Source organism: Euleptes europaea, chromosome 9 (genome assembly GCF_029931775.1).
Source record: "Euleptes europaea isolate rEulEur1 chromosome 9, rEulEur1.hap1, whole genome shotgun sequence".
In the NCBI taxonomy this organism is placed as follows: Eukaryota; Metazoa; Chordata; class Lepidosauria; order Squamata; family Sphaerodactylidae; genus Euleptes; species Euleptes europaea.
Window position 1 is genome coordinate 21,055,886 of NC_079320.1, and position 546,555 is coordinate 21,602,440.

Sequence of the window (546,555 nt, forward strand, 5' to 3'; positions counted from 1 at the left end):
GAACTGTGCCAACATTCTACGAAGACTCGGGCACAAAGCCCATGGTTTTCAATGATCTGGAACAACCTGGGATGGGCACAAGTATGGGAGGTTACCTCTAAGGCTTGGCAGGTGTGTGTATATATATATATATATATATATATATATATATATATATATATATATATATATATATATATATATATATATATATATATATATATATATAATTCCTCCCCCCCTCCCCTTCATTCTCTTTGCCTTAATTGAGCATCTAGTGGTAATAAACAAACAAAAATTTGATCAAGAGAAATGACTTTACGATGAGAGAAGAAGCAAGAGACGTGGTGTCTCTGCCCATTTCAAGCTCCTGCAATTGTTTTAAATCCATCAATATTGAATTCAAAGTAGAAATCCCAGCAGATTCCAGTTCATGACAGGGATCATGATGAAAAATAAGCTGCAGTGCTTCTGGCCATTATTTTAAAAAATGCCTTAGCACATTTCGGGAATCCTAGTGAGCAATATGAGGAACCTCTTGCCATACCTCACCATGCATCACAAGGGGGGCTGTGGAAGAAGATCCCTGCTGCCACCATATAGGCTGGAGTTGCCCTCTGCATTCTTTGCCCTTCTTGAGCAAGGGACATAGACTTCAACTTTTCCACTGATTTTATCAGTCTGCATCCCAAACATAGTCTCCAGTGGCTTGGCTTGACAACATTTTCCAGCTGCTGGGCAACCCAAGTGCATAAGCCACAACTGGAAAAACCTGGGCTAGCCTAACCTGGGAAGGAGGCAGGGAAGGAAGGGAGGGAGGGAGACTCACTGACTAAATTAAGATCTAGGAAAGTGTATTTATTCCTGTGATGTATTGATTTGGAAGCTTTTGTTGACATTTCGTATGGCAAAGCCTCAGTAAGGACACAATGCCAGGGTGCCCTGGCATCATTCCTCCACCCCCCCTTCTCATCTCTTTGCCTTAATTGAACATCTAGTGGTAACAAACAAACAAAAGCAAGCACAAGAGAGATGATTAATTGCCTAATAAGTCCTGAAGCTGGATCAAAACGATATGTGCCGAGTAGAGCTTCACTCTGGCACCCCTCTAAACAGAATCATGGAATCACAGAGTTGGAAGGGACCACCAGGGTCATCTAGTCCAACCCCCTGCACAATGTAGGAAATACTCAACTACCTCCCCCCCATTTCCTTACTGACCCCTACTCCATGCCCAGAACATGGCAAAGATGCCCTCCCTCTCATAATCTGCCTAAGGTCATAGAATCAGCATTGCTGACAGATGGCCATGTAGCCTCTGTTTAAAAACCTCCAGGGAAGGAGAGCTTACCGCCTCCCGAGGAAGCCTGTTCCACTGAGGAACCACTCTGTTAGAAAATTCTTCCTAATGTCTAGATGAAATTCTTTTGATTTAATTTCAACCCGTTGGTTCTGGTCCGACCTTCTGGGGCAACAGAAAACAATTCATGTACAAAACAACAAGTCTGCACGTGAGAAAGAGAGAACCCCGGATCAAAGGCAAGCCCCAAACACTGCTTCCCGTGGGTTGCTACGATGTCACTTGCTCAAGGAAGGGGGGCAAAGGAGAAGTTTGGGAAGCGGCCCTCTTTGCCCAATTCCTGCAGAGAACTAATCAAACGGAGAATGCTTTCCCACCCAGACACCCTCCCTTGTGGTAGCCGCGGTGTGTTCTTCACCTTGCCATATTGTTTAGACTCATCAGGGGCCAGCTATTAGTCCTAACCTCTGGCTGAGACATAGAGAAATATCGAGGCCAGTGGAACAGAAAACGCCACAGGGAAAACACAGGTTTGCTGTAACTTTTTTCTGACTTCTTTCTTGTTTCCCCCCCCCTGGTTTTCTGGTTTTCTGGCAAACTAAGCGCCCTTGCCTGAACTAAAAAAGCCTGGATAATATCTCCCCCAGCTCCAATCCACATACCCAATTCCCCTCTCCATATCATTGCTGGCTCCCCTCTATTTGCAAGGCAAAGATGTGTAACAAGAGCCATCTGTCTTTGGCAAAGCTTTTCCCTTCAGAACATTCACAGTGAAAGCCCCAAAACTGAGAGTCACCCTCAGGCTGTGTTATTCAGATGAAGAAGAGATGGCAAGAAGGCATGGATTAAAGGTGGGCTTTTCTAAGACACCTGCTGAATAGATTGAGGAATGCAGTTAGTAATTTCATACCACAACTCCATTAAGGCCAAACCAAAGAAATCTCATATGGACTTTCTGAGGCAAATTTATCAACCGGCAGCTTTTATTGGCCTAACCTGAGATGAAAATTACAGTCAGTGTGCTCATGGATACAAATGGTTCCCATGGAAAGAATCCCTCGTCTGTTTTTAATCATCTGTCTGTCTCATATACATGGATTATGCATGCATGTTTATATGAATGCATATTGCTGCGACCATGCAAAGGGAGGTGATGGTTAATTCTTTAAGGTTCTAGTGTAGCTTAATAGCTACAATGCTCGCTGAGTGAGAATCGATGGCCTGTGATCATTGGTGGTAACACTACACCATGTGGAGTAATGGAATAAGTATGAAAGTTTTGAATTATGGTCTTTTAGCCTCACAGGCTTGTTAAGAAGATAAAATGTTGTGAGGATACAATGGGGGAGGAACCGATTAACTTCTGGGAATTTCTTGGAAGAAAGATCAGATAACAGCAGCAATGACAAACATGTTTTTTTCTAGGGATATTCTTAAAGACAATCTGGAAACTGCAGCTGGTACAAAAGAAGAAGAAGAGTTGGTTTTTATATGTTGACTTTCTCTACCACTTAAGGGAGACTCAAACCGGCTTACAATCACCTTCCCTTCCCCTCCCCACAACAGATACCCTGTGAGGTAGGTGGGGCTGAGAGAGCTCTAACAGAGTTGTAACTTGCCCAGTCACCCAGCTGGCTTCATGTGTAGGAGTGGGGAAACAAATCCAGTTCACCAGATTAGCCGCCACTTGTGTGGAGGAGTGGGGAATCAAACCCAGTTCTCCAGGTCAGAGTCAACAGCTCCAAACCACCGCTCTTAACCACTACACCACACTGGCAGCCTATTTGTTAACTGGGGCTAGCTGGTGGGACCATGTCATAAGTCATTTCACTAGGTGTGGATTCATTTCTGGGTCCAATGTCGGGTTGCCAGGTCCCTCCTGGCCACCAGAGGGGGATGGGGGCAGGGTTGCCAGATCTGCGTTGGGAAACTTGTGGAGAATTGGGGATGGAGGACAGGGACCTCAGTGGGGTACAATGCCATAGAATCCACCCTCCAAAGCAGCCATTTTCTCCAGGGGAACTGATCTCTGTACTCTGGAGATGAGCTGTGATTCCAGGGGACCCCCAGGTTCCACCTGGAGGCTGGCATTCCTAGTCCAACTCAAGGTACTGGTGCTCACTTCATGACCTTGGGCCCACATGATACTGGAATTCTAACGCAACCCTCCTAATTGAAAACCTATTCTGAGCTTGAAATCTCTTCTTAGTGATCTTTTAGCCTCACCTTAGCATAGGGAGACCAAAAATCCCATAACTGATAATGCATTCATAACATGAGGTAACGGCACCCTTGGCATGTTCTTATGGACCAGAACCTGTTGAGACTGGGAAACAGAAACTGTGAAACCTTTCTTGAAATGGTGGTTACTGGGAGCAAGGGCTTAGGGAATGATGATCCTCTCTCCTCGCATATATAATGGATAATTATCATACTATAGGCTGAAGGAATTTGCTCCAGCCCACAAGGCCTTTTCTCAACTTGAGTGGCTCTTGCTGAGTCACCAATTTGGGGGAAGGCTTCATGGGCTAGAAGAAGTCTTCCAATATTTGCTTAGCAAAGTGATAGGATACAGGCCAATAAATATCAGGATTTAAGCCAGTAGAAAACAGTACTCTGAATTCATCCACCATCTCTGAAGACTCCATAAGACTCAAAAAACCCTCCAGATGGCCCACTTTGTCTGACTAACAAGGAAAGCGTCTGAAAGACTCTTCCATCTGACAAAGGTATGCAACATAAGTAACTATCTTAGTAAACAAGCATGATTATTGAACAGTTCATATTTGTGATCACCAGTTTCTTTCACCATCTTCACTGATAACATGAAGCAACACTGTCCTGTGAATTATGGGCTCAATCTCTGTCTGGGGCCATGACACCTACAGGCCTTTTGGCCTGTGAATAAAACCGAATATGTTTATGCCCCTCTTTCATAAAGTTCATCATGAAATTCTAAACACAAGCTGATATAAATACACAGACATTTCCCTTATAAGGCCTAAATGAAAGTGATTCCATTTTCCCTATATTCTGAGGATAAATCACAGATAATTACATAATATCACATTGATAAGAAACCCAGCCTGCAAGTCCATAAATGTAGGATTTTAACCAACTTCAGAGGAATGAACAGCTGGATTGAATTGTAATGACATAATGTGAACACATAAAAATTGAAGCCTTATACTTACCAAGTAAATTTTCTACATTTTATATTTATGTCCCTTTCTATATTTATTATATCATATAACAAGAGACTTTCTTACAAGCTAAATTTTATCTATATGCTGATGACACCATCCTCTAAAGACAAGGTAAATCTGAATGAACCAAAGCTTGTTCAGAAAGATAATTTCTGTGTGATCGCTGCTAGTTGGGCTGCTTGAATGATGGGGTTTGAGAGGAAAAAAAGACAACCAACAGGAGCATATAGTTACTGTTGGTGCCCAGATAGGATGACACAATTTCATTGGGGAGCTTTCATGATAACTTTGCTGAATCAGATCATTTTTCATTCAGTCTTTCTCATAAGATACCTAGAACGATATCCCTAGGAACATCCCTAGGAATAAGGCCTTGAGCCCTTATCTGTTCATAAGAGCAATACCTTCCACCTAATACAATAGTCTTTTCAGCTTCCAGCTCAAACCCCTGTCCCAACTCTAGCAACTATCCTCATAGGGTTGCCTGGTCCCCCCTCTCCTCTGGCGGGAGGTTTTTGGGTACAGATCGCACGTGTGCAGCTGCGCTGATGCGATCGTATCACTTCCGGTTTACACCCGGAAGTGCCACATTGCAAGAGGCCTTTTACCACTCAAACTCCCACTCTGAGTGGTAAAAGGCCCATAGCGATGCGGCGCTTCCGGGTGTAAACCGGAAGTGATGTGCCGCAGCGTGCAGGCACATGGGCACGCTTGCCAGCCGACCCTCAGCTGGTCGGCAGGCACCCAGGTGGATTGGCCGGGGTTTGCCCGCCACCACTGGGCACTTGGCAACCCTATATCCTCAAGATCTTTTGCTAAAAAATCCAGCCTCATTGTCTAGATTTAGAGGGCACCACCATATCCCACTCTGATAATACCTGTTGGTGCCTTGAAATGATACAGGCTCTTCAAGTTTGGTTTTTTTTAAAAAATAAAAGATGGGAAAAAGAAGGTTAAAAGTTTAAAACTGCAGAGATCTCATGAGATTGCCTCTGAGGTTGTGGCAGCCATTTTGAATTGCGTAGGCAACCTCAGACAACACTGTGGTTACCTATGAAATCCAAAATGGCTGCTGCAACTTCATTTTGAAACCTGCGGTGAGTTTGAGGAAAGAAAGGAGGGAAACCCAAATAGGAAGATAGGGGGAGGAAGAAAAGCCAGAGTGGAGGGAGGGAGTCAAGAAAAGCAGCACAAAAAAAGGGGAGAAGAGGGCTTGAACAAGGGTAAGTGGAGATACCATGGAAAGCAGAAACCCGCCCTCCGCCCCCCAGCAGTTCCTCCCTGCTTGTATATATTGGGACATGCAAAGTTCTCCTAAGCAGGGTCATGTCCAACGAGTTCCCACACTCAACCTGAATTACTGTGCCTGTGTGAACACTGCCAACAGGATTAATTTGTGCTCCGCTATCGGAGAATCAAACTCTTGAGCCGCTAGGAAATAAAAACGCAAGCATATTCTGGTCAAATAAATCAGTGGTTCAGCTGAAACAAAAATTCATTTTCTATGTCAAACACTATTTATGCTGCACAGTTTAAATGGCCTGGGAAATATTTCCCCCTGGTATTGATTAAAGCTAGATTATATAAAGGAGCTGCGCCATCGCCCTCTTCAATTACATTCACGTGATCCATAAATGGCTTGTCACATTTTTCTACTTCCATTTAATGAGGTTATTTAGGGTGTAATATGAATTATAATGGTGTAAACATAAAGCAAAGAGACACATTTTCCTCACTCGCCATTGTGTCTGTTGTAAAATCGAACACTGTCTTTGATGCAGAGTTGACATGGGAGGAAAAATCAAGTAGTTTTGACTTCACATCAAGCTCGCTAAAAATCAGCAAGATCCCTTCCACCGATGCAAAGGCTGTTAGATGAAGGGGACAGGCCACAGGATACTCTGAATTACTTTCTTCATTTCTGGGAATTGTCTACTGATGTGAACGTAACATGATCTGGGAAACTGCTGCTGCAACCTCTGCCAACACTGGCACGCTAAAATATACCTTTGGAAACGCGATTGTTGTCACGTAGTTGCCAACATCTAAGTTAGGTCACCTTCTCATGTTTAGCAATGAAAAACTCCCTCAGAAAACCACTTAGAAACTCTGATATATGTTCACAGAGAAGTAGAAACCATTAGGTAGCGGCCCCAATTCAGATGGCAGATTTGAAAATACCACGAAAGGGCAATAAATGTTTTGTTCTGTGTTTTATTAATGGCCAAACAGGATATTGTTTAGCTTTTCGGTCTCATGTACTAAAAGGTCTTCATCTGTGTGAGTGGAAGTCATAACGTTGGCTCAAATTTGCTCCATTTCTGTTCTTCAGTAGAGGATCAAAACTAACTGTCAGCATTGTCAGGATGTAGAAAACAATCGTCTGATGTCTTACCCAAAGCCAATCTTAGTCTGCACAATTTAAAAACAAGTTTCTTAACATCATGGGTACATGGGAAATCATATATATGAAACAGCAGGAAACATTAAGGTTCACAAAATATCTCGGTAGGCAAAGAGTGGGGTTTTGGTTAGCTGGCAACATTTTATTTAACAAAAATAGCTGGCTGAGTTATTGTCACAGGCTTTTCAGCGAACCAGCTCTGCAGAAAAAAATTATCCTGATGGTTTCAGACTCATTAGAAAGTTTGTAAGAACCATGAACAGTTTTATTTATTTACTTTTTATTTCGAACTTGTTAGAACTAGGCAAGTCTGAGCATGGATCAATGAGGAGGAATCTTTTTCACATAAGGAAAAAGATGACACCAACACCTCCAAGAAGGGCACTTTCACACTTGCCAAATAATGCACTTTCAATCCACTTTCACTGCACCTTAACGATCATTTGCAAGTGGATTTGGCCAGTTCACACAGTAAAATCCACGTTCAAAGTGGATTGAAAGTGCATTATTTGGGCTGTGTGAAAGTGCCATTAGTCTTCCAATGGCTAAAGGAAGTGGCAGGGGCATTATTTATTTTATTGAAATATTGCAAACTCATCTTCCACCCATCAGGTCTCCAAAATGGATTAGAAAATAAAAATGGCCACAGCCCAGTCTGTGATGATATTTTCCTTTTGCTCCCACAAAGTTCCGTGGAAGTTTTTAACCTCGTTTACTAAAACATGCTCTCTTTTTACAAACAAGGAAGAGAAGGAAAACAGATAACTGGAGGAGAACAAAAAAAAGAAGAAGAAGAAGAGAGGCAAAGGGGAGAACAAAAGAAAACAGTGACGTCTGAAGAGCTTTTCCGATAAGGAAACCTGAAACAGGTTTCTGCAAATTGTCTTGCTAAAAGCCCCCTTTGCACAGTTTGCTTAGCTGAGCAGAACAAACAATCAGATAAGCCGGCTGTGGCATATTCACAGCCCTTTTATTGAAATAAAATAATAACGCTCCGGAGCCCCCGAGTGTGCCTGTGCACTGACATCAAGAAGCGCACCCAAAAGGAAATGTGATTTATTACCGTACTTAGATTACCAAGAAAGGTATATCAAGGAGCAGCAGTGGAAGAATGCTTTTGTATCAGCAAAAGGCTCTCCAGCCTGGTGCTGAATCAGAAATTAAAAAGTAGCACTGACCCGGCAGTTCTAGCGGCACAGAACAAACCAGGGGGGAAAGCACAGCCTGGCGGGATGCTTGGTACACTCGCACATGTTGCGGGACAGAAAGGTCAGAAATCCGCTAGAGAGAAACAGGGGTTGCATCCCAATACTGTTCGGAAGGCCGAGGCAACTTCGACACACTGTTTAAGCTCCTGCAAGTTGGGGAGAAAATCTTCAGTAAAGTCCAGCGCTACTGTCCTTTTTTTTTTTTTTTCCAAAAGGAAAAAATGGTGAGATATCAGGGTTATCTGGATATCTGGAGCAAATGCTTTTTTGCATATTGACATAAGAACAAAAAAAACCCTAAGAAAATTCAGGCTCATCAAGTCTAGCAGTCTGCTCATGTAGTGACCAACCTAGTGCCTCTAGGAAGCCCACAAACAAGATGACTGCAGCAGCATTATCCTGCCTGCATTCCACAGCACCTAATATGATACTGAAGAGAACAGGTATTTATTTTGTTTGTTACAAGTATTATATCCTGCCTCTCAAGTAAAACCTGTTTCCCAGGGCAACTCACAAAATCAATAAAAATAAATAACTATTATGCAAATATAAAGAAGTAAAACTTTAAGGAGTTAAAAACTATTAAAACAGCAGAAAAACAGTTAAAATAGTTAAAAACAGTTAAAACGTGTGATAAGAACAAAAAAGTTAAAATAGTAGAACAAATCAGTATGGTTTCAATGGGGTAGGGAGGCAGAAGAAGAAGAGTTGGTTTTTACATGCCGATTTTCTCTAACACTTAAGGAAGAATCAAACCAGCTTACAATCACCTTCCCTTCCCGTCCCCACAACAGACACCCTGTGAGGTAGGTGGGGCTGAGAGTGTGTGACTAGCCCAAGGTCTCCCAGCTGGCTTCATTTGTAGGAGTGGGGAAACCAACCCGGTCCACCAGATTAGCCTCTGCCACTCATGTGGAGGAGTGGGGAATCAAACCTGGTTCTCTAGATTAGAATCCAAACCACTGCTCTTAACCACTACACCACGCTAGCTCTCAATAACAGAATAAACCTCTGCCTTAAACCTCTGTCTTTATCCAGTGTAGGATATCAAATCCATACCAGGTAAACATCTAGGCCATTCTAAAGTTGAGGTGCCCTCCTAGTTCTCACCAGCCTCACCTCTGCAAAGGAGGGCCTCAGAAGAAGGGCAAGAACATATGGAATAATGTGATCCTTGATTTATACCTTGCTGTCCTCCCCAGCAATGTCACAAAGCAGCTTAGAACATTGTTCTCTCCTCCTCCGTTTTATCAACCCAACCACCATGCTGCTATGAGTTAGGTTAGGGTGAGAGCAGCGACTGCACCCCCACTCCATTGGCAGAGTAAGGATTCAAACATGGGTCTCCCAGATCCTACTCTGAAGCTCTCAACACTGCATGGTCCCCAGCCACGTAGCTCTTTTAAAGGTATCAACCAGCACTTTGAATGTGGCCCAGAGGTAAGCAGCCAGTGAAGTTGTTCCAGCATAGGTGAAACATGATCTAAACAGTCGATACCAACCATCCGCAGTTGCATTCTGCACCAACTGTAGCTTCAGAGGAAGCCCCATGCAGGGCAAATTAACATGGCCACTCCATGTATAACCAAGCCCAGATTCTGCTCCTCTAGTCACATCTAGCACACTTCTGATTAAAGGCATTGCACACAACAGTGGAGGACCTGTATCTACCAAGACTCCCATGAACACATGAAGATGCCTTATACTGAATCAGACCCTTGGTCCATCAAAGTCAGTAATGTCTACTCAGACTGGAAGTGGCTCTTCAAGGTCTCAGGCAGAGGTCTTTCACATCACCTACTTGCCTAGTACCTTTAACTGGAGATGCCAGGGACTGAACCTTGGACCTTCTGCATGCCAAGCAGATGCTCTACCACTGAGCCACAGTCCCTCCTCAGGTATGATCCAGAGGAAGTCTGACCCCATTGTAACAGGCTGATACTAAAATTCAGGACAGGTTCCAATACTGAACCATCTATAATATAAGGATTTGCCATTGTGTGAACAGACTGCTTGACTTGATGGGCCAAGGTCTGATCCAGCATGGCTTTTCTTATATTCCCTTGCCCTTCCTCTCCCTGTGCTTTATTATACAAAGTTGTCTGAATGGCTACAGAACAGAGGGTATTTGGGACGACAAGCAGGAAAGTCTACATGGGAAGCAAAATGAAGAGAGGAAGAGAGAGATTGATGCTATCAATGCCACAATGTGAAGTCATCCAGTGAAATTGATTGGCAGCAAGTCCAGAAGCTGACAAAGGAAGTTCATTAACCAATGGAATTAACTCCCAGAGGACATTGCAACAGCCAATTGCATTGTGGCTATTATAAAATTAGATTGATCTATCAATGGCTATTGGCCACAATAGCTCCTCATTCCAGGAAATGGCACTGTCAATTACCAGCTGGTGGGTGTTGTCTATCATGTCCTGCTTAAGAGCTTCCCAGGATCATTTGGCTGGCCTCTCTCTGTCGAGAGTGTGCTCGACTAGATCTGCTTTTGGCCTGATTAAGCACAGCCGTCCTTATGCCTCACCATGAATCTCACTGCAGCTACAATCCTAAGTCTCCTTACTAGTAGAAATAAAGTCCCCCTGACCTCAGTGGCGACTCCCAGTAAATATGTTTGAAGCTGGGCTGTATACAGATTTTTCATATTCTAAGTTTTCCTTTCTGGCTGGCAAGAAATGGTTATAGAAGGCAAGGATTAGGAGCAGCTGTGCTCTGAAGGGCACAGTAGGACAATGAATAAGTTAGCTGTCATTCATTTCTTTCCTTTCCTGTTTTTCTCCTTTCCCCTCATGTTACCCATGGGAAACAATCAGTCATTTCCAGGAACAGAGAACAACCCCCCACCGTCCATAATCCATCTCTTCCAAATGTTTTGGCAAAGCTGCTATAAATTCCAGCTACCTCAGCCCTGCTGGAAGTCAGAATCTGCAAGGCCGGGCACAGAGAGGCATGACTCTCAGACATCTCCCTTCCATTGAGTAACTTGAGTTTCTTGATTGACTGCTTCTGAAGCACTCAATAGACTCTCGCTTCTGCTCCAATGCATTTTTTGGCTTCTCACAATGAGCTTGTAGACCGAAGTTCTGATTACATTGTGGACCCCCCCCCCCCCCGCCAACCCAGCTTTAGGGCAGAGATGCCAGTCTGAAGGACTCAGCATGGCAGGGATACATTGCCAATGATTTATGCAGCTCTGCTTCCTTGATGATTACCCCAAATAAATCATGTTGGTATTTTCCACAGTGATTTAGCTGCCCTTTACATTCATATAAATCTTCAGGCCAAGGAGAAAATTAGCCAAGTCCACACATTGATCATGTGAGGTAAATCGTACCTCAGCGGCGGAGGGAGGGGGTTCCATTGGTAAGCGACCAGGCAGTTCAAATAACTTATCAGTTTCCTTTTAATCAATGCTGCTTCTTACAATGCAAAGGGTCTAAATCACAGAGCCCTGGAATTGTTGTTTTCCAAACCTTTTAATCTAATTGGAAAAAATCTTCCTTTCCACCGGTAATAAACACTCACTAAACTGTCTGTACCTAATTGAGCTGCAGTAATTTATGGGTGCTCCCTACTGTTTTCCCACTTTTTAATCAGACAGACGCCTCTCTGTCTTTAACTAATGAAATCTAAAAATTCTCCCAGTAGATCTGATCAAATGCCACCGAGGAATAAATCTTAATTAGCATTGGTGTGCCCCATGTTCTCTCCCTTTGTTCCACACTGTCTGACGCCAAGACTCATCCACCCCACACCACTGGGAGAACTTTATAGCTAATGAAGCATTCAGACAAATGGGGGGGGGGGGAAGACCTTGATTGCTTCTGATTCACACAGAACCCAGAGTAAGAGGGAAACATATCCTGGGCCAATACATTGGATCACACTATTAACACCATGATGACAACTTCCAGGTAATTCTTTGAAGCTTATATGGGTGGAATTCCAGGCAACCAGAGATGGAAAATGGTCTGAAGGATACTGTTGCTACATCAGCTAAACTGGGCAGGCTTCCTATGCTGACCACATACTCCTCACAGGAACAGTGGGTAAGGTTTAGGGAAGTTTCCACCTGACATCTATACTACCTATTGACTGGTTAACAGTGCAGTCCTATAGAGACTTACTCCAGTCTAACCTCAGTGGAATCATTCAACCCATTATAATATCAGAAGGCTTGCAAGAAGACCATAACAACTTTAACAATCTAATTGCTATGAAACACAAGGATTAGAAAGGCCTGCAGGAAAAGAAAGCTATGTCAGTAATGGAAAGCATAGGAAGAAGAGATGTTTGAAGGATGGTGGAATCCTGTTTCACACAGTGGCCCAACCAGCTGCTTCTAGAAAGCCCATCATCAGAGGATGGAGGCAGCTACACTCTTCTGCAGTTGATCTCCGGCATTTAGGATCCATATGGGAAGGATTGATAAGGTTAACACTGGGACTGGCTAATTTTATCTAGTAAATTATTGGTTTTAAATTATGATATTTTTAAGCAAGAGAGACTTTAATCTCTCACAGGTTATATCTGGTCGTGTTATTCTGGCTTTGGCTGTAAATAAATTTATTCATTCACTCTTCTGCAGTTGTCACTCATGAACACATGAAGCTGCCTTATACTGAATCAGACCCTTGGTCCAGTATTGTCTACTGAGACCGGCAGCGGCTCTCCAGGGACTCAGGCAGAGGTCTTTCACATCACCTATTTGTCTAGTCCCTTTAACTGGAGATGCCGGGGATTGAACCTGGGACCTTCTGCATGCCAGGCAGATGCTCTACAAACTGAGCCACAGCTCCTCCCCTACCAAGCAACCTCAAAGGTCGAGTTAGTCAGTCATCAAGTAGGCTATCAGGATATTGGGGCCAACAAGACCCATAGAATCATAGAGCTGGAAGGGACCACCAGGGTCATCTAGTCCAACCCCCTGCACAATGCAGGAAATTAACAACTACCTCCCCCCACATCCCCAGTGACCCCCTCCCCACCATGCAGGATCCCACAATCAAAGCACTCCCGACAGATGGCCATCTAGCCTCTGCTTAAAGAACTCCAAAGACAGGGACTCCACCACCCTCCAAGGCAGTACGTTCCACCATTGAACAGCCCTCACCGTCAGGAAGTTCTTCCTAATGTTTAGGTGGAATTACTTTTCTATTAGTTTAAATCCATTACTCCGTGTCCTAGTCTCTGGAGCAACAGAGAACAAGCTAGTTCCCTCATCAACATGACATCCCTTCAAATATTTAAACATGGCTCTCATGTCTCCCCTCAACCTTCTCTTCTCCAAACTAAACAAACCCGTCTCCCTAAGTCTCTCCTCATAGGGCATGGATTCCAGACCTTTGACCATTCTGGTCGCCCTCCTCTGGACACGCTCCAGCTTGTCAACATCCTTCTTAAACTGTGGAGCCCAAAAGTGGACACAGTATTCCAAGTGAGGACTGACCAATGCAGAATACAGTGGTAGTATTACTTCCCTTGATCTAGACACAATAATCCTATTGATGCAGCCCAGAATTGCATTGGTCTTCTTAGCCGCCATATCACACTGTTGACTCATGTTCAGTTTGTGGTCCACTAAGACTCCCAGATCTCTTTCACATGTACTGTTGTCAAGCCAACTATCTCCCATCCTGTACCTGTGCCTTATGTTGTTTCAGCCTAGATGAAGTACTTTACACATCAATAAGGTGCCACAAATACAAACGGGTCGAATTAATACAGTAGAATAGAAACTCTAAATTTGAAACAGAATTGGCTGCAGTGGACCGAAGGAGAGAGAGAGAGAGCTAAGAGGAGAAGGTAAGGTAAAGAAAACAGATGGGCAAACTCAACATGACAGCATCCTTGTGGCTGCTATGAGGATGTCATCGAATTTAGTTTAGCTCAGAGACTATTAAAAAGTGTAAAGGGATTCACTTGTGGTGAACTGCATGAGGACAAGAAGCTAGTAGAGATTGACGGGAGCAGATATAGTCAAACCATCAGACAGAGAGGATGAGGCAAACATGAATGAACTTTCAATAGATTGATCACGATGGGTAGCTGTGTTAGTCTGTCTGTTGCTGTAGAAAAGAGCAAGAGTCCAGTAGCACCTTGAAGACTAACAAAATTTCTGGCAAGGTATGAGCTCTTCTGAGTCACAGCTCACTTCTTCAGATTGGCTCTTGCTCTTTTCTTTTCAATAGATTGTGTGACTAATCCCTCACTCAGGATTCAGCAATGATAACACTTCATTTTTGTTGCAAGTGTCGAAATGTAAAAACTCTTGACTGCCTAAGCTAAAAAGATTTCTTAAATGCCAGCCCGTTCCCTCTCCATACATTTTGTTTGAGGCACAACCAAATTTGGTAGAATTGAACACAAGGGGGGCATTAGTGGGAGCCTGTGGGATTCAGGGGCTGCCCGTTGATCCCTTTCCCTTCTTCCCACCACTGACATGACATCCCTATATTTCCACTGCACTCTTTAATCAGCGCACATTGTGGCACACTTGTTAAAGTGGTGCCCTTGGTTATGCAGCCCTTCCCATGATAGTCACAGCATCAGATTTTATGCAGGCATATTTATGTACTGAGCAAGATTCCTGTTGCTGACTCACAAAAGGATGGCTGTCAAAGCTTGTAAAGCAAGCTGCAGTTCACAACCATTAATTTCATAAGAGCCACTCCAAGGTCTTGGCCATAATAATGTTCTCACTTTGGTCCCACTAACATGGTACTGAAATCAGCTGGCAAAAAGGGACCCCAAGAGAGGGCTGGCTTTTCCCCAAGAAAGCAGAAACAAAATGCCGTCTCCCACAGGGCCAGCCCAAGGTCCTCTGGTGCCTGAGGTCAACCTGCCCACCACAAAGCAGCGAGTGAGGGAGAACAGCAGCTCTACTCTGCAGCTTGTCTTCAAAGGTGACAGCCAGCGTGGTGTGGTGGTTAAAAGCGGTGGAGTGGCGGACTCTAATCTGGAGAACCAGGTTTGATTCCCCACTCCTCCACATGAGTGGCAGTCTGCTAATCTAGTGTACTGGGTTGGTTTCCCCACCCCTCCTCATGAAGCCATTTGGATGACCTTGGACTAGTCACAGCTCTCTTAGAGCTCTCTCAGCCTCACCTACCTCACAGGGTGTCTGTTGTGGGTTGGGGCAGGGAAGGTGAGTGTAAGCCAGTTTGATTTTCCCTTAAGTGGTAGAGAAAGTCGGCATATAAAAACCAGCTCTTCTTCTTCTTCTTGGGGTGCTTTGTGCTCCTCCCTTACAGCGATTTGTTTGGAAGTCAGAAATGAATAGAACAGAGGGGGAAATGACCCAACCGCAAAGCAAAGTTGGGTACCCAAAAGGTTTGGTGAAATAAAATCCAATTAAACTATGAGATATATTTATTACAAAGCACTCATGCATACAGTGAGGGAAAAAGTATTTGATCCCCTGCTGAATTTGCCTGTTTGCCCTCTGACAAAGAAATGACCAGTCCATAATTTTAATGGTAGGTTTATTGTAGCTGTGAGAGACAGAATAACCACAGGAAAACCCCCAGAAACCCAGAAGACAAAAGTCAGAGATTGATGTGCATTATAATGAGTTAAATAAGTATTTGATCCCTTTGCAAAAGATGACTTAGTACTTGGTGGCAAAATCCTTGTTGGCAATTACAGAGGTCAGACGTTTCTTGTAGGCGGCCACCAGGTTTGCACACATCTCAGGAGGTATTTTATCCCACTCCTCTTTGCAGATCCTCTCCAAGTCAGTAAGATTTCGAGGCTAATGTGTAGCTACTCGAACCTTCAGCTCCCTCCACAGATTTTCAATGGGATTAAGGTCTGGAGACTGGCTAGGCCACTCCAGGACCTTAATGTGCTTCTTCTTGAGCCACTCCTTTGTTGCCTTGGCCGTGTCTTTTGGGTCATTGTCATGCTGGAATACCCATCCTCGACCCATTTTCAATGCCCTGGCTGAGGGAAGGAGGTGCTCACCCAAGATTTGACGATACATGGTCCCATCCATCGTCCCTTCGATGCGGTGAAGGTGTCCTGTCCCCTTAGCAGAAAAACACCCCCAAAGCATAATATGTCCCCCTCCGTGTTTGGCAGTGGGGATGGTGTTCTTGGGGTCGTAGGCAGCATTCCTCCTCCTCCAAACACGGCGAGTTGAGTTGTTGCCAAAGAGCTCGATTTTGGTCTCATCTGACCACAACACTTTCACCCAGTTCTCCTCTGGGTCATTCAGATGTGCATTGGCAAACTGCAGACGGGCCTGTACATGTGCTGTCTTGAGCAAGGGGACCTTGCAAGACCTCAGTCATTCACGGCGTAGTGTGTTACCAACTGTTTTCATGGTGACAATGGTCCCAGCTGCCCTGAGATCATTGACAAGTTTCCCCCGTGTAGTTCTGGGCTGCTTCATCATCGTTCTCATGATCATTGCAACTCCACGAGATGAGATCTTGCATGGAGCCCCAGACCAAGGGAGGTGACAGTTAGGGTTAGGGTTGTCACCTTCTCACCAAGCTGCTTGGCAATAGTCTTGTAGCCCAGTCCAGCCTTGTGCAGGTCTACAATCTTGTCCCTGACATCCTTGGACAGCTCTTTGGTCTTGGTCATGATGGCTAGTTTGGAATCTGATGGATTGATTGCTTCTGTTGACAGCAGAACCCTAACCCTAACCCTAATCTGGCTGGTTGATAGGGGATCAAATACTTATTTCACTCATTATAATGCACATCAATCTCTGACGTTTGTCTTCTGGGTTTCTGGGGTTTTTCCTGTTGTTATTCTGTCTCTCACAGCTACAATAAACCTACCATTAAAATTATGGACTGGTCATTTCTTCGTCAGAGGGCAAACGGGCAATTTCAGCAGGGGATCAAATACTTTTTTCCCTCACTGTGTGTGTGTGTGTGTGTGTGTGTAAATATATAAAACAAGCCCTTGCAGCAGCGAATACAGGGCTGATAATCTACAACCACATGCCAAATGCATTTCAGCCCCCAGGCCTTCTTCAGCATGAGCGCTTTGTAATAAATATATTTCGTTGTTTAAATGGAAGTGAGAAATGCCATTGCCCAAGAAATCAGTGGATGCAGAGAAAAATCCAAGGCATGCTGCTTTCCTGGTAAGTCCCAAGTCTGAAGGAGTGAGCTCTGACTCATGAAAGCTCATATTAAAATAAATGTTGACAGCCTTTCATTTGCCACTGAGCTTCATTTTGCCATATCAGGAAGACGTGCAATTTTGGAAGAGTATAGGGTTGAAAATTATTTGTGCTTTCCAGGTATTGCAGGTTTTTTCTGCTTTGTTCCCCACACTGTCTGGACTTGGCTGGTATGAGTGGAAATGTTCCTATTTCTGAACCTCAAACTTTTCTGAATGGCTGAATGTTTTTATTTAATTCATCCCATTTGACGTTTATTGACCTCTAGTCTTCATTCTTCTGTGGGTCTGCCTCTGTCTTTCTGGAGAGGGCTTCCATCTTTCCATCCCAGTCCAGGAGATGAAGGCAACTGAGTCACAAACTCTCATAAAATACTTTTCCGTGCAGCACGCAGGAATCTTCACATCCAAATGCTGTCTATCCAAACCAATCCCCAGGCATGCGGCCATCTATTATTTCCCCTGGTTTTGAATTACTCCCGTTGAATAAAGTACATGGCATTCCTTCAAAAAGTAAATACCCTGGTGGTTAGCAAAAGTGGGACTTAGATTTGTTTGCCTTTTCATTGGGAGTGCTTGTCATTTAAGGCAACAATTAACAATTGTTGGAAGCAACCTAAGTGTAAATGACTCCTACTATTACCCTAAATACATTTAATTATGATTTATCGGTGCATAGCAACCTTTTGTAACGTTATAGGCTAACATCAATTTCCACTTAATTAATCTCATTATGAATGCACTTCGCTGCAGAAGGGAAACAAAAGAGGAGGCAGGAACTGGGGGGAAATTTTTACACTTTATTTTTTGAAAATAAGGGTCATAATAGAAAAATGTGCAATATTGATCCTATCGTATTAATTATTATTGTTACTATTGGATTAATTGCATACCCTGACAAAAAGGACTGCAAGGAAAACCTGCCTTCATGAATAGAGTTCCTTTCAGGAGACCAGCAGAGAAATAACAGAAACATACAAGGGCATATTTACATCATAGTTAAACAGCAATCTTTTCTCTCTAAGGACTTGCAGAGACAAAAGTCATGTGGGGTAGAGGGAGAATTGAGAGGCATCTATTGAAAAAGCTGGCTGGATCCAACGCATGCAGTTCAGGACAAGTACACCCATAAAGCAATGCTCAGCTCCATTTTCTTAAATTGTTTGGGAGCTGCATGCAACAATGCCCCCCCATCCACTGTTCACCCCTGCCATGAGACGAATCTAAGCTTGATGCAACCAATCTCCAACTGTATACATTCTATATTCCAAACACCCATTTGAAACAGGCAGCAGGCCATGCCATTAAAAACCCACATTAATCCTCGCTAATCAACGGATGGATGGATAAAGCCTGTACTTGAGGAATGATAATAGTCAGCCGGTAATTGGGGTAAGTGTCCATTAGGCTTCCTTCGGTGATGCAGAGACTGGCAGGGGGGGCAAACTGAAGCAGAGATGGCAAAGATTAATGCGACATGGATAGATGCCACTTTGATCTGATAGGCTCACTCCAGTAACTCACTCCTGGGGTGGCAGAGACAACAGACTCTATACACACTGGCCCTCCCTCTTCTTCAGATGGAGTTCTGCATGAAGAAGTCTTTCTGCCCCAAAGGAAAATGGGCCAGACTGAGCAGATCCTGACACACAGATTTACACGTGCAACGGTCGAGCTCCCCTACCTCACAGCTGGGATTACCCCTTGTTCTCTCGTCCAGCTCCTGTACCATTAACAGATGCCTGTGCTAAAAAGACTAAGCAAATTTTCCCCAAGAGTCTACTAGGACAAGGGTCACCTGTTTCATTTATTTTACTATTAGAAGAAGCATAAGAGCAGGACCAGGAAAAGAGAGGGAAGAGAGCCCCATTCACATGAGCAATGGGACATGCAAGCTTCTGTGGTTTTCACTGTTGGAATGTCTACAATCTCAGACTCATTTCCAGGATCAGAGGAGCATGCCTATTATATTAGGTGCTTTGGAACACAGGCAGGATTATGTTGCTGCAGTTGTCTTCTTTGTGGGCTTCCTAGAGGCACCTGGTTGGCCACTGTGTGAACAGATTGCTGGACTTGATGGATCTTGGTCTGATCCAGCATGGCCTTTCTTATGTTCTTATATTAGAATGGGAAGAAGAGAGCATAAACTAGGGAGGAGCTGTGGCTTAGTGGGACACCATCTGCTTCACAAGGATCAGGTAGTGGGTGATGTATGTACACAAGGGCCATCAAGTCACAATTGACTTATGGTGACCCCAGAAAGGGGCTTTCACCACAAGTGAGAAGCAAAGGTGGTTTATCATTGCCTTCTTCTGCAAACCCTTCTTTGGTGGTCTCCAATCAAAGTATTGACCCTGCTTAGCTTCCGAGATTGAGCTATACCATGCTGCCTTACCTCCCTTGATGTGAAGAACCTCTGCCCAATACCCTGAATAGCTACTGCTGGTCAGTATTGAGCTTGATAGACCAAAGTTCTGCATCAGAGGCAGCTTTGTGTGTTGTAAAAGGCAGTACAAAAGAGCAAGAACTTTCATGAGTGCTACTGGACTCGTGCTCTTTTCTACAGACAAACACGGCTACCCATCGTCTTTGAAGATCTTTGGCAAACTATGCAAGAACTATCCTTACCTACCATCTTCCTCCTGTAATCCCAGTCCAAGTAGGCAGAACAGAACTTTAACTTGGTGCATTCTCTAGTATCTGATGGGTTTCAGTTCACCCTTGCTTTTCTTTCTTCTTTTCAACAGCTTAGACAAAGAGCACGTTCCATTCATTGCGTATCTCGGCTTTGACTCCCCTGTCTTTCTTTATGTTCCTATGCCTTGTTTGGACAGACCACCCCAAAACCATCCCATTCTGTTGTTGGATCTTAAGTGTGCCAAGTTCAGATTGTTATGTTTGGATAAGACTTCAGAGGGGTCTTGATTCCTGCTTGCCGCACTGTGAACCAACTCTTTGAAAGGCTAATTGCCACCTCATACGGCTGAACCTTCAAGGAGGCCCCAGCCCCAACTGTCACAACTGCCAGCTCACACATTATGTTGCTTCCATGAAGGGAGATACTGACACCTAGTTGCACAAAATTTGCCCCAGTGCGACACAAATTCCATAATCATTCAGCTCTAATGAGGCATAATGACAGGGGGCAATTGTGCTTGTCTTCAGAAGGACATGCACTTTATTAAGCATGCCACTTTGGGGGGAAAGGAGCAGAAAACACTGTCAGGGGCTGCTGGAACAAGACAGAGAAACATATCAATTCAGGCTAAGAAATAAGGGGGGGCTGACTTCAGCTGTAACCTGCTCTGAGTGACTGAACTTTCTCCTACTTATTGAGCTTTCACCTAACTTCAGATGTAAAATCAAGCCTCTCTCCAGGATACGGGCAACTTTGTCCTGAAAGGATTTTGAAGACACACAGCAAACAATAAACACATGAACACATGAATCAGACCCTTGGTCCATCAAAGTCAGTAATGTCTACACAGACCGGCAGCAGTTCTCCAGGGTCTCAGGCGGAGGTCTTTCACATCACCTACTTGCCTAGTCCCTTTAACTGGAGATGCCAGGGATTGAACCTGAGACCTTCTGCATGCCATGCAGATGCACTACCACTGAGCTACGGCCCTTCTCCCCCAAAAAGAACTTGGGTCACTGTATTTAGATCGAATTATTAGGGAGGAGACTCTGAAGTCCTGGGGGAGGTGGAAATGGCCTTCTGCGTGATTCCTTCTTCTAGTTGGGGGCATCATGGCAATGAAGTAGTCAAAAATGAATAATAAGCAAGCTCCCTCTTCTGAAGCTGTTTCATCGGTTGTTCTTGCCCTATTGGAACAGACAATTGCCACAACAAAGTTCACCCAGCTTGGAATTTAAATATATCTAAAATAAAATAAGAGAGACATGGGTTCTAATCCGGAGATGAAATCAGTCAGGGAATGAAAAGTAAACCCAGATGTTATTGCCTTTTATATTGACCGACATTTCTGCTTGATGCACAGGCAAGTTAGTAAAATATGGGCGATGTCCAAATGACAGGTTTGTGGCATTATGACTCCTTCTGTTTGAAAATTCACTCCCCGTTCTCCCCCCATCCCTTCCATAAATCACAAGGTCAAAATTAAATTGTGTTCTGCACTTCTAATGCAGGTCTTGTACATATCTGCCAGCTTGTTCAGTAACAGAGTCTTGTACCTGGAGGCCAAAGATAAGTGTGCAGGGATTACCTTTATAACAAATCACTCAGCTTTTCTGTCACTAAGGGCAGAAAATCAGGGCAAATGCTAACAAGCTTAACACCATAGACTGGCCGAATTTCAAACAATTGCGCAATCAGAAATGAGCTCTTGAACATCTTCATCACAACTGAAGCAAAGTTAAAGCAACAAGGCAGCAAGGTCAGAGGGCGCTTATCCCGGCAGAAAAGCTCCCTGACCTCTCCTGCTGCTGAAGACTGGGAGGCTCCAGAAAGACAACCAGACAGCAAAATTACAACCCTGCACCTAATTGGAGCTTCTGAAGTCCTAGAGCACCTATAACTTAATTGCAGCCCATCTCCATTTCACTGATTTGCCTTTGCGTTTGGACTCTTTTCCTGCATGTGACTTTGGTTTTTGTAGGCGATGGTATCTCTAGGCCCAAAATGGGTTCTGTTTACAAACAAATCTCTTTAGCAGCCTTAGAGAGCCAGTGTGGTGTAGTGGTTAAGAGCGGTAGTTTGGAGCAGTGGACTCTGATCTGGAGAACCAGGTTTGATTCCCCACTCCTGTGCATGGGTGGTAGAGGCTAATCTGGTGAACTGGATTTGTTTCCCCTCTCCTACACATGAAGGCAGCTTGGTGACCTTGGGCTAGCCACAGTTCTTTTAAGAGCTCTCTCAGCCCCACCTACCTCATGGGGTGTCTGTTGTGGGGAGGGGAAGGGAAGGTGATTGTAAGCCGGTTTGATTCTCCCTTAAGTGGTAGAGAAAGTCAGCATATAAAAAGCAATTCTTCTTCTTCATCGTCCCCAATCACAAGGCATGTCTTTTCTCACACCTTTCTATTGTAATACTCATTTTGACCCTCATTTGTCAGTAACTCCTGTTGCCCCAGAAGAATCATCGCTGCTTGAACAGACAGGAGGATGATTCTGCCCACTGTCTTTCCACACTGCAGCTACTCGTGTGGCATGGGTGACCTGTGTCTTTGCAGGTCTTCCAGTCCCTAGCATCGCTTCTTTAGGATGCTCACAGGGGCTGCTGAAGGAACAACATTGTGTGTGTGTGTGGGGGGGGGGGGATTTGCTTCCACCAGTGTCCTGCACTGGCGCTAAGGATCCAACTCGGTTCTTATGTTTCTCAACATGATTTCATCAGTTGGCAGCAATTCAACTTCTGGGGCAGACAACAAGTCCCACTTTTTCTTTTTCTTTGAAAACTGGAGATGGAATATTCAATGCAGAATTGTTACAGTACCATAAATGTAAAGTTAGCCCCCTGTGCAAGCACCGGGTCATTCCTGACCCATGGGGTGACGTCACATCCCGACGTTTACTAAGCAGACTATGTTAATGGGGTGGTTTGCCAATGCCTTCCCCAGTTATCTACACAGCAGCAAGCTGGGTACTTATTTTACCAACCTCGGAAGGATGGAAGGCTGAGTCAACCTTGAGCTGGCTACCTGAAACCGACCTCTGTCGGGATCGAACTCAGGTCATGACTTTTGACTGCAGTACTGCAGCTTACCACTCTGCACCACAGGGCTTGTCTACAGTACCCTAGCTGTCACCAAAACCAGGTGATCCACAAGGCCTTACAAATGAAGCCTTGCACAGCAAACAGTCTCCGAAAGTCACTTTCATTGCTCAAATATATGGCTGAAATAAAAAGGGCCGGCTTGCTATTATAAGCAGGGCCAAGCCCGGACTTAAGAAAAACGCTTGTTGTTGTAGTAAATGCTATGATGCGCTGCCAGCCGTATTTCAGAATTATAACTCTGGAATGTGTGTGATAAATATAACCAATGTGTCAGTTTTCAAGATGTGGGCTTAGTTTAGAAGAAGTTAAATAATTGAGTTGTGGAAGGTTTAAAATTAGCTGCTAATTATGCACAGTAGTTAACTTTCCTACCATTTCATGCAATGACACCAAGTAATATTGATATAAATGGGGTGTTGGCACCGTTCCCTGTCGTTCCACTTAGCAGTGTCACAGTCTTTCTTACAGAAGATTTTATGACCACAGGGCCTCCCATTCATGGGGGTTGGGGGGAATATAGAGATTCAGTAGGTATTCTAGCTGCTGCCCAAATAGCAGACTCTTGGGGTCAAGGACAGAGACAACCTGTGTGTGTGTGTAAAGTGCTGTCAAGTCGCAGCCGACTTATGGTGACCCCTTTTGAGGTTTTCATGGCAAGAGACTAACAGAGGTGGTTTGCCAGTGCCTTCCTCTGCACAGCAACCCTGGACTTCCTTGGTGGTCTCCCATCCAAATACTAACCAGGGCTGACCCTGCTTAGCTTCTGAGATTTGACGAGATCAGGCTAGCCTGGGCCATCCAGGTCAGGGCAGAGACAACCTAGGCAAGAGAAAAGGTAGTAGGGAGCAGAGCTCGCTGCAGGGCTTTCAGATGAAAAGCAAAAATCGATGCTTGCACAAGTTCTGTTTCTATGAGGCTTGTGCAGTAGCTGTTCCTGACAGATCATGTCTATTGTTGGTTTGGAAAATTTGAGCAGTTCGAAAATTATAACTTTTATTGCATTTGGGCTCTTATCCCTGCCTTTTTTGCAATTTCAAAATGTGCCCCTTTGGGCTTTAACGCACCAAGAGAAAAAAGTTTTATTTTCTTAAATCTTTTATGCTTCAAGTAGCAGGACAGCTGCAGATTTTTGATTCCATTTTTAAAAGTGTGAGTTGAATGACAGTGGCAGTGAATCATGCTGCTCGATGTATACCATGTGGCTAATATTGCAGAGAATGAGTCCATCATAGGATGAGAGATAGTAGCTCTGCACAGTCTTTATTAGGGTGCGATAAAAGAAGTTATCAATGGCTGTAGTGAATTTAAGACAGCTTATTGCTGAATGTAGCAGTGATATATTGCACAATGCTTTTTAATTGGTAGTTAGCTTCCAGTATTTTGCTAAAGCCAGCAGTTTGCATACGTATACCACCCACATAAAACTGAATTTGAGCCAATGCTCGAGAGTACGAATTACGTACATTTCCCGGTTTCAAGATCTTCTTTAATTATCTTAGTTCTGGTGTCCATCAACAACCTGTTTCAATATTAGGCTTTAAGTCATCATTAAATCAAACAAGAGAAATGTCCAGTCCCCCGTGAACACTGAAGCAGTATGATCATGTTGTCATAAGTGGTTCTCAGAGCTTCTCACTTTGCTACTTCTGTCAAGAGCCAAATGCAGAAATGGAAAAAAGCAGAGGGGGAGTGAGACTATGGATTTGTGATGCCACCTAGTAGTCAGAAGGTTTTAGTGCTGTGTTCTGTGTCAAGTCCTATCTTTTAGTCTATTACCCTTGGCAGACACCTTTAAGGAGGCTAAATTGGTCCCTTCAGATATATCTAAATCAGTTTCCACTTGCCCTGTAAAAATATGGATTGACTACTCCACTGCTCCCTAGCAAGGGGAGGAATTATATCTTGACCTGGACATGATTAAATCTGGGCTGAAGTCAACCAGGGAGAGTTCAACAAACTAACACATACAAAGCATGCAAAACTGCCTTCTATGGAGACAAGTCATTGGTCCATCTAGTTTAGTAATATCTACAAGCATACCTTGGAGATATTGTGGGTTTGGTTCCAGACCACCGCAATAAAGCGAATATCACGATGAAGTGGGTACCACAAAATTTTTGGTTTCCCAATGCATATAAACGTTATGTTTACACTATAGTGTAGTCTATTAACTGTGCAATAGCATTATGTCTAAAAATGTACTGTAATAATAATGAAAAAGTGTGAAATATTGCAAGAATTACCAAAATGTAACACAGAGACACGAAGTGGGAGCATGTTGTTGGAAAAATGGCACCAATAGATTTGCTTGAAAATGCATTGTCTGCAAAGTGCAATAAAGTGAAGCACAATAAATGAGGCATGTCTGTACCATGATTAGAAGTTGCTCTCTCCTGTCTTAATTTCTGATATCAGTTTTTTACACAATGGCTTTGTTTTAATTGTTATAAATTGATGTAGCCAAAGTCTGTTCTAGGAGACCTGTAGACTTTCACTATATTAGAAATAAAAATAGCATAAAACAGCAAAGGAGAATGTCTATGGTATCCAAGATGCCTAAATAACCATTTATAAGAATTTATAAGAGTCAGTGCTTGCAGACAAAGGTAACTAATGCCGTAATTGTAGCCTGATTAATACACGGCGAGGGTATATGTAGGCATAATAAGTTAATGTGATTCCAGCTATGCAGAAGATATCAGAAATCTTCTTCCTCTTCCATCTCCTTAAGCCCTTGATTTAAATTCAAGGATATGTGAGAGAGATATTATGCATATGTTTTTCACATCTTCTTCCACCATAAGGAATCTCTAGCAACTTATAAACGGTGGAAATCTTTGATGAATTTTAAAAGATATTTACAAATCTCTAACCAAATAGACCATAAAAGGATCATGGAAAGCCCAGATATTACAGTGGTAATGGAAAGACTACGATGCACTTTTTACACACAAGATTATAGCAAATGGTCTCATGTGGCTGTTTGGGTTCTTGTGATTATTTTGGCTGTTTGGGTTCTTGTGATTATTTTTGCAATCAATATGTATTTAGAGATACCTACAAATGTTATCATGAAAACTACTTTGTTTACCACTTGCACTGGCTGGGTGTTCAGGTTTACAATACACATATTACGAGAATATCCTAGTTTTAATATATTATCCTAAATTTTGGACTTCTACATTTGGAACTTCTACATCAGGAGCCCCGTGGCACAGAGTGGTAAGCTGCCGTACTGCAGTCCAAGCTCTGCTCACGACCTGAGTTTGATCCCAACGGTAGTTGGTTTCAGGTAGCCGGCTCAAGGTTGACTGAGCCTTCCATCCTTCCGAGGTCGGTAAAATGAGTACCCAGCTTGCTGGGGGTAAAGGGAAGATGACAGGGGAAGGCACTGGCAAACCACCCCATAAACAAAGTCTGCCTAGTAAACGTCGGGATGTGATGTCACCCCATGGGTCAGGAGTGACCCGATGCTTGCACAGGGGACCTTTACATCTGGGACAGGTTACATTATCTTGCAAAGGATTAAAAAGTGGTGGTGAAAATCTAACTATTACCCATTGTAGCTGCTCAAACAAAAATATCAGTAAACTGCAGGAAAACAATGAAAGAGAAATCCAGAAATAACAACCAAGTTGCATCTCAAAGGATCACAGTTTTCATATATTTTAGAGTTATGAATCACAGTGTTAATTTGAATAGTTGATGGAGGACCTCGTCAATCTGTAGTCCTTTCTTCTCAAGACAGCATTCACTCATCGTCATGTATCAGGTACTGCATCATTTTTCCTTGCTGGAAAAGGTGGGGTGGGGGAGAGAAAGAGACAGGCATACTGCTTAACACAAATGAAAAAGGAACCTCTGCAGCATCCCCATCTTATTGTACATTCAGTAGGCGGCTATTATGGATTGAAGACCTGATGCCTGTGTATTGAAGGAAACGGACAGCATTGAGTAAGAACATCTAATCCACTAAAAAGCTCTTTGCGGATGCTCCTGAATGCAACTCTCAGAGCAGGTTAAGGGCTTGCAGAGTGCTCATGGACCCTGCCTTTAGTGTTTGAAAAATAGGCTGGCATGGTGGCCAGGAGTGCCTTCCATCAGCTGCATCTGATTTGCCAACTTTCTCATTACCTAGACTCAGCTGATCTGGCCATACTGATATATGCTCCTGTAACCTCACCGTGACTAAACTGAGGCTATCGTATTTTGGTCACATTATGAGAAGACAAGAGTCACTGGAAAAAACAGTCACGCTAGGAATTGATGAAGGCAGCAGGAAAAGAGGAAGACCCAACAAGAGATGGATTGACTCTATAAAGGAGGCCACGGCCCTCAGTTTGCAGGACCTCAGCAAGGTTGTTAAAGATAGGACATTTTGGAGGACTTTGATTCATAGGGTTGCCATGAGTCGGAAGCAACTTGACGGCACTTAAGACACATGCAACCTCATTGTTGGATTACTGCAACACATTCTACATGGGGCTGCCCTTTAAGACAATATGGAAACTACAACTGATCCAGAATTCGGCAGCCTCACTGCTGTCAGGGGCTGCCTGCCAGGAACATATACTGTCCATTTTGAAACAGCTGCATTGGCTGCCAGTCTGTTTCCAAGGTCAATTGAAGGCCCTTGACAACCTGAGACCCACATATTTGAAGGGCCATCTCCTCCTGTATGTCCCTGTGCGCCAACTAGTCATCAAGTTGGCTATCCAACCACTTCGGGCGGCATTGACCAGACCCTGGGCCTTTTCCATCGGGGCTCCGGCTCTGTGGAATGGGCTGCCTGGAGAGGTGACAGGGGCCCCTCCTTAGAGATCTTCTGGAGGCGCTGCAAGGTCTGCCTGGTTGTCAGAGCTTTTGAGCGTGTTTAAATGGCAAGCATCTCTTCAGGAGGAATGGGGGAAGGATTTGGGACTTGCTATTTTATCTTTGGTTTTAGCTAGGGCCACTTTAATTATTACTGTAAGCCACCTCGAACCAAGTGGAAAAGGCAGGATATAAATGTTTAAATAAATAAATAAATAAATAAAGTTTGCCTGTGCCTGCCCACCGAAGAGGCCCAGAATTGTGTGCTTTGATTACCGAGTCAAATAAAGTCCAGGCTAGCTCCTGCATTAGAAGAGTTTAAGCAAAGGGCATGAGTTGAAGGATGAAAGTTATGGATAAGGCTTCCATCTAATAATGAATTTATGCATACTCTTCAGCTCTTAAAACATAAACATTTATAGGAAAAATGCTCACTTTAATCCAGAACACAGACTATCACAGCAAAGTACATTGTAGATTTCCAACAGACCATAAGACTGTATTTGTTAGGAAATATATAGGTAGGTAGCTGTGTAGGTAAGTTGCTGTACTCACTCCTTCGAGAGCACTTCATTAGACACATATAAAGAGTCTCCCCTGTCTGTTGGAGGTTTGTAAGTGTAAGTGTCCTCTACTTCAATCCCAACAGGGTTGTTCAACGTAGAGTTGTACGTTCTCTTCAGGACTGTATCTCTAAAGAGTGGACTCAGCTGTGAAAATAAATATAATAGTATATACTTATTACAGGTCTAACGTGCATGAGATCAACAATGAAATACAAAAATGAGTTGCCTTTGAAAAATGTATATTTCCTAGGAAAGAGAGATTCTCTTAACCACAAAAGGGATTTTTTTTTCTTGTTAGCAACATACTCTTTCAGAGAAGTTTTCAAGGGAAATATTAAGATTCATACATTAGATGTCCCCCATGGGGGGTAAGATTGCTCTGGAGCAAACCCTACCTGTTTGCCTGTTATTGCATAATTATAACAAAGGAATTTCATATCTGTAAATAAATAGGCATGGGCCTTGATTATTTTTTCTTCCAAAGAAACCTGTTTGCTGTTACTGTGTGGTGTCTGTCACGCTACTTACATTTCCACTTCTCTAGGAAGCGGTGGGTAAATAATAGGATTTCATTGAATGGGTGTTCCAAAGGACAATTTACACACAACAGGTTTCTTTTCCTCAAGGAAAAATCTCATTGTTTATGGAGAAAAAAGGCATCCATTATGTTTGAAACAGGGTAAATGTTTATTGAGCCATAAATACACATTTTAAGCCAATGCATTAACAGAGCCAAGGTGGTGTAGTGGTTAAGAGTGGAGGACTTTAATCTGGTGAACTGGGTTGGTTTCCCCACTCCTCCACATGAAGCCAGCTGTGTGACCTTGGGCTAGTCACAGTTATCTCCAAACTCTCTCAGCCCCACCTACCTCACAAGTTACCTGTTGTGAGGGGGAAGGGAAGGCGATTGTAAACGGCTTTGAGACTCCTTATGGTAGAGAAAAGCAGGGTATTAAAAAAAAACCCAACAGAACAAAAGACAGCTTAAAGAAAGGAAGCTGGATTACCCCCCACCCCTCACACATACACTGAATCATATTTGCTGAGAGTAGACACTCACTGGATAATCCTGGATGGAAAGGACTCCCCCCCCACACACACCCAAAACAGCATTCAGATAATTAATCAAGGACTCTACAAGACACTGTTGCTGGTCCCTTGTCTAATTGCCCACCACAAAATCTATGCCCATACATGGAAAAGCTACCTTCATTCAGTTTCCTGCCTTTGCACAGGTTTGAATCTGCCCTTCATGCCATGCTTGCCCTTCTAGAGCCACTCACCCTTCATTTCACATTCTTTGGGATCATTAAATGCCCTGCACACATACCTGCCCCCCATCCATCTCCAAGCCACCCCTCTTTGTGCCTTATAAATAAGGTTGCCAGCTCTGGGTTGGGAAATACCTGGAGATTTTAGGAGTGGAGCTTGTGGAAGGCAGGGTTTGGAGAAGGGAGGGACCTCAGCAGGGTATAATGACAGAGAATCCACCCTCCAAGGCGGCCCTTTCCTCCAGGTGAATTGATCTCTGTCACCTGGAGATCAGTTGTAATAGTGGGAGATCTCCAGGCCCCACCAGAAAGTTGGCAACCCTACTTATAAATGTGAACAGAATCTCTCCACTGTCAATTTTTTATTTTTATTTTGCCTTCTCTAAGACACAGTTCTAAGACTCCACTTTTCCCTATTGGATTTACTTAGTAGCCAGACCCCTTCCTCAGTATTGGAGGCCACGATAGGTAGCTATATTAATCCGTCTCCCCCCACCCCAATTTGCCAGCTGTCTCTCCCTTTCACACATTCCTTTCTTCCACTTCAATGAATAACTTGCTCAGAATTTGGTCTTTGGGATCATTGTGCCCTGCTTTGATGCACTGCGCAGTCACTCTTTAATAAACCATGTTTCTGATTCCCATCTTCTTTGGGTTCTCAGTTTGTCTTTCCAGTTTGTGGCAGTGGCTTCATCATCTAATCACAGATCCTTATTCCTGATATATGGCCATTGCTCCGGACACAAACTTTTTTTCTTTCTTTTCTTTTTTTCAAATGCAAGTTCACAGCTTCTTAGATGTGTGGAGCTAGGAAAAGGAAAGTAGTTTTCTTGCAGTGGACTATGTTGGTGTAGGTATGTGCTGTTATTGGAAGGTAGACCATGTTTACACAAGCACTTGCCTAACAGTGCAATCCTGAAGGGGGGGCAAAAGGGGTTTGGAAGCGGTGTGACCCCAGTGGTGGCGTAAGTGCCACTTGCACCATCCAAATGGGCACTTACGCTGCCACAGGGCCACTTACACCAGTGCTGGGAAGCTGCGCAGTAGCACGAGGCACAGGCGCCAGGACAGCGTTCCCCCAGCGCAAGGGCTGGCACCAGCCCCAAAGGGAACATTCCCGGGGGCGGGGCTGACTTTACTCAGCTCCTTAATCCTTTTCGCCCTGGGAGCACCCACTTTTGCCTGTGTAAACTTGCGCCTGCAGAAAGAGTGGTGTAGCCCCGTGAAACTGCATAGAACAGTTTCAAGGAGCTTGGGGGAGTTTCATTTTTGGCTTGCTGTGCTTAGCACAGTAAACTGTCCAGGAGGTGACGGGGCTGCGCTGACCCTGGCTGCCTCAGAAGTACCCCCACATTGGGATTGCTCTGTAGGGCACACACATTCTGGACTATACACTAAGGTTCCCAACTGCCAGGTACTAGCTGGAGCTCTGCTATTACAACTGATCTCCAGCCGATAGAGATCAGTTCACTTGGAGAAAGTGGCTGCTTTGGCAATTGGACTCTATGGCATTGAAGTCCCTCCCCTCCCCAAACCCTGCCCTCCTCAGGCTCCACCCCCAAAATCTCCCGCTGGTTGTGAAGAGGGACCTGGCAACTCTTGTAACCACACATCATGGCACAATATGAATAACTTAAATTGCACAGAAGTATAAGAGCCATGATGCTCTCTGAAAAAAATGCAACTTAAAAAAGTGGGAACTTCAACACCAGTCTACCCGTTATATATTATCATGACAGGTTTGACTATCATGGGAAAATATTGTGCAGCAAAACAGCACAAGGTTTCTGAAATATCAAGCACATTCATGGAGACATGTGACTATTCCCTGAACTGATTTATAACCTCTGCTAACCTTCTTCTCCTGCCCCTTTCTTATTTGTAAAAGTTGTTCAGCTGACCAAAATATATGTGCAGGCATACCCAAAATGGTTAGGACAGATAAGCCTGTAAATCTTACAGCAACATATAATATGCAGCAGATCTTGTGAACTGTAGCTTTTGTGTGTAAATACTCACCACCCACTGACAGTGATCTGGCTGCAGACATTTATGTCTGCTCATACAACTTCCAGAAAATGTGATCAAAAGCTGCTTTATGTATTCTTTCTTAAATATTTCTGGATTTTATCAAAATCTCTGTAGTCTATCACTTAGGAAGGCTGTGCATAAACTTTAAAAAATAAATTACTTTTGATTGAAATAGTAGGCATTAATTCATCTTGAGAGCCAGCATGGTGCAATGGTTAAGAGCGGCGGACTCTGATTTGGAGAACCGGGTTTGTTTCCCTGCTCTTCCACATAAAAAGCCAGCTGGATGACCTTGGGCCAACCACAGTTCTCTCAGAAGCCTCTCAGTTCCACCCATCTCACAAGGTGCCGTTTGGGGGAGGGGAGAGGAAGGTGATTGTAAGCCGCTTTTGAGACACCTTACAGTACAGAAAAGAGGGGTATAATAACCAACTCGTATTATTATTATTTCCTTTGCATATTTCAGTACGCTGGGCTGGATCCAAGCATCTTCTCTATTGATTAAAAGAGACAAGGGGGTCCCTTTTGACCACCAAAACGCCTATGCTGGGGATCATGGGACTGTATAGACAAAAGCCATCTGGGATGAGGGATGTAATAAGGACGGGAATTGGGTGAGATTGAGTAGAAAAGCTGGCTAGATCCAACCCTGTTTATTTAAATACATTATTGGTGTTTAAATTCAAACCCCTGCTCAGGTATGAAGCTTGTTAGGCGACATGGGACCTCTTAGCCTAACCATCCTCACCGGTCTATGGTGAAAATAAAATTAAGAAGGGGAGAAATGTATACTGCACTGAGCTCCCTGGAGGAATGGCAAGATAAAAATGCACTAAATAAATATGGAGAGCACCTTCTTGAGTGCCATTTTTAGGGTTGCCAACCTCCAAGTACTAGCTGGAGATCTTCTGCTATTACAACTGATCAGTTCACCTGGAGAAAATGTCCGCTTTGGCAATTCGACTCTATGGTATTGAAGTCCCTCCCCTCCCCAAATCCCGCCCTCCTCAGGCTCTGCCCCAAAAACCATCCACTGGTTGCAAAGAGGGACCTGGCAGCCCAAACCATTTTGAAAGCTGTTGGGAGGCAGAGCTTGTCTTGCATATTGTTCTAGGAATCTGGAGGGAGGGAGAAGCAGACAGTATCTTTGTTTTTAATTGTTATATTTTAACATATTGGTATTTGTAGTGACCGGTGAGAGTCCTCAAATATACAGAAAGATGGAATATAAATGTCTTCATAAATAATTCATAAATAAAGTATTGAGCAATGTTGGGTATTATGTTACAAAAGCAAACAGAGCCATTACTCTAGGGATGTGGTTTTTAGAAAGTGTTCCAGGGAATCCTGGGATATTTTAGAAGCTTATCAGGGTTTCCTCAGTTAGATGATCAGTGATGGTCCCCCAAAATACATCTTGGCCCACCAGTACTAATTTATTTGTAACATTCATGCAGGAATGCTTTAGGTGGCAAACCTATGTAGACAAGTAGAAAGGTCTATAAGCCATCATTCTATGGTTTTCAAATGTGGACACATGCTGTTTCAGTGAAGCACCAAATACAATTCTGGCAGATTTTGCTTTTATGTGGAACATAAGTTGAAAGTTATAGACCGACTGTGATTAACAAGCGGCCGTGGTTATTTGTGTAAAAGGCCAAGGTAGAGAGGGCATAGATTAAGTAGAAGGCCAACCCAAGGGCAAAATTCATGTTGATCAGCACAGATCTAGGCAGCAAGCAACCTGTGTGTCAGAGAAATCAATAGAACACAGCAGCAAAAAGCTCTCAGAAACACTGATCCAGAGATTCGAGACTGGGGTCAGTAGCTACATGTCCAGAGTGAAGAGATCAATTCAGGCACAGGATCATGACAAGAAGCAAGCAGTGGAGCAAGGGCTTGTAGCAAACAAAGCCAAGGGAGGGGGGAAATGCTACCGCAAATGCAACCAGTTTTATTTCAGTTGACAGCCCTGAACAATTTCTAGCTTTAAATTACATTATTTTTCTACTTATACAAAACAGGATTGAGATGCAAACCCAACTAGCAGCTAGAAATAATGATGGGTTATTTGGGAGTAAGCTCCATGGATTTCAATGGGACTCACTTTCTATGGTATATGCTGAAGACTGCAATCTAAATGAGTTCGTGTTTTCTTAGTAGTATTTGAGGAGCTGCCATATGTGCTCCTCCCACTTGTTCCAATAACAAAAAGAAGAAGAGTTGGTTTTAAGAAAGAATCAAACCGGCTTACAATCACCTTCCCTTCCCCTGCCCACAACAGACACCCTGTGAGGTGGGTGGGGCTGAGAAAGCTGTGACTAGCCCAAGGTCACCCAGCAGGCTTCTCATGTGTAGGAGTGGGGAAACCAACCCGGTTCACCAGATTAGCACCTTGGAATGTCCTTGGAATAGGGCAAAATAATCCTGTGGCTATCAGAAAACCTACAAGATTCTGGTTCACATCTCTTGGGTCTCAAGGACCCTGCGACAAATATGCCCCTCTTTCGCAGAAAACACACAATGCCAGTGCAAACTCCACAGAAACCTCAGATGGCTCCTCAGCCACCAAAGCTATCAGAAGAGTCAGTCAATACACCTAAAGTTTCATGTTTACTATATGCTTTATTTGTTCAGTGTCTCAGGGCTTGAGGGCGGCCATACAAAGAAATGCACATATATTGGATCTGAGATTGAAATAGAGTATATATAAAAGCCATGATCAATAAATGAATGTATTCACACAAACCATTCTCTCGAAAGACAACAGTCCAATGAAGTTTGCATTGAAAGCCTCCACTAAGTTCTATACAAGCATTCTACGTCTTTCATTTTGTCACAAGATAAAGGTTATTAGTTAAATATAAGCTTGCTAAGACCCTAATAGCAACGCCCACACACAAGGCATTGCACCGCTACAATAAGATTATTTTGCCACTAAGATATTCCTCATTCCTATTAAACAGAATCCAATCAAAAAGCAGTTCATGAAAATTCAGAAGGATCCAAGACGTAACCTCTGCAAGATTACAGCCTCAGGCGATGCAATTCTAGTGCATGCAAAAAGGTAACAGGGTTTGGCATTTGAATTTAAAATTGTTTTTAAAAGCCTGTTTTCGTTGAGCTTTATTTAAAATGGGAGGTAAAGATGTAGCACATACATATTAATGTTCTGTAAGCAGCACTCAAGTCACGGTGGCGGGGGGGGGGGGAGGATCCAGACAGCCATTGCATGTCTCTATTTTCAATGGTTTCAGTCTGTTTGTTTGGCACTGAAGCATGGATGAGTTTGACCCATTAGTTGATTTCTGAGTTATTTTCTTGCAATGGTTCATTTTGTAAATGAGGACGAATTGCTGCTGTGTATGTTTCCTGCCCAGTAACCATTCCATGCAAGTAGCCCTCTGTGATCCTTCAGAACGTTATTGGATGGAACAATGTTAAATGGATGAAGTATTTGGGGATGAAAGCAACTTGATATAAGACCAGTTGGCTGTTTTAGTCCACTGTTTATGCATAATGGGTAAGATAGAAAGCTACTTCCTTGACACACATATGATGAAATGAGCAATGCCAGACAGGCGGTGTACATCTACATTCCCTGGAATGATCTGGGAATTAGCAATATGTTACACCATACAGATGGTGGGGGAGAGATGTGGACTCACTTTTCTGCCATACATTCAGAATTATCTGCTCTCAAAAATTTTTGAACTGGGCTTATTTGCTCAGGAGGGACTTTTCAAAATGTTTGAACATCTAAAACGATTTCCTACCAAGTCACACCCCTGGACCATCTGGCTCAGCGTTATCTATTTGGATTGGCAGTGGAACACCAACATCTCAGATACTGGGTCTTTTCCAGGCCTATTGTCAAAGATCCTTTAACTAGAAAAATTAGGGATTGAAAGTCAGGCTTTTTGCACGCACAGTACCTGCACACTACACGGTCACAGGTCCTTTAGCGCACACTCTGCAAACATGTGCCCACTGTAGTCTGCATTGTGCTGGATGGTTAAACTAGAGGTTTCTCAATGGAAGTTGCCAGGGACTTTGGTGATGGAAAGTACCATCAAGTCACAGTCAAGTTATGGCAATCCTATAGGGTTTTCAATGCAAGAGACATTCAGACGTGGTGTGCCATTGCCTGCCTCTGTGTAGCAACCCTGTTGCTCTCCCATCGTGCCCTTCCAACTACTGAGCAGTGCCTGCCCAGCTAAACTTCTGAGATTTGACAAGATCGGGTTAGCCTGGGCCATCCAGGTTAGGGTCCAGTGACTTTACCCCCTTTCAAGCATACCTTCAGCCATGCAAAAGTCATTCCCTGGTAATACAATTAATATAAACTAATATTTCAAATATACTATTCTGGATTACTTTGGTCAGGCCTGATTCAGATAAAGCCATGTACTTAAGAAACCCTAGGCATCTAGTTAGCTTTCCTATACCATATCATTTTAATTCCAAGCCAGCAGTATACCCTCAGTAACACCTCATTAATGATATAGGCCAGTGATGGTGAACCTTTTAGAGACTGAGTGCCCAAACTGCAACCCCAAACCCACTTATTTATCGCCGAGTGCCAATGCAGCAATTTAACCTGAATACTGAGGTTTTAGTTTAGAAAAAACTCATACGTTAACATCTTTTGCCTTAAAAGAAAAACACAATAACAGAGCTTTCAATGATACAAACAACTTTTTATCGAAAGACATGCTTTTGAACAATTAATGTGATTTTTGCTGTTGTGTGCATGCTGATAATTTGTCTACCCTTGGCTCATACTTTGTAAATTTGAGAGCAACACATGCAGCACTCAGGTCATCTGTTAGTTGTTTCTGGTGTCAGATTTGATATAATTCAAAGCTGAAAACAGCTGCTCACAAGCATAAGATGATCCAAACAAAGTGAGGAAAGCAATCCCAAGTGCTTTCATTGACTTAAAAGTGTGGAATTTTCTGCCAAATAATTTTAAGGAATTCTGAGTGGCAAATCCAAGGCAAAACCTCCCATTAATAAATGGCCAATAACCCCCCATGCAGAGTTTTGAGAATCTGGATGGGGAAAATGTGCATCTGAGTGGCAAATCCAAGCAAAATCTCCCATTCACAAATGGCCAATAAACCCCCCCCCCCATGCAGAGTTTTGAGAATCTGGATGGGGAAAATGTGCATCTGAGTGGCAAATCCAACGCAAAATCTCCCATTCACAAATGGCCAATAACCCCCCCCCCCATGCAGTTTTGAGAATCTGGATGGGGAAAATGTGCATCTGAGTGGCAAATCCAAGCAAAATCTCCCATTCACAAATGGCCAATAAACCCCCCCCCCCATGCAGAGTTTTGAGAATCTGGATGGGGAAAATGTGCATCTGAGTGGCAAATCCAAGACAAAATCTCCCATTCACAAATGGCCAATAACCCACCCCCCCATGCAGAGTTTTGAGAATCTGGATGGGGAAAATGTGCATCTGAGTGGCAAATCCAAGGCAAAATCTCCCATTCACAAATGGCCAATAACCCCCCCCCCATGCAGTTTTGAGAATCTGGATGGGGAAAATGTGCATCTGAGTGGCAAATCCAAGCAAAATCTCCCATTCACAAATGGCCAATAACCCCCCCCCCCATGCAGAGTTTTGAGAATCTGGATGGGGAAAATGTGCATCTGAGTGGCAAATCCAAGGCAAAATCTCCCATTCACAAATGGCCAATAACCCCCCCCCCCCATGCAGTTTTGAGAATCTGGATGGGGAAAATGTGCATCTGAGTGGCAAATCCAAGGCAAAATCTCCCATTCACAAATGGCCAATAACCCACCCCCCCATGCAGAGTTTTCAGAATCTGGATGGGGAAAATGTGCATCTGAGTGGCAAATCCAAGGCAAAATCTCCCATTCACAAATGGCCAATAACCCACCCCCCCATGCAGAGTTTTCAGAATCTGGATGGGGAAAATGTGCGAGGGGCCAGCTTGCCCCAGCAACAGGGTGTATTGGGGGGGGGAAGAGAGAGACACACACACACACCCCCGAGGAAAGGTCGAGTTGTCCGCAGGCTTGCATGAAAACCCGCAAGGTGAACTTTTGCAACTCGCCCCCCAACGATGCAAAGACACAAACACACACAAAAAAGCCTCCCGTGTTGCAGAGAAAGAGGCGCCTTTGCATCGCGCCCCGGGTAAGGGGGGGGCAAGCTCGCGCGCTTCCCACACCAGCAGCAAAAGCCGTGCGGGTGCAAAGGGCGGCAAGTTTGCAAAAGTGGGGGGGGCTTTCCCACTCCGTTCCTCCGGTCTGGCTCCCTGGCTCCCCTCCGCCGCCTGCAGCAAAATGCAAACCCCGGGAGGGACGAGGAGGTGGAAATCAGCTCCGGAGCTCTGCCGTCGCCCTCCTGCATAAGGTATCCATTGGCCTGGGGGAGAAGCCGGCTGCTGCCGCCGCTGCTCTCCCCTTCGCGGCGTGCAGAGCGGGACTGGTGCCGAGCGGAGAAGCATGCTTGGTAGCAGCTCCCGACTCAGGGGGGCTCCGAGGGGAGGGGAGGGGAGGGAAAGGGGGGGAGTGATTCCCAACTCGCTGCCGCCGATTACAGTGCAGCCTACGGGGGGGGAGAGAAAGCCCTCTTCCCTCAGCCTCCAAGGGGCCAGGGCCACTCACAGCAGGCGGAGGGCGAAGGCGCCGGCCACGCTCTTGCGCACCAGGAAGCTGCCGTCACGGCAGGCCCGGGCCAGCAGCTACCCGGCCAGCCGCACCGCTACGCCTGCCGCCTCGCCTCCGCCCCAGCCCCGTGACAAAGTTGGCTGCGGCGCGGTGGAAACTTGCGTCGAGGCTGCGAGGAGGGGCGGAGGAGGGGGCAGACGCGACGGCTCCGCGCGTGCCCACAGAGAGGGCTCGGCGTGCCGCTTATGGCACGCGTGCCATAGGTTCGCCAACACGGATATAGGCTCATTCTAGGTATAGTACACAAGTAAATATTATTAAAGAATCTTTGTTTCCGTTCTGTTCCATTCTAAGCTTCTTTTTTATATATAAAAGCATATTTATTGCATTCTTAACATTCAGTAAATCTACAAAGCATTATACCACCCATCCATCATTTTTACATAGATAAAGGAGAGCAATTACATGAGTCCATAGAATTTTTATACCCAAAAGTAAGGCAGGCAAGGAACCCTTTTTGAGAAGAAGCTCTTGATCAATACAGCTTCCCCTACTGATAGGATTTTTAAATAATCTACTAAGAATAGCTAACTGTCCCACTCGATTAGGGCACACATTCTTGGCTAATTCATTATAACTTCAAACACCATACAAGGTTATCTAGACTTAAAATGTCTTCTTAGAATACATAAAAGATGTTAGTTAATTCTTGCTACTTTTTATTTTAACAAAGCCTATTTAAAAATAATGGTTACAAGTTTCTCTTTTAACCTTCAACCAATACTCCCATCCTTATGAAACAAGTTCAGTTCTGTGAAACTGGACATTCTTGCAATTCTCAGATGCTTCTACTCGTGGCTATAAACAAATGGTATCTATTGATAATAGATACGACAGATTCTAATCTACATAAGGCCTTCTTTTTATCTAACCACTCTATATTCTTCTTACTGATCCTTCAAGGCTATTCTGTCCTGGGTCTCTACACTCCCTACTTGGCATGCTTCCCTGAGAGGTCAGGTTTATTCTGTTTATGTGTGCCACAACATCCTTTATGATCTTTTTGGTCCAGTCCAGCAACTGTTTCCCTATATTCCTGGCCACACCCATGACAATCCCCTTAGCCATGTGAAAGCTATTCCCCGGTAATACAACCAATATAAACTAATATTTTGGTCTATCACAGGATAAGAAAAATAATTACCCAAAAGATCCCCCATCTGGCAGAGGTCTCCTTTACACACAGCCAGGTAGTATCTACTACCTCATGATGCTGTCCCATGTAGCTGCGGTATGTGTACAAATACCACAGTCATGTGGAAAGGCCCAACTGCTCGGGTTTTTCCATCCTGACATACAACTGGGATAAAGGGTAATGACTGGATGGGGAACAGCCATCACCTGGTTTCAGTCACATGGCTGTCATGCTCACATGAATAATACCACCACACTGGTTAGTGATATGGGGATGCATATATAATGCCAATATGTGTCAAGAGGACCTCTATGCCAGGGACTACATGGGTCTTTGGAACCCTATCATTCTGTGATAGGTCAAATATTAAATCTGTTTAATGTATCCATTATTATTCATATTATGCCACTAGTCCCATGGGACTGGGACACAATGCACGTGATCTGAGCTGGATTCCATGAAACCTGTCTACTGATAGAAAGGATTCCTTACAATGGAGAGGACTTTCCTCAGTTTCCCCCTCTGCTACATCCCCAAATGAATCCCTAACATGCTGCTCCTTGAGAAGAGGAGACTTCCAGGAATACACACTGGGGTGTAGTTACAGGTGGAAGGGGGTGAATCAGTGAAAGTTTCCTGCCCACCTGTTTGGGGGAATCCTCCATGGGATCCAAGCCTCTGAATCAAGCAGTGAACACCTGTTTCTTTACAACAATATTATCAGCATCAAAATATGGACATATTTTTAAAATCAAAACTTTGAAACTGAAAGTAGAGGAAGGATTTATTGCAGACAGTGTCTGTTTGATTGATGCACTTTCTCCTGATTTTTGTCATTCTCCAGACTGAAATATTCTTGCTATCCAGTGACATAACAAGCCATAATAATGAGTCATCTATACAGATCATGCAACACATCGGACAGGAACCCCCCCACACCATATTTCCAGTGGATATCACATTATGTAATTAGGTTAATTTTAGTGCTGTAGCTCGTTAGGCAGCTTGACAAAAGTATTTGCATAAAATAAACATCTAGTAAATAATTTTCTCATCTGTAAATACTAAAAAACACAGTTCTCGGTGTAGTAATTTGGCTAAATAGGCCTAATCCTTCTAATAGCTCCAATTTCAATGCCTGTTACTTCCAAGAACGAGGACAGGAAAGCAGCGGACGCATGTTCTCATTTACAATTCAAATAACCCAAAAGCACCTGTATATTAAAACTGCACATAATCAAATATTCCAAACAGAACAAAATAAGATGCCAGGTTTGCAGTTATAGCTGCGATAAAAAGGACGGCTCTCAGCCAAGTTAGGAAGTACAAGCAGGTTGACTACGATGCTAACGTTAGAAATCACTTCTGAATTTGATCCTTTGCATTTGTTCAAAATGTTGCCTAGTTCTTAATAGTGTCAACTTAAAAAAAAATTTTTTTTAATGTCTTAGACAAAATGCTGAGGTTGGATGCTTTAAAAAACACACACACGAACCCCACCCAGGAAACACTGAGCATCACACAAAATCAGTCAAACCAATGCCTACAGGTTTTTCTCTTTGAGTTATTTATCATTCAGTCTCATACACAACTTGGGATGCATTTCTTTGTGAGTGTGTTTAGTACAATTGTCTTAGCCCTCTGGAATACCAGTCATGAATATTCATACTGAATGCGTGCTGGCACCCATGATATTCAGACCCTCCCCCAAAAGTTACACTCCAACTGTATACCTTCAAGTGCATACCAAAGGCAGGAATCTTACTGACAGCAATTCTTTTTTGCTTCCCCTTCCCTGATGTTTCATGTGAGTCTGGTCTTGTATGTTTCAGTAAAATGTCTAGTAAATGCTATATAAGTGAGAAGGGCCACGGCTCAATAGTACAGCACATGATCATATGCAAATGATCTCAAGGTCAGTCTTTGGTATATCTGACGAAAGGGCCTCATACAGCAGGTGTAGGGAAAGATCTTTCTCTCCCTACTACCAATACCAGTCAGTTTAGGCAAGTGTAAAAAAAACAGTATAGTGGAGGGTTTAGAATGCTGGACTGGAATTCAGGAAACCAAAGTGCAAATCCCCATCTGACCATTCAGTTCACTGGGTGATCCTTAGGCATCTCATTTACCAACCTGGGATGGGGAATTACCAGCCCCTAGCTGCAATTTCCCACCCTTGAGGAACTGAGGAGTAGCAGGAAAAAAGTGACCTCCGCATAGTGACCCTTGAAGAATTTCCCTTACACTCTGTGGTAAAGCTCACCTACTCATTTATGGACCTAACATCTTTAGAGGAACTGCTTGGGTATTCAACCTTCTGAAATTAGGTGGGCGGCAACCCAGGAGAGAGCCTTCTCGATTGTGGCCCCAAAACTTTGGAACTATTTCCCCTGGGAGATTCTTCTGTCTTTTAGCAGCAGATGAAGGCTTTTTTGTTTTGTCGAAGGCTTTCACGGTCAGAGTTCATTGGTTCTTGTAGGTTATCCGGGCTGTGTGACCGTGGTCTTGGTATTTTCTTTCCTGACGTTTTGCCAGCAGCTGTGGCAGGCATATTCAGAGGAGTAACACTGAAGGACAGTGTCTCTCAGGGTCAAGTGTGTAGGAAGAGTAATATATAGTCAGAAGGGGGTTAGGTTTGAGCTGAGTCATTGTCCTGCAAAAAAATGTCCTGCTTTTTTGTTTGTTTCATTTGCTGTTCCCTTAGTGATCCCTCATACTTACAAATGTTTTAATCATGTGTTTATGTTTTAATGTATATTTTTGTTCTGGTTTAATTGTTTTCATGATGTGCTGTTCTTTTTGGTTGGTGTTGATGGCTTTAGATGTCATTTTTATGTTTTGTTAGCTGCCTTGGTGGCCCTTGTGAGAGCAGAAAGGCAAGAGACAAATTAGGTAAAATAAATAAAATATTTCCAGTTCTGAACTTGGCCCAATTGTGGAGATCAAACAAAAACCAAAAATCTAAACTGTGGCATAGAAGAGATGTTCTACAAATGTGGAGGAACCTCTAGGATTGTAGAAAAACCCAAAACATTTATATGTGGGTATGTGTGTTTATATATTTGTTTTAATATTTTATATATTTTAACCTTTATTTTAACAGTTTGGATTGTTCGCTGGCTTGGAGACCCTACGTTAGGTAGAAAGGTGGCATACCAATGTATTAAATAAATAAATAGGGGAGGCTTCACCCAGAAGTGACATCACATCCTCCCAAGGTTCTGTTCCTCAAACCTCCGGCATTTGCCAAGGCAGGGCTGGGAGCCCGAGTGACCATGAATTAGTTTTTCAGCATACCCTGTGTCATAGGATTGTTGAGAGGATAGAGTCTTAAGGGTGATGATGAACACCACCACAATAGAAGGATTAAACACATGATACAGAGGCAGACGATATTGAGCTGGAAGAAGAGTTGGTTTTTATATGCCGATTTTCTCTACCACTTAAGGAAGACTCAAACCAGCTTACAATCACCTTCCCTTCCCCTCCCCACAACAGACACCTTGTTAGGTAGGTGCGGCTGATAGATCTTTAAGAGCTGTGACTAACCCAAGGTCCCCCAGCTGGCTTCATGTGTAGGAGTGGGGAAACCAACCTGGTTCACCAGATTAGCCTCTGCCGCTCATGTGGAGCAGGGAATCAAACCTGGTTCTCCAGATCAGAGTCTACTGCTCCAAACCACCATTCTTAACCACTATACAACAATGGCTCCCACGGCCAGCTACATGGCCACATTGTCAACAGCAGCTTCATGGGTTTATCACAGAAGTTTCCTACTTAGGCAGAATGCTTAATCATCAGCCAATTCACTTGACCAAACATGGGCCTACATAAATACAGGAATATCTAGCATAAATAAAGGAATAACTATGACATACTGCTTTTGCTGAAGTTGAGCCAATTCCAGCATAATTCCGTCATCATACAATAAAGTAATAAGATTAGTCAAAACTAAAAATGTAATTCATATCCCTCAATTGCTTCTTGCACATAAATGGCTGTCAGCATGCTTATGTAGTCTTCCCATGGTCTATGACAAACCCCAGGAGAACAGGAGTGTAATGTTATTATATTATATGCATTTCAATGGGTTCAATGAATGCATTAGGAAGTGGATAAAATAATATTGTCTGCAAAACATTATCATACAACTTCAGTGTAATTTTTCCTGATCGTACAGTATATGAGCTACGTACAGCGTGAGAAGCAATTTAAAGGTTGAATGAACTGTGCTGATAAGAATCTACAAGCTGTCAGCAGTTTTTGAAATACAAAAAAGGCAGTTCATCATCTACATTAATTCCAGCATTACTTTTTTCTCTGTGCATGTCATTTGCAGCAGGTTTTAATCTTTGACACAAATGTTTCAGGTAAAGACACTGTTTAAAAAAAAAAAAAAGACAAAGATGCAATCTTTCCCATCAACATATATATAATCACAACAAAAGTAGGGAGAAATAAATTAGCATTTTTAATTGCATTTTTAACAATTAAGTTTTGAACGGAGCTTTCTCCCCCGAAAATGAAAATCAAAGTATAGCATCTGAGCACCAATTCTGCTGCTCCTGCAGATGGGAAAAATAAAACTACCTTGGAGAAAGAATTTATTAAACATGCCAACCCATATCCACATTGAGCTCAAAATTACACAGCATGCAAAGAGAGGCTCCCAATCTGCCTTGCCAGCCATATATTTCCTGCTTCTGAAAATTCAAGCTGAGCACCAAACCACGGTCGCACTGGAGAATTATTACACTGCCGTGATTAAAAGGCAAAATGTATGGAAAATCCAGGGAGTCAGCTGGAAAGCAATGTTGGTTTTAGAAGATGGATGGTCTCAAGACTGAGAATTTTACACATATGTTCTTCTACATACGTGCCGTTCAAGCTTACCTACATATTTCATCAAGAGCACAAAAGCAGACCTTATTCATTGTGTGGGGTCCACTGTTACTGATATTCAAGTGTTGTTTAAGTCAGTCCTGTTTAGGTTTCATTTATCATTTTGCAGCCATTCTTAGAACATTTCCTAAGGAGTGAGGGAAAACTCTTCTGGATACCAGTTTAGTGCCAAAAATACTCTTTCCAATCCAGCTGTGCTTGGCATGCAGTTCAGAATAGATAACACTTCAATTTTCTTTACCGTGTAAGCAGAAAAAAATGAAGATCTTACTGCTTGTAAGTCCTTTTCAGCCATTCAAAGTGTACAATTGAATACAGGAGAGCAGGATTACACCTATTGGCTCTACCCTGGACATCACAAACAGAACAAACATCTCTGGAGGTTTATTTTGTTTGCTTATTTCACAGGAGGATTGCTATTCTATTTCTTTCTGGGGAAAGGAAAAAGAAACCTCCCTCCCCTATATATATATATATATATATATATATATATATATATATATATATATATATATATATATATATATATATATATATATATATATATATATATATTAAAGGGAAAAAAACCTTTCCTTATGTGGCCACCATCAGCTTTCTGAAATTCATTTTTTTTTGCCAGAAAACAACTGAAACAGAACCAAGAAATAATTAAAAGTGTGGAACAACAACACAGCAGAACTAAAGGGATCCACTTGTCTTGAGTGAGAATCTTCTTTTCTGAGAATAACACAGCTAAAGTGCTCAAAAGCCCCACTATAAAAAAAGTTTTATATTAAGTAAGGAGCAGTAATAACAAGAGCGTCAAGATGTATGAATATAGGGACCTGAGTTGGTCCACCTAGCTCAAAGCAGGCTATTATGTCTTGTATGGCTCTCCACAACTACAACAGCCTTGCCGCATAAGAACATAAGAAAGGCCAAGCTGGATCAGACCAAGGTCCATCAAGTCCAGCAGTCTGTTCACACAGTGGCCAACCAGGGGCCTCTAGGGAGCCCACAAACAAGACAACTGCTGCAGCATTGTCCTGCTGTGTTCCAAAGCTCCTAATATAATAGGCATGCTCCTCTGATCTTGGAGAGAATAGGTATGCATCAAGACTAGCATCAGTTTTTACTAGTAGCCATGGAGGCTTGAAACACTTGAGATGTTTGGAATTGAGCCTGGCATTGTCGATACTGGATTTGGGGCAAAGAGCCGGGGTTCTTCCTTCTTTCACTACTTTCCCAATTTAAACCCCCCTCCCTAGGTGTTATCTGCCCTGTGTGGGAAAACATACAGACACCATACACAGCAGATCAGTTACTGGCTCCCTACTCCACAGGAGCAGCTGTTTATGGGTGGGCACAGCTGTTGGAATCAGCCAAGAAGGACAGACAACAGCCCAGAATCCCCCTGACTAGAAGAATCCAGTGAAATTAGAAGGTCAGTCTACCCATCCTGACAATTGCTGGCTTATCTTTAAGCTCGTGCTTGCCCTTGGTCCTAGGTGCTGGGGCTGAGTTCCCAGCCTGAGTCCTTCTTGAGCTCCTGCCTTGGCCACTGCACCCTTCTGGTAGGGCAAAGCAGGGGGGGGGTAATCTGCCTGAGTCAGGTAGGCATCATTCTTTATCCAGCCGATAAAGATCAGTTCACTTGGAGAAAAGGGATGCTTTGGCAATTGGACTTAATGGCATTGAAGTCCCTCCCCAAACCCCACCCACCTCAGGCTTCGCCCCAAAGGACTTGGCATCCCTAGCTGACAACCACTGCCCTCCCTCCTTCAGAGGGCTTTTTATATCTCTTTGTCTGGCCACTCCCAGTTCCTGCATCCCTGCTCCTACTCCCAAACGGGCTCTTCCTCTCATGGAGGCCTTTATTTCAGAGGAGCCCTTTGCTCCACAGGAGGCTACTAACTGGTTGGTCTTCCTCTGGGCTGCTTCTCCATTGGTGTTGCAGGCCCACCTGGCTCTTTTCTCAGTTCTGCAACAGGACTGTCCCTTCCTGAGGGCTGTGCCCTCTGCTCCACCCCTTCTCCCCTGGGGGTACTGCATCCTGGGCTGTGATAGTAAATCATTCCATTTTTCTTCCAAAATGTGAGCGCCTGACAACAAAAACTTTATGTTTGTTTCAAAATTCTTTGGAGGCCTATTTTCCAACAACAGCTTCTATTTCCTCCTGACAGTGAAGTATGTAAATAAAATCCTATGGGTCCACACAATCTGATCCCTCACATTAAATGGACTGACATTACCTAATGACCCATGATGTAAAAAAAAAAAAATGCCTGCAGTTCAGGAAATCAAACCATGTGGGTCAATGAAGCCAATAAGGAAATGATGCAGCACAAAGAATGATGTGGCATCATTAGACACAACATGAAGACATCTCTAAATGTCAGAATGTTTTTTTGAAGAACCATGGAGACCAAACAATGGACAATTAAAAAAACAAACACATTTCTAGACTCCAAACATAAGCTGGAAATGTGCAGCAGTTTGAGATGAATGCAAGAACCCTGGGGCAGTTTGGGCTCAAGTCAATAAGGTGCTGAAATGGAATTTAACATGAATTCAGGATATGTCAACATCTGAAATCTGAACTATAGGACATAATCACAACCAAATCCAACTGTTTAGGAGAGGTACAGCAAGACTGAACCATTGAAACAGTCTTTTTAAAAAATAAATAATAATGGTCGCATTTTACAACTGCCTCCTCCAGTTTTCTTAGGTGAAAAACAAAATGTACAACCTGGAAGGTCTTGTAATAGGAACCTGTTGCTTCGTTGTTACAAAGCAGCACCTGCGACGTGGCATTCATCTTTTTCCCACTGACATGCCAACAGCTTGTTGCTAAGACACCGAAAGTAATGGCTAAGATACGATATTCACCCTGTTAATAATAAAGGGGATCATATCGAAGTATGTTTGTGCTCAAAGTAGCTGCCTCAACAACTTTAGGCGCTTTCCTTCGCATTCTTCTGAATACCATATAATTCCCATGTTTTGTTTTACACCCTTCTTTCCAGAGACATCCCATACAGAGTAAAGCAACCTGGCTCAGGAAGCAAATGGTGCGATACCATGGAATATCAGCATTCTGTAAATTAACACTGATGGTAATCGTACTGTGAATTACTGCGATACTGATCAAATATACAAGCAGGCTTTTGTCTCAGAAAGAGAGGGCTGAATTCATGGGAGAGGGTTCAACACTTTGATGCTCTCAGAAGTGGGCACCAAAATGTCAAACCCTCTCCCATGAGCTCAGCCCTCTCTTTCTGAGACAAAAGCCTGCTTGTATATTCGATCAGTATCGCGGTAATTCACAATACAATTACAACCAGTGTTAATTCGGCTTTGGACTAGAGACTATAACAATGGAATGTGGACTTCTGGCCAAGGCGATAATTTCCATTATTCCCTTACTTTCTTACTTCTCATTAGCAGTCGTCTAACAGGGTAATACGAAATATGCTGTCTTTGTCAATTGTTTACTTATTTAAACAGCTGTTACCCATCTACTAAAAATGAGGTGGCCTGTAAGTAGAAAGCTTGTGTAGCCATATATCAAGAAGAAAGTTTTATAGCTTAAGGGTTGCTTACAAATCAATTCCTTGGAGTGGGCTACCATTAGGAGCTTTTACGGCTGCCTAGAGCTGTGTCATTCAGTGCTGTTTTGACACATTAATGCATTAATGGTATGTGCAAGGCTGACATAACTTCTCTGAGGTGCTATTATTGTAATTATTAGAAGTCTTCCACCAGGACAGCAAAGTTAAGAAAGGTGACAAAAAGAGTATGTAAATACTGAGACATCCTTTAAGCAGCCATTTGTCACTGACAGCACATAATTAAGAAACTAAAAAGAGAGAGAGAGAGAGAGAGAGAGAGAGAGAGAAACAACAACAAGATAAGGATTGTCTGCCAGGAATCTTGTCAAAGACAATAATCAAGAGTGCAGAGACAGTTGCATGCAAAGGATGACATATGTACCCAACTAGTTATCTTGTCTCCTTAGAACAGGGTTGAAAAGCCATAACATTGTGAAGAATATCAGGCATTATGGTCCATTAAGTGTAGATGCCATTAAAATGTTAGATATTCCTAACATGTCCATTACAAGCTATACGAATCAAGCCAATGTTTAATGAGGATTCTATAATAATTTGTCATGCCAATGTAGAGCTATTCAGTGAAATTTAATCTAGAATGATTATAGCCAAATACATATCTACTAAAGGACAGTAGTTTGCTGCTGGCTAGGAAACAAAATCTGAACCAACTCTCAGACCTTATCTTCTTCAGATAACCCAAACCTGGGGCATTAGCTACTGATTGTATAAAATTTAATGCACCACCTATTTATTTTAAGCATTAATGTAAAACTGCCTTGACCTGGATAGCCCAGGCTAGCCTGATTTCATCAGATCTCGGAAGCTAAGCAGTGTTGCCCCTGGCTAGTATTTGGATGGGAGATCACCAAGGAATACCAGTGTTGTGGTACTAGGGTTGTCAGTTCCAGGTTGGGAAATACCTGGAGATTTTTGAGGCAAAGCCTAAGGAGGGTGGGATTTGGGGAGGGGACTTCAATACCATAGAGTCCAATTGCCAAAGCGGCCATTTTCTCCAGGTGAACTGATCTCTATTGGCTGGAGATCAATTGTAAAGTGGGAGATCTCCAGCTAGCACCTGGAGGTTGGCAACCCTATTTGATACAGAGGCAGGCAATGCAAACAGCCTCTGAACATCTCTTGCCTTGAAAACACTATGGGGTCGTCATAAGAAAGCTGTGACTTGACGGCCTAAAAAAAAAAAAGCCTCTAAAGGTAGTGGCAAAGCACCTATCATGAATGCCTGCCCATGTCTATCTATGTTGTCGACGTCAACAGACTTGGAGCATGGTTGGAATATTCAAAGGGACAGCCAAACTAACCGAGATATCTCCAGAAGGTGAAAATATCCTACACGAGCTGCAGTCTCAGGCAAGACCGCTATTCATATGGCACAGTGGATTGAGTACAGTTTTGAAGTTATGAAGGCATGAATAATATCCATGAGATGAGAAACTAAAAAAAGAAAAGGACTACAGAAAAGTTGACAGAGCACTTTTTGGCCATCTGGAAACAAATTCTGAGGTGGGCAGGGAGGCTGGTCCAAACCCATCCAGGATTCCAGAGGGTGGGTTATACAGTACAGCAAAGAGTGAGAGCCTAAATTAATGTAGGCACATGTGTGAAATAGATTTTATGAACTAAGGAAGAAGGCTAGAACAAAAATCTTAAGGGTTTTTCTTTTAATTATTTCTATAAGTTGCTTCGCTATTCAGCCAAACTGGAATTAAAGTCTGGAACAAACAGTACAGCATTCTTTGAAACATTACAAATGATCTAAATACTACTTTCAGAGGCATCTGTTCATTGTCGCTGTGATTCATTTGAAATGGTTGCTTCGTAAACAGTAAATGATAGCAATGGTCCATTACCAGTTAACATAATTAACATTTGGGAAATGCTTTAAAAAGAAGTAGAGAGTGTCATTTTGTTCCATTGCATTTCATTGTCATGATAAAGATTTATGATCCAATAGGTGGCTACGTAGCTTTGAAATACACTGGAGGTCTACTTCAGTTAAAGATACTCTAGCTTGCCTTTTGGCAGCATGGTAGGTGTTTCTTCTCAGATTCACCACCTTTGCCACAAGGACAGAACAAATCCGATACAATATTTACTTGTTAGATTACCCTAGAACAGAGTTTCCCAAACTTTTTGAGTCATGAAGCACTTTTCAGGAAAGAAATTTGTCACGGAGCACTAATTTTCATCTAGCACCTATATACTAAACCGAATGAAAGTAGTATTTTTCTTTCCAATCTCTTCATGGAGCACTAGGAGATGTTTCACGGAGCACCAAATGCTCCTTGGAGCACAGTTTAGGAACTTCTGCCCTAGAATATCAGAAGCTTTATACATTCTAATAGCTCATAAAAAAAAAGATAAGAAAAGGGTTATTTTTATAAGTAACAAACAGCATCATGTTTCAATTGGCTGTTTAAAGTAGTCCTCCCAAACATTTGGCTCAGAAGGCTCTCTCACTTTAACACTGATGGAAGGTGACCTACTAAGTTTGTTCCATGGCTTCATAATTTCTAGAAATTTTACATCTCTGGACATAACAGCTGGGTTCCACCCACAGTATTCCAGTGTATAGATGAAAATATAACTCACGTTCCATTTATTCCCCTATTCCATCAACTTATTTTCCATCTCCGAAGTTTGGAAGTATGGAGAAACCCGAACTCTTAACCTTAATCAGAAGTGTAGCAGTGAGGAAGGGCAATGTGTTTTGAGAATTACACAAGCCCGCAATGTGGAGCGCTAAAATCGAAGTTCGTTGCCTTGAGAGGCAGAGTGGGAAGATTTCTTAATGTTATACAATGGGGTTTAATCACAAATGACTCACACAGGGATTGTCCTGTTGAATTTGGTGCAAGAAAGCCAGTTTAAATGGCCTGCTAATTGTTCCCAGTGTCACAATTTAAAGCTCATTTAGTAAAAAAAGGTAAGCCCAAGTATTTTAATGCAGACGTGGTAGGACATTTAAAGAACATATATAATTATGACTAAACTCACCTATTTTATACCAAAGTACAAGCAATAATTTGTAGAGATATTTTGCACTAAATAAACAGGGAAATGTTTAATGGACAAAATAAGAACAGTCAAAACTCTATCAGAGCTGCTTTTCTTCATATATAGATAGATATATAGATATAGATATAGATATGCAATAGCTAGAACACAGACACTCAAAAAAACAAATGGATACTACTGCGAGATTTAAAATAAATTGTACAACTGCATGATCCTGGTGGTCCAGGCATCTTTCAAGTCACTGGCAAATAAATCAAACAAGATAGAGATAATTTCTAAAGTCTTTAAAAAGACAACCATATGGTAGGTGATGGTATATTGTTTTTTTTTCTATAATATACTGTTTGTTGCTATCCTTGTCTATTCAAGACATACTTCATGATCAAATAGTTTTGATGTTTATTTCCACACCCATGCCTTCAGGAGCACACCTGTCATTAACCCATATAGTCTAACAATCCCTAATGGGGCACCCATGGTCTTCATGGTGACCAATGTGTTTCCTGGCATCCTCTCGCTTCCCCCCTTCCTGACCCCGTGCCTGCTTCTTCCTTTTCAAGTTCCTTTCTTTGTCCCCTTCAAATCCTTCCCACTGCCTCATTTTCTGCTCCCTCCTTTGACACTCACATCCCTTCCTCTTTCTTTCTCCCGCTTTTTCTTTTGGGTCTCTCATTCCTTCATCCTCTACTAACATCACTTCTCCAGCTGGCTTTAAACTGTGCTAAATAGGGCGGAGATGTTGCGCTGCTGGCCCTAGGACCGGCAGGAGGGGAGGGGACACTACCTGCCTCCTGCAAAAACCAAGCAGCATCCCACAGATTAAAAGGTAACAGGTGACCAGCCTCACAGCTTGGCCACATTTGTCTTACACCCAGGAAAAGTGTTCTTAGGTCTGCACTTAAAAGAAGCCAAGCCATTTACTCATCACTTCTATTTCTGTAGTCTCAGTACTTGTGAGGACCATGCCTCCTCCTCCAGCTGAGACCCCTTAGATAGTAGGGCTCACCTCTTCTTTTAGACTTAGTTGTTTTAATAGGCACCCCCTTTTGCAGCTTAAGTGCCAGGGGATCTGAAACTTGGGGTGTCTCATAAAGTCATGTGGGTTCAGCCATGACACTGGAAAACTCCCAGGAATGAAAAGGGATACTTCATCAAGGTGATAGGAACCATTTCCAGCTATAGACAGTTGAACATCCCTTAAAAATCATTACTCCAATACAGCCATGGATAAAGGCTGCTTAACATATGATCCAGCCAGGATAAGCCATCAAGAGGACATTTAAACCCATCATTCACACCCAGTTCTTTGCCAATATGCCAAAACAGTCCAACGATTGCCCCACCTTGGAATGTCAAGGATTTCCCAACTAATCTTCCCCTCCAGATTTTGACAGCAGTTGCCTTCAAACTGCCCACTCAAATTCAAGCTTCATATCTTGGACCAAACAGATTTCTGGGACCCTTCCCATAAAAAGACCATCCTGAGGCGGTGGAAAGTGTGTCAGGTTCTCCCACTACCTGGATACCCCTGCAACCGCTTTGCCGGCTCCTCATCTTTCCTTAATACCCTGCTCATTGGATCTCAGCTGCATCAACTAGGGCTGTCGATTCGGTTCCATCCAACATGAAAAACGGCCGAATTTTCCCCGGTTCGGCGGTTTCCAGTTCGGATAGAGCCGAAGTAAAAAAAGGCAGGAAAACAACGAGCTGAAATGGGCGAGTTCTGGAAGACACTGGATAAATTCGTACAAGTTCGGTGTCCCCAAATCAGCATTCTCCCACGGCCAATGGTGGCCCAAGCTGGGTCTTCTTCTGGCCAATCAGAGCAGGGATTCTCCCTTTTGAATTGGCCAGGAGAAGAGTATAAAAACTCCCGTCCCAAGTCTGTATTCATTTCCTTCCATTTTGGTGGTGCTGCTCCTGAGAGATCCTGCTTACTGGAATAGGATTGGATTTACTTCTCCTCCCTGCTCCTGCTGGAAGACATCCCCACAGTTTGATTTTTGGGGTTTTTCTCTATACCTTTTCTCGTGTGTGTGTGTGTGGGGGGGGAAGCGGTTTCTGTGGATGGGGGGGAAGCCAAAGGGCGGCTTTTGCCTGTTCTGCCGGGGGTGCCCGCTCGCCTCTGCGGGAGTGTGCATTCTGCCTTTTGTCAGTTGCCACCCTTGCCTGGACTTGAGTCAGTGCAGCATGAGTGTCCCTCCACTCAGCACCCGCGCCTCCTCTGCGCCTCCTCCTCTTGGTTCGTTTGTTTGTGGTTGAGCCGAGAGCCGTACTGGTTTGAGGGGGGGGCTTTGTCTGTCCTGCGGGGGGGGTGCCCGCTCTGCCTTTTTCTGCCCGTTGCCACCCTCGCCTGGAGTTGAGTCAGTGCGGCAGTGCGGTGTGAGTGTCCCTCCGCTCGGCACCCGTGCCTCCTCCTCCTTGGGTCGTTTGTTTCGGGTTGAGCTGAGCCGTATTGGTTTGAGGGGGGGCTTTTGCCTGTTCTGCGGGGGGTATCTGCACACCTCTGCGGGAGTGTGCATTCTGCCTTTTTTGCCCGTTGCCACCCTCGCCTGGAGTTGAGTGCAGTTCCCGTTGTTTCTAGTGGGCTAGCCTGTCATTCGTTTTAGTACATCCCATGTCAGTGAATCTCTGTCTGGCCCATTCTCCTTCATTTGGAATTCGCGTCTTCTGGTTCGGTGGGGGGGGGTTGTTCTGCTGGGGGGGCTGATTGCCTCTTTGTGAGTGAAATCTATCAATTCTGAAGATACGGAATTTGCGCAGGTTGCACTTATGCTAGTAGCATTATAAGATGCACTTTGGCTATGTTGAAATGAAAAGATACGTTGCCCATGCTAGTTACGCTGTTTACTTACGCTTTGAGCGTTGTTGGATGCACTTTCAGCATAGTTACATCGGCTCTTAGAAGCCACGGACTGGCTTCTACTGTGTGTGGGGGGGAGGGGGTGACCTGTCCTGGTGGGGGGGGCTTGATCTCCTCTTTGCGAGTGTGATTGTTGCTGTGGAAGATTTGAATCCAGCAGCATGAAATCTATCAATACTGAAGTTACACAATTTGCGCAGGTACGCTAGTAGCCTTATAAGATGCACTTTGGCTGTGTTGAAATGAAAAGATACGTTACCCATGCTAGTTACGCTGTTTACTTACGCTCTGAGCGTTGTTGGATGCACTTTCAGCGTAGTTACATCGGCTCTTAGAAGCCACGGACTGGCTTCTACTGTGTGTGGGGGGGAGGGGGGTGACCTGTCCTGGTGGGGGGGGGCTTGATCTCCTCTTTGCGAGTGTGATTGTTGCTGTTTTCACTGGTTGTCACCTTCGCCTGGAGGTCAGCATGGGTCGGTGAGTCTCTCTCTGGCTGCCCCAGAAACAATGGGAGGTTTTGCCTTGGATTTGCCACTCTCTAGATGCACATTAAGGATTGCCGGCTCCTCTTCATTCCAATGGGCGGAGGTGGGAACCCCTTCCAGACCCCATAACTTGGGACCTCCTGACCCAATCTGTACCAAACTTGGGGGTTCTTGCAAGAAGGGTCCCTCCAAGCTACCTTGAACGTTTGGGACCTCTACCTCCAAAAATGACTTCCCAGAGCTGCGGAAAGCCGCAAATGTGCTTTAAATGGCTTTATTCGGCCGAATTAATTCAGGAAAGCCGAATTTCATGCCGAATTCCACGGATCCGAATAGGGAAAGTTCGGACTTCAGCATTTCCCAAATAAAAACGGGCTAAATTTTGCCAAATCCGAATTTTACCCAAAAAAATTTCAACAGCCTTACCATCAACCCCCACACCTTCCCAGACCCCAACCCCAGATTTAAGATTGTATATTCTTTCCCTAAAACTTCCCAATTCCCTCCCTTTTCAAAAGCGCATCCTCTTGTGCGCATGCACAATTGTTTATGGAACCAGTTCTCAGGTGCTTAGTGTAGGTTCTTTACATTTCTATTCCTGTTTATTTTGTTTTGTACACAATGAAGTCATTTGTTTGTATTTGCAATCACTCTCTCTCCTCTCTTTTTTCATAATTTTATTTTGAGGTACCACTACCAATTTTATTTTAAGGTACCCCTACCAAGATCCACCCAGGTATCCAAGGTTTTATGTTGTTCCTTACTGGAACCCTTTTTAAAGCCAATTTCCCCTTCTCTGGGTTCAATGTGGGTAACAAACTGCAAAATCAATGAGACCATGTTAGAGAAAACAGGTCACTGAGCTGCCCAAAGTGTTGATGTGCTAAACACAAAAGGGGGGGAAGTCAGAGCTTTGGGGGAGGCATTCAAATGACAACCTCTACACAGCACAGTTTGAAATGTTTTACCCCTTAAATCATACCATACACTCTTTATGGTAGTGCATCATAATTTTCTGTGTCTGACAGAATGCACATAAAGTTTTAAGCAGTATTTAATGAAGATGACACATGAACCACACACAGAAAAGCAATATTAATAAAAAATGTCTAATGTATTCTGACATCACAATACGGCTCTTCAGTTCAAAATGTTTCTTTCAGGAAATAATATATAGCTGAGGTCATATCAATAAAACCACATTATATATTATGGGGAGGTGGTTGCTTTCAACTTCTTGGGGTATGCCATTTCATAGACAGCTCTAAAATCTCAACAAACAGCAGTAACACACGGCTGATTTACACAGCCATCTTTAGCACATAATAACTGCAACCGACATATGAGAAACTGGAAGGCATATTATCAGCCAGGTATCCTTGATGGAGCTCTCTCCTCACAAGGCATCTGTACCCATCAATGGAGACATACTTTTCACGTCGGTCTGTCTAACACTGCAGCCAATTCTGTGAACAGGCAATGCCTTTAAAGGTAATCTTAAGAAGATTTCCATGTAAACTAATTGAAATCAATTACAGCTATTTAAACTTGTACAGTCTCTCTCCAAGACTACACGTAACTTATAACTAATGTGGAAAACTGTTACCCAAATTGTCACACGAAGAGCATATCTTATAATATGAAGAACTAGAACAGCAGTTGTGGGGTAAAAAGGGATTGTTTGAGTCTACTGAATACACAGTTCCCATACTGGTGCAATATATCTTTCCTTCCCTGAGAGAAAAGATGGAACACAAATAACTTTATCCTATCCAAAGTACAGAACAGAAGTGTGTGTAGGGCGGAGGATGATAGTCTTGTACTACTAGTAGTACTAGACAGCAAGATTCAGCTATTCAAGGGCAACAACAAGCAGTAATTTACATGTGGCACTCCAATGAAAACTATTCAATTCACACATTCATAGTGTCCAACTGTGGCTTTTTATGCAGGGACGTTTCCCTGAGCTCACCCCCGCCGACTGCTTCGGGGCTTCTTTTGATTATGCATGCCTTTTCTGCCTGTCAGAGGTCACCTCCCTCTCCCCGCACATTTTGCCCGTGTTTTCCAGATGCTCTTTTATCCAGAATCTGGGAAATGCGAGCAAAACATGCAGTGAGAGCGAGGCGACCTCTGACGGGCGGAAACAGCAGGCATAATCCAAAGGAAGCCCTGAAGCAGTCAGTGGGGGTGACCGCGGGGAAACGTCCCTGCATAAAAGGCAAATATTGCCCACATTCAGAAAAAAACCCCACAAATAAACGGCTACCAAAAGGTATAGTGACACTATGCAGTTTTTCGGAGCACCGTAATGAAGAAAATATAATCAACGATGAATAGCATTTATCTCAGGGTGATACTATCATTTATGACAGGTAAGAAGTCACCAAGTAGTGATCTTCCTGATGCATTCTACTAACATAATAACCTGTTCATCATAGCCTATTATGGATCTCCAGTCATTTGACTTAGCTATCAGACACGAGCCCTGTTCACAAGTTACAGTGAATGCATATATATCCTGTATGTATGTGTGTTTGTAAAAAAGAACCAATGCACATTTGCTTTGCAACTGAAATCAGAAACTGGATAAATGCAGGGTTTGCATCACACGTTCAGCTGTACATGCATTGAATGTAACATAAGAATTACTCAACACACGTTTTAAAAATCCAGTGTCTACTCTACACCGATTGACTGTACTCTATACTGCATTCACTGTAACTTGTGAAGAGGGCTGTGGTTAAATAGAAATCTTGCTACATGAGATCATTTACAAAAAAGAGAAGTTGAATGTTTACTTGAGTTTAACATCATCTTGTTATATGGCAAATTTTGCTAAAGGGAACTCACTAAGTAAGGTTACTACATTGTAGGTTTCTTCTGTCATAAGTGAATATATAACCATCCTTGAAGATAATTATGATCTGTAGCTTAAATTAATAAAACCAGCCTTCAAAAGTCAAATGTAAACATCAAAATGCAAATTGATAAGCAAGAACTCTTTTGGATATAAAACTTTAAACATGTACCAGCTAACAAAAGGAAAATTCTGTGGTAGCAGCCCAGAATTGAGTTAGGCATGCCTAAAACCACTAAAATACATTTGCATAAGTGAACCTAATTCCAGTTTGGACAGTGGCCAAGAATGAAATACACACTCCACTCAATGTGACTTATCTTCCTAATAAACATTGGGTTACTTAATTAGTGAAATATATCTACTAGGAATTTTAAAAATACAGTCATCAGTGTTTCCATCAATTGGCTAGACTCTAAGCACCTTTAAAAGCCTTCGCTGAAGACAGTGAGGAACCATGGGAACAATTTATGAAAAGCTCTCACAAGTGCCATTTTAATTCCCACCTTCACCTTGGTACATTTGGGAAAGTGTGTGAGGGGAGAGGACTGGCACTACCATTATGAGCAATGTTAGACTCGGTGTGCAACAGTTTCCCCAGCACCTAGGGAAGAACATTACTGAACACATGAAGCTGCCATATACTGAATCAGACCCTTGGTCCATCAGAGTCAGTCTTGTCTACTCAGACCAGCAAGCAGCTCTCCAAGATCTCAGGCAGAGGTCTTTCACATCACCTACTTGCCTAGTCCCTTTAACTGGAGATGCCGGGGATTGAACCTGGGACCTTCTGTATGTCAAGTAGATGCTCTGCCACTGAGCCACATCTCCTCTCTGATTTCACCACCATCGTTACAGATGGGATCAAACATTCTAATATTTATAATAAGGGAAATTTGTCTTCTTCCTTTGAGAGAAATAGCCAAATTGGTCACATTTTAGATTTATGTATTAGACATTTCTTCCAGAAACATATACAGCATGTATTAGACATTTCTTCCAGAAACATATACAGCATGGTAGAAATTCATTCTTGTTTTGGCATGGCTCTCCAATAAAAAATAATCACTTCACATGTTGGTATGAAGTAAATAACAATATTTAATGCAACATGATGAAGTAAAATATGCAACAAAGTATGAAAGCTCCCCTCTCAAAAAGTTAAACTCAAAATCTGCTTATATGCAGAATCTGCAATGATAATTACTTTAATTATTCCTCAGTCACATTTCAAAGGGAGTAGGAAATGTTTGTGTTTTTCAAGTGAATTCCCACAGGAAATGTAACATTACAGTTCTCATTTCAGGCCCTGAATATGCATGTAGGATAAAACATACCTCTGGAATTTAGATAATTTAAGCCAGTTTGTTGAACACCTGGAAAAAAGTTGTACTGTACTCTTGAAAAAGATAATCCAGAATGTTTTACCAATCAATTTACCTAATTATTCATTGATTTCAAGATGCTTTTAAATACTAACAGTGCATGGCAACTCAGCTCTACTCTCATGAATCAGCCTGCTGAGACTTCCTCAGACAAAGAGGACTCTGAAGCAGAGGAAGGCAATGAAACAGAGCAGCTGCAGCAGGCCAAACAACCACAGGCAGAAAGGGCCTCCCCATGTCTACAGCTGCCCAGTGCAGAGGACTTACCTGTGCCAGAAGCTCAGCCTCAGGCAGAGACGCCAGAAAGCCCTCCAGAGCCACTGCAGCAGAGGTGCAAAAGATTCAGGGCACCTACATGATTGGAGAAGAAGGGCCAGACTACAAGCTCAGTGAAGGACACTCCCCAGACTGTAATGAGGCTAATGAGCTTCAGCAGGCAGAGACTGCTGAATCAGGATAAGCGCAGCACTTGATTCACTTCAGGGCTATTTAAACAGGCCACTCTGGCTGACTTATTGTGGGAACAACTTGTTATTACCATTCTGTGTTGGCTGTTTCTGAGACTGTATAACTTTGACCCTGGACTGGACCCTGACCTTCATTTGGATTATGCTTTTGGTACTGCTGCTTGGAACCTGAAGACAACCTGGCATTTGACTTGGACTGCTCCTGACCATGCCTCTGGCCCTCAGACGTGTCACTGTACAAGACACCTACTCAGGAATATCTTAAAAATACACTGTTGCATCTGAGGCTCCTTTCTGGGCTCTCTAGCATCACTTAAAGGACCTTGGCCATGCACACACACGCCCCCAAATTATGCCGTTATCCGTAATCCTCCCTGCCCTCAACCGTATGGCTGGTGTCAGCTGCTGAGGGATGCCTAATGCCTCATCCTGTGTGCCTAGTTGGGTGAGTGGCTTGACAACTGTTCCTGAGTGCATGAGGAAGAAGTGCTAGAAGTACATGCCCCTCCCTGTGCTGCTGCTGATCAGCCTCTTACTGGCCAAGAGCTGAGCCTTACTGTGATCTGAACCCATGTCTCCCATTTCTGACAAGAGTGCTTCTCCCCAGTGAGTTACTGGGAGGGCTGATGGGTATATGTTCTGTGATGGTGCAGTTACATCTCCCCCTCACGTCCTGGTGTCAGCTTCTGCCTTGTCTGGCAAAAGGTTGTTACTCCTGAGCACTCTCACTTCTGCCCATCCCTGGACCTGAAGTCCTGTGCAAGAGAGGTCTTTGGTGTCCTGTCAGGATTGTCTCCGGCAAGCGAGGTACAAGCATTTGACTGGAGTGACCATGCTGCCTTTCTTGTGCGTCCACAAACCATAAAGAAGATTCAGAACCAGGATTAATGAATGGTTTAGAATCTGGTTTGGAGGCAAGTAATGAACCACAGTTTGCTAAAATGCCCCAATTTGGAATGAACAAACTGTGGTTCTTCAAACCAGGAAGTCTACAACCTCAAGCTCCCATGAGACGAAGGAAGATGAGAGAGAAAGCATGCAAGCCTAAGAATAAACCAAACTTATCCTTAGCACAAACAAGCTGGAGTTTGTCCTGCAGCAAAATTTTATTCAATATCTGCAGAGATTGGCAAACAAAAGACAAATCATAGACTGTCAGTTCTTGTAGGTTATCCGGGCTGTGTGACCGTGGTCTTGGTATTTTTTTTCCTGATATTTCGCCAGCAGCTGTGGCAGGCATCTTCAGAGGAGTAACACTGAGAGACACTGTCCTTCAGTGTTACTCCTCTGAAGATGCCTGCCACAGCTGCTGGCGAAACGTCAGGAAAGAAAATACCAAGACCACGGTCACACAGCCCGGATAGCCTACAAGAACCGATGAACTCTGATCGTGAAAGCCTTCAACATATAGACTGTAACTGAGAGACAGTCTCAGCCAATGAGTATCCCTAAACAGGCTTGTACACTTCTTGACCTCCATATTTAAAAATGCACCCAGACAATTAAATGGGGCCTGGATGAGCACTGCAGTGGAGATGAAGGATGTATATCCAGATGTAAATCTGCATCCACATCTGCTTTTGTACAGTGATATCCCATGCTAAACTGGGGCAATTATTAATGTAATTATCCAAGGATTATGATTCAAGTTTTGGGTATAATATAAAATGAGTAGTAAGAGCTCAAAAATTAAGAAAATGTATTTGGATACTCAGAATGTGAAGCGTAGTTCTCTCCTTTTCTGTTTAAACCAATTGCTTCTCCTGCCTTCATTATTGTGAAACTTTTAATTAACTTCAAAGCAAAGTTTATATTCATATGGGGAATTTGATATCCTCAGGAAAACATCAATCATAGTTTTAGGCTACAAACTGAAGGTAACTGTAGCGCAGGAAGAAAACATTTCCATAGCACTATCTAAAGTTCCTGTTACTTGCGGACTGCATTGCATTAAAGAGGTTTAATTACTTCCCAAAAGAAGACGCTTTTAAAGGATGACTTGAGAGTATGAATCCAACAGCACTAACTGGAACTGCAAAAATGGAAAAGAAAGAAAAAATTGACTGACAGGGCTAAATAGACTGGCCTCCAAGCAAACTATACAACACAGTCTCTTGGGATTATAACTTCAAATCACCTGTAAAGTGCAAAATCGTATTTCATAGCAGCGCTGAGTGAGTCCGTAGGGAAGCAGAACAGACTTAGTCTTAGGGCCAAAACAGACATGCTATGGAATTGGGCTGATTTGAACAGTGAGCCACATTCACTCTGGCATGTCTCAAGTATGCATGGAAGGTACTTTTGTTGAATGCTTCCTTCTCACACACAAATCCTTGCAAATAGAAACCTAACACACCCTGAAGCTCAACCCCTACGCCCGCTGCTCTGGTTTATTATTTCAAGAGAGTTCTGCATATCAGAAAGTATTAAAAATTGCAGCTGAGCACAACGCAGCAGAATTCGTTCCAACATTTCATTCTGCCACATGCATAAGACAGACCTCAGAGAGGAATCAAGCATCAGCTCACCCACCCCACCCTGCCATGTCATGGAAAAATACTTAACTTCTGTAAAAAGGGGAAACCACCTTTCTACCCTGACTGCCACTATCTTGAGACTTCAGTTCACACGTTAGAGGAGTTTGAGTTAACCCTGGGACTTTGTAGTGATACATTACAATTTTACTGTACTTCATTTGTTTTCTAGTAGTGGTTTTGCGTGGGTGGAAATGACACCTCAGGTTCCCAAATGCCTTTAGATTGTGGATTCAAAAACTTTTGCCTTAGTCCACTCAGACCACATTTTCTTGTAGATTGTTACCATGAACCTTCACAAGCTCAGGCCCATACAATGCCAAGGATATAGGAGAAGCCATCTAAATTTGAGCCAAGGAATCATGATCCATGATAAAATGCTGTCTCATGATGAGGCAACCACATTCCCATGTGGTGCATGGAGCCTTGACCCCAGCCCAGCCTGCTGTGGGCCTCCTTCCTGCAGTACCGTGCCTGCCCACCCCACCCAAAAGCCTGTGACACCCATTTTTTGTCACTAATTAGCATAGCCAGAGTTGTTCCTGGTAATTTTTGGCCCTCAGCAACTATCATGGAACCCCCAAATGGGGGCAAATCCAAAGGTTTAAACAGCTTTAAACTGGCCTTTCAGGTTCAGTTCCTACCCCAAAAATGGCCTCCACTACCACTTCTGAACATGAGAAATCCAGCTCAGTGCTGCAGGAAGAAGTAGACAAATAAAATAATAAATACGAGTTCTGCACCACTCCATCCCCTCCATCTAGCTTCCCTTGGACCTAAATTGTCTGCCCCCTTTGGTCTTGCCTTGCTGCGGCTTCATCCAATGGTCCATCCTTTTCAGAACCTCTACTGAATTCACTCCTCCCCAATAGTTTTACCCCAGCCCCACTCCTGAACCTTTGTCCAGCACAAGCCTCCAACTGGCAGTATCCTACCAGGTCTCTTCAATCAATCTTGCTTCCCCTCCAAGCGCCACCACCACCCAGCACTTCTGAATTATAATTCCCCACACTCCCAGGGCCAGTGGCGCAATGGATAAGATGTCTGAGTATGGATCAGAAGATTCTAGGTTCGAATCCTGGCTGGCTCAAGGATATTTTTGCCCTGACCTCAGCAGGCTAGCCCAATCTTGTCAGATCTCAGAAGCTAAGCATGGTTGGCCCTGGTTAGGACTTGGATGGAAGACCACCAAGGAAGTCCAGGGTCATGACATGGAGGCAGGCAATGGCAAACTACCTCTGAACATCTCTTGCCTTGAAAACCCCATGGGGTTGCCATAGATCAGCTTTGATGTGACAGCAAAAAAAACCCCACTCTAAAACCTTAATCTTTAAGGATCCTTTCCCTCTTTTCTCACACTGGGGACACTGTTATATAAATGTACATACACTGGAAGGTTTATGAAATTTCCCATGTAACTGCAATATATTCATTTGAGCTGATCTTAATTTTGCTGCTCATACCATGAATGCATTTACTGGCTGAATCCAGTTTAATACCCTCCATGTACCTTTTTACCTATCCTCAGTAGTCAATGAAGATTAATTTACTCATCTACAATTGCCTCCCTGTCCATTCCCTCAATTTTGTTTCCAAATACACGAGTGTAGACACAGACTTAAAAGATCCTGCAACATGGGTCGGGTCACGTGTGAAATCCACCACGGGTGTACTCTCCTTTGTTTCCTGAGGAACATGACACTGACTTTATTACAGAGAAGTTTATATAGCACACTGGCTTTTAGATAAAAAGGCAAAAACCAGGAACAGAATATTATTCTAAACTTTAAAAAAATGTACATACTTTAAAATATCATAAATTAAAATACACTAAAATAACAAACTACTGTGCAGAGCTTGATCTCCAGTGGTAGGTTTGTGTTTGCACTCACTATTGGTGGTTCTGGTTTGTGATTTGAGTGCATTGCTGTTATCCACAACAGCTGCTACATGGGACCCTATGGTCCTTTTCGACACAGAATTGGATATATGGCTCAGATACTTAATTCTGTATGGTAGAGTTGATTGATTGCAAAACATAAAGGAAAAATGGAAGCCAATCCTGTACTGTCTGTATTGCGTTCAGCGCTCTGCTTTAGATTTAATGTGGCACCCTAAGGTTTCCAGGATCAAATAAATGTGAAAAGCATCCAAACCAATAACCGAGAATATCGTTACTTACACAAATGATCCCAAACATTTAAAAATTCAATTAAGGTCGATGTATTGTCAATTAAAATTTCATCAAGGCTTTCACTACATTATCTTTCCTGACACTCAAAGGCTATGATTTGAATTTTAGCAACAACAAAAAAATACCCTCACATACTGCTATCAAGGAAACCGTATCAAATGCTGATTAGACTCATGATCATAGGGGGTATACATTAGATACAGATTTGAGTCCATGGCATCCTAAGATAAACAGAATATTTTTCTATATAAATCTGCATTTTGCCATCTTTAAAAGGCTCATGGCAGGGAGGAGCATATTTAAAAATACATTTTAGAATACCCCTGAATACCAGTAACTTTGGCAACTGAATGAGAGCTTAAAGCATAAAACAAACATAAAATATGTGAATCAGACCAAGGTTGTTTATGCATGGGTACTTTCATTCATGTTCGCCCCCAGTCTGTCTTGGTTGTTCCTTGGAGTTATGTATGAGTTTTACTTCTATTAGAGATGACCTTGCTGCCAGCCCTCACAAATCCCAGGACTTCCCATCCCTCTATAAACCCAATTCTTCAATCTCTCCTGAGATCACCCTGGGTGAAATCCCCGTGCATAAGGCAAAGTGCGGGACATGGTAGCTTGCGGGAGTGATGTTTCTCTCACAGATAGCACTACAGCCAATTACAAAGCAGCATGTCAAGGAGCAGGCATTAAAATGCTTCCTGCTTCCTCTGAGTTTTTTCTGAGCAGAAGAAAAGATTTTAGAAACAAGACTTGGGTCCCCCCCTGCCCCATTCGTTTTAGAGAGCTCCATTTTTAAAATGCTTTTTTATGCAGCAATCGGGTCTCTGGAGGGGGGGCTTTTCTCTCACAGTAGGCACTGCAGCCAATTACAAAACAGCATTTCAAGGGGCGGGGACTCAAATGCTTCTTGATTTGAGCCTGGAGATAGCTGGTGCATAGATTCCCAACAGGAAAGTGTGGGTCCAGCAAGCAACAAACCTCAGGTAAAACTCCCATGCATAAACAACCCAAGACATTTTCCCCCCTAATTTCAACAGTGAAACCATGTGGTCAACAGCTATCCCGTTTCCCATCCACACCACCTGGTCCTCTAAGGTCTGCAATAGCTACTGACAGTGCCTACTATAGTTACCTATCCCCCTTTATGTACAATTAAAAGTCAGTCATTAAAAGTCTTCTAAAAGACATTAATTAAAAGACCATCAGTCTACATGTTCAAAGGAGAAAGTGGACTCCAGATCTTTCTGTCTTCATCTGTTGTAGTTTATTACTCCCAAACCACAGTTCGGGGATCAGTTAGGCAAACTGCCTTAGTCATCAAATCTGAATACAAGGGAATGCTAAGCAATGTACCTCTCCAGGCCTGGAGAGCTTCCTTTTGAAACTGCCATCAATATATGTGGCTAGATCACGATGGGTAGCTGTGTTAACGTGCATTCCTGAGCCACGCTGGCGTCCAAGATGAAAGTCCTCTGGAGGCTGGCGAAGGCCTAGGCCAGCGCAGGGGCCAGAGCGCCAACGTCCAGCAGCGTATGCCGGCATTTGTGGCCCCAACACCAATGTGAAGGCCCGGACACCGGTCGCCAGCCACCGCTGCGGCTGCGCCGGGCTGGGACACCAACGGAGCCTTCTTCCAGCATCTAGTCACCAGCAAAGGCAGCGGCAGTGTCCCTGGAGGCATTCCTGGGGCGTCCTGGCGTCCCAGGAGGCATTCCTGGGGTGTCACGGCGCCAGCCTGGGGGTGGGGCCGCCATTAGGTGGCCTCCTAAGCCGTTAGGGCTCAGGAACGCCCCTATGAGGGTTACACAGATTTTTGACACCGGGTGGAGGTTTCGTTGGGGCTGAAACCTCCTTAGGAGGCAGCGCCTCTGCGTTGCCTCCTAAGCCCAGCGCAGGCATTCCCCTCAGGAATGCACGGTAAGTCAGTCTGTGGCAGTAGAAAAGAGCAAGAATCTAGTAGCACCTTAAAGACTAACAAAGTTTCTGGCGGGGTATGAGCTTTCGTGAGTCACAGCTCACATCAACATATGTGTGAGGGAGAGGTGCCTCCTTTTTGTTCATCCTCTGAAATGTGTTCTGTCTCACCTAGAGTGACATATGTCAGTACCACTCTTACTGTCAAATAGGAAGAAGATGTGAGAGAAGGTACCTTCTATTCTGGTTCGGACCATACTTCAACTCTGATGACATTTACAGAAGTTAGGATTTTGTTCCGTGGTTGTAGTGGAGTTTCACTGATCTATGAAAGTGGGGAATACTTAACAATTTTTATAATCTTAGCTATCTTTAAAAAAATCAGAAGCTTTTGCAGTCCTAACCCTGGATTATGAAGGTGTTTTTATGCGGTACTGGCTTTCTCCCCAAACCTGTTCTTCTGCTGAGAATCTGTGGAAAGACTTTTCCAGGGACCCCTGACTTCTACGGTCAGGTGAATGGTGATGAGGAAAAGGACCTTTTCTGCAGTTGGACTCTATTTATAGTACGCTTCCCTGAGGAAGGCTTGCTTACCTCGTTTTCTTTTGTTTTTTTAGGTGCCAGGAGAAACCTTGCTTTTTAGGTGCTAGGAGAAATTTGCCTGGGGTTTTGAGAGGTAAGTTCTTTTCTTTCTTTCTTTCCTCCTGTTGCTTGCCCATATATGTTCTTATATTGGCATTGGCTTTGATTTTATGGTATTGTTTCATTGTTTATAAGCCACTTGGAATCCTATGTTAGAAGAAAGATGGCATGAAATTGTTCCTTAATAAATAACAGTTGAGAAACTGAGGCTCTGATATGAGCTAAATTTTCTTCCTGTGCACAATCCAAATGATATAAGAAAGAATCTTTGTCATTACCACATATGAGCACATTTGGTCAGTTTAATCATCTGCTGGATATGGATATATGGCATTAAGTGGAGCTCACTGAAATTATGAAAGACTGGTAAATTTATGGATGAGGGAATATGATCATTTTCTATTTATGTTTCAAAAATACTCACAATATTCAAATTGTCCCCATCTTTGTTTATTCTTGGCTCTCCTCTGAGTCTGAGCAAACCCAATTTACAAAATAAAAAGGGAATAATTTATGAACTGGGAATATAGTGAATGTACTATTTTTTAAATGTCTCCTGTGAAAGCATGCTTATTCACAATATCAGTGGGGGTCTATCAGAGAGGGCCTTTTCTGGAATTGGTTCTCCTCTGGCTTTCTTGGCTCTCTCTAAAGTATCAGCATCACATATGGGACAGGAGAAGGACACAACAGTAATGGAGAGTTAATTCTCAAGGTTCTCATAAGAACTGCATAACAACTATGGGGACCAGATGGGTCCCAGCCACATATCTCCCCCCCCCTGCCCAATAGAAAGATGCTGCACATGAAAGATTGGCTTCAGCAGTTTCAACTATCTTGGGGTCCGATCTTCAATGATGGAAGTGACAAAGAAAATGAGACCCATTCTCAACTCCTGAATGACAAACTTTTGGTTCTCTAACATAAAGGTTACTCTCACAGTCCAAAAATGGCTAGGAAAATCACCTGAGAAATCACCCCCATATGTTTCAATCATTTTTGTTAATACAGGAGATTCTTGCCCTATGTTACAATCCAGGCATTTCATATTCTTTGATACATAAGCAACTTTTATTAGGTGGACATCTATTTGAGTCACAGGCAGCTTCTATATGATTTGTAAAGAGCTAATCACATTGGCACCAAAAGTATTATGTGTCATCATACAATGGTAGGATCACATCTCATAAGGAGACAGGGGGGACCCATGATGTAACACATTCTGCGATTTTATCTTTAAACTGTTATTTTAAAAGAGACAATATAAAAGGTGAGGAAAAGTATAATCCACTGCAAAATGAGATTAAAAAATAAATAAAAACAAAACAATCCCATAGCTTTATGAGAAAATGTGCACCTAGTTTTGTATTACTGAAACCCCTCAGGAAGAAGAAATCTTTATTATATAGAGAGAGAAAAGTTGGACTCTTCCAGCATGCACGCACAAAAAAACTGTCCACTTTCTTCAATATTATTCTCTCCTTCAAAACCGAACTTATCATTGTAAAGGCAGTGATTTTATTTTCTTATATGAGAAATTTTTGATTAAATATTTTAAGGGTTGTCTTGCAACAAAGGCAGAAGAAACAGATATTATCTCTTTAACAAGAAACCCCAGCTGTTTAAATTTTTTAAAAATTCTGCATTTAACTGCATACTCATAACAAATTCTGGGCAGCCTGATCTTGTCCCTTACCACTAAAGTCGCTGCTGTGGAAGCAGAATCTCTTGCCCCCAGAGCTGTATAGGCACTATATTGAAGTAAATGGGGTGGAAGCCTAAAGTGGAACCTGGGGAGAGCAGGATTTGGAGAGAGGTGGGATCTCAACAGGGTATAATGTCACACAGTCCATACATTGTGTTCAAAATTTATTATTCGGAGAGAAAAAACATAAGGTTTTGAACGTATGGTTTTTCCACAGAAGAACCAGTCAGAAGAACAAATCATATTTTTAAATAGTATGTATGCTAGATAAAAAGTCTAACTATTTTCTTTTCTAGAATAGAAGACAGTGCTTTTTTCCATGCCCAGAGTCAAAAAAGAAGCATAAGAACATACGAATACAAGAAAAACCATGCTGGATCAAACACAGCCCACCAAGTCCAGCAGTCTGAACTTGAAGGCATGCGGGGGGCTCTTTAAACAGATCTGCACCTTCCAGCTGGAAGGCGCAGATCTGTGTCCCCCCCCACGAGCCTTCAGGGGGCTTCCCTGAAGGCGTGCGGGGGGGGGGCCTTTAAACAGATCTGTGCCTTCCAGCTGGAAGGGGGGCTTCCCTGAAGGCGCCGAAGTTCGTGGATCCGAAGCGGGGGAGTTCGGACTTCGGCACGTCCCGAATTTAAACGGGCCGAATTTTGCCGAAGCCGAACTTTTCCGATTTTTTTTTCTCAGCAGCCCTACAGGTGGGTTCCAGTTTCTAGGAGCTACAACATGCCTGTGAACTTTATCAAGTAGAATGGGAAGGAGTCTGGAAGAACAAGGGGGACGCTTGGTGAGAACTCTGCTCCCTGATACCAAGGGAGTTTTGTTATATATCGAGAATTAACAATATGATGGAACTGGTAAAAAGTATTATACCGCAGCTTCTACTGCTTGTGTGAACTAAGCCTCCATACTGACAACAGCAGTCTAAAGACAATTCTATGAAAAGTAAAACATTTAAAACATGCATCCTCTTCGTATATGCATAGATGGGTCACCTCTCTAAGGAATCCCCTAGTACATCCAATTTATTCTTGCATTCAAATTCATCTAGTCTGTCAGAAATGCTTCTCTAATATAGTTCCCCAAAGCTGGATGTTGTCAGTTTGCAGTAGTTTCAAACCAATCAACATGTTCAGTTCTGGGGCATCCAGAGTAGGTGGTATAATTCTGCAGATTGAAGAATTTAGTGATGTAGCTGTACATGGAGGAATATTCTGCTAATATGAAAGTGCTGAAAATACCCTTAGCACTTGCTGTATCAACACTAAGTTAATGACAATTAGATCTGATCTCTCTTTGACACACAGATATAATGTAACCCCAGTTTTTTTTTTCCTTCTGGACAAATATTTCAGGCAACCATGTTCATCTACTAAGTACAACAATCAAGAGAAGTAATAACATAATAACTTTTACTATAGCAATATTTACAAAATAACTCTTACTACGACCCACTAAAACATTACCAAGTAGTGAGCAAGCTTTATAATTCTCCAGAACTCTTCTTCTGGCTAAATGTTCAGTATAATGTCTTTGTAGTAAAAATTTAGCCTGAAACAAAGTCCTAGGAACCTCAAAAATTTCTGCTTGAAGGTGTTTTTAATGGTCCTAAAAAGAACCATTATACTACCTATGGTTCTTCAATGTCTTTTAAGGAAGCCCAAACATGATTTGTTTTTACTTCAGTAATAATGCAATCCTTAGCAGAGTAACACTCTTCAATAGACCTGAAAGTAGTAGGTAGTAGTAGTCCCCTGTGCAAGCACCTGGTTATTCCTGACCCATGGAGTGACGTCACATCTTGACGTTTACTAGGCAGACTATGTTTATGGGTTGGTTTGCCAGTGCCTTCCCCAGTCATTTACACTTTACCCCCAGCAAGCTGGGTACTCATTTACCACTCTTGGAAGGATGGAAGGCTGAGTCAACCTTGAGCCGGCTACCTGAAACCGACTCCCGTTGGGATTGAACTCAGGTTGTGAGCAGAGTTTTTGACTGCTGTACTGCAGTTTACCATTCTGCACCATGGGGCTCTTGAAAGAGTAGAACTCAATTTAGGTTTGCACTGTTAGGTTTTTAAGTCTGGGCAAGTGGATAAGGAATTTAAAGTTCAGTTTTTAGCAGTTTTTCATTATTTTGTTCTAAGTTCTGTGCCTTTTCTTCTAAGACGTGCTCTTGTTTAATATTACTTGTCTATGTACTAAACATGTGTTTTATTTTAGAGATACCAAAGCACCCATAAGCTTGCAAAGCCGTTTTCAGTACTGTTCAATTTCAAAACTAAGTTTGCACAAAAGGCATGAAATAACAGCAAAGGCAATATCAAAATCTCACAGGATTACCATGTTAAAAGGCATAAGAATAAGGCTCATGGCCTTATTAGAGCACATGCTGATAGATACAATGTCAAGGGTATCTCTGAACAAGAGAGACAGTACACTGAATTCTGCGTAGAGGGAAATATGTACTTTACTTGACATTGCACATTTGCACTTCCCGACAGCTGAATTGATCTCCTGCTGGAAACTTTGTCCTTAGAGGATTCAATACAATATGCAGATCAAGTTACTGAAAACTCAGACCCATATAACCCAAGCTGCCACTTTACTCATGGATGTCAAATATCCCAGAGTACTGAAAGCCCCATTCAAACTGTTCCAGTGCTTTGACTTCAAAGATTGGACTAGTTATTAAAAAATATTTTCACAGTAGGTAATTGTACAAACTGACAGTCTGGCTGAATCCATTACAGAGGTGTTGAGAGAGGAGGGGGATGGGGAAGAGTCCCCTTTTATGGCCATTGTGTATGGGTCATTCACAAAAAATATCTGTATTTGCTTTTAAAATTTCCTTAGGGGTGCGCACTTGAACAAAAATGGTATTATTCTGATTTGGATGTTTAGAATAGGTTCCATACCAGTATTTTGGAATATCCAGGTTCCTCATACAGTTTCAGAATTTTGATTCAGGGCTTTGTTTTGTTCTTCCAAATTCCAAAAATTAGAGGGTCCATTATTTCCCACGGGGGGACTCTTTCTGCCAACCTGGTAGACATTCCCGGGGTGAAAGGGGTTTGGAAGCTGCCTAACGCCCTCCTGGGATGATGCCGTGGTCCAGGGGGGGCAACTATAGTGGCTCTATACTGGCATTCATGCCAGTTTGCATGACGCTAGTGTAGGGATCCCGTTCCATATAGCATCCTCTGCTGATGAAAGAATACACTGTTTTAGGAGTGTTTATGAGCTAAGCGTAAACACATAAAAGATGCTTTAAATATACAATGCAAAGTGTGAATACAACAAATATATGTTTGCAAACAGGTGCACTTATTAGTCAGCTATGAGTGGTAGGGCTGTCAATTCGGTTCGGCCCGAACTGAAAATCAGCTGAATTTCCCCTGATTCGGTGTTTTTTAGTTCGGGAGGAACCGAACTCAAAACTGGCGGGCAACCGGGGGGGCCGAATTCAGCAAGTTCGGGAGTTCGCGAATAAATTCGGCAAATTCGCCGTCAGTAAGCAGCATTCTCCTCCCCCGGCCAATCGGTGGGCAAGCTGGGTCTTCTTCTGGCCAATCAGTCAGGATTGAGTACTGGAGGAATCAGCTGATGTGCGGCCCGGCCAGGGAGAGAGAGAGAGAGAGAGAGAAATCCTCGTGTGTGTGGGGGGGTGCTTGTGCACATTTGCTCCTTTCTGTGGCTGCAGGGGGCGTATTTTTGGGGGTACAGACACAAAACTTTCAGTGGAGCTTCAGATGAAGCTTCTTAAGATACCCCCCCAAGTTTTGTAAACATTGGGTCAGGGGGTCCCGAGATATGGGCTCCCCCCTTTTTTCTTTCCATGGCTGCAGGGGGCGCATTTTGGGGGGTACAGACCCCAAACTTTTAGTGGAGCTTCAGATGAAGCTTCTTAAGATACCCCCCAAGTTTTGTAAACATTGGGTCAGGGGGGCTCGAGATATGGGCTCTCCCCCTTTTCCCTCCTCCCTTTTTCCATTTATGTGGCTGCAGGGGGTGCTTTTTTGGGGATATAGCCCCCAAACTTTTAGCATAGCTTCAGACAGTTATTCTTAAGATACCACCCAAGTTTTGTAAAGATGGGTTCAGTGGGGGCAGAAATATCGCCTCCCCCCCTTTTCTCTTTCCGTGGCTGCAGGGGGCGCATTTTTTGGGGTGCAGATCCCAAACTTTGAGCGGAGTTTCAGACCAGTGTTCTTAAGAGACCACCCAAGTTTTGTGAACATTGGGTCAGGGGGTCCTGAGATATGGGCTTTCCCCTTTCCCCTTTCCCCTATTGGGATGAATGGATCAGCGAGCCGATCCTGTGTGCATCTTCTCCAGAGCAAAACGTCCCATGCCTAATTGGAATCATCTTGGATTACAAGTCCTCCCCAGCCCCTCCTGAAGGAACAGAAGACAGCCACAGTAAGACCCCTTTGGGGGCTTTAATCTATAATTTTTCTCCTGTGTATGTGTGTGTGTGTGTGTGGGAAAGCAGAGTCTGTGTGTGTGTGGGGAGGGAGCAGTTTCTGTGGGTGGGGGGGGAAGCCAAAGGGGGCTTTTGTCGGTTCTGCCTGGGGTGTGCGTTCCCCCTCGAGTCTCTCGCTCCCTGGTTTGAGGGGGGAGGTTTCAGTTGTGTGTCTTCTGGTTTTTCCCTGTTGCAAAGGTGTTGTTTTACAAGGTTGAGTTGCTTTGCAAACTGTTGTCGGGGCTGGGAGCTTTGTGCGTGGGCGGCAAGCTCTGCTGAGAGATGCACATTAAGGGTGAGGGGACCCCTTTCAGGGCCCATATCTCAGCCCCCCCTGACCCAATCTTTCCAAACTTGGGGAGTCTTTCAATAAACGTCCTTTGAAGCTCTGCTGAAAGTTTGGGACCTCTAACCCCAAAAATGCCCCCCCCAGAGCCACGGAAAGGTGCGATTGTGTTTTTAATGGCTTTATTCGGCCGAATTTTTTTTCCGAACTTTGAATTCCCGCCGAATTGAACGGATCCGAAGTGGAGGAGTTCGGACTTCGGCACATCCCGAATCTAAACGAGCCGAATTCGGCTGAATCCGAACTATACCAAAAAAATTTAAATTCAACAGCCCTAATGAGTGGCTACAGTCCTACACTTATAAAATCCGGCATTGGCTCTCTACATAATGAACGATATGCTTTAATACTTTGTTCACAGGAACAAGAAGACAGACATCAGTAGATCTATTACAACTGAATAATCATCTAGCAATTATATTGGCCAACTCCCATGTTGTATAATAAGGAGCAGCCCGTTCTTGAGGGGAGGGGCTGCGATGGTGGCTGGAGGCAGTGCAGCCATGCCACTTCCAAAGGAGGATTCAGCCTCCCCCCAGGAAGGCAGAAAGCTGCCCTTATTTGCAAGTCCCGTGGAACCGCTCCATAGCTAAAAAGGTGGCATAAATGAAAGTAAGGACAAAGGGGGCGTTCCCAGCCTGAAAGGGGGTTAGGAAGCCACCTAAAGGTGGCTCTTCCCCCAGAACGGCCCAGGAACGGCCCTCAGGATGATAGCACATAGGACTGCGGCTTCCCAGGGCCGCGCTGCTGTGGCAGTGCAGAGAGGCCGGCATCTGCACCCCATCACTGACGTCCGTGCTGGTCATGGTGGTGCGAGTGGCCCAGGCGCTGGGGCATGTGGCACGGACGTGGGCCTTTGAGCACTTCCAAACAACATTCGCTCGCATAACTCAAGAATGGGTTGGAAATCATATAAATTTTTAAAATCCTACATTATGGTCAAAATACATTCTCTAGGATGCTCATGAACACTTCCACAAAGTGTGCGTGTTTTTCGATTACGGCTGTTGAAAAAGAATTTCGATAAAATTCAGATTCAGCAAAATTTGGCCCGTTTTTATTTGGGAAATGCCGAAGTCCAAACTCCCACTATTCGGTTCTGTGAAATTCGGCATGAAATTCGGCATTCCCGAATTAATTCGGCCAAATAAAGCCATTTAAAGCACATTCGCAGCTTTTCGCGGCTCCGGGGGGGGCATTTTTGGAGGTAGAAGTCCCAAACAATCAGGGTAGCTTGGAGGGACCCTACTTGCAAGAACCCCCAAGTCAGGTTAAGATTGGGTCAGGGGGTCCTGAGTTATGGGGTCTGGAAGAGGTCCCCCCATCCGCCCATTGGAATGAATGAGAGCAGGCAATCCTTAATGTGCATCTAGAGAGCGGCAAATCCAAGGCAAAACCTCTCATTGTTTCTCGTTGGCTATTTATGCATGGGAGGTTTTGCCTTGGATTTGCCGCTCTCTAGATGCACATTTCCCCCATCTGAATTCTCAAAACTCTGCAGGGGGGCTTATTGTTGAGATTTGAAAATTTGGATGGGGGAAATGTGCATCTAGAGAGCGGCAAATCCAAGGCAAAACCTCCCATTGTTTCTGGGGCAGCCAGAGAGAGACTCACCGACCCACACTGAACTCCAGGCAAAGGTGGCAACCATGAAAACAGCAACAATCACACTCGCAAAGAGGAGATCAAGCCTTCCCCCCACCAGGACAGGTCACCCCCCCCCTTTGGCTTCCCCCCACACACACACACACAGTAGAAGCCATGTAACTACGCCGAAAGTGTATCCCACTCAAAGCGTAAGTAAACAGCGTAACTAGCATGGGTAACGTATCTTTTCATTTAACACAGCCAAAGTGCATCTTATAAGGCTACTAGCGTAAGTGCGACCTGCGCAAATTGCGTATCTTCAGGATTGATAGATTTCATGCTGCAGGATTCAAACCTTCCACAGCAACCATCACACTCTCAAATAGGAGATCAGCCCCCCCCCAGGACAGGTAACCCCCCAAATCACACTCGCAAAGAGGAGATCAACCCCCCCAGCAGAACAGCCCTCCCCCCCCAACCAGAAGACGCAAATTCCAAACGAAGGAGAAGACTGGGCCAGCCACAGAGAGACTCACTGACATGGGATGTACTAAAACGAATGACAGGCTAGCCCACTAGAAACAACAGGAGTGGCTGCACAGCCCATTGGAATGTCCCCACACACACAGGAAAAAAGTTATAGAGAAAAGCCCCAAAATGGGTCAAAATGTGGATGTCTTCTCTTCCAGCAGAAGCAGGGGTCAGGAGGAGTAATCCATACTGATTCCTCCAAGCAGCAGCAGATCAGCTCAGCTCAGGATCTCTCACGATCAACACAGGAGCAGCACAGGAGCAGCAGCAATGGAAGGAATACAGATTCACACACACAGACTCTCTGGCCATTTATGCACGGGAGGTTTTGCCTTGGATTTGCCACTCTCTAGATGCACATTTCTCCCATGCATAAATGGCCTCTCTCTTTCCGCCCTCCCAGCACACTGCTTTAGAACAATATGATAGAGACACCATCTTTTTGGAATTAGGCCAGAGAAAAATATATTCTGGCTTCAACAATTTATATCTTGAACAGTACATTGTTCTTCCTCAGCCTGAGCTACAAGGCAAAAATACAATCAATAAGAAGAGATCCATGAGCAGCTAGTAGCTGAAAAAGTCTTGGAAATTTTCTATTTATTGTTAAGAAAACAGCCAATGGGAACGATAAAGGTGTTGTCATCCCCAGAATAAAGAATCTGCTATGATTTGAAATGAATAGTGTATCTTTGTCCTAATCAACTTTATCTACAGCCAAACTTCAGAAAGCTTAATTTATCTCAGTTACCAAGAATGCTTTCATACAAAAGTGCTTCACAATACTAGTATAATTTACATCAAATGCTCTTGAGAGAATTACCTAATACAATTTTCTAAGCCATTTCATACTATGAATTTAGCAATAGAAAGGGGGAGGGGAGGAGATGGCTCTTTATGATGCGCAGGCTACTAAAAATACCGCACAAGTGAGTTCACACAATCTGTGCATTATAGTGCTCTTCTGGGAATAAGAACTAAAGATGTAGCAATCAAGATAACTACACGCTAGAGACACACAAAAATATCGTTCACCCATTTTCCCATGCCGAACATCCTTATGTACTTTAAAAAAAATAACTGAAGAAAACAAAACAATTATAATGTCTTCCCTGTTTAAACTGAGCCCTGCATTAAAGTTCCTTCTTGTCTTTATGTGACGTGCTCTGAAGGAAAACAGTAGAGAAACAAAATCAATGGCTGATGTTGTTTTAAACATCTTGGATCAATTGCAACCAAATAACAGGACTTGCCTGAAGTGAAGCCAATATATTGGAATCATGTGGAGACATTATTAACATTTTTGCTACTTGAGCAGGCTTACCTCAGACAAGATTAATTCAAAAATGAATAATCCTAACATGGAGTCAGATACAACTGCTACTAATACCTACACAACTGCTGAGATTGTTAACTTGGAACCTCTATGTTCTGTTTCTTTACTTGGCATGTATCAGGTTGATTAACACACATCTTACTGTGAAAGCATGTTTTGGGCACCTGCTATCATAATCATGCTTCAAATCATTTACAGGCAAGAAGTTTATTTATTTATTTTATTTATATCTAGCCTTTCTCCCCAGTGGGGACCCAAAGCCGCTTATATCATTCCCCTCTCCAATGTTTTACCCTCACAACAACCCTGTGAAATTGGTTAGGCTGAGAGTATATGACTGGCCCAAGGTCACCCAGCAAGCTTCCATGGCAGAGTAAAGATTCGAACCTGGGTTTCCCAGATCCCAGTCCGACACTTTAACCACTACACCATGCTTGCTCTCCAGGTTCGGGTTATACACATGTAAATACTGTCAAGTCACAACCGTCTTATGGCAACCACAGAAAGGGGCTTTCAAGACAAGTGAGAAGCAGAAGAGGTTAACCAGTGCTTTCCTCTGCAGAGTCTTCTTTGGTGTTTTCCAATCCAAATCAGTACCCCTGCTTAGCTTCCAAGATCTCACACGCTTAGGCTATACCACACCACTTTTCCTCCCAAGGTCAGGTCATACAACATGTTTACACAGGGGCGGGGGGGGGGAATCACATGTCTGGATAAAAATCTTGAAAAATACTTCATATAAAAGGTCAGTCTAGCAGAGTGACAAACTTGCTGAAGCGTCACAAGACACATTCCAGCTGCCTGAGTAACCCAGTATCTGTGAACGTGGGGGGAAATACAAAATGTACATTTTAGATGATAGTCAAACATGTACCCAAGGAAGTTAAATAATCTAAAATAATTCAAATGCTGCCCCAGACGTTAACCAGATTATCAATCTAGCCATCAAGACTATTTCAGAAGCATATCTTCTGATTATACCTTACTTTTGCAAGTTATTAACCATATAAACTTTGCTCTGATAAAGTGAACACTATTTCTGGAAAGAAAAGCTACTGTCTTGTTATTACTGTTACGTGGGGATATCTCCAATTTTAGAAACAAATCAGTTACACTCCTGCGTAATTTGCCCAAGAGCCCCCCAAAATATAATATGGCAGTATTTTCTTTAATTCTGACTAGAAAAGTGCCTCAAAAAGAAGGCCTAGAACGTGTTTTAAATTGATGTAACAACATGTAGGGACAAGTGGGAAATCTAGGAACCTCTAGGGGCAAGCAGGCTCTCTCAGTACTCAACATCAGTTAGCATTTAGAAAGAAATCCAGCAGGGATATTGCAGACTCTGCTTATAAGTATAGAATTCTTTGTCTGAATGTAGAGTTTGTAGAGCACAGTATCAAAAGGAAGGAAGGAAGGAAGGAAGGAAGGAAGGAAGGAAGGAAGGAAGGAAGGAAGGAAGGAAGGAAGGAAGGAAGGAAGGAAGGAAGGAAGGAAGGAAGGAAGGAGAGAGAGAGAGGAAGGAAGGAAGGAAGGAAGGAAGGAAGGAAGGAAGGAAAGGAAAGGAAAGGAAAGGAAAGGAAAGGAAAGGAAAGGAAAGGAAAGGAAGGAAGGAAGGAAGGAAGGAAGGAAGGAAGGAAGGAAGGAAGGAAGGAAGGAAGGAAGGAAGGAAGGAAGGAAGGAAACCAAATCTCGCATCCGAAAATATGAATTGATTCCAGACTCATGCTCTTTAAGGAAAGAGATGTTCAGAGGTGGTTTGCCATTGCCTGCCTCCGCGTCATGACCCTGGTATTCCTTGGAGGTCTCCCATCCAAATACTAGCCAGGGTCAGGGCTGTGAGTGTGTGACCGACCCAAGGTCACCCCGCAAGTTTCCATGGCACAAGTGGGGATTTGAACCTGGGTTTCCCAGGTCCTAGTCTGAGACCTTAACCACTACATCATGCTGGCTCTCAATTGAGGCTATACAAGAAATTTAAAAATACAAACAAACAAGAACTACGAGAGTCTTGTCAACATATTTAGTTCAAGTTTAAAGCAAACATGGCAATTGCTAGGGGTGCTAATATTGTTAGGGGCACCAGTGGAGTAATGTGAGATCTGAAAAACACAACCCAGAATCAAGAAGGGCAACACCTCAGAATGTACCCTTTGTATAAGGCATCTTCATACATTCACGGAATACTCTGCAGTGTCATGGATGGTACTGAAGCAGAGGCTCAGATTATGGCAATGAAATGGAATGCGAATTTACATTGTACTACAGCTGCTTGGAATGGCAATAGTTTTGGGCTAGCCCTTCCTGTCAAGGACAACACAGGTTTATTGGTTCCTGGATAGTGAATGATCAATACAGGAGAGAATGGGTCAGCTGTTCAATATACCTTCTGTCCACCCACAGCATATAACAAAACATGAACCATCTCCAATCAACAGAACAGACACTGGAAATGGTTATTTAATAGCATTATCTGTTTCCCAAAGCACAGATTTAGTTTATGAAGAATAATTGGAATAGCATTTGAAAATATAAACATTACATTATTAGAAGTTGAAAAAGAAATTGAAAATTGTTTGAATTAGCCATTTTTACGCTGCAAAGGGTCACTTAAATAGCTAACAGGAACAATTTCCTAGCAGGTGCTTGTTTAATTCCAAAGTAAATGGCTAATAACGCTATAAAACCAGCTTGCAATATTTTATACTAACTAAGCAGTTTTTAAAATATTAGAAAAAGCAAAACAGTCAACCTTTGCCATGAAGGTCAACAAATGGCAAAGTCAGCAAGCATATAATTTGTCTTTTGACATGAGAGTGGAAGAGTCACAGTCCCTAATTCACATAGTCTTAGGAAACATAATTTTCCATTCCTTCAGGGCAGAAAAGATTTTAGGGTTATTTAATTGCTGCATTATTCAAAAAGAAGCAGATGCCAGCTTCCAAAATGGTTTCCGGGTACAATAATGTTCAAGCTAACCAGCTCTCGGTTTATTACACTTCTCATTCCTTTTGCATAGTCTTCATATTGTAAATATCAGAACTTTGCACAACCAGTCCGGAGGAAGTGATCTGCTTGCTCCAAGAGCTGGAAATGCAGTGCTAATGGAAACTTGACAAGCCTATTAAAACCATCATATTAAGAACAACTGAGTCTGCATGAGCTAACTGAAGGCAGTCCTGATTGCAACAGCAGCTTGCAAGCATCTTAAAAATGGGTTATTATTTTAAATCAGTTGAGAGATCACTTCGTTTGTATCTGTTGAAATCCTCAGCACATTGTTAATAATAATTCTTTCAAACCGACTTATTTTCTCCAATCAGCTGTGAACAAGAGAGTTCAGGTTGTACCCCAAATCACATCACTTTTCTGCAAGTTTATCAAAAACATAGGCCTTTCGAAAGGGCACTGAAATATTTAACTGGGTGATAACCGGATATGTCTCATTTGCCTATAGGCAACATCGTCACCCTGACGTACCAAAGAAACACAGTCATTTCAAAACTCAACCCAAATAGAAGTCGGTTCTTGTAGGTTACCCGGGCTGTGTGACCGTGGTCTTGGTATTTTCTTTCCTGACGTTTTGCCAGCAGCTGTGGCAGGCATCTTCAGAGGAGTAACACCGAAGGACAGTGTCTCTCAGTGTCAAGTGTGTAGGAAGAGTAATATATAGTCAGAAAGGGGTTGGGTTTGAGCTGAAACATTGTCCTGCAAAAAGTATCAAAGGTAATGTGCTAATCATTGTCCTGTAAGTATCAAGATAATGTGCTAATGAGGGTGTGGTATGTTAATATGGAACCATTGTATCCTGAAGTGATCTGTTAATGTGTGAAATCCAAAGCTAATCTGCATGGCTATTGTGGACTGTAGTCTTTGTTCATCTGGAGGTTTTCAGGACAGGAAGCCAAGCCTTATTCATTCTTAAACTCTCTTCTTTTCTGTTAAAGTTGTGCTGATGTTAATGAATTTCAATGGCTTCTAGGGCTGTTGAAAAAAAATTGGTATAGTTCGGATTCGGCAGAATTCGGCCCGTTTCGATTCGGGATATGCTGAAGTCCGAACTCCCCCGATTCGGATCCGTGGAATTCGGCGCCTAGTTTGAGTTCAGGGGAAAAATCGGCTGAATAAAGTCATTAAAAAAGCATTTGCGCCTTTCCGCGGATTCGGGGGGCATTTTGGGGGGTAGAGGTCTCAAACTTTCAGGGTAGCTTGAGGGGACGCTTCTTGCAAGAACCCCCAAGTTTTGTAAAGATTGGGTCAGGGGGTCCCGAGATATGGGGCCCGGAAGAGGTTGCCCCCCCAAAATCGCCCACAGTGACAGGAATAAAGCCACTTAAAGCACATTGACGCTTTCCCGCAGCTCTGGGGGGGGGGGCATTTTTTGGGGTAGAGATCTCAAACTTTCAGGGTAGCTTCAGATGAGCCTTCTTGCAAGAACCCCAAGTTTTGTAAAGATGGGATCAGGGGATCCAGAGATATGGATTCCCCCCCTTTTCCCTATTGGGATGAATGGGATCAGCCGATCCTATGCATCTAGAGAGCGGCAAATCCAAGGCAAATCCAAGACTGGACAATTCTACCAACTATTTTGTCAGATTGCACAGAGAAGCCATTGAAATTCATAAACATCAGCACAACTTTAACAAGTACTAGCTGGAGATCTCCCCCTATTACAACTGATCTCCAGCCGATAGAGATCAGTTCACCTGGGGAAAATTTGGCAATTGGACTCTATGGCACTGAAGTCCCTCCCCAAACCCTGCCCTTCTCAGGCTCTGCCCCAAAACCTTCTGCCAGTGGTGGAGAGGGACCTGCAACCCTAGGTTATGCATAACTCTAACAATAACACTTCAGCATATCAGGCAGAAGCTTTGCTTAACAGGATGCCTTTTAAAACAAATGCATTGTTTAAAAATATTTTCTTGCATATACACAGCTTACCCTCAGTCACACTGTGAAGATCCTTGAGCTATGGTGGAAGCTGCTACCAAAAGCTTCTTTTTTTAATCCACTCAATCAGGTCTCCAATGGCCAAGGAGGTCCTGCTGGCCAAAACCCCATCTGGCCCTGCTCACTTCCTGAAAACATTGCTGGGCACCAAGATAAGTGTCAATGGGTGCCACAGAGCCCATGGGCTGCATATTGGGGACCCCTGTTTTAACTGATGCTGGGAATAAATTACGTATCTTAAATGTCTGTGGCTCAGTGGTAGAACATCTGCTTGGCATGCAGAAGGTCCCAATGTTCAATCCCCGGTATCTCCAGTTAAAGGGACTAGGGAAGTAGATGATGTGAAAGACCTCCGCCTGAGACCTTGGAGAGTCGCTGCCAGTCTGAGTAGACAATACTGACTTTGATGGACCATTGGTCAGATTCAGCATAAGGCAGATTCATGTGTTCATGTCATATTTAGACAATTTCAAAACTTTACATGGAAATTATTGTTACTGAAATAATAGTTGTAAGGCATGCATTTTTCTTTCACTGTGCAAACTTTGAAGTACAAAAACTGTTTCTTTCTCTTGTGTAGGCACACTGGGACCAACATTCGAAGCTGTTTTTGAACACAGGCAGAAATATTTAGAACGGCTCCTGGACTACACTCCTCAGCAGGAGCCAGCAGGCAGTAGTGGTATGGGCAGGTGGAAAACAAACAGGAACGATCCCTACAGCTATGCTTGTTGGTAGGATGATAGACAGTAGAGAGGAAGAGGAAAGCAAGTTTAGGCAGACAGCTATGGGCAAAGATGCTGCGCAACCTTTCTGGCAAAGTGCGGAGTCTCACAGCATCCGAGCAGGTTCTGCATGAGGTTATTAGTCCAGAAGCCATTTGCTCACTTGCCTGCTTGGGGAAAAGAAGAGGAAAGATGAGCTATAGAGGCTGAAGCTGGGGAGAGAAACAGAGAAGCCAGCAGCCACAGCTACTCCAGGTTGGAGAAGGCACTTCCAAATTATATGGCTTTGTGTGTGTGAATGAGAGAAGGGGAAATCTGAGTCATGTTTACTGTTTGTGCACATACATTCTTATAGTGTCAGTGATTCCTTTGCCTTATTCAACTGTCCTGTATTATGCCACATTCTTTCACCATCTGTGTGACCAGGCTTACAGTCTATGTCTTGGCTCACTTTCATGACTTATTCATAAAGGTTATGCCCTACTTTTTAAATGTGAATAGGTATATTCTGGATTGTATCACAACCTGTAAAGGACTGGTGTAAGTTGCGGATGATAATCACTCAGTGGCAGGAGGTTTAGAGCCACATACACAAGCAGTATGCCTGCAGATGAACCAAACATTTATGTGGAGGTTCAGCTTCCGACATGTAAGAATCAGCCCTGGACCCAGGCCAGATGCCAGAAGCTTTACTTCAAGAGTCAACGATAGACCAACATGCCATACCACAAATTGTTTTTGGAATTCCCCTCAGTTTTTAAAGTGGTTTGCCATGTACCACATATGGATGCCATTTGAGAAATAAATGACTTAAAGCACCAGCTGTGCCATTCTTTGGATACAGCAGTATCATATGTCTAAAATGTTTGCATTTTTCTATTATGTGCCTGCGTAGCCAGATATTCAGCAAAGGTATCTGTAAATGCCTTCCCGTAAACCTGATGGGGCCCTGGGGCCCCGGTTCCTATGCTGGCTGCAACATCCTACTGCATATCCAACATCTCAGTATGAATAAATAACCAAAGATCTAACTGGCACCGTTCAAGGAAATCCATAATTCTTTTTAATGTGCATTCAGTCCCTCTAGGTTGGCATGTCTGCCATTTATATATTAAGAAGCAAAATGCAATTCTAACAGGAGGGATGCACACATAAAAAGAGGACTCACACAGTTTGCGGAGTCACCTAATGTCAGGGATGGAGGGCAGATTTTGTTCTCTCGGTAACTATGGCCCCAACTGAGTAAAGAAGTTAATAATGGAAACTCTTTGGAGAAAAGTAAAGGTACAAGAAGAAAAAGAAGAGTTGGTTTTTATATGCCGACTTTCTCTATCAATTAAGAGAGAATCAAACCGGCTTACAATCACCTTCCTTTCCCCTCCTCACAACAGACACCCTGTGAGGTAGGTGGGGCTGAAAAAGCTGTGACTAGCCCAAGGTCACCCAGCTGGCTTCATGTGGAGGAGTGGGGAATCCAACCCGGTTCTCTAGATTACAGTCCACCACTCCAAAGCACCGCTCTTAACCACTACACCACGCTGGCACCATTATTACTGAGACCATTGCTGAACCCTATCTTCAAGAATCAAGCTGGCTTATATGCACAGCCCCGCCCTCTTGTTTGTTAGCCAATCCTTCATCCTTCTTTTTGGTCATATTAGGGTACGATGGAATGTTCAGATCTGGTTTTAATATGTATACAGAATGAATGAGGAACTCGGGGACCAACTATTCAACAAAGCATAGCAGCAGCATGTTAAAAGTAACTGATAATTATTCAAAAACAAATGGGCTGTTAGAGCATATAAATCTTAACTAGATCTCCTTTATAGGTATTTCAGGAAACACAGTAATCAATAAAACATGCTCTAACTTTTATCACTTAATAATGTCAATAGCAATTATAGCAAACAACCCGCTATAAAACCTTCAAATGTAAATAAATATTGCTACATTTCTTTCTCCCTTAAGCTTTCCGGTTCAAAATACAACCCTCCCCCCAAAAACCCCAGTAAAACAGGCAAGGCAGGCAGACATTAATTAATGCTCAGTTGAAGATCATTTCCCAAAAGGTCAGAAAGACAATGCAAGTATAGAAAATCACAATGTTTCGCTTTTCAAATACTATACTGCTTAGTGAACTGGAGATAAACAGCCACATTGGTTGCCAGTTGGCTCCATAAACTTAAACTAACACTATCAATCTCGCAAAGATTTTCTCTTGGTTCAGGAAGCCACATTTTCAACAGTTACTGCAACTTCATGCTTATTCATGGATGGTAGCAGGAAAACGAAGAACCACGTGTCTTCATGGTGGAAACCGCTTTCCATCAAGTTGCAGCCAACTTACGGCAACCCTGTAGGGTTTTCAAGGCAAAAGATGTTCAGAAGCGGTTTGCCATTGCTTGCCTCTGTGTAGCAAACCTGGACTTCCTTGGTGGGCTCCCATCCAAGTACTAACCAGGACTGACCCTGCTTAGCTTCTAAGATCGAGCTAGCCTGGGCCATCCAGGTCAGACAGTCTTCTAGGCTACCATACATTGAGAAAGTCATAGTGTGAAAGAAAAAGACCATGGCCTGCAGAGGAAGGAAGCTACAAAGGCAGGAAAGATATAAGAGATCCGTTACAGTAATGTTTCCTTGTAAATTACTCCAACAATCTGGTTGACAATAATAGTTAAGATACTGCAAGTTATTTCCACTTGGTTGCATCCTATAGAGGTGCCACTGGAAGGCGCCTTTTATTGGTGAATGTTTCCCTGTCTTTCCCACAGCAGCCATCTACAGCTCTAGTGTTGCGGGACTCCCATGGAAAGTCAGCCCACTGGATACAAGGACGTCAAGTGAAATTACACCCTCTTGCTCTTGCACTAATAGAACCCTTTCTCTGCCATGCTTCCTCCTCCAAGCTGTCCATTGGCAAAGGACCAAGGTGAGGGCAGTTTCACTAGATTCCCACTTCTCACTGCCACTTCGCATTCCTGGCAATGTGTCCACAGGAGTCCAGCAACCCTCAGCAATGCCTTTTCAGGGTCGCAAAGGACTGCTATTAGAAAAGAAAGGCGAAAGTGCTTTTCTCAGAGAATCACAAGATTCAATGCAGCTTACACTTGAAATGCATTAAGATTCTTTTATCATTTCTAGCTACAGTCTCAGTTTTTACCCTCTCCAACAAGAACAGGTCCCTCTTCTGCTTCAGAACATCATATTGTCATGACAGGAGATGGGATGCTGGGTGAAAAGGACTCAAAGAAAATTGCCAGAACTCTGTCAGAGAGGTTGAGGAATGGCAGTTTTTATCTTGCCCTGTAGCACGTGCCTTCTCTCTATAAAAGCCACGGGCAACCCAATCCTAAGCGGGGGGGGGGGGTAGACGACGGCCAGGAACAGCGCAGACTTGCCGCCTCCACAGAGGCTTCCTGGCCAGAAGATAGGGAGGAAAATGACTCGAACATTAGAAAAACGAAAAATCACCCATTGCCTTTAGCGAGGCTATGCCAGCAAAATAACTGGTGTAGCAATGCTATCGCGTGAGGGGACATTCCTGGGGTGAAAGGGGTTAGGGAGCCCCCCAGAATGCGAGCGTGCGGAGTTGTGCCATCGGAACGCTGCCAGGAGACTGCAGTGGCGTCTGAGTCCCGTGCTGCCGCCAGGATCCGGGGGGGCAGCATAAATGCTCCCATGCTGGCATAAGTGCCAGTTTATCATGGCGCAAAGGGGCACTTACACCAGCGTGGGGTTACCCTGGCTCCCCTTCAGGATTGCATGTATAATTCATGAAATAAAGTATTTATAGAGTCACAACAGTGTCTGTGGCAGGAGATGGGTTTTTAATCTTACATACAAATTGTGCAGTTTCATCAGATCAGTATATCACCGACTTTTGCTACCAGTCATCTTCATATTATTACACAAACATCTATTTGTTTTTCTCTTTCTAGTTACAAACCTTGGTGATGTGTAACAAACAGCAAAGATCTCAAAAGATATATTGAAATCTCTAGGGTCTAAATATGATCTATACCTCTGAAAAATGATTTAAATCTTCGGCTCTTCCGTTCAGCAAGTGGTTTGCTCTAGTGGTCGATTCGATATTACACTGGGCATGTTTACTTGGAAGTAAGCCCTATTGAACACATGAGACTTGCTTCCAGTAAATGAAGTTACAAACCTCAGTGTAATCTTCTTTGTGTCCCTCACCTATCATTTACAAAATAAACACATTATCTGACTAAAGTAAATACCATGGTCCTTTCAGTGTGACTGTTAGGTCTTTTGAGAAAGAGACAAAAGAAATCCAAAAGAGCTGAGAAGAACATATACACTACAGAGTTAGATTCACAGAGCCCTGAGAGTTGACTTTCAACATACATGAGGCCCTTGAGTGGGTCTACCAGTGACTTGAGACCTTGTGGGGAAACATACATGAACAGGCACTCCAAGTAATCTAGATGAGAGGTTCCCAAATTGTGCTCCAAGGAGCCCTTGGTGCTCTGCGAAACATCTCCTAGTGCTCCATGAAGAGATTGGAAAGGAAAATACTACTGTCATTTGGTTTAGTATATAGGTGCTAGGTGAAAATTAGTGCTCCGTGACAAATTTCTCTCCTTAAAAATGCTCCATGACTCAAAAAGTTTGGGAAACTCTTATCTAGATCAATGCAATTTCAACCTTTAATATTTAAAAGTTTTTTAAATGTGTAAAATTGTAGATGAATAGTCAGTGGCTCTTAAATCTAGGGAAAGGAAAGTAATAGTTAAAAGTGAGATTTTGAATTTGACCTGGAAGTAATCACCCTGAGAATTCTGTGCATTTTGAACATGCTGATATTGTGGTTGTTCAATTCCTGGGCAATTCAAAATATAGCCCCTGTTAGCTAGCTTCTGACCAGGGACTTAGGATGGCGTTATGATAAGAAAGTGGACCTTGCTGTATTAAATGGGCAACATAATGTCTAGACATTAGGAAGAATTTTCTAACAGAGCAGTTCCTCAGTGGAACAGGCTTCCTCGGGAGGTGGTAAGCTCTCCTTCCCTGGAGGTTTTTAAGAAGAAATTAGATGGCCATCTTTCAGCAATACTGATTCTATGACCTTAAGCAGATGATGAGAGGGAGGGCATTTTGGCCATCTTCTGGGCATGGAGTAGGGGTCACTGGGGCTGTGGTGGGGGAGGTAGTTGTGAATTTCCTGCATTGTGCAGGGGGTTGGACTAGATGACCCTGGTGGTCCCTTCCAACTCTACGATTCTATGATCTGAAAGGTTATAGGAGCTGGATGAAGAGAAATAGACCAGTAATGGAGAGCTGGACCAAAATTTGTTAATCTATTGAATACATAATGGGGGTACTAGACAAGGAGGCTCTATGATTGGAAAAGAAGTCAAAGGTATCAGTACACTGTTAATAACAATTGCATGGCTTGTCTGCAGCTGGTTGCCCCTTAACCTATTTTAATGGTACTGTAAAACGTAGTTGTAGACGGATGTGATTGTATTTTCCTCTTTCCTGCCTTTCCTTTTAGACCCTCTACTTCTCTCCACATTCACTTCATTTTTATAGGTTGTGACTCAATAGGGAACGGGCCCTTTTTTATATCTGTATAATACTGTTACCTGCTCTGAGCCCTTGGGATAAGGGAAACCACAAATCTAAATAAATACACCATAAGCAAAAATAAAATAAAATAAAACACACACACACACAATTGTGCATGCTCCAAGCACAATTTGCCCAAATGGTTTAAGGCTGTTGAGGTTATAACTCTCATTCAGAACACCCCATAAAAAGCTTAACCAAGCAAACAGCTCTGAAATCCCAGTATATCAGGTTCTATGCAGTTTGCAATAATATGGCCAGAACATTTCCTGTAAAGCTGTATACCATAGCTGTTCTTTAAATAATAGGGCCTGAAATTCCCTCTGCCTTGCTTGGAAACACTCAGAATAGAATAAGTATGAAAAAAATATCCACAGTACGCTTCAATTCATTCTGGTCTTTTCTGTAGCTCATGAGGATATAATCATGAGCATAAAAGGAGAATCTGCTGCATCAGAAGCCCAAACCTATCACCCTTCTGTCTTTACTATGAGACAAACATCTACTCCTGTTGCAGCAACTACTTCCCCACCTTGCTGCGTTGCAAAATTTCCTTTGCAGCAGCTCCTACCCAGCACGCTACACCTGCTCTGAAAGCGTTAGAATTTGTGCATGTGTAGCGTCGTCAAGTCACAGTTGACTTACGTCAACTCAGTAGGGTTTTCAAGGCAAGAGACTAACAGAGGTGGTTTGCCATTGCCTGCCTCTGCATAGCAACCCTGGTATTCCTTGGTGGTCTCCTGCCCAAGTACTAGCCAAAACCAACCCTGCTTAGCTTCTGAGATCTGATGAAATCAGGCTAGCCTGGGCCATCAAGGTCAGGGCCCTTAGAACTTATGCATCCGTTATTTATGTAAAATATTTCTATCCCATGTCTCTAAATATGTCCAAGGTGACTCACTTTCATAATAAAGTAGAACAATTCATTTTTAAAAAACACAATCAATTGCAAACAATTGGTCAGCAGAAGAACGGATCAACCAAGTTATATAGCAGCAGATAAAACTGACATTCAAAAGATAAAAACCAGAAGAAAGAACCAGATTAATCCCAAGTAAGGGGCAGTAACTGAATACCCAGTAAAAACAACAACTAAACTAAAAGCTAATTTACTTGGACTACAAGCTAATTTAATAGAATGGGCCATCAGATGCCATCACAACCCTGCTTTCCACTTGGTGACTGCTACTGATATTTTAGGGGGTAAAGCCAGAGGTCTTCTTGCAGTAATTCTAGGAGTCTCGAGTCTGATCCTATGCTCTCCCTAGTGTGCAGGGAAGGGGAAAAAAAGCATCTTGGGGGGCACTTAAATGCGCAATGAACCATTGAGGATTGCTGGGGTTACAAAGACATATTGAAGTAAATAGCTCTTACAACCAAAGTCTGTCAAATCGGTCCACTCCTATAGATCTAAGTTACGGGTTGGATTCCACAGACCTGTTCCAAATAATGGTGGTGACCTCCTCCAGTCCAAGGTACCTCTCCCTGCTAGTAGAAGAGGCTCTTGCATAAGAGGAAGGCGCTCCCATTAGTGGAAAAGTTCTACAGGATCCAACCCTATGTAAATTAATCCTAAAAAGTTGGTTCTTTACCTCTTTCTTCTATACACATGGTACTTGTCAAAGAGCTCCCCAACCTGTCTCCACCAGTTGGAGGCTGCTTTGGTTTGGTCAAAGGTTTTTCAAAAGACAAAACCTTGAACTCCAGGCTTTCGCCCCAAGCCCAAGGAGTAGCTGCCACCAGCCCTTTCAAAAGATTGAGCTCCAGGGGGAAGATAAGGGCAATCCTCTCCCAACTCACTCCAAAATTGAGTGCAACGCTTACCCTGCAAGGTAGAGGCCTGCCAGGGAAAGATTACACTCCAAAAAATGTCTTAGGTTTTTGGTAGGTGGTTTTACACTCACACAAGGCACTTAGAATTTAGGCTTGGAATCCCAAAATCACAGACACAAGCCATTTAAAGGCTAACAATTTATTTATAAGATTCAAGCTGGTTTACAGGAAAGAAAAGTCATGAAGTGTTAAGCAAGAAAACAATAAACTGTTTAGCATAACTAGCTAATACATTCAAAAACCTTTTTGGTTCAAAAGGATTGGCAAAGGTTTCTTGCATCAGGTTTATAGTTACCAACTTCCAAAGATGCTTCCAGCATTCAAGAGTTTCAAAAGGTTGTCCAAAGGTTTCTCCAAGCAGGTCAGCTTGACCAGAGTTTCCCCGTAGGGCCAAAATCAAATGGGTTGTGATGCAGCCAGCACAGCCTTCTGCTGTACCCCAAAGCATGCATAGTTTTCTCAAGGGGTGGTTTGTCCTTATATTCGTTTTCTCAGTGGCATGAGCTCATAGAGGCCATTTGAGAAAACGCAAGCACTTAGCTGTTAATTAATCACTTGGTCAGAAATTGCTGACTCGTTCAGAGATGTGTTCAGGTGAGGAAGCCTGCAGAACTACCTGCACCTGGACATTGTCATGATGGCTGACCATTTAATTACCATGGCAATGCACGGCCTTGCATTCCAAAAAGGGGAAAGGTTAACTAGCACCAGCTGGGGCTTACTCCCTCCACAGAAGCAATTTTCAAAAGGAAACTTATTTTTCTGGTCTAAAATCCCAATAACCCAAAAAATCATGAAATCCAAGAAATTGAGAGACCTCAACTTCTTGACAGTACTAACTACAGTTCTTTAGATTTTTGCTTAAAACTGTCTTACGGCTGCAGGAACATTATACCTGCATATCATTTTTAATGTTGTAGAAGCTGTCAATATTTCCATTTCATTTAATTGTGAAGGTTCATCAAAACAACAACTGTACAGTTAAATTTAATAAAATGTATAATGTTTGTCATTTATCAGTAGGTTTTAACACTAAATAATCTAAAAGTACTTTCACTATAATCTATAGTATACAGGAAATAAGATTTTCTTAACTAGTGCCAGTTGTAAAGTCTCTCAACTTGGTGAAGGACGGATGAAATCTCATCTTCATCGCAGTGATTTACCTCAACTATACCTTAATTTAATGACGTTCTAAAGAGAAAATGACTTTTAAAAGGCCTGCATCTTTTGAGCTTTTCAGTACATTTCCCTCTATAGTGGCCTCCTTATTCTACTTCTCTATGCTCGTTCTATCTATCCTTGAAGTTCTGTACATTTTATATAGAAGAATACTTATTGATAGGGAAACACACATGCAGGTCAAGATTTGGAGTTGCAAAATGCTACCAGTATAGTTATACTGGTTTTTAGATGAAAAGAGAGAAAAGCCACATAAGAAACAGTAAGGTACTTCTGAAGCATTCAATAAAGATTTTATTTCAAGTTTTGTCAAAATTATTTCTTAAGTCATAAGTAACTGCAGCTCAGGCACATAAAAGTCGTTATTGGTTGGTACATTAGATAACTGGTGTTATAAAAGTCCCGCCGCTGACCTCGCAGGGACAAATCATTACTATTTGGGTTGCTTCAAAATGTTTCAGGTATATAAATTTGTGTGAAGGGCATTTTTCAGGTATACAACATAAGCCAAAATCATTATGGGACTCCATATATCTTTGTCGCTTTTCTACAAACAGACACGGATAGGAGTTGACTCAGTAGATCAGAGAACTCCTGCCTTTGGCTCCTATTGTTACATGATCAAAGTCATTTACACAGGCATGGCATCCTGACAAAAAGATACATCTTTAACACATGTAGGCTTTCCTATATAAACATAAAAGATGGCATTAATCAGAAAGGGTTACTGTGGCCTTGGGAAGGCAGAGCTCACTTCACACATGGAAAAATTTCTACACAGATATCACCTTGCTAGTTAGGTCTTTCTCTTGTAAGACCTAAAAAGCACGTATGCATTCATTATGACCCTGTATACATTTTTAGACAAATTGATGTCAATTGTAACATAAGTATACCAGAAGAAAGGCCTAATACACCACCTGTCTATTTATGGATCATTTTGACCCAGATTCCATGATGGATGTTGACAAGATCCTCGGATCTGTGAAGTCCACTACTTGTACCCTGGAGTCTTGCCCATCATGGCTGCCAAAATCATGTAAGAACCACATCTACAAACCCTTAGTATCTACTATAAATCAGTAATTGGGGCATCTTTCCTCAGCCAACCAAGAGGCAGTAATTTGTGTGCTGCTTTAAAAAAATCCCTGCAGAAAAATAATGTGTCCAATTATTGCCCAGTCTCTAATCTACCCTTTCTGGACAAAGTGATTGAGAGAGTGGTAGCAGACCAACTCCAAGTATTTTTGGATAACTCATCTGCTCTAGACCCTTTTCAGTCTGGGCTATGGGATGGAGACATCTCTGTATCTTTACTTGATAACCTTGATGTGTAGACAAAGGCCAAGCCTCTCTGTTGCTGTTACTGGATTTATCAGCAGATCATGACATCTTGTTCAGGAACTTGGAAGCAGAGGCAGGTATCAGGGGATGTGAGTTGAACTGGTTCAAACAATTCCTCATGGATTGAACTCAAAGGGCTGCTATTGAACACCAGCTGTTATCAATGCGAGACCTATCATGTGGGATTCCACAGGGCGCAATTCTATCCCCCATGCTTTTCAATCTGTATGTAAAGCCCTTAGGACAAATAATTTCATAGAATCATAGAGTTGGAAGGGACCACCAGGGGCATCTAGTCCAACCCCCTGCACAATGCAGGAAATTCACAACTACATCTCCCCACATCCCCAGTGACCCCTATTTTATAGTTTGAGGATTGATTGTCATCAATATGCTGACAATACCAAGCTCAATATATCCCTATCCAAATATCCTGGTGATGCAGTAGAGATCCTGAATCATTGCTTGGCTGCTTATTGTAAGTAGGATCCTATTATGTACATGTTGTACTGGTTAATGTGTCATGTTAATATTGAAGCTATGCTTGCTCTTTCTGGTTGGTTCCAGACTTCTAAAATCCTAATGTATTGTTTACTGAATATCCCGTTTGGTTGACTGTACTGCCCCCCTATGTGTAATCCACCTCGAGTCCCTGCGAGAAAGGCAGCCTATAAATAAAGTAAGTAATTAAATACATTGGTAATTTGTGAGGCACTTGACAATCATGGCAGAAATATGAAATGAGGGAAGTTTTGGAGGCAGTGAGGGAGGATAGAGTGTGATTCTAGAATAAGAAGGAAGGTACCATGAGTACCTGATGAATCACATTAATTGGACAATTTAAATGCTACTCTGCTTTACAGGAACTGCTTTTCTGTGACTGGATCCTCAGTGGTGTAGTACTATGTAAATTACAGAGCCATATGGATGGAGGCCAAATGCTTGATTCTCTTCTACTGAATGAACTCACCCGATGGCAGCGTAGCCGATTACATGGCAGGGACCTATGCGGTGGCTGGGTTCAGCGCAAGATACAAAAGGCTAGCAGAGGTATGAGGCCATCAAAGGTATGCAGGGTATGCATTGGTCTGGGATCATCTTGTGTTGATTTGTGGAAACTGTAATATTTCAGAGGCCAGTAGTTATTTTAAAAAATTGCAAGAAAAAAACACTTTCCTCAAATATGCATATGATTACTTTAAAAACAAACAAACCCACACATACCCTGAAACATATTGAGCCAATAAATTAAAATCAAAATCATGCATTTTTCTCGTCTTACCCATGGACAACAAAGTATCTATTCAATCCATTTAGGAATGAATACTGATGGAAATCTATTTAATGTTACCTCCTTATCCCTAAATATATGTAACTTTATTTCATCATATACTCATACCACAACTGTGCTACTTTACAATGAGAAACATTATGGAAGTCATAACAAGCTAATGGGCCTGTTTTCATTGATTTATTAATCTTTCAGTTCCACTATTAATGGCGGAATGAAAATGATTGTGGTCATGATCACTTCATGTCAACCTGCTGCAGCCTTACCCCTCAAGCTCCTTGAGCCATTGCCATAAAACGTCCATTATGCTAGAACTCTATTAGAAATATTCAGGAGAGAAAAAGCTGCTCAGTTTTTAGCAAACAACATAAATTACTGTAAAATATACTGAAAACATGACACCCCTTTGAAGTCTAGTGTTATATTCCTCCCATCTGTCATTATTAATTATATAAGGAACGCTATTTGCCCATCTGGGTTGGTTTTATTTATGCTTCTGTTCATCTCACTACCATGACTACTCACCTCTTCTAATTTCAACATCAATCTGAACCTTTAAGTGAGAGGGGAAAACAAGACACAATTTTAATACTTGCCATGGACTATATATATACACCCAAGGTGAGGCAAAGGGGAAAAAACGAACTCAAGAGATATGGTTGTAAAGTCTACAGATGAACATGCCATGTCCAAAAAAAATAATGGGATATGAGAGATGAGAAAATGGAGGGCACAGTATGTGCACTAAGGATTATCATGGTATTTCTTAAGACACAAAGTCCAAAACATGGCAGGATACTTGCAGAATACATTTTTATTCTAAAAGATTATGTTCTAAATCAGATAAGGTTCAGTCAAAGAGACAGAACAACAAGTCAACTGGGGGAACTGGTTAGCTTACCTTGGAAAATCTCTAAAGAACTTAGAAATCTACCTGTCATGTGGCCACCACTCAGCCGACTATATTTAGATAACAATGGAAATGTTTATGCTGGCTATACCTCGCCCCTACCTGGATGGCCCAGGTTAGCCCTATCTTACCAGATCTCAAAAGCTAAGCAGGGTCAGCCCTGGTTAATATTTGGATGGGTGACCACCAGGGAATACCAGGGTCACTATGCAAAGGAAGGCAATGCCATACCGCCTCTGTTAGTCTCTTGACTTGAAAACCCTACAGGATCACCATAAGTCGGCTGCAATGTGACAGCACTGAACTCAAAGCAATTGAGAGAAACAATTGGATATCAATAGAGCTATTTTAAGCCAGAGAAATGGATGACTTTCTATTGCAAATATACATTGTTCTGGATCCAAGCAAGCAATGCACCAGGACTGCATACCCCAGGTACCTTTGGGTTTGTGCTTCTCAAGTGGCAAACTCATCTATGCCACTTCACAAAATTCTTTTGAAACATTCATTCTCTTTAGGAAATGTAATATGGTGCAGAAAGTATGACATTCAACGTGAAAAATTTTAAAATTCTGTGGGGCATGCCCGAGCCCTTGGGAACACTAGAAGTGGATACTAACTATGCATATTGTATGATGGTTAAAGGCTATGGAAAGGGCTTTTGCCTTCATCAATGATCCCAAAAGCGAATTAAGTACCAACACAGAGTGTCATAGAATGAGGCAAGTGTCACAGCTTATTCAGAGTCCTATTCACATTATGTCTCTGTGGAAGAAATTCAGGGCCACAGTCCTTTGCAACTCATTTACCAGTGAAATAAGACAGTCCTGATTAGAAATCGTATTAGTTCACAAGATAAAGTTGGATTGAGCTCTACTACACATTAGCCTTTTAGCTTTAATGAATAATTAAGCAAGCATAATAGAAAGGTCTGAAAATTAAAAATACATAGCTGTCATTTCTCAAGGTATCCCTGTAATTTTGGATTAATAAACCTCCCGTTTTAGAAAGGGTGATGAGTCATGCTGAGCCATTTCAAGTGAACGGTAATGCTGCCTCCCCCCCTCCCTCAGTCCATTCTCTCCATCCCATCCCATTACACCTAACAAGAAAGGATTAAAGAAAAGCAGCCCAAACTTCTCTCAAAATCATCACCAATGCTCCAAAGAAGCTTTAAATTAAGAGAACGAAGGCTGAGAGCGTCACCTGGCCGAGGAGGGATGTTGTGGTAAGATTACATTAGGTTGGCTGAGCTGTCAGGGTAAGATAAATGGAGCTCAGTTGTACCATTAACCTGTGACATTTTTGACAGTGCAAGGCTATGTACTGTGAGAAAAGGCGAATATTTATTCCTTGACTTTGCTTTCCAGTTGGAAATCGAATTTAGGAAGACAGATAGAATGAAGGAGCAACAGCGGATTAATGTATCCGACTCAAAATACGCCAAGACAGATTTTTAAAGTTACTATTAGATGTAAGAAAGGTGCAAGCATAAAGTAAGTTGGTACCCTTCGCCCCCAGTTTTGTAAAACGGTACCTAATTTGACCGTCAAAAATCTGGCCATTTAAAGAACAAAAAATTACAAGTCCCCCCAATAATTTAATTTTTCTTTCATAAGGTTAAGCTTTAAGAAACTAGAAAGGAATTAAACATTACATCATTACATGTTAAATGTGAATTACTTACAATTCTGGAGTTCAGTTTTCTATATCTTTAAGAGGCAAAGAATGAGAGATAGTTCATGTAAATAGTATCTATGTAGTAATGGCCCATGCTAACCCACTCTCATCAGATCTCAGAAGCTAAGCAGGGTTGGCCCTGGTTAGTACTTGGATTGGAGACCACCAAGGAAGTCCAGGGTTGCTATGCAGAGGCAGGCAATGGCAAACCACCTCTGATCATCTCTTGCCTTGAAAATCCGATGAGGTCACCATAATTGGCTGAGACTTGAGGGTACTTTCTACCATCACCATAGCAATTATGCAGGATATTCTAACTTGCTCTATCTAAAAACAATATACACTATTTGTGTTGAAGCAAAAACCACAGTGGAACACATCTTAAGCAATCGCTTCAGTGACTTGAACAATGATGGAAACGGTTTCCTGCGTACAAGCTGAATTAATGGTGCTCAGCATGGGACTGATACTGTTCCAGTATAAATCCAAATATGAAGTCCATAAGGCAGTACTGATTTAGCATAACTGAAGCATAAACCTTTCAAGATAGGGTGAGGGCCAAAACAAATATACAAATATTGGTTATCTTTTTGTGTAAATGGTAAACTGCAGATGTTCACAGCTGCAACTTAGATCAGGGTCACATGGGAAAGGAAATTTAACCTTTGGTCCTTGCTTGTTTTGGCGCACCAAAACGGAGTGCTTTATTCCTGCGTTGCTTTTTAATGGCAGAGACATCTGCGGTCAAGGTCAACGCATAACCCTGGTGAAAGATAGTTTGTAATGTGAAAAATTAAAAAAAAAACTAGCTGCTTAAATAGTAAGTGGGGTTACTGGATTCTCACTTAGCCTGGTACTGGACTTTCTTCTGCATTGATTAAAAAATTAGCCACCCAGCCAACAATAAGACCAATTGTTTGGAATAGGCTTGGCTATTCAGCAGCTGCCACCGAAGTATGTGTCATTCTGAACAGAGCGAAAGGGGGGGGGGGGAAACACACAAAAAAGGCTGAAAGCTGCTGCCGTCAAGTAACACATTAACCACCTGCAATGGAAAACAGCAACCATCATAGAGATTGCTGGCTGCAGAATCAAATGCAAGACACTTTGATGCTTAAAATGGAACATCACCACCCAGGAAAAATATAATACAGAATAAGTGATGGTTTGTTGCCCTTTAGAATCTGATATCTGAACTGCCCTACTTTACTTTGCCTAGCTATATTTATTTAGATCAGTGGTTCCCAAACTTTTCAGGCCACCGCCCCCATGGTTCCATAAACTTAACCTCAGCGCCCCCTACCCTATCCAGCAACACAGTTGAAGGGCCTCACCTCTAGCACCCCCTGCTGTCCCCTTGCCTCTTAGTGCTCCCCTAGGTAATCCCACCCCCCCAGGGGGTGGTACTGCCCACATGGGGAACCACTGATTTAGATAGTCATAACCCACTTTTCTTCCAATGGGGACTCAAAGTTGCTTACAACATTGTTCTCCCTTCCACCATTTTACCCTCATAACAACCCACCTGTGAGGCAGGTTAGGCTGGCCAAAAACCACTCGGTGTCCTTCAGTGGCAGAGTAGAGATGCGAACCTGGGTCTTCCAGATCCTAGTTCGATGCTCTAACCACTACACCACACATGCTGCCTTTGAATAACAATATGAAGGATTAAATGGGACCAGATAAAATCTAAGGCTTAAGAATATTCTGAAGTCTCCAAACAGCCAGGATAGACAGAGTACCAAGTGTACTGGGAGCATTCACTTTCTACTTAATCCTATTTCTACTGGTCTTATCTTTCTTGTACGACATGTTGTTTTCAGCTTGCTCTTAAAAGGCAGAGATTAAAAGCATTTTTTGTAATTTTCCACTTCATTATTTCTTTGACCACTTGACTCTGTGATTCTATGACCTTTTACTTTTTGCACGTAACCGATCCGGGGCGGGGGCGGAGAAAATCAGTAGAGTAATATAAACAGATGAAAGAAGCCAGATTTTTCCAAAAAAGAAAAAAGATTGTTCATGCTTCAGAAACACATCCTAAAATGAAATATAAAAGGAAAGGACACTTTCTTGAATGCTTCACAAACATGATACAGTGTTGTGTCAAAGAAGCTTTTCAATCTGCCAACCAATTGCCTTTTCCCTTCCATTTCTAATAGATAAAAGACATTTGCTTAAGACCAAGCCATGCATACTGAGCGCCTCTTTCTTTTACGCTTTTATTTCATGGTTCACTGTGGGAGCTGATAGAGAACAGAGAAGTTACAAGCTCATTTTCTTTAAAAAGAAATGATTAAGTTCACACAATTATATGCCTCTCCTTTCCCCATCGATTTTATTTTTAACTCGCTGAGGTCCAACCAACGTATCGCTGGCATTTTTCTAGTCTTGTATGCTGAAAATTACGAATAATGGGAGTGCCTTAACTGTGTGTTCTTCTTACTCTCTACAAGGCACACAACAACGCTGAAAGAAATTAATTTGGTGAATACATTTAACGAGGTTGTCTCTAAAAGCATCTGAAAATTACTCTGATTGTGCACAGAATTGCCCAAAATAGGCAATGGAAGGTTTTGTATTTTGGGGGTCAGTTCCTACAATCGGAACAGGTCTGAACCGTTGGTGGATGGCCAAGCCAAACTCAGGGAACCAGCAATGCAGTGTGGACCCCTCGGTGTGCAAAGACCCTACCGTTGCAACATCTGACTAGCAGTGAATGCATGAGATTTATCAAGCCTTCTGTGGACCACCACATCTGACTGACAGCTGCGTTTGGCTTGGTGAGTCAAAAAATTTGTTCTAATCTAAGCCATCCGGAGACAGGGGAGGTGATGAGAGAGTCTGACATTGCTATTATATAACTATGTAGCTGCAGGAACATTAAACCTGGCTAGGAACAGGTCAACAGTGTGGTCATTACGTGCCAGGCAGCAGAATTATTACATTGCTGTTCATTTGCCAAAGGAGACAGTATATGGGGCACAGAGTCAGCAGCAAGTGAGCTGGGACAAGCAGCATGATGAGGCCCATGGCCCATCTGACCAATGCTGAGACACTTTTTAGCCCACCTTGCTGCTCTGAAAGACTCGAGCCAGCTGACCCTGAGACCGATAAGCTATACAAACTCAAATCAATTCAAAAACGAAACAACTGGTACTGCCAGAAAATACACAACAAATCTAACCAAGCAGATCTCTTAAACAGTTCTGCTTCCCATTGTTTCCTGAAACTTAAGAGAGGCTATCTTTGTGAAAGCTATTTCACAGTTGGAGGGCCACTGCTGAGAAGGCTCAACATCCATCGCAGACTTAGGTGTTTAACACACAGGTATGGGATTTTGTGGTTTCTCTGTTGCTGGTGCCACTGCAGATTAAAAGCAGCAGCAATGAGGCTTCCACATGGCAGGTTTCCCTACAGTTACCCTGCCCCAATCCCTTGGAAGTGCCCACCTCCCCTCCCCTGGGCTAGCAGGGCATTTATAAAAATATTTAAATGGCACAAGAATACTGTTATACCATTGTAAAATTAGAAGAAGAAGAAGAAGAAGAAGAGTTGGTTTTTATATGCTGACTTTCTCTAAAGGGAAACTCAAACCTTCCCTTCCCCTCCCTACAACAGACACTCTGTGAGGTAGGTGGGGCTGAGAGAGCTCTAACAGAGCTGTATCTTGCCCAAGGTCACCCAGCTGGCTTCGTGTGTAGGAGTGGGTAAACCAACCCGGTTCACCAGATTAGCGACCGCCGCTCATGTGGAGGAGTGGGGAATCAAACCCAGTTCTCCAGATCAGAGTCCACCGCTCCAAACCACTGCTCTTAACTGCTATCTCTTGGAAGAGAGAGAGAGAGGTCTTTTATACATGGCTGTTTCACTCACTGCCAACCCTCCAATGACTTTGGGTCTTTTGTTGATTATGCATGCCATTTCCGACCATCAGATGTTGCCTCGCTCTCCTCCTGCGTTTCCCTGTATTTTGCCCGTGTTTTTCAGAGACCTGTTTTATCTCGAATTTGAAAACGCGAACAAAACACGGGAAACGCAGGGGGAGAATGAGGTGACCTCTGACAGTCAGAAACAGCATGCATAATCAACACAAAGACCCAAAGTCGTCAGAAGGGTGACGGCGACGGAAACCATGCATAAAAGACCAGAGAGACATCTTTTGCCCTTGCTCTGTAGAGGTACTTTTTGACGAATGCATTCTCCATGTTAATGTCATGGTCCAGCCGGGTCCAGGGGACACTGAGGACTCCTCTGATGAAGAGTCAGCTGGCAGCCCTGGCTTCGATCCCCAGCCTGTGGCTGAGATTGTACAGAAAGAAGCAGCCCCTGAGGGGCCACACCCAGACCTGCAGCCAGGAACAAGCACAGCAACCCCTCAGCCCTCCAGCACTGAGCTGGCTGCAGAAAGCCAGCTGCCTGTCTGCTCACCCCCCTCGTCACCAGAGCCTCAGGAACAGCGGAGGAGGCAAACACGTAGGGCCTTACAGGAAAAGAGACGAAGTGCCCGCCTGGCAGCTCGGTGCCAACCCAGCACTGACAGTGGGGATGAGTGTTTGCAGGAGCAGGTCTGAGGTGGCTGGCAGGTGGCTGCCCCAGTGGCTTCCTGTTTATAAGCAGCTGGAAAGGGTGTAGCTGTGTGGAAGCAACACATTTATCCACTCCTGACCTTGCTCTGAACTGTCTGCTTTATCGGGACCTCGGCTTGAACCTTCGGACCTGGTTTTGGTATACCCTTGAACTTGCCCCTGTGAGGTTTGAAACTGTTCGGTGTGTGTGTGTTGGGGGCTCCTGACAGTTAATCACAATGAGGTTGAGAACAAAAAGAAATCAATGACGGCCACTGATGAAGAGGTTGCATCCCAAATATGCCCCAGCACCTTAGTATAAACAACAAACATGCACATTAGAGAATCTGGAGCAGGTTCCGTGCTCCCTCCTTCATCTGCACTCCTCACAGTCAATTGTGTTTTAATATCTGAGGCTTTATTTATATAGTTGTAAATGAACTTGTTTACTTCATATTGTCACACTGTTTTAAAAGAAATATTCCAAAATGCTATCCAGGGAGGGACAGAGATATGTTTGCATCTCTCTCTGTAAGCAGAAACCTTGATGTTAAGTAACAAAAGAGGTTGGAGGCTAAAAGAACCACAATGATAAGTAATGACACACAACTCAAATTCAAACTAAACAAACACAGCTGGTTCTCTAGGACATCTGTGGCCGTGAAAACTGGCAAAGCTGTGGTGGCAGAGCAGCTGCTTGAATGCATCTATAATTAAAAGTGTGGGGTTTTTTTTCCCCTCTAACAAAGACTGGCAAAACCCTATCATTTCATTAGAGAAGAAAATGATCTGAGGTTTTCTTTGGAATACATGGATAAGGAGCTTAAAAACTTATTTCCTGTTTCCTGCAGGTGCCTTTTATTGTAGAAAATTTCATCTACCTCAGGACACATGGATACAATGCTGTGGGATATATTTGATAAATAATGTCCAATGCTGCAAACTGTTAAGCTTTGCTAAATGAAGTACTGTTTATCTCAAGGATGAAATCTGCACTGTTGTGGCCATTTGCTGTTAGTAACCTCTTCTACATCACTAAAAGTTTCTTCTGTTTATGGAAGAACACTCTAGCAAATTTATAAGGGGACCTGGAAAACTAAAAGAGAGAGCCAGCATGGTGTTGTGATTAAGAGTGGTGGTTTGGAGCGGTGGACTCTGATCTCGAAAAGCAGGTTTGATTCCGCACTCCTCCACATGAGAGGTGGAGGCTAATCTGGTGAACGGGAAGGCCATTTTTGCATGGTCAATTTTGATGCTCGCTCAAAGCTTTTTTAAAATGCGACTTTAAAAATGCCTTTTCACAGCCCCAACACAAAATGAGTTCTATTCCCCCCACTTGCCTGCTTTTTTGTTCCTGTTTGCATAGCCATGAGCATATGCATAGCTAACAGGCCTCTGTTGTTTTGCATTGTTCCTTGGAGATTCTTCGTGGCAAACACCAAAGGTCACGTTAAATGGGCTCTTTTGTAATGCAAAGCAGGTATGCGCCAGCTTTGCAGTCACTTCCGGAATGATGGTCCAGCATGCAAAATTCAAAAAAATATGCGGGGCACTTCAGCCTGGAACGTGCTGCTAAATACCATGCAAAAATGGCGGAAGTGTACAAGAAAAAAGAGAGGAACAGAACCCAACCTAGAAAACGGAAGATGGGTACCCAAGGTTGGGTGGGATGAAATATATATATAAGAATTAAAATAATTAAAAAAACAGTTAAAATATCACAATGGCATTTCTTAAGGCTGATGTCTGTCACCACAAGCCAAACGCATTTCGGCCTCTATGGCCTTCCTCAGTGGTCTATTTAAATCATATATAAAATATGTGTGCACATTACAAATATATTTACATATTCCGGCAATATACAACAGACCAGGCACGTAATAGGTTGTATATATTACCAATTACACCAACATCTATCTAGTAGGATTGTCTTAGGTTTTTATGCTGGGCTGTATATGTCTCCCACATAAGTTTTGTGCAAGTATCAACCTATTCAAACAAACTGGAGAAGTATGCCTGAACCACGTGACCCTCCACACAAAACAGAGCCTAAGAGCCATCTATTATAAGCTGCTGGGTGCTTGCCAGTCTCTCTGTTTTTGCAGTTTTTATACCACACATGGCAGATAGACTGTGCTGAGCTGGGTAGGCCACTAGTGAAGGCTTAATATATAAGAAAGCACGCAGCAGTATAACAACTGAAAACAACAGAGGGCAAGAGCAACATGAATCTGAGGGCCTAAAAGTAAGAACTTTCCAAAAAAAAGGACTGATTGTGATCTCAGAGCTTGTTTGGTTATTATGAGGTATTACCAGATAAGCTGGGTTTTCATGAAAAGAGCTGAACAACTTATTCCAGGAAAGGCTCTTATCATCCCATTTATTGAGTAGCATGTTCACTGGCCAGGGACTGGTCAAGTACCAGTCATCTTCATGCCGCATGACAACATGACAGATTGGATCGTATGATCTGTCACCAGAACACACTGCAGATTCTCCCCAACACACACACACCAAGCATTCCACTCAACTTCAGAAAACTTGATCCCTAGGTTGCAGAATCAACGTGGATTAATAACTATGAAGGTCAGGGCTCTGCAATGGGGAGGGGAAAGGGGGAGGCATAGCCCTTCATGTGAATTAGTCCACTTCTGTTTGTGCAAGAGCCAGCGTGGTGCCATGGTTAAGAGCAGTGGACTCTAATCTGGAGAACCGGGTTTGATCCTCCACTCCTCCACATGAGTGGTGGTCTCTAATCTCGTGAACTGGGCTGGTTTCCACACTCCTACACATGAAGCCAGCTGGGTGACCTTGAGCTACTCACAGTTCTCTCTGAACTCTCTCAGCCCCACCTACCTCACAAGGTGTCTGTTGCGGGGAGAGGAAGAGAAGGAGATTGTAAACTGGTTTGATTCTCCTTAAAAGGTAGAGAACACCGGCATATGAAAACCAACTCTTCTTCTATTTCTTCCTCCTCCCCACTGCAGCCTCCTGACTTAAGCAGCTATTAGTCCACACAGGTTCCACACCTTTGGGATTTAACAGTCTCATGGGACTGCTGGGGGAAAACACAGGAAAGATCCTTCATCCTTGCACTGACAGATTATGGGATGCAAGTCAATGCAACATACAGAATGGAATTTGTCAGGAACAATGGACAGCGTTTTATGAACAATATGTATCAGTCCTCACAGACTCTGGTAATGTAAAGCTGGCAATTCCTCTGGAGGGTAAAATACCATGGAGGTTTGATGCAATATTGATTCAGTTCTGGCATAACAGGCAAACCGGGATGTGTCAATATGAGAACCAGTCTGGGAAATACTGAGGCTCCCAGGCTTCCTTCCCTTATCATGGTCCAGAAATTTAAGACTTCCTGGATCCTGAGAAAAACCACACACAGGACTCAAAATGTTTTAATACGGCTTGATAAAGGCTAAGAGGCCTGACTTCCTTGGGTCTAGCTGACCCTGCTCCGGACTTCTCCAAACTTTTGGCCCTATCCTGCAGTACATGTTCAACTTTCACCATTTTTACATGCATCTCAACAAGCATCCCCCAAATCCTATCCCAGTTCCTAACCAAATGTATGTCTTTATATACACACAATATTCCAAACTATGGGGGGAAAATATGCAGCATGAATATGAAAATGGATACAAAAAACAGGGGTCTGAACAGATTTTTTTATATACCGTATATATAAGCCGAGTTTTTCAGCCCAAAAAAAGGGCTGAAAAAGCCGAACTCGGCTTATATGCGGGTCAATACGGTAGAGGGGGGAGGAGAGAGGGGGGAGGAGGGAGGGGGGAACTTACCTCCATCACTGCCGCCGGCCGCGCACCTGGGCGCCTGGGTCGGCTTATACCCGAGTATATACGGTATATTGGGGAAAACTCCACTGTTGAAGAAAACATCCGCACAAATGTGAAATGCTGGGGGTGGGAGGACTTTATGGACATTGTCACGGCACAATCTTTTCCTGCGTGAATGCCTGTTTTGTGCATCTCCAAACATAAACCATTCTTTAAAAAAACATTTTCAGTATGATTAAGTAATGATGTGTGATTTATTTTCTTATGCTTAAAAGGTTTTAATGGATACCATTTCAAGAGGTTGTTACAGAAGTGTTATATAAATGCTAAAGTTTGGAGCCATTTATATTATTGAAACTTTTCCAGTACATATAAACCAAATGTAATTTAATGCTGTAAGTGCACACCGAAAAGTAGTTACTAAAAATCTTTTCTATGAAACAGCTTTTATCAGTGATTGAACAGTGAAGCTAATGCATAACAAAGTACCACGCTGAGACTATTATTTTTTAAAATGTCGGATTCCATTGCTAATGGAGCACAACTGAAACAAATAAAGGTTTACGCATCCCCCAGCACATTGGAAGCAATGAAGAAAGTACTGTTATTAAGAGCTATTACAGAGAGCGTAGGATAGATCCAACATCATGAGCTGTTAATTAATAGAGCATATTGTCAGTTCAATCAATGGTCAGAATAATTGCTACATCGCAGGTTCTGCCACACACCCTATACTGTTTACCTTTATTAGAACATTAGATGGTTGAGTTCAAAAGGTGTGTGAAGATATGAGACCCTGGAAAGCCTCTGCCAGCCAGAGTAGACAACACTGATCTTAGCAGTAGAAAAGAACAGGAGTCCAGTAGCACTTTACAGTCGAACAAAATTTCTGGCAGGGTATGAGCCAGCGTGGTGTAGTGGTTAAGAGTAGTGGTTTGGAGTGGTGGACTCTAATCTGGAGAACTGGGTTTGATTCCCCACTCCTCCACATGAGCAGCAGAAGCTAATCTGGTGAACCGGGTTGGTTTCCCCACTCCTACACACGAAGCCAACTGCATGACCTAGGGCTAGTCACACACTCTCAGCCCCACCTACCTCACAGGGTATCTGTTGCGGGGAGGAGAAGGGAAGGTGATTATAAACCGGTTTGATTCTTCCTTAAGTGGAACTCTTCTTCCTCTTTTTCTTCTATGAGGTTTCGTGAGCCACAGCTCACTTCTTCAGATACAGCTAGATACATTCTAGCTGTATCTGTAGAAGTGGGCTGTGGCTCAAGAAAGCTCACACCCTGCCAGAAAATTTGTTAGTCTTTAAGGTGCTACTGGACTCTTGCTCTTTTCTACTGCTAGTGACAGACTAGCATGGCTACCCATCATGATCTTATACTGACCTTGATAGACTAACAGTGCATTCCTAAGGAGAGTTACTCCAGCCTAAGCCCATTCATTTCAATGGGCTTAGAATGGAGTAACTCTCCTTAGGAATGAGCTATAAGGTTCTGACACAGAATGGCAGCTTCGCCCATTCATGTGTAGAGGGGGCCCAAGGTCTTAGACCTGTTATGATTATATTCCAGTTTAAAACCCTTATTAAAATGTACTCATGTTTTTGGCATTCTTGTTTAGTGTTTTCAGATGCCACCTGCAAGTGGTGAGCTATGAATGATCTAAGGCAAAACAAGTTTTCCTACCACTATTTGGAATTAACACCCACGTGTTACATCACTATGCTGGATCAATATTCCAAATTCTGACATTACAGCAACATGGCGAGGCTGTTCAAGCCAGCCTGTAGGCAGGTGCACTGGGCAAGCATTGGGGATTTGGAGAGAAAAAATATTAGCTTTTCCATAACACAAAGTGTAACACTTGCTTGCCAGTGCCCAATTAATACTGTATTCCGAATAAGCAAAGAGGTTGCTGATTTAAAGGACTAAACCACCAATTTTATACATGAACAAAAAGATAATGCAATAAACTTTTTGAAAAATTATTCTGCTGGAAATTACTGCAGTGACACATGTTCGCAAGGACTTCTGGGAATATCAAAAAGGAGAGCCTGCCAATGGGTGATCCATTGTTTTGTACAGCTATTAAATCCAAAAAAGCCATTAGCAACGAGAATATTCATAAATGTTTCGAAGGCAAGCTGGATAAAAGCCTGGGACTATCTTTATGTGGACTTGTCCCATTCTTTTAAATTGATCATTCATATTAATACAGAGTAGCATTGTTTTTTGAATACTGGAACATTTCTTTCTGCTGACTTTATCCCATAATTAAAGATTCATTCCATAGACAAATGTTTTCATTGAGCTCAACAAATATATATATATTGGGGTTTAGCAGACCCAAGATGGCTCCTGGCAAATGCAAGAAGCAGTGTCTACCAGGAGTCTCGTAGAAACAGGCCATTCAGCATGTCTTATTGTTTTCTCTTATATTTCCCGCTCGTTTTAGCATGCCAAGCATATTACTGTTCTCACTCATCAAATTTAGCATTTATACAGTGCTAGAGAATGTTCAACACGGCACTGAGCCAAAAACATGGGTTATTTCCCATGATTTTGGTGGGTTTTACATCCTTTTTTAGAAGGGGTTGAAACTGTTTGCAAGTGAGCAGGTGCTATGCGAGAAAAGAAATGTGTTCTTATGCCAAGGTCACTCATCTAAGGTTCCCTTGCCCTCAGCCAGTCATAGGTAGAACCAGCCAGAGCTGTGCATCATTCATTTGCCCTGCATTGTGTTTACTACCAAGCACAGCCTAATGCACATCCCCTCCCACCCTCCACCCCAGGGGCCCCCAACCTTTTTGAGTCTGTGGGCACACCTGGAATTCTGACACGGCACGGTGGGCGCAGGAACAAAATGGCTGCCACAAAATGGCAGCCGCAGGAGTAGGGTTGCCAGGTCCTTCTTTGCCACTGGTGGTAGGTTTTTGGGGCAGAGCCTGAGGAGGGCAAGGTTTGGGGAGGGGAGGGACTTCAATGCCATAAAGTCCAATTATCTCCAGGTGAACTGATCTCTATCGGCTGGAAATCAGTTGTAATAGCAGGAGATCTCCAGCTAGTACCTGGAGATTGTAAGCCAAAACAGACACCTCTGTGTATAAATGTAGTTACTCCAAATCTAACACAGATCAGCCATACAAAGTATAGCTAAACAACAGACTGTATTATACAATAACAATGACAAACACATACAAAAAGTCCTATTTCTTAAGCATAAAGACACAAAATCACAATATTCCAAGGTTTCCAAAATTCACTATCCTAAAGACAGACAAATAGTTCAACAGATACCAATTTTAAAAAAAAAGTTCTTCTTTCAGGTGTGGATTCCAGGTAAGTATTACTCAGTCCCAAAGCAGGGGATCAAAAGTGAGGAGGAAAGCAATATTTTTAAAAAAAAATCTGCATGGCCAAACAAATTTCCAGTTGGAAATCAGAAGCCTTCCGGGGGGAAAGCTTCACCTGGCCCCATCCACTTTCTAAAAACACTTGGTGGGTGTCAGAAAAGGTGTTGGCGGGACGCCATGGTGCCGACGTTCACCATGTTGGGGACCACTGCTCTACCCAAACTAGTTTACTGTAACTAAACACAACCACAGATGGACTGGAATGAAACTGTTGCTGCATGATGCTAGCATAAGACTTGCCAGTGTAGTGTGATAAGGCAGGGAGCATCAACCCAACAGCCTTGGAAATGGGAGGGGGTGTTCTCTCCCCACACCTCCATTCTGAGTGAGGGTAATAAGAGAGCTTCATTTACACTCATCATCACCACAACATAATCAAATCTGAGAACTGCCATGACCTCAGGAAACTGCTTAAATAGACTCTTCGTTGCCAGATGTGATGAAGTTCTTTCAAGAATTCTAAAAAATGGCACCAAAACAGCAGCAGATTGGGGACATGGCCAAGAACCAGTAGATACTGGGAGGAGGCGGTTTCAATGTCCTTTTCTTCTCTTTGAATCAGCAATTTTCACATCAAAAAATGAGCTTTCCAGAAATATGTGATTCATATCCATTATCTCCGTAACAACAACGGCAGCATTCCAATAACCTGGCAATACGTAAATGCACCCATATTCCATCATCCTGTCTTACACTTGGACTCCTTTAGCAACTTCTGCTTTAGCATAAACTATAGTTTAGATTTGCATCCAAATGGACACAATATGATTTGCACTCGGTTTACCAACCATGACTGCAAACCGGATTTGAACAGCAGCGTGAGATCTCAATTTGAAGGGGAGCTGCAAGCCATAATTTTGGCTGTTCAGAAGTAAAGCCAAACCGCAGCTCGCACTGAACTGGAAGCCATGACCTAATCCTGAAACAATGAAGAACGAGTAGATGCAGGCAAGCGCACGGCTTGTTCATGCAGACTTGGAACCGTCCATAAGCCACCGTACGATTTTACATCCAGTCGAATCTTTGCAAGCATTCAGCGAAATAGATCGCTGCCATTGCTTTAAAGACAGCAGAACTGGGCATTTTCAAATAATGACAACCGTCAGACCAACAAATGCCTTCAGCATGGTTTGTTTGTTTTTTCAGAGATCAGATTACTCGGTGCAGGTGAATTATTCAGTGGGCTTGGAGCCACTCAATGTCCTTGCACAGCATACCTCGTCCTTATGAGAGAAGAACTGCAGGCCCAGCACAGATTGAACAGTCCACATAAAGAAGCAACAACAGAGTTGGCAGAGGAAACTCTGTGCTAAATTCCTCTGTGCTAAATTCTATATTTTTGTGCGAATCCATGATATTTCTTACACGCTTTTTGCTTAAAGCAAAAGTACCAGTCTAGAAGTATGGGGGACGGGGGCAGAATCCCATGCAGAAGTGGCTTCAGAGAGGCAGGGCTAAATTAAATAGCGTGGAAATCCTAGTTGGATTGATAGGGATGCGAGGTCCCTCTTCACCACCAGCGTGAGGTTTCTGGGGTGGAACCTGCGGAGGGCGGGGTTTGGGGAAGGGAGGGGCTTCAATGTCATAAAGTCCAATTGCCAAAGCAGCCGTTTTCTCCAGGTGAGCTGATCTTTATCAGCTGGAGATCAGTTGCAACAGCAGGAGATCTCCAGCTACTACCTGGAGGTTGGCAACCCTACAGATTGATGAGGTCAGAGTGTGCTTTTGGGATAGTACCTACTATTGGACTTTTTGAAGAAAATACAACATTTACTTGAAAGAACATGGCTATTGGTGCATTGAGACTGCACCTTACTTAGATTGTACATACTGTATATAACTTTGATTGTTCTTATATGTATCTTTCACTCTTGTATTGTTGATGTTACACGTGTAAGCACCAATAAGAATTTTTTGCTACTTTTGTACTGGAGACTCCGTTGCAGACTACCTGGAGGTTGGCAACCCTGCAGATTGACGAGGTCAGAGTGTCAGACTTGGCTGCCTTGTCTCCCAGCTCTTCTCTGCCATTGCGCCTGCACCCCCTTCACCTTCTCCCATATTTCTAGCCCAAAATCTACCTCTTCTCTCCTGGCCTCTCAGCTGCTGCCAGTTCCCTCATTGCCCACTGCCGCCATCCCTCATCCCCTTCAAGCCCCTAAACCTTGCTCTCTACTGTCCCTTACCAGTAAGCCCTTCAAAGGGCTATCTCTCCTCCTCCCCATTTAACATCTCCTGGAGAGATATGTTAAACATGACCATCTCTTCACCTGGGTGAACTCCCCTTCGACTAGCAGTGGGTGATGCACAACTGTGATCCAAAGGGGTTTTTTTTTTCGTTTTTTTTCATTTTGCCCAAGGGTTTTGAATACTAATTGCCAGTTAAATTGCTTTCCTTTCTTGCCTTTCACTTACCCATTTTTAGCTAATAAAGTCAACCTTGTTAAGTTTCAGTACCTCTCTCCATCACTCCAACCCGTATCTGTTTCACTACAATGGATAAATATGAAGAGCAGAAAGATCATACCTATTTATATCTTTAAATTATACCCTTACAACAACCCTGCAAAGCAGTCAGGCTGCGAGTCTGAGACTGATCCAAAGTCATCCAGCAAGCTTCCATGGCAAAGTGGGGATTTGAATCTGGGCCTCCTACTTAGACTCTTTAAGCACTACATAACACCACCTCTTCATATTAGCAAGCTAATGACATTTTCCATAAATATCCATGGAGCTGGGACAATTGAGCAATTAGATGTTTTAAACTGTAGGGCAGGGATGGGGAACCTCAGGCCCCCGGGCAGTAAACGGCCCGCGAGAACATTTTCAGTGGCCCCTGGGAGCTCCCGTGCCCTGCCATTGAAACGTGGCCCAGCACGACCCTTCCTGAAACTGTTCTGGAAGTGACAGTGTGCAGGAACACTGCGGTGCTCTTTAAACCTTCTCTCGCTGCCTGTCAGCTGTTAGACGGGGAGAGGGAGGGGGGAAGAGGAAGAAGCCAACAGCATGCTTGCGTGCGAGGTAGGAAGCCTTCAGCCCTGCTGGCCTGTGTGGCCGGTGGGCAGGCGTGTGGGGGAGGGGGGAGGTGGTGTGTTGGTGCTCTTCCCTGCCACCCCCCTTGAAGGCCTCCGCCAACGGCAGCAGCACCGAGCCCAGCCCGGGGGATGACGGCGGTGGCGGTGGCCTGGAGCTGGACTTTTGGGAGCTGCCTGAGGGGGCTGAGGAGGAGGAAGGCAGAAAGGAGGAGCTGCTGCTGGATCCTGGAGGAAGAGGCCTGGCCTCACTGCTGCTGACCTCCCAGCCCCGCCACTGTCGTCCCCTGGGCTGGACTCGGTGCTGTTGCAGCTGGTGCAGGCCTTCGAGGGGGGCGCAGGGAAGAGCGCAAACACACCACCTTTCCCCTGTGTGCGTGGGCCAGCAGGGCTGAAGGCTTCCTAGCTCACCCGCATACACGTGGCTGGCTTCTTCCTCTCCTTCCTCTCGCCGCCCAACAGCTGACAGGTGGCGGGGAGGCCAGCAGCAATGAGGCCGAGCCTCCTTCTCCAGGCTCCAGCAGCAGCTCCTCCTCGCCGCCTTCCTCCTCCTCGTCCCCCTCAGGTGGTTCCCAAAAGTCCAGGTCGCCACCACCGCCATTGTCCTCCTCCTCAGGCGCCTCTCCCCGGCCGTTTTCACCCTCCTCTCCTCCTCCTCAGGTGCCTTTCCCTGGCCGTTTTCGCCCTCCTCTCCTCCTCCTCAGGTGCCTCTCCCCAGCCGTTTTCACCCTCCGCTCCTCCTCCTCAGGTGCCTCTCCCCGGCCGTTTTCACCCTCCGCTCCTCCTCCTCCTCAGGGCAGTCGCGGAGGGCCAGGCAGCCCCTCGCAGCTGCGCGTCCGCCAGAGAAGGGCCTGCCGTTTCCCTCCGTCCTTTCTCTCTCCCCCCTCTCTACCCTTCATTTCTTCCTTCCTTCCTTTCTCCCTTTCATCCTTTCTTCCCCAGTTCCTTCCTTCTCTTTCCTTTCCCCCTTCCTTCCTTCCTTCTTCTCTCTTTCTCTCTCCGTCCTTCCCCCCACCCTTCCTTCCTTCCTTCCTTCCTTCCTTTCTCCCTTTCATCCTTTCTTCCCCAGTTCCTTCCTTCCTTCCCTTTCCTCCCTGCCTTCCTTCCTTTCCTTCTTTCCCTTCCCCTTCCCCTTCCTTCCTTTCCTTGGGTTGCCAACCTCCAGGTGGTGGCTGGAGACCTGGCAACCCTAGCATCTCCCCCCCGCCAGGAGATCTACGCCTGGTATGGCCCCCGAATGATGTTATAAATATGCAAATGGCCCTTGGCAGGAAAAAGGTTCCCCACCCCTGCTGTAGGGAATCCAAGAACTGGGACATTTTGCTCACTGGAAATCTCCCAGGTAACTCAAGCATAGCAAATGACCTACTTTACCTGTGGCTCTGGACCTAAGGAACAAATCAGGGAAAGTCCAGACAGAACAGCCCAGGTCAGGGACTAGAAGAAGAGTTGGTTTTTACATGCTGACTTTCTCTATCACTTAAGGAAGATTCAAAACGGCTTACAATCACCTTCCCTTCCCCTCCTTATATCAGACACTCTGTGAGGTAAGTGGGGCTGAGAGAGCTCTAAGAGAGCTGTGACTAGCCCAAGGTCACCCAGCTGGATTCATGTGCAGGAATGGGGAAACCAGCCCGGTTCACCAGATTAGAGTCCACCACTCCAAACCACCGCTCTTAACCACTACACCATGCTGGCTGCCGCATCAAGCAAAACAGCTCGGAAACAGTGGGGGAGGATGGTGCATGGACAGTCTCATTAACTTCTCCTGACTTTTCCAGAGCACATTTGGACATTTCACCATTCCGTTTATGTAATATAGATGATTGTTTTTGCTTTTCACTGGAGCCAGTGTGAAAGCACCCAAGAAGCAACACTTTCCCCTCTCTCCACATGCCTGTACTTCAGAAATGCTAGAAGGTAATGACTTATTAGTGGTTAACATGAGTAAAGCCCCAATTAGGTACTAATGATTGATCCACCATAAATCACGTCTCCTATTGGGGAAAATAAAAACCGCTCACGGCAGCAGTCCTCTAAGCAACATTTTATCTCCAGGCAAATGTTTCCAGCAGAGTTAAAAACTTCTGGAAATGAATTTCTAATGAAAATGAGAAGAGCCCCTTAGAACACAATGGCGCTAGCGGGCACTGCTAAAATAAACAGAAACCCTGGCCAGCTCCAGGAAATAAGCCCATATTACAGGCACTTTTTCTAGAAGCTTTTTATTATATCTGGATGATAATCATCTTCCCACCAGTGGGGCCTACTGGGTACTGGCACACGTCAAGCTAGTCAGAATCATTTTGCACACTGCAAACAGCGGGCACGGTAGACCATAACAAAGGAAATGTTCGCAACACGATGCAGGTCTTCACTTCTAGCATAGAAAGAAATGCAATACCTTCTACTAGACTAATTCATTTGTGTTAGAAACATACACGCTTTTTAATTACACAACACTTGGAAGCAGGCAGATATGCTGTCAATACAACATCCTAAACTGGAGCTGTCTCTGCCACCAGCACAGCTCACAATCGACTTTTAAGGCAGATGCAGAGTTCTCTACAGCTGCTGCTGAAGACCCATCCCGCCAGCCTTACCACCCTTTGCAAATACCACCTTGTCTGTGATTTGCACACATGCGTTAAAAATCGCAGTCATGCTGGCACTGGAAATAGGCACCAGTAGCCACGGCAACTGGAAGTTCAGGGCCCTGTTAGAGCACGATGGCAGTTGCATTCACGTTTGCAGGGCTGGAGTGGAGTGATGATGGAGGGTTTCTTTCCCAAATGGCTTTTCAGTTTCACCCTCTCTGAAGTAGCAGTGGGCCAGTTTCCCAGAAGAAGAGTTGGTTTTTATATGCCGACTTTCTCTACCACTTAAGGAAGAATCAAACCAGCTTACAATCAGCTTCCCTTCCCCTCCCCACAACAGACACCCTGTGAGGTAGGTGAGGCTGAGAAAGCTGCGACTAGCCCAAGGTCACCCAGCTGCCTTCATGTGTAGGAGTGGGGAAACAAATCCAGTTCACCAGATTAGCATCCGTCGCTCATGTGGATGAGTGAGGAATCAAACCCGGTTCTCCAGATCACAGCCCACTGCTCCAAACCACTGCTCTTAACCACTACACAACATTGGCTCTCTCAGGCCTTGCACCCCAGCCAGGGGACTAGGGTTGTACCCCATCCTTTTTCCAAATGAACACCACAAGCAAGGGGGAGCAGGGGCGTAGACTTTCCAATTTGCTGTGGGGGGGGTGCTGGGGCTGGACCAGAGGCGTTGCTATGACATCACAAGGAAGGAACCAGCAGAGGGGCCTCCATTGCCACTATCTATGAAGGCAGGGCCATGGGGGATTTAGGGAGGGGTTCCCAGAAATTTAGGGGTGCCCGGGCACACCCTTAGCAATGCCCCTGGGCTGGGCCAAACCTAGGAAAAGGTGGGAGTTGGCCAGTGGTTATAGTGGTATCTCAGCGATCTCCTGCTGTGTCCTGTTTTTGAAATTCACTTTTAGGATACTCCCTTTAAGATCTGCAAATGTACATACCATGTGCACAAATTTGACACTAAGAAAGGCAATATAGAAAAGCCTGTAGGTGAACATTTTTAAAGTTTTCCTGGACATTCATTTACAGGAGTTTTGTTTCTGCCTTATTCATAAGGGTGACTTAGTACTGAAATTTACTAAATTATGGCATCACAGGTGCCTTCATTTGGTAAATGCATGGTTGAAGTCTCTGAGCCAGGGCAGAATACAAAACAGTTGCTGGGCACTCAATATCTGAGCAATGTACAAAGTTCAGAGTAGTAGCAATCCACACACAGATGACTGGATTCCAGCCACTATTTTTAAATAAATCATGAAATTGCTAACACAAAATATTTTGTTACTGCTTATTTGTTAGTCATTTGTAGCCAGAAATTTCTGGAGAAAAACACCCTGCCTGATTGCCTGGAGAAGATTGCTGATAGCTATGGAATGAGGAAAATAGTTTACCTTCCAAGTCTAGCCTGGTCTACTTTTTTTTTTTTTAAACTTATCTCAACTAAAAAAATTAGGATAGGTTTGGATTGACAAATGAGAAGCAGCAGCAGCCTTACTGAAGAGCCATTATCTTTGAACGAGACACTGTTTACAGTTACCACTGCACGCTGAGCAAGGAGGAAAGGTGCGGTGTAAATATTTGAATAACACATTATATGGATGAATGATCAAGTCTTTCATAGTAGTGGATTTATACGGCTGTAGTTCTATAGTGTTCAGAAAGTCTTGCTTTTTGTGTAGGTTGTTAAAACTGCTGAATAGTACTCCTGATAAGAAACCCAACATTCCCCATATAGTCAGCCAGCCAGCCAATGTTCAGCTTTAGAACCAATGAACACATGAAGCTGCCTTATACTGAAAGGTCCATCAAAGTCAGTATTGTCTACCCTTGGTCCATCAATGTCAGTATTGTCTACTCAGACCAGCAGCAGCTCTCCAGGGTCTTTCACATCACCTATTTGCCTGGTTCCTTTAACTGGAGATGCAGGGGATTGAACCTGGGACCTTCTGCATATCAAGCAGATGCTCTACCACTGAGCCACAGCCCCTTCCCTATTGTGGCACAGTTGTTAGTGTGTCAGTCTAGGATCTGAGCTAATTTGGTTTCAATCCCTAAACAGCCATGAAGTTCACTGAGAGGACCAAAGGCCAGTCACACTCCCTCGGACTTACTTCACAGGACAGGTGGCAGAAGAAAATGAAGATGGGGACAACAATGTTTGCTGCCCTGGACTTGGGGAAAGGGCGGTATCAAAATGTGACAAAGAGACAGTAGATAGCTCAACAACATACAGCTCTCCATCACATTCAGAGACTGAAGTGCACGGTACAGGTCTGAGAAGCAAGTTCTTCATAACAAAGTCAAGAGTAGCACAGATTAAATATTCCAGAGATGATATTTTGAGGGGGGAAAGTAGTAAGGGGCAATGAGATAGATGAAAAGAACAAATAGCGGGTCTTCTTTCAGACAGAAGACTGAAAATTTTCTTGTCAGATACATCACTGAACAACAGAAATAACAATTACTTCCATAAGTCTACTTCTAACCAGCTATGACAGAAAGGCTAATTCACTGAGAAAAGCAGTAAGCAATGTACCACATATTCTAGTCACACATACACTGATAGCACTCTGGTAACGTTATCCCTTACAGGTCATCCAAACTGATCAACAACTTAAATTCAAGGTAACCCTGGACAGAAAGAAAAAATAGACCCCCCCCCAAGGGGGGATCGTATACAATGGTGGGGGGGAGGACCTTGGAGATTTCCACTGAACACGACATAAACTGGAAAGAAAAATAATCTATACTTCATTAATATTTTCCCTTTGGCAGCACAGCAACAGAACAGTAGCAAAGACACCAGGGAAAAAATAAGAAAATATAAATTTGTCAGTTTCAGCCTATGTGCCAATATCATTTTCTCTTTCAGTGCCACTGAGGGTAAAAATGACCTTAACACCTTCAAGTTTACAGGGCAATTGACAAGGGGAGGGCATGAAACACCATAGGGCAATTGACCTCATTAAGATTGAGTAATACATTAGAGTACGAAGGTACAGAAAACTGGAAACAAAGTTTATCCGTTTCTCTCACCCCCCACCATTTCTTGGGGTTCCAACAAAACTCCTGAATACCCACCATGAAACACTTTTTCTCCTGTGTACTTTGCATCTATTATTAACCTATTATTATTATTTTGAAATTACATCTATCCTTTTATTATTCTTCAGTTCTTAACATTATTGTTTGGTAGGGTATGAGCTTTCGTGAGCCCCAGCTCACTTCTTCTTCAGAAAATATTTTTGTTAGTCTTTAAGATGCTACTGGACTCTTGCCCTTTTCTACTACTGCAGACAGACTAACACGGCTACCCACTGTGAATTATCTAACATTATTGTTGTCACACATTTTACGGCAACCTGGTTTCAAGTCTCAAAGTTTGAACACAGTTTGTGATCATCGCAGCACCAAGACGCTACAGTAAAATACCCATCTACCATGTACACATCTGATGATACAGAAATTGTAAAGCCACACTTAAAACTACAATTCTGTTCATAAACACTGTCCAATAATTTCCAAGGTGCTCAACGATTTTTCTGGCAACAATGAAAAGAAAATGGTGGTCTTTCCATAATCATGTTTATTTCTAGAATGTACTGGACTCTCACATGTTTCATTTGTTTAATACATACTAATGATCTACAATACACAGCACCGTCTAAAGCAGCTGAACTCTTTCAATTTGGATAGTGCATCCAGGGAAACATTTAAGTAAAATGAAGAGCATTAAAATGCAAAATATCTTGCTGCGGCAGATTGATGAGTTAAATTACACTGACATTTCTTCCAGCCCTGATAAATATCTTCCTGACCTTAGCCATTAGTACCTAACAGACCACTGCAGGGCACTGCTGCTAACACAGACATCATCAGGCTTAGAAAATATCTCCTTTGTGTTAACAAGTGCACGCGATTTTCTGTCATTACCAGGATGGCACGGATTGAAATTGGAAGACAGATCTGTTGACACATGAGATAACCATACTCTGTCCAAAAGCTACATGGGGTAGCTTCAAAAGAAAGGAAAGGAATTTCAGAACAGGTCTCATGTCATGCCATCAATTACAACACTGTCATATTAATGGCTAAGGGGAGGCAGGGGAGCGATGACAATAGGGGCATTCATCTTGCTAGTGCTCGGGAAAAGGTGCACCTGTATCCCAGTGCACTTTGTCTCCTGCCGTCCCCTGATGCATCTGATAGTGAGAATGTTACCTATCTGTCATCCCTTCCTGCTGAAAGGCACCTTGACTACAGTTAATGGCTGGAACAGAAGCGAAATGCAGCTGCTTTCCTCTTCCACACAACCCAGGTTCTTGGTGACGATGCTCAAACTTCAGAAAGCGCAAAGTGTCGAGAGGGAAATACAAAGAACAGTCTATGCTATTAAATCAATATCCCTGTATTCTGTTGGGCTAGCTATATATTTGACCATTTGAAAACTAGCAGGATTTATGGAAGACTCTCAAGTTTAAAATTCTTTTACGCCAATATACATAGCAAGGAGCTCCAATACTGTACCCCAAGGTCACATCCTTATACTTTGGATTAATTGGGGGTGGGGGAGAAGAACTGGTGTTATCTTGTTTGGGGGGGAATCTACTCTTCAAATACTTAAGGGTACCCCATCGGTAAAAGTAAAAGGCTATCTAGGGTATGTTAAAAGAGAAAGAAGAAAAAGAAGAAGAAGAGGAGGAGGAGGAGAAAGAGGAGGAGGAGGAAGAGGAAGAAGAAGACAACAGACATCCTGTGAGGTAGGTGGGGCTGAGACAGCTCTAACAGAGCTGTAACTTGCTGCTCAAACTTCAGAAAGCGCAAAGTGTCGAGAGGGAAATACAAAGAACAGTCTATGCTATTAAATCAATATCCCTGTATTCTGTTGGGCTAGCTATATATTTGACCATTTGAAAACTAGCAGGATTTATGGAAGACTCTCAAGTTTAAAATTCTTTTACGCCAATATACATAGCAAGGAGCTCCAATACTGTACCCCAAGGTCACATCCTTATACTTTGGATTAATTGGGGGTGGGGGAGAAGAACTGGTGTTATCTTGTTTGGGGGGGAATCTACTCTTCAAATACTTAAGGGTACCCCATCGGTAAAAGTAAAAGGCTATCTAGGGTATGTTAAAAGAGAAAGAAGAAAAAGAAGAAGAAGAGGAGGAGGAGGAGAAAGAGGAGGAGGAGGAAGAGGAAGAAGAAGACAACAGACATCCTGTGAGGTAGGTGGGGCTGAGACAGCTCTAACAGAGCTGTAACTTGCCCAAGGTCACCCAGCTGGCTGTGTAGGAGTGTGTAAACAAATCCAGTTCACCAGATTAGCCTCCACTGCTCATGTGGAGGAGTGGGGAATCAAACCCGGTTCTCCAGATCAGACTTCACCACTCCAAACCACCGCTCTTAACCACTACACCATGCTGGTTATCCCTACAAGAGCTTAATATCCATATGAGGCACTCCAGCCAGCCTGGGATTCTTGTCCTAATCGCAGATCTCTGGGGGCTGGATGCAATAATCATTTTCTAATCACCATATTTGCCACAGATAAAGACAGCCACTTCCTGCACAGTAGAAAAATGTGGGGTGTGGTCGTTATAAAGCAGGGGTGGGGAACCTTTTTTCCGCCAAGGGACATTTGGATATTTGTAACATCATTTGCGGGCCATACAAAATTATCAACTTAAAAATTAGCCGACCAAGCCCCAAGCAGGCAGCTGCTCCAGATGACCCCCCCCCCCAGGCATGGACAAGCAGGCAGGCATCCAACCGGTGGCGCACTCACCCACCTGGTGGCACAGGATGGCCTGTTGCACCAGCCAGGCATAGCCATCCAGCAGCACGCTGGAGTTGCTCCTGATCCGCATGGTCGGGCCAGATTCTACAGCCAGCTCCTGCTACCTCTTCCTGCAGGGATGAAATGAGGGCACACTGGCTAAGAACTCGCTGCCCCCCCCCCCCGCACATTCTGGCCCTTCCCCCTTTAACCCCTCCATTGTCGCCACTTCTGCCCCCAGCCCTCTTATAGTACAGAGGGAATACGTTTCTCCACGGCCAGGGTGGGAAAAGGTTAACACAGTTTCTTGGGAGCTCCTAGCAGCTCCATAGCTAACGACTCCTCTGCAAGGGGGGAAAAGGTTTCTTTTCTTGGCAAAACAAACTTACATCCACCTTGAATAAAGGCTATTCCTGTCTGTGGGAGGGGGCGGATCGCCAGTCTTAGATACTTCTGAGCTAGAGATCTGCCAGGACCCACGAAGGGCCAGACCAAATGATTTTGCAGGCCTTAAATGGCCCCCGGGCCTGACGTTCCCCACCCCTGTTATAAAGCATGAAAATAATGTAACATTTGAGTACATGCATAGACTGGGGATGTTTATAAGCATTGCTTTTGAAAGCAGTCTAAATCAGGAGTATCACCTCCATATGAAGAATGATTTGGACTGTTCCTACATCAAAAAAAAGCCATTACAGAGAGGATGCAACATGCAGTTACAGAGACAGGATATAAAATCAGGTTCAAGAGATAAAATCCAATAAGGAACAGCTGTTTGCCACTTTACATAAGTGGGTATCCAGTAAACCTACAACAGGGTTAAAATAGAATCCATATGGAACTGGAATTTCTCATTGCATCTTGAAATGTGAAAATGGATTTGGGACCCCAGAGCACTCAGTGACTCATACTGGTTACCTTCAATTATGAACCATGTAATAGAACTCAATAACATACAAAATGTTTATGTTTTAGTGCAGTGTGTTTTACACAAAGGAAACATTTCCGGTGCAATCCTGAACAGCGTTATACCTTACTACGGTAAGTCAAGTGGACGTTCACTGTGTGATTTTGGACCAGTTGCATACTTTCAGTCTAACCTACCTCACAGAGTTGTTCAGCAGATAAAAAGGAGGAGAGGACACCAATGTAAGCTGCTTTAGTCCCTGCTGTGGAGAAAGACTATAGTTTTCCAAGGCAGAGGCTGGGGGGGGGGGGTGGAAAACTTGAGACAGAGGGCAAACAAAGGTAGGTTGGCTCTTGAGTGGGAAGGAGAGAAAGTTGCCAACTCCAGGTTAGAAAATTCCTGAAGATTTGAGGGGTAGAGCCTGGAGAGAATGGGGTTTGAGGAGAGGAGAGTCCTCAGAAGATTATAAAGCCATAGACTCCACCCTCCAAATCAGCCATTTCCTCCAGAGGAACTAGTGTTGCCAACCTCCAGGTGAGGGCTGAAGATCACCTGAAATTACAATTGATCACCAGTTGACAGAGCTCAGTTTCCCTGGAGAAAATGGCTACGTTGAAGGGTGGAGTCTACAGCATTATACCCTACTAAGGTTGCTTCCCTCCCCAAACCTCACTCCCCAAGACTCTACCCACAAATCTCCAGGAATTTCCCAACATAAAGCTGGCAACCCTAAAGGGAACTGATTTCTGAAGCTAGGAGATCCATTTTGATTCTGGGCCACCATTACGATTCTGCCACCACTGCTGCTGTGGGAGGGAGAGATGAAGTAGGTGGGAGGCTGGGCGGATGATGGTGGGGCAGAAAGAGAAAGTGACAGGCATGGAGGAGAGAGAAAGGAAGAAAGGGGGTGGCAAGAGGGAGAAAGAGGGAGAGACTGACAGTGACTGGAGTAACTCTCCTTGGGATTGCACTGTGGGAGAAGTAGGGGGAGAGGGGAGGAAGCAAAGGTGGGGTGAATGGGATAGCTGCTCCCACAAGTTTCTTGCAGGTACCCACTTGTAAATAAACAAACATTTAAAGCTATACATGATTGACCCAAGGACCTTTCTTATTCTTGAAGTCATATTAACCAATGAATGATTAGACAAATCCATATATGGTAGAAATACTATGTAGGAAGCTCTGAGCATTATTTCTAATCTTTGCGATGTTTGTAATACATTGATAGGGTTAAAATGCCATGAAAACACAGAGAGTCAGCCTATTCTGTGTGCACGCTGCTTTTGAAACTCTTGAGGCACATAGATTCACCACAATCACAGACAAGATCTTCATGGTCTCACTTAAGAGTGATTCTTATGTTTGTATTTAGAAACGTCACCTAGGTCCCTGGAAACTTTCAAGTGAGCAGAGCACAGGTCAGGGTAATATAAAGGAGAGCAGCTGAAATTTAACCTTTGGTTTCCCTTGATGGTACACTTTTCTCTGCTTCAAATTTTGTTCGCTGGAACGAAAGGAAAAAGGTGTATTGCACACTGTATTCCAGATATAGATCATACATAGAAAGGCAGTAGAAACATGCCCCATTACTCTTTTCTACGGAAAAAAGTCTCACCTTGAGGCCCGCAAAAGGTCACGAAAGGTTCATCACCCACACGGAAGTTGGTCGAGCACGGGTCTCTTCCCATAGTCCCGACTGCATGGGCATGATATGCAAATATATCAATCAAATAACTGGAATGCAGCATCATGTGAAGCAGCTGAGTGATTGGCTGCCTGCATTTTGAACAACGTTGGTTTTGTTTTATGCTCATCAGGGGACACGGGAGACATTTTCTTTCCTAACATACCTTTGGGAGGTTGGACTGAATAGATAGTCGATGGACAATCCAGCAAGCCTCTCTTGTGCTTCTGAGATGGTGCCGCAGAGACAACTGTAATGCCCACTAAGACTGATCAGATTCGACTGTGTGAAATACAAACCTCCCTAATTTTTGGTTACACAAAGCATTAGTGGGTGTTTTGTTGCGTTGTGACACTATAAAATCTTAATTTCATATGGTACTTATTAGAAAGCTTAGCTCAGAGTTTCTGCTGGCACAGGATACCATGAATGTTGATGAAATGAGAGAGAATGCTTATTTTCATGAGTACATTTCCCTCATAATGATAATAATGATTTGCCCCATCTGTTTAGTGGTAATTTAATGGAGTTTGAGCGTGGCTGAAGATGGATTCTAATTAAGTCTCATAGTTGTGTCTGTATGTATTTTAATTCCTACTGGGTCAATTTTAAACTAAAATGGGATTTGTAAAGCTTTGACTTGGGAGGGCAGCTCAGGTTAAGCAGTTAATTTGGCACTTTGATGCAGTGTTACTTGGTCAATACAGGCAAAAAAAACCAGTTTCCCTTCCATTTACAAAGTTTATTTGCATAATGTGGCACACCATATCCTATAGACCCCAATAAACTCCCAGGGCAGTCTCTGAGCCAAACAGAAGTGATTATGGCTAGCCCAGAAGGAAACTGAAAGCCAGCGTGATGTTGTGGTTAAGAGCGGCGGACTCTAATCTGGTGAACTGGGTTTGTTTCCCCACTCCTCCACATGAAGCCTGCTGGGTGACCTTGGGCCAGTCACAGTTTTCTCAGAACTCTCTCAGCCCACGCAGAGGCAGGCAATGGCAAACCACCTCTGAACGTCTCTTCCCTTGAAAACCCTATGGGATCGCCATAAGTCAGCTGTAACTTGACAGCATTTTCCACCACCACTGAAGTAAAGTAGCCTGCACAGGGAGGGATTCAGTTCTGCAGCCTACAAGTGCCTGATATGTTTATGTGCCTGGGTAAGTTTAGCCTGAAGAGGAGAAGACTGAGAGGGGACATGATAACCATCTCCAAGTACTTGAAGGGCTGTCATATAGAGGAGGGTGCCGAGTTGTTTTCTGTTGCCCCAGAAGGTCGGACCAGAACCAACGGGTTGAAATTAAATCAAAAGAGTTTCCCTCTAGACATTAAGAAGAGGTCAGCAATGCTGATTCTATGACCTTAAGCAGATGATGAGAGGGAGGGCATCTTGGCCATCTTCTGGACATGGAGTAGGGGTCACTGGGGTATGGGGGGAGTTGTGAATTTTCTGCATTGTGCAGGGGGTTGGACTAGATGACCCTGGTGGTCCCTTCCAGCTCTATGATTCCATGATAGGTAGCTCTATACGAAGGAGGAACCACAGGACCCTGGAGGCAGTCCAGAGTAGGCAGGAGCTCCATGCTGCAGGTAAAGGGAAAGAGCCGTCAGGCTTTTGCCTCACTTCTCAGTTGACTGTCCAAAGACAGCAGGAAGAAAGGGACAGCACAATGATAAGACCTGGAGATAGTTGTCAGTATTCAAACATGTTATAAGTAATAATTCTAGCGGAAGATGTGTGCCCGTGATTTTGAAGAAATACAGTACAAAAGGTTAAAGACAATGCTGCTGTGAGAGAAATTAAATGTGTACTGTTTCAGACTCAAGTCCAATGAAATAATTACACTGATAAACTATTGATTTGGACTTTTGACTTCATTCTCCTGTCTTACAGACTTAGGCATTTTTCTACAGGAAAATTCTAAAACCTGGCATGCGAGTCACAATAAAAGTGTTTCCTCACTACCAAGCTTCAGTAAATGCTTTTTCAAAGTTTAAGGTTGAACCCCATCTAAAACTATTTTAATGAGACTTAAAAATAGTTAATGCACTAAACCTTTGGGAGGGAATGGCAAGGCACTCACTATTAAAAAAAATACTTCCACCATTTTCTTAGCAGATGACGCAAAACCATTTACAGCTATTAGATCAATTTAATCATGAAAAACAGCAAATGAGGGCTGGATTATAAATAGGAACATGAACAATTCTGTCTCTTTTGCTTTTAAAATGGCAATATTGTACACCCTTGGCATTTCTTTTAACTTAACTAACCTGCTGTTTGCTACTTAAGTACTACTGGGGAAGATAAAGTAATGATAAATATTCATCATGCTATGTAAATAACTTCTTTTATTCTTGATGAAGAACTGAGCAAGCAGGACATAATGCGTAAACTAGCAATCACATAATGTTAATGAAAGCAGATTTGCATAGGGACCTGTAAACATGAAGGAATGGAAGGTATTATCTGCTATTTCAACATTTAAAGAATGATAATGAGTTCCACAACCAATGTCTGGCTGAACGACTGTTTGAAATTCAGACTACTTGCCCTGGCTACTAACAGCTAACAAGCCCTCAGGCCCCAAAGCTTCCACAGTCCTGCAGTCTCTCTGTCCCCGTTTCACATTTTTAAAAAATGTACTTGTCCTACACTGCCTGATTCCAATGATGTAAGAAGAGAGGTGCCAAGTCTTCTTAGGAAATTCCAAATGTGTGGGATTATGCTTATTTTGCCATAGAAGAAGAAGAAGAGTTGGTTTTTATATGTCGACTTTCTCTACCATTTAAGGAAGAATCAAACCCACTTACAATCACCTTCCCTTCCCCTCCCACAACAGACACCCTGTGAGGTAGGTGGGGCTGAGAGAGTGTGACTCGCCCAAGGTCACTCAGCTGGCTTCATGTGTAGGAGCAAGGAAACAAATCCAGTTCACCAGATTAGCGTCCGTCACTCAAGTGGAGGAGTGGGGAATCAAACTTGGTTCTCCAGATCAGAGTCCATCGGTCCAAACCACCGCTCTTAACCACTACACTACGCTGGCTCTCCAGAAGAAGAAAGGCAGCATGCATGCAAACGGTCAGTCAAGTCAGTCTTTATTTCACACCTTCGAGGACTGTGCCCTGAGAAAGGTCTGAAAAGTTGATCAATTCATCCAACCCACTCTTCAAGTGATACCTTTATCCCTCAACCAAACCAACCTTGAGCAACACGTACTCTGTGACAGAACCACCTGCCGTACCAGCATGCGTGTAAGTCACACATCTTTCGAGGGCCAACTGCCACTACCAAGTGGCTGCTGTCGCTCTACAAGTGAGGATGGCTCTGTACACCAATGCAAGGACAGCAACCGTTTCTCTATGCAGCGCTGGAACTTTAACTTTGGATGAGCAGTGGTCATTCGTTCCCTCAGTCTGAGAAAGAAATTAAGGGGGCGGGGGGAGAAGGGATAAATGACACTGGTCTATAGCTATGTTCAACAGGCTCTTCAGACAGTGCTAACCACAGAGATGTCAGTACTACCACACCACCTTGTCACTGCCAATTACAAGGCCATGCAGAGAGACTGATGATGATGATGATGATGATGATGAGAAGAAGATGAGTTGGTTTTTATATTCAGATTTTCCCTACCTTTTAAGGAGAATCAAACCTGCTTACAGTCTGCTTCCCATTCTCTACCCTCAACAGAAACCTTGTGATGTAGGTGGGGCTGAGTTCTGAGAGAACTGTGACTGGTCCAAGGTCACCCAGCTGGCTTCATGTGTAGGAGTGGGGAATCAAACCCAGTTCTCCAGATTACAATCCACCACTCTTAACCACTACACCGTGCTGTCACACATTCCAGAAAACTGACCTCACACAAATAGCATAACAGAAAATAAACTCCTTCCTCGGATTACGCATAATGAACAATACTGTAATAGGTGGAGCTGCCTACAGTAGAATGGGAAACTGCCCGCGGGGGGAGATTTGACATGAGACTCGAACAAGACGCAGATTGTGCCTGAATCTGGTCCTCATGCAAATGTTTAATGTTCGTGATGGCAACTCAAAACAAATCCAGAAATGGAACCAAATTGTTTCTTGCCTTCAGCAAGGATGTCACCTGCTCAAGAAATGACTCACTCCTTTCCGGAGCTTTGAGCTCCTACCTTATTGCAATTATTTTGGGGATTCAGCAGCATTCCTAGCAAATTGCATGGCTGGTATAACATACTATGCTGTCAAAAGCTCTTCTAACCACCCTTCAACAACTCTGCTCCGGCTGCTGTGAGGACAGAAACCATTCTCCTTCATAGACTGTGCAAACGATCTTTTTGTACCACCTCAGAACAGCTCCGTGAGCCTTTTGTTTGAACTAGAGTTTCAAAGAAACCAACTCTTTAATATCTGACTAACGGTGTGCCCTGTGGCGCAGAGTGGTAAGCTGCAGTACTGCAGTCCAAGCTCTGCTCATGACCTGAGTTTGATCCCAACGGAAGTCAGTTTCAGGTACCTGGCTCAGCCTTCCATCCTTCCAAGGTCAATAAAATGAGTACCCAGCTTGCTGGGGGTAAAGTGTAGACAACTGGGGAAAGCAAAGGCAAACCACTCCGGAAACATAGTCTGCCTAGTAAACATCAGGATGTGACGTCACCCCATGGGTCAGGAATGACCCAGTGCTTGCACAGGGGACTACCTTTATCTTTAATGGTGCTGAAGAGAATCTACACCATTATAACAGAGCCTCGGTCATATTGATGCTATCGTTCACTCGGCTTCTCTGGGCACGAATAACTGGGCCAAGGCAAGACATTGCTGATGGAGCTATAAACACAGAGGCTCCTGGCCAACGGCACAGCTGCTACACTGGAGAAACACAGCTTTTTGATTCATGCTGCATGGATGTGGTCAGATCCTTTATCTGTATAATAAAGTCATCTTCTCGACATTAAGCTTGGAGTGGTGGCTGCAGCACATGGCAGTCGAGATTTGGAGCCTCAGCTGGTCGCTCTTTCTGTGCCTCATCAGCATCTCTGTAGCTCATCTTCTCAGCCCTTACAGCATTCACAATGGGTTTATTTGCAAGGCTCCCGATCACAATTAATTTGAAGCCACAGCATTTTGGCATACGCTGGCCAGTTAAACATTGTCGTTAGAGTCATCTGCTGTGACCAAATGAATAATTTATACTCCTAGAAAAGCAGAAGCTAACATCTCAGCAACATATGCAACTTGGATGGCAGAGAGAGCTCTGCACATTCCTCTAAATCAGTGCTTTTCAAACCGATTGCCTTCATCGTCAATTAATTTACTTGGGAATCCTTACATTTCTGCCAGAGGATATGAGGCATATCCTAGGAAGCACATTCAGTCCACAAGGGGCACTGATCAGGCCTTTGGGGACTCGCCATGATCCCATTTGAACTGAGAATGTGAGCCAGTACTCACCCAATACTTTCAGAGGTTGCTCCCTGCAAGGGGGAAAGCTGACTTTCAGAGAAGCCTATTCACCACTACTGATTTACTTGCTGAGGATCACTGTTAAGGACTCCAGGATTCCCTGGAACAAAGTCTGAAAACTGCTGCATTAGAACTATGATAGTTTTAACATGGTGTTCCTATAAATACAATCTTAATACAACTAACAGTGCAATCCTATGCAGTTATTTCAATGTATGCTCATTGAAATGGACTAACTCTCTATAGGACTGCAGCGTCTCTTATGGCCTGTTCGAAACAAACACAACCATTCTTATCTTCTGTACTTTTACCTGGCTCTTCCTCCAGGAAGGGTGGTGTGGGCAGATGGTTCTCCTCTCCTATGTGGTTTAGAGGATTGAAAATGAGCCATGGGCTCATATGCTCCTTTCTCCAAAAACAAAAGTTCCTTTTGTGTTTCTTATTTAGCATTCTTATAAGATGCCTGACATCTGGACTGACAAATGGTTAGTTACTTTTCTTCAAACCAAAACCCATTTTAAGCTATGGTTTCCAATTTTGGTTTGAAAGAAAAGCACTAATCTTTGTTAACCGATGCCATGGAGAACTATGCTTAGTGGTAGAGATTGGAGAGCTCTCCACAAGCCAAGCTCTTCTCTGAAATATCATGAATAGATCATTCTGATCTGCTCAGGACTTCCCCTTTCCTTCCTTCCCTTTAGCCCAATGTTGACTGAATTTAGTTGTAACTAAGTCCCACTGTGTTCTATAGAGCTTACTTCCAGTTAAGTGCCCATCCACTGAATTGCAGTCTCTCTCAGAGACTCCATCTAGCTAGGCAAGTCCCGTTTCCCCCCCCCCCTTCATCTCCATGCATATAGCTCAGACATGAAGACAGATTAGAAAATTATCGCTTAAAATTTACAAGCTGAAGAGCGCTTGGGAAAGCCTCATTCTTCCTCATGGTATTTCTCAATATAACGAGCATGGTAGAACTATTTCTTGAGCTACAAAGCAGGAGAAATTCGGCAGCATTTCTACTTAGTGCTAAAAATGAAATTGGCAGGGAAGGCATACAAGACAGAGGAGAAGAGGTACATGAGCCTACAGCTTGATTTCAAACACCCCAAACTTTGTTTTTTTCTGAACTGAGTCGAAGAATTATCTGACTTCCAGGAACCATTCATATTTGGCTTCTGAGAAACTGAGGAGAAAGAAAAGTTCAGACTTGGGAAGCAAACACTGTTTGCGACAAACCTCTTACTCCCTAGACATAATCACTGTGTGTACTGTAGACACTATATATGAAGTAGGGCTGTTGAAAAAAAAATTCGGTAAAATTTGGATTCGGCAAAATTCGGCCAGTTTTTATTTGGGAAATGTTGAAGTCCGAACTCCCCCGATTAGGATCCGTGGAATTCGGCACTAAGTTCAGAGTTTGCAAATAAATCCGGCCATTTAAAGCCATTAAAAACACATTTGCGCCTTTCCGCAGCTCCGGGGGGAGCATTTTTTGAGGTAGAGGTCCCAAATGTTCAGTGTAGCTTGAGGGGACCCTTCTTGCAAGAACCCCCAAGTTTTGTGAAGATTGGGTCAGTGGGTCCCAAGTTATGGGGGCTGGAAGGGCCCCCCATCTGCCCATTGCAATAAAGCCATTACAAACACATTTGCAGCTTTCCGCGGCTTGGGGGGAAACCCGAGGCAACCACCTAAATAATCAGAATGGGGATAAACAGAGGGAACACACACAGCCCTGGCAGAGAGACAGACAACCCTCACTCCAGGCACAGTTGACAACCACCTACAAACGACCCAAGGAGGAGGTGGGGCGGTTGGCGAGCAGAGGGAGAGACTCACATGTGCGCACCGCTGCATGGACTGAACTCACTGGCCAGGCCACAGGCAGGAAAAAAAAGCAGAACGCAACCTCCCGCAGAGGCAAGAGGGCACAAACACACGGCAGAACTGGCAAACCCCCTCCCCCTCAAACCAGTACGACTCGTCTCAACCCCAAATAAAGGCGAGTGGGCACCAAATCCCCCCCTCAAGCCAGTACGGCTCGGCTCAAGCACCTACAAACCACCCAAGGAGGAGGCGGGGCGGTTGGCGAGCGAAGGGAAAGACTCACATGCGCACACCACCGCTCGTGCTCAACTCCAGGCGAGGGTGGCCAGGCCACGGGCAGAAAAAAAGCAGAACGTAAACTCCTGCAGAGGTGAGCAGGCACAAACACACAGCAGAACAAGCAAACCCCCCCCCCTTTGGCTTCCCACACACACACACACACACACACACACACACAGAATCTGCTTTCTCCCCCCCACACACACACACACACAGGAGAAAAGGTATAGAGGAAAACCCCCAAAATGAAACTGTCTGGATGTCTTCCAGCAGGAGCAGGGACAAGAAGTAAATCCAATCCAGTCCTATTCCAGTAAGCAGGAATCGGGATCTCTCAGAGTCAGGAGCAGCAGCACCAAAATGGAAGGAAATGAGTTCCAGACTCGGGACGGGATGGGAGGATGGGAGTTTTTATACTCTTCTCCTGGCCAATTGAAAAGGGAGAATCCCTGTTCTGATTGGCCAGGAGAAGACCCAGCTTGGCCACCGTTGGCTGCGGGAAAATGCTGCGAGTTGCTTACTAACTGACGGTTATGCTGCTGATTCGGAGCCCCCGAATTTGCCGAATTTATTCAGCAATCGCCCAAACTCGCTGAATTCAGCTTGTCATTTTCCCGCCTTTTTTGAATTCAGTTCCATCCGAACTGAAAACCACCGAATCGTGGAAAATTCAGCTGTTTTTCAGTTCAGATGGAACCGAATCGACAGCCCTAATATGAATTTCTCACCGATAGGGCTTAGAAGAGCCATGGAAGCAGTGGCAACATACTGCAAGGAGAATAATTTACAACTCAATTACCAAAAAACGAAAATCATGGCATTTGCAAGGAGACCCAATCTATTATCATGGCACATTGAGGTACATGAGATAGAACAGGTCAAATGCTTCAAATACCTGGGAGTAATTTTTCATTCCTCTGGAAATAGAAAAGCCAATGGTGAATATGCTGCTAGGAACGCACAGAGAAGCACAGCCGCCATATTGAAATATCTTAGGACTAAAGGTGGCCATTGCATCCCGGTAGCCCTCAGGTTTGAAGCCAAGTCGATTGCGCAGTTTCTGTATGGCACTCATTTAGGCCCTTATGCCAATTTATCATCATTAGAACGTGTGCAATCTAAGTTTTTGAGATCAGCCCTGCAAGTACCAACATTTGTTTCCAATGCCACTCTACACCTTGAGAAGGTCTTCATATGTGTGGAAGCCAGAGTATGGATAATTCCAATTAATAACTGGCTTAAGCTATCCTGTCTCCCACGTGGTCTCGCTCCCTTAATTATAAAGGATAATTTCCAATCAGCATGGAAACGGGCAGTGATGGATAAATTGTCAACATTAGGATTCACACAGCAGGTACTAATTGACATGGGCTACGCCCAGGCCAAGGTCAAACAGCATATAATTGACACAGAACGTCAAATAGATCTGGCCAAAACACCTATCTTCATCATTAGTGAATCCAGGAGGTATCTTACTACTCCTATGGAGTATTTAACCAGTCTGGAAATTCCTAAACACCGAAGAGCCTTTACCTTGGCCAGATGTCAAGCCCTCCCTTCAGCCATTCAAGAAGGCCGGTTCAAGAAGATCCCATATGAGGAGAGGAAATGCCCCTGTGGTTCCGGATCCATAGAAACTTTAGAACATGTCTTGTTTTATTGTCAACGTTATACAGCTATCCGAGAAAGGTTTATCTCACCAATAATTCACAAATTCTCTGGATATGTGGGATATACCTACATTCCGACTCTGTTACAAGACGTAAACTCCGATATAACATACTCAGTGGCTAGATTTTGTGCTGCTGCAATGGATGCACGGCGGAGGTGGGTCCACGCCAATCCACAGTCCTGAAATGAGGGGTGACAGCCCTAATGTTATGTGTTCCCCTTTTACTGAAGTGATTTTATTCATGTTAATAACTGAATCACCATGTTTTATTCTGATATACAGATATTCTATATTTATGTAAACTGGTGCTTTTATAGGTTACTTGTGCTGGTCATTGACCGTAATAAAGATTATCTATCTATCTATCTATCTATCTATCTATCTATCGATCGATCGATCGATCGATCGTTCTTGGGCAAATGCATTTCTAACTGTCCCCTGGTCTTCAGAGATAAATTCAACTCCAATTAGATATACGAAGGTTCTTTTGCTAAAAGATGAACCTGTTTTTACAATGCATTTATTTATTCCTAAAAAATTATATTCTGCCTCATCAACAGAATGCTCCTGAGATTTCCTCTACCCCGGGTTGCCAGCCAAGCACTAGCTACCTGAAGGAGCTGTAGGGGGTGGGAACATGCAAAATAAGCTTTGTGAAGTGACATCAGTGCATCAGTGTGACACTTTAGGATTCCACCTAAACTCTACAGCTTTACCTCCATCCCCCACTGCTCTACTGTGCTGCAGCAAGCACCCAGGCTACAGGGCAGGAAATCTTCCGAAGGGTGAACCCAGCCCACACATGCTCAAGCACCTTGCCTAAGAAGGGGCTGTTAGCTATTAGTTGAATATACCACTAGGGTCCAAGGGGGGCTTCTCTGAAAGCCTTTTTCAAGGCTTCAAGGATAAGTGTGCACTAGTGAAAGCAAAACAAAAGGGGAAATCCCACAGACTAATGTAGAAGGTATTACAACCTAAGGTATGAACACATGAACACATGAAGCTGCCTTATACTGAATCAGACCCTTGGTCCATCAAAGTCAGTATTGTCTACTCAGGCTGGCAGCCGCTCTCCAGGGTCTCAGGCAGAGGTCTTTCACGTCACCTACTCGCCTAGTCCCTTTAACGGGAGATGCCGGGGATTGAAGCTGGGACCTTCTGCATGCCAAGCAGAGGCTCTACCACTGAGCCATGGCCCCTCCCCAGGTTTCAATCCAGAGAGCTCATTTAGGTATGCCTAAGGGCTTCTATGCACAAAAGAACTTTGTGACAATTACCACCATTCCCATTGACTCCTATGCTCTGTAAACGACTGAGTTCCAAAGCCAACATGACTCATAACACAGAGGCTGCTACAGGAGGAGGAGGAGGAAGAGGAGGAGGAGGAGGAAGCAGAAGAAGAAGCAGAAGAAGAAGAAAAAGAAGAAGCAGAAGAAGCAGAAGAAAGCATAATCATCTTGAAAAATTGGAGGGTTTTGCTGTCACATGATATGATGACAGCCACTAGCGCAGATGGGGACTGTTCACATTCATGGAGGACAGGTCTATGAGCCATGATGACTAAAGGGAATTTCACATTCATAGGTGGTGTGCTGCTTTCTGGAGAGCAACAGGACAGGGCTATTTACCTTTGTGTCCTGCTGGTGGCTTTTCAGGGGGCCTCTAATTGGCCACTGTAGGAAACAGGATGCTGGCTACGGTATAGATCTGTGAGATGATTCAGCAGGATTCTTTTAATGTCTTTAAGTCACAAACACACAGTGTCAGTTTCACGGTCTTCTAGATGCCTAGCTATGAATATGAACGGAAGCATTCCGCGTCCTGTCCTTCTCCTTTTAAATTATTCTCGATTCATCTCATTTTCATAAACATACATAGGCCCCTCAAGGATTAAAGGGAATGAATAAGAATGAAAACCCTGTTTCACCTTTCAGTCACAGCAATTTGAAACCTACTGTAATGATTCAGTAGCTCTGTGCCTCAGAATGAGTGACAGAATTAGACGAACTTCTCCACAAGCAATCAGGACCACTGCTTATGATTCTACATCTTCCATTAAGGTTGCCACTGAACTACCAGGCTCATACTACAAACATTAAACTTTAAATAAAAATGTGTGTGATGCATGATAATATTAATATCAAGTTTTTCCAGACTTGGACTACTTTTTACTAAAGATACATGATCACCCACTGCTTTGGCTCACTTCTACTCACCAGTTGTGACCAGAGAGCTCATTTTTTGATAGTCTGTTTGTGAGCAGTTTAAGCCTGTTTCTGGGTTTTTAAGTCACATACACACAGTGTCAGTTTCATGGTCTTCTAGATGGCCTAGCTATGAATCTGCCACCATGGCTGAAGGTTACCTGCATGTCTGCAAGAAAATATTTTAAAACACTACGTTCATTTAAAAGGGCATCCTGTTTAACACAGCTTCTGACTGAAATGTTGAAGAATTACTATTAGAGTTATGCATAACCTCACTCCGTGACATTTTGTGGTTGACTGTCTCCTATGGCAGCCATTTTGTGGTGGCACCCACCACACTGTGTCAGAATTCCAAAGGCGCCTGCAGGCTCAAAAAAAGTTGGAGACCCCAATATGAATTAACAGTAAACATATTAATCTGTTAGCCTGTACTTAAATATAAATGTAATTTATATATGTGAGTGTGTTTCTAAGTCTTACTGTTTGGTGTTTAAGCCCTCTTTATCATTGAGTTTATTTTCCATCCATTCTTATGGGAGTCATGGTATGCCCCCTTATCATTTAATTACCTGACCCAACCATTCATGATCCTGGGAGAGGACTGATTTCACCTCCTGCACAGATACAAAAGCTGCTTGTGAGGCAGAAGGCAGTCAAACTGAAATGCCAAAGCTCCTATGCAGCCATAAAATCTATTTTGTAGCTGCTAGAGATGGAAGGCGACAGACTCAAGGATCAGCTCACAAGGAATCATGGTTGTTGGACATTGTATATTGGCCTGTCGAACCTGTTCACTGCAAAGTTTTAAGCTGGGGTGTCCAACTCAATTGTGATGAGGGCCAGATATGACATAAATGTCACTTGTTCGAGCTGGACCATGCCTCGTCAGCCCAGATCGAAGGGGGGTGGCTGCCTTGGCTGGCTTGCAGGCTGTATAAGAGCTCTCAAGGGGCTAGATCCAGCTCTCAGGCCTTATGTTTGACACCCCTGGTTTAAAGGATCCCTTCTTGTTACTTGACTATTTTAAGGCTAGGTACATAGTATTTTATTGGAGGGGGGGGGAATGTAAGCTACTTTCTGTAAGTCACTAAGCCACATTTTAGATGATAGGGGAAATATTTCTATATATGGCTGTTCTACTATAATTATATTTTGCAAGCTCTCATATTACAGCCTACAGTAGGCCAAGGATCAGGTTAATAATACGTTTTCTAAAGAAGAGAAATAAAAGGAAATTTTGCATTCTAAGGAAGAGGAGTAGGAAGATTTTGACGTACCACCAACTTTTACCCTGTCAAGTTAAAGAAGCAACTATCATTCAACATGACAGAAATGTCATAAAATTGTCTAACATATAAAAAATGTTTTAAATGATGGATTAAGTTGCATGTACTGTATCTAAATTGACTGTTGCAACTTGGGTTAACAAATCTGCATATTTTTGGTAAAATAAAGAATAAATTATGTTATTGGATTTTTGCAAGCAGAGCTGTATGTTAAATAATGTATTGGAATTGGAAGGACAGTATAAAGAATACTACATGATTTAGAAATCTGCATATATGACTAATATAAGTTTGGAAATGTTATTTATTAAATTACCATTTCCATTCACAAGCAGCCCTTCTGGTGGCTTACAACTGTAATAAAACCATAGCCTCAACAACATTTTAAAAATAAATAAGAGCCCAGAAGAATGCATTAATGGAACATCTTGTTACTTTCTGTTGGCCCTGGTGTGGGTTGTTATAATGAGTCCTTCCAAAATATAATTGACATATAACAGCCACACATAGAAATCACAATCAGAACAAAACACAAACCAAGCAGTGCGTAATCCTCCGGAGGGCCACTGGAACGAGGCAATCTCGACCTACCTCTGGAAGATCATCAGTGATCTAGACCTGCAGACTTTATAAGCACTGAGCACTCCACGGGCCAAGCACTATCACTAAAAAGTTGTATAATATCATTTTCTTTGGTCTTCAGTCTAAAAGGCATCTTTGTTCCCCATTACTAATATTTGAAACCAACAATTCCTGCACACTATAATGAACAGACCTGAACTAGGACACAAAGGAGGCTTGAGGGAATATGCAAGCAATTTTGTGTATGTTCTGTGCTTCTCTGCTTTCCTCTTCTGTCTGCAATTTCTAGCTCTGTATTAGAAAGTAACCTTAAGGGTCTTTTGAGTTTTGGCACCAACTTATCAGGTGGTTAGAGCAGCTTAGTTGACCTGGGGACAGGACAATTAAGCCCTGCAGCGGCAATCACTTCTACTCATTTCAAAGATTGCTATCTTGACTTGCCAACATTGATTTCTTCAAGACAATTTACAGCATCGGGATAAAACGCAGTGTAAAGGGGAGACTCTATCATAGTCTTTCCACCGACAGCTGGATGGATGGAACTTGGAATTTGCACAAGCAGGTGTTTGGCAGAATTGCTCTCCTCCCATCTGGAATTTAGCCTTGATAGTATAAAGTTTCAGGGTAGTGACATGGTAAAAACACATGATCTTATCAACAATTTCTATACTCTTTAGATTTTTTTTCTTTCCAATGGGTAGCAAAATGATCAAGTGCAAAAAGGTGACTTTGGTGATGTGGCGAATTCAGTACCCACCCACCCCGAAGAACGGTACACTCCTTCTATCTGGGATGGTTGTCCTCTTCCACCGAGCACGCCGCTTCGAGAGGGATGCACATGGAGCAGTGAGGGAGGGAGGGGACACCTGCCTAGCCATCCAGATCAGCCAAATCAACCCTGGCGATCAATGGGGTGACAGATGTCGCAGCCAGATCACGAATTCAGTACTTAATGACAGGGGTGTGGCTTTGGGGCCATATGAATGGTTTGTCCTGTCACAGCATGATAAGATTGGAGCTCACCACCTCCCATTTCAGCCCAGCACACCCCACATCTTTATTCTGGGTGGATTAACGATTTTCACTCTGGTGCAGGGGCTGTAATCAAATATACAGCCTCAATTTTCAATAAATAAGTGCATTTGCTAATTATTCATGTTTCTGTCCCACTTTTCAGGCAAAGGCGCCCACAATCAAAGTTGATATCATCTGTAATAAAATGAATCGATCATAAACAACCACCATACATCTAAGTACACCAAAGGCAAGAATTGTACAACATTTATACAAGGTTTACAATACGGGCCCTGACCTGGATGGTCCAGGCTACCCCAATCTCGTCAGATCTTGGAAGCTAAGCAGGGTTGGCACTGGTTCAGATTTGGATGGGAGACTACCAGGGTATCTATGTAGAGGCAGGCAACAGCAAACCACCTCTGAACATCTTGAAAACTCCAAAAGGGGACACCAAAAATCAGCTGTGACTTGACATCACTTTCCTCCACCACCACCACCACAAGATGAAATGTTGGAAATGCAAAAGCCTTTGAAAAGAAACATCTCCAGCCTACCAAAGCTGAAGAGAAATCTTCATGACTAACTTCTCTGGGCATAATATTCCATAGATACATAAAATGTGAAAAATCCACAAAGCAAGCACCCGTTTCCTTAGCTATGAAAAGGGGATGCGCATCTTAATGAATATATGGAATATTTATTTCTTTGTGAAATAGGTGCAAATAAAGGATTGGATCCATTGGAGAAAAGGGAGAAAGGTATCCTCTTTATTGGTTCTTGTAGGTTATCCGGGCTGTGTAACCGTGGTCTTGGTATTTTCTTTCCTGACGTTTCGCCAGCAGCTGTGGCAGGCATCTTCAGAGGAGTAACACTCCTCTGAAGTGTTACTCAGAGGAGTGTTACTCCTCTGAAGATGCCTGCCACAGCTGCTGGCGAAACGTCAGGAAAGAAAATACCAAGACCACGGTTACACAGCCCGGATAACCTACAAGAACCAATGAACTCTGACCGTGAAAGCCTTCGACAGTATCCTCTTTAACCGCCAAAAAAGGCTCTGTTGGGGATCATGGAAACTTCTTGGACAAAAGCAGTGTGAGATGGACACTGTTAGTAACAAAGGCAATTTTAGGGAGACTGAGTGAAGAAGTCAATTGGATTGAGATCTATTCAAGTTCTCAAAAAGCCTTATTAAGACATTTGAACAGGCCTGTCCATCTCAATCAGAATACAGTTATGTTGGAACATTCTGACACCATTAATTTTTTAAAAAAATATCCCAGAAATAGTCCTGTTTGGCTGCAGCCAAATACCAAAGTAGTGTTCAAAGAATTTTACTGTCAACTGAAAGCACCAACATCTTGCTCCCAGCTGCATAAATGTCTAAACTTGATAGCACCTGAGTATCAGGTTGTGTCCCCATGAGCCATGTTTCTCATCTTGTAGAAACTGTGATATGAAAAGATGAGAGTAAATGATCCCTCGGCTTTGTTCAGAACTGACTTTATATTTATTTACAAGCATTATTAGTGAGCGTTTCTTTGGGGGGGGGAGTTTGTCCATTTCCCAAGAATTTCCTCCCATGAGACTTGTACTTTGGTTTCACAGGCTCCATTCCAATCTTACAGCACCAGCAGTCACAGCAGAGAACCACATGGAAATTCCACCCCCCCCCCCCCGCGCACCTCCACACACAGGAAAAAGAATTTGTTTTAGATCTACATGGGGACTACAGACCACATAAAACTTCTGCCAGAAAGAATTAAAACACTGTTGCAAATAGGGAAGCGAATCACTAACCAAAAGGCTTCTCTGTCACGTAGTGTGGTCATATAATGCCTGACAATTAATGAGAGTCTCATCAAGAATAAGGGGTATTAATTTTTGAACACCTCCATACGTGAACCTACAAAATAACTGAGTTTAGATACCTGGTCGATGGACCACCACATGGGCAGAATCTAATTTTATATTCCAAGCTGAAGAAATTGGGGCAGGGGACTGTGCTCATTCCAAAATACTGACCAGCATTATAAGCAGGAGACATTTTTATGCCAAACCAGGTAATTACAATTTTTGAAACACCCACTAGAAAAATATACCCTTCCAGAAGGAAAAATAAGTACCAAATATCAGCAAACCTTATAAGCTCCAGGACCAGGATTATCATCCTTTGTCTCTTTGAAACGTTCTTCCCGAGAAACCCATAAAGTAAGACAGGAAGTTGACTTCACAACTGGATTGTAATCCCCTGGTCCTAAAAACAGGGGGAAGGGAGGGAATAAAATGAGAAGTTGTGATTATTTTAAAAGATAAACATTCATGTCATATTTATTGTCAAAATTACAGCCCTGAAAGAAAAAAGAGATTACAATCATGTTCCACAGTCATAAAAATATAAGCATCAATAAATACAACCCAAAACCCTGTTCTTCATCATTTCAACATGCTACCATGTTATTAAAATGTCTTCTATACATCCACTGGGCTTGATGAATGAATGGAAGCATTCATCATGTTTGCTCCCCCACTCTTCAATAAAGCATCACATTTTATTCATCAATTCTTCCAAGATCGTGGTGGTGTAAACAGTTTTCCCCTCCAGCATTTTATCCTCGCAACAAGCCTGCAGGGAGGGTTATGATGACAGAAAGTGAGTGCCCCAAGGTTGCCCAATCTATGTCGTGGCTGAGTAAGGAGTTCGAACCTTGGTCTCCCTGATGACAACAACAGCAACAACAGCAGCAGCAGCAGAAGAAGTGGAAGCAGAAGCAGAAGAAGAAGAAGGAAAAGAAGAAGAAAAAGAAAAAGAATAAGAATTGATTTTTATATGCCAACTTTCTCTACCACTTAAGGAAGAAATCAAACTGGCTTACAATTACCTTCCCTTCCCCCTCCTCCTATCAGACACCTGTGAGGTAGTTGGGGCTGAGAGAGCTCTAAGAGAGATGTGACTAGACCAAGGTCACCCAGCTGGCTTCACGTGTAGGAGTGGGGAATCAAACCCGGTTCTCCAGATTAGAGTCCACCACTCCAAACCACTGCTCTTGACCTTTACACCATGCTGGCTCTCTAGTCCAACACCATAAGCATACCTCAACAACAATGGCTCTCAAAACAACTTATATATGAACTTCTAGGAGGTCTCCTACCCAGGCAATAATCCAGCAGATCCCTGAATAGCTTTACCCTGGCAACAGTATCATACACCTTCCTTTGGTCCTGTTATAATACCATCTGTCTTAATACAAGCAAAAATGAACAGATAACTTTTTAATGTCGTGGATCTTTCTCAAATTAGAATCATAGGGCTTGAAGGGGCCATACAGGCTACCTAGTCCAACCCAATGACAAGTGTTCGTCCAGCCACTGCTTGAAGACTGCCAGTAAGGGGGAGGTCACCAATTCCCTAGTTAGCCGAGTCCACTCCTGAACTACCCTTATCATAGAATCATAGAGTTGGAAGGGACCACCAGGGTCATCTAGTCCAATCCCCTGCACAATGCAGGAATTTCACAACTACCTCCCCCACGCACCCCTAACAACCCCTACTCCGTGCCGAGAAGGTGGCCAAGATGCCCTCCCTCTCATGAACTGCCTAAGGTCATAGAATCAGCATACGGCACTTCTGGGTGTTAAATGTATTGCAAGGGGCCGTTTACCACTCAAACTCCCAGTCCCCTTGCAATGCATTTACACCCGGAAGTGCTGCATCGCAAGGGGCCTTTTACCACTCAAAATGGCCCCTTGCGATGCGGCATTTCCGGCTGTAAATTGGAAGTGAAGTGGTGCCGTGGGTAGGCGCGCATGCCTGCGACCTTTAGCTGGTCAGAGGACAGCCAGGTGGATCGGCGGGGGTGTGCCCACCGCCACCTGGCACTTAGTATCCCTAGGGAAGACACAGTTGCATTCTCCCTGGCGGTAGTGCAGAACAATGAGTAGCTTTCATCGACAGACTTATTCACTGGGCCCCTTCCGAAATCACCTCTTTTTGGAACCCAGAAACATCAGACTCCTGCCTCTACTTTCCCTCTGAATGCAGCCCATAACTTGGATGCATGCTAAAATGCAACCATCCTTAGGAGCCCCAGGTCTCAGCTAACCAGGTCTTAGCTAAGCTGGACAAACTCCCAAGGTGAGTAGCTACAAATGAGGGGGTACAATTTAATGAATGGGGAGGGGGGAGAGTGAGGAAGATATGAGAGCTTGATCTAACCTGACCTTAGACATCAAGCTTTTTAAAATATATAATGGAATTTTTTTAGATTGAATGAAGGAATTATTCACTTATAAAGCAACCTAATAGCAATCCTCTTGCTGCGTCTGTATTTTTAGCACTGGGGAAAATTTCATTTTACTACATAATTTTTATCCTAGGACACAGTTTCCATTATATGTATGCTGCTTGTGTGATGCAGGTCAAAGACTCGCATTACCAGCTTCTTATAGCACCAAGTTGAGAACTGAATTATGCAGAAGCTATCTCCTATTTATTTACCAAAATGCCACATTTTAATCACAGGTCAACAAAGAATAAAACTTCTTTCGCTCCACAGCAAACACCTACGAAAAGCCTGCCTGCGCTGTGATTGGTACGTAATGGGAAAATCAAGAGAAGGTGATTCTTATAATTATATATTTTCTGGCCCTATGCAGGTTCACTCTCTATGAAATGTCAACCAGTGCTACAGGGCAAAAGCAGCACAGAACAGGAGAAACGGGTAATTTAAAGTGAAAATCTATGCTGCTGGCCCCTCAGTGTGAACATTTCCGTACAGAAGAAGAGGAATGGGAAATGACTGCTTTACAAAATGGAGCTCTTAAATCCAAGCACAAATTTCCTTTGCATCAGGAGGCGTGTTTGTGAATCCCATACAATTCAGTTGCCATCAACTTTACTACAGGCTCCTGTTATGAGCTTATTAAAAAAAAAAGCAGCTGTTATTAAAAGTCCAGATTGGAAGATATAAAGGACATTGCAGAAAACATGCAATGAAAACAGGAACTGCGGTTGTAAGCAGCTGGATGCTTCCATCAAGAATTTTCTTATTTTAGCACCACAAAAATACCAAGATTTTAAAGGTACAGTTACTGAAGGATGAGCTTGGTTTTTTAGGGAAAGGAGATGATTTAGTCTCAGGAGCAGAGTCCAGGAACATTCGACTGACCAGAGGACCACAGGAATTACGTTATCAGTAGCCATCTGCTGTTAAAGTTGGAGGATCAGTCAGCCAGATAGGCTTCACGGGACTCTGGATGAGCTATGCTTACATAATGATGTCCGCTCAATACAGTGAGTCATTATAAGGAGCCAAGGAAATAGATGCTGTCATTAACTGCGAGAACAGAAAGGAAGGGGCCACAGGAGGGTGAGTAAGGGTGATTACACCCACAGCTGATGTGCTGTACAGAACATATGGAGGAGGGTGAGTGCAACCTTCTACCCTTACAGCTGAAATCATCCTACTACTTCATCCTGAAACATCACTCATTCCTGGATACAGTAGACTCTTACCAACGAAAGCTCTTGCTTATATTGGTTAATCTTTGATGGGCCACGAGTACCCTTTGCCAGCTTTTCCTCCAGCACGCCCAGCTATTTTTCTAGTATTTAAGAATCAGTTAACAATAATGAACATTTCCAAGGAAATGTTAAGGTGACCGAATTTACTTCACAGCAACTGTCAAGGGGCTCTTGAGCAATATATCCACATGGCCTGTTACTCTAAAGTAACAAGGGAGCAATGAGGCGGTCAAGAGAGACGTCCTCAACATGTCCGTGCTGTAATTGTCCATTTGCACTCTGCCTACGGCTCATTTTGATATAAATGGCACTTCAGATTACGGTCAGAGAACTACACAACCATCCAGTCCCTCGGCATAAAAAAGCAACAAACATACATGTGCGAAGACTCAAACATGTGGAATGAGAAAGCAGCGTGTAACCAAAGTACATGTTTTCATGAAAAGACGATCTGCAGCACTATACAAATGCCAAGCAAAATGCAAAGCTATTACCAATAAAGGTCATGTTGTTGGCAAGATTCTATCTCTCTTAATGATGTTCTCACATCTTAAGCATATCTCCCAAAGCACAAGGCTGGTTTTCATTTGACTTGTATTTAGTTAATAGTACCCAAACTTTATGCTGAGAAGTGTAATGACTGGAACTTGCAGCATTCAGAACTGACTTACGGTGCATACAGTTTTGTATTTTAGTGTCTCAACAAAAACATCCATAGTTATCTATGACTAAGGGCAGGGGGAAGGGGAGAACATTCTCTAGCCAACTTGATAAAGAGGAAAGGATCTGGCCCTTCCCTGGAATTATGTAATCTAGGTGCCCTGATGAAGGACACCTATGGGGGCAGATGTACTAAAAATAGTCAATTCGTTGTACATTGTACAACTGGCTGTGTGTGTGAGTTAAGTGCCATCAATTCGCTTCTGACTTATGGCAACCCTGTGAATGAATGGGGAGGGAAAGTGGCATGGTACAGCCCAGTCTTGTCAGATCTTGGAAGCTAAGCAAGGTCGGTCCTTGGAAGGGTGACCACCAAGGAAGACTATACAGAGGAGGGCAATGACAAACCACTTCTGCTTCTCACATGCCTTGAAAGCCTCTTGCTGGGGTCACCATAAGTCAGTTGTGACTTGGCAGCACTTTCTACACAGATGTGAATGAAGGACCTCCAAAATGTCCTACTGTTAATAGCCTTGCTCAGGTCTTGCAAACTTGACTGAGTCAATACATCTCATGTTGGATCTTCCTCTCTTACTGCTTCAATTTTTTCTAGCCTTATTGTCTTTTCAAGTGACTCTTGTCTTCTCATAATGTGCCCAGTACAATAGCCTCAGTTTAATCATTTTAGATTCGAGGGAGAGTTCAGACTTGATTTGATCTGGAACACATGATTTGTCTTTTTGATAGACCACAGTATTCGTAGAATTCTCCCCCGACATCACATTTCAAATTAATCAACTTTCTTCATTGTCCAACTTTTACACCCATACATAGTAACGAGGAATACTATGGTATGAATTATAGTGATCTTGGTCTCCAGCAACACATCCTTACACTTAAGAATCTTTTCTAGCTCCTTCATAGCTGACCCTCCCAGGCTCAATCTCCTTCTGATTTCTTGGTTTTACTCTCCCTTTTGGTGGAAGATGGAGCCAAGGAATAGAAAATGGTTAACTATTTCATTTTCTTCATCATCAGCCTTAAAGTTGCATACTCTGGCTAAGTGGTGTTTATTCTGACTGGCACAAGCTCTCGAATTACTCAGACAAAGGCCTTTTCTAGGCATGGGGAACTCCTCCAATTCTCCCACTGAGAAGATGCCAACTAAGTTGGACATCCAGAGAAGTGGATCTGTTGGCCACCATGGTTCCTTGAACAGGAATGGTGCATGGGAAGATTTCCATAATCAGCTCTAGTTGCAGTGGGGTGGGTCCAGCTGCTCTGGTCAAAGTTTGAAGCCCTGCCTCCAGCCTAAGGAGCTTTCCTTCAACTTAAGTGGTTCTGAACCATTTAAGATGGAAGATGGCTCCTTCAGCTGGATGCAGGCTTCAAACGTTGCTGAGCACAGTGACAGTATCCACCCCCATTATCTCCACCAGTGGGACCAGGATCAGTGAAGTAGAAGGTTGTGAGAGAGCACCTCACTGTCAGAACTGACAGAGACTATTTTCAATGGTTGTTGTTGCTTTGTTTTTTGCTTCTCAGGTTTAGCAGAGCACCAGAGAAGGTTATCAAGACCAATGCTTGTTTGGTTTCTTTGCTTGCTGGCTTGGTACCAAGGAGCTAGGTTTGTCATCTTGTGACTTTGTATCAAAGTGCTTGGTACTGAAGGTTCTGGTGTTAGTGTAGGAGGTGCTGGAACAAAGGCACTTTGTAAAGTTGATCCTGATCGGTCTTTTATTGCCTCAGACGCTAAGAAAATGCTTTCCCAAGGAGTGGTCCAGAACCTACCAGCTCTGCACCTTGCGTGATTAGTCAATTTAAGGCAGTGTACATAGATCTCCAGTGTGCTGCTCTCCCAGATACAAGAAAAGACCATGGCCATCAGTGGAAGACAGCTTTCGCCCCACACTGATGGCACCTTTTGAAAGTGGTCTTCCATCACCACAGGCACCAGAGATCATAGAAGACTACTGGAGAGGATAAGAAAGCGGTGAAAACTGAAGAGAAGAATAAAGGAACAATGGCTTTTTTTAGGTTGCAGAGAAAAACTAGGCCTCAGAAAAGGCAACTCTGAAGACAGATTCCCTAATGCTGCTACAGCTATAGCAGACTAAAAGGAACTAAACAGGAAGGTGTGACTCCACCAAACTGTGAGGGAGAGAATTTTCACCACTCCAAGCCAGCTCTAAACGTTTTTGAATCAAAGCTATGTGCACACACTCCACCAACAAGGTGAACACAGACCACAAAGAACTACAGAACATTCCAAGACCACCCACAGTCATCTATACTGCAGGAATTCAGCACACATTTAAGAAGCAAGTAGACACTGTTATGGTATGCTAATAGTCCTAGGCTACCCTGGTACCCTCAGCAAGGTGTTCAGGAGTGGAGCTAGTATGCAAGGATGGAACAGTGCTGTATAGCCAGAGACAAACAGGGGTCTCCTGGCATCCATCTTGTTTGTGCCAATGCTACAGAACGTAGCAACGTCAAAAGCTTACCACGCTTTCCCCTGAAAGGAACACTGATGGTGCACTGAAGACAAAGAGACAAAGACTTTTTAGCATTCCTTTAGCTCTCCTGCAGTAGACCAGACACACCCTGCCAGAACTAATCAACTCCATTCAGATGGACACAGTAATCTCACTGAGTAGCCAGCCAACCCCTCTGACTCGAACCTTTCCAGTCCCTGCCTCAGTCTCCAATTCTATAACCCAATGCTTGGGTGCTCAACTCTCAAGTACCCAGACATTGTTTCTGATCTGCCTCACCTCCTGGCTCTATTCTACTGCACCCTCCTAACCCAATCTAGAACAATCAAGCCTTTGTTACTGGCAACGACCAGCCATTCCCAGCCATTGCCAGGAACAGAGAGACACAGCCTCCATCTCCATCTAGGGGTATAAATATATCCCCATTCACCACAGCTAAGTGCTAGCACTTTTCCTGGATCCAAAGTGTAAGCCACGATACTTGTGTGTTTCGTTTTCCTTTCCTTGCAAGTAGTGCAGGTCGCTGCTTATCTCCATGCAGCTGCCTCTATCTGGACCTTGCTCTTTGGAAGGTAAATATAATTTCCCTTGGGTACCTTCAATCCTTGTGACACCCCCTCAAACCTTTACTTTCTGAGTTTTGTATGTATTGGGAATTTTGTGTGTGCACACACGCAAACTAATCTATTTAAATAAAACCCTTAAAATTCACAAAACGCTTCTTTATTGGGAACCTTTTCCACTGGTGTGCTCACCTGGCGTAGACATTGGTTTAAAGATCCCCACGCCAACCTCTTGGAAAGCTTTACCAATCCAGCTAATTTCCCTCAATAAAAGGAGACCCCTCTGCTTGGCATAACAACACCCCCAAATTTTCCACATGGTAAGCACATTGTGTGTGTTTCCCTGGGTCTTTCTGCTATCATGGCTTAACTTCTGGGATCCCTTCCTTGATAGGATTAATTACTAGTTCCTGTTATTAGGACCTTTGGGTGTATGTTTCTGCTGCTGAAAATTTTGCCAACCTCATGAGCAGTGACAGAGATAGAAGGAAGTATTTCATAAGCAAAGGAAAGCCCAAAGTGATGTAAATATGATTCGCTATTATTTTAAAAAACTCTGCAAAGTAAAAAAAAAAAAAAAGCATCTTGATGCAGTTTCTATAACAAACAAGGTATAAGCTGCAGGACGAAAGATCCTAGCAGTTGGCTTGCCAGGAGAATGTGCGCTCTCCTCAGTTTTGTTTTTGCTTCGGGCACTTCAAAAATGTAAGCTGAATATCTAACATTTCTTCTTGCCAGCTTGCCGAGTCAAATGCTGAATAATCCACTCACACATGAAAGGTAAGGGGGGGAATCCAAGAAATTAACACAAATGTTTCTTAACAGCCGGGTGGTCCTCTGATTGCCAGGACTCGATACAATGTTGAGATCTCTGGCCCGAATCCCAGTGAAATGAATAGAACCTGGTTAGAATGAGCACCTCTGTGGTCTTGCATAGCTGTCATTCATTTCAACAGACCCTGTGCAGAGAAGACCCCACTGAATTGTGCCCCCCAACTGTTTATTTAACTGCTGTTTCAACATTTCCCACCAACTGCACACATTCTTACTTGATAAGCATCCTTGATTAGGCCCATTTCCTACAGTTTATCATGGTAAAGGAATATTACTAAGTACCAGTAAGAGATTAAAAAATAGGGTTCTTTATTGCAAATGTTAGCCTTTTTTTATGTGTTCCGAAAGCCTGCTGAAAGGCAATAAAGCCTATCTTCCCCAAAGGATGAAAAGAATTTGTGAGACTACTCGTGCTGTTAATTTAGGAAGCAAAATCAACAAAGAGGAGTTAAAAGCTTGCTTTCCAGAACAGTACTCCATAAATGCTGGATAAGTAAAACATTTAGGTTAATAGGACTCAGTGGAGTATTCACAACAGTCTGCGAAAGGAAGGTAAGATCTAACCTGCTGAGTTTTCAAGAAAGCTGTGATTTCCTCAGAGCTGCTCTGAAATCATGTTTGGCTCTAAGTCACTCTAGGTTAACTCCATAAAAGAAACGCTTAGAGACATTTTATGCAGCGGTGGCCTTGTGGAAGTGATGTTCGGTAGGATATTTCTGGGATAATCTCCAGGTAGCTCTTATACTAAATATGAATGATGGTGGGGGTGGGGAGAAATGATGATGCTACATTAAAGATGAAGGACAAAACTGTAATGTCTGCTGAAACATGCTTTCCCTCTCAAGGTATGCAAACTCATTCCTACTTGTGTTAAAAGAAAAGCAAGGTTTCAAATGTAAGCATTCAAAAAGGAACTATAACATTAAAGTTCGAGTATCTTTGACTCATGAAGAGTTTACAATTGAAAAGCTCTTGCTTAGAATTTACTTGTGTTATGTTAAGCACCATCAAGCTGCTTCCAACTTATGGTGACCCTATGAATTAATGACCTCCAAAACATCCTATTGTTAATAGCCTTGCTCAGGACTTGCAAACTGAGAACCCTGGCTTCCCTGATTGAAGAAGAGTTGTTTTATACCTCCCTTTTCTCTACCAAAAGGAGTCTTAAAGTGGCTTACAATCACATCCCCCCCACAGTCACCTTAAGAGGTAGGTGGGGCTGCGGGAGTTCTGAGAGAACTGTGACTGGGTCAAGGTCACTCAGCAGGCTGAGTGTGGGGAATCTAATCTGGTTCTCCAGATTGGAGTCCACCACTCATGTGGAGGAGTGGAGACTCAAACCTTCTCCAGATTACAGTCAGACGCTCTTATCCACTACACCACACTGAGTCAATTCATCTCATGTTGGTTCATCATCATCATTTGTTTATTACGGTCAAAGACCAGTTTTTACAAAAAGAGATATCATAATAATTAAAACAGAATGTCTGATATTTGGTAAAATAGTCTGTTTGACGTAAAAGTCATTTTAGCAGCTTCTTCTGCCTTATTGCACATGCCCTAGCACAGAATCTCGCAACCTGATAGGTAATATCTTTAACAGAATCATCTAATAATAAAGTGGTATAGCGAACTCTGTCTCTATCTGGGAAGCTAGACAAAATTGGATCAATGAGCGTTTTGCGTATGTCTTGATCTCATGTTGGTTCTTCCTCTTTTCCTGCTGCCTTCGATTTTTCCTAGCATTATTGTTTTTTCCGTTGACTCTTGTCTTCTCATAATGTGGCCAAAGTACAATAGCCGCCGTTTAGTCATTTTAGCTTTAGAGTTCAGGCTTGATTTCATCTAGAACCCACTTATTTGCTTTTTTGGCAGTCAACAGTATCTGTAAAACTCTCCTCCAACACCACATTTCAATGGAATCAACTTCCTGTCAGCTTCCTTTATTGTTCAACTCTCACACCCATAATGAAAAGGTATCTCCTTGCTTGAACTTTTGTTTAAATCCTTAAAAAAAGATCAAATTTGCTCTAAATGGGACTTTAGCCAGATTAGTTTGTTATTGAAATTCACACACACCCAAAAAAGTCTTCCATATAATAAAAAGGTAAAGGTAGTCCCCTGTGCAAGCACCGGGTCATTACTGACCCATGGGGGGACGTCATATCCCAACGTTTACTAGGCAGACTATGTTTGCAGGGTGGTTTGCCATTGCTTTCCCCAGTCATCTACACTTTACCCCCAGCAAGCTGGGTACTCATTTTACTCCCATATAATTCCAGATATTAATTTGTTTTTAGGCTCTAATGGTGCACAACTGAATGAAAGTAAATGCTTTCTGATGTCAGATAACAGTCACAACCCTTTTCCCCTGAGAGCAATATCATTGGCAGAAGTGGGCCTAATGGGCTGCATGTTAGTGTGACAAAGCTTATGAAAGTGTCAGCGGCACTCAGAGAGTGGCCACGAAAACTGCCTACAGGGCCAAATGCCTAGACCCGTTACCCATCTTGTCCAATGACGGGTCGGACACAGGGTGAGCTGGAAAAGGTAAAAGATTGTTCGCTACCATAGTTATGTCTCTTTGGATTACACAAAAATAGGATATGAGAACTGCATGACCAGGGACAACATGACAATTGGGACGGCCTCTGCAATGACAAAGACATTTGAGGTTGCACCGCTTCTTCTTCTGAGCTGAATCCACAGCAAAGAGCAGGAAAGTGTTAGGGGCACATCAAGAGAAGAGCCCGGCCTCTCATGAAGGAGGGGGCTCTCATGAGAGAGTTGGAAGGGACCACCAGGGTCATCTAGTCCAACCCCCTGCACAATGCAGGAAATTCACAACTGCCTCCTCCCTACACCCCCAGTGACCCCTAGTCCATGCCCACGAGATGACAAAAAAAAATCCTCAAGGATCCCTGGCCAATCTGGCCTGGAGGAAAATTGCTTCCTGACCCGAAAGTGGCGATCAGAACTACCCTAGGCATGCAAGAAAGGACCACGAGAGACAAACACTGATGCCAACCTTCCTGCCCTCCCTCTCATGGTCTGCCTAAGTGAGGCTGGAAGACTCTGCAGATCTTGCACAAAGCATTGCACTCTCTTCAGAAGGGCTGAAAGGCCTGCAGAAGAAATCACTCATCCACCCATTCCTGGCACCTTCAAGTGGGGGTCAGCAGGAGGAGGAACTGGGTGCAATAAACCCCCCTCACTTCTGAGCTGAGGTCACGGGGCCAGCCGGGGGAAGAATATTCTGAAGAGGGTAGACTCATCAACCTTGGTCACTCCACCCCCAATGCACAGCAGAAGGGTTGGATTCTGTGGATCTCTTCACTAAGGGAGGTGCTTTCCTCTGGCACATGGTGTCTTTTTCTGTGTTAAGAGGCTGCCTCACATGTCAACAGAAATTTCTTTGCACTGGAAGAAAGTGCTACCACTAGCTAGTTTTCAGTGTTTCTGTATAGCAGAATAATAGAAAGGGTTCTTCACACAATGCACAGTTAAATTGTGGAACTCCCTGCCTCAGGATGTGGTGATGGCTGCCAATTTGGAAGGCTTTAAGAGGGGAGTGGACATGTTCATGGAGGAGAGGGCAATCCATGGCTACTGGTAAAAATGGGTACTAGTCATGATGCATACCTATTCTTTACAGTATAAGAGGAACATACCTATTATATTAGGTGCTTTGGAACACAGGCAGGACAATGCTGCCACAGTTGTCTTGTTTGTGGGCTTCCTAGAGGCACCTGGTTGGCCACTGTGTGAACAGACTGCTGGACTTGATGGACCTTGGTCTGGTCCAGCATGGCCTTTCTTATGTTCTTATGGGTTTGATTAACCTTATTTTCCCATCTACATCTACATACTGTCCATCATTAAATCCATGTATTTTCCACAAATCTAATTCCTATTCCTTTTTGAAGCAGCCTATTTTTCTCAAACCTAGATAGCCAGGTTTGCATCAGTACTTTGCCATTTAAACAAGGAAGCAATGCAGTCACGATCCTTGGGCTTTCTCTTTCTGTGCCATGGTGGATCCTAGTAGACTGCAAAGCCAATTCAGAGATAAATCCTCTTTAGCCTTCCACATGAAAGAGATGGAATGTTAACTAAGTATTTTACTTGATACTTTAGAGCAGGGGTGGGGAACCTTTTTCCTGCCAAGGGCCATTTGCACATTTATAACATCATTCGGGGGTCATACCAGGTGTAGATCTCCCGGTAAGGGGGAGATGCTAGGGTTGCCAGGTCTCCAGCCACCACCTGGAGGTTGGCAACCCCAGGGGACGCCACGCAGAGAAAGCGTGGAGGGTGCCCCCGCTCCCCCCCAGGTGGGAGGGCAGCCAGCGGTGGGCCCGAGCAAACAAGGCACCAGGGGGGCGCAGCCCACATTCGATCAGCAAGGGAGGAAGGGAGGAAAACAGAGAAAGAGGAAAAGGGAGAGAGGGAGAAAGAATAGGACGGAGGGAGACAGACAAAGAAAGAGACAGAAAGAGAGGGAGAGAGAAAAGCCTTCCACACACACACACACCCGCCGGCCCCATGTGACCTGGCCCCAGGCTCCATGCCCTCCCACCCCCAGAGTCCACAAAAGGCCCCCCAAAGCCCGATCGGCTCCTTCGCGCATGCTCTGCCGCAAGGAGCCGCGGGCCTCTTCCCCCCCTCCCTCTCGTTACTCAACAGCCAACAGGCAGCAAGAGGGGCTTACAGTGTGCCCCGGCGTTCCTGCACGCTGCAGCTATAGGGGGCAGCCTTGGGGGAAGTGTCCCTCCCCCTCCTCTCGCTGACCAACAGCCGTCAGTTGGCGAGAGGAGGTCCAAAGGGCGCCACAGCGCCCCTGCAAGCCGTGGCCCCAGGAACACCCTCAGGGAGGGCCGCCCTGTGCCGCGCCTCCACGGCGGGGCCCCGGAGCTCCCGAGGGCCACAAAAAATGTCCTCGGGGGCCGCATACGGCCCTCAGGCCTGAGGTTCCCCATCCCTGCTTTAGAGGACTTAACATACCCCCAGCTGTTGATGTTTCAAACAAAAAGTATGCCTGAAGCATAAATCAGGCATGGAAAATAGCAGTCCATGCAATTAATTTGTCAGAAGTTAAAGTCAACATACCCATCTAATGGCAACATGTTAATGCAAATCTAGGCTTATATCTGGGATTCTAATGTCATGCCAATATGTTACTGTCCCTAAACTACTTAGCTGATTGACACTATGAGTGTGTAAAGTGCCGTCAAGTCGCAGGCAACTTTTGGCGACCCCAGCAAGGAGCTTTCAAGGCAAGTGAGAAGCAGAGGAGGTTTGCCATTGCCTTCCTCTGCAGAGTCTGCCTTGGTGGGCTCCCATCCAAGTACCGATCCTGCTTAGCTTCTGAGATCTGACGAGATCGGGCTATAACATGCTGCCTTCCCTCCCGATTGACATTATACATGAATATAGTATTCATGTACAATAGGACCAAAGGGAGGTAATGTGTGCCCTTCTGTCTAACTCAAAGAATGAAAATCTTGACAATTCTGTCTTTCACTTGAAATAAAATTCCAGTCCTCAAGGTTTCTGGGGTAAATTACAAAATACAAAGGCAATGTTTGGATGTACAGAGCTCAATGCCAAACTAGTTGTCCACCTTTTATGTTCTATAGCAGGGGTGGGGAACCTCTGGCCCAAGGCCCGCTTAAGGCCCGCAACATCAATTGGTGCAGCCCACAGACTCTCCCGCAGAAGCCTCCGCCATTACCACTGCAGGGCCATGCACAAGTGTGTGTGTGTGGGGAAGCCGGGAAGGCGTGTGTGCATGTGTGTGTGGGGGGAAGCCTCCCTCCCTCTCTTTTCTTCTTTCCTTCCTTCCCTCCCTCCTCTGCATAGCCTCTGCTAGAGTTGCCAACCTCCAGGTGGTAGCTGGAGACCTGGCAACCCTAGCCTCTCCCCCCCAGCCAGGAGATCTATGCCCGGTATGGCCCCCAAATGATGTTATAAATGTGCAAATGGCCCTTAGCAGGAAAAAGGTTCCCCACCCCTGTTCTATAGGTAATGGAAACTCTTCACTCCTCCTTTAACAAATGGAAGTCACACACACACTACACATTACTGCCAGAATTATGTCAAATGAAGTTTGAAAGAGAGGAACATGGTGGAAGGAAACATGCTGGGAGGACATCTGAAGAGTTGAAGCAAAAGGGTATCCAAGATATTATGGGTTAATTATGAATCCATAGCTGAGGTCCGACTCCACACAGTTCGCTATACCAGAGAAACAAGCATATAAATGTGATCCTAATAGAAGGACAGCCCTGACCTGTATGGCCCAGGCTAGCCTGATCTCGTCAGATCTCAGAAGCTAAGCAGGGTCAGCCCTGGTTAGTATTTGGATGGGAGACCACCAAGGAATACCAGGGTTGCTGTGCAGAGGAAGGCACTGGCAAACCACCTCTGTTAGTCTCTTGCCTTGAAAACCCCAAAAGGGGTCGCCAGAAGTCGGCTGCGACTTGACAGCACTTTACACACACACACACAACAGAAGGACCCATCCTGTTTATCAAGCTTCACCCAATGTTCCTTGGTTGGCAAAGGGGGCGGGCACTTCGGTGTATTTCAGAATGCACAGCACACACCCGCTTCCCCATCGGCAAGATTATGCCAGCTTTTCCTTGCAATGTCCACACTGAAGTAATGGTGAGAAAGTTGAAGAAAGAATGCATTTCCTTTCCTCACTGAAAACAAGGAGGCCTGAGAGAACAGTGGCCAGATGTCTGCATTGTGATAACAGTGTACAGATTTTCAGTAAAATAGAGAACAACAACCAGCTGCAGTTTTAAAATCTCAACTGAAACTTTTGAGGAAGTTATTTCCTATAAGACATATGGGGGGGATGCAGAGTCCTGTTTCGTACTTGGCAGAGTTGGTTAATTCAGACCGCATAATTTTTTTATTCGCCATCTCATGCCCTTGACTTCACACCACTACTCCTGGAACACCCTTACTTAGGATACTAAAGTCAGAAGCTGGGAAACAGAATGAAAGCTGAATGTATATTTTCTTAGCATGGTACCAAAATACAAACCTTATTAAATATGGACATCTAGTGGTACCAAAAGTAAAGGATCGTTCTGGTTCAACTTTTTGTTTCAGTAACCGTCTAGAAAGGGCACCAGTGCAAATGGAAAAAATGCATTCTGCAGTTTGGTGATTGTTTCTTGAGAATACACAGTCATAATCTTTTTTTTTTAACTCCTAGAATGTCAGTTTAATTGCTAACTTAGAAACTTAGTTATGGGATCCGAGAGCTTCAATCTGTACAACAGCAAAGATGATTTCAGCAGGAATCCTAACAGCACTTTCCTTAGAGTAAGCCCCACTGAATAAAATGGGACTTACTGCCAAGTAGACCTATTTAAGGTTTCTTCTTCTGTGTACCAAAATAAACTTTTACCCACAGTAGTAGTGGTAGTAGTAATATTTAACTGCCAGTCCTGGACAACAGACACATTTCACATAGAGCTATTACTAGGTAATTTCATTACCTTCTGTTCATGGGAAGAGGAGCTAATCTATAGCACACTGGAAACTCCAGCTCGGTTCAGTATTCATATTATGTGACAATATACTAACATGTTTTTCCTTGAGTTTATTTAAAGTGCAAAATAAAGCGTGCAAAAAAGTTCCACTGAAATTAATACAACTTTAGTTAGTCATGATTAACTTGTCTTGCTGATTTAAAGAGACTGAAGCACAGCTTTGTTAATTGGGGCAATATACATTGTGGAGAGGTATCTCTGTGAACCTGTTATATAAACCATGTATATATTTGCTTATTTGCCCTCTTTATTTATATACCATCTTTCTGCTGCTGCAGTCAAACAGTTTATAATTCAAAATAGCTGCCTGAGTTTTAACAACCCTAGACGCAAAAGGGGAGGGAGAGAGGAAGAAAACAGGCAAATCCAGGTGTGCTAAGTTTAAGACAGCTACAGTTGCAGCTAGTCCTTGGGAATAGTCCAATGGGAGGTAGGCCCAACCCAAGTGATAAAGGCATCACACCTCTCGATCTGAGGCAGCTATGTGGAACTGCTGCTGAGAGAGATGATTCTGAGGGGAATAAAAGGGCAGATGATTCTAACCGAGTTGATTGCAGGAGCCACATTGCTTCACTTCTCCCAGCAAGTACAGAATCAAATATGCTGTTCCTTCCCTAAACCAATCTAGCACCTTTTTATCCCACGGATCCTCCAAGGATCTCAAGGCAGCAGACATTTTCTTCCTTTCAAATATTATTCCCACAAACAGCCCTGTGAGATAGGTTAGGCTGAGAAGAAACGGCTGGTCCAAGACTACCCAGCAAGTTCCCCACCCCCTGGATGAGCAGACATTACCCTGGTCTCCCAGTTTCTGCCCTAATAGCCCAGACAAGCATGTTCTCATCAGAGCTCAGAAGCTAAGCACATTTGGTACTTGGATGGGAAGCCACCAAGGAATGGATGGCAATGGTGAACCACCTCTGCTCATCCTCCTTGACAACCCCCATGAGATGAACACATGAACACATGAAGAATACATGAAGCTGCCTTATACTGAATCAGACCGCTGGTCCATCAAAGGCAGTATTGTCTACTCAGACTGGCAGCAGCTCTCCAAGGTTTTAGGCAGAAGTCTTTCACATCACCTACTTGCCTAGTCCCTTTAACTGGAAATGCCGGGGATTGAACCTGGGACCTTCTGCCTGCCAAGCAGATGCTCCACCACTGAGCTATGTGGGGTCACCATGAGTCGGCTGTGACTCGACGGCACACCTTAACTTTACCTCCCAAATCCCAATCTGATACTAACCATAATACTACACTAGCTCTCGTGTTCTGAAAGTTCCACTATCACCAACTCCCTTTCCCAATACTACAATACCCCTGTTGTGTGAAGAAAATCAAAAGCAGCTTCATTACTTTTAGGGGTTTTTGCTGATTTGGGATAAATCGTCTGGTAATATTTACTATTTTCCTTAAAGCCTGAAAGCAAATCACTTTACACTGAGTGACCTCTACTGGTAAGAGAAAGGCACACATGTATGCATACAGGCCAATTAGTTAATATTCTTCCAGGTAAAAACAATTTACAATTTATATTTGGAAAGCCTGTCAAATATTTATCCTCTCATTCTATTATTTGCAAAAAGATAACAAGTCCTGACATTTCAAATTCTGTAACATCAGCAAGAAAGTTCACTACTGTTTTTTTATTCCCAGGCACTGCGTACTTGAAACATGTTCTCATTATTCAATTTTAAAAAAAATCCCAAAGGGATAACATTATCTTTCTATTTTGTCCTTCCCCCATATTCATGGGTTTGCAGGCACATTGTTTCAAAAGCACACTTTCCAGTTCGAACTAGTATAATTCACATAAGACCAAATTTTTTCCACTTACTCTACAAACCTGCATATAGGCAAGTGAAGCTCACAGAGATGAATGGGACAGACCAGACTGCTGTCTTTTACCTTCTCAAAACATTAGTTCAAAAGAATACCATGTCCAAACAGATATGCAAAACATTTACTACACCTCATTCTTACCATACTGTTTAGAAGACAACCATGGTGGTGTAATAGACTTGGATGGCAGGGCCGAAATTAAAATCCCATCATAGACGTGACACACAGACAGCTGTTGCAAGCACAAAATGGGAGAATCCCCATGAATGCTGAGGAGGAGGAGGAAGAAGAGGTTTTTCTCTACCTTTTTTGGAGTCTCAAAGCGGCTTACAAGCTCCTTCCCTTCCCACAACAGACACCTTGTGAGGTAAGTGGGGCTGAGGTTGGAGAGAACTGTGACTAGCCCAAGGTCACTCAGCAGGCTTAATGTGGAGGAGTGGGGAATCAAACCCGGTTCACCAGATTAGAGTCTGCCATTCATGTGGAGGGGTGGAGAATCAAACCTGGTTCTCCAGATTAGAGTTCACCACTCTTAACCACTACACCACACTGGCAATCTGTGTTCCAATACAAGCCAAGGTCTGGCCTTTATCCTTGAGTGATGCATGTATTCAAGACCTGACTCAGCATTCAGGGTGGGACAGACTATTACTATGTAAAGGATAGGGTGACATAGCCTCTCTAGGAGAGAAAATGACATAATTATGCTGCTATTTATACCTTTCCCTTCCACAAATGTGCCGTGATGTGTGCTCCGGTAGAAATATTTATAGTTCACAAAATCATTTTTATCATAAACTGGTGGGGCTGTAAGGGAAATATTGCTACTACTCTTTGTCACTATGGGAAAAAACACTACCCCCACAACCAAAATCCATGGGGCCAGATGGATACTCCAGAGATCGTTTCACCCATGGAGAAAAGAGTATTGTATCCAATATGTGTCCATGACACCAGCACAGCCACATGCCACAAGAAAGTCACAGCAATCAATTTGGTGACTAGAGTAAGAAAGATGATCTCTCAGATTACAAAATGTTGCAGTTCAACTCTGGGAAAACGAAATACCCTTCAATTGAAGTGTAACTGTACAACATACATGAGCTGTACGCACTAAATAAATAAAAATGCATATTTATTGTAGATGGTGCAGGACTCTACACACTAAGACTCTAAGATGATATAAAGATGCACTGATGGGAGGAGCTAAGCTTACTCTGGAGTCTTTGGTGAGGTACCTTGTCAGAAGCATTTTGAAAGTCCATGTACATGGTGTCTACTGGATCCGCTTTATCCACATGTTGTTAACCTGCTCGAAGAACTCCTGAAACTTAGTGAGGCAGGACTTTATTTTGCAGAAGCCCTGCTGATTTTTCCCTCACTAAGCTTTGTTAATTTACTCTTTAACAACAGTTTCTACTAATTTACCTGGAACAGGTGATAGGCTAACTAGCTTGTAATTCTCCAGATCATCCATTGAACCCTTTTTTAAAAATTGGGGTGACATTTCCTAGCTTTCAGTCATCTATCATAGAGACTGCTTTCAACAACAAGTCACTTATACTTGTTAGTAGATCGTCAGTTTCACATTTGAGTTCTTTAAGAACCCTCAGGTATATAACCCCTAGGCTTGCAGACTTACTAGTTTGCAGTTTGCCTAGTGGTCTTCATCTTTCGTCACCTCCATTTGACTCAGTTCTTCAGACGTCCTTCCCAACAACAGTATGTGGCTCCACCATTTCCACAGTGCAAACAGATGTGAATAATTCATTCAGTTTCTCTACCATCTCCCCATCTTCTATAACAATCTTTTTATTCCTTTGTCATCCAACTGCCTCCCTAGCCAGATTCCTGCTCTTGATGTATCTGAACACAAAGACTTGGACAAACTGAAAACAAGAAGCTGCTTTATACTGAACCAGACTGTTGGTCCATCAAGATCAGTGTTGTCTACACAGACTGCCAGCAGCTCTCTAGGGTCTCAGGTGGAGGCCATTCACATCACTTACTACTTGATTCTTTTTTTAAGTGGAGATGCCAGGGATGGGACCTTCTGGATACTAAGCAGATGTTCTACCACTGAGCCACAGACCCTCCCTTAAATTGCAGTCTGTTCCTTCCTCACAAAGGACATCAGTGTTTAAAATCTCAGTTAGTAGGGAAGAGGTAAGTTCCAATTTGTCCAGGGGGCTGCATTCAGATAGTATGGCAAACAGGGGTTTGAGAGAAGATTTCTTTTTTTATTCAATAATACTTTCACAGTATTATTTAATTGTGAAATCCTAACATAGGCAAGGAGCCGGGGAAGGGGGAGAGAAGGGAACAAAAAACAAATGAAGAACGGATCCCCTGAGTTCACAATCAACATTTTAAATAGTTCATATTAAGGGGGGGTGTTTTTAAAATAGTGCTATCAAAAGCATCCCTACAGGAACAGAAAACAGTGTTCATGATTTCATTATTTTAATTGAGATCTAAACCCTTTGTGGCACTTAAAAAATGTCAGATTGTTGAGGCAATCTAAAGAATTTTGACTGAGAAAATTATTACAATTCGTAACTGCTGATAGTTGCAATATCGCCACTTATTTAACAATGTCCATGGGAAAGGGAAACATATTAGGCCTTTGCTCCAGCAAATACGGGAATCTATTTATATGCAAATAACCTATCCATTATTAGTATGAGAAGAGATTAATAAAGGGAGGAATAAATTATCAGCCAAAACGGTAATGAAATCTATTTTTAAAGGGCAGTATTTCTTGAATCCTCACTCATGTAATATTTGTCCTAGCCTTGAAAGAAACTTGGTGAGTTCTATACTCAGATGAAAACAGCACTACTCCCCGTGCCCATTTGTATTCTAAAATATATTAATCTCTTCCAGAAAATTATAATCCATATTTCCCCCCAAGTCTTCATTTGCCTTCCGAATGCCTGGGTCCTTATGCAAGCATTAGATTTCTGTAAATTTTCTACTTGGTGTGTTCTTTTTCATAGTTCCAAACATATACCGGCATCAGCGAAGCTTAGTCATTTGCAACGTAACCCCCTTGAATAAACCATCAAAAAAAACCAGCGGGTTTAGCACTGTTACAATTTTAAAAACAAATTCCTGTTAACGAAGAGCTTACATTGTGACTAACAGCATCCTAAGCAGAGTTATACCATTCTAAATGTACTGAAGCCAATGGGCTTAGAAGGGTATAACTGTGTTTAGGATGGTGCTGTAAGCCTCTCTAACCATAAAGATATTGGGCTTCTTCTCAGAAGCTTCTCTTTCCGGCCTAATAAACTAGAGTTACGGCACTAAAAGTAACTGTAATTCAGACATTCCCGTCACACTTCTTCTTGGGCTTTTTCAGCTACCATCCGCACAGTCACATCTCCACTTATGAGGCAGCAGGGGCTATGCTGGTCTGCAAAAGAGAATGCCATAATGCCACTGGGAGGGAGGAATGAACTCTCCTTCCAAGCGGACTGTGTAGCTATAAAACTTACTTTCCAAAAAACTCACCTGATTACCAGAACACAAGAGCAGCTAAACTGGGCTGCTTCTCTGGTACCTGAATACACCTGTCCTAAATCATTCTCCTTGGATGACCAACAATTTATGAAGCACACAATGCTAGTGTGGAATAACCAACCATGTGAAACATATAACAAGAAAGATTTATTAAGGATTCTTTTTCTTTAGACAGGCATTCAATTTCCAAGTAAATCTCTGCTTCTGATGTCCAATTAAGTAAGCATTCTATCACCAGCAGTGTGGGTTCAGCAATTCACCATTTTAAAATATGGACATTGTGGATATAGGCATTGTGTGCCTATAATTACTGTATTTAAACAAAAGGAAGACTAGGGGGGTTGTTGTTTTTTTAATCAAGTGTGCTGCCAAGAAGGGAGAGAGCATCTTACATTCATATACAAGTATATGCAGAATTTTTTTTAAAAAAAACTTTTTGTATATAACGTCTGGAGGACAATGTCATCTTATATTCACATTTGTCTTCCTTTTGGTTAAATTCAGGAGTCCAGGAACATATTAGTTTTCAAATGAAGAACTCCACCTCTTCACAATTTCCAACCTCGTCTTTCAACCTTTGCCACTCAATTAAAGGCATACGAAGTCAGCATTTGGTAACTTTATTTGTATATCCAACATTTTATTCACTCTGGGTATCTCAAGGCTATAAACGATCAGAGGGTCAGGTCCAAGAGCTGTCTTGCACCTGACAGAGATAATCTGATGACCTTCCTCAGTAACAAGCCGTCCAGACTAAGGGGAAAAGCTGTTCTAGAAGCTTTATACCACAGAGTGGGGCAGAATTGGCTTTTTGGTGACCTTCCTTCAGAACCAGGAGGATTCTGGGTAGGGAACACACTGCCCTGGCTTCAGATGCCTACATTTCCCTCCTCTATCCAGCAGCCAGGACCTGACCAGCTGGGCTTGTAATTTAAGCCCCACGACACCTAACACTTACATTGAGTCTTACAATGGATACTATACAGATATATTAGACATCTTAGATGTTTTTATTATGATTGAAGGGGTATAAATACTTTAAGAAAGTAAAACATAGATATTAGCATTAAAACTGATTTGAGATCATGGTATATATGTTTTCACATAGGTATACAGTAATAATGAATTAAGTCACGTCACTTAACTGCTACTTAATTTTTCATCATTGAAGAAACGCAGTCTAGGTCAGTGATACCTAGGACTGTGTTCCTGAGTGCCACAGGACTTGCTAATATGTTTCCTAACACCCATTTCCTTACTCCACAAAGTGAAGAGCCAATCCCAGCTTTCCTCACTTCAGAACTTTCCAGAGTGCTTCAGTAGGGTCCAGGGAAGCATTATCTTCCTGGAACACACCCATTCACCACTAGCTACCGCTATCATAGGATGCGTGGCTCAGAATCTCCATACCTTCTGTGATTGGCCCATGCCTTCATGGCAGCCATTTTGTAGTTGTCCATGCCCTCTCCCTTGGCAGCCAATACTCGGCGGTGCCCACTAACCGTTTTCAATATTCTAAAAGTTCCCACAGGCTCAACAAGGGTTAGAACTCCTGGTCTAGGTTATATTATATCAGAGGAAAAGAATGAGCATAGTGCGCAAGGCTAACCTGCCAAACAGAAAGACTCAGAAGTGCCAAACGTCTGAGTTGCAATCCCTGAACAAGGGCATCTTCGTCGAAGGCTTTCACGGTCAGAGTTCATTGGTTCTTGTAGGTTCTTGTAGGTTATCCGGGCTGTGTGACGGTGGTCTTGGTATTTTCTTTCCTGACGTTTCGCCAGCAGCTGTGGCAGCCGGCATCTTCAGAGGAGTAACACTGAAGGACAGGAGAGACACTGTCCTTCAGTGTTACTCCTCTGAAGATGCCTGCCACAGCTGCTGGCGAAACGTCAGGAAAGAAAATACCAAGATCACGGTCACACAGCCCGGATAACCTACAAGAACCAAGGGCATCTTCGTTCTGCACAGTTTGGACTAGAGATAGAAGCAGTCAGCAAGCCCCAGTGCTAGTAGTGGAAGTACAATTTCAGACCCAAGGACAGTTAACCAGCCAGCCACATCAAGGCTGGACAGGCCTAGCAGACCAGAAACCAAATGAAGTACCTACAGCATCCTTCTCAAATGCAGCCTGTTCTGTGCTCCCTTATTCAGGTGGGCAAGTATCTTAATATACTGTGTGCTGCTCTGTACATCTTTAAGTTTTAGTGGGAAGTATTTTGCTTTTAGTGACATTTTGCAATGTTTTAGAAACATAGTGATTTTTTTGGTACTTCCCCCCCCCCCCCAATATTTGAGAGCATCTATTCGGGGTACTGTCTAACAGCATAGTGGGATATAAATGTTTCTGATAAATAGACGACTGAGCAAGCATGCAAGGAATAGCACGAACCACAACAGCAAAACATCATGAATACAATAAAATTATAAATAGATCCATAAATCTGATTTTAAAAAAACTCAAGATAAGTACAGCAGTAAAACCAGTTAGTAGTATTCTTTAAAAACTCAGCACAGAAGAAAGACACAGACCGCTGACTTCAATTTCAGAGGTCCTCCAGAACAAACATGTTTAAACTATGTTGAAAAGCCAAAAGCAAGGAAGCTACATGGCCCGCAGAGGGCAGAATGTTGCACAGCCTGAGGGTAACAACAGAAAAAGTCCTCTCATTACTTCATGTTTGATAGTGTGTGCTGCAGCAGGCAGCCATATGGGAGGAGACAGCTCTCCAAGGGCTTTGGTCCCAAGTTATTTGGGACCTTACAGCTCAAAAACCACACTGAACTGGGACAGAAACAAACTGGAAGCCAGTGCGGTCTGTGAAGCAGTGGTATTATATGTTCATTAGGGCAGGTTTGAGTTAACTACTAGCCATGGTGGCTAAGAAAACCTTCATATTCAAAGGCAGCAAACCTGACTATCGGTGTTAGATCACAGCATCAGAGGAAGGCCCTGACCACTTATGTCCTGTTTGTTGGCCCTCCAGGGCAACTGGCTCGCCACTGTGTGAAACAGGATGTCAGACTAGATGGACCACTGGTCTGATCCAACAGGGCTCCTCTTACGTAGGAATGGTTGTGATTGATGAATCAGCCTAAAACTCAGAGAGATCTCATGAAGCTGTCATATACTGAATCAGACCCTTGGTCCATCAAAGTCAGTATTGTCTACTCAGACCGGCAGCGGCTTTCCAGGGTCTCAGGCAGAGGTCTTTCACATCACCTACTTGTCTAATCCCTTTAACTGGAGATGCCAGGGATTGAACCTGGGACCTTCTGTATGCCAAGCAGAGGCTCTACCACTGAGCCATGGCCCCTCCCTACTTTAGGAGATTGTTCAGAAGCCAGATCACCCAAAGTCAGCAACGTGTAGACATTTCAGTTCTATTTTTCATTCTCAGGTGATCTAGGATAACTAGACCTGAAAGCTGTAGGGGGCTGGGTGGGAGTTAAACAGAATCTGCATCCAGATTAAGTGACAGAAAATTATAAGTGATTCCATATGACCTGGAAGATGGTTCTTCCAGGGTATCATAAATCAAAATATAGCGTCAAACTCCCTGACAGAACAGCTCCATAGTATTCCTAGATCAGGCTTTGCCGCTGGATGCTCAGGTTGCTGCACTAGCCAGGAATGCCTTTTTCCCCCAGTTACAATTCATTCAACAACTGTGTCAATAAGGAGCTTGCTGCTGTCAATACATGCTTTGGTAATTTCACGGATCAGCTATCGAAACAGTACTGGGGCTGGCTTTCAGTTCAGGAACTGCAGCTGGTTCAGAATTCAGCTGTACATCTGTTGACAGGTACGCATCACAGCAGGAATGCATCAACCAAGCTCATAATGCTACTTTCGATATCAATGCAATTCTGCCCAGTTCAAAGTGCTGCTACTGACCTTTAAAAACCCTGAGCTAGCACGCCTCAGTATACAGCACAAGAACCCTCTGTCACAGCAGCCTGTCATGGGAGACTCTGCTAGGCCACAGCATATATTCGTACACATATACGTCTGGCTTAAAAGAGAGAGAGAGAGAACTGCCAAGTTTCCTCTCCTGGATCATTTTGAACAAGGAAAAGAACTGTTTTCTGTGTTATTGCAAACTAGGTCTTAGGAAGAGCAAGCACATCAATAGCCAGTATAGGTTAAAAGGGACTTTGAGAAACATGATTTCACCGTCAGGCTGCATAAATTATGAATTCATCTGGACTCTCCAACTGTGGGGCATTTGCCAAAACGGCTTTCAAGCCAAAATCTGAACTATCGGTGACTCTACTTTCAGTGCCTAATTTGCAAAAACATGAAAAAAGGGAACAGGAAAGTGTCTCTAATGGGTATCATAAATCAAAATCACATCAGTAAAAAGCAATTACAGCATATTTAGAGTTCATACCAACCCACCCTGTACAATTATGTGTTATTTTCAGTTCAAGCAATAGATTTAAAACCTTTGAGAAGGTATTTTCTCCCAGCCCTTCCGTGTCCTTTACACAGATCAAGAATCCCCTCAAAACCTTTCGAGTTTATTGGCACCATTAGGGAGCACAGCTACATCTTGCAAAGCTGAACTCAGCCAACTAACCCATTTACACTCCTGCTAGAAGGGGAAGCTTTTAACAAGGCTGATTCTTTTTTCCTTTACACACCCACAAATGTGTTTCTCTAATGCTCTCCCTTGAACAATAGTCAAAATGATTCAACTCCAACCACCAGGGCACTGGTCAATACTAAGGGCATTCTGTACATAAATTACCCTTGAGGCTCACATTATTTATATGAACATGTGATCATTTTAAATGTATGCTATAAATCAAACAGGACGGTAAGAGCAGACTCTCCCAAGACACATGGCTAAAGATCCAGGCAGGGGGTTCTGGAGGTCCTTGAACAGATGTAGGGTAAAGGTGCAAGCACCGGGTCATTCCTGACCCATGGGATGATGTCACATCCCGACGCTTACTAGGCAGACTGTTTATGGGGTGGTTTGCCATTGCCTTCCCCAGTCGTCTACACTTTACCCCCAGCAAGCTGGGTACCCATTTTACCAACTCAGAAGGATGGAAGGCTGAGTCAACCTTGAGCCAGCTACCTGAAACCGATTTCCGTCAGGATCGAACTCAGGTCATGAGCAGAGCTTGGACTGCAGTACTGCAACCTAAGGGGCTCTAAAATAGTAACTAGGGGGGCTCACAAGGGGTAGGGGGCCTTGGTTACATTCTGCCCCTTCCCCAAAATCCAACGACTAGTCACAGATTATTTTATGTCCTGTTGGATTCCGCTGGGGACATAGGCACCTGTGCCCAAATCCAGCCATGGACTCTTGTCATGCTTAGGGATCAGATATTGGAGCTGGCAGCATTAATTGGGCCTAGGGTATGAGTAAAAGCTTTATGTGCAGGAGGCAGATGGTACAGCTCTGATAGCCAGGCAAGGGCAGAAGGTGAAGTTTTAAGAAGGGTGACCAATACAGAGATTTCATACAGTCTGCCAATCACAGAAGGCAATATTCAACAGGGGCCCAAATTCTCTCTGCCCTGAGCTAAGTGGACAGCAATAGTAGGGATCCTAGAATAAATGCAAAATAAATACTTGAGGTGACTGAAATCCAATCTAAGTTTGATTTTGAAGTGGATACAGCCCCCCCCCCCCAAAAAAAAAACTTCTTCAAAGAGTTCTTTAAAGAGAAATCGGGGAAGGCAACAGCCAGATTCAAGGAAAACAGTAAACTTCTAAAATAACATTCTGCAGTAAAATTTGCTATTTAAAAAAATCTCACCATCATTGAACAAATATTAAAATTTAACAAAACAGCTTCTCATTTTGAAAGCATGATTGATTTTCAAGTATGTTGGCATGCTACTCACTTTCTTAAAATATTCCTCTGTTGCTAACTCTTTCATTTTTTTGAGTAATCTCTAATTTGTTGTCAGTCCTAATTTCAAACTGGAGTTTGTCTTAAAACTACAAAATGGTCTAGAATCTGAAACATACCATCTGTACTTTGAATTCTCAGACCCTGATGCAGCACAGGAAAACGATTTCAATTAACTTTCTTCTTTACTGTATATACATGGCTGTCTTATATGCTAAGGGATGTTGAACAAGCCAATGGGCAGGGTATGGCTGGAAACCCACATTGTGGGGTGAGGGTGGCTGGCCATGTATATGGCCATTGGTGGGCAGGGCATGCTGTTAGAATTGTGTAGGGCCTGGGGACAGAAGGGAAGAGTTAGCTTGGACTAGAGCCCATAGTGAGGCGTAGCCTGGGGTGGACGGAAGAGGAGGGGGCACAGGAAGTTCACCAGGAATGGAAGAGTGACAAGAACTACCCCATCAATGGCCAGATGGGGAGCACGGGTATGGCATGGTTTGTAAGCATGAACTGAATAAACAAGTGTTAACTATTCCTTGTTATAAGGGAGCAGTTTTCTTTAGGACACAATGGAAGGTTTTGGTTTTTTAATCATAGTCTTTAGCATTATTTCTGTATTCCCTTATACCCTTCCAACATTAATAGCCTACATATATGTGCCTCCATTTACATATGGTCTCCATAGGCTTAGGGGTGCAGAATAATTTCAAAAATTCCAACCATCACAGAGAGTCAGTAATACACTGCTTAAGTATATATCTTGACTAAAATTGGGTCTGACTGCATCCATTACTAAGGCCTAGCGTAACAATCTAATAAATCAGGCTGAATTAATAGCCTGTCTCCTGTTTTACGTCACACAAGACTCATATTGTATGTCATGTAGCACTAAGGCATGTATTTCCTGACTTTCCCTGAACACGTGTCATCTCAGAAATGTCCCTTCCTGTTAAGAGGAATCTGAACATGCTAGAGGGGGTGGGGAATGCACATACTGTGGTTTCACAGCTGGGCTATTATTAGTGCATCTAGTTTAAAAAATATATACAGAATTTCAGACCTAGGGATCAAGGCAGATAAAATATATACTTTTAGTGGTTCGTGGAAGTTTCTGTGAAAATTCCCTGACGCTAAGACGGAGCTGAATTTTGCAAATACTTTTACAAAGTTTAACAGTGAATTAAAACGGGGGAAATTGCCACAAGTTATCAGAAACTTGAAAGCACATAACTTGTTGGAATACATAAACTACATAGTTGTAAGCTTTCACAGAAGACTATTATTTTCAGTCTACCTTATTAAATGAAGATTTCAATAACTGCCTGCCCATTTTCTTTCTAATACATTTGATAACGTCAATGGTTGTTTCTTTGAAAAGAAAGACAGTTTTCTGTTTTCAGTATAGGCATCCTCTGGTGTTCTTTTGTTTCACTTGCTTTGATCTCACATTTATAGCCTTAGAAATAATGCCCTCTTGGTTTTCTCTGCTACCGACAATATTGAATCCTGCCACAATAATCATTTGATTATAAGTACAGCCGCCTGGCTCTTTATTTGATCTGACAATGCAACTATATTCTGATGTTATTTTTAACAATGCCTGTGAAATGATTTCATATTTATTGCAAGCCTGCATTAGAGCAAGCAATAGCCAAATGCGCAGACAAAACGGCCTTATCTACCTATAGCGAAACATCAATCCCAAGGCAAAGAGCTTCACAAGAAACCTTCCAATCCAATTAGCATAAAACTTAAATAAATATACTACATCTTATTCTTTCATATGGTATTATCTAAGAAATCCTGATATGCAGGCCTACATACTAGCAAAGGGACAAAAATAACAAATGCATAATGAAAGACTAGCATGGCCAAGAAAACAAGACCGACATCCTGATCATTTTACCAAAATAGTAATAATGCAATATTAATATTCATGCTGAGTAGCATAAGAACTGCTTAGCACATGGCAAATTTCATACACAGAAGTCGCTTTAGTGTAGAAAACTGCATGTTCACCATTGTCCATGATAAATGAACATGCTACCACACGCACGTACACTGGGAAGTCTTAATCCTTTCAACTATATATGCATTATTGGGAAGACAAATCTAAGGTGAAAACATTTTTTCTTGGGGAGTTGCTAAAGAACAAGTTGTGAGGCTCCTCCCGCTCCAGCCCCACTGGCTTGCCCTCCACCATCTTGTTGGGTATTTCTAGCAGGTCTCCCCAAGCCTCAGAATGGGGAAGGGAAGGGGGTTGCGCCACCTTATTTCTTCCCCCAGATGACAGCTCTTGCCACATCAGAGCTGCATTCTCCTCTCCTCCTTGGCCTTTCCCAGAAACCTGCCTTTAAAGGTCCAAATAGCCCTGCCCCCTCCCTGGCATATGAGCATCTCTCTGAGCGAAGGAATGATTCCCTCCTCCCTGTCCCTCCTAACGGATTGCTGGATGGTTCCTCCCCCCTGCCCTACCACTTATGCCAGGATTTGGGTGGGATAGGGTGTCAGTCCTCAGTCCTCCCCCCACACCCCGCTTGCCCCTGGCCCTGCTGTAGGGTTGCCAACCTCCAGGTACTAGCTGGTTATCTTCTGCTACTACAACTGATCTCCAGCTAATAGGGATCAGTTCACATGGAGAAGATGGCTGCTTTGGCAATTGAACTCTATGGCATTGAGTCCCTCTCCTTCCCAAACCCCGCCCTCCTCAGCCTCTGCCCCCAAAACCTCCCACCCGTGGTGAAGAGGAACCTGGCAACCCTACCCTACTGTTGGGCTTACTTGCCCTTCTGCAGGCTTCTTTGGTCCTGCCTTGGCTTCTGTCTTGGCTTGCCTTTGTTCAGGCCCCTCCGGCCCCACCCTGGCTTCTGCTGAGGCTGCCGTCTTCTCTGGGCCACTCCAACACTGGGCCCCACCTGGTTCTTCCACCTGCGCCTGGAGTGTCAGGTAAGGGCCTGGGAGGCAGCCAAGCTCTCTGTCAGAAGAGGTGGCACCACTGGGAGCTGCGTTTGCCAGGGTGGCAGTAGGGTCTGGTCCTGAGTCCGGCGTAGGGTTGCCAGCCTCCAGGTTTAGCTGGAGATCTCCTGCGAGTACAATTGATCTCCAGTCGACACAGATCAATACTTCTGGAGAAAATGGTGCTTTGGCAATTGGAGTTTATGGCATTGAAGTCCCTCCCCTCCCCAAACTCCGCCCTTCTCAGCCCCCCCCCCCAACCTCCCACCAGTGGCGAAAAGGGACCTGGCAACCCTAGTCCGGCGGCATCTCCAGACACAAGTTCTGTTTGCTGCTGATGGCTCCTTGATCTGACAGCCATACACTGAGTGAGGGCAAGCTTCTCCCTGGGATAGCCTACATTACTCCAGGTAGCACAATGGGATAATGTGTAGTCCATCTCTTCCTACTGGCTTTCTGCCTTTTGCAGTGATAAACGTGAAAAATCTACTGGCCTGATGCGACAGGCAGAAAGAGGCCTCTGCATCAAGATGGGGGGAAACACACAAAATGGAGGCATCTGGGCAAAAGTATCTCACTAAGGATAAGGTCATACTGTTTCCCCAGGGTGTCCTGGACGTGAGCAGACTGAACGCTCTTAGTATAGCGGACCAAGGTATCAGAGGTGGCTGACATAAGAAGGCAACATTCCCACCTCCCAAGGCCCAGCGTCTTGATGCCACAAACCCTGACATTCCTGCTTCAATTATCTGTTTTTGGAATTAAATACCAGGATGCGTCCCCCCCATCCCCAAATCTAGCGACATTGTTGTATTATAGCCATCAGAAAGAATGAATATTACTCAACTGATGTTATGCCTTTGATCTTATTAAATGGAAAGCATGAACCTCACAGAATAGAAACACTGGACTTTTCAATTTCTCATTTTTATGCAATCTGTTTCAACCAGACTGCGAAACAAGCAAAATAACCTTTGAGATAAAGAATCTTTTCACTCTTTTTTGTTCTCACAGCAATGCTACAAAACAAAAAGGAAAAATTATCAGGAATAATGCTAAAATATTGCTTGTAAGTTTAGAGAATTTTTATTCTAATTTATCATCTTCTTCTTTTTTTGTTCCCCCCAGAAAGGATAAGCTCCTGTAAAATGTGTTTTATATAAACACAAGTCATGTTTTTCAAGAGCTCTGAGTCTGCTTGGAGCTTCCTGATCTTAGATTAAAAATGTTTTGCAAAAGGAAAAATAAATGAACATGATAAAGTTACAAAGTTAATGCAGTAGGCAATAAAATGTTTGTATGGAAGAGAACCAGGTTTGATTCCACGCTCCTCCACATAAGCAGCAAATGCTAATCTGGTGAACTGGGTTGGTTTCCTCACTCCTACACATGAAGACAGCTGGGTGACCTTGGGCTAGTCACAACTCTCTTAGAGCTCTCTCAGCCCCACCTACCTCACAGGGTGTCTGTTGTGGGGAGAAGAAGGGAAGGTGATTGTAAACTGGTTTGATTCTTCCTTAAGTGGTAGAGAAAGTCAACATATAAAAACCAACTCTTCTTTGTCTTTGTCTTTATGGAGGCACAGGGAGCTACCCCTATACACTGTTATACCATTTGAATATTTATATACCTGGTTAATAAGCAGTTTTATAGGAGACATTATGGATACTTATTGAAATACTGCTCTATATATTGTTTATTAATATATTGTTTCATTTTAGCCCAATTTGGTAGTTCTTGCCAAAAGGCAGGATTATATATGCTTATAATAAAATAAATAATAAACTGGACTACCAGCCAACCCTACTGTCATAACCATCACTTCTCTGCCCACTTCTCTTGCCCCTGGATTGGCAACTGAGCCTCTCTAGAGGGTCATGCATTTGGCCACAGGGTTTCCAGTTGCTCATCCTTGTTTTGATTGCTAATACCCATGGCTCAGCCAACAAAACAAATCTTGGAAAAGATAGACCATGATACACTCACAGCCCTTAAGCAAAACCACAACTAGTCAAACCACCCAGAGCTTCTACATGATAATCACAAGGATGTAAAACTTCTCCTCCAGGTATATGACACAGACGTGCATACAGCGAAGCTTGACTTCTCTGTATGATTTGTTATTTCTTTTCCAACATATGTTTACTTCTATTTGTATTCAATAAAATCTTGCTATTAAGGGTATGAACACCATTATGAAAAGAAGCAATGAGGCAAGAAGCTGTCTTTTAAACTTTTTTGTTATTCTGCAAGGGGAAAGGGGGTCTGATAGATTTCAAATTGATAGGAACAGGTACAATCTGTGAATTCATATACCCAGCAATGAATTTAATTTAATCCTTAAAAAATAACTTGACTGGAAAAGCACAGTTCAGAAGGCTACATTGTACACTGGATTTCATTTACAATAAATAAAATAAAATGACTCGATATACAACTATAATCTCTCCACATGCAGTGCTGTAGGGTTATGATTTTATATGCTATCATTTCTAATGCTCGGAGTGCATACAATTTTAAAGTTGTCAAAATTGTTTCAGATTGACTTGAAATACACATAATCTCCTTGGCGAACATCCTGTTACAGCGGTTCTGCTAGCTTCTCCCTTGCTCAGGTGGAAAAAGCGTAGGAGACTTCTCCCCCCCCAAAAAAATATCAACAATAGCAGTTCTATTTGTTAAACCATATGAAATCATATGAAAATTAAAATGCAGCATGCTCTCTTCTCTGTTCTTCTAATATTGTGTCGTTTTTCTAGGCATTACCTGCAACATTGTTCATAGGTAGGTGTAAGTCTGTCCATGTTTACAACATTATCCCTTCAGCCACCAAAGGAAGCCTATCATATACAGCATGCTCGTTATCAATGGACAAAATACATGAAAGATAACTAAAGGTCACCAAAAGGATAAGGGAGCACTGAGTGCCCCGATACAAGGCCAGCAATGTTGTATCTTTGGGGGATTCACTGTAGGACTCCAAGGAGGGAACAAAACTTAAATTACCAGTTGGTGTTTTAATCATACTTCAACACACCCTGAAAGATGGCTTTAAGTTAAATGTTTACTGAGTGTGTTGGGAATCTAGTTCAAAGAATGTAATTAGATTGAGTAAGATTGTCCGGAGCTTTAGGACTGGGTGTCACCAACATGCAGATGACACCCAGCTCTATATTTTATTATCCAAGCCTCCAGATGTGTCCGTCTTGGTTCTGAACCAGTGCATTGAGGCTAAGGCAGAACACACTGAAGTTCAATTCCCGGCATGTCCAGTTAAGGGGACTAGGGAGGTGGGTGATGTGGGGGACCTCGGCCTGAAACCCTGGAGACCCACTGCCAGTCTGAGTAGACATTACCGACTTTGATGGACCGGGGTCTGATTCATTATGTTCTGGGGAGGGGCCGTGGCTCAGAGGAAGAGCCTCTGCTTGGCATGCAGAAGGTCCTAGGTTCAATCCCCGGCATCTCTAGTTAAAGGGACTAGGCAGGTAGGTGATGTGAAAGACCTGTGCCTGAGACCCTGGAGAGCCGCTGCTGGTCTGAGTAGACAATACTGACTTTGATGGACCAAGGGTCTGATTCACTACAAGGCAGCTTCATGTGTGAATCCACACAATGCTGATTGGGAAGGCTGATATTCTCGAAGGACTGAATCCACTTCTCCTAGATGGAGTGACATTGGCTTTTTCAGAACAGGTTAAGAGATTGGGGTGCTCATGAACCCTGCCTTGCTGTTTGAAAAGTAGGTTGGCATGGTGCCCAGGAGTGCCTTTATCAGCTGCATCTGATTCACCAACTTTCTCATAACCTAGACTCAGATGAACTAGCCATGCTGATGCATGCTACTGTAGCCTCATGGTTAGATTACTGCAACATGCTCCACATGGGGCTGCCCTTGAAGAAAACTAGAAACTACAAATGGCCCAGAATGTGGCAGCCTGACCACTGTCAGGGGCTAGCCGCCAGGAACATATGTTGCCCATTCTGAAGCAGCTTCATTGGCTGTCACTTTGTTTCTGAGTTCAATTCCAGGTAATGGTTATGACCTTTAAAGCCCTTCATGACCTGGGACCCGCATATTTGAAGGACGATCTCCTTCCATATGTCCTTGTGCACCAACTACAATCATCAGGCAGACATCTGTTGGCTATCCCACCATTCAGGGTGGCCTGTCTGGCATCCACCAGAGCCTGAGCCTTTCCCATTGCGGCTCTAGCTCTGTGGAGTGGGCTACCTGAAAAGGTGAGAGGAGGCCCCCTCTTTGAAGAGTTTCAGGAGGCGCTGCAAGGTCTGCATGTTTGCCAGGGCATTTGAGGGGGGGTGAATAGCAGGCACCTTTTAAGAGGGGAGGGATATGGAGCTGGTTATCTTAGCTTTGGTTTTAGCCAGGGATGCTTTAACTATTACTGTAAACTGCCTTGAACCAAGAGTAAAGGTGGGGTACAAATGTTTTAATTAATAAATAATTAAAAAAATTCTTCCTCTGATGGGAAATGGAACTTGAACTAGGGCCTTCAAATAAAGGAGCAGCTTGGGGGTGCTGCACAAACCAGGGAAGGCCTCCTGTTGGATAAGCAGGAGGCCTTGTAAGCCAGATGTGGCATTAACCAGCTTCAGCTGGTGAGCCAGCTGCAGCCTTTCCTGGGCAAAAAAAGATCTTGCCACTGTGGTACATGTTCTGATAACATCCAGATTAGACTACTGCAATGCACTCTACATGGGGCTGGCCTTGAAGAGTGTCCAGAAACCACAATCGGTACAGAATGCTGAGGCCAGAACACCGACTGGACTGGGGTGGAGTGGGTTGTGGTGATCATATCACCACAGACTTGTTGCGCCTACACTGGCTACCAATTTCTCCTGGACCCAGTTCAAGAAGCTGGTATTGACCAGCAAAACTTAAGGAGCGTCTACTCCCATATGAACCTGACCACTACAGTCATCTTCAGGGACCCTGCGTTTGGGGGAGTGGGGAAGAGGAGGTTGTCATCTGAAGAGAGAATGGTAGCAACAAGAGAAAGAGCTTCTTGGTCATGGCACCCAATGTATGGCATACCCTCCCCAGGGAGATTCATCTATCCCCTCTTATCATTGTCTCCCGCCAGTGGGTGAAAACATTTCTGTTTTATTTGGTGTTCCCTCACTGACCCTCCTTCCTGTGAATACTGTGTACAGTTCTGGTCACCATACCTAAAAAAGGATATTACAGAGCTTGAGAAGGTGAAGAAAAGAGCAACCAAAATGATTAAGGGACTAGAGCAACTGTCCTATGGGGAGCGGTTAGGACTCTTAGGGCTGTTTATCTTGGAAAGAAGGCGGCTAAGGGGAGACATGATAGAGGTCTATAAAATTATGCATGGTTTGGAGAGAGTGGGCAGAGAGAGGTTTTTCTCCCTCTCCCATAATACTAGAACACGGGGTCATCTGCTAAAGCTGGAGAGTGAGAGAGTCAAAACAGATAAAAGGAAATATTTTTTCACACAACGCAGTTAAATTGTGGAACTCCCTGCCCCAGGATGTGGTGATGGATGCCAGCTTGGAGGGCTTTAAGAGGGGAGTGGACATATTCATGGAGGAGAGGGGTATTCATGGCTATTAGTTAGAATGGATACTGGTCATGCTGCATACCTATTCTCTCTAGTATCAGAGGAGCATGCCTATTATTTTGGGTGCGGTGAAACACAGGTAGGATGGTGCTGCTGCAGTTGTCTTGTTTGTGGCTTCCTAAAAGCACCTGGTTGGCCACTGTGAACAGACTGCTGGACTTGATGGGCCTTGGTCTGATCCAGCAGGGCCTTTCTTATGTTCTTATGTGTTTTTATCTTGCACTTTCTATTCACAGCTTTATTTATTTGTTTACATTTTTTGCTTATATCGCTCAAGCAGGGCTCGGGGTGACTGTGTAATGCCCTAAATAGATCTTCTGTATTTCCTGTAGGTGTGCAGTCGTCACAATATATTTTGGATGTTGCAACGATGCAGAAGATTGAGGAGAAATAGGCTTTATGTTTCCTGCAGCCTTTGCTCTGGCTAAAGAAACGTAGCGCAAAGCTACATCCTTCAAAGTCCACTGAAGTCAATCAGTTTGCAAGGGCGTAAGCCCGCTTAAGACAGCACTGTGGGAAATGGTTTGTATGCATCCTTCAGAAGCATTTTAGAAAAGGACTGTTGAAACTATGGCAGCAAGAAAGGACTTCATCGCTGATACTCCTGCAGTTAAAAATATTGCACAATCTATTCCTTAGCAGACCCAAGAGAATTAAGTGTACACTCTACAATTGCTTCAGCGGAATATTTTCCTGCTTAGAGGCTGCATTTAAAATCATGCCAGAATTTTCAAATGTTCTTCAGGATCAATCCATAATTGCTTTCTCCTGCAGTTGTTTCTACACATGCCAATTTGAATTACTTAGAGGCCTTCAGTTCCTGCTATTCCAACTAACAAGCGTCTGGAGATCTTCGCATTACCAAAAGCTTCTGCAGAAAATGCACTTCTGATATTACAAGTTACTTTACAAGTGGTCAGAGAAAAGCACTGGGACCCTTTGCGGAGGTCCCCACAGACCACTGTTCCATTCCCAAACAAAACATGGTGTGAAAGGCAGGCTTGTACTTGTTACAGTAACAGACATTAGAGAATTATTGTCTGAAATAAAAATCAATGAAACTAAGATGAAAACCTCATTCAAGGGAATAAAGAAATATGCAAATGATTTTTTTTGATGGACTGAAATCAAGACTGGCCAGAATTCAGTTATAGCAACAAATAAAAGAAGCAAGCTCGGAAGAGCCCAACAAAATTGGATGGTTTGGATCAGGGCTCAACAAACCCCAGATGCCAGGTTGCAACTGTGCCTCTGAAATATGGTATTGGAGGAGAGTGTTACGGATACCATGGACTGCCAAAAAACAACAAATCAGTCAGTTATAGATCAAATCAAGCCTGAACTGACCCTAGAAGCTAAAATGACTAAACTGAGCCTGTCGTACTTTGGTCACATTATGAGAAGACAAGAGTCACTGGAAAAGACAATCAGTCTAAAAAAAGTTGAAGGCAGCAGGAAAAGAGGAAGACCCAACAAGAGATGGACTGACTCTATAAAGGAAGCCTCAGCCCTCAATTTGCAAGATCTGAGCAAGGATGTTAAGGATAGGACATTTTGGAGGACATTGATTCATAGGGTTGCCATGAATTGGAAACGACTTGACAGCACAACACACACACACACACACAACTATGCCTTGGAAATCCCTTCTGGAACCTGCCTGGAGCCCCAAGTCCCACCAGCAGCAGGCGAAAGATAAATGCTCCGGCGTGGTGGCTGGACAAGTACGTGAGTTAGCCAGCTCAGCCATAGGAGGCAAGGCTGGAGCTGCCTGATCAATTAGCTCTTGATTGTCAAAAGCCCTGAGGCTATTGATCAGGCATCTCCAGCTACAGGGAGCTTTCAGCATTCAGGCAGTTGGAGCCAGAGATGCTCCCCATGGTTGGGAGGCTGCACTGGGGAGGGTAAAGAGGACAAAACCATCCTTTCCTCCCCCTCCAGCAGTCTAGAGGCTGGGAAGCACCAACAGCCCGGTGTTGCAGCCCTGCTGATTGCACTGGGGAGAACAGAGAGACAGCCCAGAGTGTTGTAGCTTTTTTACAGAAAAGTGTGGGACGAGCGAGCATTGAGCCCCAGGTAAAACTCCCACACATGAACGAGCCAAGAGTACATCCAAAATCTCCCCAATTGACAAAAGAGGGACAAAAATGATGACAACTTACCCACGGCAAGTACCAAAAACAGGAACTGACTGTGCTAAATCAGAGTGGTTGAAACATTTGATAATATTCTCCTAGGTTAACACTTCATGGAAGATACTAGTTAGCAACCTTAAACTTGTGACGAACCCCTGAGAAGATTAATATCCCTGGGGTTCCCCCAAAACACAGTTTTAAAATCACTGCTCCAGAGAACATTCTTGGTCTGGAATACTGGGAAGGCAGCAGTCAACTTCCAACGTAGGAGAAAACCCAAAACCACATGCTGTTGCTTTACAGCAGTTATATTTTTGTTCTTTTCTAAAATTCAAAATGGCTTTCTCATTTAAAAAGCAACATAAACATTAAGAGAATATAAGAGATCAAATGTTAAAATAGAAACCACAGCAGCAAAACAAAAAACAGGCGTTGCACCTCTTCTGAAAGGCCACTATCTATTTAGGGAGGTAATTCCACAGCCTTGGGGCAATTGCAGGTTCTGTACACGGGGACAATAACATCACTACCCAGAACATCCAGATGTTTAGCAGGGCCTGGCCTGCAAAATACAGATGTGCTTTCTTATGCTTTGTACCATCCCATATTCAATTATGTCCTCCTTTTCTAAAATTTCAGTAAAGTGTACCTTTCCACTCAAACAGCAAGTATGCGAAAGGAAAACACAACTTTTCCCTCTGGCTGATTTTAATACGCTCTCCCTAAGCAAGCCTATATTTTATATTCATCCTGCAATATGTTGAGGAAAAGCTAATTTTTTAACCCACTGGAGCTGGGTAGTATCACTTTAATAGCTGCTGTGCCTCATTACATTTAATTTGAGTGAAAAATAAATTGCATTCTTTGGTAAGAATTGTACTACAAATATAACAAAATACCACTTAGACGCTTACATGCAGTGCTCTAATCAACCTTTTGTAAAATGCAGATGAGCAAGAGCATGAAATCACAAACACAAGGTCAAGACAGACCAATGCTTTCAACTTCTGTTCACCTTTCAAGGCAAACCAATCTGACAGAATGTACACAGACTTCCTCACACTAGACCTTACCTTTCTAGCTTGGGGCACACTGTCACCACACATACTGCTCTTACCTTGCTGCACCCCCACATCCACAGGAACCCATGCAAAGCATGTTCTCTTGGAGACTAAACAGTCCATTCCTGAGCTTTGCAGTGCCCAGGGACGGCGTGGCAGGGGCACCACCTCCAAAAAGATTTGGAGGTTGTCTGATTTTTGTTTGTGGTCTGATCCAGCACGTCCTTTCTTATGTTAATATAATGAGAGAGCCACCAGAACTCTCCAATTTTTTCATACAGGTGACTTCAATTTTTCTTCTTACTTTTGTGCTAAATTGGATGGCCCAAACTAGCCAGGTTTTGTCAGATCTCGGAAGCTAAGCAGGATTGGCCATGTTTATTCCTTGAATGGGAGACCTTCAAGAAAGTCCAGGGTTACTAGGCAGAGGCAGGCAATGACAAACCACCTATGTTCGGCTCTTGCTCTGGGAATTTAAGCCCTAAATTTTAAGAGCTCTAGGGAAAGAAACGGATTAAAGCAACAGCAAAGTTTGATAAGGAACAGAACAGAACAAACGGATCTTGCCGACTGTGGTGTCAAAGATCAGTCTTCTATGATTAAAATGGAGTTTGCATTGATTCTTTGACTTCCATATTTCATTTCCTTCTCTCTCTTGCAGTAAAGCTGGCAGTTTCCTAATTGGATTTAAATTTTAAAACATCTAGCAAGTACATTCAAATTTAAATTTTGGTATCTCAATGATTTCTTTTCCTCCCGAACAGATATATAGAAAAGATAGATGCCGTGGCCTGGCAATAAATATAATCTATTCAATAAGCCTACAGTGACATCATATGGTAAAAAATGGATTTTATTAATATGTATCAGACACTATCAGAAGTATTGCTACGTTACTGATGTACTAATGACTTTGACAATACTGTGAGTAGAAAATCAGTAACTTGGACAGATGCAGTTAGTTTAGTCTGCAAGTTTAGTATTTTTTTTAAAAAAAAGCCTAGCTTGTATCCTACCTACCACTCTGCTCAGCAAACTTTAAAAGCCTTCTTCCAGGCTGAAGAGCCTTCCTCGGATGAAAGTGAGCCTTCCTCCAGAAGAAGACAAACTTCCATTGCAGGAAGGCTGCTACCGCTGGAGCAAAGCACCCAACACGGCTAAGAAGAGTGGAAAGTACAAACTTTAGTACTAAAATCTCTTTGAATTTTTATTACACAGCATAAAGATGGGCTATGTCGTGAAGATTATTCCCAAAAAGTAAATTATGTCATTTGCACAAGCCATCTTTCCTTTCTTTGAACACGTTCTTTGATGATCCCTTGCTACCTGCACTCAAAGTCTTTAAAATGGCTCTTGATACTTCCATCTCTGCTAATATCTATAATTATAGATAAGCTGTTCTTGGGGTTATGTGACCATTGAAATCCCTCCTTACCAAAACTAAAGGCTGAAGTTATCCATAGAATCATAGAGTTAGAAGGTACCACCAGGGTCATCTAGCCCAACCCCCTGCACAATGCAGGAAATTCACAACTACCTCCCCCCACATCCCCAGTGACCCCTGCTCCATGCCCAGAAGATGGCAAAGATGTCCTCCCTCTCATCATCTGCCTAAGGTCATAGAATCAGCATTGCTGACAGATGGCCATCTAGCCTCTGCTTAAAAATGGAAGGAGAGCTCACCACCCCAGGATCTGGTTGGCTGGCACATGTTAATGCAACTTTGATGAAGCTAAGCAGGTCTGGGTACAGCCACTGCCTAGATGAGAAGCCACCTGGGAACCTGTGCATGCTACCTTGAGTTATATGGTAGAAGAAAGGCAAGATAAGTAAGTCAATAAATGGGCATGGGGGTATCTCTACAGCAAATGTTTTGGGACATGGTCCTAAGCACTGGGGAGGGGGGCTCTCAAGCAACATAGAGGATGGTGTCGAGTTGTTTTCTGTTGCTCCAGAAGGTCGGGCCAGAACCAATGGGTTAAAATTAAATCAGAAGAATTTCCATCTAGACATTAGGAAGAATTTTCTAACAGTTAGAGCGGTTCCTCAGTGGAACAGGCTTCCTCGGGAGGTGGTAAGCTCTCCTTCCCTGGAGGTTTTTAAGCAGAGGCTAGATGGCCATCTGTCAGCAATGCTGATTCTATGAACTTGGGCTGTTCATGGGAGGGGGGCATCTTGGCCAAATTCTGGGCACTGGGGGTGTGTGTAGGGGAGGTAGTTGTGAGTTTCCTGCATTGTGCAGGGGGTTGGACTAGATGACCCTGGTGGTCCCTTCCAACTCTTATGATTCTATGACTTGCAGGAGCTGCCACACTACCATTTTTGTTGCCCGGTGCTCTGAATGTGCAACAGGGAATGCCTGCGTGCACACCCATGCACTCACAAAGAATTTCCTGTCTGCAAGGAGAGAAGACAATGTTACATATGCAAAGCAACATACATGGACAAGACCCGCTTGAAGTTTGCTGAATGCCATGATGTCTAGTTAGAAAAAAACTACTACTTTGAATTAGGAATGGAATTGGTGGACTGTAAACTGGCACCACGGACCAACCACAGTCATTCATTATTTATTAACTTCATTTATACCCACCTTTCTCTCCAATGGGGACCCAAAGCAGCCTATATCATTCTCTTGTCCTACATTTATCCTCACTATGTCCTTTGCACACAGCCATGAGAAAGCAGAGGCCTTGCAGAAGGAGAGGGGCTGCCTCCTCAAACAATGGGAGAAAACCAAGCCAACAAAAGCCTTGCTTGTTGCAACAGCTTTCAGTTCCTCTAGGCAACAGTTCCCTTCAAATTCCTGCTGGATAGCAGATGCATGCTAAGGCACAAGGCTAGGCCATATATTGGTAGGACTGAAAGAAAGGGGAAGGAGACAGGGGGACATGGCTGCCGTACCCAGAAAAGGAAGAAGGTTGTGTAGGCCATAGGAGGGGAGGTGGCAGAGGGTACAGCCTGATCCCTTAGATTTTGCATGCTAAGCAGGGTCAGTCCTTGGATGGGAGACCACCAAGGAAGACTCCGCAGAGGAAGGCAATGGCAAGCCACCTCTGCTTCCCACATGCCTTGAAAGTCCCTTGATGGAGCCACCATAACTCAAATGTGACTTGTCAGCACCTATATATGTACACAGGCCAGGTTTCCATACACGTTTCATCTTATTTGGTGGGCGTCACTAGTTCTGAGTTGGCAACACTCATGCTCAGAAGAAAAACCGATATTTAAAAATGGATACTTCTAAAAGAAGTGCTCAGCTATGCTCTGCTATATGCACAGTGCCATAAACCCAGATCTTGGACCATAATAACCAACTGTTTCAGAGCAACTCCATCCTCACCTAACAGAACTGTATTTTTCTTGAGTTGCTGTGGTAGCTTTAAAGTGGCTATAGACTATGGGGACAAAGCCCCCCCCCCCCAGCATTTCGCCCTGTATTTTTTGTATAGTTAACATCACGGTGTTTAGTTGTATCCAAAAAAGACAGAGAGAAGGAGAAGGAGGAAATAAAGTGAGAAGTTCAGGAATTGAGCTGCTTACTTTTACAGCAATGGCCTGAGAACTCAGCCCTGATTTAAAGACCTCCAACTATTTTGGAATGTAATATTACAAGCCAACAAGCAAATAGAAGAAATAATTAGTTTTCACACAACAGTGACTTTTATATCTAAAGGTATTGGGCGAAGTCATAGAAAAAGTGGACACAACTACCTTCATGTGATCTGTCCAATTAATTTTGAAGATAAATTCTATTTGTTACCTAAAGTAATTTCCTGTGGGAATGTACTGAGAAACATAATGAGTTTGGGACGGCAATTCAAACAGTGGCTTTTGTAACTAAGGCAATGAATGAATTATGGTGAAGTGCACTGCTCCACATTATTACTAATTATTTGTTAAGCATCAAACACAAGATATACTCTGTGCTGCACAAGACTCGTATCGCCTACCAAATACAAAGTGGAGATAATGATGAATTAGATCAATATGTGAACAGTGGCCGCATTCAGATGACTCGACCAGCCTCCGTTTATTCATGACGAGCACGAACACCGCTTGTTGTGTTTGCTGGCATTCCTCCCCCCTCCCCCTGACACACATAGGAGAGCAACTGAAAGCTTCCTGGTTTGGGAATCAATCAAACTCCAATTTGCTGTGATGTTTGAACGCAGACACGTGGGCAAGTTGCAGTTTGTTGCCTCCCAATTCTAAATCTCTGTTCGTTCCTCATTTAGAATCCTGGTGCCTGGGGAAGAGACACTTGCCATTTTGCCCAGGTGCCTGCATTTGGGTGTCACAGCAAAATTGGGTTTAATGGGAGGCTTCCAACACCATTCTGTCCTCTGTCTGCAAGAGAAAGAGGGAGAGGGAGGGAAGGGTGAATTCAAATATAGCAACAAGCTGTGTTCTTGCCCTTAATGAATAACATTTTGCCATGACATGATCTGGGAGACCCAGGTTCAAATCCCACTCTGCCATGGAATCTTGCTGGGCCAGTCACACAATTTCACCCTTACTTACCGCAAAGGGGTGTTGTGAGGAGAACACTGTAAGCCATTTTGGGTCCCCATTGGGGAGAGAGGTGTAGTACACATGAAGTAATCAATATATACAAGATTGTATCCCATGCTTTAATATAAATATTTGTTAATGATGTATAATTTTCCCTTTTCCTTGTGTGTGTTTTTAAATAAGCTTCAAAGCCAACCCTCTGAAATTATTGTATGTTTGATTTGCATTTTTCATCTCAGAATGACAGAAAAGCTGAGAACACATTTTCTTATCAATGATTAAAGGCACGTTAAATATGATATTGGCTGCTCCACCACATAATGCTTCAGGATCTTTCAACCATTATGGCTCTTACACCAAAGTTTCAAGGAGCCTTTCACATGGGGTAGTTAGTGGTTAAGAGTGGTGGTTTGGAGCGGTGGACTCTGATCTGGACAACCGGGTTCGATTCCCCACTCCTCCACATGAGCGGCGGAGGCTAATCTGGTGAACTGGATTTGCTTCCCCATTCCTACACACGAAGCAAGCTGGGTGACCTCGGGCTAGTCACGCTCTCTCAGCCCCACCTACCTCACAGGGTGTCTGTTGTGGGGAGGGGAAGGGAAGGTGATTGTAAGCTGGGTAGAGTGTCCCTTAAGTGGTAGAGAAAGCCGGCATATAAAAACCAACTCTTCTTCTTCATCATCTGTGAAAGACCCTCCATGCCCTTCCTACAGCTAAAAGACTTACATTACAACACTGGAAAGACAAAAGCCCATCTCTGGTAAATCAATGGATTGAGGACCTTAGAACTCTATCAGTACTTGAGCGCATGGCATATAGATGGTAACCATTCATAGACACTTGTGCCTCAATCCGCTGCCGGGGTTATAGAGTGTGACTAGCCCAAGGTCACCCAGCTGGCTTCATGTGTAGGAGTGGGGAAGCAAATCCAGTTCACCAGATTAGCCTCCACTGCTCATGTGGAGGAATGGGGAGGAATCAAACCCGGTTCTCCAGATCAGACTCCACCGCTCCAAACCACTGCTCTTAACCACTACACCAAAGCCAAAGCTGGTCATCATAGAGCAGGTGTATAATAATTATGAAATTTTTCCAGTTTAAATCTTGCCCTCACTGCAGCTAGGTAGCTTTAGGCATTCCACTCTCTCTTAACCACTACACCACGCTGGGGCTGCTTTCCCAGCCTAAGTCCTTCCGCCTGCTCCTTAAGCTCCTGTCCTTCTCACTGCACACTTTCTGCAGGGTTAAGCCAGAGTGAGCCATTCTGACCGGGCCAGGTGGGAAAAGTTCCTGCTGGCCAGGAATGCGGCTTTCCAGGTATCTAGGAGGCTTGGTAATCCCCTAGCCTGCAAAAGCCTCAAGGATGACTAGCCACAGTTCCTTCCAGTTTCTAGCCAGCTGCTCCCTTTACCTCTCTCAGCCAGAGCCTTTTATCCCTCCTGCTCTTGGCCATACCCAGTCCCTGCTTCCCTGATTCTCCTTCTGAGCAAGCCCTCTCCTCAAGGAGGCTCTTACACCAGATCAGTCCTTTGCTTCATAGGGAGCTCGTGCTGGTTGGTCTTACTCCGGTCTGCTCCTCCCTCACTCTCGCACACCTAACTAGTTCTCTCCTCGGCTCTGCAGCTGAGCTGCTGCCTTTAAGAGCTGTGCACCTGCACCACTCCTTCTTCCCCAAGGGCAGGATGTCCAGGGCTGTGACATGGAGATTCGGGGATTTGAGCGTGGAACCTTCTGCCTGCCTAGCAGTGGCTCTACCACTGAGCAATTGTCCCTCTCCAAGATCTGCCCTGGCCAAGCCTCCATATGGGATAAGGACTCCTCAAGAGCTGAGGAGCCCCCATTGCCCCCACTATAGTAGAGACCCCTTGCATCCCAGAGCCTCCAGGAAACAACCTGCTCTGCCTCCCCTACCACAGCAAGCTGCTGTTTCAGAGGCAGTGGAAAATGCAGACAGCAAAAACCAAGGGACTTGACCACCTCCAGCATGCCAAGAGTTTTCCCCATGACCCCAGGAAGAAAGAAGGTGGAGAACCAGGACTGAAGCTGGACTCTTGGAAGGGGCACATGGCAGGCAGCTCAAAGCATCCCTTACTCCAGTCTTACATAGAAGGATAACACCACCTTTTAGCTGTTTTCAGGATCCAGGACCCAACTAGAGCTAGAAGGGGGTCAGCAGGTTGAAGTGAAGAAGCCTTCACTTCAACTCCTGCCTTTGCTGATTCAACAGCTCAAACCTAGCTCATGCTAGTCCTGGACAGCTTCCTACTATCCAGCTCCTACACCAGGAGAGCCCCATGCCTTTCTCCCTGGTTGGCCAGGTAAAGAAGGGGTCAGGCCGGTTCAAACACTGTGGACTTTTACCCAAATTCGGGTTAATTACCTGTTTTACCAGTCTCCATAATGTATCCTTTTGTTTATCCCTATATTACCTTTACATTCTTAGAACAAAGTTTCCATTCACATGCTGCCACCATTTGTTCATGCCCTATATAGGAGCTGGGTATGTTTAGCCTGGAAAGGAGAAGACTGAGAGGTGATATGATAACCATCTTCAAATACTTGAAGGGCTGTCATACAGAGAATGGTGCTGAGTTGTTTTCTGTTGCCCAAGAAGGTCAGCCCAGAACCAACGGGTTTCCATCTAGACATTAGGAAGAATTTTCTAACAGTTAGAGCGGTTCCAATATATAAATACATATATAAATATAAATATATTAAAAATAAATATAAATATAGAAAGAGAGAGGAGCCCCGTTGCGCCGAGTGTTAAGCTGCAGTACTGCAGTCAAAAGCTCGGCTCACGACCTGAGTTTGATTCTGACGGAAGTCGGTTTCAGGTAGCCGGCTCAAGGTTGACTCAGCCTTCCATTCTTCCAAGGTCGGTGAAATGAGTACCCAGCTGGCTGGGGATCAAGGGAAGATGACTGGGGAAGGCACTGGCAAACTACCCCGTAAAACAAAGTCTGCCATGATCTTAGCTTCCTTGGAAAATTACATGGTCAACTTACCTGGTATCTTGGCCTTAGACAAATCTTGCCTAGGTGTTCCACTGAGAAATGAAGCATGCCTTCTTTTAGCCATCGCAGTTCGGGGAATCATGTACTCGCGTTTGCCTTGTGATTTTGCAAATGATCTTTGAACATTATACGAGCCTGGTGGAGGAACGTCCTGCAATATTAAAGAAATGTAAGTGTCAGTTGAAATACTCCGATGCTTAGTGTGCGCGTTACAGGAAGCACAATAGTAACTTGACTGGAAATAAATGACAAGCGGCAAATAAGCATCTGTTACCAGAAAGATTTACTGCCAGCTCACATGAGCAAATGTGCTGACAAATAAGTATTTAGGACGAGATGCAATGTGACCACTGTGCCAAAGGAGCCCATGTTAATTGCATTGAAATTGTGACTCAAACAATGTTGCCGCCATCAGACAGCATCATTAGTCAACACTGCTATGTTTGCAAAGAGCCACCATCACTAAAGGAGAGGACAGATTAAAGGACCAGCAGAAATTCATCTCTGCAGAATCCAAAGGGTTTTTTGAGCACCACAGAGCCAGGGGCATTGGGGCAACTCTACACATAGGTTAACTGGAAGCAAATTTCGAGAAAGTAAATTACAAGGAGCAAAAAGGATAGAAGATCAGACTGTTCTCATTTAGCACCACGCAAAACACTTTTTAAAATATATACATATATATATATAAATTAAAGATTTTCAAAAAAAGAAAAAACACATGACAATCAAAAACATGCATTCATATCATACTGGATATTTGTTTAATTTATTTAATTAATAATCTAAGTCCTTTATAATATTTCCACTGCTCTTCAAGCTGTCTGTCAATACAATACGTAATAAAATTGATATTACCCATTCTATATTTTTACTTTTATTCTTCGTCTGCTGCTCTAAACTAGATTATTTCATATACACTATCAATCTGCTGCCTTTATATTACTATTCTTTTACTTATTAGTATACCTCCGCCCTTCTTTACCGAATTATGATTTCTACTTTATGTACTCAAAACAAAGCTCCCATTTCTTCTGAAATTCTTCCATCATTCTGCCTTTCACCAGACTGGATAATTCCGCCATCACTGCGTATTCTGCCATTTTATCTTGCCCTTTTTCCAGTTCTGGAATTTCTTCTTGTTTCCAAGTTGTTGCCAGTACTAGTCTCACTGCTGTAATCATGTAGTTGAACAAGTCCCTGTGATTCTTATCTATCTTTTCTGGCATTATTCCCAACAACATTGTTTCTGGGTCTAGAACAGTGATGGCGAACCTTTTAGAGACCGAGTGCCCAAACTGCAACCCAAAATTCACTTATTTATCGCCAAGTGCCAATACGGCAATTTAACCAGAATACTGAGGTTTTAGTTTAGAAAAAATAACTCAAACATTCACATATTTTGCGTTAAAAGAAAAACACAATAACAGAGCTTTCAATGATACAAACAACTTTTTATTGAAAGGTAAGTTTTCTGTAGAAATAGAGAACCAAAAAGTGTGGAGATGGCATGGGGGGGAGTGTAGTTTAGTAGTAAAGCCCTTGTTTAAAATACACAAGATTCCAGATTCAGTGCCTGGCATCTTAAGTTAAAAAAATATGAGGTTGCATTGTGTGAGGAGAGCTTTCTCTACCCATGGACCTTTACTCACAGCTGAAAAAACTTAAATGTATTTTTCTTGTATTAAAGAAATATTCTTAGAAAATAGAACATTCTTAGCATGTAATTCTTAAAAGTTCAGAATTGTCTTACCAGTCTGAATGGGAAAGTTAAATCATGCAACAAGTTGCTTAGCTTTTGGCGACTTATATACATTAAAAAAAATAAGAACTGAACAGCATTTTAGTCCGTTGTGGACATTGCACACTTCACTACCAATAAGAATTACTATACTTTTAAAACAAGTGTAAGTATTCTGATCATGGGATCTTTTAAAAATGAAATTTTCTTCACTATTGTACAGCTTATTATGAAGAATCCTTTTGTTGGGTGCTTGTGTTCCACAGCACCCAAGATAATAGGCATGCTCCTCTGATCCTGGAGAGAATAGGGATGCAGCATGACTAGTATCCATTCTAACTAATAGCCATGAATACCCCTCTCCTCCATGAACATGTCCACTCCCCTCTTAAAGCCTTCCAAGCTGGCTGCCATCACCACATCCTGGGGCAGGGAGTTCCACAATTTAACTATTTGTGGTGTGAAAAAATACTTCCTTTTATCTGTTTTGAATCTGTCACCCTCCAGCTTCAACAGATACTTGTGAGGAAGCCCTTTGGCCTTGTGGGAGGGCCAGCTTCCGAGTAAACAAACATACACTGGGGCTGCAATACTTGAATATGCGCCCTGGGGGGGGGAGAAGAGCGTTTCCCCTTTATCCTCCCACCATTTGGGGAAGGCGCTTCTCACTCATGCTAGCAGAAGCAACTCGACTTACTACGCAGCAACCCAGAATAAATTTTGGGTGAAAACGCACGGGGGGGGGGGGGTTGCCTTGGATTTTCCCCTCTCCAGATGCACATCTCCCCCATCCAAACTCTCCAAACTCAACAATAAGCCCCCCCCCCCCGTGCAGAGTTTTGAGAATTCAGATGGGGGAGATGTGCATCCAGAGAGCGGCGAATCCAAGGCAACCCCCCCACCCCCCCAATGCGTTTTCGCCCTAAAGTGAACTGGCCAACGCGGCAGTTTCTGGGCAAGAGAGGCCCGGCCAAGCCAACTCCTCCAGAGCGGCGCTCCAGCCCGTGATGGAAGGCCGGCCGGCTGGCCAGTGGCAGCAGGGGGTGGGGAAGCCTCACCTGCTTCCCTCAGCCGCCGCTCCCGCCGCCGCTCCCGCCACTGCTGTGCTGCACGGCAGCTGAGGTGGTGGCGTAGGCGGCCCCTCCAGCCCCAGCCGGCCCGTGCAGTAGTTGCAAAGGATCTTGCCCTGGCCGCCTTTCTTCCACATGGAGGAGGAGGTGGCGCGACACACGCTGCATGTCGGCTTCAGGCCTAGCTGCATCGCAGCGCCTCGCGCTCCCGCTCGCTCCCTGCCTGGGGAAGCCTGCACTCCGGCGCCGGCGGATGGATATCGCCGGGGGGGAGGGGAGCTCCGCTGTCACAGCTCGGCAAGCGGGGACGGTGGGAGGCCCGAGCGGGGAAAGGCGCAGCAGCCCCCTGCTGGCCATCCTGCGGGTTCTCCTCCTCCCGGCGACCCGCAAAGATCCGAGCGGGGCATGCGCGGCTCAGCTGAGTCACGCGCATGCTGGCAGAGAGGGCTACGCGTGCCGGAGTCGGCACACGTGCCATAGGTTCGCCAACACAGGTCTAGAAGAAAGTTAGTTTTAGAACCTTCTGCATTTCTTGGTGAATCACGCAAACCACTTTTGTACGCTGTCCATACCAGTAATCCCTGACATGGTGCCCACGGATGCCACACTGCCAACAGTGCATTCCCTGGCTTCTTGGGTCTTGGAGATAAAGTGCAAAGATTCTTGAATAAAAATGGGGGGGGAGAGACGGGAGACTTCAGGATACTATCTATCGGCTGATTTACTAACAAATCTCTGAGCTTATTCTAAGCAGATGAATGAGAGCTGTGTGCTTGCAGCTTCACCACAGACATTTGTGTGCCTCCAAGCTTGGAAGACACTCCTGTCTCTAGAAACTGAGACCAAACAGTCTCTTTTCTAAGTCAATAGTTAATCCTGGATTTCCTTTGCCTCTTGGAGAGCCAGCATGGTGTAGTGGTTAAGAGAGGTGGTTTGGAGTGGTGGACTTTAATCTGGACAACCGGGTTTGAATCTGCACTCCTCCACATGAGCAGCAGACGCTAATCTGGTGAACTGGGTTGGTTTCCCCACTCCTCCACATGAAGCCAGCTGGGTGACCTTGGGCTAGTCACTGCTCTCTTAGAGCTCTCTCAGCCTCACCTACCTCACAGGTCTGTTGTGGGGAGGGGAAGCGAATGTGATTGTAAGCTGGTTTGATTCTCCCTTAAGTAGTAGAGAAAGTCGGCATATAAAAACCAACTCTTCTTCTTCTCCTCCTCCTCCTTCTTCTTGGAGCAGGAGACATCACTTTTGGGTCTGCAGGAAGAGCCCATTCAGAAGTAGATCTCTCTGTTTTAAGATAACACTTGACTCAGAACCTTCTGACATTTTACAGATTCTCCTGACATTTTGTGATTGGCTCCATTCTCGTGGCAGACATTTTGCAGTAGCAGCCACTATCCTTTCTTAACATTCCAGAAAGGACCTATATGTTCAACAAGATTAGAGGTTCCTAATCTGTAAGATCAGGGTGCCTATCACTTTTTAAAAATAAAGTTTTTTAAAAACGTTTAAATACAACTCTCATTCTTTTATTACCTGTTAGCCAAAATGCGCTTCAAAGGGGGAATTAGCTGCGCTTATGGTAACTATAATATTTATAAAGCGGGGTGCAACCAATGTATACCAGAGACAGAATCTGTGACCTTAGAATAATGACAGAGACAGGGATTCCAAATTAAGAGAGTTTATGTAGTTCAGGCATTCAGTGTAGCAACACAAACATACACAGAGAATCTAGGAATCAAAGGAAGGAGAGAGAAATTGCCAAATGTGGCAGGAATATGTTGACGGACTATACGGTACCTGTTCTGAAGCGGAGGTGTACTGAGTTCCATAGGCTAAGGGGGGAATAAACAAAGATGGCAGGGAGGGGGGAATAAAAAGGGGGCAGGGGGTACCCTGAGTGTTCAAGCATGGCTGCCCACACTGACAGAATTACAGTCAGTATGAAGGGGAAGACCTAAGGAGAGGTCTGGACTTTCAGGAGACCTCAGATATACTACTTTCTGGAGGGGGGAGTGTGATTGGATTACCCTCCTGGTTCCCAAGCTAAAAACAAAAGGTGACAAAGGGCCTTAATGGTTGGCTGCCGGGGTGGGGGAATGACAATTTGGAAAAACTATTCTAATTCCAGTGACTTGTGCAACCCAGGGAGAAACCAGGAGTCTCTGCAGATTGGATTAACGATCTAAAACAAAAGGTTCGATCTTGCTATGTCCGGGGCTCATCAATCTGCATTGCTGGGGGAACGATTCATCGTTGTTATCTCAATGTCTCTGATGGGCCATTAATTGCTGAGGCAATGGGAGGTGGGGTGTTGGCGAGGGCTACGTGCTTGTCCACTTTCTCTGGCATGGCTTCTGCTGGAACAGAGTTGCACAGGAAATGGAGTCTCTCTGGTTCACTGGAGAGGTTGACCTGGCCTCTGTTTCTCAGCTGCCGGCTCCGCGGGATGCATAGGAGCGTTGGTGTCAGTTTCACTCGAGCGAAAGAGCCTTCCCCATATCGTTTGGGGCAAGACGCATGGCTTGGAACAGCGTGCGAACATATGCCTGGGGTTGCCATGACCAGTCCGGGAGTTCGGGCACTCCGTTAGGCAACACACCATAGATGGAGAGAAATAACCAACAAGCTCAGAACTCATTACTTTCATGAACAAATGAGTACTACAGGCAGAAGGAATACAACACTGTGCAGCGGACGGCTCAGTCTAATATTAATAAGTTTTAATTTATCTTTTTTTAAAAGATAGGTGATTATTTACATTTATATACTGTGTGTGAAATGATAATGTATTTCCTTATTCAGCAATTCTTAATTTAACAGTTCTCGTTTCATCCAAATTGAACAGTGTTAATTTATGATCAAAGATGAGCATGTTTACTTCAAATTAATAGTTTCCAATTAAGCTAAAACATTTACTCTTCCATCATTTATAAACTCTTTCTGCTAAGTTGCTAAATTAATATTTTTAATCAACATCAAAGAAACATTAGTATTAATAACGATGGTAATAATTCTAGGCTAACTATCAAACGGTGCACGCGCCAGACTTAAAACGCAGGGGCCTTAAAACATCAGACACATCCATCAGAACATCTAAATATCAGACTCTTCTATTTTATGTGGAAACCTAATCCCAATTGTGGGATGCCAGGAGCACCTGACTATAAGTCTGGACGGGGGAGGAAGAGAACTGAGGAAATATGTTTTATATTAGTAGAAAAGAGCAAGAGTCCAGTAGCACCTTAAAGACTAACAAAATTTCTGTCAGGGTATGAACTTTTGTGAGTCACAGCTCACTTCTTCAGATCTTCACTCTTCTTCTTTGTAAGATATGAAGAAGTGAGCTATGACTCACAAAGAAGAAGAAGAGTTGTTTTTTATATGCTGATTTAAAGAAGAATCAAACTGGCTTACAATAATCTTCCCTTCCCCTCCCCACAACAGACGCCCTGTGAGGTAGGTGAGGCTGAGAGAGTGTGACTAGCCCAAGGTCACCCAGCTGGCTTCATGTGTAGGAGTGGGGAAACAAATCCAGTTCACCAGATTAGCATCTATCACTCATGTGGAGGACTGGGGAATCAAACCTGGTTCTCTAGATTAGAGTCCACCGCTCCAAACCACCGCTTTTAACCACTACACCACGCTGGTTCTTAACCACCACACCACAAAAGCTCAAACCCTGCCAAAAAAATTGTAAGTCTTTAAGGTGCTACTGGACTCTTGCTCTTTACTACTGCTATAGACAGACTAACACAGCTACCCATCATGATCTATGTTTTATATTGATACCCTGGACTCATTACTGAGCTGTAAGACACACCCCCAGAGTCAACAAAGAAATTACCAATTTCAAAGCAGCTGTACCTTCGACACTGAGAGTACTTTAGGTCAATGATTCCCATTTAATGTTCTGGATCCACTAAAATAACCTTCCTGAGAGGTCCCCTACATTATTACATTGGTGCATTGGGTGATGCGCAAGTCTCTTGATTTTTCTAGCATTTGATTTGCCTAACGGACTAATTTCCTCTGCCACGCGGGAGTTGTTTCAGCCAGATTTTGCTATTTTATTTTGCTGTGAAAAAAGGAACAATTCCCTGTTGGTTTCCTCAACCTCTTGTCACATCAGAAGCGGCATAACAACTAAGCAGCTGAAGACCCTGAGAGCAGGAGCTCTAAGCCAGTGGGTCACGAACTAAGACAGCCGAGATTTGGAGGGTCCCAGCTGTGAGCTGTTTGGAAGCAACAGCAAGCACTCCTTCTGTCACTTTATATAAGTCACTTCTGGCAAGAGAACTGAGCATCAGATTCACTCTGGCTGATTATGCCACTGACATTCCATTGTCTCATATCCCAAATATTTCAGCATTTTTTCTTGCTTATAGCTGAGCTAAGCAGCATTAGAGATCAAATATCATCTCCACCTACAAATCCATGACAGGGACAGAAAACTTTCAGTGCTGTCAGATACTGTAATGAGAATCCAGGCACAAATCAATAGTTAGCCTGGTGGTGAGACAGTCAACACAACAGAGTCACTTGCTTCCATGACACAAAACTACGTATTTATTAATGTAAAAATGCATATAGAGTTTAAAGGACATTCACATAAAGAGTGCATTAATGTAATGTAATCTGGGAGCTGCCCTGGCCTGGATGGCTCAGGCTAGCCTGATCTTGACAGATCTCAGAAACTAAGCAGGGTCGGTAAGATCAGTAAGAAACTAAGCCAGTGTGGTGTAGTGGTTAAGAGCAGTGGTTTGGAGCAGTGGAGTCTGATCTAGAGAACAGGGTTTGATTCTCCACTCCTCCACATGAGCAGCGGATGCTAATCTGGTGAACTGGGTTTGTTTCCCCACTCCTACACATGAAGTCAGCTGGGTGACCTTGGGCTAGCCACAGTTCTATTAAAAGCTCTCTCAGCCTCACCTACCTCACAGGGTGTCTGTTGTGGGGAGGGGAAGGGAAGGTGATTGTAAGCCGGTTTGAGTCTCCCTTAAGTGGTAGAGAAAGTCAGCATATAAAAACCAACTCTTCTTCTTCTGATTAGAACTTGGATGGGAGAACACAGAGGAAGTCTAGGGTTGGTATGCTGAGGAAGGCAATGGCAAACCACCTCTGAATGTCTCTTGCTTTGAAATCCTTATGGGATCGCTATAAATTGCCTGCGACTTGACAGCACTTTCCACCATCAGTCTGGGAGTTATGGAAACCTTGTTCACCTTGCCCATTCACCATACCAATATTACCACGATTCACACCCTGCCATCCACTACAGGTAAAGTATTTCTACCATTCACAGCACCAAGTCTCTCTGGTAATCCCCCCTCCCCACCAAGTGTTCGTCATACAAATTAAACAAATACTAGTGAATTCTAGATTTTTAAAACGTATGCCTTATCTTAAAATATTAAAGATACAAGGAAGCAACTACTTTACAGTAACATGTCACTTTTCTAATACTGCAATTGGGAGTGTATGGTTGCAATTGTTTCAAAATGCTCAAGGTGCTGTGGAAAGGTTAAGAATACAAATATTATTCACATGTCAAATGATCCTAAGAAGCAATGGGAAAATTAAATATTTTGTATACACTGTAAAATTAACACTTGTTTTTCATCTACTAGGTAATTTTCATGTCTGGCAAATCAGCCATGCAGATTGACAGCATGTCTTGGAAGTAATCAGCTATGCAGTTTAAGCTAACACATCTATGGTGCTTCTGGTATTTACTTTAGATGGTATATTTAACAAAGCAAGGTGAAAACTCTTGCCAGAATTTCTCTATTGCATTGGGCAGGGGGTTGGACTAGATGGCCTGTATGTCCCCTTTCAATTCTAGGGACGCTTTAGATCTGGCAGGCTGATTTAACGTTTTTAGATCTGACTATTGTAATGCTCATTTTATCAATTTTTTTTTAGTATTGTTGCAATTGGAATAGAAAAGGAATTTTCTCCCTGGTCACATTGTCAGGTGACCCCAGGCAGCAAGCAGTTGGCTTACTTTGTAAAGTGATTTGCTTCTACTGCTTAAGCTTTCTCCCCCACCCCCCACCCTGCCAGCTTACACCTTAACCCAGCATTAAATTCTACTGTGAAGGAAGCTTCGCAGTCCTCCACCTTCCCTGTCAAGAGCATTCATTCAGACAATCAGAACTGATTTTTTTAGATGTGTCTACCAACGTTAAGGACCTTGCTTTTTTGCCTACAGCTAGACTAGCAGGTGTAATAAGTTAGGGTTAAATCATATGAGGGACACAGCAAAATAATAATAAATGTAATCATTTATCGCCAAACACAGTATTCTCCTTGCTTCCCTGACTGCTCTCTGAGTCATGCTGCCTATAGCTCCTCCCCACTAGCTTGCAGGGATCCTCTGGAAAATCCCATCCAGTAAGTTCCTATAAAGATGTGTCTCTAAATTACATCACTACAGAGGAAAAGCCCAACTCGAATTCATTTTTGTATTTTGTACTGCATTGGGTTAAAGCCTACAAGCTTTTTCACTGGTATATGAAGGAGGAATGGCCCCTTTTGACTCCCAAAAAGGATATGCTTAATCAGTCATTATTATCAGGGGTTAGCAGATTTTTACCAAGTCAGATGCCCATCTCAGATGACCTCCTGTTCTGATAAGTATTTCTTACTAAAATCTAAAAATTCTCCCACACAGCTCTTTAAATCTCTAATCATACTCTTTGTATGTTTTGAACTCTGTTTCAAATACTGAAAAGCACACAAACTGACATGTAATTGTAATTCAATTTTATTCTGGGTATAATGTAATCTTACTAATATCTATACTAGACATAAAAGACCGAGGCACTTTATAAAGGAGTCTATCATTCATTCTTCCTATTGAAGAACTGTCATGATCAAAAGTTATTTTTAATTTTTTTCATATATTTTATACGATGAAACTAAATAGTGTTTTGCATTATTCACTGCATAATTTTTAAATGTCTGGATCACAGTCATTTGAATCTACAGTTTAATTCATCAAGAAGTAAATGTAAAAAATTCTGGTGGCAATTTTTGATCTTGCTACAGAAGTATAACTATCATCAAGTTTTATAGTTCATTATATAGAGACTTTTTCATCGAAATGCTGCTGTTGTGCTTTTCTTTAATTACAATAAAAGATAGATGCCTTTGTAATCTGCAAAAAAAAAATAGCTGAAAACTTTGAAGTACAATTCTACAGTGAGGGAAAAAAGTATTTGATCCCCTGCTAAAATTGCCCATTTGCCCTCTGACGAAGAAATGACCAGTCCATAATTTTAATGGTAGGTTTATTGTAGCTGTGAGAGACAGAATAACAACAGGAAAACCCCCAGAAACCCAAAAGTCAGAGATTGATGTGCATTATAATGAGTTAAATAAGTATTTGATCCCCTATCAACCAGCCAGGTTGGGCTTAGGGTTAGGGTTCTGCTGTCGACAGAAGCAATCAATCCATCAGATTCCAAACTAGCCACCATGACCAAGACCAAAGAGCTGTCCAAGGATGTCAGGGAAAAGATTGTAGACCTGCACAAGGCTGGACTGGGCTACAAGACTATTGCCAAGCAGCTTGGTGAGAAGGTGACAACCCTAACCCTAACTGTCAACCTCCCTCGGTCTGGGGCTCCATGCAAGATCTCATCTCATGGAGTTGCAATGATCATGAGAACGGTGATGAAGCAGCCCAGAACTACACAGGGGGAACTTGTCAATGATCTCAGGGCAGCTGGGACCATAGTCACAATGAAAACAGTTGGTAACACACTACGCCGTGAAGGACTGAGATCTTACAGAGCCCACAAGGTCCCCTTGCTCAAGACAGCACATGTACAGTCCCGTCTGCAGTTTGCCAATGCACATCTGAATGACCCAGAGGAGAACTGGGTGAAAGTGTTGTGGTCAGATGAGACCAAAATCAAGCTCTTTGGCAACAACTCAACTCGCCGTGTTTGGAGGAGGAATGCTGCCTACGACCCCAAGAACACCATCCCCACCGCCAAACATGGAGGGGGACATATTATGCTTTGGGGGTGTTTTTCTGCTAAGGGGACAGGACACCTTCACCGCATCAAAGGGACGATGGACGGGACCATGTTTCGTCAAATCTTGGGTGAGCACCTCCTTCCCTCAGCCAGGGCATTGAAAATGGGTCGAGGATGGGTATTCCAGCATGACAATGACCCAAAAGACACGGCCAAGGCAACAAAGGAGTGGCTCAAGAAGAAGCGCATTAAGGTACTGGAGTGGCCTAGCCAGTCTCCAGACCTTAATCCCATCGAAAATCTGTGGAGGGAGCTGAAGGTTCGAGTAGCTACACATCAGCCTCGAAATCTTACTGATTTGGAGAGGATCTGCAAAGAGGAGTGGGACAAAATACCTCCTGAGATGTGTGCAAACCTGGTGGCCACCTACAAGAAACGTCTGACCTCTGTAATTGCCAACAAGGGTTTTGTCACCAAGTACTAAGTCATCTTTTGCAAAGGGATCAAATACTTATTTCACTCATTATAATGACCAGAGAGGGGAACCCCATAACATAAAGGTGTAAAATATTAAGATCAGGTACAGGGGCCCTTCTGTGTTCCCTCTGGTTTCTGAAGTGAGGCAAGGTAAACTCTTGGAGGAGGTCTCTGGTGTGGTCTCCAGATTATGAAATTACCACCTTACGTTGGTTCATCAGCCACCAAGCCTCTTGAATTTTAGGTGCCAGGCAAAGGCTGAGTTGGTCTTCTTTTGAGTTGCTCTTGAGTTGCTGTTTCTCTCTCATGCTCAAGACCTGCTGCTTTTTATGAGGGTTTTTGCTACGGGCTCTTTAGATGTAATTGCTAGCTTTATTTGGTTCACTGTGGTTTTTTAATTCATTACTGTGTCATTTTAATAATTGTTGGAAGTTGCCTCATGAGCAACGTGCTGAGAGATGGGACATAAATATTTATAAATTATACATACACACAAAGTCACCCAAAATGTGTTAGTAAGCTGAAATCCCGATGGCATCTTCCCAAGCAATCACACCAGAAATGGAAGACAGATGACTCTGGAACAACAATCAGAGTGTATCATATTCTGTTATTCTAAATCCCTATGAAACCATACTAGGAAAAAATTAAGCATTGTTCCAATTTCCCTAAAACTGTTTCCCCTCAGTGAAAAGATTTACCTACAGAGGTAGCTCTTAGACTGCAACTGTGTGTGTGCTGTCAAGTCACAGCTGACTTATGGTGACCCTGTAGGGTTTTCTAAGCAAGAGACGTTCAGAGGTGGTTTGCCATTGCCTGCCTCCCCATGGGGTGAGTGAGTTCTGAGAGAGCTGTGACTGGCCCAAGGTCACCCATTGGGTTTCTTGTGGAGGAGTGGGAAATTGAACCTGGTTCTCCAGATTAGCTTCCGTCACTCTTAACCACTATACCATGCTGGCTCTAGACTGTAATTACACCACAATAAATTTAACTGAATTCCCGCTAGGTCATGGCTCCTAGAGAAGAAGCAAGAAAGGAAATTAACTAATGAATTTCCAACTGCACCATCCTAGGATAGTTCCCTGTTCTCAGCTTCAAAGAGCTTAGAAGTGAGTGGCAATCTTACACTGCAATCCTACAGAGAGTTACTCCAGTTGGCTTAAACCTGAGTAAACTTCAATGGGCTTAAACTTGAGTAAACTTGTTTAGGATTGCTGTATTAGTTCATTACTTTGTTCTGCTGGAGTCCTACATTTCAGCTCAGTAAGCACTTCCATGCACACACTGCTTATTTAGATTTTTAGAAGTGTGTAGGGAATCCTGTGTCCAGGAGGGTTTATCCTACAGTTTCAAGTTCCCCTGAGTTTGTGGGGTGGATGGAGTGGTTGGATGTCCAGATCCAGGGAGAGGGAGAGAGAGAGAATTGAAACTCTATAACTATTTATAATACCATAAAGTAACCTGAAAAGAAACATACATAGCAGTTACCCCCAAGTAAACCAATAATACATAATATAGCAAGATGAATACAAAGGAATATACTCCATCAGCATACCAAGGCCAGCGAAAGCACTGGTGGCATTGGCATGAAGCCCAGAGTAAAGAGCTTGCAACGTTTATATACCTTTTTGAGTCCATAGGAGAAAGAGCAGGTGCCAAATAGGAATGTAATTAGATAGACATCTCCGAGACCCTAAAGAGAAAGAAAGTATGGGGGATCCATACGTCATTCAGGAATTATGGCTAAAGCTGGTTCTCTATCTCAAAGAATGTCATGCCCCTGTCAGGTCACCATCAAGGATCATCTCTGATACCAGGGTCACTTGGATGTTTAGACTTTAAGGATGGAACAACTAGACTCTGGAATGTCTGCACTAATCTTAACCAAAGGGCAACTCCAAAACATAGTATTCTTGTATCTCACAGCAGTATATTTGAAAAGGCTTATGGGAAGGATAGCCAAAGATGAGAATCCCAAAAAGGATCCATAGAGAGGCCTAGTCACAGTACAGTAAAATTCTGCAAAAGTTTGCAAAATATACTCTTATAGAATAAAATCATTATTTGTACCATGCAGGTGTCCAATTGTGGCATGTTCTGAACAAAAAACTGTTAGAGATGCAAACAAAATCATCAGGTTCATCTACTTGACTTTAACCATTGTATTTTAGATGGTTTCTTTTGTACCATGCTACACAAAGCACAACTAAACAGGTTTGTTTGCTTCAAAATTTGCACAGAAGTGTATTTCTATCATTAGTATCTGTTTTCTTTTTTCTTTTTTTGCTCAGGTCTCGTTTTTAGATTCCTTCACTGTCTTTTCTTTCTTTCTTTTGTGATCTGGGGTGATCTGCTACTGGGTTGTTGTTGTTTTATTTCTTAGAATCACAGGCTTGGATAACACTAACAACCTGTGATAACACTTCAAGGTAATTCAGAAATGTGAATAGCTTTTGGTTACAGCTGGGTGATATGCTCATACTATCACAATTTATAGCAACCATATTGGCTACTGATTTGTTTCCAAGTACAATTATTTGGCTTTTAACCTCATACCACCTCTCCCTAGCCGCAGCAGCTGTAGGCTGTAGTTCCCTCCAATTGAGACATATAGATCAAGTAAAAATCTACTGGTCTCAGTAAAGATCTACAGCTTTTTTTGCTGGAGGCCTTCTCCCTGTGGAATGGGTTGCCTGAAGAGAAGAATAAAGCATCTTCACTTTTCCAGCTCTGTGAGCCGTGTAAAAGCAGTTCTGTTTCTACAAGTATTTGTCAGCTGATTTACAAGAGGAGTCTACGTAGGATACTGTTTGAGCTGCTGACTCCTATGACTGTTTTATGGTTATATAGTTCAATGAATTGTGGTTCTGTATTGTCGTAAGAAACTAAAATTATTAAAGATTTTGTATTCCTTGGATCAATCATCAACCCAAAGGGAGACTGCAACCAAGAAATCAGAAGGAGATTGAGACTGGGAAGTGCAGCCCGAAGGAGTGAATCAGGTCACCTTTAGTGATACTCTTTGGCCCAGCTGAATGGTGCCCTGTTGCTGGAATCCATTCGGCGTCTGCCTCGAGACCTCAAATTAGTCACTCTCTTGCATCTATCCACAAACAGCTTGTCAAGGGCAAGCTACATAGTTCAGCTTTTGATGGCAGTTTTCTGGCTGTAAATTTACATGAGTAAACCAGCTGGGATATGCTGCCAGGAATGATGATGGGCAAAGCGCTGCCATGAAGTATCTGAAAATTAGTTTTTATCAAAGGCCAATCATTTATCAAAAAGCTGGTGACACAAACAGTAAAAGCCGTCAGGTGACAAATCCCTGGAATCCATAACCGTCTAAGTAGAATCATTTATTGGTGCCTACAGTTAAAGTTATGCGTGTTGTGGGCCTTTAATGACATCTGACTGATTTGATTTATGCTGTCTCAAACTTAGAACAAACCAGGTTTTTCCCTTGGTAACAGCCAGTGTTCTCTAAATCAGTAATCAGAGACCCGGTGCAACACATCCATCAATATAAGCAACTGCAGGATCAATTGCTTATTAATGGACAACTTAGCATTTATTGCGCCCAAAGGATTTCTCTATTGAGGTCTCATTCTCTAAGGGTGCATGATACAGCTCAGTCTGCTAAAAGAAAAAGAACACTTGATAAACTAGAAACAACTAAGTGACATAGCACTGGCTGACTCCATGCAGGGAAAAGGCACTTATGCCTTTAATAGCTGCATTAAGGGACAGAACCTTGACAGAGCAGAGTCCTCCACACACTATTGCATTACTGAGAGCAGTTCCTATGCAAGTCCTACCCTTTAGAATTCAACCTCTGTTAAAAACTATTATAGCCAAGGTATGAACTTTCAGAAAAATCAGGTTTTTTTCTCTCTGATCTAGTTTAGATTGTTCTATGCTATAATGTTTATCTATGATATAATGTTCATCTTGTGGCAAAGCTACACATGAGACGTGCTTCGGGACGGGGGGTGCTTTGTTCTCCTACAGTGAGAGTCCCTTACATGTGCTTTTGACGTCACTTTCAGGGACCCCCAAATCTTACTTTGCTACTTGATCCTAAACAGTTGAGCTTGCCAGGATCAGAGGAGCATGCCTATTATATTAGGGCCTGTGGAACACAGGCAGGATGCTGCTACATTTGTCCTGTTTGTGGGCTTCCTAGAGGCACCTGGTTGGCCACTGTGTGAACAGACTGCTGAACTTGATGGGCCTTGGTCTGATCCAGCATGGCCTTTCTTGTGTTCTTGTGATCAACCCGGCTTATAGCGAGTCAGACCACCAGACTATCAAAGTCAGCACTGTCTACTGTGACTGGCAGCAGTTCACCAGTGTCTCAGGCAGAGGTCTACTGGAGATCTCTGGCCCTAAGAATATCCGGCTGTCCTCGACCAGGGCCAGGGCTTTCTCAGGATGTGTAATAAGGGCATGATGCTGTAACAACTAGCCCAACATACCATCATTGCTCCCTGCACAGGAAACTGGGCGCTGAAGTTAGATTCTTAGAATTACAGCATGCTAAGGTTTTATTATGTTTTTGAATTTTTTAAGATATGGTCAATTGTTGTGTTTATATTTTAAGTAAATGTTATGCGTATTTAACTGTGATGGTAGCCGCCCTGAGCCTGGCTTCGCCAGAGAAGAACAGGGTATAAATAAAGTTGTTATTATCATCATCATCATCTGATCATTTTAACTGGAGATGCCAGGGATTGTAATTGGGACCTTCTGAATGCAAAGCAGATGCTCTACCACTAAGCCACAGACCCTCCAGAATAAGCCAAGCTGTAGCCTTGCAGGAATATCTCTTTTAATTGTAGTGTATTTCTAATCATAAATCAATATTAGGTAAAGACTCTTACCCTTTAGATCTGGGAGCTAGAACTGAAGGGTATGAATAATGTGGTCGATACCTCTATAGGACAAGCTACCAGGAATTGCCAGGCAAATTGCCCTATCCACTTACACCTAAATGAAAACTTAAAATTAATGTAGTGAAACTTCTGTAGGAATTTCAAGGAAATATTTGTAGGGATTTTGAGAAAGATTAGTAATGTACATGTCTTAAGTTGCTGGGCGGGGGGCGGGGGTTGCCTGAACTGAAACCCGAAGTTGACACATTTATAAGAAAACCCAAGAAAATAGCAATTTTGACTTTGGTGGACTTCCGCTGGGGACTTTCATGTCTCCTCCAGCCTTGCTGAGGATCCAAAGAATTACACGCATATATCAGGTGCTTCTGCACTTGCACTGGGACTCTGCCTTTTCTGTTCAGATTGCAGAATTTGATTCTGATCCTGAAGACGATTTTCAGGCATCACAAGGGGCAACAGTGGTAACTAATTTTAAATAGTGATGCTGCTTCAGTATGTATTTCTGAACCTAGAATAAAAACCTTGGCAACTAGGGATTTCCAGATCTTTCTGAGAGTCAGAATTGGGATAGGGGAGGGAGGGGGACTGAACTAGTTTCCAGGCTTTCAGCACAACAGCTTGGTTCACTGAGCTCAGTTCCAAACTGTGACTGGGAGTGGGGGGGGGAGTTTTACCCTACAAATGCACCTTGAGCGTGTTTGGAGGTTCTAGCAGGGGAGCACAGCTATCGTATACCCTTGACCAAAGAATGGTACACTCCTATCTGGGATGGTTGTCCCCTTCCACCGAGCGCACAGCTTCTGGAGGGATGCACATGGAGTGGTGAGGGAGGTAGGGGACACCCGCCTAGCCAGCCAGATCAGCTGAATCAACCCTGGCTATCAATGGGCTGACAGATTTCGCAGCCAGATCGCCTTCACATCCGAGCGCTTTACCCATCTCTGCTTTTTAAAAATCTGGCGACTGAGTGTTCATATATACAAAGCAATGCAAAGTTTTCGTCACTGCTACATTACGACACACTATTTTACAATGAGTAGTCCAACATGGTGAAACATACCGAAGAAGTGAAAGCAACCCATAAACTAAGAAACATCATCATATGTGGGGAAGTAGGCTTAATATATCTCTGTGTAGCACACATATCCAAGGAGACTGATAAATGATGACATGGATATATGGGGTTGTGCTACTCCTGTGCTCATCCAGTGGGTTTCAGAAGGGTCTCTTCAGATTAATAAAGTTTCACAGTAGGCTGAAAACCAGCTCATTACTTCCTACTCAGATTGCCTCAAAAACAGCTTCACACTGATTCTTGGAACGAGCAGCACCCTAAAACTCCTGTTTAGCCGCCACTAGTTCCCAGGCACTAGAACAATGAAGGGGGGGGGGACAAAGACACCCTTTTAGAAGAGTAGGAGAAAAGTCTACAAAGGTCTGTGTCAGTTTGTGAGACAAGAAAGAAAGATGGAGAGCTGTTAATGCTAGTTTATTAGGTGCTATTTTAATCACTCACACCATGGAGCGTTAAGAAGATGGCAGAGAAATCCAATAGAACCTGCCACAACATCATGCTGGTTTTCATTAAATTTGTTGAAAGGGGACTCAGCATGAAATTATTAAATGACTTGCAGTGGCAAATGACTAAAATGCTTCATCTATTTATAGCCATCATACTCCATCATTATGATTTTTTTTCTAAAACAGTGACACCCCCTAGTTAAGGCTCTCGTCAGCATTTCTGGAGGATACATTTTTAAAGGTCTCGCTAATGAAAACCCAACAAATGTCTAATTGAAATTGAGCAGTGGCAAATTCGCGCAAGAACTTTTCAAAACCTGTCACACTTTTGAGGCTTCCTGAATATCGCAAGAGCTGGCGTGTCATTGCATTTAAGGCTGGAAGAAGATGTTACCGAGTGTGTATGACTGTTGCCAGAAGCAGCAATCCCGCACCTGCTCCGTTTTCCTTCTGCAAGGTCTACAGCTCAGCTTTCCCAGCCCGTGCTCAATTTTCATTGGCTGCTGCTTTGGGGAGGGAGGCAAATGAAAGGTGATGAGAAAATGGAGCTGATGTTTCTGGCATCAACCATAAGATCTGTTTCCAGCCAAAGATTTGTTAATTTGCATAAGCCTTCCCTGGAGAAATACATTCTTCCTCGTCAGTGTTCCATTCTAGCAGAGACCTGGCCTTTGACTTTTTAAAAATTGTTTGATTTGTTCTCTGCCCGCCCCCTCCCAATCTTTTAGCTTTGTTTTGTTTCTAACTTCTGCAATAATTGTTTTGCTTCTCATGTTTTAACATTGACAGTGAGCATATTGGTTTTAAATTTTGATCTGTTTTTTAAATATGTTGCGTGGTGTAGTGATTAAGAGTAGTGGACTCTAACCTGGTGAACCAGATTTGTTTCTCCACTCCTCCACATGAAGCCTGCTGGGTAACCTTGGGCTAGTTATACTTCTCTCAGAACTCTCTCAGCCCCACCTACCTCACTAGATGTCTGTTGTGGGGAGGGGGAAGAGAAGGAGATTGTAAGCCACGTTGAGACTCCCTAATGACAGAGAAAAGCATTCCCCTTCCAGCATTTTTTAAAAACTAAGAAGTGGGATAGAATATGTATTTGCATTCTAAAATATACATGTTAAGCCTGCTTTGCCCCACTCCATACTGGGAAATTTTAAAATGTATTCACGAATATTTAAACTGTCAGGTAAAAGTAGCTCTTTTTTGTATTATTCAAGTTGTAAACTGCCATCACAATGTACTTGTTAGGGAAAGAGAGAGTAGCAACTCCAGGCAAAAACAGATTATCTGAAGAGGCATCTCCTTTCAAGTCAGTGACTGACAGAATGGAAAGCCTTCCAGGTTGTTCAAGGAACACAGAAAATCTTAAATTTGGCCCTCAGTTTCTCACTCACTTCATAGCCTTGCTCTTCTCTCCAAAACAATTCTCATCTCTCCAGTGATTTTTTTTTTTGGGGGGGGGGTTCCTTCTATTTGTTCTTCTTCCCACTGGACTCTGATTCATCATTTCTTCCTCCATCTCCTAGGCCAACTGTATGTTCATAAAAAACTCAAAATGTACACTTTTTCCCCAGAGCTCTTCTCTAGATAGCAATTAGAAGACTAGTCAATTTTTGAGGTTTCATAAATCCTGGCTCTTCAATAAAAACTATCACATCACCATCTTGATCAAACTTTCATTTTCAGTGCCCAATAACATTTCAAGTAGCCGAAATACACATTATCCTGCATTTATGACCATACTACTGTACAGTTTAATATGTTCACAAGTTGACTTAATTTCAAAAAAATTGATTATCATTCTCCAATTCAGAATGAACACAGAATTTTTTTTGCCCATTAAAACATCTTCAGCATTTTATGAATCAAAGCAATCACAAGTCTTGCATTTAAATGTGTGTAAATGGCAATTAATAGCTGCCAACTGCTGAGTTAGAGTTGATTACTGTGTCTCATTTTGTGATAGTCTCAAATTTATTTATATGTGCATAACTTGTGCAAAAGTAAATTGACTTTCTAAACAGCAAGAAGTGAGGATCTTAAGCAGCTGGTTGCTAGAGGCACATGTCAAGTTTTCCCTGCTGCCATAGATTTTTGCATAAAGACTGGGACCAAAATTGTTTCTGTTCACATTTAGATCAAAAGATGGAACACATTTTAAAGGGAAGAGCACAGTTACTGCTTTCAGAGTTGACTCAGAAAATAAGCCCACAAAGTCAGGCTGTTCTCCAGAAATATCAACTGCATTGCCCATACTGGTCCCCTATCAGTCTTATCTCCAACACCAATATGGAGTGACCATCACAGAATCATTATGAAATCCATGCAGTTTATAAGAACTGGGTGGGTTGGAAGAGGCTCTAATTCCAGCAGCCAATTCCTTATGCCTTTTCCCAACATGAAAATGCTTTGCAGATGAGAACAGAACACTTATGAGAGATGCCCCCATGTCATAGCATCTCCCTTATGCCACCAATGGCAATCAAAGATGTAAGGTGGTAATATGGAATATAAGCTGCCATTGTATTCCCTATTACTATGTATGGGTGTGAAAGCTGGACAATGAAGAAAGCTGACAGGAAGAAAGCAGATTCCTTTGAAATGTGGTATTGGAGGAGAGTGTTACAGATACCATGGACTGCCAAAAAAACAAACCAGTTAGTTATAGATCAAATCAAGCCTGAAATGACCCTAGAAGCTAAAGTGACTAAAACTGAGGCTGTTGTCTTCACATAATGTCTTCTCATAATAAAGTACAAGAGTTACTGGAAAAGACAATCATGCCAGGAAAAGTTGAAGGCAGCAGGAAAAGAGGAAGACCCAACAAGATATGGACTGATTCTATAAAAGAAGCCATGGCCCTCAATTTGAAAGACCTGAGCAAGGCTGTTAAGGATAGGATGTTTTGGAGGACACTGATTCATAGGGTCACCATGAGTCAGAACTGACTTGAAGGCACTTCACACACACACAAGCTGCCATGCCAAGAAGTGTTACTGAATGCTATGCAGGGGTGGGGGGGACTTGACAAGGGACTTCAGATTTCAGCAGCAGACCCATGTCTCCATGTTATGTCCCCATGAAATAAGATCATTGCATCAGGACAGAACCATGTGCAGGATAGTAGTCCTCAATAGTCCTGGACTTTTTCTGAAAGTCTACAGGGATGACCAAAAAAAAGACAGAACATCAAATGGCACACAATAGAAACCACACTTTCTGTCAAATATGAACATGATTGGGTACAGTCCACATGTTGTGTGATCAGTGGCCATGCACAAAACAGCAAGCCTGTACATGGTAAGAGAATACTGAATGGTATGTAGATGGATATAGAAAAATAAAGAGACGCCGAGAGGTACAAGGTAAACAAAACCTTAATATACAGTACTGATAGTACTATAGTACTATCGTTATCTTACAGTACTGTTACAGCCATTTTATGTACCAAAGTGGTCATAGGTGCGATTTGTAAAAATGGGATTGAAAAGATAATCCAAAGGATGAATAACTAGAAGTCTCTGCTTGGCTGTATATTTCCTGTGGAGCCTCAGAAAGGTCATCAACCAACTCCCAAGGAGCACAGAAGATATCTGAGAACCAAACACATATACACAGATGAACCCATGGAAGTGAGGCAAAGACTGCAGTTTTACTTATACACACTGCTCTTAAAGCAAGAGATTATCATTACCCAAATCAAAGAAAAATATTCAGTGCCCACATAGTTACCAGTCAATATTACGTTCTGAGTCCTAAAGGACAAGTGAAACAAACAACAGTACTTTTAAAAAGAAACTCAGAATCAGACATACATGAGAAGTGCAGTCAGAAAACAAGTCCAATAGTTATGGATAGGGTAAAAGAGAAAACTAGCTTTTATTAAAATCACCGTATTGGTGAAATGTGAACAAGCTTTTGAATTTTTCTTGATCCAGTCAAATATTTATGCCAGTTCACAGAACAGATACCCACAGCACTGTGTTGTTACGGAACTAATGAATACTGACATAATCCTATAAAATGTAGATATACACGTCATATTTACAGAACAGCCAATTTTGTGCTTCCCTGTGGAAGCAAGGAAATGTCTCCATTTCGGTATACCAATCTTACTATCGAAACCTCACTTTCCAAACTGTTCCCATCAATAATAATGCTTAACTACAAGCATTCCCATGGATGGTTATTATTTTCCATATACCCAGCAATTACGTCCATTGGAGGAAGCAGAATATAACTAAACTGAGAGAAAGAAACATACTCTTGGTACTATCAGCTTATTGCTTATGCTATTAGCCATAATTAGGCTACAATCCAATGCAATGGAAAGACCACAAGCTTCAAGTCCCAATTTGGCTATTCATTAATTAGGTGGTTTTGGGCAACTCAGCATCCAACATCTGTTTCTTATCTAAAAGATTAAAATAATAATGGAAAAGCACTGAGGGTATATACTTAAAGAAAGCTGTAGGGGGAGTTTGGGGGGGTGTCCTACATATATAAATCTCATAGTATTATTTGGAGCCAACAATGTCCAAGATATTTCTCTATACACTGAGCATATAGTCTAAGACAAGAAAAAGCTAAAAGGCTCAAATAGTACGGCTATTTGTGTGCTGGAAAACACCTTCCAGTTTAAACTAGATTTAAAAAACACAATAGCAGTTCCTTGCATAACAAAGGATACAGTAAGGAAATATTTAGGAATGGCATAGAAATAGGAACCATCTCAGCAGCTCCATCCAGAATACACAGAGATTAAAGATCGGAGTAAGAGGGGAAGACAGGAGAGAACTGGAAGGATGCATACACACACTGTAAACATTTAGAATGAATTTTAAACCCCTTATCATCTCTTATCTTCTAAACTGCCTTTAGAGATTATTTCACGTATGGGGTATATGTGAAAAAGACAAGCCTGCCAGTGAGCCTGCAGTCAACGCAGAAACTGAACCCCAGGAATCTTAGACTTAAACTCAACACTCTAGCAAAATCAACATCTCTCCCTTTTATTGTGCACATAACAGAACTGGACAATTACTCCTCTCTGAAATTATGGTGATACGCTATACCCAAGTCGGGATGATCAGTAGAAAGTGGGGCATTTTTCACACCTCTTTTTAAAGGAGTGTCATCCGTTTGTGACAAATGACCACACACTGTGGACCTGCTCAACCAAACGGCACCAAGAAGATGTCGTTTGAAAGCCAGTGACATGTCACCAGTTTGATCTGGCATAGTGTTAATGTTTCCCCACTCCCTGTTAAGAATTCATCTACTTCGGCAAAGGTTGCCCATTGCTTCTGCGACACAGGAGCAACTAAGCTAATGGCAGACCGGGAGACTATGACACCTTGGAAACACAGGACTACTTTGTCATCGGCCAATGGAGAGGAAAAAGACAGGGAGCTCAAAGCCTGAAGAGAAAAGGTATGACTGTGCTCCCATCATGGAGATATGAACACACAAGGTCTAAAATAGCAGGCGGGGAAAGGGAGAAAGAATTACAATTCTAAAATTCCAGCCTCAGTGCTAAGATATCTGTTCCATTCCTTCCATAAATCAAATTGACACTGGCAGTTCAATATTCTTGGATCCTTAATATTACAAGGGGGAGAGTAACTTCTAGCTTGACTTCATGGCACATCATTTGCGCCACTGTTTCATTCCTCTGCCATTATACAAAGACAGCAAGAGGCTTCCGAGACACTAATTGATAACATTTGCATTAACAACTGAGGAAAGGTTGAGGGAACTGTTGATTACTGGAAATATTCTAAGTGCCACAATCCCAGAACTGGAGACATTTTGATCTAATGGTTCTCATTTCACTCAGTGTTAATCTTTTATGCTTTGCACGTAGCTCCTCCTTAGCAAAACCTTTTTTTTTAAGTCAGGCTTAAGCATATGTGACTAGAAAAGTTATTCCTGCCTGACAGACACAACGCCAATGCATTTCCACCATGCCAAACTGTCCACTGACAACTCGAAGAGGTTGAAAGCCCTGATCAGCAATGAGTTTTACCTTGCTACTCCCCCTCCCGTCATATTGGACTGGCAGCAAATCCTGTAGGAATACCTATCTTGTTTGACAGGTAACATCTTTAAGATTAATGCTCAGCACAGAGGCACTTTACAAATTCCTGGAAGGATAATTTGCTATCAGAAAACAAAAGAAACATATAAATGTTTAGAGAGCTTCGGCTCTCCACTGCCATATGGCATCACAGTGCAAGTCAAACATAAAATACTATTACGCTATTGTAAGTTAATAGGGTAATTCATTTCATAAAATGAATATTAAATTGTCGCACATAAAACCACGCAAAAGTTTTCAATAGATAAATACCTCAGTCAGCAATAACTACCCAAGTCCTTGTGCTCAGTTAATTGCCCTTTTGTGTCTGCAATGTCTTTTCAAGCTAGTAGAAACAGGATTACAACTGCCCTACAATGGAATTTCATTGGTTCCTAACCAAATTCTAGGGCTCAAATGAACTGGTTAAATGAAGTTTTAATGCAATTGCTTTCTTTGATCGGCAGAAATGTATTTTAATTCAAAGCAACAGACGAAGGGCGGGTAATGAAGTGAAATAGTGGAAACTTGCAAGTTTGGAGGGGATAAGGGACAGTCACACAGCAGGGTCTGGCACAGAGCTTTTTAAGTGAAAATTGATAAAACAGCATGACTGACATAATGTTTCTAGAATTAGAAAAAGCACCCGAATAAGCCTATAAAAGGTTTATTTTTAATCTGACATGTATATAAATCTTATTCCTTCATTAGCCCAGCAAATGAGGAAGAAACATATAGGAACGCATCAGGGATTGTTCCATTTTAGTACAATCTGTTACAATTAGAATTTCCTCAAACCATGCAGGGCGTGATTAGCATTCTAATGATTTGTTGAACTCTTTAACTTCTTTTGCAAAGGCCGACGTTGCCTCCAAGTACACATAAAGGATCTGAAAAAAAGGTAGGACCATATTTCAGCGGCACAGCCCATTGCCTGCACCAAGAAGGCTCCTGGTGCAGTGCCCAGAATCTCCAGCCAAAGGATATTTAGCAACGGAGCTGGCAAGATAAGCCTCAAACCCCAGGGAGCTCCAGGCCTGAAAAGATCAAGGGTCTGATTCAGTTCAAGGCATTTGTCTCCATTTCCTATTTCCTCATACCACAGAATTCAAAACTTTATTTGCTGCTGTCTTATGAATAAATGACACAGTCTCTCTCCCGCCCCCGCCCCCACTAGCTTCCCTTGGTTTTCAGATACCTTTTATTATCATTATTGTGAATCATACCACCCTCCTAATTCATAGGGATGCCAACCTCCAGGTACTAGCTGGAAATATCCTGCTATTACAACTGATCTCCAGCCGCTAGAGATCAGTTTAACTAGAGAAAATGGGAGCTTTGGCAATTGGGCTCTATGGCACTAAAGTCCCTTCCTTCCCAAAACCCCGCCCTCCTCAGGCTCCGCCCCAAGTATCTCCAGGTATTTCCCACACCGGAGCTGGCAACCCTCCTAATTTGAGAATCAGAGGCAGATTGGGCATTAAAGCCACTGGGGAAAGTCCCGGTGGGCCAATGGCCGGGGTGGGGGCTGCCTTCCTGCCAAGGCCAGCAAGGCTCCAAGTGAGGGGTAGCCCTCGCCCTGTGGAAGGCAGGTGAGAGCTGCCATTGCCCACTGTGAGCTGGTGGCCCAAGCCCTGTATGGGGTGGGGAAGGAGGCATGCAGCCTGGCAAAACCCTGTGCAGCATGACGAAGCAGGCATGTGGCCTGGCTGAGCGGCACATGGCAAAGGAGATCCCTGGCCAAACTGAATGTGGCACGGGGCAGGCTCCATTTCCCTCCCTCCATCCTTCAGGGGTGCAAGCCTGGAGGTGGTGCCCTTTCCCAGGGGAGCTCTTTCCAGCTCTCTTACTCTTCAGTTTCCAGCTTCTGAGCAAGGAAGAACAAGCCATGATCGGCTAAGCTTTTACCTAGAGACTCCATCTTGTTCATGTGACAAGGGGCAATGGGGATAATTCCCAACCATGAGAACAAAGGTAATGATGAATTTTAAACCACTGTTACTTTGAGCAAACTTAGCCTGTCCTAATTAAACATCATTTAGGATAAGTTATAGTGTATAGGAAGGGGATTGCATGTTTTCATCATTTCTTTGAGCCAGCATGGTGGTTAAGAACGGTGGTTTGGAGCTGTGGACTCTAATCTGGAGAACCGGGTTTGATTCCCCACTCCTCCACATGAAGCCAGATGGGTGACCTTGGGCTAGACACAGCTCTCTTCAAGCTCTCTCAGCCCCACCTACCTCACAGGGTATCAGTTGTGGGAAGGGGAAGGGAAGGTGATTGTAAGCTAGTTTGATTCTTCCTTAAGTGGTAGACAAAGTCGGCATATAAAAACCAACTCGTTTTCTTCATTGCCATTCTCAGCCTGAATGCTTGAACAGAACATGTGTACTCTTTTTATTCATTTATTAAACTGTCTTATATTTTGGATGTCCTAAGCCTGATCGCTGGGAAAACACCATGCCTGTTCAGTCTTGCCACCTGAAGTGTGGTAACAGGGAGGGGCTGTAGGTAAGCTCACCATCGCTGGAGTGTGATAGATCAAATTTGCCAGTTTGCAATAGATTTCCACACACACACTCACTTATAAGAGTGTTACGGGAGGCACAGCAATTCAGTAGAGCCTCTAACTGGGAATGCAGGTATAGAGTCCTAGACATAAGACTCTGTTTAGCAGGAGATACTCTGAGCTGTTGGTGGTAGCAGGGATTACCTAGTTTGTTTCTGGCACCCTCGGGGAATAAGAGGAAGGGGCGGTGTTACCGAACAGAGACTTGGGACAGTATTTGGTGTGGGGTCTGATATTGTGAGAACCACCGAGAAGGGACAGAAGGGCCTTGAGACTCCATCCCCTCACACCATGATTTGTTGTTTATTTGACCATATAGTGCCATCTAACGTAACTGATGAATTTAACAGCTACCACCAGTTGTGCCTTTGCTGCATTTAAAAGTGGAGGGGCTGTGGCTCAGTTGTAGAGCATCTGCTTGGCATGCAGCAGATCCTAGGTTCAATCCCTGGCATCTCCAGTTAAAGGGACTAGACAAGTAGGTGATGTGAAAGACCTCTGCGTGAGACCCTGGAGAGCTGCTGCCAGTCTGAGTTGACAATACTGACTGAGGGTCTGATTCAGTATAAGGCAGCTTCATGTGTTCATGTGTTCAAAAGTTATTTAAAAACACTAGTTGTGTTGCCTTGAGGACCATGGATGAAAGGTAGGGTCTAAATATATTATATAAATAATTCAGTTCTCTCTCTGAGGTATACAGTTTCTGTGTGTAACTGAACATTATAAAATACTACCAGAAATACAAAAAAGTTGGGAAAAGGAAACAAATCCATATGGGATTCATATGCATTTAGGGCTATTACAGCAGCAGCAAAAATCCCAAGATGGGCAAAGTACAAAACTATATGAGAGCAACCTCTCTCCATAACAAATTGATACTATTTAGCGGCAATAAACACTCGATATTTAATGATATCTATATCTCTGTGTGGTACAGTACACTATTAACACTCTAATGGCAACCTACTACCAGTTCTCATTAGAGCAGCATAATAATAGTAGATTACATCCGATAGCTTCCAGTCAAATTTAATAGGAACCATTTTCACTACAGAAGTTTATAATTTGTTTTTAATCACATAAAAGCATTATGGAGTAACACGGTCCTTTATACACTGTTCTAATTTAGGCATAAAAAAACAACACAACATTTATTCAAGCACACACACTAAAATCCTAAACCGGTTACGGTTGCAGGTTTCCTCAAGATCATGCATCCTGCCCCAAGCAACAAAATCCATACAGTAAAAAGACTGTAATGAATTTTTGCCCAGAAACATTTCTGAAGTGAGAGAGTAGAGATTTACAGCCCTATCTTCCCCTCTACTACCGCTTAAGTACTTTTTAACCTGTCCCCCAGAGGCTTCCCTAACCATAACAATTCCTCTGTTTACTCTGATTTTCCATATAGCTTCTTTATTTAAAAATATATATATTCCGCCTTTCTCCAAGGCAGTTTACAATACATAATCATACAACAATAAAACCACAAAGCACACACACACACAGATCTAATAACCATGAAGACACAGATGACTGGGGGGGAGATTTTAGGTGGGAGAAAATATTAACCTTGGGTACAGAAGATAAAACTGAAGTACTATGTTAAAAAATCAAGACAATATTACTTACATTTTTATTCAGATATGTCTAAAATAAACAAAGTGCCTTGCTTCCACAAATATTACCTATACCTTCCATTTACACTTAAAGAGTTTCATTTGTGCGCTTATACTAGGAAATAAAAACTGTAACATATGAACATGGAAGGATTAAAATAGTACTTGTTAATGATGTGTCAGTAATTATGCTGTTTTCTACTAGTGTATAATTTACATACAGATATTTTCTACTAAATATCATTATTGTGTACAATCTTCATTTATAATAATGCTTTTGTTATTGGCGTAGTTAACGGTTATTCATTTCGCAGAACCAGAAGCCTTAATATCTGAGCATCTGGTCATCATTATATACTAAGTAAAGACTAATGGGCCGTCTGTTACAAATATTAGTTGCAAAAATGCTGCAGTCGACAATCACATCTTCTTCCACAGGAAGCTCTAAAACATAGACGCCTCTTGTCCTAATATTCTAGTCAAGATACAGGAATCACAAGTAGTAGTACATTGTGGAAACTGATGCTCCATAGATAACTGACTGCACATCTATTTCCAAGCACAATTCAAAGTGCTGGTTCCTACTTTTAAAGCCCTAAACAACGTAGAGCTGGGGAGCTTGAAGAACCATCTCCCCATACTGTCCAACCCACCAGATGCCCTCTTTACAAGCTCTGCTCTCTTTGCCTTCACCTACAGAGAGCAGGCTGCTGGCAACCGGAGACAGGATGTTTTCAGTAGTGGCACCTCTCCTTCTGAATGCCCTCCCTGTAGAGGTTCACCTGGTACCTAACATGCTCTCTTTAGGTCCCAGGCAAAATATTTCTTTTTAACTAGGCTTTTAAAAAAGGGTTTCCATCTTTTTAGCTGTTTGTATGGTTTGGTTCAAGACTGATAACTCTTTATGAATATAACAGAAGAAGTTGGTTTTTATATGCCGATTTTCTCTACCTTTTAAGGAGAATCAAACCGGCTTACAATCTCCTTCTCTTCCTCTTCCCACAATGGACACCTTGTGAGGTAGGTGGGACTGAGAGAGTTCTGAGAGAACTGTGACTAGTCCAAGGTCACCCAGCTGGCTTCATGTGTAGGAGTGGGGAAACCAACCTGGTTCACTAGATTAGAGTCCACCATTCATGTGGAGGAGTGGGGACTCAAACCCAGTTCTCCATATTAGAGTACAGCACCCATAACCACTACACCACGATGGCCACTGCTATTTTAAGTTTTTACGGCTTGCAGTTGATAATTTTTATTCTATTTTATAATTTTATAGTCCTGTTTGGCTATGTGTAGCCCTTTTAGCTCCCTCTGCCGAATTTTCCAACTGACCCTCTGACAAAGACAGATGAACAAGCATCTATGGGGAGATGAAGCTTGTGCTGGAGAGTTTCCAGAATTGGCTCACGTTCACCCAACTCAAATGGCAACACCACCAACTTGATGATACAAGTTATCTCCAAAATACTTGTGGGTGAAGACAGAATAATAAAGTTCAACAGCCAGGGTGTAACTACACGGGGAGGGAGATATACACAAGTGAGAATCCAGAACTGCAGAAAAAGCAGGTGGTACAAATAACTTGAAGAAGATACATGGGATGATACACAGTGCTATTTCCCCATGTTCTACAGACAATTCCCTAGGTTTGCTATGCAAGAAGGTGCTGGGTCCATGGGAAATGAGCATTTGGAAAACTCAGGAGTTGTAACAAGTCTTCACAGATTTGTTTATATCTAAATAGAACTATTCTTAGCGCACCAATATGATAGTTTGCTCATTAATTTAAACATCATTCCAAGATAATATGGTCAGTCTTTGGTTGTTAGCTTTGTTTGTTGACTTATTACAAAAACATGACATAAAATCAAAGAACCATTCTAATGAATATACAAGATTCGGAATTTCTGGTATAATTACTCTTTGGGGATAGGGCAATACATTAATAGTCATTTAATTTAAGCAAACTGTTATCTCATCCAATATATATAATATCTGAGTAAATACTCAATACTGCTCTGCTATGACAACTCTCAAATTCAAATGCAGAGTCTTATACATTATTAGGCATTGATAACAGCATAGCCACTTGAGGACATGGTGTTTCTGACGGAGTTATGGTCATAAAAGTGCATTCACTGCAACACAAGTATTTATAACCTCAGATTTGAAGAGTGATGTTTTCAAGGCAACAGTTTAATCCATAGGAGGGATGGAAAATAAATGCATTAGCCTGTTTCCACAACTGGGATAAGGTAAATCAGAATCACTAAATCCTAGGGGGAATCCAGAAACACCACTAATTCTAATTTAATGGGTACACACAAATGTCTGAGGTGCTTTCCACTGACATTCTGGGGCCACAGGAGGCTACAGCTTCACTTCTAGAACAGAACAGCATTTGCCTGGGTCAATATTATCCTTAACAGTTTCACCTCTCCCACTTCCTCACTGACATGGTTGGCATGGATGATTACTGCTGTGGACAATCATCCAACCCCAAACTAGAAGGTAAGCATGCAGAGAAGGAGCCTTTGCATAGTAGTCTTTTAGCACAATTCTACACTATAGATGCCATATTGTTTTATAGGATCTATACTCATCAGCAAGCAATATCAGCCAATCAGCAGTACTGCTACTTTTTCTGTATTGGTTTGGGTGAGAATTCTTGCATATTCCGTATTTTGGCTAGACTTTCAATTTTGGCTAGACTTTCAATTTTATACCTCAAGTACCAGTAAAAACCCCACTTCTGGCCAAGAAGAAACTGACAAGACAAGACAGGATACAGCTAAGAGTAGATTTCCTCTTATGCTTTTAAGGTTTATTTTATTAACAAAACACAGATGCTTGTATGACTGGTTGGTTCAATAAACTGCATGTCATCAGTTCCATATATTTATTTCTGCAGGTCCAACCGAGTCACAAACATTTTTGAACAAAGCTCAGGTTAGCAAACTTTTGCCTTTTGCTCTTCCATCATTTGATGTTTGCCCCAAAGATTCAGTGTACAATATCGACAGCTTACCCCTCGGCATCAGTTTGCTTTCACAAGAGAGGAACTATTGTCTCCCAATCCAAGTTTGCACCAGGACTAAGATGTAAAGTGTAATTAACGCCTCACTTAAATAGCCTCAATTAAACACCTGTCTCTGAGCAATACACCATAGGGAAGGCAGATGCTTATCTAATTAACAACACAGTTCTTTGCTGAAGATATATTGGTGTGTGTGGGTGTGTGAGGATAATTTAAGTACTGGTATGTTTTTGGAGTTTACAACTGCTTACTCCGCTTAGAAAGGACCGCCAATTTTCACTTTGGGTAGAACATTAAATTATTCTCTGTTAAATGGCACATTTATAAAGTACTTGATTTTTATGCAGTTTCCTAAAAATGAAACATTCCACAGAAAGGGCATGCGTGATCCTCTGCTAGCCTGATTTTTTCAATTGGAGTTGAGAGAATATGGATGTATAATTTTAGTTGTTACACCATGTTTTCAACAGAACAGAGACCTGATGCTACATAAAGGACGAACTGCCTGTCTGAAGTTGGCTTACCGTGCTAATTACTGGAATTCTCTCTGCTGTCGACTCAAAAATGGACAACTGCTTTGCTTTTTTATGCGATGCTCCAGCAGCCTCTTTGAACTGAAATCCAACAACACAAGAGTTACACACAGAACATTCTCACCGAGAGCTTTAAATTTAAATACCACCCTCCCTTCTTCTCCAATATAGTTATGGGAAATCTTTCTGGGGCTCGGGGGAGGGGCTGTTTTTAAAGGTAGAGGCACCAACTTTTCAGCATAGCTGCTGCTGACTCTTCTTACAAGAACTCCCAAGTTTGGTAAAGATTGGGTCAGGGGGTACAATTTTATGGGGGCCCATTTTTCCTCCATTTGGGGGCCCATAAAATTGGATCCCCTGACCCAATCTTTACTAAACTTAGGATTCTTGTAAAGAGACTCACCAGCAGCTATGCTGAAAATTTGGTGTATCTACCTTAAAAAACAGCCCCACCCCCGAGCCCCGGAAAGTTTTAGGGTATAAGAGCTTCTTCTTTTTCCAGATTCTGGGGGGTGGGGGACGACCCATACCAGTATGGGGATTTAGAAATTTTTGGGAATCCCCAAAAAACTTTGCTTCAATATACCCTGATCCAAATTTTACAAAACATAATAATTCTTTTTTGCACACCCCTATTATTAAGCTTGGGATTCAAAAATTTAAGAATAAATTAAGGCCACAATGCACATGCATGCACACACACACAGGCACACACAGGATCCTCTTCCCTTCCTTGGCATACATCTCCACTAATCCCTCGACTTCTATTCAATTAATTTTTCAAACAAACAAATATCTGGAAATGCCAGACACCCATACTTATGCATTGTGTTGAAAAATTAAGTATTTTTGCTTGGTATTAGTGACGTTTAAGAGGGCCTGTTTTTTAAAAATAAAAAATAAAATAAGATTTTGCATAATTCACCCTTTTAAGAAATCTTAATGGCAGGCCCCACCTCCTTCCATCATGAGACCCATCTCTAAATTTATCTTTAATAGCTTCTAATGATAATATATGTTAGCTACTCAGCTTGATTAAGACCTAAGGGGGAAAAATTATTTGCATTTGAGAAATGCTGAAGAAAATTGTTCCTACAACCAACATATTTGGTAATATGTATTCTGTTCCTCCCCACATGATTATAATTCTGTTAAATTAAGCTGTCAGGGAATGTTAATGGGGCTCTTAGGTAGTCATAGGTAATATGTTTGATAATGTGGAACTTGAGAAAGAACGATATCCTCTGCTAATTAATTGATGCTGCATGAAGAAGAGGCAGTTTTTCCAGTTTGACTGTAAAGCTATGAGTGCTGAAATGTTAGTTATTTCCTAATAATTAAAGATACTTATTTTCTCTACATTTAAAAATTAATTAATCCTTTCAGCCATATATGCCTCCTTTCTTATTTAAGAAGTATTTTCTCATTCAATTGTGATGATGCACATCTTTGTATAAGCTACCGCAGTACTTTCTATTATTTGGCCAACTACAGCACTGGCTTATAGATAGCCATGACTCCGACTCCTCCTCCTTTCTCCCTCCATAAATTGGTTAAGCTTAGCTCCTGCACGTTCATCCCTATAGGAATAGATCAAAGAATCCAAGTCCTTTGTCAATACTGGCGACCTTATGACCTTATGAATCAAGTTCCCTGGGTCACTATTCCATCAGAGGCAGACATGATCTTCAAGGAAGCCAATGAGCAGAGCATGAAGGTAACAAACTTTCTACATTGTTCAACACATGTATTCTGATGCATACTGCCTCTGAACTTGAGGGTTCCATTTAAATATCACATGTAATAATCACTGATAACCCTGCCCTCCAAAGGTAGAACGAAGTATCTGCTATTGCATTCATTTGTAAACAGTCTGGAGTGAAAACCTGTGGATGCAGCTTCCAACCATTTGCTAGGCAGAGAATTTGGTTCTCCCACCTATTTGAATTTAGAGTCACTATGGTGGAAAGTGCCATCAAGTCATGGCTGACTTATGGCGACCCTGTGAGGTTCTCATAGCAAGAGAGGTAGTTTGCTATTGCCTTTCTCTGTGTAGCAACCCTGGACTTCCTTGGTGATCTCCCATCCAAGGACTAAACAGGGCTGATTCTGCTTAGCTTCTGTGATCTGACAAAACCAGGCTTGCCTGGGCTACCCAGGTCAGTGCAGAGTTATTATAGGTATGGTTATTAAAGCTCCATTTTTAATACAGAAAACCAATTTACCTGATAATCAGCAGGTCCAGGAGTAGTGAAAGCTTCCCTCTTCACTAAATATAGAAGCCTAGGAGCTGAAGAACCAAATGCATCTTTCTTCTTTTTCCCCAAAGAAGCTTTCTTATGACTTCCTGTCGATAAGCTGAAATTGAGGATATTATAGAATGCAGGACCTACACAAAACACAGTGAAATTTTGTAAGCCTAGAAGACACCTTTTAATGACTTTTTTGTAAACCAGAAACAGTTAACTCAAAATCAAAACTGTAGGAACAAAACGCTGTATTATAACAAAGCCAAACTGTACGTGTACATATTAATTATGGCTGCAATCCTGCTCCAAATTAAGATGATTGAAGCCAATAAAATTTGAGCAGCAGCAGGACTGCAATTTTGGTTACAGACATAATCCCACTAGCATTTATCATGTAGCTTGCCTTTAATTGAGTAAGACTCAGCTTGGTCTCTACAGATTTGGGTATTTCAGTTCTCTGAATTAGGCGCCAGGTTTGTTACTTTCAAAATACCTGTCCAATATAGTTATTTAACACAAAGCCCTCTATATCTTACATAAAAAAGAACAATGAATAAAATATTGTTTAGGTTAACACAGGTAAGTGTTCACAATTAAGAACAAAATTACTATTATGAGCTTGTTACATTAAAAAGAACACCATTATACATCAAAGTCATTTAAGAATCATCAGGCCTGAAATACTATCTACTGTTTTTAAATTCAAATACTATAATACCATACTTCACATAAATTGTCTTGAAATCCTTACAGCAGCCCAATAAAATGGACTGGTATTATCACCCTATGGCAGATGGGAGTAGGGTTCCTGAGGCTCAGAGAGTGGGTTGCCTAAGGCTACCTAGCAAGTTCATTGCAAAGCTCGAAATTGTGACTACTTGATTAGTAGTCCAATAGCTTGGCAATTGCACTACAGAGGCCTGTTTTATGTGCCAACATTCTGTTTCCAAAACTTACAAGATAAGGTGCCAAGGCTTTCCCATCACATACACATAAATGAAGCTGCCTTACACTGAGTCAGAGCATTGGTCCATCAAGGTCAGTATGGTCTACTCAGACTAGTAGCAGCTCTTCAAGGTTTCAGGTCAAGGTCTTTTATATCATCTACTACCTGATCCTTCTCATTGGAGATGTTGGGGACTGAACCAGGGATAGGGTAGCCATTCTCTGAGGGGCAGGAAGCAACCAGCAGGAGACTGGAAGGAATGACAGTGTCACTTCTGGTTTATGGCCAAAAAATTGTGACATGACTGCTCTAGAAATTCGCATTTCTCTATGGTGAAAACTATTAAAAGGTAAAGGTAGTCCCCAGTGCAAGCACCGGGTCATTGCTGACCCATGGGGTAACATCACATCCCGACGTTTACTAGACAGACTGTGTTTACGGGGTGGTTTGCCATTGCCTTCCCCAGTCCTCTACACTTTACCCCCAGCAAGCAGGGTACTAATTTTACCGACCTTGGAAAGATGGAAGCCTGAGTAAACCTTGAGCTGGCTACCTGAAACTGACTTCCGTCAGGTCGTGAGCAGAGCTTTTGACTGTAGTACTGCAGCTTACCACTCTGCACCATAGGGCTCCCAACCGTAGTGGTGAGTCAATTCTTAGAGCATCATGATGTCACTTCCAAGTTCAAACTAGAAGTTATGTCACAACATCAGCACTCCACACACCCCAGTGGATTTCCCTGGTTGCCAGCACTTGGCAATCTAGAACTTTTTGCAGGCCAGATGGTCTGCCACGGGACCACAGCCCCTCCCCATCATTACAGAATAAAGAGAGAAACTTTAAGATAATGTACAAGGGGTAACTAGTGGGTTTTAAGAGAAATATATTATTAGAAGGGGGTTCCTTTAGACATATAGAACTTGACTGGCTCCTGTTCTGAGGTGTATTTTATTTTCTATATTTTTTATGGAAAGATAGACATAAGCTGTCAGTTGGCTAGGTTCTGGTCTCCATCTCCCATGCTTTCTCTGTACTACATATTTTTGGCTTTTTACCATAGAACTTTATTAATATATAAAATTACTTCCAAATCATCACTGCTTGGCAGTATTAAAACTGGGGGCAAAGAGATATTTGGTTTGACTACTAGCATAAAAATATTGCAACCACTTTGGCTGGTTACCGAGTTGCATGTCCTCCAGGAAAGAAGCTCTTCTTTCAACAGATGGAGGACATGATAAAATGGGATGCTCAGCAAAAAGGGCTTCTGCTGAAGATGAATGGTACCCCCCACACCTTGTAGATTAGGGGACAAAAGGAAAGACTTGCAGTCAAGGGCAGAGAACAAGGAATGGAGGCAACAGAAGGAAAAAGCACTAAAAGCAACTTTTCAGGGTAGGTATCTGAAAAAAAATGCAAGAAGTAATTGAACATTATGCTCTTTCAAGCTGTTTGCATGGCCTTGTTCACATAGAGCCTTTCTACAATGAAAGCAACTTTAAAAGGCACTAAACTGGGAAGTCAAAACCCTTAAAATCCTAGAACATTAAAAAAAACCTTTGTAGCATTTCCCCCCTCAAATATCGGTAGCTATCCTACTAGTTGGCAATCTTGTTAGTTCTACAAGCCTCACTCAAAGACCTTGGGTGCACCATAATAGATACTATTTGTCTTAGGCAGTGACTGTCATATTATAGTGTTGATCACCTCTGGAATCTTAGCATAACTACATATGAACACATGAAGCTGCCTTAGACTGGATCAGACCTTTGGTCCAGCAAGGTCAGTATTGTCTACTAGACTGGCAGTGGCTCTCCAGGGTCTCAGGCAGAGGTTCTCCACATCACCTAATACCAGATCCTTTAACTGCAGATGCTAGGAGTTGAACCTGGCACCTTCTGCATGCAAAGTAAGAGCTCTTCCGCTGGAGAAGCTTGCATTTTCCGACCGTCAGAGGTCGCCTCGCTCTCCTCATGCATTTCACCTACATTTTCTGGATTTGTGCTTTGCCAGCATCCAAGAAACACGCAGGGAGAGCGAGATGAATCAAAGAAATTAACAGTTAAATTCACAATTACGAAGGCACTGAATGAATAACATATTGTTCTAAGCAGAACCACAGTCTAACACTAGATTTGGCTTGGATGAAACAATTCCAACTATGTAACAAGCCAATGCTTTGGAAGAAAGTGAGACTACTATTCAATTATATAATGAGATACCAAGTATCATCAACAGGCTGATTCTGACAATGCTGTTATAATAAACTTATAAACAGACTCACCATCAGCTGTACAAAAATTGCCTATATGTTAATATTTGAACTAGCATTGTAATATGCATAGCGTCAGGAGAGTATAAAAACCTTCACTGAGATGCTTTAGTTTGACCTCTTTCCCAATTTCAGCCTTGAAAACGTTTACTGGGAAAGTCATAGAACCATTGTAATATGAGAGTAACAGTTGGAACATTTTGTTTTGATTATGGAGGCCAACCAATGGGTTGTCCAGACAGATTTTTCACTCAATCTCATGCAGTTCCCCTTTTTATTGCTGTCCCCACCACACATGGTTTTTATTCATGCAGATCCTACGATCCCTACACAGCCTTTTTGGTGACCAAGGGGACCCTTCCTCCCTTTATCACCTGCAGAAAACCTGGTTGTAGCCAACCCACTACTTGGAAATTACAATTTCTGATAACCTCTGGAGTCTTCCACAGCCTTAACACTATGGTTGCCAACCTCCAGGTGGTGGCTGGAGATCTCCTGGGATTACAACTGATCTCCAGGTGACAGAGACCAATCCACCTGGAGAAAATGGCTGCTTTGGAAGTGACTCTATGGCATTATACCACATTGAAGTCCCTCCCCTCCCCACACCCTGCCCTCCTCAGGCTCCACCACCAAACTCTCCAGGTATTTCCCAACCCAGAGCTGACAGACTGGGTTGCATATTAGTGACTGACAAGAGTTACCCCAAAATATTAAGAATACTTGGACTGAGTTATATGATTTCACTCCAATATGGATATTAATCATAATGTAGAATACATCGTTTAATAATACAACCAAGATCAACTGCTAACTTGGCAGACTATTTGTCTTGCTTTACAGTGGGTCACGAACACTGGACATATGTAGATTAATTGCAAACCTGGTGTTTTTCTCAGCCTGTAGTCTTCAGTAAATCGAACAGAAGTATGACCAAATGGGACACTTTTAGATGCTTTCTTCAAGGACTCAAGAGCAGAACGTGTCTCGTTATATGTGCCAGGCGCTGGGGTAGATGATTTCACAGGTGAAAATCTCTGTGGAAACAAAATAAATCAGTGACAGGCAACTGATATCGTTTATGCATGGGTACTTTCACTCATGTTCACCCCCTGTCTGTCTCAGTTGTTCCTCGGAGTTACGCATGAGTTTTCTCCCCATTAGAGATGACCTCGTGCCCAGCCCTCGCAATGTCCGGGTCTTCCCATTCCTCTGTTAACCCGATTCTTCCATCTACCTTGAGCAAAGCCCGAGTGAAATCCCCATGCATATGGCAAAGTGCAGGACACACAAGCTTGGTTTTGTTCACAGCCAATTACAAAGCAGCATGTCCAGAGGTGGGAATTCAGATACTTAGACTCATAGAATCATAGAGTTGGAAGGGACCACCAGGGTCATCTAGTCCAACCCCCTGCACAATGCAGGAAATTCACAACTACCTCCCCTACATACACCCAGTGCCCAGAAGATGGCAAAGATGCCCTCCCTCTCATGAACTGCCTAAGTTCATAGAATCAGCATTGCTGACAAATGGCCATCTAGCCTCTGCTTAAAAACCTCCAGGGAAGGAGCACTTACCACCTCCCGAGGAAGCCTGTTCCACTGAGGAACCCCTCTGTTAGAAAATTCTTTCTAATGTCTAGATGGAAACTCTTCTGATTTAATTTTAACCCGTTGGTTCTGGTCCGACCTTCTGGGGCAACAGAAAACAATTCGGCACCATCCTCTATATGACAGCCCTTCAAGTATTTGAAGATGGTTATCATATCCCCTTTCAGTCTCCTCCTTTTCAGGCTAAACATACCCAGCTCCTTCAACCTTTCCTCATAAGACTTGGTCTCCAGACCCCTCACCATCTTTGTTGCCCTCCTCTGGACACATTCCAGTTTATCTACATCTTTCTTAAATTGTGGTGCCCAAAACTGAACACAATACTCTAGGTGAGGTCTAACCAGAGCAGAGCAGAGCAAAGTGATACCATCACTTCATGTGATCTGGACACTTCCTGCTTCCTCAGAGCTCTTTCTGAGCAGAAGAAAATCTTTTTAAAACCGAGGCTTGGATTTCTCCCCCCACCCTTCCTTTCAGATTGCTCCTTTTTTGTTGTTGTTGTTGTTCTTAAAATGCTTTTTCGTGTGGCAATTGGGTTGGGGGGGGATTTTCTCTCACAGTAAGCACTACATGTAAGCCAATTACAAAGCAGCATTTAAAGGGGTGGGGACTTGATTTGAGCTTGGAGACGGCTGGTGCATAGATTCCCAACAGAAAAGTGTGGGTCCAGGAAAAACGCCCATGCATAAATGACCTGAGTGAAATTTGTGGGCAGAAAGAGTTCCATTTAGATAGAACAACAAGTTTCCCATACCAACATCAGTAACATATGAAGCTATGCTACACTAAGACACTAGACAACCCAGCCCTTTCCACTTGGGCCATGACGTATGTATAGAGTTTTTTCAGCTCTGCTACCTGAGATTATTTTAACTGGAGATCATCAATGACTGAATGAGGGATGGGCAATGACTGAATGATTGATCTTTTACATGTGAAGTATGTGATATGCTACTGATCTCTGGTGCATCCCTGAAAATTAAAGTAATGTGAGTATATGGGGTACATTGTTTTGAGAGTCAGCAAGGTGTAGCAATAAGAGTGCCATACCCAAACCCAGGAGACCTGGGTTCAAATCCCTACTCAGCTATGAAGCTCACTGGGTGACCTTGGACTAGTCACTGTCTCTCAGTCCAAGCTACCTTATCCTATCACTCTGTTCAACAAAGTCTGAAGCCTTTTACTTGCCTAAAAAGCCTTCCCCAACTCTTGCCTCAGAAGAGCCACCAGAGGACGGCTTCAGACTTTATTGAGCATGGTGGTAAGATACATGGCATTAGATCCAACCGCAGTGGTTCTGCTTGGTTCACTGCAGTGAATCACTTTGTATCACTTATTCTTTAGTAGAAAGGCAGTGACAAAACACCTTGCTGTCCAGCTTTTGAGACAATTTGTTTCGTAAAGCAAGCAAGGAGACACGGGTTATATTTGCATAAAGAGGACAGAACAGTAGCATTTTAGATGCTGCAGAAATTCTGCAGAGGAGTTGTGACTCAGTGGTAGAACATCTGCATGCGGAAGGTCCCAGGTTCAATCCCTGGCATCTCCAGTTTAAAAGATCTGGCAACAGGTGATGTGAAGGACCTCTAACGGAGACCCTGGAAAGGCACTGCCAGTCTGCACAGACAGCACTGACCATGATGGACCAAGGGTCTGATTCAGTATAAGGCAAATTCATGGGCACAATGAGCACTCACCTTTCAGAAATCTGGATTACTTATGAAGTTATTAATGGCCAATGTATTAAATATACACAACACACACCTTTATTGGCATATAAAAAGGAAGAACATACATTTGGATAAAACCAAGAACAAATAATATTAAAAATATATGTATTTATGATTTAACACAGAAATCTTAACAGTTTGCTTGCATTTCTTCACAGCATAAACAATAGCAATAACAAATAATAGCAAACATAATGTTTTATTATAATACATTTTCACAAATAATATCTATCAAGTTCATACTACCGTTATAACCTCACTTATCTTGCCCTTACACTGCAATCCACTGTAATCAACGGGCTTAGACTGGAAGAACTCAGCAAAGGATTGCACTGTTATTTTCTTAAGATGATTTTACTCTTTCATGGCTGAATATTTAATTACTGAGAATCACTCTCCGCTGCTATTTTAATGCTGCTATTCCATCTAATTATTTTGTTAACATTTAATTAAGTAAAGGTTCCCCTTGCAAGCACCGGATCATTACTGACCCATGGGGTGACGTCACATCTCGATGTTTACTAGGCAGACTTTGTTTACGGGGTGGTTTGCCAGTGCCTTCCCCAGTCATCTTCCCTTTACCCCCAGCAAGCTGGGTACTCATTTGACCGACCTCGGAAGGATGGAAGGCTGAGTCAACCTTGAGCCGGGTACCTGAAACCAACTTCCGTCGGGATCGAACTCAGGTCGTGAGCAGAGCTTGGACTGCAGTACTGCAGCTTATCACTCTGCGCCACGGGGCTCATTTAATTACAGGTTTTTTAATTGACTAATTAAGTTTTAGTTAGAGATAACTACACTGAAATCATGGGGCATAAAAACACCTGATACACACTTGGGGTAGAGTTGCAATTTGGGGATCTGATTGGATTAGCATTTGTGCTACCTGCTGTTGAAGTCTGCTTGGTTCCGCTATGCTCTGTATGTTTATTTGTAAACACATGCATATAAAAGACACAAGGTGTCCAGTGCTTCCTCATCCAAAGGAAACTATACATGCCCTAGAAGTGATAAAGGAAAATTATTATTAGGGGGAATTGTGGGTAGAAATGGCTGTCAACTTGTAAACCAAGTGTTTTTCTCTCTTGTTGCAGGTATTTAAAGCCTAGTTGCGGCCAGGGGAAGATGGCTGCCAGCTGGTGAGACCCAAATCTCTCACCTGCCGTAGGTAGGTATTTAAAGCCTGGGAGTGGCCACGGGCAGGAGCCAAAGGGAAAGAGCCTAAGGGATGGCTCACAGCCCATGGCCTTGGCCTTAATGGACTGACCCTCTGGGCACTAGCCCAGCAAGTTTTGTGAACCTTGTTTTTATACTGTGTTTTATTGAAACCATATTATATTTCTGAAAGTCATTTGGGTATCCCCTCAGGTGGAAAAGAAGGATAAAAATACACTATAAATAATGTCATACCTCAGCAAGTGAAAGAAAAGGAACAATTTCATTTCCACCTTGTGATGTGCCCTCTGCCCTTTGAAACTGACTTTTTATATGGTATTGTCCAGGACCTGGAACACCCTGTAAAACAGGAGATGCAAACATGAATTTAAAAAAATAACATGAACACCAGACAACTGTTCACCAACGGTGAACTTTTCAATGGTGCAACAAGGTCTCTTGATTTAAAACGCAGTCCTAATATGACATTTAACAACGAAGATAAAACTGAAAAAACTAAATGCAAGAAATTCCTAGTTACCGTGAACCATAAATATTTCTCTATTTTTAGTATCTATAAATGAAGATTCTTTGTGTATTGCTGCAAGGCTTGCAATACCACAAGACCAGCAATAATGACAAGTCTGAAAGAACGGCTTAAAAATGCAATGAGACTAGTATGAATAAAATAATTATTTCAGGCAATTGTCTTAGTCAGAGGTTCAGTCATCTTTTGAGAAGACCTGAGCAGCTGCCCTTAAATAATGGGATTTTACAGTTTCCCAAAAGGGACCTTTCCACGGATACCTCCAGCCTTTGGATCATAGACTACTGGATATAGTAGAAAGGGCCTTTTCTGTGTGTGTGTGTGTGTGTGTGTGTGTGTGTGTGTGTGTGTGTGTGTGTGTGTGTGTGTGTGTTAAGTGCCGTCAAGTCGCTTCCGGCTCATGGCGATCCCATGAATCAATGTTCTCCAAAATGTCCTATCTTTGACAGCCTTGCTCAGATCTTGAGGGCTGTGGCTTCCTTTATTGAATCAATCCATCTCTCGTTGGGTCTTCCTCTTTTCCTGCTGCCCTCAACTTTTCCTACCAAGACTCTTGTCTTCTCATAATGTGACCAAAATACGATAGCCTCAGTTTAGTCATTTTAGCTTCTAGGGTCAGTTCAGGCTTGATTTGATCTATAACCCACAGATTTGTTTTTTTGGCAGTCCACAGTATCCATAATGCTCTCCTCCAACACCACATTTCAAAGGAATCTACTTTCCTTTTCTGTGGTGTCACCCTAATTGTGATATTCCCTCCCCAGGAAAATTCATTTGGTGCCCTCTTTACTATCTTTTAGATGCCAAGTTAAGTCTGTCCTATTTGCTCAGGATTTTAGTACACCTGTTGATAATTTGACCAAAACCGTTTTATGAGCATGCATAATGCTCATTTTAGAGGTACTCTTTGCATGTTAAGAATACTTTATTGCTACTGTATTTATTTTTTAATGTTCAGTTTGCTGCAGGATGGTTCAGTGTAAAGGCACACTTTTAAAAACAATCTACTCCAGTTGTTCAAGTGAACAAGATAGACCCTGCTCATACAGAACTCATGTTACACATTAGCAGGCTAAGCTTGGTGATCAGGAAGCGAGCAGGCAGGGATATGAAGCTTTGGATTTCAACCATGGTGTCAAAAGAAGTGGTCACATCTATATCAATAAACCTGATAATTTATAAACATCAGCATTTGTCATAAATTTAAAGTGACAGCCTGTTTCCTGGTGTGTCATCCAAGTATTAAAGGGCAACATGGGGAGAGTTCCATATCAGATGCTTACAAACTATTCCCAAAATAGATGAAGAGGCTGAGATTGCACCTTTGCATTTCAAAGTTACCCGACTTAACTGCTCTCAGCGATGTCAGATGGGAGGACAGAATCTTGTTCCTCTTTGAGGATCATCTTTTGGATCACGTTCTTGATTGGCTTATACTGGCCAGGGGGTCAGTGGTTCAGTGTCCTATAAAGTTAGCCTATAACCATCAGGCACATGTTTTTCCAAGTATTGCCCAATAACACTATCAGGACCAGTAATAGGCCAGGGACCATCTTTCTGCATTTCCTATCTACTGCTTTGCTACTTATGCTGATTTGAAGATGTTGTACCCTGCTTGCCTTTACGCATGTAAGTGTATGTTAGAAAGTTAGATTTTGTTATTTTATTGCACCCACTTGTCCTTTGAATTATGCTTAAACCTGAACCTTTTCCTTAATGTTTTAATAAAGCCTGTTGCTTTAATTGGTGTGTTCTACTGCATGTCTGAGAGTCCAAATCCAGTTTCAGTCAAATCATCAGAAGGAGATTTATTCCAAGGTCCCAGGTTTGGGGGCAGGGGAATCAAATCATCCTGGCGAGGACGTGGTGGGTCAGAAACCCCCATATTTGACACATGGTCTTCAGTATGTACCAAAAATCTGAAGGCTGAAGCACTCACGAAAATGTATCTCATTAAGCATACATGCTCTTGTTCAGTGAAGTACCATAAAACAAATTTAAACACACTTTAAAATAAATGCTTATTAACCTAAAGTGTATTCAGTATGGGTCTTATCTCAACTGAGCTTTTTGCTAAATGGCTAGCATACCATAGCTCTAATAAGGGAAAATAGGGCTCTCACAGCAGAAGGTTTCTTTAGAATTAATGACGGAGCCACAGATGTAGGAAATACATTTAGCAACCAATTTCTAATGCTTGATTGGCTAGTGCTTAGCACACGTCTTCCATCTTACAATATAGCAACGATTTCTATTGGCAGCACTAATTTACATAATTGCAGCATAAATTTTAGTTAACTCAAGGCTCAGATTAATCCTGTATTTTAAATACAGGAAATAAGGCCCCTCTATATGGGTAATTAAATTTAAAAAGATTTAAATCAGCTAAACATGGTACAGAGTATGTTACTGAGCTAGAGACTGAAAAAATAACTTGGAAAAATCAATCACTAATATGTATAGGATGGAATGCCTCAGATGCGGTATTTGAATTATGAATGATTTATAAGAAAAAAATTAAAGGGTCAGGCTATATGTCAGTTGGAAAACATGGCATCAATTGCCCTGGCTTATGCTGGCAAATCAGACATCAGCATGCAATTGAAGTATTTCCTTAAGTGTTTTAAAACTTAACATGAATAGCACCTTTCTAAACCATATGGAGAAGAAATACATTAAGGTTCTTCTTCCAGATGTTTGCTAGCATTGCTACATGCAGAGGTGGGGCAATTTATGCTGCTGCCTGGTGTCTCAATGGCTGTTCTGGCTATGGGATTTTGGACAGAAGGGATGCAGCTACTGGCATATTTATAGTGCTAAAGTATCCGCAGACTGTACAGAAGAGATTATAAATATTCATAAAGAAATTAGCATCAAAGTAAGATTAATTCTAAGAGATCTCACCTACTGAAAATTCCATCAGCAGATAAATATTTTATACATCTTAAAAAGTCTATCTCAGTTTTCACTAATGTAAGGTGATTACTATTAACCTTTCACAGTTGTGCTATCCTTTTTCCTCCCATTTAAATCCATCTCAAAACTTACTGATAACATATCATTAACACCACACCAGTGCCACTATTGGTGTCTTCTAAGGGCCCCTAAGCTACTTGAAAACAGTGGCCAGAACGTTATCAAATGTAGCATACACTTGAATTTTAGAATTTGCTTACAAAATTCAGTACAGTCAGAATCGATTTCAAACGAGACATTTCTCAAAATTACTCACATTTCAGGAAAATTAAGTTCCTTTAGGGAGCTTAAAAACATGGGCTGTATCTAAAGCTACCCTTCTGCTCACAAAGGAATCTTTGCTCCAAGAAGACTTCACCTAGCAGGAGTTATTTAAAAAATGGAAGATTCCCCATTAGAAGAAGAGCACCTGTTAAGCCACACATGGTATTTTAAACCACCGCAATAGTGGCTGAAATAAAATGAATGGTGGTGATGGGTGGATCATAGTCCACAAGGATAGCTATCCTGCATTACAGGAACAAAATGGCCGGCATTTTCTCTCAGGGAAGGAAGTGAAGGAGGTATACTCTAAGAGACCATTGTGGTAGATGATAAATCTGCCCTGGTGACTCTGGTTTCTTGCAGAAGCAGTCTTTACTACCCTTCCCCCCACCCCAATGTTCTTGTGCTTTTATTTGTCCTATAGAACTCAACAGGAGCTGAGGGTCTTTTATGCATGGCTGGTTCATTCGCCGTCATTCCTCCGACAACTTCGGGTCTTTGGATTATGCATGCCGTTTGCAGCAGTCAGAGAACGCCTTGCTCTCCTCCTGCGTTTCCCCGCGTTTTGAGGAACCTGTTTTATCTCAAATTTGAAAATAAGGGCAAAACACGGGGAAACGCAAGGGGAGAGCGAGGCGACGTATGACAGTTGGAAATGGCATGCATAATCCAAACAAAGACCCAAAGTTGTTGGAGGGGTGACCGCAAGTGAAACAGCCATGAATAAAAGACCACTGACATTCAAGCCTGACCGTTCAACAGCATGTTGTGCAACTGATAGCTAATAAGCTCAGGACAGAAAAAAGAAAGTACTTTTTCCCCCATGCAAAGAATGATTAATTTGTGGAATTAATCCCCACTAGACAGTTAAGATTAGACAAAGTCATGTAAGCAAAACCATCAATAACTTTTGAAATGTCCACAATCAGAATTGCCAAGCAAGGGCCAAACAATAAGTGATGGCTAGCACCACTATGCCCTGCCTGTGAGCTTGCTAGAGGAATTGAGTTGATCAGTGCTCATGGCAGAAAGAACTAGCTATAACTCTAGTCTAGGGTTGCCAAGTCCCTCTTCGCCACCAGCGGGAGGTTTTGTGGGCGGAACCTGAGGGCAGGGTTTGGGGAAGGGTGGGACTTCAATGCCATAGAGTCCAATTGCCAAAGTGGCCATTTTCTCCAGGTGAACTGATCTCTATTAGCTGGAGATCAGTTGTAATATCAGGAGATCTCCAGCTACTACCTGGTGGTTGGCAACCCTACTCTAGTCTGATCCAGCAAGGCACTTATATTTATATATCTCTAATATAGGAGACCCGTGGCGCAGAGTGGTAAACTGCAGTAATGCAGTCCAAAGCTTTGCTCACAACCTGAGTTTGATCCCGACGGAAGTTGGTTTCAGGTAGCCGGCTCAAGGTTGACTCAGCCTTCCATCCTTCTGAGGTCGGTCAAATGAGTACCCATCTTGCTGGGGGTAAAGGGAAGATGACTGGGGAAGGCACTGGCAAACCACCCCGTAAACATAGTCTGCCTAGAAAATGTCAGGATGTGACATCACCCCATGGGTCAAGAATGATCCAGTGCTTGCACAGGGGAACTTTACCTTTAATATAGGGATTAACAACTTGAAGTCCTAGGAACAGTTCTGTTCCTCACTATGTAAAGTCATGAAAGAAACAGGGGCTATAGGAACAGCAACCTGCTTAGAGTTCATGTTTGGAAGTTAGAGCATCCCTCAGTGACCAAAATGATCTTCATATAAAACCAACCAGGGATCTCAAACTTAAATTCTCTGAGGAATCCATACATTATCAGTCATAGCTTCTGAATGTCTGGCAAAACATTATAACCATTTTAGCTGACCACATATGTGAAACAAAACTTTGTCTGTATAATTCACTTGGCGTGGTAGTAAAGAAGGACTAATTTCAAAATCATCCATGAACGGAAGATGCAAGGAAGATGATTCTCTGAGGACACAGGAGGGGGAACATGCAAGCCAAAAAGGGAAGTCAGTGTTAGAAGAGCAGAACTTATACACTGCATTTTTACTAACTTCTTATGTAACAATGCTTATGCAAGATGTATGTAGCCAATTATGCAAGCAGCAATGGGAAGTGTCCTGAAACATGGAGACATGAAAGCATGTTTGCATGGAAAAATGTCTTTAATTAGCCAAGAGGAAACTGTCAGGCAACACAGATGATGAGCCTCTGGGAACACCTACCATTGTACCAGAAAACAGTCATTTTAATTAGCTATAACTTGAAGCATTCACCTTAATGGTGGCCTCAATGTTTTATTTTTTGAAGTAAGGGTGTGTATGTTTTTTGTACTCTATGCAGTTGACAACAAATGTTCCCAATATGTTTTTAGCTTCAGGGAAAGCCATTCTATGTTCAGCATTATTTTACAGTGATTCAAGAAAACATGGTAGTATTTCTGAAATATCCTATCCATTGCAGCAAAATCATGGTAGCATAAAGAACATTTCTGCGGCTCATTATCGTCCTTTTTGCTCAGTCGCTCTATATTATTTTTCCCCCACTTTAAGATGACAGGCAAACGAACAATTGTTATACTGGAAAATGGGTACTTTTATTAAGGCCCCAGATGGAAAGGCAAATGGTAGAGAAAATAACACTAAAACCCTAATACTATCAGGCCATAAATTGAAGGGTAAAAAGATATTGCCCTGAACTGGATAGCCCCAGGCTAGGCTGATCTCGTCAGATCTCATAAGCTAAGCAGAGTCGGTCCTGGTTACTATTTGGATGGGCAACCTCCAAGGAACATCAGAGTCGTAACACAGAGGTAGGCAATGGTAGACCACCTCCAATGTCTCTTGCCTTGAAAACCCTATGGGGTCGCCATAAATCAGCTGTGACTGACGACACACAGACACAGATGAGAACATATTGATTTCATCACAAGAAACTGGTTAAGTAAAGGAATGCCTGCAGCTCTTTCCAAACAGTTAATTTATGAACAATAAATATTTATTAATCGTTTGTTATTCATAATAATGTGTGGATACTTTAAAAAATGAAATATGGATTTTGGGTGGATCTGATCAAGAATTTGTGGTGCAATCTATTAGAAACTAGATGTGTTCCATCAGAACTAAAGCCACCAATAGGATTATGTCTCAAGGAACCGAAATCTTTGGTATCTCCAGTTAATAGGGTATCAAGAAACTGAGCTGGATAAAACCCTGTCCTGAAGAACTACCGCTGTTGAAAGTAGACAACACCAAGTTAGATGGAACAAAGACATGATGCAATATAAGGAAAGTTCACATACTCAGACATTCAAAGCACTTGTACCCTTTCACACAATAAATTATCTGATTCCAACACAGGAGAGGCAGTAAATGTTCTTTTGTTGGCTTCCTTAAACCTTTATAGCACTGGAATATATTTTAATCAACTGAAATAACAGTGTAAGACAATAATAAAACCAAGTGCTCCACCTTCCACAAGACAAACAATTAATGCTAGTTTTTACATGCCAAGTGGCAGGGATTGTTAAATAAATCACCTCCACTATGAAATATTAAACACGTATTTTTATTGTCCTGTTAATTTGCTGTATCTGCAACTTCACAAGTGAGTGCTTTATTCATTCTGGAGTGTATTATTTCTGACAATTATGGTAATTGTATTCTGTATTAAATGGATTCAACCTATTCAGATCCCAAGAGATATTTACTTTCTTCTCAGATATCTAAAAGTGTAGGAGCTCTAGGACATGGTCATTTATTAACAAGATGTGGAAGAGAGTGTCCAACTTTTATTGCTTCTGTATAGTGTTGGAACGTCTTAGTTAAGGCCACATTTTAAAATCAAAGTATGAAACAGTCACTATTCTTTGCAGGTGCTAAATGGATCAGGTCCCTTGTACACAATGAACATCAATATCAAACATAAAAACAAAACAAAACCTCATTAGATTCTAGAACATTCTGGAGCGACTTATGATGCTTTTCAGGTCTGGGATATAATGTGACACTACAAAAAACTAGTAGCCACCTCCTTGCTATCATCCTGTCTCCTGAATTTTGTCATTACAGCTTTCTCTAACTTAAGACAGGATCAAAGGAATATAAATATATTTATCCGTTAAACTTTTGCAGACCACATTTCTGCCAAGAGGCAGCATCCACACGGTGCACAATCAACCCCCAAAATGACAGGCATCAAGAGGAAAGACTGCTAGGTCGCAACCCAGTGCACAGTTACATGCGCTCAAATGTCACAGAAATCAAATGGAACTTCAGCATGCCTTACTTACACCACTGTGGATTAAGACCACAGGGTACAGGTGGTGCTCTGCTCAAATCAAAACAAATCCATCACAGTACTGAGGCTTAAAAAGAGAAAGTTACGTTGGCAGCAGAGGCAAGAAATATCTCTTTAATCTGCTTCCTATAAGTGAGCAATTCTTTCTAATCAATGCTCTAGGCTCTGTCCACTTGAAGGCCAAGTGGGCTCTGGCATGCTATGATATTAGGGTTGCCAGCTCTGGGTTGGGAAATCTGGAGATTTGGGGGGGTTGAGGAAGGGGAGTGGAGAGGGGAGGGACTTCAATGCCATACAGTCTGACTGCCGAAGTGGCTATTTTCTCCAGGGGAACTGATCTCTGTCACCTGGAGATCAGTTGTAATAGCGGGAGATCTCCAGCCACCACCTGGAGGTTGGCAGCCCGATATGATATGTTACCTAATTTTGTAGGGGGGGAAATCACTCATACTCAAACCATGTTGGAAGTTACATGTACTAATACAGTGAATTTTAGGAGTAGGGGTCTACCTTGTAATTTTTGCTTGTTACCTCAATTAACAAAGAACACCTGGAATTTCATTACTTGAGGCTGGCCTCAGTAAATACCACATCTAGTAAATACCACATCAGAAAAGCTGGGGCCTTCCTACTGGGCGTATGGATTCTAGGCCGCCTCAGACAGACTGCTATTTAGCCTCAGTTCATAAAAACCACAGTTGTGAGGTTGACTCTACTACAATCTAACAGCCCTTAAATCACTTGGGGAATCATAATCGTACAACACACTTGGTTCTGCATAGTCAGGCTCATGGATACAGCATATGTTACCTGGGCCCTGACCAGTATTATCTTTTATGGTATGGTGTCATAGCAGATGCTGTAGCTTTGATGGTTCCCCTAGTGATCAATACAGGTGGTCACACTGATTCTATTTGATCTTTTGCACCTACTGGAAACTTGGTGATCCAAGTATTGAAGTCCTGAGTGCAATACACAGCATTATTTTTAAAAGACAGCTTGGAATCACAGCAAGGAGGAGCCAAAAACGCTTACTCATTACTTCTCCAAGGCCATCCGTGAGAGATCTGAACATGTTCTCTGTCTTTTTAACATAGGTAAGACTACTTATACGTATGAGGCCAGATTTATATACCCAAAGGGAAGACAACCATGAATGTAAGAGTATCTCGCTTAATAGGTTATAAAACAAAAGGTTTTTTTAAAATTACTGTGCATAATTGCAACTTGTGTGCAAATTTAAGACGGCCCACTACTTCTTGACATCACATGTAGGGGGAAAACCCCTGTCTTTTAGGTAAATACATTTTATTTGTAATAGTTTATCTACCAGCGTACTGGTTCTCTCTCCTTCTTGCCTGAAATGTCAATCCTATGGCCTCTGTGATTTCTAGCTAATGCTGAGGAGATGCAGGCAAATCTATTTAAAGTACAGAATTTAAGCTCACAGAGAGCTTGGTTTTTAAACAGACTACATTTCTGAAGCCAATATCAAATGCTCTCAGATACAAACACAAATCAGGCTTCAAATGACATATGCCCTAAGCTGTAAACTACCAAACAGTAGCAGTGTTTGGTCACGTACAAACGTTACTTTTCCTCCTAGAGCTCTAAGTGAAATATATAGGATTTTAAAAAAATCTTAGCAATCTAAAAAGTCAGGCTAAAATATACTATCACCAAGGCCACCCAGAAATCTTCACCAAATACTGCTCTATGTCAAACATCAAATATCAAAACAAAAGATAGACAGTTTAATGGTGGCATCACATATCAAATATTCAGCAACTGTTCTAAAATCCACAGAAGATGGTTTTATGTATTTATTTATTTACTTGGCTATGTACACCCCCCACTTTTCTCTCTTATGACAACCCCAGAAAGGGGCTTTCCAGGCAAGTGAGAAGCAGAGGTGGCTTGCCATTGCCTTCCTCTGCATAGTCTTCCTCAGCGGGTCTCCCTTCCAAATGCTGACCCTGCTTAGCTTCTGAGATGTGACAAGATCGGGCCATGCCATGCCGCCTTCCCTCCCAAGGAAGAGAATAAGGGTGTGCAAAACTAGCCAGGAACTGGTAGCCTATGTGAAACTTCTGGACTGGGCAGACCTGATAGTAATCAAAAAGTGTTTGGCCTTTTGCTTTGTCCGCTACGCTTCAGGATCTAGGCCAAGTGCCCAATTCCAGCAATTAACACCAGGGTTGGAAAAGCCCTTTCCTCAGTCTTAATGTGAATGTAATGCCCCCCCCACACACACACACACACACACCCTGACATTTTTAAAGTGTGCCTATGGGATCAGGGGCAAAATATTCCACTGAAAATAGGCCCTACACTTAATATGGATGTATCCATTTTATTCTGAGCTCGATCCATAATATTTTTTTAACCCAGTACCTAACTTTACACATACAATTTTTATGTAAACAATCTTGGCCCATCTTTGTTTAGCTAGGGTTGATGGGGATGGACACCCTCCCCTCCTTCCCTATAATGGCTTGGCATTCTGCCTGGGGAAGGGGAGAGAAACAGAGTTCCCACACAGAGAAGAGCTGATCCCCTAAACTATTCTGATAATGCTAGCAATTGAAATTAAATTTCTGGAGGGTGACAAGCCTGAAAAAGCACAATTGCATAATCAGCAACCAACAAAATATAAGCAGGTGAAAACAGGAGCTGGGAGGGGGAAATAAACTGCTTGCATTTATAGAAAGAATGATTCTGCAATTTTATTTCAGCAGAAGGCAGCCCATTTACTTCTCACAAAATACCTGATTTCTTTTTTTCAAATTACTATCTAGAAATTATTGCCTTGGTAAATCTTATCCCCAGGAATATACCTCATTGTTAGCTAGTAAGTCATAAAACTCAAACAAATGTAAAGTATTAAAAATATTTAGGTAAAGAACAGCTTTTTCTTTGTTGAACTGCCTGAAAAGACAGAGGAGTAATGACGGAGATAAATGCAGACTGGTCATGTGTGATTTTGACATTATAACCAGTTACGGCTATTCTGAGCTTATATGTTTTCTCGTATATTGCCATTTCAAACTGTTCAATCCTCATATTCTCAGCTGACAATATAACACAAGATGACATTTGATATAAAAGTTGCAAATGCCAACAATAGCTCTAAATGTCACCATAACTTTAACAGGTACATTCAGAAAAGCTATTCCTACATTCAGCTGTACAACCACACTGAGCAGTGAAACATGCTTTTAAGCTTATTTTTTCCCTGTAGGGTTAACACCACTTAGTGATAATGCATGAGAAAAAACCTGTTATTTCTATACCTTTACTGACAAGGAAAAGGGAAGCCAAACCCTGAAAATCACTATCATTAGTTAATTAATTTTCATTGTAACAAGTGGTTCATCACCATGACTCACCAACACAGTTTTCCTCCGGTTGTGAATCCTAATGTACCAATTTAAAAAATAATACTTCAAAAACAGCCTCATTATATAAAAGGCAGGAGTAATAATTAACGAAAGTATCTGACGAGCTCACCAACTTAAGAACATCTAACATGCTTACTTATGTCCAGTGGGATTCTGACTTTTGTTTCTCTGAAGCCGCTTTTGACATTCCACCCAGTTTCAAAAACAGGGCAGGGGACAACCATTTGAGAAACACAACCCCAATCTCACTTCAAAGTGAGGATGCAATAGTGCAGTTCTTTGTTCAGTCTTTGGCTTTACCAATTATTTGACAGGATGATCAAAATGAAGTTTTTAATTGCTGCTGACTGAAACTCTCCCAATCCCCCAGTTATTCAATAGCAATAAGCAGTGTGTGTGTGTGCGTGTGTGTGTGTGAAGTGTTGTCAAATCGCTTCCGACTCATCGTGACCCTATGAATCAATGTCCTTTCTTTGACAGCCTTGCTCAGATCTTGCAAATTCAGGGCCATGGCTTCCTTTATTGAGTCAATCCATCTCTTGTTGGGTCTTCCTCTTTTCCTGCTGCCCTCAACTTTTCCTAGCAAGATTGTCTTTTCCAGTGACTCTTGTCTTCTCATAATGTGACCAAAGCAAGACAGCCGCAGTTTAGTCATTTTAGCTTCTAGGGTCAGTTCAGGCTTGACCCTAAGCATTAGAGTAAACGAATGCCTGCCTCCTGCCTCACCCGTCAATAATGAAACAGACAATTTGCTTTCCATGGGAAAAACAATTGTGACTCTGCTTGCAACTAGAGATGCCATGAACCTTGTGGCAAACATGTTCAATAGTGTCCGACTGTTACAATTACCCATGAGCCAAACATATGATCTGTTCACCTGTAAGCAAACTGCCTTAAGTAACTGTCAAACAGCATTACAGGTGTGCAGTAGCTGTGTGCCAGCAGAGTTTCATTTGATTTTCATGTGGTGGTACAGTTTAAATCTCCTTGCACTGTGGGGGATTTTGCATCGTGCAGTTGATGAGATGATTCTACTCAGGGTCATGGATGGTTAAAATCCCGTAATTAAATGAAACAAGGGTGAGATTAAATGAAACAAAGGTCACCCAAAAGGCTGTGTAAAAATGTACATACATGCAATAATGTTGATAATGCAGACTTAAACACCAAATGTTAAAACTTCTTTTAAAATAGTGCTTGTTTATAATAACTGGCAGATTGATTCTTTTGCTCACAGTTAATTTTAATGTATTTATTTTATTTTAAACATTTATTAGCTGTATTTCTTCCTTATTTATACGATTGGCCGCTGCATGGAGTCTCTGAGAAAGTGGGGAGAGAAGGATTTCCATTGGGCTGTGAGAGACTGAAACACTGCCAACTGCCCTGTTCTGCACCATTTGAATCTGTAATAATTAACAAACAGGCTTGAGCTACTCATGAAAAGCCAAACTGATCAGCAAAAAAGTCCGCTCCCTGTTTGTGGCTGGTGAACAGACTATGAGCCAAGCCATCCATACTTTAGCTCAACTAAAATGAATGTCAATGTCTTTTTTAAAACCCGTATCTTCCCACAACACAGAAAAGTTCTAAACTACTTTACTTTTGAAACCTTTGTTGATTCGAGCCTTTTAGAACAGAATGTACTCCATATTCAAAAGTTGATGAAGAACAAGCTTTTAAAAGGCAGCCTTTATCTCTGAGCACCAACTTGTTCCTTACACTGCAAACTCTCATATGGAAGGAATCTGCACCCTTTAAGAGTGCATTAAAATACTTTGGAGATTTTATTTAAATGTATTTAAATACAGTCAGTCGGGTAAAACTTGACGAGGAATGAGAAATAAAGGGCTTGTAAAAAAATAATTCCAAGCATTTTTTGGAAGTTGTACTTCCATCTTCATCAGCTGCAAACCGGAAAAACAAGCAGGCAGGTGAACAACAAATGACCACACTCGCTTCTTGTCATAATATTAGTGAAAGTAAGCTGCTTGCTCTCTGTGCGGTGACCCTGTATGTCCTGCTCAGGACGACTTTGCCTGTCCTCCAGGCACACCCGGAGGGCAAGGTATGCAGTAACGACCCATCTGTTCACTACTGGCAACTAGCAAATTTCTAATGAAGACAGATGTGGGTCACCTGGCGCAAAGATGCTGCAGGGTGCTAATGAATCCTCCTAATGGTCACTACCTGCCATTTTTGACTGATTGATGATCAAAAAGGTTAAGCCTGAAAAGCAAAGATGAGGACTACAGCCCATCATCAGTCTTACTAGCTCTTTTACTCTGACAGGCTTGCTCTTCCCTGTCATCTTAGGGTTGTTGTTTTTAACGTTTCTATTACTATGTCTGAAATATGCAAAATAATCCAACTTTTTTTTTAATTGTTCCCTAACGGACTATTTATATCATTCTATAACAGTGAATTTTTAGATGCAGTATAAACTATTGCTACAGTTAAGTCTTTTCTAAGCATCCAATACCTAAAGCAAACCAATCCTGCAATTTAGCGAACATGGCCATCTCTGCTGTTTGTCATCGCCTCAATAGCACATACACAATGATTTTAACATTGTTAATTAGAAAGGCATATTCCCAAAGTCCATAGCAAACAAATACCATGCTTGCCTTGCCTATCATGGCATCACTTCCAGAAAACTTTGGGGGGTATAAGCTAGGGCTGTGCATAGTGATAAACCCGAACCGAAAATAAGCTGGAAAAAAGCCATTTCGGTAAATTTCATGATTGGATTTACCAAATTCCAAAACCTGGGGGGAAAGCCAAAGCCGAATTGGCCATTCCCGGAAAAAAAAACAGGTAATTATCCAGCTTTTTTGGGTTCTCCCCAGGCTTTGCGAAGCTCCTGGGGCGGCATTTTTAGGTAGAGCCCCCAAACTTGCAGGGTAGCTTGCGAGGATTCTCCTTGCAAGAACCGCCAAGTTTGGTGAAGATTGGGTCAGGGGGTCCGAAGTTATGGGGTCTGGAAGAGGTTGCCCCCTCCGCCTCCATACAGAAGCAGGAAGGTAAGAGTCAGGTTCTCTGTTCGCTAATGGGCTAATGCTTGTCTATGGAGGAGGGAGGGGGCGACCTCTCCAGAGCCCATAACACCGGACCCCCAACCCAATCTTCACCATACTTTGGGGTTCGTGAAAGGAGAGTCCCTGAAAGCTACCCTGGAAATATGGGACCTCTACCCCCCAAAATGCCCACACAGGACTCTCCTGTGTTTGCTATTATGGAAATTTTCCATTAGCCTACTTTTGCTACAAAGACACAATCCTGCAGAAGTTGCAGGGGGCCCGAACGCCAACGCAGCCCCTTCCTGGCCTCCTAAGGGCTTTCGCCCTTGAAGGTCAGGAATGCGCTGTCAGGGCACAGAAATTTCAGCTATGGGTTAGAAGACACAAAGCAAGCAAACAGGAGCTCTGCAGTTATGAAACATACATAATGCTAATGAAACATCCAAACATCTTCATGACAAAACCAACAGAAGTGACTACCCATGGATAGTATTAAACGGGATACAGGGGTGGGGGCTGGTATTCAAGATCAAAGACTTCACCATTGAAGAACTCCCATTTCAAGTTGGGATGAAAAGTACTGGGCATTTCTGTCCCATCTATTTTGAAGAAACATGACACATGATTTCTCAGATTTCAATTTTTCAGAAGATAAAGTGGTACATTAAACTCACAGAGTGTGCATAATTTGCAGAGTCCTTTAATCTTTTATCTCATTTGTCCTCACAAAATTCCTACAGAGAGCTAACAAAAATAAACAGTATATATGTGTGTGTGTGTGTGTGTGTTTCTGAATATATGTGTGTGTGTGTGTGTATACGTATCTATATCTCCAGGCATTTAGATAAATTTCTTGTCCAACACCAATATATTTCTGCCCACATAATCCTTTATATCTCAGGGTTTCAGTCCCAACATAAATTATTTTTAAGTACTACAAAAAACAACACTGAATTGGCATTACCTTCTTTTCTGCCTGTAATACCATTATTTCATGATACCGTGGAATGCAGAGGTCGTACGTTTTCAGGCCTTCCTTCTTGATGTTGACATTTTCATAATTCGCAGCACTTTCCCTTTAGAGAAAGTTTGGAGAGATTTATGAGTCATCACTTTAAAATGCTTGAGCATCTACATATGTTCAGTGAAAGCTCTCCCACCCAATCCATTTTACAATTATATCAGAAACAGCTGCTCTTTGCAATAACAAGTGAGAGGCTAAACTGTCCACTAATACGAGGGCTTAAACTTCTGTAGTGCAGTAGCGGGAACTCAGAAGAATACACACAAGCAGTGATTTGTTTCCTTCTCATATCAACATTTTCATGCAAGAGGTTAAGCCGAACAAAAAGACAGCTGAGGATATTAGGATGGTGTATGCCCATTATAAATGGAAAATAGTGCTTCACGTTGACCTAATACCTCCATTCCACAAAGCTGGAACCAATTATTCCTTCCACTAATTGATGAAGTCTTTCTCCATCACAAGATAATTTAACGAAGGGAGTCACTCACATTTTAACCACAGATCTAATAGTACAACTTTGTGAGATAGAGATGCTCCTCAAATATTTTAAAAATTGCCTTGCCCAGATATATTTAAATATCAATAAACAGGTTTTAGAGGGGGAAAGTCTAAAAAATTATAATCCCCTATCCAATTCAGGATTCCAACCCCTTGGGTTTCCTATCTACAGTATCTTAGAAAAGGATTAAATTAGCACAGATGTTCAGCTAGCTGAATACAGTAAATCCATACAGAACCAAGGAAAAATAATTCAACTATTACCACTCTGCTTTACCACTTTTAAGTACGACTTTTAAGTCTGTCACAATACAATCCTATGCAGAGGTAGTCAAATGGCATCACTCCATTGGTCTGCACTCTTACAGCTCAATCCTAAGGGGGGGTAGTTGAGGCACGCCCGGGACGGCGCAACCGTGCCGCCTCCTGAGTGGCTTGCTGGCCCAGCGCAGCAAGCCAAAAATGTAATTCCCCCCAAGCCCCATGGAACTGCGGTACGCAGTTCCATTATTTTTGCTGGCATAACTTCACACCAGGAAAAATGGGTGTTCCCGGGGCAAAAAGGCTTAGGGAGCTAACTAACATCAGCTCTGCCCCTGGGAATGCCTCCTTTGGCACCAACACGAGCCCCTACACTGGAGGAGCGCTGCTGATAAGGCTGCACCAGGGCCCATGCCTCGCGCTGCTGTGGCACTCCCTGGCGCAGCGCAAGTACCCATGTGGATGGCGCATGCCGCACTTAAGCCAGCGCGAGGTGCATGCTGTCTCCAAAGGCACTGTCAGTCCTGCAACCTGATCCTCAAACTGATATAATTTAAAGTTCAAAAGGATTGTGCCAGAGCGTACTGAACTACCCCCACCACCACTGTCCCGTCCCCCCAACAAATTCCTCAGGTTATTTTTCCGTTACCTGGCCCAGATCCTATAAATGAGCCAAGTTCAAAGAAAAGCAACTGAAAGAAGGACTGTGAGGTAAACAAGCAGAAGACAGGATAGGGTTCGCCACTCCTGCCACAACAGGAAAGCCCCCACTCTTCTGGCATTCTGCAAACAAGGTAAAACAGAGTTGTTCAAGAGGGCATTTCTATAAAGGCCACAACATTCATGGGGAAGAGGGCTGTGGCTAAGTGGTAGGGCAGCTGCTTGGCATGCAGAAGGCCCCAGGTTCAACCCCCAGCATCTCCAGTTAAAGGGACTAGACAAGTAGGTGATGTGAAAGACCTCTGCCTGAGACCCTGGAGAGCCGCTGCCGGTCTGAGTAGACAGTACTGACTTCTGCAGGGCCTGCAAGACAGAGCTTTTCCATCAGGCCTATAGTTGAGGACAGCTGTGGGTATCATCCTCTGCTGGCCTCCCTATTCCCCCCCCCCTTGTTCTATGTTACTCTCATTATTGGAGGGGGGCAACCTACTGCTTTTTCCGGGCACTATGGGCCAAATTAAGCGCCATCTGGAGTTTTTACGGGTTTTTAATTGGGTTTTATTTTTAAAAATTGTTTAACTGTTATTTAAAAAATTGTTTAATTTTAGAATTATTACTTTTATTGTTAATATTGACATGTTTGATGTTTCCCCGCCCTGAGCCTGGTCTTGGCTGGGGAGGGCGGGTTATAAATTGAACAAACAAATAAATAAAATAAGCACGCAAGATATGGGTCAGATGAGAATTTTAATTTTAAAACAAAGGAAATTACATACTGGGTTACATCATAGTCTCCAGGTCCAGGGCCCACGCGTGGCTTAAATTCATGTCTCTTTTCCGTCAAACTGCCAAAATGAGCTCCTTTATATCTGACGGTAACACAAGGGTCATTCTGAAAGAAGGGGAGGGGGAGAGATGAGGTATTCAGCTTGTAACCCATACTTTCACTAATGCAACTAAAGCAAGGATTTGGATCCATGTCTGTCTAGGCTAAATTCAACACTATCTACTACACCACGCTGGCACTGATCAAAGCATTGCATAGTTCAGATATGCAGATATGTCTGTTGATTTTGTACCTCTTTGCCCACAAATATACCTACAAGATGACATGTAGGAACTCAGATCTCATAAAGCTATGTGCTTTTCTTCTCACTTAGTAAACTGATTTGTACGAAGAAGCCACTCAAATTTTTCATTCCTTTATCCATTAGAAGCTCCTTGATCCATTGATCTTGAGCAGCATATATCTAATGTTTGAGGGATATAAGGACTGAAACAAATCTTGCCTCTGACAATGTAGCCTTGGGATCCCTGTCACTTAGTAAAAAAGGCATTATGTCAGACACAGAGGCATTAGATTTATATGTTAAAAGGGGAGAGATATAACGTGATCGAAGTTCCTCATAAAAGCGGCATTCCAAGAGGGCATGAGATAATGAATCAATAGAGCCAGAAGAGCAAGGACAGGTCCTGTCTGGGTATGGTATATTCAAAATTCTGCCCTGCGTAACCATAGAGGGGTTAGTGTTCAGTCTAGCTAAACAGAAGGCTCTAGAAAGATGAGTTGTCAAATAATAAGTATAAGCAGGCAAACCACGTGGTGGGTCAAATTTTTCAAGTCCTCGGCCACACTTTCATCATTAAGACCAATGATCCCACAAAAGCCAGCACATACATTTATGAGTGATTGGGGAGTCCAGGGTCATCCCATATCCATCATGCTTTTTTCTATCCTGCTCGGGCTTGCAGGGCCTCAAAACTGGAGAGGGGAGGGGGTCTGCAGGACTAGGGGCTGGATTCAGCAGAACACTCACAAGGGGCTGGAAGGACAGATCTTTCCCCTCCTTCTTCAAGCAGCCTGCTGTGTGTCCCAAAAACATACAGCAGGCTGGCTAGGGGTTGGTGGAGAAACATCCATTCTGTGAACTCGTCTGCTGGATCCAACCCTATTTGACCTCATCCAATATGTTAATGTGACAGAACTGTACCTTATTCATTGTCTAGATCATGGGTTCTCAACAAGGGGGAATTCCCCCCCGGGGGGGATTTTCAGGGGGGGATTGGGAACACTAAGTGTGATGTCCTGTAGATTATGTTCAATCTGTAAAATTGTAGTTTGTTTTTAATTTTGAGTTAGAGTGGCAAGGGGGAATTATATTCTGAACAATGGTGAAAGGGGGGAATGGAGCAAAAGTGGTAGAGAACCACTGGTCTAGATAAAAAGCATGACTGTCTATTTTTTTAAAAAAGAACAAATACATCCTACGTGCATTTATTTCTCTTCGACGTCTTAATTTTGCACTTAAACTATAATATTCAAGTGGAAGTTCAATGGATATTTCTATCAACATGTGCAAAGTGGTAATGTTCAAAGAGTTAGAATTAGGAATACAGGATATATTGAAATGGGTATCACGCCTGAAAACATCTTGTACTGCTACTCTAAAAGAAATCTTGCAAAGTGTGAGATTAAATCTGGGATGGTAGGCCAAAAGCATTCATTTCCATGAAACATGCACTAAAATGATCAGTAACGAAATACTCAATACTGATATTTATATATTTGAGCCACAGTATTTAGGATTCAAACTATACTGAGTTGTTGATAGCCCAACTTCACAATCAAACTCTCATAACTTCACTTACTGCCAGGTATGTCTCTCCTGTTGCCTAAACTACTGCTAGATATTCAGAACCACAGCAATACAGACACCTGTCTAGAGATGCCTTCATCTTGCCCAAGTGAACGAAAATTAATAAACATATATGTTAGGACTATCTGCAAAGGTACTGACCAAAAGCAAGATGAAATTCCTGGTCTCAGTGTATTCGTGGAAGAAAAAAGAAGGAATGTGAAATACATTTAACATTTCAACAGAGACTGCAGGTTGTATCTCATTTTTTTTTTAAAAAAGGCAGATCCTATACACATTGTAGCTTAACAGCTAATTTTTGTGTGACTACATGGATCAGAAGCAAATTACCTCTGTCTACAGCAGGGAAAGGGTCACAAATGAAGTAGTCCTTAATGTCCTCATGCCATTGCTTTAAACTCCTAAAGGCCAGGGATGCTAATATTTCACAGTAAAGGGACCAGAGCACCACCCTGTGGTTACTGCGGGGAATTATTTACCAACAATTTTAAAAGATGACCACAGCAGCAAACAAGGTTGATTCATTTTTAGAGATTACTTTTTAATATGCTGGCAATCCTGGTGGTAGGACCTGGATCCATCTATCCCTCATGTCCACCTTGGACCACAACCCTCCCCTCATAACTCCCATTTTGCATTTCAGGCTCAATCTTAACACACCTCCTTGTGATGCGTACAGTCAGAATTTAGCTGGTAGAGGGTGACCATTACGGAATACCCCCCATGTAAAAACAAGAAGAAGAGCTGGTTTTTATATGCCAACTTTCTTTACCACTTCAGGGAGACTCAAACCGGCTTACAATCACCTTCCCCTCCCCACAACAGACACCCTGTGAGGTAGGTGAGGCTGAGAGAGCTCTAACAGAGCTGTAACTTGCCCATGGTCACCCAGCTGGCTTCGTGCGTAGGAGTGGGGAACAAATCCAGTTCATCAGATAAGCATCAACCGCTCATGTGGAGGAGTGGGGAACCAAACCCGGTTCTCCAGATCAGAGACCACCACTCCAATCCACAGTTCTTAACCACTACACCACACTGGCTCTCAGACAGAAAATTCAAATCAGGGAAAATGTCACAGTCCAATCCTCTCAGAGCCATGCAAGGAGTATAGAAGAGCATCAAAAAGCAGGATCCCCTCATCCCCCTTCCCCCCAAAAAATCATGAGTGGGGAAGGCTGACACACAGCAAACGGAAAAAGTCAGAGACTTCTTATATTTCACTTGGCTGTGTTCAAGTCTTACCCAGCAATGGGGAGGGAGGGGGATCAGAAGTTGACTGGCAGTAAGCTTCTAACACCCCTATCCCCCCCCAAAAAAAAAAAACGTTCCTGTGCCCCAGCAGCAGGCTACTAGCATATTTTCCAAGGCTAGGAGATCAGAAGCAGAAACTCAGCTGACAGGGAATCAGCTGGGAATCACCTTCTGATTCCCCACCCTGTACAGGAAACATTGCTGTCACCTAGCAAGGCTGGGACTCAGCAAAATTACCCACAACAAAGATCAGAAACTGACTTCTCTGATCAGCTGAGTGTCAGATTCTGAACAATCCTGTTTGGTATCTGTTTGCATTGTGATGTCCGGATGTAGTTACAGTTGTATTTCTTAAATACAGAGGAAAAGTCTATTTCAATAATTCACTTGACAACAGATTTCAAAATTACAACTGACAGAAATTTAACTAACCTTATTTAACAAATTTAAGCCGATAGTGAATTAACATTGCTTCTATTTATATTTAAGATGCTGCTCATTATGAGATTCAAATATCATTTGACATGGCTCAGTAGCAACAGCATTCAGCACATTTTGTAAAAGCCAGATCTGTACTAATAAATAAAATAATGAGTGGCACACACATTGCTTAAAACTAAACGTGCATGCATTGTTACCATTTTAAAAAAGCAAACATGAAGAAAAATAAACTTGGAATCCCAACTAGGCAAATACTTGTCCCTCAAGTGGAACGAAAGGACACTTGTACATGCTTTGAGAAGTCCCTAAAGCAAAAAATATCCACTACACCCAGAAAACAGGTACATCCAAGTGGGCAAGTTAGATAGTCTTTCAAAGCATTGGTAATTTTTGCTATATGCCTCTCTTGAGCATCCTAGGAAAGCAGACACAGCAAAGGGGCAGGAGACTACAGCAAAGGAGGCAATTTAAAGAGCAAAAGAAGAGAGAAATGGATGGGCAGAATGGGGAGTGGCAGCCCTTCCCTCGATTGGCAGTTGCCTCCGAATTAGACTTGACTAATGACTATAGTGAAGAAAGAGGCTTTGATATTAGGAGACTAGGATCACCATCCCAGCACTATCGGTATTTAGAAACCTGCATTGCTAGACTAAGCCTGTCACCTAGAAAGCAAGTGGGAAACATGTGGGGCACCTTCACAAGGGCATTCCCCAACCCTGGATTTAGGATCACACGTCTATAGATGTGTGTGCACGTGTGTTTCGTGCCATCAAGTAGCCTCCGACTCATGATGACCCTATGAATCAATGTCCTTCCAAACATCCTATCGTTAATAGCCTTGCTCAAGACTTGCAAACTGAGGGCCGCGGCTATCTTTAAAGAATCAATCCATCTCATGTTGGGTCTTCCTCTTTTCCTGCTGCCTTCCACTTTTCCTAACATTATTGTCTTTTTCAGTGACTCTTGTCTTCACATAATGTGACCAAAGTACAATAGCCTCAGTTTAGTAATTTTAACTGGTTCTTTAACTCCTAGATATGTCTGGGTTCTGGTCACGTGATATTAGAGAAAGGAGCTGGAATTTTATCACCGGGAAGAGCAAGGTTCCAGCCCAGTAGAACCTTGAAGACCAACAAGATTTCCGGGGTATAAACTTTGACTCTCAAAAGCTTATACCCTGGAAATCTTGTTGGTCTTTAAGGCGCTACTGGACTCGAATCGTGCTCTTCTACTGCAGACCAACATGGCTACCCTCCTGAAACTATCACCAAGAACTTATCCTAGGCCAGGGACTGCTTTGATCTATGCCAGGATGATTCTGGAAAGACTGTGTGTACCTCCGTACGTAATAGCCTTTATATTAGAAAAAGGCATTTTTGTTCATGTAAGGTGGGGGTTATATTATATATATATATATATATATATATATATATATATATATATATATATATATATATATATATATATATATATCCCCTTCGTATGCAACCCCCTACATGGCCACCCACAGTGCTCCCAAGGGTCACACAACCCTCGGAAACAGCTTTTTGGATGAAGGGGGGGGAGTTCTTGGGCGCTAACTTTTTTTTGCTGAATGACAACATTGTAGCTTTGAAAAAACTAACCGCAGTGCATAAATGTTTGTGAATTTAGGAAAGCTTTTTCAACTAGGGAGTAAGGAGTCTTTCTTTAGCAGTTTCCCATAGGAAAATGGGGGGGGGCTTTCTTGGGGTACAGAACCCAAATCTAATAGCTAATATTTGTAAATGTTCACAGAAGCACATTAAGGTCAATATATATTTGACATTGACAAAGAACATTTTAAATATTCGGCTCTGCAAGCCATTTTAAAGGTGCTCCAACTGCAGGCCGTTCCTTTTTCAACTCCACGGACCTGAATAAAATTATTCCCTTTTTTCCATATCAGGCTTAAGCTCTGGGTTAAAAGTAATACCAACTGACTGCTACTTAACTCACTAACCTGTGCATTACTCAGGTAAAATATCCCATCTATAATGGAATTAAAAAGCCTTTTAAAAACACTGACAGACTGAAGAATAAATTGATGCACTCTTAACTCTAAATCACCGAGCTCTTTTTTGCCAAGAAGTGTTGACAATACCAACTTCAAGGTCGCTGTCAGCTTGCTATGTCATTAGCAAATAAAATATGGTTTAATTGAAGCAAACTCAGCAAGGAGGTGCATTATTTTAAGTGAGCATTGCAATATAACTTGAAGAATTACTAATTGCCACTCCCGTTGACAATAAAAATGGATGAAGGTGCTTTGTAACTTTTTTTCCCCTATGACTTTCCCGTAATTAAATATGGAAATAGATTCCATGAAGAATTAAAAGTCCCAGAGTGCATTAATTTCAGCACTAATGGACTGTCTTTCATGGCTGCATTGCACAGGTAGTACCCAGCATGTTCCCAGCACTACCTAATCTATCAGTGTCAATGCTCCTAGCATGAACGCCTAACATGAAAAAAAGCAGATTGGGGATTACATCCCGTGCAAGTCGAAGTATTCATTGCATTCCCCCAAATGCTTGCATAGAAACTATGCATAGATGTGAAATGTCTTACGAAGGCATCCAACCACAAGACAATTATGATGCAAACCACACATTCACACCATGCCTTAATTTAAAAAAAAAACCACTCTCTATACACAAGTGCGCACTTCATAGGCCTCTGTTTTAATCAACATAATGCTGCCATCTGTAATGGAAGCCGGTCTCTGACAATCTATCATTAAATATCCACTTGCTTTTTTGCTAGTCTATTTAGCTATTCTTTTCTTACCAGTCTATTAAGCTATTCTTTTCTTTTCGTACCAGTCTATTTAGCCATTCTTTTCTTACCAATAAGAAAAAGACAGCACTAGCTCCAAACTTAGCAAATTACAAAAGTATATTCTGAGCAAGGTGTATACACTACCACAAAAATACAAATACTCGGTACCGAGGGAATACAGGCAAGCAATGTTAACGACAACTAACTGAAGTGAAATCATAAATTAAACGAATCCCAAGTTATAATTCCAAAGTTGGCAAGCGCAGCCGGAGAAACGCGCAGTGGACACGCACAGAGCGGTGAGGCAGGATCAAGTCATGCGCAGTAGTTCTTCTGAAGGCAAGTCAAAACTGGATGAAAATGGGTATGTGCGTAGGTGGAATGCTGGAGAAGAGTAACACAATTCTTGGGAAAATAAAAATAAAAAGAGAAAATACGAATGCAAAAAACTTGATAGTTGTCTGTAGGTCTGTAAGTGTACTCGATGCCGGGAAGAGTATGTTGGACGTGTTTTCTAGATAAAAACCATGTTTCGCTGTGAGGCTTCGTCAGCCAATGGTAGCAGTACTTGAACAGATAAGGCAGCATTAAGAAGACCAAACAGTTCTAGTTTCAATGGTAACAGAACCATTTGGTCTTCTTAATGCTGCATTGTCTGTTTCTCCGTTTCTCCGGCTGCGCTTGCCAACTTTGGAATTATAACTTGGGATTCGTTTCATTTATGATTTCACTTCAGTTAGTTGTCATTAACATTGCTTGCCTGTATTCCCTCAGTATTGAGTAATTGTATTTTTGTGGTAGTGTGTTGTATACACCTTGCTTAGAATATACTTTTGTAATTTGCTAAGTTTGGAGCTAGTGCTGTCTTTTTCTTATTGACTAGTCACCCTTACAGCGCTGTTTGTTTATTCTTTTCTTACCAGCTTCAAACTAGCACCAGGCCGAGTGCCACGGAGAAGATTATGATACATACTCTTATGTTTGGAGTGGTGGACTCTGACCTGGAGAACCGGGTTTGATTCCCCACTTCTCCACATGAGCAGCGGAGGCTAATCTGGTGAACTGGATCTGTTTCCCCACTCCTACATTCCCCAAGCTGGGTGACCTTGGGCTAGTCACACTCTTTCAGTCCCCCCTGCCTCACAGGGTGTCTGTTGTGGGGAGGGGAAGAGAAGGTGATTGTAAGCCGGTCTGAGTCTCCCTTAAGTGGTAGAGAAAGTCGGCATATAAAAACCAACTCTTCTTCTTCTTCTGTTCTTAGCCCCGCAGCATCTTCTCCCTCCCAACATGTCCATGCATTTTTTGAGCCCTGTGCAGTGAGATCTGAAGAACAGCTGTTACAAATACTTCCTGTCTACTAAATCCTAGTTTGAGTCCATCCCAGGAGTCAGAGTGCCCTACAGATGGAAAGAGGCTTAAAGATCATCTAATCCAATCAGTGCAAGAAATCCATATCTTTTCCCTGCCACTTCCCATGTAGAAGTAGTTACTATGCACCACTTAGGGAAGCTACAAAATTTGCCACCCACTGCTCACTTGAAGTAGTAGCTTGACATCATAAGAGCCCTGCTGGATCCACTAGTCCAGCATCGAGTTTATGCTTCTGAGTTTTTACGAGAAGTAGCCTGTACGTTCTGTAAATAAAGTAGCAGTGGCCAGCTAGATCCAAATACAATAGCTATAGCTCTCTGGCATCTGGTATTAGAAGTATACTGCCTCTTAAAGAAGAAGAAGAGTTGGTTTTTATATGCCGACTTTCCTTACCTTTTAAGGAGAATCAAACCGGCTTAGAATCATAGAGTTGGAAGGATCCATACAGGCCATCTAGTCCAACCCCTGTTCAATGCAGGATCAACCCAGAGCATCCCTGACAAGTGTTTGTCCAGCCTCTGCTTAAACACTGCCAGTGAGGGGGAGCTCACAATCTCCTTCCCTTCCTCTCCCCACAACAGAAAACTTGTGAGGTAGATGGGGCTGAGTTTTATGACTAGCCCAAGGTCACCGAGCAGGCTTCATGTTTAGGAGTGGGGAAACCAACCGGTTCACCAGATTAGAGTCCGCCACTCCTGCGTAGGAGTAGGGAATCAAAACCAGTTCTCCAGATTAGAGTCCACTGCTCTTAACCACTACACCACGCTGGCTCTTTAAGAGGTTCAATTAGAGGCTTCATTTCACTACCATGGCTAACAGCTATTAATAAATCTATTCTCCGTTAACTAGTCTAGTCCTAGGGATCATCGCCATACCCTGAGGCAATGGATTCTGTATGTTATTTATAAGATATGTAAAGAGACACTTTTTGCTCTGTCCTGAACGTACAGCCAACTTCACTGAGACCCACAAGCTTTGATATTATAGGTTTATAACCCCCTACAATACCCCTCCACTCTCCCTCATCTTTTTTTCTAAACTAAAAAGCCCCTCAACAGCTTTACTCTTTCCTCACAGGGACAATGCTGATTATTTTAGCCACTCTGCTCTGTACCCTTCCTACCTCTACCAGAAAACAACATTTCAAATGCAGCACCACACATTCATATGAAAGCACTATGATACAGATAATAATTTTCAAGCCCTTTCCTAATAATTCATAGCATTAAAATGTGCCATTTTTTCTAATGCTCCACACAAAGCTATCATTTTTCATAGAGCTATCTAACACAAGGCCAAGATCTCTCTGATTATCATCCACCAGTTCAGACCCCAACATGATGCTGAGTGCGAAGGAAGCAGGTTTTTCTCCCAAAGTGCAGCATTTAATATTTACGTTGACCAACTTGAATGTCTATTTTGCCTATTTACCATTTGCGTTTTCCTCTGTGGAGTGATTATTTGTATCTCTTTAAAGTATGTTTGGGTTTCCACCATCATAAATGACTTGGTGGTTATCCACAAAAGGGGCTACAATACTTCTCATCACTGGTTCCAGATAATTTATGAACAAACGCCAGCCCAATAGGCTACTGCTTATTTTCCTCCACTGTACAAATTGTCCATTGATCAACAATGGAAAGAGTAACTGACTAGATAGTACTTCACTAAAATCCTGCCATTGTGTTGTTCCTTAATACCTTTTCTTTTTAAAAAAGATTTGAAGTTGTTCACAGTAGCAAAAGGAAGCCATCCCCTCTCTGGCAGTGATGAAATACAACAATTTGCCTTTTTACTGTATAATTGTCTGGACAAATGGCGTGTTGGGGGATGACACACCTACAGATTCCTCAGAGGGTTGGAACAATGGCATTGTCCTGTTCAAACAGCGCTACAACATTGCTCTGAACTAAAACACACACACACCAATTTTTTTAAAGTTTTATTGGTATTTATAATGCTAGGTGGGACTACAGGGCACTTCACCAACAAAATGTACAGGGAGAAAGAAAAGGGGGCATTCCCTTTCATTCAAAACAGGCCGTAGATGAGCTTTCAGACACAAAAAGATGAGCCAACAGTGTTGTGAAAGAAAAACAGAGGTAGGGAAAACAAAGCACACAGTCCTAAGTTCCTGGGGATAGGGTGGGAAGAACATGTGATATAAAAAGATGACGTGTACATGAACGTTAATCATGGGCTCAATTAGCTAAGCCCCTCATTTAATCAACCTTAAAATCAGGTTCTGAAACTTGCATCTGAACATTCATGCACAGGGAACTTGATTTCCTTTGGTGCTGATGTAACTCTTACAGTGCATTCCTGAGATCTAAGGGTGAAAGCCCTTAGGAGGCCAGGAAGATGCCACGACAGTGTCCGGGGGCCCCGCGCCAGCATCCAGGCAACTAACACCGGCGTTAGTGGCCCGGACACCAGTGGGACGGCCCGGACACCGGTCATGGGGCAGCGCAGTGTCCAAACACCGTCAAAGGCCGCGCCAGCATCCCGGGGCGTTACGGTATCTGGGGGACGTTCCCAGGACGTTATGGCGCTGGGCTGGGGAAGGAGCCGCCTTTAGGTGGCCTCCAAAGCCTTTTTGGGCCAGGAACACCCCTTTTTATTTTTGGCGAGATACGCCACCTCCCGTTCAACCCTCATAGGGTTGCATGGATGAGGGTTGCACAGATGAGGGTTGCACGGATTTTTAATGCCAGGAGGAGGTTTCGGCGAGGCCTCATTGCCTCCAAAGACTGGCGCAGGCATTCCTCTCAGGAATGCACTGCTAATCAAAAATAAGCACAAAAACTAGCTTGGGGAAAATGTGCACTAGTATGAGAAAGGATTGGGACTGTTCCACACCTCATTCAAATCTCTTACGCATGGTCAAGAGATCATCTGCATTGATGATCTTGTATTTTCATTCCTACAAATCAAGATATGCTGAACTGGTTGTTATAAATGGTCTACTTTTTGCTTTCAGTTAATTATTGCTACTTTTTGCTTTTTGTGATACACATCTTAGATTACAGTATTTTATAATTCTTCATTCTTGTATGACATTCTTACTTTGTTAGCTCAAGTCACTCCGAGGTCACTTAAACTTTACTCCTCTGAAGATGCCTGCCACAGCTGCTGGAGAAATGTCAGGAAAGAAAATACCAAGACCACGGTCACACAGCCCGGATAACCTACAAGAATCACTTAAAACTATTTGTAAAAATTGTTTATTCAGAGCCAAAGAGTACTTTATATAATTCACAGAGAGCTGATGATGCATTTCTTCACTCATATAGGGTGTTTTTTTTTCTTTTCGATATGGAAAAAAGTTACTCTTTCAAAGTTTAAATTTTATTTTTTTATCTCTGTAATAATACTAAGCTACTATGGGTAAAGTAACAGTGTGGTACGCCTTCTGAAACCAAAATCCAGCAATGCAATTTAATGACTCTGCTGCCCCCTAATGCACTGACTGAAAAAGCTTACAGGGAGTAACTATGGAGTTCCAGGGAATGCTGTGCTTTGTTCCTGTTTATTTTAATTTACTGCCAACTATACATTGTTTTCCATTATTAGATATGAGCAGAACTTGAAAATTATCAGGATTATCTGTACATGACAAAGTACTTGCTAACAAGAAACATGGCAAATGTAGTTTTAACTGAGAGGGGTAAATCTTGATATAGAAAGTCGCAGCTGGAAAATAAGTTAGACCCAATGCTATCCTAGATTATCCGAGTGAAACAGAAAACTGCTGAAGTTGGGCTTATAATAGGATGAAGCATCAGCTGCATCACCGTTCTTCTTTTCCTCAGTATTGCTTTTGTTCCGTATGAAAATAAGTTATGTTTGAGTGAGAAGGAAACTAAGGATAGTAGAGAGGGTTCGACACTTTATGGGCAAACCCCATGTCTGTCAACTATACGCTTGTGAAGTTAGCAACCAGAAAGCCACACAAACACACAGGAAATCTGAAAGTCAATAAAACACACACAGGCTTTATTAGCCATTACTTGTTTGAGGTTATTCCAGGGATGCTTATGAAGTCCAAATATGTCAAATTCCCACTTCCCACAAATTTGGGAAGAGAAATACGTAGTGGTACACACCTCATGATGCCAGAAGCCCTTATTTTTCTGTGGTTGTATTTCTGAAAAGTATATGCTTTTTTTGCACAAAAAGGATTAGTTTTAAAGGGGATTCTGTTATTTGTTTTGTTGTTGTAAACAAGCACAATTGTGTTCTTTTTCCAAAATTAAAACAAAAAACCCTTCAAAACAAGCCCTTTATGTGCTGGATACAATTTTTAATTACGTTTGTCATCATATAAGCTGTTGCTTTTGTTTGTTTGGGGAGAGGAGGGTTGGAAGTGTTTTTAAAGCAGTTTTTAATTCCTGTGGGAAAGCAGCAAAAAAAAAACATTTTCAGGGAAGCTATTTAGTATTTAAAAGCTCAAAGGAAAAAAATGAACTTTTTCTTGCATGAATTCTGTTATCTACTTCCCAAAATTCTCCTTTGTTACCGGAAGGCAAGCAGAACAGAACCCAAAACAAAAACAAAAAAAGGGCTTTGGCTCAGTGGTAGAGCATCTGCTTGGCATGCAGAAGGTCCCAGGTTCAATCCCCAGCATCTCCAGTTAAAGGGACTAGGCAACCAGGTGATGTGAAAGACCTCTGCCTGAGACCCTGGAGAGCCGCTGCCCGTCTGAGTAGACAATACTGACTTTGATGGACCAAGGGTCTGGTTCAGCATAAGGCAGCTTCATGTGTTCAACACAGAACAGACTAGAACTGAGCGGACCAGCTAATTCTGAGTTGCTATCCCCACTCCCTTTTCCTCCCCCAAATCCTCTGTTACATTCAAAGAATTTTTACACCGGAGCATGGAGAAAACTTTGGGGAGTCTCCTTTGCACGGAGGGTTAGATAAAGCAAGATAAAGCAAGAAAAAGCAGAGCCTCTCCTCGCCCTACACCCACGTGTTTACTAGGTGAAATCATAACTTTCACAGTCTGAGCTTCACATATTTTATTCACACAAATCCAAGATTTTCTTGACAGAAATCCCACATGCGCGGGGGGGGGGGGAGTATTGCATCAAACACTTGTATACAGAGAAGCTACTCTGGGGGGGGGGAATAAATTCAGCTGTGATGGGGTCAAAAGAATGTCCTGTTGCCCTATTTAACATTCAAGAAAACCATCCCAGGTATTAATTAGGGAATCTGGGACTGTCTGACGAACCTGGGCTAGCAGTAACCAGAAGCCAAGCACAACTACAGAAAGGGTTGGAGTTGTAGCAAAGCAAAAAAAAATTGGAAAGATATTCACGAGGAAATTTCTAAAGTTATGGGAGTAAAAATTCCACTCAAACCAGAAATATATTTACTGGGTATCTTAGATAGGACATTAGAAAAACAGTTGGGAGATATCCTTAGATATTTGACAACAGCAGCAAGAATTGTATGGGCAAAAAAATGGAGAATAAAAGAAGTACCCACATTGCATAAATGGCATCAGAAAGTTATGGAGGTGGCCAAGATAGCCAGGTTAAGTAAATATATTGAAGACAGTTGGGTTTCCGACTTTGATATAGACTAGAAGGTATGGTCAGTATATACAAATCAATATTTTAGGGATAAAAAAATGACCTTAGGTTTTAGAACCTAAACTTATTAAATGGTAGACTAAGATGAAAATAGCTAAATAATAATTAAAGTAAAATAGATTAAATCATTCACAAAAGAAATAAGACATATAATAATCTTTTCTGTATGGGGAGAGTTGGAAGTCTGTTTCTGTATTGTTTTATATCTCACTTTTTCTTTTTCTTCACCTTTTTCTTTTTATATATTATTTTTTGTATACTTTTTGTATATTTTTGTATTTTGTATATTTTGACATATTCTGTAATATTCTGCATATTTCAATAAAAAATTTTAAAAAAGAAAAAAAGAAAGGGTTGTAGACTATTGTTCTTCCTCAGGTGGTAGCTCTTCACATTCACTGGGTTTTTAAGCATTCAGACACATGATCTCCTACCTGCCTTCAGAAGGTGTAAAGCACCAGAAGAGCAGCTACATCACATAATCTTTTGAATGCACAGTTACACTCCAAAAGCCTGCTTTAAAATGTAGCCCCACAGACAAAATTCACTCATTCAGACTGACCTAAGGCTCAGCCTTTTCTTTCATCGAGTCATGCGCTAGACCGAGCAACAGGAGATCCATAGAAACAAATGCAATGGCCGCTTCTCTCCAGAAGCTCAGGATGACATATTATCTTAAGTCATACACAGTTGCTTGGGCTCTGCACTAAGCCAGTCTTACACCAAATTCATCTTTTTAACCAAAGATTACACAAGGGGGTTGTTTCCCTGACTCCTTCCAATCTGTCTTTGAACCCAGGTGCAGCACCGGGTTGGGGGGGGGGGCGGATAAAGGCCACAAGGACACAGAGGAGAACATCCGTCATGGATTCACTGAAATCGTTCTGAAAATTCCTGCTGAATACTGTGACCCAAATTCAGAAGGCCACACAAGGGAGTGGTGTTTGGCAGATATGTGTTTACATAGGCTGTGGAGACCTTCCTTCTAAAGCCACCCACAAAACTGAGGGAAGATTTAATCTCTGGAGCCGACCAATTAATCCCTTGAGGGATGGGGGGTCCCATGCCCTGCTGAAGAGTCAATAAGGGGACAAGGATCTCAATAGAGTTGGGCCATTCTTCAGCAAATTATTTGGGTCAACAGGCCAAACCAAAGGGTAAGGAAAACTATAGGTGCAAGTATGGGGAGAGAAGCAGGTAGCAGGACTACTTTGACAAGGAACTGCAGAAGGCTTACAGAATGAGTGAAGCTGAGGCAGGAGAAGAACAATGAACGGAGCCTATGAACTGCACTTGTAAGTGCTTTGTTGTATATGAAATTCTGGTAACAGAATTTCCCTATACAACATTTCCCGTTATATATGGACCACAGCACAGACAAAAGAAAGTACTTCTTCATACTACATGTCCAATATATACTCGTTCTAGAATGTAGCACTGGCCATTAGCTTAGAAGGCAAATTCATGGAGCCATGCTGGCTGAATGGGGACCTCCATGTTGACAGGTAGCAGCAGGCAGAGGCTTTGCAGTCACATCCCTACTTTAAATCTTCTTAAAGATCTGGTGGGTAACAGGATGCTGGACTAGACAAACCATTGGTCAGGAGGGCTCTTCTTGCTTGAGAAGAGGTGGTAGAAAGAGCCAGTAACACTCTAGGAAGGCCTATGGTTTTCTACAGAAACACAATAGCTTGTTGTCCTCCCCAATTCAAGTTTTGCCTTGGGCCGATGACCATAACATTTTGGAGGTGCTACATACCATGCTGTTGCACAGAACTAGGACTGTAATCCTTACCTCTGGCTCACAGGGTTAAGTTGCTAAAAGCAACATGCCACACCAGTGCGTGATAGTTAGGCATCTAACATTAGTTTTGCACAGAAGTGAATCTCAGTGGAAGATTTAAAAATTACTTACAGGGTCTGACTGATAGAATGCTGGACCCAAAGTATTATCTTTCTCAGGAGGGTTATGCTTGACCAGAGTGCCATCTGCACTCTCTTCATAACCATATGTTTGCCCTCGGGATGGGATAGAGGGAGCATCTGTCTTTCGGAACAGTTTCAGATGACTGGCAACTGTCTGTAAAAACAAAGGCAAGATGATTTAACTTATAGCTGAAGCATACACATCTAACAGAACAGAAGATAAGATAGTGCTGGATTTAGTCAAACTGCCCTATAAAAGGAATACTCTTACAGTGCATTCCTGAAAGGAATGCCTGAGCCGGGCTTAGGAGGCAACCCAGCCTAAAAGGTGCTGTATTTTGGCAAAAACAAAAAAAGGCGTTCCCAAGCTGAAACGGCTTGGGAGGCTGACTAATGTCAGCCCCGCCCCCTGCCCGGTGCCAGAACGCCCCGGGAACTCCTCCCGGGACACCGGGACAACTCCAGGCTCGCTGCCGCAGCCTATGCCAGAGGCCAGATGCTGGCGAGAGGCTCCAGCGGCAGCCAGGCCCAGCACTGCCGCAGTGGCGGGCGGGGACCAGCGTCCAGGCCTGCACGCCGGCGCTGGGGCCACTCACGCCAGCCACCGCCTTTTGGGCGCCGGCGGTGTGGGCCCTTGTGCCGGCATGCGCAATTGGCGGCCTCCTAAGGGCTTTCAGCACGGCCACTGGCGCATTTCAGGAATGCGCTGTTATTCTTCTTAAGGAAAACTCGGGGGGGGGGAGAAATTTACAGACTCCTGATGCTGCACACTCAGCTCAAGCTAACAGTGGAACCAACACATATAAAGTTAGAGCAGTGGTGAAGGTATTGCACTGGGAAACCCAAGGTCATCTTCTGCCATGAAACTTGCTGGGTGATCTTGGGCTAGTAACATTCTCTCAGCCTAATGTACCTCACAGGGTTGTAGTTATGATAAAATGGAGACAGGAATAAGAATGTATGCCCCTTTGAGGTCCTTGAAAGAAGGGTGGGATAAAAACATACTAATTAAAGTTGACACATGTGACCTTTCACCCATTAAAAAAAACGGAATGTAGGTATGAAGTCTACTATTTGAGCAGAGAGACCAGACACACACACACCCATGGGTATACCACAAGCAAAGATTAAAGGAATTTAGGAATGGCATGTTTTGGTGGGAAACTGGGATGAGGGGGAAATGTCCCTCTTGCTCATGCTGGTCTCCCCCTTAAAAAATCACAGTTTCTGTGATCGCAGTCAGTTTAAGAAATATTATGGGTAGTTCTATGATCTTTTCACCCAAATATGAACTTCGGCCTTACGATAAGCATTTCTTTCAATCCTTTCAAACCTTTAAAGAAACATTAAAAATTGATATTTAAAAAAACCTATTACACTAACAAATTAATTGTTGGACACATGCTCATTGAAAGGTCTAAATGCAATAGTTCTGTCAGGAGTGATCTAAGGTAATTTCTTATTGCTGCTTATTGCCACATCCATTGTCTCTGAGTTTGGAAGATTTAGTTGTGTCCACTGAGCTTCTGGTGTCACACTGCTTCTCCTGCTGTGCAATTGTGGACAAAACAATAAAAGGTGGTTAAGGATCTCAAGTAATTTGTACAAATGAAGGAGACTCCAATCACCCATCTTTGCCTATGCAACTTCTTTACAAAAAATTCTTCTCTTGACGTTAGACACATAGGATGCAGTCCAAGAGCACAAAGCCCCTGTGTTGCGCTAGACCCCCTACCCCCTCTTCTGTACCTGAAGATCTCAATCCACAAAGGGCACATTTGGGTTTATTATTGTCTCCTCAATGAAGCACAGAAGCTGTTTAGTTCTGGAGCTTTGGCATGGAAGAATAAGACAGTTTTGCTCTTAGTCAAAGCTCAATAGAGTTGAACCTGATTTTTCTGCCCATTCTCACTCACAGGTCACACACATGAACAAACATGAAGTTCTTCCATTAAGTTGCTATTATTTCATTAAGCTATTCATCCTACTATCAAGTAGACTGCCGTTATATCTTCTTTCTGGAAATCTTCTAACAGCAGAGAGTTATCTTCCAGTTACAACGAACTCTTCAGTGAGGAATGCCAGCTGCAACAAATATTTCAGCTGAGCTTGCTTTTTTGCCCTTTTGGTGTTTGGACTTCCAGTACTTCAGTGAACCGTGCTTTATTGTAATTGGACTTTACTTCACTGGAAGTTACATGGATGTTTAATAGTTGTTTTATATACTTTGAAGTGCATTGATAGTAGTCCTATGGTATCGTATTGTATTGGTTAAATATACTGAGTGAGTATTCTATGTGTGATTGACAATTGGAATTTATCTTAATTTTGGCCACATGCTGTGATTATGCTGAATCAGACCATTGGTCCATCAAGGACAGCACTGTCAACTCAGACTGGTAGCGGTTCTCCAGGGTCTCAGGTAGAGGCCTTTCACATCACCTGCTTCCTGGTCCTTTTAACTGAAGATGCTGGGGACTGAACCCAGGATTTGCACGCAAAGCAGAGGCTCTTCCACGGAGCCACAGCTCCTTCCCAGGGGTCAAAGCTTATGAAGTCATGGTAAGAACTGACACCTAATGAGTAGGGCAGCAGCAACATATACAACCGGGGTAGCTGGGACTGGGGTGCTAACCACCCTCTGTAAGGAGCCGGCTCAAAGACAATAGAAGGAAAGGGATAGGAGCAAGGAACCCATAAGGCTGATCACAGAGATCATAGAATCATAAGAGTTGGAAGGGACCACCAGTGTCATCAAGCCAACCCCCTGCACAATGCAGGAAATTCACAACTACCTCCCCCCACACACCCCCAGTGACCAGAAGATGGCCAAGATGCCCTTCCTCTCATCCTGCCTAAGGTCACAGAATCAGCATTGCTGACAGATGGCCATCTAACCTCTTCTTAAAAACCTCCATGGAAGGAGAGCTTACCACCTCCCAAGGAAGCCTGTCTCGCTTTCCGGGTACACCTATGCCCATACTGTCTCTCTTTCCAGGTACACCTATGCCCATACTGTACCACTGGCATCCAAACATTTATAACTACAGGTAAGCAGATGTTGGTATGATTTTCATAGTCTACAAAAATAATAATATTATCTGTTGCAAATCCATAAGAAGTACAATCCTTACGAAGACACACCTGAACATCAGGAACTGACTGCTTCATCTTATTTTGGATTTCCACACCCACTGAAGGAGGTTGGTAATAGGTTCCAGGACCTGGAGTATCACTGTGGAACTCTCTGAAACGTTTATCTTTGTATTGAGGGCTGTGGCCACCTCTAATAATTTTCTGGAGATAAAATATGAAGGAAAATGGTTGTAAATGAGACAATCATATTGACTGCAAGTATGTTAGATTGCTGTAGCAGATTTTTTAATGTGCCACTGGATTTGTTTTATTTTAATCACTATCTTGTCATTCTTGACTTATTGTCAAAAAGTATCAATAACAGGTTCAATTGCAGTCGGTTTTTGCATATTTAATACGTATACAATAGTTTTACTTGGTTTAAGATATGAAGTGTCCTTCTCTTCCCCTTTTCCATCATATCAAAGTTTTGTCGAAGGCAAATATCAAAGTTTATTTCCAAGACCACAGTTAATAACTAGCAACTAAAACATGCCAGCAGACCTGAGGACCAGAGGCAGTTAGTGTAGTCAGATAGCAGTCCGAGGTCTAATATTTTTAGGTCTGGGTCCAAAGCATCAGTACCAGAAGCAAAGTCCAGATGTCGCGTCAAAGTCCATTCCAAAGTTATGGCCACAAGAGTCTCAGGCCAGTGACCACCTGATGCTTGCAACAAATTTTTCCCACGCTGGCCTAGATTAAATAGGCCTGGGGTGAACCAGCTATTGCTTGTTACTCTGTCTCAGCATTCCCTGCTTGGTGAAGCTCATCAGCCTCATCACTGTCATCAGGGAGTGTTCTTCACTGGGTTTGTAGTCTAGCACTCCTCCTACAATTGTGTAGTAGTGCTCTGAGCCTTTTGTGCCTCTGCTCCAGCGGCTTTGGGGGGCTTTCTGGTGACACTGCCTGTAGCTAGTCCTCTGACACAGGTGAGTCCCCTGCGCTGGGTGGCTGTAGACATGGGGAGGACTCACACACACACACGACTTCTTATGTAAGGGAAAAGGAAAAGATCTTATCTCACAACCTCGTTAAAACTGAAGGTCAGATGGTTCTATGCTGCAAGTGAACACACGGGGGAGGCTCTGCTGAGTTGTAAGACAACAGAGTAAGGAAGGGAAGGACACCTCTGAACATGTCTGTGCTTAAAAGGAATTATCTTCTACTCTCGGTGACCTTGCCTACCCATTCTACCGCTCTTTGCAGCATGCAAGCTAAAAGAGGAAAGAGACATAGCAAACTAGCTGCAGAAAAGTAATAAAATACATGATAGCCTTTAAGAGGCTCATGATGCACCAGGTGGCATCTCCAAGGGTTGAGAACCCTGTTTTAGAGTACCCATATCACAATGCTCATAGATTCCAAACTGAGTTTAACAAAATCTTTAAATCTTGTGCATTCCACTAAGTGTATGGTATAAAGATGTGTAATCTGAAAATCTGACTGTAGCAATTTAACAAATTGATCTAATTAAAAGCAATGTGTATCCTGCAGTGATTTTGACTCAGTGTGGCTACTGTGATTTACAGGTAGTCCAATTTCACTTGACATTTCAACAGCCACCACAAGGTGGTGATTAAACAAGAAGTATAAGCTTAACTGCCAACAGAAAATATTCAGCTACCTTCTATATAGTTTTCCAAGGGATAATTCACACAGCCTAATTCACACAAAATTGAGTATGGCTGAGCTGAAAAATAAAATTCATTTTAACAGCTCTTTGAATAACTTGAGCAAATTTTAATTCAAAGCACACAAATATCTACCCAATGTCCTTCCACACAAGAGAAAAGGAAACCAATTATTTTTATTACATTCAATTACATTTCAGTTTACTTTGCTCTGCTATTTTTTGCAGAGAACCATACAAAACTGAAAAGATTTCCATGATTTTGCCGATTGTTATGTTCAGTATTTCAAACCAATGTATAAGTCATTATCCAAAACGTTTTGTACTGTGTTCTTTCAAAAAAATTACGTTCTTCATTAGTACAGCATGCCAAGATCCCAAGCTGAATCCAGAGAAGGGGACCAAAATCTGATGCCTGCTTCAACTAGTTGCTGGCAGCTCCATAATCCAAAACTGTAGAGACTGGCGCTTGCCCCAATTGAAGTATAAAGGCAGAAGCAGGCAGGGTATGCTGGTGTGTGCACCTCTCTCCGAATACAAGATGAAGCCAACAAGATCAGAAAATGAGTATGGATTGATCATAACATTGACAAACGGCTGGGAGAAAACCAGTCAGACCCAACCAGAGAAGATGGTGCTTACTCCTGGGCAAACCATACCACTATGTATAGATGGCCACTATGCTATACTAAATATGGTGCAGAACCACAGCTATAGTTGCACTTCCAGCTGAGCACACAACAAAAATCCTTCATCAATGCAAAAAACAAACATGTGGCAATTTCCTTATTTATTTACTTTTTGTTAAGCATGACCTGGATGGCCCAGGCTAGCCTGAACTTGTCAGCAGCTAAGCAGGGTCGGTTCTGGTTAGTATTTGGATGGAAGACCATCAAGGAAGGACAAGGTTTCTACACAGAGGCAGGCAATGGGCAAACCACCTCCGGACATCTCTTGCCTAAGCTGCCTACCAAACCCCACAGGGTTGCCCTAAGTCGGCTGTGACTTGACGGCACTTTCCACCAGCATTCTATAACATCACTTATTGTTTTTAGTATGAAATCACAACATATTTTTATGACAAATTTATGAGGCCTGGCATGATTTTACCTGTTCTTTGACAACATCATAGTGTCCTGGCCCTGGAATGTCAGTCTCAGCATTCTGATGAGTACTCCCAAAGCCTCGACTGGTCAGAGAAAGAAATGGAGCATAGCCTGCTGCAAGGAGGGAGGGGGAGAATATGCATCTTTCAGCATTTGGCTTCACCTCATTCTTCAATAATGAAAAGTTGATAAGTCTCGTTTTTAAAACTCTGTTAACTGATATGATAATACAACACACTCATTTACATTGTACATCTAGGCTACATCCATTCAATACAGGCATACCTTGCTCTATTGTGCTTTGTTTTATTGAGCTTCACAGATACTGTGTTTTTGAGCAAGCCTATCTGTACAATTTTACCAACAGCATGTGCTCACTTTGTGTCTCTGTGTCACATTTTGGTAATTCTCGCAATATTTCAAACTTTTCCATTGCAACTACATGGGTATGTCTGAAAGAGTTCTTCAGACCTCAGGAATATACCCTCCACAGCAATTTGTACATATATAAATGGTAACTTCACAACCTATAACAACCTGTATGATCTAAAATTTATTTATTTATTTGATTCATTTATACCCCACCTTTCCTCCCAATGGGGACCCACAGAAGCTTACATCATTCTCCTCTCCATTTTATCCTCGCAACAACCCTGTGAGATAGGTTAGGCTGAGAGTGTGTGACTGGCCCAAGGTCAACCAGCGAGCTTCCATGGCACGAGTGGGATTCTGAACCTGGGTCTCCCAGATATTAGTCTGACACTCTTAAGCAATACACTACACTGATATCATGGTTCTATCAATCATCCTATCAGAAGTGCACTGCAGTCTGTACAGTTATTGCATGTGCATTAGAAGAAACTTCCTAATGGTAGAAGTGCTTCAGTAATGATATCAATTACCTTGGGAAATAGAAGTATCCTGCAACCAGAGTCTCCTCAGTGATGGCACCCTGATTCCTTGAATCCCACCCAGCACCTAATCTGTTAGTATTGAGGCCCAGGCCAAAACATCCACGCTTCAAGATAAAACTATATCCCATCCTTTTCGTGTTATTGATCCTGGCCTGTTTTACTCATAAGTGGGTGTTTTCCTGCCCGGCTTTTATGTTCAGGACAGTTTTGTGCTGCTGGTTGTTCCACCGAGGTGATTTGACTGTTGGAAGATTCATTTTATTTATTTTTTGTTTTTGTTGTTTTATTGGTACCCGGGTTTTTAATCAGTATTATTTATTGCTGCCTTTCTTTCTTTTTTCCTGTTCCTGGCCTTGAGCAGATGTTTGAACAGAAGGAATATAAATGTGCTCAACAAACAAATTTTGAGGCAGTTAATGCCCCTAGTTAGGCAAGAAAAAAAAGAAATGTGTTTGTTTCCAAGGTTTGAAAAAGGGGGGAGTAATTAGGTTGTTTAGGTGAGTTACCCAACTAAGATAGGAGGGGAGGGGGCAGCTTAAGGACCTGGGAATATGAGGAAACAGAAGCGAGGTCTCTAAACTGGGGAGTGTCCATGGATAGGAACATGCAACTTTGGCAGGTAATTCCTAATTACATTAATGGGACATTTTGACCTATTGTGGGGAAATGCAAGTACGGACACCGTTGTTGTTTTTTGGCAGAGTGCTAATGCAGCAGATGTGGCTAAGAGTATATTAATAGAATCATAGAAGCATAGAGTTGGAAGGGACCACCAGGGTCATCTAGTCTAACCCCCTGCACACTGCAGGAAATTCCAAACTACCCCCCACACCCCCAGTGACCCCCCCCCCCCATGCCCAGAAGATGGCCATCTAGCCTCTGCTTAAAAACCTCCAGGGAAGGTCAAATCCGATCAAATCTTGAATAGCCAATCAGAAGCCTTGCTGGGCAAAAGACACACCTGGCCCCACCTACTTTCTTAAAACACTTGGTGGGTGTAAGGAAAAGTATTGGTGTTCACCATGGCACTCCTAGGCACCATGATGGCGGGCTAGATACAAGCCTAGATTTAGGCAAGTTGAGACCTTAAGTACTTAAAAAATGAGGCTCTCAAGTACTGTATGTATGCATGTACAGCCTTCCCACTACATAGTGCGAACTAGCCAAAGCCACGTATAAATGTAAAATCTGGAGAGAAATGGACTGTGAGTCCATCCCACATCAAAGCAGCAAACATACAATCTAGGATCAACCAAAGAAGCCATTTAAATAACCCCATTTTTAAGCTCCATCCCTTTCACTACAATAGACCCCTGATCCAGAGAATGCTTCTCTACACTCCTTTTCTGAATTAGAAAGGATGAATTAAAGGTAAAACACGCAACACTGAAACTAGATGGTTCCAATTAATGCCACACTTAACTTCTATTTTGTAATTGTGTCCGTCATGTCCATAAGACAGTTGCACAGAAAATTTAACAGACAGAGTGTCAGAACCGATGGGGGGAAAACCAGTTCAAAGCTTCTCAATACCTACTTCAGTTTTCTGAACAACGCATACGGATGAGAAGCTCCTGGTTGCTCAAATCTTAAAATAGAAATGCACCAAAAGACGGTAACAGACGCCACAATACACTTAATGCCCTGCACAGGCAGATGACATTTTCATATAAAACGTAAATATATGCTAAGGAACGCATTTGCAAGTGTGTGCATAAGCTACATTCAGATATAGTTATTTGTTAACATCTGATGTCATGTATAGGAAAGCTAGCAGGTATTTAAAGACCTGTTTATACCCTGCCAGCTTTATAAAAAGTAGTAAAGGTCCCCTGTGCAAGCACCGGGTCATTCCTGACCCACGGGGTGACGTCACATCCTGACGTTTCCTAGGCAGACTTTGTTTATGGGGTGGTTTGCCAGTGCCTTCCCCAGTCATCTTCCCTTTACCCCCAGCAAGCTGGGTACTCATTTTACCGACCTCGGAAGGATGGAAGGCTGAGTCAACCTTGAGCCGGCTACCAGAAACCAACTTCTGTCGGGATCAAACGTGGACTTAAAGGGCTGCCAGTCTGTTATGGTCAAAGAAAGAACAAATACTCTGTATGCGTCAATGATAACACAAGTGCCAAATACTGGAGGCTCAAAACCCTTGATCGTCGTCTCACAATGAGGTATCAGGTACAGAAATCCTTCCCTGTCTAAATAACAAAGCAATAAAACATCTCCTTGGGGTTGGGAGGGGGAAGAGAAAGGTGCTCACAACATACTGCCTTTAAATTGGACCACTGCCTTCCAAGCACACAACTAATCTCTCAAATGGGAGCTTCTTTTCTGTTTGTGCAACCTTCCGCAATATGCCTAGAGCATTTTGATTTATAACAAATTGGACCAACATTTCTGTAATAAACTGCAGCGGGTGACTTTTTTTAAAAAAATTGGGCTATATTATTACTTTTTTCTAAAATGCCAGGAGTTGTATGAAAGCAGAGTACTTAAATTCCAGTAATAAAAGCAGGAAAGCAGAGTTTCATATCCCTTACTTAAACACCACTGGCATCTGATCAGTTTAAACAGAATTCTTGTAGATATTACTTTACATATCCCCGTGCTTCATCTAGACTGAGCAAATTATATGATAACGGGGTGGGGGGAGACCTCAGCTGTGGCTTAAAGAAGGTTTGGCTATATTTGTCCTTTATTATTTATTTGTAGCCACTTCTGAAGTTAATGCCACCGACTGTGGTGTACGGACCAGTTCCTCTTAAATGCTTTGATGTTTTGGGAACAATGTGGATTTGAGTTTTCCCCTATTTAGAAACACTTCTTCCCCCAACAGCCTAATGCAACTTAAACCAGGCAATACAACTTATCTTGCTTTTGAATCAGGCTCATGGAAACCAATGATAACCCCCGCCTCATATAACAACACTAAACACCTCGTATCTGACAAAGCAGGCACGGATCCATCAAAGCTTATGTCGCAATGAATCTGTTTTTGTCTGCAGGGTGTCCTAACACTCTTACAGTGCATTCCTAAGGAGAGTTACTCCAGTCTAAGCCCCCTGAAATGAATGGGCTTAGACTGAAGCAACTTTCCTTAGGAATGCACTGTTAGTGGTTTGGGCAGCTCCAGACTAACAGAGTCACCCCTACAGAATGCTAAACATTTTTATTTAGAAGTAGATCAACTCGAGTTCAATGGAACTTACTCTCAAACAAAACATGAGCATGATGGCGATGACAACAGCTTATAAACAGCCAAGATTAACTTTTAATTTGACATGGGGAGAGGGGTTGTAGAGATACTTTCAAAGGATATAACTGAAAACAAATCTTGGGGGGGGGACCACCAAACCCTGGAACTAATGTTGAAAACGGCCTTTATCATTCTGTTATTTCTAAGTAAGGGAAGAAGAACACTGGCTTGAAGATATGCAGTACACTCCTATGTTTACTTGGGAAAAAATCCAGGTGACTTACCCCCCCCCAGGGGGGGCGAAACTCCATACACACATTTCAACTACCCTCAGATTTTCCCATCTCCCCTCACTTCCACATCCTCATTCAAAACTTCCAACGATATAAGCAAATCCACCCTTGTGTAGCCCAAAGCATAGCATCTTGTTGCACATACTAACAGTCAAGCCTATGCATATTTCTTCAACAGCCTCACCCCACCCTTATAGTTTCTCCCCATAGGATGGAATCCTAAGCATCCTTATCTAGAACGCAGTGCCAATGAACAAAGTGGGACTTTCTCCTGAGCAAACATACAAGGGCTCCAGCTACTATCCTATGCACACATACTTGGGAATTAATGTTTATGAGGAATAAACCACATCTACATAAACACATTTTGTACCTTAATAGAATACACCAAACTATATCCTACCAACCCCTTGGACTCAAAGAAGATACTACATGGTACCAGTCTAAGCCTAACAGAGCACACCTCCGAGGAAATATGCACAAAATTGTATTGAAGTGCTATATGTTTGTTTGTTTTAATGTGGATAAACCAGTAGGGATTGCTTCTGAATACAATCTTGTTTAGTAGAAAAGAGCAAGAGTCCAGTAGCACCTTCAAGACTAACAAAATTTCTGACTGGGTATGAGCTTTCGTGAGCCACAGGTCACTTCTTCACATATCTGAAGAATATATCTGAAGAAGTGTGTGGTGACTCACAAAATCTGAAGAAGCGACCTGGGGCTCACAAAAGCTCATGCCCCTGCCAGAAATGTTGTTAGTCTTGAAGGTGCTACTGGACTCTTGGGCCATTTATGCATGGGAGGTTTTGCCTTGGTTTTGCCAGTCTCTTGATGCACATTTTCCCCCTCCGAATTCTCAAAACTCTGCATGGGGGCTTATTTTTTTTTAATTCTGAGGATTCAGATGGGGAAAACGTGCAAAGAGAGAGAGGCAAATCCAAGGCAAAAAAACCCCATGCATACACGGCCTTGCTCTTTTTTACTGCGACAAACAGACCAACACTGCTGTCACCTGTCGTGATTTTTGTTGAGGCTCAGGATGAAAGAGCTTGCCCGTGCCACAGATTGTAGAAAAGGGCAGGAGTCCAGTAGCACCTTAAAGACTAACAAAAATATTTTCTGGTAGGGTAGGAGCTTTCGTGAGCCACAGCTCATGCTGTGGCTCATGAAAGCTCATACCCTACCAGAAAATATTTTTGTTAGTCTTTAAGGTGCTACTGGACTCTTGCCCTTTTCTACTACTGCAGACAGACTATCACGGCTACCCACTGTGAATTATCTTCATGCCACAGATGGTTGCTGCTCATGAGCCTCTACAGCACTGGTTCCCAACCAGGGGTCCGTGGACCCCCAGGGGTCCGCGAGAACTAAATTAAGGTCCGCGAAACAAAGTTCTAAACCCATAATAAATGAATATTTTCAATTAAAAGTTCTCTATTATAAAAATATATATTCAAATATTATTCTAAGTTTAATGTTTAACTAACAGTTATGATTAAAGTTTATTTTCAAATTCTCTGAATTTTTATTTTGAACCTTGGGGTCCCGGCACCGAACCAAAAAGTCCTAGTGGTCCCTGGTCAAAAAAAGGTTGGGAACCCCTACTCTACAGCAACCATCGCCAAACACAAAACCAAACCCGCTGCGGTTGTCCCAGCAGCTGCAAGCCCCTCAACTCAAGAGAAGCACAATGCAGAATGAGAGGGGCGCACGTTTCTCCTCTCTCTCCCCTCCCTCCCGCCCCGCGTCCCCTTCACCTCTGCGCGGGGGGCTCCTGGGCAGCAGCTCATAGGCTCCCGGGCCCAGGTGGCAGCTCGTGCAGCCTATGGGCCCAGGCCAGGCGCGAGGAGCCCGGTCGTACATGCGGCCTGCTCGCTTCGCCGCCTCCCGTGGCTCCCGTCTCCATGGCGACGGAAGGCCCAACGGGTGGGAGGGGCCGGGAAAGCCGGCCCCGCCCCCCTCCCGCCTCTGCTCCTCCCTGCAGAGCCAGGAGGCGCACAAAGGCATCTCCTTTGCTGCCCTATTACTGACTTCCCCAGAAACCGGAAGCAGCTTTTTTTAGGTACCTCCATAGTAGGGTACCTCCATCGTATTCCCTATTACTATGTATGGGTGTGAAAGCTGGACAGTGAAGAAAGCTGATAGGAAGAAAATAGAAAAGGGCAAGAGTCCGGTAGCACCTTAAAGACTAACAAAAATATTTTCTGGTAGGGTAGGAGCTTTCGTGAGCCACAGCTCACTTCTTCAGATACCAGACGGTCATTCAGTGGAAAAACCTTAACAATACTTCTCTATTATATAAAGGTGTACCATTTTAACTGGGCAAGAGTCCAGGAGCACCTTAAAGACTAACAAAAATATTTTCTGGTAGGGTAGGAGCTTTCGTGAGCCGCAGCTCACTTCTTCAGATCTAGGAAGAAAATAGATTCCTTCGAAATGTGGTGCCGGAGGAGAGTGTTACGGATTCCATGGACTGCCAAAAAAACAAATCCCCTCCACGTGGTCTGCCTGCCTATACATATTATCTATACATATTATCTATTATATCTATTATCTATCTATCTATACATATTAACTATTACCTATACATATTATCTGACAACCCCTCATCTCTGTAGAGCTTTTTGCTTGGATAGACTGAATGCTAACCCTTCTATGGTAATGCAGGGCAGAATCCTGAATATACCATACTCAGACAGGACCTGCCCTTGCTCTTCTGGCTCTATTGACTCATTAGCCCATGCCCTTTTGGAATGCCGCTTTTACGAGGAACTTCGATCGCACTATATTTCCCCCCTTTTAACATACAAATCCAATGCCTCTGTGACTGACATAATGCCTTTTTTACTAAGCGACAGGGACCCCAAGGCTACATTGTCAGTGGCAAGATTTGTTTCAATCCTTATATCCCTCCAACACTAGATATATGCTGCTCAAGATAAACTGATCAAGGAGCTTCTAATGGATAAAAGGAAAGGGGGGGGGAAAGAAAGAAATCGGAAGCAGCTTTTTTTAGGTACCTCCATAGTAGGGTTGCCAGGTCCCTCTTCACCACTGGGGGGAGATTTTTGGTTGACCACTGTGTGGAAAAGCACACACAGTGGGCCAACCAGGGGCCTGTCCCTCCAACACTGTCTACTTGGGCCCGAGTTATTGTTTGCCTTTCCTTTCAGTATATACATGGATTTTCCTCAAAAGAGTCCCTGCTGCGTCTGATAAAGAAGCTGCTTCTTGTGTTTGACAGGGAATGCTGACAATATAGATATGGGAAACCTCCTTTCAAATCCTCTGTATGTGTCTTGGGACTGTGCAGACAGCAACAGTACTTGAGGACTGGGATGATTGACCTATAGTAAAGGAGCAGCTATGCCACAAAGCAGACCGATACCTTTCTGCCATTTCAAATCAGTGCAATATCTACCTGCTGAAGGGTGAGGTTTCAAGAAGCCGTTTAATCCTGCCAATTCTTTTGGATTAGAGCATAAGAACATAAGAAAGGCCCTGCTGGATCAGACCAAGGCCCATCAAGTCCAGCAGTCTGTTCACACAGTGGCCAACCAGGTGCTTCCAGGAAGCCACCACAAGACAAGTGCAGCAGCACCATCCTGCCTGTGTTCCACCACACCCAAAATAATAGGCATGCTCCTCTGATACTAGAGAGAATAGGTATGCAGCATGACTAATATGCATTCTAACTAACAGCCATAAATACCCCTCTCCTCCATGAACAGGTCCACTCCCCTCTCAAAGCCTTCCAAGTTGGCAGCCATCACCGCATCCTGGGGCAGGGAGTTCCACAATTTAAGTATGCGTTAAAGATTGCTGACACCCAGCAAGGCTGGGACTCCACGCAATTTTACATGAGGGAGATCAGAAACGGACTCCTCTGATCAGCTGAGTGTCAGATTCTGAACAGTCCTGTTCCGCATCTGTTTGCATTGTGATGTCCAGATGTAGTTACGGTTGTATTTCTTAAATACAGAGGAAAAAGTCTATTTCAATCATTGTCTTGACAACAGATTTCAAAATTAGAACTGACAGAAATTTAACTAACCCTGTTTAACAAATTTAAGCTGATAGTGAATTATCACTAACACTCTATTTCTATCCATTTTTACTAGTACCCATGAATAGCCCTCTCCTCCATGAACATGTCCCCTATTAAAGCCTTCCAAGTTGGCAGCCATCACCACCTCCTGGGACAGTGAGTTCCACAATTTAACTATGTGTTGTGTGAAGAACTGTAGTTATTAGAAGATCTGTCTATACATTTTTTAATCCCACCCTTCCGGTAAAGACTTCCATGGGTGTCACACACACACACATACACACACACACATGTATTTTGTCCTCACAACAACACTGTGAGGTAGGTTAGGCAGACAGAGAAAGCGGCTGGACCAAGGTCACCCAGTGAACTTTGTTAGGGGAAATGTGAACCGTGGGCTCCTAGGTCCTAGTCCAGTGCTTTAACAACTCACTACACTAGCTCCAGGCTTTGCATTTTGGTTTTGTGTTTTTGTTATGTATGCATTGTAACTGAGTAATTAGATCTACACAGGTCAGTCCTGTTAACTGGGAAGTCCTAATGGGTTTTCTCAGGTAAATGGGCATAGGATTGTAGAACCACAGTAGAGATACCACATTGTTTTCTAGGCTAGCTGCTTTGTCAAAAAAAAAAATCCTCATCATTGCTTTGCAGGGGAAATAGGGTTGCCAACCACCAAGTGGTGCCTGGAGATCTTCTGGCATTACAATTTATCTCCAGACTACGGAGGTGAATTCCCCTGGAGAAAAATGACTGCTTAGGGAGCGGCTTGCTAAGAACCTTCCTTTCCCCAAACACCCTCCCCAGGCTCCACCTCCAAATCTCCAGGAATTCCCCAGCCTGGTGTTGGCAACCCTAGGGGGGAAAGCTCCACTTAAGGGATGATGCTTTTAAAGGCAAAGGCACTTTGCAAAAAACAAAAAGTAGCAATCATAATCACAGAATTGTAAACAATCAAAAGTTGAGAAATGCCACCGCTGCTAGGCAAGGCCATTTATCTACTCATTACCTTCTAGCAAAGCAGACTGAGCCATCGAGAGAGTCAGAGAGCTAATTTTAAAACCTTCTTAAATGGAAACAAAGCTGATGCGTCCTGTTGTTCAGGATACTATCCTACCTAGACTGAAAACAGGACTGGGCACCTTATGACCTATCAAAACCAAACACAATCCATGAACCATGGAGGGCAGCCCACCAGGGACTTGATCAACCTGCCTTCTTGGGACTACAAAAAACAGGGAGAGTCAAGCTTGTAAACTATGATACTTAGCTGAATTAATGTGTTCATCATCTTTCTGGGTCATGAGCTGTGCAAGCATGATGTAAAGGCAATTAAATTGCCTCAAACAAAATAGAATTATTCACAAATCAACAGTTTGAAGACTGCCAACTAACTGACTATTATCACAAAATGAAATCCTTTTTTTAAAAAAATCTAATCATCCTTACAAGGTAGCCTTTCAGAACAGGGAAAAAAATAAAAATTAATTTTAATACCATGAACACAGCACTAGGTGGCGCCTATTCTAATTGTTTTCAAGGAATTAATTTCCTCCTATTGCTTTACAGTAAATAATAGCAACGTTATTGTGGTGTAGTTTAATATTCAAGCAGGTTCTCCGGAGAGGTGGCATAGAAATGTTCTAAATAAATACACTAAATCAATAAATATCTGAAGCCATAATTTATATTGCTTAAAGAAAAACAGGGAATGGTATCACAATAGCAAATGTGATCCTGCTATAAATTATTGCACTCTAGCAAGAACAGGCTTCTACTATAACAGAATTAAAAGAAGCTCAGACAATAAAATCTGTCTTTCATTAAATCATTTTTTAAAGTTCTATGACTTATCAAAGCTTTGTTTCCTATCCCCCTCTTGTTGATTAGAACTTCTGATATACTTAGTCAGTGGACGTAAAAGGGTGTAACTATGCTCAAGATGGCACTGCAGGTTCCTGTTAAAATAGCATAATTTAAAAGGTCCCAATTTATCCTTGCCCAGCAAGAAGTCCAGCCTCTCCAGTTTCTGATGCTGCTTTCACTAGGGTTTCCAGCCTCCAGGGGGTGGCTGGAGATTACAATTGTTCTCCCGCCCACAGAGCCCCTGGAGAAAGAAGCAGTTTCTTTATCAGACACAGCAGGGACTCTTTTGAGGAAAATTCATGTATACACTGAAAGGAAAGGCGACTCTGCATGGGGGCTTATTTTTTTTTTTAATTCTGAGAATTCAGATGGGGAAAATGTGCAAAGAAAGAGAGGCAAATCCAAGGCAAAAAAACCCATGCATACATGGCCTTGCTCTTTTTTACTGCTACAAACAGACTAACACTGCTGTGAGGGGTGAGGGAGAGGGGCTGTGGCTCAGTGGTAGAGCATCTGCTTGGCATGCAGAAGGTCCCAGGTTCAGTCCCCAGCATCTCTAGTTAAAGGGACTAGGCGAGTAGGTGATGTGAAAGACCTCTGCCTGAGGCCCTGGAGAGCCGCTGCCGGTCTGAGTAGACAATACTGACTTTGATGGACCAAGGGTCTGATTCAGCAGAAGGCAGCTTCATGTGTTCATGTGTGTTCACCCATTGTGATTTTGCTGAGGCTCAGGATGAAAGAGCTTGCCCATGCCACAGATTGTAGAAAAGGGCAGGAGTCCAGTAGCACCTTAAAGACTAACAAAAATATTTTCTGGTAGGGTATGAGCTTTTGTGAGCCACAGCTCACTTCTTCAGATACCAGACAGTCATTCAGTGGAAAAACCTTAACAATACTTCTCTATTATATGAAGGTGTACCATTTTTAACTGAGCAAGAGTCCAGTAGCACCTTAAAGACTAACAAAAATATTTTCTGGTAGGGTATGAGCTTTCGTGAGCCACAGCTCACTTCTTCGGATGCCAGACGGTCATTCAGTGGAAAAACCTTAACAATACTTCTCTATTATATAAAGGTGTACCATTTTTAACTGGGCAAGAGTCCAGTAGCACCTTAAAGACTACGGTAACAAAAATATTTTCTGGTAGGGTATGAGCTTTCGTGAGTCACAGCTCACTTCTTCAGATACCAGACGGTCATTCAGTGGAAAAACCTTAACAATACTTCTCTATTATATAAAGGTGTACCATTTTTAACTGGGCAAGAGTCCAGTAGCACCTTAAAGACTAACAAAAATATTTTCTGGTAGGGTATGAGCTTTCGTGAGCCACAGCTACTGTCCTTCAGTGTTACTCCTCTGAAGATGCCTGCCACAGCTGCTGGCGAAACGTCAGGAAAGAAAATACCAAGACCACGGTTACACAGCCCGGATAACCCACAAGAACCAATGAACTCTGACAGTGAAAGCCTTCAACAAATACTGACTGTGATGGACCAAAGGTCTGATTCAGTATAAGGCCGTTTCTTGTGTTCAAGCTGCCTTGGACTAAGAGGGAAGGCTGAGTATAAATGTTTTAAATAAATAAATAAATAAATTGACAGTGCATTATCCAGCGTGTGCGAAAGCATGTACAGCAAATTTCCTCACTGTTTACTTGTCAGCTTCTGCCCACTTTGGCAGTCTTTGCTGCGGGGGGTCAGCGCTGAAGGGTGAGAAGAACTGAGGAGACTTGTCAGCTTCTGGATGCGTATGTAAAGTGCCATCAAGTCACAGCGGACTTATAATGACCCCAGCAAAGAGTTTTCAAGGCAAGTGAGAAGCAGGGGTGATTTGCTATTGCTTTCCTCCATCATCTTCTTTGGTGGTCTCCCACCCAAGTGCCGACCCTGCTTAGCTTCCAAGATTTGACGAGATTGGGCTATATCATGTCACCTTCACTCCATCAGCTTCTGGATCGAGGCAGATAATGATTAGGGGAGGTGACCATCCTTCATTGTTACAGTACTGTGGCATATGGGACTATTCCTGATGTAACACAAAAAATGCATTGGAAGGGTGCTGAAAGAAGCTTTGGTCTTCCATGGCTCCAGATTAGAGAAGTCGCCTCACACTCTGAAAGGAGCCACTAACTTCACAATTAAGACTTCATATTGGATCTTTGATGCAAGAGCGGCCAAAAGCCTTTCTTAGCTTTCCCACTCTAACTATTTCTGGAACAAGATCATATGACTACTTCTTTTGGGGGGGTTGTTTTTTCCATTTCAGGTAGGCTTGGTCTGGGGTGACTCGTTGTTTAAGAGTGCCCAGAATGTAACGAATCACATGGCACTGCCCTCACCATTTGCTGTGAACTGAAGCTACTGGCATTCAACATGGCAAGCTACACTGATTTGTTTGTTTGCAGGTAACATAAGTGAGCAAGGCTTTTTAGAATGGAGGTTCTAGAATGGCCGCCCACTTGTTGACGGGCTACATAAATGTACTGAGCACCTGCTGACTGGCTCTTTCCCCTGCTTTTAGCTGTTATTTTGTATTCAAAACTACCAAAAAATAAATGACGGACTCCTGAAATATAAAGAAACATCTGTTGCCAAGGGACACTTTGCAATTGCTAGACTTCACCGTATATTGACAATTGTGAATGGGGAGTGGGAGGCGCCTTATGACTCAATCTCTTGATTAAAATGCAGTCCACACTGTTAAAGTGGATGAGGTCCTCCGCCTCTGCGCTGAAAGCCTATGGAGTCTGGCATTTAAGATGCCTGCATTGCTTCCCTCTCCACTCACAATGCATTTGGCACATTCAATTGTAGCTGAAAACTAAAAGAGTTTTCTATTCAGATTCCACTGCTACCTCTAAACAAAGGTTACCCATACCCCAGGCTCTTAAATAAATAGTTATCCTGGTTTTATACTCTATGTAGAGATGAATAACACACAAACAGAGTTGTTGTTGTTTAATTCACCAATGTACTATTGGGGTTTTCTAAAACGACTCTCTTATGTTCTTTGTGATTTTGTTCTCCGTCTCGCTGTTTATTCCTTTGTTGTTCAATTTTAATCTCTTCTTGAAGCTGTCAGTCATCGAGATAGTAATACCAGCTTGTTCTCTAAATGTTTTTTGAATCCACATTGACCCTTTGTTGGCAGAGGCCGCTCTTCAAAAGGAAGTATGCAGCAGACATTCAGGAGAACTATTCAAAGCCAGGATGAAGTAGACCAATCCTTTAAATTCACAAGCCATCATGCAGATCATTTTAGGCCTTTCCTCCACAAGCTGATACAACTGAGACTCTGTTCGTGGGAAGAGACTGATACTCTTGGATTGGAGCCATGTTCAGTGATGAGCTCACTAGGTCTCCCTCCCCCCCCCCAATAGATCACTCCCTCTTGGCCTCAGTTCTCAGTGGGAACCCTATTTCCTTGGATTGTTGAGTGGGTGAACAAGATAGGCAGTGGGGTTTTCTAAAATTATTAAAGTCGATATGTACCTGTCTGTGACAGATATAGAAATATGCTTGTAATATGTATTCTGTAGCATCTTCAACTTGAATCGGCCCAGCATAGGATGGAGACCATTCTAGATCATTTCTCCCCCTTAATAAGCCACTAACCTTGAGTTTGATTCATGTATTGCAAAATTACTCTTTTCATGGACACAGGCTTTGTGTGCACATATAAATATATGTGCATAGATGTGCATATACCAAACTTTTCTTTAAAAAGACATTTTTCGGCATAATGAAAAACTCCACTCACCCCACTCTCCAGGATATTTCCAGATTTTATTCTGTCCTAGAAACAGAACATGAACTACGAAAAACACCATAAATGAAGCTATCAGCAAAATGGGACAGAGCAATATCCTGTGAAATAAAAGCTTTAAAAGGAAAGCCTCGAGCAGATCTTTTTGTTATCTTTTCCTGGCTCTTCTAGGGGATCCATGAGCTACTCTACAGCAGCCAGCAAGCTACTGGTAGCTCTTGATAGGGTTGTCAGCCCCCCCCCCCCCAGCCACATGTGGGGGTGGGAGTAGGGTTGCCAGACCCAGGTTGGGAAACTACTGGAGATTTGGGGGTGGAGCCTGGGGAGGTCAGACACCTCAGTGGGGTTCAATGCCATAGAGTCTACCCTCCAAAGCATCCATTTTCTCCAGGGGAACTGACCTCTGTAGTCTGGAGATGAGCTGTAATTCCAGGGGATCCCCAGGTCCCACCTGGAGGCCGGCATCCATAGCTCATGAGCAACCTCTTGGAGTCCCCTCAGAACACTTGTGAGAAACATATTTTCTTAGCTGGACTAGGTGAAACTTTATTGTATGTTGTTCCAACTTATTTTAAATATGTATATCCTATCTTTCCTGTTTAGCCCAAGGTGGTTTACGAATACAACCACAAAACCACAAGCAACACAATTAAGAACATTATGCAAAAGTAAAATATAAAGCCAAACAGAATGTCAATCAAAACACAGATTGCCCACCAAAGAATCAGTTTGTTTGCACATTAGGACACATGCCACTCAAAGAAAATCCCTTTTACAAAGGATGGTTTTTCAGGGCTTATGAAAGGCCATCAGAGTTGGTGCCTTAGGACCACCATTGGAATACCATTCCAATCCCATTAAGGCATATGGTACATGAGGAGGGGGAGAAACAAGAGGAGAAACCTGTGCATGGACCCCAGTTGTTACAGTGTGGTATAGCGGTTAGAGTGTCAGACCCAGATTCAAATCCCTACCCTGCCATGGAAACCTACTGGGTGATCATGGGCCAGCCACACACTCTCAGCCTAACCTACCTCACAGGATTGTTGTGAGGAAAAAATTGAGAAGAGAAAAATGATATAAGCGGCTGTGGGGCCCCACTGAGGAGAAAGAGGGGATATAAATTAAGTAAGTAAATAAATAGGCATGTGGATTGATGGATGTAACATCTTAGGCTACATCAGCGTGGTAGATATCAGCAGAAAATAGCAGTGTGTGCCTGCATTTGTGCTCTAAATAAATTTTACTTTAATTATTCTGTGTTTTCCTGGATATGAAGAAAGGGATTTGAGAGTGACAGCTACCTGCTAGAATTTTGCCCCAGCATAATAGCTGACTTGCTTAAAAAGTCACACACTGTGATTCTGAGGATAACAAGTATGCTAGTCACAGGGAGCAGTCTGTAGAACTCAAAAAAGTTTTGAACAGAGAAAGGGTCACGCATAATACCACAGCCTGAAGGAAAGCAGACAATTCTGTATCTTTTCTCCTTGGAGAATGCTCTCTCCTTCCCTGAGCATCCAAGGTTTTTATTGAGGAATATTACAATGGATAGCAAAGGTCAGTCAGTGATTATACAATGGAACTAAAACAAGGCATACCAAGATTAATGAGATCAAAAGGAAAGAAAGACAATGAAACATTCCTTTCTGAGGACAGCATTCCTTAAGCAAACACTGGCTGTCTGTTACATAGGATGAGTGGATTACCCAAAGCTAATCCCTTTAAGGTTACTACACTGAGGTAAGGAGGTCACTATACAGTCAGTGAACTTTGGCCAGGAGCATTTCCGAGACCCAGAATTTGTTATGACCAATATTTCAATCTGGCAAGAATCAGGGTTCTGTGGAACCAATATTAAAATGGCAAGGGTGTGCCCAGCTGCCAATTAATTAAGTTTCAAAAATTCTCTACAACAGCCCTTGCAGCTCTATGATCTGCAAACAGACAGGGAAAACCATAGTAATTTTTAAACTCTCGAAAGTTTACAGGTTAACACACAGAGTTAAGGCATGACTTGGGTTCTAGAACCCACTGATTTGTCTTTTTGGCAGTCCACAGTATCCATAAAATGGGATGTTATTAAACAGGTGATATTATTTACCTCAGTGCTTCGGCTGTCCATTTCCACACGTTAAGCCTCTGTTAATGCGGAAAGGCTATTTTTCTCCAGGCTGCTGACAACCGTAGTCAAACTAGGATTTGGGAGACCTAGGTTCAAATTCCCATTCTGCCGCGCAGCTTACTGGGTGAACTTGGGCCAGTCACATGCACTCAGCGTTGCTGGAAGTGAAGGACTGTGCAATATCTTTTTCATCAAACACACAAGTACTCCAAAGGAGGCAATAGAGCTAGTAAGCTGGACAGGTGAGATTCCTCTGTATCCTTCCTCTTGTCTGTTCTGCTGGCATCTCTTTGTTTACTCAGATTGGTATTCTCAGGGACTTCCTTTCTTCTGGTTGCCTTGTTGCTCACTCCATGACCTCCATGAGGAAAATATGTTCTTTCAACATATCTCGCCATCCTCTAGGTAGAACGATAGAATTCTCATGGTCGCCATAAGTCGGCTGCGACTTGACGGCACTTTACACTCACACACATAACAGTATGGATTTCTTTGACAATAAAGGACAGCCATTTCTTTTCTAAAGCAACAAGCCATGTCTGGACTTTATTCCTAATGCAGCCTCCCTCTGTCACTGTACAACAAATAAGGTTGCCAGCCTCCAGGTAGTAGCTGGAGATCTCCTGCTATTACAACTGATCTCCAGCCGATAGAGATCAGTTCACCTGGAGAAAATGGCCACTTTGGCCATTGGACTCTATGGCATTGAAGTCCCTCCCTTCCCCATACCCCACCCTGCCCCCAAAATCTCCCACCGGTAGCGAAGAGGGACCTGGCAAACCTAACAACAAATCTAACCTACCTTACAGAGTTGGGAGAATAAAATAGAGGAGGGGAGCATGAAGCATACCACCCAGACAGCCTTGGAGGTATAAAAATGTACCAACTCCAGTAGCAATCAATCACCTTGATTGTTTAATTTCTTGTTACCCAGCCCATTTATTGTCTTTTCTAGGAAGAGATATTTACCTTTTAGTCTTCTTGGAAATTTTCTTTTTGATTTTTCTTCAACTTCTGAAAAACGCATACACAGTCTCACTAGTCCCTACAGTTTCCAACCTCCAGGTGGTGCCTGGAGATCTCCAGCTATTACAATAGATCTTCAGGCAATCAAGATAAGTACCTCTGGAGAAAATGGCTGCTTTGGACAGTGGACTCTATGGCATTATATCCTGCTGAGGTCCCTCCCCTCCCCCCAACCCCACCATCCCCAGGCTCCACCACCCCCAAATCTCCAGATATTTCCCAACCAAAGTTGGCAACCCTACTAGTACCACTGCCTAGTTCCATTCACGCCCATTCACCAGCCTGTTTTTCTAGGTGGCCAAGCTTGCACCTGGCAATCCCATAAGTTTTTGGACCCAAGCCATGGGGAGGGGGAGTGGTTTGCAACAAGGTAACATCACTTCTGCATGAAGACCCAGAAGTTACATGTTTATTAACATTTATACTCCACCTTTCCTTGTGATTCAAGTCAGCTTACAAAACATTTCTAGATAACCAGAATGTAAAAAAAAAAAAAAAAAAACCCTCACCATGTGAGAAAGTCCCCCAATCTCTATGGTAAAAATCATAGAGATTGGGGACATTTTTACAGCATTGCTTAGTGTGGTATCATCATCCCCCTATTTTTTCTCCCACTGCTCCATTGAGCAAGACCAAGGGAATTGACAGCACCCCCACCCTCCATTCCCTCGTGTTTGCTCAGTGGAGCTGAGGCCAGGCAAATAGCAAGGCTGATTCAAACTGCAGTGTGCCTGTCAACCTCTGATTTTCATTTCTCCCTCTTCATCTGTTTCGACTTGACCTCTTCTATCTGGAAGAGACTCGTGTGCTTCACAGAGTGTGAAAATATTCTATTATTGGCGTAAAGTTGACAAAGTCATAGACTTTGTGTTTTACCAAGCAATCTTTTCTTTAACTTCTGAGGACTTTATTCAGCCTTAGTGATGCATATTTGTGCAAAGCACTGAATTTAAGCAATATAAACACAATCCGTTCCTGAATAAATACAAAATGGCTCTCCATACTAGGCCTGTGAAAGGGAAGGAATACTGATGTGAGCCATTCAAGAACAAGGATACTTTTAAGTTTAAAATCCTTAATGAGCACAATTGATGCAGGCTCATTAATTCTAGTGTCCCAGAGAGCCCACACAATTCCGTAAATATAGTCATTAGGAAAATGCACTACTTCCCCCAAATTAGATGCTGTGGTATCTGACTAAAATCAAAGAGAGCAATCCTCCATAGAGCAACCGTAGACACCAAGGCAGCTGCCAATTATGTGTCCTCCTATTTTCTTGCTTCCCCTGCTGCCCTGCTTCCTGACCCTTTCCCACACTCCTTCTTATCCCTTTTCAGATCTTCCTTCTCTATTCTCATTCACGCTCCCTCCTTTTTCCTTTGCTTTCGCAGCCATTCATTCCCTTTTCCCATGCCTCTCTGTCCTCAGCCCCTACAGCACATGCCACTTCCCCAGCTAGCTCTGAGGCATGCGAAAGGCGATGGGAGGATGGAGTGGTTATAGTGGTAGTATTAGGGTTGCCATCCTCCAGGTAGTAGCTGGAGATCTCCTGGTATTACTCTATGGCATTGAAATCCCTCCCCTCCCCAAACCCCGCCCTCCTCAGACTCCACCCCCAAAACCTCCCGCTGGTAGCAAAGAGGGACCTGGCAACCCTAGGTAGTAGTAATGTGATTGGCAAGTATGGGGAGAGGCAAGCTTCATTTTCCCATCACAAAGTCTGGACGGCAGGTGCAGCTTAGTGAAAGGCATCTGAGCTTGCAGCTAGGCTCTGTGTGTCTTCGCTAGGTTTTTGAGTGTGTTTTGAAATCATTTTGCTTCATTTTGCTTCACCATCACTTTGCTTCACCATCAACTAGGGTTGCCCGTCTCCAGGTGGTGGCTGGAGGTCTCCTGCTATTACAACTGATCTCCAGTCGATAGAGATCAGTTCCTCTGGAGAAAATGGCTGCTTTGGCAATTGGACCCTATGGCACTGAAGTCCTCCCGCTCCCCAAATCTCAGCTAGAGGATAACAAATGAACCAAACTCAGGAAATTATCTTTACATTCCAATAGTACCTAGCTGGCAAAAAAGTTCAGAGGCGAAGGTACAGGGATATAAACATAGAATTTTATACTGAAAGGTTTTATCCTCCTTTACTCTGTGACATTTCTTGTCCTCTGAGATGATGAGTTTAGAGGTCACTCAATGATACTCATCCCAGAGTTGTGACTTCAACCCATGTAGATATCCAACTTTCTAATATACGGTACTTCTTTACTATTACTCCCAACACAAAAAATGAAGCCTATTCCAGTTTGGAGGTTGGAGATCTTGCTGTCAAATATAGGTAGGCAGATGGTACTCTAGACGTACATAAGAAGGGTGACATTAGAGTCAATCCTACTAACGATGAAAAAGGGATGCCAAGTTTATTTCAGACTGAGAAGCATATTGTAGCAGTAGGCATGAGGCACGACCGAATAAAGGTCTGCCCCAGAATCACTCAAAGGGGACAGCGAAGACTTACATGTGTGGAGGAGCTATCACAAATCAAACACTCTAGGCAAATATTACATCTCATCTCCAACACAGTATTTATTCATAGAGGCAGATCACACATTGTGAGTCATTCTTATGTGAACTGGCCCAAAGGGGACTCTAGACTACACCTGGATTTCACCATGTGTTTTTTTTAGAATATTTTTATTAACATTTTCAAGCAAAAAGATAACAAACAAACATATGCATATGCTCACATCCATACAATTTAAGCTTACTTCAGGGTCAATTTATATCTTAAACATAAGAACATAAGAAAGGCCCTGCTGGATCAGACCAAGGCCCATCAAGTCCAGCAGTCTGTTCACACAGTGGCCAACCAGGTGCCTTTAGGAAGCCACAAACAAGACGACTGCAGCAGCACCATCCTGCCTGTGTTCCACCGCATCCAAAATAATAGGCATGCTCCTCTGATACTCTATTAGTATGATACTTAAATATTCTGTTTTGCTCTGAATTTATCTTGCAATTAATTTTTCTTTTTCTATTAACTTTTAGTCTAGATTTTACAGTTAACATATTCAAAATAACATTCCCACTTCTGTGAATCTTCAGTCATTATTTCTTTCAGCATGTTAGTTAATCTGTCCATCACCGCAAATTCTTCCATTTTTGGTTGCCATTTTTCTAGATGTGGGATAGTCTCTTGTTTCCATGACGTTGCCAACATTATTCTTGCTGCAGTCATCAGATAGCCAAATAGTTCTCTATGGTTGTTTTCCAGGTTTTCCGGTGCTATCCCCAATAACATGATTTCTGGATTAGTTGGAAATTTGATTTTTAGAATCTTCTGCATTTCTTGATGAATCTGTATCCAATTTTTTTTTTTACTTTTTTACAAGTCCACCCAAAATGGAAATAAGTTCCATCTTTATCTTTACATTTCCAGCAGCAACCATGTCCTATTCCTGAGAGGTAAAACAGCCACTCAGTTCTTTTGACATCTGAGTCCATGGGAGTGCTGCTCCAGTGTCCAATCTCATTCCAGAGGAGAGTTGAGGGCTTCCTGAGGAAGAGTGGAGAGAGCAGAGGGGGGATTAATTGTCTCAGCTAGTGATCAGACAATTTTGTTCAGACAATTTTGCGTGTAGCTCTGCCTGGAAGAGCAATCCTGGTAACTACAAGTTTTAAACAGAATTCACCGCATAGCCTATACCTAAATAAATTTTCTTTGTTGTTTTATTAAACCTCCTGCTTCAGTGATCTCTAGGGTTGCCAACCTCCAGGTACTAATCAAACAACGGCTTACAAGTGCTTACAGGAGTATTGAATTCAAAATATGGCACAAGACAAATGTTTCCAATATAGGAAAATAACAATGAAAATCTTGCTTTTAGAGGAATATATTGAGAACAAATTACATACAGTCACACTTCCAGAGCAACAAATATGTGACAATGGGTCAAAGAATGATCCCAAAATTAACACAAAATATAAGAATATACAGGCGCAAAGGCTCAGTTCATATCAAATTCGTTGTCAATAGAGTTCATAGATATTATAACTGATCTCCAGCCAACAGAGACAGTTCACCTGGAGAAAATGGCCACTTTGGCAATAGGGTTCTATGACATTGAAGTCCCTCCCCTCCCCAAACCCCAATAAATACTGAATTTGATCATGTTATTTATAAGAATCTTGGGACTAACATAGGCCATTTATTTATTCATGGAAGGTTTTGCATTGGATTTGCCACTCTTTAGATGCACTTTTCCCCCATCCATATTCTCAAAACTCAACAATAAGCCGCCATGCAGAGTTTTGAGAATTTAGATGGGGAAAATGTGCATCTATAGAGTGGCAAATCCAATGCAAAACCTTCCATGAATAAATGGCCATAGATTCTGAAAAGTTTGCTTTCTCATTCTAAACATGCTTTCCCCCACCCCCATGATGATACAGCACATTCCTTTCACTTTCCTTTCACTTTCCAACACAGCTGCAAGCAATCAGCAACAGTAGCTACTTAGCAACCCTCTAAGTAGGATAGTTACTATACATCAAATTAGGAACCAAGCAGGTCCTTTTTCCATATACAGGTATCGTGGGATCACATTTGTAAAGAATTGTTTTTGTAAGAATTGTTTTTGTAAAAATAGTTTCTATATTTAGAGAAATTATTTGGAACAGTATATGTAACACCATTTAATAGTACCTAGATGTGTGATACCAAATGTTTATTTTACAGAGGCTTTTCGCCCTATCAAAATAAATGGGCAAATTCGCCCTTAAATGTTATAAAACATAAAAGGAAGACCAACTCGCTGACGAAGCATCGAAACGCTGACCAACCTAGAGGTGGTGTCAGTTGGACTTCACGTGTTTTCCGTTTCTCTTCCGTCATTCCGACGGTGACATCTGTTCCTGCAGGATTTCCTTCCCTGTCTCCAGGAGACTCCTGTTTTCGGCACACATCTCCAGCCAGGAGATCCACATTGAGGACTCATGATCCACCTGGGCGTTCCAGCTCTTGAGCAGCCCCGCTGCTTTTTTCCATCTCGGCGTGGCTTTGCCGCTTCGTGAGTACATCAGCCCTTGGGGCTTTGCGTCTCCCCGTCCTTCTGGACTTTGCGCCCTCCTGGCCACGGGACATTTTTTTCTTTCCCTTTTGGACTTATACTTTTGTGCCTGATGGTATATTGGGATTGTGTTCAGGTTTATGTAACATATGTGTGTGTGAAATTAACACTCTTCTAGATTATTTGTGTGTGACCATAACACCATTTTTTTGTTATCCAAAGAGTCTTCGTTCATTATTATAGAGTGTAGTGATATAGTGGTATAGCAATTTATTTACCACTTACTTTCAATATCGAGCCCACATGCTGGTTGTTACAACTAACCTCCAGGTGGTGGCTGGAGATCTCCTGCTATTACAACTGATCTTCAGCCGATATAGATCAGTTCCCCTGGAGAAAATGGCCACTTTGGCAATTGGACCCTTTGGCATTGAAGTCCCTCCCCTCCCCAAACCCCACCATCCTCAGGCTCCACCCCAAAAATCTCCCGCTGGTGGCAAAGAGGGACCTGGCAACCCTAGTGATCCCTATACTCTTCATGCTCAATATAAAACGTAACTCTCGACAGTGACCCAAAGCCTTTACACTTGCTCCCCTAAGAACATCTTGTAACTGAAGGGAAGACTCATATCACAAAACCAAGCAGGTTCCCTAAATTATCCAAAGAAGTGGTGTGGGTCCCCTTGGTTTCAAGAAAGGGCCTATTACAACAAGTATCTGATTCCTTTTTGTTTGTCTGGTTAAGAATATGTTCAAAAGTGGAATAGCACATCTGTAAGTTCTAAGTCGTACAATACTGATACATTTAATAATATGTTGAGTGGTTGGATTCTTACCCAAAATATCTTCTAGCATCTGTCAGTTTCTAAACACTCCATTGAAAAACTCTGGCCTTCTGATTTGATCCCCAGTGAAGTAAAATGTTACGTGTGCCTGGAAAGACTGAACTGCCATTTACTTTGCAAATTCTCCCGTGGAGAGCTCATAACACATTACAGCCCATGTACAATTTAAAAACTTATGAAAAGCCAGCAAGTCTTCAAATGAAAGTGAACGGCATGGCAATACAAAAGCACTAATTCATATATAAAGAAGAATGACTCATCTGTTCCTCAGAGAGTTATCTAAATGCATTCAGCCAAGGCCAAGCTCGCAATGTTCATGCTTGATTAGAAAAACTAAAAAAGATGCCTTTTTTAATTCATGTGGTAGTTTGTAACCTTAATTATGTTTCCTGAGCATGCAGATAAAAGGCCTCGCCCACACAATACTTTTTTTGGGGGGGGGGAGTTCTCGGGGACCACACATTGTAGCTCAGTGTTATATTGAAAAAATACTGTAATTCTTTATGTAAGAATAATGAATGGGCAATTTGCCATTAATGGCCGCTGGATGTACCCTTTCTAAAGTGTGTAGACATCTGTCAGAATCTTGACACGTTTTTATTTGATTCTGATAATCAATTATGAACTTTGTAACCCTGGAAATGTTAATTGAACAGCTTTAAAATGTGTATCCTAAAGGTCCAGAAGGCACATAAAGAGAATGCCCTGCCTTTATTATAATGGGGAATGACACTTCATGCCTTTTGGGACCGAATTATTATGGCTTTCTGTGACCACAAATGGAAGATTCAGTGGCTGACAAAGTGGAAAGTGGGATAAGAACAGTTATTTAGAATCAGGGCTAAGGCCAAGCGTATAAATGTAACCTAATCCCATTCCCTCTCCAGATCTAATGGGTTGCTGAGGTATTTCACACGTATTAAGCACAATAAGTTTTTTTTTTTATTATTTGATCTGATTTAAAAATTAGTATTCCAACAGACTAGCCGGCTATAGACCTCCACAGTAGCTGATACCTGTTCCCTGATGATGATAATGATGATGATGATGGAGGAGGAGGAGGAGGAGGAGGAGTTGATTTTTATATGCCGACTTTCTCTACCACTTAAGGAAGTATCAAACCGGCTTACAATCACCTTCCCTTCCCCACAACAGACACCTTGTGAGATAGGTGGGGCTGAGAGAGCTCTAAGAGCTGTGACTAGCCCAAGGTAACCCAGCTGGCTTCATGTGGAGGAGTGGGGAAACAAATCCAATTCACCAGATTATCGTCCGCTGCTCATGTGGAGGAGTGGGGAATGAAACTCAGTTCTCCAGATCACTGTCCAAACCACCACTCTTAACCAGTACACCATGTGGGGCAGTGTGTATAGCTGGGAGCATGAATGGTGAGTGCTTGCAAGCAAGTGGGTGAGGCAAGGGTGAGGGGGCAGCGGTGGAGGTGCAGCGGTGGTCAGTGGCAGGGGGCCGGCTCCCTGTCAGAAGCCCTGAACCCCAGCAACTGCCCCCCCAGGGTATGCTGACACAGCCCTGAATTATGGACATTTAAAGAGGGGGCATTGCATTTCACATACTTAGTCAGGAAATCAACCAAATCTTTTCTTGCAACCCTTTAAGAATTCCCCCCACCCTGAGCCAAATAACAGGAGCCTTTTAGTGTTATGTAATGTGAAACATTAGTCACCACCGAACTTGGAAAAGAGGTCATCCTTTGAATGGTTTGCTAACTAGCCTTTTGCACCCATTGTCATTGTTTATTTCTAGAGGGCTCGAGGAACTGCAGAATTCATTCAGTGAATGGCTCTGACACACTTCACTGAAGTCTTCCTATGTACTATGCACAGAGGAAATGCTATGTTCAGGTAAATAATATTGAACGTTTGTGCATCCAAGGGAAAGGGGTAAATATAATACCAGGCATAGCCAGTTGCTCATGCACTTGCACTTGACGTCTGTTATATCTGTCAACCTTACAACAGCACTGTGAGGTAGGCCTTTGTTGTTAACCCTATGTTTCACATTCAAGGAGGGAAATTTGAACTAGTAAGATCTGAATCAGCAACTTTCTAATTCATTACTCATATGCAAAGTGACAATATTACATTAGACCATCTGGATAATTTATGGGGATTGATTCACCCTGGTATATACAACTCATTTGCTGATTTATCACTCGATAGTTTGGAGCCAAACATGTTAACAGCCTTCACTGAAAAATTATTATGTTGGAGGTAGTACCAGACCTCCATCTGAAGTGTTGAATCTCCAGATCTGCATCAGTATGGGCAGCCTCTTTTACCTATGGAAGCCATTATGGGGTGGTGCAACCATCAAGTGATAACCATGTGCATGTAAAGTCTCCCTTGACCAGCAGGACAGAGCAAAGCTGCTAAGTTTGCAAAGAAGGGTTCCAGTGAGTGGCTTCCCACAATGCATGATTAGTTAGTTATTTTTAGCATTGCTTGAAAACATAGGTTGGCAGAGCTGGGTTGCTTCCACATGGAGGTCCTGCTTCAGGTTCTACCCCACCCACATTACAGTGGGGGGGGGATGAGACTTCAGCCATACACTGGTATGCCATCATTCTCCTTACATTCTCCTTCCTGGCTTCACTTCATCTTTTTCCAAACCTGCACTGGTAAACCTTTCCAGGATGACAGTACTCAGAGCAGGTTTAGGATCCATTTAGACAGCAAGATGAGGATTTCTATACCATTTCCTCCCTATTCCCTTCCCACTTCCCCCACACACACCACTCACATGAACACATGAAGGTGCCCTATACTGCCCTTGGTCTATCACAGTCAGTGTTGTCTACTCAGACAGGCAGCAGCTCTCCAGGGCTTCAAGCAGAAGTCTTTCACATCACCTACTACCGATTCCAGGAATTGAAACTGGGACCTTTTGCATGCCAAGCAGATGGTCTACCACTGAGCCTCAGCTTCTCCTTTGTCACCGGCAGGCTTTTTGCCAGCGCTTTTTTATCAATAGTAGATACATCACTACAGTGTACTAACACTATAGTGATATAACTACAGTGCATATTTTTAAATAACAGGGGAAAATCTGCCAGTGGCAGAGGGTAATGGTAGGTGAATGGAGAAAGCATGGAGAATATCCCTGTGTGGAACCACTGTCACAACTGCAAATACCTCTGCACATTGCAGCAGCAATGAAAGCAGAATGGGGAATAACCCCATGCTGAAGAAACCCTGGCCTTGCTACCTTAGTTAAAACGTCGAGCTTCTTTTTCATCTTGCTCCTAGCTTTAACTAAACAGAAGCATGTACAATTCTCTGGGATGCTGTAATAGAAGCTTACCCTGAAATCTATCACTTTATTCTGTTTGCCACTCTTCTTTCAAGAAGGGTAGAGGAGCATTGCAGATGTCGGGACAGGAGGCTTGGCTAAAAAGAGTAACTTGCATAAGACCACCAACTGAGGTTTAGAGCTAAGCTGAGGTTTAAAGAAGAAACGGGGTTTCTTACATCCAAGCTGAATCTGGCTCACAGTCTTGATTTTTATACAGTGTGAAAATGCTAAATGGTGTAACCTACCGAGCCATATGCAGTCCTAGTCCTATAGAACTGCCTGCCAATGATTTGACATCTATGCTATTTTTTACCACACAGACAGGCAGAAAAAGCAGTAGATTTATTGAACCCCTGGTTCATTACCATATATGGTTTGTGGTCGGCTGTGTTAGACCTGCTTGCTCATAAACTGTCCAGGGTTGTGAGGCATTCATTTTCTTATTCAGAATATACCCTTTGAACAAGCTGTATACTAAGTCAACAACTCATACCATAGTTTAGGGAGTTATTAACCTCAAAAGGATAGCTAGATCTGCAATTAATTTTAAAAGAGTCTTATCCCTGATGAAACAAGCAAATCAGGGAAGCCACTGAGAGAGAGAAAAATGTATACGCAATTTCAAAGCACCATAATTTCTATAAGCTATTATTTGGGGCAGACGTTAAAGCTCTCCAAACTGTCCTGATGCATCTTGAAGCCGCTTAACTGTTGTACTTACATATTATTTATTTTTTTATTTGTGGCTCATTTTTCTCATTGAGACTCCGTAGGGTTTTCAAGCCAAGAGACGTTCGGAGGTGGTTTGTCATTGCCTGCCTCCACGTGGGCTGAGAGAGTTCTGAGAGAACTGTGACTGGCCCAAAGTCACCCAGCAGGCTTCATGTGGAGGAGTGGGGAATCGAACCCCGGTTCTCCAGATTGGAGTCCGTTGCTCTTCACCACTACATCATGGTGGCTTTCTCATCCTCTAGATAGTATTCTAATATGACCACGCACTTAGATGTCCAATTTTCTTGGATAATTGGCAGACATAGCTAATGTTGATGGCTATCAGGATCTGATTATTATTTAAGTATGCAGAATCATCATTCTAAATGATCTTTGGTAGAGTTTCATAAGCAAAACAAACTTATGCCCCTACCCTCCAGGATCTCACATTCTAAATGTTGACTGTGATAAAAAACGAGTTCGGAGATGGAGGAATAATGATAGGAAGAAATGAACGTGAGAGTATTCAATTAACTGTGAGTACCAAATGATCTCTGAGATTTCTCAGAAAATGTTTACCAAGAAATGCCAAGAACAAGCAACTGATAAATAAGAATTCTTATTCTGGGGTGTACATTTCTGCATGACACTATTATACATAAGAGGAAAGAATCGTCCAATCAGTCTGCAAAGATGCTGTGAGAGTTATAAAAAAATTTCTATTGGGATGTTAACAATCACAGCACACTAATGAATTCCCTGTACACAGGTTCTTCTGAAGGTCTAATTTTTTAAAACAACATGCAAGTTGTGATTAACAAGCATACACTTCATTGACCCCAGAAAACTGAGTGCTTGCCAGTCAGGATCCATGGATTAGCATAATCACTCCACAGTCATTTGTCAGTATTATGGTGAATCTCTGCCCTCTGACTAGCTATTTTAACACTTCATCTGAAAATCCAATTCCACAGCCCTTCTCTGATGTCTCAACAATTCCCCAAATGCTTTTTCTCAAAGCGCAGGGAGATTTTGTCCTTCCAACACATCCTGACATTTCTGCAACTTTTTTTTTGGCATTTCACACTTAAAAAAACACTATCTAAGGGTGTCTGGAAGCCTCATCTTTATTATTTATTTTTATTTACAAAATGTATACCTCATGTTTTTGCCCTCATCAGGGTTACCAAGGCATCTAACAGATTAAAAACATACATAATAAAAACACATCTTAAAAACCATTGAAACCAAACAAAAAATCATAATTCAAACAATTAAAAAGCAAGCAAAAATTCACACAGAAAAACATAAAAACAACAATTGAAACATAGGGCAGGAAGGAGGGGTCATTGAGGGAATGTCAGAGAAAATAAAGAGGTCTTTACCTGCTGGCAGAAGATGGCAACAGAAGGGATCAGTGTTTTGGTGCCATGACCAAGAAGGCCAGATCACAAATGCTGATATTACTTACTCCTGTTCCCTTCTGGACCTGAAGAAAGCACCAAGGCATAAACAGATCCCACATAGGATATCAAACAAGGCTACAACCTAAGCATTTATAACTTTGCAAGGGAAGACATCAAGAAAAATCAGAAATTGCTGTGAAATTTCTAATCTAGAAACATGTATTAGAATTTCCATTAGAGAGCCAGTGCGGTGCAATGGTTAAGAGTGGCGGACTCTAATCGGAGAACCGGGTTTGATTCCCCACTCCTCCACATGAAGCCTGCTGGGTGACCTTGGTCCAGTCACAGTTCTCTCAGAACTCTCTCAGCCCATTTGGAGGCAGCAGGCAATGGCAAACCACCTCTGAATGCCTCTTGGCTTGAAAACCCTATGGGGTCACTATAAATCAGCTGTGACTTGATGACACACACATATTAGAATTTCTATTAGGGCTCTCGCTGTTTCTGTTTTCTCCTTCTAGTAATATTATCCATGAGCTTTAACTCCATAAACTGTAACCCTTCTGATCATTAAACTTCCCCCTCTGAATTGTCCATTTGCTTTGATCCATTCATAGATAATTCTGCAGAGATTCTTTAGCTGCAATACAATGGTCTGATATTATCATATTCCCCTGAAAACTATGTGCAAGTCTACCGGACCTAAGAGAATTGGTAGAAATTTCAACATTAATGGAAGTCAACGGAATGCACTTGTCATAAGCAGGAATCTCTCTTTTGTCACTGCTCTGTAGATAGTCCAGTGGGACCGAGAAGATGCACATGAGGTTATACAAACATAGGGAGACATGAAAAGACATTTTATTCTGAAGCTGGCAACAAAGACGAATACAAATTGTGCAGTCAGTGCTGTTCTGCTTCAGATAGCAGCTACCATCAATGATTATTCTAGACTCTGTTTTGGTTCCAGAAAACAAACAGCTCTAACAAATGGAAAATAAAAGGTGGATTGGTGCTGGAGGCAGTTTTTGGATAGATGAAGGCTCATAAATGGGTATTTAATCCTGACAAAAACAGAAGCGCTACTGGTAGGAGGAAGATTTTACCCCGGACTTGAGGTATCGCCTATTCTGGGTTGTATTCGCCCTAAAGGATAGGGTTTCCAGCTCCTGGTTAGGAAATACCTGGAGTTTTTGGGGTCGGAGCCTGAGGAGGGTGGGGTTTGGAGAGGGACTTTAATGCCATAGAGTCCAATTGCCAAAGCAGCCATTTTCTCCAGGGGAACTGATCTCTGTCGCCTGGAGATCCGTTGTAATAGCAGGAGATCTCCAGCCACCACCTGGAGGTTGGCAACCTTACTAAAGGAACAGGTTCATCGCTTGAGGGTGCTGCTGGACCCAGACCACCAGCTGGAAAAGAAGGTGGGAGTGGTAGCCAGGAGTGCCTTTCATCAGCTTCAACTGGTGCACCAGCTGTGGATTTTGCTAAGCAAAAACGGTCTTGCCACAGTAGTGCATATCCACATCTAGATTAGACTACTGCAATGTGCAGTATTTGGGGCTGCCCCCAAACAGTGTCCAGAAGCTACAATTGGTGCAGAATGCTGAAGCCAGAATTTTGGCTAGAATGGGTCCTAAGTCTTGTTGCACCTGCACTGGCTCCCTCTTTGCTTCGAGTCCCAATTCAAGGTGCTCGTATTGACCTTTAAAGCTCTATATCGCTGGAATCCGCATACCTTAAGGACTGCCTACTCCCATATGAACCTACCTAACCACCAGTATTCTTTGGAGGCCCTGTTGAGGGAGCCCTGATATCTGAAGCTAGATGTGTGGCAACCCAGGAAAGGGCCATCTTGGTTGTGGCACCAAAATTATGGAATTCTCTGGGGATTCATCTGTCCTCTTCTGTCACTGACCTCCACCAGCAAGTGAAGACCTTTTTGTTTTGTCTGGTGTTTCCTCCATGAATCCTATTGACCCTTCCTTCCGTTCATGTGTTCTGTTTAATTATTTTTATATGTTTCTATGTGTTTTAAATCTTGTTTTAATTTTTTCATTGTTTGCTGCCTTGGGGACCCTAAAATTAGTTGAAAGGTGGCTTAGAAATGTTTTATTGTGACAAACCCACTTCATCACAGACCCAGAGCAGACCAAGCTGTTCAGCTAGTGGAAGGATGGATCTGCAAAGCTAGGTAAGATGAGAGGATATACTGCTCAGGGAAAAAGGGGGGAAGTGGTTTTTCTTCAAATGTTGGGGAATGGACAAAGAAACTTCTATCTTGCATCTTATTATTTTTTAAAAAGTTGCTATCAAAAACAAATCATCTCAGTGCACTGATGGTAACTTGTAATCTGTAATACATCCTTATCTGCACCAGGGGATGGAAACAGTTCAATGCGCGGGTATCGACCTGGATGTCCCGATATAAGCGGTTCAAGCTGAATTGACTACAATACCAGTTCGTTCCAGTGCATTTCTCTCAACACCATTGCTGCCATCCATCACAGAGTTTGGTGTGCTTAAGCCTATTGATGTCAGTAAGCCAAAGCAATCATAACTCTGTGCTGCATTATAGTTTCTGTGTTAAAAAAAAAAAAAACTTGTAGGGAAAAGGAAGTTCTGGTCAACTTAGCAAATTAGGTTGATGGCTCTGTGGGTAAATGAACTCAGCAATTCTTTAAAAACAACAACTTGTAACTAGGCTTCATTCACTCAAAATCCACCAACGTTACAATTTTAAGACATCTAGTTGTTGAATAAATCATTGCAGAGACTTGCTGTGACAGCAAAAACAACATTTTAAAGGGGAAAAAATAGCCTTCAACCACATTGTTCCACAATGTGTTGTTCATCACCCTCCCCCCAAAAAAAATTCCACTGCAAACCATAAACTGCCTATCCATCCATATCAACACAATTTCTGTTTGTAGCAAGAAAATACTTCCGAGAAAGAATATTGGCATATTTATTTATCAAAAACCTTTCTGTGCCAATTTTCTGCACAAATAGGATCCCCAAAGCAGTAAACATCAAACATTAAAACATTTTAACATGAAAAACATTTAAAATATACAATAATTCAATAGAAAACATATAAACAGACATAACACCAAAAACCCCAGGGAGGAGGTCAATAACAGTTATTTGGGGTGGTATGCCAAACAGAACCCAAAACTATCAGGTATGGTAAGCAAACAAAGCAGTTCTCTCAGTGACAACACACCACAGACTTACCTGGCAAGTGATATTGGGGTCTCAATTGGGGGTCACATAAACAAATGCGACCCAGCCACCTGATAAAAATACCCAAAGTGAGGCAGGGCAAGACAAGGAGGTAATGAAAGAGCATAAGAACATAAGAAAAGCCCTGCTGGATCAGACCAAGGCCCATCAAGTCCAGCAGTCTGTTCACACAGTGGCCAACCAGGGGACTCAAGGAAGCCACTAACAAGACGACTGCAGCAGTATCCTTCCTGTGTTCCACAGCACCTAATATAATAGGCATGCTCCTCTGATCCTGGAGAGAATAGGTATGCATCATGACTAGTATCCATTTTGACTAGTAGCCATGGATAGCCCTCTCCTCCGTGAACAGGTCCACTCCCCTCTTAAAGCCTTCTAAGGGCTCAGTAGTTAGGCTAACAAAGCACAGAGACGGCTGGCAGAAGACCCCTAGAAGCAGAAGCCAGCCACTCTGGTCGTCCTTGTAGGGGCACAATCTTTGAAATGTGACCAGAGCAGTTCAAATAGTTCTCTCTGACCACACCATCTGCTTCATAGGTGTTTCCAGGTCAAGGCTGGTCTCTGGCTTCTGCAGTGAAGGCTGTAATCCTAAAGTCATTGTCTTGGGAGTAAGCCCATCGAACAACATGGGACTTCCAAGTAGATCAGCAAAGTATTTATCCCAAAGAGACCTACTTTTGTTGTCTGCAGACTTGCACAGGAGCAGAGTCTGATAATTACAAATTCTACAGGAGTAACTGCATTTGTCTATTGCAGCAAAACCAAAATGATATCTTGCAGGGCCTGAGAGACTAACATAGCAGAATAGTGGATTAGAGCCAAATTCCTGAGGACAGCACACTCTTCATGCATTCAAAGAAGTGGGCACTAGTCCACAAAACCCTGTGTCATAATAAATCTGTTAGTCTTTAAGGAGCTACAAGATTCTCTTCCTTCCTTCCTTCCTTCCTTCCTTCCTTCCTTCCTTCCTTCCTTCCTTCCTGCCATGAAGAATGACCAAGTCCTGGTCGCTGTAAATCTTACTTAGCTTCCCCCTCCAGAATCTTTATCTTTTTTAAAACTGAATTTTTTAAAGCTGATTTTTTAAATGATCTTTTTAGATCCAATTGCAAAACTACCTCTGATAGCAAATCCTATGCTTTTCTGCCAAATCCCAGAACACAAGCAGCCTTGGACTTATTTCACATAATGCACTTCACTGAAATATATAGCCAGCAGAATTTTGTGCAAAAGAAAGTTCCATCTGTTCAATTCCATCCTTCTCAGTCTCTGGCATTTGTGTCTCGTGACCTTTTGTGCTATTAATGCTCACAATCATTGTTCTATCAATGCTGCTACAGCAGCCTCCTGACAATGCCAATACTCAGCAAGCACGGAGTCAGCAATGCGGGCTTTGATCCTGACACTTTTGAGACTTTCCCTCAGAAGGGGGAGGGGGGGGAAGAGAATCACTCCTGCCAGCAATTTCCGTTGCCTGAAGATAAGCATATGAAAACCTGCTGATACAAGCTGTGATCCTCTTCCCACCACCCACACCAGAAGTTATAGAGAGAAGTGTGGATTTTCAAAGTCAGACTCCACATTGGTATACTGTTACCCATTTGTCTCTGCCCCTAAGGCACAACTGTAAAGATACCCAGAGATTACCTTTAATGAAACCAGACTGGAACATTTTATTTCTGAACTGTACAGCTCTGGGAAAAGTTTCCCACTTAAAGCAAGCCATTGTTCCTCTTGCTTAATTAATTCATGCAAAGAAAGAGCCCCGGCATCATCAATCGAATGCCTGGCAGCTGGGGAGGTTTTCTTCCATTCCTTTAATCCAAAAATCGTTGGGAGGGCATTTAAGTATAGGGGAATTTGGCGCTCCCATCAAGACCCATAGTGTGGCAATCACAGGGAAAGATGTGTGAGTGTGTGTATTCCTAGGAAAACACCACTTTCCTAACATTTTTATTCCCGGCGAGGATTTATTTACAGAATTTCAATCCAGTATGTTTGTCAGTTTTTGGAGCTGCTGATTCTCTGGCTGGTGGTTAGGCTACCTTGCCTCAGCTACATTAATTTCCATGGGAGGAAAGGGGTACAATCTCCCCCCGCCCTGTCCCAATAACTGAACAAGAAAAGCTAGCAGTCACTGTTAAAGGAAAGGCCCATCTCTGAAACTTCCCTTTTTAATTTCCAAACAATAAGTGTACAATCTTTGATCATAGCCCTACCTATTAAAATTCTCCCCGAGTCATTAAAATTCACTTGTCAACTGTAGTTGATTCATCCAGGAATAAAATGAGTGCCGTAATTTTTGTCTGTTAGTTATTTAAGGTTTATTTCCAATGCTTGAATGACAGGAGAACCAGGGAAATCCTGCTTCTGGCCCTCTTGTGATTAGCGACCTCCCTTAGCTGCTTTAGAAGGATGCAGGGGTCATCTCTCCCTGACAGGATGTCTCCCTTTGGATAGATGGATGGATGGATGGCTAAGGACCCTTTGCTTTCCAGCTCTTTCTCTTCCTCAGGTAGGATCTCTTTTTAGCGTGCTGGCCTGGCCCTCTTCCCCCGCTCCCAAGTTAGTCAGATATTCAACAGAGGCTCATGCCAGAGTATGTGTGGTGTAGTGGTTAAAGAGTGGTGGTTTGGAGCAATGGACTCTAATCTGGAGAACCGGGTGGTCACTTCAAGGTTGCACCATAGAGGTTCTGCTGATTCCTAGAGCTGCCTATTGTTGTACCTGGAAGTGATGTAGTGATGTCACCAACATCACATGTCATCACCCCCTGCTGGTTATCAGGCTTGGCGTGGCAACCCTAAATTGTCACACCTCTCTAGGAATCGCCAGAAACTGTGGTAAATTGAAGTCTTAGAATAGCTAAAGAGAGTGAATGCTCTAGAACTTCCACTTTTCTTATGCTATACCATATAGACTGTATGGTATGTCAGAGAGACTAGGAAAAATTGGTAGTCACCTATGACACCTAAAAGCTAGAGGCCAGTTAGGGAATAAGAGTGGTATTGGTTGGCATCCTTCAATGGGTCTTCATATTAGATTTTTCTCCTTGAGAAAAACCTGAGGACAATTTTGACATTTTTTTTAGGTTGACTGATATGAGGCAATAAATTTAAATTTTAAACTTGCATTTTGGAGGAAATGCTGTTCCTTTCCCATGTGTGAAGTCAGTTAAGGGGGGGAATTGTTTCAGAATAAAGGTCGCATCATTCCAAGTCAGCCAAAGAAGTTTATGCAAAGGACCATGCGCCTATTTTTTCTGTGAATTTATAAGGGTATCAGGATGTGAGTGAACCCCAACAACGCATCTACAGTGACCCGACTGACCGGCCTGTAAAAGATAGGGAGAGATGAAAAAGGTGGATCAATTTTATAATTACTGTTGTCTAACTTTGTTGCTAACAGTGGCGCTTCATCCAGATAAATATTTATTTTATTTATTGTTTCCACTTACTACCCCGCTCTCCCCGGCCAAGACCAGAAGGATATTTCTCTGCAGAAAATCCCAGGGGAGAGAGAACAGATGAGTAATATTTAGCATGCTAAGCTCTGTTTGTCAGTGTCTGCTATGAATAGAAAACTTTGGTAATTTCCAATTGTTCAGGCCTCATTCGGGGTCCATTCTGAGTTATAAATCTGACCTGCTTCTCTCCTTCCTATAATTTAATTTAAAATATTTATATCCCATTTTCCAATATGTGTTCAGAGCAGAGAGAGAAAGAAATTCATACAATATTGATAAAGAGAAACAATGGGTTGGATTCTAATAGTGCAATCCTAAGGAATTATACCTTTCTAAATCTATTGAAATCAATGTTGCCAAACCCCCGCTTGGGCAGGGAATCCCTTCCCCCTGGCTCCTGTTTTCCCACCACTGCTGCTGTTGCCATTGGGAGAAAATTAATCTTAAAAAATGGCTGGTAGCTTACACTACCACCTATGGGGAAAAATTGGAAGATATGTCAGTCCTGTCTAGGAATCACTGTAAACTCTATGGTTTCACCACAGAGTCTCTGGTGATTCCTAGAGGGTCATGACATCACTTCCAGGGTTTTCCCAGAAGTGGCATCACACTACAGCCCATCATCAACCCTCCCCCATGTCCCTTCTCCCAGTGCCTTGCTGGTTGCCAGGAAAGGCGTGACAATCCTAATAGTCTTAGAAAGGTGTAACTCTGGTTAGGATTGCACTGTAAGTTTTCTTTCATGAATGGAAGAGGGAGGGGTGAATTTCTGAACAGTTTTCCTTTCCCACTGGAGATCTCCATGTTCCACACCATGGGGTTCACAAGAGTCCATTGACTCTCAGGAAGCCCATTTTGGGGAGAATAGTAGACTATGGTAGGAACAGGGAAGTTGGAAAGGTCAGTTCCATCACTAGAACTCTGCTTGCATTCCTTAGGATCCAACCCAATATGTCTATTCAGGGAGAAAAGAGACAGTACATGGAGGACAGAAGAACTGGCACAATGGTTCCTTTGACTCAGTTAAGCATCATCTGCCTTTATGAAAGATACATCTCATCTGAACATGAAGAATAAGGAACCAGTACAAGACAAAAGGCCTGCCCTGCTGATTAAACTCCACAGAAGTGCTTGCCCATTAAAATGGAGCCTTGATGCCTCCTGCATTCAAGTGTGCAGAACTCCTGCAAAAGCTAAAGGGATTCTCTTCCTCTACTGGTACACTGTGTACCACTAATTATACCCCTTGCTAAAAATATATATTTTCTGCAGTGGAAAGAACATGTCCAAATCTTACTGAATTTTCAGAGCTGATGGGCAGAATCAAAAGTAGGTAAAAGCCTAGTGAAGATGGCACAGTCCACAAGGTCTCCTTGCAGCCTCTGAAAGGCAGTCATGCCAATCTGCAATGAGGGAATCGAGAGAACTGCCAAGCAGAATCATACCCCGCAGAGCATTCTGGAATTCCAAAGGATCCCCAAGTCTCTGTGGGCGAGCATAAGTTCGCTCGCTGCCTATGTGGGGGGTGGAGGTGGCAGCACCACATCTCTGATTAATCCCCATGGAATCCTTCTCTTGCACTCCAAATATGGTCAAAAGAAGAAGTTGGTTTTTCACTTGTTGCTCAGCTGTAGCATGGGAGGAGCTCCTTCCCTCCAAGACCATTTTGTCATTGGTGTGGCCCTTATCCACATGACCCCCTCCTCTAAGAGGGATGCCCCCAGATAACAAGGCTTTTGTGACAAATGTAAGATTGTAAGACAAATGTAAGACAGTGCAGTACTAAGTAGAGTTTCACCCTTCTAAGCCATGGACCTAGAAAGATGTAACTCTCCTTAGAAGAAAAGGAAACTATAGACAGTGTCATCACCACTTGGTGTGTAAATCCCAAGTTTCACAGGATGGATGTAAATTCTAAGTAACCAGATAGTCAGAGACCATGTTATTTGTAGGTCATCCTATTTGTAGCCTTAAAACCGAAGGTATATTTCTGGTATATGTTTAGGAGACAAGAAGGAAAGGGCACAAAGGCGATTTTACTCAAGTTCTGCTGATCCAGAGACCTTTATCAAGCCTATTAGCATTATTGGCAGGTTCATCAATGTTTCTTGCCTTGAGTAATTTCTTTAAAAGCTGCTTTGCCCTCTCAGTATTTCTTTCATGGTAAATGTCTTGCGTCGTTTGTTCAAATCGTGTGACTCAAGTAGAAGGCAGATGCCACTAAATCTAGATCTATGGGATGCTCTCTTGAGAATGTTTCATTCCTTCTTTTCTTGCCACTATATATTTAATAGTTTTCTGGCACAAAAAAAGAAGAAGAAAAAAGAATTGTGTTTCTATCTTAGCTTTACAAAGGCTACGTTTATGTGAATACCTCCAGCTGCTTTCTGGGCAAAGCGACCATTTCTCAGCAGCCATACGTCTTTCCTGGGAAGATGGTTGCTACAAAGCCGTTCCAAATAATTACTAGTGCAATCCTAAACAGAGATATAAAAGGTAAAGGTCCCCTGTGCAAGCACCAGGTCATTCCTGACCCATGCGGTGACGTCACATCCCGACGTTTTCTAGGCGACTTTGTTTATGGGGTGGCTTGCCAGTGCCTTCCCCAGTCGTCTTCCCTTTACTCCCAGCAAGCTGGGTACTCATTTGACCGACCTTGGAAGGATGGAAGGCTGAGTCAACCTTGAGCCCGCTACCTGAAACCAACTTCCGTTGGGATCGAACTCAGGTCGTGAGCAGAGCTTTTGACTGCAGTACTGGAGCTTACCACTCTGCACCACGGGGCTCTTTACTTAAACAGAGGTGTATAAAGTGCCGTCAAGTCACAGGCGACTTATGGCGACCCCCTTTGGGGTTTTCATGGCAAGAGACTAGCAGAGGAGGTTTGCCAGTGCCTTCCTCTGCACAGCAAGCCTGGCCTCCCTTGGTGGTCTCCCATCCAAATACTAACCAGGGCTGACCCTGCTTAGCTTCTGAGATCTGACGAGATCAGGCTAGCCTGGGCCATCCAGGTCAGGGCTAAACAGAGATACCCTCTTCTAAATCAATGGGATTTGAATAATGTAACTGTTTAGGATTGTGCTGTTAATATTTCACACCCTAAACCTCAACTGAGCTCAGGAGTCAGACTGAAAGGAGCAATGCTTTCTATTCAGATTTCTTTTGGATTGGCACCATATTTTCCTGTTTTGAACAGTTAATAATAACCTTGTTCCCCACATACCAGCAGATTCTCTTTCTGGCTCAGCTTTTCGTGGCTTACCCTTTTGACCTTCCCATCCCAGGCTCCGCTGACCAGATCGTCTGCTATTGCTCTTTTCCCAATTTGATCTCTGCTAGAGATTGGGTTTCTGGTGTAGAATAAAGGCCTGGTCCTATCCTTGTATCACAGCAGTTCCACAGCTCCCAAAGGACCTGACGTTTGTATTAATAAACCAAGGGCAAAACAGGCTGAAATGCTTTAAATAGTAATTCTGAATACAGTAGATTCTTTTACAGGTTCACTGTAAGTCTTTGAATGCAAAGTTCTTCTCTCATGACTCCTCCCTGTTACAAAAGGCAAATCACACTGTTCATGTATTTGGGTTTGGGGCAAATGTTCTGAAATTTTGTTCACGTGTGGATGAAGCCTTTGATGTGCTATCCATCAGAAACTAGGTCATCTTTTCCTTTACAGAAGTCCCGGGAAAGTGCTTTTGCATCAAGGAATCAGTTTTTGTCAAGAAAGACCTTTAGACTTCTAAATTAATTTATTTTGAACCTATATGACTTGCATATATGTGCATAAATTTTAAATGAAGAGGTTGTAATGTTTTGTCTGTTACTCACAGTAGCTTTATCCCTGTCATTTATATATTCATTGCATTTATACCTGCCTTTCTCCCCAGTGGAGGCCCAAAGTTGTTTACGTTATGCTACTCTCCATTTTATTTTCACAACAACCCTGTGAAGTAGGTCAAGCTGATTGCAGAATCCTAGTGTTTTGCCTTTACAGGTTGAGTACCCCTTAACTGGACATCCAAAAACCTGAATGACCCAAAAACTGGAAATTTTGAGCCTACATGCAGGCATTACTCACAGGCCCTCAGCAGCTCCACTGATGGTTCAATGTACGCAAAATTATTAAAAATATTGTTTAAAATTACATTTGGGCAATGTGTATAAAGTGTACATAAAATATATGAAACATAAATGAATTTTCTGTTTAGACTTGGGCCTCATCCCCAAGTTATCTCATTATGTATATGCAAATATTCCAAAATATGGAAAGATCCGAAATATGGAACACTTCTGGGCCCAAGCAGTCCGGATAAGGGATACTCAACCTGTATTAGATATTGAAAATTATGCACAATACCAATAAAATCCCTTCATTTTTTCCCTATGATCCATACATTTTATACTAAAAACAATCCTTCCTGCATGTAAGAATTAAGAATTAGCCACCAAACTAATGTGTACACTTTTAAAATAACTTATGTTCTCTGTATATCCTTTTCACTAGCGTTCTATTTTTCAGCTCTTGTATCTATGCTGAATTCAGCAAGATATATCAATTGATTTCTGTGAGAAGTGTATGTTATTTTGAATTTGTTTCTGCTTTGGAAAGAAAGCATAACATATTCTTTTTTAAGTGAGATTTATCTGAAAATCCACCATGTAACATTTATTTACTTTCCTTCACCATGCCATTGGGTATAGTATGATATTCATGTACAATGAGAACACAATCCCAGTACAACTGTGGTCTTGATTAAGTTCACTGATTTCAGTATCCACATCTATCTAAAACTCTGTTTTGAATAGTAGCTTCTCTGTGTCCTAAATTTTAAGAAACCTGAAATTTTATATAACTCATTTTAAAGTGAGTGAGACAATCAAGGGATTTCCTTCCGGTTCAAAGTAATTCCCTCTCACTTTTTAGAAGTATGACAATCTTTTTGACCAAATCTTATCTGATGAAAAACGGACAGACCTTTCACAATCCCATGTGCTTTTGCACCCGTTGTTAATAAGAAAGCATTCAACGCTTCCAGCCTCGACCTTCTGCTCTCAGTCCTAAGAATCTTTATTTTTAGTCTTCCCTTCGGCTCCTTCACAATAGCAAAGCTCATCATTAACAACCTGTCTCAATGCTTAGATCCAGCAAGTAAATTTTACTTGTGCAGACCAAGAAGAGTCATCCAGCAGTGGGTTCTTATATTTCTTCCAAAAGCACAGCTGTAAAATGAAAAGAATGTTGTCATTTTTATGTTGCAGAACAGCACATAATTCTAGCTTCTGAGAGCTGCACTGCTTTACAGTTGATTTCAGCTTGCTCGTAAGTATTTCTATGCAGCAGTGTGGTGTTTCAGGGGAAACGTGTGTTTATTTCACTTGCTCCCTAGAAGCTATGATTGGCCAAAGCTGTAGGCAAATGTTTACCAGATGTTTGCAGGCACATTAATATCCAGGGTTGGCTATCCACCCAAGTTTCTGTGGCACAATCAGAACAGGATGCCTGGCGCTAATCTCCTGCTGCATCTTGTTCCCTGCCAACAATGGTGTAACAAGATGATGGGATACACTCATTGCTGCCTCCCAGATGTGTGTTACTGTCTGGGTATCAGGTGCATATCTGGTGAGGCATTAGCAGCATCAACGGGGCTCATCTTGCAGTGTGGCAGGAGGTGATGGAAGTAGCTGGCATGCATCATCACCACCTCCAGACTTGTACTGCCACCATCTAAATCCAAGCTAAGCTCTGTGGTACTCCTAGCACTGCTGGACCTCAGCTTCTTCTCTCAACAGGTGTTGTATCTGCCTGGAACAGCAAAATACCTTGATCCAGTTCTGCTAGTGTCTTCAGGCATTGGTGGTGGTGGAAAGTGCCATCAAGTTGCAGCCAACCTATGGTGACCCCATAGGGTTTTCAAAGCAAGAGATGTTCAGAGGTGGTTTGCCATTGCCTGCCTCTGTGTAGCAACCCTGGACTTTCTTGATAGTCTCCCATACAAGTACTATCTAGGGCCAACCCGGTTTAGCTTCCAAGATCTGACGAGACCAGGCTATCCAGGTTAGGGCCTTCAGGCATTAGAGAAGAAATATTGTCAACCTGCGAGGAAGTATCTTTTGCTGTAATATGTCTTCTTAATAGAGACCAAAACAAAAGCAACAGATCTTTTGAAAGTCTTTAACGTAAGTATGGTGTAATGGTTGGAGTCAGATTAGGATCTGTGATGGCAGCGCCCTCCTGGGCTCTTCTGAAGCACCTCCTGTTCCAATTATGTGGAGGAAAACCAGGATTAGCTCTTTGCTTTGGGGAAGATGCAAGCAGGTGTTAGGAAACACACTGGTAAGTGCCATGACACCCACAGGCTCCATACTGGGGATCACCGATTTAGACCATGTTGGTCCCCAGCACTAGAAAATATATATTGTATGTGGGGACATTGTAGTCTTCATAAATGCCCCCATTATTGTAGCAAGGTCTTACGGATTTCCTTAATGACCTATTTTGCTGTTTCTGTGGTAAGAAGTGCCTCATATTAGTTTTTTCTTTAAAGTTTTTTCTTAATAAATCCTAAGAAGACCTGGAAATCTTATCCTCAAAGTGTTCCTCTAAAATTGATTGAGAAGAGCAAGCATTTGAAATTTATCTTCTCTCTCTTGTAACATCTTAGTGTTTTCAACTGTCTACTTCTTTGTTCTGGAAAACAGCTTTTTGGAGAACCTGCCAGGCTGACTGACACTGATGAATCCCAGGTTATAGCTCTCAAAAAAGAAGAAGAAAGATTTAAGGAGGCAGTGAGTGACACTGTACCAGAGCTCTTCCTCTGAATCACCTGTTAGTAAAGCATGACCTTTCAGTGTCCCCGAAACTTTCTTGTCCTCTTCAGTAGACTTGCTCTGTGCTGGCTTAAAGGGAAAATTGACTGCTTTGGAAATAAGAGTATATAAAAAAAGAAAAAGTGTTCATAGAAGAAGTGACCCTCCCTGAGCCCGGCCTTGGCCGGGGACTGAGGGCGGGACACAAGCCCTAAATAAATAAATACAAATATTGTAGCTGGTACCAGAACTTTATTTACTATAGCCTCTAAAAACAAAATCACCATCACCTCATAACATAAAATGTTATTGTTTTAATTCTGAATTTTAATACCAAATCTTGGCCCCCTTCAAGCAGTCACTGAGGTAATTTATAGTCATGGAGTTGGTAGCCTTGAAATATCCCTACTCCTGAAGTGCCAAAAGATTAACGCTTTGTGCTATCAATGTTCCTAACAAGGTGTGAAGAAATGGGACTTGGAGGTTTTAAAATGCTAGAAGGGGCTCCAGGAAGAAAGTTTCTGGAGGTTCCAGGAAGAACATCTTTGACCCAGGTTGACCCAGCGTAAGCTCATACCCTACCAGAAAATATTTTTGTTAGTCTTTAAGGTGCTACTGGACTCTTGCCCTTTTCTACTACTCCAGGTTGACCCAGTTAGTGGGTGGAGACAGAAAAGGATTAAAACTGCTGAGAGGGTGCAGAGATTTTGGCTGGGACAATGTGCTGGCCCAAGAATGCTGATGAAACCTTCCAGGTAATGGAATCTAGATAGAAACATACAGTACCCTAAGCCTAAGAGCCTGTCCTATATTCCAACATCTGATAGGGCATGTATAGAGAGAGGGACAGAGGAATTGCGTTTCTCCCAGTTCTTTTGCATCCCTTGCTCAATCTGTTGCTGTGCTAGAAGGATCCCTGGATAAACTGGCAAAAATGGATTTTACTATTTTAGTTAGTGAGTTATAGAAACAAGTTTTATTACTTTCTAATTATACTGTTAATGGAAATTTTTAAAACTGTTAAGACACTTCTTCGGAAGTCTGGTGATGGGTCACTTTTTAAGGTGGGTGGAGGGTCAAAAGGGTATTTTTTTGTTTTCTGAACTTTACAATTTTGTAATTATGAATGTATTAATAATAGCATATGATTGATACTCTTTTGTATTTCTTTTTCTTTCTTATTTTTTTTATTATTGTATTTGTTTGCACTTGTTTGTTTTGTTTAATGTTATAAAAATAAAAAAAATTATATATAAAAAAAGAAGTATCCCTGGAAATGCTTTACTTTTAATAAATACTTTTAAACTTTGAATGCTGACCTTAGTTCTCTGTACCACATAGTCCTCCACCAGCTTGGAACACGCTATTGGAAAATGGGGGGGGGCTAGGAGGGAGGAAGGCTGGCAGTTGGCAAGCGCTATTTCTCCAACCCCAGGCAGGATCTTGTCCCCGTGGTGCCCAGAAGTGGGGTAAGCTGGAGACACCAAGGCAAGGCCTCAGGGTTTGAGAGGGATGCTGGGGGGGGATCCTGATCCCCACCCCAGTGGCAAGTCCTACAACGGTCAGGTGGTGGCAGCAATTACCCGAAAGGAGAAAAAGGCAACCCCTTCCAGGGGAGGTTGAGAATCCCTGGGAGAGGGCAGGAGTGGAATAGGGCCTGAGAATCTGAGCAGACCCGTTCCGCCACATAAGGTTAATACAACAGGTAATGGTACTAAAGTGAGCAGCAAGGTGCAACACCTGGACCAAAAATGCTCCAGGAATGAAACGTCATTTGACAATTTCAGGGAAGGGTCACACACAGACCATCTCTAAGGAGTCCTCATTTGCAGTAAAGGAAGAGACCACTAGAAAACTTCTCCAAACTCAACTCCACACTCCTGTATCACCTTAGTTTTTATGCCTGTTTACACAACTGCTCGTTTTTCCCGCTGTGGCATGTGCACTAGAAAGGGAAATATTTAAAAACTCCCACATTGTTCAGAAGTAAGTGTACATTTCCATCTTAATTTTTGCCCATTTGGAGGCATTAACTGGTGCCTGCAAACACTTTCCTGAGTCAGCTCCACTGAATAAAATATTACTTATTTCTGAGTAGATCTGCTTAGTATTGGATCCATTTTTGTTTAGTATAATCTGGTGTAGTCTTAGGGATGGGTCTGGGGAGCACACTGAACCAGCTCCACACAAACAGAACACAAGGCAGGATTTACTCAACAAAAGTAGATAGCATAGTGCCACACTAAAGTAGTATCAATTTAGGAGGTGCCATTCATTTCAAATTTGACTTTTAATATTTAAGCCACTGTGGTGCAGCTGATAGATTAACGGGAAACTGGTTCAGATCTTCAGCCACAAAATGCAGTTGGCGGCAAGGGGTTGTTATCAAGTCTCTATTTTGTCTCATCTTTTTCTTCTCCTCCACCTTGAGACTGGGACCAGCTTCTCTCTGTCTTTGCATGGGCCAGTAAACAAGCTTTGGCCCATTACCACAAAACCAGCAGAGTGAGCAGGGCAATGACTTATATCACACTTACCAAGAAAAGTAGACAGAAGCTGTACTTCACTCAATATTTTAATCATACAGTGAACAATCTGTATAGTTCCTTGGAATATTTGACTGTTAATGTGGCCTTTTAGCACTGACTATTGGTACTGAATGCTTGGTATTATTTTGACTGCTTGATGAATTCTCCACCCAAGACCATTATATTATTCTCTGTAATAATTCTCTGCATTATATTATTCTCTCCATGATCAGAGGAGCATGCTGAATATATTAGGTGCTGTGAAACACAGGCAGGATGGTGCTGCTGCAGTTGTCTTGTTTGTGGGCTTCCTAGAGGCACCTGGTTGGCTGCTGTGTGAACAGACTGCTGGACTTGATGGGCCTTGGTCTGATCCAGCAGGGCCTTTCTTATGTTCTTATAAGTTTTTCTTTTGTTTTCACTCTATGTAGATTTCTATTACTTCCATACTTTAAATATTCCTTATAGCTGTTTGTGTGGATCCCTTCCCAGATCAGGGGCATTCCTTTAAGTTGGGTATGGAACCTAAGACATTAACTCTTTCATTATAGCAGCGAGAGATGTAAGGAGGTGAGTTTTTCCTCCTTTACTTGAGTGCGGATCTGACCTGAACTGGAAACTGTGCCATATCCACACTGACACATCTAATGTGTCTCACCTCCACCACTAGGGTTGCCAACCTCCAGGTAGTCGGGAACAAAATAAAGTACCAAACAACGACTGGAATGCAAACACAGATTTAGTGCAAATTTAGTGCAAGTGAGACAGTGCAGAAAGTGAAACAATGATAAACATCACAATACAATTTTAGAATACATTGCTCCCAACGGAGTCTTCAATGAGAACGTCTAAGACTCTTTGCAATGGTCCCAAGGACTTCATATAAGAAGCAAAAAGCAGAACAGGTCAGATCGTAGTCGAAACGCAGTCCGGATTAACTTGACGTTTTCACCACCGCAAAGGCGGCTTCATCAGCAATTCTGTTCGGTATCAGGAGACAAGGCTCCTAAATAAAAATCCTGACTGCACCCTTGCAGTTCAAAGGAATGACTCCAGTCCTTGGGACCATTGCAAAGAGTCTTAGACGTTCTCATTGAAGACTCCGTTGGGAGCAATGTATTCTAAAATTGTATTGTGATGTTTGTCATTGTTTCACTTTCTGCACTGATGTCTCACTTGCACTAAATTTGCACTAAATCTGTGTTTGCATTCCAGTCGTTGTTTGGTACTTTATTTTGTTCCCGATTCCCGTATAAGTACCTAGTGCCTCTTTTCTCCAACCTCCAGGTAGTAGCAGGAGATCTCCTGCTATTACAACTGATCTCCAGCCGATAGAGATCAGTTCACCTGGAGAAAGTGGCTGCTTTTGCAATTGGACTCTATGGCATTGAAGTCCCTCCTGTCCTCAAACCCCGCCCTCCTCAGGCTCCGCCCCAAAAACCCGCCGGTGGTGAAGAGGGACCTGGCAATCCTATCCACCACAGACAGTAACAATTGCGCCTCATGGTTACCTTGTACAAAGGGAGAGAACAACACCTTACACTAACCTATGCCGACACTGCAAAGGAAAAACCAGTCATTAGTGTAGGGAAGCTAGATCTTTTATTTATTATTTATTTACAGAATTTGTACCCTGCCTTTCTGCCCTTACAAGGGCTGCCAAGGTGGCTACACGGGCCACTGAGGAATATGTGATATTCTCCCAAGGAACCACAAGGATCACGAAGTCAGTTCAAACACTTGCTTGATGTTTGATACTGTTCGTTGTATCAAGTGGAGAAAGGGACCGGATCAGAAAACAATTTGAGAAATATTCCCATATTTCAGAAGGCGGCAAAGAATACTCCTTCATCCATCATAATAGATACAGCACCGCTGACAACCCGATTCCCTCGGAAAGGCCAGGGAAAGGAAAGCAACCAGGCCTCACTTCAGTGAGCTTGGATCCAGGGAAGAGCTCCTCTCTTCCCGTTCACTATCTTCCATGAGGAAAGGCATCAGAAAAAGAGGCAGCAATCTGGCACACCTCCCATCATCCCTCGCCCCATACTTCATTTACAACCCCCTTCCCTGAGCACCATTATTTTGTAATTGATCGTTTATATCCCCTTCATTATATTTTAATTGATCTTTATATTCGGTTTTATTACTGTAAACCGCTGCAAGAGCCCACTTTTGGCTCATTAAGTGGGATTTTTTTTTTAAAAAATGTCCCACTTCGTATTTATCGAAAGGGCCAATCAATATATCTGTTTTGCAAAGGACTCGTCCCTGTGCAAATTAAAATAAGGCCCTAACAGGGCTGCGTGCAGATACGAGAACGGCTCAGGCTGTTATTCACAGCAGAGAAGGCCTGGGGAAGCGCTTGCAAGTGCTCGAGGCAGGCCAGCTCGGGCTTCGCCTCCGAGGGGTCCTCAATGTCCCTCTCTTAAGTGCACCCTAATGCCAACACCCTAATGCCCTGACCTGGATGGCCCAGGCTAGCCTGATCTCGCCAGATCTCGGAAGCTAAGCAGGGTCAGCCCTGGTTAGTATTTGGATGGGAGACCACCAAGGAAGTCCAGGGTTGCTGTGCAGAGGAAGGCACTGGCAAACCACCTCTGCTAGTCTCTTGCCATGAAAACCCCCAAAGGGGTCGCCAGAAGTCGGCTGCGACTTGAAGGCACTTTTCACACACACACACACACAATGCAAACAACCCCCCCCCCCCGTCCTGGCTCCTTTCCTCCTCAAGCACCCAGAGCCGCTCCTCTCTTCTGGGCGAAAACGCACGGGAGCTTTCGCATTGGCTTCGCCGCTCTCTAAATGCACATTTCCCCCAGCCAATTTCTTTTTTATTATTATTATTATAACATTTTTATTGTTTTTTAATATTACAATAGTTTCCAACATTCATTAAGATGACTATATGATATAAACAACACCCCTCTATTCTATATAACTAATTAATTCCTATATTGACGTTGACTTCCCCTCTCTCCTCCTCCTATCTTTTCGATAACTTTATGGTCCCCTTTGCATTTAATTTCTAATTCGACACAACATAACATTTTTTATTGTTTTTTATATTACAATAGTTTCCAACATTCATTAAGACCATTACATGATATAAACAACATCCCTCTATTCTATATAACCAATTAATTCCTATATTGACCTTGACTTCCCTCTCTCCTCTACCTTTTCGATAACTTTATTGTCCCCTTTGCATTTAATTTCTAGTTCGACACAATATAACATTTTTATTGTTTTTTATATTACAATAGTTTCCAACACTCATTAAGATGATTACATGATATGAACAACATCCCTCTATTCTATATAACCAATTAATTCCTATATTGAGGTTGGCTTCCCCTCTCTCCTCCTCCTACCTTCTCGATAACTTTATGGTCCCCTTTGCATTTAATTTCTAATTCGACACAATATAACATTTTTTATTGTTTTTTTATATTACAATAGTTTCCAACACTCATTAAGATGATTACATGATATGAACAACATCCCTCTATTCTATATAACCAATTAATTGACGTTGGCTTCCCCTCTCTCCTCCAATCTTGTCGATAACTGTATGGTCCCCTTTGCATTTAATTTCCAATTCGACGCAACACCGCATCTAGAACCCGGACCGCTGCCCCAGCCCATGGCTCAGAACTCAGCCACGAGCCCCCCCCCGTGCAGAGGCGGGAGGATTCAGACGGGAGGGAACGCGCACCAAGGCCGAACCTGCCATGCGTTTCCGCGGGGCTTCTGTGCCTTGCAAGCAGGCGAGGAGGGCCTCGCCCGGATGTGCTCGCGAGCCAGTGGGCAGGGCGCAGTTGCAAGAGGAGCAAGCCCGCGCGCGCGCCGCCTCCCTCGCGCAGGCGGCCCCGGGGAAGCTCAGCCCCTCTGTCCCCGGCTGCTGCCAGCTGGCGCGCGCGCACGAGCGAGCCTGCGCCTCCCCGCCTCCCGACGCGCGCGCGCGCACACGCATGCATGCAACGCGCGCGCGCCCGGGCAAGGGAGGAGAGGCACTCGCGCGCCCAGGCGGCCCCTGCCTCCGACCCACCCAACCCACCTTTGCAAGCCCGCTTGCGCCTTGGCTGCAAGCCGCCGCCCCCCGGGCCCCGTCTGTTCCCTCCCTGGCCTCGCGGGGAGGCGGAGGAGCCTCCGCAGAAGGCGGAAGGGACAACAGAGATTAGCAGCCCTCCTCCTCCTCCTCCTCCTCCTGGTCTGCCCTCCCATCCTGACGGCAGGGACATGGGTAAGTCACCTCGGTCCTCCTTGGGCGGGCATCCCCGTCGCGGCTCTTGGGGGGCTGGTTGCAGAGATTGAGCTGGGGGTGGGGGGAGATTCGGCGAGGTCTTCTTCTTTCTCAAAGCGTTATCTTTGAAGGAGGGGCAGGGGAGATGGGGCCGCGGGGATGGGGGAGGGAGCCGGCCAGGCGCCCTCCTCGCATCTCACGCCCCATGTTCCCTTCATGCGCGTTTTGGAGCCCCCTTCGCCCACTCTCCCTCCCTCCGAGGGCCAACCTCTCGGCTTTCCTTCCTCCTTATCGCTGAGCAGGATGAAGGAAGCCGACTTCTTGCGAACTTCCTCACCGGCACGTCCCTTTTTTCTCTCTGCCTGCCCAGCCTTTTTCCTTTCGCTCAGGGATGGAGCCTAGGATGGGGGCAGTGGGCTCCTATGTTGCAGCGGAGAGTGTGTTTCTCAGCCTGCCAGTAAGGATGCTTTTTGAAGAATAGCGGTATGGTGATCTGGAGTTACTGAGATGCAAAGGTTGCGAAAAAGCCGAAGGTGGCGTTTTGGGAGGCTCATTTGGGATGGTTGAAATGTGGCGTGGGGTTCATTCAGTTCTTGGTCACGCCAGATCTGTGAGCTGCGGTTGGAAGATGCCCCTAACCAGGACACCAGTTTGTAAAACCCATAGTCTTTCTCTTAAATTAGTTACTAAGTTGCAGCTTTTGTGATAGATCTAATGAATCTGTCATGCTAGCAAGGTTTGACAAATTGGCTCATTAAAATGAAACCTCAAATAATTTGGCTTTAACATATCTGAGTATGCAAGCTTCATTTATCACCAGAGAGGTCAGTTTTTGTTTTGGGGGTTTTTTTGGGTTTTTTTTTTCTACTGTTCTACCCCTTGAAATGTCTACAATCTTACTCTGTATACTTTAATCAGAGTACAGCTGATAAGGACTTTGATAGAAATCCTCAGGAACAACAACAAAAACCCATGCATTCCTATTGAACATAGTTGGATGGTAACTCGCTAACTCGGCTTTTCTGTGGCCTGGCTCTCCAAAGTGCTGATTCCATTAAACTTCCTTGGACTGATTTGCTAGCTGACGACATTTGCTGCTGCATATGACTGGCTTGTTTTCAGACTACAACCCCCCCCCCACTCATACATGCACAAAAAAGGCAGCGAATGATGTCTTAACTTCAGTATTCAGAAAAGTAAATGACAATTGAGGATGGTGTCTTTCAAAGTGCAGTAATTTCAGAAATGTTTATTAGCCCATGCATTACTTGCCAGGGTCATTTGTGACATACTGATGGTGTGAAAAATAAAGGGGGAGGAGGATAGAACCAAGTATTCTGTTTTGTCCAAAAAAAAAAACACACCCAAAAAACCCTGTCTGGTTGCGTAGAGGTGATTATTGCTTGCTGTGGGGATTCGGGCTGATTACATGTTTGTTTTAATTGCCGTCCAGTGATAGGAATGAACAGTTTCTTGGCAGCGGCATACCCGGCATGTCTTCACATGCTTGAACCTAAAGTAGTGTGATCAGGTATTGGATACTAGGGCAGTTCTGCCAGCAGACAGGCGTGACTGGGATGTAATCCAAACCAAGCAGCAAGCTCAAGACGGCGGTTCACAAGAATACAGAATCTGCCGAAACTCAGAAGGGCGGCAGAGTTTGGTGTAAAGCGCAGTTGAGGACTAGCCTGCTACCACCTTTTCCTTCTTCTTTTCCTGGGGCCTGCTGAAAGGCTGGGACCAGGCAGGAAGGCCAAATCTGTCTCAGCCGGTGCAGCAGATGGCGTTTCCCCCTCAGCTAGAATCTGGGAGATCTGGGTCAAAAGTGTTTTTGGTATGGCTTCAGGACCCCTTATATTGTAGCAGATTCTGGGCCCTTTGCAAAAGTAGAGGCAATGATGGTGCTGGCAAGTAGTAATAACCATTGGCTGCCATCCACACGAGAGGCTCAGGATGTCCTTGGAGTGCTTCTGGGAAGATGCTGCGGCTCAGTGGTAGAGCAACTGCTTGGCATTCAGAAGGTCCCAGGTCCAATCCCCGGCATCTCCAGTTAAAGGCACAGATGTGAAAGACCTCTGCCTGAGACCCTGGAGAGCTGCTGCCAGCCTTTGTAGAGGATACTAACTTTGATGGACCAAGGGTCTGATTCAGTAGAAGGCAGCTTCATGTGTTCTTGGGTCTGCCTGTGATTGCATCTGATGCAGCCAGTAAACAGCAAAAACACTACTTATCCAGGGGACAGTGCCCTAGAGCCGTCTAGGACATCCCTGCGATCCTCTGGGATTCAGCTCTGTATTTCTCAGATTAGCCAGCAGGCAGCAGGCAGTGCAAACAACATTTATTCTCTGGACCAGAAACTTAAAGCAGTTTTCAGGTTTCTAGTGTGGCAACATTGTCCATCCTCAATTCAGAGCACCCAAAGAGGCTAGTCTGTCTGCACATGCCCAAAGTAATTTCAGGAAGCTGTTCCTGCCTGAGTTAGTACAAATGGCTGGCCTCCCCATCCTCCCCCCAGCTGGTTTGGGGCTCATTGCTGATCAGGACTGTCCAGCAGCTGAAATTAATGCCATCTTGTTTATTATAATATGAAATATGAATTTTACAGTATGTTTTAATATAGATTTTAAGTGATGTTTTTATAATTATGTTGTGACCCACCCTGATCCCGGCTTGCCGGGAATGAGAGCAGGATATAAATGCAAATAATAAATAAATTAAATAAATAAATTGATTCTGACGTTCTCTGAATTTTGCATAGTGGGACCACTTTGTTCTGCTAATCTTTAAATAAACTGCTGTGCCATTTTGGATAGCACAGCGTTGCTGAAACTCTTTCAGACTGGGCATAGGGCTAAAGTCTTTACAGCTTTGTATTCAGTGGCAAAGTTCTGTTATGTAGCCAGTAAGATACGGAGGTCCTCAGTTGGGGTTTTAAAAATTGAAATTTTGTGCCGATACTTGCTGGTCAAATGACTGTAAATAAACTGAACTGAACTTTACAGTTTTGTGATGGGATCCTTTGATGTCATACTTGCGAGATTATATTATGCTTGCTAGAGTAAGGTGTTTCTGTTCATTTAAAAAGGCGTTTAGTCCAGATGTTTCTGTTAACTGCTAGCTTTCATGTTTTGGGTCCCTGTCTTTCCCCTCTTTTCCTTTCTTGTTGTATTCCCACTCATCTTTTTAACTTTAGCATTGCAGTTTTAGCTACAATTACTGGGTGCCTGTGCTCTTGATTAAAAGAAGACACACTTCCAGTAAAGTATAGAATTGCTGGGATTGAAGTGCTATAGCCAATAATATGCAGAACCTATTTTACTTAAGTAAGTGCAGCATTGCAGCGGCGAACTGTAAACCTTTGGGCACAGAGGGTCATCACTTGCTTTAATCTGAGAAGTACTGCAAACATTGAAGGCAGATGTATCAGTGATAAATCACAGCATGAATATTCATGCTATTCTCTATTTATTAAAACATTTATATCCCGCCTTCCTTTACGTCCCAAGGCAGCTTGCAATAATTGCAATAATAAACATCTGCAGATAAAGATAACATAAACTACAAATCCGTCCAATCCCCTCCCCACCCTTGAAAGATGTCTGCTATTCAAATTCCCTCAAAAGCCCTGGCAGACAGGAAGACCTTGTAGCGCCTCCTGAAGATCTCCAAGGAGCCCCCCCCCCACTCACCTCTTCAGGGAGCCCATTCCACAGACCCGGAGTAACGATGGAAAAGGCCCTGGCCTGGTCAATGTCAGACTGGCCACCCTAAGTGGTGAGATAGCCAACACATGGCTGCCTGATGACTGTAGTTGGCACACTGGAGCATATGGAAGGAGGCCGTCCTTCAAATATGTGGATCTTAGTCATGATGGGCTTTAAAGATCATAACCAGCACTTTGAATTGAACTCAGCAACAGACTGGTGGCCAATGAAAAGGTTTCAAAATTGACAACATATACTCTCGGCGGCTAGCCCCAACATCAGTTGGGCTGCTGTATTCTGGACCGGTTGTGGTTCCTGGGTGGTCTTCAAGGGCAGCCCCACGTGGAGCATGTGGCAGTAATCCAACTGTGAGGTTACAGAAGCATGGATCAGTGTGGCCAGATCAGCTGAGTCTAGGTAATGAGAAAGTTGGCAACTAAGATGCAGTTGATAGAAGGTGCTCCTGGCCACTGTACCAACCTGCTTTTCAAACGATAAGGAAGGGTCCATGAGCACCCTCAAGCTCTTAACATGATCTGACAAAGCCAGCATTACTCCATGGATTCAGACCCTCTAGAATATCAGCCTTCCCAATCAGCATTATTTTTGTCTTGTGTGGATTCAGCTTCAGTTTGTTCTGCCTTAGCCACCTGACCATAGTCTCAAAGCACCAAGCTGGGTATCATCTGCATATTGTTGACACCCAACCCCTAAGTTTCAAACAACGTCACACAGCAGCCTCATATATTTATAAAAAAGTATGGCTGAAAGAAGAGAACCCTGTGGAACCCACAAGACAACTTTCACCCAGTGGAGATTTTGTGTCTATTCAGACAAAAAAGAGTGAAACTACTGAAGGGCTATGCCCTTAATACCAACTCTGTATTCAAGCCAGTGGTTAAAAATGGAGTAGTCAACTTTATCAGAGGCCACTGAGAGGTCCAACGGTATTATCAGGGAAGATTGCCCCTGTCCAACTTTAAACAAAGATAGTCCACTAGTGCAACGCCATCTCGGAACCAAACCCAGGCCTGAAGCCAGATTGAAATGGGTCAAAGGTAGATGTGTCATTCAGGAAATTGTGAATGCAACCTAAGGGGTAACTCCATTCTAATTAAAAAAAAATAACCTCCTCTTTCTAACTCCCTTTTTTACTTTTTCCTGTGTGATTTCAGCTGGAAAACATTGTATGTAACGTGGGAAGTACAAAATGTATATTATGTTCTCTCAAGAGATGGTGCTGTTTCAGCTGTGAATGCTGGAGGATCTGCAGCTAGTACGCTTATTAAACAAACCAATGCTTGTTGCCTGTTCTTACATAAAGCAGGCTAAAAACTGGCTGCCATGTGATCAGGTCCCCCAAGCCATTGGCTGTGCTGCTGTGATGTCATGCACTATTCCAGGCCACGCTACCTGCTAAAGGGAATGCTTTTAGCTGCTGTGCATCTACCGTGAGGAACGAAGTGAAAGGTCTGTTTGGCTGGGACAAGAACATCCAGTAGAACAAAAGAACAGGCATGCCTCTGGTTTTTGCAGCTGGCTGGTGAGGTGAAAAGAAAAGTCGAGCGAGCAGAGATGCCAAAGAACACTGAGCGTAAAAGCAGATTGACTGGCTAGAGAAATGGGGATGGGGTAGATGGCCTAGGAGTGGTAATCTGAATTAAAGATCCAGAGAGAAGACAAGAACTGATGGAAAGAGGGGTAAAGAAGACAGGGAAAGTAGAGGGGAAAGACGAGCTGAGAAAAATCTTCACATGGGTCTATTAGCAGGGAAGGCCTGTATGATGATCTAGGGAGATATAGAAGTTCTGCAATATATAATAACTTTATGTGACACTACTAGGCCATACTTAACAGAGATGTTTAGAGATGGCTTTCCAGCGTAGGCCCATTCTGGCCCAGCCTCTTGGTTTAGTTCACAATGCCAGTGTAATATCATAGGCATGGTTTTGTAGTCGTGGTATTGTTTTCAACATATTGATTATTTTTGGATGTTATTTATAGGATTTTGCTGTATGAAGACAGGAGGTAAAGGCTGTTGGGGAAGAGGTGAGAGCAGGAACAGGGGTTATGGGCCACTGTTTAATTGGCCATATGTGACTCAGCAGGTCTTTCTGCTGCTGTTCCACAAGATTAGAATCGAAATTTGAGAGTAGTTGCATTCATTTTCTACAAGTAGGGTAGGTACCCAGTTTTCAAATCATCGATCCTTTATTTTTTAGGAAAATCCTTGTTTAGCTTTTTTTTTTTTTAAAGCTAGCAAATTTGATGATTGTCTGCATTGAAGAATTCTGTGTAGCAGCTTCCATGTTAACCTTCCTGTCTGCTCTTTAAGGTTTTAATTTTTGTACTTTATAACAGTTGGAGACAAATAATATATTGATGGTTGGGTTCTCTCTCTCTCCCCCCCCCCCCCAGTTCTAGATGCTCTTTGTGAGCTCCTACCCACTTGGTAAATCATGTTAAAAGGATCAAACATTTGCTTCGGTGAGCGCTGAATTGCTAAGCCAGTGTTATGATACAATGTTTGGAATGTTCTTCACATAACAGGGTCAAATCTGCAATAGTGTTTCATCCAGAGCGTGTACAATTCATATTCTAATAAAATGATTTGTGTAGGTATTAGATGTATGTAGCAGTGTGTATGTACTCTATTGTTGTAATAACTTTGCTGTCATGTCCCTGAAGTAAATTATCTAAAACTAAATAAAGTTTATGGGGGAAATATAATCCTTTCCCCCTCCCTCTCTATAATTTTTTTGCCGTGAAAAAATATGATTTTCGTTCTTTCAGACAATATACTACAGAATGTTTAATTGTACGAGATGTTTCCTGAAATGCCTTCAGGCAGAGAAGTTTCTATTCAGGCGACCAATGTGACTTGCTTGGTCTTGTGGGCTGGATCTTTTTAATGCATAGTCACTTTTGAAGACTTCTTTGTAATTTGTATCTATCTTGTATACGAATTAGGCTCAGGGCTATATTGCAGAGGATATGCACCTTGTGTTTAACAGGTTTTTTCCCATTCTTTTTTCCTTCTTGGCCACATGAACACACGAAGGTGCCTTATACTGAATCAGACTCTTGGTCCATCAGACCGGCAGTGGCTCTCCAGGGTCTCAGGTAGAGGCCTTTCACATCACCTACTTGCCTAGTCCCTTTAACTGGAGATGCCGGGGGATTGAACCGGGGATCTTCTGAATGCCAAGCAGATGCTCTACCACTGAGCCAAACAGCTTGTTAAAATCATGAGTTAAAAAACCCGTGCATTTGCCATTTTGACTTAAATATTCTTATACGAACCGAATCATTATTCAGTAAAGAGTAGGAAGACTAAGGCCGATTAGTCCTTTAGGAGAGGAAGAAGGAATCATCGACTGGACGGCTGGTCAGGAGCTCTCTGTCTGGCCTCAAACCTGTTGTCGTTTCTACCTGTTTGTCTTGTACCTTCTGTGCCTTGCAAATAAAACTCACTTTACCCGTTTCAGCCAGGATCAAAGCAACCTGGGTTGGGGAAAACTGTATGCATTGGCTTGAATGATCAGGGAATAAACTGTGTGGAAATCAGGGGCATAAATACAGGAAAGCAGTCTCCCAAGTTCAAATCAAGCCCCACCCCTTTAATTGCTGGTCTGTGATTGGCTCACCTCGTGAGAAAACATTTCCTTCCCCCCAGACCCAGCTCAATGCGAGGCAAGTGTTATGCACGCTCTTTGGATCTGGTTTCAGCTAGGAAGGACCATTTGACTCCGGCAAGAAGAGGAATGGGAAAAGCCGAGTTCGTTTGAGGTTGAAACGGGGTTGAGCCGAAAAGGAATGAGGTAACGTGCATTTTCAAAGACTTGATCCTGGCTGAAACAGGGAATGAAGGAGGCTAAACCTACCATGCATAAGTGACCTAAATATTAGGAAGAATTTTCTAACAGTTAGAGCTGCTCTTCAGTGGAACATGCTTCCTCTGGAGGTGGTGGGCTCTCCTTCCCTGGAGCTTTTTAAGCAGAGGCTAGATGGCCATCTGTCAGCAGTACTGGTTCTGTGACCTTAGGCAGATCATGAGAGGGAGGGCAGGAAGGTTTGCATCAGTGTGTGGCTCTCGTGGCCCTTTCTTGCATGCCCAGGGTAGTGCTGATCGCCTCTTTGGAGTCAGAAAGCAATTTTCCTTATAGCCTGGAGTCCAGGGACAGAGGTGGGTTTTTTTGGCCATCTTCTGGGTGTGGAGTAGGGGATCAGTGGGCGTGTAGGGGGGAGGTAGTTGTGAACTTCCTGTATTGTGGAGGGGGTTGTACTAGATGCCCCTGGTGGTCCCTTCCAACTGTATGATTCTATGATTCATGTGTAAACCTCCATTGCCTTAGGTAGTAGTAATATAAATAATAAATTTAATCATTATAACACTTGTGTCTAAGTCCTTACAGGCTCATACTTACGACCCTGGTGGTCCCTTACAATGCTATGACTCCATTATTTTATTCTATGATTCTGTATATATTTGGCTTTAAAAAAAATAATAAAACACCAGGAAAGGTATCAGTAGGCGCCATAGTGCCCATGGGTACCACATTGGGGACCCCTATTCTAAGTGGATTGTGCCCTTGGAAACCACATGACACAGCCATACATGATTATGATAAAATGTTTACATTTAGGTATTCTACATTTCCTGGATGTTTGGAGAACTAAAAATTTGATGATTCACTTTTCTTCTTACTTCAGTCATATTACTTTAGTTCAGTCAGGTATTTTATCTGCAAACACTGTGGAAAGATCTTTACATATCTTTCTTGCGTGATTATTTGTATAGCAGATTGATTTTTGCAGGATAGGTTTTATGGCTCAGAAAATTCTGTGGCTGCAAGTGTAACTCTTTATTGGCTAATTTTTTTAAAAAATTGCAGCCTCTAGTACTGGACTGTCTAGTTCAAAAGTAAATGCATTCAAGCTCTTGCGCAGATGTTTTAAACAACTGGAAAGTTGTTGGCTCTGCAATTATCACCTGCCTTAATGCAAGATAATTAGTATTGACTGGGGGTTTGCTTACACAGCCACAACTCCTAACTCACTATACCTTTATTACTCTTTGGCATTCATTTAGGACTGTAATGTATCCCTGTCCCAAATAAGAACAGGGGAGGCGCCATGGCTCAATGGTAGAGTATCTACTTGGCATGCAGAAAGTCCCAGGTTCGAGCCTCAGCATCTCCAGCTAAAAGGGTTGGTAGTAGGTGATGTCAAGGATCCGTGATATCCTTTGGACAAGTCATATTTATTGGATTGCTTTTGTAAATTTTGTATCTGGTTTGTACTCCTATTTGTATATGCTGTATATATTTATTCACTTTGCACTTTATAAAATTCACTTATTTGCTTTATATTGTCATAGTGCTGTTTTGGGTTGCTCCAATTATCCTTACAGCACTGAGCCTTTATTTTTTGTGGTAATCTCCAGGTACTAGCTGGAGATCTCCTGCTATTACAACTGATCTCCAGCCAATAGAGATCATTTCACCTGGAGAAAATGGCTGCTTTGGCAATTGGACTCTATGGCATTGAAATCCCTCCCCAAACCCTTCCCTCCTTAAGCTCTGCCCCAAAAACCTCCCGCTGGTGGAAAAGAGGGACCGGGCAACCCTAACCATGAATCATATTTGACCCCTAAAAGATGCCTAAATGAACCTTCATCCTTTGCTCAAATGACAACATGGCCCTTGCTGGAAGAGAAAACATTGCTTCTCTAAGGGGTTACGTTGTACACCTTGATATGTACACAATCTGGAACTTTTGAGCCATGTTGGTCTGAAATGGAATGTTTGTCTGGCCACCTGAAGACCATTCTTGCTCACCTGAAGACATTTATGCTCAGCTCTGATAGCTATATGCAATTCTAATAAGGTTGAGCTTTCTGGAAATAAAATGCAATCAATGCTTGATTTGCATCTAGCCTTCCACTTAAGATCTGCACTGACTCATTTTCTCCAGTGCATTTTACATGCTACAGCTCCTTAGAGAAGTGTCTTCCCGACCCCACTGAATGTTTTAAAAGCACCTCTCATACCTTCTTGCAGATTATTTGCTCTGGGCTGAGAGATGAAAGGCAGAATGATAGTGAAGTCATGAGAAAAGGATGCTTGAGCCATGAATTTCTTTCCAAGTGGACAGAAGCAATTGGTTGATACCTGCTTTCGAAAGCAGAAGCATTCAATGAAGTGTTCACTGCCAATCTCACACCTGAATTCTAAATGCATTTAGTTGGCAGTTAAGACATTGCTTTCAAACAGGAGCACCGAGTATCCCAGCCAAAGATACTTAATAAATATCCCAACATATTTTATTTTTAATTCTGTCCCATTTTACCAGGGGAGAAAAATCTCAGCATGGTTTACAATTTAAAATAATCCAGTAAGGCCTGTAAAATATAGTACAATGGAAATGCAGTAATAAAAATTGCATGATAGCAAACAACTGTAAAAAGTGGGATGTAGAAGTTAGGCCAGACACACACAGCCCCGTAGTCTCTTTTTCACAGTAAAGGTGTTCGTGTAGCAGAAACTGGGAAGCCAGTCCAGTGAACATGTGGTTTTATTGAGGGCTGGTTCAGGTTTTACTTTACCCTTGGGATTCTGCCCAGGCTGGGATGAGGAGAGATCTTGGGCTTTTTTGCTCCTTTTGTCAACTTAATCTTCCTGACAGGGTCACACAAGTATGAAGAAGAAGATTTGGTTTTTATATGCCGACTTTCTCTACCACTTAAGGAAGAATCAAGCCGGCTTACAATCACCTTTCTTTCCCCTCCCCACAACAGACACCCTGTGAGGTAGGTGGGGCTGAGAGAATGTGACTAGTTCAAGGTCACCCAGCTGGCTTCATGCGTAGGAGTGGTGAAACCAATCCTGTTCACCAGAGTAGCCTCTGCCATTCATGTGGAAGAGTGGGGAATCAAACCTGGCTTTCCAGATTAGACTCCACCTCTCCAAACCACCGCTCTTAACCACTACACCATGCTGGCTACACCATGCACTAAGTATGTTTGAGTGTTCTAGTTTTTGCATTCTCCGGCACATCATGCCATTATTTTTAATGTGGGAAAGAGTCACCTGAAGAACCAAGGTGCTAACTATAACTTTTTATTACTAACTGTGGGGCCATCTTCATAGGACATTTACCACGGTCATAGATATATTGATGAAATGTCATGTTAAAGCGCAGAACATGTATGTTTACTGGGAAAAAGTGGTTTTGAAAATTTACTGAGGAAAGGATAAAGTCTTCAGAAAAGGCAGGTTGCCTGTCACCTCTCAGCCAGAACCTGTCAGCTAGAGAGCCCTCCCTTGCTGTTGGCTGACCTGCTGTGATGTCATAGCAGTCTTGAGTTCAGAGTTGCCTGAGCTTTGACTCCAATTTCTTGAATATTGAACCTGCAAATTATAAACACTTGAGGCAACCTGGAAGAGTTCCAGGGCGAGGGAAGAGTGAAATGCTCACAGCAAATACTGTCTGGCTTGTCACCAGGATCCCGAGAGGAGAAAAGCTTGGTGGAAAACCTTTTAAAAACAACATCAGTGGGAAGCACTTTGCATAGTCTGTAACAGAGGGGATAGGAAAGGATAAGAAGATGGCATGTTAGCAGGATAAAATGGAGGAGCGGAGAATGATGTACTCTGCTTTTGGTTCCCCGTTGGGAGGAAAGGTGAGCTATAAATGAGGTAAATAAATGAAGGACAAGGTAGTTAGGAGAGAGAGCAGAGCAGCCATACCAGTTGGGCTAAATGAAAACAGAGGCAGGCTGAGGAGAAGGGACGCCTAGACACAATTCAGGGGATACTGGTTCCCAACCGGGGGTCCATGGATCCCCAGGGGTCCGCGAGAACTAAACAAAGTTATAAACCATAATAAATTAATATTTTCAATTAAAAGTCCTCTGTTATAAAAATATATATTCAAATATTATTCTAAGTTTAATGTTTAACTAACAGTTATGATTAAAGTTTATTTTCAAATTCTCGGAATTTTTATTTTGAACCTTGGAGTCCCTGCACCAAACAAAAAAATCCTAGTGGTCCCTGGTCAAAAAAAGGTTGGGAACCACTGATCTATCAGGACTATTTGCCCATTTAAACTATTTGAGGCTTGCTCAGGCTTGCTTGAGGCCTGGAATGGAGGCTCTCTGTTGAATCTCGCAAGCGGTCTGACTCTGTAAGCTGCGAACGTTTGTTGCTCTTGCTCCCCTCCCCATTTCTCTGGAGGGTATAATGATTTTAACTTTTGGTTCTCTTCAGGAAAAAAAATATGAACATTAAATTATGTATCTACTAGATTGTTTGAAGTTCTGAAGTAGATTTTTTGTGCATTGCATGCTTTGTTATCCCTATTACTGTAAACGGATCCACTGTGTCTGACAAAGCAATGGAGGGTTGTAATCAATACCACTGTTGCGGATCCATCCCAGGGTTCTCCTTGGGTAGACCCCAGGCTAGCCTGTTCTTCTCAGATTTTGAAAGCTAAGCAGGGTCAACCCTGGTCAGAATTTGGATGGGAGACTACCAAGGAAGTCTAGAGTTGCTACACTGAGGCAGGCAATGGCAAACCACCTCTGAACATCTCTTGCCTTGAAAGGGTCACTATAAGTTTGCTGAGACTTGACAGCAAAACAGACAAACAAAAAACCCTGTGAAAAGTACCGTGATTAGAAGTAGTTGTTGCTTTTTCAATATGGCCTTGGCATTAATACCTTAAAACACCAACAACTGTTATAAAAAGGGAAGAATAGAGTTACTTCATATCCTGTACACGTTATATAAGAGAGCACTGTGTCTGTCTGCAGTCAATACGAACCAAGAGATCAAATTAAATTAGAAGAAAAGTGGGATGGTGAAAGATAATGTCTGTTAAGGAAACAGGAATGAATGGAAGCAAAGTCTTTCAGAGTAGGCTTTCTAAGAGCATGTCATCTCAGGAGATTATTTGCGGGGGGAATACAAGGCTGAACTATTTAAAATGGCCTTTGGAAATTGACCTGTTATGCTGATTGTCTAGTAATCTTGTTGATAGCTTTAATGTTTAGGGTATTGTTTGTATATATGTGAAACACACTGTAGAAAAGCAGTATGGAAGTATTTTAAGATAAATAAAGCAATTGAGGAAATATTATAGTGGGGTAATAAAAGAACACAATGTGAAATAAAAGTGCCAGAAATAAATTGGAGTGACAGTAATGAATGGAAAGACAGGGAAATGCTGGATAAAATATAGAGAGGAAAAACAAATGTGTAAGAAATTGATAGATTTTCCTTTGTGGTTGTTAATTTCAGATCAGTCTGGATTTGGGGGCACTAGTTGGAATGATGATGATGATGATGAATTTTCCTCTTTGTAGTGAAATTTTAAAGAGGTAGATATTTTAAAGACAGTCTAGTAAAGCAAACAAATATGATTAATGTTTAGTACATTGTTGCAGGAGACATTACAGAAGATAGGGTAGTTTAGGTTTCTGCTTTATATTTTTTTAACCCTTATAGGGAGCATAACAGTGAATTCCTAAGGAGAGTTACTCCAGTCTAAGCCCACTGAAATGAATGGGCTTAGACTGGAGCAGCTGTCTTTAGGAATGCAGTTAGTCTCTTATGTTGAAAGACCAAATGTTGTCTGATTGTTAGTTTTATGGATTCTTATCTATAACTTGGGGATCTGCATGAAAATTTGATAAATGTTTAAAAGGGCCTTGTATGTCTCTTTGATTGGGATGCTTCAGAATAGGGAGGAAGCAGCAGAACCTAAACAGTTGGGATTCTGCTGGTGTTCACATATGTAAATCTGCAGAGAGCCCATATGGTGTACTTAACAGAACGCTGGACCAAGAAAACTTAGTTCCAAAGGCATGTTCAGCCTGGAAGCTAAGTGGGCGGACTTTGTTTTGAGGAGGAAGTTAGGTAAGGTATGTGTGCTTCTCTGAGCACCTTAGAGGCTTGAAAAATATTAAAATCCATATTTTCTCCTTAATTTGGTCGTTTACACTAGGTTTAAAGAGGAGTAAATTTGCATAGGATTTCACTGTTAAATCTCTCACTAATAGTGAAAAAAAATTCTTTATTCTTGCATGACCTGTTTATCAAGAAGTATTTTTCCTTCATTTAAAAAAATGTTTTGCCCCAATCACATGAACACATGAAGCTGCCTTATACTGAATCTGACCCTGGTCCATCAAAGTCAATATTGTCTACTCAGACTGACAGTGGCTCTCCAGGGTCTCAGGCAGAGAAAGGTCTTTCACATCACCTACTTGTCTAGTCCCTTTAACTGGAGATGCCGGGGATTGAACCTGGGACCTTCTGCATGCCAAGCAGATGCTCTACCACTGAGCCACAGCCCCTCCTGCATCTACTTTCACATACGGGAATTGTAATATGCATATGTAGCTTCCCTATTCACTTTGTCGCTGGGGTAGCTCCCTATACACTTCTCAGTTTGTTTTTCCCGATCTCCACTAGTAATTGAGAAAACCGAGAAGCCTCCCCCACCCCCATAAATTCAGCAAGTGCATTGAAATTTCTGCAGAACTTTGGGCTGAGTTTTTCCATTAGGTAATGAGTTCCTTTGGTGTGTATTAGGTGAAGCTGTTGGAGAAACTTTTTCAGATTTTAGTGCAAATGTTAGTAATAGAAATTAAAAAATTAGAATTTTGACCACAACTCCCAGATTTCACTCATGTACACTCTGATAAGTTGATGTGGTGTTAACATTAACTTGGAGCTTTTGGAATGAATATGTTTGTCTCTCTGCATGCCCTATTTGAAATTGTTATTTTTGCTTTGATGAACTCACCCTAAAAGATAGACAGTTCCAGTATGACTTCTGGTGTGTTTAAGAAGTAAAGTTACCTTGGGGGTTACCACTATAGTGCACTGAAGCCATCTGTAATTTTAATTACTTTTCTTTATGTTTAGGTAAAGGGAATCCTTCAAAATCTGAGCACACATAGAGAGTATATTGCCTGATTGATATTGCAGGACTGAGCCATGCTATGTGATTTTAATCAAAATTTCTTATTGACGGAGGAGTTGGTTATATTCAGTGTTGTGATACGGATCCAGAGTATGTTGTTGTAAAAGGAAGCCACAGATATAATATTAAAGTGTTCTTGAAAATATGGATGTATTTCACATGAAAAGAAAAATAAGCAGTAGAATAAACACGTGTGCAATTGTTTTAGTGTGCAACGTTCTTTTATGCAAAAGTGAAATCAATAACTTATTTTTGTTCTAAGACAAAAGACTATAAGTATGAAATATGTAGCATATTTTTAGAAACCTCCTACCAGTTTAATTTGGGAAACCATATGCCCAATATAATTAAGTTACCTCTAGAAGAGACCTAGGAGCTGGTAAATTTCCAGGGGAAGGTAAGTTCTCCACATGAGGAACGATTAACAAGAATGGCTATGTATATGTCCTCATAACTCAAAGGAGTGCTCTTTGTAATCTTCAGGAATGTCCTTAAAAAGTTAGCTCAAGAATGTGTGGTGGCTTGGGCTGGTTAGGGCCGTACATTAGAGTAGTTTTGTGATGCAGTCCTGTGGGAAACCAGCCATTGTGGAAATAGGCTCTGTTGCTTTGGGCCTTGCTTAGTGTGCCTTCTTGGCAGAACTGGTTTTGGGCCGACTATGGCATTCAAAGCTTTGTAGATCAAGATCAGCTCTTTAAATAGCACCAAGGGGACTAGGAATGGGAGGGGGCAGGGTTTGCAAGCAGCCACTGTGGATACGAAAGCATGTGCCCATCCTGATACCAGCCAGCACTCCAGAGCAAACGTCAGAGGAGGAGCATTTGGGAAGTGTGCCTAGAATTAAGGAGACAATGGGATGCAGATGTGAAGGGGGCCAAATCTTTCCCTTGCATGCAGCCTCTCTTGCCTTACAGTCCATCTCTTCAGGGTGATTTTTTTTAAAATAGTGAATGGTGAGTTCAACAGAGGGAAAAGTAGCAGGAGGAAGGAAAGATGGAAGAATTCAACAACCTTCCCCCCGCTTGGGTATGTGACCAGAGCAGACCCCCTCTGTCATGCCCTAGTTTGGCCCCAAGGTAGTGGATATGAAGAAGGAGAAATCTTATGGATCAGGGAATGTACAGCAGCATGAAAGGAGTCTGAGATAATGGCTTTTCCTGCCTTCAGATTATAATGTCGTGTATCCCTACAGGAACTGAGCAGCCCACCAAGCTCCCTGAGCAAAGTATATTGAATGGTGTATGACTGTTTAAACCAGGGGTGTCAAACATAAGGCCCGTGGGTCGGATGCGGCCCCTTGAGAGCTCTTATCCAGCCCGTGAAGCAGCCACCCTTCCACTCTCAATCTGGGCTGGCAAGGCATAGCTCAGCCCAATCAAGTGACATTTATGTCATATCCAGCGCTTGTAACAAATGAGTTCGACACTTCTGGTTTAAACTAAAAGAAAGAGATAGCGGCACAAAAGAGCAAAGAATAATTTAGCTAGCAATGTAGAAATTAAAAGTGGAAAAAGAAATAATTAAATGCTGGATTCTTTGGCTATTTACCCTACCTAATGAATATTCAGTATTCAAACCCAGATATTTACATCCTGAGTAACTTTGATGAAAATCAATAGAATGCATAACTGCATAAATTTATGGATCTAAACTGGGAATCTCCAACAAAGAGCTTCACATCTTCCATTGTTAATATTTGAAACTTTCATAATTAAAACCATCAATATCCAATAAAAGAAACATACAAAAATACAGAAATACTATATGCAATGTAAAATCCAAGATAAAATGTAGCCAAAAATGAAATTAACATACTTCATCAGAACTGTTAGCAGTATATAATTTGCTAGCACAAATGTTGCAGTAGTGTATTTAGAGTTCTTCCCAAATATGTTTTAGTTATTCAGGCATGGGGCTATGAAACAAAAATTAGAAATGGGATGACATTTGATTTTGTTCATTCAAACTTTGAATGAAGCTTAACCATACTAGCAAGATGTCAAGATAAATTCAGTTTATCTTTGGAGAGCACTGCTCATCTTTCTGGATAGAAGCTATTGATGAATGAAATGCTGAAATGTGAAGAAGACAGTGGAGTCAAGTGGTCTACCTGTGTTTCAGTTTCAAAAACAAATGGATAGAGATACGTTCCTGCACTGAAGTAATACCCGCCAATTTAAATAATCATATTGAAATCAGACACAGGAAATGTTCAACAGCAATCACAAGATTCCTGTTTCCCTTGAGTAGAATTAGGGTTGCAAGTTTTATATTTGCTATGAAACACTTCTACTTTTTTGCATCCTCTCAAGAGCTCTAAAGAATCTATTTGCCACCATGGGGATTTTGCATCAACAAAGTAAAACTTTTGCCTAATCAACTTCAGAACCCTATGCCTAACCTATCCAAGTAATGTTGAATTTGGACTAGTCTCAAATGTGGGTTTATTTAGTCTTGAATTCTATAATAGCTTTACATTCCAAAATCATGATTCACAGATAAATAAAAATATTCCATGTTCCACAGGCATTTGGATTCTGAACATAAGGATTTAATTGAATATGTAATTCCAGTTGATTATTTTATCTGTAATTGGAATACATATATCCACCTATAACAGTAAGTCACAAGCAATAGATATACTATCAAAAGCAAGAGTTGCCTTTTGACATTTAGTAAAGGAGCAAAGTCCAGTCTGTCCTTCAAGGTCAATGAAAACTGTCAGACCAGCAGATTGAAAATCTGTGGGGGTTTGGGCAGCCTGTGTAACTCTCGAGGGGGGTTCTTGTGATGTACGGTAGCAGCTTTTCTTATAGAGTGCTTTCCTTTGAGCAAGTGCAGGGATAGCGCTGCAGAGAATAATACATGAATTCATATCCTTTTAAGAGCAAACAATTGAAGATGTTGTCTGACCTCTTGCATAGCATGGGCCAATTGAATTTTCTCCAGGGTTTGTGCTATCTTCCTAAATTACATTTTGGCAATGTGTAGCCTTTTGAAGAGTGTTTAGTGCTAGATCTAGATCATGCAGCCAGATTGAAAGATCTGCCTCCTCTCTTGGCAACACATTCCTGTAGCTAATCGTCCTTGTTATGCCTCCTAAAAATCTGAGCCTGATTTCCACTTTTGTATCAATACGTCGGAGATTCTAATTTTTTTGTTAGACATTTTTGTTTCTGTGCTTATGTTCAACACATTCAGAGATGAACAGCAAATATGATAATTCCATATTGAACATAGTATTTAGCACCTGTCTGGTGGGTGAGAACTGCAACATTCACAGTAGAAATAACGCAGTGGAAATAACGCAGTGAGATCTAGAGTGAAAAAAGAACATCCTATTGGCTTTATAAGCAATAAGGGTTTTTCCCCCTCCGTTGCTGTCATTGATTGGGGGCTTGCTTTATTCATGCTTCAGTCTTGCAAGTGTTTATGTCCGATCTTTTAAACTAAGGGCATATTCTCATGACCTTCTTTGCATATGCAAGCTGTCATTTTGAGACAGTGTATGACATCTTCAGACTGCCGTGAGCGTAGATGATTGCAGGCGCCACAGGCAGAAATATGGTAGTCAGATTGGTATCCATACAATAATGTGCAGTGGAAACAATAGAACATGTTCTGCTGCAATGTGCCTTCTACAACGACATAAGATCACAGTACAGTCTCCCCATATTGTCATCCTTTCCTGGGAGATCGGAAGAAGCTAAAGTTTCCCTTCTCTTAGAAGACTCCTTTCGGGAGATAACCATTCAAGTAGCCAAATTTGGCCTCCGGTCTAGTGGGATTCGGAAACGGCTAATTGAAAACCCTTCCCCATAGAAGATCTTTCCTCCTCCTCTTCAAATCATCCTTTCCAGAATCATCAACTTTTATTATTTTATTTTATTATTTTAAACCTAACTTTGATTTTTATTCAGAGCGGATATTGTATCGAAATAAAATTTGATTGATTGACAATAATGTGAATGCTTAAAAAAGCAGTGGTGGTGGTGGTTTGGTACTGCTGTCCAGAATCACAGAACCAAGAACGGTTGACTGTTTTCCCAACGCAGGTGTGCTTGTGAGGAGGATGGGGGAGAAGGAGTGGACGCCAAGGATGCCTTCCCTGGCTGCCAAGGGGACTGCCCTGGAGGCGGTCAAGGGAGGAGCAGCAGGACACTCTGTCCCCCTCGGCTGCTGAGGCAACAGTGATGCTGGGGCAGGCAGGGCAATGAGCCGCGGGACCCATTGCTCCCCCCCCACAGTTGCCAAGATGGCAGCACTGGTGGTGGGTGAGGGAAGGAGGAGGTGGGGGATGTCTGTGGCTGGGAAATGGGGACTTACCTGCCCCAGTCTGATCGTAGCTCTGGGCACTGCAGGATGTCATCGAGTGGCAGTGGAAGAGGGTAGTGGGGCACCACCGTGGCAGCACCAAGAGGACAGCCCAGTTTCTCATGAGAAGCCAGAAGCCTCAAGAGGGTTCAGTTTTATATGGGAAATAACTCTGATGATTGCATTAGGAATTTATCTTCCCGATGCCACTCAGCCCTAGAGAGTTTTTAGATCAGATCTGTTGGATCCTGGCAAGCATTCAGCATGCTTTCTGGCTAGTCCTCTGAGTTAATTTAGAAGCTAGTGATTGAGGAGTGGTGTGATCTTCTGCCCTTTGAAAGAAGGAGAATCTGATTCCATTCCTTGCTCTGAAATCTAGAGTACCTGCCTCCATTTGTAAAAAATGGATTTGTCTCTCCTCCCTTCCCCCAACTCCTTATTAACCAGTATGGGACTTTGGCCCTCAGTAGAAGAAATGTCGGTCTAAGTATCTCTGACCTTAGCCTCTGAGCTTAATATAGCACCGTGGAAGTGAACACATGAAGCTGCCTTATACTGAATCAGACCCTTGGTCCATCAAAGTAGATATTGTCTACTCAGACCGGCAGTGGCTCTCCAGGGTCTCAGGCAGGGGTCTTTCACATCACCTACCTGCCTAGTCCCTTTAACTGGAGATGTCAGGATTGAATCTTGGACCTTCTGCATGCCAAGCAGATGCTCTACGACTGAACCACAACTGCTCCCTTGCTTGCCTTGTCTGTTGTCCTCTTTTATTAGTCTGTGAGATAGTCTGTGAGATAGTCACAGATAGTCTGTGAGTGTGAAGCACTTGAATTAATAATGTTAATTATGTGTCACTTGCATTATAACCAGGTTATTAATGATACATGGCATTAAAGGGAAGCTTAAAACTGTCAGCAATTAATAAATTAATATTCATGACCTATTTCGTGGTAAATAGGGAGTTAGAAGGTAATAATTCCAGGCTATGCCCAAGCACTTGAACTCATAATATTAAACACAGTTGAAGCCTTTTCCGATGAATTTTGTTTTAATGAACCATTGCTGAGTATGTTAATTAGGATTTCATTAATAGCCTTGGCTGGGAGGTTTTTTAATGAATTAATAATCTGGAGCAGGGTGTTATGTCCTGACCATTACACAGTTTCATAAAAGTTGTTGAATATTGATTCTACAGCAGATGAGCTTGGATGTTTTGAGCATCTCTGTGGCCTGGAAATCTTCCCCACCCCCCTATGCATTCATCTGATGTTTCAAGAGGAACATTTGAAATTTCATTTAACTCATACGGTATAATCTTATGTAGGGCTGTCATTCACTTTTAAAGAGTGTGATTAATTAATGGACTTGGTCTTAACTGATCTATTTTAAATTGGTTAATTAATTTTACAGCATCTTGGCACAGATGGTATTTTGAAAACATGAACATACCGGTAATTGTATCTCTTGAATGAACACCGCAGAGAGATGATTTGTTTGCAGAAATCATCTTAATCTTGACACCTGAAATCATAGATATATATTATTTAAAATGTCCTCATTGAGCTTCTTTTTGTAGGGGCGGGGACGCAGTGGTTTACAATCCAGTTACAAACTCATTACAGTTGCAACAGTTGCATTAAAATTAATATACCCGTATATACTCGGGTATAAGCCGACCCAAGTATAAGCCGACCCCCCCAAATTTGAGGCCAGAAAAGGGAATTTCTTATTGACCTGCGTATAAGCTGAGGGTCAATAAGAAATTCCCTTTACCGGTAATGCTGCGCTCTAAAATGGCAGCCTCCATTTTAGAGCACAGGGATGATCTCACCCCTGCCCCAGGTCGCCCTCCCGCCAGCCTCCCGGGCCCTCCTGACCCACTCCGACCCCAGTGCCATCCAAGGGAGGGAGGGGGGAGAGCCCCTGAACCCCCTACTCAACGGGAGACGCGGCGAATCGGCAGCAGCGCAGCCTTCCTGGCCCTGCAGGAGGCCCCCCCAGGCTGCTGCCGGCCAGAGGAAGCCGCGCGGGCCCGGCGGCGATGGCGGCAGTGACAGCGGTAAGTTCCCCCCTCCCTCCTCCCTCCTCTATCGTATTGACCCGTGTATAAGCCGAGTTTGGCTTTTTCAGCCCTTTTTTTGGGCTGAAAAACTCGGCTTATACGCGAGTATATACGGTACATGAATAATCGATTAATGATTTCAGACATATATCTATAATAGGATTGGCCATCTGAATGAATCGGGGAAAAATATGGTCAAATACCTTTTAGAAAGAACAAAGAAAAGATGCTTTAGTTATCAACAGGTACATTAATTGCAAAATCAGATTAAGTTGGCTGTTACTGTGAAACAATAAAATTAACTTTAAAAAAAAATAACAAAATGTAACTTTTGGTAATGTCATGCTAGCTTTCAGTAAATTTAAACAATTTATTGAACAGTTATTTTCTTTTTCTTTTATCCTGAAACATTAGGATTAGCTTTTGTTTTTTAAATGAAATTAAAACAAAAATAAAACAGAGTAGCAGCAACTATTAAAAGACAAAAACCAGGTTTTCTTTTTTAAAACAGTTGTGCCAAATAGTCTACAGACCAATTCTTCCTCTTTGGTGGTGCCGATACTTGTAGAAGTGGCCTGCAGAAGAATCTTTGCTATACTGCGATGTTGCTCCTGACTTTGGGGACAAACTAGGGAGAAGCCATGGCTCAGTAGTACAGCATCTGCTTGGCATGCAGAAGGTCCCATGTTCAATCCCTGGCATCTCCAGTTAAGGTAGTAGGGGATTTGAACGATCTCTACCTGAGTCCCTGGAGAGTTATTGCCAGTCTGAATAGGTAATACTGACTTTGATGAACAGGTGGTTTGATTCAGTATAAGGCAGCTTCATGTGTCCTTGTGAGTACTTAAGGACTAAGGGGATAAGCTGCTCTCCTGCCTCAGCTAACACGTGACACTGTAATGAAATAGAAATGATGAGCTGCCACCTACACAATGGGTTGGATACAATCAGCTTTTCTTCTGGTGAAAAAGGAAGAAAGGGGTCCCCTTTAACCACCCCCCAAAAATGCTATTCTGAGGATCATGGGACCTGCATGGACAAAAGTCATGTGGAATGGAGGCTGTACTTGGCTGAAATTTAGTGAAGCAAACTGGCTCCATCCAACCCAGTGACATTCTAGTAGTGCCATCCTAAGCAAAGTTATGCCCTTCTAGGTCCATTGAAGCAGTAAAGAGCTTATTTCAGCTTTCCTGACTACCTCCAGAATCTTCTGGTACTTCTTTATATAGGCTCCCCTCTGGTGCTTCTTTATATAGGCTCCCCTACAAAACTGAGTCCCTTCCTGTTCAAACCAATTCACTTCTGATTGGGCATGAATCACTTTTGCTTGATTCAGAGGCTGCCCCAATGGCTTCCCAGGTGGTAGAGGGGATAGCATGCCACTTTTCTTCTGAGCCAGCATATGTTTGTCAAAATGTTTGCTCTTGAGGACAGTGTTAAAACCTGAAGTTTGAGACAAATAAGGTCCAGTTGTCTGCTGGGGATACTGTTTGCAGAAGAAAAATAAGGTAAAAAATGTCTGTTCATTGATTTCTTTTTTGAAACCTGAACAATGAGGCGATATCTTCATTAGGAACAACCAAAAACTAGTTTGCAAGTCGCAGAGTTCCTTCCACAAGTTCAATGTTAAGAAAAGAGAAAAAAATACTTTTCCTAGAGGAGGGTATGGTAGAAGCGCAGTTTGCAGTCTGCTATAATTTTAGAATAGTAATTCAGGAATTTCTTTGGTAACTATAATAGGATTAGTTTCTGCCAAGTGCAAAATACCACAGATTGAATTGAGGAATTCTGGGATTAAGAATCAATTATTGTTCTTTGTTTGGAAATAGAAAACACATCTGTTCTATATCTGTCTCTAATTGGAACTCATAGGTCTACTTTAAGGCAAATAGCACAAGTCTATAGGGGGGAAATTATAATTTTTATACCAGCAAAGCAAAAGTATAGTTTTTTTTAATTGTAAAATTTAAAAGCTAGCTACCTGTATTGTGATTTTGCTTGGTTTAATCAAAGCAATTGTTAAGGTTCCCATAAAAGCAAATTTTACGGTCCTAAAAGTTTTTCTAAAATGTTAAACAGCGCTTCAACATAAAGTGTAGAGTTGAGTTGGAGTTTGTTATGGTACTTTCCAGAAAATAGTTCTTGAAGTAGTTTGCAATAAAACAATAATACAGCAACAAGATGAACAGCAGTATAAACACTGAACACATTAAAGTGCCCCCACCCGCCAAAACACCCCAACAAAATTTACTGCAGCACCACTACAATATAATATCAGCAGGTCAAGAATGAAAAACAAGCAAAAACTTTACCTGTCTTCAAAAGCCCTGGAAAACAGAAGCATCTTCATTTGCCAACTGAAACAAACAAGAGTAGGTGCCATGAAAAGAGAATCAGGGAGCGAGTTTATAAATGAAGCTTTATGGAGAAATGCCCTCCAGCCTAGAATTTGTCCCAATAATTCAGCTTTTGGAGCTATGAGTTCATGGGAACTTCATCGTCCCAATAATTCAGCTTTTGGAGCTATGAGTTCATGGGAACTTCATCGTCCCAATAATTCAGCTTTTGGAGCTATGAGTTCATGGGAACTCAGCTGCAAAATCTCTAGCTGGCAGAGAAGAAAAATACAGTACTGTCAATTCCTAAGCACAAGAGTACTTTAGTGCTTCCGCATATTAATGGCTTTAGCAGAATTGGAACAAAAAGTTTACTGTTTCATACCCTTGCTAGAATGTTATACCCAAGGGACAGAGATTTGGATAGTCAAATAGGTTCTTCCTCTTGAGGCAGGAAGATTAGAACCACACCAAAGGAGAGATGGACTCCTTGGGGGAGATTATAAATTCACGGGGCATGTTGAAAGAAGCTGTTTCATCTGTCGGCTTTCACGTATTTTGAATGGGCTCTCCAAACACACCATGTCTCTCCAGTCTGGCTATTTCAAGTGCGGTAAATGGGAGGGGCAGCCAGTAAGCTCGCCATCCCTTGAGCACGATAGTTTGAAAGCGCATTTGATCCTTCCGCATTAGCTTGCAGGAGTGAAGTGGGAGATGCAGCAACTTGGCAGAGCCTTTCAATAGCAATGCAGATACAGAAGGTCGGATGTGTAAATCCGTCCAGCAGGCGATACGCTCAGATTTGCCAATGGCAGTGGTGACAAGCCAGTTTGTCTTTGTCCTCCTCCTTCAGCGTGGTGTAGTGGTTAAGAGCAGTGGTTTGGAGCGGTGGACGCTAATCTGGTGAACCGGGTTGGTTTCCCCACTCCTCCCCATGAAGCTAGCTGGGTGGATGCTAATCTGGTGAACCGGGTTGGTTTCCCCACTCCTCCACATGAAGCTAGCTGGGTGGATGCTAATCTGATGAACCAGGTTGGTTTCCCCACTCCTCCACATGAAGCCAGCTGGGTGACCTTGGGCTAGTCACAGCTCTCTTAGAGCTCTCAGCCCCACCTACCTCACAGAGTGTCTGTTGTGGGGAGGGGAACGGAGGGTAAGTAAGTAAGCCAGGTTGATTCTTAAATCGGCATATAAAAGCCAATTCTTCTTCAAGTAAGGGATGGTGGTACCAAGAGGAGACTTGAGACAACCATGGGGTTTTCTGACATCCCTGGGATTCCCAAGGCTTGTGAGTCTGTTTCTTCACAGGGTCCTCTATCTAATTAAGCTTGTCACAGCTAGTTGTCTTACCTCAGAGGATAGGGGACACTGAACACCGCAGTTGGTGAAAATAGCTAAGTAGCTTAATAGCTAGGTAGATTAATGTGGAGCAGCTGGTTCTTATTATATACTCTGATTTCTCTTCAGATAGTATAAATCTCTAAAGATATCTTGGTCGAAACCATTAAAGGCTTTAAATGTTAAGAACTGGTGCTTTAAACTATGCTCAGAAATGAACTGAAAGCCAGCAAAGAGCTTTTAAAGCTTGCAGCCGGTGTTCTCAAAATTCTGACCCAGTTAATATCTTCACTAAAGAATTTTGAACCAGTTAAAAGTTTCCAAACACTTAATCAGTGGCATTCCCCCGGAAAGAGTACTACTGTAATCTCTTAATATTTAAAGATGCTATTGTTGGCATATTTAAGATGCAAATATTGTTGACCAATTTAAAATTAAATGTCTCCCCCACAAAAAAATTATTAAAAGTACCCTTTTAAAACAATGTACCTATTGCAGGGTTGTTGTTTTTTGTCTTTCAATCCATTGTTCTCTAACCTGATTGGCTGAAGTACCAACTAGGTGTGTTGATGGTTCTGTGAAATGATCCTCCCCCTTTTTTTAAAATCTTGAAAATGGTTTGGAGTAAAAGCATTTATTTGCCTGCCCTGGCCCATGCCAAGGCTGCATGCCAGTTGGGACCCACTTAAAGATATCTGAAAATTTTGAAGGCACCAGGAGAAATTTTTTAAATTACTTTTTTCTAGAAAAAATGGGAATTTGGGGGGGGGGAATTGAAATATATGCAATACTGAATATCTTGAAATTGAAATATAGTGCACAATCCTAAGGGGAAGGGAATCGGCTTAGGAGCTAACATGACCCCATGCCGGCGTAAGTGCCCCTTTATCCCATGATAATGGGCACTTACACTGGCATGGGGGTCATTTCTGCTGGCACCTGGGCTTCTAATTTGTGGCAACAGACTAGCACAGCACCGGATTATAAAATTATACATGAGGTAGAGAAAGTAAAGAAAGTAGATAGAGATTTTTCTCCCTTTCGCTTAATACTAGAACTTGGGGGCACCAAATGAAGTTGATGGATAACAGGTGCAGGACAGACAAAAGGATATACTTCTTCACTCAATGAATAATTAAATTGTGCAATTCACTGCCAGTGGATGTAGCGATGGCCACAAGCATAGATAGCTTTAAAAGGAGGTTAGAGAGATTAATGAAACAGAGGTCCACCAATGGCTACTAACCATGGGGACTGAAGGGAACCTGCACAGTCAAGAGGCAATAAACCTCTAAAACCCAGTTCTACGAGGTCATATCAGAGAAAGACCTTGGCCTCTATGCCCTGTTTGTTGGCCTTCCAGTTCAACAGGCTGGACACTGTGTGAGATAGGATGTTGGACTAAATGTACCACTGGTCTGAACCAGCAGGGCTCTTCTTATGTTCTTATTCCTCTCGATTTTGAATAGACTGTACCGCTAAAGGTGAAGAAATTGCTTTTGAATATTTCCCTACATAAACAATTGCCTGCAAATAGAAACTAGCATATGGGTGTGGAGGAGGGAGGCTCTCGCTTATCTGTGTGTTAAACGCCATCAAGTCGCTTCTGACTCATGGCGACCCTGTGTATCAATGTCCTCTAAAATGTCCTATCGTTAACAGCCTTGCTCTGTTTTTGCAAACTGATGACTGTGGCTTCTTTTATAGAGCCCATCTGTCTAATGTTGTGTCTTCCTGTTTTCCCGCTGCCTTCTACTTACCGGTAGGCCTACTGAATTGGTTTACTATAGGCCTACTGAATTATTTGTAGGGACTTTTTTTTAATATTTGGGAATATATTCAAACATGGCATTCCCCACCAAAATAGTAGTCCTTTCTACAGTCTCCATTCTGTGGCATGTGTAGATCAGGTCATTAAAAAAGAGATACAGGCTTTTATGTTCTTTCTCACCCAATTCCTCTGCTTACCACAGCTCCCATAGCACATTGCTTTTTGTCACCCAGAACTCATGATCCTTAGCATAGCCTTTTTTGTCATTAAAGGGGATGCTTCCTTTTTCATTGGAAGAAAAGTTGGTTTCCATACTTTACTCCTTATAGTGACTGTATGCTTGAAAGTGGCCTTATGTTTCTGATAGCTGGAACAAGCCTATCCCCTAGATGAAGTAGGATGAATAAACATTCCTACTAAGATAAAAATACAATACTCACTTTTAAAAAGTCATGGTTCCTTGGCCCATATATATGGGAGCAGTTTCATTTCTCTCACTGATCTGCATTTCTAGCTTTGCTTCTAGTAGCATATGATTTGAAGATATAACAGCATCTCATTATCATAAACATTTATCTGCCAGCATGGTTTTTAAGAAATTCTTGATTATTGAAGTGTTGTGATTCATCCAGCTGTGCATGTAAGCTGGAATGCATTGCCTAGAAATTTCAGTTTCACATCTACACAGGATGCTGACAGCATTGTACAGCTTTGTACATGCTTTAGGTGCATCTTATCCCTGACCTGAACAGCCCAGGTTAGCCTGATCTCATCTGTTCTCAGGTGCTAAGCAGGATTGACCCTGGTTAGTATTTTGATGGGAGACCACCAAGGAAGTAGAGGGTTGCTGGACAGAGGGAGTCAATGTCAGACTGTCTCTATTCATCTCTTGAATTGAAAACCCTGTGGGATCACTGCATGTCAGCTGCAGCTCAGTGGCACTTTCCACCACCAGATGCATCTTAAAGGTTAATGACCGCTTTGAACTGTAGTGATTTATATAGGGTAAAAAAAGTAGGTTTGATTCTGGGAATTTGTAGGACCCTTTTTAAATTTCATCATTTGGTGGAAGTGAAGCTTTGAGCTGCTCTTGTGTAAAAGTGCAAGCATCCTTATCTTCGAGAAAGCCTTAAATTGATCCCATCAAAACTGTATATGAGTGCAGTATGCCCTTGGGTTATTATAAGAGAACAAAGTGATATTATACAGCAATAAGGACACATTGTCCAATATTTCCATTGGATGAGTAAAACTCTCTGTTAACCTCTGGATGCACATTGTCTGGGATGTGATTTGCTGAAATTGAGCCCTGTTCCATGACTCAGATCATTTTGATGAGAAATAAGGCATCAGGCTTTTCTGAGTTTCTCAGTACCTGCTGAGATGGAGATTTTAAAAGTGTTTCAGTAGACCGACAGCCCATCTCCCCAGTTTATCTCATGAATCTAGCTTTACTGTTTGAAACGCTCAGAGGCCTTTTCCATCATGCCCCCACTCTGTAGAATGGGCTGCCTAAAGGGGTGAGGGGAAATGGTGTTAAGTTTTAGCTGACCTGTTTAATATCTGTTACACATTCCATTAGAAAAGTTTGTACTGGTGTGTCTAATATAAACAGAGTGAGCTGTGTGAATAAAATTAAAATATAGTGACACCTTGGAGACTAACAATATTTATTTCAACAAGAGTTTTTGCGGGTCACAGCCCACTTTGTCTGATAGATTTATGATTGAAAAATGTACTGGAAAAATGTATTTTTATGGGGCGAGCTGAGTAGTACAGAGGGAATACATTTCTCCATGGCCCTGGTGGGAAAGGGTTAACAGTTTCTTGGGCGGTCGTAGCAGCTCCATAGCTAATGACTCTTCTGCAAGGGGGGAAAAAGGTTCCTTTTCTTGGCAAAACAAACTCACATCTGCCTTGAATAGAGGCTATTCCTGTCCACGGGAGGGGGCGGATCACCAGTCTTAAATCTCTTCTGAGCTAGAGATCTGCCAGGACCCACGAAGGGCCAGACTAAATGATTCCACAGGCCTTAAACACACACACACACCCCGGGCCTGACGTTTCCCACCCCGGCTTTATAGTCACTCTTAGTAGGGGAAAGCTAAACACCCCAGTCAAGAAAAAAAATTGGGTGTATGTCATCTATGCCCTGACCTGAATGGCCCAGGCTAGCCTGATCTCGTCAGATCTCAGAAGCTAAGCAGGGTCGGCCCTAGTTAGTAATTGGATGGGAGACCATCAAGGAATACCAGGATTGCTATGCAGAGGCAAGCAATGACAAACCACCTCTGTAAGCCTCTTGCCTTGAATGCTCTTATCATAAGTCGGCTTTGACTTGACGGCGGCACTGTACACACGCACAACTATGCCATCTAAACTAGTGCTTATTAGCTAGCTCAAGTACGAAAGAAGGTTTTTGTCAGTGTGAGACACTGAGTTGCAACCTAGCTTTGCATTTTCCCGTGGTAGAGGGGAAAGGAGGGGGGGAATACGGTAAGGATCCCCAGTTTCAAGGAGCTTGCACTTCTGAAGCAGCCAAGAATCCGAGAGTTAGGGCAAAAACTCATGGTCGCTTTATCCTCCTTTAATCCCTGTTTCAGCCAGGATTCAGCCTGGATCGAATGCTTGCGTTTCGCCTAGTGTGTGTTCGATCCTGGCTAAAACAGGGATTAAAGGAGGATAAAGTGCCCATGCGTATTCGCCCCTAATCTGTCAGTAGTGGAAGAATAAATTCTCAACTTCATGATTTCAGTAAAAAGGAGAACTATCTGAACGCATTAATATGAATATCTGAAGGCATGACTGTGAATATATTCCTGGGGAAGATAAGTAGTTAGGGTGACTTCCAAGGGAAAAACAAAACCAGATAGAATTTCCTTATTCATTCTCATTATTTAGGAATTTTGTGCACTCTTGTGTCAGCATGTGAGATTGTCTGAAAATTGATCTCACAGTTTGTATTTGTGAAACTCCCCTTTGGTAAAGAGGCTGGTGTAGAGATTACAAATTAGTCAGTATAGTTTTATTCTTGTACAGACTATCATTCTAATAAAGAATACTGATACACCAGAGAAGATCTTTACTGACAAGTAGTTCATTTCCCTTTTGTTAGCTGCTGAATGAAGCTAATACTGGACCCAGGATCTGGAGACTGCATGCATTTCTCTCTATGCTTACCATGACTGATTAATTACTACCTGAGGAAGGATCTTTGTTATGAGTAATTTATTCTGATGTAGATTCAGCCGCAATTGCAAAGGACTTTATATTGTCGTTATTCATTCAGGATGCTGTTTGTCCCTAAAGATAATTTCAGAGTCCCCATTAGTAATCTGTTCATGCCCTCTGTTTCTCCAGGTTTTTGTGACAGTCAACTCGGTATACAGTGTTCATCTTTCAAAGCAAGCTAACATCCTAATGTGTTTGTTTGAATTTATAAACCTCCCCATCCTGAAGACTCAAGACGTTGAAAGATTGCGTATATAATAGATTAAAAACAAATGTTAGTTACCAGTTCTCCATTTTGATGGATGGATAACCCAAATTATCTATTCTGAAATCCAGTAGATGAAATATAGAATATTCTAAAGAAAATGTTTTTAAAATTGCTCTATAAAATCAGGGCTGACTCAAGACGTTTTGCTATTTTAATCAATCATCCTTAAACGGCAAAATATCCCAAGAGTCATGTTCCAGCATGCATAGCAATACTGCAAAGGTTCTGGGGACAATCACCATTTGCACTGCTTGATTACTACTTGATTACTACTTCTTAAAATGTTGTTGTCCCAAATGGCTTCTTGGGTGTTGTGTAAACCAGGCTGTCTTGTTACAAAATGGAAAGTTAAATGTTCACTTAGCTCTACTCGCAGTTTCGGGTTCCATTTACTCTTAACATTATTATGATCCAGCATTTCCTAGTGGCTCTGAATACTTACTCAATCTTGATGGCCACACTGTGCAGCCCTACAACATTGAGGAGATTCAGTAGCATTGTTACCTCATATTAGTCTGTGTATAGCCACAATGCTGGGACAGCTTTGGATTCCAGTGAACGCCTTGTCAAGTTCACAGCAGCTCCACCAATGCCTTGTTTCTATCGCTAAATTTCATCTAATAAAGAATTTGGCAATATCTCTGATATGATTGCTTGTGCAACTAAGCTTCCTCTGTAATCAAATTTGCCCAGATAGAAAAGTTCTGCAGTTCTTCCAAGAGATGATCAGGCTCAGGGTTAAGTGGTTGGGGGATCAGACCACAAGAGCTAATTAATATATATATTTTTGGATGGTATTGATAAATGCTTTGTGCTGATTTAAAGACCTATAGTGTTGGACTGTTTAACACTGGTGATAGGTTTACATATTTTATTATATATTCTGTCCCTTTTCATGCCTTCCTTGTGCCACAGATAAATAAAGTGGGCTCAGTACAAGCATCACATTAAACCATGGTTTGCACTAATTATAGCTGAGAAAACCCATTGAGCTCCCGAAGAATAACAAGTAAGCTTTTGATTAGAGTTGCTTATCTAATTCTGTTTTCTGTTGGCTCAGCATTGCAGACTGTTGCAGGTGAAGCAATGGCTGTAACTATGACCTGTCAGTTCCAAGTCATCATGACAAACCATGGTTTTCAAATCCACATCAAACCATTTTTTTCTGGTTTGCCAAACCATTGTTTGTCAATTAATACATCACTAGCCATGATTTTGGCATGTTATGAATTGAGCTGTAGACTTTTATTGGTTGACAGGCTGGTAATTTTTCTGGACTTATTTGTAAGCTTGTTCTTTGATCATCTATAAAGAAGTAAGAAAGTACATTTCTTCTTTCTGCTGAAACATTTTAATATTTATAACTGTAGCATCTGTCACATTCGTTCTATAACGAATTGTAGAAAGAGACCTACAAGAGACACTAACCGCTACAGTCATTTTAATTAATGGATTCTTCTAATTGTGACAGTTGTATTTTGCCCCCCACAGTGTTTTAAGATTTTTTTTTGCTTCTCCTTGTGTAAATACAACTAGTGAGTCTTCAGATGCATTCAGACATCACCAGACTAATTTAATTGAGATGTTGCAGTGACAAGAATTAATGCAGAATGATGTTGCTGTGTTTGTGCATTTCCTACCTCCCTTCACATGTGGATCTTGACTAGAAATGTAAAATTTCTGGAAATTTTGAAGCCATTGGGGGGGCGGGGGACTGGTTGTGGGAAACATTGAAATATATGCAATGCTTACTGTCCTATCTAATCTAAACGAATTTTACTGCTTTAACAACATAAAGTGCATAATTTATAACTTAGAGTATATAAAATTGCAATATTTGACATAGTTATGGAATGTAAAAGTTTTAAATGCCTTAGATTTGTACAAGCAAAATTGTAAACATACCCAATAACTTGAGAGGAAACTGCAAGATGATGCATCCTTTGCTGTCTCAATACATGCACCTTAATCTCACTGTCTGGTTAGAGAGATATAAGTTCTCAATGAAACTTTCAGTTTTTCTCTATGGTTTTGGTGCAGTTTCTGCCCTAGCTCCTTATGATTTTCTCCCCTCCCTCCTGCAAGGTAGGGCAATAAGCTACTTTTTTACCCAGTCTGTGGGTAAATGTGTCACTGTGGCTTAAGGGACAGGTGAAAAGGACAGCAGGTCAGAAGGACAACAGAAGGCATGCATCTGTTGAGAAGAAATGAAAGCCCTCATGAAGATTCGGTATCCTTTTAGGTGCAGAAATGCATCTTGGATGTAAGAGCCGCATATGTCTACAGCATGTCTACCTTGTATTTAAAAAACATTTTACTCATTCTAAAAGTGAAAATATTTCATAGGAGGTTTTTTATTTCAGTACTCCAAAATTTCCAATTTTCCCATCAGAAAAAGGAGGGGAAAGTCTAAAGAAAAACAACACAAAAATACCCATAGTTTTTTCCCCCCTGAATTTTTCCTTTTTTCACCGGCTCTTCACATCTCTAATCTTAACTCAAAAATTCCTGGTTTAATCAAACTAGTTTGCCATGTCATCTGAACCCAGGTAGCTGGACTAATTGGAGTTTGGTTACTTCCACAGCCTGGCATTCTAAACTTCACTTTAATTCCAGGTTAGAATTCCAGCTTTGGGGAAGTATTAGAGCTTGATCAAACCACGAAGTTTTGAATCAAGCTCTATGCACAAAGGGAGGGAGCTGGAAGGGACGCAAGCTATGGTCATGCACATCCCGTTCAAATCTGTCTCCTTACAGTTTGTCAGGATATCTGGCTGCAGCATTTATTTTCACACCATTTTCTCTTTCCTTGTGTCTACTTTTCCCCATTATATTTACACAGTCATGAGCACTACTTTTTCATCAGTTGGGTATAAATTCTATAGAAGAAGCAAACGGAGAATGCCAGTGATAAAAAGGGGCCTCATAAAAACATTCACAGCAAACACGCATGGAAAAGAAAAGAAGCAAAAAAGGCATCTTTTGTACATCTCTAGTTGTGATATAGTAAAGTGTGAGTCACTGATCAGGGCTGTTCGACGCATGGAATGTGAGAAGCATGAACCAAGATTAAGCCTGAACGTGTAAAACGCGTGGAGGTTTCAATCCTGATCAGGGCTTGTACTGATGGTGTCAAGGAACTTGTTATAACTTCTTTGTCCGGTTTGTGACTGTAATAAAAAAGAAGAAGCAGAAAACATTTAATTTTACCCAATAAGAATTCAGTTTCCCCCCCCCCTGATATCTATTAAATGTGTTGTGACTTTTTCATTTCCAAATTTTAGAACATAAATGTTAATATGTCACGTTGAGTAGAAGGAAGATCACAGTTCAGAAAATAACCAAAGCAACAGCAGTAGGTTTATATTAACTGTGATCCCTGCGGCTCCATCTGTGTATTTATGTGTACTAATTAATCTGTGTCACTTCGGCCCCCTCATTCATATCGTGGCTCAGTCAAGATGCTCTGAAGATAAAAAGAAACAAGGAAATCCTGTAACCTGACATGAGCCGTTGATGACAACATGTGAGGGGGGAAAATGCATAAACTTGAAAATACTCTCTCGCATTATTCTGTATTACCTATCTGTCACATTTGTTTTAAATTTCTACATACTTTCAAATGCTCAGGGTGGCAGACAAGGGGATCTGACATCAGAGCAACCCTGTGAAATAGATTAGACGGAAGAAGAAGAGTTGGTTTTTATATGCTGACTTTCTCTACCACTTAAGGGAGACTCAAACCAGCTGACCATCACCTTCCCTTCCCCTCCCCACAACAGTCACCCTGTGAGGTAGGTGGGGCTGAGAGAGCTCTCAGAGAGCTGTGACTTGCCCAAGGTCACCCAGCTGGCCTTATGCGTAGGGGTGGGGAAACCAACCTGGTTCACCAGATTCGCATCCGCCACTCATGTGGAGGAGTGGGGAATCAAACCCGGTTCTCCAGATTAGAGTCCACCTCTCCAAACCACTATTCTTAACAACTATCCCATGCTGGCTGTCACACTGAGAGAGTGTGACTAATCTAAAGTCAACCTGCAAGCTTCATGGCTGAGTTTGGCTTTGAATCCAGGTCTCTCTAGGCCAGTACTCTGGCTTATTCAAGAATGCATGCTGCCCCATGCCTTTCTCTATTTTCCTCAGGGAAATTGAATTATTTTTGCAGTTGAAAATGCCAGTATATTTCTGATGCTGTTCCAAATTTCGGCTTGTTGTTTTCTTACGCAAGAACTCATTACTACCAGCTTGGCACGTAAGCTAAGACTGATACAACTCTGCTGCTTTTGGGTTTCAGACAGGAAACTGGAACTTTTTTATCATGATACCCCAAGAACATAGAAACCTATCTGGAATCGAGGGGAGGACGGAATATGAAGACATGTGAAGTGCATAAAACTCCCCTATCTTTAGGAGTTCCTGAAAAATAAAGATCCTCTATATACTGTTCCTTTTGGAGTAGTAGATTTATCTTTCCAAGACTGTACTTTTTGAGAGTGACCTTTAAGGAGGTCCATATCTTTCCCCTATATGTGTCCATTGTTGGAGAGGGTAGTGAAGAGGTTCAGAAGCTCTCCCCTGTTTCCCACACTAGATTGCAGCCTCTGTGACTGCATTTGGTAAGAAAAGAAAGCATCAGTGGAAAAACTACATGTGGCCTGCACAAAATGTGTAATTTGGGCCTCAGATCTTAACAGAATCCATACTGTGTCCCTTTTCTTTCAGGTGGCAAAAATATGGTCAGAGAGAGATTAGAGTGTACTGAAACTGAAGCCAAGCAGCAAGCCATTAAGGCCAAATGGTCTAATTCCAGGCGTTAGCAAAATAAGAGCTCACCAAATCCATCCATGACATAAAATCAGCCTCTAGACAACAGTTTAGAAAATGTTGCCAGCTATTTTAAAACTTGGTATTGAATACACAGACATATCTCCAATTGTTTCGAATTTCTGCGGAATCAGCTAAATATGATTGAACAAAACGATGACTGGAAATAGAAATAGAAATCCAAATTACAAAAATAATGGGATGTGATTTGATATGCGCATTATTTCTGGAAGAAGAAATTGTGACTTGGTAGCCTATTCTAATGGAACTGAGAACGTGCCGGTAGGAATTTGGGATATTACTTGAATTTGTGCTCAGGCTTGGTATGACTCAAAGGACTTAAAGGTTGTAACTCTGCCTCGGATGGCGCTTTTAATGATGCAGTCTCATAAAATCAGCTGATAGACAATTTTGTAATAATAATAATAATATTTATTGGTACAATCAGACCAGCAAAAACTATACAACAACAAACCTCGCATGAACAATATAAAAAAGCGTGTTTTTTTTAAAAAGATACATATTTACATAAATTTTAAGAACACTTTACATAAAAGTGGATGGAGTAGAAAAAAGTGCAGTAAGTACCAATAACATCATTCTAGCAGAAGTCTACGAAGCATCATAGAGACAGCACAAAATTTGGCAATCTGAGTTGTAAACTGAGGGTTCTTGCCGCTTAACAATTTTGCGACCCTATCCGCTGAGTCCCGGCCTGGGAATCTTATCAACAATGGAGAAATCATTTCAGCACAAGCGTTTTCATGAAGAGGGCAGAATAGTAAAATGTGTTCCTTGGTGTCAACTTGCCCACTGCCACACAGACAAAATCTTTGAGCCCTGGGGGTTTTTTTTTAAAGCGACCCTCTAGTAAGGCTGAGGGCAATGCTGATCATCTGGCGAGTGTGAATGCTCTTCTATAGACAATTTTTGAGCAACTTTAAACTTCCTGTTAAGTAAAAATTTTCCCCATTTCTCTAAGGGAGATATTCTTCTTTCCTACCATATTGGTGCTACATTTGAAGTATTATATGAGGAATCCAAATAGACTGTCAAAACAAAGGCTTTTTTAAAAAAAAACTGATTGATCTGAGACCAGCTTGCAGACAGTATTATTTGTAAATCTATACCAGAGATGGAAAAACAAATCTCATGGTGAAACAAAGCAACATTTCCTAATAAAAGCAAATTTTTATGTGTATGCTGGAGACATTTTTGTCTTTCATACACTGCAGTCCTTAGGAGAGGTACTCCAGTCTAAACTCATTCATTTCAGTGGGTTTACCCTGGAATAACTCAACACAGGATTGCTCTATTAATGTGTGAAATTGGTTATATTTCTTACTGGGTTGCTTGGTGTTGATTTTGGTCGATAGTGTTAAACATGAGGTGGGGTGATTGCTTAAGATGTTGATGTACCAGAAGGATTTGTGCTGGACCGTGGCTCAAAAACAAACAAAAAAAATCATGAGATGTGAAGTTCCTGAGGAGGAGAAGCCAAGGGTCCACACCAAATGTTTGGCTATTACTAACAAGAGACAGCTTTGAGGTTCAGGGCAGGGTTTGCATGCAAATTGTGAGGTTAACAACCTGACAGAAATATTAGTGCAATGCACAATTGATTTGGGAAATCAATCAATCTCTGCCTGATCTGTCTAAACCAGATAAGTTGATCACAGCAGCAAAAAAGTGGGGGGGGGACACTTGTGGTGGGTAAGAGGCTGGCCATAATTGGTGGCGCAATTATCGACACTATCGACAATGCGCCTATGTTGTCACATGTGGCAATATGTCCTTTGGCAGTGCTGTTTTGTTGCCTAACTGGAGACATATACTATGGTTATCTTTGTAAATAAAGAGATTTTATACAAGCAGAACATTTTGAAAGTTAGTAGACTCCTATAGCTGATAGCTCTACCGCTAGTTCTGTGTCATCAAAAGAGCACCAGTTGCCGAACCCCAAGGCTATATCTCAGCGTTTAGCTGTCTCCAGAGTTAAATTTTCAGCTCTCTCTGTCTGACTCTGTGTCTTTCCAAATTTGGACCACTTCCTTATTTTGACACAAACACAATTTTGCAGGGAACTGATCTAGGAATCAACCCTTCTTGTTAATTCCCCATTTGAGAAAACTTAACCAGTCATTTGTTTCCATTGGGAAAATATCACCCCATCACCTCTATTTGAAGGCACTTGTGATAGTTGTCTATCACCTGTTACATAAAATCCCCAAGAAGAGGAAAAACTTGCCATCAATTCACAACCAACTCATGGTGACCCCATCCAGGCAAGGGACAAACGGAGATTGTTTACCATTGTCTTCCTCTGCACAGCAACTCCAGTCTTTCTGGTGGTCTCCTACTGAAGTACTGACCATAGCCTACTCTACTTAGCTTTCAAGCCCTAACATGCTCAGGCTAAACTGGGCTATTCAGGCTGCTAAAATGCCCCAAACAGCTAAGAACAGTTAGAAGAAGAAGAGTTGGTTTTTATACCCCGCTTTTCTCTACTGAAAGGAGTCTCAAAGCGGCTTACAACCACCTTCCCTCCCACCCCCCTACAACAGGCACCTTGTGAGTAGGTGAGGCAGAGACAGTTCTGAGAGAAATGTGACTAGCCCAAGATCACCCAGCAGGCTGCATGTGGAGGAATGAGGAAACAAACCTGGCTCTCCAGATTAGAGTCCGCTGCTCTTAACCACTACACCTCACTGGCTCTCTGTTAGTGTTTGGCAAACACTGTGAAGCAATATTCACATTGTGATATTTTATATTCTTGTTATGACTGTTTAATTAAAAATACTCTAGAATAAAAATATTATTATACTTTCAGTCTTAAAATTACAGGTTTGCTGCAGCAAATTAGAAACTTACAAATCCCCAAAGACCAGTCAAAAGCAAATACCCTGAATAGCTAGTATGTCTAGCTGCATTAAGAATTCCTTTATACTACAACGAAGAAGGACCTGCTTCGACCTCTCAAGGCTTGCTTCAAGCTTCAAAAGGATTTTGGAGAATACTCTGTTGAAACTGGCACTTCTAGGGGTTCAGGCCTTTGACCTTGCCATCTTGACATGTGGTTATCCTAGACAGAGAGATTCTAGCAAAGGCCAGAGATCTAGAGTTTTATTCAGATTGTGATATTTCGTTTTTCATTCCACTTAGCCAGGGAATCTCTATAAAGATAAGTGTAGTGAGGAAAAGGGAGCATGGAATAGGTAGAGACTATGTAGTACCACTCAAGAAAATGTATGCTTCTCGTTCTCGATTATATAGTTAATCTTGTCTTCTCACTACGGACCTCTCAAAATGCCAGTTCTAGGATCTGTGGGGCACAAAAAATGACCAGGCTCTATAAATACCAGCCTTATAATTGTTGCAATGCTGTGTCAGCAGCAAAAAGGGGGGATAAAAACCGTGGGCTTAGCAAAGCTACTTGGTGTTGGTTAAAGTCGGAATTTGCACATGATAGGCATGCAGCAAATTTGTTGGATGTCAGGATTTGTGCGGGGATCATTTTGTTACTTGCTGAAGTCCATGAAAAGTATTTGATCTTCTTTGTCTGAGAAAAGGAATCTTTGCTTTGCTGACCAAGCACTATGGTGCTCGATTCAGTAGGACGTTTTTCCAAATAAGGATGGTTAGGATTGCAGCTTGGAATCACTCATGTTTTTAAAAGTCTAGAGCATTGGTGCGCAAGGTTAATCATCATCTGGCAAAGGGAAAAAGACTTAAGCTGCAGCTGTTAGCACTTAGTACGCCTCTTGAATTAACAGAATATTTGAGATGCTAGTGCTGCTAGTTCCAGTCATGCTTATGGGAGCACAAATGTACAGCCATAGAAAATCTGTGAAAGGAAGTGCCTAGCCAGGGAGGGGGATTATTTGTTTCCTCATTGGGATAGCTTTCCATTTTCATTCCGGAAAGTTTCCTCATTCTCTCATGGATCACCAAAATGTGTATTGCTTGCTAGCTTTTATAGTCAAGACAGTTACTATACTATTAGGGTTGAGAATGCTTGTAAAGCTGTATGCCAAGTGCTTTTCTTTGTAAGTAAAAGATATTTACAGGGGTACAGTCCACTGAAAACTCCATTGGGATGATTGACTGCTCCCAATAGATTGTGCCAAGAGATCATTGCTATTGGTTATGGGAGCCAACTATGTGGAGAGGGGTTGACTAAAATTGCTGATTGGTTGCGTTGGATAAAATTGTTCGTGCAGTGATCCCATTCTCAGGCACAGAAGGAAAAGCACCTTGCTTTAATTTAGAAATAATTTAGGCATATTAAAGATGTTTGGCTAAGCTTCTTTCAGTGTCATGGCAACCATAATTATACCTTTATAGACCCATCAAAGTCAAAGAGGTTAGGATTGCACTGTGTGTATTCACATGACCAGGTACTAATTCTTTAATGTTGGAAAAAAGAGCCCTACAGTATCTGACAAAGGAAGCTTTGGCTGTCGAAGGCTTATACCCTAGAAATCTTGCTGGTCTTTAAGCTGGTACTGGTCTCGAATCTTGTCCTTCTACTACAGAGTAACACTGCTACCCACCTAAAACTGCTCTCAGGAAATTATCCTTTTGCATTTTATTATGATCAGTTAGTCTCTATATGTTTTGCTGTTCCAAGTGACTGTACCAAGTTCCAAGAAGTAGTCATCCCAGGCTGTCTCATGAAGTTTTCAGAGAATTCTGGGATTCCACTCTTGAGATGGCACAACATTTCACTGGGTATCTAAATATCTAACCAATCTTCTCCCGACATCAGTTGTTTGGATGGTTTGTGCAGTTGGGCCAGCCTCTGATAGAGCCTGCTTAGTGACATTCATCATTTTTGGCCTGCATTCCCTTAATACTTCCAGGGCTGTACCCATAAAGGTCACAGATCTCCCAGAATTACAACTGATCCCCAGATACAGAGATCATTTTCTCTGGAGGGAATGGCAACTCTGGAGGGCAGACTCCATTGCATTACATCCCTGCTGGGCTCTCTCCCCTCCCCAATCTCCACCCTCCCCAGGATTTCCCCCCAAGTGTCCAGGAATTTCCCAAGGTGGAGTTGGCAACCCTAAATGGGACTTGCTGTAAGGAGGAGAGCTTGCTCCATGGGGATGTGTCTGTCTTTCCTTCCCCTTTAAAAAAGGGGGTGTGGGGGATGTGTTCGCCAAAGTACAGAAGCAAAGAAACATTTATTCTGCCCAAAGGGGAAAAAAGAGAGATCAATGGCTTTTATGAGATTGGATGTAGGTTGGGGAAAACCTTGCTTATCCTCGCTACTTTGGTTTCATTTAAAGGACTTAAATGAGTGCTTCTAAAATACAATGGGAAGTGCTAGGGTTGCCAGGCAGTGCCTGACAGCCGGCAGGAGGATTGTGGGTGGAGGTACAGCATCGCAGACCTTTTTTTTTTTTTTTAATGCAGCCTCGTGTACTTCCCGAAAGTGACAAAGCGTAGCTCTAGGAATTGCTGGAAACTCTGGTAAAATCCTGGTAAAACCATAGACTTTCTGGCGATTTCTAGAGTTACCTCTGAGTGACAGCAGGCAACAGTATCTGGGGGCAGGGGATACCCTGCTCCTATGATGGCTTGGCAGCCCTAGGAGCTGCTATGCTAGAAAATCCCCCCCCCCAAAAAAACAAGCTATAAATAATGCCAGCTATTCATTGGATATTGTAGAAGAAAGGGAAATATCCCTGGTGTAATAGGTAGGGTTGCCAGCCTCCAGGTTGTGGCTGGAGATTTCCTGAGATTCCAGCTGATCTCCAGGCGACAGGCGATTTCACCTGGAGAAAATGACCTCTCTGGAAGATGGACTGGGTGGCATTATACTCCGTTGAAACCCCTGCCCTCCTCAGGCTCCACCCCCTAAAATCTCCAGGTATTTTCCAACCCATATCTGGCAACCCTATTTATGGGCCATATCTAATCAGGTACCCATGGCAGACTCACACACGCACACACTAATCTCACGGCATTGAAGGCAACAGCTGGTGGGGGAATAAACTGTGTTAGTCTTCAAGGTGCCAGTGGCCTCCTGTTTTCATTTAGCTGGTGGGGGGAAATCCCTCCAAACTCTGGTCAAAGAGCTTGCAGCCCAAGGACTGCCTTCATTTTCCACAGCCACAGACTAAATAATCAGTGCCCTTTGTCAGGGAACTTCTTGGCCTTGCTTTATCTATGTTGATTTACACATTAAGCACATAAGTTATGATACAAGTCAGACCTAGGCACTGATTTCTTTTTTGCTTTCTCCTTCATGTTATCCAAGCAGATAATCTAAGCGACGCCTTGAAGAAGCTGAAGATAACAGCTGTTGACAGCACAGCTGATAGCTTGGAAGGGTGCTTGGACTGTCTGCTTCAAGCCCTGGCTCAAAACAGTAAGTTTTTATTGTTCCCTCCAATTTCATACCATATGATTCAATCAATAAATGATTATGGAGGTAATAAGTGCATCAAATGGAATAAAACCGTAAGTGGAACGGCTGGGGAAGCTGTTTGCATTAAGCAGAAACAGCAGAGGGGGAGACAGACTTAAAAAAAATAAAGAGAAACCAAAATCCGGATATTAATAACAGCCTGATCATAGACAGGCCTGTAGATAATACCGCTGTTTTCCAAGACTCCATTCAGAAAGCTGAGAGTATTTTTTTCCCTTTCAGATCGGTGCTCATTATTAAGTTGAAATTCATAACTCTTAAATTCATAACATTTCAGAGTTTGAAAGATTTAAACCAAGATTTGAATTGTGCCTGGATGCTACCTGAGGGAGTTTCTGGGTATAATTGAAGATGATGGGTTTATTTTATTTATTAACACCATGCTTTTCTCGATGATGGGGACCCAAAGTGGCATACAACATTGTTCTCGCCTCTTCCAGTTTTATCCTCATAACAACAAGGAGCTGGGCTAGGCTGAGGGTGTGTGTGACTGGCCCAAGGTCACCCATCATGTTTCCATTGCAGAGTGGGGATTCAAACCTGGCCCCTCCCAGATCCTAGACCAACATTCTAACCTTTACATAACCTTGCTTTGCATCATGAGGGTTAAAGATTGGTGGTAACACGTTTCCCATTCTATCAAAGAGAGAGAGAAAGCAAATTAGGAAAATGACACTATACTTTCAGCTTGTGTTTGCTTGATTTCCCTAACTCAACTATATTCCGGAAGCAATTCATTAAAAGGGAACTGCCAGTTACCTTGCTTATGTTTATGGGTTTTTTCCCCTTCCAGACCTCATAACTCGGGAACCCCTGACCCAATCTTAACCAAACTTTGGGGTTCTTGCAAGGAGGGTCCCTCCAAGCTACCCTGCAAATTTGGGACCTCCAGCTCAAAAGATGCCCCCCAGGAGTTGTGGGAAAGATTTCCCTATTCTTCTCTGGTAGATTTTTGTTTAAAATACTTCCTTGTTTGCAGTTTCACACTGTAGTTGTCCCACGCCCACAGTGTGAACCACAAAAGAGGAAATGTTAACAAGAAAGTTCCCACGTTCAGATGAATGGGGGAAATTTCCCCACGGCTCCTGGGGGTGCTGTTTGTTTGTTTGTTTGTTTGCTCGAAGGCAGACTGCCTCGAGGAGGAAGAACTTTCTTTGTTTCAAATTGTTTCTAATTGAAACAAAGAAAGCAGGCGCCGCCGCGGCTGCATTCCACAAAGCCGAACTTGACGAATTCAAAGCAGAGACTCCCCGAAGCTGGCAAGTTCGGATTCGAGAATCTCTGCAGTTTTTGCTTTCGGTTCGTGACGAACTGGGAAGCCTCGATTCAAGCTTGCTTCAGGGGATTTCCAGTTTGGCACGAAACGAATCGACAGGCCTAAACTGGTATCTTTGTGTGGAAAATAAACCAATCTGAGTATTGTCTTCTAAATATATGCTTGTTTTTGTTTGTTTTTTAAAAATGACCCTTTTCTAGTTCCTTCACACATCCCCCTCCCATTTGCACCAAAAAGCATCTGATACTTATCAGTAACAGGTTGCACCCTGCCATTTCACTCAGGTAGCAGCAGCGTTTTCCTGTGTCACAAAAAGCTTTCTACCATCATAAGAGGCTCTAGAAAGGTGCTGCTTTTTGTAGAGAGCCTCTGCTATCAGAGGAAAAAGCTTACTGGATTGTCTAAACATTAGCTTAACATTGTTAATTTCTTTTCTAAGCCCAGACAGCAAAGCAGGGTCTAGTTTAATATGCGTTCGCCTGTCCCTGCTCTGCTTGGTCTCCCTAATGGCTCATTACCGCCTGGTTTTTTGTTCCGCTATCTATACCAAACAAAAGGTCCGTAATGAGATTGCTTCACACATATCTTAGCCTCCAGGAATTGTCTGGGGAACAGCAGATGGGTGTTCTTTCTAATGGCAGAAGTGACAGGAGTGTGGCTGAGTGCTTTCTGCCTCAGGGCCGTGACAGCTGTGGGCAGGATTCTGTCTCTTGCGCTCAAAGGCTCATACCCAGTCACAAATTAGCTGGGATACGGATGTGCACGTGATGGAACAATACCATGGCCTTTTGTTTCCACGTGCGTGCCTCCCGTTAGAACCCCAATCCCGTGAGGACCCAGGCGGAAGGCTCAGGAATTCAACTGTAAATCAACTTCCCTGCATGGCCAACTATAGGTTCGGGGTTATTTGCATCTAAAACGGCCTTTTCTGGTTTTTCACATGTCAGGAGCCCAATACTTGCCAGTTAAAACTGATAGCAAGAGAGGTCATGAGCTATCATTCCCCACCCCCTGGTGACTTTAACCGTATTAGTCCCCCCCCCCCCAGTTCTGCCCTCTCAGCCGCCCTGCTTGTATTGGAATTCTTTTGATATGAAACTGAATTCCTTTGAATGACAAAAACAGCAGTGAGCTGAACAATTTGAAGTATGAGCTAGTATTTGTTATGAATTAGAGAAAACAAGCAGGCTCTGAAGATTTATATAGAATAATATAGAATAATTTTTGCCAAGAGAATCCAGGATTCACCTAATGGGATATGTTGACTGCAACTCTGTCTTTCCATGACAGTGTTATATTGTTGTTTCTGTCAATAGAAATGCAGTGTGAAGCTATAAACGAGATATATCTTTATTTACCAAAGCCAAATCACTTTATTGGTGCACAGTTCCATTTGAAATTTAACTTTATGAAATATGTGTTTGTAACTGTATAAATGCAACATAGCATACTTTGCCTAGACACATACCATCTTCCAATTTGTGCAATATGACTAAATTGCGTTTTGTTGCTGAATATAGTTCTTATTTACTCTGGTTTCTAACCTCGTTGGTATTTTGACCGTTTCAGTTGTCTTTGATACAGTCTATACTGACACAGCTTGCTCTTGACAAATCACAATCCATCCTACGTGAAAGTTAGGGGACCTCTCAGCTGTCAAGGCCATTATACCCCAGAATTAAAAATTTTCCTAGAAGACTATGGAATAAAAATACATGTTGGGAGAGAGTGAAGGGCCAAGAGCAGTATTATGTGGGACTGGCCAACCAGAAGACTCATTCTTCCTAATGGGAGGGGGATGCAAAAGATAGTACTTTATAGGATTGTTGCTTTTCTTATTTTGCCATATATATGTTATAAGCTGTGGATTTCTGTCACTTAAGGGATCAGCAGTAGATAAGTGTGGCTTTGACAGGTTGATGTGAATACGCTTCACTGCCTGTTTTGTGCCTCCTGGCCTTTGGATGTTTTCATTCCGTTTGGAATCATTTTAAAAAAAGTCTATAGTTGCAATTCTGTGCATGATTAGACTTCTAAAATTACATCTATTTTATGGTTACATTTCTGGGCGGTGTAGTCAATTGACAGCTAGATTTTAGACCAGGTCTTAATCCCTTCTCAGCCATGAAGCTCATTAGCAGTGTAGTCTTAAACAGAGAGTCTGCCTTTCTAAGCCCCTTGAGTTCAGTGAACTCAGAAAGGTGTAACTCTGCTTTGAATTGTGGTGTGCATTACCTCTGGCCCTTTTTATAGTTTAGTTCAGACATCACTCCAAACTAAAGCATTTTGTGTTAACCCTACTTTAAAAACCAATGCATAGCTTGAGCTTGTAAAAGTGAAGGTGAGCCTTGGTTTAATGGTGCTTATTTGCTTTCCATTTACTCAACACTCTCATTTCTGTGGAAGTCTCCAGTGATGGAGATATAATTCTTAAATTTTGACATCGGGAAAAGTTTCTGGTTGGTTAGCTGTTCACAAATTACAGTTTATCAAATTGAAGTGTCATGCTAAACTGTGTCTAAGTTTCCTTGGTTTGGACATGTATATCTGAACTGAACCACTATCACACAACCTAACCTAACTCACAAGATCTCTGTAACTCTCAATTTCTTGCTTATTGAAACTATTTTATTATATTGTGCAATTATTACCATGATTGATCCTTAAATACAGAACCAGGTGGTAAGTTATGATGCAGCTCCCCACACCTGTACCATGGGTGTAGAGACATCACACAAACTTCGTGTCCTGTAGTTTCTCACCCAGACTGCACAGGGGAAGAATAAAACAGAGTAAGGATCTGGGGCACAGAATTGGCAAATCAAGGGGAGTATGCTGATGCAATCCTGGTAGAACATGAAATGTACCATCTGGAGACAGGTACTTCATAAAGTGAGAACCAATCTTCTAAAGAGTTCGAAGAAATAAACAGAAGGATCCGGGGTAGAGAATCAGCAAATCAAGGGAAATCAGTTGATGCACTCCTGGGAGAACATGAAATATACCATCTGGAAACAGGATACTTTGCAAGAAAACTAATTTTGTAAAGAGCTCAAAGAAGCAAACTGAAGATTCAGTCCAGTAGGCAGAAATCATTCCAGAGATTTCAGTTGAGCAATGTTTTCCTGGATTTACTGACCTGAGCTTTATTGTGCCTGCTTGAATCAAGAACTAGGATGGCATCTTTAAAATGAGAGTAAGAAAGTTAATAATGACTGTCTGGGAATGTAGACTTTCTCCTATGATATAAGACCTCTGGGACAAAATCAGTATAGTAACCAGGATGAGTATATCTCTCCCGAAGCACTGTATACTTTGAAGTATAATACCCATAGTTGCAACATTTTGTGTTGGGGGAGGTTATTTGGACATATCCTAAAAGGATGTTCAGTAGCCAAAGCCTAAGTAAAGGTTGTCTAATACACAGAGAGCAAGCGTGGTGTAATGGTTAAAGTGTCGGACCAGGATCTGGGAAACCCAGGTTCAAATCCCAACTCTGTCATGGAAACTTGCTGGGTGACCTTGGGCCTGTCTCAGACTCTCAGCCTCAACCCTGGCAAGTATTTGGATGGGAGACCTCCAAGGAATACCAGGGGCTTGACGCAGAGGCAGGCAATGGCAAACCACCTCCAAACGTCTCTTGCCTTGAAAACCGTACGGGGTCAGCTGTGACTTGACAGGAAAAAAAATACACATACATAACAATGTATATTGTTAAATTATTTTAATAAACAAATGTTTAAGAAATTACAAAGTAAGTACCAAGCAGTTTAGGATTGCCAACCTCCAGGTGGTGAAGGAAAATAACAAGCACTGATGGCTACCTCCAGGTAGTGGCTACAAAAAGTCAGTACACGGCCGCCTATCAAAATACTCTTTCATTAATTATAACATACAAAATTCACATACAAGTGAAAAGGTGTCAACCCGTATATACAATGGTAAGTGTGCACAAACAAACAATAAACAAATAAACAATGGAACATTACAAATATATACACAAAACCCCAACTGGGGAGAAAAATTTCTTGTAAACTAGGCTAACACGCCTCAACAGAGTTCATAACGCAAGTGGAACAAACTGTAAATCCAAAGTTCAAATCAATGTAAGAACTAGAAGCAAGGCTATAGGTGGATGCTCGAACATTGCACGAAGTGCCCCGACGATGCACAGGAACGCCTTTCGGATGGGTAGCGTTTTCGCCAATAAAATTGGCTTCTTCAGCCAACACTCTTTCTATTTTTCTTTCTTTTTTGGACCTGTAGACTCAATGGGCTGTAGAAAGCGCTCCACTAGATGTCTTGCAGTTCCCTTTTAATGGATTTCTTCAGAATATAGTTGAGTTAGGGAAAACTTGGCGAAGAGGGACCTAGCAACCCTAAAGTAGTTGTCAACCATACTAGTCCTGACTAGCTACATGAACACACGAAACTGACTTATACAGAATCAGACCCTTGATCTAGCAAGATCAGTAAGTATTGTCTGTTCTGACTGGTGGCAGCTCTCCTTGGGCTTAGGGTGAGGTCTTTCACATCATGGAAGAGGCCAGGGACTGAGTTCCAGGAAATGGGAAAGGGCATACTTTTTACTGAGCACAATTTTACTTCCCTTTCTAGTAAAAAAGAATTTGCTTGGTGGTGGTTGTTTTTTATGAAAAACTGCAAATCCAGGGGAAAGGTTTTGGTCATCTTTGAGGAGGCCAGTTTCTTGCCACTAGGACTTCCCCACTCTATGGCTACTGCCCTCTATTTAGAAGGGAAATAATATGGTTTAACAAAACTAGTTAAACATGTAGGGAGATGCTAGGTATATGATTTTTCTTTTCCCCTATATCCCTAAAATGTGTGGTGTATCAATCCGAATCGTTAACAGCTAGCAATACATAGTCAAGCATACATGAATCAAGGAAGTGTCTAAACTGCCTTTAAAATGTAAGGAAGCAATTGTCAGTTTAGAACCCTTTGGAGGGAGGCAGAGAAACCAGAGAAAGGCAGGAGCATTTTGTGTGTGTGCCAACCTAAGACCTTCCAAGGTGCTTAAGTTATCTCCGATTCACCCTGCGGTCTTCTGTTTGCAAGACAGATTGCAGGACAGTTTTGAAAGACTGAGCATTCTTCACGTTTAAGAATGCTGGCCTACAGTGCTATTTTGTGTCTCTCTTAAAATGAAGACAGAAAGAAGAAGAGTACCGGTGCGTAATATTGGTGAAGGATGTGTCCATCTTTTTGTTCTTGGCAGACATTTAGGAGTACTGTCTTTTTTTTTCTTCCAAATTTAGATAGGTAAGCTCTTTAGTTGCTACTGTGAATGTAACAGCAGTATTGTATAAAATACATTAGGGAGATAGGCATGTATGGCTAAGTATTTGCATTTCTCCTAGGCGGTTTGGAGAAATGAAGTTTATGATCAGGATACAAAAATTCAAGTGGCATCTAAAAAACTTTGGTCTGGTCATAGATGCCTAGCAGTGCCATCCTAAGCAGAGTTACATAAGTGGGCTGTGACTTGACAGCACTTTATACACTCACACACACACACACACATAATGGTATATATGTTGTTTTGTATTCATATTTTTGCATTCATAATTTTTCATATTTGAATGCATTCATATTTTTGAAAACTGGTCACAGAAATGTTCAACTTATGAAGTAGCTAAGTATTACCTCAATAAAAAAGCAAAAGTATTTGCATTGTAGTTCAGTAGTGATTAATTGAATGATTTGAAAAGACCAGGAGTCCAGTAGCACCTTAAAGACTACCAAAATTTCTGGCGGGGTATGAGCTTTTGTGAGTCACAGCTCACTTCTTCAGAGTTGAATGATTTGAAGTTGGTGAATAATTTAAGTTCTCTGGTTCCATGCACAGTTGAACACCTATTCTTCTATGGTATGTGATGACGAAAGTCATTTGTAACATTGCAGAAGGTCAAGAGAGAACGTGATACTTCCACGTTCCTGCCATAGGAGCACAAGGGAAGTTGCATAACCAATAGTGACACAAGGATGTGCAGAAATAGAACCTACATTTAAAGGATTGCTCTCTAACCATTGATTTCTAAACCTTTGGCCAAAGAATCAAATCCATAGCTAAACTTTTGACTACAAGATGTTTGATACTGTTCCAATCAGCCAATTTCTTTGGAATACCACCACCACCACGTGGTTTGCCTGCTTATACTTATTATTTGACAACTCCTCGTCCTTCTAGAGCCTTCTGTTTAGCTAGACTGAATGCTAACCCCTCTATGGTTATGCAGGACAGAATTTTGAATATACATATCCAGACAGGACCTGTCCTTGCTCTTCTGGCTCTATCGACTCATTAGCTCATGTCCTCTTGGAATGCCGCATTTACGAGGAACTTCGATCACGTTATATCTTTTCCCTTTTAACATATTAATCTAATGCCTCTGTGTCTGACATAATGCCTTTTTTACTAAGTGACAGGGATCCCAAGGCTACATTGTCAGTGGCAAGATTTGTTTCAGTCCTTATATCCCTCAAACATTAGATATATGCCGCTCAAGATCAGTGGATCAAAGAGCTTCTAAGGGATAAAGGAAAGGAAAGGATAGTGTTCCAACGGACTTTGCAACACCTTTGGTATACTCAAAAATATGCAAGCAGTTAGGGTTTAACAGTAAAATGGCCTGTTCTTGTAGAGCCGTGGGAACCACTTCCACACTGCATAATCCCATTCTGCTCTAGGGTGGAGCTTGCAATATGTCTCTTCTACATTAAACAGGGTCCGAATTGCCTTATGCTTGCATGGGAAGCCATCTCATCATCAGCCTTTCCCGTATTGTTCTGTCCTGGCCCCATTCCTGGAAGTGGGGTCACATCACACTGAAAAGTCACATGGCCCCTGTGTTTTTGTGGGTAAATCTAGACTGGCCCTAGAACGTTTGCTGGATCAGAATAAAAAACGTCTGTGCAGCTGCTGTCATAAACTCTCGGTCTTTGTGCAGCATTTAGTAGCGATTCTTATGTAAGGATGAGTCACAGTGAATTGAAGGAGTGATTACAACTCTTCAGAACCCGATATTATTATTATTTTCCAGTCTGTTGTTTTCTAGAAAGCCTTTTTGGAGGGAGAGTCAGCTCAGCTTGAGCGCCAGCTTCTCAGTAGGGGTGGGAGAAAATTGTGAAATGAGCCTGGGTTTGCTAATGGAAAAATCTGATATCGCTGCTAGTTAGGTCGACAAAAGCAAAGTATAGTAAAAAATATATTAGTATTACTTTGAAGCAATGAAGTCCTTTTGTTTAACCTCTTTTTATGTAATGATATACTTGTATTCCTTGCAAAGCATGCATTTTAGCCTTTATCTGCAGACTGCGATCTACAGAATGATACTTAGTCTGTCATGATTTTATATCCCATTTACATGGTCGTCATCCACTCAAGAGGGGGGAAGCGTTCACTTTCAGCTGCTTCTTTTCATTTCACATTTATCTAGTTTATGTTGAGGGTGCTGCTGTTGGTTCCAGAATTTGCAGCCCCTTCTGTATTGTGAGAATGTATTGTGAAATGGCAGTGTTCAGCTGAAATATATTTTGTAAGGAGTTTTAACGCAGAAAACCGGAGACATTACATAAAGCCTTTGCCGGAGAAAAGCTTCCAGGATAACCTATATTCTTTCCTGTTTCCCTCCTGCCCCTATACAATATAGCTTTAAAGAGTCTGTGTTGTCTTTTTTTGCAATATTGATTGATCTATAAAATGGTGTTTTCATCCAGCACTTGAGCTTCATTTATTGCATCCCAAGACTCAAAGCTACTGTGGTAGAAATGGTGACTGGAGCTGGAAACTGCAGTAACAATATGCCTGGCTCTTACCAGGCAAATTATATTTCTGTATGGAGTCCTATATCTCTGTTTTCCTGATGTGCTTTATGTATTTTACTTCAGCATAACTAAACCAGGGATTTACGAGGTGGGGTAGATCACCAGATCATTATGCCACATACTTCTGTACTGTTTATGTATGACCATTTTGCACATTTGACCACCACCACTGATGCTGCTAAAAGAACCAGTTTAATTGCATGTGGTTTACTATAACTTATATTTACATTTTTCTTCTTTGATCTGTGCATGTGGGAGGGACATTGAGAAAACAATATAATTTTCTTCAGCTTTTCTTATAGATTTAGAACACGCTTGCCATTACAGTGCATATCTTCCCATCACCAAAGAATAAGTTCTATATGCGACTGGCTTAATAGTGAGGGGGGAAAGAGCATGTGCATGAGTCATCCAGATTTGGAGTGCATACCCTTCTCTTAAGGGTTGCATGTGCACTCGCATTTCACAGTGGATTTGGCATGGTATGTACAACTACAAATGCCCAGTAGAGCCTTCTACGTGAGCTTCTTTTGGGTCCCCATTGGGGGGAAAGTGGGGTATAAATATCTACATTAACAAATTGGTTGGCTGACTTGTGTTGCAGCTTGCTTTCTAGGGAGTGCAGAGTAGTGGGTATGGGATTCTCAGTCTTCTGTCCAGGTGCTAACTATGCCTAAACCAGCTTAGCTTCAGAAACTGAAGAACATGAATCTTCAGACCATTCTCTGTGCTCTACAAGATAGCATTTAAAGCACTTTGCAAATGTAAAAAGTGCTATATAAATAGAAGGATTATCCCTTAAGTAGTGGGGAGGTGGTTAAAGGACATTAGAAAATGATGTTAATATTTTGCCCTCTTAAATCTTGATTCACTCTGGTGTATTGATTGAACTTGTAGTGTCCTGGGCTCAGATCTCTACTAAGCCACAAAGCTTACTAAGTAGCCTTGAACTGGTCATACTCTCTGATATGATAACCATCATATGATAACCGTATTCAAGTACTTAAAGGGCTGTCATATAGAGGATGGTGCCGAGTTGTTTTCTTTTGCCCCAGAAGGCCAGACCAGAACCTACAGGTTGAAATTAAAAGAGTTTCCGTCTAGACTTAAGAAGAATTTTCTAACAGAGCGGTTCCTCAGTGGAACAGGCTTCCTCGGGAGGTGGTAAACTCTTCTTCCCTGGAAGGTTTTAAGCAGAGGTTAGATGGCCATCTGTCAGCAATGCTGATTCTATTGCCTTAAGCAGATGATGAGAGGGAGGGCATCTTGGCCCTCTTCTGGGCATGGGGTAGGGGTCACTGGGTGTGTGTTGGGGGAGGTAGTTGTGAATTTCCTGAATTGTGCAGGGGGTTGGACTAGATGACCCTGGTGGTCCCTTCCAACTCTATGATTCTCTCAGCCTAACCTACTTCGTGGAGTTGTAAGAAGAACCGTGCATGCCACCCTATGTTCCTTGGAGGATCAAAATGTGATAAACCAAAAACGATCTTAATTAAATTTCTAAATTGACTGAAGTGGGTGTTTTCTGCTTTCCCCCTGTCTTACCAGTAGTACATAGCTGCAACCAATATATGACCACACTGTTGTAAATATATTGCCTAGATCAGGATCTCTCTGGCGGTGGAGCGTTTCAAGGAACTGCCTTGTACACACAGGGCTTTCTGTGCTTCCTTCATAAGCCTGTCAAGTTTCAGATTAGCCCTTGCATGCATAAAGCACCAAGGGCAATTTATTAATAACAAGGCACTCGCCTCCTCAAGAGTTCATAAGAAAGAGGAACATACAAAGAAATCTAGTTCTGGGATTTTGAACAGCAGGTTCCCAAGAGCCGGCATTTTGAGTTCATAACGTTGTTACATAAATGCAGGCAGATGGGGTCAATTCAGCAGGCGATGTTGTTCAGCGGGTCAGATTGTGTTATGCTGATGGAGCCCTCTGGACTCGAGTTCTGAGTCATATCTGCAGTGGGGGCTGAAAGGCAGAAATGCCAATCCCTGGGCCAGATCTCTCTCCTCAACTATATGAGAACTGAAAGGGAGAAGCGCGGGTGTCGATTTTGCCCTTTTCTCCCTCCTGCAGTTTTAGGCAGACCCTCAAGCACTAGAGATCTTGCAGGCTGTCTTCGCTAAGATAAGATGAGGCAAGAATTCAACAACTGCACTCCGTGTGAACAATGATGCAAACAAATAGCATTGTGACTTGGGGCCAGTCACTGTTTTAGCCTAAGCTACCTCACATGGTTGTGAGGGTAAAATGGAGGAGGGGAGAACGGGGTATACCACCCTCAGTTCGCTGGCTCACCCCCAGCATCTGGAGCCACATCTGAGAGAAAAGCAACTAACGGGAGCCACAAGAGCCACCATCTCAGACTCACCACAGCTGAGGAACTCTCTTCTCCCATTCTGTGGTCTGGGGGGAGTCCACCCTGTCTTGTGGCAGGACGGCTGAAGGCCAACAGGCAGGGCTGGAGATGGAGGGACCTCACACACAAGGTCTCTGGGCACTCTAATCTATAGGGAGGAAAGCACTAGACAAGATCTTGCAGAAGTGGAACTGTGCAAAGTCAGTTTACGTTTCTGTTTGCGCACTGCTGAATCCAAGCAGTTATTTCAGCGATCCCTAATGCAGCTCTGTAAGGAAAGTCACTGATGTTACCCCCATATTGTAGATAGGAGACAGAGGCAAACATAGCTTTCTCAAGGCTATCCGATGAATATGAATCAAGATTAGCACCAGGAACCTCCTCTATCTGTGTTAACTACTGTGCTACACATGTTCTTACTTGCTGAGCTTGTCTCTGGGATGCGCCAAGTCCTGATAAACTGGATATAATTCTATGACCTTTTACATTGGTAAGAAGAGAACTAAGGGAATTATTCCTTCCCACCTCCTAGTAATTATTAATTATACTTCATGGTTCCTCTTTCTTCCTATTCCCTGCAGGTCTATAATCCGTGGAGCAGATGGTACAATACAGAAGGGTTTTTTTCTTTAAGGGGTGGGGGAGCTCTGTGTCCTTTACCATTTGTTTTTCCCATGTTTTTTGTATCTAGTTTTTTGTATCCAGCACTGGGAGCAGTAAATTTTACCAACATATTTAAATCTTTTTTAAAAAATCAGCTTCATATGTTTCTAGCCCCGGGTGGTATAACCTTGATCTGTGTTTCAAGACTGCAAGTGTAAAATAAAAGAACACATCTTTAATATTTGATGGTTTAATAGACTATTGAACTGCTACAGGACATTGCCTCTGTATCTCAGCTGGGATGGTCATGTCTACCCTCTTTCCCCTTCTTAAAATGTCCATTCCCTCCAGTTGGTTCTCGACTTTTAAAGAGAGGGTTTCTGTTGCATCTGGTTCTGCAACAAGATGGCCGGAGAGCAGACTTCTCCACTGGCCCCTTCTAGCTTCAGCCTGTGCCACAGCATTTAAATTGTCCTTTTAAACAAAAACTTGAAAAAGAATGCAAAAAAAAAAAAAGCCCTTTGGCCAATTATGTTTAGGTTAATGAATAAATCATCTTTTATCACTTAAGGAGTTGCCCCAAGGATTTCAAACTCCAGCTAAAGAGTCTTTATTCTTTGCATGGGTTGACCTATTTGCTTCTTTAAAAAAAAAAAAAAAACCTTAAAACTGCTGAACTGTAGCAAGTGGAGAGACTTTCCCCGAGGGCATGAATCAGTGCCACAAGGCTATCTGCTGTTTTGCCGGTTCCCACATAGATATATTTGTTTTAGGCCCACACAGTAATTATTTATTTAAGCATATAAATGTGTTTCGTACATGTCTGCACATCATGAAGCTGTGATTGGTTGGATTCCTGTTTAATTATCCCAGAATAACTAATCATACAGATGCTCACATAATTGAAAAATTGCAAGCTTCAATGGATCCTTCCTCACCACTCAGTGATCAATGGGCTATATTGATTATAGTGGCAAATTGATGCTGATTCGTATGCTACTAAGTCCTCGTGTCCCCTACGGCTTTTCCACAGGTCCTTTTGACAGGTGTGCTCTCGGACATTTGTGCATGGAACTTAATTCCCTTTTGGTCACAGTTAGAGGGGGCTTGAGCCCCCCGCCACACCATGTTTACAACCTGGAATGGCTCCATGAAGCCATTATTTGCTTTGCCGAGGAGATTTCCATGCACTGAGAAGCTGCATGTAACTTTCCCCCACAAGGCAAACAGCAAATTTCACAAGGTTATTTCAGGCTGGAGAAATGGAAGTGTGGGGAGTCTTAACCCTCCTTTTTCATGCACCTTGTTTCTAACCAAATCAGGCCTGTGGGCACCAGGCAGTTGATTCAAGCAAAGGACTCTAAGAGCAAAGTTATTAACAAGACCTGTGATGGACACATGAAGGACACAAGGACTTTGTAACATGTAGCTTGGCCCTGAAAGTCTAAAGTGGGCCATGCATTTCTACACAGCCAGTGTATAATATTGGCCTAATGTATAATGTTGGCATTCACACAGCCAATGTATAATGTTTTTCCCATGCTCCATTATACAGGTTGAGTATCCCTTCCAGACTGCTTGTGCCCGGAAGTGGTCCGTATTTTGGGTCTTTCAGTATATTGGAATATTTTGGAATTTTTGCCTATACATAATGAGATGTCTTGGAGATGGGACCCAAATTCATTTATATTTTATATACAGTTTATATTCATAGCCTGAATGTAATTTTGAACAATATTTTAAATAATTTTGTATACATTGAACCATCAGAAAGCAAAGGTGTAACTCTCTCACCAGAATACCAATAACAGTAACAAACAAACAAACACTGGCAGGCTTTCGGACTCCAACTACAATGCAGCCTACACTGTATTTTTATTTATTTTAGGTGAGAGGAAACATTGAAAGCAGGCAGCCCGGATTTGCCCACTTGAAGGGTCCGGTTTTCGGATCAGTCCAGATATGGGATGTCCGGATAAGGCTCTACCTGTACCTGCTTTTTTCATGAATACTTGCCATGCTTCTGGTTTGCAGCTGTGTTCCAAACAAGAGTGAATTAAAGGTCCTGTGTAGGTTAGTTTGAGGTATCTTTTTAATATAAGAGCCACCCTGCTGGATCAGACCAGTGGTCTGTCTAGTCCAGCAGCCAGTTTCTTGCAGTGGCCAGTTAATCTAGAGAGCCAACAAACAGGGCATAGAGGTCAAGGTGTTGTTTCTTAGCACTGGTACCCAGGGGCAGGTAACTACAAAGGACAAGGCAGGAGGGGAAAGGGCAGAAGACCTGTTTTCTTTGCATGGCGTTTGACACAAAGGGGAGGATATCTGGCAATCCGTTTTCAACCCAAAGCCAATGCAAGCTTGCATCTTTGTGTTTTATTGCTTCTCGCTGATCTAATTGAAATAAATCAGAGATCTCTGCTGCACACAGAGCTAACCTCAGGCAGAGTTTAATTTATTTTCTTCACTTCTTGCAGGATACATTTTATTCCATTGATTAAATCTGCACATTTAGCAAGTCTGTCAAACCAAAGGTGATAAAAGCAAGTGTATACTGTGTACGATTCTCTGTAGGGCAGCTGCTGGGAATCACACTACTGTATCTTGCACACTAATTGTGGATTATGTTAATTGTAGATCATTAAAAATCGATGGAGACGATCCACTGGGAAATTCTTATCGGTTTACTTCACTGAAAAGGATGGGGTTTGCACGGCAGAGCTGGTTGCATGAAAAGGGCCTGGTAGATTGTTCTTAGTATCTTCAACTTAAAAGAAAAGAGTATAGTTCCTGTAAATCATCAAAATGTAAAGCATCCTCCCCCCCCCCCCCATATTCAGACCTTCTCTCAGCAGTGAGGCCTATAAATTTTCCCAATTGCTTGTAACTTTATAATAGTTTTAGGAAAAGGATATATTTCTATAATATTTTGGTGAGGTTGGTTGTTATTGAACTCATGAAGAGCCCATTAGTTTTCAAGTCTGTATTTTGGTCCCTAGCTGTGCTCTCTCCTCTGCCTGGGGGAAGGCACTTGACCAGGGAACAGTCTGACCTGTGCTGGAGAAGGAAGGCTGTGCTGGGGAATAGTAAGGTGGAGGGGGGAACCTGTGAGAAGATCTCCTGTAGCCCCCCCACACACACACACACCACATTTCATGCGTGCGGGTGCCAGGGGTACTTCCTCCAGTCCTAAGGAATCAAACCTTCCATGACTGTTAAAGCTTCAAAAGGGTAGCATCTTGTAATGGGTATGCATATTAAATTAGGGCCAGAGGAGATGCAAATCAGTTTTCATCAGCCCCAATTCTGCTACTTAGCACCAGGAGTAAAAGGTGTGTGGGTGCGAGGGGTACTTCCTCTAGTCCTAAGGAATCCTATCTTCCCTTGTCTTGTGATGTACTGCTGCGGTTCTGGACTAGTTGAACGTGCGTCCTGCTTACTTAGCCTCAGTGTCAGCAGTTGGGGGCAAATGTGATACAGCCCTAGACTTCTGGGGATATCCTCCTCCCATGATTCTTGTTTAGTTTCTAAGCGGTTCGAGCTCTGAATCTCATAGCGCCATGCATGAACACTGCCTTTGAAAAGAGTGATAATTATAATGATGTCTTGTGACTTTCTTTAGAAAGTTCTGTTAACATTCAGCATCTCTTTTAAGGCCGAACTATTGAACGTGTGCAATGTCTTGTATTAAAAAATGGACACAACAACAGATCAACCCCACAGTGGTTAAAGCCATTGTATTTATTGGGTTTATTATACGCCCCCACCTATAACCTCAGATTTCTGGCACCTTTCCAGAGGCTATTGGATTTGGATATGGGCAGTTTAAATCCTTGCTCAGTACAAATATTGGTCTTGGGAATTTTGTTATCTCTGCCTTTAACCTACCTCGCAAGGGTGTTGTGACAACAATGCATGTCTCTGAGCAACTTGAAGGAAGTGTAATTTATAATTAGTATAACAAATAATAAAGAGAAACATGAGTTCTGTCGCACATTTAACGAGTCTGAGTTTGATTAGGGCTTTCTCTCCTGATTCTCGCTTTCTGAATGCAAAAGAGCAATAATCATATCCATTTCCCTTCTTTTTTCCTGATGCATCATTGGCCTTATTAAGTAACATCCCCTTACTAGAATATCAGTGTCTGGTTATTAATATTGCAAGGGATCCTTCTTTGGTTTTGGTGCCAGGGTTGCCAGCTCTGGGTTGGGAAATAGATGGAGATTTTGGGTGGTGGAGCCTGATGAGGGTGGGGTTTGGGAAGGAGGGGCTTCAATCTCCAGCCATCACCTGGAGGTTGGCGACTCTAACAGTTCCAGATCCAAGATTTCATTTCAGCGACTTTCAACAGCCTCCTTTTCACTCCCTTCTTTTACAACATTCTGTTTGTACATATTTGTCTTTTCAGATACAGAGACAAGTGAAAAAATCCAGAAAAGTGGGATCCTTCAGGTGTTTGCAAGTCTGTTGACCCCGCAGTCTTCCTGCACTGCAAAAGTAGCTAACGTCATAGCAGAAGTAGCCAAAAATGGTGAGGTTTTCCACAAGGCCTTTTCTGCTGGAACATCTTCAGTTTTGCAGCTCACTTGTCAGTATGTTTTACTTCATTTATGTTTTCATTTTGTAGAATAGATGTTTTTGCCATCTCTCTCCCTTTCTGTCTCCCTACCTCTCTCCTTTTTTTTTTTTTTTGTTCAGCTTTGATAATAGATTAGTTCTTAGTCATCCATTTGCTAGATATATCAAAGCAGTGCTGCGTTGCAATCCTTTTTATACTGTCAACTGTTATGGGAAATCCATTGTGTATTTTTATTCAGCAAAAAATATAAAGAGTTTCATTGTTGTAATTGTTGGTACAATGGCAGCATTTGTGGGTTACATATTAACTCAGCAACACTAACATTGTGGTTATCTTCTATCCCGTGTTATAAATTGGTCTGTTTATCAGTAGGGTTCCCAGCTGATGGCCAGTGGGCAGAAGGAGGAAGGGGAGAGTGCTCTCGCGCCCGCACGTGTTCCTGGCGCAGTATGGTCACTTCCAGGTGTACCCCGGAAATGGTGGCATGGCGCGGGACTCTCTAGCCATTTCCTCTGAAAACTCTATGAAATACATAGAGTTTTTGGAGGAATTGGCTAGAGCGTCCCCGTGAGATGCTGGCACTTCCAGGGTAAACCCAGAAGTGACCGTGTCCCGCCAGAAGCGCATTGCCAAATCGCTCCTCGCAGCCCAGCAGAAAAACCTCCCGCCGGTAAGCAGAGGGGACCTGGCAACCCTATTTATCAGAAAGCCCCTTTCAGACACTATGCTGGGTAAACAGCATTTGCTGTTTCGTCAAATTTTAGATTGAAAAAATATATTGCTCAGAGCTGTTCAGAAACGTGAGCCTATAGTGTAAAGAAAAAGATTGTTTTGTTTATTTAGAGAATATTTGCCAACTGCCATCCCACACAAAGGTCCTCATAGTAATGTATCTCTTTCTCCTCCCCTTTTCCATGGTAAGGAAACCATGAACAGCTAGTTCCGAAGACTTACTAGGTCATAGGGGAAATAAGTAGACAGGTATGTGTTTAAAAATAGATAATTAAGTCCATGATTGAGCCGGGGGACCCAAGCATCTCGGACAGCCCATTCCTAAAGGGGGGGTAGATCAGCAGTGGCAGGGAGTGGTGGAGCTGCGCCACGGCCTCTGAGGCTTCTCAGCCGCTATGGAGGGGAAAAAAGTCTTTAAAAAAATAAAATAAGGGGAAATGGGGGGAAATCCCCAATTGAAAAAGCTGCCGCTCAAGAGGGTGTTTCTGGGAACACCTCCCCCACCCCGGTGTGGCTGTTCTCTTCCGGGATTTAGTTCCTGGATTGGCTGCGGGGGCTGGTGGAGCTCCATCACTCCCGGACACTGGCATGTTTGCCACCGCACCGATGTGTTTGCTTTACCACATGATAAAGTGGCACCTACACCAGCACAGGGTCATGCTGGCTCCTATGGAGATTCAGCCCCCCCCCCTCAGGATTGCAGCCTAAGTCCAACATTCAGAATTTTTGGAGGTAGTGGGGATTACTTTCATCTCATCCCAAGACTTCCACAGAGGTTTTTAGAGCACAGTCTACTGTGTAGTGGTTAAAGTGTCAGACTAGGATCTAGAAGAGCCAGGTTCGATTTCCCACTCTGCCATGGAAGCTCACTTGGTGACCTTTTGATAAATGCATTCTCTGCCTGTCAGTGCAATCCTAAGGAGAGCCACTCCAGTATAAGCCCATTCATTTCAATGGGCTTAGACTGGGGTAACTCTGCAGAGGATTGCACTGTAGCCTACCTCACAGGGTTGTTGTGAATATCAAATGGAGAAAGGAAGAATTGTGTACTTGGGGAGATGAGTGGGGTATAAATTAAGTAAATAATTTTTCTTTAAGCAGTAGCTTTGAAATTTTGTTTTATAGTTAACAGTTAAGTTGAGATCCTCTGTCGAAACTGAGATGTTTTCTTTAGATGCAGGAATGCAGTCATCTTAAATTAGATTTTAATTGAGTTGTTTGGATGCTGCTTAATGTATGAGGGTGACAGAGCAATCATTGCCAATGTTCCAATCTTCCCTTCCTGTATTTAGTACTTCCAAATGTTTAATTGTGAGATCTTAAAATAAAGGTTGGTTAAAATAACCCTACCAAAAGAATCCATAGCGAGCAATCGATAGATAGCTAGAAGTTTGAATGTGCACATAATTCTTAAGACAATATTTTTTTTGTTATTAGAACTAGAGTGTTTTTTTTCTAGGCAGAAATTGGTTCTCATGCAGGGAGGTAGTTGCAGTGCTTCTGGTGAATGTATATTTGGGAAAAGAAAACTATTTGCTGAAGGAGAAATGGTTCAGTTACCAAGAAGCAATCAATCCCCCAGCTAGTAACCTTTAACTAAACTTTTATCTTATAGAATTTATGCGGAATACATGTGTGGAAGCTGGCTTGATCCCACCTCTGGTACAGCTCTTAAATTGCAAAGATCAGGAAGTGCTTCTTCAAACAGGACGTGCCTTGGGCAACATATGCTACGACAGCCGTAAGTATTCAAACATCAAAGCTGGGTGTTTTTTATAAGCCTGTTTCTTGTTGTTCATTTTTTCCTTCTTGTTTTGTTATCCTTAGTGCTGATTTTTGTAAGACATCTGTGGGTGCTGTCACAATTAAGTCCAACTTGAATGACAGGCTGTCAGAAGTCCCAGTTTTCTTTTAATGTAAGCCAAATCTTTGGCAAATGTAATGGGGTTTTGTGGACAGGAAGACAAATGTTTTGGGTTGTGGTGGCTTGTTTTTTAAAAAACAAACAAACCTGAGGCTTGTCTGAATTCGTTTCTGTGGATAACAATGATGGGATTAACAGGAATCTGCAGCTTTCCTCCGACAGAGGTAATGAGGCTGGGTGGAATGTGCTCACATACGATTTCTCACTGATTGCTATATTTGGCATCACAAATAAGTTGGTCTCCTGGAATTATGCACTGCACGTCCTTGCCGAAATGTGGGTCTGTTGTTTCTGTTGTGAAGAAATGCTGCCATGCACAGAGTTATGCTAGTTGGAAAGCATGAGCCTGAGAGATCCATAGATCTGTGGTACAACAGTTTGGTGCTTTATCAATTATCTCAAGCTGTTCTCGATATCTTCTTGTTCTCAACAGAACAATTGTACATAGGGCCACCCATCTAGAGTTCCCATGCAACTGGAATCTTTATGAACACAACAGATTTTTTCTTCTTAGGTGGTGATGGTCAGATTCCATGACTCTTCAGCTAAGCCTTGCATTTTTGGAAGGAGTCTTCATAGTAGAATAGTATACCCAATGCAGTATTCAGATTTATTATGAACTGTAGATGTTTTATTTGTACAACTGATTTTAGGAGTCACATTTTGTGACCAAGCCCTGCCATTTCTAAGTCTTAACTATTTTGGCTGTTGGCCAGAATGTTAACTCCGTCTTAAGAGGTACATCTTCCCCATTGGGGGGTGGGGAGAGAGAGAGAGAGAGAGAGAGAGAGAGATTTATTATTACGGCATTAGCCAGAAAAGATACAAACCTTATCAATAAAACACTTCCCCATGTAAAAATAGGGATATATTTTTCCTCTCAATATGTATTTCAGTGTCTAGGAGAATGTTGGTGTCTGCAATAGGCAGTTGCAATAAAACAAAAATAAGAAACTTTTGCTGGTTCACAATTCTCTTCATAATAATTATGATTTCCACAGCCATACTTAAGCTGTTATTGTTCTGTTGCTATTTGATTAAGCATTATCAAGGTATGTTATCCAAAGAAGGGAAGGGTTTTTTTCTGTATGTTGGTTTCAGTGGGTAAAGATTATTAGAATGGCTTATGTTTCCTTACTTAACAATGAAGTTCTTCTTGAGATAATCTTCATGCAGGTTGTGCAGAGTTTTGTTTTATTTTTGAAATAGTTTCTTTTCTTGTTCATTAGTTTTGTATTCCTTATTGGAGATGGGTTTTTCCCCACCTTGCTTAGGTGCTGCCATAGAGGGTTACCGCATTATGTATTCCCAGTTAAGAGTTTGAAACTGTTATAAAAAATACTGCTCGCACTTTGTTTGGCCCCTTTAGCTGTGAAGACGTCTTCCAACCATTTTTTAGCCGTGGCATCCAAAAACCCTTTTAAAGCGTTGTTTTTTATAACATTTTCAAACTTAATACATCGCTGGGAATACATAATGCAGTAACCCCCATAGTATGAGTACAACCATTGTACAACCATTTCAAAGTGCAACCTTGACATGTCATCAATAATAAATTTTATTTTAGGACAAACTTTGGCTGTTACCGCACTAGGTATTCCCAGCGATGTATTAAGAGTTTGAAAATGTTATAAAAAATACTGTTCGCACTTTCCGTGTATTCCCACCGATGTATTAAGAGTTTGAAACTGTTATAAAAAATACTGTTCGCACTTTCTTTGGCCCCTTTAGCTGTGAAGACGTCTTCCAACCATTTTTTAGCCATGACATCCAAAAGCCCTTTTAAAGCAATGTTTTCTTTAACATTTCCAAACTCTTGATACATCGCTGGGAATACCTAGTGCAGTAACAGCCTTTGGATATAGGACTTTAGTATTACCATTACTTGGTTTACTTTTGAAGACTGGCATGGACACTCTTATGTTATTCATGTGAGAATCTAGTTGAAAAAATGTGGTTGTCCCTGCATTTGAACTTTATTGTGTGGGGAAAAGTTGAAGCTGATAACTAGGAAGGAGAAATCGAATGGTGGGGACCAGGAGACTAGAAAACTCCCAGTAGAATCCATGGGGGAATAGGGTGGTACAAGAAGGAATTGACATCACCCTCAGCATAAATTCTAGGTGCTTGGATGTTACCTACATAAGCAAAGCACCTTTGGTCAATGTGGGATCGTGTTCAGACAAATCAGAGTGGTATTCTAGGATGAACTGATTACTCTGTTCTGGAATCATTGCCTTGAAAGTGAAACCCGACACCCAGAATAATATGTAAAGCTTCAGAGAAGCTTAGCCTTTGTTTAGTGTGGTATCCTTCTATCTATTTGGGTGTTAAGGAGGTCTTGAAAGCCAGAGTGGTGTCATGGTTAGTTTATTGTTTACAATCGGGAAGTCCCAGGCTCAAATCCCCACTTTGCTATGCAACTTGCTGGGTGACTTTGGGCCATAATCTGATTCCATGCAAGGCAGCTTCTCGTATCCTGTAGGTTAAAAGGTGTGTTTGGGCTTTGCTCATGGATGGCCTTGTAGATCTGAAGTGTATAACATGTTTCCAGTGTCTCTTAAACTGTAGCTTTTAATTGCAGAGCCCCTAATAAGTATGCAGTGTTTTGGATCAACATCATTTTATTTTCTGGTCAACGGGAATCTTTTTTTCCAGAGGATATTGAATTCTTCTTTTGAATGTTCACTGGCCGGTGCATATCACTCAGTCAGGTGGCAGACTATGCTAAGAAGCGTCACTGAGGTACCCATTGACTGTGTGTTCTCGTGACCCATCATTAATAAATTTTGGCCTCTCCTGTTCACTGAAGCCTGCCCCTCTGCCTAGTTCTGCACCTTTAGATCCTTTTTTTGCTGTCAAGTTGCAGCCGACTTATGGCAACCCCACAGGGTTTTCAAGGCAACAGATGATCAGTGGTGGTTTGCCATTGCCTGCCTCTACGTAGCAATCCTAGACTTGCTTGCTGGTCTCCTGTCCAAGTACTAACCAGGCCCAGCCCTGCTTAACTTCTGGTTAACTTCCAAGATCTGACAAGATGGGGCTAGCCTGGGCCTTAGTGATGATTAAAAGGGTTTCTTCCCACTCTGCCTTTCAGAAAAGCATTCAGATTCAGCAGTAGTCATTTATGCCTTTAACTCACAGATGTGCTCTACAAAGGCAGTCCCTGAAGACTATTTAAAGAGTGCTGAGGAAATCAACAACTTGCCTCTTACTATAGCGTCACCCGATGAAAGCCACATTATACCAGTTCTCTCTGGCCTGTGCACATGACAAGCCATGAATCTAAATTTGTCAGAGAGAGAATAAATTATTCTACTTGAAACTTACTCATAAAGCTGCAGTTAAAGTTTCTTAATACAATCATGATTTAGCTTTGAGATTCTAATTAACAGTTTGATTATCTTTGGAGAAAAGCATGACTAATGTTTTTCAGTGAATGGAGGACCACAGAGGCAGCCTTAGCTGCGGCAATTCATTAAATGTTTGCCTTCGTTACTGTAAATTAGTAAAAATTATAATGAGCCCGTTTAATTAAAAATGAGCAAGTGAAATGTACCAAAAAGACCACTGATGAACTTCCCTTGGGCTCAGTTTATGCCTTGTTTTAATGTTATCTTGTTACAACTTTAAATGTCACACATAGGTATGTGGGGGAAAGCATTGGTTTATTATGAAACAGTCTAACAGGAATTGGATGCTTTTGATGTATCATCTCCTTTATCCTTATATTTTAACACCCCAGAAATGTTAAGATACAATATACAGTCGGATTTACTTTTTTCATTTTTTAAATGTGCAGTCTTTTGACAATAGTTGTATTATAAGCATGTATGAAGTACTGCCTTCACAAATTAGATATAGAGAATGTGTTAAAATGGCATATAATACTCTTCCATAATGCATATAATACTCTTCTATAATGCAAATCAGCTGAATTCTCTAGTGAGAGGCTCTGACTTTATATTCATATACACTTTGGGCAGCTATGAAACTTTTTAAAAAGTTTTTTTTTTTTTAAGTTGGGAATTAATACTGCTCATTTTGAATAAAAGCCTCTCTTGTAGAGAGGCACCAATGAAAATAACTAACGTCAAAAGAACAGCCAAATAATTATTAGAGGGAATTCAGCTATCGCTGAACTTAGCTTGAAATACGGCTTTTAACGTCACTGCTTAGATCCATGATCTATATTATCAAATCTATTTTGTCCACTTCAGGGCACAGATAGCCAGAAAGAGAGAGACTGCTGCAGTAAATATCCAAAGTTCTTGTCACTTACTGTATGTAAAAGAGGACGGATAAATATTTTGCAGACTAGTACACAGAATTATAAGATTAACAGAAAAGTTATTAATGAAGATCACATTACCAGTGAAAATGAGTTTTATGGTACCTGAATGGACTTTAATTCTGTTAACCTCTTGGTAGAAGAAGAATTAAATTTAGGAAGCAGCATGAATATGTGGTTCTTTTTATTCATAAGTAATATATCACCTTATTCCTGAAGTCGTTGCCAGCACCTGGGCTGTTTCCACTGCTTCCCAGAACGCTTCTGTCCACCACATTGACAACTACTACTTTGTTACAGCAGGGAAGAGAACTTTGGAATATCCTTACATTGCTCGACTTTATTACAGCTGCCATGACTATAGCATTTTTATTACACAAAGTACTGCATTATTATTATAAACTAATCTTGAGGGGAGAAAATGGGATCTTGTACATGACATATCTATAAAATCTGTATAAATAAGGGTACAGAACAGCGCCCACTGGAGTGGATCTTACCCAGAGCCAGCGTGGAGTAGTGGTTAAGAGCGATGGTTTGGAGTAGTGGACTCTAATCTGGAGAACCGGGTTTGATTCCCCACTACTCATGAGTGGCGGACGCTAATCTGGTGAACCGGGTTGGTTTCCCCACGTCTACACATGAAGCCAGCTGGGTGACCTTGGGCTAGTCACAGTTCTCTTAGAGCTCTCTCAGCCCCACCTACCTCACAGGGTGTCTGTTGTGGGGAGGGGAAGGGAAGGTGATTGTAAGCCAGTTTGATTCTTCCTTAAGTGGTAGAGAAAGTCAACATATAAAAAAACCCAAACAACAACTTATCCTACCACTTCACAGATCAAAGTTTATTTATTTGTTTATTTACTAAAATATACTGCACCTTTCCTTTGGGCTCAAGCTTCAAGCCTTCCTCAAATCTAAGGAGATTTCATCCAAGTTAAATGGCTGTTCCATTTAATGTTTGTTTCTGTGATATGACAGAACCAACTTGTATAGCAAAGTAGATAAATATCAGTGCCAGCATACCTTGGAGATATTGCAGGTTTGATTCCAGACCACCGCAATAAAGCGCGTCACACGAATGTTTTTGTTTTCCAGTGCATATAAAAGTTATGTTTATACTGTAGTTTATTAAATGTGCAATAGGATTATGTCTTAAAAAATGTACTGTAATAATAATGAAATATTACGAGAATTATCAAAATGTGACACAGAGACACAACATGAGCACATGCTGTTGGAAGAATGGCGCCAATAGACTTGTTTGAAAATGCAATATCTGTGAAGCGCAGTAAAGCGAGGCACAATGAAACGAGGCATGCCTCTATAAAGTGTAGTCGCTGGAACAGGATCAGGGAGGCCTGGGTTTAAATCCCGACACTATCTGTGAAATGCACGAGGTGACCTTTAGCTAGCCTCATTCTCTCAGGGTCATGTACTTCCTTGCAAGATTATTGTAAGGATATAATGGGAAAGGAAAAACAGGTCTGCTACATTGAGCTACACCAACAACAAAGGGGGGAAACTTTGGGGACGGAGCCTTCTGTAGATGGGTTTTGAGAAGGGAAGCGACCTCTGCAGGGTATAATGCTATAGAGTCCACCCTTCAAAGCAGCCATTTTCTTCATGGGAACTGATCTCTGTCACCCAGAGATCAGTTGTAATTCCGAGTGCTATCCAGCCCACGTTGTGGTTGTCTGGCAACAGCCACTAAGGGAATGCATTGCTTAAAGATACAGGTGCTCCTTTTATCATTTTCAGATTTTTTTAAACTCCCCAATGTATTTTTTTATATATTTCAGATTTTTCTGCAAACCTTGGAGGCCTTTTCAGGTTTGTAGAGAACTCGCCCCTTCACAGCTCTAGTCACTGGATTTAGGTATCCAAAGACTTCGCTATTATTATACAAAAGATAGAGAATTATATTCATACAGAGTACATTTCTTCAAAGAACTCTTTAAAGAGTAAAATGTACGTATACAGAATGTACACAGAATTCTTGAGATATATAGAATGCTAGAAGTTTTTTTTTTAAAAAATATTTTGGTAGCTTTAAAGAGGGATTTCTTTGTTCTATTATTATCCTCCAACATCAAATGGCTCTCCTGCTGAAATATAATTTAAATGTCATCTCCCAGTGTGACTTTTAAAAATCCTAACTGCCAACTCAAAATAATGGAATAATGAGCTCCTCTCTTTAATTTCAGCTTTGTAAAAATGGTGTACACGTTTATTTGTTTCAACTATGTTTGTTCAACTACTTGGCTGGCTCCATACGGGGGTAGGGAAAGCTGCTCCCACAGCGCAAGTAGATTATAACAAGGCTTTTGACAATTTTACAGATTGTACATAATCTAGAGGACATCACACTTTGCTGAATAGTGGTCAAAATCCCCCCCACTGGAACCCTAAAATTCCCCCCGGGGGGGAATTCCCCTCTTGTTGAGAACCCCTGACTTAAGAAGAATTAGCATCGAAGACCAATGTATAAGGGGGCAGAATGGCTAGCTAGGGGTCTTAGGATCCACCAACAATCCCTGATCATTTGGCCTCTTCTTCAGAAATGGTTATGCAATAAATAGTTCCTAACCAAACTGAAGATTTATCTTAGATATCCTGTACTATAAAGTTGTACCTGGCCTAAATACTTCTACTCAGAGGTTGTTTTTGTTTTTCTTTACATACAGCCTAAGGGACTTACAAATGTTTGGCAATTCCTAGGTCATGAAAACTTCAGAATTATTAATAAATGGAAACTTGTTGAAGTATATACAAATGCTTGTGCATAAGAGAAAATGGCTATTCCCTTATATACAATGTCATCTTTCCTGTCTGTGTATGGTGGCATTGATTCACGTGGATTTAAAAGAATGAAATCATTAAACAAAATCTTTCCTCTGTTTGTATATATTTGTGTTAATAAGTCCTCTCCTGTGAGTTGTAGTGATACAAAATGAAGCGGTAATGAGGATATGTTTACTAGGTTTACAGGAGGCTAGCAATGGGGGAAAAAAAGCCCACTGCTTTAAAAAATATTCCCCAAGCTCCTAGGGAAACTGGAAATACTTTGTGCGTGGGAGTTCAATTTGCTGTTGTACTTGACAAGGCAACAGTTGAGTAGAGAAAACAGCATACCCTGAACCAGGTTTGACTGGGATTTGGTGGGTGTGTTTGCACAAAACTCTGGTACTTCAAAATCCTAAAGAGAAGGGTAGGGGGGCTCTGATTACCATTGTGTGGCATTCTCAACCTGCAGTATGCCTCATCGGCTTCGAGAGAGACAGTGAGATGTTACTGTTCCAAGCATGAAGCTTACAAATCAAAATATCGCACAATTTCTCATTCCTTCCCCTATTTTTCGATTTGTTTGATTTAATTCGTTCTTTCCGTTTTTAACTATAGTTTCTTTTACACATATAAGGAGTATGGATTCATGCGCAAGAAATGTATTAGAAGATGTCTGGTGTTATTTGTTTAACCTGGAGGAAAACCTGCAATTCAGTGAAGGATGTTGGCAGATCTGTACCTACAGTTGCCAACTCTGGGTAGTTAAATTCCTGGAGATCTGTGGGTGGAGCCTGGGGAGGGTGGGGTATGGGGAGGGGAGGGGAGGGACCTCCGAGCCAAAATGCTACCCTCCATAGCAGCCAAAGGAACTGATCTCTGCAGATTTGCCAGGTCCTCCCTATCAACTGGCAGGGGCCAGGGGAGTTACTGGCAGCAGGGGAAGGCCTAGGCCTACCGTTAGAGATTTTGCCCAAATACCAGAGTGTCACAAATCAGTGGCAATGCAATATCACTTCCAGTGTGCATCATCAGTCACAATGGAAAAGGCCCGGACCCTGGTCAATGCCAGGCAGGCCACCCTAAGTGGTGAGATAGCCAACAGATGGCCGCCTGGTGACTGTAGTTGGCACTCAGGTCTTACTAACAGTCTCTGTTTTTCTGTGGTCTCAACTTCGCCCACAGCACTTGCTTCTTCTGTTTTTAAAGTAGCACGAGAGTATCTGGCATGGAACATCATTACTGATTCCTCCTTCTCTTCTCCCCTGCACTAGTGCATTGTTAATTACATTCGTAGATACAGTTTGATGTGAAGAATTTGTCACACAGAAAAGGTCTGATATTTTCATATTTCCTGTGTATGAGTAGATGTGATACAGAAAGAACATTGCCTTTCCTTCTAGGAAATGGAAAGAAGAAAATAATCTCTCAACAGTTTCAAAACCCTTTTTTCACATTTAGGTTGTGAGGAGTGCAGAAACAATGAGGAGCGATCTACTGAAACCTTGTGAACAGTGTTTTAACACTGCAGACTAAAGACTCATACCAGAACTAGATAAAGAGATTTATGATCAGTTGTCAGAGATGCTGTGTTCCAAAATATTTGATCTCATCTTTCAGGAGGCTGAGGAGAAAGACGAGTCTTTAACTGCTCCAAGTTGGCAAGAATTCTATCTCTTTTATAGTTGCCATGTTGGCTGGTAAAATGTTCTGTCAAACAATTTTTTTTTAAACTCAGCTATGTTTAAGATTTGGTTGGTTGTGTAACCTGGAGCAGTTCATCTTGCAAGAGCTTCGACAGAGCACCTGATCTCTGTTTATGGCATGCTGTAGTCTTGTTTGCATAGGCTGGTAGATGTGGGCCTGCTTTTTTGGGTGTTCAGGGAGATAGATTTGACATAAGCCTGGAAACAATATGAAGCAATGCTTGGATCCACCAGAGGTATCTGCAGATAGGAGGGGTATGCATCCATAGTGAGATTTCCCTCTTCCCATTGCAGGCCAGACTATCTCCCCAGTATTTCTCCTGAGGGAAAGGGGATCACAGGACGGGTATGAGAGGGAATTAGAGGATTGCAGTTGGAGGGGGAAATTGGAAAAATGTCTGCCTTCCATCTGCAGAAATCCTCCATGGGATGGAAGTTTTTTCATAACTGGCACTTTCACACATGCTGATTAATGCACTTTCAATCCACTTTCAGTGTACTCTGCAACTGGATTTTACTGTTTGAAATGGCAAAATTCACTTGCAAACAATCACTAAAGTGCATTGAAAGTACATTATTCAGCATGTGTGAGACCACCTTCAGTCTTTCTATTTGGGTTTGGAATGCCTATCCCCAAAGAATTCTGTTCCTGCCTTTGGCCGTTGACTTAATTCAGCTATCACTCCCAAGCATGGATAAGCAGTTTTGGACATGGTACTATATGATCATCTCTGTTGACAAATCACAGTTTGCAATCAGCTAGCAAAGCAGTGTCAGAAAATTACGGGGGGGGGAGAAGGGGGTTGCTGTTGTTTGTGCTGCCTGTGTTTGGTCAGGACCATTGCTTCTCCTCAGAAGTGCCAAATGGAGGGAGAGCCATAAACTGGCAGCATGAGGAAAGGATTGGTTGGATCCCGTGGTGGAAATGGGCCATGGGACTCCTCCCTAGTCCTTTCAGCAAGTATTCCTCTAAATACACTTCTCCGCTCCATGCCATGATTACAGCAGCAATAATTATTCAGTAACATCTTTCTTTTTTATGACTGTTGTTATATTTTGGAACACTAAAGTGCCTCTTTAAAAAAAATTATTTTATTTTTAACTTGACTCTTTGTTTTACAGATGAGGGCAGAAGCGCAGTTGACCATGCAGGTGGGGCACAGATTGTAATAGACCATTTAAAGTCACTGTGCAGTAAAACAGATCCAGCCAGTGAGAAGCTCTTGACTGTCTTTTGTGGCATGCTGATGAACTATAGCAATGAGAATGGTAAACAAAAAATGCTAAACAAACCCTTTGTTTTAAATATTAAGTTTTTTAAAAAATCATAGTGTATATTGTTACAATAAGTCAACAATTAATCAAAAGATTTTCCAGTTCTGTATACAGGTAAAATAGAGTGTTAAATATCAACAGGCTTCATTATGTGCATGTGTCCCCATTTGAATCCCCATGTGCACGGGAGGGCCCAGAAGCCTAGGATGTCTGTTTCATCAGTGGGGGTAACACAAAAGAACAAGCATGTAGTTTTGCCCCCTCCACTGAAATGAAATGGGGCATCCTTCACAAGCAGAAGTCTGCACATGCAGTGGAGCTCCAAGACTAGAAGAAATTTCTGGGTTGGGGTCACCGTATAGCAAGTGTAGGCAATCTCAGGTATGTGTGCAGAAAAGTAGCACCCCAAGTGCTTTTGTTCAGCACACAGGGCTGGCTCTCTGCCCAAGGGACTGAGGTAAGGCCCTGAGGTTCCAGCTGTGCCACTGGAGCTAAAACACATACAGTTCTTGTCTTTCTGTGCCTGCCCTTTGTTTGCAAGGGCACTGGCATCTTCACAGGTAGGCACTGTGAGTCTCTTGTCACTTTGGCCAAAAGGGTTTCCTGTGCCCTACTGTACAAGTTTCTTGCTAACTACACTGAATTATAACCAGTTGAGAGCCAGCATGGTGTAGTGGTTAAGAGTAGTGGTTTGGAGCATTGGACTCTTATCTGGAGAATGATTCCCCACTCCTCCACATGAGCAACGGAGGCTAATCTGGTGAACTGGGTTGGTTTCCTCACTCTTACACATGAAGCAAACTGGGTGACCTTGGGCCAGTCACAGCTCTCTTAGAGCCCTTCCAGCACCACCTACCTCACAGGATGTCTGTTGTGGGGAGGGGAAGGTGATTGTAAGCCAGTTTGATCCTTCCTTAAGTGGTAAAGAAAGTCGGCATATGAAAACCACCTCTTCTTCTTGCTAACTACACTGAATTATAACCAGTTTATCTACCCTAAAGTTCCATCATTTTTGTTTTCAAAATAACTTTGCCTTTAATCCTATGATTATTTAACCCTGTGACACTCACTCACGGTCTCTCTGACATCCTAGCTGTGGCTCTTCTGAGCTCTGTTTCTCAGTTTGATACCCGTCCCATGTTTCAGTGGGCAAGGCCCTTGCATGAAGGCCCTTGTGGTTTTCGAGTTGTTCCCATCTTCAAATAATTGCCCCCAGTGGAACAGGTAAGCTGGAAGCCAGGGATGCGAGTAAATATGATGGTTCTTTTGGTTGGAGGTAATTGCAAATATGACTGCCCATGAGACACAGAGTGGGTACCATTGATCTAACCAGTGGCTCACAAGAACTTTGAGCTCAGCTGATTGTGTGGTCATTTTCATGTTTAGGTGTTCCATCCAGATGTGAGCTTGGACCTGTTACAAGTGTGCATACAGCTGACACAACTTTCCCTATTTGATATGCTATGCTTAGGTGGATGTAGTTCCTTATGAATCAATGAAGCTACTGCAGTGTAAATGAGCAGCACTCCTTTATAAGTATTTTTTTTATAATTCTTAGAAAATAGGATGTACATCCTGGCCCTGGTTGCTAACACTGTTGTTTGTATATTGTTGCTAAATGTCTTTTAAATGGTTCTTCAAAACAATGTCTTCTCCTTATCCTGTTTCCAAAACTTTCTGAATCCTTACTTTTTGTATATGTGTTTTCAATCATCATATAAAGGTTACAGGGTGGCATTTCACAGAATTATAAATTAGGACCTGAAGTCATTTGCTCATTAGGACATATCTGTTCTTAGATAGAATCCTGCACTTTGTGGTTCTCTGAGAGGGCTAGATACTTTATCAGAATCTTCCACATGCTCACAAAACTACAATTCCCAGTGAACCTGTCGGGAAGATAATCATAAACCAATGTAAAACTGGTTTTAAATTGAAGTGTGATCTTAGTTTAACTCAGGAGCCCTCAAACCTTGTTAAGGCTGCAGGCAGTTTTGGAATCGTGAGAAAGGGTAGTAGATGTCGCCACAAAATGGCAGCCATTTGGGATATTTTCAGTGTTTTTGTTTCTCTAGAAGTATGGAGCATATACTATTTTAAATATACTTGAGCCTGTGTATTCAGAAGGTGTTGGGTTTTTCCAAGTTTACGGATGTTTATCCCGTTGAAGTAAACTGAATGGATGGCCTTAGTCACCATCTAGAAGCCTTTGTGTGATCAGAGAATCCAGTGGAAGTCAATAACATGGAATCCATAAGCCTGTGTCACCAGATTTTAATCGGTGGTGTGTGAAAGAGAAACAGAGAGATGAAGTGGCGGGGGGGACTCTGGATGTGGCAGATACTAGGACAGTGGAATAGGTTTGCCTGGTTAAGACTGGGGAAGGTAATAGATAATTTATTCCCCTACTGCTGCTTCTACTGCTGCTGCTGCAACTACTACTACTACTTCCTCAACTCTTTTCATATTTACTTTAATTTCTTGTAGTGAGGGCTCCTCTCCTCCCCTTACTTTCTGCTGGTGGTGCAACTGTTGTGGCAAAGTAGCTTCAAGCAAAAACACTCCCCTTCATGAAGACAAACAGAGCCAAGTTTAGGTGTCCATTATGCTTTGGCTGCAAGTGCTGCCCTGACTTTATGGAACATGGCTGGAGCTTGACTCCATCCTGTCCCCCAGCCAATCCCATCACCACTACTGCAACCGCTCCCTCCTCCTGTCGCCTTTGGAATATCTCAAACCCAGCTGGAGAAATCTATATTTCAATTAAGATTTATATGGGATAATGATGTGGGATAAGGAACAAAAAAGACAGTAGACGGGGTTAGATTCCACCTAATACCATTCATGGAATTTCGACTTCCCTTACTCCATAACAAAACTACACATTCAGAAATTCTACACAATAACTGTTACCTGGGATTACTGAATGCAGACTGAGAATTGTGTATTAGAATGCTTCTCTGTTGTTTTGTTAAGGTCCCTGCACATAAAACAAGCACATCAGTAAGAAGACTAGACTAGAACTTTTCTTCTGTACATGACAAGTGTTTATTAGACATCAGGGAGCATTTGAGCATGTAAACCCCACTTCATCCACTCCCAGGGTAGTGTAACATTTGATATGTATTCTGCAATTAAACCACGGATGCTGAGTCAATCTGCTAAATATATTTAGATTCACAAAGTGGTTTGATAGGTGAAAAGTTTGTCCTGCCTTTATATGTTAATTTGCAGTAGGTAAAGGTAGTCCCCTGTGCAAGCACCGGGTTATTCCTGACCCATGGGGTGACGTCACATCCCAACGTTTCCCAGGCAGACTTTGTTTATGGGGTGGTTTGCCAGTACCTTCCCCAGTCATCTTCCCTTTACCCCCAGCAAGCTGGGTACTCATTTCACCGACCTCGGAAGGGTGGAAGGCTGAGTCGACCTTGAGCTGGCTACCTGAAACCGACTTCCGTCGGGATCGAACTCAGGTCGTGAGCAGAGCTTTTGACTGCAGTACTGCAGCTTTCCACTCTGCGCCACAGGGCTCTTAAGTTGCAGTACCTTCTGCTAAATTAATGTGGCCTCATCTAAGCAGAACTCAATCAAGCAACCTTTATCAATACAGTCATACACCAGCACAAATCACAGCAAAGTTCAAAACACCGGGGACACACACACACACACACACACACACATGGCACACATATATAATTAATTAAAATTAACTCCCATACATAAATTAACTTGTAATTTAAGGGAAATACAAGTTAAGTAAAATAATATATAAGGTTATTAAAAATTATATAATATATAACTCAAAATTTAAACTGTCAGCGATTGATGAATTTTACAAACCACCACACAAAATTTCGTAGTACATGCTGTAACCCAGTGGTTTTTCATCAATAAGAAACATACAAGCATAAGCTGAGTCTGATTGACCAGGATGCCTACCGAGCAAGGGAAGAATAATCTTAGAGCGAACCTCTTGATATAAAGGGCAATGAAGTAAAGCATGTTTCATAATTTCAATCTCCCCTAAACCACAGGGACATAGTCTTCCTTTGGAAACTTTTTATATTGCCCATCCAAAACCACAGATCTAAGCAGAACTCATGGATGTAATGCTCAATTGTCTTATCAACTCATAACTGATGTTTCTTTCCTACTCTCTTTGCTGTAGGTAGTTCCAGGTTTTCAGTGAGTCATCAACATTATGCCAACATTAAAAGTGCAATTTGACATTGTTCACATGGTGACAGCCTTTGAAAAGTTGCATGAAAAAATAAGGATGGGGCGATGAATAAGCAGTGTTGTACCTTTTGAAGTAGATGGGATGGAAATACAGATCATCTAACGTGATTTTTTCCCCTTCATTCTTTTCAGTTCCTATATATTCATTTTCTATTACAGAGAAATTTTGTGCCTTAATATTAGGATATTCCAGGGTAGAGGCTGAAATCTTTTATTGTTGTTTGCTAGAGATTTTGAAACTTTTAGAGACAAAGGCAGTAATTTAGATCAGGGGTCCCCAATTCTGACACTGGGTGGTGGAAGCAACCACAAAATGGGTGCCACAGGAGGCGGAGCAGCACACACAGAGGAAGTCCAAGTGCTGGGGAGAAGAGGGGTAATTTACAAAATACCCTGGGAAAGAGGAGTGAGTGAGAGAGAAAACAGTACAGTAATGGCAGCTGTCACTGAAACAATGCTCTTTTAATCTGCCCAGCCGATTGGATCTCCAGTGGCCAAACAGAAGCCCTGCTGGCCAAGTGCCCCACTTGGCCCCATCCACTTTCTAAAAACACTTGGTGGGCACCAAGAACAGGGGGCACGACACCGGGGACCCTTGATTTAATTTTTTTAAAGCACAGCATACATTGAATGTTAGCATTCAACCAGATATCTAATTTGTGTGTGTGTGGGGGGGGGGATGTCTGTTTACTGTATGGCATCTGTCTAGCCCTGTACTAAGTTTCCTTTATCCATTCCACTACTGTTATGTTGGCGCCATCTTTAAGATGTAAACATTTCACTGAAACTGGTCTCCCCAACCCTGTCGCCATATTTGGTATGGTGTTGGAATATCTCTCCCAAATCCGGCTTTGCTTTGGGAGTCAGGTTGGTCCTGTTTCTTCTGCCTTCCAACTCTGGTACTCTCCTTAGAAGATTCCTGTCAATGGTGGGCAGGCCCTGGTGCATTGTTGTCCCATCACACCCCTCCCTCGTAGTGATAAATGACAGTTGTTCACTTATGAGAAAAAGGAAAAGCCAGATCCTAGCCTGAAACTCTAGCCTCTACTACACACTGTTTTGGTGAGGTGGCTGCTGTTAAACAACTGACCTCCAGCCGACAGAGAAAATGGCCACTTTGGCCATTGGACTCTATGGCATTGAAGTCCCTCCCCTCCCCAAACCCCACCCTCCTCAGGCTCCACCCCAAAAAACCTCCCACTGATGACAAAGAGGGACCAGGCAACCCTACCTCCCCCCCATGCCTTTTACTGACAGCAACCAAGGCTTCAACTGGCAAGACAGTTGCAGTTGCCTAGTAATGGCTACAGAGGACGTTTCTTTCTTATTTATGTAAATTTTATTTCATAACCATAAAAATACAAACATAAAATACATATCAACAAAACACAACAACACAATACAAACACAAAATCCTGAATTTACAAAAACAAGCTTTGACTGGGTGAACATATAAAATTTTGGTTCCCTCTTGTAATCTTCCCTGTAATATGCTATTTTAACTTTATAAGATTAAATATGCTGCTTTTTATTCAGTCTTTTAACTCTCATAATATACTTACTTTAGACTTACATAATAAAACTAGCCATTAATAAATCATTCTAATCATTTATAATCACTTATGAACTTGTTTATATTTACTACTATGATATACTTTCCCAGTATAGCATTATAACTAAGCATTTTTATTTCTATTTATGCATATTTTACGAGACATATGCATAATATAATTTCCAATTTTGGGGGGAAAGGGCATTTGTTTCTTAAAGCTGCTTTTCTTGCTTTTTGATAAAACAAATGTGTTTGTTTTGATGTTCTATGAGTTCTAACACATCCATATTGTTACCTATTCTGTGAAACCTTCTCTCTTCCTTTTTTCTCCCTGTCTCTAAAATGGTTCAATAGATTTGAAGTGATTTCTTAAGCTCCTTTGAATAAAACTGAAACAAGAGACGTCCATTATTTCTAGGAGAAAAGTAATGGAGTAGTCCAAGAAAACTGACTTTCTTTTTGTTATTAAGCTGGTCGCTCTTCCTAATCATCTTTGAATGCTTTTCTAAATAAACTAATTATAAGATAAGCTCCCAGATAAACAGCTGCTGAGCAGTTAAACAGTGTATAAATATTAAATGAAGTACTTACTCCATCCAAGAGGAAAATCTGCATTGCTGATGTCCTTGTATTTTACCTGTATATAAATTCTAAAGAGACTTCAGTTAGACTCTTCAAGTAATATAATTAAGACGTGAGACAATTTTGCCTTCAGAAATATAAAAGCTTGCAGAGCCAGTTCTCACCAGTTCTCTACCCTGGTTTTTGTAGATGCTGTGGCTTATATTTAAGTGCCAAACCACACATGATACTGGGGATATTTGACAGGATCCCCAGAGCCGTATTTTTAGCTGCAAATGGCAGCCTTTGGAGGGCAGAGTTTGTTTGTGAAGGACTGGGGTATAGAGTCCTGCTACTCTCAAGAACAGATGCTGCTACCATGAGATGACCTCCAAAGCAAACACACTTGGCCCAGTATCATTACACATTCACTTGAAGAGGAAAAAATAAAAATGCACAAAGTGCTTAAAAATTGTTCCCTAACACTGTGTCAGTTCCAAAGGGTGCTGTTCAAAATGGCATTTCTGCTGGAGGGGAAGGTTACTTTGGGCTGATTTCCCCCCTCCTATATGGTCCTGCAATTTGCAAGATCTGAGCAAGGCTGTCAAAGATAGGACATTTTGGAGGACTTTCATTCATAGGGTCGCCATGAGTCGGAAGCGACTTGACGGCACTTAACACACACACACATATGGTCCTGCCACCCTGACTTGGATAGTCCAAGCTAGCCTGATCTCGTCAGATCTCAGAATCTAAGCAGTCAGCCCTGGTTAGTACTTGGATGGAAGACCAAGTCTAGGGTTGGTACGCAGAGACAGGCAATGCCAAACATCCTCTGAATGTCTCTTGCCTTAAAAACCCTATGGCACTGCCATAAATTGGCTACAACTTGACAGCTCCCCCCCCCCAATTGCCTCCTGTTCTATCCCTAAGGATTCCTTCACCCTAAAGAAGATAATTTTGGGAGGCTCCAGTGGTTGCATCAGTAGTGGGGAGGCAGGGAAGGCCTCAACCAATGTCACTTCATGGATGGTGCTTTCGATCCAACTCATGAGTTGGAATTGGGGAAGCCATTTTTTTCTTGGACTGTATCTAAAAATTATTCCTCTTTAGATTTTGGCTTCTCATTTAATTTTCCATTAAAATTCAGCCTATCGAAATCTGTCTTTTCGATCCATTGCCTTTGAAACCTATTTTGATGGTATAAAGTTACTGAGTCTTCCTTAATCTTGCAAGCTCTCTGCTAGTATGTGATTAGAATATATTGGATTTGTTGATTTATGGTCTGCCTCTTTAAGTGTCTCCTCTTGAAACCTTACCTAGGCAAAACCAGAAGGGAAATCAATATTCAGGCCAAGCTTCTCCCCTTTGCTAATTCTTGTGTGTGTGGTGTGTGTGTCATTTGCATACACATTAAAAGTTTTGCTTCGAAACGGAATAGTGGACTTTACAACAAATGTGACATGTTTTACAGAGGTGGTGCTATTAACTATTGTTTAGAGTAGTATTTAAATACAAAAATGTTTGCACAAAACGTCTAACCCTTAAAAAAAAATCCTTAGATCTTCTCTTGTCAGTAAAATAAACTATTTCTCCTTGGAATTCTTTTTACTATATCTGTAATTTCTATCCATGTCATTCCATGATTACTATTCAAAGTAAATCGTGCCTAGACACCTAAGTAAGTACAGACACTCAAAGCTTGAAAGGAAATATTCGGAGTATTCTGTTCTCATCCTATTCTTTGGCATTCCTCTCGTGTGTCATCTGAAGGTCATGAAACCACTGACATTCAAGTTTTAGATAGGTGATTACACTGATGGTTGTGCTATTCAATATCTCCCTTAGGTGGACATGTGTTACAGTCCCTGTGATCATGTGGTGACCAGTAGGGGCTAGTAATTGCCTCTATGTTATCAGATGAAATACATGCTCTTCTCTGCAATGGAACTGGCCACTGAAGCTGAGCTATGGCAGCTACCATACTGCCACACGTATCTGTCTCTCCTGTGATCGGACCAGGGAAATGGAGGCAGCACTGTTCTGGCAGCTATTTCTCAACATACTCTTTCTTCTGGTCTTAGTAATGGAGAGGGTTGGGAATGAATGATTGGCAGTGGACATTGTGTAGTGCTTGGTTTCCTGTGTTTTGGACATGTAGTGCTGTACTGGGGAAGGATGAGTGTGGAAGAGGGAAATGAGGAGTGAGCATGCAAAGTAGAGGCAGCTGAGCATGTTCCGAAAACTGATTTTCAAGGTTGTGCATCCCATTCCATTTAGTGACCCTTCTGCTTTATGGAACATGTTGAAGGCCTCCTCTAATTTTTGTTTTGTGCAGATATTTCTGTTGGCAGATATTTCCGGTGGCAAAATATTCAGCGATGCAGAGGCTTTCAAACTATAAATGTGTTTCTTCTTTTTTTAAAAAACACGAGTGCCTCAGATTCAGTATTGAAATTGATAAGCTCTTCACTTGAAGTAGCAGACAGGTTGTCTTGCACAGCATTTGAATTTAGCTGTGTTGGGTGTGATTCTGCCAGCTAGAATATTAATGAATTTCAGGTTCTGTAGGTTTGATTTATGACCGAAAGCGAGTTAGAATGCTGATTTCTTTCTACCGCCGAAGAAATGTCTTAAACATTCTTGTCAACTTTGACCGAAACTTTGAGTCAAGCATGCTGCATAAAAATACTTTGCAGCAGGCTGAAAACTGCATCTGGCCAAAGAACTAAAATTTTTGGAGGTTAATGAGTGGAGGCCTGTTGGTTTCCAACAGTAGTACTTGTAGATGGGTCAGTCCCACTGTAGCATTTTGAAGTTGTTAGAAGCAATATAGCAACTGTGGCCACGGGGATTCACATTGCTTCTGATGTGTTTGTTGTGTGTTTTCTGTCCTTGCTTTTTTCATGGCCCTTCAGCACCTTCCTTCCCACAGGCATAATTATCAAGTCTCTAGAGCATCTGTAGAAGGGAGAGAACTGTTTTAAAAAGGAAAACATGACACTTAACATCATGGGCCACTTTCTCTGAAAAACATTTTAGGTTCTTCAAAGGGTGTAAGACTTGCCTGCACTGTGATTCTTTCCTGCACCTCGTGATGAGATCAGGTGTCAGAGGTCATGCGAGGAAAGCACAACAAAGTGGCCCAGATTTGTGCCCTTACTAAGTACAAGAAGGAAACGCAGGTAGAAGTAATGTTACAACATTCAAAAGAGTGTGTTGTTGTTGAGAATCAAATTCCATACAGGTGCTAATTGGATTATGCGCTCATCTAAAATTTGATAGTTTTGGCACTACTATAACATCAAGTGGGGGGGTTTGGCAGGATTTCTGACATCTAGTATATTTATAATCTATGGTTATTCCTAAAAGTCATTTGCTGTTGAATACTGCAGCTAATTCTAATTTTGAGCAGTGGAGACAGTGTTATAAAGGTCCTTGATCATTTTCAGTCATCTATAAAAGCTGAAGGCACCAACCATCTTACTAAGCAAAAGCCAGTTACTAATGTACTGAATGCCAGGTTAACTTAAATTGCAGGTGAAGGTATAAACACACATTCTTCAGAATTTAAAGTACAACTTTACTCACGTCTGAAATCAGTGAGCTTAGACTGGAGCAGTGGTTCCCAAAGTGGGCAGTTCCACCCCCTGGGGGGCAGTGGGATTACCTAGGGGGGCACTAAGAGGCAAGGGGGCAGCAGAGGGGTGCTAGAGGTGGGCCCTTTCAACTGTGTTGTTGGATAGGGTAGGAGGCACTGGGGTTGAGTTTGTGGAACCAAGGAGGCAGTGGTCCAAAAAGTTTGGGAACCACTGGATTAGAGTGACCCTGCATTGGATTGCATTGTAAGTCATACAGAACATTGGCCATATGACATTTTGTGAATAGTTTATTTTCTTTGCTTTTCTGTAGTTATTTGCTGTATTTGTCTCCACATGGTTCATGTCTCCTCCGTTTTCTCCTCGCAACATTCCTGTGAGGTAGGTTAAGCTGAAGGAGAATGGCTTACCCAAGGTCACCCAGTGACTTTTGTGACAAACAGGGATTTAAACCAGGGTTTCCTAAGGCACTGTCCGGCACCCTCACCACAACACCACATGGACTCTCAAAGCCCAGTACTCCATGCCAGACAACCTACTGGCATGAGAACTGCTTTGCTAGATCAGGTTAAAGGTCTCCAGTTCACTGCATTCTGTTTGCAGCCGCATCCAGCCAGATGTCTCTGGGAAGCTCACAGGCAGACCAAACCATGAAGGTAACAGCCTTCTGCTGCTACCTGCGCCCTGCACTTGGTATTTAGAGCCTCTTACAACTTCAGATAGAGCACAGTGAGAGGTCAAAAACATGGCCAATGATTTTAGGTTCTCTGTATTCCCCTGTTGCTTTCAGAATAAAAGCGCAACTTGTGTCAGTGGGAAAAGATTTTAACCTAAACTTGATGGGTTGTGTTACAGGGCCTGTTAGTCAGCAGAAAATAATTAAATAACTCATGGATTTTAATGGCCTTTCATACAATGTATAATAATGAGCACTTTGCTGAAATGGTACAGATTTCCATAAATTTGTTCAGAGGAGGCTGCTGGGCATTAGCAGAAACATGCATTTTCTTCTTTTGGCTTTTCTGAGTTCAAACCCCCCCCCCCCCCCACAGTCAGATTCTTCGGTGGGGATTGAGGATGGGGTAAAAACCTAAAAATCTACATAAATAAATAAATATCCTATTTCTTTGTTAAAGGAATTAAATGAAACTCCTCCCTCCACCTATGAAGAATGGCACGAACATACTGGGTTGGATCCAGCCAGCCCTTCCATTGGTGAACAAAGCCTTTGACCACCAATAAGGCTGTGCCTACATGCGTGGGCAACGCCACATGGGATGGGGAGGCTGTAATAAGAAGGGGAACTGACTGAAATTGAGCAAAAACTCAACCTTACCATTCAGACAGCCATAGAGAGCCAAACTGAATGATTGTCCCCCTTTTTTGAGAGGGGACGTCCATGTGATTTGGACAACTTCACACACAGGCTGCAGCATGGAGAGTCCACATCACACATTATGTTATAGAGTGTGATAGAGGGGAGATCACACCCATTCCTCCTCTGTGGGATCTTCAGCTGAGGTAAGTGTCTGAACTGAAACACAGGTAATGTATGGGTTGTCTTGCATCAAAACTTGGGCATCCTCTAGGCTTAGGGCTATCAAGACAAGGCCTGCGGGGTCAGTCAGCATAGGACCACACAGGCCAGGGGAGAGGCGTTAGTAGGGTTGCCAATCTCCAGGCAACCCCTAAAATCTCCAGGTATTTCTCAACCTGGAGCTGGCAACCCTAGGCCCTAGAAGGCCACAGCGATGATACACAGGCTTGCCCCTCATATTTGTTCTAAACTCATGTGGTTTCATTGCTTTATATGGCTCTTTGTTTCACCAGGCCCGCTTGATTAGTAGCTTTAGCAGATAGGTAGCATGCCTGGAGAAAAGTTCATAGGGAAGAAAGTCACTTGCAGATTTATCTCTTACCAGATGAAGAGTTAATACCGTTAAAAACAACATCTGTATTTCAAAAAGCAGCAAATGAGGATATAAAGAGCCTGGAATCTTCCTTGACAATTTATTGTATGTGTGTGTGTGTGTGTGTGTGTTGGGGTGGGGAGATTATTACCAGTACCCAAATAGTTCTCATTTTTGTGTCGCTCTTGTATCATTTCCTTCAACTGTGAAAACAAATATATTTTACTGTTTTCTTTGAAACTTTTGACTTGCATTTCAAATTTTAAAAACCTTTTAGCTGATGATCAGGAAACCTTTTTGTGTTTGCAGGCCATCAATACTTTTTTTTAGGAATTTCCTAAGCTTCTCCTGCTAATAGCTGGCCTTGTCATTCATGGCACAGGAATCTTCCCAACTCTTTCCTTCTTGTTCTCTGTTAAGCTTCTTCAAGTTTTCTTTAACCTTTGTTGTGAATTTTACTTCTCTGCATAACATGTTAGTACCTAAGAGCCAGTAAGTACTTATCGTTGCTTATCTCACTGTTCAAAAGTAGGGGGAAAACTCAGGGAGAAAAGGAATCTCCTTGTGACATTTCATCAACATAGCTAGAATGTTTCCTTTTGAATTATTGCACTTAATTTGAAACTGTGTGCCTCAAAAGGACATTTTGTGATAAATTTAGTTTTTATAATAGGTTTAAATTGGTCCTTAGATTTGTTCAATTATATGACAGACGTTTTCAGTAATTTGAAACAATGAGAGGTAGATAATTAATAGTTCAGGAGGGAATTTGGAACATATAAATGGGAAACCTCATTTATTTGGACATTTTTTTAAAAAATAGAAAGCTGTGCTATTGCAGATGGGCAAATGCATATAATTCTCCATAAAGACCCTGACCCTGAGAGGAAAGCTCCTCACATGTTGGAAGGGAGTCATTGGATCTAATCAAATGGTATTTGCATATGCATAACTAGGCATAGTTATGGAGGGGGGGAGTCCGATGTGCCGATAGTAATGCACGCATAAAGCTTTCCTTGATTTTGAAAAGAATTCTTCTACGTGCACAGGAATTTCTGAATCGGTGGAAATAATTTTGTTATGTGGCCACTTACAGACTAACAAGCATTCTTCTCTATATTGTAAGAAGCCTATGACCCCTGAATGGTCCTGACACTACTATAGCAATTTATTTATTCTTTCACAGAAGTGATCCCTTCCAAAGAACCCTGGGAATTGTAGTTCTGTAAGGAAAGACTCAGAAACTAACAGGAGGTGTGGAGTGCTTCACTAGACTACAGTTCCAGGGTTCATTGGTAGAAGCTCTGACAGTGTTAACATGGTTGAATATATTTTTAAACATTATATTTTTTTTCTGAGAGAGGTTATTTTATGTCAGTTTGTCATGTGATGGACCATTTGGGGATTTCGTCCCATGTTAGGTTTGAATGTCAAGCAGGCATCAGAAGTACCAAAAGAAGAAATGTTGTCAAGTCATATCGCTAAGAGAAATGCAAACCTGAACACATTTGCCTTTTTTTTTTGTCTGTCCTGTGTTTAGATACCCTACAATCTCAGCTCATCAACATGGGTGTTATCCCTACGTTAGTGAAATTGTTGGGCATTCATTGCCAAAATGCGGCTCTGACTGAAATGTGCCTTGTTGCATTTGGCAATTTAGCAGAACTTGGTAAGTTGGTTCTCATTTACAACCATCCAGATCTGTTCAATTTATTTAAGAAGGTTGCAGTGTCTATTCTTGTAGTTTGTATTAAGTTTTCAGATGCAGAAACAGTATTGAGAAGACCGTCTGTCTGTGCTCAGCATTCTAATACTCCCCAGATTCTTCTTTCAGGCTTCTCATTTCCACAAATAACACAGGTCATTTATGCATGGGAAGTTTGTGTTGAGTTTACTGCTCTGTAGATGCACAGTTTTCTGATCTGAATTCTCAAAACTCCATGTGTAGGGGCTTATTGCCCCGAAGAAATTCCAGGAATACCGTATGCATCCCCAGTGAAATGTGGAGCTTCTGAGTCCCTCCCCCCTGACAATGCTGCTTTGTAATTGGCTGTAGTGTTGTTGTTTTTAATACATCACCAGCCCCGCAGCGGGATTCTTTCATTTTAACTGAACCGAGAGGCCATTTTACAGCCAAAGCAGAGAAGGGTCTGGACAAACACCCCTCACCAACCAATTTGTTTCTGGCTATCTCACTGCAGGGCTCATAAGAACAGGGAAGGCGGGAAATCAGCGTGGCTCTGTTGGATCCCCGATGTGTGAAAGCACTCATTGTAAAGTTGACCTGGGGAGGGGGGGAATCAGTGTGACTCTGTTGGATCCCCGATATGTGAAAGCAGTCACTGTAAAACTAACTGGGGGGTGGGAATCAGCAGGAAACAAGTTGGGTGGGTGGGAATCAGCCAACCCCCACCTGTTTATTTTTGTTTAATAATGCTATTTTAGTGAAACAATTTTAGTGATAAAATGCTAAAATATTTATATTTTATAGTAATGATCATCATTACTTTTTTTTAAGACTTCCTGAATTTTATGTGTATAAATTACATGAAAAGATGCATTTATGCTTGTCAAGAAATGATAGCAGAACTGTTCTCTAAAGTAACAAGAACATAAGCAATAGGCAATAAAGTCAAAAGCATGTTCAGTTATCAGTAAGCTCAAACACCACCCGAAATAGCAACATTTTCACTGAGCATCTGAAACCAGGCAAAGGGGGAGCCAAGTGGGTGTCACATGAGACAGCATTTTCGAGCTTAGGTGCCACCACCAACAAGCCTAATTTTGTATGGCTACTAAATGCACTCAGACGGTGAAAGAAGATGCTGGCCTGAACAGGCTCCTTAAGTTTACAACCCACACTGTTTAGGGCTTTAAAGGTCAAAGTCTGCATTTTGAATTGGGTTCAGGAACAAATGGAAGCCAGTGTAGCTGCCAGTGTATTGGAATTTATATAGTGGGTCACAATGAGTACCATGGCAGCTGCATTTTGAACTTTCCAGTGCTTCCAAATCCTTGCTGGAGGCAGCACTAGTCCAGAATGCATTACTTGATGTTACCAATGCACGTATGTGACAGTGACCAGATTTGACCTTTCCAAGAAAGCGCACAGCTGGTATTCTAACCGAAGATGGAAAAAAAATTAGCTGATAAATCCCTGCTGCAGCTAAATAGTCAGCTGAAGTTTGCTTACATTATATCTTCAAGATCAGTTGTTTCCTTGCTACGTCTTAGGTTAAAACCCCACCCCATGCAGTGTCCATCTCATGAACATGAACGTTTTAGCCAATAACCTTATGTTGGCACATTGATTCACCAACATCATAAAATGTAATGAACAGTTCAGTAGTCACACAGTACCTTCTGTGGGCTTGAAGGGACCACACAGCAGCCCTCAGTCAGAAAGAAATTTAAATCTGGACATGTAGATTCATTCAGCTGTTTTGAAAAGCCAAATCAAATTCCACCAGCATGCAGCCATGTAAATATTAAGGTGGCACATCTGACCTTTAATCTCTTCAGTCAGAAAGCCAGGGTAATTTTTTTTTTGCTCTGCTGATGGCAGACAAAGACTTAATTTGTGTGTTAGTAATTTTGCTGTTGCCATGGGTACGTTCATGTTCCACTGCTTCAACATTTTAATAGCTTTGAACATAATTAATAATTTAGGTCATCACATTTATCTTAAAAGGTCTTGGACTCCCCCGCCTTTTCCATTTAGTGACAGATTTAAATATTGGAGAGTACTGGTCCTGTCCATGAAGAGTGTTTAGCTCCATAAATCAGTGCAATCAAACAACATCCTCATAAACGGAAGAGAAAACAGTTCTGCCATTTGATTTTGTTTTTCGTGCCACTGAGCTGTCCCCTCTGATTTCACAGAATCAAGCAAAGAGCAGTTCGCCTACACAAACATTGCTGAAGAGCTTGTGAAACTGTTCAAGAAGCAGATAGAACATGACAAGAAAGAGATGATTTTTGAAGTTTTGGCTCCTTTAGCGGAAAATGGTGAGATACTGATAACTGTGGGGGTTTAAAACATGTTGTTGGGTTTTTTCCCCTCCCAAAATGACAAAGGCAAAAATATACAAAATCTAAGATGACAAAAATATTAAAATTACTTTTGTTAAAAACGTGGCGTATAGCAATATATCATTAACTGTGCATAAATGGCCATTAGAATGAAAACTGCATATGTTATTTTTATGAAATGTTTAAGTCTAGGGGTGTAGAGGGGGGAGGTAGTTGTAAAGTTCCTGCATTGTGCAGGGGGTTGGACTTGATGGCCCTGGTGGTCCCTTCCAGCTCTGTGATTCTATAATTCTAAGTCTAACCCAAAGGGTCTTTTGTTTTTTTGTAAGAGAGAACAATTATATTTAGCTACCGTATATACTCGTGTATAAGCCGAGTTTTTCAGCCCAAAAAAAGGGCTGAGAAAACCCAACTCGGCTTATACGCGGGTCAATACGGTACTTAGAAGGGAGGGGGGAACTTACCACCGCCGCCTGCCCGCGCGCCTTCCCTGCGGGCCAGGAGCGGCCTGCCGGGCCTCCTGGGCCCAGCGAGGGAGCTGCCGCCGCCGCCAAAAAAAAATCTTCAAATGAAACGGTGGGTTAAGATTTTAGATGGTGTGTGTGAGGGGAGACCTAGCATCTATGGGGGTTACCGCACTCAGTATTCCCAGCGATGTATTAAGAGTTTGAAAATGTTATAAAAAATACTGTTCGCACTTTCTATGTATTCCCACCGATGTATTAAGAGTTTGAAAACGTTATAAAAAATACTGTTCGCACTTTGTTTGGCCCCTTTAGCAGTGAAGACGTCTTCCAACCACTTTTTAGCTGTGGCATCCAAAAACCCTTTCAAAGCAATGTTTTTATAACATTTTCAAACTCTTACTACATCGCTGGGAATACATAATGCGGTAACCCCCTAAGTTATGTTTTACTCATAACATAGCTTACCTTACCGGGCCAGGAGCGGCCTGCGGGGCCCGGTAAGGTAAGCCTGCGGGGAGGGGGGGAAGGGCCTCCTTTCCCACCCTCGGCTTATACACGGGTGCCTAATTTTTCCCCATTTTTGGGGTGAAATTAGGCACTTCGGCTTATACTCGGGTCGGCTTATACCCGAGTATATACGGTAAGTCATATTGCTTGATCTTTATTATGGTCAATGACCAGCACATAGCTAAGTCATATATTTAAAAAGAAAATGAACCAACTGAAGTTGTCTGTTTGGAATCTATCTCAGTCTATTATATATATTTATGTTTTAAGCCACTGAGTTTTGAATGGGGAAGAAGTCAAAATTGTCATTTACTGTCTGAAAGCAAAAGCCTTAGAATGCAGCAAATGTGTGTTCATAGATGCATCTCTCCTTATCCCAAGTTTATAAAGATGGTTCATTTGTTTTCTCATTCACTCCCTGCTATCATTTTGTTAAGATGCATTTACAGCACATAGAAAAGTAATATTTGTTACACATGCAATCCAACTGCTGTTCATAAATGTCTGAAAATTGACATATTTACTTTTCTACCTTGAAAACTTGGATTTGAAAGGTGAATGCAGACTGGAAGGAGTATTGACTGCAAACAACCTCAATAAAACCCTACCGTGGAACAGAATCTATAGGGAATCAAAATTCGTTTGGTCCCATTGCAGTTCTCATTGCTGAGTACCTGTTCAGCATGTCCAGATGGGCACCCAAAACAGTTCTTCCCTGCGACTGTGCCAGCTCAAAATACATGTGGGGAAATTGCTTTGTTTAAAAGCATCCCTTCGTCAGAATTTCCCTGAATGTGCAAAATGTACACGGCACAGAAAAAAGCTCTTCCAGAAGCCATCTGTGCATCCACAGGAAAGGCCCACCTCCTGTTTCCCCAGAACAGAAGCATATGACTTTTTGCCTTGTAGAAATGGAACACATGCACACAGAGTCCTTGTACCACACAGTTGGTAAATGGCCGACAGCCAAATACAGCTTTTTAGTAAACAGTGGCAAGTTATTTACTCTTTATTGATTTATGTGCTATTTTGCCATTCAGTATTTATCTCTATAGTAACAAGGGGATGCAAGGAGCATCTGCTCCTGTTTTAAAATATCTGGGTTTGGAAAGGGGGTTTATTATTCCAGATGCATTAATGTAGCACTTTTTTTCTTTTAAAAAATTATGTTATGTATTTAAAACTCAGCCTTGAATAAGGTCACCCAGAAGTGCAAAATATCATAGCTACTTCCAGGATATGGAAATGTTTTTGATAATTTACAGCGCATTCCTGAGAGGAATGCCTGCGCCGGGCTTAGGAGGCAACCCCAGCAGTGTTGCCTCCTAAGGAGGTTTCGGCACTGCCTCCTACTCGGCGCCAAAAACAGAGATACGCCAGCAAAAAGCTGGCGTATCTTGTCAAAAACAAAAAGGGGCATTCTCCAGCCGAAATGGCTCGGGAGGCCGACTAATGTTGGCCCCGCCCCCCGGCCGGTGCCGGAACACCCCGGGAACACCTCCCAGGGCACCGGAATGCCTCCCTGCTCGCCGCCGTGTCCTGTGCCGGAAGCCGGCGGGAGGCTGCAGCAGTGTCCAGGCCCAATGCTGCTGCGGCGGTGACCAGGGACCGGTGTCCAGGCCTGCACGCCGGCGCTGGGGCCACTCATGCCGGCTTGCGCCTTCCAGGTGCCAGCATTATGGGCCCCTGCGCCGGCAGAGGCCTTAGTCGGCCTTCAAAGGCCTTTGGGTTGAGCCACAGGCGTGGCTCAGGAATGGGCTGTAACTACCTTCAGCGTGGTGTAGTGGTTAAGAGCAGTGTTTTGGAGTGGTGGAGTCTGAGCTGGAGAACCAGGTTTGGTTCCCCACTCCTCCACATGAGCGGCGGAGGCTAATCTGGTGAACTGGATTTGTTTCCCCACTCCTACACACGAAGCCAGCTGGGTGACCTTGGACATGTCACAGTTCTATTAAGAGCTCTCTCAGCCTCACCTACCTCACAGGGTGTCTGTTGTGTGGAGGGGAAGGGAAGGTGATTGCAAGCCGGTTTGATTCTGCCTTAAGTGGTGGAGAAAGTCGGCATATAAAAACCAACTCTTCTTCTCCTTCTTCGCACCTGCAAGTCAACAAAATGGTCTGTGCTTCCATTAATGGTGATATATGTATGGAATGTATGGAATATACATTTGATGCTGGATTGTCACACTATAGGACATTTCCTTGGTTTCATGATGTCTTATTCCTGCAATGTATATTATTGGTTTGTACTCATGGTGGATTAGAAGTATTTCAGCTCTTGTATTCCTGATGTTCTATACCCAGATATCATTAAACTGCAGTTAGTCGAAGCAGGACTTGTAGAATGTCTACTTGAGATAGTCCAAAAGACTGTGGACAGTGACAAAGAGGATGACATTGCGGAACTTAAAACTGCCTCTGATCTTATGGTTCTACTACTGCTAGGAGGTGAGTATCGCACATGAATTCACTCAAGTAGGTATAGTAAAGAATTCTTGTTAGCACATCACATTTATTTTCAGTATAAAATTAGATGCCTCATTCTCACTTTCTAGATGACTAAACGTTGCAATCAGTATGCTAAATTGTGTGTATTTATGATTGCCGTTATCTTCATTTATAGCCCACCTTTCTCACTGAGAGTCAAGATGGGTTACAAAATATGAAAAGCAATTTAAAAGAAACCCCTCCAATAAACAATGCAGTAGGACCAGGATTAGAAAACTGGAAAACAACGCAAACAAACAAACAAACAAAACACCCTGTATATAGCAACAAAAGCTGTCAGAGGCATGACATACAATAATAAAGAAAGGAGGTTACAAAGGCTGAGGATATTGTAATAAAAAGGGAGGTGATGTATGCAATAAACCATGAAATAGACTATCCCTTACAGAAGCAACCTCCTGTGCTGTTCCATCATATTACCATTCTAATCCCTTTGTAAAATTGCCCTCCTGAACTTTTTTGTTTGCATATTCTGTGAAATGATACACCCGGGGGGGTGGGGCTTCCTTAGGCAAGCTGTTCCACAAGTGTTCTGTCCACTCTGACACTACACACATACAAATTCCTCAATCTCTGTTACATTTGTAGAAAGTTGGTCCTGAACCTCCACAGTTTACCTCCCCTCACTGTAAAATAAACTTTTTTGTTTTAAGAATCTCCTCCTTGGTGTTAAGGGTGGAGAAAATTATAACCAGGTTTCACAAAGGCAGGGGAGAGGGTACCTCAGAATCTCCATCATTCGTAACCTCAGGAGTGTAATAGTGCCAAGCACTGGCAGGCCCATAAATAAATATTTCTTTGGTCTCTTTCACAGAGATGTTTGGTGGTGTAACGGAACAGTGTGGTGTGGGCAGTAGTCCTCAACCCCAAGATCAACACACACTACCATCGTGAGGACAGTGACATGGGACTGAGTGCAGGTTTTCCCACCAAAAGTATTTTAGTGCTCGTTCCTGCCACCCCTGCTCATCACACCCATTTGCAGGGTGGCACCTTCAGATGAGCAAAGCGGTCACAGCTGTGTGAACCCTGACCTGGATAGCCCAGGCCATAATGATCTCATCAGATCTCAGCAGCTAAGCAGGGTCAGCCCTGGTTAGTACTTGAATGTGAGACCACCAAGGAAGTCCAGGGCTGCTATGCAGAGGCAGGCAATGGCAAACCCCTTCTGAACGTCTTTTGCCTTACAGGGTCACCATAGGTCGGCTGTGACTTGACAACACTGTACACACACATGCACCTTCAGAAGCTGTGACAGCTGTGTGAACATGTGAAATCAGATCAGACTTTTCCCCCAAAAAGCTAGTTCCCCCCCCCTCTTTTCACATAGACATTTTTGTCCAGACAGATGCATATGTGGAGGCCAAAATGGCTGATTTTATTTGCAGAAGCGAACATTTCTTTGCTGCCAGCCTGCCAAATGCAGTAAGGGTGTTTTCAGTTCAACAGTGGGAAGCATTTGCTTTTTTCCCGTGTATAGCTCAGTGACAAGATCCCAGGCTCAGTTTTTGAGATCTCCAAGCAGCTGAAGTACTTCCCCAAACCTCCAGCTGAAAGTCTGTGCAAAAATTACTGGATCAACAGCACAATCCACTGCAGATTGATTTCCAGTCTAACCTCTGCATAGGATCGCACTGTAGATAACCCAGTGAGCCAAAGGAGGCACCGTATGTTCATGTTTTTCATATGTTGATGGAACATAAGAAAACTTCTGTTTCTTTTGCTTTTAGACGAATCAATGCAAAAATTATTTGAAGGCGGGAAAGGCAGCGTGTTCCAAAGAGTCCTTTTATGGATCCCCTCTAATAACCACCAGCTACAGCTTGCTGGAGCATTGGCAATTGCAAATTTTGCTAGAAACGGTGAGAATTATCAAGAGTAATTTTCCAAAAAAACAGCAGTAAGGTTGTGACCGAATAGTCGTGTGTACAGTGCATTTGGCTTTGAAAATTATAAATGGACTAACAAACATGATTTCTGGAAACATTTGCTTGTTTGATACAGATACGTTGCTAAATGTTAAAATTTTCAGCTATAAGTTGAAGTGGGAGGTGGTTTTTCCACAGTAGGAGACAGAGTAGGCAGAAAGCCGTTTCGTTCTCGAATTTTGCTTTCAGAATTTTTTGGGGGGACATGGAAAGAATTTTACCAAGGACAGGGTACTTTTTAAAAAACGGGCCATCCTGACCCAATGTGATAAGGATAACTATGCGCCATCCTGACCCAATGTGATAAGGCTAACTATGCATTTAAATCACCTGGACCTCTCCCCCCGCAAAAACAACAACCTTGCCAAGACGTTTGTTGCCCCATAGTATCATCAGGCTTCATTTTCTTCCCAGTCTCATTCAAAATGGGGATCATTCCTCCACATGAAGCCTGCTGGGTGACTCTTAGAGCTCTCTCAGCCCCACCTACCTCACAGGGTGTCTGTTGTGGGGAGGGGAAGGGAAGGAGATTGTAAGCTGGTTTGATTCTCCCTTAAGTGGTAGTGAAAGTCGGCATATAAAAACCAACTCTTCTTCTTCCTCTTCTTCAAACCTCGTGATCACTTTTCTGTAATCAAATGAACTAGATTCAAGTCCAGTAGCACCTTAGAGACCAAGGGAGTTTTGACTCTCGAAAGCTGATACCCCCAAAATCTTGTTGGTCTCTAAGGTGCTCGTGGACTCAAATCTTCTACTGCAGACCAACATGGCTACCCTCCTGACGCTAGTCAAATGGTATCATTTCCCTGGAATCTGAAACAGCTGGCCTTTTAACACACAGGAGACTTTATTCTTGATACGATGCTTCATTCCAAAGTTATGCTTACTGTAATGCTCTGGTCTTGTACAGATGGCAACTGTATCCATATGGTGGATAATGGCATTGTTCAGAAGCTGATGGACTTACTGGACAGGCATGTGGAAGATGGAAATGTCACTGTGCAACACGCGGCACTGAGCGCGCTCCGAAATCTTGCTATTCCTGGTAAGCATTTTAATGCCAAGCCTATAAGAACAAGATTCTTATTCTCTGTACAAATCCAAGTGGAAGGTGGTCAGAGTTCTCCTCTGATAAAGTCCTCATACACCAAGCCATGTAGTTTCAAAGTCATTTTTCTGTTGGCCGGCGTCCTCAACTGAGGCAGCCCAGTGGCCTAGAAGTTCCCTATCATAGTTTAGCCATGGAACATGTTGGGACAGGCTGGGCATTGCCTTGGTTCCCTGCCTGCAAATAGTGGGTAAATACTGATATACCTTCCTGGGATGTTGTAAGAATTACTGAGAATAATGTTTGAAGTCTTGTGAAAACTTGGGGGAAACACTTTTAGATAAGAAGCAATGGTTGTATTGGACTATATAAATGTAGTGCCTGCATTGGACAGGCAACCTAGTTTGGCCACCGATCTGGGATCCAATTGTCCTTTTAACTGTGTTTCTGGATTTTACACTATATGGATTTTACACCAAGAACCTTCATGTTGGGTTGATATAGACCAGATTTGATGGTGTGTGCAGGAAATACCTGAGAGTTTCTTCATCTTATTTTTCATTCTCTATGTACCTTCTGCATTGTTGCATCTAATACCTGATTTCTGTTGGACTCCTCTAAGTAGAGTTTTGGCTGTGAGAAAAATGCTTGCTTAACTGTAGATATTTTTATTGGCATAGTTATGAGGTACACTTCATATCTTTTAGGACACGATGCATTAAAAATCCCCTATCTATATTGTTCTGTCATACTTCATGTATTAATTTGTTCAAAATACTAAGATACTGGGGAGAAATGCAAATTCATATTAAAATTCCTTTGGCCTTATTTCCTCCCTTAGAGAGGAGGAAATAGAGTTTAATGATTTTCTTTCTTTTTTTTAAAGCAGCATAAGCTTCTGAGCTCAGAAATCTCTGCCAGATCAAGCAACATCTTGGTAACTGGCATTTAGAATATGGCTAACTTCTCACTTCTAATTAAAATGCATTATGGAGCAAAGTCTGTCTCCTGCTTCACACACGGGGGTGGAGAGCCTCACGGGTGGAACAGGTGTGGTTGCCATGTGCAGCAGAGGAGAGGTCTCGGGAGACTGAACACACTCCTCTCAGTGTTATAGGCAGGTGTATTCTGTGGCTTTTAATACAGCAATTAGGGCATGGAAAGAAGAGTCTGTATTCATGTTCACAAAACAGAAACTTTTCTTTCATTAACAATGTTCACAGCACCTATTCGTTCTCATATTATCTCTCTCTGTGTGTATGTGTGTGTGTGTGTGTCTTTCATGCACCCACGGCCAGTTCGTATTGCACTTTTGCATGTGGCCTCCTTATGTTGTGGGCTCTTTCACACTCCCAGGTCATACAGTGTTCTGTGTGACATGATAACTGAACAAATGTATCTCACTCATGTTCTCCATCCACCCACCCCTTATTTTGCAGTCAAATACACAAATTCATGTGCGTACTTGTTGGCTCATACAAAGTGTTTACCCAAAGGGACAGTTATGTGGGCTCAAAAGCTCATTCCTATACACCACCACATGTAGAACATGTACACAGGGGCACCTATTCAGGTATACAGATCTACTCCCCCAGAATGACCCAAATCATGATTATTTCTACCCACAAGCAGATAGCAAGAACATTCACAGTGCATAGTTAGAAATATCTGCCTAGATGAAGAAAGGGTTTAGTAAAATTGTCCAGTGAGCTCTTGGAAGGAAGTTTATCTGAGCCAGTCAAATTCTGAATTTGCAGACCTTCACTGCTTGTCTGAGACCCAAGCTTGACAGATTTGAAAGTGCATTTTGTTTGTATATGACTCACAGATGTTGAGGAGATGAACTTAATATATTCTTTCTAAAAACAAGGATTGGTAACTGATGCATACAGAAATATATTTGGTCACATCATATTTTTTTATTTTTTTATTTATTAGACTTATAACCCGCCCTCCCCAGCAAGCCAGCTCAGGCAGGTAACATTATTTTAAAAATACAACAATATACAATATAAATATACAGTACAATCCATAATAAAACCATCAATAAAATTCTAAAAAACTAACATGGTGGCGCACAAGTCTAAAGAATATTCCAGATTCCCATGGGTAGCCCCACCATGCAGATCAAAAAATCTACACAGTTGGGCCACCCACAGCTAGAGGAGATCCTACAATGAAAAACTGCACAACCAAAAACTCCTGAAACTCTGAGAAGCAATGTCTATGCAGGCATTGTAAGTTTAAAAAAAAAAAAAAAACAGGATGCTGGCTGAGATCTCATAAGACTAAGTTGTGAGATATCACTCCCCCCCAAGCAACATCATCAAAAACCCCTGCTTCAGCTAAAGTGTAATATGGAATTTACTGAAGAGCTTGGGGCCTTTTCAGTGTACTGGTGGCCTCAGTGATGTTGGGGGGGATTGCCCAGCAACCCCATACAACGTCACTAACGGTTCTCTACCTCCAATAAAGGGCCGTTATGCCCGTCATCAAATTCTGGAGATGATTTTAAACCAGGCTAGATTTAGGCTTGTCTTGTCTGAGGGTTGCTTGCCAATCCAGACGTGAAGAGGAAGCAATGGTGTGAGGGTGGAAGTGGGCTGGAACAGTGAGGAGGAGAAACAGAGATGGTGCAGGGAAGAAAAAAGTAGATAGAGAGAAAGGTGGAGTCAGAGCAGAGGGAGGGAAGACAGGCAGAGTTGAGGGAAGGGAATGGGATTGCCTATTATGTGGAGTTAGACAGTATATTTCTAGACTGTGCCACATTTTCTAATCTACTCCACAGCCCAATGGGCACATACATTCAAATGTTTCCTGTATGTAATGGCATAGTAGGGAAAGACCACCACCAAATATTTATCCCTGATGTTCTACTTCACTACATGGAAGGAGTTATTTGCATGCAACAATGTGGGCTCCCTCTCCCACATTGGGGAAGGGCCGTGGCTCAGTGGTAGAGCATCTGCTTGGCATGCAGAAGGTCCCAGGTTCAATCCCCAGCAACTCCAATTAAAGGGATTAAGCAAGTAGGTGATGTGAAAGATCTCCACCTGAGACCCTGGAGAGCCACTGCCGGTGTGACTAGACAATACTGATTTTGATGGACCAAGGGTCTGATTCAGTATAAGGCAGCTTCATGTGTTCATGTGTCCCAATCTGAAGTGGTACAGGCATGAATTCTGCCATCTCACTCTTTGTAATGTGGAGACATGTGGTCATTCCGTTTCATAAAAAAAAAAAAAATTCCATCACAAGGAGATCTATGAAGACCAGTCAACATGTCTGCCTATATTAACATGCAGGGGGAAATAATGTAATTGAGATTCATTTGTAGCAGAAACTCTTAAAAGGTACGCTGGTCATGTTGTGTTTTTTTGTTTTGTTTCTCGCTGTTTTTACACATTTAAATCAAGCGAACACCAGCTGTTTCATTCAATATTTGTCGCAATGTATAAGGGATAGAAGACGTTTTTGAAGCCCGGTAAAAAGAACTGTGTTAAATCTTTCTTTTTTGCAGCTCTCCTGCTTTACCAAAACTAGAACTGGAGTGGAATGGCTCGTGGTATTCTGTCCTCTGAGCTTGTTCCTCATGTCCCTTAGAGTTGATCCCCTCATTTGTTTTCAGAATACTGAGAAACGCTGTTACGGACTGCCTCAAAAGTAGGTCTCTTCATGCAGTGCGAGGGCATCGCCTCTGCGGTCCTTTTGAGATAACATCCGTTCTTTATTCATACAGTTGTAAATAAGGCGAAGATGCTGTCGGCTGGTGTTGCGGAAGCTGTGTTGAAATTTCTCAGATCTGAGATGCCCCCTGTTCAATTCAAACTGCTCGGGACGTTAAGAATGTTAATAGATGCACAAGGTAAAAGCAAACCGTTCCCCGTGTTAAACAATACAACCTTTGTTCAGTCTTTGATCTGTTGCTAAGTTTTATACACAAGAAGGGAGGATTTAAATATATATATATAGATATATATATATCCTTCTGGTAAATTGAAAGCTTATATAAAGCGAGGTAAACGTGAACAGACGGTTACAAAAAAAATTGTTTTGTCTCTAGCATCTACATACAAGTTTAAATGCTTGGTTTATTTGTATACCTCAGCAGTCATCAGCCGTGGTACGTGATGGATGTGTATGTGTATAATTCAGTTTCAGATACAATTCTTGTTGCACTGCTAGTTCCCAGAATCCCGTCTTCTCTTGAGTAGTGCAGTGAATTTATTAACTGGTATTTCAGCCCTTTAAAAAAACATTCCATTCTGTGAAAAGAGGATGATTCGGAGCAGATTGTGCCTCCTTTTGATTCAGGAGGCAGCATCTTAACTGGCACTCATGGTGGGAAGGAATTTTAGGCTGAAATTCTCTGCACACATTTCTGGGACTCTGCCCCATTTAACGTAACATAGTGGGGACTTTCTTCTTATTAGACATGCACAGGGCTGAGCTGAAAATCCTTACTGACCAGTCAGTTTGTATAAAAGTCTCCAGGATCAGAGGAGCATGCCGCATATATTAGATGCTTTGGAACACAGGCAGGATGGTGCTGCTGCAGTCGTCTTGTTTGTGGGCTTCCTAGAGGCAGCTGGTTGGCCGCTGTGTGGACAGACTGCTGGACTTGATGGGCCTTGGTCTGATCCAGCATGGCCTTTCTTATGTTCTTATGTCAACTGCCAGTCTGCACCATTTTTACCTCTTCTTGGTCTAGTTTTTCCTTGGCACTTCCCTTGCTATTTAGTGTATTATGTGGGTTTCTAAAGAATAAAAACTGATGCCAGTTACAATAAACCTTCTTCTTACTGTCTGTAGCAGAAGCGGCTGAGCAGCTGGGGAAGAATGTAAAGTTGGTTGAAAGGCTGGTGGAGTGGTGCGAAGCCAAGGATCACGCAGGTGTGATGGGAGAGTCCAACAGACTATTGTCTGCTCTTATACGACACAGCAAATCAAAAGTGAGCAACATTTTTAAAATAAAAAAAACTAAAATGTGTCTTCCTTCCCACTGCTTTTCTGAGTGAGAGCATTGTTATTCCATTATATGAGCAGGGAATCAAAAGCAGAGAGTTTGGCCAAAAAAAACTATCCTTTCAGTCCATTGTTACAAACTAAAATCTTATTCAGCCAGTGCAGTAAAAAAATAAATAAATTTTATTTGCGGCTAGTATGCCAGGTAAAACAGAAACTGAAAATACAGAGTAGATGTTTACAACCAAGACCAACAAAATTAGGAATCACCCAATTTTACAATTCCACAGATTAAGGAGGTACATTAAGGTGACGTAGCTTCATTGCTACTGCACAATATTTTGCGACCTGGGTGGTGATTGGTGAGCTGTCTCCCAGCAGAAACCTTTTGGTCCATTCACCCTCATTACCAGAGCCCATTTCCCTAATCAAAGGGTCAATAATATTGAAGCGGACTGACTTGTAGAGAGGACATCTAAAAAATACATGCTCTGCCAGTGTAGTACAGTGGGTAGAGTGTTGGACATGGATGTACTAGAGATGCTCAGTGCACATCTTGAGTAGGAAAAGAATGGGAAGTGGGTGGTTGTGATGAAAAAGGGACTGAAGAGGTTGTAGGAAGAGAAGGCAGAAGAACAGAGAAATAATCATCTGACATGGGACACCAAGACATCTGACATGGGACACCAAAAACAGTCAAGATCCAAGTCTAGCTGTAGACCGGAGTTTAACTGGGAAACAAAATAACATTGTGAAGGCAGCTTGATGATAATCTGTCTTTGAGGTACCTTTATGGTATCTTCAAGGCGAGGTAATGGAAAAGCTAAGGGCTTTGATCCGATGGCATCGTTTCCATCACTCTTCTCCCCAGCCACTGTGGAGGCCTTCCTCTATGGCGGAACTCGCTTCCTCTGCTGCTAGCACTTCCACATGTGCAAGATCAGTGTTTTCCAAGAAGTTTTCCTTGTGCACACAGAAGTGCTAGCGGCAAAGGAAGTGAACACCACAGCAGAAGAATGCCTCTGTAGTGGACAAAGTGCAAAGGGAACAACATCACAGAATCCACGCCATGGTTTAGCCACATGAGTGTTATGATTACAAAAGTTATAGTGATAGGAAAAAAATATGGTCAAGGTACCAATTCAATTAGGCGGTCCAAAGGTAAGTTAGATAGTTTGGTTCCATTGTTACAAAATAATTGTATTTTTTTTAATTTGCATGCAAAATGTTATGACATAATTTTGTTAATAACTCTCTTGGAATATAAATGATTGTGGTAATGGAGCACCTTCAATGGAAATACCTAAAGAGCAGTTATCAGGTGACTTAAATCAATGTTATCTCTAATCCATTAATTGCCACAGCCATCCTTGGTAGAGGTACACTCTTGTGAGTCCATTGACATCAGTGGCCTTAAAGGGTGAGTCCATTGACATCAGTGGCCTTAAAGGGGTGTAACTGCTAAGGATGGTGGCACTTTGTGTCTCAGATCGTTAGAGCGTGTGTTAGCATGCTGGTCCATTTTGTTTACATGTAGTGCATTGCAGTCTTCGTTCAGTCCTGTGATACTTTATTTTACTTTATTTTAAAAGGATGTAATTAGGACCATTGTTCAGAGTGGCGGCATTAAGCACTTAGTTACCATGGCAACTAGCGAACACGTAATAATGCAGAACGAAGCTCTTGTCGCTTTGGCGCTAATAGCAGCTTTAGAATTAGGTGAGTATCCCAATGGTTTGTGCTTCTTAATTGTTTCAGGGTGAATTGCATGTGGCATCTGGGCAAGTTTATGTAATTATGTATGCATGGTCAAATAATGGGAGGGAGGTGCGCCTGCAAACAAGAAGCAGAAAGTAGAATTTGTCACTGTTGTGGAAGAAGGGTAAACGTGGCAAATGTCCACTTGCCCTTTCAGGATAGCCACCTTTTGCTTGATGACAAGGTTGGGAAGAGGATCCAGCAGATCCATGAAGCTAGCAGTGATGCTTTCCTCTTGCATCAGAAGACAACTTCTTTGCACTGAAGGAAAGCATCATCACTAGCAGAACAGACTGTAAGGATCTCTCAGTGGATCAGACCCCACAAACAGGAGGGACAGTTTTTGTCTCCTTCCCTCATTTTCTTTCTGGGAGGTCTCTCTCTCTCTCCCCTCCCCCCCCCCTTTTCCCTGGAACAAAAACTTCAGGAGGTATTTTGGGCTACAGTGGAAAGGGAGAGTGGAGACGTCATTTTCCACTGGTGGAAATCATTCCACGAGTGGGGATTTGGGGCAGGAGCCAAGCCATTCATGGCTACTAGTAAAAATTGATACTAGTAATGATGCATACCTGTTCTTTCCAGCATCAGAGGAGCATGCCTATTATACTAGGTGCTGTGGAACACAGGCAGGACAAGGCTGCTGCAGTCCTCTTGTTTGTGGGCTTCCTAGAGGCACCTGGTTGGCTGCTGTGTGAACAGACTGCTGGACTTGATGGGCCTTGGTCTGATCCAGCATGGCATTTCTTATGTTTTTAAGTTCATTATGTTGAGCAGTCCCAGGGTGCTTTTGGGCTTAATGTTATATATGGCAAAGTACCTTTGGAAGAGTGCTATAGAGAGAAGTGGTAGGGGAGGGACATCTAACTCTTTGCCCACCAACCCATTTTTGGCTCCATGGCTATGCTCTCTAGTAGCTTAGCCCTCCCCCCGCCCCGAATTTCAAACATGTGTTTTCAAAGGCAGACGTGTACTTTGAATCCCAAGCCAAAGGCTGTTGTCTCTTACCCATTCTCCCCACTCTGTGTTTGTAATTGAATTGTTTTATAATTTCAAATGTATTTTAATTGCTCAAATGTTTTAATTTTTCAAAATTTTCGCTGCCTTGTAGACCCTGATCAGGTGGAAAGGCAGCATAAAATGTTTTAAATAAATAAATTTAAAAAACACTCCGCAGCAGGTTTAGTTGCCGAGTTGCCGCTTTTCATGAACAGACCTTCGTTTCAACAAAAGTCCAGCAACCCTTTAATGTTAATGGGTACTTTCAGAGACAATTATTAGACATACAGAAGTTAACCTATGTTTTTTTTCCTTTATATGCCCATTTCAGCACAATTATGGGTCTTTTTCATTTGGTTAGTAAAAAGAAGGTATTAAAGCTTAAAGGTTCAGGTCTGTTAAGTAGGGCATAACTTAAGGCTCTGTGGCTCGCTTTTTAATAGCGTAAGGTGGTGCTGGAGGAGAGTGTTACGGATACCATGGACTGCCCAAAAAAAAAAATCAGTGGGTTATAGACCAAATCAAACTGAACTGACCCTAGAAGCTAAAATGACTAAACTGAGGCTATCATTTTTTTGGTCACATTATGAGAAAGCAAGAGTCACTGGAAAAGACAATCATGCTAGGAAAAGTTGAGGGCAGCAGGAAAAGAGCAAGACCCAACAAGAGATGGATTGACTCTATAAAGGAAGCCACAGCCCTCCGTTTGCAAGACCTGAGCAAGGCTGTCCAAGACAGGACATTTTGGAGGACATTGATTCATAGGGTTGCCATGAGTCGGAAGCGACTTGACAGCACTTAACACACACACACACACACACACACACACACACAAAGCATAAATGCTTCCGTAGCTCACCAACAATGTAGACAGTAGGTTGCTCATGCAGATTTACAGCTTCCCTTGGTTTGGATCCACAGCCACAGCAGAAAAGGATCTCGAGAGTGCTCAGCTAGTGCAGATTCTACACAGGCTGCTGTCAGATGAGAGGAGTGCGCCAGAAATAAAGTACAATTCCATGGTGCTGATCTGCGCCCTTATGGGATCCGGTGAGTATTTTTAAAAGACTCTGCCCTTTACCATTCTCTTTAAAAAAACAGAAAGGCATTGGCTGTCTTGTAGTGTATGACGATACCTTCTTTCTTGCTGAGTGAAAAGGGCTGCTTCAGCGTAATGGTTAAATCCAGATACTGTCTCTCTAGTCTAACTAAAGTCAGCGGTTGAAAACAATTGGGGCTTCATTGCAACCAGTTGTAGCCTGAGGTGAGCTGGAGAATCTAGTCCCCACACCCACTTGAAAGGGAGCAAACCTGCATCTATGTCAATGGGTTGGTGTCCATGATCTCTCCTACATTCAAAACAAAGTATATATATATATATATATGTCTTGCCTGTGTTACATATATGAATCAGACCCTTGGTCCATCAAAGTCAGTATTGTCTACTCAGACTGGCAGCAGCTCTCCAGGGTCTCAGGTAAAGGTCTTTCACATCACCTACTTGCCTAGTCCCTTTAACTGAAGATACCGGGGATTGAACCTGGGACCTTCTGCATGCCAAGCAGATGCTCTTCCACTGAGCCACGGCCCCGCCCCCATGTCTGATTAGAGTCATTTAGTTCTAGATCCCTGTGGTAAAGATGGCAGTAGGTTGCCTAGGGCTGTGGCTCAGTGGTAGAATGCCCCATGTCTGGTTAGAGTCAGACTCCTGTTCCATGAACACACAAAGCTGAAATATCTCGGATGGTACCATTCAGTGTAAGTACTGCCTTCTCTGACTGGCAGTGGCTTTCCATGATACCAGCAAGAGTCTTTCACATCACCACTACCTGATTCTTTAACTGGAGATGGTGGGTGTTGAACTTGGGACAATTGGCAGGCAAAGCAGCTATTCTACCACTGAGCCGCAGCCCAGGCAACCTACTGCCATCTTTACCACAGGGACCAAGAACTAAATACCTCCTAAAATTAGTGCCCAGGTTCTACATATCGAAAACACCAGGAACTGCACCCAGCTCTATCGCTGATAACTGTTACTTTATCGATTCGCCATTGCTAGCTTTGTGGGAACCCCAGAGCATTTGACACATTTTAGTGGCAAATAGAAAAGAGGTAAAGAAAGACCTCAGAATGTCAGAAAAGCAAAGATACACAGTACCAGAGGTCAACAAGGATTTTTTTAAAAAAAGGATTTTACAAAAATTGCTTATAAAATTTATGAAAAGTGAAATACAAGAATAATTAAATTGGTGTCACTATATGACAGACAATTCCTCAGCACATCAGTATCTAATGTGTGAAAATACTTGACAACTATTTACAAAATCACATATCAAAAAATGCATTCACAATAAGTGATGATTCTTAACAGATATAAACAGAGTCACACAGCAAAATTACTAAGACAGGGATGCCGGCTGATATTTCCTGTTCCTTCATCAGTCCACATGGCCCATCCCATAACTACTGAAACCAAATTTTTCCAGCAGAACCAAAATACGAATAAGTCATCAACGAGAAGCAACTGGGTTCATGTCCTTGGGTCAGTAAATATTATGCGTTAAGTGTGCTGGTGAATGTGGGCGATGCTGCTTGGAAATAAAGAGTAAGAGGGAGAGAACAGACCTGCCCTAAGTTGACAAGGCAAGATGGAGTAATTGGGATCAGAATTATTCAAAAGTGTGGACAGCAATAAAATATTTCAGGTAACACTGTCTTCGCATAGTGGTTTAAAATAAATTACCTTTAAAAGTAGGAGTTGGGGGGGAGGGAAGAAGGGGAACTATAACTGATTTTCTTCCGGCGGTGTCCTAAATAGGATATTCACAAAAGTGGGTTTCCCTGAAACAAATGTGGTTATCAGTTTCCCGGCTTGCAGGTCTTCGCTGATGTTCTTTTTTACTATGGGAAGAGGCATTGGGTAACTTGAAAATATTTATTATTTTTAGAACAAGCCCCATTCTACCAGGAAGCAAGTCCCAGAAAGGCTTCAGGCAGTCTCCCTTTCCAACAGGATGGGCTGTTCACTGTAGCTATCTCTGTCTTGCGTTCTTGATGAAGGATTCTTCTGTAGAGGAAGTGGGGTGGGGTTTGCATCTCTCACTGACTTTGCCATGGTGAATTAGAAGCCTTCCTTCTTCCGACAGAGTCCTTATGTTGACGGAGGATAATAGGAAATGTAAATGTATATGTAACTTGAAGGACGGAGGGGAAAGCAGAGCTTTTCATAGCTATCACAATCCTTACTCTGTCTGTGTGCGAAGGGAGGGAAAAGCCCAAGACAGCGGCAGCTGAGCCGATCCGGTTTGCCACTGGAGCCGATCAATACCCCCAGAAGGAACACCTGCTCTAGATATCTAAGCTGCCCTAGGAGGAGGAAGCGTGTGCTTTCCACAGCAGACTGGCCCGGAGCTGAAAGGCAGTTCCCATTACATTCTTCAGTAGCCAAGAAGGTCTTTGGCCTTGGTCTTTTTGTTTCTTTTAACAGTCACCCAGGAGGAAGTTAGAATGTACCGGCTGATTGGAAGCAGGTGAACAGGGAGTTTTGGGAGGAAAACAAGCGTCACAAGGAAAATGTCTCTCTCTGCAGGCAGCTGTTGATTAGAAATGGCTCTGTTGTTGAAGGAGCCTTTTGTGGGTTTGCGTGCCACCGCTGGTACCTAAGTAAGCCCCAGGAGAATACAGATTGTGTTTACCTAGAGTTTGCTTCTGCACGGTATCACTTGCTGCCACTGCCTGAAGCAGCCTTCCCCCTCATGAACCCTGGCCATGAAATTATGCAGCGTGCAGCTGCATTAGCGGAATGCAGGATGTACTCAAAACACAAATATTTGAGCATCCATGCAGGTGCGTGTTTTTCCCATTCCTCCTTTGTGGGTGCAGTGCCTGTTGCCACTATCTCCACTAAGAGAAGCCGATGAGAGAAGCCCATGTGAATCGCACCAACTTGTAAATTGCAGCAAAACTCAGTGGATGAATTTCACCCCCAATATCCACTCAGCAAGCTTTTTGCTAATATACTGAATAATTAAGTGATGTGATGTTAGAGAAAGCTGCGTCCCTGACATGAGTCCTCAGCAGCATTCTCAGAGGCATTAAGGTCTGGCAGAGCCAAAGAGGAGGGACGAGCTGCTTGCATTCTGTGCAAAGGGGAAAAATGTGCACAGCACGCAGGAAAGATGGTCTTCGAGCACTTCCCAACACCAAGGGGAAAGCCCATTAAAATCTCTTTTGGCACGCAGATGGGATGGATTTCTTTGCCCCCACTCCCCTGCCATTTCCTCCCACAGCAGCTTGTGGATTTTTTGAAATATTCCCTCGCTGGAAAGGGAGACTCAAAAGCCTGACTCTAAACCCCATTCAGCCCTTTGGAACATGACATCTCTGTAACACTCACTCCAACTTACTGTACACGAATCACATTGCATTCGCTAAGGGAAGACTAACATTTATGGGTGATTCCTAAGATTCGGGGAGGCCCAGTGAAAAAAGGTATAGCCTCGTTCATCTGTTACAGCAAACCCCGATAGGAGCCTTGTTGACACTTCATTAATTTCAGAGTCTGTTGCAGAAAAATCAAACAGAAGGCCAGCGGCACGCTGATCTTTAATTTTGGCATAAGCGTTTCGTGAGTCAGAGATAACTTCATGAGATGCATGTGAGGTCTGACTCACAAAAGCTTATGGTAAGAATAAAAGGTTAGTTTTTAAGGTGCCACTGAACATTTTTTTTTAGTTTTGTGATGCCTTCATGGATCAACGGATGTATCGAACCGTAAGCTTTTAGAGGGCTTGTGTCGGAATTCATAAACCATGGGCAGCATCCTTTACTCAATCAGCGGAAATGAGGATGATGGTGATTGAAAGCACCCTGTTGGCTTTGCCAGTGTCAGACAACCAACATTCTCCTCAGAGACTCCCAAGAATTTGGTTTGTTTTTACCCCATTCTTTTAACTACTCTGGCTCCCAGAGTCCTAAAACATATACAAGTCACTACACTGCGATCTTAATGCGCTCCCGCGGGAAAAATTACTGTTACCACTATTTAAGGATAGTCCAGCCCAAACAGATGTGGGCCTAGTGCGCTACCTATTAAGAAACAGTAATGCGCACATAACATTGATGGTAGCAAGATTCTTGGAAATCTCCCTAGGAGCGCTGCGCCAAGCTCCTCCACAGGAGCTTATTACATAGCACTTTAAGACTTATAGATTTTAACTAGTTATTGATATTTTATCATTTAAAGGTTGTATTTTAACCATTGATTACTGTATTTAAAAGATCTGTGCCAATAAAGGTTTGAATTGAATTGAACATGTACAAGTCAAGGAAGACAAGTCAGCATCAAATGCAAATCATCAACAGCATGTAATCAATAAATTATTTCAAATGATTTGCACTAAAATCCATCAGTGGAGGGCGATTTAAAAGGCCAGTAAGAGATACATTTTGGTTTTTACTTTAAAGATAGGCCAACAAAGAGCCTGGGCAAAAGGAAAGCTTTTCCTGGTGCCATAAAGGGTTCACCACTGGGTGCATGGATGCAATGAGGGTGTTTGAGTCAATGGGCCACAACAAACAAGGCCCTGCTGTTCAGTAAGTCTGTGATATCTACTGCAACATGGAGGGTTAGTTCAAAGTCTAGCCTTTTCCTGGCCTTGCCTGCTCTCTCTCTTCATGGGGGATGGGGGTGGCGCAGCAAACAGGAATGCCTGATAGTTACTTTCACTTGTTAGACCGCATGAAAGTAAGATAGGTAGCAAAGAAAAGGATGTTATAAATAGCATCTCTCACCTCCCTTTCATAGTATGCAAATTCATTCACACCACAGGCTCTTTTTCACACAGGTACAACACCTTTCTGGCATAGCATTGTGTACCCTCAGAGGCACCTAGGCAACATTTCACCTCCCAAACTTACAGACCTAACATATCACCCATACATTTTCATGCATTACATATTCACATCTTTCAGGATACAGTCAACTCTGCTTATTTGTCCCTCCCTTCCAATTGCAATGCTGAAAAGCTATTTTTGTAACGTTTGAGAAATGCAGAGCAGGATTCTACCACGGAAGGAAGCAGTCGCGTGAAAAAGTTGCCTCAGTTCAGGAGGCCCCAAAAAGCATTCCCCCCCCCCCCACAGTCACTGCTTCTCTACTGGCTGTGGGGTTTCTTTTGACTGAGCCTCCGTTCGTTTCTGCTTCCCCGGAAAGCCCCAGACAAAAGAGCAGCTGTGCTCATAAAGGCCCAGCAGGAAAAGTAACCGTCTTGCTTCTGTTTGACAGAACTCCTTCACAAGGAAGTGCAGAGCCTGGCCTTTCTAGACGTCGTATCAAAACTCCGCAGCCACGAGAACAAAACGGTCGCCCAGCAGGCTTCCCTCACAGAGCAGAGACTCGCCGTGGAAAGCTGAGGAAGGGTGCCCCTCCAATTCCACATCGTATCTCATCACGGATTTCACCTGCGTCCCGTCCAGCTGCTGCCCCTGCTTTGTTTCCCCCCACACACCCCAACTGTGTCACTCGTGCATGTATGTAAACATTCCCACTTGGATCAAACCGCTGTAGGTACCTGTCCAAATAAGATTTCTAAAAACCCATAGCTGTCCTAACACAATCCTGTCTCTCACACACCACAGGCACACACAGCCTCCAGCCCTGTCGTCGTTCTACCTGTATTCTCGTTGCTTGGGCCACATAGTAGAATGTGCATGTTGTAGACCTATAATACTGTAAAAGTGGTACTACATTGACGGCACCTCCCCTCGTCCCCCCCCTCGACTCCGTAACCGTGTACTGCTAACGTAGGGACAAAACAGGAGGCAGCGAGACCAGGCTGGACTGCCTGCGAGGTGAGATTTCAGAGGGGGAAGAGAAATCACCTTCATTGGGATGCTTTAGAAACAAAAAGAAAGGGATGAGTGAAGGAAGTCTTGCTGCTCATTCACTGGTCTTGCCTATTAATGTCAACCCCATGGTACCTAGAGGTAACAAATAAATTCCAGTGCTCTCACACTTTACCCCGTGGTTTGTCCTTTTTGTGAAAATGTTTGTAACTTGGAGGGGCTCAACAAAGCTAGAGACAGATGGATAAAACCTTTTATCTGGGACTCTGTGAATTGGATAATTTGGGGGTTCTTTTAGCAGGGGTGGATTTTAATATTACATTGAGATAAAAACTTGGCAACTGCCAATCAATCAATATAAAAATACTAATTTCCTTATTTATTTAGATATCTCTGTATATATATACACACACACACACATATATAGATCGATGGATAGATAAGAGTTCCTTTTTTATTTTAGTGTGACAGTGTTCAGGGCCGACTTGGCCATATGAACAGTATCATTAAAGTAAGATAATGTAACTTGGAGGGGTGGAGATGGTGGTGTACCACTTTTGCCTTCTAATACCAAATTATGAGTCACAGGTGGCATGGTTGCTGTAACTCATTCTAAACCAGTTGGAATTAATTCAGATAGGCTCGTTTGGTACAGTCCTCCCTCCAGAGGCTGTTCCCCAGAAGGCAAATTAGTTTCTCATGCACCTCAAGATAGTTGAGTCTTCTGTGGAGGTTGTGTTAAGTGTTCACATGTGCGAACTGGTTCTTAACTGCTAAACCCTACCTCTGCAAGCAAGCACCCAGCCTCTCGCATTGCATTCCTGGCAAACAGCTGTCCAGCCTCTGCTTGAAGACCTCCAGTAAGGGCAAGTTTACTGCCTTAAGCAATTGGTTTCCATTGTCCAACTACTCTTACCATTAGGCAGTTTCTCCTAACTTTTAACTTGAGTCTACATTCCTGTAATTTAAGTCCATCAGGTCTAGACTTACCTTCTGGAGCAGCAGAGAACACTTCCTTGTCCCCTTCTAGGTTGTGGTCCTTCTGAGTATTCATCTCCCTTCAATCTAAATGTATCCAGCTCCTTCGCCTTTTCCTCATGGGACTTTTTCCAGACCTCTGACTTCCTTCATTGCCATTCTCTGATGCCTTCGAATTTTTTTATATTCTTTAAGTGTGGTACCAATGGCAGGACACCATACTCCACATGTGATCTGACTACCATTGAATAGAGTGAAATTGTTATTTCATTACTCAGTTATCATGCTTCTCTTAATGCGACGTAAAAATCATACTTGCCATTTTTGCTGCTGCATCACACTACTGATTTGTGTTCAGCTTGAATTTCATCCTGAAATTCCTTCCATGTGTACTACCCCAATCATTTAACAGAGGTTGATTTTCTCTCAGTCAGCTATTATCTGATTGTGCTGTTTAAGTAACCGGCTGATTTGTAACAAGAACAACTTTGTACATTGCAGAGTGAAGGCTATAGTAGCAGTCAGATAGTCCCAGACGTCACTCAATTTTATTTATAAAACTGTAATTAACTAACAAATTGCATATAAAATGATTTACTTCAAGTAAATACAGAATACTGCACAACTAGTAAAACTATATTGTCCATCATAAATGTATTAAAACATTCCTAAAAATTGCATCTATTAAAAATAAAATACAAAGGGCATGACAAAGACCACTTTCAATACCTTAAACACCAAGAAGTCGTGTTAACCTCATGAATGAGTCCATTTACATCCACCAAAACCTGCAAGGGCTACAATATACCATAATTCTGATGTGAAGGAGGATGCTATAAGCCAAAACAAAACAAAAACCTGTCCATATTTGGACAGAAAGTGACCAGCAATGAAACAATAAATCTCAATCAAAAGTGTACTGGCATGCAGTTCTGTTATAACAATACTTTCCATCAGTAAGTTTAATTGGCTTTTACAATCAATTTTGCAACTTACAAGACTCTCAACACAGAAGAATACATTCATAGAAAAAGAAATGCAACACAATGGTAAATACAGCGAGTGCCTTTCATTATGGCATGCACCGGTTTAGGGAAGAGAGTCACTTGGGAGTAAATAAGCATTTTACTGTACTACAGCGAGGCAATATAGAACCCCCGCCACGTCCTCTTCAGGGTTTCAGCTGGAGCAGAACAGGTTGTTCAGGCTTGTCCTTGCTAGGGCCCCATAAGATGCACTCATACGCTTAAAAGGTACTGCTTATTGTCACCATTCATAGTAAGAAGCATCCAGGGTGCTACGGTAGGTCTGATCCTTAGCTTAATTACACATTCAGCTTTATCAGGAACATGCACACAGAGAAACATACATTCTTGGCAATTGCATAAAGGACTGAAATGCATTGCTTTTCTTCCATCTACAACATCTTGCAAGCAACAGGAGGCACCAGACGTGGAAGCAGAACTACAGGAGACACCAGCCCAGGCCGACACTTACCGAAGCTGAAGATCCCGTTGCCATGACAGGATTAAGCTCGTGTGCCCTCCCTCCTCCTGCCATGCAACTTGTGAGGTGGATACACATGGGTGCCTAAGCACAGAGAAGCAGGAATGGCATGATCTTGTTCCCCACATGTGTAGATGTATCTCTCCATGTTCCAGGAGGAAGGAGGCAGCGGAATATTCAGCCTGGATGAATCTCTGAACGAGACCGAAAACTACTGGGAGGGACCAGGAGACAGAACTACAAAATGATGGTGGTGCCAAACTTCACCTACTCACCTTCAATACAAAGGTGTATTATGGCTCCAAGTTCTTCTTTGGCTCCAGTTTTAAATAGAGCCTTAGAAGATCTCTATGACTACTGCATCTCCCTGTTGTGGGAAGGACGAAGACATCTGTTTCTCCTTGCTGCCTTTCCCGGTGTCTGGAACACTGTTATGTGTGTGTACCAATCAATAATATTGCTGGGGCTTGGTGTTCTGCTTGGCTGCCAGGCACTCCAGGAGAACTTCATGTTACAGCAGTCCTCGCCATTGCAAAAGTAGACGCAGCAGCATTTTAGATTTGGAAGGGGGGAGAAGGAAGAGAGATCTTACCTCCCGCTGCAACAGAGCAGGAAAAGGAATAGAGGGAGAGAACACTAGCATCTGGTGCCTGAACGGCCAACAGTGTCACAGAAGATAAAAGTGCGAACAGTAACCAGGTAAGGGAGATGGGGAGAATGGTGACTTACAAATTGGGACTGGCGATTATCAGGCAATTTAGAAAACTGTCGGGAGGGGGGGAGAATATGTTCCTGAGCATTCTCCCTTTTTCCTTTCCTTTCCTTTCTGCAATCACTGGTCCCTCTCAAAATTGATCCTGGGGGAAAGGAGGCTGCCAATCAGTTACTTCAGCCCCCTCGCTTACTTACAGCTGATGTTCATACATCACAAATGAGAAGTAATAATGGCAATTCACAATTTAAACGCAACACCCTCTGCCGAAAGGCTCTTCGTCTTCACTCTTGCCTCTAGAGGAAAAAAACAAGCAAACTTGGGAGCTGTATGTCAATTTATCCTAGGAAAGGAAAAGTTCACACACACACACATATATACATATTGTAATTATACTTTATGTAAGATTCTAACTCTAGCTCATAAACTTCAATGAACTGGGTGTTAAACAGCTGAAGAAACTTGACAGCTCCAGACAGATTGTGTACACTGAAAAGAATGGGGCGCCATCCTTAGGTAGGCTGTGAGATTTTCCAGTAGAGACTGAGCACCAGTCCTCAAACAACGTGTGCCCCACATTATCCCCTGCCTTTCTGCATAGGGGCCGCATCACTGAACCACGTGAGGTTTATCAGGACTCCACTGGGATTACCAGCCATGCCTCTTGAGCTTCAGCAGCCTAACTTTTGTTTATGGTGCTCCTATAAAGTATACAGGGGCCATTTTAAAAGCACTTCCCCCTTAAGCTCCATTTTTCACAGGTTTTCAGGGTACTTCTTCGATATAACAAATTGACATAGAACTAAACCAGAAACCCCTGCAGAAGCTATCTTTGGAGATGCTTGGGAAGATTTGGGAGAACCTGGTGACTATAGGCCTGCTTAATCCCAGCTACATATGTGCTTAATAGTAAGCCCATTAGCAGGCAGGGGGATATACCATAAGGTCAGGGTTGCCAACCTCTAGGCAGGGCCTGGCAATCTCCCACTGTTGCACTTGACCTCCACACAGGGATCAGTCCCCCTGGAGAACTTGGCTGCTTTGGAGGGCAGATGTTATGGCATTGTACCCTGTGGAGGGCTGTCCCCTCCCCAAACCCCACCTTCCTCAGGCTCCACTCATATTTCCCAACCCAGAGCTGGCAACCCTACATAACGTTCACCTGCAAACAGTCTCTTGGTATGTGTAGCCAACAAAGAGACAGTCAATGAGACAATCAGGACAATATTGAGTCAGAATCAGCAGAGGAAGCTGCAAGAAAGCAGGCAAAAGGAAGAGTTTAGAAGCAGTTCCTGAAGGAACCATTAAATCTGAAGTGGTTTTCTCAAGCAGTTTTGTTAAGTTGCACTTCTGCCTGGCAGACACTAGATGGCAGGCTACTAAAGCATTCCAGGCTCGAACCGATATACATAAAACTCTGTTTTTTAAGTTTTTAAATGAACAGGAAAACTCACATTGTACATCCCTTCTCAGTATAAATATACATTTATGATGATTCACAATCCTGTGCAAGGATCCGTTTACTGGCATGCTATTATGTACATTACAATGATTATTTACACTCCAGATGGAACCTGGCCTTAACAGGTACCAAGTCTTGACGTCACAACACACGTGTCACATCTTATTGTAAAAGACTCAGAAAGAGAATCAAACAAAAAGTTTCCACTGCTTTGAATGGGACTACTTAGAACAGAAGCCAACAAAAGTGGTCTATTAAAAATTTCAAACAAAAGTGGTCTATTAAAAACGAAGAATACTGTATTTCCAAACATTGAGGGCACTTTTAAACAATAGTAAAACTCTAAACCTCTCTTCTAGTGCAGTCCTTTACAAAATCACTCTAGTGGGCACAGACCTGAGTAACACCACATAGGATTGCACTGTTAATTTGACTGCTCAAATTAACTGGTCGTGGAAGCAAATGCATACTGGACTGCACAATAGAAACATAGCACTATCAATTGGGGGGGGGGCTTTCAGTGCCTAAGAAATATCCTCTATCACTCCACAGCCATGGAAAAAACATGGATGCCAAGCAAATTCTAAGTTGCACCTTCAACAGTCCCAAGTAAGGTAAGCAGGCAAGCCACTCCACAACGGGAATTCATTTGTGGCTTCGTAAGCTGGAATCTTTCCCTGGCCCTCCAGCACCAAGTTTGTTGCACCTTTCCTAGAACACAATGTAAAGGTACACACATTTTGCCATCAGTTGTTTGAATGGGCAAAGAGCAAACATGGAACAGGGAAACAATAGCGAGGGATGTGGGGTAGGAATGGCTGGGATCAATTTCAACATCCAACACTTGTCCCTGAATGTGATACACAAAGACCTGATTTTGGGTGGTCTGCGTAACCCATGCACCAGCACACCTGAACATTAAAGGGGCCGGACGATATCTGATGTTAGGAAACTGCCTCAGAAGAGAAGCTGCACTGGCTGTTAGCCACAATGGGGAAAAGAGAGGAGTACAACACTATCCCTACCAGGGCTAAAAGTTTTGATTAGAGCTTTATTTGAGGATATGTTATATGCGGGGATTCAATCACAGATCCCTAATGTCATGGCTCAAACATAAATGGTTCTGGTCATGTTAAGTTCTAAAGATTTCTTTCCATCTTTTCCGGCCCTTTCCACTAGACTTAAGGATTCTTGTTTATGATCCTCCTTGAAGTTCTCCTCCCTTAAAAAGGGTGGGTGGGTTACAAGACATCAAAACAGAAGCAATCATTTGGAAAGGGAAAACAGTATGTCTTGTGTGCTGCAATAGAGTTCACAGGTCCCCTTGCCCCCAAGCTGACATCCTCTGCCCTCCCCGTTCAGATACTCCTGCATTGCCCTATTTGAAAGTATACTTTCCCAGAAAGATAAGTCAGCTCCAATTTGAGAAATCAAGGAAGATGCACACATTAGAGCTTATATGTATTGTCCTTCCCTGGCTACCTTTAAAAATGTTCCTGCATTTTCTAAAAACAAATGTGAGAAAACGTGCAGAAATTAGTTCCTAGGTAGTTTTTTTAAAAAAATAAGTCAACTTAAAAAATGCAGCCCAACATTCAGGAATTGCCCGTCATAACCCATGTCAGAAACCGTCAGGCTCAAGGGTCACAGCCAGAGAAAACTATCAAGGGATCTGAGAAATTCCAGTTGAGAATCCTCATGGTCAGCAGATTGTATCTTTACAAACCGCGAACAGAAGACGTTCCTAGAACAAATCTCTCCCTATTGCCCCTGCGGTCCACTGAAGAACTGTTCCTGAAGGTGAGGAGACCCTCAGGAACAAGTTGGGATGAACTGTGGGGGGCACATACTTGAGGTAAAATCAGTAAAAGTCACACACACATACTGAATAAGATGAGCTCTTTTATAAATGGAAGAAAAGCTTGTATAAAAGGAGTGTGCCTTCGAGGAATGATTTCGGCGTAGCCCCTTCAAACTGCAGATCGCCACACCGCATCCTTCAACTCCCCCCCCTCCAGCTTTTCACACAACACCAAGTGGAGGGGCTGCAGAGGAAAGGGAGAAGCCAGGTAGGAGATTTCTCTGTAAACTCCTTCAGTTCACAGGATCCAACCCTCTATAGTCTATACCTGAACAACGTTGGTTTGAATTTGTAGGAGCCGTAGAAAAGCTATCTAGTAAGCCTTCTACATTTAGAGGAAAATGCCAGGTTCACAATCTTTTTAGAACTCAACACCATACAGAGACTGTTACTTGGGGTATATAAAAATAAAAGAAAAATACACCGAACAAGGAAATGTGTATTAATGGGATGTGTGTGTGTGTTAAGTGCCGTCAAGTCGCTTCCGACTCATGGCGACCCTATGAATGAAAGTCCTCCAAAATGTCCTATCTTTGACAGCCTTGCTCAGATCTTGCAAACTGAAGGCTGTGGCTTCCTTTATTGAGTCAATTAATGGGATAACTACTTATAATAAGGAGAGTTCTTAAAAAAATTCCTTCTTAACCTAGGGGAAAACCACACACACACACACAGAGGGCAGGTACAGGACAATTGTGGGATGGGGGGGGTGACCACCTTAATTGCTTGTCGTCTCCTCTTTATGCCACAGAGGTAGACCCAGACACTGCAGCATCAAGTATTTGCCCGAAGGATAACAACGATAAGCTTCACCACACGGTGGTGGGCCCAGCAACAATAAAGCTCTGTCCCGAGACAAAGTACAGTTGCCACATTTGGAAACTCGCCCCATGCCATTTCAAACACTCGCATGAACTGACGCTTGACCACTGGACAAGGAGCAACAAGAAGAAAAGCACAGGGTGCGTAAGAACGGACGTTTTCCCCTCGGAAACCTGCAGCAGCAGCCGAAGCAAGGAGGAATGTTTCTTCAGTATATTCACTGGATGCACTTGATATGTCAGCATTGTGGACATTTGGCCTTATTTCTAGACTCTGTAGCTCCCAGGATTGTAAAACCCAGAAGCTATTTCAGAATGTTACCATTTTCCCCACACCTCATCTTTTATTTTGCCATCCAGAGGCAAATGTTCTGATCCTATTTAGCAACTTCTCCACCCTAAGCTAACAGAAGAAAGAAAGGCTCACTAAGGAGTCAACCAGAAATACGTTCTAATACCCTTGTAGAATCACTGCAGCTGACTTCCAAAAACACGTATTAGAGAACAAGGGACAGTGTACAATATTCAGCCAAACAGACAATGTGGGGTCCATTATGAATGAGGTAACACCAAGGTAAGAGTGGAGTCAATGCTGGGACAAAATGGCAGCCTCCAGACCAGCAACAGTCCACCAAAACGAGTTTCTTTGTTGTTGTTTTTCAGACAGAGACGGTTAATCTTGAATAGACTTAAATTTTCCATCTCAAGTCAAGGTTTTTAAACAGCTATGCCCATAACTAGTATCTGGATATTTGTTTATTCTAGGGTCCTCTCCATGTTCAATAAGACACTCATAATGAGCACTGGCCATGTACTCAAAAGAACCTGACTGAATTTCTTGAAGATAAAAGGTTCAGGCCCCAGTTGATGTGATGAGAACTAAATTCCATACTCGCACAAAAGGCACCATCAATTTAGTGTTTTCCACAACTTAAAAACAAGTTTCACACAAACAGCTATACCCAAACCCTAAAGCACATTCACCTAGAACGTAGTTTCATTACCTCAGTGAAACTTGTTTCTAAAAAAACCAAAATTGTATGCACAATCACAGTCCTAGAGGGAGTTCGTATTTCTTCCGTTCTGCAGTTATTTTACTTCATCCCAGATTCTACTTTCAGCTTCACAATGGGGGTCTGTAAATATCTAATTACTACTGCATACTTTTTAAAGGCTTTAAAAATATGTAAAAGCATTGCCAGTTTTGATAAGTAAGAGACAGAAATAATTTTTAATAGATGCAAATGTGTCTGTGGGGCCAACAGACTGGAACAGGAACCATTAAAAAAAAAAACCAGTTTCCCAATCCTTTCAAAATGAGAGGATGTGAATGGTTCGTCAATTTATCCACTTTTACTCAAATAAATACGCAAGTTAGAATTGGAAGCCTACTCAGAAACACAGATACAAAAAGCAGCCTCACTGAACAGTTTCCAAAGATTATAGGCAATCACATGCAAGAAAAGAATGGGAGACACAAGTTCCACCTAAGGAGGATTCAGGGGGGCACATCATACATTTGTCCAACATCTACCACAACAATGAAAGACCAAAGACTATACCAAATAAATGTACTTTCACAGAATCCATACTTTTACCTATAAAATTTGGTATACTTTGATGCGTTTCCTTTTCAGTTCACCATATTTCTCATTCTCTTTATTATAAAGTTGGTCCATAACGTCACCATTCACACTCTTTATACACTGCCACCTGTTAAAAATTCTAACGAGTGATCATAACCACCTTTTTTTCTCAAAGTTTGCTGCCTTTGAGCCTCACATTAATTTGTCTCCGTAGCAAAAGGCTGCAAGAGGATGAGAAAATTAAGTTCTTGGCCCCCAACAGAGGGCACTGCAGGGCAGATCTTGATGCTCCGGAGGAAGACTGATTATTCCTTGCTTTCAAGTGATGCAGCCAAGGAGCAGAAAGTGGTTTTTCTGTTTCTTTCCAGAAGGACTTTGAAGCCTCTTTGTCTGCTGAAAACACACCATTCCTTTGGAGCGCGCTGAAGAGGAAAATTGCCTCGCCATCAGCAGCCACAGACAAACTTGTGCCAAGGAGGACAAACAGCAAACCCACTAAACTCTGCAGAAGCAGTCGAGGTCCCATCAACACAGACCATTTACCACGGAAAGGAGGGAGGCGCTTCTACCTGGGACTCAAGTCAACAATACAGTAGAGATTCACGGCTCAACAAATTTCAGACTGGAGATTTGAGGAAGTTTTGTCAGTAAGTTGGTGGCTGTAGCTGTTCCCCTTGGAAAAAACAAGGGCCCACTGCAGTTACAACCACCTGGGATTACTCGGGCTTCCCCGCCACTCGTTTCTACGCTGCTTGGTGTCCAATGAGCACTCCAACTGGAGGTTTGGAGAGCTGAGATGGTCCAGTGTCTTGCGCTGCTCGTGTCCGCGAGTTCACCAGCTGGCTCGGACAGCTTCTATATCGCTAACCAGGTTCTGAGCCAGGCATATCCCAAATATCTGGAACAAATCAGACGCTGTGTTAACCAGAATCAAGCCTCAACAATAACCATAGTACAACCAATGCAAGCAACATTTGCAACACAATGGGGCAGCAATCCAGACTCCATTTAATCTAGAGTAGTCCAATTCAATTAGATGGAACTCCCCCTAGCGGAAGTTGGTCATGGATCACAACAGAAACTTGACAAAGTTCTCTGGGAGCACCATTGCTGCCGGGGGGGGGTGTGTGTGTGGACAGGAAGAGGGGTCCAGCACAGCTCAGGTGCACCTGCAGAAACCCTCTCGGGGCTTTCTGGATCCTGGATTAAGCATCTAAAAGGAAACCTGGAGTTTAATACAACAGGCCCTTCTACAATATTCCAAACACCCAGTTTGCCCATTACTATGGAAACCTACAAACTCAGAATGCGGGGGGGAGAGAGAAAGATGTTGAAGCCCCCACAAGCAGGTTTTCTGCAGAAAGGAAACCCCACAATCTCAAGAGGAAAGCAAGAAGGGGGAAAAGATCAATGGATGTCTTTTGCACCACAACAAGACAATTTTGCTAGATTAGCTACATGCAATCGTTGGGTTGAATAGACTGGGACAAAATTGTGACATTATACTTTTTTGGGTGGGGGGGAGACGCACTTTAAAAACCAACTGGGTCTTTGTTGACGCACATGAATTCTCAGTTGCTTTGAGATGCTGTCCTGGGTTTAAGCTGTTGCCTTGGGAGCTCCCAAAAGAACAGGCAGGCTTACCTGCAGCAATGCAATGCCGATGAATATGCCAGCAACTATAGTCAGGTTCTCCTGCAGCCATTTCTCAAACTGGGGGACACAACCTTTCGTGTAGATAACTATCTGTTGGTCAACTTCCTGCCAAAAGATGGAGGGAGTGTAAAAACAAACAAACCCAACAACCCACAAACAGTCCTCTTGGTTTCCACACCTCTTCTCCCAGACGTTACCCTTAGAGGAAAAAGCTGGACACTTACCGGTTTTTGCCTGGCATCATAGCCACACTGAGTATTAATGACATCTTCCTAAGAAAACAAGGAAACAAAAAGCACACCCGTCAATCCATTGCTTTGGGGTTCTGGTTTGTTTCACCAGCCAAATCTCCACAGGCTAAAAAAATAAACCCCTGCTCTCCATTCTTTTTCACCCTCTTAAAATGTTTTACGTTCCAAAAGGCTCCCTCATCCCCCAAAATAATTCAGCACAGAGGCCTGTTCGTACTGAAGTGATAAGCTGTGCCTAGGAGGCAGAATCTCTCTCTGTATATGGGAGGCTCACATGATTAAATGCTCCCCCACATATGGAAAAAACCAAACAGTCGCCATATAGAAACCTACCTGCAAGGGTTTTTTTTGGCCATCTTCTGGGTATGGAGCAGGGGTAACTGGGGGTGTGCGGGGGGGGGGAGATAGTTGTGAATTTTCTGCATTGGGCTGGGGGTTGGACTAGATGACCCAGGAGGTACCTTCCAACTCTATGATCCTATGATGACAGCACTCTCCCTGACCTGTCAGAATGCTATATGTAGAGCACTTTTTTTTTAGATTGGGAAGCATCCCATCACGTTAGTCCAGAGTCACCCTTCCAAAGTAGCTCGGTCCAGACTCAGCGCTACTGCCTCTGTGAGAACGGGGCCTTCGAGTTCATGTTTAGAACTATGGCAACTGCAGCTCATCTCTCCCATTTGCAGATTAGAGGCCTTATGTTAGTACAAACACACTTCCAATTGTTAGCTGCAACCTAAGCTGTTTTCATCACGACATCCAAGTTTGCCAGCTTAGCTTCTTTATGGATCCAAGCCCTTTGTTAACGGTAGCATCACCCCCTTCCATGTATCAGACAACTGCTATCTATTAAGCAATAGCAGATTGAAGTACTAAACACTTATTTGGGAGTAAACCCCATTAACCTCAGTGGGTTTTACTTCTGGGTATACAAGTTTAGGATTGCACTGGCAATCTGTTTGGAATGCTTGCAGCTAGCCTAGTTAGACAATTGATAAGAGAAGCCAAGGAGCTGAAGAAGACCAAAAGGTGCCAAAGGGATAGATGGGATAGATGGGTGAGCAGGCATTTTGAAAGCTCATACCCCCCAAAATCTTGTGGGTCTCTAAGGTGCTACTGGACTCGAATCTAGCTGAGGAGGCAGAGCTCAATTTTGTCTTTAAATAAATGGCAAGAATTTTTTTTGTTGTTGTTAAAAAGCTCCGATAGTAAACATAAGAGGCCATCTCTATCACATACAGCGGCCGTGCCAGGAATCACCCACTGGACTTACAGCAGGATCTTTAGTGCAGCAAGAAAAAGGTACCCCGCAGCGCTCTCGGCTGGCGTTGGAGTCTGTGCAGTTGAAGTAGATGTTGAGGTTCCAGTCATCCGCCTGAAAAGCCCCGCAGCATTGCCACTGGAGCAACGAGAACAAGGAGAACAAGCAACCATTAGCAAGTTACTTTGGAATTTTCTGCATTGGGCAGGGGGTTGGACTAGATGACCCTGGTGGTCCCTTCCAACTCTATGATTCTAAGACTCAAAATCAAGACACCTCTCTGCTGTTTCCTACTAGAACTGGAACAGGTAGGAATAAATGGACAGTTCTCACAATGGAGGAAAGTAAGCAGTGGCATCCCACAAGGATCAGCACTGGGGCCGGTACTATTTAATTTGGTCATAAATGATCTGGAACTAGGGGTGAGTAGTAAGATTTTGGGGGTTGGTTTCAGGTAGCCAGCTCAAGGTTGACTCAGCCTTCCATCCTTCCGAGGTCGGTGAAATGAGGACCCGGCTCGCTGGGGGTAAAGGGAAGATGACTGGGGAAGGCACTGGCAAACCACCCCGCAAACAAAGTCTGCCTTGGAAACGTCGGGATGTGACATCACCCCATGGGTCAGGAATGACCCGGTGCTTGCACAGGGGACCTTTACGTTTATTAGATAGCAAAGTGTCAATGCAATATGCTGCAGTGGTGAAAAGGGCAAACTCTACGTTGGGTAATATTGGGAGAGAGAATGACAATAAAATGGCCAATATTATAAAGTCCCTGTATAGATCTATGACAGCCAGCGTGGTGTAGTGGTTAAGGTGTCGGATTAGGACCTGGGAAACCCAGGTTCAAATCCCCACTCACACCATGGAAGCTTGCTGGGTGACCTTGGGCCAGTCACACATTCTCAGCCCTGAGGCTGGCTAGTATTTGGATGGGAGACCTCCAAGGAATATAAAGGTCATGATGCGGAGGAAGGCAATGGCAAACCACCTCCGAACGCCTCTTGCCTTGAAAACCCTATGGGGTCACCATAAGTCAGCTGTGACTTGATGGCAAAAAAATGTTTGATGTATGATGTGGCCTCTTTTGAAATACTGGGTGTAGTCACTGTATCTTGAAAAGGACATCACAGACATAAAACAAGCACAGAAGATGGTAACCACGATGATTAAAGGGTTGGTGTACCTTCCTTATGAGGAAAGGCTGAAGAGTCTGGGTCTTCTCAGTTTAGAAAAAAGACAACTAATGGGGAGGGTGATAAAGGTTTATAAAATTATGCATGGGACGGAGAGAATTGACAAAGAGAACCTTTCGTCCCTCTCCCTAAATTCAAAAAGTCAAGGGCATCCAATGAAGCTGATGGGCAGTAGATTCAGACCAGAATCTACTGCCCATCAGCTTCATTGGATGCCGTTGACTTTTTGAATTTAGGGAGAAGTATTTCCTTTTCAGTAGATTCAGACCAGAATCTACTGAAAAGGAAATACTTCTTTATACAGCAAGTGATTAAAATGTGGAATTCGCTGCCAGGGGATGCAGTGATAGCCACAGGCACAGATTTAAAAGGGAATTAGACAGATTCTTGGAGAACAGGTTTATCAGTGGCTACTAGCCATGGTGACCAAAGGGAACCTCCATGTTCAGGGGCAGTAAACCTCTGAATACAGGTGCCAGGAGGCAACATCAGGGGAAGGCCTCGGCCCTTATGCTCTGTTGTTGGAACTTCAGAGGAACTCGTCAGCCGCTGTATGAGACAGGATGCTGGACTAGATGGACCACTGGTCTGATCCAGCAGGGTTCTCATGTTCCTGTAATGAGATTTACTAACAAATAAACTTGGGGGTCATATTGTAGGAGGTTTGTTGCTCTTTCGAAGAAAGGACAGAAGGGGGGAGGGACCTGCATTTTGAAACGGCTACTTTACTTTCTTGGAAAGCAAGCAGGAGTGCCACTTACATATTCTTGCGTAAAGTCTATGAGGTTTTGCAAATCAATGTCATCTCTGTATGCTCGGATGTTGTTGTTGATAAAGAAATATAGCTGGTCTTTGATCCAGTCTTTGAAGACGAAGGCCAGAACACCAGCCGTGAGCTCCAGGAAGAAAATGATTCCCAGGAATACTGAGAACTGGGAAGAAGAGAATTTTTTTAGTATTCATCTTTGACTGTTTTGCTTCTATGTGAAACAGCTGAATTCTAAGCTCTAATGCATTCAATAGGCAAGCACTTCAGGCTCCACATACACTGCCACGAGCTACAACGGGATAAAAATGTACTTAATTAACAGGCAAAAGGTATCAACAAACACTTTCCAAGGTCATTAATCTCTCCTTTCTGACCCTAACATGGCCATCAAATTAAAAAATAAAGAAAACCTACATAAAATTTTCTAGGAAGCAGATGGACTCAAGTCACAAAATGTAATGAGGGGCTTCGCTTGCAGCTGTAGTTTTATGAAGGGGCCAAGAATTCTCTTTAAGAAATCAGATGGACCCCACAGTTTCACTGACGGTGGCATCTTCTGCTAATGGTGGTCCCTTCCTCCAGTGCAAGGCCCCTTCCCCTGACACGAGGCTCTTACACTAGCAGCCAAAACGGAAGGGCCCACCACCATTCATGGAATAGTTTTGCCTCGTAGAACTACAGTTCTCTGGAGAGAGGGAACACACTGGGGTGTGGATGTCCCAAAAGAACTAGGTAGAACAAGTAGAGCGTGTGTACATGCAGGGATGCACAACTATACTGGGGATGGAAGTAACAGAGGAGCTAAACTCCTGGAGTACGTTTGCCTCAACACAGATTAATATCCAAAAAACTGAAATTAAGACAACACTACCTTAGGGGCAGTCATTGGTCTTTATTATCCTTTTGGTTTCTTCCATCCAAGCTTACAATTCTAAATAGTAAAGTGTCTACTAAGTATGAGAGTTTGTTTTGTAGATTTAAGGTCAACGGAGCTTTGTATTGATTCACCATCAATGAAGGTATCACAAATCTTCCAAAGGCCTTTCCCCTCTGTCTGGTCAGTAAGCTTCACCTACACTGCCTTGCATTTTTATAGTAAGCACACATCACTCAATATTGTGCTATGGGATGGTTAGGGTTGCCAACTCCAGGTTGGGAAATTCCTGGAGATTTGGGGGTGGCACCTGGGGACAGATGGGTGAGACCTCAGTAAGGTATAATGCCATCGAATCCACCCTCCAAAACAGCCATCCCCTCCCCGCAAGGGGAACTGATCTCTGTAGTCCAGAGATCAAATGTACTTCTGGAAGATTTCTTTTCCACACCAGGAGATTGGCAACCCTAATTAGCAATTTGTGGATCCAGCCTTTGTAAACTACCTCTGTAAGCAAGCTTCATGAGTCTAATACTATATAATTTGATAGAAATAAAATATAATTAATTATGTTTGTGCGGGTTAGTTACTACTCTTTTTAAGTCCTGGTCTGATAACCAAAGTCTCAAGAGCTCCCAGCTAAGCTAAAATGGTCATGTCAGTGAGAGCCCATGTGGTATAGTGGATACAGCAGTGGACTAGGACCCTGGGTGACCCGGGTCCAAATCCCTGCATCTACCATGGAAGCTCAACTGGGTGACGTTGGGCCTGTCACAAATGCTCAGCCTGGCCTACCTCACAGAGTTATTGTTGTGAGAATTGAGGAGGGGAGAACGATGTTCTAAGCCACTTCGAGTCCCAACTGGGAAGAAAAGCAGGATATAAATAATTAAAAGCAAACGCACCTCATGCTCTACAGTTAAATGTCTGAGAGGGTGGAAAGAGGCAGGCATCATTAGTGTACTTGCATCAAATACAGTGTCAGATAGGGTAGCCAGCTCTAGATTGGGAAATACCTGGAGATTTTGAGGGTGGAGCCTGGAGAGGGCAGGGTTTGGGGAGGGGAGGGACCTCAGCATGGTACAATGCCACAGAGTCCACCCTCTGACGCAGCCATTTTCTCCAAGGGCACTGATCTCTGTAAGTCTGGGGATCAGTCGTAATAGTGGGAGGTCTCCAGGCCCTACCTGGAGGTTGGAAACCCTAGTGTCAAATCAGCTGCACGCAGCCATTTTGTTCATGGGTTGCTGTTAACTGCAACGGCAATCGTGCGGTCTACTTACAAACTTGAGAAGAAAGGTGTTCTCTCGCAGCGCTCCAATGCATCCTGCAAAGCCCAAGATGAACATAACTCCCCCCACCACAACAAAGAGCCATACTGGATCAAAGCCGCCCAAGTCCGTGATGGAGGAGATGTTGGACAACACTCCCTGCAAGGGGACAGAAACAATATGAGCAGATCCCAGGTGCATCCGGCTTATCTGGGCTTCCAGTTGATTTTTGTTTTGCTTTATTCCATTTAAACGCAGAAATCAAAACAGACAAACTGATGTACTGCCTTTGTGCCCGGGAAAGATAAATAAGGTTTTGTGCAAAACTGATGTTTCCTGTCAGTTCTTTTGTGTTTGAAACATCACCACACCAATGCAATGAGGCACCGGCTACATCCTCTGAGAGGAAGTGACAGGAATTGTCACTCAGCACACAACTGTACAAAACTGATTTGTCGGGGGGCTAAAGAAGCATGAATGGTGAAGGGAGGGCGAAAGACAAGATTAATATTGGGAAGTTGGAGGCACACAAATTAAGCAGGTCAACCAATTTTTGGGTGGATGAATCATTTACCCTTTTAACGTACCAGTTTATTTAACCATTAAATATAGATAGAAGAAGAAGAAGAAGAGTTGGTTTTTATATGCCGACTTTCTCTACCACTTAAGGGAGACTCAAACCAGCTTACAATCACCTTCCCTTCCCCTTTCCACAACAGACACCCTGTGAGGTAGGTGGGGCTGAGAGACCCTTAGACAGCTGTAACTTGCCCAAAGTCACCCAGCTGGCTTCGTGTGGAGGAGTAGGGAAACCAACCCAGTTCTCAGAGTCAAATCAGAGTCCACCGCTCCAAACCACCGCTCTTAACCACTACACCACGCTGGAGAAAGTCAGCATATAAAAACCAACTCTTCTTCTCTCTCCGTGGTCTTAATTCCCGGGCGAGAGATACCAAAGTCAACCTGTTTATAATCTCACTGATTTATTTATTTATTTAATGTATATCCCACCCCTCCCCGGCCAAAGTTGGGTTCTGGGCGGCTTATGTCCATGTAATCACAACCACATACAATCAGTCTAAGAACACAATAATATCTGAAGCCTCGTGTGTAAGAGTGGGGAAACAAATCCAGTTCACCAGATTAGCCTCCGCAGCTCATGTACTCTTGTCCTTCCCCTAGTTTCCCACCCCCCAGTACCTTCCCCAGCGCCCAAACAGCCAGGGACCAGGGGTCACCATCTTGTCTTGTCTGGCCCTCAGAGGTCCTGTTTAACAAATTTTCAGTTTCTTCCTGCAATTTTCCTTTTGTTCCTTTGTTTTACAACCTGATTTCCCCTCCTTTTCTTACGGCCATAGCATTCAATCAACCTTGTTCATCATCGGGTTAGGGGGGAGGAGTTCATTCAGCAGGAAAGGCCTTTGCTTGTTATTTTTGATTGTAGTTTTATGTATGCTATCATCATAAAGCTCCGACCTGGATAACCCTGGATAGCCCAATCCTGTCAGATCTCGGAAGCTAAGCAGGGTTGGCACCGGTCAGTATTTAGATGAGAGACCACCAAGGAAGCCCAGGGTCGTGATGTGGAGGCAAGCAATGGCAAACCACCTCTGAATGTCTCTTGCCTTGAAAACCCCACAGGGATGCCATAAGTCAGCTGTGACTTGATGGCAAAAAAAAATCATAAAATGAGAAATGGCTATGGCTGCAAAGGGGAAAATAGTACGTAATCCCACCTAAACCCACCCTCCACTTACAAAGAACTGATAATAAGCAAGTGCTTCCGGAATGACATGGCCAGCTGAGAAAGAACAGGAATTAAACTAAGCTGGAAGCAGAAGAAAAGAGGGGAAATGTAAAGTCTCAATGAACGGAGAAACATCAATAGGGCTTTAGCACTGGCTGAGCAACTTCATACTGCAACTGCATTTCGCAGTTTCAAAAAATCCCTGCCATAAATCACAGCTGGAAAAACAGAAAAGATGACAAACAGAGAAAGCACCAGAGTGAAACAAGATGCCAACATCATGTTCCGGATTGTCTGTTAAAACAGACTACATAGCTAATATGGAAGCAACCAATGATTATGACTCTTCTGAGTTTTGCATGTTTGACTGACCAAGGGTACAAGGCAAGGAGTTTAATAATAACCCCTGCTTAACTCTGGGTTTCTCGCAGACAGTCACACAATTTACACTCCACCATAAAATTCATGTCATTGTGTAGAGCTGCACTGCAAGACATTTCAGCCATTAGGTGTCTTATGTCTAAGTATTGGCAAACATCAGCAGTAGCAGGTCACCAGCAGTAGGCTAGATGGCCATCTGAGAGCAATGCTGATTCTCTGAACTTAGGCAGATCATGAGAAGGAGGGCTGGAAAGCTGCATCAGTGCTTGGGTCTCATGGCCCTTTTTTACTTGCCCAGGGTAATGCTGATTGCCACTTTGCGGTCAGGAAGCAATTTTCCTCCAGCCCAGATTGGCCAGGTATCTTGGAAGGTTTCTGCCATTTTCTGGGCATGGAGTAGAGATCACTGACTGGGGTGTGTGGGGGGAGGTAGTTGTGAATTTCCTAAATTTTGCAGGGGGTTGGACTAGATAAACCTGGAGGTCCCTTCTAACTCTATGTTTCTATGATTTCCATGATTTCTATTTTTGGTCCCAATGCCTTGCCTCAATCAACAGACTCAGCTCTGAGCTCTGCAGCACATAAAGCGCCCCAGGACTCTTTTGTCTCCTTGCCTCTTTAAGAGAGATTGACAAGAAGCTTTGGGGCTTCAAGAGCTTTGTGCTGCTCCCTCCAGTATTTGCTAAGCCTTTAGCCCAACCCCAGAGGAAAGGGAAGAGGAGAAGTCAGCCAAGGAAGGCAGAGAAGAAAGATGAACTCATCGCTACGGAAACTGCATCTGTTGTTCTCATTGGGACGCTGCAATGGAAGCCCGGATTCTTGCATGGGTACAAAACGTGACAAAAAACAAGGCACTCTGCACATGTTCAACACTGGGGACTACAGCTCTGGGGGGAGGGGGGGAGCCGGAAAGCACACACACCCCCAACACTACTTTAATATTCTTCAGTGTGAGAGAAAAGTGCTGGGAAGAATGGAGGGTTTGTTCTGGCTGTTTTCCCCACCTCGAGAGCAACAATAAAACTTTCTGCTGTTGTGCCTGCCTGCCAAATATGTGAATTTTACTGGGATTTCAGGCTTGGACCAGCTTAGCAGCTGGACATACCTTCCAGCACTCCCATTCCATTTCAATACAACAACATATAATCAAACATTATTGTTCTCTTGGCACTAATGTAAAAAAGGAATTCAATTTCTTCCCCATTGTGTTTATATTGTACTGCATGCAGAACTACAACATTTGAATAATTGGTCTGCCAAGTCATAGCAGTGTGGGGAGAAGAGGGAACCTTCCATATAAGTATGTAGTCAGCGTCTCCCTCCCTCCCCTTGCTTTGGCTTTATCCCAGGGAAATGCTGCACTCCCCCTCCAGAGAGGAGAAGTGGTCACACGTGTTCCCTGGCTGATCTCCAGCTCAGCTGCTGGCAATATTCCCCCACCCTTCATATAAGTTACAACAGGAGAGACCTGCAGGGGACCTCTGTGACCTCCACATGCACCCCTGAGTCAGTCTCCATTAAAATTGGTTACAGGAGGTGACAGGGAGGTACCCCGGGAAATGGGGAGGGCGGAAATAACACAACAAGGGATGCAAAGGCTCCCCAAGCTGATTTCATGCGCTAACATCTGAAACTGGTGAAAAACAGCTGATCCTGCAATCCAGCCCATACTTCTTTTTTTAAAAAGGACAAAATTCCACATGCAGCAAACAAGATAGCAAAAACAGCATATTAACCAGACCTAAAGGATATCTTGAATACGTTTGGACAAGGAGTTGGGAATTTCCTTTGATTCCATCAGCTACAATGCAAGAACATCATTGATCACATGAAGCTGCCTTATACCGAATAAGACCCTTGGTCCATCAAAGTCAGTATTGCCTACTCTGACCGGCAGCGGCTCTCCAGGGTCTCAGGCAGAGGTCTTTCACATCACCTACTTGCCGAGTCCCTTTAACTGGAGATGCTGGGGATTGAACCTGGGATCTTCTGCATGCCCAGCAGATGCTCTACCACTGAGCCACAGCCCCTCCCCATCATGAGGTGATACTCAACAACCAACTGCGCATTTGTGTTTCCTACCATCTCGTCTTTCACCTCAAGAAGGAGAGTTCTCACAGCAGTCTTTGAAGCAGTGTTCTGAGTTTCCATACACCACTCCGATAGCAAAATTGCCTAGTTAAGCACTTACTCCTTGTCACTGTGATTCTAACAGTTATCAGCATATCCAATTCTCAACATGGCCCCACCTATGGATACTTAAATCCAGAGACTGGGTCCATGGTCAGACAAGACATATTTTTTTTCAAACCTGAGAAAAGCCCCAGGTTTGCAGAAAAATCTGTATTCTTAAGGGGGGGCTTAAAATTCCCCAAAATGATACGAGTCCCCTAAATTTGGAACATAATGTATGAAAATGAATCTATAATAATAAAAGGCTCCTTCCGTCCATCTGTGGCATGTATAACTCAACAGAAAATGAAGCTATTTGCAATCAAAGCTAAGGTTCCCTTATTAGAAAATAAAGATGGGGTCTGCAAAATTTGCCACCAGATTCAGGACAATCATGGGAGTTACAGTGCCAAAAATGAAGGGAATCAGAACATCCTGGCCCAGTTTAACATGACAAAACCCCACCCCTTGCTACTTGCAATGGAAGTGAAGTTTGGTTCTTGTAGATTATCCGGGCTGTGTGACCGTGGTCTTGGTATTTTCTTTCCTGACGTTTTGCCAGCAGCTGTGGCAGGCATCTTCAGAGGAGTAACACAATGAACTCTGACCGTGAAAGCCTTCGACAATATTTTGAAGTGACCAATCAGAAAATAAAGCTAGGGGTCTCAAAACTGGCCATCAGCTTCAGGATGATAGCGGGACTTGCAGTGCCAAAAATGAAGGGAATTGGAACACCCTAGAACAGATTCGCTTCAGAACATCCCTCTGTTATTTGAAATGGAAGCAAACGCTTACCCACAAGATGCCAAGGAAGGGCAGACAACATAGACAAGGAGGCTGGAAAATATCACCTCTTTTACAAAACGAAGGAACTTTAACAATTTTCCTGATCCTTCCAGATCCCTGTGTAGTGCAGTGCTTAGACTGTCTGACTAAGATCTAATAGATTCAGGTTCAAATCCCCAATCTGCCACAGAATCTTGTTGGGTGACCTTGGGCTAGCCTCACCTCCTCAACCTAATGTACCTCACAGGATTTTTGTTGTGAGGATAAAATGGAGGACAGGAGAATGATGTGAGGCGTTTGGGGTCTATATTGGGAAGGAAGGCAACACCAGCAGGGAGGGCAGAAAATATCCCCCCCCCCCTCTTCAGAAAATGAAGAAGCATCCTGAGGTATCAAAGCCAGTGTGGTCTAGTGTCAAACGAGGATCAGAGAATCACATTCAATTCCGCCATCTGCAAAAGAAGGGTGCCGGCTGGCCTTTGGCCACACACACACAGCCAGACTTACATCACAGGATGGTTATGATGATAAAATAGAGGAGAGGAGAACAACGTAATCTGCTTTGGATCCTCACTGAGGGAAAAGATGTATAACGTTTGTTATAAATCTAATTGTGGCTACAATTTGCCAAAAAAAGGATGCTTGCTCGTGCTGTTGGTTCATTCTTTATTGCTGCAATGCTTTTGGCAGGAGGCAGAACTGCTCATTCAGTATTCAAACTACTGACAAAGATTGCAAGCATGATGTAATGATTGAAGTGTCAGATTAGGATCTGAGAAACACAAGTTTGAATCCCCACTCCACCATGGAAACAGCTCAGTTACCTTGGGCCAGTTGCACACTGTCAGTCTTAACCCTGGCAAGCATTTGGATGGGAGACCTTCAAGGAATACCAGAGGTGTCACGTGGAGATAGGCAATGGCAAACCACCTCTGAACGTCTCTTGCCTTGAAAACCCTACGAGGTTGCCATAAATCAGCTGTGACTTCATGGCAAAACATACACACAGCTACAAAATGAGCATGCACACCTCTACTAGAAAAATAAAAGTTTTAATAAGGTTAAAAAGTCTACCTGTATAAACATCTGGAAAGAAGATGGAATACGTTTGGTGTACAGATTCCATGCCTTGACATTACACCTCAGAGGAGATGTTGAAAATGGAATTTAAAAGGTACACAATCATTTGGTAAAGATTCATGCCCAGCAGGGATTGATCACCCAAGTGCTAGCTACTATGTTCTGTTTGCATGAAGTTTTCACAGAGGGTACACCACTTTTCCATCCCCTACAAATTTTTACTAAAATTCAATGAAACTTCAGGATTCATCTCAAGCTGAAAAAGTCTGTAAAAGAAAGCTCAAAATACCACCCTCTGGAGTGGTGTCTCTCTCTCTTCACTGAATAGTAGATGGACTTTCCCAAGCATTTGTACGACCAGTGAACCCTAACTAATAAATACATGCAGAGTCTGAAAGGAAATCGAACTACGATGACATGTTGGTTTTTAATAGGCACCTTTCACTCTCATTCTCTCTCCCAGTTGATATTTAAAATGCAACCTTTCACACTGCTCTCAACCAGTGTAGCTTATAAGATGGGGGTATTGGGACACCCTTTGCCACTTCGAGACAAAGAACCACTCCAGCACCCCACAGCTGGTATACTTCTGTGGTCCGACTTGGAGGAAATGCATGCTGCCAGTGAGGTTTAGCACATGGACTGCTTCAAATCCCTACCCAGCCACAAAATTTACAGGGTGGCCGTGGGCAAGTCATTGCATTTCAACCTAACCTAAACTCACAGGATTCTCCAAAAGATAAAGTTAGGATAGCCTCATAGATGCAGCCCTATATAAACAGAAAGGATGGGATTAAGAAAGTGAAAATGTGTTCAGACACAAGGCACAGGAACTGATAATAGGAATCAGCTACACTTTCCTCATATCTTTTTTTTTTTTTAGTGAAAAAAGTTGCTGTGAAACTCCCACTTCTGACATTTTAAGTCTACAACTGCTGTCTTTGGCTTGGATCCCAGGGATCCAATCTGCCAGCAGAGGCACTTTCTTTTGATGGAAGGAGTCATCCTCTCATGTCAAGAAGATTGCTGCCAGAGGAAGGCCTTGAGCCTGCTACCGCCTTTGGAATTCTGAGCCAGAGCAGCAGGTACCTCTACAAAATGGCTGCCACAAGAGGTGGAGCCAAGCCCACATATGCCTACAAGAGGAAGGGGGATCTAGAATACAAACACATACAAAGAAGACGAAGAAGAAGCCCATAACACACCCAGAAGCTCTGCTGATGATGGAAGGTAGAACTCTGTCCTTCTGCAAGGCTGGATCTTCTCTTTTGTACAGCGGGTGATATCCAGATGCCTTTGGCCTCCTCTGCTTGTCTTCACTTCTTTTAGTCCACCCCCTTACTCTGCAAATGTGGGTGCACCCAGTTTTGACTCAGTACTAGACGTTCCCTGTTGACATATGTTGCCCTTTGCCAGGCTCCTTGGTATCAACTCTCTTGGCTGTGTCAGGGTTGTTTCCCTTATCACACAACACTAGCTGGGGAGGGGTGAAGGAAGAAGCTGACTACATAGAGATGTTGAAGCACATGTGTACCAGGATGGCACAGGGCCATCTGTTTCGGGGCTGGGGGTGGGTGGATCCTTGATCTTCAGCCTTGATGTTACTTCTGCTGCACACACACTTCCCACACACACTTGCATTGCTCTATCTCCAAACCAGCTTAGGAAATTTCAGGCTGAATACACAGACAGCTCCAAAAGCAAGTTAACTGTATCTTGGTCCTACAGGCTTAGAAGCAGAATACAAGCATTTCTTACATAAGAACGTAAGAAAGGCCATGCTGGATCAGACCAAGGTTCATGAGGTCCAGCAGTCTGTTCACACAGTGGCCAACAAGGTGCCTCGAGGAAGCCCACAAACAAGACAACTGTGGCAGCACCATCCTGCCTGTGTTCCACAGCACCTAGTATAATAGGCATGCTCCTCTGATCCTGGAGAGAATCGGTATGCATCATGACTAGCATTCATTTTTACTAGGAGCCATAAATAGCCCTCTCTTCCACGAACATGTCCACCATAATCTATCACAAACAGTATTAGATATAGAATCTATATTCCATATCTGACATTTGAGCTTCTTCTACCAGAAGATCTATTTGCAGCAAACGTCCTTTCAGCAAAGCGTGGCAGCAAAAAATTTCAGATTGGGGAGGGATAAAGTCTCTTAGAAAGGACTGGTATGGCAAGAAAGCATCTGCCGCTACAAAACAGAGGAAGAAGATTGATAGGTCAACATGCAGAAGTCAGGCATGTAGCTATCAACACAAAATTGAGAAATTACACATCCAGCAAAAGAGGCTGCTTTGACAAGGTATGTCTTAACGCAGATAAATACCGCACAATACAATTGGTCTCCCATCACTTCAGTTTATTATGCCTACTGGCATTCTAGAGAAACAGAAGAGTGTGCTTTGGCTACTTAGTTTTTATTCAGTTTTACATCTTTAAAGCTAAAACCAGCATTAGTAAAATTATTAAGCCTTCATTTCCTGGAAACTGTTCGTTGACCAATTTAAAAACAAAACAAAAAAACAAGCCTGCTCTTAAAGGTCCGAGAAAAAACTGAAATGAAAAAGGCATACAGTGTGACGGGAGAAAAAAGTCCTGTCTGGTTCATTGTGCCCAATGGGCTAATTGCCTCCACGTTTCTCACAGACCCCTTTTCAGATTCAAAATTTAGGATGCTAATTTTTCAGCTTCTCTTTAGGCCTGGCTGACTGGCTGTCAAGCCAGTTCTTTTAACCCCCTGACAGGCCAGTTCTTTGCCTGTCCTAATGGCTGAAGAGGAGCTCACAGGGCTATAGACGTTATTTACTCTCTTAATTTTTTTTAGTTTTGCTTGAATTTCCCTTCTCAAGCCATGTCAAAACACTAAACTCCTCAGGAAGGACTTCAGCTGAAGTAAACCCCTTTGGCTGGCAAAACGCAACCCTGAAGGGCTGCTCCTACTCTTTTGCCATCTATCTTGTATGAATCATATAACAACACGCAAAATTCTACTTTTGTACTACCAGGAAGAAAATGGTTCCTTTTCTAGCTATTAAATTTAACTGGATACACACATTTCAGCCAGACACATTTCAGCCAGATCCGTGTGCATATGAAGATCTACTTTAAGTTATACTTTTAAACTGTCAGAAAGCTCATTTGCAATTTAGCTTGGGACACAGATTAAAGGTATCTTTAGAAGTGCTACCTCCCCAAAAAACCTTACAGACATGCACTCATCATAAAAGAACAGAAGAGCAAAATGGCAGTAAGCATCAGGTTTATTTCACTGCTAAGAAAATGGACAGTGTCATTCTAAAAACCCTGGAAAGACTTATCTATGCATTTTTTTCCCAAGCCAGCTGCCTCACTGGAAATGCCACTCAATTCGTTCTTCAAAGGATGCGGAATATTGTGTATCACCGAGTACCTACAGGTCAGGCTGGAGTTAGGTTCAAGCTTTATTAGTTCTCAGACTTCCTTATAATTATAGTTCAGAAGACAAATGCAAAGCATTTTTAAAAACCTAGAATTTTAAAACTAAAAAAAAAGATCCTAGAGCAACCCCTCCTCTCAGCATACCAGGAACTGAATTTGTTGATCAACTATCGGATCTGTCTTTATTCATATGATATGCACTTCATATAATACAATGCATTTGAGAAACTGTGTAATTAGTATAGTAGGTTATAATTATTTGCTTGCTCTAACTTTTATACCTTAATCTGACTGCCAAGAAAATTTGACCCAGATAGTTCACCGTACATAGCATACATGGCTCTTCAAAACAAGCAGATTAGTTTATCAAATCCACCCTATCTTTACCTATTCTGAACCTACTTGTCAATTAAACAAAACAGTATTTGGTTTCCAAGGTAGATAAATAGTTCACTACATGGAACTGTTCCTGAACTGAATCACTTCAGAAAGGGGAGGGTCTCCAATTAAGTATACCCCTATTTTAAGAAAGTGCCCTGCATACAGATCATGTGAGGCTCACCTGGTAGCTTTTTACTGTACTTTGAACATCAAGCCATTTCTGTTTACCAATGCCATTAACTGAAGGGTTCCATCTTTTTAATGGCTGTTTTTATTAATTGCTTTCTAGCCCAAGAGCTGTTGCACAGATACCTTTTAAGGCTGTTGAATATTGTTTTATGCCATTTTAATGCTCCTGGTTTGTTTCATGTATGGATAGATTTCTATTTGTTGTTTTTATGATTTTATTGTTGTGTTTCTACTTTGTGGCCTGCCTTGAGCAAGTCTCTAAAGAGGGGCCATATACGGTTCTTTAATTAATGAAAAAAACCTTATGCTTCTTCACACCAAGAAATACTTGGGGGAGAACTTTGATAGAATTTGAACTGCCTCCTTTGCCTACCACCAAGGGCCGATGCACATTCCAAGTGATATTGTTTGACAAGACCTGTGTGGAGAAAATACCAGTACTTATTTCCCAAGCTGGAGTTGGCAACCCTACCTGCTAGACAAGGCAATATGTCCACATACCATTCTGTTTGGGCAAAATGAGGGAGGAAACAGTTCTGTCTAGATCTTAATTGGCTCAGCAGCTTGTTAGAGTCTACTTACTTTTTCATTCCAGGCCCATAGTCCAATTCCAAGAAATGCTATGCCCAGAAACTGAAAGAGAAAGAAAAAACAAAGTAAGAATAGCAACTCTTCAAGGCAGTGGTAGATCTACATTTTTGGAACCCTGAAGCTTAAACTGTTATGGGGGGGGGGGGCTTCACAACCAGCAATAATAGGGTAACATCCCACAAGGTCCAAAGGGTCTTGCTGCCCTCGCAAGGACATTGAGGCCCAAATGGCGGAGAACAGGATGGTAGGGTGGAGTCCTTGAAAATGGGCCATATAGCGAGCCCCTTCCCACCAGCAACGAGGTCTGGGTAACCGCTGTTATCTTCTTCAGTGGGGTTGGTTCTGTGGCAGATGTGTTGGTTCATTCTCTAATAGAGAGGTAGAAGGTCATCAGAGGGGGCTTGTTAGGATAAACAAGTGAAAATCTGATTTTTGGTGTTAAAAAGCACAAGCGAGTCGAGTGAAGCCTGAATTGAGAATTCAGATGTCTTTTTATTGTTCCGATTGGCTCTAACCTAAGGGTTGAGCTACAGAACTGTTAAGTTGTGCACCAACAAAGGATTCGAGGATCCAGCTGCCAAAATGTACGCTATGAATAGATTCTACCAAGCTCAGCGAGCGCATACAGCTGAGGGTTTGGGCGCTGCAAGCCCGAGAAAATTTTGAAATTTGACCAATTACATGGACATTTTGAGGCAATATGAAATGGTCAATATTAAGTACTTCAACCATTGGGTTACTATACGATTTTGTTGAAAAATTCACTACTCACTCATTAAAAAAAGGTTGCTTCAGGGCCCCTCCAGGATTAGGGGCCCTGAAGCTTAAGCTTCAATAGCTTCATAGTAGATCCTTCACTGCTTCAAGGACTTTTTTTATGTCTACTAAGTCTTATCTGTTGTCCACATCTAAATACAGCAGCCAGAAACTGTATGGCTGCAACAATGCTCCTTGCTTGGTTCCTAATTTGAAAGGTCATGCTAATTTTAGCCAGACATAATAAAAGACTGAATAAACCCAAATGAAAAATCCAAAAAGAGTTGAGAGGATGGAGCAGACAGACCAGGCCGGGTTCAAACTTCTGATCAGCCTTGAAATTCACTAAGAACAGAATTACACATTAAAAGGAACTTGTCCCCCCTACTTGCTCCAGCAGTAGGGCTGTTGAAAAAAAGAATTCAGTATAGTTCGGCTTCGGCAAAAAAAAATTTTTTTTTATTCGGGCCGTGCCGAAGTCCAAACTCTCCCGCTTCGGATCTCCGGAAATTCGGGGGGATCCGGAGTTCAGGGGGGAAATTCGGCCCCCCGCTGGGAGGCGCAGATCTGTTTAAAGGGCCCCCCACGCGCCTTCAGGGAAGCTCCCTGAAGGCGCGCAGGGGGCCCTTTAAACAAGCCCCTCTGCGCTGTCTGCGCAGGAGCTTCCCTGGAGGAGCGCGGTGGGCCCTTTAAATAGATTTGTGCCTCTCGGCCGGGAGGCACAGATCTATTTAAAGGCCCCCCCCCCCCCGCTGGCAGGGGTCTGGCAAGCCCCTCTGCGCTGACAGGGCTGGGGGGGGGTTTAAATAGATGACAGGGCTGACAGGGCTGGGGGGGGGCTTTAAATAGATTTGTGCCTCCCGGCCGGGAGGCACAAATCTATTTAAAGGGCCCGCCGCGCGCCTCCAGGGAAGCTCCCTGGAGGCCCACGGGAGGGGGGGGGAACAGATCTGCACCTTCCAGCTGGAAGGCAGAGATCTGTTTAAAGGGGCCGAATTCGCCGAATTTATTCGGGAACACCCCGAACTCGGCAAATTCAGCTCCCCGGTTTCCCCCCCTTTTTGAGTTCGGTTCGTCCGGACCAAAAAACCACCGAATTGCGGGAAATTCGGCTGTTTTTCGGTTCGGACCGAACCGAATCAACAGCTCTATCCAGCAGTATTAAAGCCATCATGGCGCAGATTATTTTATATCATCTATTTCCCCAGCTCAACCACCTCTTCAAGTCCAATATCTGTGACCAAGTTTCAGTAAACACTAAAGAATGACAGAACTGTGTATAACATGTTGTTCCATTCATTCCAAGTGGCCTAAAGCAAGTTAATGTGGGGGAGGCCAGCTTCAGGTGGCATCCCTTGCTGAGCCACCAGGGGTGGGGGATATGGAGGTAAGACAGAAGGATGGCATACGGATAAAGTATCATCTATAGCTAAATGCAGCTAGGTTTCCTTCTGTTCCATGCTACCATCTCTACATGAAGGAGGCTGGGAGGAGGGACAGTGCTACTGAAGAAATGGGAATTTTGCATTGGATGTCACAAACAAGTTAGTAGCAACCACAGTTTTTAAAAGGAAAAGGTAGTCCCCTGTGCAAGTACCGGGTCAATACTGACCCATGGGGTGACATCGTAACACAACGTTTACTAGGCAGACTATGTCAAGTCAAGTTTTATTTCAATACAATATCAGCTCTAGGTAAAAATCAAAGTTAGGTTAAAATAATAAAATAAAATAATAAAAGTTGATGATTCTGGATGGATGATTTGCAGAAGAGGAGGAAAGATCTTCTACTGGGAAAGTTAGCCGTTTACGAATCCCACTAGACCGGAGGCAAAATTTGGCTACGTGAATGGTTATCTCTCGAGAGGAGTCTGCTAAGAAGGGAAACTTTAGCTTCTTCCATTCTCCTAGGAAAGAATGACAATATGGGGGGAATGTACTGCGATCTTATGTCGTTGTAGAAGGGACATTGCAGCAGAACATGTTCTATTGTTTCTACTTTCTCTGTTTTGCATGGGCATAGTCGATGAAAGGGAGTACGGAGATACCTGCCTACCAGGAGAGCTGCAGGTAAGGCATTGAAACGCGCAAGAGTAAAGGCTCTTCGATATTTGGATACTTCCAGGAATCCAAGGTAGTCAGGCAGACGATGTTTATGGGGTGATTTGACATGGCCTTCCCCAGTTGTCTACACTTTACCCCCAGCAAGCTGGGTACTCATTTTACCAACCTTGGAAGGATGGAAGGCTAAGGCAACCTTCAGCCGGCTACCTACCACTCTGTGCCAAAGGGCTCCCTAACCAGTTAAGCCAGGAGCAAATTATGGTTTGTTTGTTTGTTTGTTTGGCAGCCTGCATTCAAACATGACACTACATCTGAATTTGATGAAAATGTTTAGAGAATGTCTGAATCCGGCAGGAAAAAATGTTGTAGAAATTAACAAAATAGTGAAGCACAAGTGGGAGCCAAATCTGTTACTCCAAATTATATTTTTGTGCAAGGGTAGACAATTTAATTATGACAGTAATTTGTTTTTCTCCAGCTGTCAGGGTCTCTGAAAGAAGAGTTTACAGAAATTCAACACCCTTATTGGATATTTATTGAATTAGTAACCGTATACTTAAAAATTATAATCATGCCACTACCTCTTGAATAACTTAACCCAAAAGCTGTCACACACAAGAGCATTTGTAGACAGACTTTGTGGAAAAGAACTCTCTCTCTTTGCCATGTAATTCTCCCCAAACAAGTTGGCCCAGGTAGGATCCTGAAAGCTCGCCAAATCTCGGGGTGATGAACTTTTCCAGGAGCTTTGCCAGAGGCTCATGTTTCTGCGCTGCACTTAAGCTGTGTCTTCAAATTCTGAGGTAATGTTTAGTGTATATTTCACTTGAGTTACTATAGCCATTAACAGACTACATTTCCTCAAGGCCAACACTCGGAGCATTGTTTCGGAGTTCAGGGATGGCCCAAAAACTTGAAAAGAAATATACGCGGATGTATTATTTCACTGGTGAGAAAAACAGAAGCTGCTTTAAAATTGAGCAAAGGACATCTGCTTTCGTTTGGGGGTTCCCCCCACCCCGAAGCCTGCCCGTATTTATAAGAAGAACTCGCCCCGGTGTGGCGAGAGGGTAGCAAAAGGAAGATGCACTGGAAACACTGTTTTCCTCTAACACACACATTTATATATATTGCTCCCCTGTGTGACACTGTTGGCCAAACTGCAACGAACGTAACTAGGAAAAAAACAGTTCTGCCTCTGAGCGGATTAAGAAACAAGAAATCACGGAGAAGCAGATGCCTAGTGAGAGAAAGTTGTGCTCCCCGTCCCCATCACAAAGCATTAGTTTCACAAAGTTTCACAAAGACGTGCCCATAAAATGGAGAATAACTGCAAGGCCTACATAAGCCCATTTAGCAAGAGCAATGAAAATAGCCGGTAAAATAGGGACCAACTCCCCTTATTATAGAAAGGATAGGCTTGCTGTCTGTCTACAGATAACAAATGAAGAATTAAGAAGCCTCCCAACCAGGCATGACCTTAGAGAGATATTATCACCCTTGATTAGCAAACCTATTATCTCTATATGCAAGCAGACCTGCCAAGGCCAGAGGTTTGCAGGAATGCTTGTCTGAGGAGAGTAAATAAAGCACATTCAAGGGGAAAGGAAAGACTTCTGAACTCACCTACCCTGCTCCCAGGTGCAGAACACAAACAAAGCCTATTCCCTTTCCAGACAAGACACAAGCTCCTCATCAAAATGATTCACTCCAGTAGACATTTTCACCTAGGAGTCTACCACTCCAAACCACCACTCTTAACCACTACACCATACTGGCCATGGCAGTAATGCTAAACACCCGTTAACCAAAACTGTCTATTTTAAATCATTTAAACTTACTCATTGCTCACCTACACCCACCATCAGATTAAAGAACTGAAGGAATCATCCACAGGCGACATTATTTGCCTTGAAATGAATGCGCATAGAGGGGGAGTGGATTGGCTCATATACATGGAATCTACGCATGTAGGAAGCATGCCTATGCTAGTATGCTCCGTCTCCATGATTAGGGACACTGCTTTTTCAACAGAACATATACACATGGTCTCTCACTCAAGCATGGAGTCTATGTGTAGGCTGGGGGGTGGGACCAGTGCGATCATGCCCAGTCCCCCTTTGTGCACACTGATTTCAACATATGAAATGTTGTCCCTAGAGGGTCAACATGATACACAAGATGGGCATAAGATACGTCTCCAGCATGAGGTTGCTGGAATGCGCAGGCAGGCAGATCTATAAAGATGACACAAAACAAAATAAGATACTCTGTGGCTGAGATGTGGCTTGAATAATAGCTGACACATGGTAGGTTTATCTTCACCAAACTTGACACCTATCATTCAGTAATTGGCATGTTCATGCAACAATTTATACTAGCAAAAATACAACACAGTTAATATATAGTAACCAAGCCCTGGACTTCATTATAAATCAGATATGAAGTCTGAACTTTCTAAAAATGGGAGTGGTTGCTGAGAAAGAAAGAGCAGTTGTGCCAGATCAGGCCAATGGATCATTTCACACAGTAGCCAACAAGATACCCCCAGGAGGCCATAGCAGCATGGTACGGAGGCCAAAGCTTTCCCCTGCTGTGGTCACCCAGCATTGGCATTCAGATGGTTTCCGCCCCGGAACATAGTCTGACAATTATGGGTGACATTTAAAGCATATAATATTGAGCCAACCTGAAATAAATGCCTGTGGAGAACAGCCAAGAAACTGTTCCGTACAGAACTAATTAATATGGATTATTTTTCTAATTTTACAACAGTTGCCTAATCAAGCTGTATTAAATCCTTGTGACTCAGTTACCTTTGCCTAAAACACATATGGATAGAAATTACTCAGCAAATGTAGTGAGAAAAACTCAATTTTAATTATGGCACACACACAATCTATATGATAATTTTTCTCTCTTCTTTCTGTGACTCAATACAAAAAGTGGAACCCAGCACTAAAAGCTTTGCCAGGTGTTCCAAACCACCTTTCTGGTGTGACAAACAGATTGGTAACTATACAACAGAATATAAGCCTGACATTAAACACCACAATAGTCAGAAACCAATAGGGGAACATTTTAATCTTCCGTGGCATTATACCGCTGATCTGAAAGTTAATGCTCTCATGCAAAGGAACTTCAAAGGGAGAATCCAATGCAAAATTGCTGAGACAGAGTTCATTAACAAATGACAATGTGCCCACAGGGCTTAAGAGGGACCTTGGATTCCTAACCCACTACAGACACCATTATCTTGCATAGCCTACCCTTTAATTAGTTATTTAGCTCAGCCATACCTTGTACCGTCCAGTTGAATCCTGCTCTGATGTGAGAGATAGGAGGCTCTCCTACCTGAGAGATAAGACAAGGCACTCCACTGTTTTGACACCTGCGCCTATAGGAGTGCTGCTACAGCATCCAACTTCCTTCAAGACAAGAGAGCTGCCTGAGGAAGAGTGCAGAGAAAGTGTGGAATGGCCTCAGCAAGGAAGCAGACAATTTTGTGCGTAGTTCTGCCTGGCAGAGTGGTTTAACTCTACCTCTGGGAGAGAACAGAGCTGTGAGGCCCTGTCTCCGGTGGGGAGCAGACCTGGTAACTACAAGTTTTGAAGAGAATTCACCACATCACCTGTACATGAATACATCTTCTCTGTTGTATTCTTCAACTACCTGCTTCAGTGGTCTCTGTTCTCTTCATGCTCAATACAAAGCTTACCTCCCAACAGCAACCCGAAGCCCTTGCTACTCTAAGAACACCTTGAAACTGAGCGCAAGATTTATATCACACAACCAAGAAGGTTCCTGACATTCATCAGAGAGGCAGTATGGGTCCCCTTGGGTTCAAGAAAGGGCCTGTGACATCTGAGTTTTACATTCTTCCTGTACAACAACAGTTTGGATTGTCTCACACCCTTCCTAAATGAACTGGTTACTCTTTGGATTGGATCTTGTTTTGAACCGGCCTTCCCTGTAACATCCCCTCTCACACACAAACACACTATTTCCTGTTGTATGTATGTAAGTCGGACGCATGGATTTACACTCTTGTGGTAAAACACATTCTGTTCGTCCTCACAGTGATACTGGACTCCTGCTTTAATTTAACAGCGTGGCACGTGCAAAAACCCTGGAAAACTGTAGCTCGCGCTTTGTGAATTAATTCCCAGAGGCACTTCGGTAAATATTTCCCCATCTTACTGTGAGAGTTATGACCACCCGGGGAGGGGAAAGGGACAATTACCTTATCTTCTGGAAACAAGATCTTCTCGCTACAGAGGGGAAAAAATTATTGGAAGACATTACTGAAAGCTAATTACGCCTTATGGTCAATGTGTTGTCAGAACATTTCTTCCAGTGACAAAGGAAGGGAGACAATATTGTTTATGTTTCCCATTAGTCACAAAAAAAATTCACCAGCAGTTAACACAACACAGAGCAAATCAATGAAAGGGAACCAAGATCTACTGCCCTCCCTTCCTATGACTGTTATCACCAGCTGCTGCTAGGACCCAAATGGATAGAGCTGATGTGATTCTTGGATTCCTTCAATGTATGCTTACCCTGTTGGCCTCATTCTATGAAGAATTTCCTTCTTCCTCTGGCTCAGGCTGTATCTACACCTACCCACTTCGGTGACCATGTAACTGGCCCACACAAGATTACCGTATGCCATAATATATTTGTCCATCTGTAAGATGCCACACAATTCTGCTGTTTCCCCTACAACGCTTCCTTCCCAATACAAGCAAGCTTGTTATTCCTTTGCATAAGGGCTAATCATAAATGAGCATACACTTTAAGCTGCCTTACATACTAAGTCATACCATTGGTCTGCCACAGTCTGTTCTGGCTACTCTGAGTGGCTATGGCTCTCCAGGTTCTCAGGCAGAGGTCTTTCACAGCACCTCCTGCCTGGTCCTTTCAACTGGAGATGCCAGAGATTGAACCTGGGACCTTCTGCACACAAAGCAGAGGCTCTTCCACTGAGCCACAGACCCTCAGTGGCTCAGTGTGGTGTAGTGGTTAAGAGTAGTGGACTCTAATCTGGAGAAGCGTTTTGATTCCCCACTCCTCCAGATGAGCAGCAAACTCTAATCTGGTGAACCAGGTTGGTTTCCCCACTCCTACACATGAAGCCAGCTGGGTGGCCTCGGACTAGTCACAGTTCTCTCTGAACTCTCTCAGCCCCACCTACCTCACAAGGTGTCTGTTGTGGGGAGAAGAAGGGAAGGAGATTGTAAGCTGGTTTGATTCTCCTTAAGAGTTGGTTTTTATATGCCGACTTTCTCTACCCTTAAGGGAGAATCAAACCAGCTTACAATCACCTTCCCTTCTCCTCCCCACAACAGACACCTTGTGAGGTAGGTAGGGCTGATAGAGCCCTAAGAGAACTGTGACTAGCCCAAGGTCACCCAGCTGTCTTCATGTGGAGGAGTGGGGAAACCAACCCAATTCACCAAATTAGTGTCCGCCACTCATGTGGAGTAGAGAATCAAACCCGGTTCTCCAGATCAGAGTTCACCGCTCCAAACCACCACTCTTAACCACTACAACACACTGGCTCTCAAAAAGTAGAGAAAGGGTAGAGAAAGTCGGCATATTAAAAAAAAGGTAGAGAAAGTCAGCATATAAAAACCAACTCTTCTTCTTCTCCCCAGTTTGCTTTCTCTTACTACTGGGAAAGCAAACTGTTGACAACATAAGTTGCACTTGTGTAAAATATATAGGTGCACACAATATTACTTGAGAAGTATGTGACCAGGCGGCTGGCTGCTCATTCCTTTGTCCTTGAACAGCAGCTACCAACAGGAAAGCTCCTTCCTCCATATTAGTCAAGGAAGATGGGAACGAGTGATTAGTTACCACCTGACTGAATTCATATCACAAAAGCATTCATTGAGTTTCCAGATGTTAAGCCTATTCCCTGGTGTCATTTTAGGCACGGTACTGCAGATAAAATATTCAAATCCACTTTAACAGCAATTATCCTTGCATTGCTCGATGGCCTCTTTCAAAAGAAATGTTTGAGAGAGAGAGAGAGAGAGAGAGAGAGAGAGAGAGAGAGAGAGGAGAGAGAGAGAGAGAGGCATGATTCACTCTTGCTCTACTTTTACCAACATTAAAAAATGCAGCAATCTTCACACAACCACCCACATTAAAAAAAAAAAAAAGCCAGAACCACAATGATTATCAGATGGATCATTCTTCAGTTTTGTTTGATGCTCTGAATGGAAAATTCAGATCAGGTATACATAAAAGAGGCTTTCAAATATTGAGCCCAAAAAGGTGGCGATGTCTTTTGTCCTTGCTTTAAATTGCGCTCGTTTTTAGAGATGTGAGTCCAACAGAGCCGATATAAAGTCCTAACTGTCGAAGCCAACTCAGGGCAGCTTCAGAGCTGCATGTTCAGGACTCCTCTATCCAAATACTAGAGAGCAACAGAAGTCCAAAGAATGGAGAAGCACAGCAGTATTGCACAGCCATGTGGCTGCCCATAGTGTAAGGAGAAGCCGCACTAGGCCTGGTTAGAAGTTGGGGAGGGGAACCCTGGCAAGATGTGGTCCAGCAGGCGCATTCCCAAGCACAGATGTGGCACAGAGAGCAGGTAAGCATATGGCATTTCCTGTTTCTAGGCACCCACCTACCTAAGCCAACAAGGGGTTGTAAAGGGGTTGTAAATCCTAGAAAAAGCCATCTACCTCCCTTCCAGCATGGTGTAGTGCAGTGGACCCTAATCTGGAGAACAGTGGACTCTAATCCGGAGAACCAGGTTTGATTCCCCACTCTTCCACAGAAGTGGTGGACTCTAATCTTGGTTTCCCCACTCCTATACATGAAGCCTGCTGGGTGACCTTGGGCCAGTCACAGTTCTCTCCGAACTCTCTCAGCCCTACCTACCTCCCAAGGTGTCTGTTGAGGAAAAAGGAAGGGAAGGTGACTGTAAATCGCTCTGAGACTCCTTAACGGTAGAGAAAAGCGGGGTATAAAAACAACTCTTCTTCCTCCCTCCGGATGTTGCCAAGCAGCCATCGGTACTGTCAGAGGCAGGTGGGTCAACAGTGCCAAAGAGAAGCAATGACCACCTGCTCTCTGCTGTGCAGGCTGAAGAGGAAGCAAAGAAGCACCCACACGCATGCACACGCACACCTCCAGCTGGGTAACACAGCACACGTTCCAAGAGAAGAATGAAGAGTAGGCAAGCTCAATCCTTCCAGAGGGCCCAATGTCACCACCCCCATAGAAAGGGCATTCTGTGACTGCAGTCATTCTACTCAACATTGCATTTTACTGATCCGGCCAAGCAAACACCTGGCTGCAGCCACTAGGGTTAGCTGTCCACTCCACTCCCCTGCATTTACTCTCCAAATGGCAGCTGATACACTTATTAGGCATCATCTCTGCACGGGGCCTCAGAAGATGCCTATTCTTGACTCTGGACTTGAGTAGTACAGCTGCCAAAACTTGGGCCACATCTGCAAACTACACCAGTTTAAGCACTGCTTTACAAACAGGAACAGGATTGTAATCTATTCCAATGGTATGGTTTGCTGTCCAAGGGCTATTGGGCTGAGAACTGACTATATAACATACTACTACTCATCTTTAATAAACATATAACAATTTTATTAACAAAGAACAGTATTTTTATTGGAAACATTTTAATATTGGAAAAATTATGGCCACAACTAAAATTAATGGCAACAGTGTTATTGACGCATTGGCGAAGCATGGGAAGGCTGGATGGGGTCATCAGCCGTCCCGTTGCGAACTGATGCAGGCCTGAACTCCCAGCGGTCCCGCTGGGAGTAGTAGAGGATGACGGTATGTGGGATACACATGGGCTTGCGCCACTTGGTGTTCCCCCGTCACTCAGGTAGAGGCCAAACTTGCCACCCCCTATGCGGCAACTCAACTCCTTGGCCTCCCCTGCCTCGCAGCAGCCTCCCGGCCCCGCCCGATTGGTCGGGAGCAATGGGCTCCCTGGCCCAATCAGATGCGCCCCCGTGAAGGGGGGGGAAAGGCGATACCGGGAGAGCGAAGCAACTCTGCCGCTCTCCGCCCCCGCCCCAGACACCAAAGCTGGCTCCAGGTGAGTCTGGAACCTTTGCTTATCTTGTTCTTAACTGCATTGTCTCCTACTTCTGGCTTTCTATTTTCTGCATTGTTTAGGTTATATTGTATCTAGTACCCTTTTTCTTTTTGCACTGTTTTTCCTAGTCCTGTTGCACTGTTTATTGGATGTCTTATTCTGTCTGAGGACATCATGTGATCCGCCTTGCACCTCAGTGAGAAAGACAGGGTATAAAGTAAATAAATAATAGGGTAGTAAACTGAGGCTTTGGATGGAAGGAGACTCTACAGGGGATATAGAAAGAGAGGGAGCAGGTTGTGCAAACGGTACAATTCTTAGTACAGGTGCATGTTTTCTTACATGGACAAATTACAGTTTTTGAAGAAATGCTATTGACCTCAGAAGTAGACCCATGCAAGAGCCACCATTTTGTCTTCATAGTTGACAGCTGTTACCATCAATTCACCGTACTGTTTTGTTCTTCTTTTTATTGATTTAATAGATTGTTGTGCCACCTAAAAAACAACAGATATTTGTGTGTGTGCGTGCGGGTGTGTATGTAAAGTGCCGTCAAGTCACAACCGACTTGCGGCAACCCCTTATGGGGTTTTCAAGGCAAGAGACTAACAGAGGTGGTTCGCCATTGCCTTCCTCTGCACAACAATCCTGGTATTCCTTGCTGGTCTCCCATCCAAATCCTAACCAGGGCCAACCCTGCTTAGCTTCCGAGGTCTGATGAGATTAGTTCTAATGATTCATCCATTAAAGAAGCTCATTCACTAGCTGGAGATCTCCTGCTAGTACAGCTGATCTCCAGCTGATAGAGATCAGTTCCCCTGGAAAAAATGTTTGCTTTGGTAATTGGACTCTATGGCATTGAAATCCCCTCCCCAAACCCCGCCTTCCTCCGGTTCTGCCCCAAAAATCTCCTGCCAGTGGTAAAGAGGGACCTAGCAACCCTATTCACCAAAAGTGGAAACTTAGGCCCTGCTTAAAGCTGCATTCCAGAAACCAGTTAAATTGGAGTGTTTGGATGTAACATTATTTGTTGGCTAACAGGTTTGGTTTGGTTGTTGAAAATGCAGATGGTATTTTAAAATATCCAAACAACAACAAAACAGAAAATAACTTTGAAATGGAAACTCCAGAATTTCAAATATGGGCATTTCCTAAATACTGGTGTTCCCAAACAAGCCCTAGAAATTATACATCTACAGAAGCAGTTGCAACAGCTAGTGAAGCATACATAAATCTAAAATGCAAAATGGCCTTTAGTGTCAAGAGTTTCATTATGAATTGGGGAAAAAGAGAAATCCACCAAGCGATGCTTGCAGCTCCAGCTGACTGCACCAAATAAACATTCACCCACACACATTTTAATTCAATGCCCAGCCAAGTGGAAGTGGTGTCTTATACCAAGCTTCTCCAGGAACAGATTATTTGCTTAAATACCATTTCTCTTTGTCACAGTGCAAACTATTTTGGTTTTTAATTAAACGCCTCTGGTATCACAGGGTCCCACTACACATAAGCCAGACCTATGCAGAATAAATCAATCATTTCAGCCCGCAGCTGGGCAGGAATCCTAGGAGAATGAATTCCTGATAGATCAGCCATGAAAGTTATTGCTCACCAAGAAGCAACTGCTCCAAAGAAATCAGACAGCCAAGCAGCAGAGTGACTACCCCGGACCTCAAGAATATTATCTGCCCTTTCCCAACAAGCCACCATTTTGGTTTGGCTTTCTCTCCCTCCCTAATCCCATAATGATGTCAGGACCAGCTTTTCTCACCCATGTCACATCATGTGGGAGGGGCCGTGGCTCAGTGGTAGAGCACCTGCTTTGCATGCAGAAGGTCCCAGGTTCAATCCCTGGCATCTCGTTAAAGGGAACTAGGCAAGTAGGTGGTGTGAAAGACCTCTGCCAGAGACCCTGGAGAGCCACTGCCCATCTGAGTAGACAATACTGACTTTGATGGACCAAGGGTCTGATTCAGTATAAGGCAGCTTCATGTGTTCATGTTAAGAAATGGGATTTACTATCTAGACATTTATACACTGCTCTTCTCCTTGAGGGGAATCCAGAAGCGCTTACAACATTTTATCCATACAACAACGACCCTGTAAAGTTAAGATAACACTGGAGAGAATGACTGGCCCAAGGTCTCCTAGCAAGCTTTCGTAGCAGAGTGGGGATTCAAACCTTGAACTCCCAGATCCTACTCTGACACTCTAACTGCTGCAAAAAACTGTGGGCCCACAAAGGAGTAGGACCACACCTAACTTTACCATGCTAAATGGAACTGGCTGTCTAGGAAGAAGTTTTCTTTGCCAGTATCTGGTTACCAGGTCATTAATCAAGACCGCTCAGTGAATAATGAGGGTGCCTTTAGTCACAAAAGGAACCTGTCACATTAGCATAGGCCAAGGAAAGAAACTTCCCCACCTTAGAATTTTCCACTGAAAGGATTTCCTGCTTGGGATGATCCAATTTTGACTACTTAAATTGCCTGCCAAAAGCTCTGCTCTTTGGATCCAGACTGCCCACTCCCCCTGCCAGGATGCCTCCACCTCATACATTGTTTAGTAGTTTTCCCAAGACCCTGAACCACCTACTTCTGGCCTTCATCCAACCAGATTGCACACCTAATTCTCCCCCTTGCCCCTTCCTCAATTCACCCTTCAACTGGGGCCCAAATCTGCCAACAGGCATGCAATTCAGCTAGGTTTACCCCTATCTGGCTATAGAAGCTTCGGTTGACAAATATTATGTCTATCTGCTTCTCCACCCCACTGTTGGACAATGACAAGATATGTTCCCTGCCTCTTCCCCTTTGCCCAGATGCTTACTCCCCCTCCCCATCTTGGTGCTTGGATCCCCCCTCAGACCTATACCCCTCTCTCACTCTTTCCTTGACTTCTCACATTCTTTCCAAGTGGAGTAGCTTCTACAACATTTGGATGCCTGGAGTGAATGTCTCTTTATCTGAGGTTCCAATATTCAGTGTAATTATTGGATGTTTGATATCTTGGCTTCTTGAGTTTACTAATTCCCCAGACAAGAATCTTGCACAATTCTCCTCTACCAGCTTTATATTTCTGTCTTTACGCTATCTGGATTCTCAGTCTCTTCATAGCTTAAAGAGGTCCCTCACTACTTTGTCAGAGATGCCTTATTTGCATTGTGTGGCCTGTTGACCAAATTTTGGCTGTGTTTTAAATCAGAAGCACTTTTAGTTTAAGAAGCAGAAGGAAGGGTTTTCTTCCTTCCATTCAGGTTAGTTTACTGTGGGTTTGAGCTTGAACTGGAAAGCAGGCTCCGTTCACACTGACTTCACAGGGTGACACTTGGATCAGCCCAGGTTATCATTACCCTGTGTACTTATACACTGTAATAAACACAATGTTTGATTGTGAGGGGAAGCAACCGTGTCTCAGTGCATACCAAACATTCCCGGTTCAATCCCTAGCATCTTTAAGAAAGGATGTCAGACAGCAGATAATGGGAAAGACCTTTCTCCCAGCCGAATACTCCTGATGGAGTTATTTGGGGATAACCACACAAGTACTCTAAGCTCTTTGGCAGAAAAGTAAAAAAACAAAATGCAGCGATAATCAGCGATGCCGCTAATTAACGCCAATATTAACCAACACGGCCCATATCTGCTACTGGACTCCCTGGCTGCCATCCAACGTGACCCTTTGCCTCCCCCCCTTCTTCTACCACCTGCCACCCTTCTTAAAGACAGATGGCGGCTTCCCTCTTTCGCAATGGTTGTTGCTGCACAGACGACTTCAAACGAACCACCAGCTACAGGGATCACACCTTTAAGACGTGGATAAACTAGATCTTTGGCGTCCCTGGCTTCCCCCCTTCCTTGTCACTGTTCCAGCATTTCTTGGCAGGGCCAGCAGCCCTTTCAAGCTGAGAGAGCAAGAGATTATACATCCACACAGTTACCACAGAGCTCTGTCATACTCCTGACACAACATGGTAAGAGGAACATGAGAGAAGAAGGGAGTACTGTGGCTGCCCCAGAACGGGTTCTAGTGTGCCAGTGCAGCTTTTTCACACAGCCGTAATGCCTAGGAAAAAGCAAGGGAACCCATGTTTTAAAGTGCCCCAGATCAGGATCTCCTTCCACATACAACAGGGAAAGCAAGACTCGCAGTGGCAGATGCAAGTGGAAGACTTAGGGCGCTTTCACACATACTGAATAATGCACTTTCAATCCACTTTAACGACCATTTAACAAGGGGCTGGGGCTAGGGGGTACAGCATCTGCTTGGCATGCAGAAGGTCCCAGGTTCAATCCCCGGTATCTCCAGTTAAAGGAACCAGGCAAGTAGGTGATGTTTAAGACCTCTGCTTGAGACCCTGGAGAGCCGCTGCCGGTCTGAGTAGACAATACTGACTTTGATGGACCAAGGGTCTGATTCAGTACAAGGCAGCTTCATGTGTTCATTTGCAAATGGATTTTGCCAATTCACACAGTAAAATCCAGCTGCCAAGTGCATTGAAAGTACATTATTCGGCATATGTGATCGCACCCTTAGTCACAGTGAACGGGCAAACCCATTCGTCCAAAACTCTGGACAAGTCTGTAAAAACAAAAGGGCCAGCTTTAGGCTTGTTAGTCTGTCATTAACTACCGAAAAGTGATCCATACTCCCAAGAAATATGTGACTGCGAGCAGTTTTTGTTTGGGATGGATTGTGTTTGGGGGCAGGGGATCATCCCACTTTTTAAACTGTTTCCTCCAATGATTTCATTTTAGACAGTCCTCACCTGATACTGTATTTTCCCCCCTAGTTGCTAATCCCTTCTGCTGGCACACACTGTCCGGAGAAGGAATTAGAAAATCTCTTTGAGCCGCAAGGAGATGGAGCTGTGGGAAGTGCAGATGGCTTGATGAAAGAAAAGCTACAAAAGCAACCGTCCCAGCCTCCCCAAGAGCCGTCTGCTGCCCGGCTGCGCTCTTGAAGTTGGCCAGCCTTTATCCTCGCCCTCCTACAGAATTGAGAAGGCGTTCTGATGTTGTACAGATTGCTTACAGGAGAGGCCACACGCGCCAGCGGTTTTTTAAAAAAAATGACAGACAAGCTAATTCTTTCTATCACAACCAAGAGCTTTGCTTTTTCCAGAGAGATGTCTTCTCTTTCAGCTGCACAAATATGCGAATGCAAAAGGGACAAAAAGGAGAAGGTTTTTTTTTCCAAGTTACACATAGAATCTAGGACTGTGGATGGTGGTTCTAGATACCGATTTAAAGCTTTTAGTGGAAGTTATTAAAGGATCATTCCTAGCATTTAGAGCAGGGGACCCCAACACCATTGAGACTGGGAGCACTGGGAATTTGGAGAACAGGGAGTGGGCACCTCCACAAAATGGCTGCAATGGGTGGCATGGCCTACCACAAAATAGCTGCCACAGGGGATGGGGCTAAATCACTGTACATTGGGAGATTCCAAGCCAAGCACCCTCCTATAATGAAGGCAATTGTTTCCAGTGATGTAGTTTTCCAAAGAAATTAGAAAGGGGACATTTTCTGTAAAATTTACTGATGCCATAAATCAGGGGTGGGGAACCTCAGGCCCGGGGGGCCGTATGCGGCCCCCGAGGACATTTTTTGTGGCCCTCGGGAGCTCCGGGAACCCTGCCGCGGGAACCCTGCTGCGGAGCTCGGGGGGGGGGAGTGCACGGAGACTGGGGCCCGGTTGCTTGGTGCTCCGTGCGCTGCCGGGTGTGTGTGTGTGTGTGGGCGGGGAAGGTGGGGTGGCTGGGGCCTGGTCGCGCAGGCCGGCATGCGCGGGTGTGTGTGTGTGTGGGGGGGAGGCTTTTCTCTCTTCCTCTTTTTCTGTCACTCTTTCTCCTTTCTCTCCCTCTCTTCCTCCCTCTTTTTCTGTCTCTTTCTTTGTCTCCCTCCGTCCTTTTTTTTCTTTCCCTCCGTCCTTTTATTTCTTTCTCCCCCTCTCTCCATTTCTTTCTCCCTTTCTCTCTCTTTCTCCCTCCCTCCCTTTTCCTCTTTCTCTGTTTTCCTTCCTCCCTTTCTCCCTTGCCAATCGACTGTGGGCTGCGCCCCCCTGGCACCTCGTTTTCTGGGGCCCACCGCTGGCTTCCCTCCCCCCTGGGAGGGGGGAGTGGGGGCGCCCTCCAGTCCTTCTCTGGGTGGCCTCCCCTGGGGTTGCCAAACTCCAGGTGGTGGCTGGAGACCTAGCAACCCTAGCCTTTCCCCCCCCCCCGGGAGATCTACACCTGGTATGGCCCCCGAAAGATGTTATAAATGTGCGAATGGCCCTTGGCAGGAAAAAGGTTCCCCACCCCTGCCATAAATAAAGCATGTTCTGATTTTGTGTGTTTATTTTTCCTTATATTTAATAAAGAAAATGATTAAGTATTTCACTTTTAAAGTCCCAATAGCAACAAACACTAGAACTGGAGTGTAGTTTAAATGTTGTATTCAACCACCTGGGGGCTGGCAACCCGACCATCTGCACAGGCTTAGCCTCTCAGCCTAACCTGCCTTAAGTGGTAGCTGGGTTGACAAAAATATGGATACCACCCTGATCCCCTTGGACAAAGGACAAAAAAATAGATGACTGGATATTTGTGAAAACTCAATTGTGTGGTTAGTGAGGAATATCACCATCCTAAATGAAGTCTGACTACAGCAGTGGAAAGCAAAGTGCTAAGTACCCAGGGAGAAAACAGGCCAAGTTAAATAATAATAGCACAGGCTTTATAATGTTTAAATATTTAAAACTGTGGATAAACTCACAGCAAACCTTTGTACTGGTGGTAAGGCAAGTTCAGAGATACTTGGCTGCAGAACAGCCGTTTGAAAATCTGCCGTGACGAGCTACTTGAATTATTTTTTAACCCTCACTAACAGCACAAGGTACTCAGATGGGATCATACAAGCGTACACTAGTACACTCGCCTCTTTCCCCCGTTTGCAAAAATGTTACATGTTCATTAGTGCATGCACATTATAGAAACGCAAAAGCAACAGACCATAAGCACAAGTTCATCATGGGCCAAGGCCAATAATTTATTTAGTTCATGCAGCTCCACAATTAAATCAGTGTTACTATTTTAGCCAACATGAAAGACCAAAAAGGGTAACAAAGAGGAAAATAACTACGAAGAACAGAAAAACTGAATGCTTGCTGGCTGTCGACATCAGGCTTGCAATTTGCCACTAGCCTGCTCATCTGGAAGAAACAGGATTCCCACCCCCCATGCCATAGGCGAGCACCCAGATAACAGGCTACTTATGCAATATGCATTGTCTGTCTCTCCAGGGAAACTCAGCAAAGTACCCTGGCATCTGCTAGCTGGACCATGTACTGCCATTTCAAGCTGAACCTATGTCTCTGCCTTAAGGATGACAGCACCTGAAACAGGGAACCTGGACAAACAGCCTAATCATATCCTGAGGTATTGATGGACAATAAATTGAATTCAGTTCTGTAGTCAGTCCTGACGTTTACTGCGTTGCCTTTGCTATTAGTCAAAGTAGCTCAAGATTACCTACTCTGATTAGCACTAAACTCTGTAGGAAAGAGAAAGGTGCTTCTCTACATCTGGTATCTGAGATTTTTGATCAGGAGAGGGTGTTATTCAACACAACTAAAAAGATGGAACTTCTCTGTTAAAAGCTTGGGTTTCAAGAAGTGTCTTACTGCACTTCCAGGTGAGCTTGAAGTGGAAGAACATTCCAAAGATGAGATGCCACCACCAAAAAAGCCCTGTCTCTGGTGATCTCTTGCCTCATCCCTGAAGGCAGGTGTACAGAGAGAAGGCGTTTTGGAAGCAAATCTTGACTGGCAGGCTGCGATGGATGGGTGAAGTTCTTGACTCTTTTTGAAAAACACCAGTCCTCTCTAGTTCTGTTTGGTGAGTAAGCGGAGCGGTTTGCAGATAATCAGGATGCCTGGGAGGGCTGGAGGAGCAAGAAGGAAAAAGCTGTTACACGGTCAGCTCAGCTCAGACAGGGTCTGAACCTTCAGGGAAAGACCAAATGGAGGGGTCCTGTCTCAAAATTTGCCTTGTGTGTAAGGAGGCTAAACCAGTGAATGCTTAGAGGTAGGGTTTGCATCTCCACAGTGTTAGTTGGGAGACAACCTGCATCAGGGGACTGTGGAAGTCTCACAACCTGTCTTTTGAGATAAAGCAGGCTAGGTTGAGGAAACGACCGTATCTGTCTCGAAGCCCCAATTTCTGAGAGAAACCAGTGAAAGATTTGTGGTTTCTTACCCTGTGAGAATCCTGACGTTGAGGGAAGGCCAATATTCACCTCAAGAATACAAACTGCTCTCTACACTTCTAAATTATCAACTGTAACCTGAACAAACCCAGCAAGACTGTGTTAACACCTGTAAATAGGTTCTATCCTCTTTTCTGAAACATCTTATTCCTCTATCCCTGGAAGCAAATAAAAGTTACTGGTTTTTTCCTGTTTCCCTCACTTGGGATAAGTTTGTGAGATGGAGGGCTGGGATAAGCCACTTGTGATAAGTCTGAGATGGACCACGCTGGTTGAGCTTTGCATCATGCTACCTTTGTTTAAGCATCGGTTTTTAGACCCTGACCTTCACACAGGCTGGACAGGATAAAAGGTGGATCATTCACACACCGTTTGAGGACCAGAACTGTTTCAGGCCTTAGAAGGTAAGAATTGGCACTTTGAATTGTGCCCAGGAAAAAAATAGGCAACCAGTGCCAGTCTTTCAGCATAGGGATGATACAATCCCTGATTTAAGCTGGCTTGATTCTTCCTTAAGCGGTACAGAAAGTTGGCATATAAAAACCAACTCTTCTTCCTCTACTCACCATTATTGCTCGCAAACACACATACATCCTCCTTCCCCAAAACTGGAAGCATAGCTGTCTGAGGGGGCAGACAGCTTGGGGAGCCATTTACAAATGAGAATTGCCAGGCTCAGGAAGGATTAAGCACCCCCTTCCCCCACCAATTCCCTTCTACAAATCCCCCTGCCCTCCCATTGCCTTGTCACATGCGTTTGGGAATATACATTTCCCTAAGGAACATATAGTTTCACCACAAGAGGCAGAAAGAGTATGAGAGGAAATGTCACAGAGAGGAAATGGCACAGATCAAAAGTCTTTTCTAAGCTCTTCTTCATGAGTCACATACAAGCTTTCTGAGCAATTTCAAGTCCCGCTGAGACAGCTGCAATTATAAGCCCCCAAAGCCATACACAATAGGATTGAAAGGGTATATGGCAAAAATTATTAGAGGAAAGGGGAAAAAGAAAGGGAGAGACTGATTTAAAGAGGTCAAAATGCAGACAGCGCGGACACATACAGCCGACATTGCACTAGGAAGAAATACCAAATAATGTTACTTTCTCAACATAACATGCCATGAAATGAAACATCAAACTCCAAACCAATGGAATAACCATGTACAATGCGTAACTCAAAGCCTCAAACGTTCTACATTGACATGGCTATTGAGGAACACAAGAGAATGATATAGGATTGTAGGGTCCAGTCATGTATTCCTCGCAGGCAAGGTGAAGAAGAAGAGTTGGTTTTTATATGCTGACTTTCTCTACCACTTAAGAATCAAAAAAGCTTACAATCGCCTTCCCTTCCCACCACAGACACCCTGCGAGGCAGATGGGCTGAGGGAGCTCTAAGAGACACCATGGTCACCCAGCAGGCTTCGTGTGTAGGAGTGGGAAAACCAACCCAGTTCACCAGATTAACCTCCACTGCTCATGTAGAGAAGTGGGGAATCAAACCCGGTTCTCCAGATCAGAGTCCACCACTCCAAACCATCACTCTTAACCACTACATCACGCTGGCTGTTTCAAGGCCCGTGGAATACAGTTTGGGGGGAAATCAGGGATTGGAACAACTGCACATATTTCAAGTAAGCCGAAGAAACACAAGCCAGCATCCAAGGTTCACTCGTGCAGTGTTGCATTGTAGGATGTTTGTATTTAAATCAATACACTCCAGGGCATTGGTGGCAGGAAAATATCAGCATTACTACAAGAGATCACCGTGGACAAGCTGAAATGGAAATACTTCACACTGACTCTCGAAAAGCTCAGGAGGGCCTCCGTTAACAAGTTCCAATCCCTGCCATTCTTTCTTTTATTTATTTTTTCACATTCACCTTAAACAAAGTACAGCCATTGTACTTTTTAATGTCAGGCTGGCTACAGCAGACACGATCAGGGCTCTAGAACGTGTCTGGGAAGCCATTCATAACTCATTTTTTTTTTATTACAATGCTACTGAAAGCAACATTTTCTGGCAGACCCAATACTTCGGCAACAGTTATGGATTCAACCTCTTTCAAGTTCTCATATTTTATCTGTGAGTTTGACACAAGCTTTCCCTGTGTTTATAAGAAGTTGGCATGACTTTCCCCCGTTGCTCTAAACAGCAACATCTGGGGTAAGACCCACTCACAATACAGCTTACCAAATGCCAAGACAGAGGTGGACTTTGATCTCGAACTGGGGGCTAGTTCACATGGCCCGCTTTCCAAGACTTCCAAACATGCAATGAGGCACAATAAGGGGTGAAGAGTGAAACCAAGAAGCCCCTGTATTAAAATAAGGAAGGAACGATGTCGGTCCGTATCTGCCCACAAGTATTACTCACTTAACCAAGATATGGCTAGGGTTTGTGAGAAGAATCAATAGTAAAACAGTGAACAAGATCTTTGAGGGAGAGAGATGGAGAATAGCCTGGTATGTACTCAGTGCTTTGAGCACTTTTAACTACTATGAATACATCCCCTTAATTGAATGCAGCACTTCTTGAGGCATGTAAGTTCACCTCCTATTCAACTGAGAAGGAAGCAAAAGCTGCATTTAACTGATAAACCGTTTCTGTGTAGTTGTTCCAAGGGGGGGGTTGCACAATTTGAGACAATGGTTCCTTTGACAATTCCATTCTTAAGATACTAACTGCACAGAATTGAGGGGGAGAGAATGCCTAAGGATAGAGTCTGTTCAGCTTTCCTTTAGGCAACCTCACTTCTGGCCACTTTTGGAAGAGGGCACAAGAATTTACAAGGAAGTGTAAAAGGTAAAGGTAGTTCCCTGTGCAAGCACAGGGTCATTACTGACCCATGGGGTGACGTCACATCCCAACATTTACTAGGCAGACTATGTTTACGGGGTGGTTTGACATTGCCTTCCCCAGTCATTTACACTGTACCCCTGGCAAGCTGGGTACTCATTTTACCGACCTCAGAAGGATGGAAGGTTGAGTCAACCTTGAGCCGGCTACCTGACACCAACTTCCGTTGGGATCGAACTCAGGTCAAGAGCAGAGCTTTTGACTGCAGTACTGCAGCTTACCACTCTGCGCCACGGGGCTCCTAGGAAGTATAACTAAGGTTTGATAGTCATGTCTGAGAAGACAAATCACATGTTGGAGTCAACCAAAATCAGTTGGTTGTGGTTTTTATTACGGGCATCCACAGGACTCATGGGGTGAGAAGATAGGGTTGCCAGCCACACCCTGACAAACACTGGGAAATTTGGGGGGGCAGTGCCTGGGGAGCATGGAGTTTTTTGGGGGGTGACATTACTGCCTACATGCCCACCTTAGAATTTTCCCAATCTCTATGGTTTTTACCATACAGACTGGTGGAATTCCTAGCGCATTCCCTGGAATAGCTTCTGGGTGTGGAGGGGTGTGTGTGTTGCTGGTCATGAAGTCACTACCGGATGATGCTCTAGAAATTCCCCCAGTCTCTATGGTAAAGATCACATAGGCTCCATCCACAACAACTACAGGGAGGATATGAAGCTAAGCCCACTCTTCAAACTGGCTGAGCTAAGCTTAGTATTTCCTCTCACCTTTTGGCCCTTAAGGTGTCTTTCTCTTTTCCCAGCTGACCCATGTCCAGCTTTACAGCTCAACTGGGAAAGGAGCATTGCAAGGCCACAGGGAGGCTTGGCCTGAACTCCATCATATCTGTGTTTCTGCACAGGCACGAGAGTAAAATGAAGAGGGGTGGTGTGAGAAGTAACAGCAGCAAGCAATGAGGTGTTCTCACATTACTTGCTGCTGCTATCATGGTAGGGGGTGCGTTTTCATGCCCCTGAGGAAGCACCCCTAATGTCCTACGCTTCCTTCTGCAGCTCCCACCCTCTGACATTTATTGCAATGAATTCTCTTGGTTCTGAATTCAGACAAATTCATTTTTTCATCTCCAATGACTCAAGAAGTGCTCTGTTCACTGGCATGAGTTTTCCTGTGAGTTTGAACAATACTTGCACTGTGGACGGTTATTTCTTATTAATATATGGCAGGCAAGAAGTGTTTCTGAATGTAATCTTTTATCTACAAAAGCTCATTTTCATATCCCGTTGCATATTTATAAGGAATAATTCTGCATATTTATAAGGAATAATTCTAAGGATCCTTTACAGACCCACTTTGTGGGTTTCTTGCTCAATCCAGCTGCTTGAGAAGAACAACAGTTGAACCCAGTTTTCAGTTATTGCACTGTCCAATTTTATCTATACCCAGGGATTGGAAATTAACCTTATGGGACAAAATAATCTAAAATTCAGTGTAGCCCTTTGTTGCCCCACCTCCGTCCATAATCTAGCTTCCGAGACACTGCCCAATGGGTCTCTGCTTTGCCAGCACAGCCTGGGGAAAGGCGGGATTCTTGCCTGCAGCCACACCTCCTCACTTTCACGTCACTGTGGAAAGGATCGATTACATTCCCTCGCCATGCCTTTCTCCGGCCCCCAGAGAGGCATGACTATTTCTCCAAGGGGTCTTATGACCTCAAGAGTCATCCTTCTTGGAGCTGAAAAGGGCTACACCAGGGATGTCAAACATATGGCCCAGGGGCTGGCCCCGGCCCCTTCAGACCTCTTATCTGGCCTGCAAGCCAGCTGAGGCAGCCACACACACCCCAGTGCCCATCTGGGCTGGCAAACCCACCACGGGCTCGCCAGCCATTTCCCACACAAATGTATTCCTAATCTGGGCTGGCGAGACATGGCCTGGCCCGACCAAGTGACATTTATGTCATATCCGGCCCTCGTAACAAATGAGTTCAACACTCCTGGGCTACACAAACAGAGATGAACACAGGAAAACTTCTGTGCACAGATGGTTGGATACACACCACGGTGTTTTCAAACAAGCCATCTTGTGCGCACACTTTGAGGTGGGGTGCAACTGTGTAGACAACTACAGCACAAATGCTCTTGAATGCTGGGATGAAAAGCATGTGAGAAGACACCTCCTTAAAGCAGAGAACACTTAAGCAAAAGCCTGCAGATGTGAGCAATTTCAACTTTCTTAAAGCTTTTGAAAAATACAGTATGTTTTATAAATGAGTAAAAATCTAATTTTAAAATGAAGGATAAAAGTAAATCAGAAGCAGGACAGAATATTGCAGTGGAGGTGCTTGCCAATGTGGAGGTGATTCCACTTTCCCATCATTTATAGGGGGAAACATGATGTAAATTAATTCTGACCACTACGTTTAGTTGCCTGTCATTTTTGCAAATAGAATATGATACCCAAATCCAAATTGGGCAACCTTCCTTATTCACCCAGGCTGCAGGTTAAGTTCTACTTGCCATTTGCAAAACATCAATAGCTTGGCAAGATTTAATCTTCTGGCCTGGTGATTTTAAAAGTTCCTCATTCTATTGGCAGAAATGTTATCTTTCTATTGTCCAAATTATTTTAAATATCCATTTTCTTACGAATAAATACATATACAAATTGTTTATTTTACATAACTAAGAAATTTAAGACTTGACGGCCAGGATTCCAGAGGAAAACAGAAAGGATTTGCCTATCCTTTCTGGCTGTAGTCCCTCATGCAGCAATGAATCTGATCCTGAAAGACTGTCTGACTTGTGGGGGCCATTCTTCAGGGAACTGCATGAAAGCAGATGCCGAACACAACCCCTCTGGATCCCAGCCAATGTCTTAATTACATTAGTAATCATCATAAATGTTTAATGAGTTATTAATTATTTTTTCTAAAAATTGCTCAAATCTTGGGTCACCACTATTTCACTCTCAAAGTCCAGTTATGAAAAAATGCTACAAACTCACAGAAGGGAACACCCCAACTTTACTAGACTTCTTCATGGGAAGATTCCCAAGGTGAGGCCCTTCCATCTAGGAACGTTTTCAGCTTTTCCCTCTAGTTGTATGAAGTAGACAACTCTGAATTCTCTGTGCATCACTGAACTGGTTTGCTTTGTAGAAAACAAGTAATCCAGTAATTCTACTTCTTCCCTTAACATATGCCTTTTCTTGTGTGTGTTAAAAAAAAAACAACATAGTAATAATGCAGTGCAGCTTCACATCCAGCCCGAAGTAAATGGGCAGAAGTAATCTAGGAATAGCAAATGCACATAAATCTTGCAGGGGAAGCAAGGACAGGCATCGGGCTATGCACAACCCATGAATTAACAAGCTGTCCCCATTCATCAGCTTGTCGTGTATTGCATCCCTTCTCCCATGCTTCCAATGAATAGCCTCATTTCTTCTTCTTGAGCTGAAAGCCCTTTTTCTTTACTGCATGGGAGACCTGCAAAGAATACAGAAAGAGAAAAGAGTTTTGCTCATGAGATACCAGGCACCCAGTTTAGGGGTGAGCCTTGGAGTTCTGGAGGTAAACATAGCAGCCTATTTTATTCCACCTTATGCAAGATCATTTGCCTCATTCCCTTTTTTAGAACATTTGCTACTTTTTCCTCCTCACATTTTCCCTTCAAGCAGGCCATGTTTACTCTTACTGTGGTCACCGACGGTGACAACTTTACTATTTGTCTACAGGCCTTACTAAGGGGGCCAGCGTGGTACAATGACAAGCCAGCAGCATCTCTTCAACAATCTAAGTGCCTTTGTCCTTGAACCCGGCAAGACAATAGGTCTGTTATGCAAACAGGGCAACTGCATGTTCAGCCATCCCTGAATGGATTTTCACGGTACATAAATCACATTCCTACTACCTGCCACTTATAAACTTTCTCACGAACCTTGTCCCTTCAACACAATCCTGAAGGCCAAGAATAGGGAAGTCATTTCTCACCAGTCTTCTGAGAAAACTAGATCAATGTTCTCAAAGATAAATTGAGATTAAGAGGCATCTAGCCTCACATTGCAGCACACAGACATTGCTTTCTCTTCTGTTTGAGGAACAAAGTACCGTGTTTCCCCGAAAATAAGACACTGTCTTATATTTATTTTTCCTCAAGAAGACACACTATGTCTTATTTTCAGGGGATGTCTTATTTTTATTAAGTATGGTACAACAATCTACATTTATTCAAAGATAGTTAAGCACAGTATCCTGCTCCTCACTACACTGAGGAGACTTTTACTTTCACTTTCACTCCCTCTGCGCCCCGGTGCAGAGGGAGCCTCCCGGCCGGGCCAGCAGAGCTCCGTCGCGGCTGGCACCAAATCGAACCGGGCGGGGAATGGCCTTCCCTGCAGACCGCCAACCAGCTGAACAACGGGTGGGCCCGGCCTGGGAATGGGCATGGCAGGGGGAAACGGGTGGGGCTACAGGACGAGTGGTCTGATGCTGAGGAAACTCTCCGGGAACAGCAAACTGGCGGGAAGTCTTGGTACACTGCATAGCCATGCCTATCACAATGTCTTATTTTCAGGGTATGGCTTATATTGCGCAAATGCTTAGAAATCCTGCTATGGCTTATTGTATGGGTATGTCTTATTTTCGGGGAAACACGGTAATATATGTAAAACATTTTAGCAAATAACATTTGGATCCATGACTGCCATCCTATGCATGCTGACTTGGAAGAAAGCCCCCAACAGGATTCAGAAGGACTGCTGCGTATGCTCAGGGCAGCAGTGATTTCCAAATATTTTGAAGAGCGGCCCACTTCTAAACTTACTGGGATCCACTTGTAAGTTTACAATAGTTTTGGGGACCTACTCGCAATGCAATTCCACGTTACTCTCTTCCTGCCCATCATAAAATGTTAACTGATGTGAGATTCCTCCTCCACCTTCCTGGCCTCACAATCTACCTGTGAGCCCATCGAGACTCACTTTTGGGTCTTGACCCACAGCTCAAGAACTACTGGCTTAGGATAAAACTGTACATTAGTTCCCACACACACACAGAGAGAGAGAGAGAGAGAAGCTTCAACCTGTTGGGAACATGAGATACCTATTTGTATCTTGGCCCAGAACATTAACCTTAATAATGATAAAGACAAAGTTGGAGGCTGATAAAATGTGGAAGAAAGGGTGATGGGGTAAGTGGCTACTACCACCTCCACATGCCTGGCTCATGTGGGAAGAGGGGGTACTGAGGAGACTCTTGGTCCTCCTGTTCACCCACCAACCATGTCACTGCCTTGGCAGCAGGGAGGAAGCAGTGGTTCCCCCTCCCCCTCCCACTTGGCTCACATAGTTGGTGAGGACAACTCCAGCGGCTGCTGGTCCTCCCCCCCACCACTGCCCTGCAAAAGAGATGCAGCGGTGGTAGGGCCAGGGTTGGGTGTCCAGGCACTCAGGCTCAGCTGTCTCCTTCTCCCCTCAAGGAGACAGTACATTATTCACTTTGGGGGAGAGGAGAATCTAAACCCCCTCCCCTCCATTGTTTATAGCTTTTCAGATTTTTCTGAAAACCTAGGGGGAGCAAAGTTTGAAGAAACATCGGTTTTCTGTGTACATGGTCCCAATCTGCAGGTTTAAGTATCCACAGATGGGCACAAGTTGACTATTAGATGTGTTGATGGGGAAAGAGCAGAAGAGGGAAAGGTTGCAGAGACTATCCAGGACTGACTAGTTGTATTCCATTCATTGCTCTGCTGCCAAGTAAAACTCTGAACGATCCATGACCTCTGTGTTTTCTTTCTTTCCAAACTGAAAACAATGGCTCATTATTATTTTTTTGCACAACTAACAATGCTAGCTACTGTCTATAGTTACAATGGTTCCTGTTGATAGGTCACCAAGTTTTGCATTAGACACCGTTCGTGCTGATTAAACTTAATCTACAGAAAATTGTCAAATTACATTTCCTAACCAGTTGCACCATCCTCCTTTTTATCTATTTAAATACCTGCATAATACATTGTAATATGTTTAGAAGAAACCAAAAGTAAAAAGGTTCTCCCCTTTCTTCTGCCTGGGTAAGGGAGGGCAAGAAAGGAAGAAAGAGTAATGTCCTTGTCTGACATTTCATGAATGCATTCGATTCACAAGCTGACTCTCTATTGTGCCAATACAATCCTAACCAATTGGCTACAGATTGGAAACCTGAACAATTTGTTTTCCTTTGCACAATGCAGTACACATGATTATTCTCATCAGTCACCCTGAACACACAATGTATCTGTTAACCAGACAATGCATGTACAGTGAGAGTATACCAGCTCTGCACATTGTGTACAACTGTGCTAGCCCTGTGCACTGGCTACATGTGAGTACAATGCCTATGCTCATATATGCTGCAGGTGTGTAGGCTCTCCCCCTATCACTGGAAACATGTATTTCTGAACACAGGGACAAAGTCCAAGCATGTACAATTTGCAGACACATAAGTACTGCGACTACATGCAGCAAACACATGTGGCTGAAGCCAGCATACCTAGGGATTACAGCCAGTGCTCATGCTCTTGCTCCTCCTCTGCACACATTGGCCCATTTGTGAATATGTCACGTGTACAGTGCTACTGTGTCTTCCCAAAGCTTGAATTTACTAATAGATTGTGGTGTAACTGGTAAGATGAATCAAGGAGTCCCCAGTTCAAATCCCACCTCGGCCACAAACTCACCAGGCAGATTTAGGCAAGCTATTATTCTCTCAGCATCAATCTCCAACCTGTTGTCCCCCGCACTTTACCATATGGGGTAGTGCCAGTTACATACCTGAAAGGGCTGTTTTAAGGATGACAAGATAATAGGTTGAATCTCAGGAATCCAGTTTGATTATGCCAGAAGACTGGAACTAAAAGCCTCCTACTCAGAATATGTGAAACATTTTGAATGCTTGAGAATGTTCCATAAATGCTAGGTAATGACCAGGATGATGATACAATGCAAGGACCTTTCTTCTCCCTTAGTCCTTGTAAGAACAATTCTCTTTGGAAATATAAATCCAATGGCAGTGTATGCTCCAGCTGATTCCGTTTACTCAGAGACATACTTCTTTCGTTGTACATGTCCCTGTTCTGCCTTTTGGAGAGATGGTGGGGATTTTTCTAAAGTTTTACAAACACAGCAGAGTTGTTCTGGTTTCAGTTCCCTCCTTCCAGCTCAAATCTCTCAAACACCGCCAATACACACATCTACACTCATAAACGCATGCTCATGGATGTAAGATATTAGTGAATTCCTGCCATAATGGTATAGCGCAGGGGTCCCCAACGTGGGAGAAGTGGCCGAAAGTGTGCATCAGTGTACAGCTTAATAACCAAAGCCATGACAGCTAAAAACTGTGCCAATCTGTTTCAGTGCTTTTCCAGGTATTAACCATCTTATATTATCAGACTCTCTTTCCATTCAGACTACAATCCAGTTAAACATTCATTCAAAGTTGCCTAGTAGTATTGTCGAAGGCTTTCACGGTCAGAGTTCATTGGTTCTTGTAGGTTATCCGGGCTGTGTAACCGTGGTCTTGGAATTTTCTTTCCTGACGTTTCGCCAGCAACTGTGGCAGGCATCTTCAGAGTAGTAACACTGAAGGACAGTGTCTCTCAGTGTCAAGGGTGTAGAAAGAGTAATATATAGTCAGAAAGGGGTTGGGTTTGAGCTGAGTATTATCCTGCAAAAGTATTGTCCTGTAAGTATCAAGATAATGTGCTAATGAGGGTATGGTATGTTAATATGGAACCATTGTATCCTGAAGTGATCTGTTAATGTGTGTAATCCAAAACTAATCTGTATGGCTATTGTTGAATGTTGTCTTTGTCTGGAGGTTTTTCAGGGCAGGAAGCCAAGCCTTATTCATTCTTAAACTCTCCTCTTTTCTGTTAAAGTTGTGCTGATGTTTGTGAATTTCAATGGCTTCTCTGTGCAATCTGACAAAATAGTTGGTAGAATTGTCCAGTCTTTCAGTGTCTTGGAATAAGACCCTGTGTCCTGTTTGTGTCAGTCCATGTTCAGCCACTGCTGATTTCTCAGGTTGGCCAAGTCTGCAGTATCTTTCATGTTCTTTTATCCTTGTTTGTATGCTGCGTTTTGTGGTCCCGATGTAAACTTCTCCACAGCTGCAAGGTATACGATATACTCCTGCAGAGGTGAGGGGGTCTCTTTTGTCTTTTGCTGATCGTAGCATTTGTTGTATTTTCTTGGTGGGTTTAAACACTGTTTGTAGGTTATGTTTTTTCAAAAGTTTCTCCATCCTATCAGTGACTCCTTTAATAAATGGCAAGAATACCTTTCCTATGGGAGACTGTTTTTCTTGAGTTTTCTGATTTTTGTTTGGTTCAATGGCCCTTCTGATTTCATTCTTGGAGTAGCCGTTTGCTAGCAGTGCGTGATTTAGATGGTTAGTTTCTTCCTTGAGAAACTGTGGTTCACAGATCCGTCTTGCACGGTCCATTAATGTTTTGATTATTCCTCTTTTCTGTCGGGGGTGGTGGTTGGAGTTTTTGTGTAAGTAGCGATCTGTGTGAGTTGGTTTCCGGTAGACCTTGTGACCTAACTGAAGGTTTGATTTACGGATGACAAGGGTATCAAGAAATGGGAGTTTACCCTCAATTTCCTTTTCCATGGTAAACTGAATGTTTGGATGGATATTATTAAGATGGTTTAGAAAGTCCATTAATTTTTCTTCACCATGGCTCCAAATGGTAAATGTATCATCTACGAACCTGAACCAGACTGTAGGTTTGTAAGGTGCTGATTCTAATGCTGTCTTTTCAAAATATTCCATGTAAAAGTTTGCTATTACTGGACTGAGTGGACTTCCCATAGCTACTCCATCAATCTGTTCATAAAATTCTTGATCCCATAGGAAATAACTTGTTGTCAAACAATGGTGAAATAAGGCTGTTATATCTTCTGGAAAAATCTGGTTAATCAAAACTGATTAATCAGTTTTGATGTTGTATCCCTCTTTACCAAGGTTCCAGTTAAAGACACAATCTCATTGATTAACCAGATTTTTCCAGAAGATATAACAGCCTTATTTCACCATTGTTTGACAACAAGTTATTTCCTATGGGATCAAGAATTTTATGAACAGATTGATGGAGTAGCTATGGGAAGTCCACTCAGTCCAGTAATAGCAAACTTTTACATGGAATATTTTGAAAAGACAGCATTAGAATCAGCACCTTACAAACCTACAGTCTGGTTCAGGTTCGTAGATGATACATTTACCATTTGGAGCCATGGTGAAGAAAAATTAATGGACTTTCTAAACCATCTTAATAATATCCATCCAAACATTCAGTTTACCATGGAAAAGGAAATTGAGGGTAAACTCCCATTTCTTGATACCCTTGTCATCCGTAAATCAAACCTTCAGTTAGGTCACAAGGTCTACCGGAAACCAACTCACACAGATCGCTACTTACACAAAAACTCCAACCACCACCCCCGACAGAAAAGAGGAATAATCAAAACATTAATGGACCGTGCAAGACGGATCTGTGAACCACAGTTTCTCAAGGAAGAAACTAACCATCTAAATCACGCACTGCTAGCAAACGGCTACTCCAAGAATGAAATCAGAAGGGCCATTGAACCAAACAAAAATCAGAAAACTCAAGAAAAACAGTCTCCCATAGGAAAGGTATTCTTGCCATTTATTAAAGGAGTCACTGATAGGATGGAGAAACTTTTGAAAAAACATAACCTACAAACAGTGTTTAAACCCACCAAGAAAATACAACAAATGCTACGATCAGCAAAAGACAAAAGAGACCCCCTCACCTCTGTAGGAGTATATCGTATACCTTGCAGCTGTGGAGAAGTTTACATCGGGACCACAAAACGCAGCATACAAACAAGGATAAAAGAACATGAAAGATACTGCAGACTTGGCCAACCTGAGAAATCAGCAGTGGCTGAACATGGACTGACACAAACAGGACACAGGGTCTTATTCCAAGACACTGAAAGACTGGACAATTCTACCAACTATTTTGTCAGATTGCACAGAGAAGCCATTGAAATTCACAAACATCAGCACAACTTTAACAGAAAAGAGGAGAGTTTAAGAATGAATAAGGCTTGGCTTCCTGCCCTGAAAAACCTCCAGACAAAGACAACATTCAACAATAGCCATACAGATTAGTTTTGGATTACACACATTAACAGATCACTTCAGGATACAATGGTTCCATATTAACATACCATACCCTCATTAGCACATTATCTTGATACTTACAGGACAATACTTTTGCAGGACAATACTCAGCTCAAACCCAACCCCTTTCTGACTATATATTACTCTTTCTACACCCTTGACACTGAGAGACACTGTCCTTCAGTGTTACTACTCTGAAGATGCCTGCCACAGTTGCTGGCGAAACGTCAGGAAAGAAAATTCCAAGACCACGGTTACACAGCCCGGATAACCTACAAGAACCAATTGCCTAGTAGTATCTCTAAAAAGTTAGCAAGTAACCTGATGGAAGTATTTTTTTAAAGCTAACTATCCCCACGCTCCAGTTCTGTTTACTTTAACAAAAAGAGGCTGACTTTTTCATTTTGCTAGCGCATTAGATGTTCCAGTTTCCCATGTGTGGTTAATAAAGCTGTTTTTGTAAAAGTCCAGCCCTTTCCCCTTTTACTGCCTTTCGTCCACAAATGAACAATGCGTCAGAAACACACAGCAGCCTCCACACAATTACTGCGCTGACACAAAGGCCTTGGTTTCCCAGGAAACCAGCTTTATAAATAAATAAATAAGCAGAGAAATCCCCAGCACAATTAGTATGCAGATTAATTAGGTCAAGTCGTGCGTTTTTCGTCAACTAGAATCAAAGATCCACATTCCATTTGTGTAGCGACCTTTACTCTAACGTGAAATGCATTTCTGGGCCCACCGAGGCAAAGGGAAAAAACCTCTACCTCTGTATATTGTTACAGATGCAGGGTTGGGGAGAGGCTCCTATTCAAAACATAAAATAACAGATTTTAATGTCCACGCAACAATAGTCAGGGGGATTAACCAGTCTGTTATCAGCGCTGATTTAGAAGAGCATATCCACAAGGCAGCTTACATCAAAGGTGAATTCATATCTTATTCCCCTGTGCATGTGTGTGTTAAGTGTCGTCAAGTCGCTTTCGACTCATGGCGACCCTATGAATGAAAGTCCTCCAAAATGTCCTATCTTTGACAGCCTTGCTCAGATCTTGCAAACTGAAAGCCGTGGCTTCCTTTATTGAGTCCATCCATTTCTTGTTGGGTCTTCCTCTTTTCCTGCTGCCCTCAACTTTTCCTAGCATGACTGTCTAGGAAGCTATTATTCCCCCTACCCAGTACTATTATGACCAGATTAACATAGCTGCAGGGTTCCATAGAGACTTGAGCGTGCATTCATTCCATGACTCAACGTGGCTTCAACAGACTTTCAGCAAGTTTGGCCAGTTCCTGTGTCTTTTCTTATTCTACCACAGCTGCTTCCACACAGAGGTTTTGCTCTGAATTTCCCACACAAACTGTAGCCCTGTTACTCGCCGAGAGGGCTCTTTCCGCTCAGAGGTAAAAGGAGCATCTTGAAGCTTGGGTTTTCCTGCCCTTTGCTCAGGGAGGCAGGACTAAAATTCTCATTTCCTGTCTCCTGGGCGGGAAAGCCTCCAACTTCCAGTTTTCCAAGAAGCCGGATGCTATAGACAGGAAGAAGAACTAGAGAAAAAACATTGAAAACCACAACCCAACAGTGTATGGAACATATCAAACACTGAACACCATAGCCACGCAAAAATGAACAAACACAGTGCAGTTTCCCAAGCCTGCTTTGGTTCCAATCTTTCCTGAAAGTTCACACTTCAGGTGGTTTTGGTCCCAGCAAGAACACAAAGGTGTGGATTTCTGCACCTTCCCACCCCATGTTCAGCACCCCTTCTTCTGCCTGCCATTTCTCCACAAGCAGTACCACCAGCAGGCTTTCTGCCAGTTTTTTTTTTTTAATTCAGTAGTAAATAACACACTAAACCTATAGATGTTTAAAAGCCTGCGAGCAAAAAGCAGGAAAATGGAGGTCACAAGGGCAAAGCAGGAGAATATCTCTGTGTGGAAGCCCTGTCACTGTTGTGAATGAATGCCTCTGCAATTGCAACAGTAATGACAACCCAACAGATGCCCTTCCCACCTGGCATTGAGCCGTATTTTTTAAAAAAATCTCTCTGCATGTAGTAATCCTTCACATAGAATCATAGAGTTGGAAAGGACCACCAGGGTTCATCTAGTCCAACCCCGTGCACAATGCAGAAAATTCACAACTACCTCCCCACCACATCCCCAGTGACCCCCTACATGCCCAGCAGATGGCCACGATGCCCTCCCTCTCATGATCTGCCTAAGGTCATAGAATCAGCACTGCTGACAGATGGGCATCTAACCTCTGCTTAAACATCAGACACACTAGTTTCTCAAGTGTAGAGAAGTGTCTTGGTTTTAAACAGAGAAGCATATTTAAAATGTGTAGTATCCCAACTGCAATCTGAAGTCCAACTGAAGCCCACTGTGTAAGTCAGATCTGGTCATTCACAAGAAGGCTTTTTTGTTTTAACTCCTACAGAAATACCTAACATGATTCACACAAACACACATTCGCTGTGTTCTGAGCTGTCTATGCAGCTAGTTTCGTGGTAATCTCACAAAAAGGAAACTTTTAAAAAGACATAATTACATAAGAAAGGCCATGCTGGATCAGACCAAGGTCCATCAAGTCCAGCACCCTGTTCACACAGTGGCCAACCAGGTGCCTCCAGGAAGGCCACAAACAAGACAACTGCAACAGCACTGTCCTGCCTGTGTTCCAAAGCACCTAATATAATAGGCATGCCCATCCAATCCTGGAGAAAGTAGGTATGCATCATGACTAGTATCCATATTTACTAGTAGCCATGAATACCCCTCTCCTCCATGAACATGTCCACTCCCCTCTTAAAGCCTTCTAAGGTGGCAGTCATCACCACACCCTGGATTTCAGTGGCTCCTCCAGAAGAACAAACTGACCTTATGAATCTTCTAGTGTGTCCACTTTTGCCAGCATGCTGGCAGAATATAGGGTTCTCAATAGCCAATGCTGTCTTGCTGATTTGTCTATCATTCCCTAGAGACTTGAGTAAAGAGGCACAAGCTATCCATAATATGTACAGCTGAGGCTGTATGTACAGCTGTGTACAACTAAGGCCCAATATGTGCAATAACACCCAATATGTACAATAAGCACAGCCCACCCCAAAGCAATGCAGCACTCTAAGATGGTGAAACACACACAAGCAAGAATACAAAGCAAGAGCGGGCTTATCATTTGAGCACTGTTCCATCCAATTACTAGGATGCAAAACCATACAATACGCAAGCAGATGTTTCAATGCTGGCATGAAAGAAAGATGGATGGAAGGCCAAGAGAATACGCAGACATCAGCCTACAGTAAGAATTAAAGCAACAACAACAACAAAAAGGATATCAAATTTCCTCTCATTCTATTATAAAAGGGAAGTACACGATTCCAGCAGAAAAACAAGGAAGTGTGAGCACAAGAGGATGAGGAAACACTGGTAAAAGTCAACAATTCCAAGATTAAGGTGTGATCTTAAGGCCAGAGAGTAAACTCGTAGAACATAATAAGCTCCATATTGGTGTCACTCTGACATCTGCCAGCATAGCACTCTGCTGATGTAATTCTGGTGCTAGCACAGCTGCATTGGCACAGGGAAGAAAAATGGGCAATGCAGGGGAGAAGTAGGACTTAGTATCTTAAGAACCTTAAGCACATCTTGGATATAATATTACAATGGCAAAAAAGATGGTGTAAACAGTACTATTAACACCCCCACTGAACTCAATGGGAGTAAAACTAGATGTCTCCCTGCCCACCTCCCACCACACTTACACAGATACTGTCTAAGGGCACTTTCACACAAAGACACTATCCCAGGGATGTCAAACATAAGGCCTGGGGCCGAATTGGGCTTCCTGAGAACTCTTATCTGGCCTGCATGCCAGCTATGGCAGCCACCCCCCCAGTCCCGATCTGGGCTGGTGAGGCATGGCCCAGCCCAACCAAGTGTCATTTATGTCATATGTGACCCTCATAACCAGGGCTGGATTAACCATTAAACAAAATGCTTAAGGCATCACGGGAAGGGGGGGCACCACAGAAATTTCCATTGCCGGATTTACCATGGACCGTATGGTACAAAACTGCAAATGGTGCAGCTGAACCAGGATCCACAAAAAGTAGCAGAAAACTTTTCAAATATAAATAGAGTGGAAATATACAAAAAACAAACATTATTTTCCATCTCACTTTAAGTTTTGTTTCATTTCAAAAAATAAAATTTTATTTGATGGTTTATTTTTGTTTATATTTTGAATTCATATATACGGGGGACACCAAAATCATTTAAGCACTTAGGGCCTCTGAAGGTCTTAATCCGGCCCTGCTCATAACAAGTGAGTTCAACACCCCTGCACAATCCTATTTTGATTGAGGTGTGGATCTCAAATGTTGTAAAAGAGAGATGGGGTCATTTCAAAGGGAGAACTTTTAGATTTTGAGGGAACCCTGGCACCACAACCACACGAGGAAGACGCCACATGTTATCTCTGAAAGCCAAACAGTTTGCTCCCTTTGCTTTGTTCAATGCAACAATAATGCCTGCTGCTCAGGCATGCCAAACATTGCATTGTTTCCACTGCCAGCTCTAAGGGAAGAGAGTCTTTGAACTTGAACAACTGACAGAAGGCCAACCAAGCTCTGACCTCTACATAATCATAGGAAGAAGAAAAAGGATACAGGGGCACTTTTCTAACCTTATCTTTCCCTTCCTTCTTCCTCTCTCGCATCACAATAGCATGCACCAGCAACATTTAAACAGCGAGCAACATTTAAACAGCACACGGCAACATTTAAACAGCACGTGAGAGCCAGTGTGGTGTAGTGATTAAGAGCGGTGGTTTGGAGCAGTGGACTCTAACCTGGAGAACTGGGTTTGATTCCCCACTCCTCCATGTGAAGCCAGCTGGGTGACCTTGGGCTAGTCACACCCTCTCAGCCACACCTACCTCACAGGGTGTCTGTTGTGGGGAGGGGAGGGGAAGGTGATTGTAAGCCGGTTTAATTCTTCCTTAAGTGGTACAGAAAGTTGGCACATAAAAACCAACTCTTCTTCTTTGAATCCCAGGTGCTATTAACTCATAGAAAAAGATGCAGTGATGCCCACTAAGCTTAGAAAGAATGTTTTCAGTGGCAGACAATTTCAAGGAGGCTACCACACCACAGTTAGCAATGATGGTTCAATGAAGCATATATGTTCAGAGGTAGTACACCTCCAACTACTGATGACGGGACAGACATGGAATAGCTAATGCTATCATGTGCTACTTGTCGGCTTTTCTACTAATGGAAGCAGAATACTGTAATAGATGGCCCTTTGGTGTGAATTAGTCTAGTCTTTTAACCAAGCATTAAACACGTCAAAGAAAGTACAGGAATTATGAAAGCGTTTTCCAACAGTAGGGCTATATAGCCCATATCTAGATCTTCATCTTGAGATGTGTCCTTTGTAATCCACTTATGTAAACATATCCTCAGACCACCAGGCTTCTCAGATGAAGGTTCAGTGTGTAATCATTACCACACAGAACTCCGTCTCCAGCCTCCTGTATAACTTCAAGTGAGCAACAATCAAAAATATGTTTACACAACCAAAATGCCCACTACTGCCCTGAGATAACAAAACCCGTTTATCCTGAGAATTTCAAGAGGTCTCAGCCACATGGTCGTAACAATTCTTTATGGAACTGCGAATGGCTGACAGCGCATAACTAAGGTTGACTTCAGACATCATTCAAAACCATTCTTTACTTAAACTAACTATGGTTAGTATGACTGTCTGAATACAGGCCACTCCACTAATTACGGTTACTTAGGGTCCACGACACTGAGATCTGAAGTCAGGTCTGAAGTTGGTTTATTAACCACAGCCAGACTTAAGTATGGTTTTGCATGACATCTGAATACAGACAAACTGGCTTGATACTGGTTTGATTCTGGCTTGTTGTTTGCTAACCTCATCCCAGATTACAAAAAGAAGGAAATGAAACCAACATTTGTTGAGGCAAGCCATGTTTGTGAAACTAGGATTCAGTCCCTGATAAACAGTCATAGTTAAAATAAACCACAGTTTTGCGTTATGCCTGAAAAGCACTCCTGCTGAGGCTATACTGAGCTCTGGCCCCAAGCATTGCCTAGAAGCCATATATACACTGTTTTGAGTTCCCTGGGAAGACAGCAGGATACGAGTGTAATGGAGGACTGATATCTTGCATGTTTGCTTATCTCATGACAAACAGCAGCGTAAGTCAAGAGTTCCCAATGTTGTCAAGATCTGAGATTTGCTTGCAGCTTAATTCAACCCTTGAGCTATCATGGGCATTGAGAAGTTCCATGGCAATGCAACTTAAACTGACCCAGATTCTCTATATTCAATTGAAAGAATACCCATGACTTGCAACTGCTACTAAATGAACAGAAGATTTGTACAAAGTCTAGACCTACAGATCAAAAATTAATGAAACAAGTTTAGAAAGTAAGGCTGAAACCACCAAGGAGATACAAAACCCTGTGCCAAACTGGTACAGATTTACAAAATCCATGACGAAGCATGACATTTCTTATTGTCTGAATTTTTAAATGCCTTATTTCTAGACTTCCATAACAGGGGAAATTGTGAGCTATGGCATTTACTAAAAGGGCTTAGCACCGCTAAACACACTAAAGAATTTTCAAAATGCCACTAAAGCAAAATTGCATCAATTCAAGAACCATTGGGACGGTTTAAATATAAGACAGGAGTTCATTTTCTGGCAAACCAACAATGATATCTCTCACTTGCAAGTCAAAGTGTCTCTAGATTCATTAACACAGATCTGAAAAGGATAGCTTTCTACTATGTGTTTTGTTAATTAAGGGTTTCCATCAGGTTAAACTTTCTCCAGACAGCCAGGGCTTTAGGACATTTTTCAAACCTCAGTTAAAAGAGAGAGAGAGACTCAAGGGATGTTTAATCTCTCAAGAGTTGAGCTTTGTTTTTTGTTTTGAGTGCAGGATCCTAATAAGTTTGTTGTTTTTGAGGGATAACAAATGCAGCTTCCTACACATTTCAGGAGATGAGATCGCAAAATCACTATCTTTTCCATAATGTTTACATACTACTTTTTAACAAGTTGGCTTGAAAGAGTTTGCCTCCCCTAATTAGGTCAAGTTGATCCTGGATGCCATCTGAGAAGACTCCCGGAGTGGGGGAGAAAGTAGGGAGGAATAGCTGTGTTTGAAAGGGTGAAGGAATGCTCTGCCTAACTTCTTTTTAGGATACCTCTAAGATCCATAGGAAGAAAGTAGATTCTTTTGAAATGTGGTGTTGGAGGAGAGTGTTATGGATACCGTGGACTGCCAAAAAAACAAAAACAAATCAGTGGGTTATAGATCAAATCAAACCTGAACTGACCCTAGAAACTAAAATGACTAAACTGAGGCTATTGTATTTTGGTCACATTATGAGAAGGTAAGAGTCACTGGAAAAGACAGTCATGCTAGGAAATGTGGAGGACAGCAGGAAAAGAGGAAGACCCAACAAGAGATGGACTGACTCTATAAAGGAAGCCACAGCCCTCAATTTGCAAGATCTGAGCAAGGCTGTCAAAGATAGGACATTTTGGAGGACACTGATTCATAGCATTGCCATGTGTCGGAAGTGACTTGACGGCACTTAACACACAAACAAGATCCACTGATATATCTGCCTTTCACATTTAGACTCACCTATAAACCATCATTTGTTTATTTGCCATTATATGTATTATGTATGCTGTAACATATAATGCCAAATACTGCTCAAAGACTATAGCAGATTTACATGGCTGCTGGTTATCTCGTGCTTTGGGGTTTATGCACTGGTTTCCTATAGCGTTTATAGTTCCTATAGTAATGACTACAGGAGAATTACTCAACTTTAAGGTTGACAACGAGGAAATTGAAATTGTTCAAGCCTTTCGATTCCTTGGCTCCATCATCAACCAAAAGGGAGACTGCAGCCAAGAAATCTGAAGGAGATTGAGACTGGGAAGGGCAACCATGAAGTAGCTAGAAAAGATTCTTAAGTATAAGGATGTGTCACTGGCAACCAAGCTCAATTTAATTCATGCCATAGTATTCCCTATTACTATGGGTGTGAAAGCTGGACATTGAAGAAAGCTGATAGGAAGAAAGTAGATTCCTTAGAAATGTGGTGTTGGATGAGAGTGCTAGGGATACCGTGGACTACCAAAAAAACAAATCAGTGAGTTATAGATCAAATGAAGCCTGAACTGACCCTAGAAGCTAAAATGACTAAACTGAGGCTGTTGTACTTTGGTCACATTATGAGAAGACAAGAGTCACTGGAAAAAACAATCATGCTAGGAAAATCTGAAGGCAGCAGGAAAAGAGGAAGACCTAACAAGAGATGGATTGACTCTATAAAGGAAGCCACGGCCCTCAATTTGCAAGACCTGAGCAAGGCTGTTAAAGATAAGATGTTTTGGAGGACATTGATTCATAGGGTCGCCATGAGTCGGAAGTGACTTGACGGCACTTAACACACACACACAGCATTCACAGTTCTGCTTTTAAACTGACACTGGAGTGTCTGCGGTCACATCATGACCATGTGCACCCTCTTGATTGTGACAAGCATGTCAACCGCTCCCTTTCCTTGGAAATTCAAAGTGCAACTGAACTTCCAAAAATATTTTATGCTCTTTCTGTTTAGAGCCAGCTCTTACCACCTAGAGATTTGTGTAAGGGAAGAGGAAGGTAACAAATATCTTAGCACTGTAACATTATTAGACTTCTACAGAGTTCTCAGATGTTTATACTTTAATGGGAGACGCATTGGCAATAATGGTCAGGTGACTGATCTTGGAAAGAGAATCACTCCCATCTGACTGGTCAAAGTTTGAAGCCAGAGTTGGATTTGGCAGGCAGAAGGCCAATTAGGACTGGAAGCAAAGGGGAAAACAGTCCAAATGTTCTGGAACTACCAGTGCCCTCTTGTGTAGTTTCTTCCATTCCTTTAATACCTGTTCTACCTGTGCTAAAGTGAACACATTATAGAAGTAATCCTACAGTCTTTAGGGATCCCACTTCTAAAGAAAACACATTCTCTAAAAGGCTGCCTTAAAGCTTCCTACAGATGATAGCAAAAGTAGAAGGCTGTGAAACATTTGGTTATGAAGAAATGCAATTGTTTCAGGTTAAGCGATAACCAACGCTTAACACTCAAGACTTGGAAGGAAGAGATCCAGCTAAATTTACACGCTTAAAAGCAACCGTGCTGCAAAGCAACAACACACCTGGCTTGGAAAGAATCACTTTTTAAAGCTAACCAGGCAATATTCCTGTGACAATCTCAAATGACTGCAAGAAAAGCACAGTACTATTATCGCAAACACTGGCAGGCACCAAGGCCAGAAAAGTAGTAATATACCTCCTCCTGTGACAATTATTACTGAAAAAGGCTCCGGACTTGCTACTGGTGCCAGCTTCTCACTTGAGGCTAATTGCTTCTGTATAACCCATTACATAAATCATTTGGCTGCATCAAACATTGGACAAGCCTAGAATATAAAGCCCCAGCTCCTCCTTCCAAAGGCAACTCAAGGTATTGTAGAAATCTAAGCCAGGGTTGGCAGATGGAGCAGACGTGGCCACAGGCCAAAAGGAGGGCACGGTTTTACATTCTATACTCTTCCAGTTGGAATCAGAGGTTGCAGCTTCTGCTGCAACTAGGGAAAGACCAGAAAATGCACGGCTGGCACATTAGGGCAAAACAGCAGGTCTCTCCTCACACCTTCTTTCCCTAGCAGTGGCAAAGCTAAAGACTGCAGGGATGAGATTTCCCCACCATGGACAACTCCTAATGGAGGCAACTTCTGCCTGGTAAGAGTAGACCCTCTGCCATGGAATCAGAGCATCTTAGACCTCAACAGTACAAATCCCCCTCCCCAAATAAAAAAAACCTTGGTAATTTACCACTATTTCCTCGCCAACAATAGCAGTGATAAATCAGCTCCCTCTGCAATCACCTCCACCATCTCTGACCAAGGCTCCAGCAATGCCCAACTGCATACGGCAGAAGCACAAAGCTGACCATTCCTTTGAAGGATGGTCAGAGAACACAAGAGACAAAAGGAATAGTAAAAACAAGCACATCTTTACTATCCCCCCCAACACCTGTCTTTGGATGTACATGTACTTAACACATGCCTCCTATTTGATGCATGAAATTGCTGATTTCGTGCAGATAGTGTTAATCTTGTTCACCTATGCATACTCTTGGTATGTAAAATAATCAACATCACATGGGTGAAAAACTTAACACTTACTGAGGGTTTGGTGCATAGAAAGATGCATTAACAAGATGGAACGACTTTGCACTAGGGAAGTACCAGGGAGTTTGCTCAGTACTAGGCGACTTGCCACCTCCTTAAAATTTATTTACTTTTTATTCGATTTATACCCCGCCCTCATTTCCCGGCCAAAACCAGGCTCAGGATGGCTAACAGCAAACAAAACCATATAGTTCTGTTAAAGACAGTAAAATTATTCTCAGTAAAACCACACAGAATTCAGAAACTTTAAAACCAATAAATAACTAATGGGTGGCGCTTAAACCTTAAAACCGCTGTGGCCCTCAGGCAGCCAGGGCCCCAATTCCATAGATGATATAACCACAGTATAGAGAAGGAAAGGGGAGGGGAGGCCAGCATAGATATAAAACCGTAGCTGTCCTCAACCGAAGGGCTGGTGGAACAACTCCGTTTTGCAGGCCCTGCAGAATTGTTTAAGAATCTGCAGGGCCCTGGTCACATTTGAAAGGAGGTTCCACCAGGCCGAGGCCAAAAAATCTGAACACTGTATTTTATTTTTAAATACAGAACAAAGGGCAAAAAAGCTAAATATTACTTCAGACATATGGCTTCTGCTCATGCATGTTTCTTCCCTGTGGCTCCAACTTCTAGCCTTGTGACGGCAAGATCATATTTACACCAGTCACAGTGGCCATCCATTTCCTTCCCGATTCCATTCAAGATACCAGTATTTACCTTTAAGCACTTTCATGGATTGGAACCAATATACTTGGAGGATACCATCAAGTGAGGGAGAACCATGCATACCACCCCTGGGACTCTTGTCAGAAGGGTGGGATAAAAATAGACTAAAATAACTTAAATAAATAGGCCAGAAAGCAACCGGCAATAAGACTCCATCTTAACTCACCAAGAAGTCAGATACCCTGGAACATAGCAGCAATCTGAACTTGGCTTTAAGGAGTTTGTGGCACACACACAAAAGTTATGCAGAAGAACAATCAGAAAAATGCATTCACAAGTTATAGTTTGTCAAATAGTGTATCACCCATTTGTTTGAAGCATGAGAAAAGGGTCAAGGCTGACCAGCCCTGTGCTTACAGGTATATGTATCAAACACAAACAAACTAGCACACACTGTCTTAGAGCCACATTTTCCAGACTAATTTTTGCTTTTGTGCTAGAGTGCCAAGCTGGAGTGTTCATTAAATTTTAAGCACATGCGTGGGAACTCTACTTCAAGTCTATCACTGTGTCACATTCCCAAAGGGCATTAGCTCTTAATAAGCTTGCAAATATCCCTATTCAGCAGACTGTCTAGGGCGTAGGTAGAGGTCAGAGAACTGAAGAGCAATGTAAGAATACCAGACTTAACACCCAAATGCTTACCTATCCTTTCAGCCAAGAAACATGTCAGGACATACTGTTCTGCTATCAGAAGGAGATCCCACCCATTATTCCAACATTTCTTTTTCCAGTCAGGCTGCATTTCTTTCCCCAAAACGCAGTCTTCCTCCCATCCGCTGAAGTTCGTCAGATTAATACCCAATTAGTAGCTTGTCCAAAACATTGTTATATAATTTAGCAAAACACAGACTACAAAGAAAAACTGAATTCCCTACTATGCAAAGTGACAATGGATAAATGTTGGTTCGGGGTGTACCAGGAAAAGAGCAAATAAGTTAAACAAAAACCCACAAACAAAACAAACACCCACTTGAAAAAATTTAGTAAGTTGATTTTTATTTCCATTGTCTGAAACTCTACTGAAGCATGTTCTTAAAATAGGTGTCCTTCATTTTCAGGATGAAAAAAGACTGGTATTCTCACACTCACTGTCTTCCATGGCTCCATGCACACCTCCTATACACACACACACACACACCCCTAATTCTAAGTGTTCAAATGTTATTTTCCATATCAGCACTCCCACTGCATTTCAGATCTTGTACTGGAATAAAATAAAGACACAAAGCAAAAAGTTGACCCTTCGCTATCAAATCCCTAAGTCACAGTTTACACCTATGCAGTCTTATTCCAGTCCAAGCCCACAGATTGTACCGTGAATTAATTTACCCTTCTGCTGTGCTCCAGAGCCCATGGGAAAGTGCCCAGTAACTTGAGATTCAACAGCAAAACCTCTACCCATTCTTCCATTGTGTAGTATAGAATTACATACGTGTACCCAATCAGCAGTGGCTAAGCAAACCCCTTTAGTGGTCACTATCTTCAAGAGAATGGATCATTCGAGTTAAAGGGCTAAGAATCTGAACCAGCTAATTGGTTTGAACAGGATTGCTCAAGAATCATCATCAGAGCTGATGGATGATGGCTTAAAATACCAAACCCCATACTGATCAGATATGAATGGTCAGGCCACTGGGCCAAATCTGACCAGCAGAGCAACATGAATTTGGTGTCTGAAAGCCTTGCCACATAGTATTTATTTTCTACATTGTTCAGTCATTTCTCAGATAAACAAACTGACAACCAACTAACAGAATGGGAAATATGTGTGTGTATAAACATGACTAGTCTGCACAAGCTTCACCCTCCTGGCTCCACTAGGAGACGGTGGAACATACAGAAGGTGCCTTGAGCCTGTTCAGCAGATCTTAATCAAGGTGTGGTGAAACCAGCAGGTCTAAATCACTTTCAACACAAGCACGCCTCTTTAATAATATGGGCAAGGCAAACAGTAGATGTAATATGTGAAAACTGCCTTGAGAAAAGATTCCTACGGGGAAAACACATCTACATATGAATCAGTACGCTGTCATAAATGTATAGAGATGGTTACATATGAAAACTACATGAATTTCAGGCTGAACTTCTCTGCACATGAAGTGCAAAATATATATGTAAAATTCTGCATAACATTCTGCCCAGTACATTCAACAGCCAAGCTTTGAAACACGTGAAAAGAAGAACATGCCTTCGAGTCACAACGACTAACAGCAACCTCATCCACAGGGCATTCCAGGCAAGAGACCTTCAGAGGTGGTTTACTATTGCCTGTTTCTTGTGTAGCAACCTTGGGCTTCCTTGACGGTCTCCCATCCAAGTACTAATTGTGGCCTACCCTGCTTAGCTTCCAGCTTCTGACAAGCTCAGGCTAAGCTGGGCTATTCAGGGTGCATGAAACTCACTAAGCAGTCCCCATTTAAGATTCGTAAAGCACAACTACTGGCACACAGTGCAATCTTACACAGTCTAGCAGTCTAAGCATGTTCCGTTTAAATAGTCTGGAGTAACTCTGCATAGGACTGCACTGCTAAATGTGTGAAATTTTGATCTGGCCTGCAAGTGCTAGGGGGAAAAAACAGATCAAATATTCTCTTCTAGGTTACTAACACATCATACAGATTTTTTTTTCTGGGAAGTGTAAAGATTTTCTCTCCCTAGTGGATATAAAGATGTAAACACACTGAAGTGACTTTAATGAATTATACCCACCTACACTACACTCCGGAGCAAGGGATGCATTCAGAACAACCTGTCAATAAATGAGCAGGGGTTACCTTGTCAAGGCTATGGCAAATCATAATGTAAGATATCCCAAGGGCATTGATGAACAGAAACTCTAGCAAAATACTGCAGATTATTTTTTTCTTCCCTTGTTCCAACCCTAAACAAAAACATAAATCCCTTGACTTCATTCCAAAAGACAAATGGCAGCAAGAATACCGTCATCTGTACCTAATGTACTTCCTTCTGGGCCTTGTTTACACAGCCGAATTAAGGGTGTAATTTGAAAAAGATGCTGGGAACTGTATTCCAAGTGACATCATGCATGAACGGAGGGTTTGCTTAAACTCCCTGAAAACAAATCAGTGCAACAAATGTGCTTAGAGTCATTAAGAACGTTCTTTGCTGCATCTGCTGAACATACACCCTGACTCCTAGATACTATAATACACACTCATATTAATTACCCAACAACTACAGGGTGAATTCACGGCTGACTTGGTGAAGTCCAAAAATCCAAGAACCCAACCCATGTAATACCTCTTATTAGGACCAACCCAACGAAATATAATAGCCTTCAAGTTCCACAGAACTCTTCATCAGGACAGATATTATAAAAAAAGAAGAGGGAGCTGATTTTTTAGACCATCATAATCTTACCACATCCTGGCATGAGGGGGTCTTAAGACCATGAGGACCTGAAAAATCTGCTTTCTTCTTTTTAATTTTGTAACATCTGCCTGAGGAAGAGCTCTAGGAAACTTGAAAGCTTACAAACTTCTGCATCATTGGGTTGATCCTAATAACAATAAGTGGACCATGTTCCTGGCTTTCTTGATTTTATTTCAGGACCAACACAGCTGTAAACAACTTGGTGAAGGTCCGGCAGTGACCATGTGAGTGTCACAATGTGGTCAAAGCCAAGTAGTAAGAGACTGCTCATTGTGGACCATTCTGAAAAGAAGGTCCAGAAGACAAACATTTCACTTTTTTGAGCTTAGATTGCATCGAATGATTCATAAATGCTCTGACCTGAATGGCCCAGGCTAGCCTGATCTCATCAGATCTCATAAGCTAAGCAGTGTCATCCTCAGTTAGTCCTTGGATAGGAGACCACCAAGGAAGTTCAGAGTTGCTATGCAGAAGCAGACGATGGCCAACCACTTCTATTCACCTCTTGCCTTGAAAACCGTATGGGGTCACCATAAGTCAGCTTCAACGTGATGGCACTTCCCACCACCATCTATAAGTAAAACTTTCCCATCTTCCCTACTTTGCTGCCTTGGATTTTGCCAAACATTTCCATAGTGCAGAAGGGGACATGATTTTCAAGATTTTCTCCTCCCCTGCTGCTGTAGACTTTTGACTACTTGCTCATGCTGTCTGGGAATCTCCTATCTACCATAAACAGGATTGGGGTGGGTGGGTAGAAGAAAGTAATTCTCTGCTGACAGAAATCCTTTCATTAGCAGAAATGTTTGGCAGAATCCAAGTCACTGTATCCCTGTACCCCCTAAAAACCAGTCCCTGAGAGCTCAAGGGACTCCCCAGAAATAGAACTGGCCATGATGTGGAAATCTACATTGGATGGGGTGGAAACAGGGAGGGGGAGAGAGTAATTCCTCTGACAGAATTAAAAAACCATGGGCTCCAGCCATTGTGCTTGGGGTAACATGCAAGTCCTACCTGGTGTTAGCTCTCTGGTGGCTCATTCAGAAATGCCAGTCATTACAGTACTTACCTGCAGCAGCAATCATTTGCTTTTACAGGTAAGTTGTATTCTCCCCACTTGGCTGTTGAATGTCAATGTAATTCCATGAAAAGCTTCAGCACATCGCTTTATTCACCTGAATGCACTCTTGATTATTAAACAGATTTCCCTAATGTCAGAAATTAAAGGTCTGCTAAATGTATCTAGCAGTAGTGTCCACATAGTCTAGTTTTGACTTCATGTGCGGTACTCCAAGCCTCAGAAAGGCTGCGTGCTCAGCATATTATCTGAGGGAGTATAAAGAGTTTGCTCCCAGCAGTCTTCCTACCCTAGTTCCATTATCCACCTGCCCAACCCTTTCAGATCTTTTTAGCAGTACACCAAAATATAGTGCCTTCAGCCAGAACCCAAATTTTTCTGTTCACAGTATAAACACAAATCCTATCCTTACAATCTCATGAGCAAAAAAGTAAAACATTTTCCATTTCATTACTGAAATATTACAAATACCCATATCATAGTCATTCATTTGGTTTTCATTCTACTCTTCCTGTAAGATGCCAAGGGCAGCATACCTGGGTACAAGATTCTATCTCCTCCCCCCAGCACAGACACCCCACACCAACTCTTCATAATGGAGACAGCTTGGGTTGGGCCTTCCCAGATATGGCAAAATGTACCTATTTCCTCCACCATGCTTGGATCCTTCCCACCCTCCCAACTGTCCATCCTTGGGTGGTGGTGTAGCAGATCCATTCCCACACAACAGAAGAAGAGTTGGTTTTTATATGCCGACTAGGAAGAATCAAACCGGCTTCCAATCACCTCCCCTTCCCATCCCCACAACAGACACCCTGTGAGATAGGTGGGGCTGAGAGAGCTCTAAGAGAGCTGTGACTAGTCCAAGGTCACCCAGCTGGTTTCACGTGGAAGAGTGGGGAAATCAACCCAGTTCGCAAGATTAGCATCCGCCACTCACGTGGAGAAGTGGGGAATCAAACCTGGTTCTCCAAATTAGAGTCCACCCCTCCAAAGGACCACTCTTAACCACTTACACAGTGTGGTGTAGTAACCACTACACCATGCCAGCTCTCAGAAAAACTGAAGTTAGCAGCAAGATCCCCCAAACAGCTTGGAAATCAATGTTAGGTTTGAGCCCAGGTTACCAGGTCATTGCACAAACTGAAGTTAGCAGCAAGACCCCCCGAATAGCTTGGAAATCAATGTTGGGTTTGAGCCCAGGTAACTAAATACCAGCACAGTCTTCTAGATCTCACACACACACACAGTGGGATTTCAGTATGTAAATGGCAAGACGGTCATACTAAATAATGCATCAAGCAGAACCCACATTTTTGGAACTTAAAAAAAAATCAGTCACCCTCTTCACACAGTCTGGGAAGTACAGCAGAAACTAGAACTAGGTCAAGGTTTAATACGATTACTCCCATGTTATCTCTAAGCTCCTCTACCACCAAATTAAAATGTGTTCGCTATAAGCAAGCCAACAACACTGTGATCCTGTTGTGTTTATCAGCCACATAAAAATGCTCTCTAATAAAGCACATTTCAATGACATTTTTACAACTAACTTTGCGATGAAGCCCACCCGTTATTGAAAAAGTAGCACAGGGGAGCCATACCGTGAGTTCCACATTAGTTCTCTCCCATCCATTTAAAAATGTAAGCAGCTACGTCAGGCCAAAACTAAACAGAAGTCCATAGTTTGCTGCAACAGACTAACGCGGCTTCCTCTCTGGAATTAATGTCATCACAACAATCTCAGTGGCCTCCAAGAAAAACAAATCCTGAAAAATCGTTCAGGGATATAGAGAAGGTATTCTTGAACTTCATATCACTCCCTACGATTCTTCAACTCCTGCAACTACTCATTGTTCAGGATGAGATCCTGGGAGCACACATATTGTTTCCACAGGAGCATTTCCAGCACACTGGAAGCATGGGTGCACTCGACAGCTTATTTAAAAAGAAACTAAGTAAAGTTCAGATACAGAAATCGAAGCATCACCACTTACTCTAAGCTTTTCTGCTCAGATTTAGTCAGAGGCTATTTAGTTTTAATTCCCCTGATATTTTGTTTCCTTCTTTCTGTTAGCAACCGTACCCGGAGAAAGGGCAAGTAGGTTGGGGCTGCAACCTCGCATTCTGAGTGCAGTCCTGTCCAGATAGCGCCCCCACTGGCCCTGCTCAGACCCTGGGAGCAGCACATTCACAGACCCCTGCCCCCCTCACCACACTACCACACAAAGAACACAGGCACGTCACACACCGTAGCACAGAAAAATAAGCCCCATTCCCCCCCACCCTTGTCCTCATGCACAATTTACAGATGTTCAGACAGAACACATGTGGGATCCAGGCAACCACAATCTAGCTGCCTATAGCCAAGCTATGGCCCACCAGGAGGGAAGGAAGACACAGTTCAACTATTACTTTACTGATGTAGTTGCTGGAACCCAGAGGACAATGCACAGCCAGCTCCGGCATTCCCCCCTAATCTCCTGTCACCCCCACCCCAGACACAGTTGGAAAGAAGAACTCCCCCCCCCAAAAAAAAGGTCTATGAGAAACTTGCTGATCCTGTGTGTAGCTTAATATACCACTAACAAGAAACACGTCTTAGCAAGTTTTGGTTCTAAAAAATCACCCTAAGTCCTGAGAGAGGTCAAAGTAGCATTAAGCAGGTGCCCAGAAATTATAAGAGTGCCTGACAGGGACAGGACACAGAGATACTAGAATGCAAGTAGGGCCAGTCATTAAAATGCTGACATTCTCCTCCTAACCAATAGCCAAATGAAGACAAGAGAGCCATTATTTACCACTGCATTCCAATAATATCATTTGCTGGATTACTTATAGGCTGTTTCACAATCCTCCTCTTGTTCATTCTTACAGCCTACTCTCTGCAAGTTGCCCTAAATCCCATTTTACAGGCAGTGAACTGAGGTGGAAACAGATCGTGTCAGAGGCTATCGGCAAATCCCCCATTGCACAAAGATTGGAACTGGAGCCTTTCCTGCGCCCAATCCAAGCCCACAAAAAGTTTTCTAATTTAAATGCATAAGTTTTAAACAAACGGACAAGGATTTTTTTCTTTTGTTTTTGCCATCAACCCCACAGGGCTTTCAAGGCATGAGACGTTCAGAGGTGGTTTGCTATTGCCTGCCTCTCCGTAGCAGCACTGGACTTTCTTGGTGGTCTCCCATCCCAGTAATAACCAGAGCTAACCCTGCTTAGCCTCCCAGATCAGGCTAGTCTGGGCTAGCCACGTCAGGTGGACAAGGGTTACCCAGTAAATAATGTATACTGTACTTGGATTTCCAAAGAACCTTTGGGCAAGTGTGTCACCAAAAGCTCCTGGGTAAACTTAGCAGTCATACGATAAGGTGCTGTGAAGAATTAGAAACTGGTTAGCAGACAGGAAGAAGGAGTAAATGAACATTCAACCTAAGTGTAAAGTGATGCATACTAACTTTAATTAGAACTTTTAATGATGGGATATGAACTGGCAGTAACTGACCAGGAAAGATATCTTGGGGTCATAGCGGACAGCTAGATGAAAATGTCCACTCAGTGTACAGCGGTTGTAAGGCAGCAATTTGATGCTAAAGAGTGATTTTGAGCCATTTGTACGAACTGGATTTCCCTGAGCTCTTATGATAGGGCACCTAGAGTTTGCTCACTCCTTTATTTGTGTGTGTTAAGTGCCATCAAGTCATTTCCGACTCATGGCAACCCTAGGAATCAATGTCTTCCCATCTTTAACAGCCTTGTTCAGGTCTCGCAAATTGAGGGGTGTTGCTTCCTTTATAGTCAATCCATCTCTTGTTGGGTCTTCCTCTTTTCCTGCTGCCCTCAACGTTTCCTAGAAGTATGTTCTTTTCCAGTGATGTGACCATAATGTGACCAAAGTACAATAGCCTTCTCATAATGTGACCAAAGTACGATAGTCTCAATTTAGTCATTCTAGCTTCTAGGGTCAGTTCAGGCTTGATTTGATCTATAACCCACTGATTTGTTTTTGTTTGTTTTTTGGCAGTCCACGGTATCCCTTTATTTAGGTTTCTCAAATCCAAGGGCCTCTCCGGAATAAAATAAAAAAAATATATTTAACTGCTCCACAATAAAGAAGAGCTTTTATGTTAGCCAGATAAAATGCAACACTTTATCAGGTGGTGGATGGTCGCTATGGGAAGCTTTCTTACTCAGATAGACTATGTTTGTGTAAACCAGGGTGAACTGATTCATTGGAGCATTGTCTTCTGGAATGTGTGTTTCACTTGGATAGCAGAGAATTACCGGTATGTATTTTGTCCCATCTTCAAGGGAGGGCAATATATCTATTGGAGACACAGCGTGCTCCTAGCAGGCATTGAACACAAGGCCACTTTGGCTGTTGCAAAGTCCCCCCCCCCCCCAAGTTATAGCAAGATATAATAATATGGATAAATAAATTAGTCCAAGTTTGGAGCCAGGCTATTAAGATTGTTTTTAACTTTATTAGTGTGATACTGCTCAAGGCCACTCAAATGAGTCATTTCATTTAAGTAAGCAAAAGATTATTAGGAAAATTGATTGAAAACAAAGCTGCCAGTATTGCAATGCACTTGTGTAGATCTATAGCAGCAGTTCCCAAACTTTTCAGGCCACTGCCCCCTTGGTTCCATAAACCCAACCTCAGCACCCTACCCTATCCAACAGCACAGTTGAAGGGGCCCACCTCTAGCACCCCCTGCTGCCCCTTGTCTCTTAGTGCCCCCCTAGGTAATCCCACTGCCCCCCAGGGGGTGGTACTGCCCACTTTGGGAACCACTGATCTATAGTGTGGTTGCATTTGGAACACTACATAGAGTTCAGGTCATCTCAGAAAGAGCACCGTAGCACCGGAAAAGGGCAGCTGAAATGATCGAGAAATCTGCACACCTTCCCTATAAGGAACAACTGAACAGTCTGGGGTTTTTCAGTTTAGAGGGAAAAAAGATGAGTACGAGGCGAAAGAGGACATGATAAAGGTTTATGAAATTATGCCTGAGGTAGAAAAAGTGGATAGTGGTGGTTTCCACACAGGGAGGGACTTTTGTGGAGTCCCTGTCGCTAGCGCAGCTGTAGACAAAGTGCAGCAGCAACAGGGGACCCACGCTGAAGTAGAAGTGTTGGTTTTCATACCCTGCTTTCCCTCTACCTTTAAGGAGTCTCAAAGCAGCTTACAATTGCCTTCCCTTCCCCTCCCCACAACAGACACCTTGTGAGGTAGGTGAGGCTGAGAGAGTTTGGAGAGAACTGTGACTGGCCCAAGGTCACCCAGGAGGCCTCATGTGGAGAAGCGGGGAATCAAACCTGGTTCTCCAGATTAGAGTCCGCAGCTCTTAACCATAAGAAAGGCCCTGCTGGATCAGACCAAGGCCCATCTAATCCAGCAGTCTGTTCACACAGTGGCCAACCAGGTGCCTCTAGAAAGCCACTAACAAGACGACTGCAGCAGCACCATCCTGCCTGGGTTCCACCGCACCCAAAATAATAGGCATGCTCTTCTGATACTAGAGAGAATAGGTATGCAGCATGACTAGTATCCATTCTAACTAACAGGCATGAATACCCCTCTCCTCCATGAATATGTCCACTTCCCTCTTAAAGCCCTCCAAGCTGGTAGCCATCACCACATCCTGGGGCAGGGAGTTCCACAATTTAACTATGCGTTGTGTGAAAAAATATTTCCTTTTATCTGTTTTGAATCTCTTGCTCTCCAGCTTTAGCAGATGACCCCGTGTTCTAGTATTATGGGAGAGGGAGAAAAACTTCTCCCTGTCCACTTCACCATGCTGGCTCTCTGCAGGTTTCCCTAAAGTTTCCCTGCCACTGTCCCTTAGCAGCAGCCGTCACCTTTTCCCTGGGCCACCCCTGGGGTTTTGCAATTTTAAAAAATCTTCAGTTTGATATGGTTATCTTGATAAATGCTTGTAACATTAGGTATTAACAGATTATGTGAATTCCCAGCTTTTTTTTTTTAAAGTCTCCAGCCTCTTCTGTTAAGAAGATATGCCCTTCCCCCCTTACATCTCTACAAAGAAAGAAACTACGGACTTTTTAAAAAGATGAAAGATGAGAATTCAGAGAACCAGTTATGCCTATTGTTACAATGGTATATTGATATAACAATATTCTAGTGCTGACTTTAAAAAAAAACAAACCATAGAGTTTTCCCACTCATACAGCAGCCGTCCACGTTCTATTGCAATCTTTCCCAAAACCTCAGAGCAAAGCAGGTTTGAGAAAGACTGGAGAAAAGGCAAGAAAATAGGGTCGCCAGGTCCCTCTTCACCACTGGCGAGAGGTTTTTGGAGCAGAGCCTGAGGAGGGCAGGGTTTGGGCAGGAGAGGGACTTCAAAGCCATAGAGTCCAATTGCCAAGCGGCCATTATCTCCAGGTGAACTGTTCTCTATCAGCTGGAGATCAGTTGTAATAGCAGGAGATCTCCAGCTAATACCTGGAAATTGGCAACCCTACAAGGAAACCCTAGGAGGTGTATGAATGCACCACAATGCTGCAGAGAAGCAGCAAAGAAACTAACTTCCGAGCAGCATTGAGGCTGGGGCAGATAACCTATGCAGAACTTTTCCCTTGTCCTATAACATTAGCAGCCCTGACCTAGAGGGCCCAGGCTAGCCCAAGCTCATCAGTTCTCAGAAGCTAAGTAAAGTCGGCCCTTGTCAGTACTTGGATGAGAGACCATCAAGGAAGTCCAGGGTTGCTACACAGAGGCAGGCAACGGCAAACCACCTCTGAATGTCTCTTGTCTTGAAAACCCTATGGGGTAGCAGAACGTCAGCTGAAACTTGATGCCCCCCCCCAAAAAAAAACCCACCCAGCAACTTGTGTGTGTGTGTGTGTGTGTTAAGTGCCGTCAAGTCGCTTCTGACTCATGGCGACCCTATGACTGAAAGTCCTCCAAAATGTCCTATCTTTGACAGCCTTGCTCAGATCTTGCAAATTGAAGGCTGTGGCGTCCTTTATTGAGTCAATCCATCTCTTGTTGGGTCTTCCTCTTTTCCTGCTGCCCTCAACTTCTCCTAGCATGACTTTCTTTTCCAGTGACTCTTGTAGTCTCATGACGTGACCAAAATACGATAGCCTCAGTTTAGTCATTTTAGCTTCTAGGGTCAGTTCAGGCTTGATTTGATCTATAACCCACTGATTTGTTTTGGCAGTCCACGGAATCCGTAACACTCTCCTCCAACACCACATTTCAAAGGAATCTATTTTCTTCCTATCAGCTTTCTTCACTGTCCAGCTTTCGCAGGCACCCAATTAAATTGATAGGCAGTAGCAGTAATTACTCTATTGAGTGAAGAAATACTTCACTTGTGGAATTCACAGCCCACAGGATGCAGTGATAGCCACTAGTTTTAGTTGGCTTCAAAAACAGATTAGACAAATTCGTAGACGATAACCAATGATGGACCAATTAGCATGCTTACTAAATGGAAGTTCTGTACTTAGAGGCAATAACCTTCTGAATATCTGTGAAGGGGGGAACAAAAACAGGGGGATGATTTGGCTTCCACCTCTGCTTGTAGGCCTTTCAGGCTATCCAGGTAGCTGCAGTATTGCAGAGGAGATTAAACTAGCTGGATTACTGATCTAGCAAGCTGGCTTTATGTTCTTGTGACTTCAGCCTAGCAAGAAGAGTCTCCACTCGCTCCCCCCTTCAATAACTCAGTCAATAAAAATGAATCCCTCTCATTTATTCCAAAAAGGAGAAGAAAATGAACCATGTCCCACAAACTGGGGGTGAGGGTCGGAAGAACATGAAGGTTTCCAATTACATTTATACTGCCTGCCCCTCCACACCAGCTCTCAGCAATTTAAGCCAATTCAGTTTGGGGAGGGCCCATGCCTCAGTGATAGAGCATCTGTTTGGCATGCAGAAGATCCCTGGTTCAACCTCCGGCATCTCCAGTTAAAGGGACTAGGCAAGTAGGTGATGTGAAAGACCTCTACCTGAGACCCTGGAGAGCCACTGCCTGTCTGAGTAGACAATACTGACTTTGATGGACCAAGGGTCTGATTCAGCATAAGGCAGCTTCGTGTGTTCAGAGTGCTGGTTTTGACCTATAAAGCCCCAAATGGACTGGGGCCATCCTACCCACGGGACCATCTCTCCCAGTATGACCCCCCCTTGCCTCCTTATATCATTGCAGGGCCTTCTTCAATTGCCTGGCCCATGAATTGCCTGCTTGTCAACCACCAGGACAAGGGCATTTTCAGTGGTTGCCCCTTCTCTCTGGAATCAGCTCCCATGGAAGTCGGCGCCTTGCAGGAACTTCCGACATTCTGTAGGGCCATGTAAGGCTTCTTCTTTTGTGTAGACTTTGGTTAATGTTACGAACCGGGGAGCTGGCCAGTTGTCTTAATTCTCTGAGCAACTTGCTGTTAATGTTTGAATTGGTTTTATCATTCTGTTTATTGCATCTATTGGAATTTGCACCGTATTTGTATTTTTAAATGTTGTAAGCCACCCTGAGTCCCCTGTGGGGAGAGGGTGCAGGGTGTAAATTAAATATAAATAAACTAACAAATAAATAGAAACAGCCCATGGCTCTTTTGAAGTCATTTCGCATCTTTTTCCACACTGGATGGAAACCAAAGGCCCTGAGCACGCAGCTGCTGTACCGAGTAACTCCCATTAAAGTCAATAGGAGCCGCTTGTAACAGAGGCTGCATAAAGAAGGCCCCAAATGTTATGATGGCTGAAGTTCCCTTTCTGCTATGCAAATGCTTCAGAAAGAGGGCACAAAATACCCTTGCAGATTTACACAGTGCCTACTTAAGGGCTAGTATTATTATGGGAGAAGAGAGGTGGCAGGAAGTGAAGGTGGTAGAAGTCAGCAATAAGACTGAAAATTAATGACTCGCTTGTTTCTGTTCATTCATATCGATACCACTATCAATACTGCTTACATTTTTTGGATTGCAAGCAAGAGTACAATGCTTATGGGTTTACGTCCCAATGAAAGTTCTATAGCCAGCACTTTGAAGGCAGGGTAGCGGACATAAATGTGCATGATGTGGCAACATGTCCACTCCATCTGTACTCCATGGCCAGCATGGTGTAGTGGGAGATAAAGGTTCAGATCCCTACTCTGCTGTAGAAGCTTACTGGGTGACCTCAGGCCAGTTACTTTATCTCAGCCTATCCAACCTCATAGCACAGAGGGGAGAAGGATACAGAAGGTCCCAGGTTCAGTCCCTAGCATCTCCATGTAAAAGGGCCAGACAGTAGGTGATGTGAAAGACCTCCGCCTGAGACCCTGGAGAGCTGCTGCCAGTCTGATTGGACAATAGTGATCATGATGGACCAAGGGTCTGATTCAATATAAAGCAGATTCATGTGTTTATGTGATGCTGTGACCCATCCTGGGTCCCCCCCATCGGGAAGAAAAGTGAGGTACAAATACCTAAACACCCACACACAGGTGTTTCAAGGTGCTATTGATGGTCTCTTGCAGCTTATTACTAGTTATCCTATATATGCTTTCCATATCATTATTTCTTACATTTTCCACACCCTTCCCCCTCCCCACCCCCAATTTTACACTCACAACCCTGTACGGTCAGTTAGGCCAACAGACAATCAAGGTCACTCAGTTAGCTTCATGGCAGGAGAGAAGAACTGGGCTTCCATATTCCTAGCCCAGCACTTAACAACTCCTCCACACTGCTCCCCAATCCACATTACCACTAGGACTGCAAATACTGACATACTCAGATATATGAGCAAGAGAATAGCCAATTGAAAGTATAAAGCAGAATTTGCAACTACCCTGGTGAAGGAGCAACTGTATTCTGGGAACAGATGAACAGCCAGCCATCTGCACTCAGCCAGCCCGCTTACACACAGGACTGCTTAAGTAGCCCACCTGAGTATCCAAAGCCAGGACTAGCAATGTGAAAATTCTCCCAGCTGGAACTTGCAAACTGGAAATGCACTGCTATCTTCTGACAGGTTTCTTGGTTTCCTTTTAACTTCAAATGGGCAGCAAACAGTGGAAAAAGAGATTGCCAATACAGTACCTGTCAATGGATTTTCTGATGCCTATTTGTTTTTTCGACCAAGCCCTGCTTTTCCAAAGCAAAGATCGAATCCTGGCTTTTACTCCACCTCAATAGAGTTGGAGGTGCTTCAGTAAAAAATAGGAGGCACGACCTTTGGGTCTTCCAAGAGTATCCATTCAGAAAGAGCTACCTCCATCACAGGAAGGTGCTTGGCTCAGAACCTTCTAGCATTTTGCTGAAACTTCAAAGGTTTTGTGTTTGGAACCAGCCCCATGGCAGCCATTCTGTGGGGGTACCCACTTGTTCTCAAAATTCTAGAAGTTCCTACAGTTTGAGGACCCAAGCTTTAAAGAAATCCTGAAACCAAGACTGCATTTTTACTAAGCTAACAACTGAGGTGTTGGAGGAGAGTGTTACGGATACCACGGACTGCCAAAAAAAACCCAAATCAGTTGGTTATAGGTCAAACCAAGCCTGAACTGATCCTAGAAGCTAAAATGACTTAACTGAGGCTGTTGTACTTTGGTCACATTATAATACAAGAGTCACTGGAAAAGACAGAAAAGACTTCTGCAAAGATAAAAGATTATGCACCCATTCTCTGGTCTAACAAGGATACAACACCAGTTCCATTCAAAACATGTTTACAAATTGAGCACGCACCTTCCTTTCCTTTCTTAAGGATAAATTCCTTCCTCCCATCTCTTTTCAGCTTTAACCATAGGTTAATGATATATCTGCAACAGCATCAGCCACAGTTAATGCTGACCAGGACCACTCTTATCCAGGGTTTGCAAATCCACTTCAAACCCTGCTTTCAAAGTCTACTTGATGTCCATGCATGATTAGCACCATTGTAGATGTAACACTAAACCATGGTTAAAGCTAAGAAATGTACTCCCTAGACTGGGGTGGTGAGCATACGAAGCAAACAATGAAGGGAGGCAGAGATATGAAGGGAGACAGAGAGAAGTCACAACACAGATGAGTGGTCTACCCCAAGGATGGCTAACCAGTTGACAGGAAGCCCATGCAATGGCTACAACAAAATTCACTCTGAACTGCTTCTGATGTTTTCCTATACAGAGAGTGCCTCGTAAGAAAGTTAAATGAAAGATACCTGTGGATTCCTATGCGATATGACAACATCTTCATCTTTTCCCACTACACATAGATATAGCTTCTTTCTGCTTTCCTACAAAACACTTTTTGTGCAAGAAAACTGCAACAGTGGGAGACCCTTCCAAAATGAGTTATTGTGCACCTTGGCCGAGACCCACTTAACCACGCTCCTGTACAAGTCCCAGTCATTTAACTGAGGCTTGCATATGAGAGCATTGCGGGTCCTGAAGTTTTTAAGGCTCCCTGCGGACTACAGTTTCCAAAATTGCTAAAATAAGTCCTACTGCGTCAAGTCAAGGCCCTCCAGGGTAGCATTCTGCATTCTGAAGAGGAAGTTGTAAAAGCATGCAGGTTTGCACATGGGAAACTTTGTATGCCAGCCATTAGATTTCTGCAGCAGTTATTTAAGATTTACACAGAGATCGCGGCTGTATTACCCGAGCTGCCATATTATGCTATGAGCGCTCTGCAGTTACTGTAGATTCCTATTTACCACTAATGAATTGCTTCCAGTCATCATTTAGGAGTCCAGATTGCAATTTACTTCCTGGAGATAAATATATCAGCTACAACTTCATAAAAATACCAAGGGCTGAAAGTTAACAGGTACACAAAGCTACAGAATGGCACTGCGACCACAACCAAACACCTAAGGGGACAGCAAGGTGAAAGGTTGAGACTTTTACCGGGCAGAAAATAGTAATATAGAAGATGGATGTACACACAATGAAAAAATTAATAATTTTTAACTTATACTTCCCACCCGCCCCAACATTTTGCACCATGCAAGTCTGATCGCTGATCGGCCGCATGTATTCATTAGTTTGCACGTGTTAACATATATTTTATTACTAATACCATAGCAAACATCTAGATATCAAAACAGCATTAAAAATGTTTACAGTCACACCTCTAAAGGAGATTAAAAACAAGGTTCTCACGTTTCAAGCTGCAAAAATGAATAAATGAATAGCCTATTTCCCCAAAAAAACCTTCTTTTAATTTTACTATACAGATTGACTATCCCTTATCCGGACTGCTTGGGACAAGAAGTGGTCCGTATTTTGGATCTTTCCGTATTTTAGAATATTTGCATATACATAATGAGATATCTTGGGGATGGGACCCATCTAAACACAAAAATCATTTATGTTTCATATACACTTTATACACAATAGCTTGAATGTAAATAATATTTTAAGTAATTTTGTGTACATGGAACCATCAGAAAGCAAACTGGAGTGCTGCTGAGGGCTTGTGAGTAATGCCTGCATGCCAGCTCAAAAAGTCTGGTTTTTGGGTCAGTCCAGATATTGGATGTCCAGATCAGGGATACTCAACCTGTAACAAATTCTCCACTACTTAATATTCCAGAAATAGCTGTCACAGATTTCCACCATTTGGAAACTTCTGTTTTAGCCTTCCCAAACAATGACCATTAAACACTCTGTTTTCCTTAACAGACCTTTCAAGTTAGCCAATATAAACCACTCGCTGGTGCACAATTTACACAGCAATTCTATCAACCTCAGTGACTTCAATAAGCTGAAGTAATTCCGCATAGGTTTGCTCGGTCACTAGTGCCACAAGGAACAAGGGAACCAAAATTTCACCAGCATCTACCGGAAACTTTATTCAGCCCCCTCTCTGGCTTTTAGCGCCTCAGGAGGCACTGTCCACATTCGCTTCATGAATTATTTGTATAACAGCTAGAAGTCTGCTTTTTAGTTTACAAAAATTAAAGCAAGATTCCTCAGGATTATTCTGTACTCACAATGAGATTCTGCACTTCTGGGTCCCGCAAAATTACATCCTACACTTATCTATTTTATTTTTTAAATAGAACTACCTCAACCACCCCAAAGTGGCCTTCAAAAAGGTTTACAAAATACATAAGAACATCAAATACAAACAATGGGTTGGAGCCAATGACTCCTCAGCAGAAGGTAATCATAGGCTCTGACCCATTACAAGCAAATCACAAGAATATCCATTCTAAAAGCCAGCAAATAAGCAAACTTGGCCCACAAAACCAACAGCTAAACCAATTCCAGGGGGGTAGTCATGTTGTTCGGCAGTAGAAGAGCAAGATTTGAGTCCATTAGCACCTTAGAGATCAACAAGATTTCCAGAGTATAAGTGTCAAAGAGCTTTGACTCTTGAAACCTTATACCCTGGAAATCTTGTTCGTCTTTTAAGGTGCTACTAAACTCGAATCTTGCTCAACAGCTAAAACAGTATCTGCACAGCACAAACTAACTGAAACGCCAAACAAACATCAAAAGTTCGATCAGATTTTGAAGATTAAGATGAGACTGGGCAAACGCTTTTAGGGACAGTGTCACACAATTTAGGAACAACCACAGAAAAAGCTTCAAGCAGCCTTTTAAATACTTTAATAAATGAAATTTAATCTCACTTCTAGTGTCTCAAGGGGACTTACATGTCACAGCAAAACAATACAATTGAAAACCAGTAGAACAACAAACCCAGATACCCTTCTACCCTCAAAAGTAGTATGCCGTTCATCCCCCATTAAAAGCTCTGGTCAATAAAATGACCTCACAGAACCTCCTGAAGACTTCTAATGATGGTGCTTCCCTCACCTCCTCAAGGAGAGCTTGTACCAGAGAGCGGGAGCTGTATCTTAAATAGTGCTTGACGCAACACATGGCAAAGCAAGTGGAAAAGGAACAGGCTCTGGTTGATGCCAGGCAGGGCACATTACATGAGGGAACAGCCAGTAGGTGGCAAGCCAAAGACCGTAGCTGGCACATGGGGACATATGAGAGGAGACAGCCCTATAGATGCGAAGGCCCTAGGTCCACGAGAGGCTTTAAAGGTCAGAAGCAGCACCTAGAACTGGACTCTGAAACAAGCTGCCAGCCAATGCAGCTGTTTCAAGATGGGCGATGTATGTTCCCATCGGGTAGATCCTGACAATAATTGGGCTGCCACATTCTGAACCAGCTGTGGTGCCTGAGTTTTCTTCAAGGTCAGCCCAAGATACAGTGTGTTGCAGTAATCCAACCATGAGGTTACATCTGCCTCTGCAGGGGTGCCTGGAAAATAGCCTCTAATTATGACGGCCAGGGTTGTATATACAGGAGGTATATATTTGGGACTAATTACTTTAGACATTTATACGTCACTATTCTCTCCAATGGGGACCCAAACCAGCTTCCAACATCGTTCTCCCCTCCTGTATTTTAACCTCACAACCTCACAACAACTATGCTGGGAGGTAAATTAGGGAGAGAAAGTGACTAGGCAACTCCGTGACTGAGTTGGGATTCAAACTTGGATCTCCCAGATCCTCCTCTAACCACTACATCATGCTGGTTAATAGGGATGTTGCAACAGAGGGAAAAGTGCCTTTCCCTCTCTGCTTCTCCATATACGACATATAACAAAATTTAGCTCATTTCCTGCCAGTCTCCCAGTAAATATAAGCCAATTTAACTGCCCATATGGATACTTAAAAAAAAGAAATTAGAACATGCCCAGCAAAATTAAGAACCTCATGTTCTTATATATCTTCATCCTTGAACATCTTGAACACTGACAGTGTGATAAAATTGTGGATACCAAAGTAGCTCAACAAATCTGTAAGAATTGGGAGGGGGGTCTAGTACAAATGAGATACAAAACAAGTACTTATTTCAAGCACATAGGACAGGGTGAGAAATGGCATTTTGTACCTGGAACTGTACCCAAACTGCTATCAGCCTGTTTTGAATTTAAAAAGTCTGAGGAACATGACCATTTACCATGGCATGGGAGGAAGGGGAAAGGAGGTATTCGACCTCAGCTTTTTACGTGCTTCACAATTACTACTTCATTTGTTTTCACACCACTTTTGTGAGGCAGGTTATGGGACAATGGTATTTATCAGTACTGTCACCCACTTAACTGTAGTTAATCATATGGTGCTCTCCAATAGGTTAGTCACGAACTTCAGATACAGAAGCAACTGTTCTGAAGAGGGGAAAACGTATTCTGTTCTTAAACAGTGCTTGATGCAACACATGGGCATTATTTTTAAGAGGAGGGGGAAATGGTTCTTTCAAGTTAGCAGCTGCAAGAACCATTTCTGTGAATTGCTTTTTTTTAAAAAATCGCTTCCTAATTAATCGGACACCTTTATTACTTATCCAACCAAGTCACTGCCTACATATTACAGGCCTAATTTTCATACATGACAATACCACACTTCCCCCCTGCAATCTGCACTCATGTCAATGGCTTGGGAGGTCTTGAATGTGTGTGAACCCAGTTTCTCATTCTAATTAGGAAGCCTCCAGGAAGGAAAATTGACAGTCACATTTCAAAAAGCTTTTTGAGGTCTTCCCAAGCACAAAACTTTACATGAAGTGGTTTACTGCTACTACATCCAACTTTACAGCAACAAACCACATAAACTCAGAACTATCTTAAAGGGTGTATTGGGACCTTAATGGCATAAGAAGTTAAAAGGCATATGTGAAAAGGAACAGTGCTTTGTTCAAGGCCAGACAATGAACTTCATAGCAGAGTAAAAAAAAAACTGGGTCACCACCAATTTCACCATTACCTTCCACATTGCATAATACAGCCATATCCGATTATTACCATTTTGCATAATTCATAGCCTGCCTCTCTCAAAAGCGCAGAACAGTACAAAATCCAGTGATATGCAGATAGAACCAGCATCACCGCCACCGCAATGATCTATTTAGAATACACCAACAGCAAGAAAAATAGCCTGAAATACAACAACTGAAATACAACTTATGGAACAAGAAGGAAAGTAATTCAGGCTATCAGTCCCCCCCACTCACACACACACTAACTTTAGCTCTGCTAAACATACAGCTTCCTCTGTGGGGAAAAGCATGGACATGTATGCACAGAATTACAGCCAATGAGATACTAAACATACTGACAAAGATCAAAACTGAATTGGGAAAACACTTGAGCTTGCTGGCAACATACCAAGTCTCGAATCCAGAATAGGTCCCACCCTAGAAAGCGTCACACAACATTCTACTGTGCCAGCCATCTCTCTGCACGCTGAACTGTTTGCATCCACTGCCTCACATATCACACACAATTTAAAAACACATCAACACAGTCTCCGAAAACTAACACTGTGGATAGCTAAACAGCTGTTGCAAAACTCTGCACCAGATTTTAAGAGGCACAGCGGGGACGCAATGATGACATTAGGAACAGGCTCTCAAAAACAGCAGGGCACCAATCCATGGAAGAAGAGCACGTTTATTTTTTAGGGAAACTGCCCGAAGGATTTCAAGCTTTGCACAGGTATTCTCCTTTTTGCAGTTCTTTCCAGGCAGAGATGCAGACTTCGAGGAAGTGTTTGAAATCAGAGAAAGCAGAGATGTCTCCCAACACAATGTCTCTACTGCTGTCAGAAAGTGTTGCCAAAAGAAAGCACCCTTGAAAAAGGGCTGCAAAGCTCAGCCCTCACTGGGCCATTTCCAAAATGCAAAGCCGATCTGCTACAATACCTCTGGATAGTTCCCTTGTACTTCCAAAGCCAAAATTAAGAACAATGCTATTTTTATCATTTCTATTGATGATAAACTACTGCTGTTCTTTAAGTTTGACGTAGGTGGCATCTAAAAATCTGTTTAGGCAGGTTTAAGTGCTTCCACCAGCCTACAGCTCCATGAATTGCACTAGAGGGCCTCCCCCATACCCCTTTTCACATCCCTTGATTTCAAGATTTCCAACAAGGATTGCCTCACATTGCCCTTCCTTTGGCTTTACTTTCTAGGAAGGCAGAGCACAGCCACCAAGAACTTGGGAGCGCCATAAAGACTGAGACATTTATCATGGCGTGAAGGTTTGGTGGATTAGAGCCCATGACATCCTCCTCTCAGCAGGGAAAGTATCCATAACCACCACGTTTTCCGAAACGACATTAACACCTTGCTTCTGTTCTAGGCCTTTGGCCGGGACTCCATTAACTTTTGACCTGCCTTGCCAGAAATAATCAAAGCTAGCAAGAAAGAAATGAGGCTGGGCAATTCGTCCTTCCCTTCAATATGCAGCAAGGGATCGGAATTGCTTTTAATGCCTTGCCTCAGAAACTGCTTGGAGACTCTGCCCTCCGCTGCCTTCACACCCAGGCTCTCAGTCCCCGTGTCCCCCCACCCCGTCCCCCCGACTTTGTGTGTGTCTCTCTCTCCTCCTCCATTAACAGAGAATCAATTTCCTTTACGTAATGGATTGCTCGCAAATAGGGTTAGTTCAGGAGAGCTTTCGTATTGACCCAGCTCTACTGCAGTGAATACTATTTACCCCATTGTTCCCGGTACACATTCAATAACCGATTTCTGAAATATCCCTCTGGTTCAACCTCTCCATTCTAAAGGCCAGTGGGTAGGCAGCATGAAAACATAGGTCTTCTTTAAAGCAAAACTGAAAAATAACAGAAATATAGCCAGCAGTTTAGGGAGGAAGCATTCAAAGCAACCACAAACGGGGGAAATGAAACATAGCGATTAGACATACTGGTGTATAATTCTGACTACTGCAACCCAGGCTGCAAAACAATTTTTAAAAGCCAGGGGAGGGGGGGGGTGATCAAGATGAGACCAGCCACGCAGCCAGTTTCAAGCAAAGGCTTTATCCTAATCCCTGTAGATCCTGGAGACTCTCGCAGGGGCGAACTATACAGGTCCCTTTTCCTGCTGTTCCTCCGGCACAAGCCCACCCTGTGTCTAGGATCGTTGTGTAACCCTTCTTCCGAACGACACTGCTGCTAGGACTTGGGTCACAGCCTTCCCGAAACAAAACAGAGGGGTCTGTGCTTTCTACAGGCCCTGGAAGCCTCTCGTCAGCTCTTCAGCACTGGGGAGGAGGGTGGGGGGGGGTGAAGAGGAGGCTGTTCACACCTTAGGACTAACACCTATTTGGAGATGGCAGAAATAGTAATCCACTATTTTAGAAGTGCTGCGGGAGAGGACAACGGAGAGAATAGACGACAGTACAGGATATTGGGACATCCCCTGCTGAAATGAGTCCCTACAACAAAACCCTCCTTCTGGGTCTTGTCGAAGGCTTTCACGGTCAGAGTTCATTGGTTCTTGTAGGTTATCCAAAAAAAAAATACCAAGACCACGGTTACACAGCCCGGATAACCTACAAGAACCTCCTTCTGGGGATCATTCATCTGATTCATCATCACCTACTGAACTGGAGGTGCACCGAAACCTCTTGCGTTTCTTTTTTTCTGCTGGGCTGGTTTCCACAGAGGCAGGCAGCAGGTCTCCGGCAAGAGAGAAACCACATCTGCATTCGTAGGAAATCAAAACACACACCCCCCAAAAAAAACCACCAAAACAAAAACAAAAAAACATACCCACGAGCAACGCTCCACTTACCCAGAAAATGACATTGAAGCCAAATATGAAATATTTGATGCAACAACTGACTTCGGGGCCCTTGTAATGCTTCCCGGACATCCTTAGGGTTCATGAAGACACTTTACTCGCTGATAATTCAAGCGGGTCGCCGTGTCTGCAGCAGTCGGGAAGAGCAAGAGTCCAGGAGCACCTTAAAGACTTAAAAAAATATATATTTTCTGGCAGGGGACGAGCTTTCGTGAGCCGCAGCCTCACTTCTGCAGATACTTTACTTGCTGCCAGAGTTTGGGGAGGGGGAAGGCTGGTGGGGGGAGAGAGAGAGAGAGAAGAGGCTCCGCAGCTGCAAATGCAAATGCAAAAGGATGCAGGAGGCTCAGGCCGGCGAGCAGGCGGCTGGCTGGCGAGGACAGCGCATGGGGAGGGAGGGCGCCGCCGAGCTCAGCGGCCCCCCTCGCTGCACGGCTGCACGGGGCTTGCAGGCGGCGAGTGTTGCAGACGCCGCTGCTGCTGCAGCAGCTCCCGCCGCGGCCGCCACCTCCCCCGCGTCCTCCCGCCGCCGCGCATCGGGGAGGAGGCCGAGCTGCCGCCGGAGAGCCCCAGCCGCCGCCTCTCCCGGTCCTCCCTCGCCTCGCCTCGCGGGCGGCGGGATGCTGCGGCGCTGCCCGGAGGGGATGCTTCCAGCGCGGGCGGGTCGCGCGCTCGCCCCGCCTCCCCTCCACTCTGACACAGCGCAGCCGCCGCCGCCGCCGCCTCCTCCCGAGAAAGGGCGGGGCGGCGCGCCGGCGCTCCGATAGGCGGAGAGGGAGCCCGCGGATTGGCTCGGCCCGCGGATTGATCGCCGGCCTCTCCAATCCGGGGCGGCGGCGGCGGCCTGGCGTCTGCCCGGAGGCGGGCCCGCCGGAGGGGTTCCCGGGTTCGGGTTGCCAACCTCCAGGGGCTGGTTGGCTTGTCGTTTTTGAGTGCAAAGCGCGTGGGGGAACGTGGCAACCTTCCAGGACGCTCTGTTGCGGATTCTCTTACAAAGGGGTTTCAAAGGGAGATTGGAAAGAGAAACTGCTGATTAAAAGGTTGATATTCAAACTGAAGTCCATGCATTTACCTGGGCTGAATAAAGACCTTGCGTTCATGGCTCATGACCAGTGCTGATTTCTCCACCCCCATCTCTCCCCTGGACATCACAGGCTCTCCTGCATACCACACCTAATCCCATCCCGCCTGCTATTCACATTGACATACTAGAAAAGAGCAAGAGTCCAGGAGCACCTTAAAGACTAACAAAAATATTTTGTTATTTGCATTTACCTGGGCTGAATAAAGACCTTGCATTCATGGCTCATGACCAGTGCTGATTTCTCCACCCCCATCTCTCCCCTGGACATCACAGGCTCTTCTGCATACCACACCTAAGCCCATCACGCCTCCTATTCACATTGACATACTAGAAAAGAGCAAGAGTCCAGGAGCACCTTCAAGACTAACAAAAATATTTTGTTATTTGCATTTACCTGGGCTGAATAAAGACCTTGCGTCCATGGCTCATGACCAGTGCTGATTTCTCCACCCCCATCTGTCCCCTGGACATCACAGACTCTTCTGCAGACCACACCTAAGCCCATCCCGCCTGCTATTCACATTGACATACTGTTAACATTGACATACTAATGCTTGTCTGAATTCACTCTCCTCTACTTAAAGACAGATGGATTCACATTCTAGCTGTATCTGAAGAAGTGAGCTGGGGCTCACGAAAGCTCATACCGTGCCAGAAAATATTTTTGTTAGTCTTTAAGGTGCTACTGGACTTCAGATACCTGGTATCTGAAGAAGTGAGCTGTGGCTCACGAAAGCTCCTACCCTGCCAGAAAATATTTTTGTTAGTCTTTAAGGTGCTACTGGACTCTGGCCCTTTTCTACTACTGCAGACAGACTAACACGGCGACCCACTGCGATTTGTAACGCACGTTGTTTGGCTGTATTGCCAGGTTGTTGTTTAGTTGTTTTGTCAGGTTATCGGATAGATGTGGTCCAATGTGCCTATCCATCCAAGAGATGGATTGACTCAATAAAGGAAGCCACAGCCTTCAGTTTGCAAGATCTGAGCAAGGCTGTCAAAGACAGGACATTTTGGAGGACTTTCATTCATAGGGTCGCCATGAGTCGGAAGCGACTTGATGGCACTTAACACACACACAATGTGCCTATGTCCATTTAACATAAATATCATTGCACTTATTTTGGATCGTGGTCTACGTTGCTGGAGCACAATTTCCATTTTGCTAACCTCCAGGGACTAGCTGGAGGTGTCCCGCTATTGCATCTGATATCCAGCCGATAGAGATCAGCGCACCTGGAGGAAATGGACGCTTTGGCCATTGGACCCTCTGTGGCATCGAAGTGCCTCCCCTCCCCCAAACCCGCCTTCTGCAGGCTCCGCCCCCAAAACCTCCCACCGGTGGCAAAGAAGGACTTGGGAACCCTCTGACCTGGCTCTAGACCGCTGAGCACCCCCCCCCCCTTCACACCACTCCCCATCCATCACGCTGGGCTGGGGGATCATCTGCTTGCACGAAGCCCATAGGGGGGAGATGTGAGGCCGCAGCCCCTCTTCCCTCGGCTTTGCAAAGCGGGGCTGGCTGCAACGTCTGCTTCCCCCCCCCCCCTCCAGCAGAATGGCTTCCAGGCTCGCCTCGGGCGCGTGCCGGAGAAATGGGATGATGAACGTTATTGCAACAAAGAGCTGCGGACGAGGAAATGGGATGATAGGGAATAAAAGGAACCGGGGTCGGTCGAGCTTGAAGCGGCGCTAGCGAGACGATCAAAGCTGCAGTTATTTGCATAAGAGAAAGCATTGCACGAAAAGAAAAGGGGGGGGGCTTTTTTTTTCTCCCGCAGATGCATTTAAAAAATACTTTCTCAAGTCGGTGCACGCACATGTTAGTGCGGCGAGCATCGATTTAAAAGAGCCTTTGGCTATTCCCGCCCGCAAGAGAGGGAATACCTCTTTTAAAGATGGCATTTTACAAGTACGTTTATTTTTTTCCCAGCGCTTTTAAAACTGCCCTATCGATGTGTGTGTGTGTGTGTGACGTGCTGTCAAGTTGCTTCTGACTCATGGCTACCCTATGAATTAATGACCTCCAAAATGTCCGATCGTTAGCCTTGCTCAGATCTTGCAAACTGAGGGCCCTGGCTTCCTTTACGCTATAAAGTTTATAGAGTCAACCCATCTCATGTTGGGTCTTCCTCTTTTTCTGCTGCCTTCCACATTTCCCAGCATGATTGACTTTTCCAGTGACTGTTCTCATAGTGTGACCCAACAGCTGGTGCCTTATCTCTCCCACCCTGACCTAGCCAGGTGATCCATGTGAGGGTCACCTCTAGGCTGGATTACTGTAACTCGCTCAACGTAGGGCTGCCCTCAAGACTGGTCTGGAAACTCCAGCTGGTGCAAAATGCCGCAGCGAGGCTCCTTACGGGGACCACACTGCGAGAGCATATTCAACTAGTGCTTCACCAGCTGCAGTGGCTCCAGCTGGAGTATCGGATCAGGTTCAAGGTGCTGGTTTTTACCTTTAAAGTCTTACACGGTCTGGGACCTTCATACTTTCGGGACTGCCTCTCCTGATATACCCCCCAAAGAACATTGTGTTCTACTAATACCAACTTGTTGGTGGTCCCCAGCCCTAGGAGTGTGCAGCTGTCCTTGACAAGGGCCAGGGCTCTTTCAGCCCTGGCCCCGGCCTGGTGGAACTCCCTTCCGAATGACACCAGGGCCCTGCGGGACCTTAAAGAGTTCCACAGGGCCTGTGAAACAGAGTTATTCCAGCAGGTCTATGATTGAGGCAGCCAGGAGTTGTCATCAGTGCTGGCCTCCCTATCATTGGTCTGATGGTGTGGGTTCTTATATTGTCAGATTCTCCAGATGGATCGAGCATCATCTTTGCATTTAGAGCAGATTAAATTATTTTTATTGTTTCAATAATTCGATTAAGAGTTGTTGGATTTTAATTGCTTTATTGTAACGAACTGTCGCAACCCGCCCTGAGCCTGGTTTTGGCTGGGTATTGAGGGCAGGCTAGAAATCAAATAAATAATAATGATAAGGATAGCCTCGGTTTAGTCATTTGAGCTTCCAGGGAGAGGTGAGGCTTGATTTGATCTAGAACCCACTGATTTATCTTTTTGGAAGTCCAGTATCCATAAAACTCTCCTCTAACACCACGTTTCAAAGGAATCAACTTTCTTCCAGTCAACTTTCTTCATTGGCCAACTTTCACATAGTAATAGGGAATACTATGACATTAATTAACTTATTCTTGGCTGCCAGAAACTCAACTGGTGGATGAGTGAGGAGTGGCAATTTCACCCAGTTCTCTCCCACCCAAACTTTATGGCATTTGGTCCAAGAAGCTCCCATAGCTCTCAGCATCAGCTTTTTGAATGGCTCAGGGGTTTGCTGGGGGAACAGAGGGAAAGATCTCTGTCAGCATTCATGTCTCCTCCAACCCACAGTTTATTTATGACTGTTGACTGATGGCCGCTTATTCCACAGCAGTTTGCCACTCAGATCAGCCATGTTCAGAAGAAAAAAAAGTTATTCAGCATTCAGTGAATCTGCATGCTTTATGATTACAGCAACCATTTATTTGTGTGTTTGGTTCCCCCCCCTTTTCCTCCAAGTAGATTTTATCCTCATAACAACCCTGTGAGGTTGGCTAGGCTGAGAGAGAAAGACTGGGCCAAGGTCACCTGGTATGTTTGATGGCAAGCAAGGACTTGAACCTGGGCCTCACCCAGTCCTTAGCCAACACCATAGCCACTGCACCACACTGGCTTGCTTTGAATGTTGAGCATTTTAAAGCTGCTCCGCTTTTTATGATGTTCGTAATGTGCATAAAATAGTCTTAAATTGATTGAATTCAGGATATCCCCTGCCTCAGGAGTGGTCCTTTCCTAGCAATCTGAAGTCCGAGTTTAGCAAATGCCCTGTGACATTTAATAAAAACTGAGGTGCTGGACATGAAAAATTCAATTGATGTTTTCCCCAGTGTAATTAGACACTGGACAATTTTATTTGCTTTCATTTGGATCCTAGCCATTCATTTACTAGCAAAACTGTTTGCAGGGAGGATTCTCTGCAGTAATCCCCTACATTAAATTCGTCCAAAGTCTGCAGCTCTTACTTGTCCCCAGGCTGTCATGTAACCACCTACCATCCTAGCATGTGCCACCCCCCTTTTTTTTCAGGTCCAGTAATATTTGCTATAGATTGACATTCCTGATCAGTTAATTTACACCCATCTCCAGTTGAAATCTTATATATGATGCATCAAACAAAAGGAAAGGTATCTTACAGAGGATAAATAAATTCTCTCAGGTATCAAACATACTCCAAGTATCTGGTGTCCATGGGTACGTTAGGATTCCCAACACTGCCTCAGCAAACACCACACAACACATAGTTAAATTGTGTAACTCCCTGCCCCAGGTTGTGGTGATGGCTGCCAACTTGGAAGGCTTTAAGTGGGGGGTGGACATGTTCATGGAGGAGAGAGTTATCCATGGCTACTAGTTAAAATGAATACTAGTCATGATGCAAACCTATCCTCCCTAGTATCAGAGGATCATGCCTATTATATTAGGTGCTATGGAACACAGGCAGGATGCTTCTGCAGCTGTCTTGTTTGGGGGCTTCCTAGAGGCACCTGGTTGGCCCGCTGTGGGAACAGACTGCTGGACTTAATGGGTCTTGGTCTGATCCAGCATGGCTTTTCTTATGTTCTTATGTAAAAGATTTAGGGGGTGGAGTCTGAGGGATGTCACTTCCCAGTGATTCTCTAGGCTGCCTCCCTAGTCACCATCCCTTTACCTCCCCTGCCATTTTTCTTGTTGGAAAAAGCCAACTCTGAGCTGCTTTTACCACTGCTGGGGAAAACCTGACCCAACAGGGTTAAAGGGAATTTGGAGCTGTCTTTTTTCTGGCAAGGGACAAATGGATTAAAGTTTGCCTCCTCTTCCTCCCCTCCCCTCCCCCAAGCCATTCTCCTCCTCCTCCATAAAGCAGTCCTGGCAGCTAAATTTGCAAATGAAAAGGTTTAATGTAAGCATGGAAGAAATCATTAGGTGTAGTTGAGTTCTGTCAGTAGCTGCTTCTGCTACTCCTCTTCCTCACCACCACTGCCCCCTGTGCCCATAAAGAAAGATCTGCAGCTTCTCAAGTAGCAGGAAGGAACAGATGTATTAGCTGCCCAAACACTCTGCCTCTGGTCCTACCAGGCAGCAGCTTGCGTGGTAGAACAGCTGGACTTGGACCCCTCTTCTAGCCCCACTGATGGTTATACGTGAGATCCATTGTGGACCTACAGTAACTTGAGATAGCGTCTGACCATGAAGGCCAAGATCTTTTAGGAGGGATATTGGGGAGTGGAGTGCCATTTGGCTATTGACAGCCTCTTTCCCTGTGGCTCAAACCACAACCACAAAACAGGAACCTGTTAAGATGCGCAAGGTGTATGTACTTGTTTTTGGAATGGTTTTTAATCCATCACTTTCAAAAGCATTCCCTTTCATGAGTGCAAGGATCCCATTGCTGCATACCAAGAGAAAAGAAACACATATCATCTAATGAAGTCAAAACATTTCTGTTCTAAAACAGCTGTAAAAGGCAGCATATAAACATCTGGTGGTGGTTTTCTTGAACAGGCAATTGAAATTGCCCATGAAGATCTTTACAGAACGCTGGAAAAGAACAGCATGATAAATATCTTATAGTATGTGTGCTCTCACTAGATTAGATGTAATGGATCCAACCAGGATAAACAAGGGTGCAAAAAACTACAGTCCATATACTACTCCCTCTCGATTACTACTGCCTCCCACTGAAGTCTGACATGGTGTCTAGATGCAAAGAGATATGGTGTTCTATGCCTCTAGTACTGTAATAATAAAGTAAAAATTTCTAGCATTTCTAATCTGGTAATGTTTCCAATACAGTAAACACTTCTGTCATTTTGCAGAAATAGAACTGTTCAGGAAGACATTTTTACAAAGGTAAAAGGAAGTAGTAAAACTGAATTGTGTTGTGTGTAGGGCTGTAGTTTTTAGTTGACTGAATTTTTTTTTCTTTCCCTCTGCACATCCTTTATTGGATGTATTTTACAGTGCAGTTCTAGGCATGTATACTCAGAAGTAGGGCCTGCTTTATTCAATAAGGCTTACTCCCAGGTAAGTGTGCATAGGTTTACAACCATTACATCTTTATTTCAATGTTCTCTAATTGTGTGACCCAGTTTTACTGTGTTGTTTACTGTATGTTATGCTGATCATTTCATTGTTTTTATAACTTGCCTTGAAGTTCTAGACGGGAACCGAGCCAGTATCTGGCCCAGGGTCACCAGCCAAGTTTCCATTGGCAGAGTGGCATTCAGACCTCAGTGTCTTGGATCCTTGTCCTCCGCTCTAACCACTACCCCGTGCCAGAGCTCAGAGTTTCTTTTGTAAACAGCTTCTTCTGTATTGACCTTCAAATAATATTGATTTGTATGTGTTCAGATAGACAGACAGATGCTGTAATACTACCATTTGCACATTGTTCCGATGTTGTGTGTGGGGAGTCTTAACTATCTAGGATGAATCAGCATTCATTTCACTTTTCTCCCTTATACCCCCCCAAGGTAAACAGAGCACGAAGAAGTGTTTTAGCAACTGTATAGTTAGGTAGGGCAACCATAGTACAGGAATGTTTAGGAAGATATACTTTGATGTCTTCCCAAGGTGAATATTGACAGAAACTGCAGGTTGGGTTATGGATACTCAGTGTGAGTAAGTGTAAAGTGATGCATATTGGGGCAAAAATTCCCAACTTCACATATACACTGATGGGATCTGTGCTGGCAGCGACAGACCAAGAAAGGGATCTTGGGGTGGTAGTGGATAGCTCAATGAAGATGTCAACCCAGTGTGCGGCTGCTGTAAAAAAGGCAATTTCTATGCTGGCCATAATTAGACGAGGAATAGAAAATAAAACTGCTGATATCATACTGCCCTTGTACAAATCTATGGTGAGACCACACTTGGAATACTGTGTACAGTTCTGGTCACCACACCTAAAAAAGGATATTACAGAGCTTGAGAAGGTGCAGAAAAGAGCAACCAAAATGATGAGGGGACTAGAGCAACTGTCCTATGGGGAGCGGTTAGGACACTTAGGGGTGTTTAGCTTGGAAAGAAGGCGGCTAAGGGGAGACATGATAGAGGTCTATAAAATTATGCATGGTTTGGAGAGAGTGGACAGGGAGAAGTTTTTCTCCCTCTCCCATAATACTAGAACACGGGGTCATCTGCTAAAGCTGGAGGGCGAGAGATTCAAAACAGATAAATGGAAGTATTTTTTCACACAACACATAGTTAAACTGTGGAACTCCCTGCCCCAGGATGTGGTGATGGCTGCCAGCCTGGAGGGCTTTAAGAGGGGAGTGGACATATTCATGGAGGAGAGGGGTATTCGTGGCTAAGTTAGAATGGCTACTAGTCATGCTGCATACCTATTCTCTCCAGTATCAGAGGAGCATGCCCATTATATTATGTGCTGCTGTAGGTGGGATAATGCTGCTGCAGTCGTCTTGTTTGGGGGCTTCCTAGAGGCACCTGGTTGGCCACTGTGTGAACAGACTGCTGGACTTGATGGGCCTTGGTCTGATCCAGCACGGCCTTTCTTATGTTCTTATGATAAAGGAGGATGCTGTAAATACAAACAGAGCATGTTTTCCTGAGGTGTTTTGCTTAGCCTGCAATTTCCTATGAGTTTTGCTTTCCAGCTGGATAATGTGTACATGTAACAGCATTCTTTTATTATATAAAATTCTCACAAACCTGCAGCCTCCCATGGGAAGCACAAGCCGCAAGACTTATGAGAATGCTACAGACCTTCCACCTGATTCCCAGTCCTGATTTGTGAATTCTGATCTTCCACAATTTATATTGACATCTGCAGCATTGACAAAGGTCAGATAGGGAGGCAGCTGTTTGAAGAAACATGTCACAGCACAAGTCTCTTGACTTGAGGTAGTGGGGAGGCCAGATGCTGACAAGAGTTGTTTGCGTACAATCACTCAAAGAGAATTTTGACATTAAACTGCCTTCTAGCCAAAGATTATTTCTGCCTCACCCATTAAAAGTGATAACAAGGCACAAAGATGTATAAAAGTCATTGTCTACCATAGTCTACCTTTGACTTTCAGAAATACGTATCAGATGGTCCATGCTCGATACAAATTTATGGCAACCCTGTTGCCAGAGAACAATCAGAAGAATCGTTGTGGAGACGTGTGTAAAGGAAATGTGTAAAGATTGTTCTAGGCTCAGTTCAGACATCATGTGAAACTACAGTTTAATTAAGCTCATTGTGGTTAGTAGGATCATCCAAACAAGGACCGTTCCACCAATGATTATTAGCTAGGGTGCATCAAACCAAGATTTAAAACCATAGTTTCTACAGTTCCCGTGATAGCCTCCCCTCTTCATCCCCTCACAGTCACCAGGTCATGTGAAAACCCTGCTTCCTTTCAGAAGCAGCAGGGGCCTATTCTTCCCTCAAAGGGTTAGCTCAGCCATATTATATGATTCTGAGTTTTCCATGCCCAGGATGAATATCTTGAACATTGGAATGATAGCCAGTTCTTGTACTGTCCAGCACAATTTGCAACATATTTTTATATACAGGGAAGTTAAAATAGCAAAGGAGATAGGAACCTTCTGATTGCTCTTCAGTTATAATAAGTCACATATCCAGGAGAATGATATTTATGGGTCTCTAAAGGTAGCAAATATGGATCAAAATTGGAAAAGAGCAATCTTGTTTGAAACCACTGACGCTTAACATTTGGCAGTACATGAGCTTACCTCAGGCAGACTTCCAGTTACAAAGTTATGGAGGAAAAATTCAAAAGCACCAGCAGTGTAATGACTTTAATTATTAGGGTTGCCAAGTCCTTCTTTGCCACTGGCGGGAGGTTTTGGGGGCAGAGCCTGAGGAGGGCGAGGTTTGTGGAGGGGCTTCAATGCCATGGCATAGAGTCCAATTGCCAAGGCGGCCATTTTATCCAGGGGTACTGATCTCTTGTTGCCTGGAAATCAGTTGTAATAGCAGGAGTTCTCCAGCTAGTACCTGGAGGTTGGTAGCCCTGTTAATTATGAACAACCTAAATGCCATAAGCAATGAGCAGACTCTCAAATTTTCAGAATTCTTCATCAGGATGGATGTTCAGGATGGGAAAACAAAGGGGGCGGGGAAGAGAGAGAAAAAGGTGAGGATATGATGGGAAAGCTTGAGGCTGCAGTTTGCAAAGGTCTTAAAATGGAGTGTAGGAGGTGTTGCAGATTTAATTAGAGTCGATGGTGCTAGGTACAAATTAGATTTCAAGATCACTGGGACATAAAAAGCACAGAAATAAAGTGAAATGCAGCTTTTGTAGTTGCAGAGCTGGAGATTCATTTCAGGTGTCGCAGGTTCACAAAGAGTCAATAGAGGCCTAATAAGGGGAGAGTTGCCTGTGGTTGGATGGCACAAACCCCCCTAAAAGCAAAATGTTATTGCTAGGTAGTAGGAGTAAACTTCCTCTAGTTACAGAATCTGGTGTTATATACTTTCATGATACAGAATTTGGTGTTATATACTTTCAGGAAGAAAATAGATTCCTTTGAAATGTGGTGTTGGAGGAGAGTGTTACGGATTCCATGGACTGCCAAAAAAAACAAATCAGTGGGTTATAGATCAAATCAAGCCTGAACTAACGCTAGAAGCTAAAATGACTAAACTGAGGCTATCGTATTTTGGTCACGTCATGAGACGACAAGAGTCACTGGAAAAGACCGTCATGCTAGGAAAAGTTGAGGGCAGCAGGAAAAGAGGAAGACCCAACAAGAGATGAATTGACTCAATAAAGGAAGTCACAGCCTTCAATTTGCAAGATCTGAGCAAGGCTGTCAAAGACTTTATATTTTATAAACACCACTTTTACTCAGTCATAAAGATTGATATACTGACATATATTTGTATATATCTATAATGGTATAGTTGCATTCTGGATTTTATGGATTTAGACCACTGAAGAAGGCTACATGGCCGAAACGCATTTGGTCTCAGTTTTAGTCTAATTGTTTGGTTTTTATCTTGTGTCTATTTGTAGTCTGTGTCCATATTTATAATAGAAATATAGAAGCTATAGCAGGGCTGTATATAAGTTATTGATTTTTGTCTGTAATAAATTCATTATATATAATTGCAGAACATTATTTGCACTTAGGATTAATTTTGGCCTTTATGTATGTTTGTTCTTGACCTTAGGGTACTTGATCTGCAGGTTGCTCCAATGATTCCTTCATACCAGTAAAATGCCACACAAGTAGCTTTTTGGGCATGCACATTCTCACACAGCCGAATGGAATTCTACTCCCGCCCTCCTTGTTGTGCCACTGCTCCCATCAGCAGGCGTGGTGTAGTGGTTAAAAGCAGTGGTTTGGAGCGGTAGACTCTGATCTGGTGAACCAGGTTTGATTCCTGTCTCCTTCACATGAGTGGCGGAGGCTAATCTGGTGAACTGGATTTGTTTCCCACTCCTACACACAAAGCCAGCTGGGTGACCTTGGGCAAGTTACAGTTCTGTTCGAGCTCTCTCAGCCCCACCTACCTCACAGGGTGTCTGTTGTGGGGAGGCGAAGGGAAGGCGATTTGCAAGCCGGTTTGATCCTTCCTTAAGTGGTAGAGAAAGTTGGCATATAAAAACGAACTCTTCTTCTTTGGACAGACTGTTAAGGAAGTCACAAATCATAGACATGCATCCTAAATAAAGGCTGCGTTTAAAAGAAGCCCTGCTGTTCAGTGTTCAGCTAAGAAGTCCTCACTGATGTTTATGTCTGCCGATCCATTTGGATCAGCGGCATTTTCCACGCGTGCGCAGTTTTGCAAAAACCCAGTGCAAACCTATTCAGAAGGGTTTGAGTGGTAGGTTGCGGAACCAAACTGTCTCGACAGTGATTGCCCCATGTCTGATCAGCAGTGTCAAACATGGTATTTAACATGCTTGCAGTGAATGCTGGAACATCCCTACTAATAAGCAGTATGAGTGAACTAATAGGCAGCACTTTGAAGTGTCTTCAGGGGAAGCTTTCTCAGCCCCCTTCATTGTGTTCTGTCCCAAATTCTGTATGCATGGCATCAAAAGTCCTGCAAGCCAGCGGCTACCAAGCTGCCAACGCTCTTGTGATTCGTAACATTGGTACAATTGCCTCTGAAGTCTTGATCTCCCAGGAATGTTCGGCTTGCTGGTCCCATTTGTATCACTTTTACACTGTGAACATGAGCTTTCCACTTCCATTTCCTGCCTTCATTGTATCTAGTTATACACATTCAGCAGCAAGCCCACAGTGTGGGTGGTGGCCACAGTCACAGGAAATGAAACTCAGAACTGATTTACATATAATTTTGATGCAAGGAGGATGTAAGTGGTAATTTTGTGTGTGTCCGTACTTGCCCTGTTTTCAGCACTGGTTGCACACCCTTTCGTCCCTGAACAACTGATGTGGACTGAATAGCCTGTGGGCAGAATAACTACCCTGGAGGAGTTTTCCACTGGATAGCAGCAGCAGAGAAGAAGAGTTGGTTTTTATACCCTATTTTTCTCTACCGGAAGGAGTCTCAATAAAAGCAGCTTACAATCACCTTTCTTCCTCTCCCCACAACAGACACCTTGTGAGGTAGGTGGGGCTGAGAGAATTCTGAAAGAATTGTGACTAACCCAAGGTCACCCAGCAGGCTTCATGTGGAGGAGTGGGGAATCGAACCCGGTCCTCCAGATTAGAGGCAAGTGGGCAGAAAGGAGCACACTGACTTCAGGGGGGGGGGCACTGCTGTTTCTGTCCAACTCCAAAGCCTTCAACCACCCAATAGAACTAGCACATCACACATGAATCAATGGATTACTCACCCATCTTTTCCCTGTCACTTGGTAACTAGTTCAAGTCACCACCAGGGCCAGCTTCAGCATACCTTGATGTGGGGCAGCTGCCAGGGCCCAGGGTTTGCAGTAGGGCCCATTACTGTCACCCCCACCCTATTGCTAGTGACTCATGATCCCACACTGCCATTGCCACCAGAGAAAGAAGGGCTACAGTTGGTAGGGTTGCCAACCTCCAGGTACTAGCTGGAGATCTCCTGCTATTACAACTGATCTCCAGCCGACAGAGATCAGTACACCTGGAGAAAATGGCCACTTTGGCAATTGGACTCTATGGCACTGAAGTCCCTCCCCAAACCCTGCCCTCCTCAGGCTCCACCCCAAAAACCTCCCGCCAGTGGTGAAGAGGGACCTGGCAACCCTAACAGTTGGTTATGCAGGGGTAAGCATGGGCAGTGGGAGGACTTCCAAGCGGGCAGGGAAGGACATATAGGTGGGTGAGGGGCATGCAGGTGGGTGGGAGGGAAGGAGGGCATGAGCAAGGGGCCTGATGGGGGAGGGAAGGGAGCCCTGGGAACTTTCTGCCCAAACCTGGAACTGGCCCTGGTCACCACTGTGTTACACTGGTATAGATGCTGCAGACACAATGGGCATGTAAAGTGTGAAGGGATCCTTAGAAGGACAAATCCCGTATTGAACATGCTAGGTGGCTCAGAATAATGCACTAGTTTACACTGTCCAGGTTATGTTGCTTTCAGCTTGCAAAGAATGGGCTGGTTAGGAAAATGAAATCGAGTAGGCATGGCTTAACTTGCCCCTTTGGCAACCCTACTGATTAAGGAAAGGTAGTGCCCACCCCCAGTCTTATCTTAAAGACTACCAATTTTATTGTGATATGCTTCTGTGGGCTAGAACCTACTTAGTTAGATACATGTGTGTGTGTAAGAAGATAAGCAGCAGCCAGGCAGCAGCAGTCAGATGTAATTCTATGAGATCTCCAGGCTCACCTGGAGGTTAGCAACCCTAGACACCAGACAGCTGTTTGTTAATAGGCTGGCTGAAGTGTGACTCTTATAAAGCTTGTGTCCACATCTCCAATAGGCCTGGTAGACACTGGTTGAAAGGTCATCACCCCCTCCCAATAGTTTTTGAAGAGCAACCAGATTCCTTGTTGGTTGTATTCAACTGGTAATCCATTGTCCAAAACGGTGATTATTGTTTGCATCCAATCACAACCTAATGTACATGTACATTGCTTTATTGTCCTTCAGAATCATAGTTAAAATATCTGGATACATTTTGTGATCCAGTTCTTAACATTTGGTAGTGGGTGGTGGCAAACTGAGAAAAACTTCTGAAGCGGACAAAAATCCATGCTTTAGCAGGATCCTGTTTTCCTAGTTCCAGATTCATGCTTGTGTGTGCTTTGAATTTTAAAAAACAAAACCTTTTTTAAGAACTGGAAGCCAACAGAAGAGTCATTTCACTGGCAAGCTATACAAAGATTTGGCCCTGTTCCAGCTCTCTTTATCAGCCATGTACATTTTCACAAAATACTCAATATTATAAAATTAAGTTTTAAAAAACTTTTAAATGCAGAGGGAGAGAGAGGGATCTAAAGTATAAATGTGTAATGGTGAGAGCCAAGAACATCTTTGTTTCACAGAGCCTAGAATTCACTAAGCCAGGATCAGAAATGGAAGAATAAAGGAACATCCGGCCACCTAGTGGCAAACTGTACTCATACGCAAGAGACTTTTGTTCCTTGTCTCAGAGCAGAAAGAAAATGAGGAAGATGAAGAGGCACTATGCTTAGCTTTTGTTTTTTTAACATAAGAACATAAGAAAAGCCCTGCTGGATCAGACCAAGGCCCATCAAGTCCAGCAGTCTGTTCACACGGTGGCCAACCAGTTTTTAAACTTCCAGGGTTGACAGCAGTAGAAGTGTTATATGATGACTGTCTGAGAACCTGAGATCTCCTACAAAAGAAGGAAGGAAAAATAGCTATGCCTTAAGAAAGTTGCCTGATGGTGAATCCTAAATTATGCCCCCCCCCACAGTGGTATTAAAAATAAGAGATAGAAAATGAGCTGCCCTTTAAAGATACCCAAACCCTGCAAAGCAGGGTGGATTTTTTTCACCCGGCTGAATAATTTGGGAGACAATCTATCCTGTTGATTATATTGACTTACACTATGTAATCCTTGGGAAGGTGGTATGGTATAGCCCGGTCTCGTCAGATCTCAAAAGATAAGCAGGGTCAGTATTTGGAAGGGCCACCACCACCAAGGACCACTTTGCAATGAAAAGCAATGGCAAACCACCACCTTCTCACTTGCCTTGTAAGCCCCTGGCTGGGATCGCCGTAAGTCAACTGTGACTTGACGGCACTTTGCACACATACATACACATGTAATCCACCTATAAATAATGTAAATAAATAAATGCATCAGAACCTTTAGTGTGCCACATACAGAGGGTTAAAACAAGCTGTGGAAGATTTCAGTTACACTGACAGGATTTTGGGAGTACCTTGAGAAAGCTAACCTTGGGGCAACAATCTAGCTAGCTGTTATATAACAAGGCGATATTGTACAAAACGGATTCATGTTTGCTTATTTTGACCATAGTTGTGTCAAAAGAAATAAAATTATAACTTACTCTCACTTTCATCCCATTAATACTTTATCATCTCACAGCATTCTATGGCATATTGTCACACTGCTGAAACACCGTCAGAGATGGATTTAGGCAAAAGCTAAGTAAACTTCTTACTAAGCTAAAAGCTAAGTAAACTTCTTCTTCTAAGGATACAATGGTTCCATATTAACATACCACACCCTCGTTAGCACATTATCTTGATACTTACAGGACAATGGTTAGCACATTACCTTTGATACTTTTTGCAGGACAATGATTCAGCTCAACCCAACCCCTTTCTGACTATATATTACTCTTCCTACACACTTGACACTGAGAGACACTGTCCTTCAGTGTTACTCCTCTGAAGGTGCCTGCCACAGCAGCTGGCGAAACGTCAGGAAAGAAAATACCAAGACCGCGGTCACACAGCCCGGATAACCTACAAGAACCAATGAACTCTGACCGTGAAAGCCTTCGACAATATTTTTAAGTAAACCTCTGTGTAGGGCCTCAAATTATGAGGGGCTACTATATATACATAAATTACTAAATTACTAAATTTTAATGTTAGAGTAATACACTTTTTTGTTGATGGAATGGGCCTCAAACTTGACATAATTTAGGGCCTCAGTATGTCTTAATAAGGCCCTGAACCCAGTGGTGATGCTGGGCAAAGACAGCCATTTCTTCCTCAAACTGACCTCAATTAACATACCCAGTCACAGTTTTCAATACAGAATTGTCTGCTGGTTTCTAAAGCTGTGGCATATGTTTGACCTCAGCCAGCCATGAACTCTTGGCAAACTCTGCATGCCGAGGTTTTTTCTGTGTTTTTTTTAGCTGAAATAGCTTCATAAAACAAATTGGCCGCTGAGTGCCTGTGATATTATAGTTGTTACTTTGGCCACGCCAGCTGAGCTGTCATCTGTTTATTATAATGAGTTAGGTGGGTTTCTGGGGGGGGGGGGAAATGAATACAAGACTTCATCCATTCATTCCTTTCAGTCTATTGCTCCCAAGTTGAGGGAGGCAGAAAAGGGCAATTCAGCACATGTGACTGATTTGATCTCAGTTCCAGGTGATCAGATCATGACATTTGTTGACTGCATCTCCTACTTGTGTACGTCAATTCATGACTTCTTGGGAAGACATTAAAGTTTGCACAAATATATCTATATAACTTCTTTGGCTAAGGAATGAGTGGGCAATTCGGCTCTGAAATCTGTTTGCATGAGGCCTCTGAAGCTGCATCAATGTATTTGACGGAGTGGCTATTTGGGCAGTCCTAAATTACAGGGGTTGATGGTTGCTTGTAAAAACATACCAATTCAAACCATTCCCAGGAAATTCTGAGGCACAGTTATACACACCCCGAGAGTGCATATTCATGCAAGACCCAGTGTGGTGTAGTGGTTAAGCCTAAATAATATTATTTCCTTAATATTGCTAACAATTGTAAGCTTGTTTTTTTCTTTTTTTCTTTTTTTTAGCGTAAGGAAGCATTTTACATCCTCAGAACTCAACTGTATTCTGAAGAATAAGCTATTTAGCATTCAGGAATCTGGCTTATGATCCAAAGCAGCCTACAGATCTAGGATCTCAATAAGACTTGCCAAACCTGAACCGCTAGATCAAAGCATTGTACAACTTAAGATAAACTGTGCGAAAATCAAGATTGCTGGACAGATCACATCTTCCAAGCAGACCCTGTATTAATTGTTAACATATACAACAAAGCAAAAGAATAAGAATTACTAAATATTCGGCCTTTAAATTTTCTAAAAAGTGTGCTTGTCTCATCCATTGATCTAGATGATCTAATGAATAAACCTGAGATTCTCAGGAGATTCTGGGTCTGCAGCAGGAGGTGGGTGTTGGCCAAAGTCATCCACTTCTGCTAGTCAAAGGGCCCCTTTGTTTACAGAAGATTATTTTGGAGCCAAACCAGTAGTTCTACATTAATAATGTCAAATTGTCGGAATACGGTAACAAGGTGAGAATTTCAAGGAAGGAGGTGAGGAGTAACCCTTCACTCTTAGGTTTCCAATCCTTGGTGACTTTTGATGAGGGAAATAAGAATCTGATTGATAGTCCTGGGGCATATGTAATTCCATGAGATTTTGAGTGAAGGGAATGAATGACTACAGTGGATACATTGCTAATATAGTGTACTATCATGTACTACAGGTGTTTTGCCTGGATTTGTGGCTTATTGCCTGTGTGATGTCATTTATCCAAGATAGCCGCCCTTATGGACATTCATTTGCATTCCAGGCTATAACTCCTTTCAGAGTGGTCCTATGAAAATTTATTAAGGACCTTTTTTTTTTGGTTAAACATTAAAAAAGGAACAAAAAAGCTTATTAACAACATTTTGATATTGTCAGCCATTTAGGAGATATCGGATGTTATGCTGTTAATTCCATTACAAATCCTCCTTTTTTAGGTTTATATGAAATAATTTGTAACTTTCACATAAGAACATACAACGTTAGAATTTTTATCTTCAGTTCTTTTGTTATCATATGTTTGATGCTCATATTTTCCCCCTTCCCTGTTTTTCTTCTGTACCCCTGTTATATCTTAAAGGTAAAGGTCCCCTGTGCAAGCACCGGGTCATTCCTGACCCATGGGGTGATGTCACATCCCGACGTTTCCAAGGTAGACTTTGTTTTGCGGGGTTGTTTGCCAGTGCCTTCCCCAGCTGTTATATCGTATACAATAAAAAAAAATTAAAAACCAAAACACAAAACTACAACTTGAAAAACAGTCATTAAAACACAAGCTATTGGACATAAGCAGCATAAAAGCTATCTCTCAAACAGGAGCAGACCATTAATAAGCTGATAAGATAAAACTCGTAATGAAATAGTTGGATGCTGAGCCAGATGGCTCTATGATCTGAGCGATCGAGGCTCTCTTTTCCTATTACTGTAATTAGGGATTTCTCTTGTAAAGGAAAGAAAGAGAAAGACTATTTGGGACTTTCAGTTACAGGTTTAGCAGGAGCAGGAAAAGTACGGAGTAGGAAGTTCTCGGCTCTGTTTCCACAGCAACCTCCGACCGAGCAGAAGGCCATTTATGTGTGGAACAAACAATAACAGCACTTGATGGCTCAGCCTAATTTCAAGCTAAGACCGGTGTGAATGCACCACCTGTACAACTGTGACCTTTCTCGCACACAGTGTTTACATGAGCTTCTCCAGCAAAGTGAACAGAAAATTAAGCATTATTTTGCCACCTATAATGACAAAGCGGCAGCATTCAAATCACCCTGGAAAAAAAGAAACGACAAGGCCCTGAGCTCACACACATGCTGTTTTAACAGCTGTTCTTGTAGGCTTTCATACATGATGTTTTTCGACAACAAGCTCGTCTCTGTGCAGTGCGCAAACAGCATCATGTTTTAAGCATTTATTTTGCTAACAATGCATACACTGGGCAATTTCTGTGGCCTTTGGGGTTGCTGACATTCTCTTGTTGCCTAGACAGGAAAACAAGTCTCCTTGGTTAGAATGTTAAATAACTTTATTGGACAAACAGGGCCTTTCCAGTTTATTAAGATAGTAGTCACTTCTTTTATAGAAATAGGCTCCAAATGTGTGTGTGTGTGTGTGTGTGTGTGTGTGTGTATGTATTTACACCCCACCTTTCTCCCCAATGGAGACTCAAAATGGCTCACATTTTTCTTCAATCTCCAATTTATCATCATAACAACCCCATGAGATAGATTAGGCTGAGCATCTGTGACTGACCAAAGGTCACTCAGCAAGCTTCCATGGCAGAGCGGGGATTTGAATCTGGACTTCCCAGATTCATTCATTCATTCATTCATTCATTCATTCATTCTCTTTCTTTCTTTCTTTCTTTCTTTCTTTCTTTCTTTCTTTCTTTCTTTCTTTCTTTCTTTCTTTCTTTCTTTCTTTCTTTCTTTCTGCCTTGAGTTTTTCTTTTGACCAAGCAAGGAGAAATAAAAATATAACAAATAACCAGTAAGGCCAGGACATCAAAGCAGCAAAGCCAAGCAAACCACCTTGTTTGAAAATGATCAGAAACCCTACTCACCCAACCAAATAATGTTCCTGAATAAATAAACAACGGTTTAGATTATCTTCTGCTGTGTTACTTTTGGGGCATTTGGAAGAGTACTGTGAGGAAACCACGTATGGATTCCATCCTACTAGATACATTATCTGCCCTTGAAGAGTCCGGACAATCCTCATATGATATCTGGTTGGTAAAATTAGGGGATCTGGTAATACTGGAGAATCTGTTGCAAGACAAGATCAAGTGCAGGAACAGATAATCTCTTTGAAAAATCTTTCATCTGAATGGAGAAAAGTTTACACTTTGAAAGAGAAGAAATGATACATGGATGCAATTAATTCGTGACAGATTGCTCTGTGATGCCTAGTTTCTTATGTGGTCGTCTGTATTTTGAGACTCTGTACTTGGTTTGTTTTATCTTTTTTATTCTTTTTTTGTGGGGTTGGGGTATGCTATTTTTAATCCCCATTATGCACATGGTTTTGTTATAAGAGCTAACAACAGCACCTGCTGAAACTGATTTGCATCTCTAATAACAACATCCATCTTATTGATGACTGTGTGAGTTATAGCTCTGGAAGAAGCACCATCAGGCTCACAAATATGATATGTTGGGATCCTGCAATCTATTACTGAACTCAGACTCAGAATGTAAGGGTGAAAGGGCCTTATCTTGCAATCAGATACTCTTGTATAATCTTGTATATAAAATAGCTGCCAAGGTTGAGACAGAAGAGAAATATAGGGTTGGATCCAGCCAGCTTTCTCACTCCATCTCACCCAAATCCCCTCCTATTACAGCCCCAGCCCCACATAGCTTTTGTCCTTGCAGGTCCCATGATCACCCACATATCCTTTTGGGTAGTCAAGGGGAACTGCCTATTACCAGTGGAAAACTTGGTTAGATCCAACCCTCAAACTACACTATGGAGATAAATCAGCTAATGTCCCCAATCCTCAGGGAATCCTGGATGTTTTATTTCTGTGAGGGCAGCAAGGGATACTAATATTCCTAGTATCATTGCTAAATTACATTTCCCAAGAGGGAAGCCATGAGAATTAAACTGGTATCAAACAAGTGCAGGTTTGTAGTGTAGATAGAACTAAACAAGAAGACATTATATTCAAGGTGGTGAAAGAGGGCAAGTTAAAATGGTATGTTGGTTGGCAGTAGAAGAGGGGGGTAAAGGGCTGTGAAAGATTAAAAGCATACACTCTGCATGGTTTGATAGATAAGTTATCTGCCTCATTAAGTCTAGCTGTTTGTAAAAGGAGATTAGCAGCGCAGCAGGATGGATCCATCAGAAGCCATCACTCAAAAACGCCTGGTCGTTGAGCATCATGGATGTTCAATTTCCTCTCTGAGGGTCTCATTGTGATGAGAGGATGGCGGCGCCAGGCTGCCTCTTTATCCTTGTCAGTAGGCGGCTTAATTGTTCTGGTGCCAGCCACTTCGACCTTATCAGTATGCCATGCAGACCAACTTTCTGCTTTTTAGAGAAAGTTTGTATAATTAGAATTCAGAATTCCCTTCAATGAACTGCCTCAAAGTTTATTCACTTCCAGAACCGCTGGAGGGAGGATTTAAGGGGGCAAAACTGGAGGCATTCTGGTCACCTTAGAAGTCTGAGGTGTACAAGGTGCCATTGGAGCGCGGCTGCAAATTTAGCTGCCTTCTTTATTGAAGAAGCAGTCTGAATTGCCCAAGCTTGTCAGAGCTCAGAAGCTAAGCAGAGTCAAAAGATGGTTAGTGCTTGGATGGGAGACCACCCAGGAAGACCTGGGTAGCTACATAGACTGGAAGACAATGGCACACCACCTCTGAACATCTCTTGCTTTAAAAATCTCATAAGCGGCTGCCCTGAGTCGGTTGCAACTTGATGGCACTTTATTATTATTGTTTTGAAGGGAATGGAAAGGGGAAGTGTAATAGTGCAGCAATCATGGCATTTCCACACATGCCGAATAATGCACTTTCAATCCACTTTCAATGCACTTTGAAGCTGGATTTTACTGTGCAAACTGGCAAAATCCACTTGCAAACTATCATTAAAGGCCATTTATGCAGGGTCGATTCTGCTCTTCGCTCAATGCTGATTTTTTTTTTTAGCTCTGACCTTTGAAATGACTATTCTTTGATCGACTGCTTGATGGTATGCCAATAAAGGTATTGAAATTGAAATGACTATTCATGGTCCGATGCAAGAGGAGAAAGTCAAACAAATTCCACCCCCCCACACTCGCCTGCTCCTTCGCTCCTTCATTTGCATAGCCATTAGCAATAGTGGTTTGCATAGCTAAGCCAGCAGTGATGTCTGAAATGATGGTTCAGCGTAAAGAAATCAAAAAAATATGCGAGGCGTTTCCGCCTGGAACGCGCTGAAATTACCAAGCATAAACGGCCAAAGTGTACTGAAAGTGGATTGAAAGTGCGTTATTTGGCATGTGTGAAAGTGTGTCAATCTATTGCACAGGATTGTTGTAAGGATAAAATTGAGGAGGGGACCATGTAGACTGCCCTGAGTTCCTTTACATGAGAAAGGGATATACGTTTGAAAAATAGAAGGGGGTGGGGACAAGCATGGTGTACATACCCAAATATGTAAAACGGAACTATTCTGCCAGGCCTATAACTGAGGACAGCCACAAGTTTTACATCGTTCCTGGTCTCCCCATCCTCCACCCCCCCACGCTCTGACTTGTGGGGGTTACAGTGCCCGGCCGGGGTCTACAGTGGCTATCTCCCTATTATGAGAATGCCATCTTGTTATTTTATTTCTGTTTTATATCGTGTTCTGATATTGTGGGTTTAGCTGATGTTTTATGGTTTTAAATGCTGATGCCCCCACTTTGTGCCCGGCTTATCTGGGAATGAGGGCGGGCTATAAATGTAAAATAATAATAATAAGAAGAAGAATGATGATGATGATGATGATGATGATGATGATGATGATGATGATGATAAAAGCCCATGCATGTTAACAGCAAATCCTGTGATTTATTTTCATATGGTATGTTGGATTGGAGAGCAAACTGTTGTTGTGATCGGAGTGCTGGATTAAGACTAGAGAGACCTGTGTTCAAACTCCCCTCTCTCGGTAAACTTGGGCTACTTGTTTTCAGAGTGACCTACTTCACAGGATTGTTGTGAGGATAAACTGAGGGAGGAAAAATCTTGTAAAGAACAATATGTTTCTGAAATAGTGTAATCTATTCCTCTATTGCAGGGGTGGGGAACGTCAGGCTCGGGGGGCATATAAGGCCCGCAAAATCATTTGGTCTGGCCCTTCATGGGTCCTGGCAGATCTCTAGCTCAGAAGGATGCTGCCCTGCCTGAATCTCTCAGGCCCAGCTGGGGACGGCAGAGCTCAAAAGCAAGTTGCTCTATGTGGCACACACTCGGAGCCGTCTCCGGTCGTGCCTCTTGGCTAAATGTTTGACCAAATATAGCATGCTAATTTTTAAGTTGATAATTTTGTATGGCCCGCAAATGATGTTATAAATATCCAAATGGCCCTTGGCAGAAAAAAGGTTCCCCACCCCTGCTCTATTGCTTCTGGTTTACTGTGAAGTTGTAAACCGGAAGTGACATGGCGTGCGTGCACACGTTGCCTGCTGACCCTCAGGTGGTCAGCGGGCAGCCAGGTGGATTGGCAGGGGTTTGCCTGCCACCACCTGGCACTTGGCAACCCTGTTCTTCAGATTAGAGTCTGCCGCTCTTAATCACTACCCACACTGGCTTTCTAGTCACTAGTCACTGTCTCTCAGCCTGACCTATTTTGCAAAGCTGTTGTGAGAATAAAAAGTGTGTGTATGTTTTAAAACCATGTATACTACCGCCTTGGATAAGGGGCAGAATTCAAAAGGCAAATAATCAATAAATCCAACGTACTGAGCCAAAGATTGCCAGGGAAAGGCGAGACGCTGGCTTCTAATTATGGACCGGCTGCTAATTATAGAGCCTGATATCATCTTTTAGCCTACTCAGCCGTGAAGAACACCATCCGGCAAACCTGTGCGCTTTCCTTGGAAGTACAGAAGGTGTAGGATGATTATTGTTACCGCAGCGATTGCTCATGCTGCTGGCAGCCAGTGCCTGGCTGAGAGGAAGACACATCTGTGGACAGCCCTTCTATGAATCAGTTCCCTCATAAAGTTTTGTGCAACTCACATCTTTGTCATTCCCACGTTTAGACTCAGCAGTACTGAAAAGTGTTGGGGAAGTGACTTGACTCAGCTGACATTGCTATAACACTGTTATTATTCCTGGTTTCCTCACAGGAAGAGAGCATTCGGAGTCTACTAATTATCTGGATCCTCTGGCATAATGTATTAGTAAGGCTGCAATCCAGAACAGACTTACCTGTTGACAAAGCCGCCTGTGAACTAGTCTACACATGGTCTGAGGTCTCCAGCAATGGTAGCAGCATCTTCTCAGAAGTGACAGTTACAGGTACCTAAAGGCTTCCCACCATCTTCTGTGGCAACCCCCAGTCACTCAGCGTTCAACAGGACTTGGCTTCCTAAGTAGGGTTGCCAACCTCCAGGTACTGGGGGGAAAAACAGACACCACTGTACTAGTATAGTACCACTGTACTAGTATAGTATGATTTAGCAAAGCTGTTTTACATTGTATACATGGCTACACTTTTCACTTTTACCCTCCGTGGGAAATAACTTGTATCCAGCACTTTGAAAAATATTATTAAGATGTGCAACATAAGAGGAACTTTCTTGAAGGACTGATGAAGAATTCATATGCAAAGAATTTGAAACGGCCGTATCCTCCATGAAGTTTTTCCGCCTTGAATATTGATATTCTCCTACTTACCTGCAATGAGATGAGCGCAGAAGAATGATGTTTGTTCTCTTAGAGACATGTCATATATGAACTGTTCCCTTGCATTCATCACCGTTGAGGTGGTTTTGTATGTCTGTTTCATGTTGTAATTGTGTGTTGTATACATTTTGTAGTTGACTTATAACACTGATGTATAAAGTTAGACACAGTAGCATATAAAGATAATTTTGCACTTTAAACTTTTTTTCGCTCCTGTCCTGATTTCCTAACCTCCAGGTAGTAGCTGGAGATCTCCTGCTATTACAACTGATCTCCAGCTGACAGAGATCAGTTCACCTGGAGAAAATGGCCGCTTTGGAAATTGGACTCTATGGCATTGAAGTCCCTCCCCTCCCCAAACCCCTCCCTCCTCAGGCTCTACCCCTAAAACCTCCTGCCGGTTGCTAAGAGGGACCTGGCAACCCTATTCCTAAGGGAACAAGGAAGTCAAGGCTCAGTCGGTTAGAGGAGAAATTCTACCAAGTTTTTCCACTGGCTGAGCCCTGCTCATCTGCTCAAGACTGAGAAGGAGCTACTGTATGGTTCTGTGCACTTGCCTGCCTGCCCTAAGCCATAAAAATCTGCCCTTCAATGGCTTAGGAAATTGGAGAAGGCCAAGTTCTCTAGGCCTCCTATTAACTGTCCATGAATAGAAGGATTTTCCTGATTTGAAATATCTGGCTGGAAGATATGTGTGCACTAGTAGAGGCGCTGTTCTTACGGCTGCACCACAATATCAGATTATACACACACACACTGTGCATGGGTGTGAAAGCTGGACATTGAAGAAAGCTGACAGGAAGAAAGTAGATTCTTTAGAAATGTGGTGTTGGAGGAGAGTGTTACGGATACCGTGGACAGCCAAAAAAACATATCAGTGGGTTATAGATCAAATCAAGCCTGAACTGACCCTAGAAGCTGAGGCTATCGTATTTTGGTCACATTATGAGAAGACAAGAGTCACTGGAGAACGCAATAATGATAGGAAAAGTTGACGGCAGCAGGAAAAGAGGAAGACCCACCAAAGATGGATTGACTCAATAAAGGAAGCCACAACCCTCAATTTGCAAGACCTGGGTAAGGCTGTCAAAGATAGAACATTTTGGAGAACATTGATTCATAGGGTCGCCATGTGTCGGAAGCGACTTGATGGCATTTAACACACACACACACACACACATATATATGCATGTGTGTGTCTGTGTGTGTGTGGGTGTGTTAGAGTTGCCAGGTCCCTCTTCCCCACCAACAGGAGATTTTTGGGACGGAGCCTAAGGAGGGTGGGGTTTGGGAGGGGAGGGACTTCAATGCCATAGAGTCCAATGGCCAAAGCAGCCATTTTCTCCAGGTGAACTGATCTCTATCGGCTGGAGATCAGTTGTAATAGCAGGAGATCTCTAGGTAGTACTGGAGGTTGGCAAGCCTTGTGTGTGTGTGTGTGTGTGTGCGCGTGCGCGTGTGGGCAGTCTTGAAGCCTGCTTTGTAGGAGAAAAGCAGCACAAAATAGTTTAAATAAATCTTCTTTGCATACAAAAGTTCCCAGGCCTAATCCATTGCATCTCCAGTTAAAAGGATCGAGTAATAGGTGGTGTGAAAGACCTCGACCTGGAGACTTGCTGCCAGTCAGAGTAGACTAGGGGTCTCCAAACCTTTTAACCCAATGGGCACCACTGTAATTCTGACACAAGGTGTTGGAAGCAACCACAAAATGGCTGCCACAGAAGGCGGAGCCACACGCAGAGGAAGCCCAAGTGTGGGAGAGAAGAGGGGGTAATTTACAGAATACACTGGAAAAGAGGAGTGAGATAGAATAAAACCCATACTGTGGTGGCAGCTGTCACTGAAAGAATGTTGTTTTAATCTGATCAGCCATTCGGATCTCCAGTAGCCAATCAGAAGCTCTGCTTGTCAAGTGCCCCACCTGGCCCCATCCACTTCCTAAAAACACTTGGTGGACACCGGGAAAGATGTTGGCAGGCACCATGTTGGGGACCCCTGAAGAAGACAATACTGACCTTGATATAGACTAAAGGCCTGATTCATTATGACGTAGCTTCATATGTTTGACTTCCTTGTTCTTTTCTGCTGTTCGAAAAAGCCAGGTGAGTGAGCTAGTAAAGAAGTAGCTAACTAGGCATTGAGAGGGCTAGGAAGGAGACTTTCTGCAGGTGCCTGTAGTTATCTTTTCTGACACCTGTTGCTGCAGTCACCTGGGGGCCTCTGGCTGGTTCTCAGATTGCACTGAGAATCACACCTGATCAACATTAAAATCAACTGGATGTACTTCCAAGCAAAACAGATTGGACTACACATGTCATTCCCAGGGTTAAGAACACGTCCAGCACTGAGGTGGCAATAAATGCGAAGTGATGGTATCACATTACTCTGCTCTGGTTAGACCTCACCTAGAGTATTGTGTTCAGTTTTGGGCACCGCAATTTAAGAAAGATGTAGACAAGCTGGAACATGTCCCGAGGAGGGCAACAAAGATGGTGAGGGGTCTGGAGACCAAGTCCTATGAGGAAAGGTTGAAGGAGCTGGGAATGTTTAGCCAGGGGTCGGCAAACCGCGGCTCGCGAGCTGCATGCAGCTCTTTGGCCCATTGAGTGCGGCTCTCCAAACTTGGTTCGGAGCCCCTGCTCTCGCGCCCGCTCGCGCCAGCAGCCGGGCTGCGGAGCCGGCGCGCCTGAGAGAGAGAGAGAGAGAGAGAGAGAGAGAGAGAGCAGGCGAGTGGGCGCGCTGTCTCTCCCCCCTCCCCCGCCGTGGAGAATGGCCGGGTCCCCCTTTCCCTTGCCCTCAATGGTTGGGAGGCTAAAGCCTCCCCTCCCCTCTAGCCACACGTTTGCTGGGTGGGCGGCTCGGCTGTTCCTGGCCCGTCCCGCCCGCCTATCAGCTGTTGGGCGGGGCAGGCCCTTTGGCGGCGTGTCCCCAGCAGCGATGCTGGGCCGCGGCGCCCCGTCTTCTGTGGCACCGACTCCGTTCACCCGTCGACTTTTTCCCCTCCTCAGAACTAGAACAGCCCAAGCCCCGAGGAATCCGACCTGGCGAGTAATTTGAGCTGGGAGAGGAGTTTCCCCTTTTTGCGAGACACCCAAGTCCACGTGTCACTTTTTCAGCGTCTCTTCCTGTTTGGGGCTTTTTTCCAGGAAGTCTGGTGGCCACGCCGGCAAGGAGCGCTTAGGGGGGTTTAGCCAGAGGGCACGTCTCCAAGGGAGGAAGGCGAGGCGATCGAGTGCAGAGAAGAGCTTGCTGGAGAGGAGAGATCCATTGGATCCCCAGGGGGCTGCAAGCTCCGGGGAGGGAAGAGAGCGATGTGGGGGGTGTATGTGTGTGTGTAAAGTGCCGTCAAGTCGCAACCGACTTATGGCGACCCTTTTTGGGGTTTTCGCCCACCCCGATCTCCGAGAGTACGTTTCCTAACAGCCAGCGAGGTGAGTTTGCCGACCCCCGCTCTAGAAGGTCGGACCAGAACCAACAGGTTGAAATTAAATCAAAAGAGTTTCCATCTAGACATTAGGAAGAATTTTCTAACAGAGTGGTTCCTCAGTGGAACAGGTTTCCTCGGGAGGTGGTAAGTGCTCCTTCCCTGGAGGTTTTTAAGAAGACGCTAGATGTTCATCTGTCAGCAATGCTGATTTTATGACCTTAGGCAGATCATGAGAGGGAGGGCACCTTGGCCATCTTCTGGGCATGGAGTATGGGTCACTGGGGTGGGTGGGTAGTTGTGAATTTCCTGCATTGTGCAGGGGGTTAGACTAGATGACCCTGGTGGTACCTTCCAATTCTATGATTCTAAAAGCTTTTGAAACTTTATTTTAAATTGTACAGCTAGTATGTGCACCTTACACATAGATAATTGCATATTTATTATTTATTTACAATATTTATATCTTTCCTTTCTGCCTGATCAGGCCCACTAGTTATATATACTGTAGAGTGGGTTTAACCCAAGGAGTGGGTTAAAGTTTTTGCTTATCAATGGAGTTTGAGTCCAGAACGTCTGTACATGGTCTTTTGTGCATTGAAGTACACTGCTCTGGTATCCGTCGAGCAGCTGTTCCCTTGCTTTTCCTTAAATAAGCTTGTGCTGTCACAGAAGTATCACCTTTAGACACCAGAGAGTGGAAGACTGCCAGCGAGAAAGCTTTGCCATGACAGTCTCTGATAAGGTGAGAGTAAGAAAAACAGTGCAAAAGAGATTGTTTTAATGACATGGCGAACTAAGAGTCATGTTGCTTTCTCTAGGAAGCTTTTGGGTGTGAGTTAATCAGAGCCGGTAGGAGCTGTTAAGAAGCTGTTAAGAAGCGACTGCTGAGTCATAATTAATAAACTTTTTGGCACAGTCTGAGCTGCCTGTGTTCTTGCAAAGCCTCCTCCTTTCCTGATATTTCTTCAGCTTTTAGGATTTGCATCCTGCAAAATGTAGGTAGGATTCTCTTTCAGATGTCTGTTTTTCCCCCGGCCTTCCTAGACTACGTACATGTTACTCATGCACTATTGTATAACCAATCTCCTCTAAAATTAAGCCCTCAGACAATGTTATCTTGCATATGTTTACTCAGTTAGAGTAGGTCCAATTGAGCAACATCACAGATTCCCACGAGTGGAGTCATACAGCCCAATCCTATGCAGCATTTCTGCAGAAGCAAGTCCAGGAATGTAAGTAAATGTGGATCAGTCTGATACCGTTGGAATGGGGTTTTTCACTCCAAAGTTCTTTTCTTCTCTGACATAACCACTTTTAGAAATTAATAATGCTGTGACCCCATGCATATTTACCTGTGAGTAAGCTGATTGGACACAGTGGATTGGTCATTTCCAGATAGAAGCTTGGCTTCATTTTAAATCAACTCCTACGGCAAACATAAAGTCTGCATTAGCTGAGATGTGCGTTGGATCTTGCTTCCAAATTCTGTACTTGCATTGATTACATTGACGTGTGGTTCGAAAAGCCCAAGAGGCTCACATATGTTTAAAAAGGTAAAGGTCCCCTGTGCAAGCACCAGGTCATTCCTGACCCATGGGGTGACATCACATCCCGACGTTTACTAGGCAGACTTTGTTTATGGGGTGGTTTGCCAGTGCCTTCCCCAGTCACCTTCCCTTTACCCCCAGCAAGCTGGGTACTAATTTTACCGACCTTGGAAAGATGGAAGGCTGAGTCAGCCTTGAGCCGGCTACCTGAAACCAACTTCCGTCGGGATTGAACTCAGGTTGTGAGCAGAGCTTGGACTGCAGTACTGCAGCTTACCACTCTGCGCCACGGGGCTCCTCTCACATATGTTTACTTAATATCATAAAAACACCCATAATAGCTGTTAGGTGATCAGCATTTGAATCAGAACTGGGGTCACCTGTAATACCCATGTCCAGGGTACCGATAGACAAGCCGATTGTTGCAGTTCAACATTATCTAGCAGACTTTGTGCAAATGGCTCAGTGACTGTTGGGCCAACACAGGGTTCAAGGAAGGAAATAAAAGGTTTACTGGCAAATCAAGCCAAAAGAACAAGCTCTCCAGATGATACTTCAAGATTCAGGTTTTGACCTGTGAAGTCTCAGGGTGAACCCGTATATTAAAGATCACCCTGTTCCCAGCAAGATAACTTATGGCTGGAGCCAATGACACCCTTCTATCACGTTTTCTTACAACAGATAGATTTCATAACTCTCTTTCGAAAAGCCTCTCTAAGACCTTTATAGGTGGGCCGGTAACTGGTTTTTATTGCACAAGTTAAACAAAATGCTGAGGTTTCAAAATATGTGCTTTTTTTCAGTGTAATCCTATGCATTGTTAAAGGTAAAGGTAGTCCCCTGTGCAAGTACAAGGTCATTACTGACCCAAGGGGGGACGTCACCTCCCGACGTTTACTAGGCAGACTATGTTTACGGGGTGGTTTGCCAGCGCCTTCCCCAGTTTCTACACTTTACCCCCAGCAAGCTGGGTACTCATTTTACCGACTTCGGAAGGATGGAAGGCTGAGTCAACCATGAGCCGGCTACCTGAAACTGACTTCTGTAAGGATCGAACTCAGGTCGTGAGCAGAGCTTTTGACTGCAGTATTGCAACTTACCACTCTGTGCCACAGGGCTCCTATGCATTATTATATATATGTAGGGTTGCCAACCTCCAGGTATTAGCAGCCATTCATTTCAGCTGGAGTAACTCTTCACTGGATTGCTCTGTTAATTTCCTACCTCTGAATCTTTTCTGTATTGAAAGCTTTCTGGAGCACGAGAGACGGCAGAATAAAAGGTCACATCGGCATATCTATAATTGGAATAAAGGCAAAAAAGAAAGAGCAAGAGCCCTGGAACCAAGGTGCTTGAATTCAACAGCAGGTAGCTGAATCAATGTCCACATTTTACTTCTATAGGTGTGGAAGTGAAATATATCCAAGGATTCCCCTTGCAAACAGAGCAGTTATCCAAACTGACTTCTTACTCAGTGCTGTTCTTTCACTATCATCTCCAGGGAATGGCACACCTTCAGTGGCAAAACGTCCAATAAATAGGAACAGATCTATGGAATTCCAATCAGATATAAAGTCGGGAACTACAAATATATGGATTTATAAAAATAGCCCTATCCTGAGAACTAATTTGTGAATTTTGACCTTTTTTATTGACCCCCCCCCCAAAAAAAATATTTTTGGATCTACATATAACAACTTTAATATCAACTACAACTAAATAGCAGTCTCTAAGCCTTGTTCAAGAGAACTCGGGTGATGTGAGTTTAGGTAAAGGCCATGGATTACCAATTTGTAGGGTTGCCAGGTGCCTCTTCGCCACTGGCAGGTTTTCAGGGTGGAGCCTGAGGAGGGTGGGGTTTGGGGAAGGGAGGGACTTCAATGCCATAGAGTCCAATTGCCAAAGCAGCCATTTTTTTTCCAGGTGAACTGATCTCTAGCAGCTGGAGATTAGTTGTAATAGCAGGAGATCTCCAGCTATTACCTGGAGACTGGCAACCCTACCAATTCGGTAACAATGTAAAATGCATAGGGCTGCCCTTGAAAAGTGTTTGGAAACTTCAGTTGGTACACCCTCTTCAGTTGGTACACCCTGCTGCAGCCATCCGCTTGTATTGTATGGCTACATGCTTTGATCCTAGAACACATGTTCTGAGGAATAATGATTGATCGTTGCGGGATTGCCAGAACTGAAAAAGCCTGTGCGAAATAGGACTCAATACTGGAAACCTATCTTTATGCTTGGCATTCTTGGACTTTACCATTCCTATGTTGTTATAGCAGGGACATTGTTTCTATGTTTTGCTCTTGTACTCGTGTTTCTATATTATATTGATATTTATGGTTATGCTTTGAGTAGTTCTCAGCATTTTTTGCCATAAGTGCCGTTTCTTTTGTTAAGTACCTGGAGACTGGCAACCCTACCAATTCGGTAACAATGTAAAATGCACTGCACATAGGGCTGCCCTTGAAAAGTGTTTGGAAACTTCAGTTGGTACACCCTGTTCAGTTGGTACACCCTGCTGCAGCCAGGGGGTTCATTGGAGTGGGTCACAGGGACTATATCACTCCCGTTTTTGCCAGCTTACACTGGCTTCCAATTTATTTCCAGGCACAATTCAAGGAGCTGGTCTTGACCTTCAAGGCCCGATATGGTTTGGGACCAGCATACCTATGATTGCTAACCTCCAGGTAGTAGAGGAAGATGGCCATTTCTGTTCTGTTCTTATATCTTCATCAGTTCAGCTAGGAACCAGTAAACTGTATATTCCAGGAAACTAGCCTGTTCAGGCAGTAGGATCAGTACCTACCTAATAGGAGACTGTACCAAACCATAGGCTGCAGGCCATTGATCATACACTGGGAATATATGGAATCGAAGAGGAACTGATGAAGATATAAGAACAGAAACAGCAGTCTTCCTCTTCGACCTGACACATGTTGAAAGCAAG

At 42.9% G+C, this 546,555-nt stretch overlaps 3 protein-coding genes across 6 annotated transcripts; 1 reads left to right on the forward strand and 2 right to left on the reverse strand.

The window, feature by feature from the left end:
• Positions 1 to 28,350: 28,350 nt before the first annotated feature.
• STPG2 (sperm tail PG-rich repeat containing 2) lies at positions 28,351 to 270,818 on the reverse strand. The gene is made up of 13 exons (XM_056855812.1): positions 270,713 to 270,818; positions 264,554 to 264,663; positions 261,823 to 261,975; positions 258,668 to 258,832; positions 243,408 to 243,523; positions 241,150 to 241,261; positions 225,936 to 226,040; positions 222,068 to 222,221; positions 217,943 to 218,106; positions 215,709 to 215,798; positions 184,174 to 184,333; positions 138,142 to 138,257; positions 28,351 to 28,509 (listed from the first exon to the last, which is right to left on the reverse strand). The coding sequence occupies exons 1-13, from the start codon at positions 270,816 to 270,818 to the stop codon at positions 28,351 to 28,353; spliced, it is 1,710 nt and encodes a 569-aa protein (XP_056711790.1).
• A 42,544-nt stretch (positions 270,819 to 313,362) lies between these two features.
• Positions 313,363 to 420,658, forward strand: RAP1GDS1 (Rap1 GTPase-GDP dissociation stimulator 1). Of its 3 annotated transcripts, none has more exons than XM_056855540.1 (15): positions 313,363 to 313,412; positions 354,530 to 354,637; positions 371,192 to 371,314; positions 373,710 to 373,835; positions 383,919 to 384,065; positions 397,473 to 397,601; positions 399,815 to 399,940; positions 403,239 to 403,382; positions 405,173 to 405,304; positions 406,281 to 406,415; positions 410,158 to 410,283; positions 411,234 to 411,370; positions 412,976 to 413,102; positions 415,059 to 415,187; positions 420,424 to 420,658. In XM_056855540.1, the coding sequence occupies exons 1-15, from the start codon at positions 313,409 to 313,411 to the stop codon at positions 420,549 to 420,551; spliced, it is 1,821 nt and encodes a 606-aa protein (XP_056711518.1). In that variant the 5' UTR covers positions 313,363 to 313,408; the 3' UTR covers positions 420,552 to 420,658. The 3 variants fall into 3 exon arrangements, with proteins under 3 accessions (XP_056711518.1, XP_056711517.1, XP_056711519.1); XM_056855539.1 differs by having other exon boundaries at positions 313,365 to 313,412; positions 411,231 to 411,370; XM_056855541.1 differs by lacking the exon at positions 383,919 to 384,065 and having other exon boundaries at positions 313,367 to 313,412; positions 411,231 to 411,370.
• A 9,996-nt stretch (positions 420,659 to 430,654) lies between these two features.
• TSPAN5 (tetraspanin 5) lies at positions 430,655 to 514,276 on the reverse strand. Of its 2 annotated transcripts, XM_056855424.1 has the most exons (8): positions 514,166 to 514,276; positions 447,929 to 447,979; positions 437,196 to 437,342; positions 435,031 to 435,201; positions 433,090 to 433,215; positions 431,790 to 431,837; positions 431,554 to 431,670; positions 430,655 to 430,807 (listed from the first exon to the last, which is right to left on the reverse strand). In XM_056855424.1, exons 1-8 carry the CDS (start codon positions 514,244 to 514,246, stop codon positions 430,742 to 430,744), a joined length of 807 nt encoding a protein of 268 aa, XP_056711402.1. In that variant the 5' UTR covers positions 514,247 to 514,276; the 3' UTR covers positions 430,655 to 430,741. The 2 variants fall into 2 exon arrangements, with proteins under 2 accessions (XP_056711402.1, XP_056711403.1); XM_056855425.1 differs by lacking the exon at positions 431,790 to 431,837 and having other exon boundaries at positions 514,166 to 514,267.
• Positions 514,277 to 546,555: the final 32,279 nt, after the last annotated feature.

What these genes read in the sequence shown, in the direction of transcription:
- STPG2 (XM_056855812.1), bottom strand. Translation starts at nt 270,818, where the DNA reads ATGTACGACCGGGCTCCTCGCGCCTGGCCTGGGCCCATAGGCTGCACG. An exon ending in CATTCTATCAGTCAGACCCT is followed by an intron (nt 243,524 to 258,667) that starts GTAAGTAATTTT and finishes CCCTTCTTTCAG; the next exon opens with AATGACCCTTGTGTTACCGT. An exon ending in GGAGACTATGATGTAACCCA is followed by an intron (nt 241,262 to 243,407) that starts GTATGTAATTTC and finishes CTTTCTCTAAAG; the next exon opens with GGAAAGTGCTGCGAATTATG.
- TSPAN5 (XM_056855424.1), bottom strand. Translation starts at nt 514,246, where the DNA reads ATGTCCGGGAAGCATTACAAGGGCCCCGAAGTCAGTTGTTGCATCAAA. An exon ending in GCTGCACTAAAGATCCTGCT is followed by an intron (nt 431,838 to 433,089) that starts GTAAGTCCAGTG and finishes TTGTTTTCTTAG; the next exon opens with GAAGATGTCATTAATACTCA. An exon ending in TCGGCATTGCATTGCTGCAG is followed by an intron (nt 430,808 to 431,553) that starts GTAAGCCTGCCT and finishes GATTTGTTCCAG; the next exon opens with ATATTTGGGATATGCCTGGC.
- RAP1GDS1 (XM_056855539.1), top strand. An exon ending in AGCAGAAGTAGCCAAAAATG is followed by an intron (nt 371,315 to 373,709) that starts GTGAGGTTTTCC and finishes TTTATCTTATAG; the next exon opens with AATTTATGCGGAATACATGT. An exon ending in TACGACACAGCAAATCAAAA is followed by an intron (nt 411,371 to 412,975) that starts GTGAGCAACATT and finishes TTATTTTAAAAG; the next exon opens with GATGTAATTAGGACCATTGT.